We start from the raw sequence: 576,716 nt of genomic DNA on the forward strand, positions 1-576,716 counted from the left end.
GCCAATTGGTGTAATTTGTAAGGAGAGCAGCAAGTCCATCAAAAGGACATTTCAGAGCTTGATTTGTTCAGTTATAACGCCTTCACCAGGCAAAAAGGTATTTTCTTGAATGACAGAAGGTAGCACCAAAATGTGTCACCCTTACATGATTTGTGTGAGATATCACATTTATGTCAAAACATCGGATCGATGATTGCTCCATCCTAATTAAGTTAAGTGATATTGTTTCTCAAACACTGGAGCGCACTGTGAACATGACACCCACCTTCCAAGCTGAGCTGAAAACAGATCATGCCTCAATTTAAGATTTCATTTTTGGGTGGGCAGATAACATAATGCAGAGTTAGACTAATTACAAATAAAAAAAAAAGAAAAGACATACATTTTCAGTTTATGTCTGTATCCACACAAAGTGTTTTAAAACTGGAAATATAGATTGCGTATCATCTGCATAAAAGTACATCAGTTACATAAAGGTGGCAAACACACAGAAACACATGCTGTCATGGGTCACATCTCCTTTCTTTTGGGTCATCCAAGTCTGTAATGAGCAAGCTAATTATATACTATAATTATTAATTAGAAAGTGTGAGTGAAAATTAATCATGAGATTTTTGCTGATAAAAGGAGATCAGTAGACCACAACGTATTACATGTCTACAGTATTTAATGAAAATTGAATCAAATGCTCAAGCGCACACGTCCATGCAGCATGCGTAATGGACAAACAGGACCTTGGAAAGTTTACCTTACAGCATTCCTTGAATTAGAAAAAGAGAACTTACCACCAGGAGAACCCAAATGATCCACAAGGAGCCCTCTAACTTCATATCTTCCTCTCACAGGCAAATCTCTAGAGAGGGAGAAGTTATAAGTTAAAACTATCAGAAAACAAGTTGTCTACCGTGAAAGTGACTGACTGAACAAACATATGGCTGTATCCAATCAGGATTATGGCCTCTCAGGAAAAGGCAGCAGCATCAATCATTAATCTGAAATGCAAAACACTGCAGCAAAAGCACTGCAGCTTGTGACATTCCACACTTGTTTCATATGTGTGTGTGTCAGAGCGATAGAGAGAAAGTGTACCCATCAATATGTGAAACAACGGCACGAAGGAGCAACGTTGTGTTGCGTGAGCAAAAGGAGAAAGAAAAAAACCCCCACAAGGCTGAGACACAGTCAGACAAAAATAGTTGATGGTTATTAATCATCTTGTGCTGAGCCTCCTCTCCTGCAGGAAGGCAGCAGCAGATCTGCTAACCGAGTGCATGTGAGTTTAGAATTCACTTCAGGTCTCTTTGCTTTGGCTCTCAGAGTCCCTGTTGGAAGCCCATCACTCCGCGGTCTGAACAGTTAGGATGACCTACTGGTTGTTCTCCACACCCCACGGCGGCCCAGGGGGCAGGCTGTTGAGCAGATTGACACACATGAGCAAGTCCTATAAGTCACTGTGAAAGGTTAGCACGATTGATAGTATTTCTTTTGGCTTTCAGAAGCACCCTGACGGTAGGCTACTTAGCATTAGGATGACAAATAAACCTGGAACTACTCTTTGCCAAGAATTTAAGGCTAGGAGTGCTGATCTCTGACCAGGGATCCCTCGATTCTCCCTTATTTCTCATTTCTCTTCCATGCTTTCCTGAAATACAAATCTATCTGTAAACACAGTAATTGAAAATAGATATGGGTATAATAATTAATAAATTGTAATTACTATTAGTCCCAGATGTACTCTGTTCAGAAAGACACAATTTCAAAATCTCAGTCCCAGGCCCAAACAAGGCTCATTTGTGTACAGCATAATCTAAATGAAAACCTGATAATGAAAATAGCTCTAAAACAAGACAAAAAAAAACCCCAAAACAAAACAAAACAAAACAAAACAAAACACATTTTAGTACCAATCAACTTTCTCAACCCCAATGCCATTTTCAGGCCCACTGCTGAACCATGCTCTATATTTCCAGTATAATAGGGTGTATAAAAGGGTGTGTCCATGTGGATCCAGCCTGCTGACAGTCAAGGACCCAGCAACAAACTGCTCCATACCTTTGCTTTGAAAAGAAGCAGGGAAGGGACACAAAGAAGGACAAAAACTCCAATTAAAGATAAAAGGATAGCCAGAGGACACAGGGAGGGAGAAATATGGATTCCAAAATGGTCTCTAGGAGGAGAAGATCTATAAAAACCATCATCATGCTGGAGCAGAGGATTCACACCAGTCAATTATCAGCTAATCGCCTCTGGATGTGAGAGAGCATGTGAATTTGTCTAAAAGTGAGATATTGTGACGTTCTCTGAAAGAGATGTGTTTCTACAAGTCATATAACAGTAGGGGCACATCAGGGGAATTGACATAACAGACTTCATACTAGCTGAAGAAGTCAATGGTGAAGCTGAGTGGTTTCTTAAGAGGCCCTTGACTGTGTTCTGTTGAGGACAGGAAGAACAAATAAATACATTTTTAAATAGATAAATAAAAAATGCTGGGAGAACCACGTTCTCTGTCTAATGGTTAAAAAGAAGACTGTAGACAGATTAGAAAACATTCATATAGGTAGGATGAAGGATTTGTTGAACAGATACAATCTATGGGAATTATGCAGGCCTGGTTGGAGGTAGGGTAAGCAGGAAAATAGCAGTAATTCTTGGAACATTTTAACATTATTATACACTCTCAGTCCATCAATAATAAATTTGCCAACAGTACATTTCTCATCTTAATATCTCTGTGGCGCATGTGACAGTTTACTCAAACCTCCCGGCTGTATTTGACTTTCAGCATGGGGGGGGGCTTCTTTCCACAACTATGCTTTTCTCCCTCATCCATTAGCTCTACATACATATCTAAACATAGATCCCAGAGCATTCTGCAGGCCATTAGGTCCAATGTGGTATGAACAGTAAGGCGTGAAGCATGTGTAGTTCATTAAAGAGACAAGACCCCCTGTGGAGAAGACTAAGGAAAGCACTCTAAACGGGTTGAGCGAGTGCACAGTACAGACTGTATAGCTAGTCCACCGGACGCTCCCCAGAAATGCTTTAAAGCCACTGCAGATCGAGTGAAAGGATCTGTTAAAATGGGAATTTATGAGAATCTTTTACAATATTAATTACCACTTAGGTTCTAAAAATAAATTGGAAAATAAAACCATGAATTTCTGTGTGGTGACTGTGAGTAAAAAGCAGAGAAACAGTTTCAGTCTTAAAGTTTCACTCGTGAATTTGTGACTTTGAACAGACACAGAACAGAACAGAAAGGAGTTAGGGCTCTATTTTAATAAATGTAAAAAATAAATGTGTGGTACACTTTCAAACTTATCATATCTTATCTCTGTGTTCCTCTATTTTCCAGCCTTCAGGATCTCTATTCTCTTTTACTGCCAGTCCCAGTAACAAATCATTTCAAAACTCAAGTCTGACATCAAATATATTTGTACTTTTGTTCATGCAAAAGACTATAAAAGTTTGGAGGATGTGATGTTTATTTTTAGAATTGTACTTTTGGCGTCATGTAGCCTTGGGCTTTCTTTTGTCTCTATAAAATTTGAATTAAAGTGTCCTGATTCTGATTAGTATTATTATCCATGTGTTTTCTCTTTGGTCTTTTTCCTTTGTCTCTCCTCAGCTTACCCCTTCTTTCTTCTCCCTCCCTTTTCGACATCCTCACATCGCTCTGACAGCAGAAGACGGAGCCACTCGTCTCATTCCTCTCGCAGTGATCGGACACAGGCACAGTGACAACACAGATTTGTGCTGACAAAACATTAACGATGGAGGACGCAGGAGCTCGATCTGCCTTCCCCAACTTCGCACCATTTCAGACCCCATCACTCAGTCTGAAGGGAGCAGCCACACAGACGTGATTTGGCGTCCCAGTCCCGGGCTGCGACAAATGAGCTGGATTACAATGCAGGCCCAGGTGGATTAGTTTGACAAATGGACAGGTTGTGGACGTTACCCACATGGCTGTCGTATAAGTCTTGTCTAAAGTGCAAAATATTTGTGCTGATCCACAAGCTATATTAAAGGCCTTTCCTTACTGCTACTGAGGTTTAATATCTCTACAACAACACATCCATAATCACACTAAGTAATATTTTATACACAATATGCCATGGCCTCCCAACACTGCTATAAAAGAGAATAATAAGTATTGGTGAAAGCATCAGGTGCATTGCGTGTCTGTGTGGCCTTGGGGCCTTTTGTGAATGCGCACAGTGAAGGATCATTTTTATGGAGACATAATACTGCAGGGTGCACACAGACTGAAGTTACACAATTTTTATTTGAGTTGAATGCATTTTTGACACACTGATGCAAAATCATATAAAATTCAATATTGTCATAAAGCAGCCCTGCTCATTGATCTTTAACATTTCCCACAATGGCCTGCGGCAACTAGATTTTTCGAAATGAAAGCCACCACGCTAAAAACAGTCTTATCATCTCATGTTATAGAGCGTCATATTGCCCACCCCCTCAAATCACATTAGATTCCTACAGAGACTTGAAATGTGCAGCTGTGCACTGTTAAATTGTGATGACAGTGTGACATTGACAAAAGAAAAAAAAAAAAAACATTTTCCCAAATTTTTTTTCAAACAATACTGAATTAAATTGAAACACAGACAACTAGAAAGTAGGTTATCAAATTCAAAACTTACAGCATGCTTCAGAAAAACAGACGGTACATGTTGTTGTGATGTGTTAAACCATACAAAGACATAGCTTTGTGGCTCCTTGAATAGTTAAGACTAAAATGTAAAATAGTGATAATAATAATGACTCATAATGATAAAGTACCTGTCAAGAAAGTGATAAACCGTATAACATTACTGATCAGTAATGAGTATTCTCAAGCTCTGCTCTGCATCTCTTTTCAGCACATCTCAAAACGAACATATTTCTGTGTTTGAGTCAAGCTCGCGTTGAGGTGAAGCAGGTAAGTGGTGAAAACGGCGAAAGCTCTGCAGCTTGACTTGTTCGTGTTTTTTGGCTACATCATCTACCTAAAAATATACCGAATGCCAGTCTCTCCAATTAAGGTAAAAAGAACATTTACCTCCCCCCTTCCTCACCCAAATCCCACTTTTTTCTGCATTCTCATTTCCTCTCTGGCCCCTTTTCTCTTTTCAGTTCCATATATCTTCTGCTGCTTTAATCTATTTCTTCTCTCACCTCGTTTCTCTGTCTCTCTCACATCCACCCCCCTTCTGCCTTCACTCTGACTCCCCCTTCCCCTTGCTCTCCTTCCCTTCTTCTACAATCTCCCCCTTTAAAAGCTCTACCTTCCTTCCCGCTCCACTCGCCTCTTTCTCTCTACGTCTCCTGGCAGATCCAAGAGATACATCAGCTAGCACATCCTTTAAACATTAAACAGGTTCCCGTTATGGTGACACATCATATTTTCAACTAATCTGTCTGTGCTCTACCCTCACATAGTAAAGTCCTATCCGTTGTTCTGCTGTGTATGACAGAACAATCAGACAAGACACAGAACTGCTTAAATTATTTAAAAGAAAAAGCAGCATAGGAAAAAAAAAAATCAAAGAATTAATGCTCTGTTGTTCCGATTTATCACATTTCTAGCTTAAAGGGAATGGTCTTTCACTGGATTGGGGAAAAATTACAGTATATGGACATGTACTGTAACAGTGTCTTATTCTTCCAGACTCAAGGGTTTGACTCAACTTGCACTTCCACCAAAGACAGATTAGCATCACAGTGTGTCCTCCTCAAGCAAAAGAAAGCTACATTTCTCAGACTTCTCAGACAAATAGAACAGCCTCATCTGGCTGTTATGATGTTATGATGTTCATTTGTGATGATGTTATGACTTTTGTTTGTCCGCAGAATTATGCAAAAACTGCAGAACCGATTCGCAACAAACTTGGTGGAGGGACCTGGCACGCTGCGAGGTAGGAACCCATTCAATTTTGGTGCAGATCCAAGCAAAGGGGCAGATCCAGGGATTTTTTTTGGTCACTTCCTTCCTTAACATTTTGAGATAGGGTCATTTTCTTCAATATTTGATAATATAATATTTGACTGCCATTCTAGTTATTATTAGTTATTCTCAGACAAGAACATTAATCTAAAGTGATAGTTTTGTGCCTTTGTTACAGCTCTTCTCTTGCGTTACCAGCACTGGGACACTGAGACAGTGACAGTGACATGTGACAAGTTTCAACCATGATAGCAAGATGTCAAAAAAGTCAACCATCTTGGAATCATTTCCAGATTTGTGGAGATGATGGGCAAAAGACTGAGCACCGGATATGCCAAAGGAAAGTGTATCACAAATCTACAAGGAGTTTGGAAAATCACCTCAAAACTGTAAGTAACAGCTTAGCCGTCTTACAACTGTTCTGTTTTTTTCTCTTATGGCTGATGTTAGTGAGAGTCATTCAATGAGAACAAACCTTAACCATAAATTGTAATGATAGCCCTGCAGCAGTGAGAGATTGCTGAGGCCTGATTTACTGTCTAGGATCCTAAACAGCCCAAGAATGTGTGGACGGTTGACCAGTGGAAGACCTAACAGATTATGACAGGGAAATTCATCTCCACGATGAGTAAACAAATTAAGATGCAGCTGAATACACAAAGCCTTCGTAGTCTGGATTGATTGGACAGTTATCTCCTCCAGCATAATGTGATTCATCTTCCGGAGGTCAGTGTATTTAATTGCAGACACAGTCTTCCTAGTTGCATGTTATGGATATTTAAGCCTTTTCATTCTCAAATTTTTTACGTAATGATCACCCTCCACTAAGTGCACAGAATTGATTTTTATTTGCAGTTGAGTTGGAGGTCAACAGCCCCCCCACCCTTTATTAAAAGCTCTGTTGTCTGCCCTTGAAGAGACATTTTGTCCCGTAACTCACCCTAAAGGAGTTATATTGCCTTTCAGCATTGAGCTCGACCACCTTTCTCAAATCTTGCCTGTTATTTACTGATTTAGTTGCAGGAATATGGTTAAGGGCAATGAAGCAAGAGAGCACTGAGTGCTTGAGTGTTCCAGCTGCTCAAAACAAGCCTCCTGTAATAAGAGGACTCTCCCTGGCTCTGTGTAAACAGTTGATTTATATCTGATCTCTAACTCCATGACATCCCACACACTTCCGCTCCGAGACCAGAAAGAAATTGAGGGGGCAGACAGGGGAGAGACGGGGATTGTAAGGGGGGATTTAGGAAGGGAAACATGGACAGCAATGCAACAAGACTCTGGTGGATATCGTCTCATCATAGTCTGGACATTATCCAGACACATTAGCCTAATCCAGTACCCATGCTGCTGCTCTAAAGTATGCCGCCTCCCTTTCATTTTTCTTCAAACTGGCATGGACTCCTTTCAAGTCCTAGAAACATACATCATATGTAAATTGGAGTTATTCAGTGTTTGCCAGGCAGACTGATGGTGTCCTTCTCTCCACTTATGACTACATGGAAGAGGTTGGAGCCTCGTGAGCCACTCTTCAGCTCCAACAGCTAATAATTCAGCTGTGGTTAACAGTCTTAGGTGTGCCCATGCATCTTGAGCATAACAGCTTTTTTTTTTTTTTTTTGCATTTACTGTTAGGTAACATCCCGAAGTGAACATGGTTTTTCCATTTCTCTTACATCCCTAAATGAGCCCCTTTTTGGGCATTACAGTAGAAGCAATCTGTCTAGAACATGTCTGGGAAAATTGTGTTGTGTACTGTATTTTGTGTGCCCCAAATGAAATACGGTGTGCATCTCTGCTTCTGTACAATATGTCTTTTGAAGCACAACAAATTATTTACATCCAGAATCTGTCAAGGTCTTGGATAAAAGAAAAATACATCAGAAGGTCGGGGCAGAGCAGCAACCCTGAAGCTAGGCGGGATTTACAGCTTGCTCATGGACCCTTCAGCAGAGCAAATGTCTAGCTGCATGAAGTCAACTTGTCTGGCTGAAGACTAATACCTGTGAGCCACTTAAAGGCAACAAGTCAAGCTGTGAACACACTGACGTATTATCACTCTTTAGGGTATTATGGTGAACTTGTTAACCAATAGTTTCCTATTTACGCATTTAGTAACATTATTATTCATTTGGAGTCATGTTTCTGGTCACCTGGCATATCTAATCTGGCTCTTTAGCTGCTAAATGCTCAAAAATGTTAATCATCTAGTGACTAACTTTGTCTGTCTAGTGTCTGGTGATGAGCAGGTAGCATACAGCATACAGAGAGCTTTCTTCAGTGAAAACAGCTGCCTGCTGCAAGCAGGTATAAGAACAATAAAAGTGAACCAAAACAGTAAAATTGTGTGCCTTAAAACCAAAACAACGAGCTGAAAGATGCTTTAAAAAAATGTCAAGCTGATAGGAGTAGCACAATCAGGTCATGGTTCTCCACTGTCAATACAAAAATATGGATTATAGCTCCTTATCTCAATTTATTATTATAAACTATATAACAACAACAAGATATAACAACAACTGAAGTGAAGAGGAAGAACATACCAAAAGTGATTTCCTCCCATTATTCAATTACATGCTCCATTTACATTATATCCTGGCAGGACCTGCACCCACTATGCTCTGCTTTTTGCAGACCATTCCTGATTCCCACTTCTCCTCCTCTGTCTCTCTCTTTCTTTCCCTCTGTGTGTGTGTCAAGGTTACAGTCATGGTGGTCTCTACATTAATCTGTGGAGGGAGACCACCAGGACTCAAAAGATCTAGAGTGTTCCCCATCTTGTCTCAGACCATTTTACATCTGAACCAACTGACTGCCCAGCCCGGCTCACTGTCTGACCAGTGTTAGCTCATTCACACAAACTTGTAGGACACGGACTTTCCTCAACCACACTAGAGACTGAAACTCAGAATATCTCGGCATCCTTTGATCCAATTTTGACCTTTCTTTTTTTGTACTGTCTTGCTTGTGAATCCCTGAGTGTTATGTAAGTGCAATACTAAATTTCTGGTGTGCACCTTCTCCATATTGTATGAGCTTACAAGGTAGTGCCATCCAACAGAGCTCCACAACAAAATACAGACTAACAAAAACCCTTAAAATTTAATCTGCACTTGGAGACACAATTTCAACCAAACCCAACAGTTCTAGGTTTCACTAAGTATAGTTTGTCTCACATAGTAATTACTGAGGGTTATTTTATTTCACAGACATTATGATGGATGTTTCTACCACTAATAGGAGACTTATTTCAGAGTTATAAAGATTTAATTCTTCTCAAAAGCTGGCAAAAAAGCTTCTTTCTACTCTAATTTTGGCTGAAAAAGAAACTGCAACACAATCACCTGGTTTGATTTTCCAGAACCAGCGAATCTGCCAGTCCGCAGAACAAAAACCATAACGGCATATCATAATCAGATGTTAAACCGTGTCGCCCATGCAAGCAGCCTGGCAAACAAAAGAGGAACACTGGTGTGATTACTGCTTTCAAAGCTTCGGCTGATTTACATGCAGGTTATTAATTCACGCTAATGTCACCACATCCCAGGGGTCACCGCTGAGATGCTGTTGGGTTAGAGACCCAGTTTCATGCCAGTAATGTGAAGTGGATCAGGGAAGTTTTTCACTGGCAGGAACATGGGTTACAAAAGGTTGTAATCACTGAAATCTTGGTTTTGTTTTTGTATCATCTTTAGACAATGAGCAATCTTGAGGACAGCTGTTCCTTTCATTACTATGTAAATACCAGGTTTCATTTCCTCCATACTTCCCATATGGAAATCTGAGACGATCAGAACGTACAACCAATACTAACAAGAAGTCCACTATAAAACTGCATATTTTAAGTGCATTGTTATACATTACATGCTGCATAGTTTATGATGCTCATTTACAATAGATTGTACCTGCACTTCAGATTGTAACTAAACATGACAGGATTTCCAATAAGTACAGAGACTCAGCTGCATTGTCAGGTTTATTGAATATGTCCTCCCTGTTATATAATCCCCTGAATAACATTTTTTTCCTTCTGATACCAGTAAACAATGGAGTCTTTTTTATGAACACAGGCTTTGTTCTGTCAAATGAGCAGCTCCCTCTCTGACACTGACATCTTCTCACTAAGTTTTTGTTTATTTCCTGAACCGATTAAGTGTCACTTTATACCTTCGGCCTCTCAAAAGCAGCGTGAACGGTTTCAGGTGCTTATGGACATCTGCCACTGAATGGAGGGTATTTTCAGGGGATCAAAGTCCTTTCATCTGGAAACCTTTCCTTTCCTCAGCCTCTTCATTTCCTCTTGACTTTCCACTGAGCGTATATCTCATCTGTCAACCAACCAATGACGTTTGTTTGTCTCATTTCCCAAAACCATGAGCAAAGGACAGATGGTGAATACAATATGACCTCTGCCAGGTTTGAGTTCAGTGTTACAGAGTGGGGAAAACTAATTTCAGCTCAAACATAGTTCAAAATGAATCCCCTAAAACACCATCTTACCTGGAGTAAGATGAGAAAAACTCAATAGGCTACAGTTCTCATGTCTGGATGTTAAATTTGAAGCTACTGCTACCGGTTAGCTTAGCTTAGCACAAAGAGTGGTTAGACTGTCTTGTAAAAAAAAAAAAACAAGCCCATAGGTCACCTGTACAAGCAGCTTATTACGACCCATAGTTACGTTTTATTGTTAGATGGCCTCTAGAGGTTGTAGTGATTATGACCGGAGCACAAGAGGAAGCCAGGTCACGTAATATCAACAAAAGCTGCATTTGGAGGAGAGTTGGGATGGATGGAACAAACAAAAACCCAGGACTTTAACACAGGAGAGCACTGTTTGTTTCTTTTACCCATGATTGTTCCATAACCTTAACTGTATGATTATTATCTCAGCTAGAAGGTGAATTTAATCAGCGCAAAGGTGCTGGAGAACCAGTATTCTGACTGGATGTAAGTACAAACTGAATCACTGGAGTCTTCTTGATGTAATCCATCTGGTATTTCTTGGGATTTTTTTTTCCTTCCCTGTTTCCCCTTCCTGTTGCTAGCATTACAAGCCCACGCTTGGCAAGTTGAGCCCCCTAGAAGTCCTTCACTTGAACAAGATCAAAGGTTATATATCTTGACTTTAAAGCACCACATCGAAGGCATTACGAAATGATAAGCAGGATCAAAATGCAACTTTAAGTGCAAAGAACTGTATAGACAATGAGTGGACAACAGGTTGTCTACACAGGTCAGCTTGTAGAAGCATTAGCAGAGAAGAGGTGCTACAAATCAAAGATGAAAGATAAGCCCCTCTGGATCAAGACTCGCAATCAGACTGAAAATGGATCCCAGAGGATGGGATCAGAGGCCCCGAGGGCAGAGATCCAACTTAATCCTGCTACTCAATCTCAAACTCAAACAAGACAGTTCAAAAAGCATCAGAAAGAAAGGACTTATGTGGATGGAAAATGATCGGCACCTATTGGAACAACTATTGGCTCTGGGATGTACACCAGGTGAATGGAACAAACATGCCAGACGATAAATCAGGCTAGGTGGGAGGAACTGAAAAAAAAGAAGAGGTTGACAGAAATAGTTCCGTTACAGCAGGCACAGCAAAAGTACATCAGAGGCACATAGCACAGTCGTTTCAGCAGAGGCTCAGAGGGCACATCAGTCCTGCGTGATCCAATAAGACTGCAAAACAAAGACTGCAAAACACATACGCACATGCAAACAGAAAACAAATCCAATTTAATGGATTGAAAATACCATAGCTCTGTCTGTAGCCTTTTTGCTAATGTGTTTCCATCATGGGAAAATCTTTAGCATATATGGAAACACATTTCCACGAAGGCTGGGAGGCATTTCCCTAAACCAACACACAGTTCGCCTCCACACAAAACATGTATTGTACTGTAAATATCACCATTGTTGACATTCTGTGCCTGCGTAGAAACAATCCTCAGTACCAATGACATGCGTATGCTGGGCTAACAGCAGAGCAGCCACACTCATGTGCAATACAAGTCAATCAACCTAAAATACTAGAAAATAGTAAAAAAAAAAAAAAAAAAAAAGTATATGCAAATGGATGGATGGAGCGTTATCCAGCCTTTATTCTTCAGGCTGCGTGAGGGTGACTGTGAATGAGAGGAATTACAATTCCTTTCTCCTTTTCTCTCTCTCTGCCTTTGTATGTGTGTGTGTAAGTGAAGGCACCACGTAAGTGCATCTATAATTATGCACTGCTAAATTTATTATTGGCTACATGTGTGTGTGATTACATGCCGAAGTGTTACAACCTACTTAACACTCACATAAACACGTTGGTGGTGCCAGAATATGTGTGTGTGTTGGTGTGTGTGTGTGTGTGTGTGTGTGTGAGAGAGAGAGAGAGAGAGAGAGAGAGAGAGAGAGAGAGAGAGTAAAAGTGCTCTTTTCTCCCAGGGGATTATGTACTGTACCTGTACATCTCATGAGGCACCTCTTCTATAAAAGTATTGATTGAAGAAGCACGCACTTACTCATTTCTCCTAATAAAACTTTTCTCTTTTTTCTAGGTGTATCAGTGGACACCTAAACGCGGAGTTATTTGATAAGTAAGTGATCAAAATATTTTCATATTACCTAAAATTCTTCCTCATATTCCCACTGAGATCTGTAATTTATAAAACTGTGTAAAATGTTTTCAAACTGTGTGTCCTAATACTTAGATAAATACAAAGACTCAGCTGCGTCTTCAGCTCTTAAAACTCTGTGTTCGGAAAATACAACATCCCTTACTGTTGCTATGCTGATGATATACAGCTGTGCCTTTCCCTAAAACCAGGTGAAGCACATGAAATCTCAATTAATTAAATTAGAGAGATTGAGATTGAGATTTCGAATGATTGATGGCCAAATATTTTCCCCGGCAGAGAGAAAAACAGTGCGGTTTTTCTTGTGCTTTTCTTGTCAACACTAACACACGAAATCTGGGCGTCAGTTTTGATTCTGTTTTTAATATTTGACAAACAAATAAACTCTGTTTTAAGTAGTAGCTTTGTTCATGTTACATCTATAGATAATAATTAAACTATGCTTTTCTAGTTTTTGGATGTTTTTATTTCTTCACATCTCTCTGTGTGGAGCTCAGTCAGTCATCCCTGTTCATGATGCTTATTTTAAATATGTTCCAGAAATATATTGACTTGCCTTATGTACTGTATCTGCACCATGTCTGTACCAAGCATCATCGGCTAGTGCACAACAAATATATCACTCACTGCAAAAACAACACTGTTTTCAGTTCAGCTTTGACCCAATAGTTGTTTTATTCTATGCTAAACAAATGAGTAACCAATGTCCATGACCAACAGAAAACAACAGCGTTATGAAAGTGTCATTATGAAATGTCAGGTTTTATTATCGAGCACAAAGGGCGGGAGAATAACCACTCGGAAACAATATATTCAAAACCAGAAAAGTGTCATTGTGACTGAAAAGTATTTTTCATTCCTATCTTATAATAACAAGCAGATAATTGTGTAATTATTTATTACTGTATTTTGGCATATAAATTGCTGTTTAACACGATTATTAAGTCTATAACAACATATTACGTTTTGCTTGATGCACAAAACCTTTACAGATGCAAAGAGCTGACAGCAGAATAACATCAGGCAGAGGGGCTTTGATGTCCTGTTTGGGAACATTAAGAACCCTGGAGGTAAAGAACGCAATCATTCACTTGTCCCTATCGCTTTTACACACACACACACACACTCTCTCTAAGTAGTTCGTAAGTTATTTTTAGCTAAAGAATAATAATCTGTTGAAGACCAAAGCCAATCTCTTAAAGATTTTTCTTCTGAGTATTGTTAAGCACTGGCAGAGCAGCACCAACTCAAGACACACACACTCTTTCCAGTTCCTTCACTGCTTTTGGCCTACTGCTAAACTCAATATAAATGCCTCCGATAATTATAACCATTCCACTAACATATTTTTAACTTTATCTATTTATCAAGATGTCATCATCTGGCAGGTGGAGGAAACTAGATAGCTCAAAGATAACTCAAAGCTCAAAAAGTTTTCAGGCATGGTAAAAAAAAAAAAAAAAAAAAAATCAGCCTTGATTGGAGGCAGCAGATAATGACAGGCCTGAATGCTGCTGCCTGAGCTGACTTACCTGGAACCAAACCAAGCCCATGTTGATGAGGCTCCCGAATCATTAACAGACATGGACAAGCCGATTTTTATTGTCCCTGAATAACGGATCTAATTACATCACTGAGGGTGGAAAAGATGCAGCTCTCTTACACAAGGACACACATTTCCTTGCTGAAAAAATGATCCGTTCCAGTAGCTTGTCCTCACTGCAGTGTACTTCCATTTACATTTTAAAAATTACTTTTGAAATTATTTAAATCCACAGTACAACTTACTTGACACAAAAAAATTTCAAAGAAGCATTATTCTTGTTCATTAACTCTATAACTGTAAACTCTGACTTTCTGTCGACAGCAGTGCAATATTTAGCCTACTGCATTTCCAATTCTAATTCACAAGTAGCTGCTGCTGAGCAAAATGTAAAATAGGGGAGTAATTCCTTCGGACCCTGTAATTGGTCATGCCCTGGCACCTCTAGTAAGACCACATTAAGCTGGCTTTGGCAGTGCACAGATTATTGACTGCAGTTCAAAGGAGTGGTGATAACAAAACTCCTCCATTTCATGTGCAAGCAGCCAGATCCTTAACTTTCCCACACTCATCTCCCCGACCCTAAGGAGCGCTTTCCTTGGTAGAAAGAATCATTAAGGGTGTGATTTACCATCTAACCAATATGCTACACTGAAAAAAGGTTGACATTGACAAATATGTTAGATGAAAATATAACTGATCCATTGTCATGTCTGTTAAATATCAAGCTACAACCAGGAGCTGGTTAGCTTAGCTTAGCATACATACAGGAAACAGGGGGACACAGCTAGCTTGGCTTTGTCTGAAGCTAATAAAATCCAACCACCAACACTTCTAAAGCTCACTGCATTATCTTGGCTGTGTGCTCAGGGTCATTGTCCTGTAGGAAGGGGAACCTTCAGCCCAGTCTGAGCTCCCACATGCTCTGAGCCAGGTTTTCATTAAAGCTATACATGTAATTTTGTTATCGCTACATAAATCAACATTAGCATTAACAGCTGTTTACTTACCCGTGTAGGAGAAACATTGCAAGTTCAGCATCAAACTTAATTTCCTTACTTGCCAAGAGCTGTCCCCAGCAGTGGTAAGCAACACCAATGTTAACTTTTGTTTTGTTTCTATTCCTATCTTTTATTTCTTATACATGATGCTTAGAGTTGAGGCCAAACAGTTTAACCTTGGTTTCATCAGACCAGAGAATCTTGTTTCTCACAATCTGAGAGTCCTTTGGGTGCTTTTTTCGCCAGTGGGCTTTCATGTGTCTTTCACTGAGGAGAGGCTTTCATCTAGCCACTCTACCATAAAGTCCAGATCAGTGGAGTGCTGCAGTAAGTGGTTGTCCTTCTGGAAGTGATCATGGGGTCTTGGTCACCTCTCCTACCAAGGCTCTTCTCTCCTGATTGCTCAGTTTGGCTGGGTGGCCAGCTCTAGGAAGAGTCCTGGTTTTTCCAAATCTCTTCCAGTTAAGGATTATGGAGGTCACTGTGCTCTCTGGAAACAATCCTGTCTCTGACCTCTTCAGTCAGTTCCTTCAACCCCAATGGCTTTGTTTTTGCTCTGACATGCATGGTCATCTGTCAGACCTTATATAGACAGATGTGTGCCTTTCCAAATTATATCCAGTCAGTTGAATTTCCCACAGGTGGACTTCAGCCAAGGGGTACAAACATCCCAAAGATGATTAAGAGAAATTGGAGGCACCTGAACTAAATTTCAAGTGTCATAGCAAAAGGTCTGAATACTTACGTCAATGTGATATTTCAGGTTTTCCTTTTTGATAAATTTGGAAAATAAATTAAATAAATAAATAAATAAATAAATAAAATCTGCTTTAGAAATGTTTGAAGGGGTCTAAGTAATTTTTGAATGCACTGAAACATTTTATATCTCATTTGTTTCATCTGCACAAAGACTGAGGTGCAAAAACAACGATAATCTGGCAAAGATAACGGGAAAATATGATTGTTTACTGGCTCTTCTTTGTAGCAACATAAAGTACTTCGAACATGTGATATTTTGACTATGATGTGGTGCTTGCAGGCCTGCCCTGCACACCCCAAATATATCAGTCATGTTGCTTTGAGGACATTTTATCAGGTACACACAGTATCAGCCAAAGACTTAAAGATGCTTTGAGGTCAGAAAATTATTTCTTCAACGTGATGGATAGCGGACTCTTTGGAAAAACAGCGGCATACATACTTCATCAAAATCCATTGTTATGCAATAGAAAGCATATGAGCAGTATCATGCAAAGGCAATTAACTAAAATGTCTCAGGCTAACTTGACGTCACTGCTCTAAAAATAACTTCATATGGGATAATCACTCTTTATTTCTGGCTCAGTTTCAATATTCTGCCTTTGGATTTTCTTTTCAGAACCATTTAAATGAAATAGAAAGCAGGGTGGGATCCGTTTTAATAGCTCTCCCTCTTTGGTTGGATGTTTGATCTGCCTGTGCATTCATCTGGTCAGTGAGTTCAAAGTGGTTTATCACAACACAAGTCCTTATCAGCAGCGACTGAAGGTGTTCTTTTGCACATGGGTTGGCTAGAGAGGAGACGTGCATTAACACGCACATCCAGAGACACACAAACTCTCACATATATTCACAGAGGTGAAGAGAGTCTCTCTGGCTCCCATTTCCTCTCTGTCTGATACCATTACCATTATCTGTGCCATGCTCATGGCAACCATTTAGAGCCCAGGAAGAGTCTGGCCAGCAAAGTACACTGCAAATTGCCCCACTATTAACTAATCAGTGGATGGATGTACACTGATGTGTCTGATGTTCTGCACTGTTACTATCACAGTCGGCCTCATAATGATCCATTAGCACTATCAAAATTAAGTTTCAGCATGAATATATGCTCGTACAAAGTGTTTTCACCACGTTGCTTTATGTACAGAGATTTAACAATTAAAGTGTGACTGACAGACTAAATACCAGTTCATTAATTTAGTAATTAACTCGTGCAAACGTGGATTCTTTAAAGTCTTTTTAAAGTTATATATTGTTATTTTATTTATTTTCCTTGGAATACAAGTTCTTTTAACTCTAATTTAGCAGATAATCAAGTCCTTGATGGGGTCATAGTTATTCAGTGTTATGACTAAATAGTTTACAACATATTGTACACTGTAGTTAATTACAAGGAAAGTTGTTGAAAACTTTGACTGACCTAAAGCTTTTCAATACATTAAGAAGTTCTTTTTACAAATTTAGTGCATTCATGAAAGATTCAATATGCTGGGGTTTTTTTGTGTCAAAAACTATGAGAAGCTATAAGTGACTTAAAACTAGTCTATTCTCAGTAATGTATGAAGTATTATTATTATTATTATTAGAATTATTATTTTAAATTGCTGTACCATAAATTACAGTATTTACTCAGCTTTGTTTCTGGTAAGTTAATCTAGTACTATCCACCAAAATTATACATTATTAACTTCTTAACTTAATTAGTAATTATTTATTTGACTTATAATTAATATATCAATTTATGTTATTGTTTTTTAAAAGTGATTATCATTTAAACTGCAATTTTCATCTAAATTAAAAATGTACGCTACCAATCAAATCCACAGGATCACAAGCATGGACCATACACTGTAAAGGGTTTTAAAGTAGTTTTTAAAGAGGTTTTTATAAGACATTTAAAACAACTTCTATAAGAGAATGTCAACAATTTTAATGTCCCTGAACTCAATACTTGTGAATTCTAATGTTGTTCCAACTACTCAAAGATAATTTTCACAAGTATGAGGGCTTTCTTTCCACAAAGTTGCTTTCATGTTTCACTTTAAAATAAAATTTCAAGCACTGAGATCGAATTTGAATGAACAGGGAAGCATTCCCTTCAAGATCTTAAGCGTCAGTTCAGAGTGAAGGAAGGCAGTGACAGATGGAGCCGAGCCCAAGCCTGCGCTGTCATCTAGCCAACTTATTGTACAGTACTCTCTACCCTCCATCCCCCAGTCCTTCTATCTGCAGATCATAATTCACATCTTAAAGATAACCTTGCTTTTTCAATTCCAGAGGTATATGTATATAAAAAAAAATCACATGCACATTCTTCCGTAGTATGCTCTCAATAATCACTGTGAGGGAGGACCCTTTCTCAGGAGTCCTCCCCCTCTCAACCTTTGCTCTTCTTTCCACATTAAATAAGTTTCTCTAAAGAATTCAAATCTTCTGTCAGTCACTGAGCTGGTCTGGCAAAAAATAACAGAAATGTAGGCAACTGATATTAACATAGCCACAAACAAGCAGGTACAAAGAAACCACAAGATTATTTCTCTGATAAGACGTTATAGATATTTGCTGTGGGGTGTTTTTTCCCAAGTCTGCTCAAAACTCAAAAAGGTTTGAATATTCTTTTCAACATAAATGAGATTTAAAGAACGGAAAAACAGAATAGGCTCAAATTGATGAATAGCTACCGTACATACTGAGGATCATGACAAACTTTTTGCAAAGCTTCGCATCTGCAGGCAATACCGATCCCTCTAGGATATGTCTTTTGTCCTACATCGCTAACTCCCGCTTGCACCCATGTGCATTTGGAGAGGACACACACTGCAGCTGAGGGCTATGGGAAAGCAATTAAAGAGGTATTTTGTCGCTGGACTTCAGCCATTAACTACAATTCCCTTCTGGGCACAGTGTTCCTAGCACACTCTGTTGGGTCAAGGAGTGGACTGTGTCTGGGTGCTACAAGCTGTAAACAGAGAGAGAGAGAGAGAGGGATGGGTGCTCACGAGTACAGTAGTCAACAGGATAACTAAAATAGAAGCAAGTGGTCTCTGACAGTCCCGTAATGTTTTGACCTGAAGGTGAATATGTAAAGAATAAAAGAGGGTGGAAAAAGGGAGTAATGAGAGAAAGCAAGGAAAGAGAGAAAGTTAGCAAATATTACAATAAAAATTCAGTTAATCACAATAATGGAACGGAAAGAAAAGGAAGCCAATGACAAAGGAGAAAAGGAGTAAAATAGTATGTGAGAGGAGAGAGCTTTTGAAGAACGGAGTAGTTATGCTGCAAATCACTCTCTCTTTGCACAACAAGCCCCTCGAGCCTCATTTCGAAACCCCTGAAGCCCTCTCAGACCCTCGGAAAGAGTCAGCCTGGACTTTTCTACTACTCTGACTCACTTTTGCTGTTAACGAAGGGCATATTTGCCGTGCAACAAGGGCTCTTTATGGTAAAAAGCAAGAGTTTTATTTCAGTATCTCACCGTGAAGTTTGTGAGCATCGGATTTGTAACATTTTTTTGTAACATTCAGGCAATTTTCAGTATAGCAGATCAAGGAGAAGGAGAGGACACTGGTGTGTAATAATAACCAAGATCATAGACATCATTGCTGAGGCTGAAAAAGGGCAGTTTTTGAAGTTTCACGGACATTATGCAGAGGGTATGTTTCTGCAAATACAACTTGTGTGATGATAAATGGCATGGAAATAAACAGTGTCGCTGCTTCTTCAGCATCATCAAGGTCACATTCAACTTGAAAATGCACCCCTGAATTTCCAGAGAAAATTGCCCAACATAGACACTGACTGACAAAAAGCAACTGAATTTGTTAGAGAAAGGAGAAAATCATTGGCCACGATCTTCAAAGTCAGCATAACAGCTTTACCTGGGTGCCAACAATCAATCACGGAAACCTTAATAGGGGGCGATTACACCTGGTATTACAGACGGGCCTGTGAGTCATACAAAGACTTTAAGTGCAAGCCAAAATAAGAATGAAAAAGAGCCGAATGGTAAAGGAAATCAATGAGATGGTCTGGTAGTCTAGGGATACTGTAATAAGTCAGAATTACCAATGTCTCATAGCGCACACAGAGCTGATTTTAGAGGTAAAAAAGTAGGATACATTAAGGCCCCTTGAGAGCAAAGCTTTAATTTTAGCAGCAGGGGTCTTTTAAAGGAGCCCAACGTGTCACTAATGCTCTTACTATAGATTTATTGGAGCCTAATAATCATTTATGATTTTTATCAGTTGTCCTTTGTTCAGAATGACTGGACATTATTTCATGGTCAAAACTTATTTTATCAAGGATTTCTCTGTCACAGCTCTTTACTGCCTTACCTGCTGGCCTTTATAATACAGAAAAAATTACTTGAAATAAACTCTTTCTCCTCATGTATCCAATGCAATACTGTTAAAACAGTTTGAAATTTTGAGGGATACGTTTTTTACTGTCATGCTAGAGTCAAGTTAGATCATAACTTTGACACCACTCTTGTGTCTGGTAAATAAGTAGCTGCAGCCAGCAGCCAGTTAGCTTAGCTTAGCATAAAGACTTGAAACGAGAGGAAACAGCTAATCTCTCCTGTCATTTTTAAATCAAAGTGTAAAACCCACATGTGGGTGCCAGGCACTGACTGCACAAGGCCAACAAATGGGGCCCATAAAACCACAACTTGTTGTAAGCTTTAGAGGTAATGGTAGGCAGATTTTGTTTTTTTTGGACAGCACTTACTGTTTCCCTCTATTTCCAGTCTTTATGCTAAGCTAAGTTAAGTCTCCTTGCTCAAGCTACATATTTACATTTTTCAATCTCCTCATCTAACTCTTGGCAAGAAAGCAAATAAGCTTATTTCCCAGAATGTCAAACCAACCCTTTAATTGCCTTTTTGTATTTTCTTTGACATGCGAAGTCTTCTACGTAGTGCAAAACACAAGTTCTCATTAATAAAAAGATTATTATCTATGTCGTTGTCCTGACAGATTGGAGTCACGTTTGCAGACAGATGCATCAGTGCTATGTGAGAGTGCCAGATCCAGAGAACCAGAGCCAAAAATATTCCAGTGCGTCACTCTAAATGTCAGTGTTTATGAAAAAAAAGGACAAGCATATCTGGAGTGATAATCTGGACACCTGGCTGGTAAACAGCAAGGAAGATCTGAAGTGAACAAAGGCAGGAAGGTAGAGAAGAAACAGCCTGTTTTGATGGAGATTAAGGACATTATAGGAGGTTGAGTCCTCTTTTTTCTGCTCTAAAACTTAGGGAATCCAATTTTCAACCAGACTGACTTCAGACACTGAAGGATCTTTTCAAGAGAAGCCATCAGTTCCCCCATCTGTGTCAGTGACCCCGAATTATGCACACTCTGTGACTGCGTGTCTCTCCAAGCGACAGAAAGCTATCAGGGGGTGACACTTTGGCACGGACAAACCCTCAGAAGTGGTTTCCAACCAAACACAGGAGGGAGAAGGTGAAAAGATTTAGAGGAAAAAAGTGGGCGGACGGAGGGAAAAGGGAGGTGGGCAAAAGACAGGAGAGACTGCGAATGCAATTAACTGTGAAGGACAAAGAGTGAAAGGACAGAGCAGCAGCAGAGGACAGAGATGAAGAGAGACATACAGAGACAGTGAAAATGAAATCACATAAGAGGAAGCAGGTTGGTGTGTCAGTCCGGCCTCTGACGAATAAAAAAAGGGAAAAAAGTAGAAAGAAATTAGACAAGAGAAGCGTGAGGTGAAGACACGATGATGATTAAATGAGACACTTTGGAAGTACAACAAAAAAAAATATTACATCACATAATATCACATAAATAAATAAATGATAGTGAAGCAGATATTGTATGATCATGGAGTCAAAGAACTGACAACAGAATCTGAGCAAGTGAACAGCAAATGGACAGCAAATACCAGCTAGATAAACAAAAAAAAAAGAGACAAGTGTCATTGCTTGTTGCAGTCACTGTAGAAATAGAAGTGTATGGATATTAGCATGCTAATTGGATCCTTTATACTGATATATTTGTTCCATTTACTGACAAAGTCATCCAGAAGGATAGAGATGGATCTACAGCAAGTTGGCTTTAAAAGGCTCTATCACAGAATTTTACAATACACAATATATTGATCACACATGAGGCATTCAGATCTCATCCTAACGGAATTTGCAATGTCATGTGGCTGCTGCTATGACAAATTCATGCTTTCACACCCAGTGAAGGCTCCATGTTTGATTATTAATAGTTGTGTTCAGAGCAAATGAGTTTTCTATCAGTATTAGACGTTTAGCTGAGTAATTGTTAATTGTTGTTTGCCAGGAGTCACTTATTAAAGACGGCATAAATGGAAGATTTTAATGCTTAAGAGGGGTAACAGCTTTCTTAGTCAATTAGAAATTTAGAAACCATTCTGCAGAATTGAATTTGCATTAAAAGCCCAATTTAACAGCTGCAAGGAGGCTTTAATCAGACTAACAGCTATTCAATAACGAGCTACCTTGCCATTTAAAACAGCTGTTTTTAAGTTGTAAAAGCCCCAGAAAAGAATTTTCTATCCTTTCAACACATTGCTTTTTATGACCTTAAGGTAAATTTGTGAGGTGAACACTGTGGAAATAATAGAAAGGTGACGTGGAACTGCACGTTCCCTGGCTTTGCTCACATATCTTGGTGATTTCAGATAGGGAACATTCGATCGATCAATGTAGTAAGGGAGCACGTTTTGCCATTAGCTGAAGCATCTTGAGCAGCGGTGCTGCAAATTGAATTCAGGTACTGGAGGAGGGGAAGATATCACAGACCAGAGGAGACACAAAGACATTTTTATGAAAATGTTAAACCATGAAAAATGGATCTGTCTGTATCTCTTTGTCATAAACGTACATACTACTCTTGTTGTCTCTGTTGTAAAGACTGGTGTTTACAAAGTCATCAGCCATTCACTCTATTCTAGCACCACCTATTGATACTACTGAAGCTGTTCACTATGTGCAGTGCTGTAGATGCAGCTCTCTTTACACGGTATGTGTAATTGCAGAAAATATATGTGTGCGTTTTTATTAAAGTAATAACCAAGCTGAAATAAAGACCTTTTTGTTTAATTAATGACATGCAAATATGTCAAGCTTCTATTATTGCTCATCCACTTGCACTTGGTAAACAGCTTAACGGGGCAGAGATAACTGCAACAGATGACTGTGAAATTAAATTTTACAACTGCAGATCCCTGTGTTTTCATGGAAAATAATTTTTAAAAAATGAACAAGAGCATTTGCCTGAATAAATTTCATATCTGACTCATACTCATCAGAATGAAAGCAAAGTAACATGAGAGATGGGCAGAATTGCACAGAGAGGCTGCAGCTGTGCGGCACATATTGCAACGCTTAGCTTTAATCATATCCTATGACCACTCCAGTTTGCTCACTAGTTTAAGTTTAAGTAAGTAAACTTCAGCTTCTCTGTCAGTGTCTTTAGTATTTTACACAGATCCAGATGTGCGGTGCTGAATCATACTTCTCTGGTAGCATGAAATGAAGGAGTAAAGCCTGACCTCTGGCTCTGACAACACAGTCGTATTCATTATGTAATGAAAAAGGTTAAACCACACCCTTGGATCTTTCACCGCCTGATGTATGGCTTACTAGCATGGGAACTCTAACCTTAATGTGTGACATTTTAGCATTCGTCCAAGTGATGCAGTTTCTCAGAACATTTAGCCTGGCTCCTCTTTCAAGGTTTGTAAAACAGCCAGGGTAAGTAGTTAATTGTGTGACAGCAAAATCGTTCGCATCCTCCAGCTGGCTTCAGACAGCATAGGGTCAAAGAAGAGATTTTTCCACACTGACAACTTTGGACCAGAATCATGTTAATTCACATGATTCTTGATCCCTCCTATTTTCTTTGCCAAGAAAGTGTTAGGCAGCAGGATAACTGCCATTGTTAGCCCTAAGGAGCAAATTGGGCGTCGTCTTGTTCATGAACACACCTATTACGATGCTCAGGCGGACAGAACGAGTGACATTTGGAGTCATTGCATGTACCTATGAATAAAACATGGAGCATTAGCCTGATTGATATTTAGGAATAACAACGGCTAGTGTATAGTCTGCTGACCTCCCTTGAGTGATGGGTCTCAATTACATGACTCTGTGCGCCTGTGTGTGTCTGTGTGTGTGTGTGTGTGTGTCAGGACCAGTAGTCCTCATGGGGACCAAAGCTTGGTCCTAATGAGGTAAAACATCATTTCTGAGGTCCTGGTTAAGGTTAGGGTTAGGCTGTTGACAATAAATGGAAGTGCTTGCAGTATCCTAACAAGGTAGCTGTGCAAACATGTGTGTGAGTGTTTGTGTGGGTGTGTGTGAGTGTGAGACAGGAAAGGAGGCAGAAGCAAATGCAAATGCACGACCGTACACTAGTGTGTACAGCCGATCATTTGGTGGGTGAAGCTTTAAAAAGCTGTTCCTCAAACACTTGGAGACCTGAGGACACGCACAAAGCGGACACGCACACCTCTAAAGACCTGTTTTTACTTTTTTGTCTTTTCACGCAGACCTCTGTCTCTCTCTCTCTGTTGTTCTTGCTCTCTCTCTCTCAGACATCTTGCTACTGTCCCTTCAACTGGAGAGCAAATTTTCCACTTGTTCGCTCTCCAGCTCACTCGTCTCTGACCAGACAGACGGGCAGACCAACTGACTGACAGACAGACAGAAAGACAGCGTGCGGGATGATGAATGACAAACTTATCTCTGAGACTCAGGAACCAGCCAGACACAATGCAAGCCCAGTTAACTGCAGGGCGCTGTACATATCTCAGCCTGCCTGTCTGCACATATCTCTTCATTGTCGTCTTTCTCATTCTGTGCCGTTTCCGTCTCTTTCCTTGACAGCCTGACTGTGTGTCTGTTGCTATTCTTGTCTTCCTCTGAAATGCACCGCGTATCAGTGTTCTATATGTGCTGAGAAGCTCTCGTTCCTCACAGTCATATCAGCTCACTGAAACCACTTCACTCACCATTGCCTCTAATAAAAACCCCAGATGACACAAGCCATTACTCTAAACACGGTTACGTAAACACAAAGGAATCCCCAAAAGAAGAATCCCAATTTAGCTGCAGACATCTTCAGGGCAGGCACTTTAGTTTCTGCTCTGTTTCTGCCACAGCTGGAGGCTGAAGTGAGGCAGGCCGCTTTTAGCGATGATTTTGGCTTATTTTGTTTCCGGCTTGTGGGCCGTTTGGTCCATGTAGGAATGCTTATTTTCCCCTCTTCCATGAATTTTCTAATATAATCAATATGAGGGTGAATGCATGAGGGTGGTTTAAAGCGGTGTCAAAAATTCTCACGGAGAAGAGAAGAAGTCCTGGGTGGATTTGGCTCATGAAAATATAACTCATTCAAAGTCAACAGTCCTTTCTGAGAGCAAAGCAAAAAGAAAAAAGAAAAGCAGCTTCAGTCTCACCCTCCACACAGATGCTGGGTTTTTTTTAAGTGTGGCATAATGATTAATACGGCAAGTGAAGAAAGGTTGCATGCATTGACCTTTAATCTGCGTATACGAGACTGCTTTTGTGCGTTGTGTGCTGCACGAATGCTCATTTATGTGTGTGTCCCAGAGTGTGTTTATTAGCTTGTAAAATTATTTTTACTACTGGGAATGTAACAAATGCCTTTCCATTTTTGTCCTGTTAATGCAGGAGCCTGTATGGATCACATCACAATGATGAGTGTGTGTGTCAAGGATTGTAAAGGATTCAGCTGTAACACACTTCTTCAGATCTCTTTGGCTGCAAATAGCAACACAGATCTTCCTCAAATTCGCAGTTTGTACTCCACTCTTGAAAATCCCTGTATAAATTTGCTTTGATCCACCAGGAGTGTTTGATCTGCAGAAGCTGACTATGGTATTCCTGAGCATTAACCTATAGGCTATTAAATACTCTGTGGATCAGGATTCCTTCAGAAGAAACCCCCCAAAAAACAGTGGGTAAGGTTTTCTCCACAGGTATGATGCAGACACTCATTACAGTATCATCATGAGGACTCCTTTCAGCCTTTCCCTGAGCTTTTCAACCATATAAATAGAGCATCATAGACAACTGTAAAGCACAATATGAGCGTGAGTCACATTCTGCGTTTTCTGCATTCTTTCCTTGCTCTAAATAATCTTGAGCTAAGCCGGTGTTTAAATTTAAAACGTCCCCACGACACGCTAGAGTGTAGTAATAATCCATTTACAGCATAAACACGGGAAACTCAAAATCCAATTCATACTGCGTCAACATTCACGGTCATCTCATGCAAATAAAAAAAAAACTGGTTCTCCTTCATCAGTGCAAAAAAAGTAAAAAATAAAAATGAGACAAATTAGGATTTAAACTGACTGACAACCTAAAAATATTTGCCCCATATAGCTGACAAATCTTTACACTTTCTCCAGCAGCAACTTAAAGAAGTTAATACCCGTAAGAAAGACCCGAGTCAGTGACTTACCTTACTTCAAGAGATGTTTTTTTAGAAACTGCAGCCCCAGTGAAAGCAAAAGATGCTGAAACGGTTCCGAGAAGCCCCGGAGATGATGTGGTCCCTCCTCGGAGACTGACTCCCAGCTTCTGCGCTCCTCAGCTATTTAACGTGGAGTCAATAAAAAAAAATGAACAACCTCTTTTTTTCATCCACGGAGATAAAACCCACAATAAATAAATAATTTAAAAACAACAACAATTAAATGCTGCTGCTCCCGCGGCTTTGCCCAGGTGTCTACCTTTTTTTTTAATGAGATGAATTAATGACCGGCGTTGCGCGCGGCGGAGGAGCGCGGGGCAGGGCGCCGGGCTGTATGAGCCGTTATGAGCGGTGACAGTTGACTGCCCGGTAGGCTAATCCAAGTGCGTCTGACAGCCTCCCGTTTACGCGGACGAGCGTGTGGCTCTGGAGCTCCTCCTCGCCTTATCTCCGCTGCTGTGTATTAAAGACCCACACGTAGAGGAAGAAAGCGGCTTCTCCACACAGTGTGTGTGTGCGCGCTCGGCTCTGGACACTCCTCTGGACACCGGTGTTAAAACAAGCATCACAAAGGAGAAATTACAGTAAACGACACAGTGTGTGTGCGATAGTCCACTGTGACTTTAAAATGACCTTGCTGACGTTATATAGGAACATTTTTTTCTCATCTTCTCAGTGCAGATAACATTCATTTTAAAAGTGAAGTGACCACTTTGTATAGGTAACCATATTTTTGGTTTATCAATATCTTGTTATCACTAATACACCCATAAGTAATGGTAATAGGTTTTGTGATAAATCACAGAATTAATGTTTATCAAGCTGGTATAGTTCATTGAATCAGCTCCCTCACACGTTATAGTCTAACAGTCAAACTATCAGGTGATAATCATTCGATGTTGTCAGTTGCGCTATGCTTGCCGTCTCTCTGCAGATAACCTCAAAGATCCCCTGAAGACATGCTTTAAGACATAAAAAATATACTGCTGGGAATAACAATTTGTGTCTGATGTTATTTTTCCACTAAAAAAGTTCAGTTATCTTTTTAAAACGTCTTAAAATTTCATTTACTACATTAAAAATCTCCAATTAATGGACATGGTCAATAAGCAAATATTTTTCATTTTAAAAGTTTAACCAGAAAACATATCTTCTACTTCACTGAAAGGTCCATACTTAGTGCATAACATAGACACTGTATGTGTCCAGTGTCTGAATCACACTTGCTGTTTGCTGCATGTTGGACCCTGATTGGCTGCCAGTTCTGATGTCACAACTCCTGCTTCTACGTCCAAGTGTTAAAGTCAGATTTACATTGAGCACACAAATGTGAATGGATATCTACAGGATCTGCTTTTCTCTGTATACTTTTTTTTCTGATTTTTTTTTCTGATTCTAATCAGCTGAAGACCCTTCAAAACAGTGTGTCCATAATTCAGGCATGATGGAAACACAGGAAATGGTCATGCACAAGTCTTTTTTTTTTTTTTTAATGTTGTGATAATAACTGATAGTGGAGAAAAGGACTAAAAAGAGCTCTGCATCATTCCTGCACCATCCCATTACTGTAATATGTATCAACATGAGAATCAAATACAACAACCTCTTTAGTTGTTTGACAAAAGCTGCTGTGTTGATTTCCACTGGACAAGTGATGAGTTGTTGGCAGCTGTCATCTTGACAAATTTTCCTCCATACTTGAGACTTGAGGTGTGGATATTACTATTGATCTGTTGTTGTTTTTTTGTTGTTGTTGTTGTTTTTTTTTTTTTTTTTTTGTCTTTTTGAGTGAGTGTTTCATTATGAGGCAAATAAAATATCTAAGTCACCAAGAGCATAAAGCGCTCACCTAGCTGATGACTTCCTTATTAGAGACATGGTAATTTGAGCTCTGGTTGCCTGACTTGGCATTTAGAGAGCTGGTGGTGTGTAAAACATAAAACATCTGAAGAACTAACACCTTTGGGAGTACTTAAAAAAGGAAGTGTCTTCTTAGTGTTGTCTCTTTTTTTCCCTCCACAACTTTCTCTTTACACTTAATTACGACACAACCAGCTGTTTGTCTGCAGCTCCTGTCAGCACAAATTTACAACTCATTTCTCTTCATCTCACACACACACAGAAACACACACACACACACACAGAGAGAGAGAGAGAGAGACAGGCAACTTAGTGGTGGACATGTAGGTGCATATTTGTGACACATTATAACAGTGAAAGACATGATGAGACTGTCATCTCTAAAGCCAGGAGCTCTGCAAACAAGCAGCACTGCCTTCAAACCAGCAGAAAAGACAGAACATCCACCCGGGAGAGGGACAGGAGTGGACAAACACAATCTACTTGGGAATGTTAGTCATCTTCCAGCACTGAAACCAACATCGCCTTTGTCAGCTACATTTGACATGCACCTCTGCTCTCATAAGTTAATTAGATTAACCCTAAATCATGCCGTTTCACAAAGAACAAGACTGAAATGAAAGAAAATAAATCTTTATTTTGGTTGTCAGCGACAGATATGGCTCCACACCTGGATAAAAGTCATTGTGAAATCCCTCCCGGCAGAGCCCTCGCTTTGACTGGTCACATTTGAGGTTGTGCTGCAGATGCGGTTAGACAACACTTCCATGAAAAAGCAAGTCCTCTTCGCAGAATCCCCTCATTATGGTCAGTTGTGGTGATGATGGAAGATGGAGGACGAATGAGGAAAATGGAGCTGGAGAGACGCCTGTTTTTGTGGGACATGCTGTGTGGTGAATCTAGAGGATAATGATGCCAGAGAAAAGGCCATGTGAGTTTGGTGCCAGTGCTGGCAGTGCCTGTGCATGGTTTGTATTTAATAGGGCATTGCTCTCTCACATGCTGGCATGAAGGAATGTAATTATTTTTTGTCTTGGAGATACAGAAGACCTAGTAACAGCAGATGAGGCTGGAATGATTGTTGCCTTAAAAAGTTAAAGACCATGGGGTGTGATTCTGATGATTATGCACAATAAGAGAGAGATTGGAAGGATGTTAGATGCAGTTTCTAACGAATGTCAAATTGCTTTCATTTCCTTTCAACAGAGATTGCTGAATATTCAATTGAAAAAAAAAAACATTGTGTATTTCCACTGCTTTTGTGCAGAAAAATTAAAATATTCTACAAACAGACAACTCTTTGATATCTCAGCAGGAAATAAGACTTGAATGGAGGATGTCAATGGGTGATGCTTTTTGGAGCTGGTAATGAATTTGTCGCTGGTTTTGTGGGTTCACTGAGTGTTTTTATGAGACATTTCATTCATAAATGTCTGAGTTTAGTGTAGGCATCCAGCTGTGAGTCAGGAAATGTGCCCATATCCCAGGAAAATCACCACGTATGCTGTTAAAAAGGTCTTCATTTTCAGTGGAGCAGCACCTGGATTTGTCTCTGGATGACATTATCACTTTAGTCTCTCTCTGCCATTCAGCTTAAGGAAAGATTAAACTGCACAGTATTATTAAAACAACATTTACGAACTAAGGTACTTTTAAAACTTTACAGCCTCAATTATTAATATGTGTCTAATTAATATATCAAAAGACTAGCAAGACTTGCTTGTAGTGACCTCAAATAATTATCACTCAGCTCTGCAGTTCTTCTCTGCTCATTGCACATTTTAACATCTTTCGGCTCACTGTTTAATTTTCTGCCCCACAGCTAGCAACTAGCTGGTGAACACAGTGGCATCTTAGGAGTGAAAGCTAGCTAAGCGGCCAGATACATTCCTCAGGTGTTTGATAACACCTGAGGAATGGTTTGATAACAAGTTCACCATATCAAATCAAACGGTGATTGTCTTCAGACCCTGCTTCCACTGCCCCAAAGTACCCAAAAACTCAGTTGATGCATATTTAAGAAGGTTAGGTTGTTAGCTAATATTTTGTTGCCTGGTTGTGTGTCTTGCATGTGTATTTTGTTGTTTAATATCATTTTCTTAAGGTTTTCTTTCAAGGTTTTTGTATGGATTCTTTGGCACACACTGGACAATATGGACAGCAACCAATAACTCTTTCAAAATACATAGTGGCATGTGAATATTGTATTATGTTGGCCGTGGACCCCTCCTTTAATACCACCTTCCCATAACTTAATGCATAACGAAATACCTTTAAGATTCAGTCAGGGTGTCGTCCTAGTGTCACAGTTTTGAGCTTTTCCTGCTGAGCTTAGTCAAAAAGTTTTTACACTTTAAAATGATGTCATACCACAGGTAGTGAGAATGTACTATTAAAAACCTGGAGATCTCAAATAATCAGATGCATAACTGTCATAAATCTATACTGCAATGAGGGGAGCACGTCTTCTCGTATCCCTGAAAATTGGACACAAAAATGTGTCCAATTTTGTTTTGCAGCAGGTATCACACAAAATTGCTCCTCAACTCTAGTTTGCATACAACCTGCTTATTCGAGACTTTTTCAGCTCCCCTGTTCAACCCCCTCATGGGCATAGCATGTGATGGGTCAGCTTTCCTAAATGTAATATATATTAAAAACCCATTATCAAGCAGCAAATTCACTTGTGCCAATGTGTTTAGCTGCCGAGTCTGCAGAGAACTGCTGTACAGGAACTCGATATAAAGTCTTTGACCTCTGGGAAGCTGGTAATTGAAGCGTACAGTCAAAGAAGAGGAGGAAGCTGCTCCAGCTCAGATGGATATCTTTATTTTTATTTTGTGTTATTTTAGCACTTTTTGACTCTCAACAAAGAAAATAATCATCATCTGCCTCAGGGAAAAAAAAAACAGGCATCCGTATTTGTTTGTTCTGCTCAAATCATTTTTAATCTTCCCAACCTTGATGAAAAAGGATACTGGCACATTTGCAGGAGGGTGAGAGCAGTAGATTTATTTACAGCTATGAGTCATCAGCTACAAAAGAGGAGCTATTCACCAACAACAAAAACACACTATGATTGTCACAGTTAAGGCCACGGTTTGTGGACAGCAGGTAGAAGTTTGTCAATATTATGTTAAAATACTCAATAATCTATTTCCAAATGAAGAACCTGTCATAGAAACTATAGAAATTAGTATTCACCTCAAAAATCAATCACTGCACCACTACTGGAGCCAAGACAGGGTGAAATTACATTAGGACTTTAGGAGTGGGGTGAGGAAGTGTAATGATTATTAGTAAGGTTCCACATGCATGTCCACACACAACACATATGTGGACAAATTAATCTCCTCCTGTTGGCATTTCTCTGGGAATCAACTGGCCAAACAGACCAAATGCTGACATCCCAGAAATGGTGTACCTTAAAATAAAAATACTTACTAATACCAATGCTACTGTTATGTAGTACAAAGGTACTGTTATTTTGTCCCAACTTAGGAACTTAAGGACTCAAGATGTTACTAACGGTACAGGTAATAAGGAAAAACATATTTCTGTTGGACAAAATTTTTCTTTTTTCAGAATTTGCTCCAATATTGGCTTTTTTTAAATCATGAAATATTGTGCATTTTACCTCCAAAATTATCCCAATTATCCCAGATTTAAAAATATATATATATAGATACATGCAACTCCTTGGTTAAACGGACTCCAATTGGTAGTTGTACGCAACCTGTGAGAAGGGATCCCAAGCAGACATTGCTTCGTCTTCTATTCAGCATGAACATTTATAAACCGCTGTGCTCACATCCTGTTATATTAGCTGGGGAGTTTTCATTAACAATAACAAAGGATCCCATCAATCTATAGACAAGGATGTTTTGTTTTTGATATATCAAATATCACAAATACCTATAATGGTTTCCTGTTTGTGGCTCTGGGGACACTGGAACATTGAGCAAGATTGATTTGTTTAAAGCAAAAACTATACCATCATCATAAGGATATAGTTTTCCACTGGGGAAATGTGTCTTTTAAATATTCAATTACTGCTCAACCAGCGTCAGAAACCCAAGGTGATTTGGTTCTGCGCCAAAACTAAGAGAAATGTGCAAACCATGTAGCCAGATCTCCACCCGGTGGTCTTCATACTACCAAGCTGCCAAGGATGCTGATGCTGTGAGAGCACTCCAAAGGCATTTCAGCAAATAAAATCCACCTACAGAAACAGACAGTAGCAGAATAACTGCTGCTGAGTCAACACCTGAACTGCATGGTGTGGGTTGCTCTGGTATTCTGAAACACAGAATCACCACATGTGGCTGCAAAATCAGTTGTATCTGCAGTTTTATTTGTTTTAATTAAAGCAGTCAGAAAAATGGCTAGTTTGCCTTCCAGGTTTTGCATTACACAACAGTTTTTATTCCAAATTAATAGAGTATATTTACACTTACTTGTACCCCAGAACAGTTGTGCCAAACAAGCTTTGTGCATTTCTTTTTTATATTTGTTAATTATGTGAATTTGCCACCAGGGGGCGTCTATGATTCTTCCCCCTTTCCTACACCCACACCAGTCTGAATCCTAAACAGTATGTTTATTTCATGTTAAATGTTAAATTAGCATACTGTACTCCAGTATTTAGTATTTAACAGTGAATTCAACAACACTGATTAACTACAGTACACAGTCATTGTACATGTTGATATTTAAAAATCAGTGCAGTAATTCGATAACAACTTGTAAAATCACTACAATATTACTGTTTGACAAATGGCCAAAGGCAGCCTCCTACAACAGAATTAATCTTGTTTCAAATGAGAACCATGTCTCAGAGTAAATTTCAATCAATCACCATTGAAGATGAGACAAAATTACCCAGCACAATTACACCAAAATCTTTTACAATCCATCATGTATTGACATCCATTAATGGTCTTAGACAGAGCTTTGTTCTAATTAAAAGTTAAGCACTGAGTCATTTGTATCATCTCAAACATTTGTCATGTCGTTTGGTGATTAAAATAGACCATAAGAATATGTTTCTGCAAGGTGTAGTTAAGACTTAAATGATTCATTGATCATGGTGGTCAATATTAGCATGAAATGTGGAACAGCCTTAATAGAGTCATGAACTACCACTGACGTGTTGGATGAGATTCAACGCATCTGCTTTCTGCTCCTCTTAAATTCACTATTACTTTTATTTTATATTGATTGAAAAGTGCAGATGGGAAAGAACAATTTACCTCAAAGGGCACAAAGTTAAAATAATCTTAACCTCAATTCCCAGAACCACCTGTTCCATCATAAGCAGTAGTGATGACTTCAAGATTGTGTAGCTTTTGAGAACCCAAGTACAGACTGTTAGGATGACGTCCGCTCTCATCTTGCTATCTAATAGATGATTTAGCTTTGGTTCTTAATAGCAAAGGGCCTAGCCAGATGTATTATCTTTTATTGCTATTTATAGCCAAGCCGGATGGGTGAGCAGTTTCCTTTGATAGCTTCCATAAATATTTATTGTCTGAAAAATCACACAGTGCTTAACTATTCTATTATAATAGATGGAACAAAGCACAGATTTAGGACAGTCAGGATATTCTAGAAACACAGACTACTTTGAAATTAATAGCTCACCTCCCTCAGTGGGGTTACGGAACGATGATTTCTCTTGTGGTACATAAAGTATATTATCTGAGAATACTAAACTGAACAAAAAAAGAAAATAAAATCCTATTCAGTAACTGAGCTTGGGGAGAAAATGTGTACATACATACATAGGCCACAGATGGCTGGCAGGTTTGAACCCAGAGCCTCACTCGCCTCACATCATGAGGGTTCTGTGTAAACCACTGCACCACCATGCCACCCTGTGTTTCATTGTAATTACATTATATTTGCTGAAAACGTTGCTGGAAGCTCATGATTCACATTTTTGTAAACCTGCAACTTCCTCTCCTCTAAAAATGCAGCAACGTTCTAATGAACCTGCCACAGAAACATTTGGTGCTCCAAGATTGCTTCCTTCCTGATTCAAGGCTATGATGAAGCAACCAAGATAGGCTTGAGTGCCTCTCAAAGTATAAGCAGATAAGAAGAGGAGACAGCAGCATTAGAAAGGAATGGAACAAAGGCCTAGAGATAAAGAGAAAGTGACTGAGAGAAAGTGAAGAAACCAGCCATGCCTGTGTTTTTGTTTTTTGTTTTTTTGCAGTAGTGTTGTTGTGCTTCGGTTAAAATAATAAAAGATTCTCTTGAAGCTTATATGCATACACTGTAGGGGTCTGGAAATGCAGTCAACACATTCTGAGTGGCTTAAATATTCAAATAAAACACAGCAGCATAAAAGTACAAAAATGGTGCAATACTTTATAAAATTCTGTATATTTTATCAAAAATGTTCTTATAAAACAGTTATATAACAAAAGTTCACTGTCATAGCATATTACTTATACAAAACATACATTACTTACATACAGCACACATTCAGGAACATTAGTGCAGTAGTAACAAACACATTTGAGAGATTGCTTGTAAGGCATTACAAATTACAGTAGAAATGTGTATATGTGCAGCTAAAGACTCTTCCGGTATCAACTGAGAATACCTGGTCAGCATTTTTTGGTATAAACAAAGTCAGTTTAATACATGTTAGTTTCCATCAAGGGCTTGTCCAAGTGAGCATCCATGACAACAAGTGTCAGACACCTGTGCCTGCAAGAATGATGCGATTATTTCTATTCCGTCTCATGCGACGAATTTTTCCTTGGCCTGAGTGCTTTTTCCCTCCTGGAACACAGAAAGTGTAGGACAGCTGATTAGTATGATAGCCTTTAATTCTGACGCTTGTTAGACTTATAATTAAGCAAACTGAATTTCCTAGAGTCAGATATTCTTTGGTTTCCTCTCAGTCATAATTTAATGAGTGGCTGTAGTGCATAAATGGTTTGGAGGACACCATCCCTAAGTGTATGCTAATGGTTTCTTCACATGCCAAGCATCTTTTCAAGCCTGATAATGAAATCAGCTGAGCATTATTTGGGCTCTTCCGAATTCCCCTCTGACTTTCTGAATTCTCCCCTAAATTTAAACCAACAACTGGTCCTAAGTGGCAATCCAAATACTGTAATTATGAAATTAATTATGGAGTCTGCAAATTTTCCTCAGATCACCATCTTCAGTAACAGGCTTTCATTGCAGACAGTGAAACATGCATTACCATACTCATACTGCCGCACCTTTAACACACACGTCCATGCAGCTCTGCCTTGAGACAAAATTGTTGCTGCTCCCTCCGCAGCCTGAGTAGATGAACTCCTCGCACATCTTGGTGACTGTGTTGTAGTAATACCGAGTTATGGAGGCTGAGCACTTCCCTTTGTCCAGACGGTCCAGGCAGAGGACAGGAATAGCTGTAAAATAAACCACAAAGCACATAATAAGACCGCAGATCATAGTCTTTGATGAGGAGAGTGAGAAAAAGTAAAAGTAAAATCGTTTAATTTATCAGATTATCCACTCATTTCGTTGTGACTGATTTATCTTCATCTAGTGTTCAAACTTTTGAAATCAAAGGAATTAAAGTACTTATTAAAGTACTAATTAAAGAACTATTGCCACTATGTTGAGGGTAATCCTTGCAGAAAGCCACTGTGCATAATGTCAGGTTAACTCAGTGGCAGTGCATCTGGATACTTAAGTTTCTACTAACTTTTTCTTGGACTGCAGTACTCCATGCAAGAGGTAAGGTCTTGGAAGCGATTAGAGTTCCCGTGACAGCCACCATAATCAAAGGGCTCGCACTGCATGGTGGTCATGTTAAAGAAATAGCGGCGGAAGAGGCCACGGCAGGGTCCTTCCTCTTTAGAAAACCTGCAGATCTGGGGAATCTCTGGAGAGAGAAAAAATATATGACAAGATTTGAGGCTGGGATTGAATCAAGAGGCACCTCAACGTGTTTGTGCGCCTTTTGCACAAAAAGAACTAACTTTAACGGGACAATCAAGTATACACGAAGGATTCTAGTATTCATTTAAAACATAAAATACAATGAGTAAAACTACTCCAGCACTCACATTCAACAGCTGTCCGGGGTGCTCAAGGTCACCATCAACCAAATAATGTGTATGCACATCAAACTGAGTACTTACTTGGAATTCTAAAGCATGTCTTCTGACACTCCTGATAACTCTTGAAGTTGTTGGCATTCCCTTCGCACCCTCCATAATAGAAAATCTCGCACTTTTGGGTGATTGTGTTGTAGTAATAGCGCTCAATTTCTCCTCTGCAAGGTCCTTCGTCCATTTGAAGGAGACACACGCCTGAAAGCAGCAAGGATACTGTTGAAGACACCGCTATAGACAAATGAGGTAGTTAAGCTGTAAACACAGCTGCGAGTAAAAAAAACACCCATCACACTCTGTTTAACGCTTTGCGCTAAATAACGCCAACAGGTTTTAACACCCGAGATTAGGTGGTGATCGACAATTCAAGATCTCCGTAAAACAAAATGAACAAACGAGAAAAAATAATGTCAAGTCCTCTACACCATTTACCTTCAGGCAACAACCCCAAGACGTTGTAAAATGAGGAGAAAAGTGTGAAGAGCGCTAACGTGCTAAACTCCATTGTGCAACTTTGGCTTCAACTCTCGTCTTTTCCTCGCTGCCCGAGCAGATCCAGTTTTATAGATGAGTGAGCTTTTTTTTCCCAGGGGAATTTAGGGGGTGGAGATAATGACTCATATTCATACAACAAGAACTAGATTACAGAGGTGATGAATTCATTAATGACTGAGAGGGGCATTTTTGTAATATCTACGTTGACTGTCAGCCAGTGACTAAGAACATATTCAAGTGACAAGTGAGGAAACTACCCCTCCTTTGTCCCCTCTCTTTAAGAGAGCCAGGAAGCCACTTTGACCGGTCACTAATGTTTATAATGGTAATGATGATGATGATGGTGATGGTGATGGTGATGATGTGCAGAGATTCGGTGGCCTGACTCTACAGCCTCCCTGTTAAATTTCCACAGAACTAATGTTGTCTTTAAGGGACAGACAGTCTTGTGAAATACTATCAGAGCTTACTTGTCTGCTGCATCTAGCCAAGTTCTCACTGCACACCCTGTCTGACTGGATCTGAATCCTGACACACACACACTTTCACTCAAGGCCTCATAGCACATCACCCCCATTCCCAGCTGTGGGTTCTATCTTATCTTTTGTTTTGTTTTATGATTGCAGCCACCCTCAATATTCTTTCAAGGACTTATTCCACTAAAACACTCAAGTCTCCCCTTCCTTGGAACCAAAAGCAGCATTATCTGAAACTAAATGCACAATAAAATATAGCTCTTTGGTTTTTACATATACACATTATTCTACTTCTGTGTTCCATCAGAATCTAATCTATAATTACAGTCAATTAAAGGTGGTGTCCGTGTTGTTGGGAAACTGCCGTGCAGTCATGTTTTAGGACAATGATGTGTCTTCACCTTGACAGGTGGAGGCTAAATACAGATTAGTCGTCTTATCAAAGTGACCTGACACAGGAAGGAACCACCCTTTAACCAATATCTGGATTTCTAAAGACAACAGAGTCACAATAGCAAAAACCCAAATTTAATCTGCTATAGAGTAAATACAGTTCCTTGTTTTTACATATAATTCAAAGATCACAAACAGACACCTGTGCTGTTCACGCCCTCCTTAGCATACTTGAGAAACTGGCTTGATCATTCAGTGGGGCATTGTTTTAATCAGATTAGCGGATTAGGATTGTTCGTGCATTACTTTATAACCCAGATTGAGGGAGAGGAGAGGGATTCTTCAGCAGGATTTTGGGGGTGAAGGACTGCTCCCTGTAAGCATTCGTAAGTACATTTCTGTTCTATTAGACTTCATTTTAAACTGTGGGCTAAAATCATTCAAGACATTCTGTGTGTCACAAGCAGGTCAATATTTTTGCAAACGATAATGAATGTTTCCTTTTTTGACAGAGAATGCCAGTCATAAACGTAGATGACTTGACAGACAAGGACAAGGCTGTAATGGAAGTAAATCAACTTAAAGTTGAAGTGAAACTTGAGAGGTGGTTGGTAAGTTCTTTACACTGAGTTGATGAATTTGTCAGTGCCTTGTTTTTAAAGATGCCAGCAGGTAAATTAGGTTTCCAGACTTCAGATGTAGATTTAAAAAACTTTAATGTCGTCTGAGATGTAATTTGTAGTACAGCACAGAACATTAGGCACATTAAGATCATAATCATAATCATCTATAGCAGCCAAGAGAAACATCATCACAGTCCAGACTTTTATCCCTGATAAGTGACAAATAATTGTCAATCTGTTTGAATCTAATTGTACAATATGCAATTAATTCTACCAGGAGCAGTGTTTAAACCTGAAATAAATTGCTGGATCAAACTGCCTTAACACCTTCATCTGATCACTTTAGACATCTAAATGCTGTGAAGAAATCAAGGACTACATTCAGGCTGGAGTGGAGGAGGACACCCTTGTCAAAGGCATTTCAGAGGAGAAGAACCCCTTCAAGGAGAAAGGTGGCTGTGTCATCTGCTAGACTGGACCTGAGGAGCTTTTCATATCTCAGATTAGCACCCAAGGACATTATCCCCCTGATAAAAAGGATTTGCAGACTGAGAAGGCTAGAAGGACATAATAAAAAAAGAATTTGTAAAAGTTCCCATGTAAACAACTCCCCATCTTCTGGCCAGATTTGTAGCCTTATAATTTTATTCTTTGAAAAGTTATAAAAGAGTTGTATTTGGCAAGGGTTATATAATGCTTCTCTCTCATGTGGTGTATATAGTCTGAGCAGATGGACCTATGTGTTGTGTCATACTCAGAAACAACTTTCATTAAATGTGCTTGTTTATAACCTAGCCTGTCTCCATCATTCACTGTGAGGTTTTTCATGACAGGGTAGAGAAACAGATAAATCTTCACAACTTAAGTTTGTATACATTTGTTTGAGTTTGCTGAACTTTTTCTCATCACTATTTATGAGAGCATTATCATTTTGTAGCACACATCATGGTCAAGTTTTCTTTTTTTTGTGCAGTTTTAGATTTTTTGATATATTCCTCTTTTAGGCAGCTGTTGTTGGAGGTGTGAATATACTGAATTTCACAAGAAAATATTTTTGTTTAGCTGAAATGTGTTCAGATCCGTTTTACTTTCAAGTCAAGTCGAGTTAGTTTCCTTTCCTGCGACCCTTTAGATTTATCTTGTGACCCCTTCAAGGGTCCTGACCCCTCGGCTGAGATTTTTTCCTTTTACTGTAATAGACGTGATACTGTGAGTAGCAACCTATTTTCAGTATATTTAAAGGTGGTATTTTCCCAAATGATGGAACTTTTTAAAGTTTCACCGGGGTTAATTATTTATCCCGGGACTAACTCCCTGCCTGCTTCACAAAGTGGGTCACTTTCAGAGACAAGAACCCGCGCATGCGCACACACGCCACTGTCAACAGAGATGGCGCTGCGCGAAGGAGCCCTGCGTTTGAACCTGCTGGCCAACAGCCGTCATTTCTACAAGTTCACCTCATTTGTTGGTGTCCGGTCGTTGTCCGAAAATGTGTCATCTAAACCCGTAACGGCCAGTGCCCCCGAGACCGCGGGTGACCATTTAATCTACACACAAGAGCACTGTGCATTAAAGGAGTCCCTGAGAAAGGTATGCAGGACCTGGACTGCTAACGCTGTAGCAACCTTTGACGTTACCATGAAAACAAGCCTTAACTTTGCTTTAGCCGGAGACATGTTTCATATTGTAATATCCATAAGTGTTAGCTAGAAAGGAACAGTGTTATTTCCCTTAGTTTAACTATAAGAAGCAGCGAAGGGGCAGGGAAACAAAAGTGGGTGAGAGGTCACTATGCTAGCTTGTTATACAGTAATTCCCCTCAGCTGTTGAGGTTTGCAGACGCTGCTGTGCCTTATAGCTTCACCTAAAATAAATAAATAAATCGCGAAAGTTAAAAAATGCAATGTGTTTTGACGATGCTGCAGTTGAAAACGGGTGTTAATGCATCATCCTCAAATGACTGCACAAGCCTACATACGAGGCAGAGTGCCCGGAGCACTGAGACTACACAGGTTTACAATACCAAACACAGTCTCTGGCTTTTTTGTGCTTTCACGCTCCATCCTACACTCCCACATCCCCACTGATTAATGTCAGCCCTGCTCTTGACAGCATGTGCAACATCTATGCTCTTGCGCTGGGATTATTTAAAGCTATGGTTACATTTGTCAGTTCAGATTTTTAACATGTGGTATTACATGCCAGGAATCATTGTGTGACTGACACAGGTCTGGATGCACACAATGCGCTGGCTCCTGTGTGAGTGTTTGAAATTCTGCACACTCGACGCACAATAGTGTTAAAGAAATGGAGAGAGGGGTCCTCAGACATGAATTTAGATCAATACTGCAATAAGAACTCAATTAACAGGCATTTTTTTAGGTAATTTATAATGTTACAGATAGAAGTATGTGCTTTCTTGCTTTGTTACTGGCATTTGTCTCAGAGGCTGCGCTCTTACATTTGCAGTCAGCTTCACATGAAAACATTTTTCCACTGTAAGGGTTGTGATTCATGTGTGGCAGTTTGTAAGTCGTAGATAAACACTGAGGGGGCTACAGTCTTCCGATGAAACTGCTCATTGCTAGTTCAGTGAAGTGCGTACTATGCTGAGTTACGAATGTCAATTTTTCATGGAATTTCTCGACAAAACCCTGAAATACTCTGGTGAACAGAATATGGAATAGTTGTGTAATTTGAATGTGTTTACGTTTGCTAAATTTGTAGCAAACAGCCCGGAGAAGGCAAGATGGACTGTTTAATTAGTATTAACTCTCCAGTGTTATGTGGTAAATATTTTTGGTAGTGGTTTGTGAACTGGGTGAGGCAGTCGAGTACTTGCTCTTCGCTTGAGCAAATGTAGGTTTCAAAGGCAGAAATATGTTTTCCTTTTCCCACCTTATTCCACAGTCAATTATTTTGACTTTCAGAGAAACTAAATATCAGCAGCTGCAAATTATGGTACCAAAAAAAAAAAAAAACAAAGCAAGTATTAGTAACCAGTTTGACTCATTTTGGATATGTATTACTAGACAGACATCAGAGACAGAGGCTGCAAAAATACCAGTAAGGGCCTAATTTAAAGCAGGGTGTAAAGATGTTGCGGTAAATGGAAGGAAGCTTGTTGTGTGACTAAACATTTGAAGGATGCGAGGAGGTTGAAAATAAACTAGCACTGGGAATATTGGGAAGGATGAAAATATGAAAAGGAAATGCACAACAATATGTTGGCAGTGCAGGAAAGGGAACTTGAGGCAGCATGGTTTATTAAAAGAATTCACTGAAGGCTAGTGTATGTTTATAGATGGTCTACAAATGGGGTTATAGGAAATCCTTTAGTCCCTTGCCAGTGTAGTTGGGTGTGTTACATGGAGTGGTGAATTCATGTGCTCATTTACAGGTTGAATAAAAGAACTTCCATGCCAAGAAATTAGTCAGGCTTCCAGAGCCTCCCACATGTACAAACCATCAAACTGTCCAAAGCTGGTGTGTGTGCAAGGTCAGCTGCTGTTGTTAATGAAGACGATGATCCAAAACACATTTCTTGGAAGAGGTTATTCATGTGTAGCCTTCCTTGGTTTCAGACAAGGATTTCCCTTCACACAACAAAGCCATTGTTGGCAGGCATGTCTAGGATGTTACCACTAACAAATTACATTTTTATATTTCCATCTTGTGGAATTGGTTGGTATTTTAATTAAACCATTAAGGCAGACTAAATAAAAACATCAGTCTGTCAGTCCGTCGGTCCTGTGAGCATATTAGCGTTCTGATGTTAACATTCTCCTATTACCACTGGCAATAGCGGTAACAGGGGAATGCTAATGCTAGATAGTAAATGCTCGTATCTAACTATGATAAAATAACCAGATGGAAATGTCTACTTTAGTGAATGAAATACTTTACAGATCATGTGACTTCATCACATTGAATCATAATAATTTTACAGTCCCGCTAAATAATTTGCAACATTGTCAAGTTTAAAGACTATAAGACTAATACTACCAGAGACCAGAGACATTAAAGGGATAGATAACTTGCTAGAAGTGTTATAGTAAAAAAATTCTGATGGTTGATGAATTCCTGTTCAGACCCCAGATAAGTATTACAGTTGGTGAAAGGACTAACCTAGAGCAAATAATGGCATAGCATGGCACACAGCCATTTTGCATTTCTCAGAGAGCCCAGTCTTATACTCCAATCTTGTACAATAATCCTGTGTGCCAGGGAAATAGCTAGTACCCCCCTGACTGGCGATTTGTAAGACCTGACAGCACAATGTTCTTGACCTTGTCTGACTACATGACAGTTTGATGATGTAGAATTGTTCTGGTATGCAACATAAATAGTCCACAATGACCTTTGTGAGGAGATGTAGAATTACTCCCTGATGACCTTTATGTTTCCTGCTCCACCAGCTTGTGGTCCCTCCCTTTCCCTCTTCAGGATCTGAACTTTGAACACAGATGAGTTAATTGTAGGGTAAAGGGGACCAGTACCTGCCACCCCCTCTCCCCCCCATGTTTTTTTTAACTGCTTCCTGTTGTGTTTGATGTTATGCAGGTAGGCTTCATTTTCACAGATTCAGGCCCAGGCATATGTCTCATATAAAGTAGTATCCAGGTCCATGCTTTCTGTCTGCCTTGTATTCAGATGTGTCTCAGCCACTATGTTTCTCTTGGCTGGTTGAATGGCTGGCTGGTTTGGGTTTTGTGTGTTTTGGAAGGCCAAAATGAGTGTGCATCACTTGTTGCAATCCTGGAAAAAAAAACATGATTTTTTTTTTTTTTACTTTCAGTGGTAAAACACAGGCCTTGTCCTGCTCTCTGATAGTTGCACTCCCACTCTGAAGCAGAGATTTACCAAAGCTGCACGGAAGAATAATCAAATAGGGTTTATTTTTCGCAATCCACATTATTGTGCATGGCTTATTTAACTACTTTCCTTTGCTGAGGCTTAAATTTGATGATTCCTATTTCCACTAAATACCCCATTTCTTTTAATCATTACTTTTTATTGGCTTCACCCACCATTTAGAACATATTGTACTAAGCAGAGAAACACATTAATGGGGGCAGACTATCACGGGACTGTTGAACCCATGGCTGATAAAAATGTTTATGTGTTTATGTGAATAACACCAGTAGCAAACAAGTTACAGTTGTTTATAATATTTTGGCTGAGAAGTGCAGAGCCATTTGTTGGAGGAAATTTTAATTTGAAAAGCATTCAGCAAGAAACACATGAGTGAAGTCATAGCTAATAAGTTTTTATTTTATACATTTATTTGTTATTGGCTTTTCAAAACAGCAACAGCACTTAATACCAACATTATTGTGTGGAAACTGTTGAAACATCCTGTTGACAAAGCCGACTTTGCCAGGTAAAATTGTTAAAAAATAAAAAGACAATGTGACAACAAAATACCACACAAAGTGTAACCTACTCTACAGATCTGCCGCCTATTCTCTGTGAAGCAGCTTGAGTTCCTGCAAAAACAGCACTGGTTGTGCATCTGAATGGACTGTAGTCCTTCCCCATCTGTGGACCTCAATTCGAGCATGAGGTGCACGAGGTGCTCAAATTGAATCATGGCACCAAGGTTCACTTATTCCATAGCCAGGCTGTAACCCTCTCTTCACCCCGTGCCGACATTTTGTTCCTGACACACAAAACCAGGCACTGCACTGATAAAGCACAATGCTGCTTGAATTTGGATTTGAGGGACAAAACAAAAGCTGCTCTCACTGTTGAAGAAGATTATGTGTAATTCAGTTATGAGATTACCAGAATCCATTTGTTTTTCCCTTATGAATTAATTGTTTTATTTGGTTCTGATTCTGATTAGCTCGAATCTGGTACATTGGTGATGTATAGTGTTAGCCTGTTATTAAAAGCAGATAGACAGACAGTTTTGTATTGCAGGTTTTGTGACTGAATACATGGAGTGACTGTCAACCCAGAAGGAATGTCTAGTTTGGGTTTGAGCACCGAGCTTTATGTGTGCTTGATATTCTAAATATTACTTCAGAGGTTTTTCTAGCCTGCCAAGAAGAAAAAGCAAAAAGCTGCAGTGGAGCTGCAGTAAAAGTATCAATATCAGCCCTCGAAAACTCATATTCAAGATATAATTTTTTTTGTATTGAATAACCGTACCATTTTGGGGTTTTTTTTCTCAGTGATATTTTCACTGAATTCTGTTATAGTTTAGTTTTTACTGCAATTTTTCTGCTCCAGATTGACTAGGATTGGGATTAAGGCCAAACCTCTGTCATTGTTTTATGGGCTTGCAGCTTGTCATGTTGTATGCCACCAGCCAAGACTTGGTTATCAGCAGGGGACTGATAACATGTACATCTGGGAAATAGCATCCTGTGCACGCTGTCGCTGTATGTATCATTGTCATCATTATAGATTCACCATGAAATACATTTTTCCTGCCTGCTTTCTATTCATTGGTATGTAATACCTTATCTTGCTGTCTGCTGGAGATAGATTACATTGACTTAAGTAGAGATCAACACCACACAGCAAAAAACCCATGCAAGTAGAGCAATCATTGTATGTGTGTTTTTTTCTTTTCCCCCTCTCATAATTTATATCCTTTTGGTCTTAGTTGTGAGACAGGACATAGAATAGCAGGGCTGTCATTTGTTGTTAGAATCATGTTGAAGTAAAAAAATAAATAAATAAACATGCACATTTGAGCTTAAAATTCACCACAATAATAACGGTAATTTTGTGCATACTGTAAGTTAAACACATACATAAACACCAATAAACATATCTTTCCCCTGTTGTGTTTGTGCCATAGATCATCGACAAGGAGATCAACCCCTACGTAGATCAATGGGAAGCAGAGGGCAAGTTTCCAGCCCATAAAATCTTCAAAATCTTAGGAAGTGCCGGCTTTCTAGGAGTCAACAAACCAGTTGGTAAGAGTACCACACCATTGGGTGATGCAGTAGAGTGGTGATTAGTACTTCACAGCATTAATCTCCAAGGTAGAGTTTCCCAAATCCTGCTTTGGAGTTTGGCATGTCATTGCCCATAGGAATGAAAGTCTGTTTGTTTGGCCACCTGTATCTTTGTTAGATCTATAATTGTCTAGCAGTGCATGCTGGGATAGATTCCAACCCCTGTGACTCTGAAGTGAAATTTAGTGTTTCCTAAATGTGAGTGATTTTTGTTTTTTGAGACAACTCCTGAAAAATTATGAGTTTAATTAATCTTGTGGGTTTTTATGCATCAGGAGATCCAGAAGGCTTTTTTTTTTTATTTTGGAGAATGCTTTTTGTCTGTGAGGCGATCTATGGACATAATAACCTCCTGGGAAATGATAACCATTGCGTCCAGGTGCCAAACTCAGTGCACCTTTCTTGCTGTTGGAAACAAAAACCTTTTGCCTGATTGTGTCTCATAGACAGCTTTAATTTTCACTAATTAACACAGAAAATTTTGAGTAATTTAATATAGTAACTTTGTCCAGACATGTCTGTGAACAAACTACAGAAAACCTACCTATTTCCCTTCCACCCGGACGCCTTAAATGGACAAGTCAGACCACTAAAAAGCAGTTAGATGCCCTGAGATGTTTGGCTTGTGTTTGCAGAATATGTGTCCATAACATGAGAGTGGCTCTGTAGTATTTGAGAAGTATGTAAGATTACGGGGGCATATTCTAGCACTGACTGTAGTCCATTTGTATTCTTGGGAATTCAAGATGGTCATTCACACAAACACGAAGGCTGATTAATCACAGCGTTCGTGATATGTGGTGTTTTGACATGCTCCCATGACAAATCTGTAATACATGTGAAAACTGAAAAGGCCTTGGCACAACATGCGCATTTCTTTTAAGAACACCATTTCTAATCCAAGATTACAAATGAATAATTATCATTCAGAATCATAATTTAAATTTTTGGTTAGAATTCGTCTGAACCAGGGGATAGGTGGATCAAAATATATCTTGCAGCAGACAAGAAACTGAATAATGTGAATCCAGTGTGTACAGTTTGACCACCTCGGCTTCAGTAAGCATCTGGCACATCTGTTTTTACACCCAAATTCATGTCCTGCTCATTGTCTTCCTGTTTGACAGCCATACATTACAGTTGGTCTGCTTTTGAAATGATCCCACTGTGATGAGGTGCTGGTGTCACAGAAACATCCCACAACAGCTGTCTGCTACAGTGTAGCCCACTTCCAGATGTGTTCCCAGCTGGGTCACTGCTTGGGTCGAGGAGGGAATGGGATCAGTACAGGACCACAAAATATTTGTGGTTGTGTGTAATGTGTAATTCATTCTGAATATGTGAAGAGATTTGTTGGAGGGTTTTGACATTGAATAGCAGATATGTAAAGTTTCATGTATTCAGTTATCCCCAGAGTAATAGATTTATTTATCTGAATAAATTCGCTTGCTTTTGCCATCGTCTTCGTACGCTGCTGGTAACAACAGCTGTGGTGGATTACAGTTAATGTGACAGTTAATGCTGAAATGAACAAATCTGTTAACAGTTGCACAGTGAGACCCGTGGAGAAGATTCCACCACAGGTCTGTAGGTCAAAGAAGAGGGAGGGCGAGGGAATTAAAATGTGCTGAGTACACAAGCCTTAAGCATTAGTCGACAGGATTAGAGAGGAGGAGCAGCCCAGCGGAAGGCTGTGAAGACACAGTGTATTATCAGGTGGCAGATTACCTGCTATCATGTACAGCCCAAGACACATGCTTTAGAGATACCATTTATAAAACAACTGTGAAAAAAAATTGAGTTAAGAGCTAATCCACAAACATTGTTTCATAGTCAGACAAAACACAGTTTTCCATACTGTAGAGTTTGGCTCCTTCTAATAATTCTTGCTGCGTCTGGCTTAATATTTGCTATAATGTTATGAAGGACCAAAGCTGCATGGAACTGTAAGTCTTCAGACAAGTCCCTTTGCTGCAGTGCTGACTAATGAGGTTTACTCTCATAGAATTCTTTAGCGAGTTAATTGATTTAGAGGCTCGGATGAAAAGGGAATAGGGATTTAGGAGCCTGTTCAATGGAGAAATGATTGAGCAGGTGGGATGAGAAAAGAACTAAAGTCAAATACAATAAAAAAGCATCTCCCACAGAAATTTCCTTTAGCAAATGAATTGGCCCTTAAAAACATATTTATGTAGTAAAGGCAAAATATCTGCAAATGTGGTGAGATTTTGTAATTTATTCATTATACAAATCCACTTATTTTAGGAATTATCCAGAATCAAGTGAAAATGACTTGATGAACATGTGCTCTCTGCCTTTTTCTGCCTTGTTTTAAGCTACAGACTCTCAGTTCTACACAAATGTAAACTGCAGAAGGAACAAGGGAAGTCAGTCCTCTCTGCTGTTAAACTTATGGACAGAATTAAGAAAAGTTTTCTGTGAACAAACAAATGTCAGATTTTTAGTAAAGACCAAATGACTTGTAAAGATGTTGTCTTAGGGATGCTATTTTCTATACCAGTTGACATTTAAAATCCAGCTCTATAGAGTTAATCAGGCCATACAACTGTAATTTCTTAGAGCTCCCCTGTGGGCAATGATAACATTAAAGCTGGGAAAACAGAAAAACAGAACACTTTGGACATAGTGCTTTAACTTGAAATTGCCATATAATTGAAACTGGCAGCAGATTTTCTGTTTACAATTTTCAGAGCCATGGTCTACACTTATTTTCCACCCTTCTCCATGTACGAGGAAAGGCTTTATTACCTTTCAAAACACGAGAACAGGAAGTTTTTACAAGGCAGCCATGTTGATGGAGAAGACAGGGATGACCCCTGACTCCCTGCCTGTTTTCCTCTGGTCTGACAGAGAGGTATCTGCAGTTCACACCATGCAACGGCCTTGTGTCCTTCCCAACAGACAAAATCTGACAGCCCGCACAGTTTCCTCCTTAACTGAACATATTCAGTCAAGGAGGAAACTGTTTTTTTTATGTTAAACTTTAGTTGAATAACCTTTTAGTGAGACTTGTGGTTCCAGGCGGTTTCCTTTCTCACAGTTTCTTCTTTGGCAACACCATGATGAATGTGTTACAACATTACTGTCTTTTGTTCAGAAGCATTACTAACAGTGACTTTTCTAGTTTTATATGACATCACAATGCAATGGTGATGCATGCATTTGCATTGTAGTAGTTGTTACTTAACTTTCATGTTGAGTAACAAACTGGCCCTCTTTCCTGTATTGTCGTCCCCTACGGACCTGTTTTATCATCAGGTCCATCATGCTGGTACAGAAAGAGAATTAAAGATAAGGGAAAACTACAGTGTGTCACTCTCTTGCCTCTGTGATTCTTTATCCTTCAGTATTTGCTTCATATGGAGCATTTATGCTGTTCAGAAGAGACATATTTATATAGGACTGACATTTGTGACAGAATTTCGTTTGTTTTTCTTCTGCTTGCTTGTTCAACCAGACGACCCACTGTTTTGTTTAAAGTGAAATAAACCTCAGTGCTTCCCTTCGTCCACATTATCCACTGCAGGGTTTCCGATGCTCAGAGACTTATCGCTGCACAGCTGCACCTGTTTCCTCCCCACTCCCTTGTTTGCTTGTCCCACTGTATCCCCCTCTTTCTCTGTCCCCATTTATTTAGCATGCTTTCTTTTATTCACCATGTCTCTCTCTGACAGTCTGCCAGACTGCTTTCCATTATTCAATAATGAATCTGACAGGTGATATTAAACCACTTTGCTAGAGTTGCAGGCCTCCATGTGGTAAATTCGCTAATAATTATTCATTGTCACTCCATGCTTTTATCCATCATCCGGTGGCTGGCATTCTGTATTTAGTCACAGGAAAACTGAGCAACAAGCATTTCACAAATGCTCAGTCTTGTTACTTTTGGCTCATCTGACATTACCGTCATAAGATTTGTCCTAAACGAATAACTGTCAGGTTACATTTGCGAGACCAGCATGAGATGATGATGTCCAGTTTTTTTGTACTGCAGAAAGATCCGTCGTTTTCTTATTGCTTTATTTTGACAGGATTTGGATGTGTGAATGTTTACCACAAACGACTTGAGGGAAATGCAGAATGAAAGCGGGAACATTGGCCAGCTAATTCCATGAGTAGCAGGCAAAAAAAAGTAGATTAATATAAAAATCAGGCTATTCATTGCACAATGGATTCTGCAACTGATGATGAAAGGCAAAAGAATGGAAAGGTAAAGAGATAGCTCTTTATGTGGATAAGTGACAGAAAGTGGTGTTTTAAACATGATTTATAATGCACTGTTCGACTCCATTAAGGACCTAAGGTCTTTGCAAATGTCTCCTCTGCCAGAATGGAGGAAATAGACATCCATTTTTGACTTATTCAGTAAATGGGGTGTTTAAGAGATCAAAATCAGGTTTGTTACGTGAAGTAGAACAGATGAGATGACACTGAGATGACAGTGACCCTCATCTGCAGCATACTGCTGATCTCCCAGCAGTGCTTTTTACACATAATTACTGATAGAGCAATTAATGATAACATCCTGTAATTAAATTGAGTGCATGCTTCGGTGCCAACAGATCAGTTCAGGCCATTATGTATGTATACCAGTGTGCATTGTGCGTGTGTTTGTGTCTGTGCTTGTGCATGTGCGCACGCAGAAACATGGTAGACAGTGATTGTATTATCAAGATTACAGGAAAAATGGGAGGGAGACAGAGAAGGTGTGTGCAAGACTAGTTTAAGGTGATTAATGTAATGATGGGGTGTATTTATCCAAAGTGACTTGCATTGGTAAACCATTGTTTGAGTGGTAAAGCTCCACATCTATTATCAAATGTGCATGAATAAGGACAAATAATCTACATGAAAATGCACAGCGAGCTGTGAGCAGCAGTTTAAGGAGTGTGTGTTTTGTCCTGTGCAGAGTATGGAGGCTTGGGCCTGGACTTCAGCTACAGCGTCGCAGTGGCAGAGGAGCTGGGCAACATCCACTGCGGAGGCATCCCCATGGCCATCGGTGTACAGACTGACATGACTACTCCTGCGCTGGCCAGGTACTGTCCCACAAACTTGCAGTAGTATTACATAACATGAGTCCAGTGTTTTCATTCCTCCCTTAAAGCCAGCTCTAAACAGTTTGAGTTGCTGCCATGTTCTTTTGTAAATTACTAAGTAACTAATCTCCCTCCACAGCTGCCTTTTCTTCCTTTTCTTTGCCTGAGTCACAGCTGATTTGTGCCTCAGGCAACAATGTCTGCTCTGGGTTTTTCCGTCTTTACACCACCACGAGAGCCACTTGTGCAGTACATTTTCACACATTTTCTTCCTACGTGTATGCATTTGGCTTTGAGATGGTAAAAGGTTGCTCGTGTTGCTATCCCTGCCACCCTGTTTGTCCTGAAGATAATTGTATTGTTTTTGACGTATGAGCTTTTAAAACCAAACCAGATCCAAATTATGGAAAAAGATCCTTTATATGAAGCATTTTCTTCATCAGTAGGTCTGTACACTCTAGGATTGTCTGCCTCCTTTTTACGCCCTTTTTTTTTCTCAGCTTTTACGTTAGTGTGACAGTAATTAAGCTGCTCTGGTTAACATGCAGTGAATTGCACTGATGCTCACATTTCACCTGATGTAATGTGAAAATTGTACACTTAAATCAAATCCATAACCACCACACTGTTTATACTGGGTATTCTGCCCACCCCGTACTTAAATATACACATTTTTAGAAGGGTTCATCCTTGAAAATGAAAGAGTTGTGACAAATATATATACTGGTGGCAGAGGATTTTAAAGTGAATCAGTGAATTCATTACTACTCTGCAGCACCATCTGCTCAGCTGTAATGTGACTCTGCCAACACAGTGGCTGCAGAGAATTATAAACAATTGACACCGGACAACAGAGCAATTCCCTGCATGTTACACTGCACAAACTAAGGAGAAGCTTAGTCACTTTTCATTGCATTACGTCTAAAATAGTTTTTTTTTCTTGAAAATCACTCAATGTATTTACAGATACAGTATACATATAAATGTGACAAGCCAAGAGCATCTGCCCACTGATAGGTCAGTCAGATTGTGGTATGGGATCAGTTATCCCTTGGGCTGGACACATTCACAACACAATATTAATATTCAAGAAGACCAATAATATCCTATTTTTAGAAAGGAAGGCTCTGCGCCCTTAGGTCCTGTACATGCATTTAATCATGAGGCCAGGCTTTCAGTCTTGTAGACCTTTTCTGAACCAAAGACAGGGCTGGCCAAAAGCTTGGCTTTATGATTAAGTACTGGCATTACACCTGTGTGCAGAGTAAAATTTAATGTAAAATCATTATCATCCAGGCTCCTCTTATGAAACAGCTGCTGGTGACACAAGACAGATTCAGTGAAACAGATAGTTGGAGTCTCATGAGCTTAATTAGGGGATCCACGCTCGCCTGCAACAAGGTTTAAGTACTGAGCCACAAAGAAAAAAGAGTTACCAGGGGAGCTGTATGATCCTCTGTCCCATTGGAGCTGTAATTACCTGAAACATGGCAGTGTTGTTTTAAATCACATATTTTACTATTCTGTCTTGCCACATTGACACAGAAAATTTAAAGAGTTTCACACAACTGTTATTAGACATTAGCCTGACAGTCATGTTTGTGTTAGAGGATTACAGACGTCTTCTTTATCTCAGTGTACAGGAACTCAGTGAGGGATGCTCTTGGGCTCTCCTTAGTATCTTTCTATGTGTTTCTGCAGGTTTGGTTCAGATGAGCTAAAGAAGGAGTTCCTCCTTCCCTCCATCATGGGGGACAAAGTGGCCTGCCTCGGAGTTAGTGAAGTCGGAGCTGGCTCTGATGTCTCAAGTACGTTTCGCCTTCCTCATCCTCCAGTCATTTTATTATCATAATTTCATTGTTCAGCCCCTGAAAAACACTTTTAATGCCACTAATGCTGCAAAAAGGACTGAGGCCAGAAATAAAGCAGTTTTCCTATCAGTTTAGCACTGACATTCTCTCAGGAGAGAAGGTCGGCATGCTGAAAACCAAGTACTGTGTATACACCTAAGTTCACTATTGTTAGATTACACCACTTTTTTGCTTCTTTTTTTCCTGGATTAATATTAGGATCATGTTTGACACCGTCATTAGCTGCGGTGAAACGCTGTTCGAAAGTCTTTTGATTTATGGGCCAAAAATTATATTTCTTTACCTATTCAGGCTTTGAAACTTTTTATTTAACATTCTGTTCTCACACTCATCTTCCCACTCCCCTCTCTCTCCATCAATTTACACTCAAATTGATTCAGGTATCAAGACTAAAGCAGTGAGGAAAGGGGATGAATATGTGATCAACGGGGGGAAGATGTGGACCACCAACGGTACCCAGGCTGACTGGATGTGTCTCCTGGCCAACACCAGTGATGGACCCCCACACAGGAACAAATCTCTCATCTGTCTGCCCATGAACCTGCCAGGTCGGTCACTTATTTGTGCCTTTGTAGGTAGAGGGCCTTTTCATGAAGAAAAAAATATTTAAATTGAAAATGAATCACCCTGCCGTACCCTTTCTACAGAATTTCAGAATTTGTTCTTTAAATAGCATTTCTAACTTAGACTCACTGTGCAAGTGTTTATTTTGTTTCCTGTCCGTTCCCACTGTAGGAGTGCACATTGCCCGCAAGATTGATAAGCTGGGTATGTGGTCATCAGACACAGCAGAAGTGTTTTTCGATGACGTACATGTACCCTGCAAGAACATCATCGGCGAGGAAGGCATGGGCTTCACCTACCAGATGCTTCAGTTCCAGGAAGAGAGGCTCTGGGCAGTGGCCAATAGTGAGTGAACTTTACTTAATGATCGTCATCTCCCTTTCTCCCCCAGCCACATCCAGTCATCAGACGTCATTTCTCCCAGTTCTCTCTACATTTTCACTTTATCTTTCACTCTCACTAATCTCTGCCCCCCACCCTCCATCTCATCTGTCTTCTACAGATATTCAATAGGAGAAACTACAGTTTGTGCCATAACTTCTGGTTTGGTTTTAGTTAAAAAAAAAAACATTAGGGAGTTCAGGTCACATAGTTTAAGTCATTAATCTGCTGTAAAATTGTTGTTTGCTTTTGATTTTTAGTTTCGAGCGTGAGTCAAAATTTTCTTTGGCAGACTTGATGAGAAACTGAGAAGTATAACAGAAGTGAAAGCCAACATGATATCACTGACACTGTCTGTCTGGCCTGGTAAACATTTATACATTATAATATAAATCAGACAAACCACAAGCAGTCACAGACATGCATGCAGCTGTTACTGCCATCAAAAGATTTTTTTTTAAACTGCACAACGATAAATGAGAAACCAGAAAAGTTTCAGTGAGGATGTTAAGTGAAACCCTACATCACCTCTCTGTCTCCCTTATCTCAACACCTGTAGTCCTGACAACGATGGACAACATCATTCAGGACACCATCCAGTACACAAAGCAGAGGAAGATCTTCAAGCAGCCCGTTCTCCACCACCAGTCGGTTCACTTCAGGTTGGCTGAGCTGCAGACGGAGGTTGAGCTGCTCCGCTCCCTCCTCTACCGCGCTACGGGTAGGGTCACCTGATAGAGGTGCAGCATAACAAAATAAGATTCATGTTAGCTTGGCAGTGTTTTTCTTCATCTGAATAGCTCTGTTCCTTTTCGGCGCCTTCCAGGTTTGGTTCAGAGCATGGTAAAAAAAAAAGTATTTTCCAAATATATATCTGCAACATCCACTTTTTTCCACATTAAGGTGCATTTCCTCATAAGGAGTTATTTCACACCTATCGATAATGCACATTCAAAATACCCTCAAAAGTCTGAATTTGAAACATACATGCTTGGATTTGCATGTGCTGTATTTGAAGAAAATCACACCCAATGATTGTCACACCCATGCTGCTGTCCTCACGGCACCTCATACCATAGATAAGACTGAGTAACAAAGGCTGCAAATTATTCAACTCTTTAAGAATGATGTGAATGCTAAACCAGCCTTGAGTGGCTGATTTGGCCATGTAAAATGCAGCAGGTTGGTTTAAAAGACAGGAGGCACTATGCAGGCTATTGGCTTAGAGTCAGCAGTGATAACATTACATTTTCTGTCTTTCCGTGTAATTCTGTTATGTAATTCTTATTTTGTTAATTGCTTTGTATTTGCTTCCCAAAGAACAGAACAAAATTACAAACTTGAAATTGACATGTTTTCTGTTTAAAATGATTCTGTGGATGTAAATTCAAAGTGTTTGTCAATAACAGCCAAATAAGTTATACTGTCTACTTGTGTTTAAATTTGGAACATGGGAGAGATAATGAAATATGTACTGCATATACATTAATCTGCATAAAGCTGGGAAATGTCCAACAGTTTTGGGGATTTCAATTTGAGGTTAGTGTGTTGCTAAGGGACACTTGTACATGTGAACAGGAGGAGCTGGAGACCAAAACCAACAATTAATGGCCGACCTGCTCTCCCAAACTGCTGTTGTTTTTGTGTGTACTGGCTTCACGTCAATACCCCACAGGCCTGGCCACCTGAAAAAAATGGCACATACCCAGCTCTTTCAAAATACAACCCAATTGCTTTCCACTGCAGAGTTTATGACATGAATATGTGAGTGCATCTGCTGGGCGGGTGTCCAAGGCCTTGTGGTTTTCTCTTTCTGGTTCTAACCACTTCAGTGGCTATAGCAGCTTAGAATGGATTCATCTAGCTGGTAACAAAGTCAGGTTTGCTATCCCAGGAAGAGATCAGAGCTTTTGCATCTGTTTGGCGCAGGTAGATAAGCACACACACAGACACACAAACAAACTTACTCATACACCGAAACAGGGAAACTCAGGGAAACAGGGAAACAGGGTCTGAATGGGAAAAACAGTGAATCAGAGCCAGCCACAGGTGGCTCTGAAACTGAACCGCATTTCTTTATTGTCTTTGTTTTCTTCCCTACATTCTTTGCTGGAATTTTTTCTCACTACTTCTCTCCTTCCGTTTTTTTATTTGCAGCATTGTACATTAAAGGCAATGATGTCACCAAGCTGGCATCCATGGCCAAATTGAAGGGGGGACGTCTGGCCAGAGAAGTGGGTGACAGCTGTCTCCAGTACTGGGGAGGGATGGGTTTCACCAGTGATGTGCTGGTCAGCAGATTTTACAGGTGAGACTGATCAGAAGGACAGCAACACAACTGAAATAGGTCTTTTGTATGTCTTTTGTTGAGTGATCTGGTTTTAAAATTACTTTTCTGGTTAATGTACGAACCATTAATCACCTCAAACTTTAAAGCATATTACTCTGCAATTTTCAGTCACCCATTCACTTTGTTCACCTTATGTCAATAAAACAAATAATATCTGACCACATAACCATAAAACAGCAGCAGCGGTTACTAATGCACGTTGCCAGCCAGCTGTTATTATATTTGGCTGCTGACTCTGTGTTTTTTACAAGGAGGTAAAAAATAATTTGTTAACTACAAAGTTGGAATCAGACTAATTGATGGTTTTTACTGAAACACAGCATGTGATCAAATAATTATAATAATTCTTGGAGAGCTGCAGTTAGGCTCAACCTCCTGTTGTGCAGTGTTGCGGGAAGCTGCCTGCTTTGTTTATTCAGTGTATAGTCAAGTAACAGTTTGGTTTTAGAATCTCTAAGCCCTTATTTTACACTGTGCTGACATCTAGTGATGGGGCAAATAATGCAGCTGAACAAAGGTTTCAGGAAGCAAAAAGCTGCTTTCACTGAGGAAAAGAAAATCACTGCTGGAGTTTTTTTTGAGTAAATCATTTATGGCAGGCATCCTAGTTTGTAATAACTTTGTCCTTTCCACAGGGATTCCCGGTTAATGTCGATTGGTGCAGGGGCTGATGAGGTCATGCTGGGAATCATCTGCAAGTACATGGACACACTACCCAGGAAATGATGTCATCAACAGTTGACCCCGGTACTGATCTCACAGCCCTGCTGATAACGAGCAAATCATTCAAAATAAATTGCTAAAAAAGAAACAGATCACCTAAGTGCAGTTCTGATAACATTTAAACTCTTTGAGATTGTGAAAAAAAAAGAAATTTTTGCATTTTACCTTTAACAATACTGTATGTGATCAGACACACATAATAATAATGAAGCCTGTTATGTATAGTAATTTGTAATGTGTTCATTTAAATGTTGATTGTCCTTGAAAGACTAAACCTATTTTTTTAAAATAGACAATGCTTAGTAATGCTGTGTTATAAAAAATAAATATCCAGCAAAGATTTTGCCTTTCTATGTATCATTGACAAATTTTATAAGACCATGTGAAATCCCATATCAATTTTGGTGTTTGCAGCACATTCTGTGTGTGTTACAGTAGCATGCACTTACACTGGTCGATTCAGAGCATAAAATGTCTTTATTTACATTAGAAATCATTTTTTACAACAAAATTTAAACAGTAATGAAGTACACTGCTATTAATTGTCTGGATGACAATGAATGATGTGATATTTCCATTCTTTCTTGAAAGCAAATACATTTGTTTCTGTAACTTAATCACTTCTTACACAACTTGGGTTGTTTGATACAGTAATCCACAGATTTGTTGCTGTTTATTATTCAATGTCCCCACTACTGCTTTAAGGTTACTGACACTTTAGTTCCTTCTCCAGTTATATGTTTCATGTTATGTTTCATCTTCCCAATTCAGGTTGAGAGGAAGGTCAACTGGGCTGATACCGAGTACATACAAATACTGGCTTTGTCTACTTAAGGTATACATGATACCTACTTCACATGATCATTAATCACCTCAAACCTTATGCACTTTTCTAAGCCAGTTTTATTTTTTCAGATAGCTTCAGGAGGAGTCCTTTCATGACTCAGTGTTGGGTTCACTGTATGAAGTGCTCACAAACACCAGGGTGACTGAAAAGCTGAGACACTTACGAAAAATAATCCCTGCCTTTCCTCATCTTCACTATGTTTGGTCTAGTTTTGAGATGCATTACCATGGCACTGACTGGGGGGAAAGATGTCAAATTAAAAGGGCCAAATCCTGGAGGATCCTGCTATCACCTCAGCTTGATGAACCAGTACAAGACGAAGAAGACGAAGAAGCAAAAGAGCAGCATGTAGCACAACAGTTTGGTCTGACTGCCTCTGGACAGCTGCTTCACTCTGCCGATGGTGGCGCCAAGCAGGCCGCCCGTCGAGTCAAAGTCTGTGTCCTAGTGTGGGAAAGAGAGGTGAAAAGTTTAAAGTCCAGGTAGGCCAACAAACAAAAACTACACTCAGAACCAATGATATGTTATATTTATCAAGGGCAGAATGTAACCTAATACATTTACTTGAGTTCTGTGCTTTAATTACAATTGTAAGGCACTTGTACTCTCCTTGAGTACTTCCATTTCATGCTACTTTATACTTTTACTCCACTACATTTCAGAATACTGTACTTTGTATCTCCACTACATTAATTTGACAGCTATCGTAACCAATTATTTTGCAGATTAGGACTTTACATACAAAATATAGGATCTTATGTAAATATGATTAATTAAACAACTGAACAATATGTAACACTTTTTAAGATTTGAATGCAGGACATTTGTAATAGAGAACTATATTTTTACATTAAGGTATGAGTGCTTTCACTTTGGCAAAGAATACGAATGTTTCTTCTATCGCTTATGTTTTGTTACAGTATTTAGGTGACACTCACCATATCCTCCAGCATTTTATTCTGGTATTTGACTTCCGTTCCGATGTCAATAGACAGCTGTAAATATCGAGTATCAATAAATTAATATAAATATGCCAACTCTCAGAGTGGACAAATAGACACACAACACAGGAACTTTGGTGTTCTCGCTTTTTATATTCACCAACAATGAAAACCAAGAATTGTAGGGTTTCGTAAATCAGTAGCTACTTACACTTTTCAAAGCGTTGACTTTAGCTCTCAGTCCCTCCTGTAGGTGTTCATTTTCCTCTTCATACACACTGTATCCACTTGCTACATAACTACCAGAACCTCCTTCACCTTTATGAAACCACAACGACAATTAATACACCCTCAGCTGGCTATGTTGTTAGCGTTTAAATCCAGACAAATGGCCGACAGAGTTATATAAACTTGGGCCTTTAGTACACAACCACGAACATTCATTCACATTTGATAACAACATTCGCTAACGTTAGCTACCTAGCAACCAAGCTAAGTATTAGCTTACAAGTCAGTGTAAACGTTTGTTTCTTACCCAAACCGGCGCGCCTCATCTTGACCCGCTAAAGGAAACGCTGTCCGGTGCTGTATGTGATGTTAGAAGCAACAAATTAAGACTGGGTTTTTTCAGAAATGACAGTTATCAGGTAACCGGATAACTAGGGCAAACCTTCTCACATCAGCAAACGCCACGATATCATACGGTGGCCGAGGAGGACAGTCTTTCCCTGACCATATCGCGATTGCAAAAAGAGACGTAGGAACGCAAAAAAAAATTGAAGTGTGTGTGTCTGTCTGAGTGCCATTCTTTCACGCGTCTCTGTGCAGTTTATGACTGTGTGTGTGTGTGTGCGCGTGCTTCTTAGTAAGAATTACAACTGTGAGGTGACCAAGTACACTCATCAGTTTAATGTAATTACTATCAAGTAACAGTGAGCACTGCATGATCTTTCCAGTTAATGTGGCATTTCCTATTACTGAACAGCTTTTCTCTGTATTGTGGTCATGATTTCTATTTATTTATTTAAACCATGGTGCTGTTATTTAATGATTATTAAATGTTCATATCATGATAAGAGCTTTTATAGACTTAATGCTACAGGAGCAATATCACAAGTTGTCACAAGGGTCAAAACTATACATTTTAACGTGTTTGTGAACTTCTGATGGGAACAAAAAGTCTCAAGAACCTCACCATGTTTATTTTTTGTTTTCACAGTAGAATGAATATTCAATTTCTCACACTATAGTGAGACTATCCAAAATCTAAATCTAATGTAATTATGTTTTTGTGCCACTCTTTTTATTGTGTTTACATCTGTAGGGTCTGCTTAATGTATTCTCTGGGCCAAAGAGGATGAATTATAGTCACATCATTCATCCTTTTGGTTGACTGGCTAATGGCAGTTACTCACATTAACTCAAAAAGTGTGGAGAATAAGCTTCGTTTACATAGTAGAAATATAATCATCAAGACAAAAGGAACGTAATTAAGAATAAAACAGTGGATTCTTCCTTGCATCTTACACCCATCTTCAAAACTCAATAGGTCCCAAAGCAGCAAACATCAATGGGTTAATCTCCCTTTGGTAGAAGAAACATTATTGTGAGGAGAAAATTGCTATGATGTTCCTTTCAGACGCAGACAGATTGTTTCCTTTGAACATTTTGAAATGTGACCACTATAAACTGGAGACAAATATCCTTTGTGGGTTTAATAGCAGGGCTTACGGACACATCCATCTGTGCTGCATTGGACAGAAAAATATTTCCAAAATCCTAGAGGTGCTATTTAGCAGTGATTAGCTTTCCTTATCCGTCATACATCATCTTTCACGTAGCCTTGCGCCAATATTGTGGGTGACATCTAATATGATATAAGAGATTAAAATGACTTTCATGACGTTAATTTATTCCAATCCAATATCTTATAAATAAATACCGCTTTAAGCTCCTAGCTACCGTAATGCATTTCAATTCCCCAGTGCTCATCTTTTTATGTCTAACCCAAAGGCTTTGCTGTATGCATGACCTTGACACAAGTGTCAAAAAAACAGAGGATATTGATTGAACTGTGTGTGTGCATCTCAGCTGCCTTTGTGGATCTGAGAGGATTGGATTTATCAGATGGGTCTTTAGAGTGGAGAAAGACATTTGGAAACTAGTCTTAATCCTCACTGAAACTGTGTGGGTCCAGAACACCCCTGATGCAATGATCATCACACACATTTGCTTGAATTTACACACATGTGCCTAAGCAGTCCTCTGCACACAGCATGCTGGGTGTAACAGCCAGCTTGTTTCCAGACTCTATATATTTAGGCTATATATTTCCCTCTGTGATTTTTGAAATGCTAGTTGAAATGTACCTCCACCATTGTTTTCTGCAGGACAGTTATATCTGACCACACACTAATTGGAAATTAAGTTTCTCAAAGATAATAAATGCAAATCAGGAATCATGAAAAGGATTTTTTTTTTTCACATTTTGGAATTATGCTTGCTTGATTTCTGTACTTGAAATATGTCAGTACTGCCAGCAGCTGGTTAACTTAGCTTAAGACTAGGTTAGCACAAAGACTAGAAACAGCACTTTAGAGCTTGAGAAATGGTTGTTGGCCTTTGTGTTACATTCAGACGGAGCCGACATTGCAGGGCTAAGCCAACTGGAAGTCTGTCATCATAGAGGCATAAGAGTGATATTAATCTTCTCGTCTAACTCTGTGCAAGAAAGCAAATAAGCCTATTTCTCAAAAAATGTTGAATGATTCCTTTAATTATAAAGAATCTCTGATTTGTAGTATCAGCTATTAGGAAAAGAAATGGCAGAAACAGATGCAAGTGCTTGCTGGAGGACTTATGAATTGGCTGCTCTGCAGACAAAGTTACTAAAAAAAATCTTCCAATAACTCATCTATGATGGATCAGGATAAAAGAGATACTCCCCAGTTGGTAAAGTATGCATGCCATTTGGCGAGACAGAACCATAATTAGCTGGAAATGAGAATTGCTCATCTCTCTCTGCAATGCAACTCTCACTGTATACTGCTGATGCTTAACAATATCTGGCTCACATTGATTAGCATAACTTCTCCAGAGAATGGGGCGATGAATGAGTCAGATGACGGAGGGGGAGAAGTATAGAGGAAACATGCCAGAGGAAAGATCAAAAGGACGTTATTGTGCTTCCTACTATTAGTCTCTGGAGAAAGGATTTTGATTCCCACACTTAACATTGCTTTGAACCGCAGTGAAAAGAACTCCGCAGGCCCCTTTAGCCATGCTCGCAAATTCTCTGGCTTGTAAATTTTTATATCAGGGCTTGGCATCTGAATAGATGACTGTGTTGTTCAGAATGGACTTAAATCCTTTCATTCATCAGAAAATGGGTTTTAATGAGGTGTGTAGGAGAGTTAAACTGTGATATTTGGATGAGGTGGAAGACAGAGAGAGGACTAACAAACAGGGTGAGAGAGAAGATGGAGGTTAAATAAAAGACATACAGATAACTGTACAGAATGTAGAGAGCCTCAGATTGTACAATATTAAAAATAAATAAATAAAAAAAATGTGGCACTATGAAATAAATAATCATACGAATACATTTAGTGAAGTTTTCAACTTTCAGCCAATCACATGTGCCCTTCGCCTCTCCTGGCATGATAACCAACTGCTAGCAAGCTAGCTAGATCCGTTTACCACACTGTCAGAGTCAAACATTTAAACAAAGGCTCTAAGAAGAGAAAAAGTATGTGGGTTTGAGTACATAAGGACTGAGACAGCACCACATGGCTCTAATCTGAGAGAAGCTTCCCTAACTCTTAATCAGTATGGTGATGAGAGTAGGATTTCCTGACTTTCCTGAGATCTGGAACACAAGTGACCACTGGGACCCTGATAATTATGGAGCAATCTGAGTCATTTACATTAGGCACAATATTCTGCAGCATCATAAATGCCAGAATGCTTAACTCTCCAAACGAAAACAGAAGCTTGAGGAGAAACTGTCTCAGAGCATCTGCCAATGCATCACAGACGACACAGACGTCTTAAACCTTCTCTGTGAACGTTGTCTTATGAGCAGATACAGATATATGTGTATGTGTATATATATCTTATGCATATACAGTACTTTTTTTTTGAGTTTACCCATTTCATCATTTCTTTTTGAGACATTTAAACCACGGTATAGTTTATGTGCTGCCATCTTGCATTATTTTATTTCACCGCAATTTGTCATCTTATTGCTTTTGCAGGAGTTTCTGCCAACCATTCATGCAAAGAAAGTATAACTGCAATTATAACCCTTTCTCAAATTCATCTGTTTAAGAGCTCACATTTGAGCTTCATGGCTTTTCCATGTTGCTGAATTCCTTCAGGGGATCCCCCGTCATTCGTAATGAGCAGGACTATTACTCACGCTAAAATAAGTTGTCGTCCCATCCTATCTATGTTATTCCCTCGTCTCATCCTTGTGTCAGTCTGTTTATGTCTGTGTCTGCATCCTGTTGAACCCCCTTGAATCCCATTGAAATGCAGCAAAATTCCCCATTTAAAAACATGAATACATGAGCTTCTTCTTTCTCTTTCTCTTGCTCAAATTGAGCTTTGATTCATGGGTTGACGCTGACACTGATTCCCTTGACAAAGGAAATGCAATTGAATTGAATTGAGATATTGATTCACTATAGCGCTGTTAACCCCACTGGGAGCTGGGCTTGAGTGGCTTTGTTTTCAGTCTGATTATGATGTAACCTACACAAGACTGTTTGGTCCTTTCTCACAGATGACGTTTTAATCAATGAATGTCTTTCAAAGTGCTTCTGACGGCAAATTGCGTTATTGTTTTCTTATCTGACCGTTGAATGGAAGGTAACCTGACTCCTGGGCTTTGCTTTTTATCCCTCTTCCCTGTCTCACACACACACACACGCACGCACGCACGCACGCACGCACGCACGCACGCACGCACGCACGCACGCACGCACACACACACACACACACACACACACACTGCTCTCATATTCAACCCTTTCTTCTCTATCTACACTTGATGCGCAGCGAATACGTTATCAGTGTGCTGAATGAACACTGACTGGGAGAAAAATTGAAAGTACGTGAGCTGTGTGACTACACTGATGTAGGCTGCTACTATAGCTCACTTGAAACCATACAAGCTACAATACAGTCATAGGGTTTTGGCTTGTGTTGGGTTCTTCATGATCTTTAATGGAGCGGAAATGATTCATCAGTTTATCTACTTACATGACAGAAAATTAATCTGAAACTGTTTAAAATAAGTTTTCAAGCAAAAATGCCAAAGATTCACTGGTTCAGGCTTCTCAAATGAGACAATTTGCTGTTAATTTGGTAGTAAAGTGATTATCTTTTGAGAATTTTTCCACAGTTTTTAGATATTTTAAAGACCAAGTGATTAGTAACTGAGAAGGGAACCACCAGATTAGTTGTAGATCTAATTATTGATCATCTATGAATGAATGAAAGTCTACAAAAAAAAAAGTTTAAACGTGTTAAAGATCATTGTGGAAAAATGTGGGCCCTGGAGTGTTTGACAAGCCATTCCAGTTCAATAGCATCTGTCTTTCCTACTTCTACTTCCAGACTTTGCTTTACAGTCATCTGACAAAGTGTCTATGGTTACCGACTGCACTTGCCTGACAGAGGATGCTTTGCTGAATACATTCTTATTTCCATTAGCCACACAGATACATTGAGATTCAATCAAGGCATGATGTAAGAGAATGTCAGTGGATCTACACCTGCTGGAAATTATCTTGCATTATGCAAATGGTGCTGAAATACCTTCTGACTTTGCATCACTCAGTCTGAAGCTGATTTCTCCAGTGTGGAGGTGAAAAGTAACTTGGTGCAGGGTCATTCTGTGTCAAATCAGACACAATCCAGGAAAGTGGTTGCAGCATCGACTCAGACTTTGTTCAGAGTTTGTCTGTTTGGATCTCAAAAGTAAGTCCCAAAAAACTTCAGTGTTTTTATTTTATTTATTTATTTATTTATTTTTGTTGGCTCTTGTTTTGTTTTTGTTTTTTTTCTCTCTCTCTCTCTTTCTCAAAATGCCTTGTCTGGGAATTCATATCTTGAAAAGTATTGTTCCAAGCCTCACCAAACTTTGTCAGATGGAGAATAGACATGTTGCCAGTATGACTGAGCCACTAAAAGTTTGTGCTGCCTGTCATTTTATTTCATTTTTATTTCATTTTATTTCTATGAGGCCCTACTACAAACATTATCTTTTCTGCAAGCACAGTCTTTTATTAACTTTGTGCCAGTATTTGAGTTCTCTAACACTAATGGATAAGAAGATATTGTGAATAAAACCAGGGATTGTAGCATAATTTGGTCATTTTCACAAGATCAAAATGGTGTGAGTGCAAGCAATTGCGAAAAAGGGGGTTCATAATACTCTCATGATATCACTCTTGTTTAGAAAATTTCACTTTCTTTCAAATCTAGGGCCTCATAGGCCTAAAATGACACGCAGTACAGGCTTGTCATGGTTTTGGCATATAGAAAAAAAAATGTCCGCCTTCCATTTTACCAAGTTTGATTACAGTGGATTTGTGTTACTTTGGATAGTTGGGTTAATGTACCCAGTTAACCACCACTGATCCTATCAGCCAGCGGCCTGGTGTGCAGGATGGCGTTCTTGATAATCATTTTTTAACAACATGGTCTGTTATTTCCTTGGCTGAGGCAAACATTTGTCTCAGGATGTTTGCATATCACAGGCTGTTTTTGGGAAACACTTGCAGTCTTCAGCAAACATTTATAGACATAACAAATGTCACGTCCTGGAATTATTTTGGTTCACAGAGAGGAATTGGCTCATTTGAGTAGTAGCTACATCAGAAGATGGTTGCTTTCAAAAAAATCTACATGCAGGTTATTTTACAGGAATAAAACATAAATAGAAACGTACTAGTGACAAATGCTTGCTTTAGTACAGTACAAGTGTGCTTGGTCTCAGGGGTTCCAAGTATTGTCTGCTCTTCTACTCTTTTGTCCTCTTAAAGCTTTGAGCCGCATTTGCCTTTGCATTTCATCTGCTTTTTTTGATTTGGGAACTTTCCTGCATGTTAGTTTTGCAGCCGTTTACCCTGCAGCTTTAATGTAGTCTTTACAGAGAAGACAGTTGTCCATTTGTTAACTGAATGTGGAGCAATTCGACACAGTGGATGTGGCCTAATTTATGTTCTGAGCATTTGCTCCTATTCTTGTTAGATCCTGAGTTAAAGTCTTCCTCTTTCACTGTTCCCACTTATTTTGGTTGGAGCCTCAACACAAAGCGCAGTATGTAACTCTAAACTCTGCTGCACAGCTACAGTGTGGGCTACATCAATATGAGCGATTGGTCGGGAGGTCTGATCTCTCTGTAGGATCTTCCGTGGTGTTTAAAGTCACCCACGCACAACTGCACATCTGAGTTTCCCTGAGCTTTACATCTCAGTTTGACTTGTTTACAAAGCCCAAGAAAAGAATAGGGTTGGGAAAAAAAAAAAAAAAAATGACTTAGTTGAGCAAATATAACAAAGTAGGTGTGTGAATTTGTTTCAGAGCCATCCAAGGAAAACAGGATTGGAAGAAGAAATTGTAATCACTGTAATCATAATCATGATAGTGACATAGTATCCACAATAATACTAGCGGGCACTAATTAGCTTTTATTTTCTGTCCACTCGAAGAAGAAAATTTTGCTGAGGCACAATTTAGCAGAATGAGTCATAAACCAGCCATGAGCAGACTGAGCTCGTTTTCTTTGATCATACTGAGAAAACATTTCTGTCATCTCTTTTAATTCCTGCAGCCAACTTGGGCTCTTTCATTCTGATGTGGTTAGACAAGAGCATTATGCGCAAGCTGGTTTTGCTCCGGCCTCATATTCATACGGAAGTCTCGCGCTTTTAATTGTACTGGTGGTGACAGTCGGAGAGCTGGCCAGCACGGACGTGCTGATACGCCGCTGAATCATTTCCTGCTACCACAAGCCTGACAGCTTTCTATTAACTATTTTTTTTCCTCACTGCAAAAGAGAAAACCAGCCAAAGCCTACCCTGATGTGAATTCAATTTGAAAGGCTTACCAGCACACCAAAAACAGAATCACAATTTTATGCACTGCTGTGTCTCTCATGTCAGCAAAGCTTTGGTCTACTGCACCTCTCCTCGCTACAATGTGTCACTACCCTACATGCCTTTGTCCTGCTGTAATTGAGTATCACCAGGGCTCAATTCCAGCACCCTCTCATACCCCCGGTGCTGTGCATGACAAGTTTTGACAAGTAATTCATAGTTTGCTGAGTACTGCTATGAATTGCTTTACGGTAATCTCCCCCCAGGGATGTGGCATAATGTCAAACCACCTGTTTTGCGGTGCCTGTAGAATACTTATTGTGACTGAGGATGGCCTCGCTCAGGTACTGTTTATGTATTTATGTCCAGGCAAGGGGGGCTTTGGTCAGTTTTTGCAGTGAATTTCCATTGAACGCTTGCAGAGGCAGATGTGCCCGTCACTGAAGGAACCATATGGTGGACATAATGAGGCTTGTTTACAAATTTCACACAGGGAAAAGCATAGCAATCTGTTAAATTTGGCAGTGTTTGCTATTGCATGGGCTGAATATAGTCTGTTTATTGCGATACGTCATTCTTGACACACCAGTCCTAATGTTCCGCTGGTGCTCTGTGGTCTGGATAAGTGTTTGGCTTCCTGACACTTTACCACAGATCACTCTGCAGTTTCAGACTAGTTAATGTCCATTTTAGTGAAAAGAGAAAGCTGTGCACAGGTGAGAAAAAGCCAGGAGCCAGTATATTTACTGCATGTTGTATAGATTAAGTTTTATTGCTTTCAGTCCAAATGTTTTTGTACTGCGTTCTGCCTCTCAAAGTGTCTTACTGGCTTCAAATGTGGTAATGTTACACATTTTCTTTATCAGAAAAACCATTCATAACAATTTTGAGATGAAGAGAAATATTATGTAAATAACTGCTTTCAAAATTTATGATGATTTAAGAAAAGTCTTCATTTCAATATCCATTTCATTAGAATTACAAAGGCATCAAATATGATAGCACTCAGCAAAAGAGTAATCCAACTAATCAGTGAATTCTTTAAGGTCTTTGGTGAAACTGACAATAACTATGGACACACAAGAGCTGTAGTACAAAAGCAAAAAGTGACAAACCCGCAGCATCATTTCAAGCCATAGCAGGAAGCTGTTTTCAGCAAAAGAGCTCACAGGTAGACAGAGTTAGTGACCAGCTGCTGAACACAGCGGGGGATTCAGCAGCTGAACAGACAGGTATTTCCCTCAGGAGCTGGTGCAGATCGAGAAACAGAGCTACAGAGAGAAACAGAGAATATTTGACTTACATTTGTCCAGTGGCCAGAGACACAACTCCAAATGAATTATAATGCTGCTCTGCAGCTGCTGGATCTGTAAATAGGCAACCTTTAAGTTCACCATATGGACTTGTGGTCAAATGGGATACTACAGTATATTAGTGTTACGTTTAAGCCAAACCATGTCAGAACATTTCTGACGTCACTGGGATCAGTGGTAACCACCTAGAATGTGAACAGTTTACAAAAGTATCAGTAATAAATAACAGAGGCAAGTTTTTAATGAGCTCTCTTCACACCCACTTCCGCCATCAAGGGAGAATGCAACACACCCAAGCTTTAAAGCAAACATGTTGCTTGGATTCCCATAACAACACACAAGGAGGGGTTACAACCAAGTGTGATAGCTCATTTTGCATGTAAGGAATTAATGATACATTGACTGGTGTAGATGCACTCATCAGTTAGTGTGTTCTCACACTGATACTGCACTACTATTATTGCCCACAATCAAGCATTGATTTTTATTTTTTTTTTATCCAAGTAGCAGCTTTCATAAGACTGAGAGCGAAGCCATTTGTTTTCTGAAGTTTCGCAAAAGTTGCACAGTGACTTTGAGTTCACAGCATCACCCTCTGAAGACACCCGGTATCTTCAAAAAAAAAAAAAAAGAAGAGAGAAAACGTGTGGGAGGAGCAGTCAGATCCCTTGATGCCTTTATCATTCTATAACATCCTGACCCACTTTCCGGGTTGGAAAGTACAATATGACTATATAAACTGTAATCTGATTATAAAAGCCAGCACAGGTATTAGTGCTGCAGTATTTTTCAAAAAGACCAACCATGAATCTCTGAAATTTGTCATACCTCAGTTAATGGAACTCTGAAGCCGGAGGCCATGTAGCAGAATGGGATTTATCTGTCAGCTAATGCAGCAAGTGTGTCATGATCACAACACCACTGTTATTATACAGCACTGTGTAAGATCACATGGTTTAATTACTCATTCCTTTTATTGCAAAGATCACAGCACTATAAAATCAGCAGTGTTATTGATGTCTTGACCATGCCAGCGTTGCTGATTTTCAGTCCCACAGATGTCACTGATCACATCAATCACTGTCTTCGTCTTATTAGTTTGAAGACACTTCTCTCTCAAACAGCGGTGAGACTGCAAGTAGAGCAACAGTGCCACCTAGTTTAAAGCACAACATGAACATCTCTGTATCTGCATGATACGGCGATCCTCCTCCGTGCCCAAGCACAGACAGAACTTTTACCCTTAATGTCACAGCATATAATTAGATCGTCTGTATATTAAGATTGATTGACACATTGAGTGATTGCCATAGTTTGTCTGCTCCTGTTGAGTCAGTGCAGAGGAGATCGCATCAGCATGCTGCTGTCCGGAATATATTAGGCATGACCTTCCTGAATATGTCTCTGCTGATGAATAAATTTGGTGAAACATACACATGAAAAGACTTTATTTAGACGGACACATCCTAATTAGTCTGAGGTCAGCTCTTCACAGTGTTGTTAATTCCTCAGATGACACCATGCAAATGATGTCTTCCCCACATCCCTCGCACAGCCCAAACACTGAGTCATCACAGTACACTGTCAGGGGAGAAAACAAACAAACTGAAACTGCTTTCTTTCTTTCTCTCCATATCTATCTATCTATCTATCTATATATAGATATAGATTAAGTATCTTTCTTTCTTTATATATATTATATATATTACAGTATATTACTTTGTCTGTCACTGTGAATCAAGACTAACATAAGCCAAGCTGGTCAGATGAGAACATATTAATGTTTTTCTGCATAAGATTGTACAATTTCAGATGGATGATGAGTAGTTTAGAAAGTGCTCAGCTGTTTTTTGTTGTTTTTTGTTAAATGACACTGAGGGACAGAGGACTAAGCGTGAGGGCTGTTGTTGTTGTAACTCGAGTTCAAAGGTCTGGTACTCTGACTCAGTGCAGTATTAACCTGAATCATTTGCTCAACCAGTTTCCTGATTCCATTTCCAAAATTCATCAACTATAAATCCTGGTTCTCAGCATACCTAAAACAAAAGCAGTGTGTAAAATTAAACTTACTGATAAATGTTCTTGAAGCATCTTATAGTGTCTTTTTGCATCTTTTGACTGAAAAAATCTGGCCAAAAGAGAAAGTCCCAGAGAAAGAGACTACTTTTTTTGAAGTGGAAAGTATGGCTCGGGCAAAATAAAAGACATAAAAGATAAGAGGATGTTAACCCATGTGGATTGTACCCATTCAGTTTGTTGGAGGGCTGTTATACAGTCAAGGGAAATGGGAAATATTTTCAAATAAAAGAATTTTCTACGGGCATTTTTTCCGGCCAAAAACCATCATCTTTGACTATTATGCTCTAGCAGCTATTTTGCTCTCTACTTTCTTCCTGAGAGTTTCTTTTTTTGCTTATATTGAATTTGGATGTGAAGAAAAGCCCACCAGTTTTACCTCCTCATGAGGTGCCGTCTCTCCTTCTCATCTTCTTGCCCCGACCTTTCTCCTGCCCTCACGGCAGTGAAAACCTGTCGAGAGACAATGATACGGACTGTCAATAACCCTGAAGTGTGATGAAGGACGAACACAATCATGCTGTGAATACGTAATCCTGCCCGAGTTCAGTTGAGTTGTTTCCTTTAGCATACTGGCAGAAGGTTTTGCTGGCTCGATTGACTGACAGCTTTGTTACTCTGTAGACAGATCTCTTGTTCATACTAATGTGAGTTATTTAGGAAGGTGTAGTTACACTGTCTACACCAGAGGAGAGTATATCAAAATATAATGTGCTTATGATGGTAATTCTGTATCACTTTATTAATGTATAGTAGAAATGTTAGTTATTCTCCCCTTTATGAGAATCTGTTAATATTTAGGCCTCTATGCTGAACAGGAGGACTCCCTATCTCAGCACAAAGTGTAGCTAATACCTATTGTATAACAGAAATGTCACAATTGTTATATTTAGATTTACGTTACGCTCAAGACCGTTTATCTCCTTTTGTTTATTTCAGGCCACACACTGACACCCCTGCACGACCTCACAGGAAGCCCTGCAAGGAAACGGTGTTTGAACCTCAGGTAATTTTTTTTCTTTCCACTTTCTTCACAAAGAGAAATTGATAGAGGAAAACATTAACAATGTTTTAAAGAACAACGAGTTTAATGTCAAAGTTAACATCAGTAGTCGTCATCACGCAAAATACAAAATGGCCATTGTGGCCGATGTAGGTCCGTTAGTAAATTTTCAGACGTTAGTGACTCCCAGGCAAACCGAACTGGCTCAGTGTGAATCCTGAAGACCCCCAAACAAGTCTGATTATGCATGAGAGTGATTTAATTGCTAAGTTGTTTACAAAGAAGGAGACGTTTATTGATCAACAGATTAGTGAGTTGGCTCTCTTATGACTTGCTCAGTGAAAGTGGAAAGACAGAACATCCTTAAAACCTCCTTCACAAAGCTGATCTGTGCTTTACTAGATTCACAGACATACTTTGAGGAAAATGCGTAAAGCGGTGTGGCACGAGCTTTGAAATAAAAAGTTCTGACAAAATGTTTTTGGAAATGATCTACGTGGCGGCTTGGTGGAGAGTATCAAGCAGCGAGCAGGGGAACAGACATGGGGGAACCTTTCCTTTTGTTACCTCTCTGTCTGGGTGTTGAACTGCAAACACAAGCTTTGAATTTAGGTGTGTCGTCTCCGCCGCTCTTGTGTCTTCTGATCTCTCCTTATTTTTACACCTCATTTCGGCGACACTGTCCTCCACCACGACTGAGATGATGCCTGATGTTTTCCCATCACCATATGTTCAAAAATGCCAACTTCAGATCTGCAGGCTCAGGAACGGAACCTCAGCACGTGAGAGCTTTATGTTTAAAAATAGAAGGAATAAATGGTAAAGTTGAGGTGAGGCTCTGTTCAGACGAGTCAGACTGAGGTTGATGGTAACAGCAGAAAACAAGGTGCTGACAGATGCTGAAAAGGCTATAGTGTGAGAGGAAGTTGAACAGTTCAATCCAAGGCCTTCTCTGTATATTGCCACCAAAATCTCTGTATCTAATCTTATGCCCTTTGTCTCTGGGACTCAGTCAGCGGATTGTCATTCAAATGTGCACAAATCCCCGCTTTGAAGTCAAATCTTGGACACAAAGCAGCCAAAAGTAAATAAATAAAATAAATAGGAAACAATGCACATGAAGAATAACGATCAAAAAGCGATCAGCAGAAAGAAACAGACCATTATACAAACACAGTATGACATAAATGGCGATTACAGCTTTTGCATGGCCAAAGGAAAAAAATCACTGAAACAGGGAGACAAGGATTGGAGAGTGATTAGTGAAGCTTCTGTGGGTTTGTGCAAATCTGTCGACGCATTCTTGTCAATCAACGTGAGAACACTTGTCCAAACTCAGTCATGATATAAAGCTCAGTGGTAATTGTTTACCAGAAAAATGAAGTTTAATTTCATTTTTGAGCAGTTTTTAATGTGGTTGCAAGAGGTTATTTACCATCTCTTTATCGTCTCTAACCAGGCTGTGGTCAGTTCAGTGCCAGATGTCAGTCAAGGCTGAGATTGTTCACTGTTGGTTGCTGGAACCAAGCTGGCTACTCTAATAGCAAATTCATGAAAAAATCATAATTTCTGCAGGATGGGGCTTTGTGGTGGAGACACGTTGTAAAGTCCCATGATTGATTCAGGTGCTGTATTCATCCCAAGGAAATGCAACACCGCAGGAATAAATGTCACATACGGAGCAGCAGCCGTTAAAATTTCAGGTAGCTGAAGAAGACGCTCATCGTCAGTGTGATCACATACAAAGTGTAGAGAAAAACAAAAGAAATGTCCACAGTGCAAAACGGTATTAAAACTGCTGCACTATAAAGTGTTAGAACTGATCAGTTCTTAAAAAATATATTTTACTACTATTAAACTGACTGAAATTCACTTACAGCATAACAACATTAAACTGTTTTGGTGCTGAAGATATTATATACTACTGGTGAAACTAAAAACCCAGGGGTGTAATCATGCATTCTGGCAGGTAATGTGTAGACCCAAGAGAACACAAAGAGACGCAGCATATGGGTTAAAAGGCTTTGTTTTCTTTGCCCAAAGATCAGCATCTGTTCTCAGCCGGTCTCTTAGAAATACATTTGTATGTTACTAATTTATTCTCCCAAATATGTGTTGATGGAAATGTAATTGCCGCATGGATTATGTTCACTTGCAGCATTTTTCTTGTTGAGGAATTGTCATATTATTGCACCACACAGAAGCTGTAAGAGGTGGATGGGGCGGATGGAAGGCATACAGATTATACTATTGTTACACCTGCTATCAGGCAGCAAAAGTGCTTTCATTAAAGGCTCTGTGCACACACAGGTTTTTGATTACTCTGGATAATTAGACCTCTGGTCAGGCTGTAGTTGGGTGGAGCTTTACATCATGTCTCCAGATCCTATGAACTAATAATAATAGGCCTTTTTCAGTTTGACTCGTCCTTGTAGGGAAGTCATGACAGTGAGCATAAACAATACCAGGACCCTGAAACCGAAGCAACTAAAAGTAATTTGACCATTGTTAATTTTCCAATTTTACACCAGAGCTTTTCCTTAAAATGGTGTCAGTGAAAAAAGACAAGCAGAGAATCAGTGACTATAGGCAGCTAGTGGACAGGTGAGGAATGACAGGATGTAGAAAGTCATTAAAAACATTATTTTTTTCATCCGTGTTTCTGTTTCAGTGAAGAAATATGTTACATAGTTACACAAATGAGGTGAATGATTTAAAATAAATTTGCACAGATAAGAAAAAGCCTGAACTTCTGATTGAGTATTATCAAATATTAAGCATCATCATAATAATGCATGAAAATGAATATTACTTAGGAGAAGCAACACATGCTTATTTTCACTTCTACCTCAGCTTCATGGTATTCTAACAAGTTGGTGAGTTCACTTGAAGGTCAGTTTTCCGAAACACACGTTGTTGTTTTTCTAACCACATACTGTGTGGAGAACACAGAGTCTTCATGTCAAATAAAACGCTAATCACCTGAGCCCTGGTTGTGCCATGGACTCACCGTTAGCTAATCAAGTGTTTGCACACTTCCACTCAGGGTGACATGAGGGGAGGTGGAAAGAGCCGTCCTCCTGATGGTCTGGACCCACGACTGATGATTAAGTGCACTGCAAAAAAAAAACTCTGTGTGACACTACAGGACACATAGCTATTTATAGATTTCTCTAGGGCGGGAATTTACTTGGAGAGGATGAACAAATGTACAGGTCGGTCATGTGTATGTCCACAGTCATTGGGAGTGTGCCAACTTTAGCAAGTGGCACCACAGCTGTGAGTAATACCACCTCACAGAGCTGTTAGCATGGCTGTAGAATCTTAGGCTTGTTTCACATTATACGGTGCAGTGAATGGCCATTAGTTTGTAGACATCAGTGTAATGTCAAAACTATGTAAATAATTATTAATTCAAGTGAATGGTTTGGTTGTGATTGTAAATTTTTGCTTGTTAATTAGACAAACTACCCACCAAGATACCCACAAGCCAGCCACTGAAATTAAATCTTTAGAGAACTCAAAATATTTTATTTCTCCTCGAGGGTACATTTCAGTTAACTGAGCCAATTATCATATGCATGATTATCTACGTGTCCTGGTGGCCCATCTGTCTCCAGTCCGCTGATCTGAGCCTCCGTCCTCCCTTAAGCTTGTCTATGAAGTTCTGACACTTTTTTAAAACTAATCTTTATGTATGGCTGCTGTCGTGAGCATCTGACAACATTTAAAATTCTAATATATGCAGATCAAGCTGCCATTTCCCTCTTGAGTCTCCTGGTGACTCTTGAATGACTGAACGGGATCTTTGGTAAACACAGCTAAGCAGGGACAGCAGAAGCAAACATGGCAGGGTCTCTCTCGTCGCAACATACGTCAGACTAGATTTAGAGAGCGGTTCTTCCCGAGAAGTGAATCAAAATAGGATTAGGTCGGACACAGTTTGTTGCGGTTTCAAAAGATGTCGAACATGTAGCTTCTTTTCATGTATTGGTTTCAATAAACTAATATCCCACTGTTCCCATATTGGTAGTGTTATTGCCAGATCAGAAAAAAATATAAGAGGCTATAGGGTGACAAATATTGCACATAATAAAAAAAAAAGCTCAGAGATATAGTAATACGATTCAAGAGAACCCACTGAGGCGATGCTTTAGTGAAGATGACATTAAACCAATGTCAATCAATGTCATGCTGTATAATATAAACCATGAATGAAAGAGACACAGAGTCTGATAGGAGTGTACTATAATGAAAGCAGAGCTTCAGTAAATCATTGTTCTTTTCACCTTGTAAAAGCAACATGTGTCTGACCCGTATTCACTGTGGTGTTTGTAACATCCACCTCATAGCTTTTACATTGATATGTGTGTGTTCCAGTGGTGGAAGGGTAACTAAGTACCTTTAGTCAAGCACTGCATTAAAGTACCACTTTAACACTTTAATTCTTGTATTCTACTTCGTTCTTCTGCATTTTGACACAGGGCTCATTGCAAAATAAGTCCTCAAGATTAGGCTTCAGATTAGGGTGATAATTCTGTAGTTAGTGACCCCTTTCACACTGTGGTCACTACATGTTTTGTTATGATAAAAAACAAAAGACATCAGTTATAGTTGCTTTAAGTAATGTTTTGAATGCAGGACTCTTACTTGCAGTGGAGTGTGTTTACCCTGTATTACTGCTACTTTTATGTGAATCACTACAGCGACAGCTCAATCGAACGATTCCCCTCAAACTGGTTTATATGTCGGTTATTTTGGTTCCACCCAAAACAGAAAATGATTTATTGTTGCTGTATATATCTAATAGACTGCGACTGACAGGTCAGTCATTCACTGGATAGAACTGCTGACCCGTCTGTCATCCTGCATCATCGAAGCCATACACAGCCGTGGGAGAAAATCAAAACAACATTTATTCTGCTAACTGACAGCCAGGTCACGCTGCACTCAAAGGCTTTATTTATTTTCTGTCATGGTTACAAAGAGTTCACGAAGCTTGAAGAGAAATATTTGGATGTGACTCTGAATTTTAGTGTTGCGTGCAAATTGACTCTCTCAGGTCAGATTTGCTTGGAGGCAGACGAACACAGCGTTTTAGGCCGTCTCTGTGAAGCTGTTCGGTCCTCGCCATTATTCAAATAAGTGTTCTAAATAAATCAGAATAAATGGGTAAATGCACCAAAGTTTGTGTATGGCTGGGTGTAAACACAACCTTATAAATCAGCACAGGCTTTAATTGTGTGCTCCTGGGAAATTATTTCGACATGCATAATACTTTCGAGGATTTGAACACGGCGGGGTTGTTTGAGTTGAAAGTGGAGAGAGAAGATGAACCGAGGACTCTTGGCAGAGATTTTTTCTTGTTGACTGTTTGTGTTGTAACAAAATGACTGCAGCTATACAGCCCAGAAGAGATTACACATAATAGGATCCTGGAAATCACATGAGTGAATAAAGAACAGGGTGTTGTAAGTGTAGAGCAAGGAATACATTCACACTGACCAGTTACAAAAGAACCACAGCTCCTCAGCCAAAACTACGACATCTGACGAGTGGTGTATTTATTGAACTGACTTTAAGAAGCTTGTTTTTTCAGGTTGTTTCACAAATCAGGATGCAGTTGCTGATGCTATCTGAATTTTAAGGATGAAACACATTAGCAGTACATTATGTGATGCAGTGGCACCCTCAAGTGGACAATGGGACAGTGCTTTCCACAGCTGATATGTAAATGGATATAAGGACGTAAGGACACTGTAATAGTGCTACATATACAAGTAGTTTTAACTTACATTTCATGCATGAAAAAAAGTCTGTGTGTGCAATAGTGCAATTTATATTATTTCCATATTGTTTAATGGAGTAAAAAACATTGCGTGCACAATATTACAATATGACAGTAAAGTTTTTTTTCTGATAAATCTCGTTCATCAGACATCAGAGACAGAAAAGGTGAATCAGAATTGGGGAGCGTCTCATTCATTGAGCATTTTAACCAGAAGAGGATGCTGCTCTCTCACTCATGATCATGAAGGCACAGAAAAAAACTTGTAGTCGTCCCAGGCTGGGGTTAACGAAGAAGCTTACAGGGTCTGTGGTCGGAAAGTCTTTGTCTCACAATAATGAAGAAAGAGCAGAAAGTAGAGAAAATGACGACGGTGTTTGTACGTTGTACTTATCTGTACGTGTTTGTACATTCACAGTTAATATGATGAAGGTTTAACACAAGCGGTTTTGCTGAGGAGTAACTTTCTATTTGATGTAATGTGAATAGAAAAGATAACAAATGTGGCTGCAACAATCTTAGACAGGAAATATACAAATGTATTGCCTTCAGTTGTTCGTTGTTTTCTTTGCACCACCCTTGCCATTTATTTTGGGAGAAGCAGTTAACTTTTTCTCCTCTCCTTTTTCTCTCTTTTCTTTTTTTTTTTTTTTGGTCTGCAGCTGGTTGGGGTGGTCCCTAAAAAAGGACTGTGGGAGGAGTTTAGACGCTTCACGTTTCTCACATTGTCACCAGAGGCATTTTTAGCACGATTCTCTAAAATATGGTGAAATGTTATAATGAGCAGGTAGAAATAAGTACAGTTTAGGTCACTGTAGCTTTAGTGAGAGACTGCAGTCTAGACACAGGAGGCTGTGACGAAGTGAAATGGTTGATCAGCAGCATGTGCATTTGAAGCATATGCATTTACTGGGCAAGTGTGACATTTGTAGAAAACAAATAAGGCCCAAGTGCTTGTATATTTCCACTTGGTGGAAATAAAACATCTCTGAAGGTTATGCAGTATTTGTGGTTACTTTGTAGGCTTGAGATGTACATAACAAATTGTTTACACTCATCCAGCAGCATTAGAAACCACTTCATTGTGACTGTAATGAAAATTCATGGTCTCTTACTCTAAACATCAACCCTCACTGTCTGCATTTTTGTCTATTTTCAGAACAGCATTCAACTTTATGAGTCAACGAGATGTGCTCAAATTAACAATTGGCTTTGGTCTCTGTGAGGTTACAGCGTCTCATTTAGGGAGGAGGATCAGGCTCGGTCTGACCTTCAGGTCCTCTGAAGAAGGCCACCTCTGTAGGCCACATCCAGCCCCAGCTCTGCAAAACAGCTATTGATCAGGAAGTGATTAATTAACTTTCAAAGCCTCAAAGTCAAACACCCTGTAAATGTAAATGCCTATGCACAAAATATTCAGTTGATACGCCATACTTTAATACTAAATACATCTTCATAGGATCAAAGTGATCATATAGCATGCAATTTTGTTAAAGTAAAAATCAGTTAAGTTTGGTGTTGTTTCTTCATACACTTCTAAAGCAATAATTTGCTGTTTGATTTAATATCAAGTTCTGTGCCTTTGAACATCCAATCAATCTGAGAAAGGTTACAACTTTAATTACGAAGAGGTTTTGGATTGTCGAGAAAATTAAATCACTGAATTTTCCAAGGGTCAACTGAAGGAGCTCATGCTGATCTTTTTCCAAACATCCAGCATGCAATTTGCGCATGCAGACTCACAGGATCCAGCAGTGTGTCTGTCTGAGAGTCTTGACAAAATGAGAGAGTACAGCTTGGTGAAAATGGCCTGTGACCGAGATGCAGCAGCTGAACCATCACTGCACCCTTCATGCACCGCTGTGTGGTCACCAAGCTGGCATTTAGACTGCACAGAGCACAGGAAGCAAATCTACTGGACTGACCCTCCCTTCATCCCTGCAACAACCACATCATAGAGCAAGAGTCAGAGCTCTGCCAAAGACTGAACTGCCAAAGGAAGAAAGAATGAAACTCAAAATGGTGAGAAAGAAGCAGAGAGAGAAGTTAAGCAAATGAAAGGTATCATCAGAGAAAGGGAACCAGAAGGAGATGGAGGGAAAAATAGCAGAAACAAGGAGGAGACAAGGCCAAAGAAGATTAAAAAAAAAAAAATCACAGTGAGAAATCTAAAGCGAGGGAATGAGGAAGAGACAGAGAGACTGAGAGACAAGAAAGAGCGAGAGAGAGAGGGAGGGGAAAAAGAACAGGAGAGACAACGTGGCAGGAGGTTTCGTCCGATGCAGACCTTGGATGGGATGATGGGACTCTGGGTTCATCTGAGGATGAGTGCCAGTAGAAAGCTCTGCGCAACCATTCATAAGAGTGCTGTGACTAAACAGTCATCAACTTTCAGACCCTTTTAACTGTTGTTTGCATTTTAGCTGATGGGACTTTTTGCATCATGCAATTTCATTTTCACTATCTATTTGATGCCACACCCCACAGCACTGCATTAAGTCCCTATGTAATAACAGTACTACAAAGTAATGCATAAGTATTATTGGGTGGTTTGACTGAACTCATTATGCTTTCAAAGCACAGTCCTCTCCTCTCTTTGTATTTTCTCCTTGCAGACATACTTTATCACAGCGATCAGGCTGTCCTGTTAAAGAGGAACTTCCCTCCTCCAAGAAAGGACAATTTGTCTTTTGAATACACCTGGAGCCTCTATAAGGTCACTGGATACTGAAGACGATTGTTGAAGATTTCAAATCCCTGCAAACAAAAAACAAACAAACAAAAAATCGGTTTGATTTAAGCATCGTTGCAATATGATTTGTTTTAGTTTTTGTTTCCCTTGTGGCTTGGTTTCATCAGACGTTTTCTATTTATCCATATTGACAATAACGCACACACAAGGCTACCTGTTTATGCCGAGAAGACAAATGAGAATGAATTCATTTTTTAAATATTTTTTAAGGGATTGATGTCACGGTGTTTCAGGCTCCTGGGTGCTGATGCATACTGTTATTTGTTTCCAATCGAACACATTTCACCCCTTGACCCCATGTGAATTTTCTTTTTACCTCTGAGGGAACACAGATATACTGCGAGAGGAGGGGACAGGTAATTGTGGGTTACACCTCTCCTAGGCCTGTGTTTCAATTTTACACTTTATTGCTGTTGAAAGAGAGGGGCTTCTCTCGACATGCAATCACAGGCCACGTGCCTTTAAAGACAAGGAATGGCTGGCACACTCACACACTCTTCACACACTTCACAGTACCAGACATGGGAGTTACAGGTGTGTGTGTGTGTGTGTGGTGTGTGTGCAACTGTTTTCCCTTCTGTTTCCCTACTAAGTTGTTGGCTGTGTAAGCCGGTCAGATGTATGGCAACTTCTTATTTATATAATCACACAAAATCTGGCAGGAAATAGTTAATTCCTGACAAAGATGGCCTCCAAACCTATTTGTATCAGTACAACACGGGTCAAGTTCAAATCCCCTCCTCCTTCATTTCTTCTTCTTCAGTTCCCTCTGTAAATTCCTTTTGCTCCCTTCACCTCTCCCCTTTTGGCATTATTCATTTGTGGAGGAGCTGGAACATGCAGTTTTATTTATTTTATTTTATTTTATTTTATTAATGGAGGTTCTTTATTATTTGTAACTGTTGGGACAAACTGAAATAAATTTCAAAGGGATCACTGTACCAGCACGAAGCATAAGCCCACTGGTTTCATTATTCTTGTGATGTTTGATACTTTGATCCTACCTTTGAGCAAATTTCATGACATTTATTTAATGAAATAGTTCAACATTTTGAAGAATTATGCCTGTTTCCCTTAATTGCCAAGGGTCAGTGAGAAGATTTATGCCACTCTTACTCTTCTATGTTTGTATCATAGCATTTAACATACAAACATGAGACTGTTATCAAATCTACTCATTTAACTCTAAACAAGAAAGAGAACAAGAATTTTCCCCCAAATATCAAACTATTCCTTTCAGGCTAATATGCAGTTCAAGAGTTTATTGTCAATCAGATCGTGACATAAACTGTGAAACCTATGAGATTCCAGCCAAGAAATCACTCCACCAATCACAAAGAAGCGTCTTCCTCCATGGAAAATCAACGCAAAGAAAAAAGGGAGTTAGGAAGCAAGGAGTGTGTCTGGGGCGGGACAGGGAGGAGTGGGGTAGGGTGGGAATGTGGGTGGGCGGCAGAAGAGGGAGTGTGGAGGATCGCTTGTTCTTATACTGGAGGTGTGTTTACCACCCTCAGGGTGTCATCTAGCGGTTCCACCCATGACAGCACCTGGGCAGGCTAGGTCCCACCTTCCCCCTCTGACCACCACAGGAGGAGAGAAAGACAGAGAGAGGATCCTCCGAAAAAAGAAAAAAAAGACAGCAACCCTTTGGCTATGGAGATTCCACATAAGCTTCATTCCTTCCCTCTGTTGTGTCCTCGTTCCACTGTTACTGACAAGCACTGCAGGCTGAGACAATCCAGCAGTAGGAGCCTTAAGACAGAGAGTGAGAGAAAGTGGGGAGGGAAAGAGGCGTGGGGGAGGGGAGAGTTTTGGACCTTTTTAAGACGTCTGTGGAAAATGAATCATGGGGGCCTGCACAGGGGGAGATCCAGAGGAGAAACACATCTGGTTAAGAAGAAAATAGAAAAGAATAGAACTAAGCAAAGACATGTTTTCTTTAGGGCAGTTAAAAAGACTGAAAAGCGTCTTGATTGTGAGATAGAGCACCCAAAAGGAGATGCCATGTGCTTTTATCAAAAAAAAGTGCAATGAAAAGAAATAAAAATAAAATAGAGTGGTAGATGAGTAGAAAACAGGGGGAGATAGGAGACTTTGAGTTGAGTTTAATGCCATGTTATTCTAAGCTGGAGACGTCCCTCCCAGAACACTGACTGTTCTCCACAATAGGCTGGCAGACGCAAGGAAACGCAATCCAGTGCTGCCAGCTCTCGATTCCCTCTGGCTGCTAGGGCTTGTCATTAAGATTTTTTTTTTCTGTTCTCTTTTAGAAATTGGTTTGAGCCGCGAGCAGCAAGCAAGAGTCTGTCTCAGGAGCCCGACCCAGCCACGTCATCTACAAGTCTGTGTGAGGGGAAATGATCACTGTGTATCACATCATTAAGAAAAATAGCATTGGATTAAAGGTGCAGAGGAGAGAATGTGCATCAGTGGAGCTTTGTACTGTTTTAACCCACTGTTTGCACTGCTCTGCACTGTCTGACAGTATCATATATTATATTGCCTTGCTCCACTTCTTCATTTAAGCTAAACAGTGTTTGCACTCTTTATGGCTGCTCCTTAAATAGAAATATTCTATATGTCTTTTGCATAATTTTATACAGTTTCCCCTGAAATATCTGGCACCTTTGGAAAATAAAATTCAAAAGTTATGTGGGTTTAAACAATGCTTGTCTGCACAGCAGGGGTTTGTACAGACTAGTTCAGTCCACTGCTTTTTAAGAGGCAAAAGTTTGCAGATTGTATTTGAAAAAAGTAAGAAAAAACATTTTATACGCAGTGCACAAGGAACCAGCTTGAATTATAATGGGAGATGGTACTGCTTTTTTTTTTTCAAGTGTGATTATTTCCTCACAGGGAGTGGTCAACAGACGTGGAAGAGGAAAGACAGAAGGAAAAGAAGAAGAAAGGGGAGAGAATTCCAGACATGTTGGAAGAAGACCAGATCTGTGAGGCTGGAGGCTGCAGATTTAGAGATCAGACTACATGCTCTCTTCTCATGTCTCTCTCAGTATTCTCTCTAAAACTAAAATCTTTTTAGCACTCCAAAACCTCATCAGTGTCTCTGTAAAGTTCGGTGAAATTGGACACTACTAAACAGGAATGAGGGTCTCCCTCTTACTTTGACACCCCCCACAGCTTGTTGCGTCACCGAGAACTGAAGCTGAGATGACGACAAAATGAAGTTCCTACCATTCCAACAAAATTTTGCCATAATTTAAAATGATATAATTATATTAACATTTCATGGACTAACTAACACAATTTTACACTGAAGAATAGTGGATTTTTTTGGTGTGAACTGTTGCTGCTGCTGACAAAGGTCTTGGGCACAGGGCTGCTTGTGTGTGTGTGTGTGTGTGTGTGTGTGTGTGTGTGTGTGTGTGTGTGTGTGTGTGTGTGTGTGTGTGTGTGTGTGTGTGTGTGTGTGTGTATGTGTCTGTGTGTCTGTGTCTGTGTGTGTGTGTGTCTGTGTCTGTGTCTGTGTCTGTGTGTGTGTGTGTGTGTTAAGGAGAGTGTGTGTATATTGACACTACAGACCCCAGGGATCAGTCAGAGGAAACCTGCTCAGTGTGGACATCCTGTCTGACACAGGCTAAGAAAATACAGCAACATGGCACCCTCACCGGCCGACATGCTCACCTGAGTGTGCGCATTAGTGTGTGTGTTTTCATACATTCAGGTGTGAAACCTGAATTTACTTGAGGGCTATGGATGGTGTTTATGACCTATAATCTTCTATTCACTATTTAATATCTTTAAAGAACAGTAGACAATGAACATCACATATTGTAGAAGGTTGATTTCATTCGTTTCAGACAAAAAGATGTGTCACTTCTGTGTAATGGTTCTATCTTTGTTGTACTTTTCTACCCTCAAGACACAACACATGAGTCACCAAAAAATTTCCTCAGTAGGAAACAGTTCACTGGTTCACGTGTAAAAAGATGACTCTGACATGAAAAGCTTTTAGTTTGAGAGAATATAACATTTAGATCAACTAACAAAAATAAATAAATCCGTAATGTAGAAACATGGTAATATACAGTATGTGCAATGGACGTATAGTTTCACTGTCTGTGCCTTGTGTTGCAGGTGCTGCATGCATGCGTCTCTCTCACTTTCACTTCAAACAAATGCATGGGTGGAGGTCATAGATGGTGAAAGAAGAGCTTCCCGACATGGATGGTGATGGTTGTTTTCACATGGTTCATGATATAGATCTTCTGATGCAGTATCCAGCTTGAAAATACATGTTATGAGGAGTTCTTCCATTATTGTGATGCTTATAAAAAAAACCTTCTTTATATGCATGTAGGATTTTTTTCTGGTATGTATGACTGTAAATAATTGACTTGTGATGATATTAATATGTATGTTCACTGCACCACCAGTAAATCAGATCTTTAAAATTTAGGAACATACATGTAAAAAGATAAGAGGCTTATAGTGGGCTGGTTCTAAAGCCTCCTAAAACAAAAGCAATGCGTTTACCTTTGCAAGAAAAGGTGACAACTATGAGTCAGACCTGTACATGTTTTAGAAGAGAAAACATGGTTGGGGCTTTTTGTGCTTTTATCCCTGAGGGAGGGAAAAGGGGTCACATTTCACGTAGCTGATAGCAAGTCCCAGCAGATCTCTAATCTCTACCTGGTCAGGATTGACAGGCTCAGTGGCCAGTCTCAGACATCCATGTCAAACATCAGTAAACAGAAGAATAACTAATTCACTGTGAACATGCTGGTTGGGGGTTATGTTTACAAAGATATTATTGAACGAAGGCTTCGGTCAAAACATTGCAAATCCCTTTAAATTGAAAACTTAAATTGAATTGAAGAATTGTGTAAACTAAACTGAGCTCAGATCTCCTGTTTTGCTTTTATGAGAGGACACAGACGTGTATCTGGGATCAAAGCCCACCATCAGTTACAGTGTTATTATTTCCATATATAGATCCTAATATGGTGCCATCCTCTCTGAGATACACTTTTTCAACTTCAGCTTCAAAGTCCTTTTCCTCTGGCTTTTAATCCAACGGGAAGGCGACATGAAAACAGAGCCCAGGGCTATTTCTGATTACAGACACGTATGAACCTTTTGATCAACAACAGTATTTTTTTTAATTTCTCTCATATCCAGTCCAACATTAAATCAAGAGTTTATGAAGACCCACTTTATAATGAGCTTATGTTTAATGCAGTTAAAATGAAATTCAATCATGATACGATTTTTGAAATGAACTGATGAAACAACAGACACGTTGAAAAGGGAGAGTGAGAAAGGGGGCAATACAAGACATTTCTGTCACTCACTCACTTTCTCTCACCAGTCGGGGCCTGTCCACTTCAGCTCAGCTCAGCCTCTCTCTCTCTCTCTCTCTCTCTCTCTCTCTCTCTCTCTCTCTCTCTCTCTCTCTCTCTCTCTCTCTCTCTCTCTCCCTTTCCCCAGGCAGCCTGCCTCAACTCTCTCCTCCTCTCACAGCCTGGGTTACTCAGGTCACAACAGCACAGCAGCTCTGTTCTGAAACTAGTATCTCGCAACTTTGTCATATTAACGTACACATGCTTTCAATCAATAGCAGGATGGAATGAAGAATAATGACAAAAGAAAAGAGAAGGAGACAGAGTTCATAGTGGATTCACAAGCTGGTCCAGCTGGTCCAAACTTTTTGTAGTTTGCTGTAGTAAGCTAAATCTTATCCCTGTCCAGTTCCTCTTGTTTATCTCATGAAGTTCATGAACCCCTGAACAACATTTTATTCTATACAAAAACGAGGTTGAAATCTTCAAACATTGATGTTGCGTTAAGACCAGACTCTCCTAAATCACATCAGCCAGCTCTGTCATTTTTTTTTTTTTTTTATCTGCGTGCTGTGGTGTGAGTGAATGTATGTGGAGGAGGGGACGCATTACACGCCGTATAAATGGATATTTTACACTGAGCATCAAAAACAAGTGTTAATATTTCAGGCTCTTGATTTAAGGAGATGAGAAACCAAAAAAGGAAAGGAAAAGAAAAACTGAAGGAAAAGTAGACATGTTCTTTTCCTCCCCTCCTCCATCCAAATCCAGCAGTGGACACGTGGAAGAATTTCTTGGTCATCATGAAGTTTTGAATTCGGCTGAGGAAAAAAATAAAAGAGACAGAAAGTAGGACTTGAGAAGAGGAAAAGAAAAGGTTTTTTTTTTTTTTTTTAGACTCCACCCCAGCATTATGACTGGCTCCAGGAGATCATCTGGTCAACAAACTAAACTCAGTGAAGAGTGGAAGTGTGGACACGCCCTGAAGCTGTGAAGTGTGTGTGTGTGTGTCCTGTGTGTGTTTATAGTATGCAGGAGAGGAAGATTAAAGAAAAAGGGAGGTGATATATAGAGAAATATGAAATAAGAAAATGGAGACTGAAAGACAAACTTCAACTTCAACCAGTGAAACTTTTAATAAGTCAGACACAACAAAAAGTGCCTTTCAGTACAGTGATGTGAGTAAATTTGTGCCTTCAGCATCAAACATAAAAAAAAATAGACGAAAAATGGAAAGATTCTGTTTGATTATTTGCTCAACAAGTATGTCCTCAGAGTTTATATACTCTATCAGCACTGGGGAGTTTGTTTTTAATTAGCAGTTTCCATTCAACTTGTCTAAAACCCAGCAACAGAAGAGAGTTAAAAGAATTGGTGGTAGAGAAGAAAAAGTGTGTGTGTGTGTGTGTGAGAGAGAGAGAGAGAGAGAGACAAGCTCGTACGTGTCCCTCTGCCCCATGTGAAACTTGGGACGACTCGGCGTCAGTACAGGAATTGGGACCACCACAGTGTTTCGACACGTGGTCTCATCCATTAGTCTTTACTATCATTATAAAACCAGGGCTCAGCTGTCTCACCACACACCTCAGCAATGCAAAGTGTAGACCTCTGTAGCTGCAGAATAATCAAAGTGCAAAGTAATTAAACGCATTTACATGATTCACCTGCAGTAATCTGTATGAATCTGCATATCATTAATTCACCATCTGGACCCTGAAAGACAAAAGTGTCTGCTGAGCTTTGCATAAATTGATTATTATCGTAAGTCTTGGCCACCTTGGGGTTATATAGTAGATTAATCTGTGTGACAGTGACACCGTGGAAACACGGTTTCATCTCAAAGCTCCACTCCTGGACAAATTTGAGGTTTGTTTGGTTAGTTAAGCTGAACAGAAGTCATTTCCTGTGCTAACTCCAAAGTAGGATTTGTGTGTTATTTTCCTGGTCACAGTGGATTATCTCTTGAGGGAGATACAGAACAAAAGAGACAGTACTTTCCTGCATGACAAGGCAAACTCAGTCAGCTGATTGTGAAAGCAACACTTGATAGAAACCAAGTGGCTTTAAAATACTGAGGCATCTGTGTATTTTCTGGGTTATAGGGACAAAAATTTAAGCATATTTTGAAGAAATAGTTAAAGATTTTGGGAAATTATCTTCTTCCCATCCTTGCTGAGGATCAGATGAAAAGATTGATAGCCCTCTCTCGTGTGTATGACAAATTTGAAGCTATTGCCAGCAGCCAGTTAGCTTATCTCAGCATAAAGCCTGGAAAGCAGCTCGGCTGGCTCTGTCCAAAGGTGGCAAAACAAATTAACACAATCACATTTTACCTTAACCTGTGAAAAATGGGCCATTTTCACGCTTTAGCTTTTGTACTGATTGAAAAAACGAGATATTGTGCTTAAATTAGAGAGCTTTTTGGACAAAGCCAGGCTAACTGCTTCCCTGTTTCCAGTCTTTGTTCTCACTGGCTGCTCCTGATAGTTTCATATTTAGAATACAGATATGAGAGTCTTGTCAGTCCAACTCTCAGCAAGAAAGCCAGCAACCGTCTATACTCTCTCAAAAGGGATTTTAATTCAGCCGAATGTTTGTTCACTCAGAAGAATCCACTTTCTACTCTTGTTATCTGAATATTGTAGTTATACAAGGGTTTAAAACAGAATAAGAGCAACAAGAGAAAACACTGCTGACAAACACAGCCAGCAGTGCCGAAACGTCGAGGGGGGGTGGATAAGTTCAGAAACCTCCTCCTGTTTCTCATTCCATCTGTCTGTGTTTGTTGTTGTAGACAGAGACACAAAAAGAAAGCTAAAAGAAACTAAGAGAGAGAGAGAAGTCAGGCATCAGAGAGGTGACAGGTAAGGACAAATAATTGAAAAAAAAAGAGAATGAATGAAGGGAGAGATGAGATTAAAAGGAAAAGTGAAGAAGCAGCAGGGAAACAGAGGGAGGAAAGCAGAGGCCGTAGATTTTAACCAGATGCAGAACTTTTCACAGTGGACGTCAGCCAGCAGGCATGTACTCATGCTTCAGCTATGTCATGAGCTGCCTGCTTTACCCATACACCTCCTCCCCTTCCTTTACTCCCCCCCTCCACTATTTCTTTTAACCTCTCAGTCTCTCTCACTCACCCCTCTTCTCTCAACCTCTGTTGTTGAGATGTATATGTATACGTAAGCTGTCTAACAGAAGGGAGGGGGGCATGGACTGTGGTGTATTGTCAAGATAAATACTGGTCATTAATTTCGTCTAGTCTTGGTAGTAAGTAGAAAGAACGTTAAATTTAAACAGCATGGCTTTAAAATACAATAACTGGTTCCATGTAGACCCAGCTACAGTCTACAGTCTTTGACTAAGTGAGTTTGAACAGACACACAGGCTAGTATTTGCTGTGATGGTGATTTTCCATTGGGCACTCACGAAACGAGATAGAGAGAGAGGGACAGAGGGAGAGGGAGAGAGAGGCAGAGGGAGAGAGGGAGGGACTAGACAAAAGAAACTGGAAAAAAAAAAATAAAGCCATCTGCAATTCTCAAATGGAATTTCTTCCATCATCAGCCAAACCTCCAAATGTAACCAGCAGAAGAGGTCACACACACACACTCACACACACTCACACAGTCTGTAGATCAACACAAACCACTCCTATAGTTAAATTAGGAAGACTTCCCAAAACCAAAACTACATGAGCTAATTCTGGAGTACGCTGTACTTGATGTGCAGAGGAACCTTGGAGAAAGTCACTGCACCCTCACGATAACAGATTAGTCCTTTTTCAAAAAGTCACAACCTCAAACTTCTTGTTTTATGATGTGTAAATGTTTTCATCATAAGATCACCTTTTGTACTTTAAACTAAAATGACACCTTGACCAGTGATTAGGAGCAGAAAGGGAGCTGAGGACATGATGATTTACTGTATCCGTGAAAATACAACAGGGGGTCCACGTCAGGCAGCATGTGATGATGTCATCGGGCCGGTCCAAACGGCCAGGCTGGTGGGGGGTGAGCACTTTACTAATGACTGTAATGTGGGAAAGACAAGCCCTGCCACTTTAAGACTCATGTGAAGCCACATGGCTCCATGAGGATGTAATGTGTTCCAGTTGCTGGCGGAGGTGGTTTTCACTGGGAATGTACACAAAGACACAAATTCATTGTCCTGCACACATGCATGTGTACACAAACAAATACAAGCCTACATGAGTGAACACACTCAGGTTCTGCACACACCAAAAATCATTTGGCTTAAAGGTCATTGCTCTGATGTCGAGGGGAGTTTGGTGTCCTGCAGGCCCTGCTCACCCTGATCACCAACCATGACCAAACACAGCTTCACACACCTCTAATGACATACACACATGTACACACAACCAGGAACAAACACAGGCACATGTTTGTCCAGTGTTTGTCAGACACATTTGACATGGACGTCCTATGATCCCAAAATGAAAATTTTCTTCATTCTGTTTGATAGTGGTTGTTTTTTTTTTTGTTTGTTTGTTTTTTCTCAGAGGGAAAACCACACCGTTTTTTCCACAGCTATGCAAAGCAACACATTCATGGGCTGTACAGGAAACATAAAGCATTTCATGCCGAGCTGCAAACTCCCGTGGAGCAGTCTGTTAACTGTCTTACTTGGATTGACTCTGAGCAATTTACTCATTAGCAAGTTAGACATGATCCCTTTCTATGGGAGTCCTGCTGTTCCTGGTGCCCTCATTTCATAAACACCCAGAGCAGATAGAAGGAAAATCTACATGTGTCTAATTATCTCTTTCTATACTGTGTATGAGCCTGCACATACAGTAAAGGAGATAATTAAAGGCTTAAAAGTAAATACTGTGCTGTGATATTTTATGGTTTTCTCATGTTCACATTGTCAGTACAGAGCAAACTTCCTCTTCATGTCATGTCACCCTGTGAAGTTTCAAAGGTGGCACAGTGCTATGTGGATGTGTAACAGTCCTCACCTGCACGAACCACAAGCCACCGTGAGGCCAGCTTGTCTGTGAGGACTGTAATAAACATACTCGGGCGGCCACTAACTTCCACACAAACTACCTGCGCTTACAGGCGCTCAGCAGGAACTCACCTGGGGTTTTTCCTGTAGTAAGCCACATTTCCATCAAGTAGTGCACTCCACTTTAATAAATGAACTCTCCCTAATGTACCGGATTCAATGTAATACAGGGAGTGTCACCTAACAGCACGTGGCTGATTTTGATCACTTATTTTATTTTTAAAAACAGAAACATGGTGATAAATATATTTTATATGCACGTGCATGTACAAATGATTTTACAGTAAACTGTGTAATATATAGTAACAATTGTGTAAAAGAAATGCTGCTGCTGACCAGGGACTGGAGATGCAAATCAGCCTCTGTACATTTTATCAGTAGTTTTCTTTAGCACCCTGATCTCAGGTTTAATAGCCTCAGCGTGAGTGTTTGCACATATTGTCTTTAATAAATAAAACTACTGAGTAAAGATGAGGGTTATTAGTTTAATATTTGTAAACAGTCACAGGCAGGTTAAACATGCAGCAGGGAGAGGAGACTTGAAACTGCAACATCAGCCTGGCCTCCTCCCATGTCCCTTTAAAGAAATATTGCTCCCAAATACACTCAGACTAAAACTAAATGGAGTCCACACCTTCCCCTTTTTGGGGGGCTTTGAAACAAATCAGTGCATATTTGTATCAAGTACAAACAGCAGTGCTTCAAATCTGTATCTCCAAACAGTATCGCAACTGGTCCCTGCTCTAGCTTGAGTTTTTCCCCCTTTTTCTTTTTTTTCGTCCTTTTGTTTGGCTCTGCACAGTGTTTTCTCTGGACACCAAACCCTAACATTTGGACTGTGATTCAAAACCATGGATCCAGAAGTGCTGTGCTAAAGGCAGAGAAGAAAAGAGATGAGACCTAAGGGCAGAGAGACAAGAGGAGAAGAAGAAGGAGGAGGAGGAGGAGAAGTGATGATGTGGAGCTTGTGAAAGTAGAACATAGTCAGAGTGGGGTGGTTTTTCAGAAAAGGAGAAAGAGAGGAAAAAGGGATGAGTATGCCACTGTGTGTGTGAGTGTGTACGAGTGCATTCATGCCTGTGAATAACAGAAAAACAGAGCCACGCTTTAACTTTCTAAATTACTCCCTTCAATAATGAAACTTGTTTGGATACCAGGGGGCAGTCTGGGGAATTAATTTGTTCATTAGTTTTGTTGACAACACATTTGCTATAAATTGAAAAGCATCAGTTATTTGCATCAGTTCAATTAAATCTTACTTGGCATGGTTCACGTTAATCACAGATTTCACCATTAAATCGTGAGCTGTAATGCTCGGCTATCACAGTTTCATTAGATCAATGCTTTTGAGGTTCATTTAATCTAACTTTATTGAAAATGTTGTCTTGCATGTACTGCCTTCTTTGATGGCATATTTTATTTTCCTCCTAGGACTGAAATTTCTTCTGCTTCTAAGACGCAGACATGAGCCTATTTCAGTTTGATGTAAAATTGTTCCACACAATCAGGTCTGGGTTCTTAAAAATGTCTGGGATTTAACACTGGTTGGTCTTCCTGCTGCCGATAGGAGAAGTCTTCCGCTCGTAGCTTTAGCTTTCCTCTGCAGCAGCCCTCCTCCCACTGGCTTAGCGGGTGGAAAAAATGACACAGCAGCAGACTAAAATGCAAGAGGTAACACTGCTTCCAGACAGAGTGATCGAATGGAGACAAAAAGAAAAAAAAATCTCACAATTTGACTCCCTTTTCCAGGATTTATTCTGAATTCATAGGCTACTGTTCATTTACTGAGCTTCAAAGACATGATAGAAAGCGACTTTGTTCAATGTGTAACACAAAGATTTAGATTGACTATTAACTGCAGTGTGTAGTTACAAACAACAACATATGGAACATTTTCAGCTGTGGAGAAGGATGTAGACGGTGTTCCCACCCCCGTACCTCATGTTAGCACCGCAGTCGTCTTACAAGACTGTTGCTAAGTGACTCATTATTTTGTTTCGACTACTTTAATTTTAGAAAGTTGGGAATCTCAACACAAACTTATTATTTGAGAAATTCTTTGTACCTGAACTACTGACAATTAAGTACCAGTCAAATAAACTGGTCAAAAGGCTTGTATCTGAGAAACAGATCAACAATCAAGGATACAATAATGGATCAGTCCAATCTCAAAGAGGAAACAGCTAATAGGAAGTATAGGAAGTTGTCCTGCATATGTCCGACACTATTCAAAGAAAGGACATGTGCAAGAAACTGAAAGCTTAGCCACCCATCCTTCATATGTCCTCTGAACCCACTGCTTTCTTTCTCCTCCAGCCTGACAAGCTAAACATCTAAAATCAGACAACAGGGTTTCAGCTGGCGACCAAGGTTCTGTCTTTGTCCCCAGGCCACATCATTTTACCACAAACTTCGGGAAGTTTAAAAGACCCTGATTGCTCTCAGCAAGCATCCACCAGGTGTTTTATGTGGCAGGTGGAGGTTTGATTGGTAGCAGGTGGCAGACAGTTCAAGCATTCATTTAAGCCCATAACCCAGCAAGACGGGGCACAGTCCATTTTAGTGGTTGACTACACCGATACATCCCTGCAGAGATGAGCAAATCCAAATTATGTGAATTTCATTGAATTTCCAGGTCTTTTTCAGAGATTAAGAAATTTGTTAACTTATAGCTTTATTGCAGTAATAGAAGTAAAGGAAGCCTTGAAATTTAGAGCAAACAATTATTGCAGGTCCCTCAAAATTTATTAATAATTTACAAGCTCTCTGTCTGTATAAAGGGAGTGCTGAAACAAACTGTTACTACACCTTCAGATGCATTACTGTCCTGCAGGAAGTAGTCCTGTATATTTCTGTCAGAATGGTGAGAAAAAGGCAAGTAACAAAGAAAGACAGACTGGTTGGTCAGGGGTTCACCCTACAGCAAGATAATGACTCACAACATCAGAAGAAAAGAACCAAACCGTGGCTCCACGTGATGAAGACCAGCACAGTCTCCAGTTTTAAACCTCCATGAAGCAGGTTTGGGATGAACTGGGCAGAAGGTGTGTCTGGCTACTGGATGAGGCAGAAACATAGGTTACATTTAGGATTCAAGATTTTTTTTTCAGTAACAACTGGGAAAATGGAGGTAGAGATCATCAGAGTATATCATGTATTTTTTGTTTATTATAATAATAAAAATCACAGCCAGGAGTATGACTGTGCTCTTCCCTATTAATTTCAGCCAGACTATATTGTTTGAGCATGATAGTTTTTTCCCCAAGCTTTTTACCATCTAACATGAAATGCTACATGAAATGAGTAAAACCTTTTTCTCCCTCATCAGAAGCTTTGCCTTGCCTAGCTTTACAAGATCCAACTGTTTTTCAGACCGTTTTCTTCCTTCCCATCTGTGAAATCATTCAAGTGCGGAGGAGGTCTGAAGGAGTCATCTTACTTCCTTGTTGTCACACTGACTGCTGCGGCCGTAAAAGCCAGAGAGGCCAGACGCTGACAAAAACTCGCAGGCAGGGTGAGCGAAGCTGAATGAAAGGAGGTTAACTGCAACTAAAGTGTACAACACCAGTGAAACTAAATTTTTATCAGACTAACTCCTCAGCCCTTGGTGCAGACTTTCAATGTTACACTTTCCAATCTGTTTCCTATGTGCCAACAATACCTGCTGAAAGTATTAAAGTGCTGAGTGGTTCCTCTTCCATTTGAAAGTCATTAATATGGGAAGGACAGCGCCATATAAGCCCTTTGAGTAGAAGATGAAATATGCAGATTGAAAAAGTTTTGTGTTGGGCTTCCCTCAAATGCCTCCTCTGCTTTTTTTACAGGACATGGAAGGTTTGAGGTCAGGCATGAAGGGGCTGGCATATGTGAGGCTTCAAGTAATGCGTGGTGGGTTTTCTTTTTTTTCCCCCCCTCAACTTTGACCTCACCACTATAACTCTTGTTTGCCACCCATCATTCTCACTGCAGGGACCCCACCACCTTTGTGTCTTGAGGAAGACAGAGGGAGAGAGCGCTGCATCCACCTTTTCTACCACAAAATATCTGCAGAGAGGAACATTCAGAAGCAGCTGAAGTTGTGGAAGCAATATTATTGTGGTATGTGGACCTGGGACTGAAAGGAAACAACACTTTCCATACTGGAAAAAAAAGAACTGTAGAGATTCCTCCCTCCTGAAAGCTCTGCCAGTTGACATTCATCATACCAAAATAAAAACGGCAGGAACCAGAACAGTTTCAAAGAGGTGGAGTTATTGCAGGGAAGTGATGGGAGGAGCTATTGCGATCTTAGATTTCTATTAGTGTTAATATTAATGCCACTGTTTGTCATGTTCACATTTTTTTGTGGGGCTTAAACTTTTTTTTTTTTTCTTTGGGAGTGTGAACATGTCTTTGGATGGAAACCAACCTTTACATTCACAGCCTAACTCTCAGACTCCCAATGGATACATACATAGTGGTAGTTTTATGGAGTATCCTGCAATATAAGATACTTTTTTTTTTGTTCACTAAATTTAAATTTGGTTACCGTTTAATTTTTTTTTCTTGTCCCATTTTGTTTCATTTTCAAACTGTCCATCCTTTACCACAGAGGTTGGTTATGGATGGAGCACATTGTCTCTCTTTGCTCTGGTGTGTCATCCGGGGCTCTGAGTGCATTTTCCCAGATGTGTAATGATATACGGCTGTGTTGAACTTGCCCCCAACCAGCCAGAGAGGGAGAGAGAGAGAGAGAGAGAGAGAGAGAGAGAGAGAGAGACTCCAGACAGCTGAACTCGCTTAAATGTGTTCCTCATGTGTGCTGTAATATGGAAAAGATTTCAGCGCTCGCCCCTCCACTCACCATAACTGAGCTCAGCTTAACCCTTCAACAGCCAACACACACGACTTTACTAAACAGGATTAAGGCTGCTCACTGCAGCCTGCAGGTCCTGTGTTGTCCATCCTGTCTGTGCTCTACAGCTGATTTCTTTAACGTGGCGAGTCGACTCGTGTCAACTAAACATACCTACTAATTCGCCAGCATCACATTCACTGCAGTAAAAAAAAGACAGTTAACCTCAATAAAAAGCTTAAAAAGAAAATACTATGTCAGTGGAACATGTTTTTCAGAAACAAATGTCCTGACTTCTGATATAAAACTATGTTTGTGACTGCCACAAGAAAACTAAAGGCCTAATATTAGATTTACAAATTATTTGCTTGAGAAGAAGCATAAACTAAGGAGATAAAGGTTTGCTATGCTTCCTCACAATGAGGAGGTATTTGATACTTTATATTAAAAAGAGATAATGTCATTAGAGGTTTTGTGAGTTTACTGAGGAATATTCATTCATATACAATAATTTCATCCAGTGCATTTCAAAGGTGCACCTTTCATAATCACAGCACCTACCTCTGGATGATGCTAGTGCTGCTAAGGCCCTTTTTGTACATGAATGAATGAATGAATTGATTGATTGATTATTAAAGGAAAAGTTTTACATTTTGAGAAACTAGTTCATTCGCTTTTTTGCCAAGATTTTCAATGAGAAGATCGATACCACTGTCATGTCTGAGAGCCAAATATGAAACTAGAGCCAAGGAGCAGTTAATATAGCTTCGCATAAAGACTGAAAACATAGGGAAACAGCTAGCATGGCTCTGTCCAAAGTTAAAAGAAAGTTAAAAGAAATAGTTGTTTTCACTCTTCTGATTTTGTGTAAAACCATCAAGATGATAATTAGTGAGTTTTAAAGGTGCTGGTAAGTCGACTTTTGTTACCTTTGGTAATTTTTTGAGTAACTTATAGGGACAGTGCACCAGTGTAGTCAGTTTAAAACATAGTCCTACACTGAAACTATGACATTTTATTCTCAAAATAAACACACCATAATTAGTCATGGTGCATGAAGAGACATATCCAATTGAAGGGCAGACATTGCAAACAAATTAACAACTGCATGCAACTGTAAGTGATCAGTCATCTGTAACACATGAAATTTTGTACTGAAAACTACATCAGATGACTTTACAGTGTTTTTTTAAGTGTGTCATATTTAGCCAAAAAATGTTTTTTTTCCCCTGCAGTCACATTGGCAGGTTAATGTTATTATTTAAGAAAAACACAAAATCTGACAAAACAATATCAAAGCAAACATTTTTTTTCTGAGTTTCCATATTCTGAGAATAATGCTCTGACTTTATGCTTTAAAGTGTGTGTTGTCCACCAAAACTTGGACTGAACTTTTCAAATAATCTTCCATAACTCAGCCCTCCCTTACATATCTATGCAGCCTTTCAAAAGAAAAGAAAAAAGGGACATTAAAAGAAAAAATACATACATGGACAGTCTCTCTTGCTCTGCTCTTATGAGTTGGACTTTTTTTTTCCTCTCTAAAACCACGGTTCAGCTCTATCTAGCAATTAACTGCCTTCCATGGACTCTGGTGACATTGTGTGGGGATATTTCTGTCACGTTTATTATGCGTTTGCTGACCAGACTGTGAGTCATGTGGACACACAGGCAAATCTAACCATGTGTTAGTCCCAGCCAAGGGAGGTTCCCTACTTTGACTTTCATCCTCTTGCCTTCTACTTTTTTTGCGATTCTCATGTTCTTTCTCATCACTTCAGCTCTTTCAAAGGCTTTTGGGGGTAAATTGTTTTTGCTTCAGCGTTTGATATATCCTCCGAAGAACAATACAAGAAAGCTACAAGTAGCTTCACTCACTAAAGACTCAGTTAGAGGGGAAAAATGTATTTTCTTTGACTTTTGTTAAGTGGAAGAACTATTCCCTCTGACTCATCTTCTCCACCATATTTGCTTGTATTTCCTGACACACATTTACACTCTCTCTTGCCCCTATCCCACACTCTCTCTCTGCACCCACTCCCAGACTGACATTACACCAACTCCCCAATAACCCCGCCCCCCTAAAGTCTAAACGCTCGACAAATGTATTCCACTGGAAACAGCCTGCAGATGTGGTAACCTGAGGGAGAGAAGACAGACAAGGAGGAAGAGACACAAAGACAGGAGATGGCGATGGAGGCAGGGGGAGACACTGAAATGATATGAGAGACTTGGGGTAGGAGGGAAAACAGGAACAGCAAGAGAAGGACGGGAGCGGGTGAAAAAAGGCGTTCCATACACATAGACACTTCACAAACTTGGCCGGGGTGTTGTATAATTTGAAGCACTTAAAGTAAATGAGTGCTCCTTAAAAAGCCCGGCCTGTTTTTTACTAGTTCTCCCCCCAGTTCCTTCCTTCCTGGGTGCTGCACAGTCAGTCAGCATGGTGAATAACGCCAGTGGCCTCAGCGTGCTGATATGCGCTCAGGCCTGTCGGGGCCAACAAGAGAGCTGGATTCTTTGACTCAGCCTGCCTTTTTTGATTGCGTTTCAACACTCGTGCAACGCACAGCAACATACCGGTTCTCCTCCAAACATCAGAGAAGCACGGTCAAGCGTGGTTAAAATTTCTGCGAACTGTTACTGTTGCTGACTGATTTAACCTGCTGATTTTAACCACTCAAAGTCCACCAACACGGCACAAGTTATTATAAAGTCATGTTGCAGAGTTAAACTTTGCTCAAACACAAAATTGGATTTAAACTTTTGAGTAGAGATCCTTAACTTTCAACAGCTAAATTAGCTGAATTTAGAAGAAACGTGTAAAATGATGCACTAGACATAAATTCTTTAAAGTTGATGGACCACAGTTGGTCTTCATTGTCGAGTTAGCCAAGAAGATCTATACTCTTATGTATTTCCAGAAAATATGATGCTATATAGCCAGCAGCTGGTTAGTTTAGCACAAAGAATGCAAACAGAGGGAAACAGGCTGGCTCTGTCCAAGGGTACATAGGCTACCTACCATTTAAACTACAATGTGTTGTTTTTAGACTTAAGTTGTTTTAGAGATTAAAAAAGTGAGCTAATCATTGTTTAACAAAAGGGTTTTTCAACATACACAAGCTGAGTTTCATAGTTTCTAGTTTTTGCAGCAGTACTCCTGTGTGGAAAGTTCGTTGCAAGTGTTCAGAGCAGAGAAAGAGAAAAACTGCCTGGAATATAGGCTGTAATTTGAAAACCTCAACCGCCCCTGCATGTCTGCTGATGTGCCCCGTTTAATTAGTGCCTATCTCTGTGTGTGAGTGTCACACAGGGCAGTGTGTCTGAACCTTTTTATCCATCATTCTCTGCTTCCTTCAACCTTCAACCATTTTTTTTAATCTTTTCCCATCTCTGTGTTCTCTCTCTTTGCTTCAGTCGGCAAAAGAATTATAGGTGTGTGTGTGTGTGTGTGTGTGCACCTACTCTTTAATCACTGACACTCTCTCTTTCTGTCTCTCCATCTCTAAACTTCCTCTACAAACGGCTGCCAGTGCCTGAGTGTGTGGGCTACATGTCTATTCTAGTCATCTAATTTTACTGTAGAAACATGTTTTAAAATCCTGAAGAAGTAGAGCATCAATGCTCACAATCAGGTTATCCCCGTAAAAAAAAAATGCTTTGAAACTGATAAGTTACAGGAATGTATGATACAATACTTACAACTGTGGTGAAATACAAAACAAAAGTGACAAAATAAAGGAAAACCTTGTGTAAATTGCATTTATAGAGAAAAATAATGAATACAAATGCTTCCAGGCAGCTGAGGTGCATTTTCCTGTCATGGATTGGGTACCCTTATTATCCGAGATGAAATGAAATTGGTGTATATCGTATGCTACGGCTTTCGCCATCGTCAATCAATCAATAAAATTAAGAAATATCTATGTTAAAGTAGAGTTTCAGAGACTTGAATCTGTACTAGAATTTCTCCGTGCAAAGCATTCACATTAGTTTCTTCCCGGATGCTGATGACAGCAGGACTCATACGGCAGCAACAGCAAAAGTAGATCACTGCACGCTGAGAAGCTTGTGTTATTAATGCATGTAGATATCTTTCAGGTTTAGGTTTGTGAATCTGATGAAATGCATTGTTCACACAGTTACGCTTTTTTTCTTCTTTTGATGAAAAGAAGCATCTCAGTGGGTGAAGATCTCTTGCTTTTGTTACCATATTAAAACACTATGCTGGTTTGAGCTTTGTCACCTCCTCTGAATTTGACATTTTTAGCTTTTGAAAGTACTGTCAAAATGTAGTACCAGTAGTTTTTATAAAATGAGGCATTCTTATGTGAAATGTGAAACGTTTGTATGCTGCTCATCTATATGTCTTTCAATCAATGATACTGACATTCAGTAGATGTTACCATGTGATCCTCTTTAAAGCCACAATGTGACATGATAACGTCAGATATAGTCTGGAAATTTCCTATCAAGGAAGCAGTAGTTATACATTTCCACATAAACAGACAGCTGCTGATCAAATCTTGTTTCCTCCTCAGCTCTTTACTTGTGTGCTGTGTCCTTACCAGCTGGCTGACAGGTGGACGGCCACCACTGACATGAGGGGAGCTGCTCCACCCATAATCCTTAGCGCGTTCTTCTGCATCAGAATGGAAATATGAGACTCAGTGACTGAGGCCAGTGAGGAAACAACTTAGACAGCCAATCAGAGCACAGCGCATCTGGAGGAGTCTGTCTGCAGGCCCAGCTGGCAGCACTATGGGAGACAGGAGAGGAGAGGAGCGAGATGTTAGATTCAAAATGGCTGAAGAATAAAAAAAAAAAAAAAAAAAAGCTCAGGTCAAGGAATGAAAAGAAATATTATCTGGTTATATTTCACTTTGCTGCCTTTCACTTCACTGTTTGCCTCTGAAAACCGCCTATTTCTTGTGCTTCTTGAACAAAAAAACTTTAAAGCCAAGAATTTCTCTGGTCTCTACATTTGACTGTGACCAAAAGTTGAACTGTGATACGACTTCTCCCAGATCCATTTGCAATTGTTTACTAAATGTTTAGTGTAAAGTGGTTCAAGATTTGGTACTTGAATCCACCAATAGCTTCACTGCAGGAGGCTAAAGCAGCAACATTAACCACTGCTGACCTACAACGAAGCAGCTGATCTGCGTCTGGAGTTTGCAGGCACATTAGATAACCTAAACTAACTGTCTGCTCCTAGTGATAAATAATAGTGGGTGCTTTGGAACATTTTAAACTCAAGTTTTTGATTGAGTTGCCCCTCCTGCCCTGTTCACAACCCTTATCTTTTTAAGTTAGAAACATTTTTTCATACTTCTGTAGTAAATGTTAAAAAAAAAAAAAAAAGCATCATGTTTCTGAATGTCTACGAAGTGCAACTCCTCACTGGGATTACACATAATTGAATGTTTCGTGTGGAATGTGGATGAATCGAGAGAAAAAAGTCTGATGATGTGGAGCTCCGCAGCCATCTTTGATTTCCTACGCTGCCTGTCTGGTCTCTCCAGCTAACTTCAAGACTTGATCTCCTCAGCAAACATGAATATGTAGCTCTGCAGTGAGTGGGAGCTGTGCCATCTTTAAAACACATTTCATCTCACTCACCCCTCCTCCCTGTTTCTCTCTATTTCTCTAGTTTGACTCAGGGAAGATTTGAGGTGAAGCTGTCAGGAGTGTCCAACAATGACTTTTTTTTTTGGCAGAGAGGGGGAGGACAGAGAACAGGATTGTCTGAAGGAGGAAAATAAGAATTGTGCAGTTATGTGAGTTAGGATCTGTAAACTGTTAGAGAACAGAACCAGAATAACTTCCTATAACGTCTCTGTACTACATTCTGAGTCGCTTAATTACTGTAGAGCTAATAAACATGCCCTTACTACAGCATCCTGCACCGAAGAGCTTTAGACAAAAGCTTTTCATCATCATGTTCTTCAGTATCTGAGGTTATTGTGGCATAGAGAATAAAAGCTCAGCAAAGTGTCCATCCAAGCTCATTAGAGTGGAGAAGAGGCAATAATATTCCATGCCACCTGTAACATTCTGCTTGGCAAAGGAAATCCCATATGTAATGAATCTTTATAAGTAAATTCATCTTTATGGTATGAGAGTATCAGGTACATCTCAGTGATTTAAGTTGCAATAAAGGATCACAAGCATTGTCCTTAGTAGACAAAGGGTGCAGGAAATCTCCTTTACATGACACAGAAAAGGATCTGAGGCAAAATTATCTATATAAATGATTTGACTATAACTGTTTCACTCAAATATGCTAAGACACAAGGCTTCCCCGACAAAAAATATATTTAACATCCAAGTGTTACAACACAGAGTACATCACTGCAGTTCTCTATAAAATAGTTATAGGATTATGTTTATGCTTTGTGTTTTACTCACTGGAATGGGCAGTGGGTGTGTAATATGAGGTAGTACTAGGGCCACGCTGAATGTTGTTGGAGTGGTAGTAGATGACATGTCTGGTCATGTGGACAGGTAAGAGCTGCTCAAAGAGAGAGAGAGGGAGAGGGAGAGGGGCTGAGACTGGATCCCTCCTTCACACCTGTCTTTTGTCAGTCTGAATCTCCTGTATGTGAGCTACTGCGTTCCACTGACAGGCTGACGCTGAATAAAGACCTCAGTGCTTTTGGTTTTGTTCGACATCCATAAACTCTTAACATATCAGAAACGTTTTGAACTGTTACAGAAAGATGACATGTAGGGACAGAGACATACTTTTATTTTGACACAGGGCAAATAGTTGGAAATTGTTTAGGAAATGCTTGGTGCATATGATTTGCACTTGTGTGGGGAAAAAATGAAATATCTTGGCAGAGTAAGGAATATTGGCAGAAGCCACATACTACACAAAACAGCAAAGCAGTCACTAGAATCCCTTCCAAATAAAGGAAAAATAAGAAAAATAAGGCTGAGATTGCTTTTTTCCCCCAATAAATCCGCGAGTAAAAACGACACGTTAAAGATCCATTCAAATTCACCTCCAATAGATCAACAGCGAGATAATTACGAGATAATCCTAAACTTTCTTTTAATGTGATTTTTCCTATAAAATCCAGCGCAGGAGAGAAGACCCAGGCCCTCCCGGTGCCAACTGATGCCCATCGATGCGCACCAAAGCAAGCGCATTTTACGCACAAACGCAAACTGCGCACAATGTTGAACCCTGGACGTCTGCATCTCAGTACTGACACTCCGGATTCACTGCAGCCCCGTTACAGAGGGAAAAAACGTAGGCCTTCTTCTGCCTTTTAAACCTCGACGCTGTCCACGTCCTCAAAAAGAATGGATCTAATTAAAACGTTGCACTCGTCATCATCGCCAAAGCTTTGCCAAACGGTTTCTGGTGGAGAAGAGGCTGGGAGATGCAGGACCACATGACTGAGTCTGAGCAGCAGAGGGATGGGAGTCAGATTGGGTTTCTCTTCTCCGATTGGCCAGGGGGCTGACTTTTGACACGCAGACCAGGGACCCTCCTGCCGTATAAATAGGCCTGATAGAACTTTATTATTCTAGCATCACGGCAGCAGGTTTCTGCTAAGTTTGGAGTTACTCGCGTCACCACAACTGTATGCCTGCTTGAAGGTGGTTTAAAAACAGGGGCTCAGCAGCACAAGGAGTCTGCATGTCTGTTTAGACATGCTCAGCTTTGTGGATACCCGGATTCTGTTGCTGCTTGCAGTAACTTCATACCTAGCATCATGTCAATGTAAGTTTGAATATCTGCTCTATTTTTCTGTGATGGATATTTTTTTTTCGGGTCCCACTGCTTGAGGAGCTTTCGCTTGGCTTTTGTTTGGGACTTACATCAAGGTCAACCTGAAGACAGCTCAAAGCACTGCTGAATTAAACTCAACGGATTGAGCTCATGCAGAGGATTCTTCACTGTTTTCTTTTTTTTCCAAGGATACAATTATTCTATCATTTGATTAGTTTCCGAGAGGGAGAAGTTGCACTACTGAAAAAAAAGTTTTGTCGCTTTGAAAGAGACGTATAAGTAGTCGACCCAGTGTCTTTTCAAAGCCTTTAGTGCATGTGGAGTTATGAAAATAGGCTAAATGTGGATTTTCTTTTAGACATAGGATGAAAAACCTTTGTTGGGCGTTGTACACATTGTTCCATCCAGACGTCCAGGGAATGAGGTTTTATTATAGGAAACTACAGAGTCTCCCCCTGGTGGCCATGGGTGAAAATATCTACTTGGCACCACTAATCATTTTCTCCTCCTTTGAAGAGTCAAATTTGTTTATCAAAGCTTAGGTAGAAATGACAGTGGATTAGAACATATTTCAGTATTTTTTATATTTTTAAGATAAATAGTCTCTGACTTTCTTTACAGTCGGTGCTTGTAGGGTTTAACATCATTTAAATCACAGAATCATTTAAAGATAAGATCACGAGACATTTAGGCTGAAGCATCTAAGCATCTTTTTCCATTATTGTAGCACATGAAATAGGGAAATAAAAAGCCTCACATCACTTTGTACTTCCAGCTGCGCCACCTTGTGGTTCAGATTGGACAGGACATGACAGAGTTCACAGGGAGGTCCCAGCTGTGCCAAAAATCTGCCCTGAGCAGCTGATTCAGATCCAGAGAGGGCAGCTGATGTCCACCTGCAATAAGGTGTAGATGTGAGATACAACCAGCACAAATCAAGGATACAGTCATCAGATGATCCAAATTAAAACAATTTAACTATCCTGAACAACAATTGTCTTTTTAATTGAAATGACGGCTAGCCGTTTGCCACAGCCCTATCACCTTTGTATGCACCTTTGATAATAATTGCAGCAGAGGCTACAGATGTCATACAGTTCCCATTACAAATGCTGTATTTCTTATCTTGTTTGCAGTAGCAGGCCAACTATTCCTGTCCCAAGGGCATACACTACCTGTTCAGGCCTGCTGACAGCCAGGGCCTTAGTATCTGGAATGCTACTGAACGCTGAGATTCACATGACGTGTGTTAGTCAGTTTACTGTGATTCACACACTGTGTAGACATGGCCCCTTCTAGACACAGGTTCAGAAATGTTATACTGCAGGCAGGTTGTCAACAAATAATGCGGGAAGGCTGACTGATTTAAGAGCATTTTGAAAGAAAGGAATATTTGTTCAGCGTTTCCAGAAACAGGTGATAATTGTAGCATTCTGATAAAACTCTTAACACAGTGTTTACGCCCCAGATGGAGGTTGAGGCCCTGAGCATACACCAAAAAATCCCAGCTTTCTATTTCACACTTAATATTCTCTAAATAGCAGTTTTCTTTGAACATGGGATTATTAAACTTTAACATGGTTATTGTTCAGAATGATTTTCTACATGGAGACACTGAGTCTTGTCTCTGCATGATGAAGTTACCCCTCATCCTCTGCGCACACTTTTATAGACTTTTTTTTCCTCATGCAGAGGAACAAACAACACTTATCCACTGATCTGTAGCAAGATGTTAGCACAATGAGCAAGTGTATAGATGGATGGAAATTACTTTTTTTTTCAGGTGACTGTTTTGCTCTAAAAATGCTTATTGTGCTCTAACGGAGTATTCCCTCTTCTCTCCCCACCCTCCTTTTCTCCATCTTCCTCCTCCTCATCTCTCCAACACTACAGACTCGGTTAGTACACACGCATGCAATCATAAAAGCAACACATCTCAAAGATAGCCTTACCTTGTCTCTTTGCCTTTTGCCTTTGAAACGCTGAGAAATGTGCCATGAAAGGAGAGACTTCCCAGTTGTTCTTTACCTTTTGAGCAATCTCAACAATGGCAGAGCATATAGGAATTTCTGTCCCTGAACCAAAGTTATTTCTTGGAGTTTTCTCCCTTCCTGTCCACGAATAGGTGAGGGTCCTATTGGCTAAAATTTGTGTCAATGAAAGCTAAAACCACCGTGCTGAGGCACCCACGGGGCCTGGCACAAAGGATCCTTTCTGAGGACAGCAGAGAGGGGGCAGAAGGAGGTTTACTCCTAACAGCTGGCTTTGGGTCACTTTGGAGTTTTCCTCAGCTTCTGTATTTGGATTTGATTTAGGAAGTCAAAGCTGATCTCAGATCAGTAACAAAAGGTTGAGCTCTTCAGCTCAGATAAAATTTAAAAAAGAAAATTACTGAATTAATAATGAGTGTAGGACTGAGCCCCCTCTGATTAGTGTTTGTTTAACTGATTCTGCTCATAATTGAGATTGCCTATAATTAAACAGTTCTCAGCGTGGTATTTGCAGCTTCAGCAGCAGCTTTTTAATATTTTAAAGGTGAAGTACGCACTGTGTGCTTTTGGTAACATTTCAGAACTTTTATTGTTCTGTGGATTAACATGCTCTTACTGCTAAGAGATTGTTGAATCTGGTTTGGGATGCTTTTCCATGCTGCTCCATAAAAGCATCTCTGTGCACGTGTTGATCATTTACATCACATGCACATTGCTCTGCATGTTTTTATATATTTTTGTGATAGTATCTCATCATGTTGCATGCTTAGCAATGGCCTCTCGTTATTATGCTTTTGCAAAAGATAAGCTGAATGTTTGATATAGCCTACACGTTAAATGACCTGAGAAACCCTGAAAAGACTGAATAAATAAATTTTACATTTATTTATCTTCTTTTCTGTATAGGGGAGAGTCAAGGTGAGCACCTGATGTTTTTCTTATGTGTCATTTAGAACATACAGTGTGGCATATCAGAAACATTAAAAAAAATAGTTTAGACTGGAAAAGATCAGAGCTCATAGTTATGACGTCTAGTCTGATCACTGAAATGTGTTTTAACTTGCTTGTCCTCTCACTGTAAGGTCAAGTTTGTTTACACACACATTTAGTTGATATTAACATAAACCAGATCATTTGAATGCAATTCAGATCTGGTTTCTGGCTTTGAAATTTTGTTTAGTTTAGATGACACTGGCCTGCTTTCCTAGAGGAATAATGTGGAGATGGCATGTTGTTGAAGCAATAAGCTGAGCCATTTGCTCTGTGTTTTGGTCTGACGGAGTGATTTCTCTGCCGCAGGGTCCCAAAGGAGACAAAGGACCTCGAGGTGACAGGGTAAGCCGAACTTGAAACTCCGCTGCCTTTGATAAAAGAAGCTATTCCAAATATGTCATTTATTGGATTTGGTATATTTATGAAGCACCCTTGCCATGGTGTTTGTTGACGTCATTTGACCTTTTAACCTCAGTAGGCCCCACCTCTTTGTTTACATCACCCACAGCCTTGGTGCTGACGATGATAACACTAACATGAACAGATATGATAGATGATATTCAACATAGCATTTACCTGATTTACTTTATTACCAAAACAGTATTATTTTTTATAGCATTACTTTTCTCCAGTGTTGCAGACATTAAGTTTATGGTCATCATTATTTACTGTAACACAATTTGCTGCAACAGTGGTTCAACTTCATCTGTTTTGTACATCTATAATGTTTCTATTTATTAAAGAAGTAGAATCTGAAGAGTCATTCAGACTTCAGAGTTCATGTTAAGGCAGCAGCCGTTCATTCCACCACAGTGTTTACTCACTATATCATCTGTGTTTTACAGGGTCCTCAGGGACCAAATGGAAAAGATGGCAAACCCGGACTCCCTGGCCCCCCTGGTCCCCCTGGTCCCCCTGGACTTGGAGGAGTAAGTCCACTGTTTATACTTTCAAAATAACAAGCCTAGTTTGACAGTGTTTAAGCTAAATGTAGCTCAGAATCTTTGATAATGCAGTACTGGCTGAAAAATTACTTTAGGTATTTCTTATGATGCAAACTGTGCAGGAATAAGCAGAAAAATGTCTCTGTGTGATGCATGAATCTGACTCATGTTGGGCAAAGTGAAGGCTGCAGGACGTGACAGCACCAGTCCAGTAACATCCATAGTTCTCCATGCTGCTGTGTCACCCAGACAAATCTTACTAATCACATTACAGTTTTTTTTAGTAACCTCTGTTGACCTCTCTGTCTCATTGGTGATGCTGTAACCCCATGACCTTTGACCTTTTGTCCTTTACCCATATGACCTTAAACATAACACATGGATGATACAAAATTAGGTTTCTAGTGTTACTATTTAAATCTAAAACAAATGTCAAAATATAAAATATTCGATGCCCACAAGCAGTTTAGCTTACCATAGCAAATTTAAATTGTGTTATTGAACAGTTATTTTTGTCATACGTTTGGACCTCTGGAACTACAATGAGCATTTCATGATTTATTTGAATTAGGTGAATACTCTGTCTGTTAGTCTAGTTGTCTAACAGTCCTGATAAACTATATTAATTAAAGTTTATGAGTATGTACGGATGTATTAATCAGTTTAATTAATCAGTGGTTTACTTTTGCTTTTCAACAGAACTTTGCTGCTCAGTACGATGGTGTAAAAGCTCCTGATCCCGGCCCTGGACCCATGGTGAGGGCCCCTCTCTTTCTCCCACACACACACATAACACTCACACACAAATAGATACATACATACATAAACACTCATCGACATGTGTAACAGCATAGCACACATTTCCAGACAGCCATATTGTCAATACTTTGAATACTGATTCCTACTAATGACAAAAAAATGCTTTAGTGTTGATAATTGATCATTAACTTATTTCTCCTTTTCAGGGTATGATGGGTGCTAGAGGCCCTCCCGGACCTCCTGGACCCCCTGTAAGTGCAAACACTCTCTGTGTCCCTGTGTAATGTTCTTATGAAACTTAAATGACTACTCATGTCCATAACCTCAAAATGCAGTCTGTTATGTTGTTATACTCTCTACATCATGACTAATTCCTGTGTCTCCTCTCATTCAACAGGGACCTCAGGGACACACAGGACACGCTGGTGAGCCCGGAGAGCCTGGACAGACTGTAAGATCATCCTCCAAAATATTCACAGTTCTTCACTTAATTATGTACATAGAACTGGTATTACTTTCCATGTCAGACTGATGATGGTGATACCGTCTTGATAGTTCTTGATAGTATCTGCGAGACCATAATACTCTGTTTTCCTTTCCCAAGGGCCCTGTTGGTGCTCGTGGCCCCCCTGGACCCCCTGGCAAATCTGGAGAGGATGTACGTACACGTTTGATTTCGTTACAAGTACTTTTCAAGGGCTACTTTTGCCCTTATGTAAAATTGTAGTTTTTTTCCCACTTTCTTGAGACTGTTTTGAGCTGTTGCTATAGTCTCTTGTTGCTTAAATGTCAAATGGTAAAGCCTCTCTTGTTGACTCACAGGGTAACAACGGCAGACCTGGCAAGCCTGGAGACAGAGGTGCCCCTGGCCCTCAGGTAAGAGATTTTCACCAAAAAATGGAGAATGACACACAGACCACGAACAGATACAAACAGACTTTAGCAGCACGAATATGTCATAGTAATATTCTCTTTGCTTTGAATTTCAGGGTGCTCGTGGATTCCCCGGAACCCCTGGACTTCCAGGAATGAAGGGTCACAGAGTGAGTGTTGATCTTTTCCAGTACTTGACCTGAACTTTACCTGCTCTGTCCTGCTCACCTGAGTCCCACTCGCTCGAATAAATCTGTTCCAAAGCAGAATAAAATGAAGGAAAGGATACCGCTGTGCTGCGTAAAAAGTGAACTGAAGTGTTAAAGAGCACTGTGCTTCTCTTTGTGTGCGCCACTGGGAGAGATTATGGCTGCCATGGAAGATTTTTAGCCCCTGTTTTGCACAAGTGGCTGGATTGATAGAAACAATCCAGCATTACTGCGGACATCTCTGAAGATGGTGTCTTCCATATAAGCAAGAGCCAGATGTGAAACCCTGGCAGAAACCACCGTAGAGGACAGATAATCTTTCTTGGTGCAGGAGTCACTTCTCACCTGAGGCCTTGGATGTCTCCTCTCCCATGTGAATTATTAATAGAGAGATCAAACAATCACATTTCTTGTTTATCCACTAAACCTTCTTGTCTGAAATGGATCCATATCTTATTTTCTCTCTTCATCTTTGGAGTAATACACAGCCATTTTTATTCTTCTGTCCTTTATGTGGTAGCCCTCACCTCTATAAACAATCATTGCTCTCTCTCTGTGTTTCAGGGTTACACTGGTCTGGATGGACGCAAGGGAGAGCCTGGTGCAGCTGGCGCCAAGGTAAGAAGGGCACCTTCCTCATGACTGCAACAACAAATCATTTCAGTTCAGTTCAGTTAAGTTCAGTTTATTTCATGTAGGAACCCAGTTTCTCTTAGTCCTGTATTAATGTAAATGTCAGCCTACCGATAAGGAATCATGACTACACCACTGATTTTAGTCCAGATTAGATTTTGCTCTTGATGAGAAAATTTTGCCACCTCCAAAGAGAGCAGAATAATGTACTGCAGTTTCTACACAGAAAAATGTATTTAGAAATATTGTAAGTGTAAACTGGAATCAGAAGATACACACACACAAGCCATGCTGAGACACTGCCAGATACCCCATCACACTAATCCACCTTCTCCTGCCGCTCCCATAGGGTGAGTCTGGTGCCCACGGAGCTGCTGGAAGCCCTGGACTGGCTGTAAGTTTTTCATGAAGTCCAAGATTCACCATTTTCAGATAATGTCCAATTATTGGAATTTAGTGAATAAAATAGCACAAATATATTGTATACAATTTTCTCATCATTTCTGTTTTTTTGTTTATCCTCCCTTCAGGGAGGTCGTGGTCTGCCTGGTGAGAGAGGTCGTCCTGGCCCTGCTGGCCCCGCTGGTGCTCGTGGTGCTGATGGCAACACTGGACCTGCTGGCCCTGCTGTGAGTATTGACACTTTAATCCTCTTTAATCCTCTGATACTGAGATAAATAAACAAATTTTGTGACAATCAAACTCAAGTAACTCGTCCAGAATATAGTTCTTGATTGACATCTTAATAAACCATAATATATAACATAATATCCAGAGGCAGATGAATGGCCAGTTATACCACTACATTTTAACTATGTACATATATTGCATGTTAGACAAACACACTTAATGTGAGCTTTGAACTGAATGGTATATAGTCTGATATCATGTCTTCTGTTCCTCTACTCAGGGTCCTCTCGGTGCTGCTGGTCCCCCAGGTTTCCCCGGTGGCCCTGGCCCCAAGGTGGGTGTGATGTCGCTTCCTGTGCTTTAGCAAAACTGCCTCCCAAAGAGGATCATACTGAGGGATCACAAAAAGAGACAAATCTCTTGCAGAGACACGTACAATCTATAACTTTAAAGCTGTTTGATTCACCGTGACTATCCGTCAGTGTTCACCATCCCAATATCTTCATACACACTATCCCCAAGGGAATTGTTGATACATATAACTGTGTAACTGTGTACTGTTCATTGTAATAATATAAAGTTCATAAGCACTCACATTTAGGATATTACTTAATTACTTGAATACATACCCACACAGCTATGATATTGTTTTATTTGCCAGTGCTGCTGTTACGATCAATCAGCCATCAGGTATTATTGACACAATACATGACTATGAATGTTTCTCCTTTGACAGGGAGAGATTGGACCTGCTGGAGCTACCGGCCCAAGTGGACCTCAGGGAGCTAGAGGAGAGCCCGGTCCCAATGGTGCTGTTGGCCCCGTTGGTCCCCCTGTAAGTAAACAAAGATTTTTCCAACCAGACTTCTCAGACACCTTGCTGTCACTTGTAACCTTGTTTGGAACAAGTATTAACAAGTAAATGTCTTTTGGGGAAAGGACTAGATTTTGTCTGTCTGGATGGTTAGAAGATGGTTATGTTGATTACTTAATTTCAGTTTTGATGTCTTTCTTTGCATCATCATCGTTGTTGTTATTATTATTGTGGTACAAGTGGTTTGCATGAAATCGTTTTTTGCTGCTAAAATAAATTTCTTCTTCTCTTGCCCTAGGGTAACCCTGGTGCTAATGGCCTGAATGGAGCCAAGGGAGCTGCTGTAAGTATTCAAGTTGTACTAGAAGTTCATAGGTCAAAGGGTCATGTAGGGTCACACAGATGACAATAATCAGATCTCTACCATGATGCACACTCAGCACATAAATAATGCGGTTGTTCCAACAACAACAAAACAGAATTTAATATCACTTATAGCTATTTCAATTTTAATTTAATTTAATTTAATTTATTTTTAATTTAAGATATTTTTTTGTTGTTGTTTGAATTTAATCTGCTAAGTAATGCTCACCTGTCTGTCATGGCTGTTTTTTAGGGCACCCCTGGTGTTGCTGGAGCTCCTGGCTTCCCTGGACCTAGAGGAGGACCTGGTCCCCAGGGCCCTCAGGGTGCTACTGGACCTAGAGGCCTCGCTGTGAGTTCACATGCACTCAACCATGCACAAAAAAAAATATATATATCCACTTAGAAGCATGCATATGTACGCATGCACCCTCATCTGCAGAAACACTCACATTAACTGTGCACAGGTGATTGTTCTTTATATTTATTGCATCTGTGTGTCTGTATCTGTTTTAGGGAGATCCTGGTGCTCAGGGTGTTAAGGGAGATGCTGGTCCCAAAGGAGAGCCTGTAAGTTCATATCCTGCTCATGTTTGTGAATTTAAAATTTCACCAAACTGAATGTGAAGACATCCGTTTACACTGTTCATGACCACTGGCATTCATCTTCTCTGTTGCCTTCTTCAGGGTAACTCTGGCCCTCAGGGAGCCCCTGGACCTCAGGGTGAGGAGGGCAAGAGAGGACCCACTGGTGAGATTGGTGCCACTGGCCCTGCTGGCAACCGTGGAGCTAGAGTGAGTACCAGATCTCTGTTTCTGATGGGTGATGTTGTACCCACACAGATCCACATCCACAGCCATGTTACTTGGACCACCTGTTAATGCCTGTGTGTCTCCTATAGGGCGCTCCTGGAGGCCGTGGTATGCCTGGTGCTGAGGGAAGAACTGGTCCCATTGTGAGTTTTTTTAATGGAAAAAAAAACTTAATTCAATTTAATAGTTCAGAATTCATTTTAATTACACTTGACTCTCATATAAGACCAACCAGATATAGTCAACATTCAGTCATTCGGTGTGGTAAAAGTTTCTTCCACCTTTCTGCGTCCTGCTCATAGGGAATGCCCGGTGCCCGTGGTGCCAGTGGTGCACCTGGACCTCGTGGACCCCCTGGAGATGCTGGTCGTGCTGGTGAGCCTGGTGCAGCTGGTCTCAGGGTGAGTCTTTTGCTAAATTCTGTTTTTGAACAGTGACCTGATCTCTGTGTGAGCTCTCTGAGTCTAGTCAGTCACAGGGAGAACAGGGAGAATAGGCCTGTGGCAAATTGAAATAGCTGAATTAAAATAAAACAGCTTGGAGCAGTGGTGCTTATGTGGGAGATTAAACCCAAGATTTTGGTAAAAGGTAGTTAGCCCCAGGGGTCAGCTGTTACTAATCAGTTACAATCCATAAATCTTAATGCCTGACAATATCTTCCGTAGGGTCTCCCAGGAAGCCCTGGAAGCTCTGGACCCCCAGGAAAGGAAGGACCTGCTGTAAGTAAACCTAAATTTTACATTAAAACTATTTTTTCTTACAAACACATACGTTTCAATTGGTCTCACTCTGTGGTGTTTATGATCATTTTTGCTAAAAAAAAACCAAAAAAAAACCCAACATAGTTAACATCACATCTTGTGGTGTTCCATGTTTCCTCCTCCAGGGTCCTTCTGGACAAGATGGCCGCTCTGGACCTCCCGGCCCAACTGGACCTAGAGGCCAGCCCGGAAACATTGGCTTCCCCGGACCCAAAGGACCTTCTGTACGTATAAATAATGCCAAGACTGGAAAATGAGAATTTGGAACAGTATAGTTTTTTGGCTTTTTTAAATTTTAACCTGTGTTTACCCTACCTTTTCCCTCCTTCAGGGTGAGCCTGGCAAGCCTGGTGAGAAAGGAGGCACTGGCCCCTCTGGACTGAGAGTGAGTGAAAAAGCATATAATATAATAATATAGAAAATGTTAACATCCATATGATCCATCTACATTTTCATCATGCTTTTATCTCTGTTTTTATTAGGGACCTCCTGGACCTGATGGTAACAATGGAGCCACTGGTGCTACTGGACCTGCTGTAAGTATCCTTATATATAGCATTCATTTCTCTCTCACTAGATCGTAGTTTCCCCATTTTTGGAAAATTACATACAACATTTAATGATATGATTTTGTTACTATAACCATCAGTGTGCAATTTCTAAAATTGGTCTTCTCTCTTTCTCCCTGTAGGGTGGTCCTGGTGAGAAGGGAGAGCAGGGACCTTCTGGAGCTCCTGGCTTCCAGGTTTGGATTCATCATCTGTCTCTGTATAATTCAGCAATTTAGAGGAGATTTATTTAGGGAAACAGTACATTATCTTACTTCCCTTCAGGCAGTGCTGTAATTTATTGCTGCCTCTTCACTGCAACACCATAACAGAAGTGTGTTTTATATCCAAAAATAGAGTGATGCAGTAATTCATTGTAAAAGGCTTCTGTCCTGCCACCTTGTTCTCTGGAGAAATTTTTATCAGAACCAGAAAACTTACCTCCTCATTTCCTTCCTGCTGTTAATTCCCTTGGTGCTGATGTTGCTGCTTGAAATTTTCAGGGTCTGCCTGGCCCCGCTGGACCTGCTGGAGAGGCTGGCAAGCCCGGAGACAGAGTTAGTAATACACAAACACACACCAAGTTCTACCGTGATATATAATCAATCAGCAAAACTGCAGAATTAGCAGTACATCTCTAATCAACCGCTGATGTCTTTGTAGGGTATCCCAGGAGACCAGGGAGTTGCTGGACCTGCTGGTGGCAAGGTGAGTTCATCTGACTGTGCCTTTGTTTACCAGAGCAAAGGCAGTGCTATTGAAAGTTCACACACACAGAGCCTTCCTTAGATTTCACTCAGCAATCAGTTGAATTAATGGCTCTGTTTGCACCAAACGAATCAAGACCCATAATGTTCTTATAGCCTTACTGATTTTTTCAATGTTATTAAGATGCCCGAACCTATAAAATAGCTCTGTAACACAGTAAAATACAGTTTTCAACAAAAAATCTTTCTCATTGTTACTTGTATAACAGAGCAAAAGCACAATAAACCCATCTTATAGAGCTGTAGACATGATATTGACTACATCTGATTGTGTTCCTCCAGGGAGAGCGTGGTAACCCTGGTGCTGCTGGAGCTGCTGGATCTCAGGGACCAATTGGACCCCGTGGACCTGCTGGAGCCCCTGGACCTGATGGTGGCAAGGTAAGATGATGTGTCATGGCTCAGCCAGGGACACTGTAAGAAGCAAAAGTTATAGAAGAAAGTGTTGAGCCCAGAAATGGTAACAAAGTTTACTGAAATCAGGTCAGAGCTGAAGAGGTGTAATACATACTGCATGCTTTGGTGCCTTGATGCTCATTGAAATATCTCTGCTTTATATAAAAATAAACCATAGTTCATCTCATCTGTTTCCAGGGAGAGCCTGGCCTCGCTGGAGCTGCTGGTGGTCCTGGACCCCAGGGACCTGGTGGCATGCCTGGTGAGCGTGGTGGTGCCGGTACTCCTGGACCCAAGGGAGAAAAGGCAAGTTACAAAAATCTACCTACTGCAAATTTGCTAACTGCAAAGTTTATCCCTCAAAATAATTCAACTTTGTTAATGAGAACATGTTTCTTCTCTGTCATTCTCTGTCCTCCACCCTCTTCCTATCCCTCCACAGGGAGAGCCTGGACACAGAGGCCCTGATGGCAATTCTGGAAGAGATGGTGCCCGTGTAAGTTAAACTCTCTAATCCTAAACTCTGCAAATATAAAAACTGTAGCCTCTCTTTCCGGTAGTTTGAGTGTAGCAACCAGAGGCTTGGTCTTATTGCCCTCTGCTCTCTCATTCTAGGGTCTGCCTGGACCTGCTGGACCTCCTGGACCCACTGGAGCCAATGGCGATAAGGTAATTATGTTATGCATGGATATTATATATCAAATCAAATAACTGTTAGAAACCACCAAAATGTCTGTGTGTAGGATTTATGCTGTAGTACAGACAAATATGAAGTTTTTGTGCGACCTAAAAATGGCTGCCACCAACTTTATTCAAGATGGCTGACTCCTGTACCAGTGACCTGCAAAAGAAAGCCATTAACACATGTCACTCAGGTCAAATCACTGTTGTAATTTGTTTGGGCTGAAGAAGCCCAAACATTGTCTTTGGACCCCCCACTCCTCTGTAGCAATAATTGTAGTTACCCCCAGTGCAACAGTGTTCGAAGCCAGAACCTCAACACTGCCACCTGATGGATATTTTATAATATTACACCAATGGTTCACCTACAGCTTAATGTTGGATAGCAGTGGTAATAACATGATAATAAATGCACAACTTTGATACGTTTTTAATGTTTTCTTTGCAATTTTATGCAGTTTGTAGCAGTTTAGGTTAAATGCTTCAGTGATTTTACATTTAATTAAATTGTTTCTTGCCTGTTGGCCTATAAACACACTGGTGGAGCAGGAGCATACAAAAATAACAAATGACAATAGATTTGCATGACATGGCAAAATAAATCACCAAAGGATTTCCATTTATATCAGCATTTATGTAAGATAATCCAGTTTGAAAATGTGTTTACATTAGTACATTAGGATTTCCAGTTTACTGTTGACCAAAATTAATTTGAATAATCAGACTGTAAAACTTTTCTTTCTTTTTTTTTATATTAATCAAAGGATGGATGGAACAATTCTGAGTTAATAAAACACTCACTTATCTCTTCTGCAGGGTGAGGCTGGTGCCTTCGGACCTTCTGGACCTGCTGGACCTCGTGGAACCCCTGTAAGTAGCTGTGCTTCACTTCTTTCATTAAAACAAATATCACCTGTAGTCCCTAAGTCACCCTACATACATACATACATAAATATCAGATGGAGACCTTAACACAACCTACAGCTTTTATGTAAAGTATAAACAGTGTTTCTGACCGACTGCTTGTCGTCCACAGGGAGAGCGTGGAGAGGTTGGACCTGCTGGAGCTCCCGGATTCGCTGGACCCCCTGTAAGCTAGCAGCCAATCACCTTACAATACAATACAATACACTAAATGCAAATCCTATCCAGGATATTACTATCAACACACAAATACATACACACACAAATGCCAAGATATTGACTCTGCCTTGTTCCTCCTCCTCACTACAGGGTGCTGACGGTCAGCCTGGAGCAAGAGGAGAGCGTGGACCTTCTGGAGGAAAGGGAGAAGTTGGCCCCTCTGGCCCTGCTGGACCCGCTGGACAGTCTGGACCTGCTGTTAGTACCATTCACACTGGACATATACAGGACACTTTCATTGCCACTTGGCAAAACTAACCAGACTGAGATAGGTCTGACATACTAATGTCAGCATAGAGGGCCCTAGAAAATTAATCAGACATCAGACAAGTTGGATCAGTGTATCTATAGGGAGAGTATTCTTTTTAGATAGTACCAGCCTTGCATTATGGAGGTATTAAACCCCAGTCTGTGATTTTAGTTTAGAAGTTACGATGAGATTTGAGTAATTCTAATATGAAACTGTATTTCTGATTTCATCTTCTGTGTATGTAGGGTCCCTCTGGCCCTTCTGGACCTGCTGGTGCTCGTGGAGACACTGGTCCCTCTGTGAGTATTGAAACATAACAAATAATTCCTCCTGATCACACTGATTGCTTCCTTTAATTCATGGGAACACACATTAACACACACACTCACATTAGCTCTGCAGATCTCATTAGCTCTTTCAAGGAAACAAAGTGTGACATCTTGTCTTCTTTCTGTTCTTTTATTTATTTTTTTCATCTGTGCTTCGTGGCCAGAAAATACCTTTAACTTATACCTGATGTGCACTCACACACACTCACACACACAAATAGAAACACCACACATTCTTGATGACAGCTGTATTGACTTTTGATTGTGTCTGTTTCTGATGTCAGGGTCTGACTGGTTTCCCTGGTGCTGCTGGCAGAGTTGGTGCTGCTGGTCCCGCTGTGAGTATTGATTTTATATTTACAATTATTAGTAAACACACAATACAAACACTACTACTAGCTCCTTTTCATATAATGATTCAGAGCCACAGCCACTCTTGTTTCCCTAATTATCATACATTCTGCTCTCACACCACACTGCACCAAACACAAACTTTCACGTTTGACATTAACCCGCTGCCTTCCTCTTCAGGGTATTGTTGGTCCTCCTGGCCCTGCTGGTCCCGCTGGTAAGGATGGTCCTCGTGGTCTCCGTGGTGATCCTGGTCCCGCTGGTCCTTCAGGAGAGCAGGGTATGGTTGGACCACCTGGTCTAGCTGGAGAGAAGGGATCCCCTGGAGAGTCTGGTCCTCCTGTAAGTTATATCTCATTTTTTTTAACTGAGGAAAAGAGATTTTGAGATTATGAAACACAAAAACTATAGGTCTCCACCCTCATTGCATTTGCACGTGTCCTGTGTGTGTTCAGGGTCCCCCTGGTCCTCCTGGATCTAGCGGCCCTCTTGGACTTCAAGGATTCGTTGGTCTGCCTGGTGCTAGAGGAGATCGTGGTTCACCTGGTGGTGCTGGTGCTCTGGTAAGTACACCTGTAGTACCTCCATAAATATTCACCTGTCCAATGACCACCTCAGAGCCATGTTATACACTTTGTTGATGTCATTCAAACCCCAAAAAAACCTTCATCTTCAACTCAGTGGAGTTGTCCCAAAAATGTAATGACAGCTGAATCAGTTCAAATGATAAATACACAAGTGTAAAATGTTTTTTTAAAACAGAATTAACATGGAAACATGTCAGATGCAAGATTTTAAACTTTATACGTGTCCATATAATAAATGTCCAAAAAAATCACATAAATTTGTGGCTAGTTATAATTTTCAGTCACCATATACATCATGCTGGCTCCTTTGAATGAACAGAAAAGACCTACCAGAAGGTCAAATGTGCATTGCATACATACTGTATCACATACAGTATGAAGCCTTTGATTTTATTTGACCCTCTCTTCTGTGCGTCCTATCACAGGGAGAGCCCGGTAGAGTTGGACCCGCTGGTCCCCCTGGAGCCCGTGGTCCCCCTGGCAACATTGGCCTGCCTGGTATGACTGGACCTCAGGGAGAGGCTGGACGTGAGGTAAGGATTTAACCAGTACCTGGCCTGACCTGTCAGCAGGTGTGGAGAGAGTACTAAAATATCCCAAGCAGAAGTATTATTTCTTGGATGAAATTTACTCAGTCGATATAGAAATATAACTTTTTTAAAGATCATTCCATCAGCTCACCACCACCTGAGTCTGATATAAAGATCTAACATATATTATTTGCCACCCACAGGGTAACCCTGGTAATGATGGACCTCCTGGTCGTCCTGGTGCTCCTGGATTCAAGGTAATGTCCTTTCATACACCTTAAAGCATGTTTGTATGCAGAATACACACACACACACACGTTTACTACAGTCTGACCTGCATGTGCCCTTTCCCACCATGCTTAGGGAGACCGTGGTGAGCCTGGACCTGCTGGTTCCATGGGACTTGCTGGTGCCCCTGGACCTGGTGGACCCAGTGGAGCTGCTGGCAGACCTGGAAACCGTGGAGAGTCTGTAAGTTCCGACAGTAACCTATTTAAAATGAACTGACTGTAAGGGATTATTTTCATCACTAAAAAAATTTCAGAGAACACAATCTTGCTAATCTACAGTTATCTGCTTACTTCCCTCATCTTTTAATTCTGGTCTTTTTTTGTCTCTAGGGCCCATCTGGTCCCACTGGACCCGTTGGCCTTGCTGGAGCTAGAGGTGCCGCTGTAAGTACAGTATACAAGAACAATCAGAAAATAGTGCATAGAATAATGTTATTTTATCTTTCCACATTTATAGTACATAACGTGGGCGTAAAAATTATATTCTATTGAAACGATATAATGTTTCTGGCTGTGTGCATGTGTGTGTGTGTGTGTATGTTATAGGGACCTGCTGGATCCCGTGGTGAGAAGGGAGTTGCTGGAGACAAGGGAGAGAGAGGCATGAAGGGTCTACGTGGACATCCTGGTCTCCAGGGAATGCCTGGACCTTCTGTGAGTGACGGCACCCCATCATGATGCACACACACAATATATAAACATACAGTAGTATATGCTGATAAACACCAAGTCTTATTAGTCTAATGCTATCACTTTATTGCTGTTCAATGATGCACTCTCTCTCACTTCAGGGACCCTCCGGTGACACTGGACCTGCTGGACCTGCTGGACATGCTGGTCCCAGAGTGAGTGGAACCCTAATTATTCACCAGTAGTTTTCTTGTCCCACTTGTATCCACAGAGGCACTATGCCCCCAATCCAACACTTAGCCAGTAATTACCACTATAATATGTTAAATGACTTTCACATCTCATGTACCTGACATTTATAATCTTCACTGAACATTTATACATTTCTGTATTTTGTCTGTTGCATTTTGTTCTTTCCATAAGTACAAATGCACCAAATATGGAACACGCTGTAATTTACAGCCATTTGTGATACAGGATGCCCCAAAAAAGACAAAAGTTTGAATGTATCATGTGATGACCTCCTCTTCAGGGACCTGCTGGACCCCACGGACCCCCTGGTAAGGATGGAAGAGCTGGTGCCCATGGTACTATTGGCGCTCCTGGTGCTCGTGGACCCCCTGGATACGTTGGACCTGTTGTAAGCACATCTAGAGTGTATTCATCTGCTCAAACACTTCATTCATTTTGTAAACTGGGCAATTTAGTGCCACTGCACACCAAAGGATCACCTGCAAAGGATCCAACCGCAGCTGTGATCTGCATATAAATCTATTCTCTTGTCTATCTCAGGGTCCTCCTGGACCTCCTGGTCTGCCTGGACCTCCCGGCGCTGCTGGTGGTGGATACGATGTCTCTGGATATGATGAGTACAGAGCTGATCAGCCCGCTCTGAGAGCCAAGGACTACGAGGTTGATGCCACCATCAAGTCCCTCAACACCCAGATCGAGAACCTGCTCACACCTGAGGGATCCAGGAAGAACCCTGCCCGCACCTGCCGTGACATCAAGCTCAGCCACCCCGAATGGAGCAGCGGTAAGCTCAACTTCACAGCACTGTGGGGTTCATACCTTTATATACCCCATTATTTAGTAAGGGTCACATTTCTTTTGGAGCTCATTTGTTTATTTCATCTTCACCAATGACACTCAAATACTGTTTCCCCATCAATTTAACCCCCATCAATTTAACCTATCCTGTAGGTTTCTACTGGATTGACCCCAACCAGGGCTGCATCAATGATGCCATCAAGGTCTTCTGCGACTTCAACACCCGTGAGACCTGCATCTATGCCCACCCTGAGAGCATCGCCCGCAAGAACTGGTTCAGAAGCACCGAGGGCAAGAAGCACGTCTGGTTCGGAGAGACCATCAATGGTGGTACTGAGGTGAGCGTCAACAGATTGGAGTTGGATTTATTCGAAGTGAATGGGGTTTTAGCACCACACAAGCGTTCAACACTAGGAAATGACAAATAACAGATGTAATATTTTCTATATGTGAAATAATATATGAAATGCTGACTGTTGTTCTTTCCTTTGTGCAGTTTACCTACAATGATGAGACCCTCAGCCCCCAGAGCATGGCCACCCAGCTGGCCTTCATGCGCCTGCTGTCCAACCAGGCTAGCCAGAACATCACCTACCACTGCAAGAACAGCGTTGCCTACATGGATGGTGAGAGCGGCAACCTGAAGAAGGCTGTGGTGCTCCAAGGCTCCAACGATGTGGAGCTGAGGGCTGAGGGCAACAGCCGCTTTACCTTCTCCGTGCTGGAGGATGGCTGCACTGTGAGTTGCCCTTTGCTTCTTCACTTTCCTCCTTTGGTCAATTCTTTGTCACAGTCACTGCTTCAGTTTCATTCTTCCTCATGAGAGAGAAATTGTTCAGCCGACAAACAGTCAAATTAAGACAGTGTTGGTTAGACGAGACAAAGCTGTCGTAAAGGTTGTATTCTTTCACCACATTACACTATGCTGAAATTCTCTCCTTTCCTTTTTCTCTACCCCTGCAGAGACACACTGGTGAGTGGAGCAAGACAGTGATTGAGTACAGAACAAATAAACCATCTCGCCTGCCCATCCTCGACATTGCACCTTTGGACATTGGTGGAGCTGATCAGGAGTTTGGTTTGGACATTGGCCCAGTCTGTTTCAAATAAATAGACTCATGATAAATTAACACCAAAAAGAGAGAAAGAACGAAAAAACAAAATCTCTGCCCTTCTTTCTGTGTTGTTTTTTTTATACTGAATGCTGATTTCTCTCTGCGCATCCACTTGCTTAAGATGGGCAACTATCGGAGAGGACTGAACGGACTGAACGGAGCGTTTGTGCAATGCAAATTAATACAGCAACCCAAAGGGACGCGGGAAAACACCTTGTTGTGGGACATCATGTCATCCTTTTGTAAAAAATAAAAGAAGTGTAATAAAAACGCTGAAAGTATGCATCACTTTGTGGTCTTTGTATATCTTCCAAAGAGGAGGTTTAAAACCACAATTTCCATGAAAAAAGGTTTAAACTACCTCATGCCTGTACCTAAAGAAAATACTATTGACGAAACTTGGGTCCACAACCGAGATGTTAAGACTTCTAATGCTTCAAGCTTTGTCCCGTAACGGAAGGTGCTCAGTTACTTGAAGCAGAGATCTATGGTGCTAATATGCAGCTGTGGAGCAAACCACTTTTTTACTGTATTACTTTGTATTGACCTTTGAGGAGTCTTGCATTCGTCCCCCCTGATACTCCCCCACTTTAAGCAGGTGGAATGTTCCTAAACCTAATGTTTGGTTTTTGTTTTGTTTTGTTCTTTTTTTTTTGTTTTGTCTAGAAGGTTTTTTTTTTTGTTTTGGTTTTTTGTTCAGGCTTTTTTACTCTTCAAATCCCACACCCAGTGTTCATACTGACAGCACATATTTCATCCAATTCTGAATGGTTTTTAGGCGGCCTCTCTCTCTCTCAAAAAAATGACACCACAAAGTCTATTGTACCTATTTTGTATATGTGAGATGTTTAAATAAATTGTGAAAAGTTCTGAAATAAAGCATGTCCAATGTTCCAAAACACACAACTCAGTGACTTAAGTGCTTTCATGTTTTAATGACACCATTGAAGGTGTGTCACTGTATTTTGGTTTTAGTTTGGCTGATGATTTACATATCATCTCTGACGTAAACATCTTCCTATTGTGGAAGCACAGCCATATCCTGATTTACCTTCCCCCTTTATCTTGCTTTTCAACGGTACATCCAATTTTAATGTACAGTAAATTTCTGTTTACACTGTCCATGCCAATGTGTGATTACTAAAGTGCATTGTTTCTTGTAAATATGCATCCTCTCATGTTGCTTTTTCTTGCATAATACAGCTTTTGCATCCAAATAAATTTCTGTGATTTGGATCAAGGCTTGAATTGCGGTGATGCATGCACACGGATATTAGCCAGATTCAGTGTGGGAACATGGCAGAAATTATTTGTTTTGTTATTTTGTCAGACACTGAGAGTCATTTTGAGTACAGTGTGTTGAGTGAACTGGGATATGCAGAATTTGTTCAAATTTAAATTTAATTATACCTCCACATATAGACACGGTTCTTCTCAAGGAGAATTTAAGGCATCAGCACCTAAAGGTTCACCTGCAGCACGTTCAGCAACCACTAGAGGGAAGTGTGGCATGTTTTTATTCGCGTCCCTGCTTTGTGTACAATACATTTAGACTTACATCCAGCCATTTGACACACAGTGGTTTTTTGGGGGAAGTTAGGGTTCTAGGTCCCTGGGGCAGATCTTCCTGGCTGGTAATTCAGCCTTTTCCAAAAGTTCATAAGTATAAAGTAGATTAAATTAGCTCTGTACTACTACTACTACTAACTACAACATTAAAAGTCAGCTTACATGATTTGCTGAAATCAGCAATAATAATCATCCACTAATAGTATGCATAGTAGGTACTTTTACTTTTTATACTTCAGTTGCATTTTAGTCATGAAAGTAATGTTTTGAATACAGAGTTTTTAATTCTAACATGGTATTTTTACCCTGTGGTATTTCCAAATTAAGGGTCTGAGAACTCCCTTGACTCCACTCCTGACTTACTCCAAACCTACTTATTTATGACAGCTCCTACTGATGGTGAGCAGGTTACATATATGTCAAAGGTTACACAACTAAGAGTTCAAAACAAAGTACGAGCAACTCATGCATTAACATAATTCAGCACATTAAGTTAGATGAACTTTATCGACCTCTGTTGGTAGACATTAGGAACTGCACCTACTACATACTGACAGCTTCAATGCCTAGGTACAGTTCTCAGATGAATTAAAAACAAATGACTGAATTGAAAAATGTATAAACTACTCTAAACTTGTTGGATATGTCAGCCATCAGGATACATAACAGAGACTAGTGCATGTAACTGACATGATCTTGAAGACAGAAGTGGAATAAAGTTTGAATAATGTGTAATAATAAAGCCTTATACAATTATTGTAGTTGTCAGAAAATATTCTAATGAGAAAAGTCAGACTTTTTAGAATTTTTAATGGATACTAATTATATGAAGACTGGATGGCAAGCCACACCTAACATTCACCTTAAAAGACTAGAAACACCACATTCCCTCTGTGTTTTGTTTTTTATTGGTGCATGCATTTCTCCTAAAACTTATCTTCACATCAGTGACAGCTGTACATGACACAGCTGTGGTTATAAAAAAGGATACCCAGGTACCCAGTCACACTTGCTTGCAGTGAGTTTTTGGATGCGTACTCTTTTTGATTTCAAATATTTGTTCGGAGGCACTGACCTTAGTACTCTGACAGACTATTCTAAACACACCGTGGTCTGCCCCAACCATCTGGTGGATTCATTTAAACGTGAGACCCCCCTTTGAGTCTTATTTAGATTTGCACCTGCTTTGAGCAGCGGCGATGGAGGAGAAGGAGGCGGTGTCACTTGGGGCAGACGGGGACGGGGCAGGTGGTGCACCGGGAGGAGCGCCGCCGCCGCCGCCGCTAGACTGCACAGCTGCTTGTTGTCATGGAGGAGCAAAGATGGCGGTCCTGGCCTATAGCCTGGGCAAACGCGAAATAAATCAACATTTTACCATTAAAAATGCCAAATTAATATCGCTAGTAGTCGTCATTTTACTCCTCGTGTTTCACACAGCTTCGCGGTATTATGGAGGTAAGTGGTCTCCCGTTCAGTAAACTTAATATCGATGCAGCCAGTGAAACACTTGACACAAGCTATTGCTAACGTTAGCCAGCTAGCTATTCTGCAGTACTACTCTCTGCGGGTCGGTTCAGTGCAGTTTGTCTGCTGCCTTTAATAGGTGACACACACACAGGCTGAAAGCTTTATATGAAGCAGGTAGATGTTTGAATGGACTAAATTTACTAACAGTCGCAGCATGGCGTTTAATCGGCTTTGCCCCACTGGCTAGCCGAATCAAGCTAACGCTGAATTAACTGTGTTTACATGCTCATGTCAGTACACGCTTGGTTACTGCTGCTGGGGAAGCCGTGTGTACGGCGATGTTGCAAACAATTGACATGTCAAGGTTTTTCGTAATAGCGAGCAAATGTCATTTATATCGGCAGTGCTGGCTGGTCTGTTAGCTTAACAAATAAATGCTAGACGACACATTAAGCTTGTCCGAAATGTGGTGTGGTGCTGCTAACAACTAACGTTAACAAACTGTAGTTTTAGTGGTTTTGAACACTATTGTAGTAGCATGCTTTCTGTGTCTGGTCTTTCACAAGTTTGCATTGGCTTGTTGGGCAAAGATAAGTGTACTGGACTGGGCATTTATTTTCAGGTAAAAAAAAAATGAAGAAGAAGAAGAAGGGGGGCTGGATCTCATTTTGCGCACCCCAAACACTGACAGCGATGGCACAACGCCCAGAGCTATAGATTATAAGAAATATTAGCATGGCATACATCCACCTCGCAGCTGGGTTGCATAGAGTGGACTTTGTTCATGAAAAGGGGATAGGAACCAGAGACCTCTGTGTACACACTGGGAGCAGCTGCTTTGGCTGGGCGATGACACCAAAATGCCCACGTCTCTCGCCAGCCTGCCGATCCTTCATGTTCGCCCGTTTCTATGGATTGATTCAGTTGTAGATGGCTCTATTCATTTTCCACACAAATGAATAGCTGGAGAGATTTATGGTTGAGCTAAATTGCTGATGACTCCATTTTGTACTATGGCCCCTAGCAGAGCCATGTATTGTATTCTAGTCCTTTGACAGCACTGAATGAAAAGCCAGGGTACTATTGAGACAGCAAGTTTCGGTCATAGTTACAGAGAAACTGTGGCCGAAAGCGAGATTAGTGTTTTTTGTTTGGTCTTACTGGTAGGTTCTCTGTGTCTTGCCTACAGGCGGAGACTCATGTGAATGGCTGCTGTCCAGAGGACGTTACTTGGGGGAGAACGTATGGCAGCCTTATGGCTGTATGATGCACAAATACAAAACCATGTGAGTCACACGAACTGTGCAAGGTTACTTCATTATGTCAGAGACAAAGATCCAAGTGTGTTGCAGTGATGGATGTGGTGTGTGTTTCTGTGTGTGTATCTGTCTGTTAGAGTGGATGGGTAATTCATGAGCCAGATAACCGTTTGAGAGGATATTATCACATGGACAGACAGTGCGTAATAAGATACACTTTTAATAAAGCTGTGGATTGCAATGCACCTCCCTGCACATGAATGATGGCCATCTACAGTTGTTAGGATGCACGGTTCTCAGATTCCTCACCATCACTTTTGTGTTACAGTGAAGCCAAAACCTGCCTTTCTGAAAAGCGGGTGGCCTTTGTTGGTGATTCACGAATCAGGCAGCTATTTTACTCCTTCGTCAAAATTATTGACCCGGAGAGAAGAGAAAATGGAAACAAGGTAATTACAAGAAACGGCACTGTGTGAACCCAGGGTTTGTGTCAGGAGATTTTTCAGTAGAGCTTTGAGACAAAATGTGGTGAAGGTGCACAGCATACAAATATATGGATCTTCATATCTAAAGCACAACATGTTGCCAAAAAAACAAGGTGTAGGCACTATAAAACATTCCTGTATTAACTCTCTGCTCGTGTACTGAGCTGTCTATAATCTAATAGGATCTGATCAAAATGAGAAGACCAGGGATGATAAAAGAACTATCTCTACTTTTGGACTTAATGTATCCCATACTATGTAGACAGCAACAGCAGTCGTAGCTATTTTGGTCTGATCTGTGGCTGTAAAAAAAGAGGAACACTATCTGTCTGACAGACTTTCTCTCTCTCTGTCCCCATGTAATGTCTGAAGCACGAGGACATTTCCTTTGAAGAAGAGAGTTCCTCTGTGAATGTGGTGAGCTTATTTTGGATAAGCATTTATCTCCTGTTGTCAGTCTGTAACAACTTACTCTGATAAAAGTTACAAATGTCCTCTTTGTGTTTAGGACTTTCTGTGGTATCCAGAGGCAAATAATTCAATGAAGGAGCGCTTGATAACATGGACTCACGTGAGTGTAGATGTTAAGGGCTGTTTAACAATTAACAAATGGGGGGCATTGTTAATCAAAGAAGGCTTGTAGACAAATAGAAATTGTCACAGTGGTTTGGACATGGATTTGCTGATCTAACTGCAGCTTCTCTCTTGCTATGCAGGAAGCTTCAGCAAAGCCAGATGTTGTCATCCTTGGAGCTGCCACAGTAAGCTGTACAAATAAGAGCTTTAGCGATGCTCACACATTGCATGATAGACAAAAACAAGGTGTCGGCTGAGTTGTGTCAGTCTTAATTTCATCCATTTATCTGCTTACCGCAGTGGTCCATCAAGTTGCACAGCGGCAGCAGCGAGACCCTGCAGCAGTACAAGGCCAACCTGACAGCCATTGCTGTGCATCTAGAGAGGCTGGCTGAACGTGGAGAGGTCTACTGGGTGCTGCAAGGTAAGCTCAGCTCAGCTCCCAGTAGAAGTCCCTAGATGAGCTTTTAAAGCAGTTCTGCCTTTTCCCTTCACTGCTGTGATTAATCTCTCAAATGATTGCTTGCCTCATGTCAAATGGGATTACCATTAGTACGACTTGATGGTTCAAAGCATTGATTCTGAAGTGTTTGCACATTCCATGTCACTTCATATCATCAAATACAGCAAATTAGCTTCATGTTTGCCTGCACCCTGCAGACCCAGTAAATGAGGAGGCGCTGAGTGAGAACAGGAAGATGATCACCAACCAACAGCTGGAGCTGTACAATGAAGCAGCGGCAGACGTGCTCAACAGCAGCAAGCGCAGCGGCAGGTCCCGCGTCAAGCTGCTGGCCGCGTCCCGTCAGGCAGCGCTGGAAACTATCACCCAGTCAGACGACGGCTTGCACCTGCCTGAGAGCACCAGGAATGTGGTAGGCAGGATTCCTGTTCATTTAAGACCATTTGCTTGCAGTGATACAGCTCTATTCAGTATGGCAGCATGGATGTTTGATTTTTAACTTTGAATATTACTCACATCCTTGTCACCATCCTGTGTAATTCTCCTGTCAGGGGGCCATGGTCCTCATGAACTCTGTGTGCAACAAGCTACTGAGGCCCATAGACGGCTCCTGCTGCCAAACACTACCACCCCCCAACTTCCTCCAGAAACTGTCAGCGTGTTTCTTCCTGGGCTCGGCCCTGGTCTTCCTGGTGCTCCACATCCTTGGCAACAACCGCCACCGCCGACCTGTGCCGCCCGACGTGGAGAGCCTAGAGGAGAAGAAGCCAGCGACTGCAGCTGTCCCCTTGGGTCCAAAAGCGCCCTTCCAGGCTCTTTGCAGGATGGGCATCATCATGGCCTATTTTTACCTCTGTGACAGAGCAGATGTGTTCATGAAAGAGCAGAAGTTCTACACACACTCCACATTCTTCATCCCTCTCATTTACATATTTGTCTTGGGAGTGTTTTACAGTGAGAACAGCAAGGAGGTAAGAGCTGTTCAGAGCAGCTGTTATTTTGAGGTCTTATTTAAAGATAGAACTAAGTCCAGTACGTTCTCACTTGGTGTTAAAAAGATTTTTTTTTTCTTTTTTTTACTGACATTGTTATAGAGTCTTATTTCCATACAAGCTCAGAGTTCAACAAACATTTGAGCTGCATGCAAAAAAAAAAAAAACATAAGATCAGAAGAAGTTCATGAATTTTTATCTGATTCATAATTTCACTTCTGTTCGGCACAGACCAAATTACTCAACCGAGAGCAAACAGATGAGTGGAAAGGCTGGATGCAGCTTGTCATCCTCATCTATCACATATCTGGTGCCAGCGCTGTGAGTTCTAAATATGTCTTCTTCACATACTTTTGTGAGTAACCTGCTCTGAGTGGGTGTATGTCGATATTTGATATAAAAGCATAAGTGTTTCTTTTTTTTTTTTTCTGTCTTACAGTTCATTCCAGTGTACATGCATGTGCGGGTGCTGGTGGCAGCATACCTGTTTCAGACCGGCTATGGACACTTTTCCTTTTTCTGGCTCAAAGGAGACTTTGGACTATATAGAGTATGCCAGGTAGGATTATAGTCAGTTACACTTTAACCGGGATCTTATAACGTCTCATTATGGTTCATATATTTTTGGACTTTGGCATGAAATAACGCCATATTATTGATAATTAATACAGATACTTGGGTGTTTTACTCTCAGTGTGATGCTATCGTTTTTACCACACCAGGTCCTTTTCCGTCTAAACTTCCTGGTCTTGGTGCTGTGTGTGGTAATGGACAGACCCTATCAGTTCTATTACTTTGTCCCGTTGGTCACCTTCTGGTTTGTCATCATCTACGCTACGCTGGCCATGTGGCCTCAGATTCTTCAGAAGAAGGCCAACAGTAGGTGTTGGGGAACTGAAGCAAGTTTAAGACACTGTTCTGTGTTTGTTTGTTTCACTCACTTGCATCATGCATTGTGCAGTTCTACACAGTTCATGTAATACTTGTCATAAATGTCGGCAGCAGGTTGGATTTAGAGAAACAGTTTGACTAGTGGTTGTTTTCTCTGAACAGGCAGTAGCATATGGCACTTTGGGGTCCTGGCGAAGTTACTGGGCCTCCTGCTGTTCATATGGTGCTTTGCCTTTTCACAGGTGGGTAAATTTTAATATATTTACCAGTAAAGTCTGTAACTTCTCTTTAGTTCTGAGTTTGTGAAATTAAATTACACTGCATTTTATTATTATTTCATGTGAACAATTTCATGTGAGAGGTTTAAATGGTACCATGTCAATATAAATTCTTTTCACACATTCAATTGCATTTGGTTTTTTTTCTGTAGCCAAAGTGAACAAAAATGGATGAATATGCATTAAAATTCTGAATGCGTTGTCAGTGTTGTGTAGACACAAATTGTCAGTCTCTGAAAACCAATGAACTATGCCATCGTGTTTTTTTTTTTTTTTCTCAAATCCATAGTTTGGCCCATGTTTGAAACCCCATTTAATATTCATGTTTTGGCCTTATGACTCCAGGGTTTCTTTGAGAGCATCTTCTCCATGTGGCCCATCTCCAAGCTCTTTGAGCTGAACGGAAGCATCCACGAGTGGTGGTTCAGATGGAAGCTGGACCGATTTGTGAGTCAAATGTGTTTCGCTCCAGATGCAGCCAAGTTTAGCAGCTTTGGCATTGACGCATAAAAAAATACATCAGAAGCTTTTCAAGTAGGACTTAATTTTTCAAACTTTATAAGAAAAAAAAATGTTTTAGTATGGTAATGTTCTTTTGCAGGCGGTGATACACGGCATGCTATTTGCCTTTATCTATCTGGTGCTGCAGAAGCGCCAGGTGCTGTCAGAGGGCAAAGGCGAAGCTCTGTTCTCTGCCAGGATCTCCAACGTGCTCCTCTTCCTCTCTGTCGTCTCCTTCATAGTAAGCACTTTTCATCTCGTTGTAGTTAATGAACATAATGCCCTCTTGCACAGGAGAGAATTGTGACATAATGAGCCGTGGGTACTCACATAAATGCCACACCTGGCAGCTGCCTCGACAGCCATATTTGTCTGCTCTTTATGCTCTTAAGTATGTTCTTGCTTAAGAGTTTGCACACCTATTGAGAAAGTCGTGCGGACTGTAATATGAACCCAGCATATGTCACATGTTGAATCAGGTTGCTTATATGTACCACTGAGACAGCTCTCTGTTCTTTGTTGACTCCACCAAACCAGTTGGGGATTACAGTAACCAGGGCTAATCAGACCAAGTGAACCACTTCCTGGTCTTTGTTGCAGCTGAAGATTAAAACCTGTTACCCAACCTCTCTTTTTTTCCTTCATCATTCCAGACTTATTCTATATGGGCCAGCAGCTGCAAAACCAAAACGGAGTGCAACGAGATGCATCCTTACATCTCTGTGGTCCAGGTAAATCTCCTTTCTCTTTTTTTCCCTTCTTTTTCTCATGTTCTCTGACTGTATTTAATGTTACCAGACCATGTGGCGTCAGCTTGGAATAACTGTTGATGCTATTACTTCTGCTTTTGTTAATCAGTATTGTTTTTATAGTTTTAATTCCTTTGGATTTGCCTTGGGATGTCATTATCCTGATTGCACGACAGGATAAGATATGTTTGTAATAACAAAGGAGGGCCTTCTTTAAAGGCTTAAGATAGTACAGGGATTTTATGGACTTGAAGCCCACCGGGAAACTGTTTGAAGCAGTGCAGTAGATGAGGTCACAGACAATATAGTTGAGCGTTTTTTGTTTTTTTTTTCCCAGAAACTGAGATTTTTTTTTTTCTCATTTGACTTGGTGACTGTATATCACTCTAACTTAAATGTGAACAACTTCTTGACTTCAACCCACAACTTCCTAATCTCTAAGTACACCCAGTGTGTCTTCATGCTCTGACTCTTAGAAATGTCTTTGTCCACAGATTTTGGCCTTCATTCTCATCAGGAACATTCCTGGCTACGCCCGCTCTATATATAGTTCATTCTTTGCTTGGTTTGGAAAAATCTCCTTGGAGGTAAGATGGACCTGGCAGTAAAGCTACATTAAGATAGTGAAAAAAGGTATTTATATAGCTCTTTATCAATCTGCGATTGCACATTGCTTTGCAAAGGGCACCATAAAACAAAAAGACAAATGAGTAATCAGTAAAACCTAAGTTGACACAACAGTATCAAAACGTGGAGACAGCACGAATGAAACACAAGGAATAAAAATAGTAGTACAAATAAAGAACAAAAGGCAACTGTAAATCCTTCCCAGCTCTGTATGTGATGTTGTGTTGCCACTATGCGTTGTTTGTCTCCCCCAGCTGTTCATATGCCAGTACCACATCTGGCTGGCAGCAGACACCAAGGGAATTTTGGTCCTGATTCCAGGAAACCCTTCACTCAACATCATGGTCAGCACCTTCATCTTTGTTTGTGTGGCTCATGAGATTTCCCTCATAACCAATGACCTGGCCCAGGTGGTCATCCCCAAAGACAGCGTGGCTCTGCTGAAGAGACTTGGGGCCGTGGGCCTCTTCAGTCTGGTTGTACTGCTGCTAGCCAGGGGCAGCCAGCCCACACCCGGAGCCTGATGGACACCCCTTGATTGGGAGTTGGGGAGGGGGGCCACAACAGACTTGCTAAGCCCCTGCTGAGATTGAAGTGAGGTACAGATCCAAGCCAGGAGCAGGCCCAGGGTTTGAGACCACTGGTTGCCACAGGAGACAACCTCAGTAGTGCTGAGTGATAGCGAGGAAACCATGGGAGGTCACCGCCAGCCATGTTAGAGCAGAGTCTGTACTTTTTGACTGCTGTGAAAGTCGCACACTGAAGAAAAGAAAAATGCCCAGAAAGGGGGGAACTGCCCCTTTAAGGGTGAAGTGCAAATTGCAAAAGAGAGAAAAAAAAACACAAACGCTCAACGTTTACATTATCTGGATTCAACAGAGGAGCAAATGAGAAATTTGGAGACGTGGCGTTTTATTCAAAACAGAGGTCTTTCTCATTTCAAGACCTCATGCTTGCTGTGTGAATTTTTGCAGCGTTGCTTCTATTTAGCCAAACACACTAATAAGAGGTTTATTTTGTCACATTCAGTACTTCCTGTCATTACTTCAACCCAGAGGGGATCACTAGGCACACACTCCGTCCACATGGCAGTAGCAGCTGAAGGTATTTTCACTCAGGTGAATCCATGACCCACATATTCAGATATCTACTCTTTTATGATACAATGTTCAATTGTGCTGCCTTTTACTATCAGCATTACTTTGTACAGTATTTCTGGTGACTTTAAAATGGTGTTAGATATCTAAATATGCAAAATATGGACCAACAACTGGTTTGGGTGATCAAAAAAACTGACTTAAAGACTAAAGTTTAAAGAAAAAAAAAAAAGGAAAAAAAATTCGAGTGCAATTGTTAAAATGTTGGAAAATCCCTCGACATATTTTTGCTAATGTTTTTGTGAGTAATTTTCAAAATGTTTGCCTTGTGCTGAAAGGTATCGTGGTCACCTGCTGTAGCTCTGAAATTCTGTGTGATATGTACAGTATTTAATGATTTAAATTAAGCTTATATTTTATACAGGTTTTTTTTTTTGGCTTTGTTTTATTCCGTACTTTGCGCCCATGACTGCTGTTTGTGAAGGAAGTATTACATAGCTCATTTTGTACCCATCCCAGCATCTCGTAGATGACTACCTGCCTCAGAGACACACTGCGGAGGTTGAGCCTTTACAGTCTACGGCCTGTCCTATTAGCAGCTCACTTCATAGTCTGTGTATATTTGTATGATAGAGGGAGAGATTTATTTTATACAGCAATGCTTCAGCAGTGTTTTTAGTCTTTTATCCTTTCATTGACATTAAAAACATGCCTCATAGCTCTGTTGGAAAATGCCAGGTTGCAAATGCTAACATACAGTAGAGCTAGCAGCTAAAAGCTAAATATACTGTACATCCTCCCTCTGATGTCACAGCCAATGAACCTTTTGGTCAGCGAGTGAGTGAGTGAATGAATGAATGAATGAATGAACAAGTGGTTTCCCAGACTGAATGCCTTTGAACATACAGCTTTTCTCAGTGGCTTTTATATATATATATAATTTTTTTTCTTTTTTTTGAACATACAGCACATCTGCAGATGTGCTTTGTCGCATCTGTGATGTGGCCTGGGATCACAATCTTCCATTGTTAAGCACTTTTCATCAGGGCCGCATCTGCATTCAAAATACATCGACTTGGTAATGCACTGACTGAGCTGAGAAGATATACTGTTGCTTAAAGGAAAATATTGTATATTTTGTCAGATGACAAGTCGGCGATGTCTCTGGCTATTTATCCTCACAGACATTTAAGAGAGATTAGCACTTTTATTTTAAGGCATGCGTTTTTTTTTTGGGGGGGGGGGGTTCATCTCTGAAATGAAATTCAATGTTTAACATGGTACCAGTGCAGATACTTTATATGCTTTAGCACATTTTTATTGGGTAAATCAAATGTTTTTGTGACTATCATTTGGCAAGTAAGAAATGCTAATAGTCTAAGATCCAAGCTGTATGGCATATGAATTTTGAGTTGCTCATTTCATCTACCGCGGGGTAGAAAAAGACTGAAGCGTCAGTTGTTTTCTACACGTTCATGTAGCTTCCCTTTTCAAGAAAAACATGACTCCACAAAAAACGAGCTTTTTCTTTAGAGTGGAACAATTTGTCTACAGCTTTCTCCTGTCGTTTATCTATGTACAGTTCAGGTTGTGTTCTCAAACTGAGTAAGAGCCAAGTAAATTTGTAATTTATATAACCTCCGTCATCACCTCCTTGTATAGATGAGAGTGGCATTTCCATTTACAGATCTGTTCTCTCATCTATTACCGATCAACAGCTAAAAATTTGGTAGTTTCAGGCCTTAAGATCTCTTTGGTCGTGTAAAAGCAACAACTATTTATACCCCTGTGCAGGGCCTCTTTGAAATATGTTACATGTAAAAAAAAATTTTTTGTGATGTCTTCAAAAAATGTGAAATGTATCCATATTATTTATAAATGCCTTTATTCTGTCGTACATTGTTAATAATACCTTCATAAAATGTGCCGTTTAGGCTTTTTTTTTTTTCAAAAAACACATCATTCAGACATTTCTAGTGTCTTGTTTATTATTGGGACAAAAGTACAGTAAAAACAAACTATTTTGAAATATTTTATTATCATCATGTGGCACGTGACATAGAATAACACATGACAACTAAAGCATTTCCTTGTAAAACTCCCTTTTCCTCTAAGAGGTCCATTGTGCAAAGCAAGTAGAAATACAAATATCATAGTTTAAACATTTACACATATATTCCAAAATACTTTTATGCATCTTTATAAGTAGCTAAGCTCTTCTGTTCTCTTTCACACTGCCACTCTTCAAGGTGTAAGTGCATAAGGACGATAAAACTTTGTAAAGACACTTCTGAGACATGCAGATTGGCACAAATGTAAAAAAAAATGATGAAGATATGGAAACAAAAGTAGCTCTGGCACCGGTGTTTTGTGGTCACAAATTAAGGGCTTCGGCCACCTTTCTCTCCTCAGGAATACCATTTACCTAAAATAAATATAAAAATATATAAAACTTTACCACTAAGAACTGACATTGAAGTTTCTGTTAGTCCTGATTGGCACAAGAAGTAATTCACAAATCAGCATGAATTATCTTCACATGTACTAAGAGACCACAGCACCTACCTCCAGCCTTCGAAATGTTGACATGACATAATTATCTCCTTTGTTAGCAGTGAACAGAGAGAGCAGCAGGTTAGTGCATCGTGCAGCTCACCACCATGCACACAGGAGGGCGCTCACACACCAAAGCCAGAATCGGTGTCTCCCTTGCAGGGGTTGATAAACGACTATACAGGTAAAGCTGTCGTGCCTGATTTATTTGCCACAGCAAAATGATTAAGTCTCAATAATCTGTGTCCAATGGAGTAAATCTGGATGCTTGTGGGGTTTTTTAAGTGAATCTAAAGACAGACTGAGGTTGTAATAACACAGCAAAGTAGCTATGTAGCTAAATTTTTTTATATTGCTTCACATCAGTAATGTCACTGTGGAGTCAGAGTATCCAAGGTAGTCAGATGTTAAGCCAGTCTAAATCATTTAACTAAGATGCATGCACCTAAACCTGCAGGGAGACATGCTTTATATCACTTACCATCCTGACGAACATTAGGCAGGACAATATATATTTATTTATGTTTAGTAAGTCGAAGCAGAAGCACTTTAGAATGACAGATGTTCAGCAATGTGAAGACTTTATACCATAAGCTGCTGTTTTTTCACTACTGTTTTTAAAGTGGATTATCTTAATATCCTTACATCTATCCTGTATCCTGTATGTAACCAGTGTGGCAGCATCTTTGTTTGTGGTTTTAGCAGCTAAAATTAAATAATCCAATTACACATCATACATGCAGATGCAGTAAAGCAGCAACACACAAGCTGGAGGTAACACTAACCTGATGGCCGTTGCTGTGGTATTGTAATCTGGTTTTGCAGGTTCCTGAAATCACAAACAGTGATATTATGGTGAACAGACATTCACATACAAGAGCCTTTAGTATCATGTGAAAGCATGTTGTGCTTAGATTTCTTCAGTATCAAGCCCATTAGTAAAAATCATGGGACAGCTTGAACCTCTTAAGCTGTAGTTGTGTTTTCCAGAGGCCTGACTCTCTTGCTGCAGCTTTAGCTGTAAACATGTCATAGTTTTGCAAGTGCTGAAAACAAGATTAAACGATAATGGTATTGTTTCGACTTATATTTCCCCATAATGGCGCCTGTAAGCCATACATCTGTGTGCCTGCTAATGAACGGGAGCATGTGAATGTTTCTGCATGTACATTTCCCTCCACCAAATCCCTCACGTCTCACTCACGTCTGTGTCTGCATCAGGGGCATGCTGGTGGTCTCGTAGTTGTCGGGGTGGATGGGCGGTACCACCTCACCGCTGACTGGGTTGAAGACGGGCAGGGTGGAGAGCGGCCAGGAGATCTCACGGTTCTTAGACATGCTCCGCAGCTCCTTGGTGGACTTCTGGATGGAGCTGTGGTGAACCAACTGGATGCTGGAGAAGGGTGAGAGGCAGTGACATTAACATGGGCTTGTGATACTGTCGCGTCTGGTGGTGTAAATTTGTCTCATCCCATGTGCAATGCTTTGTCTACTGAAAGATATTTAAAATATTTGAATAGGCCAGCAGTTTGTGTTTGCTGTGGTCAGGTCTGCAGTCAGTTCATGCATGCACAAACAGAAATCATCCACCCTCACCTATCGCTGCGTCTCACTTGTGGTGTAAGATACATTCTTAATCGTCAAGATTTGAGACAACTGAAAGCAGTCACTGCTAAGAGCAAGGGTTCCCTTCATCTGGTCATTAAATTTTTGAGCAGCCCATTGGATGAATGGATGTCAACACACAGATGAGCATATGAATGGTTATGAAAAAGCCATCAGTGACAACAAAGATGACAAAACTGCAAACCAAAGAGAGAGAGAGAAAGAGGGGAGGGGGGGGACAAAAACAGACCCAAAATAAAGAAAAACACGGGAGAGGTAAAACACTTACTCTGGTGTTTGCATGTTTCTTTTTTCCCTAGAAACAAAACAAAATGGATGAATTAAATACTAATATTAATAGTTATAGAGACATCTACACACAAGTGAATGGACTGTTGGGTAAAGACAGAGTGGAAATGCTGATGGGGTGTGGAACATTGGGTGAACGAGGGGGGGGCACATCTCTCCCAGCCTGTAAATGATGGAGAATGATGAAAGGATTTATCATGGATGAATGATCACTGATGTCGTGGCTGTGCTTCAAAACATCAAGATGAACATGACAACACTAACACAAACCTGTGACAGAAATTTATGGGTAACTTAATATATGTGGACCGTACAACTGGATGGTTATGACAAGCTGCTGTTCCACTCCAGATTTCTGCTACCTGCCCTTCGCTATCCCTTCTGTCTCTCATTTCATTCTTTAATAACACGTTCACTGCTTTCCTCAAATGTTTGTTGGGGTGTTTGGTGCACTTTGCAGAAAAATTATGTAAGACCAAGCACACTTACACCCCTTCCCGTCGGCAGCACATAGTGTAGCCGAGGATGAAGAAGAGCACTACCGCCACAGCAGCGGGAACGGCCAGCGTGATAAGGAAGTCGGAAAAGTAGTCCCGGCTCTTCAGAGACTCAGAGGGGGGGTCGTATTCCCCAAATTCAGGCAGGATCCCCGTGCCTGGGTCAGGACGGGTAATGTATACTGGAACCACTTTGTTGATGTCAACCTAAAGAAATAAGCAAGATTTAATTCAGCATTTGTAAACAAAACAGCAGGTTGATAAAGTCGTGTTGTTCATTACAGTATGTAGCTGCCTCAGAATTAAAAACCTGCAATTTTCAATCCAACAGAATCCTCACCAGAGAAATCTTACACCAGTCGATGTGAAACTGAGCTCTGAACTTCTTGTCACAGCTGATGACAGGCTCCATCTCCTGACTGCAGCGCAGCTGGTTATGTGGGCTTTCCACCTCCCGGAGGCACGACGAGAAGGGAACATCAGCACCAACCATCACATACACTCTAGGGAGAGGGGAGGAGGCAGTGAAAGATAAAGCATGAGAAGAAGAAGAATAGAAGAGAAAAGAAGAGAATTTAGAGCCTCACTTCACATGTTTATGCTGAGGCTTGTAATAGTCAGAGCGTTTCTCCTCCACTGAGTGTTCTCCGAGATGCTTTCATCTTCCAAAACGTCAGCATGAATCTTTGATGCACAACTTATGGCACTTCATGTGGGCTATTCCCCTCTGAACTAAACCAACTGACAGTGTCTGTCAGTGCTCACGGCCAAGTGTACTCATGTAATTCACAGAGAACTGAGGATCCCCAAGGCCCCAATTAAATAAAATGTCAGCATGGAATGAGTGGGCTGAAAATATATGCAATTTGTTTGATTGAGAGAGGTGAAGAGGTCGTTGATCAAGACGATCTTTGAGAGCTTTAAACCTCATACTCCAACATATAATTTAGTTTTTAAAATACAAGCAAATTGGGTAGGAGAGCTGAGCTTTATACAGGCAAAGAAAGAACCTTCATTTAGCTGTAACTAAATCATCTTTCCCTCAGGTATGAAAAGTACTCGCACGATCTCCAAAATCCTCACCCCTCTTTGAGGTTATTGATGGGCAGGGGCACACGACCACCGCGGTCCAGTGCTGAGGTGATGTTGATGGCGTTGAGGCGCTCAGGCTGCCACACGTTCTTGACCGCTCCTAGGAAGTCCCCCAGCACCTCGCTGGCCAGCATCTCCTCCACGTTCATGTTTTTGATGTAAAACTCCGCCTGGTAGGGCAGAGGGAACTCTGTGCATAGGGATGAAGAAGAGGAGAGCTTTAGATTAGAAAGGCTGAAATCAGTGAGGCAGTAATGGCGAGGTGGGAGAGAAGGCGGGAAGGGAGATAAAAAGGCCGACCATTAGAATCCATAAACCTGAGAGAGAGGAGTGGTGATGCAGGGGTGGTGTTCTGCTGACTAAGAGATCATTATTACTTTAATACTGCTGCATAGATGACACTCATTTCACCAGTCTGTCCAGCAGACGCTGGCGTGTTTCTGCTCCTCTCTGTTGCGACTCGGCCTCCTTCTGGGGCCAGATGGCGGATGACATCACATCGCTGCGAGAGTGATGTCACGTTAGCGCTGCGAACATCTGCTGCGCATTCACCCGACTCAGTCCGTATTGTACTGCGTGTACCGTGACTGGTCAACAAACCGGCGTGCACACATACAACATGCACAGATGTGAGGTGTCGTCACAAAGACGAAAGGGAGCGGCTGCTTCCCACAGATGCTGTGCACCGCAATAATTTATAACCATATTGTTTCGATACAGGACGGCGTTGTTAGCAGAAGCCACAAGATGTCGTTCTGATGTATGATGGCTGACCTGAGGTGATACTTCATGAAAGATCAGTATGTTAAGACACACTTTATCTAAAATAAATTATATAGACAGTTGACAAAATAATATCACCACAAGGTTGACTTAGTAGCTTTTCCAGAGCTTTTCAGTCCATTGTATGAGCTTCATCAGCAAATGCATCTAACTTGCTAAGCGGTCATGGCATTTCAGACTCCATCTGCTTATGAAGATCCTGTCATATGAACAAAAGCTCCAGAACAGCTACTAAATGCACCTGGTGGTGAGATTATTTTGCCTGTTTCCAAAGTCAACAACACTGCATATGTAAACAAAAATGCAAACATTGTTATGATTTGGCAAATGACAAGAAGTCACTGATTACATAAATAATGTAATGTGAGTTTAATATCTGTATAGATAGATAAATATTGTCTTTATTGCACCATGTGTATTGAAAAGATACTTATACACACAATGCATACATTTGGTCATGGCTGATTAGTTCTGGTTGACAAAAGTAATCAAAGGCAGCATTTTCTCTTAGTCCATTACTGCGTCCAAGCACTGAATGTGCCCTCAGGATTTAATCAGGGAAGTTGCACAGTCTGATCTCTGTTTGCTCTAAGCTCTCATACTGGCGCCTCTTACCTTCTGTGGCCATGATGTTTATGACCAAGTTGTGCCGTGCCGTCTCGAAAGTGCGTCTGTTATAGGCAGTAATCTGCAACACACAGGGGTGAAAGTTTAAGCCCAGATCAGTGCAGCTTATATGGCAGCAGCCCTCTGGACAAGGCTGAGCTAGACACACATACGCAGGCTCTGTACCCAACTGAGACACCGTATAGAGGCACATGTGCACCGCTGGGAACGTTAAGCCTTTTGGGAAAAGAATTTCTACAGTAGCTTATGGGGGACAAAGAAAGCATATAAAAACATAATGGAATTTAAGTCTGAAGACTCAGAGCGTAACTTGTACCATGCTGCCACCGCAAGCACACAGATCAGCTGAACTCAGTAAAAGCAATTCGAGTGTGTAACTACTCTTTTACTTTAGTCTGTGCTTTGGTTAAGACTACAAGGTACTTGATATTGTCTTCCATTTAAATGACTGAGCGTGATGTATTCTTTTAATTAAACTCCTTCATTTTGTTTTAGCACAGAAAAAAAACATCATTGCTTTTTCCTTCCTTGACATAATAGGCAGTGGCACAAATTACTTCATCTCCACTCCTTGTAGGTCTTTGAAAATGGTCCAGCCACCCACCTCTATGACTGTGGGCTTGCCAACATGCTCTGCAGTGGGGGAGCCGTAGAGCACTCCGTCGCTGTGCGGTGTTCTCTGGATGTAACGCAGCCACCCTGGCCTGTCGGGGTAGCCCATCAGGTTGGTGTTGAAAGTGATTGGGTCATTGCTGGCATCACCTGCAGGCAGAGCAGTTTAATGAGTGGCGCCTAAATGTTGCGTTATGGGTCATAACCAATTCAGTAATGTACAGTTAGACCCATTAGCTGGATTGTGGAAGTTTTGCCAACAGGAGCTAAGCATTTTCTACTTGTCAGATATGATGAATTAACAATGTACCATAGTATTTATACTTTATGTGAGTACACAATGTTTGAATGGTAATCAAATATTTAAGCACAAAACACATATCTTTATTATTTACCCCAAATTTGGGCTGTAGTGATGTTGTACCTGATTTTGGGTAGGGAGGAAACTCTCCTTTGAAGTACTCTCTTTCCAGAACATGGACAAACAGCACTCCTGCAGATGGGTAGACGTTGCGGTCTGCGTGAGACCTCGACAAGATGGTGACCACTGAAATACAGATTACGAACAGAGAAAATTAGCTCCTGAGAGAAGAACATTTCCTGCTCTGCGTGTGTGCGTGTTATTCGTCATTAATGATCTGCCAGCAGCACTAATTAAAAAAGAACAGAAGGCGTTAATAGAGGTGAAAACAAATAAAGCAAATGTTTGGGTCACTGGTACTAACTCAATTACTTCACACTTTGAGAATCAGCCATGCTCGCAATGATTGATTTGCCTTCTTTTCTTTCCCAGCTACTGCGTTCTCATGAGGGCAAAAACATGAGCATCGTACGCGGCTGCAGTCCAGAAAAACCGCTGAGCATCAAGGTAAAAACTCAAATTATTAGCTGACGGAAACGCTACAGTGGCAAGTAGCTGAAGTACTGTGAGTAAAAGCAGCAGTAATGAGCGTTCCTCTGACTGTACTGAGTTGTTTTCATGCCCTCCTCCCACTCTGTCTCTATTATGCTCTCTTGTTTAGCCCCACTCCATTTCAAACACAGACATTTAGTCTTTATTTGTGAAGGGCATCGCCAGGAAAATGGCTGCCCCTTGACAAAAGTTTACACAATGTAAGACCGGAGGTGCTTTAGCCAGCTCTCTCCCCCTTTTTGCATCTTTCTCTTTCACTAATTCCCCCTCTCTTGATCACTTGTCTTCTTTCAAGCTCTCAGCATTTTTTGCGCAGCATTTTTCTCTTCTTACTTTTTTTTCCTCTTCCCCTTCTCTCTCCCTCAGTGGGTGGGCACTCAATTTTTAATCACCATGGGAGACTGAGTGTACAAGGAAGAAGGGGTGGGCAAGAGAAGGAGGGAGGGTTCTCGCCTGCAGACACACAACTCAAGGCGCATTAAGCAGCAAGAGGAAGGCCTAGGACAGCTGTGAGTCTGTATGCGCCTCCCCTCCCCTGATTCACACCATTTTTTATATCTCCTGCTTCATCTTCTCATCAGCATCAAGCCAACATATTCTATATCACTACCATCAGCGTCACAAATTTAAGTGGATCTCTATGTCTGCGCTTTAAGACCTCTCCTTGAACAGAAACTGATTTCCAAGGAGAGTCTCTGTTGAAGAGAGTAATAGAGCAGGATTAACATTTTAATCCATGTCCGTGAAAGAGGAAGTCAGTATGTGATCTTTGGTTGTTAAGTGTTATCTATTACCAGGGTGCACAAAAGGGGTTAAAGAAGATTAGGGGGGACAACTATAAGCTCCAGATTATCAAGAAAGTTCACATCTACAAGGCCAAATTACCTGACTGCAGTCTAAGAACACTTATGAGCTGTTGGAAGAGTAAAGATATAAAACGTTCCAATATGCATGTTAAAGTGGGCTACATCTGTGGCCACAAACAGAGACGCTCAGCTGGCTATATGCCCTATGTCCCAGAGGGCTTGAATACAGCTAGATACGATCAATAGCATTTAGTGGCCACTGAATGTGGGTGTTGCTTATAGAAACCTGAGGCTACACCCACTTCATCTCTTTCCAAGGACAGACTGAGGGAACCACCTGAGCATGACTAATCCACGCGATCGCTCTTCTCGCTGCTACTAGTGCACCCATGACATTAGGATCTAGGTTATTCAGAGACCAAGAATAAAACCTCATTCAGTTTCAGCGACATCGGCGGCGCCCTGGGTCGATCCGCAAATCCCACTCTGAATGCACTCTCTTGGATTCTATTACCCGACCCGTTGGGCCTCATCAATTCTTTGCCACACAAAGAAGCATGGACGCAACTGTCCCGGTCAAGGTCAAGTACGGGCTATTCTGTTTTGCTCAGAGACCAATGTGGTGTAAACATTTGTGGCATGTCCATAAATGAGAGAGGCAGGACATACAAACGAGCCCAGATGGCCTGGCCTCACTGATTCTTATTCTGACGAATAAGAAACGACCTGTGGGATCTGAAATGTAATTCAGCCTATCGACATTAAAGCTTTGATTAAGCATCACACATTTAGGCCTACCACACACCCCGAGCCCGCCTTATGTTAGCCAGTCTGGCTTATAGTGCTCCTACTGGACTATGTGCCACCCTCACCTGTGGTTACAGTCTCTTCCATTTAGAAAGCGGCCAGCCTAAGTAAAGATCACTGACTAAGCTACACTGAGGCTCTGCTAATAGCATCAGATCTGCTTATTTGTGGCGAGCTGACTTTCTGCCAGGCCTTCTCGAGATGATGAACCGCAGCGCTCTTACTGTACATAATACATCACCTATTAAAGGTTAATGCTAAACTGTCCACTGCAGACTAACCTGTCGGCCGCAGCTGCGGGACAAACGTAGAGACAGAGAAGTGCATTGTAATGCACACAATAAGATACACCTTTGTGATAATCGTGCTCATGTACACAGTAGAATCTAAGTTTAATCTGTTAATTGTACATAGAGCAATTTTGAAACCAACCCACAGGTCCATAAATACCGCACTACATGAATAAGGGGCCTTGGTGGGGGGTTGGCAATGGCTAACCGGATTTTATGCCTTTCTGAGCTGACCTTGGACTGGCCGAAGTCTCAGGAGTGATGCTTTAGTTAAAATGCCATTGGCAACAGGACCAGAATAAACCACCCTTGTCTCTGTATTAGCTCTAGCTAACTAAGGCCCCTAGCTGGCTGTGACGGAGTCATTTGGGAGGGATGTCCTTTACATCTGTTGAATCAGCTTCGTATATGCACATTGTCCAGGTCAGGAGGAATGCATGTGCTTCTTTGGTGTTTGATGGGGAAGCACAGTCAAACAAGGATTGCTACTGTTTGGACTGAGGCTTTGGTATTCTGCCTGTGATGAGTTTGAGCCTCGTTGCTCTAAGCACAGACCTGGAAGTGAAAGTAGTTGGTGTCACAACTAGCAGAAGGCGATGGCTAAGGACAAGGGTGGACATGAAACAGCCAGTTCTGTTTTCTAGCAGTCTATAAAGGTAAGAAAATGACTCATTTGTCAATTGTAGAGAACTTATGTGTGTTGAATCTGTGACAGAAACTATCAGTGTCCTATGTTAAACAGAGGAAACAGACTTTTGTCGCATAGTTAATGATTTAGGATAAGGAGAACTTCAAATTCTAGCAAAGACAAGGTTTAGACAAAATTAAAATTCAGTAAAATACTGTTAAAACAAAAGTAAGTGGTCCAAGTCTGTGAGACCGCAGACAATTTCAAACAATAATCCCAGTATTAATGGGGAACCAGTTGAGCGTGTCACTGTGTTATGACGGGGGGGGGGGGGGGGGGGTCAACACATGAAGTGCACCACTGCACACACCCACTCACCATCTCTGTACAAGGCTGTTCTCTGCTTCAAGCCCATGGATCGCTCCATGTGGACATTTCTCTCATGTAAAGCACTTCGTTTTGCATCATAGGCATGTGCAATGTAAACTATTGGATCAATGAACAAAAGCATGAATGGAACAAGCGTTTGTCTTGTCATACATGATACTTAACTAAATATCTTTGACTTTTGGATGGTGGACAAGACATATACTGTACCTCCTTGGGGTCTGGGATAATATATCAAAATGCTACAGGCTGATCGAATATCTGATTAATCAAGGAAATAATCAGCAGATTAATTGATACTGAAAATAACTGTCATTAATTCTAGCTATATTTTGTTGATGTCAAAATTTAGGTCTGAGTCCACATAACTGGAAAAAGATTTTCTGGCTTGGTCTATGAACTGTAACATTAGGGATCCAGTGACACGTAACACTAAAAACTTCATAAATGTAGGGTTTATTGCAGGGCTGTTGAATAAGACTGCATTAGTTTCATGGATACCTAATACACTGGGAACTGAGTGTATATTTTTTACAACGTGTGTACAAGTGACAGCTGTAACAAACAGGATCCAGTTGCTGTGTCTGCTTCACAAAATGCAGCGGTGTATTAATATTATCTCATCTATTCCCCACATGTAATTAGGGATAACTTGAGCAGCTGAACTACTTAATTAGGCATTCATAACACAACTGGTGTACGCATAAATACAGGCCTGCGCCAGGGGAAACAGGCTATTTTCCCAAAGGAAATTAAGGCACAATGAAGGACTGACAAGAACCAGCGAGACAACGTATAACGTTATATTCCTCGTCTGGGATGTAAAGCAGTGTATAAAACACACATTTAAGGTTGAATGCTGAGGCACTCCGCCCGTATAACGGTATAGCTGTCTATCGTTAGCCATTTTTCCCCATGTCTCCTCCTCAGACGCTTGGAAAAAATGAGCGGAGCCGCTAAACAGCAGCAGGCTAACTAAGCTAGCTAACTAGCATGGATACCGCATCAAAAGCAAGCGCGTGATAAAAAAAAAAGGGAGTCCTGATATTTTCGCCATTAATCGATATACGTACCCGCACAAAGCCATACCGCGACGGCTGCTGCGGACATGGTGCTCGCCATCCGCGTCAATATCACATGAAAATGGACGTTTTATCTAATTGCCACTGGGTTTGACAGCCATAATAATAAGCATCCTGCTGCATTCCTTCCTCCGCCTCCTTTCACTGGGAACTGCTGCGACTCCTCATTGGCTGAACATCTGGATGGAAAAAGATGGTTGTCTCGTAAAACGGGAGCAAAAAAAAAAAAAAAAAAAAAAAAAAAAGTGAATCACTATTGTGAGCGCCACGCCTTCAGCAGATGTTTCTGTGTGGTGTTGTTGGAGTTTGACAAGGATTTTAGTTTGGTCTGCCTGCATATCAACCCCAAGGAGTGTCTTTTGGCCTGTCTGTGTCCTGTGTCAACTAGGACAGCATGCAGATGTGACTTTATTGTCATGGCATTTTAGTCCACTTCAGAATAAGTTGCTTTTTAATGTTGAATGTTTCGTGACTTGCTCATTTAAACGCTCTTCGAAATTGAATATGGGCTTGTGATGACAGAAAAACAGACACACCCACTCACACACAACACAAACACACACCAAGATCACCCCATGGGGGATTGACCTCCTGAGCCCAGCTGTAAGAGGGCGCAGACATGTTTGAGAAGTCTGCTCCGATCTGTCCAGGACCCCTGCAGAGACAATTGTAGCAGACAGATGGTCATGTTTTGGCCCCTTGGCTCCCAGTCAGTCCCCCTAAAGGGGAGCGGGGGCTCTTAATTCACCCCCATACTCCACTGATGTCAGCCATCACTAAGAGAGCACCTCTGATCCTGCACAGAAGCATCCTAATTCTGGCTAACATGCTGACAGTGGTCACTGCTTGGCTCCTGTTTGATAGATTCACGTTTGAAAGTGGATTCAGTTCTTCTTCTGCGGTGATAAACACGATGCCATCCATCCTCTGTGCTCTGCAGTGCGTGGCTGTTCTGTTCTCTCACCCTCCCTTTTATCCCCGTAAGATTATTTTTAGGTTGCTTAGCAACATCTTCACATAGTCAGTGTTTGGACTGGGTATGAATGCATCACAACATTCACTATAGGTCTACGCATGCACTTAGATGCACTGTAATTAACGCTGGGAAAATACAGCTTTTCCCTCTTGGCAAGAGGGTAAGATAATGCCCAAATGTGTTTGAGTTGATGCTGGTTTATTTTCAGTCTAATTCAGTTTCAGCATTGTCTGCACTAAGTTTCTGTTTGCACTGTAATTATCCCGAATTTGCTTGTTTTTAGTGAACCGAGACGCTAAATGCTCACTCCCCTATCTCCTATTTTTTTTCTGCAGCTGCTCTTGTGAGAGCTATTACTAAATGTATGTAAGGGACAAACTGTAGCTTCTGTAGTACAGTAGATACAGTGTACCTCATGGTAAAAGAACTCTGTATTTCCAACAAAGTTTGTATTTCATAGCATATTTCACCCACTCTAAATTGAAGCTGCTTGTATCAGTGCACCTGCAGTGTGGTACTGAAAAATTAAAATGGCTTTAAGTAAAAATGGTAAAACAACCAGGCAAGTATGCAGGCCACCTCTGCTTTAAGTGGGTCCAGCATGGACTGAAATGATTACATAATCATGTAAATGGCATATTTTTGGCAGATTATATGACTGCACACATTTATAAAAAAGATTTATATTATAGGATTTATTTGAGAAGGTGACAAACAGAGTTCAAGTACAAAAATCACTTAAATCCATGCAGCACATGCGCATGCTTGATCGGATAAAACACATTTGCTTTCCGAAGGAATTCCGATTACAATTTGATGAAACTGTGACATGTTTTTGTTAAAATGGTATTCCTTTTTCAAACTGATTCATGCTATGCAATCTCTGCTTACAAAATACGAATGTAAGAAACAAAGCCGTGCATTATAACACGTTGGAATTAATTATATAACCCAGTGCTGTTTGTTAAAATAATCACACATTTGGATGTTGACAAAGCTTCCTTTCTAGTGTTTTATCACATGGATTCAGTCCCGTGTTTTAGGCAGTGTCTGTTGACTCCTGTGTGACCCAGCCAGCTAGAACTTTTATACTTTGATCTTATTTATCATAAGACTGTTAACATGTTAATGGACATAGATGAGAAGGAGGCTGCAGACTTTAGAGATAATTTTCATGTTCTTATATAATTGCATTTTCATTGCAGTCTCCTTAAAACGTTTTTTTTTTTTTTGCCCCATAGTCTAAATGAATGGCAATTTACATGATGAGCTGGATGGAGCAAATGTGGGGCTCATCTATATTCTGTCATTAGACCTCCTTTTAATGTGAAACAGTCAAACCTTACCTAATTTTCTGGTTCTACCTACCCCTGCACGCTCCTAAAGGCCACCTGGTGGTCCTCACACCACACTTTGGGTAACCCTAATTTGAACACCCATCACACAGCCAGGGTGATCTTTGACCCTCCACCACACCCAAACCCCTAACTGATGAAAAAAAAAAGAAAAAAAAGAAGCAGCCAGTGAAGTTACAGTTGCTGTGTGCTGGTATTTTATGCCACACTGCAGCTCACTGAAACCCCCTCCGCGCAGCAGATTATCGGACCAAACCATTGCCGCAGTTCAGGTTTTAACACCTGTCACATGAGGCTTTGCTTTTGCAAATCACCGGCTATCATTGCAGCTAAGTATGTTTACCGTGCTACACTGTGGACGTATTTCGGACGGTGCCGTCTTGCAAATGCTGCCACAGTGCAGCTTTCAGTGAGATGAGCTGCCAAATTGCACCGACACCCCTATTGTGCGACTGGCAGCATCACCCGCTGCCTGCAATGGCGTTGTAGCGGCTCTAGTATGTCCAAACGTTTCTGTAGTGGCGATTCCGTCCCGGACTATTTACGAGCGTGGGATAGCTATGTTATTTTCGAAAGCGTTTGCAGCGACAGCATCCTCGTTTCCCACCGGTTTTACGCTCCGGATTACAGTTTATTTATGTCACGCGTCAAACGAAGCCGGAGCCATGAATGTAAGTCTGACTCTTTTGTTTTTGTAACATTGGAGCAATACCGCTGTGGTTTGTGGTTAACAGTTAACTTAGTCTTTTTTGCAATTATTGAGAACAGTCAGCTTTTATGTATTTATATTTGTATATATATTTGTGGCCTTGCAGAAATCTGTACGGGGGGGACACGTGTAAATAAATAAATGTTAAACAGTATCCGAAGGTGGTGAACCTGAGCTGTCATGTTGTGTGCGGTGTGGCTGATGTGCGGTTCTGCCTGTTTGTCTGATCCCACTGACAGACCCAACGTTAAAGCCTCAAATTCATCTTTCACCACTAACTTTATTTTCCTCTGTGTAATGTCCTCCGAAGCAGCACAAGCCGTTCCTTAAGTTTAAACGGATGATTATTCTTCTTGTTTCTGTTTGCGCAAGGGTTTCATATATTATCATGGACCAGCAAGAGTCCAGCGTGGTGAATAATGAATACTGAACCAGGACATTTAGGTTTCAGACACTGCTGCTGCTACTGCTGCATCCATACCGCCCAGGCTGTGGGTTTCAGGACAACTTAGATTAATGAATTCTCTGTGTCCCAGATGAATGTTTTTCTTTTCATCTCAGCTTTATTGTGTCATATTTCACCTCCCTCTTTGTGAAATGCATTTCCAAAAAGGATTAAACATTAATGGCTTTAGGTATGGAATATATAACTACTGTACGAGCCTGCTTCTCTGCTTTAACCCTGTGCTATTGTAATGGTGGGCAGAGGCAGAGTCTCAACATTTAAACTGCAAGTCTTTCACTTCATGAAATTTTGCATCTTTTGGTGCATTCAACAACATTTTCTCCGTGCAGTAAGGGTTGGAACGACCATGCATTGCTTTATTAGAGCGCTGACATTTAATAGCAACCACCATAATGTCAGTGATGGTTTAGAAAGCTACGGGATGTGGCGGTGTACAAGGGTCACAGCTCACTATAGAAAACAGAGTGAGGGGGAGAGAGTGGCGGGAGATGGAAAAAAAGAAAAACAACTATTTCTTACAGCATAGCACCAGATTAAACACAGAGAGATCATATCTTTACACGGATGTGTACAGTAAGCATTGATTCAAGAAGGTAAACAGTGCAGCAGTCCTGAATAGGCAACATCATCCGAGTGCTTTTAGAGTCCAGTAGGCTTTCATAACAAGTTCTCTTGTACTTAGAGCTTTTATATCACACATCACATCTGTAATTCATTTTGTCCCTATGTGTTTCTGAATAGGGTTACTGATGGAAGTTGAAAATGATCCCTTTTCAAAGTGCCACTTTCAGTTTGTGTGATGTTACTGTGGGCATGTTTAGGTAGTCAAACCTCTTGAACTCACATAATCATGCAGTGTTACAAAATGCTTCTCTCTTAACAGTGTCTTTTTTTCCCTCTATCTTCCCAGGTGTGAATAGGCCTAAAGGAACTATAACGTCTTCTCGGTCAGATTAGGCAGCACTGCAGTAGGTCAGACTAGACTCCTTGCTCCCACGTTCTAATGAGGCCACGGCGATGCTGACATCTCCTCTGAATCCAAAGACATCATCATGCTGAAGACGGAGGCCTCGGGGGAGAGGACCAGCCTCCGGAGTGCCTCCCCCCACCGTAATGCCTACCGGGCTGAGTTTCAGGCGCTCAAGAGGGCCTTTGACCAGCCTCGGATCGATGGAGACTCAAAGCCCAAAGACCTCGAACGGGTGAAACAGCCACGGGGTCGGCAGTATGGCACCCATGTCAGCCGCATTAAGGACATGTTCATGCAGATGGGCTCAGAAAATTCAGCAGCTAAGACGAGGGGTCGAGATGATTCTTCGCCTCAAAAGCTCGTCAAGCCCACCAACTTCATCAACAAGGCTGATGGATCAGTGATAAAACTCCAGCATTCCTCGTCATCTGAAAGGGTTGGAGGTGCTGGAGCAAAGTTCTCTGAAACAAGGAAGCTGTTTGAGCAGCAGTCACGTGACCAGTCCCAATCACCAGTCTTTCCCTACGGGCGTGATAAAAGAGGTTCCCACGAGCACCTTGACGACTGGCGAGGGTCAAGGTCCAATCGAGGCAGTACAGACTCCTTGGACTCACTTTGCTCCAGAACAGAGGCGTCCTCGCCAACCGTCAGTCAACTCAGTGCTGTTTTTGAAAATGCTGACCACCACAACCAGGGTGTGCCCTACAGAGGAGTCAGCCGACGAGCCCTCTACTCACCAGACGGATTCCACCGCCATGGAGGTGATCTCAGTGAGGATGATTCACGACAGTCTCCTGTCCGTGGAAACCACCGGAGCAGGATAGGGGGAAAGTTTCCTGCATCCTTGTCCTCTGAGGACCTCCTGAGCCCCAGTCCTGGGACAGAGACAGCAGAGCTGAAACCAGTTCCACAAGAGGGGGAAGCCCAAGACAAAGCAGACAAGGTTGAGATTGCGGGTGGTGATCGATGGCACCATTCTGGAGCCACCACCAATGGAAGCCAGGTCAATGGTTCTTGTGAAGAAGAGGAAAAACCTTCAGAAACAAGAAAACATACTGAGGATCTTGGGGTGTCTAAAGGTAAACCTACAGATGATTCTGTGATTACCAACAAAGCTTTCGAAGATGGCACTCCAGAGCCCCTGCCGACCCCAACCACACCAGCTGAAAGCCCGGAGGATGGAGATGGTTCAAGAGAAGACAAGCCCTCCGAATCTCCCAATGAACAGGTGGAAGAACCTGACGAGGAATACACCGGGAATGAGCGGGTGGTTTTTAACGCAGACGGGGACGCCTGTTATCAGGGCTGGGGTGAAAGCTGCACAGATCCTGAGGATGACCTTTATGGAGATGATGAAGATATTGTCTACGACCCGGGCTCGGATCTGACAGAGATTCCTGGTCTGCCAGAAGAATACAAAGAGGACATCCCTCCAAAGAGAAAGATTCGCTTCAGCACTGCTCCCATTACGGTAAGTCGGGTGCCGTACAAAACAATTGTAGAAGCCTAAATTGTGTAAACACACTGAACACAAGCCAACATAAAAGCCCTTGTGCAGCTCTTCTCAAAAGTAGGTTAAAACAACAGAGAGCTAATATTGTATTCAGAGTTTCCTTTTTATCGGTTCATATTTATAGTTACGGCTGAACTACTCAGCAGCAGCTTTGCTGTTTTCACATACATTTTTATGAGGTCATGTGATCACGACAAAAAGATGTTACATAGGTAATCTCTATCCTCGTAAGACCTATATAGTGTGCTTTCTCATGTTCTTCCTTTAAAATGTTCTGCTATATGGTCGATAAATTGTAATATATTGTATCTCTTGCTCTCTGATGGCAGAGGTTATAGCTACTTTGTGATGCAGAGATTGAGGGTCAAAGCATTGCCTTCTGGGAAATTGGCATGTTCAGGAGCAGAACATCTGTGCATGTGTTAGTCATGCTGGTTCTGCACCCACACAGTTTTCACACGAGATACTGTGTTTGTTTTCTCAGGCAGCCCCATCACCGTCTTTTAGATCAGGAACACATTTATTGAAGTACTTGTTGTTGAGAACATTCTGTACATTACAGTAGAAGAGTCTTTATGAATCTGTCATATATGCTGCATATATAACACATAGTGGGCCTAGTGTGTGTGTCTAGTATGTAGCCTTGCTGTGACCGCTATGCTCAGTAATATCAGGAGATGTATAGCTGGAGATTACATGTATTTTTACACTGGGGAGGGAGAGGTGATCATTACACCACAGAAAGGTTGTTATTTATGAAAATAGCTCATTGTTTCCGGAGATAATGCCCAGCTCCCACAGAGTGTCATTTACCTGATAACAAACCACCTTTTCTTTAATTTCTTTCCCCATTAATAAAAATAGCTTTACCATAATCTTTGTTGCATCATATGCTTTGGAGTAGTTTGATAATGTTTTCAGGGCTGAGTTGGACACAATGCAGCCAGTGTTGTTTGTAGACTGGGAAGATGGATTTGGAAGATTATGGGAAATATTTTTCAGCCTTTATCCTCAAGTGTTTGGAATCAATAAGCTTTATGTTTGTAGTAGTAAACAACATTCTGTAGGTTGTTCTGTTCCTTTTTATTTAATTTGTCAGTGAAATCTATTTTTAGTTTACTTAAGTTAGAGATTTTTAGCCTGTTTACAATCAATGTGTGTGTGTGTGTGTGTACATGTACGGTCAGAAAACGGTTGTGATTTAGGGATTGAGGTGTACCTATGAAGGATTTAGAGCTAACACAAACATTCCACAGGTTGAGCATCAATCCTATTACCACGCCGTAACGAACCAGAACAATTAGCCCAGTTATACTGAGGAGAAAATGTAATGTTGGCTCACTAATTACCCTGTACTGTCTCTGCAGTGTGTGTCCTTTTGCTTCTATCTCTTTTCCTCTCTCTCAGGACTCACCTCACGTGCAAGAAAGTGCACACAAACCATGTACACATTTCCACAAGGGTTTGAAACCTTCAAAATTAAGTGTTATCACCTTGTTAAACATATTTTTAGAAGTTATAGATGATTCATGCCTTACATTCTGGCATCTGGCATCATAGCATCAAATGTGTATATATATATATATTTTTTTTGCTAATACCTTTAACTAACAGAAGATTATATGCTATTAAAAGATATCTACAAAACCTACTTTTGATCATTATACAGTTTATGTTCACTATACAGTGAATTTGAACACTGTAGAACTTGTCGTCCCATTTAGGTTGAACAGGAGGGGAATATGCTGCTCTGTTGTCTGTCGTTTCAAGGCTTCTGTTTTCTATGAAAAGGGCCGACGCTCGTTCATCATATGGAATAATCAAGAGGGGCACTGCCCCCCCTCCCTTTACACAGACGCACACGCACAATTAGACATGCACCCCTCCCACTTCTCCATCATACGCCCCCCCTCCTCCCAGCACATGAGGAACAAACAGGGTTCTGTCTTTTGTTCGTCTATATAGTGAAAGAGACAAAGCTATTTTCTCAGCCCTCGGCCCCGCACGAGTCCAGCTTGACCCTTGTGGGAGGAGACTGCAGAGAACGCTTTGGAAAAAAAAAAAACACTGCCATCTTATAATCTAATACTTAACGTTCCCTCCTCTTCATGTAATATTTCTTAGTCCTGCCCCCTAAAGCGGATAAATAATTTCAACATCCCTGCTCTGAAAGCTAAATTAATTTAGAAATCAGCATGGAAGGAACAGGGAGAAGATGATACACAACCAGCTTTTGGCAACATTTTTATAAACATGAACACTGACTTCAGTTTGAAAAGAAAACAGGCCCAGATGCTCAAAGAAACCTATTATTGTGTTGACGTCACTAGTGTTGAGCTTAGAAATCTAGTTTTTGCTTTGGTATGAATCTTCCTGACTGGTGATCACCTGGCTTTTCATCTAGCGCTGCCATTAGGTGGACATTTTTGGCTTTTAGTAAATTGTTTTGTAGTAACTTTGATGCTCTCAATAACTTTCCATCATTTTGTCCAATATTTTGGTTTTTGACAAAATACCTGCTGAACTAATGACATTTTTATCAGCTATACTTTGTGTTTAGTGCTAGTCAGCAAATGCTAAAATGTTAACACGCTATACAGAACGGGAGACACAGATGGTGACATACCTACTAAACATCAACATATTAATATTGTCATTGCAAGGATGTTAGAATGCTAAGGTTAGCTTTTGGCTTAAAGCACCGCTGTGCCAAAGTACAGCCTTGCAGCGCCACAAACGTGGCTGCAGACTCTTAGGTCTGTTCACTACACATATAAGTTTTTTTTTGTTTTCTATTAGCGATTACTTCCACATCCTTTCACTCGACTGTAACATCCTGACTGACCCAGTGAGAAGTGACTGCTGTGAGCTACCCAAGGCAAACACAGCCTTCCTTCCCGAAGGCACTGACCTACAGAAAGGAGTCAGATCTCATGTTCATCCAAGCAGCTGGTTTTATCCTTAACATCAGTACCCCTTGTTTGGTTGTTAAGTCAGTGGCCTACAGATTAATGTGGTACTGAAGTAGATTCATGTAGATGTTTAATCTGATGGTATCACATACATCTCAGTCAGGGTTCAGTTCCCTTGTCTGGTTCTTTCAAGTTTAAAAAATCTCAGCCTTGTTCACACACTGATCCCAAAAGCTTTTAACCATCCCTCACTTGTTGCTGATTTCTTTCCACGCGGTGTGTTTTCTTTCTGTTTGTCGAACCGCACCCCAGGAGTTTGACAGGAAAAGTCTTCCCCCTCTGCATGCAGTCTGCTGTGTCGGTCTCCGCTTGTTTTCCTCTCCTGCTCTCTACGTGAATGGCATTTATATTGTCTTTTTAATTATACTTTTTTTGTGCCTGTGAAGCAACTGCATTTTCATCAGTGAAGACACTGTGAAATTTTAATGGAATTAAGCAGATGTGATGAGTGGAGTACCGGCCACTGAAGTGGCTCTGTAATCAGCCCCTCCACTCTGCATGTTGTCTGTTACTGGATCAAAGTGACTGGGTTTTTGTCCATTAGATTCTGCTGCTGCACCGTTGGTGGAATGCTGAGTAGCATGGATCCGAGCTCAGAAACATAATCAATATGATAAATGTGTGTCGCTCCTCTCGTCTGTGGCAGTCGTTTTATAGCTGCAAGATTTTGCACATTTGTATGAAAATCTTTTACCAGATGTTTTGACTGCTGTGTTGTTCTGCAGCGTAGATGGGATGGCTGTCTTCATCATGTTTCTACAGTGAACAAAATGCCTGTGTCTTATAAATATTTCTTGATGAATGTAGTGAATTTGGAGATTTAGTTCCCTGTGTTTAAACGAGCGTGACTTATGCACCGCGGATGATATGAGGTCACTGACTCATTTTCCTCAGTTATATCTTCATGTTTGCAGATAAGATTCCACTACAAACATTTGGTTACAAAAACAATCTACACGCATTTTCTCAGTGTACTTCCTCCATAAGCTCGCTTGCATCTCACGCTGCAGTACATCAAACCAATTCAGAGACTCATCTTGTATTTTACTGGAGCATAAGTGAACACGAAGACAACGTCCCTGATGCCTGCGAACAGAGACACTGTCAACTTACACCATCCCAGTGCCTTTCCTCAGACTTGCCAGGCATTAAGAGGCGGTTATTTCTCTTGAAGATTTGGAAGCTCATTTGACTGCCCTCAATACAGTACATGACAGTACTGTATCCCAGCTTATTGTCAGGATGTAACTTCTGGCCCATCCTCCCTACTGTACATGACATTTCAAATCCAACAATGTTGTTATCCACATGCATCAGCAGTAAACATCTGTGTGATGCTAACATCTTCCTTATCTGGAGCATCACCTAATTCAGTCTTGTGCTTCACAAGCTGAAATTAAATGGCCTCCAGCCAGGAACTTTGTGACCGTATTTTCTGATGGAAAGGATTACTCTACTTTAGGGCAGTCTGTCTTTCTGAGCTGATGATATATGTCTCGAATTTTGGAACCAATACTTACATGGATTTTTGATTTTTTTTTTAATAGTATTTAGGTCTGAAACAGCATTGCTACAGCTTAGCCTCCTTAGTCTAGTGTTGCGGTTTATGCCTCTTCAGATAAGTCCTCTCTTTTCCAACCATTCTCAGTGGATGAGTCAGTGTACAAAAACTCATAAACAGTATTCTGCCATATATTTTTGCACATAACTTTCTGTATCTGTACATATTTCAAATGCTGAAGTTCTTCAGTATCCAAGTCTTCTTCTTTGTGCCCTAAATTCTGATGTTTTCCCTCTGCGAGCTGGGTGAAGCTGGCTGTCAGCTTCCCAGTTATGCAATCTGCGGCTGGGTATAATGGGAGGGAACACGGTTTTGTTGGGAGAGAGTTCCAACACCCTGTGACAGCAGCTATATAACAGCTGACATTTTGGTTAGACCAGCAAAAAATACAGCGGCTGAGCTCAGTCAGAGTGACAGTCGGGTATTTTGGTTAAGCTTCTTTTAGGGGAGGCTAAACCGAAAATCTTGACTAACAAATACTTTAGACTCCTTACGAACGATCTAGTTGTGTAGAAACTTGTGTGACGACTTTACATGTTATTATGTAGATATTTGACTTAAAAGGTCAGAATAAACAATCCATTATACATTAAAATGCAGCCCAAACTGTCCTTTATCAAACTATGTGTTTTTGTGTAGTTGTCCAGCTATGAATGGAAAAGGAAAACGTCATTACTCCAACAATTTTTTTTTCTCCTCTTTTATCTCTGACAGGTACAACTACATCAAAAACTCGGGTGTTGGGTGTGTGTATCTGTTCGTGCATGTAGCTTAGTCACTCCATTATTAATGCAGTGGTGTTTTTGTTTTTCTTGTTTCGGTGCCACCCGATCCTCCCTGGGGGATGCATTTTTAATGATCCAGGAAAGGCGAGACGTGCCTTGCGGTTTTTGAGGCTGGTCAGTTACCACACAGTGGAGTGTGTCATGAACCATCATCCAGCCCCCGCCTACCCAGTTTTGGTCCCCTGCTAATGATATCATCAGGGCACTGTCAGTCTTTTTTTATTGTAGTAAAAAACTGCACAGAACAGTGAGTCTCAGTAGCACAATGTTCTCAGTTTGTGCTAAGCCAGTGCTGAGGAAGGTTCAACGTGCTGCATTGTCACTGTGACCTTGTTTACGGTGAGTCTGGGACATGATTGAGGTGAATTGTCTGAATTTAAACTCAATAAAATACTGAGATATCAACCCTTAGACTGTTGTAGTCATGTCTGAGATAGTTTGTGCCACATACGCAACAGTCCAGATCACACACAGAGCGGTTATTATGCTGTGCAGAAATATGGTCCCACACTCTGCCTAGTCATTGTCGCAGCCTAATGAATTACATAGCATAGCAAGTGGGCATTAGAGCACCAGTGCTGTAACAAGCAACATGTTGTTGTTGTGTTACTTGTGATCCCAGCCTCCCACTCACTGTATATGGCCAGGGCATAATATAAAGCAGGGCATTGTCCATAGTCATTCACATGCAGTTGTTTTCTACCCTCTGCCTCCCTGTTTGAAGCTGCCCCAACCCCCCACGCCCAGCCCCTCCCTCGCTTTCTGTCTCTCTCGTTCTGTATTTGGCCCATGACTTGGTTTGTAGGTGGGAGTTACGGCACCCCGTGGTATCGTACCATAAACAGAGGACTGACGTTCATTCTTGACTGGGAAAAAAAAAAAAAACTACACTAGGCTTGCAAAAAGCTGAACTGAGTTTCGTTTTGTGGAGTAAAAACACAACTCTGATACTAAATGTGAATCACATTTCATCTAGTCAGTGTTTGTTTTTTTCCAAGATGTCCTCTTGTATGAACAGAGTATGTGTCCACTCTGTATGCAGAAGCTCCATCTGAGTTAAAAAAAAGAAATGCTGACTCGTAAGATCGTGGCTTTCCCCCGACGTGTCAAAAGTCAGTGTCACTTCCTCAGATGAGGGGCCACTTGTTGTCTGTCAAGATGACAGAAAGTTTGGCCTTGAATTGACTGTAAAGTCCTATACGGTTTCACTTATCCTTATTTAGAGCCATGCACTGAATGTTTCTGTTTGTGTCTCTCTTTTCTCACTCTGTCCTCGTCCCTTCTCCCGATCTTTATAGCTGTCAATCTCAGTCTGTTCTTGCAAGACATGCACTCGTTTCCATCATCAGCAACTGTCTTGTCCCCTCAGCATCCAGACACTTTCCCTCAGCACCTGTCAGCTCTCTGGGCCTGGTGTTGTGTGTGTGTGTGTGTGTGTGAGTGTGTCTGTGTGTGTGTGGGTGGCCACAGGTAGAAGTAATGGAATGTAAATGTGCTGAGCTGTTGCAACAGAGCAGACTGTGTCTCTATGTGTGTGTGTGTGTGTCTGTATGTGTGTGCCAGGCTGTAGTTAATCCACTGCAGGGTTTGCTGGGCTCGTGCCACAGCAGTAGGGACATTTCTCCTGGGTTTTCCAGCCTCTTATTGCCCTGGGCAGCATCCACTGTCTGGAAAGTGCAGGGCGGGCAAAGGCACTGGCACCGACACACCGAAGGCCCAGTTTAATACCATCAGAGGCGACTGGCCGGGCATGGGCGCCATGCCGTGACATCTTAGGCAAGGACTGAAACAAGCCTGGAGCAAATTACCCCTAGCCTCGACTGCTCCTCTGCTTTGTCTCAGCTTTGTTTCTTTTCTCCCTTTTATTTTCTTTAGTTCTCTCTTATTGCCTGTTTCGCTCTTCAATAGCCTCACTGTCTGCTGCTGCTCTAACCCATGAATCATATGAGTCATTCTGTTCCCCTCTCTCTCAGTGGATATTGTCTCCTATCCTCTGTTAACTGGATTCTTCCTTTTCAGTTATGTACCCCTCCATTTTCTCATCATCTTAAAACTTCCTGGATCTCTTCTTGCGTCCCCTCATCTGTCGTTTTCTTTGTCCCAGTGCACCCTTTCCCTCTCTCCTTTCCCTGCTCCCTCCTCACCTTCACTTTTTCTTTCCTTTTTTTCTTTTTTCTTCTCCAGCGTTATCCCCCATGTTCATGGTCTTCATCTTCCTCTTTGCTCCCCTGTAACTGTTCCCTGTCCCAGAGGGGAGCTATCAGACTAGCCCGACATCTATCCAGACAGACTGACGCACTGACAGACAGAGAGACATGATGTGGCTGAAGGGGGTGTCATCCAGCAGCAAAGCCAGTGAGATGAGGCTTGATTCAGCACACCAGCCAGCCATGTATGCATGCTTGAATCTGCAGGCATGTACCTGCACCAAACTTTCAATAGGCTCAACACACATACAAAGCTTACATGCATACACACTCCTACTGCTATCAGTCAAATACCTGATGTGCATTTTGAGTATGCACACTCACACACCCATATACAAACAGAGAGAGAGATAGAGGCACTTATACCGACTAAGAGGGCTCAGCTTTATTGAAGTCAGTGGCTGAGGGCATCCAGGCATCAGAGCAGCATCCCAAATGTCAATAAAACTGCATTTCTGAAGACTTAAACCAAACTTTATCCGTCCTCCTGTGGGGCCTGGAGATCCGAAAACAATGCAGCGAACCACAACAAAATGTGGACACCCAAGCAGAACTGCTGCCTGCACAGAAGTACCACTTGCTCTGATGTTTGGGGTTTTATCACTGACAAAATGCTAAGATGTGTGTGCCTGTGCATCAATCAGTGTAAGGATAAGCAGGGGAAGAGAAGAGATGTTGCTTAATACAGTGAAGAACTGCCTAAAGAAAAAGGAGAGGCTGTCTTTATCGGACCTCTTAGAGAAAGAGCTGTGTCTGCATGTGTACTATATGTGTGTGTGTGCGCGCGCGTTAGTTGGTGGATCAGACTTTACACAGACAGAGTTGCAGTGAGCTGATGAGTACATGAACAGGTTTCCATCTTAAAAGGATCTATTATGATTTCTACATGCATTGTTATTATGTAAACTACATACACAAGTTTTAGGTTCAGATGTTTGAATGTGGAAGTTTGTAGGTGTTTGTCATTTTGACGTGACGAGGATATAATTTCACACAGTTATTAATGCAGATGAGGTTAGAATCCTCTGACATTGCTGTTTCCAGGGGATCAGTTTATTGGATTATGTGGGTCAACACACGGATGCGCGTCATATCACATTTTGTGAAGCTGTCGAGTTTTATTGTGTCTCTTGGGTGTGTCCCTACAGACAAACAGTGTTGGGTTGTGTCAGCTCTGCCAATTTTTTGCACCATATTTCTGTCTCCACATTGTGTACCTTGTGAAAAGCAAGTAATATCTATCATTTTTTTGAGGCAGTTTAAATGTCTATGCTTTTGAATATAGCCGTTATACATGTATGGTCAGCAGCAGCTCAAACTCGGCTCCACCGTCAGACTTGCGTTTGCCAGCTGCGTGCCTGGTCTTGTACTCTTGCCATTTTTCATCTCCCTATAGTAGTACAAGCAGCAGGCAGCAGCATCCAGCCACACTGCCAAGGTTAAACACAGTCACACACATTACTGTACCATCTCACGGTTTTTCCCTCCTTATCTCTCCTCTGTTACTTCAGGTCAAAAAGGGCTTTATTTCATTGTCAGAGGACAGGAAGGTTATTGCACATCATATCTTAAGAAGAGAAATGTGAGCATTTTACTCATCTCATAGTAAGGCTGAATCACTTATCAGTCTGCACTGTTTGACCTTTACGTTTCAGCATATCTTTTTTTACAATTTTTTGGGGAACTGACATTTTTTTAACTGTGGTCTTGCTTTGAGAGCCTTATTATTTACCAAATAAATGTGTTCTTTTTTTATGGCACAACCCGTCTCTCTGTTTTTCTTTCATTCTCCTCCTGCCCACCTACCTTTATTTCCCCTGTGCATGCTCTTTCATTTATCTCATCCCTCCCTCTTTCAGTCACCAATGCTCTCTTGTCCATCCTTTGCCTTCTCCTGTTTGTCTGCCCATCCGTCTGATTTTTTATTTTTTTTTGCCCGTGCCCTTTTCTTATCTTTCTTCATCACTGCGCCTCCACGTCTCTTCTTCGCTTGCCTTCTCTCACACATCCACCCTCATCTGTCCTCATCTCCCTTCATGTCCTCCCCTCTCCCTTTCTCTTTTTGCTCTCTCAAGTGACTGGCCACATGCTAATGTGTTTGTAGACAGCACACAGTGACTGAGAGAGGCCATTAGAGAGTGTACTGACTGCCAGTGGTAACATTGCATCCAGGACATCCAGGACAGTGCGAGTGCTGGCGTTAGCATTTGTCAGCAGTATGTGCATGGGTGTGTATAATGTGTCTGCAAGTGTGTATGTGTATATGTATGTGTTTTACTCACCACTGAATGTCAGTGTGCCTGTATATCCATGTTTATATTCCTGTAATGCTGTGTTCAACATTATGTACATGTATATATGTGGGTGTGTATGGATGTGTGTGTGTGTGATGGTGGTAGTTCTATCATAGGCTGCTTTTGGGGACAAATTAAAGACCAGTTGATTTTGTCCAGTAGGGAACCAAAGTTGTGTCCCCATTTGGGGAAAACAGCTGATTTTTTGGGTTAGAGTTAGTCTCCAGGAAGTGAATAGAAGTCTATGTAATGTCCCCCAAAAGTGACCTCGATGAACATTTGTGTGTATGTGCCTGTGTACATGAGAGTACATACATGTACATGTGTGTGTCTGTGTGCATGCCAGCATTAATCATTCAGGCCTGTTGATCACACTGAATGATTGATGACAGGGAGGTCATGGATAGAGCTCACGCAGGCTCACACAGAGGAAAGAATACAAACCAAGCCTGGCAGCATCACGCTATATCAATGTGCCCAAGCTGTGTCTACAACCTGTGCTCTCTCCTTTCCTTCTCTACCTCTACTGTGATCTTCTGAGCTGGTGCAACGTAATCTCGTTCCAAATACGTACCTGAACGTAGAAGGAATGACAATAAAGTTCTCTGAATCTATTTACTGTATTTCTCTGGATCTTTACCATGTGGTAAGGTGTTAGTCAAACCCATGCCTCCATCAGTGGCAGTGGCACGGCATGAAAAATGTGTAACTAAAAGCATAAATACCTTGACTGGCATTTTTCATTCATTTTTAATGCTCTGAACTTGTTTGCCCTCATTATTGTTATGTTTCACGGTTCCAGCAACACTAAAATATTGATAACAGTCGCCAACATTGGTTATTGTATTTGTCATGACCTTACAAAGCTGACTTCTTGTTCCATTTCTACTCACATACATGCCAAGTGACTTACATAAATCTGGCTTTAGGCTTTAATCAATACATTTGATGTGCATGATGCCTTATTGATCTCTACTTGAATACATGTATATTTCCTGTTTCGCCCAAATCGGAGAGGTCAGGGCACTGAGGAGCTGGTCAACAGCGACTGACTTCCTCAGTGACACAACAGCAGGGCGGATGCGATAAGATGTAATCTGCGTCCTCAGTGCAGTGTGTGACAGTTTATTTTTCCCATCTAATGTAGTTCTGATTCATGTGATCACAGATGAGTAGCATGCAGTGTTGTGAATAACTTTGATGATGATTGACGTCATGTAGACCAATGTGTGAAATCCTTCCCTCGAAATCCTTGCTCGTAGGAGACGAAACCATGTGGCAAATGTCACTAGTTTTTCAGATTTTAATAACAGCGGCTGCCATCAGTGTGGGTGCGCAGGTGTCTGTCTGATGAGGGACACACACACAGACAGACAGACAGCCAGCATGGCTTTGATTTCACTGTTCAAATGTGCCCACGAGCTACATATCCACGTAAACACTTTGCATACCCGTGTGCACCTGACGTGACAACAGCATGCACGTTCTGGCCAGCTTGTGCGCAGCTCTCACTCCCCCCCCCCTTCGGTGCAGAGAGCAGTGTGAGCGCTCGGTTGGGAGGAGATGTGAAGTGACAGCTGACTCTTGCAGGGGAGGAGAGGTTCCTATGAGGTCTACACAGCTTAGAGGAGGAGAAAGGCATCCCTCTATCCTCCCATCACCACATTATGTTTGTCTGCCTTACAGTTTGTTGTAGGTTAATAGGCTGACGTGTGGTTTTAGTTGTGGTTTTGTTATAAGGGCCTTTATTTACCACAGTGTACCAGATTTGTTGTGTAGATAATACATTAGTTGGAAACATAGGAACTCTGAATTACTCCTTTTCCTATGTTTGATTGTGTGTGCCCATTAAGTACCATTAACTCCTTGTGTTTCTTTTCCAGGTGTTCAACACCTACTCCAACGAGGACTACGACCGACGTAATGAGGAGGTGGATCCTGTGGCCTCCTCCGCAGAGTACGAGCTGGAGAAGAGGGTGGAGAAACTGGAGCTCTTCCCTGTGGAGCTGGAGAAAGGTGGGAAAGAGAATCTAAGAATACTGTAACGTACCCAGTAGACAGAATCACTCATATATTGAGATGTCACTTCTTTTTTTTTTTTAATTAAAGGTGTGATACTTCTTATTTAGATTTATCTTTTCCCCGATTATGACTTTAAATTTTGAATTTCTGGCCCAGCCATTAACAATAAAACTAAAACATGTACAATACTGCTCTCTAGCATCCTGTTGCAAAGCAGCAGTTCTCAACAAACCTTCTTAGATCACTCTGAAACACACTGTAGTGTAAGGTTTGTCCTAATTCCCCAGCATGAGCTACAAGGAGGTGATGTTGTGTCTTCTCTTGTCTTGTCCCGTTGAGCTTTTCCTCTGTTGCAATCCATCATTGCTATGGGCTTAAAATAGAATGACTTTACGTTGCAAGATTTCACCATCCACTCCCTGTTATGTAACCCTAACAACACGTGAATAATTAATGCAGGATGGAGATGGACAAGTGCTAGAAGGAAGGGAATTTCCCATTCAGCACATTTCCTATTGATGTGAAGGCCGGCATGTCTATAGTAAATGTCTCTTCCTCATCACCGTTAATAAATCAATTGTTCTTCCCTTTGAGTGTATTTTTACACACATCCCTCGCTCCTGACATCACTTTACTAGGAGCCATTTTAGGTTTCATTGAGTGGATCCAAGCTCATTGGAAAGTTAGGAAATGGAGGCCCTTAACCCTGCTGTGCTCCATCACACATACAGTCCAGGGGTATTTAGACAGTTACACATGCTTTGTTCTTCAGGCTCTGTGCTTCAGCAAATTCCATTTGAAATAAAATAATGGATACTACTTTAAACTGCCAAGTAGGGGTCTGCGACTGTACGTACTCACACTTGACGTATGTCGTCTGGATGTTTCCAGATGAGGACGGCCTGGGGATCAGTATCATCGGGATGGGCGTTGGTGCCGATGCGGGTCTGGAGAAACTCGGCATCTTCGTCAAGACCGTCATCGAGGGTGGAGCTGCTGAGAGGGACGGCAGGTGAGAGCTGAATTGTTATTGGATATCACATGGGTTTCTCATATGCACAGACTCTCACACACACAGTCACACTCTGTGCCTGTCAGATTTAGCAGCAGGGGTTCGGATTAAATCCACTGGGAGAGGCACACTCTGGGACAGACACAGGACTGTGTGTGTGTGTTTGTGAGTTGTATGTACAAAATGAGAGACTGTTGTGCATTGGCTTACATATTCACAATGTGTCTATCCATGTCCCTGAATTGTGTGTTGTTAGGGAGAAACTGTGTGGGTGTGTGTGTGTGTTGTGTGCATTATAAAGCATGAACAGTGTAGAGTAAGCACTCATTCGGGGTAGAGGAGGACATGACAGCTTCCTCAGCAGGCGAGCTGTGGTTTTCTGCTTCTAAACCATGAGCCTCTACCTATTAGTGTGTCTGTGTGGTTCAGGTTTCCCATAAACCAATTTAAGAAATCATAGTCGCTTCCATTCACTGCAGTATGAGAGCAGTGAGCACTGTAAGCTCCTCAAAGACATTGGGAACCTACTATTGCACTGGGGCTGTTTGCAGTAGGTGTGTTTTTTTCAGGGATCCTTTTTTTTTTGTTTTGCTTTTATGTAGAGGTCCGGACTGCTGTTTTCACAAACACATGAGAGTGAGATTAGTCAAAATGTAGTGAGACAGGGGAGAGGAGTAATGAGAGAGGAAAAAAGAAACTGCTTGTTCCAAAGTGAGAGAAGTTGATCCCGTTCTAACACGACAGTTGCACTGACTCCAAAAAGTCTAATTTCTCTCTCAGTGAGTGGGAGAAATAAGTATGAAAAGTTGAAAAGATCAGAGGGAAGGCTGTGCTGAAGCTCAAGTTCAATACATTTCCAAGGCTGTAGATTTGACACTTTTTCTAATTTATTTAAGCTGAGCAAAGTTTTAAACATTGCTGCTTTTCAGTTCTCCGCAGTCTCTCCGACGTAATAGCTTTTATGTTAATAATTAATGAACTCATGACTCTAAGACAAGACCTGTCTTGTTCTCGAGAAACTATTTTTATTTAATAAGTAGCCACACGAACGGCATGGTCAGTCAACCACTTTGGTCCTGGCTGAAACATCTCAGCAACTGTTGGATGGATTGCCATGAAATTTCACTTGATAAACATTATGCCTGCAAAGCATCAGCATGCACTGTCAGTGTGAAAATGCTAGCATGCTGATGTTAGTGCCACTGTGCCCAGTTACAGCCTCACAGAGCTGCTAGCATGGCTGTCAACCCCAAGTCTTGTTTTGTTTTAGCCTGAATATTTTCATGCTACACATGTGGAATCAATAACAAGAACAAAGAATATACAATAAATATTCACAGTCAATATTTATTTTAGTGAAATAAAATATAAAATTTTCACTAAACTACAAACTACTACTACATTTGCATAAGAACATTTTTGTGTTCTTTAATACAAATATGTTCAGTGTTGTTGCCCTGGTGTTGCCCTCGGTCATGTGCACACTACATGTGTTCAGACTTACTGTGAACACACTGCACTTACAGTTCAGTCAGTTTCAGATTTGATCCCATTTGATGCTGACCTTTACACAAACATAGCTGGATATGGAGGAGAAATATTTCCTCTTGACATCTTTTAAAAATGTTTTGTTCGTGTAGTTCAGCATCATGTTGTGTTCAAACATTATATTGCATGATTCATAAGTCTATTAGAAGATGGAAACCGAATCATCCTCCCCTGTGAATCTGCAGCTTGGCCTGCATCCTCATGAGTCATGAGTTCACAATAAAGCTTGATCACAATAAGAGAGAAATAAACCAAAGACTCGAGTTATTAGTGCAGTGATAGCAATAAATGCTGGATAACTTGTGCACATTAATTTGCTCTCTAAGTGCTCAAACTCTAACTCTCTCACACACACACACACACACACACACACACACACACACACACACACACACACACACACACACACACACACACACACACAGGGGAGGAGTCACTAGCCAGAATGTAATTTTCTTCCATCATTACCTCTCCAGCTATAGGGCTCTTTCTGTCTCTTGCTGAGTCGGACTTAATGGTCTGACTCACACAGACACACACTCACAAGCAGACAGATAGATGGGCTTGGCTAATGTCTCACTGTTGCGTCTGGTGTGTGTGTGTGCTGTGCTGAGATTTGCTAGAGGTGTGCTTGTGTGCGTGTTTGTGTTTTGCATTTTCTTGCATCATCTTCCTTTGTTGTCAGTTGGCAGCTGCGTGCCATCTGTATGCCTCGTCCACACAAAGTCAGATTAAGATGTTAGAAGCTGTGAAGGTCAGAAAAGCATCTGAGCTGCTGACAGACAGGCAAGCAGCTCGCTCTCTGTCTTACCTGACAGACTGATACGTCTCTGTGCAGCCATATGACAGCTGTGGTTGATGTGTTGGGTGTCACGGTCCTATTAAATCCTGCTCTGCAGCTGCTGTGTGTTGTGACAGATGGAGAAAGGAGCTAGAAGAACACTTGTTACTGCAGTTGTGGATGCAGCCATCAGAGAACATGATTCTGATTTTGACTTAATAGGATTTTTTTTTTCTTTCAGAAACTAAAATCCAATTTGCAGAAGTTTTTTTCAGGAAATTCTGTTGATTTGGACATTGTAGATGCTTGGTATTTTTGGAGCTTAAGCCATTCTAGGTACTAAAAGAACAGGTGTCTCAGCTTCTACTGCATTGACCACATTAATTTAAATCTGTCTCCCCCAAGGTTATGGAAGTGTAATTCTAGATCACTTGAGTACTCTTTTAATAACAAATATCCATGAAGTATGTTCAACTGAAATCATACCTTTTCATTTTGTTTTCTGGTCCAATGAGCCCTTCAGTTGTAGTCCCATCAAGAGTTAAAAGGTTTTCACCAGCCAGTGGCAAGACAGTGCTTTATAGACACTTGCACTGAATCCTGTAGAGTCAGATTGTTTGAATATATTCCATGGATAAATGAAAGCACTAATGTTAAATGAATGCAGCTCATGTTTTATCTCTGTAGAACTGGGTAAAACTCCTGTGAAACAGAAACTCATTATCCACTCAATTCTCCTGCATGTCATCACTCTTTAATCTCCAGAGTGGCTGTACTGGTGTGATTGGGCCATTTTAAATAATAAAAATGTGATAGTTATACAAAATCAGTGTTTTTAAATTGTTTGTAGATATTGAAGAGATTGGTAGAAGTCCTGTATTTCTGCAGGCTTGTTTCATGTTGTATTTCAAGTGATTTGTTGTAGAAGAAAATGATATATGTATTGTGCCTTCAAGCAGTGAAGTATCGGAAGCAATATACTGTTTTGCTGAGAATTAATGAGCACCAGTTTTTGTTTCGCCCATATGTCAGAGAAATTATTCAAAACTCAAATTGAGAATCCTTCTAAGTCTGGTTTTTATGCAGATTTAAAGAGAATATTTAACAAGGACGTCTCCTTTAAGTGATTTGTTCACAATTCCCCTGTCATGACTAGTGGATCATCAGTTGTATTTCAGGTCAAGAACTTAGCTGACCTCTCATCGTGTCATGGAGCAGAGCGGGAATGCTGGCTGTGTTGTGGCTCAGGGCAAAAGGCTAGCTGGCCTCCGTGTCCTCGTTAGTCCCCCTAGTTTTGTTTTGAGCCTCATCTCTTCTGTCTCTTGGTTAGGCAATAGTCCCGAGCTATGGCAGTGGAAATTTGTGACTGGAAAAGAGTCTGGCACTGTTGTTATTTGGAAAATAATGTGAATATTCATGATAGGCCAGTTTGTTTGTCCCTCTCTGCCTCTTGTAGTAGTTTTCCTGCATCAGACACAGTTTGTTTTGATGTTTTATTTTTGTGGACTAGCGGACGCAGTCGTTTTCAAGAAGGACATTGTGTGCGTGCCACATCAGTATCACTTTCACCTCAGTGAGCTCACATGTACACACACACACACACACACACAGATTTGTGGGACACAGCTGAATGATTCTATCATCTGTGTCTGCATCAGGATAAAGGTGAACGACCAGATCGTGGAGGTGGACGGGACCAGCCTGGTGGGCGTCACTCAGAGCTTTGCTGCCTCTGTCCTCAGGAACACATCAGGAGTGGTTCGGTAAGACACAAACACAAGCGCTTACAAAAGAATATATTTCATAACAAATTAATAGTCTCATGTGTAGTCTTACAGACCATTTTTTTTCTTAAAGCACGTGAAAACCTCTGCTACTGAGGTGAGGTTATTTGAAGATGGACTTTGTAGAAATAGGACAGTGACTCCATTATCACTAAAGAGACATAATTTAAGAAAAACAGTGAAGAAAGAATGAATGCTGTTGGACATAAGTAAAATTATGCACCTCATTGCACACACCATAACACTACACACACTGTATTTCTTTGCATCCACTGATGAGGACCTTTGGATTATTATAAGATTACAGAACCCAAACTGTGTCACGTTATAAGCCCCAATAACTAGACTTCAAATCATCGCATGATGTTACACAAAAACTCCCTAACAGACTGAAGCCTCTAAAAGGGTCCTTTAAACTCAGCCATGATCTGTGACGTCTGTAGTCTTCGCTCTTTCACGACCACTGTGTGCTGAAAGTTGCGAATGCTGTTCGTCCTGCTGTCGTGGTGCAAAAATTGCACAACGGCCCCTTAAGCAGCCATGCTCAGTGAGAGTTTGTTTGGCAGGCCCCTCAGCTTCATTATCATATCCGAGATAGGTGAGGATGCGGGAACACAATATGTGACAGAAGTCTTCGACGTTTGACAGTCGAGCAGTTTTTGGCAGGGGTCCACTTAGAGCAGAGGGGAGCAGACAGCACACACACACACACACACACACACAGCATGGCAGGAAGGCTTTGATTTGGAGAGCCAGTGCTGTCCTTGGCAACTCAGTGAGCCTGCCATCTCAGATTTCAGTTGTTTCTTGCTCTTGTCTTTCCTTTTTCTTGGTGTGGTTTAGTGTTGTCTGCTGCATCGTCTGCTATTGTCCACCCTCTCTGACTCCTCTTTTTTTTTTTTTTTTTTTACTCCTCCTCTCTGTCACTATCCCACTTTTCTCTTCACCCAACATCCCGTGCTGTTTTTACACCTCGACATTGCAGGAAAGCCTTGTATTCTTTGTCATGCTTCTGCTTGACTTAAGTGCGGCCCATCAGTCCATCCACAGACCGTGTGGACACCTGGTTTATTGCTGTTAAATAATCTAGGAGCCTCAGTGTGGTTTTCAACCTCAATCCTGTTCCGCGGACCACATTCTCTGTGGGACTCCGCCGTTGAAAGATAGATGGTTTTGTGGCTGAACAAAGACGTGTCCGACAGTATCAAAATGGACAGATGATGTTTGCTCAACTAATATTGACAATGGGGGATTTTTACATACCAGGATGTGGCACTGTAAGTGAGGCAGCCTTGAAAAGGTTCCATCTGTCACCTGCCCGTTTATCTAGCAAGTATAAATAGATTAATGTAAGAAGTGCAGGAAGCTTTATATAAGTTTAACATATGTAGATAAACACTGTGAGACTCTTTTAACAAGCTGTGATAATTGTTGCTCCTCACTGTTATTTCACCCAGAATCACCAGACCTATTTTCACTCTCCTCTCCTCTCTTCTCTCCCACTATTTCAGTCTTCCTCCATCATGTCTCACCCACTCACTCCACCACCACCTCCTCCTCCTCCTCGGTAAATCCTTCCCTCTCTCTGTCTGATCACCAGAGGTTTTATGGCCAACTGTCCTAGATTTGCTATTTTAGCTATATTTAACCCTGACTTCCAGCAGCAAATAATCCAGGTTTTAGTCAGAAGTCTCCCCTCGCCCCTCTGTCTAAAAAGAAATTGCAAATCACTTCAAGGGAAACGCAGGAGAAATATGCACTTAGTAATATAAAATGAAACAGCTTTCCTTTACAGAAGATAGTTGCTGGATTAATTTTAGCTCAGCATGGCATGATGTACTTTTATTGGCTATAAATGTTTTCACACTAATTGTCTAAAAGGGCCAAGCTGACATGTGTTTGTAGTTGTCTTCCCTTTACAAAATACATTTTCTCCACAATGCAGACCTGCTGCTAATTTTATTTTGACACACATAACCATTCGTTCCAATTATTTGCGCCTCGGTCCACTGATTGTCCTTTCCAGTTTTAAAAGATAAGGTTGCCAATACTCTGTATTCATCATACTGTCAGCCAATCTCATTAAAAGATCAAAGCTAGCAATAACAATAATAACTAACATTAAAACTTAAAGTATTCTTTGTGAAGAGAAACATGATAATAGCTTATTCCTCTGTGCCAGAGGCTTCTATTGTTGTCCTAAAAAACGGTTAACACATCAATGAGCCACGCCATTGCACAGGGTGACTTGTTCCTTCATTATGATGAGCATATGTACTTAGTTTATTTTTAGTCAGTGGCGCACACACCGTCCTGCTGCCGTAAATACTCAGCAGAACACTAAATGTGTATTAGTCTGCAGCTGGAAATAGCCCCCAGCAAATGCACTACCTACTCCTGTTTGAGGAGCGTTTACTAAAAACTACAGTAGCCAGCCAATTTATTCAGCCTTTGAAAGAAAAAACAAAGCCATATTTAACTTCTGCTTCCTCTGTATGAACAAATCAGTAAGTGTTCAGAAATGCACTAACACACTGGTTTTGGTCTCTTTTAATGAGATTTGTTGAAAATAAAAAAAAAGAATTACAGAATAACACCATCCTTATCCGTTTAAGGAAGTCTATGAAAAAACAGGAACTTAAGTTCAGCCAAAAAGAGGAAATGTCTGGTTGTCCTTAAATGTAACAGATAACCCATCTCCACCATGGTTGACCCGTCATATCTGCTTGTATGAACCTGTACTGACATCCTCAAACGCCTGTCAACCCAGTACTACCTAATGGAGAAGACATGTGTCCTCTAGCTCTCCCTCCCTTTCTTTTTTTTTTTTTTTTTTTAACTTGCTCATCAAGTGCACAAAAAAAAAAAAGCTCCTGCATCATACTGCATATTTAACACGAGCCGTGTCTTTATTAATTGGAGCAAATGAGATCAGTGGTGAAGGTTTCTGCTGTTGAGTGGAAGCAGCGCTGTGTGTGGCAGCCCCAGAACAGTGGGACGCAGGGCGGAACCAAGACGGACTCCCCATGCGTGTGGAGAAAGGCTGTTTCCAGGTCAGCTGCTCCTCAGACCTCCCTGCTGTCCAGATCCTTGTTCCAGTACAGTACTTAGCCTAGCCAGGGCCCCTCTCAATTCTATTTCTCTTCTGCTTTCTTTTTTTTATTGTCTCTCTCTGTCCTGCCCTTCAGTTGTTCCTTCACATGTAGATCAAATACGCCTCTCTGCTGGAGCGTAAGGCCTTTTCTGCATCGCCTTTAGAAATATATGAAAGAGCTCTCGGGAACTGAATTCACTTGATTAGGCCCTATCTCAAATCCAACCCTCTCTCTCTCTTTCTGTCTGTCCCCGTCTCTAACTCCAGCACACTTACTTACACACATACAGCTCATACATACACAGTTATAGGGCTCCTGCTGGGTTTGAGATTTCCTGGAATAGGTCAGGGAAACTCTTATCCGTCGGTGCTTGCTTTTATCAGAATTATGAGAAGAATAAATTGGACATGATGTTATGAATTTCCTTCTGAACAGCAGTACCATTGTTACCAGGAAGGGAGAGGAACACGCCGCTCTGCCTCTTCTCTTTCTCTTTTTGTATTCCTGATCATGTAAACTGTGCTCTTGAATCTCGGATGACTCTCCATCTCTGTCTCTCTCTTTCTCCTCAACTTTCTCTTTTTGTCTATTTTTTAATGTGAAATCTACTGTATCTAGATCTGTTTTATAACTACAGTAGTTAGCGGTCAGTAGCACTGAGGCACAGCCTGTGGCTTTATCCATTTAGTTCCATGCCAGGCTAATAACAGGCTGCCTGGCCGAGCCGACCGTCTTCTCACATTATTATGTGTGTCCCGTCTCCCAGCCCTGCCCTGGTACGTCAGCAGATATCGCTGTCATTGCTGTGTGTGGCTGCTGTCACACAGTGACTGCTGTGGTCATTTCTCTGCACAAAAACACACCACTATGAGAGAAAGACAAGAAATTGGGGATGAAATGTGGCAAATAACAAATGCCTATATATGAGTTGCAAGCATCAGATACTCTACCTGTATGTCTAAAAATCTGTGAAAAAGTCGTCATTTTATATAGTTATTTAAAGTTACTGACACATTTTAGAGGAGTATCCATTACACAGTCAAATAAAGCTTAAATCTGGAGACTGCACCTCCCATAAGTGAATTTCCTCTAGAAACACTTTGCAATAGAAGCAGATTGTCTTTTTTTCTTTACTTTTTCTTTTTACAAAAGACACATTTTAATATTTCATAAAAATAACTGCATACAGAAGTTTGCAACCTTGTGGGTCTAATATTACAGATGCAGTTGTGATTCTAGACTCTTGGTGTTTAATAAAAAGAAAATACAACTGGCTGACTCCTTTTTAATGACTTTTTTGGTTTTGCTTTTCTCAGAAACTATTTTTCTGGAAAAAAAAAGAAAGCAAAATATATAATGTAGTAGCTTGTGATGATCTTATAATTGCAACTTAATGGATTTCATTCATGAAATCAAAAGTCTCACAAGTTTTTTCAAATTGTGCAGTAACTCTTATATAATCCCAGGCTTGTTGACTCTGTGCTGTCTAAAACAGAGCGTGTTCTTTTGCTGCAGGTTTGTGATTGGCCGAGAGCGTCCGGGCCAGCAGAGTGAGGTGGCCACTCTGATCCAGCAGACCCTGGAGCAGGAGAGGAGGCAGAGAGAGCTGCTGGAGCAGCAGTATGCCCACTATGACGCTGATGATGACGAGGTAATGACCACACACAACCCTGGCCACTGTACAGGACGCTACGCTATTACAGGTAGAACAAAGAATTGTGCAAACACGATACGACCTTATGTACCTCACAGACAAGTGAATGGAAGCTGGGTAAGATTCCACATGCTTAATTTTAAGAACAGATTCTTTGAATCTGTGTTAATAAAGCTCATTACATCTGCATTTATTTGAAGTTGATCTGCTATTAGTGTGCACACTTCTTATAGATGGCATTACATTGGAAAAATCCTTGTCACTTTAATGTAAATCAGCTCCCTGTTCATGACAGTTGACTTGAAGTTTCAGCTTATTAACTCCATAAAACTGACTGACAGTGGGCTTTGATGCTGGCACACAAAACACTCTCTCTCACAGACACACACACAGACACACACAGACTAAGAGGATGCTGTTTGAGCTTCAGTCCTAGAAAGCATCACTCAGCGTTTCCCGGTCCGATTCTGCTGCATATTCACAGCACGTTTAATCCACCAGACACTGAGCTCACGGCCCTACAACTCATGCTATTCATGAGTGTGTGTGTGCATGTGTGTTTGCCCTGGAGACTCACATGCACGTGCGCATACACACACACACACACACACATAAATCTCACACATACACACACAGGAACAGTTGCACTCATGCGTAGCTTTACATGCAGACACATATTCACTCAGGCATCTCTTCTTGCCCTATCATAATCAGTGTTGTTTGAAGTCTTTCGTTTCCTGGTGGATGGTGGATTGAGAGCCCTCATGCATAAGGAACTCCTCTCCAGGTCCCCGGAAGCTGATCCCAGCACTCCCATAATCATGTAACACTGTCAGCTCTTATTAAAGCTCCTATAGTGAGTCAAGGCTGGAATTCAGCCATCACGAAAAGACCTCATTGTGAATCAAACGTCCCTTTTTAAGATTTTTTTTTTTTATGTGATTGATCACCATGTGGCACAGATCCCCGCAAGGGCACATAAACATAAGAATGGTGATTGTGTTAAATTGTTTATCCATACATAGATTACAAATCCCTGTAAAAACAACACTTAAGATCTGCCACTGTGGAGCAGTGAGGCATCCATAACTCCCTACATAACTGCCGATAGGGTAAATAGTTACAAAACCATTACAGAGATCTATGGGGCAATAAAAGGAGCTCATCAATATTAATACTTCTATAAATATTATATCAAGTTCTCACCGGGTGGACGGGGAGGGAGGTTATCTCTCACTCTGAGTGCTGCCTGGCGCGATGTGACAGACAGCTCTTTATTGGTGCTGGGGGCCTGGGTCCCAAGAGGAAAGGCTCCTCCTTCAGTTAGCAGTGCACATCACACACACACACACACACACGTCAGCCCATGTAATCAACATGTAATCTAGCACACAGGAATGTCCATCTGTCAGCAGTTAAATGTGAACGCACACATGGGAAAAGCATGGACACACATACAAACATATTCTGAAGGTCTAACAGTTCCAGTGTTCAGCCTTAAAAACAACTGAAAGTTCGGAAATGATTAACCAATTGAAAATTAATTTTGATAGAGCACTTCAAGAATATTCAGCTTTTTCAGCTTTTCCCTGTTATATGAAGCTAAATTTAATATATTTGAGTTTTGGATGTTATTTGGACAAAAAAAAACGAATCATAGTTGCAGCCCAAGATTAAAGTTAAAGTTTTTCTTGACAAATTGTGTAGAAAATACCTGTGAAGAAGTCAATCAATTTTTCAACTGTATTGAAAAATTCCATGACTCGTTAGTTGTGTGAGGGCTAAAAATGGAGTGCAGTGACTTAACTAAACTGTTATTTTCTTCATCATTTAATCTAGCCATTTTTTTCAATTTATTATTTCATCTCTTGGTCTATCAATTGTCAGGAAATACTGGAAAACATCCACAACAAGCTCTAAAATACAACTTTAAGTCATCAAATGAAAACATTAGGTCCAATAAAACAATACTGCATATACAATATGTCAAAGCATCTCGTAGTGGCTCCTGTGCAGTCAGAGGAGCAGTCACAGCCCTTTCCTCCAGCACTGAATGACAGTCATTACACCAACATCATACTCACATTAGACATTCATAGTGCAGATCATCAGAACACTGAAAACCCTCTAAACAACAGGGTTTCTCCTTAAATCGTCTTTTCCTCTCCTGATTCTTCATGCATGTGGGAGGAGGTGATGCATTTATCATATGCAGATTGGTGTTTTACTGCCCTCCCATGTGTTGAGTGGTTAACTCCACCTTCGGTAAATGGGACCTTAATGCTCGACGCCGGCACCATGGCAACAAACAAGCCCGTTATGGAAATGATGCTCTGCGTCGGCCATGCATGCAGACAAATCAGGCCCGAGCGCTGTTATCTGGGTGGGAGATAGATGGAGGGAAGTGCAGGGAATGAGATGTAGAGAGGATATAGGCCATGATGATGAGAGAGATGAGGCTGTGGTGTGTGTGTGTTTGCGCGTGCGTGTGCGTGTGCGTGTGTGTGTGTGTGTGTGTGTGTGTGTGTGTGTGTGTGTGTGTGTGTGTGTGTGTGTGTGTACCACGGGTGTGACAGATCAAGGCAGAAAGACAGATAACTACAGGAGGATAGACTGTAGATAGACCAAACAAGGGAGAGATAAATACAGAGTTGGACCAAGTACGTAATAAATATTGCACGCATTCATTTACACTGTAAAATAATTTATTTCTTGTTATATACACTGTTGTATATATTTATATATAGATCATAAAATTTATAGATGTAAAGTAATCATCTTTGTCTGATTGATAGGAATAAAGAAAGTCAAATAATGATGAGACTGTCTGTTGTTAAGAGGGAGACAGAGATGGTTTTTTTTTCACCGAGTGGCGCCACCCGAAGTATCAGGCTCTGTTGGTCATCAGCCAAAGACTGAATCAACCGATCCGTTTCGATGCAATGCCTAATGGCTGATGCCAGCATTCATTATACAGTATTTTGAGAATCGGAGAAAAGAAAAACTGCCTTGAATACATACAGCATAATGGCATATATTAATGCCAGGAAACCAAACGTTGTTCAGTCTTTTAAAGCTGTAAGAATGAGTTGTTTCTGCTGACTTTTATTAGTCAGAGATTCTTATTATAAAGCCTAAATTGCTAATATTTATATTTAGCTCCTTTAGAGACACTGTTATGGACTCAAACCTTGCTAGTTTTGACCTGTAACCTCCTTTCACTTGAGGCTAGATGGTGACTAATGTGTGATAATAATAAAAAGTGACATTTAGATTTTGCCAGTACAACTTATCTTGCGATAAGTTATTTTCGTAGAAATGACACTCGTGGCTCACCAGGCTGTCAGACCAATTCATTTTTGACAAAATTTTGGGCTATTAAGTGGGTTAACTAAAATGTTACATAAGCAGCGGCATTAAAATAGCATTACTTATGTAAAAAAAAAAAAAAAGTGAAAAGAGGATGACATGAGGAGAAGGGACCATGAAGTTTCTGGTTGTGCAAGCAATGTGCAGCAGGTAGAGCAGCTTGATGCAGTGACTGATGTCACTTTAAGGAGAGAGGGGAGACAGACAGATGAAAGAAGACAGAAAGAAAGTGAGGATGGTGCAGTTAGATGACTGGAAGTCTGACTTCCTGGCTAAATTGCTGCCTGAAGGGTGAATGCTATTAGCTTTACTGGGTAATAATGCAGATCCAGGCGAGTCAGTGTAGGAGTAGCTAATGGTCCACAGAGCCCTGCCCTCTTAGTTACTGTTGCTACCCCTGTCGAGTTTTGTGTACTTGCGCAGTTTACAGTGACAACAGTGGCAGATTTACTGCTTGAAGTTCTTAGGACTTTTTGAAACAATGAGTGCTTGATTTCTGAAATACAGAAAAGCAGGATCCTTATTTCAGGCTGGCATCTATTAATTTTGCTTGCAGCAAATGTCACCAATAGATTTCATCAGCTAAAGCAAGCTAGCTATTTAAATTAAAGATATCTTCTTGAGTTTCTTTCCACTATTTTAGATCTTTATACACAATAAAGTCAAAGTAGATACCACTCACATCCATACACTGCTGTTTATATGAAATGTATCTGCAGAAAAGAATGACTGTGGTACTAAGCTTATATTTCCTCTTAAAGCAGACAGGAGAGTACGCCACAGATGACGAGGAAACAGGGACAACGGTGCCAGGCGGAGAGAAGAGCATCGAGGTGTTTGACTTGCCAGAGACAGAGGACATCTTGTCTCCTTCGGAGTTAGATGCCACTAAACTCTACCAGAAGTTCAGAGAGGTAAACCCAGATACCTCCTTTGCAGTTCAATCCTTACTCCCACATATCCCAATCACACACACACACATAGATGAGGGGAGCCCACTACATTTTTCTCTGTCACTGCTTTGGGGAATAAATTGCGAATATACCCCAGCACCTACTGGAATAACTTGGCTACAGAAAAAAAGGTAATTCAATTAAACAACAAAAGACACCAACACAACAGAGTCCCCTGCTTTACTTGGCCAAGTTGTATTCTTTTGTCAAGATCTAAGATCCGCTTACCCACCCTAATTCCTAATCTGGATGATTAGAGGCGTGAATACAAAGGCAGTGTAAGACCTATGCTCATTACATCTCTAATTACCCACGTTTGGTTAAAACCCACAGAGGAAGAGAAAGTGCTAACACTTTAAACCTGTGTTTCAATTGATTTGTATCCTGATCTTGGCAACTCTTCACACATTTGGCCTCAGAGCATAAAAACCCATTTTGTTGAACTTTTGCTTTCATCGCTAACAATGAACTCACCTTAAAATTACAGCTGTAAAATGAAAAGTGAATTCACAGACTATTAAGTGGCTTATGCTTTTTCAGGCTGCTGCTGAAGCTGGTAATATTGATTGAACAGTCCAGCACTGCTTTTTGGCACCATAACACTTCAGCCTTCCTGTGGACTGCCACAATATCCGCATGACACATTTAACAAATGGCTTCAGCTGCACTGCAGGCACCGCAGGGGATATCGGGTGAAACTATAAAGTAGTCCCTGGTCTCAGGATATATACATTTGTTCCATTTTCCCTGTATCTTGACCTCTCCCTCCCCATGGTGTAGTTTTTACGTTTCTTTTGCTTAAAGGGCTCTCTTCTTTGCTGTTTTTTACTCACCTGAGGAGGAAAGACACCAGGCATCTTGGAAATAAACCTTTTTAAAAATGAGATGATAAAAATGTCATTGTAGTTGCAGAAATGAAGAGGGAGGATTTAAAGCAAATGTTCCAGCAAGTAAATCTCTCTTAAACCTTTTTTTTAATTGATGTCCTTTTTAAAATATAATTGCTGTTCAAGTCTAGTTACTTTTTGATGGTATTTTGATCTATGCTTTGGAACCAAGAGTAATTACTCACTAGTGCCTTAGTGAGTACAGACACACCCACACACACACACACACACACACCATTAAATTCTTTCTTTAAATCCCAGTCTTTCAGTCACCTCCATTGCCTGGCAGACCCGACAAAAGCCAGTTGCATGGCTGAGCATTGATTCAGCAAAATCAAAATACGCAAAAATCCCAAATATGCCCTGCTGATCTACGAGGGGGTGGGTTTTAAAATGAAGCCAATGTATCTACAGTAGAATTTTTTTTTTGTTGTCATTGTGTAGCCATAAGACCCATGGCTTTCAGATTAAGCAGCATAAAGCTTGAATTAAGTGTCGAAACAAGCAGAAATGAGCCATGATGCAGTTTTTGTCTGTTTATGTGTCTGAGTTTGTTAAATCAAGTGGATATCTTCTAAAGATACCCTGAGACTCTGCTGCTCACACTAAGCAAAAACTGTTTAAATGTGCATATAGGAAAGACTCGAAAAAATGTGAACCTGTCCTTTAAACACCACTTCAGGAAATTCATAGTTAAGAAGTCATTTTACTAACTACAAAACAAAGCAACATGGCCCATTTCTGCTGCTACATATGTGCACCTGACTGTTGTTTGGAGACAGACTTGAAAAATTGCAAACCCATCCTTTAAGAGGGGCTCTCATTTGCTCCCATTTTTGTATCTCTTGTTCCAGATCCAGTTCTTTTTCTTCGTTTCCTCTTTTTTTATTTCTGCTCTTCCGTTATCTCTCTCCCTCTCTGCGTCTCCCTCCAATCGACTGCTCATCCCAACTTCCATCCATAACTCCTTCGTCGCTCTCTCTCCAAATCATCCAAGACTCTTTCACTTGCACTTGCACTCTTTCACTGGAACAACAGACACTGTTGTTTTTTTTTGTTTTTTTTTTGTTAGAAAAATGTATGACGTTTTAGATGTAGTTCTATGTTAATTGACTTTTTCAAATGATTTAGTTATTTTATGTTTCCCTCTCCCTGCCTCTCCTCTGAGAGTGTGTGTCAGTGCTGGAGCTGCTGTCAGGGGAGGACAGGGTCGGCTGCTTCCATCCGTCACACTGTATCGACAGCAGAGAGAGGCTGCGCAGCCATGCATTTGATTATCTGACCGCCCCTCTCTCCTTTTCTCTCCTATCTTCTCTTTTCTCTACTAGCTCCAGATCAAACACACAGTGACCGAGGCCGAGATCCAGAAGCTTAAAAACAAGGTAAGAGATTAAAACTGTCAGGGGCGCAGGCAGATCGTGGGTGCAACTGGCAGAAGTTTGTCAGAGTTTGAACAATTTGTAAATGGATGTGGGACTAGTGTCAGGACAGCAGGGCAGCAGGGGTTCCTGCGTGGTGGGAAAGCTTTAGGAAAGTATTTCATGCTTTAGGAGAAGGAAGCAGATGATCCCACAAAAAAAACAGCTATTAAGGAATCTGTTTCTGCTCAAATAGTTGTCTACAAATCTTTCAAAACAATCCAGCATCCTGAAAGAGGCTGCAATAGTTGCGTTACCAGTTGTATGAGGACAAAAATCGTGCTGTTATATTTCAGTATTGTCTCTTAGTTTTTCCCCAAAACGTCCTTCTTTTTAGCACACAATGTTTTAATGTGTCTCTTTTGTAAGACCTAGTAGTGTTTCTGTTTATTTCTCTTTCTGCAGTCTCATAGCTCCGTGTGTGCACACGTATGTGTGTGTTTGTGCCTACAGCTGCTTATACATCTGAACTGTATAATTCATATGCTCCATCAAATATTGATGATTAAGTTCCAAATTAATGTGCTGTGAGTTAATATGATCAAACCAAGTGGTGCCTAAAAAGCTTTTTTTAGGGGTAACAATGGGTCCACGTTTACAGGGAAATATTTAAATATCTGGATTAGATTTGGTCTTTATATAAAATGTTTAAAATATTTATACTAAATTTTTGGGGTTAGGGACAACTGTAAAATGGTAAAATGTGAAAGTTTTTCTTCTGAGACATAATATCTTTGAAAATTAAAAATTCCCATGTTGTAATTAAAGTTGTTCTTCACCCTGTCCAGTTGGCATCAGTGGAGAGGGAGAAGCAGCGCTGGGAGAAAGAGAAGAGCCAGCTGAAGGCCAGCATTGAGGAGAACAAGGAGAGGATGCTGAAGCTGGAGAGCTACTGGATCGAGGCGCAGACCCTCTGCCACACTGTCAACGAACACCTGAAGGAGGCCCAGGCCCAATACCAGGCTCTGGAGAAGAAGTACAACAAAGCCAAGAAACTCATCAAAGACTTCCAGCAGAAGTAAGTGAACCCTGGGTTAAAGTGCTCATCCTGCACTGTGATCAGGGAGTGGGGGAGGAATATATTCTGACTAGGACCGACTATAGAAGGTACAGCAAGACATTCCAAACTTTTGTCAAGAAATCCCATTTAGGTTTGGCCTGGGACCACCACTTTATTTTTTTTTACCTCATTTGAGGCCTGTGTTTGTCGCTTGTTTGTAACTAATTTAGGTGTTTCACCTTAAATTAATTAATAATAAAATAAATAAATAAATAATCTCTGTCTCCTCGACTTGTTTGGAGAGGCACTGAACAGCTTGGAGTTGTTCACGTGTCTATTGTCATTCCTACACTTGAGCCATTTCCTAAATGAGATCATTGCTTCAATCCTGCCATTAAAAGTACGTATTCATAAATGATTTTAGATTAATTCATTCATTATTCTTTTTACAGCTGCCCTCACTTGCCTCAATGAACAAAAATAATAATAATAAAAATAGAATAAATAAAAACAGAATATTTATTGCATATCCATCTGTGAGGCAGAGCGACTCTTTTTATAGTCCAAGTCTTATCCCATTTCAACAGTAAGCACTGAGTTTCCATTCTACTGCAGCGCAGCTCTCCTGCTTTTGAGTGCGTTGATCTCTTTGGTCAGTCCCCATCACAACCTCTCCTGCTCAGCTCCAGTCTGACTGCCTCTAATTGGCTCTGCTCCTGCAGGCCAAATGGAAGCTAACTGATGAAACAAACTCCCCATGCTGATCTTTAGTTGAGGACTGAGCTGCACAGGAGAGACGTCGAGCTCCCAGACCAAGGGTAAAGCAGGCATGAGGAAACGGCAGCACTTAACATTGATAGGGATGTTGGTGTATGTGTGCTTTTCGGGTGGAGATATGTTTTGTGTCTGTGTGTGTTCACTATGAGCAGCAGGGCCAGAGTAAAATGAGTCACACTGACATCTTAAAACAGCCTCGGCTCCCTTATCACCACAGTTGAGAGAGAGGCAGACTCAGTCACACACAGATAAATACGTCCTGTTTTCCTGTCCTAACACACACCTACTCAGCACATTACGATCTCTCCTCCCTCTTTTCCCTCCAGAGAGGTGGAGTTTATCCAGAAGGAGGATGCAGAGAGGAGGCGGCTGGAAGAGGCTGAGAAAGCTCACCTGGCTGAGATCCAGGGACTGCAAGTCAGGGTAAATCAGCTCTTTTTAATCTCATACCGTCCGTCTCTCATCTCTGTCCTAACTGTACACCTCTCTGCTGCTTAAATGCTGCAAAATTCAGCATACTGGCTTCTGAACCAAAAAATGAAAAAAGAAAAGAAATCCCTGAGGTGAAAATAAACTAATGAACAGTGCAGTTCTGTTCTTCTCTGTGCTAGATGATCAACAAGACTTTGGAGTTTAGCACATCCCATATGAGAAATGTGCGAAATTAAATCCAAATCCAGAAATCAGCATCATCAAAAAGATGAGTAATAGCTCTTCCATATCTCTGCTGTTTTCCCTCTAGAAGGCTGTCTGTGCTTTTTCCTGCCACATATTAAAAAAAAAAAAAAAAGCTTTTGTGTGGACAGTGACAGCAGATGGACTTGGTGTCTGGGGGCCTGTGGTTGGTTCTATTGTCAACTGATTTTCTGCTTTCCTACTCTTAAAAACATGACAGTTGTGTTGTTTTCTGCTCAAGTCTCAGGCCACGACCCACAGTTGAATGGGCAGTCAGCTTGACTGTCCCCTACTATTATTCTGCACATTGAACACTCATTCTCCTACTGCACTGCATTGTACAGGGTGAAGGGTGAAGTGAGGCACAGGCAGGAGTGGTGGAGGAAAAAGACTGTATAATCTGGAATTCAAGCCGAGAACAAGACAGAAAAGCTATGCTTTAACTAAACTGACTTGCTGGATCAAACGTACTGTAGATTCAGACACTTTGTATGTGTACTTGGCAGACTGTTTCCAAATGCCATCAAAAGATGAATCATGTGCTGCTCATCATGTAGGCCACTTACTTCAGTGCTTTAAAGCAGCTGTTTTGACAGGTAAAGGCCTGGGGCTGATTAACATCGATCGGTTCCTCTCCCACTACAGATTGCAGCATTAGAGTCCGAGCTAATGCAGCTGATGAAGCAGAACGGCATCCAGGTCAACAACAACAACAGCAACAGTGCAGAGAGGCTCAGCGCTCAGCAGCACAGCCCTGTCAGGGCTGCAGCACAAGCCAGAGGTCTGTTTGTGAGGAGATGGATCTCACTCAGGATCATTACTGTGATATTTCTGATATAAAGGAATAGTTTGACATTTTGGGAAATAATCTTATTCACCCTCTTGTTGAGAGGATGTTGAGCTGAGCGGTTCAGTACCACTTTCTTGTCTATCTCTTCAGTACAATAGCAATAGCTCGCTCTGTCCAGAAGTAACAAAATCCACCTATCAGCACCTCTAAAGCTTCTAATTAACATGTTTCTTTTTGTTTGTTTGTTTGTTTGTTTTTTTTTTGCTGAACTGTCTCTTCGTCTCCACTCTGCCATTTTACTTCAATTTTCGCTGAGATTAAATATACAAAATATAACCTATTAGTGAGTCTGAGACGAACTGGCTAAGCTAAGCTAACTGCCTCCTGGTTCCAGCTTCATTTTGAATGGACAGACATAAGAGTGGTATCGACCTTTACATCTATCTTTCAGCAAGAAAGTGAATAAATGTATTCCCGAATATGTCGACCTATTCATTTAATGTATTGAGTGCCTTCTCAAATAGGAGAGTAAGAGATAATCTGGACATCACATCTGTGTCCCCTGAAATTTATGTCTGAGAATATGGTCATGAATAAACTTTTAGTTTTAAACTTTTATCATGTTGCACCTCAACAACACTGCCACAACCATTTTTATGGCCCCTGCAGTTTGTTGACCCTTGTTGAAAATATAGGACCATCTTGTTCTGCACTGGCAACAACCATTTATGCACACAGAGACACACACACACAAAATACAATTCAGACATACAGTACAATCCCTGCTTTTTCTTATGTACATCACAAATCCTCCTCTCCCCCCACTGCCTTAACCTGCACACACACTTTCACCACCAACCCAAGTTTGACTTTGTACCTCTGCAAACAAAAAAAACAAACAAACAATAAAACCAAACAAAAAACAAAAAACCCCCCCAAAAAACAAGTAATCCCGTTTGAGCACATCTGTCTCGCTTTGTTCCCCTCGAGTCTTTTTAAGCTCTGCTGGCTTTATTTCAGTGACTGCATCTGTCAGGATGGAGTGTGCACAGAGAAGTGCCATATCTGATACTGTACAGTGCAGACGGGATAACAGAGTGATTGGATCTCCACTGATCCGAATGACGCAGCCCATTATGCAATATTAAAAAAAAGGGGGGGGGGGGGGTGTTGAGGGAGACGAGTGCAACGGGATATAAAGGAGTGTGACTGTGTGGGAGGAGAAGACAGAATCTGCTGAAATGATCTTTTCCAAATTTAAAAGATTCAGTCCTCATCTCATCTGACAGCATTTCCCTGTACACTGTAAGGAATGAGCAGAAAAATTTTAATTGCCTGCCTAATTAATGGTGTTACTTTTGGGCTTGAGTTGATGTTTTTTAATGGAGTTATTTAATGGGGGATGTCAACACTGGGCCCAGGCCAAAATAAAGAGCCTAAAAATAAAGACTGGAACAAAAAAAAACATGCACATAATTGATGAACAGATGCATTACACATTGGATTTTCTCACCATGTCAAGTTAAATCACAGTTGTTTTTCTGTGTGTGTGTGTGTGCGTGTGTGTGTGACTCCAGACCTGAGGGAGGGCTCTCCCCACTCACCCAGCAAAAAGAAGACTTACAGAGGAGTCACCCGTGACAGCATCAGCTCTACAGAGGGAGAGGTTTGTATTAAACCACACACACACTTACACATTTTTCTTATTTGTTTTTCAGTGAGGCATAAACATACATATTTGGAGCAACAGACTTCCTACTTAACGGCATCTGTTGAAATATCAACCAGATGTGATGTAGATGGACGTGATTTTTTTTTTTAATCAAACAAGCTCCATTATTCTAATTAGACTACACTTACATTTAATATGCCTTTAATTTCACCACAGTGTGTCTAATTAGTGTGTGTGTGTGTGTGTGTGGATCAGTGTGTTTGTGTGTCTTTAACCCCTGTCCATTCCACTTTATTCCTTTAATGGATTAATTGCTGTGTGTTGCTCCCCAGCACTAATTGAGTCTGTGGCGCTGTCACAACTTATTGTCTCACCCGGTGTGATAATAACAGCCACAGTCTTTTTCTGGATGAAAGGCTCTCGTCTGGCTAATGCTGTCCCTTAATTCAGCTGGAGCAGGAACGAGTTCAGATCGGATAAACAACTCGCGAACTTGATCAGAATTGGCAGGAACGCAGAAAGCGGGCAATGCGAGGCTTCCAGGGGGGAAAAAAGAGGGCGAGGAATTAGGAATGGTGAAAGTATGTCAAGTGTCTTCTTTCAGATTAGTCTGCAGTACTGGCTGTTCAGATCAGTTTTCCTTTGATTGCACTTTCTTCTTCTTCTTCTGGTTTTTTTTTTCAGGACCACTTCTGAGCCTTTGCTTTCCTCACTTTTAATTTTTCATTCATCTTCATCCATCACAATTCTCTCTCCTCTCACTTCCCTCAACTTCTGGCCTCATCTCACTCCCTCTCCTACTCCCCACCTTCCATTTCTTTCTCCTCTTCCGCTAACTTCATATTCCTTTCCATTTTTTTCTGTTTTTACGTCTGTCTTCAGGTCTCAGAGGGGCATGGCAGTCCAGCCCACAGTCGCTCTGGTTCGATTCGTAGTGTGGCCTCTTGTGAAGGAGGAGCTGCCGTCCTCAGGGCTCCCAGCAGTGCAGAAAGCTCCCCCAGACGAACACTGCACCCAGCGTCCACCACAGGAGTCCTCCAGGATGGTTAGTACACCCTCATAATGAAGCATCAAATGGTCACCAGATCCATCTATAACTATATCTACTGTCTATCCATATGTACCACATTTCTGTTGTTATCGTACTTCTGTTTTTAATAGTATGTAAGCTCATTAATTGAAGTAGGAGTAATCTCAGTGTTCTGTGTTTGTGACCACAGGTTCTCAGTCTCCTGCAATGTCAAGCCCCTCTCACAGCCTGGAGGAGCACAGGCAAGCTCTGAACTCTGGGTAAGAAAACAAACAGTGCAATACCAAATTATCTTTTAGAGTGAATGTCTCATACATTGCTGAGAGGAACTGTTGTGGGAAGAAGTTGAAAGACAGTCATCAGACACAAGGATTTGTTGGTTTTTGGGAGACTGTTTGGGACCAAATGTGATTTTTATGAGAGTTTTATAAGTAATTTCTTGTTTTTTCTCTACATTTTTGTGCAAACACAGTATGAGAAAAGGTTTGAGCTATGTAACATCATGGCAGGTACTTTGCTTAAAACCTGGGGTTGATGCCAAGTGATGTGAAAAAAAAGGTTTACCTTTTTGCTCAGGTCCTCCCTCAGGAACACCAAAGTGAAGGACAGAGATCCCAGAGCCTCACCTGGAAACAGGTAAATAAACATTGTGTCAGACTTACAGTACTGTTTGTCTGGCTCCATCATATGAACACTCAACTGTAGGACAATGTTCTGGAGCAGTTATAGATCTTTCGATGTACCTGTTCTCCATGACCTCTAATTCAGTGTGGCACAGTAATCATCAAACACTGACTTCTAATTTCTTCCTCCCTCCATTCTCTGTCTCTGTCTCTCTCTCTCTCTCAGCTCCACAGAGCCATCAGCAGAGGACAGTCCAGAGAAACTCAAGGCCAAGGTACAGCAGGTTTAGCGACTGGTACATTAGGCAAAAAACGGTTCACTTTGCAGATACTTTCAGTGAGGACATTTAAGGACACGTAGCTTTGTTGTCTGTAATGTAATAATAGGTCCAGTCAGATCAGGCTTATTGCCAGACCTATATACTCATAATTACATACTGTAAGTTTAATGAAAGGTTTTCCATAAGTATGCCATTTAGTTTTAATGTGTTGTTATTTCTGTTGAACAGAGCTCCCTTACATGGCCCCACTTCTTCTCCTATTCATATTATGTGGTATTGTATTCTTTTGTATTTTGTTCAATTTTACCTCAATCCACTGAAATGGGTATGTGTCTGTACACTAAGAGGTAAACAGGGTTTAGTAGCAAAGGAAATTATAGTGGCACAATCATAGAAATCCCAGAAAACCAATGAGCAGTCTGACGAGATCCTAAACATCTTTTATAATCGTAGCTACATCCTCAGCCACACTGCAAAAAGATGTCCTTTTTAGCAATCATACGATTTGTATTAAATTCCAATTTTGTGGAAAAATTTCTTCCCAGTCGTTCCCAGTGCAAATCATTTTGTTTCGTAACACATCTTGAATCAGTTAAATGTCATATTAATTCAGATTAAAGTTGTCAACATGGGCATTTGTTGCAGTGTAGGAACTTGAAATCATGAAGCATGAAAACTGTTTGTAATCCTGTGTAATATCAGATGTGGTTACCATAGGATTAAAAAGGAGATTATTTTTGATCCTGCACCAATCTAGTCCTTTCTGTTCTCTCCTTGGACTTGCTCTCAGCTTAAGATGACGGCACATCAGAAGATAAATCAATGCACAATTTATGCCCATTAATAGTTATGTGAAGCTTTTAAGTGCGGATTCAGCCCAGAAAGCTGAAAGTCTGAACCTGTAAGATTAGTTTTGCTTTTACCTCAGATAATACCAAGACTCAAAGAACTCCTTCAAGCTAAAGTATATAGCTAAATGTAAGACAAGGCTCTAGAGTTTCAACTCATAATCTTATACGAATTAAACTGTCTTTGACACCATTGACACAGTGTGTCCTATCAGTTATTTTGTTCAATGACCTTAGTGAAGCAAGGAAATTCCTGTATATTCCAGGTGGAGAAAAGGAGGCACTAACACTTCCTCCACAGAAAAATATTGCCTTATTTATGAATTAAAATTTGTTGTTTTAACCTTCATCTGATGAAGAGACACAGCCATATTTTTCTACATTTTCGAGTGTTGCAAGTTGCACACACTTTTCTCCTCCTGATAGTCTGTAATTCTCAGCCAGCAGCTCGTCTGCTTTCAGTGTTGTCTTGGGCACAGATCTTGGATCTTAATGTAATTCCATGAATCTCCACATTCTCTCACACTCACAAGGACAAAGAGGGAGACAGAGAGAGGGACAGATTTGAAGTTGGACAGCATCCAGCTACATCATTTCTAACCACTAATCACATTCACAATTTGTGCTATAATGGAACAGCTTAAAATGAGGGATGTACAGCACAGCTGTGCCTTCTTGTAGTCTATCAAACAGCTTAAATATATGTCTACTGTACTTTTTATTGGCTTTAAAATATTAGGACGAAGCACATCAGTCATTCTGCCACATACTCAGAGGAGAAGCCCTTTGTTTTCTTGAGTCGTTCCCTCCTCGTTCGAGCTCTCTGTTTAAGAAACAGATTTAATAATTCCTCCTTGATTAAATTCACAGTATCAACATACTAATGCAACATCATGTCGCTTTCAATCAATAACACTTCACAGAAACATCAACAAGAGAGGAGCACTCCAACTAATCAACTAAATTCAGCCTCAGAACCAGTTTGGGCCTCACCACGAGTCTTACGAGCGCGCTGTTGATTTTTCAGGGACCCACTTTGAACGATGATCTGAGTGCCAGCAGCAGCAGCTCAGTGGAGATCAGTGGTCTGCTGAGTGAAGCCAAGATGTCGGGGCGCTCACACACCCTGGTGCTGTCCTCAGACGAGGTACATGTTCAATCTTAAAGTATTTTCTTTTTTTTTTAATGACATAATCTGGCAAAGTGCAGAATCCACATGCAGATACAGAATTAACATAAGACTTATTTGGTTGAACCACATCAAAAGCACAAACCTTAAACACAAGCTTTCAGAGCGATTACTCAAGAGTATTTAAATAAACCATGCCAAGTTCAAAAGTGGGCTAATGCTCTCTGAACCCACATCCATAAAAAAATTACCTGATGTCCAAAAACATATTCTTAAAATCCACCTTTTTGATTTAAACTTTCAAATAACAGGCACACACCATCTGTAGGCACCTGTTCGTTCATTTGTTTAAAGTATATATGCAAATGCAAACTGAAACAAAAATATAGAATTTGCTCCCACAATGCGTCTTTGTATTTATATGAAGTAAAAAAATCAATGCACCTGTTTAGGCTCTTTGTATTCAAATGTTGTTTTAGCCGTTTTGCTGCTGCTCTGTTAACAACCCAGTCACTTTCTGTTGTTTTCTGTGCTGCCACGTTCAGAGTCTGGATATGATAGATGATGAGGTGAGGCTGAGGCTGCGAGCCAACAGAGGACATGTGTTGTAGTGAAAGTGTGTCTTGCCTTGTATGTGTGTGTTGAGCATAAGCCATTTATTTCTGTTTCATTCCCACATGATTCATAGTGAAGTTTTTGTTATGCATGTTCCAAAGAATTAATGTGTATTTCTGCATAATATACTGAATATAGTTTCCACTGTATACATTTTTTTTAAATCTCAGCTGATTATTCATCCAGTGTTCTGTGGAAGATATGGTTTTAGTGCATGGTCAAATAATGTACGTTGGTCTTTGAAATTTGTGCGTCTCATTTGGTTTTTTTTTTTTCTCTGTGTTATACATATTCAGATCCTAGACGAGGGACAGTTTTCAAAGCAGTATCAGTGGCAGAACCATAGCATTACAGAGTGGACCTCCCAGCAAGTGGCCCGCTGGCTTATGGGCCTCAACTTAGAACACCATATCCCAGAATTCACTGCCAAAAACATAGATGGGGAACAGCTGCTACAGCTGGACAGCACTGAGCTAAAGGTAGGTTAAAACTTCATGTTTTATTCATATAATATATTCATAGTCACATCCAGATAAATTAGAGCCTGTGGATACAGTATATTGGCATTGGTATACATTTTGGTTGATGAGTATCATGTAATTGCAGTAGCTCTTCCATTCCTTGAAGGCAAATGAGTAATGATGTTTATTTTTTAACTTTAAGATATTCCCCTTAGGACATATCTTGACCACAACCTATAAAAAATGTTTGTTAATGTTATGTATTCATGTTAAAATAATTGAAACTCTCAAATATCAATTTGGTATTAGCCTCAAAAATCTAGTATCCCCCAAAGAAACTGGATCCTTACGTTCGTCCTTTTGTTCCAGGCCCTTGGAGTGACTTCCTCGCAGGACCGAGCCCTGATCAAGAAAAAGATCAAAGACCTTAAAGTTCTGACGGAGAAGGCCAAGAGGAACCGTGAGAAGGTGGAGAAACAGCGCGAGAAGCTACGGAAGCGAGAGCTGGAGCAGCAGCAGAAGGAGGCGCGCAAAGAAAGCGCAGCAGAGTGAAGTGAATCGTTAGGTCACCTCCTGCTTTACTGTAGCACCACAACAAGTAGCATCGAGGAACAGAACGTCAGCAGGTCCCCCCAATCGAACCCTGAGGGACGCCTGCTCAGTAGTTCAATAGTTCCCAGTGATAGAGCTCCTCCCCAAACCGTCAGATCGTTTAGTGACTTTTTCACCAAGCAAATTAAACCAAAATGAGCTGTTGGATAATACGATGCTGCCCCTTCATTTGCCTCCTTTTACACCTCCTTTCACACCCATCCCGTGTTTTTAGCCATTTAAGAATATCCTCAGTTCTATTTATTTTGCTGTTTATAGCTTGTAAATTGGGTTTATTTATTCATATCCAGAGTAAATGTCAGTGTTAGGTTCATTTCATCCTCATCCCATATCATCCTCAGAGCCTTCTGTGTTACCCATCACAGCACCTTTAGGACACAATGATCATGTACATATACAGTGATAAATACAGATACAAATATGTCTGATGTGCCATTTTGATAGACTTCTGTATATACTGTTCAGATACACTGATCAGTGGTATCTCTATATTGCTTTGAAGCACATACAGGTCAGGCCCGTGTGGTGGAATAAACGAGGCAGTACTCATCTCCCACCACTTGGTGTCGCCATGCTGCTTACTTTCACTACTGACTAAGACAACACTGGAACTTTCCAGCGGGAACTGAACTGGGAACCAAGTTTCACTGAGAGAAACAAACTCTCTCAGTATTTGCAAGAACACTGGAAGTTCAAACACTGTAAATTTAACCTCTGCACCGGCTCATCCGGTGCTCGTTACGGTATACATGTACCATAACTTAAAGCAGTTCTCAAAGTACGAATGACAAGGACATGCTGGACTTATTGGACTGGCTCCTATTGGAGACTTCAGGTACAATGTAATCATGAAATTTGTAACTTACCAAACCCGTACCATAAAAACAAAACAAAAAAAAAAAAGATGATAAAAAGAAACTTCCTGCTTATATGCATAACGTTGCTTTGACTCTGCTTGTAACCTGCTTTTGACCTCTCTTTTTATATTCTCTCAATAACAAAGTAATACCCCGCCGCTGCCTTTAGAAATTTTAGAGTAGCAGAATTTTTTTCTGAACTCTACCCGCTTCTGTGTGAGTGCTGAAACACATACAGTACACTAATATCCATCCGTTTCTGATTGTTGATTTTATTCTTTCAGAAGAATCACAGGTCATCTGAGGTCACCATGCAAATTACTCTGGAATATTCTTAATAATATTTAGTAACGCTGCCATTCGCTCGGTTCATCTCTGTGATCAAGGACAGATGTAAAGGGTGCAGACAATTGTCCCTGATACTATTAAATTATCTGATACTACTGATGTTACACTGGAAATTGCACCTGATAGATGCAATATAGTTTTAATTTTCTTATGAAACTGATCCGGTAAGACTTAAAACTTTTTGATTTACTTGTTAAATGAAAAATATACCTTTTAAATTGATTTTGACCTATGTGCTTAATGAGGTTTCTTGTTTTAGGATTATGAAGCTCATTGAGAGACATGTTCCCTGTGTTACTTCTTTATCATTCCCAGGAATCATTCCATAGGTTTACAATAAATATAGAGACACCAGTGTCACCGTGATAGAAATGAAGGCAGCTTTAGTAACACTCCCTTTTGTCTTAAGGGCCCTGCCTGGTGTACTGTTGAGAACAAGAAGAACAAGTGGTGTTACAGATACCGCCATGCAATGCCACAGTAATACAGGTATCGCTGATCTGTTAATGTTATTATTTATTTATTTCTGTATTTAACAAAGCAACTGACTATTGTTTATGATAACTTATACAAAATAAGAATATTATTAACAGCTAATAATGATTTATCCAGAATTGTATGATCACTTCCTTTTTGCCAAAACGTAATTAAAACTGTTCATTAAAAATGTTTTAGATTTAAATGGTTATCAAATGAAGAAAAGTTTGGACATGCAATGCAAGAAGAAAACACAGTAATACTCTCCCATCGTGCTTGTGGTTTTCCTCTAATACAACCATAGTGCTGCTCCAGTGCTACTCCAATAAACTGCTCATGATATATTCTTATGAAATATTTTGTAACACTTGAACCTTTCTGTGAATACCCCCCCCCCCCCCCCCACCCCCCCCCCCCCCACCCTCCCTGTTCCATCAGTCAGCAGACTGCACTCTTTTGACTCTTTTGTATGTATAGTAAAAACACTGAGAGCAATATGCTGTAAGAATCCTAAAGAAGCCTTGTTTTCTATTGTGTAAGTGTGTGTGTACACGGTTTGTCAGAGGACTGAGGCGGCTAAAAGGTCAGACCTGAGCAGAAATGTGATTCTGCATCTTTTCTATCTGCTTGACTGAGCTTGGCTGACATTACGAGTCCAATGTACGGGCCAGACCCTGGTGCTCCTTGCAACGTTTAGACTCGTGTCTGGAAGGGTTTGTCTCTCATGTATGTAGAGAGCAAAACAGAATCACCACAAACTGCTAGCCATGCTTTCACTCTTTAAAAAAAAAAAAAAGCTGTGCTTATTCTCCTCTCCCCCTTCCCCCTTTATTTGTTATTACCTTGCTCTCTTTTTTTCGCATTCTGAAAAAGTTTGAAAGGGCAGCTACCTGTCACACTGAATAAAATGTGCAGTCACTGTCCGCAGTTTGCTTTTGTTTCTTGTGTTGTATGACTACACTGTGAAAAACTATGGATCCAGTTCAGTCATACTGAGAAATAAGAACTGAATAATAGAGCAGAGAGCTTCCTCTCCGAAACCTTTGCCATGCCCCTGCCATGTTCATATGCTCTGCTATTTTTACCATGCGCCCAACCACTGCATGATGCCTTTCTCTCAGTAAACATTGCAGCAGACTGGCTGGCCTTGAGTCAGCCACAGTCAGCTGTAGCTCTCTCGTCCCTCCCTGTCACCTTTCTATTTATACTCAGCATAATTTCACTCCAGGACTATTTTCTTCCTCTGACGTCTCCCTGCTGTCACTTGTTGCCCCTCTTCTTCTACTTCATTTCCGTCTTCCTTCCTCGTACAACCCCCTATGGCTGAGTTCCACGGAGGCCTTCCAGTGTGGGTATGCTTAATTCCTTCATTATCACCATTTGTGCGTTCATTTCCAAGCTTCTCCATGCTGTGTGGAGAACATTAGTGTCTCAGCCGGCTAGTTTGGCAGAGCGAGGCTCTCCTCTTGTGGGGTTCATGGAGGAGTTGAGCCCCAGACAACTGGCTGTCAAGCAGCTAAAGCAAAGGTTCCTGCAGGCCCTGCAGGCCAACAATGCCCAGGAGGTCCTGCAGATTCTGCACACCAGCAAACTAGACATTGACACGGTGCTGGAGGTGGAGGACCCCAGCATGATCCTGGCCTCATACAAACAAGGTAAGGTGTACGGAGGATGACACTACTGGGCCACCATTAGTGATATGACTCCCACAAGTTTGTGTGCTTGTTCCACCATAGTGAGTTTTATGGCTAAAATTAGATGAGTCTCCAAAGTAAAATACATGTTCATGAGGCATTACTCGTTTTCAGAAAGCAACAGATCAGAAAAATACAGTGAACTGTCAGCTTTTTCCAAAAGTCATTGTTAGTTCAGGAAATAGTTTTGCAGTGTATCCACTAGATGGTGCTAAACCCACATGGATCCTAAGGTGGTATTTGACAAGAACCACCGTCTACACTAGGAGGACTGCAATAACATACATCTTCAGGCAACTATGGAATAAATATACTGTGATTCAATATTTTGAGCCGTTCTTTATCTTCTCTTCAGCATCATCCCTATATTTTTTTTAGTCGTTAAATTCAAAGGAAACAATGAAATGTAAATCTATTGTACTGCTATTCCTATTAAACTCTTCTGGTTGTTCACTTTGCTACAGGTTATTGGCTACCAGGCTACAAACTGGAGAACTCCTGGGCGATGGGTATTCATGTGTGTGTGATGTACAACGCCGTAGAAACAGCACTGGTGCTCCTTCAGAAAGGTGCAGCCGTCAACCGGATGCCCAATGGGAAGACCCCGCTGCACGTGGCCTGTGAGGTCTCCAATGGCGACTGTGTGGCCTTGCTTTTGGCTCACGGAGCAAAGGTCAACAGCCTGTCGCTGAGCGGGCACACACCACTGCACTACTGCATCACCAGGGAGTCCACGGATTGTGCCAAGCAGCTCATCTTGAAAGGTCAGGAGGGAAAGATGGATAAGTAGAGGGATGTATGGGTTAAAATGCAGATACAGAATATGTAAAAGCCATGAAAACAACACAGTAATCATTGCTTTTTCCCATGGAGGTGCAAAAGTCAACATACCCAGCCACAACAATGACGAGGACACACCCTTACACACAGCAGCCAGATTTGGCGTTCCAGAGCTAACGGCTCTATATTTGGCTCACGGTGCGCCTGTGGATGCAGTCAACTCTCTTAAGGAGACACCTCTGATGACTGCAGCCTTCTGGGCTTTTGACCCTAAAGAGCAAATCTACAGTGAGGATCATCACTTCGTCTGCCGTCTCCTGCTGGACCACCAAGCAGGTGAGAGGTTCTGGAGCAGTGATTGTGTATAACTTTTTGCGCATATTGTCATGTTGGCGTGTATCATGAAAGGTTTTGCTGTTTGTTTCCCTGAAACATTTCCTTTCTGTTCCAGATCCAAACCTCCAAGAAGAAGACAATAAAACAGCTCTTCACAAAGCAGCCTGGAATTGTGATCATGTCCTAATGCAGATGCTTTTGGAGGCCGGAGCAGATACGAGAGCCATGGACATCAATGGCTGTGCCCCCATTCAGTACCTTCTCAAAGTGACTGATGTCAGGCCTATGGCCATACCTGAGCTCTGCTATCAGCTGCTGCTCAACTATAATGCAGCGCGGATCTACCCACCACAGTTCCACAAGGTGTGGACCAGTGTTATAAAAATCATATTAATCAACTACACTATCGGTGACAGATGATGTGCTGGTAGCAGAGGGTCCTTTCAAGATTCTTGTTCTGTATAATGTTTTGTGCAGGTGCTGCAGTCTTGCCATGACTACCCCAGAGTGATAGAGATCATGGTCAACTCTTATGAACATTTAAAGCCCACAAAGAAGTGGAGAGCTGCCATTCCCGATGATTGCTACAAGGTAGTACAGGGATGTATTGTATTTTCTTAGAGATATCATTTGTATTGTGTCTTACAATTGAAGACAGTCTAAAATGTCCAAAATTTGTTTTTGCTTCCTCAGAGACACAAAGACTTCTATGACTCTGTGTTTGCCGTTTGCACCAACACTCCTCGCAGCCTCTGTCACTTGACCAGATGTGCCATCAGAGCCAGCCTGGGTGGCTTCTGCCACAGAGGTGTAGCACATCTGCCTTTGCCATCTCCCATGAAGAAATACTTACTACTGGAACCTGAGGGAATACTGTTCTGACAGAGAAGCTTTAACGGTAAACTTCAGTTACCTTATGGAATGTTCTAGTATGTTGCTTTCCACCTGATGATTTAAATAGAAACAATAATTTCCAGAGGCTTTTGACTGAAACGCTGAAAGACTGAAAAAAAAAAATCCCTCATGCTAGCTGTCTTTGCAAGTCAGACATCAGATGACTTACAGTAAAACTGGCTTATTAAGGTTTGAGGTTGGACATAACAGTGGACACTATCCAACTTACCACAAATCATGAATCAACTGACTCTTCAACTTTAAATCTGTAGGAGTTTGAACAACAGGTGAGAAAACAGCTAATTTATTGATGACAATTCTAATAGTAATTTATATTGATTGACAAGTAAGGATATTTGTTTGCTTGGTCTCATGAAACCGCCATCCCATTCACAGCCTGTGTCTTTCTTCTATGTATTATTTATATCTCTCAGTTTCTTTTAAAGTGACTGTCTTTAAGGAAACATCTTTCTTTTTCACTAATTGTCCACCTGTGTAGTGTGGACCAGTTTGTCTCTATGAGGGCTGCCTCATACTCCAGACAATCCAAATCTGCCTGGCAACCAGCCTTAATGCTCACTCTCAAGCTCATGTTCTGTTGATAGTCCAGAACAGAACAAACACTTGACAAAGCACTCCACAGCAAGTGTCTTGTTTTTCCACTGGACTGCACATGTAGCCATGAACATGGACCAAGTACAAGTTTCTGAAGCCCTTAGCCAGAAATATATATCAGACTATACAAAAACATACACAAGAGAATTCACTGGAAAATATTTGAATTTTTTGTCCCTTAATTTCCCTCCAGCAATGACGTCATTCTGTGAATACTTTGTCCAGCAAGAACTTTTAAACTGCTAAAACTGCTAAGTATGATTAAGACTAAATATAATAATTTTGTTTAAAATATTTCCAAAACAATCCCGGTACATGGGTATGTGCATTGTTCCAAATACAGTGTCATCTGTTTTCATCCAAAGGAATCAAATGCGTCTTGGATCAGTGACCTTACCGTCATACAGCAGTTGTTTGTAACTGTACTATTGTACTGCTGGTGCACCATTTGTGAACCTTATGGCGGTCCATAGGTCACACACATAAACAGGTGTGTCTGTGCAGTGACAGTATCTGACTTCTGTTTTTTCTACCTTGTCAATAATAATATTGATTTTGCTACCTATCGTTACTGTAGGTGTTTCTGTGCATTTGTGTAGCTCCATGTATTAAACTTACTCTCTCGGTATGTTGCTGTGTAGCAACAAGGCTGGTGGCCTTAAAAATGAACCCTCTGTAAAGGCAAACAGGTGCAGCACAGTGCAGTCCTACCCACAGGCTCAGGCAGTGTAACCATAAATGACAGCTGTAGTTCCAATATTTACTTTTACTTTATATTAGCACAACAGTAAATAAAGAGAGCAGCTTATCAATGCTTGTTTGTTGTGTCTTAAAACAGTTAAAAAAAAAAATTTTTGATGGAAGGTTAGAACAAAATAAAAAGACCCAAATTAAATCTTTGTTGTAGCTGTGTTAGTCTGTATGTGTAGGAGACATGTTCCCTTAAGGGAACATTGTCTGGATGACTAAAGGGTCAGTCGTCACACCCCGAGATCTTAAAATAAACCAGTAAGAGTCAGGGACAGAGACATGTCATAATGGGAAAGGGGATAAAGGTTTTCTCCTTTAATCGACACTGACGGCTGTATTGACTCTGGCATTGCAGTGGTCTTGTTTTTACTTTTTATACCGTTGCCTTTGAGGATGAGCTTAATGTTGTGTTTGTATTGCTGCCGTGCCAGTAATACCTCAGTTTAGTGGAAAACAGAACTGAGAGAGACAAACAGGGAAAAGTAACAAAACCAGAATGGAGCGCAACGTGTGGGCACACTAATGAAGGGGCAAAAACAGAGCAGGACAACCTGTTCTGCCAGCCCCAAACTGGCAGCCGGCCATGAAAAGCCAATGGACTGTGTCTGTCTGTGGTGACAGAGAAACAGAGCAAAGTTTCCTAAACAAGCTATGGAGGAAAAACAGGGAGTCAGGAGGACACTGCACAAGGAGGTGTTTACGTAACACACTTAAAAAAAAAAATAAAATTCTACCGACCTCACTCCTGTGACCTAATGAAACCTGAAATCTTTTATGTTGCATAAATCAATTTGTGAGTTTTCCACTTAACACATGAACAGGTGACTAGAACTGCTGCAAAACAACAACACAACTAGCAAAGTAGAGAGTCAATCAATAAACAATAACAACAACAATGAACAAACAATAAACTGGAAAAGGCAGAAGACAATGACGTGTTGAGAAGTGACATGAAATTTTTATTTTCTACATTCACTGGTCCTTTTTTAGTGGTGAACCACAATTTCAGTACGTTAAAACTTGGCCTTTGAGAGTGATGCTGCACAGTATGAAGAGCGAGCAAAACACATTTACTAGTTCACAAATCATTAAATATTCTAAATACCTAAAATAAGATGAGAATATTTTAATTTTAAACATTATATTCTCAAAGCAATTCTGAAAGCTTAAAACTACGCAAAGGCTGAATTGAAAGGTTAACGTCTATGAAAGTAGGACAGGTGTGTGCTGAGGGAAATGTGAAACTGTTATTACAGATAATTCAGTACAGCTTGCATATGCCATCGTCTGAACGTCTGTGTATGTCTCTGCTACACTGAATCAAATACAAATAAGATGCTACGCTAATCTGAGCATGATGGCTTACGGTATGTCGTATAAGAGAAAGCTGGAGCACAGCTTTCCGCAGTGCAACATTTAGCATTTCACACAAGCCGTCAAACCCACTAGAGCCCAGTATGTCGCTTAAATATACAACACATGAATCATTACAAACCACTTAGGCTGATATTATCAAATTACCTTCAATATGCACGAGATCTGCTGTGTAATTCTTGACAGTTACTCTTGGGCACAAAGGAAACACACAGGAAAATTATTGTGAAGGTCAACTGGACAACTGCTGCACTTAAAATTCAATTATTCACATTTCAGCTACACTTATTAACTTTAAATACTCTGCAATACTTTTAACAATTCCACTTCTCATTTTGCTCCGTTTGACTTGATCCATACACGCCTACACGTCTTAATACATTTTCTCTATAGTTCAACTTAGTTTACGTGGGTTCAGCTTGTGCTAAGACACAAGGTAGGTAGTTTACTGACATTCAGAGTCCTCTAATAACAGGACCACATTTTGCTCATATTGCTATTGAACAAGCCAAAAAAAAAAAAGAAGTTTACATTGTAGTGATTGAAGCAAAAATCATTTCAGGCTTTATCACGTCACAGCACACGTAACTGATACAACTTGTTACAACTTTTCTGAAATGTTCCACTTGTATTAGAGCTAAAAGTGAAATGCAGGAGGAGGAACAGACTTTGCTCCCTTTGTCTTTATGCTGGAGACACTGAACATGTTCCCATTCTGATTAACTTGAGTGACTGGGCTTTTTTTCAAGGCACTGATACACATTTGACCTGACCAGAAAAACATAGCTTTACCCTCAAAGAACATTTGTCAGTCTTGAGGTTGTGAAATGATACGTAAAAGAAACAAAATGGACATGAACACAAATACCTAGCTTGCTTGTTTCACAGTATGTCCACGTTATTTTAACTAAACAACTGAAAAATGAGTGTAATGAGTGAGGCTAAAAGGAGATTAATACTTGACTTGTTCTGTTCCCATTAGCAGCCTGTAATCATCGTAAAAAGGAATTCAGTGTGGTAAGCTTTTGTTGGGTTAAATTGCCTGGAGGCTGGCAGTAATAGTTGAGCTCAGTTATTTCACTGCATTTATCTGATTCTTGACACCAACAGTGAGCAATTTTCTCCTTCCAGGTCTCTCTCTTGGATGAGAAAGGAATCCGGATTCCACATATGCAAATCCAGGTCTGGCAACATGTTGAAAGCATTTGATGCCTTCTATCACTGACAGTACAAGTTTACCCACTTCTTCCAGCATGGACCCTCTTCTTCTTCTTTATTCGTGTATTCAGACTATTATTTTGTGTCCTCAACTTCGTCCCTAAGTCCATCACTGAGTCCTCTCGTAGTTTCCCAGTTTCCTCGGATCCTTGCTGGGCATGCACCAGTCATCAGCCTCTGTGCTGGACTGGTAATGCCGTAAGGCTGACTTGTTGAAGACAGGAAGTCTCTCCACTGACTCTGAGGACAAGGCCTGGTGATATGGTACAGAAAAGAACTTATTAGTCTGGATTGGTCCTCGTTGGGCTTTTCTGCGAAGTTCCATCCGTGCTTGATGAAAACTTTTCTAACACAGAACATGTGGTGAGTTATAAGACATCAGCTGTGCATCTGTATTACATAATTACTCTGCATCTGCCACCAATCAGCGTATGTGTAGACAGTACATTTCTGTGTGAACTTTGCACCAGCTTGGCTTTCAGTGATTTTTGACAGTGTGTGTGTGAAGGTAGGGCTGTCTACCTTTAAGTAGATGACAGCTGAGGTGCCGTAGCCCTCCATGGAGTAGAGCTGCAGGTCTCCCTGGAAATATTTGGCATACAGGCGGGAGATGGGCAGGCCATAACCAAAACCAGCCTGAAGGAAAAAAAATAACAGGGTTACAGAGTTTTTACAGATTTACAGGCTATCTGTGCCAGTTGCTAAAATATTACAAGGTTTAAAACAAAAAGTGGATAGAGGGCTTGACTTGTAAACAGATCTTCAGCTTGTCTTGTGGTTACAGTTTAATATGCTTGTAGCATATTGTGTGCTGACCCAGACAATCATCAGCACTGGAGACTGAAGAGTGAAAAATGTGCAAGCGTGATTAAGTGGAGCAGATTTAGTCTCACCAGAGGTGCATTGCGAGAGTTGTCTACGTGGACGGGACTGGGAGCCGTGGAGTACATGTAGCTGAAGAGACGTTCGATCTTCCTCAGGGGGACTCCACCTCCTCTGTCAGACATCTAAGTATAAGTGGGACAAGTGTACTCTTACTGTTGTGCCAGCAGACTCACACCCAGTGAGCTACAACACGTACTATGTGTTCATTCAGACAGAACAATGGTGTGCACAGTACTGGCTTTAGTTACAAAAACTGTGGTCTATCTTAACTCCTGGTGTCCTCACCCACCTTGATAGTGAGGTCCTCAGTACCCAGTGAAACTCGTACTTTGATTAGGGGCAACATTGGACTGGTCTCATGGGTCTCTACTGTAGCTCTCATGGCGTTCTGACAGAGAACATGGATTTACAGAATAAGCGAGCAGACACGAGGTGGAAAATCGTATACACCTGGTTTTCAGGTTTGTTGTTTACTGTACCTTGAAAAGCTCAAACAGCATGTGGTAGAGATGGGATGGCACATAGACGATGTGGAGGGGCTGGCCAGGATTTTTGGCTGTGAATCATTTCATATTATTGATCATAAGAAAAAAAAATGACACTTTTATAAGTTAATATGTTAAAACTAACCTCTCAGACATCTGGCTGTTTTACATAAGTACATATTAGCTTCTTCCTGAGACAAGGAAGTCTTTTTAACATCAGCTGAAAAACAATTACAGTCACTCTTGCTAAATTAAGCAAAGAACAAGGCACGGCAACATCATTCATCATCTGACTTGTATTATCTAGACCTTCTCTGCCAAAAACATGCCAGGAAAGTATGTACAGTTTATATTTTAGGCACTGGTATGTGTTCTGACTGATACATATTGCAATAGAAATAGGGAATGTATTTGTTAAAGAACATGTAAGAATTACAAACACATTTAAGGATTAATTTTATACTTATTGTGCAATTGCAGCTGCAGTATAAGCATAACAAAATCCCTTGCCTACTGTATTTCTGTTCTGGTTGTCACTTTCTCTGTAGGTATAACTTAAATGGCTCAAACTGAGGAATGTCTAAAGCTAATGCTGGCTCTTGGCAGGCCCGATTGACTGTAAACAGACACACAGGGCCTCAGTTAAACCAACAAAGATTAATCTTGGATGGTTCAGTTGAATTTTGGGAGAACACCAGTAAAACTATCCTCTCACACAGATCTTTAGAGCAGAAAATATCCAGGTGAATCAAGACAAATACAATATAGGCAAGAAAAACAGTTCTGCAAGCGGAAACATTGCGGTTGTTTTGTGAGACTTACAATTGACTTCTGTAATCTCCATATCAGGAGAGGTCAAGTAATACTGCTCACACAGCATCTTTGAAGTCTCATATGCATCTGCAAAGAGAAATAAATCTGTGGTTACATTTCAGCGCAAGAAATGATTCTAACCACAAAGAACGACAACTCATTCTGAGTGGAAAACCAGTTTAGATCACATTCACAGGTGGGGTTTTTAACAGCCATATACATGATGATAACATCACTTCCCATTGTATATTTACACTGTAAATATTAGATAATACTGTAAAAGTTAACAGAGTCATGAATCTGTACAAACAGAGAGTGGTACAAAGCTGATAACACATCCAATGTGTGTGTGTGTGTGTGTGTGTGTGTGTGTGTGTGTGTGTGTAGACAGCAGAACTGAAGCTCAGAAAGATCATTTATTACCTTTTACTACCTCCACAACGTCACAGCTGGGGTCAATGCTGCCAATATGTTTGGGATGGGCTGGGTTCACACTGCCGTTGAAGATTAAAGCTACAGGGGAAGAAAAACAAACATAGTGTGAGATTAAAAAAAAACACATCTGTATGGACACGATGCACATCCCATATATTTGTGAAGATTTAGTAAACTATAAAGTACATGTGAAGCAAAGTGAGGTCTTTGCAGTGGGGAATATTGAACACTTGCTCACATAGTTGTAGCCATATTTCTTGTTCTGATGTGTAATTTTTTGTTATGAGCTGTGAGTGTTAGCATCTGTGTTGATTAACTCACAGTCAATCACCAAGTGCTATACTGACTGTGCTGGTTCATGAGCATGCGTGTGGAGATGCGGCTCATGTAGAAACGGTCCAAGAAGTACTGAACGTTCTGGTTGGTGACGGGGTCCACGCCGAAGGCCTCCTTGTACTCCACCACGCCCTGAGCCATGGTGGGCACCACGTTGTTGTGCCTGTTCCGGACGTTCACCAAAGTCTGTGTAAAGCTGCGGGTGAAGAAGATGACGATGGATGTGTGAGTATGTAAGGGTCAGTACTACAGTGTGTTTATAAGAATATGTGCACATCAGCACACATTAAATATGTTCTAATATCTAGTATTTGAATCAGAGCTGATACCAGCAAATTGATTATTGACTGATAAATGTATCCCTATTTGTGTGTACAAATATTGGCATCACCCTCTATTTACTATCTACCATTTACAGTAGCTTAGAGCTACTTCAAACTGGAGAGCAAAAGCAGCCAAACTGGTAAAATTACTGTTAGCAGTGCAGTGTCCAATAGTGGCTGTAACAGTGTCATTCACAATAGTAACACTTTAATCAGCAATTTGAATTTGAGTCTACACCCAAGAAGCAAATATTGAAATACATGCTGTATACACAAGATAAATGATCCTAAGTTAATCCAAATTAAAAGGAGTTATCGCTGTTACTCAATGACATGAACAGTTTCTCTTTGTGGTGGGACATGTTGGATTTAGCTGAAGCTGTGGAGCCTGTGCTGCACTTAATCTTCCATCTTTGAGTCTGATGGCAGCTGCACAACAAGGTATGTGAACATGAAAGATGTGACCACAACTGTTTCCATTTCAGGATTTCAGGTGCCTGCACTAATGAGTTTGATGTGAAGTTTGCAGTGTGAGGTTGAAAATAGGCAGTTAACAAATAATTATAGAATTGTTGGATTATTATTGGCAGCTTTTGAATAACTAGCAAACAGGATTGGTGACAGAAACAAAAAAAACCCCAAAGAAATTAATACAAATACTTCTGTTGTACATAAGCAATCCATATGTACTGGAAAGTGTCCATAAATTACTTACTTTTTCAGGATATCCTTATCATCTGGATCTTTTTCTAGAAAATCTATAAGCTCCAACAAACTCTGTGAATACCTGGTGGACACAAAGAAATACAGACACACTCAATTCTGGTTTATTTACTGTGTATCAGGAGCCAAAAAGCTCCAATGTAATGAAGAAAAAAACATGTCTGTCTGGTGATTCCATTTGCACAAAATCTCATGTGAAAGCACTTAAAACTACTCTAAGCAGCCAGCATTGAACTTCTTTTATTTATCCAACTAGAACAACTGTATAACTAAACTTAGAGAATTTCCACATGATAAACAACACTGCCCCATTTTAGTTAACTGTAGTTTGTTTTATCATAGACTTTTTATCTAGGCCAGTGCACAAAGAAGAGGAGTGCTGAGCTCACTGAGTCACACTCCCTCTTGCGCTGTCTCTGTCTGTGCAGAAAAACTGGGTGAAAGGTGAACAGCAGGGTGGCTGTGCTTTCTACGTGCTGAGTTTGTCCCTCAACTGACCTTCAGCTCTTGATTTTATATTAAGATCTGCCATGCAAACAGATGTACATCTTGGAATAGATTCTTATGTCATTTCTTTTTTTTTTTTTTGCCAGCTTGCCATCAAGGTGTCACCTCTCTCCCCTCGTAAACAGCATTAGCAAGTGACAGATCAACTCCTTTGCAGGAAATGCAGAGAGTTCTGCAGCAGAGGGAAGAGAAAGCCACGGTGCAGGAGGTAAGCCTACTTGGCCAAATATAGATGCAACTGTGGCTCTTATGAAAAGAGTGGGGGTGGGGTAATGACCTTTGTTGTCATGTCTTCACGTGACTTGGACGCCAAACACAATGCACATGCTAGGGTCTGCAGTTTGCAGTAGAATGGTGTGTTTTAAAATGATGCTACTGGGAAGCATTAGCTGCAATGGAAAAACAAACACCAAGCAGTTAAAGTACACAGAAACAGGACTTCTGTTTAGGCCTTGGAGAAAAGCTGCTGAGCTTTTCAGTCATGCAAACTGGACTGAATGACCGGATAGCCTGCACCTATAATTTGCTGTCTACAGCAGAACACTGAAAAAAAAAACAGGAGAATAGGGTTGAATCCATTTTCCAACATTCACTAATGTAAACCCTATCCCATGTGTCCAGGAGCATTTTGTAGTATCCCATAAAGACAAATATTCTACTAACAGCTGAAAACCTAGAACAGGCATCATCGTCTATTCTCCTACACACACAGTCCTATATCTTCAGTGTTTATAGTCTTTCACTTTTTACATAATGTATTTAGTGTACCTTGAAATGGGCGCATGCACACAGGTTCATATATGCTTGTTTAGCCCTGCCTGTGCGAGGGTTGTGACCAAGAACAAAAAAAATGTCTAAAGTTATCAAATCAAACCAGGCTTTATTGTCACTCTGCTGTACATACAACTGCAGTGCAGACAAAATTGAGACAGCGTTTCCTGGGGTCAGGAGAGTGAAGGTGTAAAACAAAAGAAATAAAAATCGTAATAATAAATACTAAAGGAAAAAAAACCAAACACTCAAATCCCTGCAAACAGCCCCCCTCCCCCTAAGAGAGTACCCCCAACAGCTAAGGGGTAGGCTCCCCACATACCTCCCCAAACATACTGCAAGATGCCCATTGTGCATGCACATATAAAGGCCTATAACATAAAAACATACAAACATGAAAAAGGGACTGTGAGGTTGGCCGGTGCATTGGTCTTATGTATTTAAAAAAAACATCAACTCGTAAAGCATATTCCCAGGTCTTTGGCATCTGGCCATCGAGTGAGTGCACAAAGATCAGGTAGGTGAGGGAGGAGGGGATTTCATGCATCTTTAAACAGAACACAGAGTGAGAAAGTCACAGCTTCAGACAAGATCAACAGCAATGCTTTGATCCAATCAGATGAGCATGTGATAAGCTGAGCTCACCAAAACTAAAGGAGGCAAATGCACATAGAATTGATCTGTTGCTATAGCACTGTAGCAGAAAGGTGCAGAGGGAGTTGTTGGCAAACTAACAATTATTTCCACAGTTTAGAAACAATGATTGTGGTAGAACAGATTCTACAGAAAGAGATGTTTTGTGTCGAGGTCCTACCAGCTGGTGAGGAGTTTAAGTGATGGGGTGCTGAGGAGCTTGTCAGGGAGGAAATCAATTTCCTTCATGATATTTGCCAGTCTGACAGGAAGCTCCTGACGCAGGAACACAAAGGAGGTCTTCTCACATGCATTGGCTGAGCCTGGAGTCACATGAGGGAAAAAAAAATTACTGAGCAAGCATACAACTTTGAGTGAATAAATAAAACAGCAGCCTTTCCTAAGGACTGACATTTGAGCATTACTTGTGGAAAAGGTTTTTTTTTTTTTACAAAAATCTGTTGTGCAAAAAAAATGGAAAACCATGGTGAAAATATCTGCATTTTTAAGGCTTTTTTTTTTGCTGAGACAGCAATAACATGGGTGACTGCATGTGTAAATACAGAGATAAGCATCAGTTTTATTTTTCTTCTGTTTGTCACTACAGGATTAAGTGAGTTATTAAAACCAAGAGTTCAAATGGGTCATATCAGATTTCGTGTGCAGTAAGAGGCGCAACTGAGGATCTCAGAAACATCAGCCTTTCCATGAACATCTGTCTGGATCTGCATTATTATTCTTTTTCTGGTGTTAGCTTCAGTTGTCTGTCAATAACCTGCATAGTGCCAAGTCAGCTGTCACCACACAAAGAAAATAACGTGAGTTGTGCAACACCCAATGTGAGTGGTGGGGGGGGATAAAACACTTAGTCACATGCACCCTCCGACAAAATCAATACTACTCATAATGCTTACCAAAGTCAATGAATTGCTTCATAGACAAAGGAGAAGGGGAAAACTTAGAAAACCTCTCCACTTGTTTCGGTATCCCAGCTACGGAGCCGTTTTTCAGCAAAAACTGAGCGAACTTCATTTTTTCCCCCCTCTCCTTCACAGACCCTCAGGCTGTATCACGAACAAACGGAGCTGTCTTTCTTCACCGCGCTCCAGCGTGTCGACTTTTGGCTAACAGGGCTTACAGGCTCGGCGACCGACGCGAAACCTTAAACCGTTAAATCAACATCTTTAAAGAGGTCGGCTACGACTTCCCCATCGCTGTGTTTCTCGAGCAGCTTCCTCGCATCATGCCAAGTTGCTGCATGTCCACCGAAGGCAGTTTACAAAACACAGCGACGTGTGTTGCCCCTGGACGAAGGAGGGCGGGGAGAGGAAGAGAGTGACATCAAAATCAACCAATGAGCGGCTTCGGGGCGGGTCGGAGTCCTCTCACAGTCACACCCCAAACCGTGTTGTAAAATAACCGAAGCTTTTATTACAGCATCCCCTGCCGACGAGCTATGCGAAATACTTGTTTATTGCACGTTTGAACGCACGCCGAAATCAGTTTGGTAGCAAACAGATATATCTGATAATAGTACGGGTTTTCATGGAAGACACAATGGAACCAGCCGTTGTAACGTACTCAGCTGACTGTACCAACCGCTGCTTCACTCTCTACTCAACATAATGTGCCGCCAGTTCAAACTCACCAAGTTTTTCTCCACGAGTCTGAGCCTCTTTGCTAGTTTCTAGAAACAACAGACAAAGCAAAATCGAGTCTGAAAAGGATCTTCATTTGCTTATTTGTTAGTTTTTGGCTACTCCGACGCGCTTCTCCAAATGCCCAGAAGATGGCGGTGTTGCAAAACCCATGAGTCGATGACAGTGCATGTGGAAGGAGGTGGGATTTCGTCTCCTCCTTCTCTACATCATCCTACTCCTCCTAGGGATGTATCGGCGTGCGGTGCACCTGTTTTATGTTGTATTCGGGTCATCGACCGCGGAGATGCTCTGTGTTAACCAGTGTCATCAATAGCCTCACGAAAAGGTTGAAACGACCTGTTCGTTGATAGCCTAGAGGCCTCGATTCAGTGTGATTTTAGGTAGAGGATGTGTTGATTTTTTTTTTTCGGGGTGCAGCAGTGAGACAGCATCTTTGCCGGGTGACACATCATTATCAGTGCGAGTGGACAAGGTACGAGTGAAACAATAACAGTGCATTATACGGTTATCTGGGATAAAATATTCCCCTTTTTGCCAGCTCACGTTATTAGTTAGCAAAAAAAATCCCTATAGCATTTATGATAAGGCCTTAAACGCATTGCCGTGAATCCAAATGCTGTCAAATATGTGATTAGCTAACGTTAGCTGCGACTGCATTAATTCCCTGCTAATGTTAGCCAGTTAGACAAACATATTACGTTAATGGTTTGTTTGTCTCCTTGTATGTATATTTACCAGTGTCACTTGTGTTTTGTGTTATGATTCTACTGTATATATGTCAGTTTGTTCATTTTTTTAAATGTTGAGAGACATAACGGCCTAAATATCTGTTATAGTTATTTTCTCATATATTTATTCCAGATAGCTTTGGGGGACGTTTTTAAACCTCCAGGGTCAAGTGCTTTCTATTCATTTGATATGTCTGAGGGATGTGACACTGGCCTAATAGAAAGCAAATAGCTGCTATAAATAGGTAGCCCACCTTTCTTTAACAGCTGAGAGGCATAGTTATTGAGTCTGATCCAAGATCCCACTCCTAAGGCTACATTAAGTCTGTTTTCCATCCACTTAAGCATAATTATCCTCTTAATTGGATAGTCGCAATACAAGTGTTGAGCTTTTGATCTGTTCCCATAAAATTTTAATGCACATAACAGGGCTGGTGAGCTTTTTAACAACCATGTCGATTTGGACTAGGGGACTGAACAAAAGAAAGTGACTGCCTAAATATAGCCCGCATACACTGTACTAGTTCCTCTGGAATAGGTACAAATGCCACACCAATGTGGAAATCCTGTTAAGCTCAGTATGACCTAGTATTGACAGTTATTGATCACTGAGCTTGCAAGGATATGGATGTATTGTATATGCCTGTATAGCTGCCACACCCAGTGGGTTTTCTGAAGAATCACTGGATAAACTGATACGCCTCCATATTGTATCACGTTAAAATGAAACCAGAGCAAACTGTGACTGTGCCACATGTAGCTCATTCCTGTTCGATCCTCTTGCTTGAAGCCTCGTAGGACACCATGTCGGACAAAAGTGACCTAAAAGCAGAGCTTGAGCGCAAGAAGCAGCGCCTCGCCCAAATCAGGGAAGAAAAAAAGAGAAAGGAGGAGGAGAGGAAGAAGAAAGAGGTAAGGAAAAAAGTGAGTAAATGCACACCACTGGCACTCATACTGTACCACTCTTTAGCGTGTATTGTTTGTGTGTTCGATTGCTTTTTGTCAGGCCGTGACACATAAAAGGCTGAGGTTGTGTGTGTCCATGCGTGCATACAAGCATCTATGTGTGTGCAGAAGGTTGGTGTTGGAATTTTTAATCAAACTGTGCATGCACACGTGCATGTTTTAACTTGTTCTGCAACTCATGATGGGTGAGCTGTGAACCTGTTCTTTAATTCATGATGGGTAAGCTGACATTTCTCTATGCGTCCTGTGCAGTCAGAGAGCCAGCAGAAGGCAGAGGTGACCCCAGAGGACTCAGACTTAGACCGTAAGCGTAGGGAGACTGAGGCCCTCCTACAGAGTATCGGCATATCACCGGAGCCACCTCTAGGTACATAATACTCTTATATCCTAAACAATAAATGCATTTTTTTCTTGTGATTGTGATGCAAAAGGTCCAGTAAATTCTTACAACATCTACAGTAAAACTTACCTAGATGGTTCTCAGATTACACCATACTTCAATAGATACACCCCCCAAAAAAAACTTATGAGAAATTGTCTAATGGTCAGACTGTACTTCATAATCATACAGCAGACCTAAGATCCACACAGTAACCTACAGTATGCGTAATGTGGTGTAAATGATTTGTCCAGTCCTCCCTTACTGTTAATGAAATGATCAGAGAGCTGAAGTATGTTATAATCTGTCATGCCATGACTCTGCATAATATAGTAGCTCTGTTTTTTTTAAATTATTTATTAATTTTCAACAAAAATAGTAACTTTGTCTCACATACTATTTTATGAGGTTTCATCACACAACACCTTTTTTTTTTTATCACCTCAGTTAATTCCATGATTTGTTATACGCATTGTGGTTTGATCATTTTTAATTATTACTTTGATGTGTCTTTTTTATAGCAGTTTCCTTTTATCATCTTCTTCTGTTCCATTGTGGACCTTGAATGTATTTTATCTTGTAATTTTGTATCTGGATATAAATACTGTTTTACTGTGACTGAATTGAGTTTGGAAGAGGAAGAAAAAAGTCTTCCCTTGTGCACAAATCGCTTCCAGCTAGCTTGTGGAAGCACTGTTCTCTAGTGGTCTGAAATTGTAACAACACCCTTAACACCTTAGAAGTGGGTCATTGCTGTGTCTGTTATTAGTTTAGGTTATTTATAATGCATCTTCAAATGCACCTGAGTACAGATAAATAATAAATACGAAATCAACAATGCATTTGATGCCCTGCCCTCCTCTCCTTTCTTCAAACATCATATTTATCCATTTCATTTTACTTTGTTGCTTCTCATCCCAATTTTTTTGAGCAGTCCATTCTTTGCAGCCTTTAATATTAGATTCATTTTACTTTCACTATTTAGTCCCGACCCCTGTGTCCCCCTCCAAATCAGTGAGCACACCCAGTGAGACAGGGAGCCAGGACTCAGCTGATGGAGGAGCGACAGGAAGGTAGGCCAAAATCACGCACTTCATACCAAAATTCAGTGTCAAAAGTCTTTCTTGGTGCATGAGTTTAATTCATCTCTCTTTGGTAACTTTGAGAATAAGAAGCCATTTTTGCAGTATTTACCCATTTTCTTGTTTTTTGAAAATCCAAATCTGGGCAAAAATATTTCAATTTCTCACATTCTTAATATAAGAAACAAGAAATGTTAGATGTCCATGGAAATGAGATAAGACACTTGGAAACTGTGCACTAGGAGGCTCTGCTCACTGTCAGATACCAGGCATGCTCTTTGAGAGGTTACGAATTAACTGTATGAGGAAATGGAGTCCTTAACACGAAGGCAAAATGTGGCCTAAATATAACGATAATCTGAAGGGGCTTTTAGCTGTGAATATTTTTGGCAAATTGTCCTTTTTTGACATATATTCTGTCTCTTTTCTTGTCAATTGCACAACAGGTTTAGGTAAGGATGAGTGTCACCATCTGTGAGGTTGTGCTACCTTGTTAGGTTCTGAATGTGGTATCTGTCATTTGTCATGGCATTCGGTGTTTTGATGACCACTGTACAGTCTGTTAGCTTCTCTACTAACTGAGAAATTAAGCTTGATCTTGAGGTAAGTCTCAGCTGTAGACATTCTTGCAAAGTTGCAAAATTAAATTTCAGTTTCCGGGTATATACTTTCAAGTAAGCACCACAGAAAGCAGCCTTGGTGAGCCAGTTAATGGAATAAGTTTGGAATATGGAGCCTGAAACCATACGTTTGCAGGTAAGCAGCTGATTTGAGCGCAAGTGACGAAATGTAAGCTTCTCCTCTTCTGTCACTGTTCTGTAGGGTGCGATCACAGTGCTTACAACACACTCATGATACACCAGATTGGTGCAGGAACTATTTATCTTTAAGTTCTGCACATGGCTGCTTCGGTGAATTAAACCTGCCGTTGAGAAGGGAGTGGTCATCAAGCGCTTTCCATTTGCTTTTTAATGGTAGCTGACTGAATGGTCAATGTGTGAGGGATGTCCTCAGGGGTCATTAGTGATGTGTTGTTCTGGTATGGCCAGGGGTGGAATTGGGGATGAAGAAAGTTCCTGGCAGAAATAAATTCTGTCATGTAAGACTTCTTTCTAGCTTTTACCAATTGGGCATTTACAAATTGGTGAGTTAATTCTAGTACCTGAAAGATTTTTTTTTCCCCCAAATCCACCCTGGATTATGGCATGCCATTTTGAGCTTCTCCATTTGTGGCTGTGTATGTGTGTGTCCCTTCTTAGGTCAGGTTTCTCTAAAAACAAGTCCCAAGCACAGAGCTCAAGGTAAGCATTTTCATGTCAAACCCAGGAACCCCCCCACCCACCCCCAATACTTTTCTTTAGCAGAGGTTATATGTCCTCATGTGAACACAGAGAGACACCCAAATGTTGTCAGTGGTCTTGCAGATGTGTTCCCATCATGGTTTATAGGATCAAAACAGTGCTGTCTCTCTCTTACCTTCGTTCCTCCGCTCTCCCCTGGTGACTTCTTGTCTAAAGCCATGCTGTCTCCCATAATACCAGCTTGAAAGATAGCTGCTCGCATGAGTTGAGCCACAGAAGTCATTTCAGCCTTCACAGAGTTGACAATCAGCTGCCCAAAGTGTCATCGCTGTTACTGTAAAACAGACAGTCTGTCAGGCTAAAGAAATGCCTTGACACTCTCACCTGGCGCTGTGTGGCACAAACTGAAGGCCTAATGGGCGTGTTCACGGGCCCTAAAAGGTATCATCAAAAAGTGTAGAGGGGTTGAAAGTGTCATCTGTTCACAGCTGGTAGATTTCAACCAACTCCCCATAATAATTTTTTTTTTTTAGGTTTCAGTTGCTTTTTAAACTCCCTGCAAGTAAATAAATCCTATCACTCCAATATAAAAGAAGGTAGAACTGCTGAACAACCACACAAACGCACTGAATGAGCTCACGGTGTGTCAGACTCATTGATCATGCATGGCAAGTATATTGTCATGTGTGCTGAGCAAGCTAAATCTTTATGGATTTATTTAGATTTTCATACGCTGGATGTTACCATGTAAATATGTCCAGTGTGTGATCGCATACTGTGCGTTGTGCCATGGGTGTGAGATGTAAATCATGTGGCTGAAGACATTTTTCATGATTTTCATGCATTATTTGGCACAGTCTTGCATATGAAGCAGCAAGAATCATAGAATGCCACACAAATCTAGCATATGTGAGTATGAAAATAAATAAATAAAATGCCATACTTATTGGTAACACTGGATACTGTGGATGATTTAAAAATAAGTATAAACATTTCTGCAAAGCCTTCCTTGTTTTAAAAGTCATCAGGTCATCATATAGCTTTTCTAATGACAAGAAGCATTATGACATCCTTCCACACAACAATGGAGCTAATTTTGTCCATAAATGTATCGTTGTAGTAAAGTCGTAGATTCCCGGCAGAGGACCAAGAAATCTATTACAGATGAGATGAGGAGAGATATTTAAATAAATAGAGAACATTTATGTATAATGAAACCTAATATCTCCCTAATGTATAACCCTTCCATGCTAGGTCCACTTATCTAAACCTTTTCCCATTAACGGTGCCACCTTTGCATGAAATTCGATGGGAATTCCCATGTTAAGCTGTTCTCTAGATAAGTGGTCTGCGTGTGAGTGCGTGTGCGCATCCACTTGGTAATGGTTGTCGTGGTAATGTGTGCCATGGATACATATGTTCCAGTGTTTGTGTGTTTGCTATAATGTGTCTGTTTGTAAACATGCATGTCCTCTCTTCCCCTCCCCTCCTCCCCCGCCCATTGTTGGTGACATCAGGACGCTGCAGTGGGACACAGACCCTTCTGTGCTGCAGCTGCAGGCTGATTCTGAGCTCGGGTACATCTTCCTCCTGTCCTCTTGTTCACTGTCTGACAAAAAAAGACACAGCAAAACACCTTATTTGGCATTGCATGGCACATTCAGAAGACTCCAGATTTTAATTTAATAGTATATTTAAATGATCAATTTAGTGTGAATAGATTACTTCTCTACAAACAAATAACTTCTTGAACCTCTTGAATGATGCTGATAATTTAGCCAGTTGTTTCAACAGACGTTAATCTCTACACATCATTATAAACTTTGGAGAGAATGAGAATATATTGTACTCTTAAAAAGGACAATTTGGGTTTAAGCACAACATAACCATGCTAATGGTAGCATCTTGTTTCTGTTACCCAGGCGGAGGATGCAGAGGCTGGGGGCCTCTAAGATCACACAGGTAGACTTCCTTCCCAAAGAGGTGGTCTCTTACAGCAAAGAGACACAGACGCTGATCACCGCCCACCTGTCTGAAGGTGAATATTTGTGTGTGTGTGTGTGTGTGTGCAAATGACTTTCAGAAATATTGTCTTGACATTCCTTATCATTCGTAGTCTCAGGCTAAAACAGTCCTCCTAAGATTCAAACTGTTTTTAGGATCTGTGGGGCATCAAAGGTCACAAAAGGCAACAGACAGTTTCGGGTGGTAACAATTGCCGTGTTGTGTGGTTGAATTTGATACTCCTAGGGTTAGCTGGTTCACAGCCTGGAAACCTGGAATGATTTAAAGATCTTACAAAGCGAGAGAGGAATAGATAGAGAGAGAGAGAGCAGGGTATGGAGAAGCTGACAAGTGTCGGCCTGTCAGTTTTTGTGTCTTCAATCACAGAACATCATGCTTTTGACTCCTGGTCATGAGTGAAAACAGTCTGACAGATGAAAGTCACCCAAGATGATTTTTGATGGATGGTGGAGACTTGCTGAATGTCTGCTTGTGATGGGGCTGCCAAATCAAGTTAGAATGAATTTGAAATGACACACAGTTCGTTAGAATGAATACTGATGCGCACCCCCTCCCCTGCACATCCTTCCACATAAATCATGCTATCTTATCGGTGATGGCATTTTTACGAGCTTCTGGCGAGGGGCCTGCTGAAGCTTAGTGCGCTGAATACTAGGCACTTGGATAAGGTTGTACACTTGATGTGTCTCCTCACTTGGGTGGTAAGCTACCAGGAGAGTCCGTAGATTTGTTATTGTAGTGTAAGTGGCTTTGTATGAATCTGACAAACAGACTTATTTTTGTTAGTTACTTTGCCATCTACAGTATCGAACCCAAAATGCTTCCACACACAGTTTCTCAGATACCTTGTTTGTTAGTGTCCTCCATTTTTGTAGCAGACACCATAACATTACTATCTTAGGTTACTGATGGGTCAGTAGGTCATACCATAAGTCAAACTGATAGTAAAGTTTTAGAGCACCCTCTGCTGGATTACAAGGCAAACTGCTGTAAACTGTCTTTCGTTTATAGGCTGTAAATTTTGAATTGAAACAACTCATTACAGTTTGAATATGAACTTTCCCCCATATATGAACACGTCAGAATTATGAACAAAAAGGGACAGCCCTAGTGTGTCTGCGCAGAAGTAGATATTTATTCATGTGTGTGTGTTCAATTGTTGTAGTTTGAATTTGACATGTATTAGTTACCATTATGTATACCTTGAAAACCTTCAGAGTGTAACATTTACAGAAGAGATGTAATTTTAAACTGTTAAACATTTTAAAATAGAAAAAGCTGTCACTCACTCTGTCATGATTTACGCTGATTTAAGCTGGGAAGAATGTGTATGTTTCTGCATGCGTGTGGGTAGCTGCACGTGTGTTTTCCGCATGTGAGGTTATGGGTGCATACATGTGAAAATGTATATGTGCGTATTTGTGTCTCTGCAAGTGGGCGGGCACATGTGTACTGAGCAGCAGTTACTAAACACATCCATATGGTCAGTGCGCTGGATTGGCATAACGTCGGTGGTTGCAAATTCAGGGGTTATAGATTTTGGAGGAGAAAGGCAGTGGAGATTTGGATGCATGACAGATGCAGTTGTTCCACTTAATTGAACTTCGAGCCTTTGCTATTACCGTAAATCCAGATATTCCATTCAGAAATGTCATCTTCACGTGTAGGAATGCACGTACAAATACTACTCCACCTACACACACTCTATCCAAACTGACTGCCAGGCGTGCGTGGTTGTGTGTGTATAAATATATATTTATTTATATATGTATGTATGCATGTATATATACACATGCACTCACACATATGCACATGCTTCCCATCATCTTCTCTATCTTCCTTCTTCTGTTTGCCAAGACAGCTGGCAGCCATGTGACTGTGAAGGGGTTGTACTTCCTGCTTCCTGTCATTATAATAGATGGTCTGGTGTGGATTCCACTGCCCTCCTCCACCAGCAACCTCCACGCACATACGCACACGTCTCTCCTGATCAGCATCCAAACGGCCCGCCTCAACTCCCCCCATTTCCTTGACAGACCCAGGAATAGATCATTTATTCAACAAGTGCACAGGCACTGACTCACATACGTGTGCTGGGAGACATACACACGCACATGCCCACACATATACATACCAGAATCAGAATCAGTTTTTGTTTGGTCAAGTTTACTTGTACACACACAGACTTGTTGTCAGATGCTGTCAGTGTCCCTACACAATGCACCAAAAACAATAAAAACACTAAACAAACACATATACAACTGTTAGAAACTGTAAAGGGCAATTAGGTAAAGAGATAAAGACCAACAATTTAACAGCCAAATAAAAAAAAAAACAGGCAGTAGTTACTGTACACAGGTCAAGTAGTTTGTGCACACATACAAACAAATACACACCCTGTGACTGGTTAGCGGCTGTGGCAGTGCTGTATGTCGGTCCATTTATTTTGGTTTGTTTCTTTTCAGCTTCCAACAGCATGCTCATTAGGTCCCTGTGTATGTGTGCGTCTATATGTGTGTGCAAGAACATCTGGGAGCCAGAGCAAAGCTGTGGTGGTCTACAGGGAGGTGACCCTGGCCTTAGGAGACCCTCCCTTTGCAGACTACCACAAAGCTTGTGTGTCTGGAGAAAGAAGAAAAGAGGCTGATGGTAGCACCTGCCTGCACTTCTGGCTGTGTGTTTGTTCAGGCCAGTTCCTGTTGTTGATGACTGAACCCGACATGCACGCAACACACATCTCGTTTTTTAGATCGCGGCTACAGGTTGTGTACATAGTTAGTTTGGCTATGGCTTAAAATTTCAATTGAATCTTGGAGTTTAAATTGCTAAATGTTAAGTTATTTATAACTGTAAGTGTTTGGAAAAATGTTGAATGCTAAACCTAAGTGGGATCATTAAGGGTTGTGGGTTATTCATGCTTAATAAAATGCTATTAAACCCAACCTACTGTTAAGGTTGAACACCTGTGTATCCTCAGCAGTAAATATATCAGTCTATTTAAACTTCAAAAGCAGGAATGTGTTCAGTTTATACGTGTGTGTTTGTGTTACTTATGTACATCTCTGTTGGTAGTCAGAATCTACTTTTTTTTTTTTTTTTTTTTTTAGCAAAAAAAACCAGTGGGCTCACCTTTAAGCTGGGTTTTTTATGTGGCTGCACAGGCAGATGTTAAGTGTTTTTGTCCAAGGGCTCTGCTCTAATGGCAGCATGAGGACCGGCATAGCCGGGATCATGCTGTGACCACAAGCTGGTCACTGAACCAGTTTCAGTTTGGGATTTGTTCACATTCATATTTGCATTTCCTTCTCTCCTATTTTTATTTATGCTTTCTTTTAGTTTTGTTTTTTATTCTTTCTTTGACTGTTTCAATTTCGTCTTCCTTTGCTTCCATCATTATTTCTCTTCCTGGTTTCCTTCTCTGTCCTCAGGGCCTGTCTTGGACCAAACTGTTCTGTGCAGCTTGCAACTAATTCTACCTCTTGTCTACCTCTCATGTTAAAACATATATTATACAGCCAGAGAAGAAAGAGTGGGATGAAGTGGGGGGAGAAACCCAGCTGGCTGTGCTGGAGGAATGAACGGAAGAGTGAATCTGTTGTCTTAATGATGGTGGTGTGCCCCAGGGGTGTGTAAGGCTCTATGGAGAGACCTCTAGTTGTTTGGATCTGTATATGCTTGAAGACCTATGTGTGTGTCTGTGTGTTAAGTAGCTTGAGTTTGTGTTTCTCGAAGGACAGTGGCAAAAGTGAGACTGAATATTTCTCAGGCAGCAGATTCGGTGCTGACGCTGACCTCTGACCTGTCCGATTGAAAATCGAATTATTGTAACACATTTTTAAAGGCCCCATCTGGCCAACTGATGCTTTTCATTTAGCAGATATATTTCCATGTTACCACAATTATTGTTATTGTCTCTATCAAATTTTATTAGGCCCCCAAATTATGAGATGATCCCTAATGCGGGAGATAGTTTCATATTAAAACTGTAATATTGACACTGTGGCATGAATGTGTGTGAAAGGAAGGATAAGTGAAGTCTCATAGTAATCACTTTAAGTCACTGACTCATGGTTTCCTCTCCTCATGAACTTCTGACCTCCCCAATTCTCATATCTGCCTTTATGCCCAGAGTGGCTGGCTGCATGTGTGTGTCTGTGTGTGACAGGAGTGCGCTCTGCAGGAATGTGTGCATGCCACAGTGTTCAAACCTGAATGCAACTTTATCAAAGTGAATTGATTTGATCTGACTTTGTGACTTTGTAAAACACGTGGCAGTCCTTCTACATAAGAGTTTGTGTTTTAAAGCTCCCACGGAGTGTGTGTGTTTGTGTGTGTGAGTGTGTATGTGTGTGTGACTCTCATTTAAACCAGTTAATGATATGGCTTCATTTCCGTGACCAATTTTCCCTCATATAATCGTGATGTGTAGCTGTCTATGCATGTTCCTTTTCCCATTGGCTGTTTACTGATCTGTCTGTCCCGAGTGTCCATTGTGTCCGGCAATCGGATTAGCCTCAGTCACGGTTGGCTCCAGCTATTTACTGCTATCCTAATGGGTATGAATGGACATACTTGTCGTGAGGGGTGGACGCTTTGTCTAAGGACATAACAGGGAAATATAGTAAGGTCTAATGTGGTGTGTGATAGTAACCTCACCCACTGAGGTCAAACAAAGTGTGTGTTAAGTACTTGGTGTTTCATTCCTCTAGCTTGTGTTTAACCGTGTTGACATGTTTTTGAGAAAGAGAAGTTACTTTTATTTCAGATTGACTATGTGTTTTTCACATAAAACAGTATTTAATATAAATTTAAAAAAAAAAAAAAACCATGTAAAAAAATTCAATTTCTTCAGTCCTGGCTTTAATCGGCAAAGTCACATCATCATGTGCCATTTATCCGGGTCTAGGCCCAGGTCGCGGGGGCAACTTCCACCCAGTCCACAATGCACCAAAGTTCTATAGCACCTCCCACAGGTGGTGAGCCCATGGGAGGTGGTGTCGTCCGGAGTGGGGCTCAAACCCACGACCCTGAGAGTTTGAGTCGCGTGCTCTACCAACTGAGCTAACTGGGTGGCTAGTTGGCAAAGTCATTTTCCTTATTTTTCTGAATGTAAATATTTCTAAACACTGCAAAGCCAAGGTTATTGCCAGTGATGGTTGCCTGTGGCAGCACTGAGGAGACACACAGAAGACTGCAGTGTTATTGCTACAGGAAGACTACAACTATCAATGGAACTAAGATTTGTATTTTAATTGAGATGTGACAGAGAAACCTTGCACATCTTCACATCTGAGGCTACACAATACTTCTATATTTTTACAGCATTTTTAGTTTGAATATTTTAAAACTATCAATATAGTAAAATTTTAAGGTTTTGACTCATAAAGTTGAAGTTGGGATTACTCTGTAATGACAGCCTTACTTGTGTCACATGAAAACATCTCCCTTTGTTAAATGCAAATTGTGCTATATTTTACCCTGGGGTTTGAAAATAAAAAAAATGTAATTGTCACTGCCGAACACAGACACCGGTGAAGTGTTTCAGGAGTTTCACTGAGACCGTGAACCCTCTCTCATCAACCACAGCAGTTGAAATGTTCCAACTCCATTCTCCTCAAATCTTACAAAAAGTGTAGAGCCCAAGTTTCAGAAATTCTTCATGGGTGAGGAGGGGGTGAGATTTCATATAGTTTCAGTAAAATGTGGGCAATCTTTCTGTCTTTCTCTTTGTTTCTCTCTGCATCCCTTCTCTGGACCAGCCAATCCCCCTTGGCCATGAGCTAAGTCAATGTCAGTACTCCTTCACTTTACTGATCCCAATCTGAAGATAACTATCTATGGGCGTGTGGGCGTGTGGTGTGTGCTTACTTGAGATGTTGGCAAGAGCAGGAAAGGTCAAGGGGATTATGGGTGTTTTGTGCATGTGCTTGTGCACGTATACATGTGTGCAGGTTGGCATGGGTGTAGTGTGACCCTGATCCAGTTTGTAGTAAATTGGTTTCGCTCAGTGGAGCCTTAAAAGACCCATAATAGGCCACAGTGGAAAGGTAGCCAAAGAAATAGAAAGGAATGAAGGAAAGGGAGAAAGAGAGAACGGTGTAAAAGGTGAAGAGAAATGTGTGGTCCTCAGAGAATAAACAGAGGCATAGAAGAGAAAGAGCTGGAGAGACACAAATGGAGGAGAAGCAGGCCACCGAGGGGATGTTGCAGCAGTTATGATATTGCAGCGGTAATTGTTTGCAGTGAACCACAAGATGGCCTTGAGAAATACAACTCTGTGTGTGTTTGTCTATAATTTGATGTTGCAACTTTGGAAAACCCCTTTGTTGGGGTTAAAAGTTCACAGGGTCAAAAGTGTGTCAGCGTTTGTGTGTCTGTATGCAAAAGTATGTGCATGTCTCTCTCTCTCTCTCTCTCTCTTTCTCCTTCTTGTAGTATTTTCTGGGCCATTAGTTTTCAGGGTCTGTACAGGTTGAGTGTATAGTTGGTCAGTAATTCACTCCTTAAGTATATTTACTGCAATAAGAGGCTTTCTTTTGACATGTGGTGGACTGGTAATGGCCTCTAATTGCAAGAGAAAACCCATTTCCAAGCACTAGTCTGAAAAGACATACACTCCTGTAAGTTCGCACACATACACATAAGCAAACAGATTCATAAATATAAATGCATATGTGCAGACTGACATACATGGGAATAAACAAGCATGCACACATCCGCAGAAATGTACACATATGAACACCACCAGAGCGGTCACACACGCACGCACACACACGCTCATACATCACCTGAACTCTACATAATCCCATAATGGAGCATTTAAGAAACCAAACTGCAAATTTCTGAAATGATCCTGACCATTGGCAGCACATTGGTCTAATTAGAGTGTTTACTTTTGTGTTTTCTTTTTTCCCCACAAACTCCTAAATATATTAAACATGATTCAACAGGTCCTGAACTGTCTACAATAAACAGTTGTGCAAAGAAATATCCGTAAAGGCTTAATCCAATAGGGGTGGATTTTAAATTGACACCAGAAGTACTGGAATCCATGTCTGAAATTCATTACTACAGGAGTTTAATAGTTAATAGTACTAGGTTATTGAAGTTTTTGTATCACACATATGAGTTTTTCTGATGTGCTTCATAGCAGAGGAACATGGTTCACTGGACTGAAAATCATTTTGTTTTTTTAATTTTAATTTTGATTTGGTATTTGGAAAAATAGTCCTATTAACAATGATGATATTGATTTCAGCCAAATTGCCTGCCCTAGTTTGCACAGTCCCTAAAACCCTTTTTTTTATTATATTCTTTGATATTTTATTACAAATCCTTCTGGGTGTTATCAGGTTCCAGTCACTAAAGCGAAGCTTTGTAATTTGTCGCTGTACAAAAAACAAATTGTAAAAAACAAAAACATTAAAACAAGTAAAAGCTAAATGTTGTAGCTTGATTACGTTATCTCCAATGAATATAGAACCTTAATACCTTTGGTTAATCATCAAAATGTGATGCTGAAGCTTGTCACTGAATGACTGGGTAGTTTTGTTGTCTTGTTTAATGTTTCTTTAGTCAGAGACTTACTTTATTCAGGCAAAACTGTATTAACACTATTATTAACACTTTCAAATGACACCCAGCCCTAAGGAACATAAGTGATAATTAACTAATAGCCTAGAACATATATTGTAAGGTGGCAAGGAATTGTTGAAATTGCGAGAGTGCGTAGTGGATGACGGTTTATTCAGGGACGCTCAAGTCAGCAACGCAGTAAACACAGTAACCACATGTAAAATATAGTGTTATCTAAACAGCTTAGTGACACTATTTTCTCATTGGCATTCGTCACATAACTGTGCTCATGCCAAACACTCACAACTCATGAGGTTGAGGTCCTTTAAGTTCCCTCAGCCAATTTACTCTTTGTCTGTCTTTGGCATTTTCTACAATCCAGTCAAGCAACGATGCATTCAAATAAAAACAGCGAATGTAACACACTCCCAGTCTATACAAAACCGACAGGACTGAGGGGTTTGCGGGTAGCCTTCAAGGACCTGAAGGGAGGAATGTGGTTGCATGAGTGTGTGTTTTGCATGGTTAGGTCCTTATAGGTTCCTGTATGTGTCTATGCATGTGCATATAAATGTGTACGTCGCCACATATGGAAGTGCTTGTCTCGTACATCGTTGTTGTTCCAGCCAGGCGGGTGCAACAGACTGAACAGACCAGAGGGTGTGTGTGTGCGTGCGTGCGTGTGTGCCTGTGTGTGTGTGTGTGTGTGTGTGTGTGTGTGTGTGTGTGTGTGTGTGTGTGTGTGTTTTGTGAAGGCAAACTTCATGTAGAGAATAACTACAGTGAGTGTACCCAGAGGACCCCGAACAAAATGTACCCAGTTGTTTTACTTTGAATTTGTTCTACTGAAAGTGCAAATAAGAATTGTCTTTTCATGTTTGGTGACTTCTGGACTTTTGGAAGAGCAATTGCCTTGAGATAGCAGGTTCTAGGGATACTATTTAAACCAAGTGTGCATGTGCTGTGTATGCATGTATATTCACACACACACACACACACACACACACACACTTCATATCAGACGCGGGTGTTGCTATTATAATCTCCCCTCATCTTTTCCCTGCAGGCACACATAATCGGCCAATGTTTCTCACTTTCTCTCTTCATGAGACGTCTCTGAGTTTGGCTTTCATCGTCATCGAACTCAAAAGGGCGCAGCCTTCACTCCTGTTTCTCTCCCGAAATTGATGCAGGGTCCCAAGCGGCTTCTGTCAGAACGGCCATGACAGCGAAAACCCAGAGATGTTCTCGATATTAGAGAAAAATAATGTCTTTCACAGCGCGTAAGGTATTCCAAGTGAGTCACAGATGATTGCAATTTTCCCCTATGACCACCGTATAATAAGGTACATGAACCCCTTCTTCGTCTCCCTCCCTCTGGCTTTCTTTCTCTCTTTGGCAAAATGACCATCATCCAAAATAATATTTGCCATCTGATGAGTGCTTGAGATGGGTAGGAATACAGTTTCACGTCTTTCTTTTTTACTGTTTTCTTTTTTTTCCCCCCACCTTTTCACTTGTATTTTGTTGAACTTGACTTTTTGACATGTGCGCCCCACTCCTTCCCCCACTTGTTGCATTTTTTATACGTGTGTAAAACAACAGTGGGGCTTGAACGTTTCCCTGGGTGGTCTCCCTTGTACTCCGCGATCCTTTCGACTCTCTAGGGGTTTTTCATTTGAGAGGGTAGCGGTTCACTGCCACAGCAAGCCTGCAGCTTATGGGCCTGTTTCACTTTAGTTGTTTCAGTTTGATGTTTATTAACTACCAAGGCTATTTTGTCTGGCTTGAAAAATGTCACCCACTTGAATTTAACATTGTTTCTATACAGGCAACCATTTAACAAAACTTCTAACATTATATGTCAAGTAAAAATAAATATTGTGCCACTAACAAGATTGCACAGAAGTTTGCTTTCAGTTGTTCTCCAGCCAGTCACGGTGGAAATTCAGCAGGGTTTAAAATCAACTTTGTCTGTTTTAGTTGCAGCTGATTCAGACCTAAAATTTCCAGATCATTTTCACAGTTTATAGCTTGACAGTTGACTGAAGTGAAATTTGATAACTCTGCTGGTTTTCTGTTTTGGCAGGAGTGTGGCGTGCTTATCCTGCAGCTCTCCAGCAGGGAGCACTCTTGGCACATATACTTGACGCATGCTCGAGGGCTCTCTGAACAAAAGGGTCAGAGATTTATTATTAGAAATGAGTATCAGATTAAGCTGAATTATGGTAATAATTTAAAAGAACAGTTTTACAGATAATCTCAAACACATTTTTGTTTTTAAGGTCTTAATTTGATTGACAAGGTTCCACTAGATTGAAAGCCAGTGCTTCCATTGAGCTCATTTTTCTTGGACTATGATTGTATTTATTTATTTGTCACTGAGGTGCTGTGAATACGGTTGTCTATTTTAGTACAATCCAGAAAGATTCAAACCCAAGCATCAACATCTAGCAGGCCTATAAAAACTGTTTGTCCCATCCGTCTGTCCGTCCCTCATTAAAACAAAATGAAACACCATCGTCATCCAAGTGGCAAACACAGACCACCAATCGCCGTCTGAGCCACACACACACACACATACGTACACACACGAATGCAAACAGCGCTATTTCTGAGTGACACAAATCCCTGCTCAGATGACGCGTTGAAAAGCGAGTCAATGCCACAGCGGTGATTTTATGTAAGATTTTTTTCTCTCTCTGTTGGTCGGTTTCCTTTTCTCTCTCTCTGACTGGGTTTTTGACAGTTTGGAAAGTTTGAAGTCATGGGTTTTAATCAGGGCCTTGCGGCCAGGCTCAGAGCATGGCGTGGCGTGGTGTGATGGCTCAGTTTAAAGATGTGGGTCTGGGTCCCTGCCAAGCCTGGGTGGCACTGTTGGAAAGGGTGGTCGGGGTGGGGGGGGGATGGCGGTATGGGGAGGTGAGTGAGACAGGGAAAGAGAGAGTGAAAGAGAGAAAGATATGGGAAGATAATCTACTCTCACTTCACCCACAGGACACAGCAAGGTTGGCCGCAGACCCCCAAAGGCCTGAATGGGCTGCATTAACGACAGCTGATTATGTGCGGGCACGCGTGTCTGCGTAAGGTGTGGACTTGGGTGTACACAGCCTTGAACACAAACACATACACATTGTTTGATCAGTGTGGGGAAGTGTGGTGAAGACATGAATTAATCTAAATCATCCTGCGGTTTTTAGCCTCACCAGTTTTACATCAGGTCCTGCTGCTAATGTGTGTGTACGTGGCGAATACTTCTACCCCCACTGTGGCAATCATGACTTGATGAACCATGATGAATTTTAAACATTATTTTCTATTAAAACAAATGGAAAGCAAAAAAATACTGAATAAAATTAACAAGCTGAAGTAAAAGGGTGCAGAGGATTATCAGTGCATGACTTTTTATACATTTTCATTTTTCTCTCCTCTTAAATAGAATCCTCAGCCACTCTGTGGGGTAAAAAATATTATTTTACAAGCAATTACTCAACATTTGACTGACTTTGTAGGGGACTTAAGTGATGTTGAACCCCTGGAATATGATTAGCTTGCAAGAGGATGCAACTGTGGACTGTGGAGATTGGGTTCACGCCATATTGTTGCACTTTTCCCCCCAGTCTTTCCCGGCTGTTTTGACCATCTACAGATCAGTCAGATTCTTGAGCAGGTTGGGCTGCCCTCGCACCTCTCAGAAAAAGATCTGTTCGACTTTAGTGCACGGCTGGCTCTAACCCATCAATTTGCTGTCCAGCCTGACTAACAGAGGTCCTTAAAATGTTGGCAGTGTTTCTCTGTGTTTAGAAAGAGAGTTTTATGTGAGTCTAGCTGAGTATTAACAAAAACCTAGTGATCTGTGTTAGACTGCCCAGACGGTTCACCAGGAAACTTGTGAGTGGGTGCAAGGCTTGCAAAGAGGATGACTGGTCTGACTGTCGAAAGCATGAAAAATGATGTGGAGCAGTGTTTATTTTAATCTTTGAGTGTACACTCAAAATGGGCCATGACCTTGTTCCTGATGTCTCCTTTAAAGACAGTGTTTTATAGATTTTTACATTATCAGCCACTGGGTAAGCATTGTGTTAAAAATGTTCATAGTGTGGCAAAACAAATTTCCTGTTGGCCTATCACATCACATTTAATTCCTTTTTAGGATTGCATCATTTTATTTGTGACCTATATCATTATTTGTATAAAATCATTGAGGTTATGTCGATCTTTTTTTTTTTTTTTTGGTAATTGGATAACAAGGATTACATTACTGGAGGTGGGACAAATAAAAGTGAGAGAATTCCCCTGATGCCTTAGGTCATGTGTAACATACGCAGAGGTGAACCGAATGTAGCCTGAGTATGTGTGTGTGTTGCGTCTTTCTCTAACAATAAGAGTTGCTCTCAGTGAAGTTAATGCATATGTGTGTGTGTGTGTGTGTGTGTGTGTGTGTGTGTGTGTGTGTGTGTGTGTGTGCGTGCGTGTGCGTGTGTGTGTGTGTGTTGTCGTGCCAGGGCCACATTAGAGGAGCCTTTCAAGTCTTGTCGACCTCCTCCTACTCCTCTGCATAGTGCTTGTGTTGTGGTCTGCTCAACAGCCAACCTCCCAGAACCCCTGCGAACTCTCTGTTTGCGTGTGCCCATATATGATGTTGTAGGGTTATTCCCAGTGCGTGGGATCACCCCCCTCAAGTATCTTGCTGGATTTCTCTTTTGTGTCCCTCTCCCTGTTTCCGCTGCCTCTCCTCTCTGATATCAATGTGTCTCCGCCTTTGTGATTCATATAATAGAGATCTATAAAAATTATGAGTACTGTCAACTTTGATTGTGTATGACTCAGTTTAGTAGTCACCTCCACACTGCTATGATAAGTCTGCTGCTCTGCCCCGATAATGCAGTTGATGACAAACTTGGGGCCCGGTCTCATCCTCCCATCGACACACACCCACAGCTCTTTGATATCTATGCCAGTCACTCCAAGCTTGCGCTAACACATTTCAGCACACTAGCACTCACTGTGGATTGGGCTCAGAACAAAAGGTTAGCTAACGCTTTGATCCTGACCAAACAGAACACATGCTAACACATTATTGCCGTGATGCACCATTGCCATTGTGCTTTATGTCCTAGCCGAAGAGAAGCAGAAGGCAGTGTACATCTTTTGTATGCTGTCAGTCTCTTTAAAACTTCTCTCCACATGCTCGATAGTAGCTGCCTACTGTGAAATAATACAAAATGTTTAGGCTAATGAAACTCTCAGCGGTATATCAGCCTTCATTAGGACTATGTTTTCTTTATTCCACAAACAGATCGGCCCATTACTCTCACCTGCACTATTTCACTCTCCTGTCAATCCATAAAAACAATAATCATGCTTATACTGACTAACAAGAGCTTGTGGCTAAAGCAGCATGGCTCCACATGGTAAGGAATTGCCTGAACTGCTAAGAAATCACATTGTATTAAGATGGGAGAGTGTACAGTAGAATCAGTAGGCTACTGAACATAAGCTGACACAGTTGTGACAATCAAAAGAGGCCTGATGAATATTGGCAGCACATTCTTTGGTCAAATGAAAGCAAAATAAACTTGTCTGGATCAGATGGGGTCCAGCATGTTTGGCGTGGACCTGGCCAGGACCCACCAGAGTGACTGCTGATCATGAAACATGGAGATGGGAGTGCAAAACATTTATAGAGAGAGATGACATGTATAGGCGGCAATATGAATGCAACCATGTATACCCAAATACTGGATGAAAAGATGGCTCCCAGTCTCAAGAAGCTTGGCAGGAGAGGAAGTTTCCAACGTGACAATGATCCCAAACATACTGAAAAAAGTTACACAAAAGTTTTTAAAGAAGAAAAAAGTGACTTGGCCAAGTTTGTCCCCTGACTCGAATCCAAAAGAACCTTTGGAGCCTTTTTTAAATGGAAGAGAAACAATGGAGTTGGTTTTAAATATGGATCTTTCATTATAGTTTCCTAGGAAACTATAGGCAAACATTTCTGTTTTTAAAATTAATTGGCTTCATTCTTTCAAGGACAAGATAAAAGTTTTAATATTTAGTACTGGTATCACAGTATTTGGCAGTGCAAACACCCTTACACATTTGTGTATGTGTGTGTGTGTGTCTGTATCTTCACCCTATGAATCTGTGTGTCTACATACCTGCTAGGCTGTGGTGAATTGACTGGGCCTGGTCAGCATGAGGAAGCAGCCAGGGAAAGATTGAGGCAGCCAGATGCGGCAGCCCTGGGCTACCGAGGATATCATTACCCCGGGTGTGTAGCCGGCCAAAACAGGAGCCCCCAAGTGGAGTTTCATCAAGGTGGACCCCTGTCTGTGGCGAGGGGGAGGATACCAGTTAACCTGTTGTCCTGCAGCGAGGAGCGGTATTAAGCAGCAGGTGGAAAGAGAAAGCATCCCGTGACTGGAATGAGGTGGAAACAAGAAAGTGTGCAGATACTTACAGGGTAGCAGTCAGACACACTCAAACTGGGGAAGATTGTCTCTTTTGAATTCCCTTCCCTGCTTCTTTTGCAACTCAACAGGAAACCTTGTAGTGCCTCTGTGTGTGTTTGCATGTTCATTTTACATAAAGTTTTATATTATCTTTTGTAACCCATGAGTCCTGTTTTCCAGTATCATTTACCGCAGTGTAGCTTGTGCTTTACTTTGAGAACACACAGAAATGTATCTGAAAATTTCCATTCAAAGGAAATTGCCGGGATATTTTTGGTGCGGGACTGTGACAGAACAACTTGATGCATGGCCACTGGCAACGACATCAGCAGTATCTTCGTACGGGAATTGGACCGTCTCCCCTCGGTGAGGTAACCCATAGGCCATGAATCATGCTGCCTTGCTCCATAGTCCTGTGGTCCCGGGGGTTGACAGTTTGACCGCTCCTCAATGTGGTCTCTCTCCTCTGCTCACGCTCCTCCCATCCCCATCACCACACATTCCAACCACCGGACTGGTCACGTAAGGTCAAGAAAATAGAATAGAGCCAAACAGAATAGAAGCTGTGTGTAAAGTATCTTCCCAAAGCTGATTAGTAGGACCACGTTTGCTTTCTCACATCCTGAAGCATTTGCAGATTAATGACCAGCGTTTGTGAAGGGGAAGAATGACTGATAGATGCCAAAAAAAACCATCTGATAGAAATACAGCTTTATAAACAAGCGTGGAGGAATAGACAAAAGGAAAGAGGGTATTCCTGTGAGTTACTGTTTTGCAGCTTGTCTGTTTTGGCAGCTCAGACATGGAGCTAGTCTGGCAGTCTGCCTGTCTGGTCCTCTCTGGTCTCTCCTCCATACTGGTGGGTCACTGGTGTTTGGATCACTACAGTTGGCTGTTAACCACCAACTTGGACTGAGCCTCACCGCCATGTGTTTGATTCAGCTTAGTCATTTATTATATACACACAGTATGAAAATTAAAGTCATATATCAAAAATGTTTGCTTGGAAGGGAAAAAGAAAAGAAAATACAGAGACAGGGTGAGAGAATGAGGTACTGGGAAGCCTAAAATAATGTGGTAAAATAAAAGCAGAATTTATTCTAATAGTAATAATAGTATAATATATTAATACTAGCTATGACATATACATAATAATAGTGTTTCACCAATTAAAATCGAATTTGTTGCTTCTAAGGAGCAGCAGTGAGTACATCAAGAGCTTAGGCAAGTCCGAGTTATAAATGGACAGTTCATCCGGTGCAAGAGAGGCCCTTGAGCGAGTGGTTTTAACAGCGCCCCAGGCCATACTCCAGCTGAGTTAAACACACCCCGACGTGTGTGCTTGTGTGTCTGTGTGTGTGTGTGTGAGAAAGAGAGACATGACACGTCTGAGGGTGTGATGTAGTCACTTCCTCCCACTGGACTGAGCGACTGTTGTCAGCTTGACCTTGCGCCAGTTAACCCCTCACCACCCCTGGCACTGCGGGTGAGGGCCCCGAGTGTGTGTGTTTGAGAGGGGGGAGAAAGACAGACTGTGTGTGTGTGTGTGTGTGTGTTGGCAGACCACAGGTGTCTGGTCGCGGTGTCAGGGTGTTAAGAGGTCTTCAGAGAGGCCCCCGTCTCTCAGCATCTGTTTCAGAGGGAGGGAGCGGCAGAAAAGAGGAGGAGAGGTTGGCAAGGGTTACCAACACATACCCTGAGGGGTGTGGGGAGTTGTCGGGGGCCAGTAGCTGACAAGCAGGTGCCTATGTTGACAGTAACCCTTCATACTTGAACCTCAAACACACACACCGCACACACTTACAATAAATCCTGTGGAGTTGAGTGTAATTGCAGAGCCTGATTGGAGGGAATGCAGAGGGAATCCCCTTTTACACACACATCACTGGATCTCTTTGCTTGGGGTCAAAGGTGAGAGAAAGAGGAGAGCGCACACAGCTCTGACTTTTCCTGCTGACTGTGTGTGTGGGTCTTATTTGCGTGCATGATGAGTGCAGTATCTCCACACATGGGGACCATGTGAACACATGCCTCAGCTCCAACATGGAAACTGGCAATGGCTTGTTTCCTGTGATATTTCTTTACCCAAGACAACATATACTTGATATACATAAGCAACAGTGATGGAAATTCTGCTGCATTTGTGCTTCACATTGTTTTTGCAAATACGAGTGTGTATGTGTGTGTGTTTGTAAATGAAACCCATTTGGACCCAATGTTTGTTAGTCAGGTGTACCAGTGCAGATCTGGGAATGATTATTTTGGTAAGAAGGGGGGGAAGGCAGCACACAGCAGGAGGTCGAGGAAAATTGGAACAGCTGTTGATTAACATGAGTGCTTTCTCTCTCTCTCTTTTTTTTTTTTACTCTCTCTTTCTCAGTCGAGGAGGAGGAGGAAGATGAGGAGATGATGGAGGCGAAGCCAGGCCCCGAGTCGGAGCAGCAGGATGAAGACGACAACAGGGAAAACAAAGAAGGTACAAAGGATGGATGGCTAAATGGGTGCATGATGGAAATGTTAAAAAAATTGTAATGGTCAGCTTCTACCGACCACCTCATTAATTAAGTCAAATTTTCTTAAATTAAGTAATACTTCCTCCATAGAAATTAACTTGATATATGAGGCAGTTCACAGCCTAGTCGCTACAGGCGTCCTCTTATTCCCTCAACCTTTCGTATGCCGCTGTCACGAAACACAACGACTCGCGTGTGACACCCGCTGCCCGTCAGTGGGTGTATCAGATGGAAGGGTGGGGGTAGGTTACGCAGGGGGTTAAGGCCGGTCCAGCATATCAGCTCCATGGCATGTGAGGGTCATGACTGATTAAAAACCTGTCACTTGCCCTCCCCACCACCACACTTCAAAGTGGAGAGGAATGGACAAATGTGTGTGTACACATGCGGTTCCCGTAGTAAATAATAGACAAAAGACACATAGATCTTGGGTGAATTAAAACACACACAGATGGATAGATATTCATATTCAGCCACACAAACAGATCCGTGACTGTACTAAATATGAGTCAAACACACACATAGAAAGATGTATACACGCACGCACTCATAAACACACAGTCATCCGTCTCCTCTCCATCCTGGCCTATTAGAAGGTCTGGCCTTTGATCTCTGGCACTTGATTCACTGGGTCTTTTCTGACAACTCGTAAGAAACACAAAGGGATGGGGGGGGGGATCAAAGTCAAGAGGCAGGGTAAAGGTCGATATATGTGTGTGTGAGCGTGTAAAATAGCGTGTGTGCTTGGGGACAGTGACTTCAAAAACCGGACGCCGTGCTGTGCAGCCATTACGTTCAAAGGGAGGCGGGTCGCTCAGAGGGCTTTGTTTTCCTCTTGTTTATGAAGTTCTTACTGTAGGGTTTTATTGGAAAAGATGCATTAGGAGCTGTTTGTAGTTTATTATGTTCTGGATCTGATTCTGGTTTTGATAGAGATGAAGTGAATGTTAATCTGACATCGGAAGCACACGATGCGCAGGACTCTTATGGTTTTTTTGTAGCAGCAGACAGAACTACATGTGTGTTTGTAAATTAGGGTTTTCAGTAGGACTCAGAGGAGAATGTAACAGAGTCCAGAGTCACAGGCACATGACTTTAAATGCAGTAGTGAACTTTTGCTAATGTCTAAAAGGGAGGGATATTTTGTAACAAATAAGAAATTTAGAAAAAGAAAATAATTAGCTTTTTAAAAAAAAGCTCAAAATTTAGTATTTTAATATTTTCACATGATCTTTGGCTACATCATATAGATTAGAAATCAAAAGTATTATTATTTGTTCATTAATATGATGATTAATAAAAGTAATCATAAATTGGAAACTCAAGTTGGTGCACTGTGCACAACGTAAGCACATGTCTCCCTCACATGCTCCTGTGTTTATGTTTATATTCCCTCCAACAGGCTCTTTTCCGGTGCTGAGGGAGCTGACAGAGGAGGAGAGGCAGCAGATCCTCCACTCTTCTGAGTTTCAGAGTTTCTTCGACTGCAGCATCCGAGTGATGGAGAGAGCTCTGGCCGAAGACAGCGACATCTTCTTCGACTACAGCGGCAGAGACCTGGAGGACAAAGAAGGGTGAGCGGGGAGGAGGCGAGAGTGGGGGGCAGGGATTTGGATGTGAAAGCACATGTGAGTGTTTACTTCCTTGCCTCGAACTAAGAAATGTGCTAAGACTGACTCATGCCCACTGTTTCACTCCAGGGGCCTGGGAGCTCCTTTGTTCTTCAAAATACATGTCTTCCTGCTGATGTCACTCTCTCAGGGGGTTAAAAACTCCTGTGAAGTGACAAACCATCACAACCTAAAGAGCATTGTCTTGCCATCTGAAGGGTTGACTCCAAATGGAGGTTATCCAAGTGGTGGTTGAAGTTATAAGAGCCATAAGTGCAAAGCTGTTTCAGTATACTGTTCTGCTGTGACAGAAGAATTCTGCTTTTACTGACACACTTCGAATTTGACCGCTGCAGCCACAGAGGAGCATCAAGCCTGTGGTCAAATAGAGATCTTGTCTAAAACAGGCCACAGCCCAGTGCTTAACTTCACTCCCCTTCTTTTGTTTTTTCCATTGACATGCTGAGAATGTAGCAACATAGCCTTCGTTTCACCACCATGGTTCATTACCGTTAATTCTCACATAGTATGACACACCGAGTAGTTTTCTCTTGGCGTGTACAGAATTTGCTGTGATTAGCACCAAAACTCAGTCATTTTTCGGAATCAGTTTTTTGATCTGGTAACTTTTCCCTTATTGAGGTGACAAATAGGGCTCAGACACAACAACAAAAACTGCAGTGGTACTTCTACCACTGTGAGACAGTACTCTTCACTATTTAAGTTCACATGTGTCTGAGTAATTCTTCACAACAGATCCAAATCCATTTTGACTGGGAACATGTGTTTCCGGTGTCTGAAATCACTAACTCAATAGAGTGAACAGCATTTTAAAGGGGTACTTAGGCGATTCAGTAATGCAGTTTTATGAAGTTGTGAGAGACAGATGAAAAAAGGACGGTGAAAATCAGAGCAGCAGAGGTCAAGATGTAAAATTACACAGGGCGGATTAAAGTTACGTCATTGAAGCCATTTCTTTTCTTGGCAGGTACCTGCTTAATTTGTCAAGTGCCTGTTGTTGAACAGGAACAAAACTATTGTCTTCAGGTCTAATCAAGAAGTAACCTTTGGCCCTTATCTCTCCTGTCATCCTCCAGAGACTTGGGCAGCGGCTCCAGTCTCTCTTTCAGTAGGCTCTTCTATGATGAACACTGGTCGAAACATCGCGTTATCACCTGCCTTGACTGGTCTCCTCAGGTGAGGCCTTCAGCCTTTTGTCTGTTACTTTAAACTCAAAACTGTAAATGTTTCTCACATTGTAAATCATTTGCCAAGAAATACCAGCAGCAATTACGCAGGTTTTAAACCTCACTGAAACTTATTTACAGCTTTTTCTTAGTGTTTGAAAAGAAACAGAAACAGCTCTATCATGAAGTTCTGCGTGACTGAGCAGCCGTCACTTTAACGTCTCTGTTTTTTATTTAATTAAAATCCCTCGCTCTCTTTTTTCCCTCCATCTCTCAGTATCCAGAGTTGCTGGTTGCCTCCTATAACAATAATGAAGATGCGCCTCATGAACCGGATGGCGTTGCCCTGGTATGGAACATCAAATTTAAGAAGGCCACTCCTGAGTACATCTTTCACTGTCAGGTACTTACTCTTCTCATATATATTTATAAATTTATAGAACATGATGGCAGTGTACTGTAGGGAAGAGGTTGAGTTTGACATGGTCAAAAAAGAACAACACATCTTCCTCTCCTCCTTACAGTTTGTCAAAAGCACCATTTCTTCTTTCTCCATTATTTTACATATCAAATATTGTAACCTAACAGTTGGTACATCTAGTAATCTGCAGCTTGTTCCTCTTGTCTGTCCTATCATGGCAGCATCTTTGTGAGTGAAAAGTAATGCGTGAGGCAAAGGGAAATGAAAGGCAGCTCCACATGTATTCATTTGACCCTCTAGATTGGATTATAGCTGAACGCTGCCACTGGAGGCCAGTTTAAATGGAAGAAACTGAGGTTTTGGTGGGAAAGAAACTTGTTGACGAGTGTGATGCTAATCGTAAATGACACAGACAGAACGGCAGAAGGAGGGAGGAAGGGAGGAGGGAAGGGATGGAAGGATTGGGTGTGAGGGCTTCAAGGCTCCCAGGAGACAGGCGAGGCCATATAGAGACATCTTGGTAGTAAAGTGTTGTGGCCTACCACTTCCTAATCCGAGGCTGCCACATGTGTGTGTTAGCCCACCCACCCACATTGAATTTGCATCTAATGTCTGCAGTGCTGCCTCCCAATAATTGACAAGTCTGCTTCACACAAATCACTGTAAACATGGAAATACACCTGTGGCAGTGTTAATGTCACAGGCAATCACCTCAGTGTCTTAGAACGGATGTTAGAAATTCACCCACATACTCTCTCATTCGGGCTCCACTCAGACAGAGGAAAGGGATTTTCTCTCTTTTTCCTCATCCGCACACATATTTCCGCAGACAGCACACTGTGTGTGAATATTTCAATATGAAGTCTAGCTCCATAATGGATTTCTTTGGAAGTGCTCCGATTTTTTTTTCACTGGACCATAATTTATACTGCTGCTGAAATCCATGTGGTCTTAGATATAGATTACAGCTATGCATCGTGTAGCTGTAGGATTCGGTAGTTTTTCCATGTGGGTCTCTGACAAAATATGTACAGTGCATCTGACATTATTAACAGTGCGGTTTCTGTGCGTGCTGCTCTGTGAACTGCCAGCGTTAAAGAGCCAACATTTGGGAACAAGACTATTTGTGTAAGCAGCTGATAAAAATGCTTGGTTTATCAAAAGGGCTCAATCCGCCGCCAGTGTGTACAACGGAGGTGAACTGCAAGTTTAAGTGGAAATACAATGACAACAACATAATGGCACCTGTTTGCAATGAAATATTGGGAAATTTCAATTTATAACAGGAGGAGGCGTCGCCGTCGTAGTTTGTTTTGATTTTCCGACACACACAAACCACTTCTGCAAACAGTCGATTTGCTTTAAGTGAGTGTTTACTGGAAAGATGTGCATTAGATGAAGTGATATCAGATGGAGAAAAGAAAGAAGAAAGACTGAAAGAAAAAAATAAATAAAAGAAACTCTCAAGTGCCCTGCTTTCCCACCCCCTATGTTAGTCAGTGAGTTAATGTGGCCTGGGGCTGTGCCATGGTCTTTTCATGAGGGGGAAGAAAGAAAAGAGAAAAGTCATTGACAGAAAAACAGAAACATAAAAAGAGAAAGAGAGTGGGGCAGCAAATGAGCAGTGGGAGAAACAGTGGAGCATGAAACGAAGATAAAATGATCAAACGTGAAAATGGAAAGAAAGAGGTTGCATATCGTTTGGCATCAGCACTGACTCCTCCTGTGGATGTTGGATTCGGATGAAAGGAACACGGGAGTGGTTAGGCGAGAGGATGAGAAGAATGAGTGGATTGCGTTTCTCTCTTACTCGCTTTCTCTCTGCGGGGCCTTTTGCAAACAGAGTTGCGACTCTGTAGTTAGCCGCGGATCGGATGGCTCTTAATGTGTGAGCATGTTCTGCCATTTAACCCCCCAAAACCACAGGGCCGGGTGCCTCTTCCCCTCTCTTCCTCTGCTTTCGCTTCGTCTACTTTCCCATATTTTTTTCTTTTCACCTTCCACCCCCCATCCCGAGCTACAGGAACACTCGCTGTTTACTGTAGCACATGCAGTACACGCATACACACATATGCATGTGTTTGGTTGTTAGGCCCCAGGAGACGGTTCAGTAGCCTGTCAGACATTTTTTGTTTTTCCAGCCTTGCCCACAGAAGCAGCTTTCATCGGGCGGATGGATAGGTGGATGGCTGACCACTGTATGTGTGTATGCACACACGTGTTTGTGTGTATATTGTACACATGTGTGAAGACCGTGGCGTGTGTGTTTGAGAGAGATTACAGATACAAAAGAATGACAGCGCTGGGCCTGTATTGGAGGGTTGGGGTTTGTGGTTGAGGTCTGGTTCAGTGGGGGCTTTATTGTATAAGGCTATGTCTTATAGAAGGCTTCATGTTACAGATGGGGTTTTGGTGAGGTCAAGCTTCTATATTCCTTGTCTGGCTGTGTGCAGTTTGGTGAATGGGTTTAGTAATGCAAATTCTGTCCTTTTTCCTTAGAATTTAACTTCATAATCGGGGTTTCAATGTTTTTTGCCTTGACAAGGGACATTTTTCTTGTTGAGGTAAGATGATCTCACTTGTTTCCAATGTAGTTTTATTTGTTTCAGGGATTTTTGGAATCGTATGTTCCAAAAATACAAAATAGAAAAATGCAGATTATCCACTGTCGTTAAGATCGTGTTTGTTTGGACACGACACTGTGATTTCTTAAGGAACAAATAGCTATTTTTTACTTTTCAGAAGCATGGTTGGGGTTTTATGTTCTTGACGTGCTGGTGGGGTGGAAAGTAAATCATTTCAAAGCTGGCGTCGGTTTAATTTTGGGAGGAGTTTCAGTGTCACTTTGGGCGAGTGCAATCTGGTGCACAAATATTTTTGGCAATGCGCAGTGGTGTTGTAAGATTGCATTCTAATGCAATAGTTAGGGGAGACAACATTTGACAAACCTCGTTCCCATGTGGAATAAACAGATGTGAGAGAAATCTCAGTTATGCATTAATTTTTCCATCTTTTCCTGCTTTTTTCTGTTGTCCTGTTTTTTTTTTTTTTTTCTTTCTTTATCAGAACCATTCACAGAACTTCAGTTTCCACTTTCAGAATAATCCAGCAACATTATCTTGCTCAGAATATAAAGTGTACTTAATGGTCGGAATATCAAACTTTTGGTATGGATCCAGTTTTACCTTTGTACAGCCACGTATTCTTTGTAATGTATTCCCCTCTTTTATTCATTCATTTCAGTAAGAACAGATTATTTTTGAGACGTTTTATTATTTCATTCTGATTTATGCCATGAAATGCACTATACGAATGTAATGTGTCATTGTTCTCTAACTCAAGATGGTGAGTAAAACTTGCTCTGCTATTAAACAGTATCTCAGTGTACTGGGAAACCATTTCCAATGCCCTTAAGGACCCAAGGCAGTTTTATGACCCCTCTTCAGGAGCCGTTGATCTGTAATATAGTGCAGGAAGTGTGTGATCCATCAGTGTGTGTGTGTGTTGGGTTTATTCTTCAGGAAAGGGGCTGCTGCTGCTGCTGCTGTGGATTCTGGTACCAGTTCAGCGTGCCTCCCCTCATCACGGCCGTCCCAGCAGTTGAACCCATCATCGCCCCGTCCCAGTTGGGTCCAATCTTGTAACTTCACACCAGCCTCTCAAGTGGGCAAAGTCAGGCCACATTAAAGGACCCGTTTGACTTAAAACCTCTGCTGAACCCCCCCAAACCACACGCCTCGCTGTAACAACCCCCGCTGCTACTGTCATATCTCATTGGACTCAGTCATATTTTTATTAATATTTTGCTGCCTCGTGTCGTTCCATAGGCCTTTGGCACTTTCAGAAAGGTTGAGTAAAAGAAGCAGAGCAGCCAGGGAGGACACTGAGCGGGGTGGACAGTGGTGGGATGGGTGAGGGAGGGTGAGAATTTGAAAGAGAGAACAATGCAGCAGCATTATTCACAGGCTTTATCTGTGTTGGAGTTCATTTGAAATTACACTGGAGTATGAAGCAGCAGAGAAATCCTCTAAGTGCTCGCTGAGCAGATGGGTTCAGACTGTGTGAACGTATCTGATTTGTGGTACACGATGTAAATGTAAGCCTCTACTGGCAAAGATCATGTTGAATTTTGCAGTAAACTGGATTATTTTGAACAACTTTGTGCCGCCTGAAGCCGCTTTATGTGTAACTCGACAAATGTAATGAAGCAAATAGCAAAACACCAACTTAATTGTTTAAACATTATATGTATTAAATGCTGCACCACAAACAGACAGTTTCTCCCAGGCAGTCAGAGTTACAAGTGTCTGCTACTCATTGTGTTGTTGTTAGTGAGAAGAGCTAAGAAAAACTTGAGACTTTATTTCATTTTGCCAAAGCTCTTAAATTAATAATCTAATCAAATGTAGTGAGAGTAATTGTTAAATAAAAAAGAAGTATCTGTATCAGAATAGAATAGAATATAGTGGAGTGCTGGGTGGTTGAGTTGAATGAACATTATATTTACAACACAAAACCAACTATAAAGCCACAAACCAGCAAAAGTGAAAATATGAGCCAAGCAAACAAACAAGATATGGAAAATAAAGGGAAAGGAGCTCCAGAAGGCAGAGAGAAAGGCCCGTTTGTGTTCCAAGAGCCTCCTCCTCATGCTTTCACTCCGTCAAACCCTCATTCTTTGCCTGGTGAAATGGAGACTCGGCTTGGTATTTCTCTCTTCTTGCCAGAAACCACAGAGTGACAAAATCCGTGGGGTGTCATAAACGAGCAAAGCCAGGGGGAGAAAGCGGGGGAGAAAGGTGGTTGCAGGGGTGGGGAGCCGGGATGCAAGAGAAGACAGTCGGATCCATCTGGTCCTGATAAGGCAGAGTGGAAAACACATGAGTGTGGTGAGCAAAGGGGGGGACGTGACGGGGGGGAGCATGGAGCATGGATCTACTTGGGACGATATACTGTCTTTTGTGCCCCCCCCCCCACCCGCGCCTCCTTCTTTTCTTCTCACCATTGCACTCTTGCTCCATTTCTACCTTCCCAAGCCGACTTTAGCAACAGTTTATTGCCCGAGGAAAGAACGAAAGAGAGGAGGAGGCAACAAAGGAGGGAGTGTTCCCCTCTCTCCAACTTTCTTTCTCTCTCTGTCATTCCTTCGAATCTCCCTAATCCGTCGCTGGGTGCCATCTTTCATCACTGCCTACCATGTGTGTATTATCCTCTGCAGAACACTTCCCATTAATATAATAAGGGCTGCCAGAAGCACTTAGCCTTGTGAGCCTGTGTGAGATAGGGTAGATGATACTTGTGTGTGAGTTTCTCCTTCATACAAGCATGCACGCACACACACCACACACACACAGCAGACCTTGCCTGAGGAAAGAAATGAAACCCACTGTTCTGCCTGCGAGAGTGCCTCCCTGTAAAACTTCCACAATTTATCTCAGGCCCAATATGCCGAAGTGACTCTTGCCGCTGCTTTTTCTTCCGGGAGCTGTCACTCCCCACATCCTCTGCGTCTGGGCTGGCAGGAGATGACTTGGCAGGTGTCTGACCCGCGCTGCATGTGAGATGAGAACCATGCACAGAGCCACTCTGCGTTTGGAAATGAAATGTCAGGCTCAGTATTGAGTCAGCCCTGATACGGAGATGCAATCATAGCGGGAGTATTGCCGACACAAGAGTTGTTGAGGTGTTATTTAGACAGATGTGGTGCTTGTATGACTGGTATGTCCTGACTTATGAATCTCAAATGAAGAGGAGCTGCAGGGGAAGGGAAGCATGTGGCCGCCTCTGATTTAAAGGGAAAGTTCAACATTTTGGGAAATAGACTTATTGTTAAAGAAGCTATTATTGGAGCTCTTTAACAGCTAGATGAGGAGACTGATACCACTGTCGTGTCTGTATGCTATCTACGGAGCTCTAAAACTCACAAATTAATTTAATTATATCTTGTTTGTTTAATCCATAACAAAAACCAAGATATAAAAATAACAATTCACCTTTTTTATAGAGGCGTTCATACCAGACTATGTCTTGGCTGAGACCAGTAACTTCACTGGTTGTGTTTTAACCATTACTTTTCCAAGAAATAGTTCAGACTATCTCTCTCCCCGTTTCCACTCTTGGTGCTAAGCTAAGCTAGCAGGCTATTGGCTGTAGCTTGTAACTTGTGGCAAAAAAGCGACAAAGTGTATTTCCCAAAATTTCAAACTTTTCATTTTATTGAAAATGACAGCCTTTACACATACAACATTTTATACAGTCATGTTTACACACTGAATTGCTTCTAATAGATGCAAAGGAAGTATTTGGGTCAATGGTGGCGAAGGCTCATGAATGAATAAAAAGTTGAAGAAAAGACAGCCTAAACACAACCCAGCTCCCTATAATTCAGCTCTAAACTCAGTCATTAATTTCCTACATGACATCTAAATTGAGAATCCGTCAACCAATTCCCCTTGAGCTTAAATCATAAACTTCCTTATAGCATGGGACAAATTGATCTTATTTCAGCGCCTAATGACATACAGTGGATTTAAAAGGCATATAACTCCAAAACATATGTGCTGATGTGACATTTGATTAGAAGCATTTAGGGAGAATGGCTTTTATTTTAAGTCCAAGTCGTGGCTGCCAGGCGCCTCCGGCTGCACTATCGGTACAAAGTCGGGCTAATTTTCAGTAGCTCTTTCACTAAGCCTGACAGTACATGAGGGGAATGATGGCATAACCTGTGGTTTTGTAAAGAGGGGATTCAGAGTTTAGTCAGGATTTTTCCTCTAAAGATGGGGGATGCTGATAGGGCTTAGGAGTTAAACTAACATATGGAGCAAATAGAGGGGTCTCTTGATTTGGCTTCACTTTCTCATTACTCATGTGGGGTAGAGATGTTTATTCAGGGTGATAACCGGTGGAAGAAAAACAGAGAGTAGAGAGCAGGGATGTTTTCTATTTGTGTCCGTATATTCTTCTGGATTATGTGTTTATTTTAAATCTTTGATGGTGTTAATCGTAAAAGCAGAGTCATACTGGTCTTTACTGGAAAGACCAAAGAGATGAAGGTTTCTATAGAGAGTTAAAAGATATGAGGATCAATATATTTTAGGTGGCATCCAGTCTATGTGGTGATCCAGATTGTTCCAGTTTGGCAAAAATATTTAAAACTCAAATGAGAAATGACACTTTTATAGCAGTCTTATGGTTGCTGTCACTTTAGGCAAATAGATAAGCCTCAACAAAGTCAGCGATGAGGGAGTAAAAAGTCATCAGTGACGTGGATAAAGACAAAGTAGTTAGAATTCAGCTGTTAGATGTTGCTTGTTAATGATTCCTTCTCTCTGCTTTCCTGTCTCCTTCAGAGTTTCTACAAGGTTTTGATTTCCCCTGCTTTCTGAAGACTGATAAATGGTTTTGGTGGTGGGGTGTACCTATTTAGCACTTGTGTGGATGCGTGTGTGTGTGTTTGTGAACAGGGATGACAGGGAGGGCAGAACTTGGGTTTATTAGTGCACTGACAGAGTCTGGGGAAACAGACCTCAGACAGCAGCCTGTCAGACAACCACAGAGGGTAAAGGTCATCCCAGAATTCTGGGATATTAAAAGTCATCAGGTTCAAGGCAGAGTCGTACACATGGATTTGAGTACGAATGCTTGGAGTAGCAGTTTTATTGTCACAAAGCCTTCTTTCAGTACTTCTTGGACTGCTTCCTATGTTGATAGGATAGTCACCTTCTATGGCATTTTACACAGTCATACATAGTTTTAGCTTCATATATTCTTTTAATTTAGTTCCAGCGGGCCTTTTCTTTAAATAGTCCACATTGAATAAACCTGGCAAGGTGACTTTCACGTGCTATAAATCAGATCTTGTGTACCAATACATGCTAATAAACCAAAAACCTGGATCCCTTTTTATCTGACCATGTCAATAAACTTTTCAGAGCGTGCCTCCCTGCTGGCTGACACGAGCAACTTTATTTTTACCACCAGAGTTCAGTTTATTTTGAGTCTTGACATCTGAAGCGACTCCCGAGCCATTCGTCTGGAAGCCGTGACTCCTCAGAAGAAACCAACCAAAAAAAAAAAAAAAAGAAGAGAGAGAGAGAGAAAGAGTGTGCAGTGTTTTCTTTCCCTCTGGTTTGTTTTCCAGTCTCCTTTCAAAGTGAACTGGGGTTTTGAGTTGGCTGCTTCACACATGTTGTGGTGAGGATGGAGAGAGAGAGAGAGAGAGAGAGAGAGAGAGAGAGGGGGAGAGAGAGAGAGGGAGGGAGGGAGCAAGAGGGAGAGAGATGTAAAAAGAAATGAAAAATAAGACAAAAGTTATACTATTGTAGATTTTTAGATCTAGGTCTCAGTCTCCATAGGATCTTCATACTGATATTGATTTTGAAATGACAATGCTACCTTCAATCATTTAAAATAGCTTTTTTTTTTTTTTTAGATTTTTTAAGAAATTTGCCCCAAAAAAGTAATTAAGGGATAGTCTGAGTGATGAGATATTAAAAATGTAAAATTCAATACAAGAATTGACAGTGGTTTCACCTTTAAACTATTAAATGCCAGCACTCTATTGTGAGAAGCCTGTGGAAGGCTTTACCTGAAATGCTTGACCACAGTTTGATTCCACACATTTGATCAGCATGATTGTGTTTAGATTTGACAGGGTTAATTGAATTCCCTCTGGGTTATACCATTAAGGGCATTTATGTAATCCATTATTGTTTCATTAAGTTAATAAAATTTGTCATAGATTTTATTTCAGTTCTTAAAATCACATTCATTGTAGTCTCACTACTTATTTAACAGCCTATTACAAGTATCATAAAGTTTTAGAACATTTTAATGCAGACTTATGTATTTGCGTAAATCACGCAGTCATTGCCTTGTTAATAGACTGATTCATTTGGGAGGATTCTGATAAGAAATGACAAGGTTGTAACTAAACACAGTCTCAGAGCTGTTGTCGCAACAACAAGACGTGTGACGTGCTGTTTTCAGGAACACTAAATCTGTCAACGTCAATTCTTCCAAGAAGATCTACGACTGTATTAGGCAACAATGCTTTTTGCGAAATGCACCCTGCATGTTGTTATAGTTTTACTGTTTTTAATTGTGATTTGTGTCTGTGAGCTTCTTGTTGAATGCTCTCTTGGCCCCGTTCATGCCTATAAATTAACTCAACATGACTATGCCGCTTTACTAGATGGATAAATTTGTCAATGCAAAACATCACTTGCCCTCCTGTAGCACTACTTAGCTGAGACATTTTCTCATAACAACTCCTCGGCACAGATGCTTCAGTGGCTCTGGGTCAGGAGAGGCTAGCTGTTGCACGCACAAGCCCATATGGGACAGGCAGTGAAGAGGAACCAAAACTCAATAAACACAGCACTGGGGAAGGGAGGGAGTTCAAGGGTGCGCTTGTCATGATGGAGGCTACAGTGAGCGCTCCAGTGGCTGCTGGGGTTTTGATGCTGTAATGTGAAACGGCTGGGGGAAAGAGGACTACAATTCCCTTCTTTGTCTGGTCTCCGCCCCAGCATCACCCCTCTACCCTCTCCTCAGCGGACCCTCACCGTAGCCAAGCTCATCATCTCCCTCTCTGTCTATCTCCCCCATGTCTGCCACCCATCACGATGCCTTGATCATTCATTCTCACTCATGCTTCGTCTAGCATTACAGTTTTCGGTTCATATATTTCTTTGTTTTTGCTCTTTTCTCACCGTCTGCTGTTTTATCTCGACATTTTATCAGACCAAACTATTTCTCTCCATCTTCCATCTTCCATCTCTCTCTCTCTCTCTCTCTCTCTCTCTCTCTCTCTCTCTCTCTCTCTCTCTCTCTCTCTCTATCTATCTATATATATATATATATATATAGTTTTTTTTACTTTTCCAACTTTTCAACCTCACACCAGAATAATCTGCCAAGGTTTTCCTCTCTCATCGTCTCCCGTTATCTCTCTTCTTTTCTCTCCTCAGTCTCCGGTGGTGTCTGTGGGCTTTGCCAGGTTTCATCCTAACCTGGTGGTGGGGGGTACTTACTCCGGGCAGATTGTACTTTGGGACAACCGCAGTCACCGTCGGACCCCTGTCCAGAGGACTCCCCTGTCTGCTGCTGCACACACTGTAAGGCCTGCTCCCACTATCAGTGTAAATACAGTCTTAGATGTGCACAACAAACTGGACTCTGTTGTGCATCAAGGCAGCCTTTGGTAGAGTTGATATTTTTAGTGTTGACACAATTACAAAAAAAAATTCTGCACATTAATAGGCACCAAAAATCTGATCTGTGCCTAAGAGTTAACGTTCTTCTTTTTGTGCTGAAATGTTGATGTGCACGGAATCTGCAGAAAATCAGTCAGAGTTTTGTATGTATGTATGTATTTAACATTCATTTAAGCGTTCAAGCAAAAATGTTAAACCTCAGATTTGGAGATAGTTTGCTTTTCCTTGTTTCATATTATTACAAACTGAATGCCTTTAGTTTGCACTAGTCCGACAGAGTAAGAAATGTGAATCGTGCATATTGGGAAATTGTATTTTGGGTACTTGGAAATACATTGGGTACTTGAAAACATTTATAGACTAAATTATTAATTTAGAGCAATTAAATATAATTGTTAGTTGCAGCTCAGTGTGAGTTCAAAAGCTAAAATAATCTCTGACCTTCATGAAAAAACTCCTTGTTGTGCTTTCATTATTTTTCTATTATTTAAAAAAATATATTTTTCACAATAACATTAAGATATTCATGACTAAATAAGCAACACTCAGAAGGTTAGATTTGAAAAATCAAACATCCTAGATCTGATCTGATGGTAGGTATTAATAATGTAATGTAGAAAATTTGTTTTTAGGGACTTTAAAGATTTGAAAAGTTAGTCACATAAAAATTCTGATGAAAAATCAAATTACATTATGTAGTACTGTATTAATACATATGGACAATAAGATGTTTTCATGATAATTACTTGATGTATGTTTCCATGAAAGAGGAACTCTGCAGCTTTGAGACTGCATTTTCTCACAATAGGCACAACCACAACACACACACACACTTGACTCCAGACATAACTGAAAGGACAGCTCAGTTCAGACGCTCCAGTAAACTCAATGACCCTCGACAAATTACTGACCAGTATACACTAGCAATATCTTAAGATCCGTGGCTGTTTATAATCACAGCTCGAGAAGGCATGTACACACACACGTACACGCCCACACACACATTGCTACATGCCATCCATGCTGTAGGTTTAAAGTGGCCGTGGACTCCAATAATGAGGCCGCCGCTCTTCTCCTCTCCAGTCAGTGAGTCCAGCCAGCTAGCGGTGTTGGTGATTGCTGAATGAATTCTTTGTTTGGCCCAGTTCACAAATCAATTACTGCCCAGTAATGACATAATGGTTTCACACACTCCTGTGGATTTGGACGGCAGTGCATGTCCCAGATGTAGAGTCATTTAAAAGGACAACCCCACTCTGGCGTGTGAGGTGTCTGTTCGCCTGCTGCACGCATTGGCTCACAAAATTTCTAATAATTTCTTACGTGTAAGGGTACATGGTCATTACAGGACCATGTTTAAAATCTAATTTTTGTAAAGATTTGCATATAAAATTATTGGAATATTTCATTTCAGCCAGTCTACTGCAGCTAGGAATTATCCAAATATCTATTAAACAAGATCCCAGATGTGCAGAGAAATTCTTTTGTCTCTAATCAATGAGACTAATTATTACGATTTATGATTGCGATCACAATATGTGGTGGAATAATGAGCGTTTCAGTAGGGATTGTTGTAATCGTATTACAGTTGTGGTCAGTTATAAGATACTGAAAGCACGTGGCATTGTGTGAATGTGTGTTCCCACCAGTCTCATCCATTTGTGTACCTGTGTGTCTGTATCTCTTTTTTGTGTGTATTCATGTGTGTGTTCGTGTAGCATCCAGTGTACTGCGTGAACGTGGTTGGCACCCAGAATGCCAACAACCTGATCACTGTGTCTACAGACGGCAGGATGTGCTCCTGGAGTCTGGACATGCTCTCCCAGCCGCAGGTACACAACACACTCTCCACTAATCACACAGTCTTTAAACACAAATAACACAAATTATATTTTTTTAACTGGTACAATGTACCTGCATTTCTGTACATGTATTTTCAATAACTGTTGATGGACATGTATTTATGTTTATTGAATTTATTTGTATAGACTTACATGAACACTTGCTTGTGCGTATGCGTGTGTGTGTGTGTGTGTGTGTGTGTGTGTGTGTGTGTGTGTGTGTGTGTGTGTGTGTGTGTGTAGGAGACGATGGAACTGGTGTACAATAAATCCAAGCCTGTGGCGGTGACAGGCATGGCCTTCCCCACGGGAGACGTTAACAACTATGTGGTGGGGAGTGAGGAGGGCACTGTGTACACTGCATCCAGACATGGCAGGTTGGTGGAGACACACACTCTCTTACACACATATGCATAAAAGGGAAATTCACTGGAAACAACTTGTTTTTTTTTTTGTTTTTTTTTATTTTTATGCTTACATATTCTAGAGTTACAATATTAGTATTATTAAATTAAATTATATTAATAAATTATTTTAATCAAGTATATTACTGTGCATTTTTTTGTTGCCTTGGAAATTGTTGACATACTAAATTCATGTGGAATAAGATTAAATAATTTCCCTTGACAGAATGTTTCACTTGTTTTAAGAAAACTGGATTTAATTTAAGGAATTAAATTTAATTTAAAGAGTTAATCATTTTAATTTCAATCAGATCCCCTTCATATGCTGTGAATTTGGTTTTGGCATGAGCATCCCCAACGAGAGACAAACCATTTCACTGCTTTGTATTAAACCAATGTGAGACCACTGCAGTGCTGAATATGGAAGCTATGAATTTTACATTTGTGTCGTCCGTCTCCAGCAAGGCAGGTATCTGTGAGATGTTCGAGGGCCACCAGGGGCCAGTGACGGGCATCAGCTGTCACAGTGCAGTGGGCACCGTCGATTTTTCCCACCTCTTCATCACATCATCCTTTGACTGGACTGTCAAACTCTGGAGCACCAAGGTATGATGTGTGTGTTTTTGTGTGTGTGTGTGTGTGTGTGAGAGAGAGAGAGGTAAAGAAAGAGAGAGAGAAGGGGATGTGTGGGGGGGGGCTGATTGGGGGACTCCGGGGGGAGGAAATCCATGTGTGTGAGTGAGTGAGTGAGAGAGTGGGTTGAGAGTGAGAGAATGAACATGTGAGTCAGGGGGAAAATCTGAGTACCACAGGCTTCTTTCTGAAAATCAGTCTTTTACTACTTGTGTGTCTCTGCACATATTTGTGTGTGGGAATAATGTAGGTGAGTTCTGTTACTGTCTGCATGGACACTGTGTGGGTGTTCAGTGAAATGATTTAATAGCAGAAATGTTGTAAATCCCCAACTAAGAGCCTGAAACAAAACTGGAACTCTGGTTATTTTAAGCTGAATTCAGCCTGCTAGGCAGTTTCCTCCCAGGCTGTGGTCTGCCACCAGTAAGATACACTAATAAAATGCTGCAATTTTATAGATGGTAAAAAAACAGGTTTACTGTCAGTACTACAGAAGTAGGCTGGAGGTCTTTCCAACATCAGAAGAAGATTTGCCTGTAAGGCCTAACCGAGGGCAAAAAAACCTCCTGTGGCTGATTACGCCTTCACAGTAAAAGCGGAAAATTTGTCACTTCAGGACAAAGAACAAATCATTCTAAACAAAGAGTTAATAATTCACTAAAGTGTAACCTCATTAACTTTATTTACTAATTGCTATTTACTGTGGTATTGTTAAAAAATTGTATGTGTTCACACGTGTGTACTGATGCACTGATGGGCCAGTGCTGGCTGCAGCCTGCAGCCTACAGCCTGTAGCCTGTAGTCTGCAGGTGCACTCAGTGGATCTAACTCAGACACAGTCTGAAGGTGGGCGCTCCTCCCCTTGCCGGTTTTCAGTGACCTCATCCACTCAGGGCATTTGTTCTCCCTTCAAACCCAGGTGATGAATTCCATTTGGGAACATTTTAGAGGCAGTAAAAAAAGCAAACAGTCCTTGTTTCTGTCAGAGTGAGTGTTGGAGAATAGAAAAGATATCTAATTCTTTCAAAGGACACTTTTGTTGGTGCTGAGAAGAAAGAAACTCTGTGACTGAAATAGGATGACATGACCTATAAGCTGAGACATTGCAGTGTTAAATTCAAGTAATTGAATGGAGGAGAAAATAGGATTGTGTACATAAAGTAGAGAACAAGAGGATTAGGAAGGAAGGAAGGAAGGAAGGATGGAAAGAAAGGAGGGGAAAAGGGATAGAAGAGTCAGCAGGAGAGTGAGTGAGGAGAAAAGGGCCAGGGGGCATTTTAAAGGCAAAAAAAAAAAATTCATGGTTACAGTGGAAAGTGATGCTAATGTTGAAGCACCAGAGAGATGGACATGAACAGGGCGCCAAGCAGCAAAAACAACCAAAAGTCAAAGAGAGACCTGTTCAGTATGAAAATACATAATGCATAATACCTTTAGCTTTATGCAAGATCCAGTTACAGTTTTCATACTTGGCTGTGACAGGCAGTAAAAATGAATTTTAGCTCATGTTTGCATGCAGCCAGTGCATAAGTCATGTGCGAAGGGTCCCATGACACATATTAAAACATTTCTGTGGATTTTCATCAGAAGAGTGGGTTATTTTTCAGGATTTGGGAATTCCCTTTCCTTTGAGGGGCACCGCAGGAATGTGCATCTGTCTCTTATCCCACATAACCCATGTTTGTATGTGGGCAGGCGAAATACCTGCTAGTATATAGGTGTGTGAGTGTGCGTGTGTGTGTATGTGTAAACACAGACACACCACACATGTCTCACATACACCTTAAGTAAGCCATCCGTTGCTTACCTAAAATCCCCTCGAGGTTTTCCTTCAACCCACCAATCACAGTCATCACAAGTGTTGTAACACACACACACACACCCTCGCAGTGGATTCTCTTTGCATTCACACGCACGTTTGCCCTCGCCGGTTCAAAAAGGCCGTCGTACAGAAGTCTGCTGATGTTTTTACACTCAGCGGTGCAAATATTGTGGTTAGTGAAAACATTTCTAGTCAGCCAGAGTGTGAAGACGTCGCGACAGCTGGGAGTTGGTTTATAACTGCGCATAACTTGAACCGTCTTGCTCTCTTGACCCCAAAACCAGCGTCTACTAAGTGATTGGATGGAGCATAATCATTCCACTTTTGCTCTCTTAAGAAGTTAATTGAAGGGCTGCATCACTGTCGGTTCAGGTGATTGTTAATGAGTGTTGATAATATTTCAGATGAGTGTCTGTGGATATATTTGGAAAGGAGAAAATGAGATGCTGTCGAGGGTTTTGTCCTGGTGTGCTCTTACGGCACCGCTTCAGAGACGTTTCATAACAATTTCTAATTTGAGGACAGCTTCTCAGTCCCCACAGTGTGTGGTTAATAAATTTGATGTGAAGCTAACAGGCTAGCACGGCGCTTGTGATGATGATGGTTTGGATCCCTCTGGAAGGCTGAGGGGTGAGAGCTTCTCTGTAATATTCACAACCTCTGAAACATTTAGAATTTTGAGACAGCAAACACAAAAGTGTAGTATTGGAGGGTAGTTTACAGTTTGTATTATTTCAGTGGGATTTTGCACCTTGCATCCATCCATTCATCGGTTCTCTTCGCTGCGAAACTTGTTCAGAGACATGTGGGGGGGGTAACCAAACTTTATGTAAATAAATTACCGTTTTACTTTGATGTTAACTATCTGTATCCACTGTAGGTCAGTCAAGGTTTTCCAGTTCAAAACTGTGCTAGAAACTCCCCAGTTTCTCAGCACAGGAAAGACAATGACAAGCAGTTACTTCACATGTGGCGCCACAAGGATTAAGCTTCATTTTAAGATTAGTTTTAAGACTTGTTGCCACATTATTTACCCAAATCATCTTATTTAAGACAGGCAGATTATGGACAGACAACAGTAAAACAGTAGTTTACATTTTGAATAGTCGGTAGACAGGAGGAGGACTTCACTGGATACATTTCGCATAAAAATGACAGGGACATGACGGGACTATTTGGTGCAGTTATCTTCAGCAAGGGCCCCCCTCAGCTGGTCCCAAGAGAGGTTGTTTCCCTTGGAGCCATTTTTAAGAGGTTCAGGCAGCATCATAGATGAGACCTCTATATTAGAAGTTACACTAAATAATATTATTAAATGTAATACTCTCTAATTACATTCTCTTTGTTCAGTGTCCAGCTGTTGTTTACTGTCTGTCACTTTCTACAGGGAGAACGGTCCCAAGTCCAAGTCGGTCTATAAGAGTAACTTCTTTTAATGTTAACGTGGTACTCAGTCCGATTAAGAGGGGAGAGATTCTGTCAAGGATAAAATTCAAATGGCTTTTCTGCAAGAATCTCATCTTAATGAAACTGAGCATGATATCAAGTTCTGTAAATTACAGACAGATATCAGAACACAGGGGCCAAGAAGGCAGATTTGTTTTGATTATTGGGAGAGTGGAAGGAACCTTAGTGAGTCTTCTTACAGTGTATGTTCCCCCAGGTAGTGACTGGTCTTTCTATAGACAAATATTCAAAATAATGGCAGCAAAAAGCAGAGGAGTTTTTGTCTAAATCCAAGACTCGACTCTTATAGTGGAGATTCAGATTCAAAAGCTAAATTTTAAATAATCCACAGACCAAGGAAAAGTTAATGAAATTAAAACTGTACTTAGATCTGAATGACAGTGGCAGGGTGACGCCATCTGTACTTTGGGATGCACTTAAAGCCGTAATCAGGGGAAAAATAAGAGCTATCACTTCTCATGAGAAGAAATTTGCAAAAGCAAAGGCTTCAGAATCTGGAGGATAAATTGAAGCAGCTACAGAGACAATGTAGGCACTTTAAATGAAGAGGCTAAATCAAACATTATGAAAAGAAAGAATGATTACACAATACAAGTAAATACAAAAAAAAGTTATTTACAATGCAGCACCATCATGGAGGTGGTGGGAAATCTGTGAAACTATCTTACAGACTATGAAAACAACAAGCAATAATAAAATATCCAATACAATATACAAGAAAGGAAATTGAGTCTAGAAAGAATCCAACAAAGTTTTGAAAAGTTTTACAAACCACTTTACAGAGTCATTTTTTTATCCTCATTGGATCTACCTTCTGTAACTAATGAACAAAATAAAATCTTGATAGCTGAAATATTTAAAAAAAAAAAAAAAAAGAGGAAATATAAGCAGCAACGGGGAGACGAAAAGCTAATAAATCCTTGGGCACAGATGGTTTCACTTCCGAGTGGTGTAAATCTGTGCAGGAACAGTTTGGGTCCAACATTACTGAAAGCCTTTAATTGGATGCTGCAGAAAAAGGAAATTCCATCCTCATGTAGGGATGCGATCATTTCTGTCATACCAAGAGATGGAAAAGACAAACTAGATTGTGATAATTAACATCCCATTAGTGTATTAAATGTGAACTACAAATACTTCACAAAAGAAGAATAGAAAATACTCTACCAGAACTACTCCTCTTCCTGCTCATAGAACCCTTGAGCCAATGCATTCAACAAAACGCTGATATTAAGGGGCTGAACGTGTAATCAGGGTAACAAAAAATTGGCTCTTTTTGCTGATGAGGTATTGATTTACCTGATCAATACCTCATCAGCATGAGTCTTCTAGAAAAATATGGGGCTCTCTCAGGTTATAAGCTTAACATACAGAAAACGCAGGTAATCACATTTAACTAGGACCCAGCCAACCATATTACAGGAAAACATAAGTTAAAATATGATGCAGAATCAGTCAGGTGCCTGGGTATCAGCTTGTCTAAATATATCCTAAAATGATTTGATCTTAATTATGGGCCATTGAATGCTATATCTATTTATATTCAGACTCTTCCAGTGAAGACACTGACCCAACAGTCTATGAAATTAAGACACGGGGGAACAAGGACCAAGTATAAAACTTCACAATTCAGAAAGCATTATGGAGGCATGGGCCTCTACTGTGGCAGCACAGTTAAGACCATCAATTTGCTTGTGTACACAGCATACTCTGCAGGGTGGAAAGAAATGACAATGGCAGAAGGGGCACCAACAGCAGCGAAGATAACAAATACTGACTAAAATGGTGAATAGAAATAAACTTAATTAATGCATAATTGAAAACCTGGCAGGAGACGGTTGAATTATGTGGACTAGGTGATTCATCTAAGCTGTAAATCCACTGTCATGGTTTTACAATATTTAGTTTATACCAAATAGATCTGATGATTGTTTTCAAAAGTGGATCACAGAAGGCCGTACTAATCATTATATATACATTTGTTCACAAGGGGGCATTCCAGAGTTACAGAAACCTTCGGGTTCTGCATTTCTTTCAGCCAAGACCTCGGTGTAGATTTAGAAATGGGAGAGACCAAAATCATGAAAATATTCTTGTCAACATCCAAATCCACAATATGTAATAAGATTATCTCCAGAATGTACGGATAATGGCATTCTTCAGTCCAAGTCTGAGAATACACTGTATATAAAAGATCAGCGGGAGATGGAGGGTAATTTTAATATTCCAGAGGAGGGCTAGAGAATTTTTGGCACAATGGAATTCAACTAATTCAACGACATGGAGAGATGTTGGAGACTATGTGGGATAAATGACGACAGTCACTTCCATATTTTCAGGAATTGCCAGGTTTTTGTGTCTTATTGGCAGAAAGTTCATAAATATATATGACTGACATCTCATACGAATGGTGAAATATCAATAATAGGAAACAAATACGAAAGCGGCAAGGCTGTCACAAGGAAGTGGCCAAAAATGAATGAACAGTAATTAAATGGTGAAAAGGTTATGAAAATGTTGTTGGTCTTAACTGGTCTTAATCCTTCTCATCTTAACTCATACATTGTGTATTACTTTGACTTATGGCAGAATATTGCCATAGTACACATTTTTAGATTGAAACAGGATACAGAGGCAATGCAACCTATCAAAATAAAATGACGTTTCACATACAGCCAGTTGATATGATATACTGCAGAGTTAGAGGATGAGTAAAAGAGTTAAGTCAAACTGTAATGGGGGGACATGGACTAAAACAAGGAGAGAGTGAGAGAGAGAGAGAGAGAGAGAGAGAGAGAGGGAACATAAACACAGATCGCACAGCTGATCGAATGCTGAGGAAAATGACCTCTGCTGTCACCTCGTCGGCTGGAAAACAGGTTCAATTGAGGCTTGAAATTGCCTTGACTCTGTTTGTGTTTTTGTTTGTGTGTGTGTGTGTGTGTGTGTGTGTGTGTGTGAGCGTGCACAGTGCACCGCTGTCTGTCTGCAGCCTTTCAGAACAACTGCGGAGTGATAGAGTAAAGGTGATGGAGAAAAAAAAAGGAGAGAGAAGGCATGAGGAGGAGAGTGAGAGAGAGAAACAGAGAGAGAGACTACATTCCTTCATTTGCTCCCCCAGCCAACCTGTCTCCTGTCTCCCACCCCTCCCACTCTACCTGTCAGGAATGCAGTTTGTAAGCCTCTGGAATCCTAACAGCCGGTCTGAGAGACAGGGGGATACACACACACACACACTAACCTCTGACCATAACCTAAACTAGCTAGAGAATACATGTCTTCCAGAGAGCATTGATTTTTATTTTTCAAATGTATAACATCTTTTTTTTTTTTTGCTCTCAAAAACCGATATTGGTAAAGGCCTAAAAAAATCCAGAATTGGTCAGGCTGTATATTTACCCACACACATTCTATTTCCATAGCCCCTTCCTCTGTGTCCATCGTCCACCCCTCCTTTTCCTCATATTTCCCATCCCTCTCTCGCTTTCTATTTCTCCCTCCCTCCCTCAGACAGCTGTTGTGTTGAGGTTACAGTACACCTTGTGGAGGGGCCCTCCCTTTCATCTCTCCCAGTGGTTTTATGGCGCTGTGTGAATGTGCTAGGCTTTTTAATTAGGCTCTGCACCCAGACAGGCCCCAAGGCTGAGGCAGCGCCACTCTGTCTGAAGCTCACTCACTCCCTCTCTCCATTCCTTCTCTCTCTCTCTCTCTCTCTCTCTCTCTCTCTCTGTCTTTCTTTTCTTTCTAGTGTGTCATCTACTGAAATCCGTAGCTCTCTCTATTTTTCTCTCCAGTGTTTTTTTTTTCACACACTTAAACACATTTTCTCTTTTGCAGCACAACAAGCCTCTGTACTCGTTTGAGGACAACGCCGACTACGTGTATGATGTCATGTGGTCACCTGTGCACCCTGCGATCTTTGCTGCCGTGGATGGCATGGGCCGCTTAGACCTGTGGAACCTCAACAACGACACTGAGGTGTGTATTTTTGTATGCATGTGTGTGTGTGTACTAGTGGGTGAATATAGGTCATTATGGGCGTGTTTTCTGTGTCATCTCTTTGTGTGTTGATGTGCGTGTGTGTTTGGTGTCCTCGGGGCCTGTTGCTGGGCCTCAGCCCGAACCACACAACCAAACACCCAAGCCTTTTCCCTCCCATCAACCCCCCCACCACCACCAACCACTCCACATCCCTTCCTACACACACACACACACACACACACACACACACACACAGACACGATTCAAGATTCCCCTGTGGGCGTTTCCCACAGCCCTCGCTTTAAATCAGACCGGGTGACATCTCCTCATCCCAGCTCCCACCAAGCCATCCCGCTAACATTCCTGCAACCTCCGTCCAACATTGAGGCAACCTCAGGACCCCACCACCCCGTCCCATCTCCCTCCCACAATCTGTCCCATCATTGAAGCACACAGATGTGCAGGAGACCACAAGCCCCAGCCCTCAGTCCACAGTCCCATGCTGGAGATGAAAATAATAAAAGGAGAAAGTTCAGGCCAGGAGTTAAGATTCTCAGTGCTGTGGGGCAACATTTATTTTAAGATGAGTGCATTTAAGGCCAGTAAATGGTAGATCATCTTATTATTCACTGTAGGATATAAAATAATAAACAAAATATAATAAATATCCCTCCATCCATTTTCTTAAGGGTCATGGGTAGTGGCCAGTCCCAGCTGACTTTAGGTGAGAGGTAGGGTACAACCTGAAGGTTGCCAGTCTGTCACAGGACTGACTTAACAATAAATATATAATTTAAAATAATATAAATCAGACTCCTGTTTTTCCCAAGACACTGACACTGAATTATTCATGGTCAGTTTATGTAACGCAGATTCAGGCCAGTTCAGAGTTTTGAATTATTTTCTACATGGTATATATCTTCTTTCTCACTGATTTAAAGGAATAGTTCAACATTTTGGGATTGTACACTTACTCGCTTTCTTGATTAAAGTTATGAGAAGGTCAGTACCACGCTCCTACCTAAATACTTTATAACCTGAAAGGTGTTCATAGAATTACACTTCAAATATTGTCCAGTATCAAAAATACATCTCATTCTTGGTTAAATTCTTAAGCCTCTGATCTAAATAAACATACCAGCTGTAGACCGTGTTTTATTAGGGCCCGAGCACGAAAATTTGTGCAAAGCCCTATTGTATCTGAAGGAATTATTATTAGGGCCCGAGCTGAAATCTTGTCATGTTGCTCTTAAGACACTATTGTCCAAAAGTGATCAAAAGCTTTTCTCTACATTACACGATGTGGGCGGAGCACCGCCGCAAACTCACCCTCTGATTTGTGAAAATGTGGATTTTGGGTTTTTCCCACTTATCATCCATTCTGGATAATGTTCTGCCTTGAAACCTATAATCCTCTACAAGTCTTGCCACAGAGCACTGTTCTAGCACAATTGGGAGTGGTCCCTCAGCTCAGCAGCGCCCCCTGGAATGTGAACTGCGCCCCCATGAGGCCTACAGACATGAAATTTAGTACACAGATAGATCTCTTCAATACAAGAAAAAAGTCTCTTGGAGTAAATATTCTTTGAAGTCCATTTTGGAAAAATTCTGCCGTTTGGCGTTTCGGACTGGCTGTACTTTAACGAACTTATCCTAGGGGATCGGTCCGATCGGGCTGAAATTTTGTCTGTTGAATCTTAAGGCATTAAGGACAAAAAGTCATCAAAAGTTTTGGTGTGGGTTACACGGTTTACCTGTGGCGCCGCCATGAACTTGACCCTTCGCCTACACATAGGAAATGAATATAATTGTGGCTGTATCTCCCACATACTTCATCCAATGTGGATGAAAAAAATCAGGCATGATGACCATGTGATTCTGAACAGATTGATATGCTAATATGATGATACAGTCATAGCGCCACCTACTGGCTGTATGCATTATTTTTAGCCCTATTTTCCACACATTGTATTTTAATGAAGTCCTCTTAGGGACATAATCTGATACATTTGAAATGTTGTCTCATGGTTCAGAAGACATTGGTGAGTAAAAATGATCAAAAGCTTTCATCAAAGCTACACGGTGTGGCCGTGGCGCTGCCATGAAATTGACCCTTCGCCAGCACACAGGAAATGAATGTATTTCTGCCTGTATCTCCCACATACTTCATCCAATGTTGAACAAACTTTACAGTCAGGATGAAATTCAAACTCTCAACTGATTTATATGCTCATTTGATAATACACTTATAGCGCCCCCTGCTGGGAGGGGCCCATGTCATTTCTGTTGCTGTATACTGCTGTGCTTCTCTGGGGAAAAGAGCGGGAGAGAGGAGAGGGCATAATCTGATACATTTGAAAGGTTTTGTCATGGTTTAGAAGACATTGATGAGTAAAAGTTATCAAAACTTTTCATCAAAATTACACGGTGTGGGCGGGGCGGCACCACGAAGTTGACCCTTAGCCAAAACACAGGAAATGGATGTATTGGCGGGTGTTTCTCCCACATATTTAATCTACTTAAGTACTTGAAATTTTGAGGCCATTCTAAAGAATGACAATTTTGAAGCCTTACTGTCCTATGACCTTTTTTATGACATTTTGAGGCCATGCTAAAATATGACTTTCTTGTGGCATATTTTGATGCCTTACTATACTATGACATGTTTTATGACATTTTGAGGACTTACTAGAATATGACTTTTTTTGGCATATTTTGAAGCCTTACCCTCCCCCCCATGATGTGTTTTATGACATTTGGAGGACTTACTATACTATGACTTTTTTATTTGGCATATTTTGAAGCCTTACTATACTATGATGTGTTTTATGACATTTTGAGGTCTTACTAAACTATGACTTTTTTTGGCATATTTTGACGCCTTACTATACTATGACCATTTTTATGACATTTTGAGGCTAAAAAAAATTTGACTTTTTTTGGCTGATTTTGACGCCTTACTATACTATGACCATTTTGATGACATTTTGAGTCCGTTTTAAAAAATGACGTTTTTGGCCAATTTTGACGCCTTACAATATTATGACCATTTTTATGACATTTTGAGGCTAAAAAAAAATTGTACTTTTTTTGTCCGATTTTGACGCCTTACTATACTATGACCATTTTGATGACATTTTGAGGTCAAAAAAAATTTTGACTTTTTTTGGCCGATTTTGACGCCTTACTATACTATGACCATTTTTATGACATTTTGAGGCTAAAAAAAAATGTGACTTTTTTTGTCCGATTTTGACGCCTTACTATACTATGACCATTTTTATGACATTTTGAGGCCGTTCTAAAAAATGACTTTTTTTGTCCGATTTTGACGCCTTACTATACTATGACCATTTTTATGACATTTTGAGGCCGTTCTAAAAAATGACATTTTTTGGCCAATTTTGACGCCTTACTATACTATGACCATTTTTATGACATTTTGAGGCTAAAAAAATTTTTGACTTTTTTTTGGCCGATTTTGACGCTTTACTATACTATGACCATTTTTATGACATTTTGAGGCCGTTCTAAAAAATGACTTTTTTTGTCCGATTTTGACGCCTTACTATACTATGACCATTTTTATGACATTTTGAGGCCGTTCTAAAAAATGACTTTTTTTGTCCGATTTTGACGCCTTACTATACTATGACCATTTTTATGACATTTTGAGGCTAAAAAAATTTGTGACTTTTTTTTGGCCGATTTTGACCCTTTACTATACTATGACCATTTTTATGACATTTTGAGGCCGTTCTAAAAAATGACTTTTTTTGTCCGATTTTGACGCCTTACTATACTATGACCATTTTTATGACATTTTGAGGCCGTTCTAAAAAATGACATTTTTTGGCCAATTTTGACGCCTTACTATACTATGACCATTATTATGACATTTTGAGGCTAAAAAAAAATGTGACTTTTTTTGTCCGATTTTGACGCCTTACTATACTATGACCATTTTGATGACATTTTGAGGTCAAAAAAATTTTTTACTTTTTTTGCCCCAAAAAAACGCCATACTATACTATGATGTTTTTTATGACATTTTGAGGCCAAAAAAAATTTTGACATTTTTTGCCCGAAAAAAACGCCATACTATACTATGACGTTTTTTTATGACATTTTGAGGTAAAAAAAAATGTTGACTTTTTTTGGCCGATTTCGACGCCTTACTATACTATGACGTTTTTTATGACATTTTGAGGTAAAAAAAAATTGTGACTTTTTTTGGCCGATTTTGACGCCTTACTATACTATGACGTTTTTTATGACATTTTGAGGTCAAAAAAAAATTGGAATTTTTCTGGCCAATTTTGATGCCTTACTATACTATGACGTTTTTTATGACATTTTGAGGTCAAGAAAAATTTGGACTTTTTTCGTCCGATTTTGACGCCTTACTGTACTATGACCATTATTATGACATTTTGAGGCTAAAAAAAAATTTGGAATTTTTTTGGCCAATTTTGATGCCTTACTATACTATGACGTTTTTTATGACATTTTGAGGTCAAAAAAATTTTTGACTTTTTTTGCCCGAAAAAAACGCCATACTATACTATGACGTTTTTTGTGACATTTTGAGGTCAAAAAAAATTTTGACTTTTTTTGCCCGAAAAAAACGCCTTACTATACTCTGACGTTTTTTATGACATTTTGAGGTCAAAAAAATTTTTGACTTTTTTTGCCCGAAAAAAACGACATACTATACTATGACGTTTTTTATGACATTTTGAGGTCAAAAAAAATTTGGAATTTTTTTGGCCAATTTTGACGCCTTACTATACTATGACGTTTTTTATGACATTTTGAGGTCAAAAAATTTTTTTGACTTTTTTTGGCCGAAAAAAACGACATACTATACTATGACGTTTTTTATGACATTTTGTGGTCAAAAAAAAATTTGACTCTTTTTGGCCGATTTTGACACCTTACTATACTATGACGTTTTTTTATGACATTTTGAGTCCGTTTTAAAAAATTCCGTTTTTGGCCGATTTTGACGCCTTACAATATTATGACCATTTTTATGACATTTTGAGGTCAAAAAAAATTGTGACTTTTTTTGGCCGATTTTGACGCCTTACTATACTATGACCATTTTTATGACATTTTGAGGCTAAAAAAAAATGTGACTTTTTTTGTCCGATTTTGACGCCTTACTATACTATGACCATTTTTATGACATTTTGAGGCCGTTCTAAAAAATGACTTTTTTTTTCCGATTTTGACGCCTTACTATACTATGACCATTTTTATGACATTTTGAGGCTAAAAAAAAATTTGACTTTTTTTGTCCGATTTTGACACCTTACTATACTATGACCATTATTATGACATTTTGAGGCTAAAAAAAAATTTAGACTTTTTTTGCCCGAAAAAAACACCATACTATACTATGACGTTTTTTATGACATTTTGAGGTCAAAAATTTTTTTGACTTTTTTTGCCCGAAAAAAACTTTATACTATACTATGACGTTTTTTTATGACATTTTGAGGTCAAAAAATTTTTTGACTTTTTTTGCCCGAAAAAAACGCTATACTATACTATGACGTTTTTTTATGACATTTTGAGGTAAAAAAAAATGTTGACTTTTTTTGGCCGATTTCGACGCCTTACTATACTATGACGTTTTTTATGACATTTTGAGGTCAAAAAAAATTTTGACTTTTTTTGGCGGAAAAAAACGCCTTACTATACTATGACGTTTTTTGTGACATTTTGAGGTCAAAAAAAATTTTGGCTTTTTTCGCCCGAAAAAAACGCCATACTATGCTATGACATTTTTTATGACATTTTGAGGTCAAAAAAATTTTTGACTTTTTTTGGCTGATTTTGATGCCTTACTATACTATGACGTTTTTTATGACATTTTGAGGTCAAAAAAAAATTTGACTTTTTTTTGGCAGAAAAAAACGCCTTACTATACTATGACGTTTTTTATGACATTTTGAGGTCAAAAAAAATTTTGACTTTTTTTGCCCGATTTTGACGCCTTACTATACTATGACGTTTTTTATGACATTTTGAGGTCAAAAAAAAAATTGACTTTTTTTGGTCGAAAAAAACGCCATACTATACTATGACATTTTTTATGACTTTTTGAGGTCAAAAAATTTTTTGACTTTTTTCGCCCGAAAAAAACGCCATACTATACTATGGCGTTACTATACTAAACGCCATACTATACTATGACGTTTTTTGTGACATTTTGAGGTCAAAAAAAATTTTTACTTTTTTTGCCCGAAAAAAACGCCATACTATACTCTGACGTTTTTTATGACATTTTGAGGTCAAAAAAAAATTTGACTTTTTTTGGACAACAAAAACGCCTTACTATACTATGACGTTTTTTATGACATTTTGAGGTCAAAAAAAATTTTGACTTTTTTTGGCAGAAAAAAACGCCTTACTATACTATGACGTTTTTTATGACATTTTGAGGTCAAAAAATTTTTTGACTTTTTTTGGCCGATTTGGACGCTTTACTATACTATGACGTTTTTTATGACATTTTGAGGTCAAAAAAAAAATTGACTTTTTTTGGACAACAAAAACGCCTTACTATACTATGACGTTTTTTATGACATTTTGAGGTCAAAAAAAAAATTAGACTTTTTTTGGCCGAAAAAAACGCCATACTACACTATGACATTTTTTATGACTTTCTGAGGTCAAAAAAAAAATTGACTTTTTTTGGCCGATTTTGACGCCTTACTATACTATGACGTTTTTTATGACATTTTGAGGTCAAAAAAAAATTTGACTTTTTTTGGACAAAAAAAACGCCTTGCTATCCTATGATGTTTTTTATGACATTTTGAGGTCAAAAAAAATTTTGACTTTTTTTGGCCGATTTTGACGACTTACTATACTATGACGTTTTTTATGACATTTTGAGGTCAAAAAAAAATTTGACTTTTTTTGGCCGAAAAAAACAACTTACTATACTATGACGTTTTTTATGACATTTTGAGGTCAAAAAATTTTTTGACTTTTTTTGCCCGAAAAAAACGCCATACTATACTATGACGTTTTTTATGACATTTTGAGGTCAAAAAAAATTTTGACTTTTTTTGGCAGAAAAAAACGCCTTACTATACTATGACGTTTTTTATGACATTTTGAGGTCAAAAAATGTTTTGACTTTTTTTGCCCGAAAAAAACGCCATAGTATACTATGACGTTTTTTATGACATTTTGAGGTCAAAAAATTTTTTGACATTTTTTGCCCGAAAAAAACGCCATACTATACTATGACGTTTTTTATGACATTTTGAGGTCAAAAAAAATTTTGACTTTTTTTGGCCGATTTTGACGCCTTACTATACTATGACGTTTTTTCTGACATTTTGAGGTCAAAAAAAATTTTGACTTTTTTTGGCCGATTTTGACGCCTTACTATACTATGACGTTTTTTATGACATTTTGAGGTCAAAAAAAAATTTGACTTTTTTTGGCCGATTTTGACACCTTAATATACTATGACGTTTTTTATGACATTTTGAGGTCAAAAAAAGTTTGACTTTTTTTTGACAAAAAAAACGCCTTACTATACTATGACGTTTTTTATGACATTTTGAGGTCAAAAAAAATTTTGACTTTTTTTGGCCGATTTTGATGCCTTACTATACTATGACGTTTTTTATGACATTTTGAGGTCAAAAAAAATTTTGACTTTTTTTGCCCGAAAAAAACGCCATACTATACTATGACGTTTTTTATGACATTTTGAGGTCAAAATTTTTTTTTACTTTTTTTGCCAGAAAAAAAACGCCATACTATACTATGACGTTTTTTATGACATTTAGAGGTCAAAAAAATTTTTGACTTTTTTTGCCCGAAAAAAACGCCATACTATACTATGACGTTTTTTATGACATTTTGAGGTAAAAAAATTTTTTGACTTTTTTTGGCAGAAAAAAACGCCTTACTATACTATGACGTTTTTTATGACATTTTGAGGTCAAAAAAAAATTTGACTTTTTTTGGACAAAAAAAACGCCTTGCTATACTATGACGTTTTTTATGACATTTTGAGGTAAAAAAAAAAGTTGACTTTTTTTGGCCGATTTTGACGCCTTACTATACTAAGACGTTTTTTATGAAATCTTGAGGTCAAAAATTTTTTTTTAACTTTTTTTGCCCGAAAAAAACGCCATACTATACTATGACGTTTTTTATGACATTTTGAGGTCAAAAAATTTTTTGACTTTTTTTGGCCGAAAAAAACGCCTTACTATACTATGACGTTTTTTATGACATTTTGAGGTCAAAAAAATTTTTGACTTTTTTTGGCCGATTTTGACGCCTTACTATACTATGACGTTTTTTATGACATTTTGAGGTCAAAAAAAAAGTTGACTTTTTTTGGCCGATTTTGACGCCTTACTATACTAAGACGTTTTTTATGAAATTTTGAGGTCAAAAATTTTTTTTTAACTTTTTTTGCCCGAAAAAAAACGCCATACTATACTATGACGTTTTTTGTGACATTTTGAGGTCAAAAAAAATTTTGACTTTTTTTGCCCGAAAAAAACGCCTTACTATACTCTGACGTTTTTTATGACATTTTGAGGTCAAAAAAATTTTTGACTTTTTTTGCCCGAAAAAAACGACATACTATACTATGACGTTTTTTATGACATTTTGAGGTCAAAAAAAATTTGGAATTTTTTTGGCCAATTTTGACGCCTTACTATACTATGACGTTTTTTATGACATTTTGAGGTCAAAAATTTTTTTGACTTTTTTTGGCCGAAAAAAACGACATACTATACTATGACGTTTTTTATGACATTTTGTGGTCAAAAAAAAATTTGACTCTTTTTGGCCGATTTTGACGCCTTACTATACTATGACTTTTTTTATGACATTTTGAGTCCGTTTTAAAAAATTCCGTTTTTGGCCGATTTTGACGCCTTACAATATTATGACCATTTTTATGACATTTTGAGGTCAAAAAAAATTGTGACTTTTTTTGGCCGATTTTGACGCCTTACTATACTATGACCATTTTTATGACATTTTGCGGCCGTTCTAAAAAATGACTTTTTTTTCCCGATTTTGACGCCTTACTATACTATGACCATTTTTATGACATTTTGAGGCTAAAAAAAAATTTGACTTTTTTTGTCCGATTTTGACACCTTACTATACTATGACCATTATTATGACATTTTGAGGCTAAAAAAAAATTTAGACTTTTTTTGCCCGAAAAAAACACCATACTATACTATGACGTTTTTTATGACATTTTGAGGTCAAAAATTTTTTTGACTTTTTTTGCCCGAAAAAAACTTTATACTATACTATGACGTTTTTTTTATGACATTTTGAGGTCAAAACATTTTTTGACTTTTTTTGCCCGAAAAAAAACGCTATACTATACTATGACGTTTTTTTATGACATTTTGAGGTAAAAAAAAATGTTGACTTTTTTTGGCCGATTTCGACGCCTTACTATACTATGACGTTTTTTATGACATTTTGAGGTCAAAAAAAATTTTGACTTTTTTTGGCGGAAAAAAACGCCTTACTATACTATGACGTTTTTTATGACATTTTGAGGTCAAAAAATTTTTTGACTTTTTTTGCCCGAAAAAAACGCTATACTATACTATGACGTTTTTTATGACATTTTGAGGTCAAAAAATTTTTTGACATTTTTTGCCCGAAAAAAACGCCATACTATACTATGACGTTTTTTTATGACATTTTGAGGTCAAAAAAAATTTTGGCTTTTTTCGCCCGAAAAAAACGCCATACTATACTATGACATTTTTTATGACATTTTGAGGTCAAAAAAAATTTTGACTTTTTTTGGCCGATTTTGACGCCTTACTATACTATGACGTTTTTTATGACATTTTGAGGTCAAAAAAAATTTTGACTTTTTTTGCCCGATTTTGACGCCTTACTATACTATGACGTTTTTTATGACATTTTGAGGTCAAAAAAAAAATTGACTTTTTTTGGTCGAAAAAAACGCCATACTATACTATGACGTTTTTTATGACTTTTTGAGGTCAAAAAATTTTTTGACTTTTTTCGCCCGAAAAAAACGCCATACTATACTATGACGTCTTTTGTGATATTTTGAGGTCAAAAAAAAATTGGAATTTTTTTGGCCGATTTCGACGCCTTACTATACTATGACGTTTTTTATGACATTTTGAGGTCAAAAAAATTTTGACTTTTTTTGCCCGAAAAAAACGCCATACTATACTATGACGTTTTTTGTGACATTTTGAGGTCAAAAAAAATTTTTACTTTTTTTGCCCGAAAAAAACTCCTTACTATACTCTGACGTTTTTTATGACATTTTGAGGTCAAAAAAAAATTTGACTTTTTTTGGCTGATTTTGATGCCTTACTATACTATGACGTTTTTTATGACATTTTGAGGTCAAAAAAAAATTTGACTTTTTTTTGGCAGAAAAAAACGCCTTACTATACTATGACGTTTTTTATGACATTTTGAGGTCAAAAAAAATTTTGACTTTTTTTGCCCGATTTTGACGCCTTACTATACTATGACGTTTTTTATGACATTTTGAGGTCAAAAAAAAAATTGACTTTTTTTGGTCGAAAAAAACGCCATACTATACTATGACGTTTTTTATGACTTTTTGAGGTCAAAAAATTTTTTGACTTTTTTCGCCCGAAAAAAACGCCATACTATACTATGACGTCTTTTGTGATATTTTGAGGTAAAAAAAAAATTGGAATTTTTTTGGCCGATTTTGACGCCTTACTATACTATGACGTTTTTTATGACATTTTGAGGTCAAAAAAATTTTGACTTTTTTTGCCCGAAAAAAACGCCATACTATACTATGACGTTTTTTGTGACATTTTGAGGTCAAAAAAAATTTTTACTTTTTTTGCCCGAAAAAAACGCCTTACTATACTCTGACGTTTTTTATGACATTTTGAGGTCAAAAAAAAATTTGACTTTTTTTGGACAACAAAAACGCCTTACTATACTATGACGTTTTTTATGACATTTTGAGGTCAAAAAAATTTTTGACTTTTTTTGGCAGAAAAAAACGCCTTACTATACTATGACGTTTTTTATGACATTTTGAGGTCAAAAAATTTTTTGACTTTTTTTGGCCGATTTGGACGCTTTACTATACTATGACGTTTTTTATGACATTTTGAGGTCAAAAAAAAAATTGACTTTTTTTGGACAACAAAAATGCCTTACTATACTATGACGTTTTTTATGACATTTTGAGGTCAAAAAAAATTTTGACTTTTTTTGGCCGATTTTGACGCCTTACTATACTATGACGTTTTTTATGACATTTTGAGGTCAAATAAAAATTTGACTTTTTTTGGCCGAAAAAAACGCCTTGCTATACTATGACGTTTTTTATGACATTTTGATGTCAAAAAAATTTTTGACTTTTTTTGGCCGATTTTGACGCCTTACTATACTATGACGTTTTTTATGACATTTTGAGGTCAAAAAAAAATTTGACTTTTTTTGCCCGATTTTGACGCCTTACTATACTATGACGTTTTTTATGACATTTTGAGGTCAAAAAATTTTTTTAACTTTTTTTGCCCGAAAAAAACGCCATACTATACTATGACGTTTTTTATGACATTTTGAGGTCAAAAAAAAATTTGACTTTTTTTTGGCAGAAAAAAACGCCTTACTATACTATGACGTTTTTTATGACATTTTGAGGTCAAAAAAAATTTTGACTTTTTTTGCCCGATTTTGACGCCTTACTATACTATGACGTTTTTTATGACATTTTGAGGTCAAAAAAAAATTTGACTTTTTTTGGACAAAAAAAACGCCTTACTATACTATGACGTTTTTTATGACATTTTGAGGTCAAAAAAAAATTTGACTTTTTTTGGCCGAAAAAACGCCATACTATACTATGACCTTTTTTATGACTTTTTGAGGTCAAAAAAATTTTTGACTTTTTTCGCCCGAAAAAAACGCCATACTATACTATGACGTCTTTTGTGATATTTTGAGGTCAAAAAAAATTTGGAATTTTTTTGGCCAATTTTGACGCCTTACTATACTATGACGTTTTTTCTGACATTTTGAGGTCAAAAAAAATTTTGACTTTTTTTGGCCGATTTTGACGCCTTACTATACTATGACGTTTTTTATGACTTTTTGAGGTCAAAAAAAATTTTGACTTTTTTTGGCCGAAAAAAACAACTTACTGTACTATGACGTCTTTTATGACATTTTGAGGTAAAAAAAAAATTTAAGTTTTTTTGGCCGATTTTGACGCCTTACTATACTATGACGTTTTTTATGACATTTTGAGGTCAAAAAAAAAATTGACTTTTTTTGGCCGAAAAAAACAACTTACTATACAATGACGTTTTTTACGACATTTTGAGGTAAAAAAATTTTTTGACTTTTTTTGCCCGAAAAAAAACGCCATACTATACTATGACGTTTTTTATGACATTTTGAGGTCAAAAAATTTTTTGACTTTTTTTGCCCGAAAAAAACGCCATACTATACTATGACGTTTTTTATGACATTTTGAGGTCAAAAAAAATTTTGACTTTTTTTGCCCGAAAAAAACGCCATACTATACTATGACGTTTTTTATGACATTTTGAGGTCAAAAAAATTTTTGACTTTTTTTGCCCAAAAAAAACGCCATACTATACTATGATGTTTTTTATGACATTTTTAGGTCAAAATTTTTTTTGACTTTTTTTGGCCGAAAAAAACGCCTTACTATACTATGACGTTTTTTATCACATTTTGAGGTCAAAAAAAAAATTGACTTTTTTTGGCCGATTTTGACGCCTTACTATACTATGACGTTTTTTATGACATTTTGAGGTCAAAAAAAATTTTGACTTTTTTTGCCCGAAAAAAACGCCATACTATACTATGAAGTTTTTTATGACATTTTGAGGTCAAAAAATTTTTTGACTTTTTTTGCCCAAAAAAAACGCCATACTATACTATGATGTTTTTTATGACATTTTTAGGTTAAAATTTTTTTTGACTTTTTTTTGCCGATTTTGACGCCTTACTATACTATGACGTTTTTTATGACATTTTGAGGTCAAAAAAAAAATTGACTTTTTTTGGCCGAAAAAAACGCCTTACTATACTATGACGTTTTTTATGACATTTTGAGGTCAAAAAAATGTTTGACTTTTTTTGGCCGATTTTGACGCCTTACTATACTATGACGTTTTTTATGACATTTTGAGGTCAAAAAAAATTTTAACTTTTTTTGCCCGAAAAAAACGCCATACTATACTATGACATTTTTTATGACTTTTTGAGGTCAAAAATTTTTTTGACTTTTTTTGGCCGAAAAAAACAACTTACTATACTATGACATTTTTTATGACATTTTGAGGTCAAAAAAAATTTTGACTTTTTTTGCCCGAAAAAAACGCCATAGTATACTATGACGTTTTTTATGACATTTTGAGGTCAAAAAAATGTTTGACTTTTTTTGCCCGAAAAAAACGCCTTACTATACTATGACGTTTTTTATGACATTTTGAGGTCAAAAAAAAAATTGACTTTTTTTGGCCGATTTTGACGCCTTACTATACTATGACGTTTTTTATGACATTTTGAGGTCCAAAAAAATTTTGACTTTTTTTTAACTTTTTTGGCCGATTTTGACGCCTTACTATACTATGATGTTTTTTATGACATTTTGAGGTCCAAAAAAATTTTGACTTTTTTTAGCCGATTTTGACGCCTTACTATACTATGATGTTTTTTATGACATTTTGAGGTCAAAAAAAAATTTGACTTTTTTTGGACAAAAAAAATGCCTTGCTATACTATGACGTTTTTTATGACATTTTGAGGTAAAAAAATTTTTTGACTTTTTTTGGCCGATTTTGACGCCTTACTATACTATGACGTTTTTTATGATATTTTGAGGTAAAAAAAAATTTTGACTTTTTTTGGCAGAAAAAAACGCCTTACTATACTATGACGTTTTTTATGACATTTTGAGGTCAAAAAAAATTTTGACCTTTTTTTGCCGATTTTGACGCCTTACTATACTATGACGTTTTTTATGACATTTTGAGGTCCAAAAAAAAATTGACTTTTTTTGGCCGATTTTGACGCCTTACTATACTATGACGTTTTTTATGACATTTTGAGGTCCAAAAAAATTTTGACTTTTTTTTAACTTTTTTGGCCGATTTTGACGCCTTACTATACTATGACGTTTTTTATGACATTTTGAGGTCAAAAAAATTTTTGACTTTTTTTGCCCGAAAAAAACGCCATACTATACTATGACGATTTTTATGACATTTTGAGGTCAAAAAATTTTTTGACTTTTTTTGCCCGAAAAAAAACGCCATACTATACTATGACGTTTTTTATGACATTTTGAGGTAAAAAAAATTTTTGACTTTTTTTGCCCGAAAAAAACGCCATACTATACTATGACGTTTTTTATGACATTTTGAGGTCAAAAAATTTTTGACTTTTTTTGCCCAAAAAAAAACGCCATACTATACTATGATGTTTTTTATGACATTTTTAGGTTAAAATTTTTTTTGACTTTTTTTTGCCGATTTTGACGCCTTACTATACTATGACGTTTTTTATGACATTTTGAGGTCAAAAAAAAAATTGACTTTTTTTGGCCGAAAAAAACGCCTTACTATACTATGACGTTTTTTATGACATTTTGAGGTCAAAAAAATGTTTGACTTTTTTTGGCCGATTTTGACGCCTTACTATACTATGACGTTTTTTATGACATTTTGAGGTCAAAAAAAATTTTAACTTTTTTTGCCCGAAAAAAACGCCATACTATACTATGACATTTTTTATGACTTTTTGAGGTCAAAAATGTTTTTGACTTTTTTTGGCCGAAAAAAACAACTTACTATACTATGACATTTTTTATGACATTTTGAGGTCAAAAAAAATTTTGACTTTTTTTGCCCGAAAAAAACGCCATAGTATACTATGACGTTTTTTATGACATTTTGAGGTCAAAAAAATTTTTGACTTTTTTTGCCCGAAAAAAACGCCTTACTATACTATGACGTTTTTTATGACATTTTGAGGTCAAAAAAAAAATTGACTTTTTTTGGCCGATTTTGACGCCTTACTATACTATGACGTTTTTTATGACATTTTGAGGTCCAAAAAAATTTTGACTTTTTTTTAACTTTTTTGGCCGATTTTGACGCCTTACTATACTATGATGTTTTTTATGACATTTTGAGGTCCAAAAAAATTTTGACTTTTTTTAGCCGATTTTGACGCCTTACTATACTATGATGTTTTTTATGACATTTTGAGGTCAAAAAAAAATTTGACTTTTTTTGGACAAAAAAAATGCCTTGCTATACTATGACGTTTTTTATGACATTTTGAGGTAAAAAAATTTTTTGACTTTTTTTGGCCGATTTTGACGCCTTACTATACTATGACGTTTTTTATGACATTTTGAGGTCAAAAAAAATTTTGACTTTTTTTGGCAGAAAAAAACGCCTTACTATACTATGACGTTTTTTATGACATTTTGAGGTCAAAAAAAATTTTGACCTTTTTTTGCCGATTTTGACGCCTTACTATACTATGACGTTTTTTATGACATTTTGAGGTCCAAAAAAAAATTGACTTTTTTTGGCCGATTTTGACGCCTTACTATACTATGACGTTTTTTATGACATTTTGAGGTCCAAAAAAATTTTGACTTTTTTTTAACTTTTTTGGCCGATTTTGACGCCTTACTATACTATGACGTTTTTTATGACATTTTGAGGTCAAAAAAATTTTTGACTTTTTTTGCCCGAAAAAAACGCCATACTATACTATGACGATTTTTATGACATTTTGAGGTCAAAAAATTTTTTGACTTTTTTTGCCCGAAAAAAAAACGCCATACTATACTATGACGTTTTTTATGACATTTTGAGGTAAAAAAAATTTTTGACTTTTTTTGCCCGAAAAAAACGCCATACTATACTATGACGTTTTTTATGACATTTTGAGGTCAAAAAATTTTTTGACTTTTTTTGCCCGAAAAAAACACCATACTATACTATGACGTTTTTTATGACATTTTGAGGTCAAAAAATTTTTTGACTTTTTTTGCCCGAAAAAAACGCCATACTATACTATGACGTTTTTTATGACATTTTGAGGTCAAAAAATTTTTTTACGTTTTTTTTGCCCGAAAAAAACGCCATACTATACTATGACGTCTTTTGTGACATTTTGAGGTCAAAAAAAATTTGGAATATTTTTGGCCAATTTTGATGCCTTACTATACTATGACGTTTTTTATGACATTTTGAGGTCAAAAAAAATTTTAACTTTTTTTGCCCGAAAAAAACGCCATACTATACTATGACGTTTTTTATGACATTTTGAGGTCAAAAAACATTTTGACTTTTTTTGCCCGATTTTGACGCCTTACTATACTATGACATTTTTTATGACATTTTGAGGTCAAAAAAAAATTTGACTTTTTTTGGCCGAAAAAAACGCCATACTATACTATGACATTTTTTATGACTTTTTGAGGTCAAAAAAAATTTTGACTTTTTTTGGCCGAAAAAAACAACTTACTATACTATGACGTTTTTTATGACATTTTGAGGTCAAAATTTTTTTTTACTTTTTTTGCCAGAAAAAAACGCCATACTATACTATGACGTTTTTTATGACATTTTGAGGTCAAAAAAAATTTTGACTTTTTTTGCCCGAAAAAAAACGCCATACTATACTATGATGTTTTTTATGACATTTTGAGGTAAAAAAAATTTTTGACTTTTTTTGCCCGAAAAAAATGCCTTACTATACTATGACGTTTTTTATGACATTTTGAGGTCAAAAAAAATTTTGACTTTTTTTGGCCGATTTTGACGCCTTACTATACTATGACGTTTTTTATGACATTTTGAGGTCAAAAAAAATTTTGACTTTTTTTGCCCGAAAAAAACGCCATACTATACTATGACGTTTTTTATGACATTTTGAGGTAAAAAAAATTTTTGACTTTTTTTTGCCCGAAAAAAACGCCATACTATACTATGACGTTTTTTATGACATTTTGAGGTCAAAAAATTTTTTGACTTTTTTTGCCCGAAAAAAACGCCATACTATACTATGACGTTTTTTATGACATTTTGAGGTCAAAAAAATTTTGACTTTTTTTGGCCGATTTTGACGCCTTACTATACTATGACGTTTTTTATGACATTTTGAGGTCAAAAAAAAAATTGACTTTTTTTGGCCGATTTTGACGCCTTACTATACTATGACGTTTTTTATGACATTTTGAGGTCCAAAAAAATTTTGACTTTTTTTTAACTTTTTTGGCCGATTTTGATGCCTTACTATACTATGATGTTTTTTATGACATTTTGAGGTCCAAAAAAATTTTGACTTTTTTTAGCCGAATTTGACGCCTTACTATACTATGACGTTTTTTATGACATTTTGAGGTCAAAAAAAAATTTGACTTTTTTTGGACAAAAAAAAACGCCTTGCTATACTATGACGTTTTTTATGACATTTTGAGGTAAAAAATTTTTTTGACTTTTTTTGGCCGATTTTGACGCCTTACTATACTATGACGTTTTTTATGACATTTTGAGGTCAAAAAAATTTTGACTTTTTTTGCCCGAAAAAAACGCCTTACTATACTATGACGTTTTTTATGACATTTTGAGGTCAAAAAAAATTTTGACTTTTTTTGGCCGATTTTGACGCCTTACTATACTATGACGTTTTTTATGACATTTTGAGGTCAAAAAAAAAATTGACTTTTTTTGGCCGATTTTGACGCCTTACTATACTATGACGTTTTTTATGACATTTTGAGGTCCAAAAAAATTTTGACTTTTTTTTAACTTTTTTGGCCGATTTTGACGCCTTACTATACTATGACGTTTTTTATGACATTTTGAGGTCAAAAAATTTTTTTACGTTTTTTTGCCCGAAAAAAACGCCATACTATACTATGACGTCTTTTGTGACATTTTGAGGTCAAAAAAAATTTGGAATATTTTTGGCCAATTTTGATGCCTCACTATACTATGACGTTTTTTATGACATTTTGAGGTCAAAAAAAATTTTAACTTTTTTTGCCCGAAAAAAACGCCATACTATACTATGATGTTTTTTATGACATTTTGAGGTCAAAAAAAATTTTGACTTTTTTTGCCCGATTTTGACGCCTTACTATACTATGACATTTTTTATGACATTTTGAGGTCAAAAAAAATTTTGACTTTTTTTGGCCGAAAAAAACGCCATACTATACTATGACATTTTTTATGACATTTTGAGGTAAAAAAAAATTTTGACTTTTTTTGCCCGAAAAAAACGCCATAGTATACTATAACGTTTTTTATGACATTTTGAGGTCAAAAAAAATTTTGACTTTTTTTGCCCGAAAAAAACGCCATACTATACTATGACGTTTTTTATGACATTTTGAGGTCAAAATTTTTTTTTACTTTTTTTGCCCGAAAAAAACACCATACTATACTATGACGTTTTTTATGACATTTTGAGGTCAAAAAAATTTTTGACTTTTTTTGCCCGAAAAAAACGCCATAGTATACTATGACATTTTTTATGACATTTTGAGGTCAAAAAAAAATTTGACTTTTTTTGGCCGAAAAAAACGCCATACTATACTATGACATTTTTTATGACTTTTTGAGGTCAAAAAATTTTTTGACTTTTTTTGGCCGAAAAAAACAACTTACTATACTATGACATTTTTTCTGACATTTTGAGGTCAAAAAAAAATTTGAGTTTTTTTGGCCGATTTTGACGCCTTACTATACTATGACATTTTTTATGACATTTTGAGGTCAAAAAAAAATTGACTTTCTTTGGCCGATTTTGACGCCTTACTATACTATGACGTTTTTTATGACATTTTGAGGTCAAAAAAAATTTTGACTTTTTTTGCCCGAAAAAAACGCCATACTATACTATGACGTTTTTTATGACATTTTGAGGTCAAAAAATTTTTTGACTTTTTTTGGCCGATTTTGACGCCTTACTATACTATGACGTTTTTTATGACATTTTGAGGTAAAAAAAATTGACTTTTTTTGCCCGAAAAAAACGCCTTACTATACTATGACGTTTTTTATGACATTTTGAGGTCAAAAAAATGTTTGACTTTTTTTGGCCGATTTTGACGCCTTACTATACTATGATGTTTTTTATGACATTTTGATGTCAAAAAAAATTTTGACTTTTTTTGCCCGATTTTGACGCCTTACTATACTATGACGTTTTTTATGACATTTTGAGGTCAAAAAAAAAATTGACTTTTTTTTGCCGAAAAAAACGCCATACTATACTATGACGTTTTTTATGACATTTTGAGGTCAAAAAAAATTTTGACTTTTTTTGCCCGAAAAAAACGCCATACTATACTATGACGTTTTTTATGACATTTTGAGGTCAAAAAAAATTCTGACTTTTTTTGCCCGAAAAAAACGCCATACTATACTATGACGTTTTTTATGACATTTTGAGGTCAAAATTTTTTTTTACTTTTTTTGCCCGAAAAAAACGCCATACTATACTGTGACGTTTTTTATGACATTTTGAGGTCAAAAAAATTTTGACTTTTTTTGCCCGAAAAAAACGCCATAGTATACTATGACGTTTTTTATGACATTTTGAGGTCAAAAAAAAATTTGACTTTTTTTGCCCGAAAAAAACGCCATACTATACTATGACGTTTTTTATGACATTTTGAGGTCAAAAAATTTTTTGACTTTTTTTGGCCGAAAAAAACAACTTACTATACTATGACGTTTTTTATGACATTTTGAGGTCAAAAAATTTTTTGACTTTTTTTGCCCGAAAAAAACGCCATACTATACTATGACGTTTTTTATGACATTTTGAGGTTAAAAAAAATTTTGACTTTTTTTGCCCGAAAAAAACGCCATACTATACTATGACGTTTTTTATCACATTTTGAGGTCAAAAAAAATTTGGAATTTTTTTGGCCAATTTTGACGCCTTACTATACTATGACGTTTTTTATGACATTTTGAGGTCAAAAAATTTTTTTAACGTTTTTTGCCCGAAAAAAACGCCATACTATACTATGACGTCTTTTGTGACATTTTGAGGTCAAAAAAAAAATTGACTTTTTTTGGCCGATTTTGACGCCTTACTATACTATGACGTTTTTTATGACATTTTGAGGTCAAAAAATTTTTTGACTTTTTTTGCCCGAAAAAAACGCCATACTATACTATGACGTTTTTTATGACATTTTGAGGTCAAAAAAATTTTTGACTTTTTTTGCCCGAAAAAAACGCCATACTATACTATGACGTTTTTTATGACATTTTGAGGTAAAAAAAATTTTTGACTTTTTTTGCCCGAAAAAAACGCCATACTATACTATGACGTTTTTTATGACATTTTGAGGTCAAAAAATTTTTTGACTTTTTTTGCCCGAAAAAAACGCCATACTATACTATGACGTTTTTTATGACATTTTGAGGTCAAAAAAATTTTGACTTTTTTTGGCCGATTTTGACGCCTTACTATACTATGACGTTTTTTATGACATTTTGAGGTCAAAAAAAAAATTGACTTTTTTTGGCCGATTTTGACGCCTTACTATACTATGACGTTTTTTATGACATTTTGAGGTCCAAAAAAATTTTGACTTTTTTTTAACTTTTTTGGCCGATTTTGATGCCTTACTATACTATGATGTTTTTTATGACATTTTGAGGTCCAAAAAAATTTTGACTTTTTTTAGCCGATTTTGACGCCTTACTATACTATGACGTTTTTTATGACATTTTGAGGTCAAAAAAAAATTTGACTTTTTTTGGACAAAAAAAACGCCTTGCTATACTATGACGTTTTTTATGACATTTTGAGGTAAAAAATTTTTTTGACTTTTTTTGGCCGATTTTGACGCCTTACTATACTATGACGTTTTTTATGACATTTTGAGGTCAAAAAAATTTTGACTTTTTTTGCCCGAAAAAAACGCCTTACTATACTATGACGTTTTTTATGACATTTTGAGGTCAAAAAAAATTTTGACTTTTTTTGGCCGATTTTGACGCCTTACTATACTATGACGTTTTTTATGACATTTTGAGGTCAAAAAAAATTTTGACTTTTTTTGGCCGATTTTGACGCCTTACTATACTATGACGTTTTTTATGACATTTTGAGGTCCAAAAAAATTTTGACTTTTTTTTAACTTTTTTGGCCGATTTTGACGCCTTACTATACTATGACGTTTTTTATGACATTTTGAGGTCAAAAAAAATTTTGACTTTTTTTGCCCGAAAAAAACGCCATACTATACTATGACGATTTTTATGACATTTTGAGGTCAAAAAATTTTTTGACTTTTTTTGCCCGAAAAAAACGCCATACTATACTATGACGTTTTTTATGACATTTTGAGGTCAAAAAATTTTTTGACTTTTTTTGCCCGAAAAAAACGCCATACTATACTATGACGTTTTTTATGACATTTTGAGGTCAAAAAAATTTTTGACTTTTTTTGCTCGAAAAAAACGCCATACTATACTATGACGTTTTTTATGACATTTTGAGGTCAAAAAAATTTTTGACTTTTTTTGCCCGAAAAAAACGCCATACTATACTATGACGTTTTTTATCACATTTTGAGGTCAAAAAAAAAATTGACTTTTTTTGGCCGATTTTGACGCCTTACTATACTATGACGTTTTTTATGACATTTTGAGGTCAAAAAAAATTTTGACTTTTTTTGCCCGAAAAAAACGCCATACTATACTATGACGTTTTTTATGACATTTTGAGGTCAAAAAAATTTTTGACTTTTTTTGCCCAAAAAAAACGTCATACTATACTATGATGTTTTTTATGACATTTTTAGGTCAAAATTTTTTTTGACTTTTTTTGGCCGATTTTGACGCCTTACTATACTATGACGTTTTTTATGACATTTTGAGGTCAATTAAAAATTTGACTTTTTTTGCCCGATTTTGACGCCTTACTATACTATGACGTTTTTTATGACATTTTGAGGTCAAAAAAAAAATTGACTTTTTTTGGCCGAAAAAAACGCCATACTATACTATGACGTTTTTTATGACATTTTGAGGTCAAAAAAATTTTTGACTTTTTTTGCCCGAAAAAAACGCCATAGTATACTATGACATTTTTTATGACATTTTGAGGTCAAAAAAAAATTTGACTTTTTTTGGCCGAAAAAAACGCCATACTATACTATGACATTTTTTTTGACTTTTTGAGGTCAAAAAATTTTTTGACTTTTTTTGGCCGAAAAAAACAACTTACTATACTATGACATTTTTTCTGACATTTTGAGGTCAAAAAAAAATTTGAGTTTTTTTGGCCGATTTTGACGCCTTACTATACTATGACATTTTTTATGACATTTTGAGGTCAAAAAAAAAATTGACTTTCTTTGGCCGATTTTGACGCCTTACTATACTATGACGTTTTTTATGACATTTTGAGGTCAAAAAAAATTTTGACTTTTTTTGCCCGAAAAAAACGCCATACTATACTATGACGTTTTTTATGACATTTTGAGGTCAAAAAATTTTTTGACTTTTTTTGGCCGATTTTGACGCCTTACTATACTATGATGTTTTTTATGACATTTTGATGTCAAAAAAAATTTTGACTTTTTTTGCCCGATTTTGACGCCTTACTATACTATGACGTTTTTTATGACATTTTGAGGTCAAAAAAAAAATGACTTTTTTTGCCCGAAAAAAACGCCATACTATACTATGACGTTTTTTATGACATTTTGAGGTCAAAAAATTTTTTGACTTTTTTTGCCCGAAAAAAACGCCATACTATACTATGACGTTTTTTATGACATTTTGAGGTCAAAAAATTTTTTGACTTTTTTTGCCCGAAAAAAACGCCATACTATACTATGACGTTTTTTATGACATTTTGAGGTAAAAAAAATTTGGACTTTTTTTGGCCGATTTTGACGCCTTACTATACTATGACGTTTTTTATGACATTTTGAGGTCAAAAAAAAAATTGACTTTTTTTGGCCGATTTTGACGCCTTACTATACTATGACGTTTTTTATGACATTTTGAGGTCCAAAAAAATTTTGACTTTTTTTTAACTTTTTTGGCCGATTTTGATGCCTTACTATACTATGATGTTTTTTATGACATTTTGAGGTCCAAAAAAATTTTGACTTTTTTTAGCCGATTTTGACGCCTTACTATACTATGACGTTTTTTATGACATTTTGAGGTCAAAAAAAAATTTGACTTTTTTTGGACAAAAAAAACGCCTTGCTATACTATGACGTTTTTTATGACATTTTGAGGTAAAAATTTTTTTTGACTTTTTTTGGCCGATTTTGACGCCTTACTATACTATGACGTTTTTTATGACATTTTGAGGTCAAAAAAATTTTGACTTTTTTTGCCCGAAAAAAACGCCTTACTATACTATGACGTTTTTTATGACATTTTGAGGTCCAAAAAAATTTTGACTTTTTTTGGCCGATTTTGACGCCTTACTATACTATGACGTTTTTTATGACATTTTGAGGTCAAAAAAAAAATTGACTTTTTTTGGCCGATTTTGACGCCTTACTATACTATGACGTTTTTTATGACATTTTGAGGTCCAAAAAAATTTTGACTTTTTTTTAACTTTTTTGGCCGATTTTGACGCCTTACTATACTATGACGTTTTTTATGACATTTTGAGGTCAAAAAAAATTTTGACTTTTTTTGCCCGAAAAAAACGCCATACTATACTATGACGATTTTTATGACATTTTGAGGTCAAAAAATTTTTTGACTTTTTTTGCCCGAAAAAAACGCCATACTATACTATGACGTTTTTTATGACATTTTGAGGTCAAAAAATTTTTTGACTTTTTTTGCCCGAAAAAAACGCCATACTATACTATGACGTTTTTTATGACATTTTGAGGTCAAAAAAATTTTTGACTTTTTTTGCCCGAAAAAAACGCCATACTATACTATGACGTTTTTTATGACATTTTGAGGTAAAAAAAATTTTTGACTTTTTTTGCCCGAAAAAAACGCCATACTATACTATGACGTTTTTTTATCACATTTTGAGGTCAAAAAAAAAATTGACTTTTTTTGGCCGATTTTGACGCCTTACTATACTATGACGTTTTTTATGACATTTTGAGGTCAAAAAAAATTTTGACTTTTTTTGCCCGAAAAAAACGCCATACTATACTATGACGTTTTTTATGACATTTTGAGGTCAAAAAAATTTTTGACTTTTTTTGCCCAAAAAAAACGCCATACTATACTATGATGTTTTTTATGACATTTTTAGGTCAAAATTTTTTTTGACTTTTTTTTGCCGATTTTGACGCCTTACTATACTATGACGTTTTTTATGACATTTTGAGGTCAAAAAAAATTTTGACTTTTTTTGGCCGATTTTGACGCCTTACTATACTATGACGTTTTTTATGACATTTTGAGGTCAAAAAATAATTTGACTTTTTTTGGACAAAAAAAACGCCTTACTATACTATGACGTTTTTTATGACATTTTGAGGTCAAAAAAATTTTTTTACGTTGTTTTGCCCGAAAAAAACGCCATACTATACTATGACGTCTTTTGTGACATTTTGAGGTCAAAAAAAATTTGGAATATTTTTGGTCAATTTTGATGCCTTACTATACTATGACGTTTTTTATGACATTTTGAGGTCAAAAATTTTTTTTAACTTTTTTTGCCCGAAAAAAACGCCATACTATACTATGACGTTTTTTATGACATTTTGAGGTCAAAAAATTTTTTGACTTTTTTTGCCCGAAAAAAACGCCATACTATACTATGACGTTTTTTATGACATTTTGAGGTAAAAAAAAATTTTGACTTTTTTTGCCCGAAAAAAACGCCATAGTATACTATAACGTTTTTTATGACATTTTGAGGTCCAAAAAAATTTTGACTTTTTTTGCCCGAAAAAAACGCCATACTATACTATGACGTTTTTTATGACATTTTGAGGTCAAAAAAAAAATTGACTTTTTTTGGCCGATTTTGACGCCTTACTATACTATGACGTTTTTTATGACATTTTGAGGTCAAAAAAATGTTTGACTTTTTTTGCCCGATTTTGACGCCTTACTATACTATGACGTTTTTTATGACATTTTGAGGTCAAAAAAAAAATTGACTTTTTTTTGCCGAAAAAAACGCCTTACTATACTATGACGTTTTTTATGACATTTTGAGGTCAAAAAAATTTTTGACTTTTTTTGCCCGAAAAAAACGCCATACTATACTATGACGTTTTTTATGACATTTTGAGGTCAAAAAAAATGTTGACTTTTTTTGCCCGAAAAAAACGCCATACTATACTATGACGTTTTTTATGACATTTTGAGGTCAAAATTTTTTTTTACTTTTTTTGCCCGAAAAAAACGCCATACTATACTATGACGTTTTTTATGACATTTTGAGGTCAAATAAAATTTTGACTTTTTTTGCCCGAAAAAAACGCCATAGTATACTATGACGTTTTTTATGACATTTTGAGGTCAAAAAAAAATTTGACTTTTTTTGCCCGAAAAAAACGCCATACTATACTATGACGTTTTTTATGACATTTTGAGGTCAAAAATTTTTTTGACTTTTTTTGGCCGAAAAAAACAACTTACTATACTATGACGTTTTTTATGACATTTTGAGGTCAAAAAATTTTTTGACTTTTTTTGCCCGAAAAAAACGCCATACTATACTATGACGTTTTTTATGACATTTTGAGGTAAAAAAAAATTTTGACTTTTTTTGCCCGAAAAAAACGCCATACTATACTATGACGTTTTTTATCACATTTTGAGGTCAAAAAAAATTTGGAATTTTTTTGGCCAATTTTGACGCCTTACTATACTATGACGTTTTTTATGACATTTTGAGGTCAAAAAAATTTTTTAACGTTTTTTGCCCGAAAAAAACGCCATACTATACTATGACGTCTTTTGTGACATTTTGAGGTCAAAAAAAAAATTGACTTTTTTTGGCCGATTTTGACGCCTTACTATACTATGACGTTTTTTATGACATTTTGAGGTCAAAAAATTTTTTTACGTTTTTTTGCCCGAAAAAAACGCCATAGTATACTATAACGTTTTTTATGACATTTTGAGGTCAAAATTTTTTTTTACTTTTTTTGCCCGAAAAAAACGCCATACTATACTATGACGTTTTTTATGACATTTTGAGGTCAAAAAAATTTTTGACTTTTTTTGCCCGAAAAAAACGCCATAGTATACTATGACATTTTTTATGACATTTTGAGGTCAAAAAAAAATTTGACTTTTTTTGGCCGAAAAAAACGCCATACTATACTATGACATTTTTTATGACTTTTTGAGGTCAAAAATTTTTTTGACTTTTTTTGGCCGAAAAAAACAACTTACTATACTATGACGTTTTTTCTGACATTTTGAGGTCAAAAAAAAATTTGAGTTTTTTTGGCCGATTTTGACGCCTTACTATACTATGACATTTTTTATGACATTTTGAGGTCAAAAAAAAAATTGACTTTCTTTGGCCGATTTTGACGCCTTACTATACTATGACGTTTTTTATGACATTTTGAGGTCAAAAAAAATTTTGACTTTTTTTGCCCGAAAAAAACGCCATACTATACTATGACGTTTTTTATGACATTTTGAGGTCAAAAAATTTTTTGACTTTTTATGGCCGATTTTGACGCCTTACTATACTATGACGTTTTTTATGACATTTTGAGGTCAAAAAAAAAATTGACTTTTTTTTGCCGAAAAAAACGCCATACTATACTATGACGTTTTTTATGACATTTTGAGGTCAAAAAAAATTTTGACTTTTTTTGCCCGAAAAAAACGCCATACTATACTATGACGTTTTTTATGACATTTTGAGGTCAAAAAAAATTTTGACTTTTTTTGCCCGAAAAAAACGCCATACTATACTATGACGTTTTTTATGACATTTTGAGGTCAAAATTTTTTTTTACTTTTTTTGCCCGAAAAAAACGCCATACTATACTGTGACGTTTTTTATGACATTTTGAGGTCAAAAAAATTTTGACTTTTTTTGCCCGAAAAAAACGCCATACTATACTATGACGTTTTTTATGACATTTTGAGGTCAAAAAAAATTTTGACTTTTTTTGCCCGAAAAAAACGCCATACTATACTATGACGTTTTTTATCACATTTTGAGGTCAAAAAAAATTTGGAATTTTTTTGGCCAATTTTGACGCCTTACTATACTATGACGTTTTTTATGACATTTTGAGGTCAAAAAATTTTTTTAACGTTTTTTGCCCGAAAAAAACGCCATACTATACTATGACGTCTTTTGTGACATTTTGAGGTCAAAAAAAAAATTGACTTTTTTTGGCCGATTTTGACGCCTTACTATACTATGACGTTTTTTATGACATTTTGAGGTCAAAAAATTTTTTTACGTTTTTTTGCCCGAAAAAAACGCCATACTATACTATGACGTCTTTTGTGACATTTTGAGGTCAAAAAAAATTTGGAATATTTTTGGCCAATTTTGATGCCTTACTATACTATGACGTTTTTTATGACATTTTGAGGTCAAAAAAAATTTTAACTTTTTTTGCCCGAAAAAAACGCCATACTATACTATGATGTTTTTTATGACATTTTGAGGTCAAAAAAAATTTTGACTTTTTTTGCCCGATTTTGACGCCTTACTATACTATGACATTTTTTATGACATTTTGAGGTCAAAAAAAAATTTGAGTTTTTTTGCCCGATTTTGACGCCTTACTATACTATGACGTTTTTTATGACTTTTTGAGGTCAAAAAAAATTTTGACTTTTTTTGGCCGAAAAAAACAACTTACTATACTATGACGTTTTTTATGACATTTTGAGGTCCAAAAAAATTTTGACTTTTTTTTTAACTTTTTTGGCCGATTTTGACGCCTTACTATACTATGACGTTTTTTATGACATTTTGAGGTCAAAAAAAATTTTGACTTTTTTTGCCCGAAAAAAACGCCATACTATACTATGACGATTTTTATGACATTTTGAGGTCAAAAAATTTTTTGACTTTTTTTGCCCGAAAAAAACGCCATACTATACTATGACGTTTTTTATGACATTTTGAGGTCAAAAAAATTTTTGACTTTTTTTGCCCAAAAAAAACGCCATACTATACTAAGATGTTTTTTATGACATTTTTAGGTCAAAATTTTTTTTGACTTTTTTTTGCCGATTTTGACGCCTTACTATACTATGACGTTTTTTATGACATTTTGAGGTCAAAAAAAATTTTGACTTTTTTTGGCCGATTTTGACGCCTTACTATACTATGACGTTTTTTATGACATTTTGAGGTCAAAAAAAAATGTGACTTTTTTTGGCCAAAAAAAACGCCTTACTATACTATGACGTTTTTTATGACATTTTGAGGTCAAAAAATTTTTTTACGTTTTTTTGCCCGAAAAAAAACGCCATACTATACTATGACGTCTTTTGTGACATTTTGAGGTCAAAAAAAATTTGGAATATTTTTGGCCAATTTTGATGCCTTACTATACTATGACGTTTTTTATGACATTTTGAGGTCAAAAATTTTTTTTAACTTTTTTTGCCCGAAAAAAACGCCATACTATACTATGATGTTTTTTATGACATTTTTAGGTCAAAATTTTTTTTGACTTTTTTTTGCCGATTTTGACGCCTTACTATACTATGACGTTTTTTATGACATTTTGAGGTCAAAAAAAATTTTGACTTTTTTTGGCCGATTTTGACGCCTTACTATACTATGACGTTTTTTATGACATTTTGAGGTCAAAAAAATTTTTGACTTTTTTTGCCCGAAAAAAACGCCATACTATACTATGACATTTTTTATGACTTTTTGAGGTCAAAAATTTTTTTGACTTTTTTTGGCCGAAAAAAACAACTTACTATACTATGACATTTTTTCTGACATTTTGAGGTCAAAAAAAAAATTGACTTTCTTTGGCCGATTTTGACGCCTTACTATACTATGACGTTTTTTATGACATTTTGAGGTCAAAAAAAATTTTGACTTTTTTTGCCCGAAAAAAACGCCATACTATACTATGACGTTTTTTATGACATTTTGAGGTCAAAAAATTTTTTGACTTTTTTTGGCCGATTTTGACGCCTTACTATACTATGACGTTTTTTATGACATTTTGAGGTAAAAAAAATTGACTTTTTTTGCCCGGAAAAAAACGCCTTACTATACTATGACGTTTTTTATGACATTTTGAGGTCAAAAAAATGTTTGACTTTTTTTGGCCGATTTTGACGCCTTACTATACTATGACGTTTTTTATGACATTTTGAGGTCAAAAAAAAAATTGACTTTTTTTTGCCGAAAAAAACGCCTTACTATACTATGACGTTTTTTATGACATTTTGAGGTCAAAAAAAATTTTGACTTTTTTTGCCCGAAAAAAACGCCATACTATACTATGACGTTTTTTATGACATTTTGAGGTCAAAAAAAATTTTGACTTTTTTTGCCCGAAAAAAACGCCATACTATACTATGACGTTTTTTATGACATTTTGAGGTCAAAAAAAATTTGGAATTTTTTTGGCCAATTTTGACGCCTTACTATACTATGACGTTTTTTATGACATTTTGAGGTCAAAAAAATTTTTGACTTTTTTTGCCCGAAAAAAACGCCATACTATACTATGACGTTTTTTATGACATTTTGAGGTAAAAAAAATTTTTGACTTTTTTTGCCCAAAAAAAACGCCATACTATACTATGACGTTTTTTATGACATTTTGAGGTAAAAAATTTTTTTGACTTTTTTTGCCAGAAAAAAACGCCATACTATACTATGACGTTTTTTATGACATTTTGAGGTCAAAAAATTTTTTGACTTTTTTTGCCCGAAAAAAACGCCATACTATACTATGACGTTTTTTATGACATTTTGAGGTCAAAAAAAATTTTGACTTTTTTTGCCCGAAAAAAACGCCATAGTATACTATGACGTTTTTTATGACATTTTGAGGTCAAAAAAAATTTTTACTTTTTTTGCCCGAAAAAAACGCCATACTATACTATGACGTTTTTTATGACATTTTGAGGTCAAAAAATTTTTTGACTTTTTTTGCCCGAAAAAAACGCCATACTATACTATGACCTTTTTTATGACATTTTGAGGTGAAAAAAAAATTTTTGACTTTTTTTGCCCAAAAAAAAACGCCATACTATACTATGACGTTTTTTATCACATTTTGAGGTCAAAAAAAAAATTGACTTTTTTTGGCCGATTTTGACGCCTTACTATACTATGACGTTTTTTATGACATTTTGAGGTCAAAAAAAATTTTGACTTTTTTTGCCCGAAAAAAACGCCATACTATACTATGACGTTTTTTATGACATTTTGAGGTCAAAAAAATTTTTGACTTTTTTTGCCCAAAAAAAACGCCATACTATACTATGATGTTTTTTATGACATTTTTAGGTTAAAATTTTTTTTGACTTTTTTTTGCCGATTTTGACGCCTTACTATACTATGACGTTTTTTATGACATTTTGAGGTCAAATAAAAATTTGACTTTTTTTGGCCGAAAAAAACGCCTTGCTATACTATGACGTTTTTTATGACATTTTGATGTCAAAAAAATTTTTGACTTTTTTTGGCCGATTTTGACGCCTTACTATACTATGACGTTTTTTATGACATTTTGAGGTCAAAAAAAATTTTGACTTTTTTTGCCCGATTTTGACGCCTTACTATACTATGACGTTTTTTATGACATTTTGAGGTCAAAAAATTTTTTTAACTTTTTTTGCCCGAAAAAAACGCCATACTATACTATGACGTCTTTTGTGACATTTTGAGGTCAAAAAAAATTTGGAATTTTTTTGGCCAATTTTGACGCCTTACTATACTATGACGTTTTTTATGACATTTTGAGGTCAAAAAAAAATTTAATTTTTTTTGGCCGATTTTGACGCCTTACTATACTATGACGTTTTTTATGACATTTTGAGGTCAAAAAAAATTTTGACTTTTTTTGCCCGAAAAAAACGCCTTACTATACTATGACGTTTTTTATGATATTTTGAGGTCAAAAAAAATGTTGACTTTTTTTGCCCGAAAAAAACGCCATACTATACTATGACGTTTTTTATGACATTTTGAGGTAAAAAAAATTTTTGACTTTTTTTGCCCGAAAAAAAACGCCATACTATACTATGACGTTTTTTATGACATTTTGAGGTCAAAAAATTTTTTGACTTTTTTTGCCCGAAAAAAACGCCATACTATACTATGACGTTTTTTATGACATTTTGAGGTAAAAAAATTTTTTGACTTTTTTTGGCCGAAAAAAACGCCTTACTATACTATGACGTTTTTTATGACATTTTGAGGTAAAAAAAAATTTTGACTTTTTTTGCCCGAAAAAAACGCCATAGTATACTATGACGTTTTTTATGACATTTTGAGGTCAAAATTTTTTTTTGAATTTTTTTGGCCGATTTTGACGCCTTACTATACTATGACGTTTTTTATGACATTTTGAGGTCAAAATTTTTTTTTGAATTTTTTTGGCCGATTTTGACGCCTTACTATACTATGACGTTTTTTATGACATTTTGAGGCCCAAAAAAATTTTTTGACTGTTTTTGCCCGAAAAAAACGCCATACTATACTATGATGTTTTTTATGACATTTTGAGGTCAAAAAAAATTTGGATTTTTTTTGGCCAATTTTGACGCCTTACTATACTATGATGTTTTTTATGACATTTTGAGGTCAAAAAAATGTTTGACTTTTTTTGCCCGAAAAAAACGACATACTATACTATGACGTTTTTTATGACATTTTGAGGCCAAAAAAAATTTTGACATTTTTTCCCCGAAAAAAACGTCATACTATAGATGACGTTTTTTATGACATTTTGAGGTCAAAAAAATTTTTGACATTTTTTGCCTGAAAAAAACGCCTTACTATACTATGACGTTTTTTTATGACATTTTGAGGTAAAAAAAAATTGTTGACTTTTTTTTGCCGATTTTGACGCCTTACTATACTATGACGTTTTTTTTGACATTTTGAGGTCAAGAAAAATTTGGAATTTTTTGGGCCAATTTTGACACCTTACTATACTATGACGTTTTTTATGACATTTTGAGGTCAAAAAAATGTTTGACTTTTTTTGCCCGAAAAAAACGACATACTGTACTATGACGTTTTTTATGACATTTTGAGGTAAAAAAAAATTTGACTTTTTTTGCCCGAAAAAAACGACCTACTGCACTATGACGTTTTTTATGACATTTTGAGGCCAAAAAAATTTTTGACATTTTTTCCCCGAAAAAAACGCCATACTATAGATTACATTTTTTATGACATTTTGAGGTCAAAAAAAATTTTGACTTTTTTTGCCCCAAAAAAACGCCATACTATACTATGACATTTTTTATGACATTTTGAGGTCAAAAAAAATTTGGAATTTTTTTGGCCGATTTTGACGCCTTACTACACTATGACGTTTTTTTATGACATTTTGAGGTCAAAAAAATGTTTGACTTTTTTTGGCCGATTTTGACGCCTTACTATACTATGACGTTTTTTATGACATTTTGAGTTCAAAAATCTTTTTGACTTTTTTTGCCCGATTTTGACACCTTACTATACTATTACCAATTTTATGATATTTTGAGGCCGTTCTAAAAAATAACTTTTTTTGGCCGATTTTGACGCCTTACTATACTATGACCATTTTTATGACATTTTGAGGCTAAAAAAAAATTTGACTTTTTTTGGCCGATTTTGACGCCTTGCTATACTATGACCATTTTTATGACATTTTGAGGCTAAAAAAATTTTTGACTTTTTTTTTCCGATTTTGACGCCTTACTATACTATGACCATTTTTATGACATTTTGAGGCAAAAAAAATTTCTACTTTTTTGCCGATTTTGACGCCTTACTTTACTATGACCATTTTTATGACATTTTGAGGCTAAAAAAAAATTTGACTTTTTTTGGCCGTTTTTGACGCCTTGCTATACTATGACCATTTTTATGACATTTTGAGGCTAAAAAATTTTTTGACTTCTTTTGGTGTGTTTTGACGCCTGGCTATACTATGACCATTTTATGACATTTTGAGGCCATTCTAAAAAATGACTTTTTTTTAGCATATTTTGAAGCCGTAGTATATTGTGACTTTTTTTTTTTATAACATTTTGAGGTGTTACTAAAATATGGCTTATTTTTGGCATATTTTGAAGCCTTACTATACTATGACGTTTTTTATGACATTTTAAGGTCTTACTAAAATATGACTTTTTTTCGCATATTTTTAAGCCTTACGCCCATCGCTGCTTGCAGCTTTAGTTTTATTTTAATTTTAGATTTAAACAAACAATAATGCGTTAATTGGTGAGCACTGGACAGAGTTAGGTGAGCTGTTTCACCTTGTTTCCACCCTTAATGCTAAGCTATGCTAAGCAGCTTCATATTTACCTCACAGACACGAGCGTGGTATCAGTCTTCTCATCTGTCTGTAAGAAAGCAGATACGTGCATTTTCCAAAACATTTTCTTTAAGTAAGAGGAAAAAGTTGCGTTATCTTAAAAATATAACTTTAGTTGTGAGTCTGAAACACATACTTTGCTACAACTCTCACAGAGGAGTAGATACCAAATCTTTGATCACTCAGGTAAAACTCGGGATAAAAGGATCCTCCATTCTCCTTCGCTCTTTGTTTCCATGGAGACAACACCCACAGTGCCTTCAACCTTAACACAAGTCTGCATCTCTGCAGATGCTCTCCTCCCTCTCCTCATAATGCTCTCTTCCTCTTATTCGTCTTATTTTCTCGCAGCTTCTTTGCAATGTACACGTACATAAAATTCTGATCTCATCACCCAGGATTTCGTGGGTTAAATCACTTCTATTGTCTCATCTAATCTCTCTTTTCTTCTTGTTTTAACCCCCCAACTCCGACTGACTGACTGACAAGTTTCCCATGGTTCCCTAAACAGCGGCCTTTTCACTGACAGAGGAAGAGTTAATTATCGACGGCCTAACTCGGCTAACAATGTGCATTATGAGAAACATTTGCTCAGACACACACACACAAACGGATGTGCCGAACACATGCGCACACATTCATTCATTCACTCACACACAGTCTAATAGCAACAGACTTCCATTGTTGCCGTCATATTAAAAACACACAGTCATAACGACATTAACGGAGCAGTGCGGCGCGCCTGGTTCTCATTTCCACCACGCACACACACACACACACACACACACACACAGAGACTCGCATACACATTTATAGCCAATACAGATACAGTACAGATCCACTAGAGTGGAGCGGTGGAAGCTAGCAGACTAATGGCAGTTAGTCTGTGGTTAGCGCTGCTTTAAATACGCAGGAGCTCAGTGTGTGAGGCGACATGATGCCAAGGCCTCTGTCTCCAGTGGTGACATGTGTCAGACTCGCCTGCCACATGTCAGGAAGCGTTTATGGAAACACTGCAGATGGTTTTAGGTTTGTTTTTAAAGGTGTAGCACGAGTGCTGCTGTTTACTAAGGAGAGCATCAGCTCACCCACAACAGCAAACATGAAGGCAGTTATTATACAGTAAATATCCTTGTGTATCCACTTTTGAAGGAGAAACTGTAAATTTGACATCAATGTTTGTCTAACTTGTAGCGCATTTGGATGAAGTTGTCGTAAATTTCTTATGTAAATTAGACTATAATCGCTCCCATTTTCCAATAAATCTTAAGAATCGCTCAAACAGCAATTAAAGCCATTAAATAAAAAGAAATTGGGACTCAAGAGACATGCTGCAAGTGTAAATCTTTATTTCAGTGCATTTTGTTTAGAAATGGAAGCTAGGTGGGATTCTTTTTTTGTTTTTTTTTTTGTTTTTAATGGGACTGGCTTGCAACTGACTTACAAACTCACTCATGAACTTTTTGGCAGGCTGTAGGTATCATAAAAAAATATAAAATGTCAAACACTGAAATAGCAGCTATGAACAAGACTGCAGCTGCAACAGTCATTGCCTGCAGGTGGCAGGCTGGAGGCTTTTACTGCTTTTATGGATGAGTTGGAGAATTTCATAAAGGTTCATGTGCCTCCTTAAAGGCTCACACAGTATTTACATTTAGTTGCAAATTGGGCTGTGGGTTATGGAAACAAAGAAAGGCTGTGATGGTTCAGCAGCTGAATACATAAATGTGAAACTGAACCACTGCTGAAAACTTAATGGAGAAATTTAAATGCCACTGAATTTATAGCATAGAAATACTGTATTCTACTTTGAAATCAACCTGTCTGACTGCATGTGGTTTGAGAAGACACTTCCAAGTTATGCAGTTTCAAACTTTAAAGTCTAAAGTCAGTTTGCTTTAAATTAGATTGGTCAAATTCAGACAACAAAATTCAAGATGAAAAAGTGAGTCTAATGATATTTGGAGTTTGTGAACCTGTACACAAATTATTTGAATTTCAACACTTCTGCTGTGATGAAATTTAACAATTAGCTTTACGGTTGTTTATAAAAATGGAAATTACCATGGCCTTTCTTTGCTTCCACATAGATCGTCTGTAAATCAATCTGAAGCAGGACTTGGACTGAGTAATCTCAATCTGATGTTTCATGTAAATATAACGACATACAACCGTACAATTTAGAGACATGTAATGTGATCCGATGCACAGGTGGAAGGTTCCACAAAAAAAACTGCAGGATTTTGACTAAGATGTTTTTGTTTGTTTGTTTAATGCTTCACCAGGTACCAACTGCTAGTGTTACCATTGAGGGTGCGTCGGCTCTCAACAGGGTCCGCTGGTCTTCAGGAGGGAAGGAAGTGGCTGTGGGTGATTCAGAGGGCCGAGTCTGGATCTATGACACTGGAGAGGTACAGATAATAATCCTGCACTTGAGAAATTGATGAATCACATATCACATTTACTGTAAAGCAGAAACATGCTGTATACTGTCTGTGGTCAGAATCTTTTTTGGTACCCAGAAAAAAGAGCAGAGTGAGTGCTCTTTGCTTTAACAGGTTAATCATAGTAAGTGCGCTATATTAAAAGTGTTGCACTCAGGTGTTTCTCACATCAAAGGTGAATATTTTGGCAGCCTGCTCTGGTTTACAAAAAAAAAAAAAATCTGCTCAGAGCATTGTTGGATTCACTCTGAGTGCTGTGATGCATGGAGCCCGTGGTTCTCGCGGGCTTCCTTTTCAAACAATCAAGATTTAATTACACCCTAGGTGCCAAAAGCATGAGTGAACTACAATGACCAAAATTTATTGCACTGTTGCAATTAAGTTGTATTACAGTGGATTAAGAGATTTTAGTGGCTGACATTGGAGTTACTGGTCTTACTGGCTAAACAAAACATCGGTTACAACTCATCAGTGGAAACCTCCCTCTCTCCTGATTTTTACCAAAATAAAGTGTCGTGTGGTGAGAAAACCTGCTGCACAGAGGGAAATCATGTATGTAATAATGACTGAATCAGGATTTTTATATAGTACATACTGTACTTCAGCATTTTGTGTATACAGGGTTTGTAGAGAGTAGAAATAAGAACATTTTTCACAGTAAAACCTCCACATGCACCACAACCAACCATTTTAGGTAGGGATGGGGCCGATCCGATCCAGTATTGGTATCGGGTTCCGATACCAACATAATTCACGGATAGGAAATTTCAGATCCAACCTGCTGAGATTTCCGATCCATGAACCATGTCTGTGCTTTAATGTCTGCTGAAATGACTCCACAACTGATTCCCTGCCGGCTGCTCTGCTAACTGGCTGCAAAATGTGGAATGGATTTCCTGAACGTGGGCGTGTCTCAATGTGACGCTGAGTAATGAGACACGCCACCGTTCAGGAAATCCATTCCTCAGTTTGCAGCCAGCTAGCAGGCGAGCATTGAGCAGCACCATGGCTAACCAACTTTTCAGCACAACATGTCTGCTGTGTGGAAATATTTTGCACTAGAAACACCCCAAAGCAAGACAGCAACATGCAACGTTTGCAACGTGCAACGTTTGCATCTTTTTTTGCTGTGTGGTAAGCTGGAGAGAGGCTGGGTTGATGGTAACGAAGAGTCACCAATAAAAGTGCATGGGGTTGAAAGGTTTTATGGAGTGTGTGTGTGGAGGTGATACTGCTGGGGTATTTACTTCACTAGAAACTCCCCTTATAGAGCTAAAACTAGGAACAGCATGTTAATAAAAAAAAAAGAAAAACTGCCAGCAATTCCATGCAGAGCAGTGCGGTCTTGGGGACCAACAGAGACCCTTGAGACAGATCCAGGAAAGCAAAACACCAGATACTTTTATTTCAGTATTATTTTACTCAGTACAAATTAGTTTGAGGTCATTTATCAGCGGGGATTAGGAATGTTTTGATTGGTCCTCTGCTGGTGTTGCTCTGTATGGAAAGTCCAAATCATAAAACAAAAGTCTTTCTGCCATGGGACAGAACTCTAGCAGATTGGGGTCAGTGGTCTGATTCTGTTCCATGACAGGAAAATATTTTGGACCTGCTGCTTTTTTTTTTTTTTCTGACAACCCAGAGTCCAACAGTGTGTCTTTAACTTTGGAGCCTCTAGACCGTTAAAACGCAGCTAATGCTGAAGTCACTCAGGCACCTAGATGATGTTCTGGCAGAGCCCCCTGCTGAGGCCAGCCCAGCTCTGTGGGGGAGTTGGGGTGGGGAGGGGGGGGGGTCAAAATGGCTGCCTCCCTCCCCTCTTGGTTCCTGTTTAATTACAGCCTGGCTACGCAAAGCGGTTGCAGACAGCTTGGGTGGCGGCCGTGGCTTCTGTCCCACTCACTCGGACTCCCACAGTGCACAGCTCGAGCTAGACACTTAAAGAGCAACAACAGTCAGTTTGACAAGTCCTGTATTAGCCCTGTGGTCTCTGCAGTTCATGCAGATTGTTAGCCACGTTAGCAGCGTGGTTCTAGGGATGATAACGTCTGATGGTTGAGCCTGTAGCGTGGCTGTAGACAAAAAGATCAAAATCAGGACTGCGTTTAAAACAACGTAACAGATCAGCTGTGGTGCCTACATACCATGTAGATGTGTCCACCCAGTGCTTAATACCTGTGTTTCTGTGATGCTTCCTCCAGCTGTCGGTGGCTCACGCAGACGACTGGGCACGCTTTGCCCGCACCCTGATGGAGATTCGCGCTAATCGGGCGGACAGCGAGGAAGAGGGTCCTATGGAGCTGGCTTCATAGACCAGGACTCCGAAACCAAAGCGGAGTGAATCAAGAGACCTGGTGTGCTTTTATCGGTGTCACTGTAGCATGTGCTTCTCACTCAAGTTTTGTTCCATTTCTCCACCTTTACGTTCACGTTCCTGTCCTGTCCAAACGAGACGCAGCTTTTATTGTATCTTTGCATTTGCTCCCCTGTAAATGCAAGCTGTCTGTTAATGGGTAAACTGTTGACTCCTCCTGATTTGTCCACCCTTATTTATTCGTTTAATGACTTAAAATGATGTGTCGCATGCAACTCGTGAGCCTACAGTATATACAAAGTGGCAGTCTTATAGCCTTATGAAGATATGTGTACTGTAACAACGCTTTGCACTACTGTAAAAAAAAAAAAGAAACAAAGCAGGGTCCATAGACTAGTCATGTATTGTTTAAGAAATGTCACGGTCACTTTACGTTGTGCTTCTTTTCTCTGTAATTTAAGCCTGCATGCAACTCATTCTTGAAATATTCCAGATGCGTAAACATGGAGCTAATAATGGTGACGTTTTCACACGTGGGGCTTCGTGGCTGCTGTGTGTCAGTGTTTCAGGGTGTCAGAAACAGGTGTGGTTTTGGCACTTTGGTCTTTAGTTCTGAGCGAGAGCTACGGCTGTATATTCTTTCATGAACTGTAACAGTTAATAAGAGGTATATTGTAATGCAGAGTGCTCGGTCTTAAACCTGCTATGTTTACCATTAAAGCATAGCTGATGAACTGACGGGTCCTGTTTTTCCTCTCTTGAAATGTTGAAATGAAAACTCCAGCATACATTCAGTTTACTAATATAAGTTTCTCTTTACTCTCAGTACACATGTTGCTGCCATACGTACAGTAAGGCACGATTATTACACACCATATGTAACACTACATTCTCTGCACTGTACAGATTTTTAAATACTCAGTCGTGACACACTACAGATCTGCAGTTGCTGCCAGCTCTCTCTTTCAGATATTTACACATCTGCATTGCATTTAGACCCGAAACTAAACATCTTAACAACAGTAAACAATGTTTACAGTTCGAATGTTACACGTCGTCTTTACATTCAAGTACTTTTTGTTTTTTGCTCGTATTCTTGTAAATACATTTGATCAAATGAGCAACTCAGGATCAAAACAGCTGTGTAGATATGAAAATATGTCTCTGGATTATCTCATATATACAGAAGTGTCACATTTATGACCGATCGATCCTCCTTTTGCCAGCTATATTGATCACATGAGGAATGTGCTTTTGATTATAAAGCAACAAAAGGAAGACACTGGAAAAAAGCTGCAACTGTGTGTAGTTACTGATACTATCTTCCAAAGCTGTTAAGGTATATTCAACATCTGTCACAGAAAAAATAATAAATAATTTTAAATCAATAACTTAAAATCCTACAAACAATTACTTGAGTACGAAGAACGTTACAGCCCTCTCTTTCACTTACCCCCCCGCCGCCACCCTGAAAAAGTAAGCAATTCAGGGGGTGTTTGCGGGGGCTGCTGCCGCCGCCGCGGCCGTCACCACCGTGTAGCGTGGGAGATGGAGTCCAAACTTGCTCTCGATGCCAGCGAACGTGGCCACAGCCAACCTGAAGCCTCCGATGTGGTCGGGGTTGGGCGCCGGCAGGCTGATCCGAGACTTGGGGGTGGGCTCCGAGCCAGCCGGCTTTCTGCGGTGTGGAGAGAGGGAGAAAGACAGATGGAAGACGAAGCCAGAGGCACAGTGAGACAGAAGGAGGAGAAAGGCAACATGGAAAGGTGGAAAACTGTTAAACAACATAAACATAGTATAAGATGTTATTTTAACCAAATGGGAGAAAGGAAGGGTGAACTTTCTCCCGTTTATCATTATTTTCAGTCTTTGACTAATATCATCTTATTAAACCCGAGAAGATAATAGAAAATCAAAAGTGGAGCGATTAAACATTTCTTCCTTTAAGCTGAAACTGAATCAGATCCCTCACTGATTCCACGCCGAGCTCTGTGATTCGCTGCCAACGCGGACGGCAAAGGAACACGGATGAACTCGCTCCAAACCACAGTGAATACTCACTGGATCTGCAGTTGATTTTGTTTCACTGTGAGAGGCAGCTTCATGTAAAAGTAATGAGCCATCCAGCCAATACATGCGTGCGCAACTCAGTCTCAGCTGTCCGTTAAAAGAAGAATTTTCTTAGTCACATTGAGAGGTTCGCCGCCTCTGTTCCCCACCGGCTCCCCTCCTTTTTTTTTTGTAACTTAGAGAAGTATTGAATTATTATTCCTGAGTGTGACCTATTTTCAGGAGGAAAAATGAGCTTGTTTCAGTCCCAGTATTAGGGAGAGGACATGTACATGTCAAATGGGTGCTGTCTGCCCCTGATCACGGTGCAGTAAAAACTCTCGAGTTTGAGAAAATTGTCACATCCAGAGCTCTGAGTGAGAGCTGCAGTCTGTCAGTTCACATGCACGTAAAATTATTTTTGGTCTTGCAGCATCTCTATGTCTCTCGCACAGGAGGGGAGGACACGCACCAAGAGCAGCTACCGTACGCTGAAACCGACCCTGCTGTTCAAGGAGGTGTTGGTGTTTGATAACAGGATGAACTACATGTAGCACTCTGTCTTCAAAGACGAAATGTCTGAGTGTTTTATATTCTTTCACTGGGAGATCGTTTTATAGTGACAGTAACAACAAAGCAAAACAGGCAGCTGAGCTTATGTGAAGGCAGTGAGTAAAACGAGAATCAGACTTACTGTCCTCCAAAGTCGATGTAGAACCAGCGCTGCAGGAGTTCATAGGTCACCAGAGTCACTCCAAACTGAGGCGAGGAGCGAAACACTCGAGCTGCAGGAAGAAGCAGAAATGAGCTTGTTCAAATTCAAAAATATAAAATCAAGTTCTTTGGTTTGGCTTCACATGTGGTAGCTCAGAGGTTCTTTAACCAAACCTTGAATTTATCTACAATTAAAGCAATCAAGCAAATAATAAATTATGATTAAACTGGTTATTTAACTTTCCATAATAATGGAAACAGTTGGCCCCTCTTATGTGGGATGACAAAACACTACTATTTATTAGATAGATAAAAAATATAACATATATTTTATATCTTCAGGTAGAATATTACATGTACTTCTATATACCTTCAATATAACTTCAAATAACTTACAGTCATTTAATCTAAATATAAAGCAGAAAAACTAAATCAGACAGAATTCTAAAGTTTATCCTGATAAATGCTCTTTTTTTTTTTAATCTGCCAGATTTTAATTAAAATTTTTAATATGTAACCAGCCAACTCAGTCTCAGCACTTTATATTTACAAAATACGTTTTTGTTTTTATCTTACTAAACAGAGTATGGTCATGTTTTTAGAAGAAAAAAAACTCAACAAAATAGAATGACACTATCTTTTTTGTTTAGGCAGTGTGGTGAACAAATCAGATTTTCTTCCTCCACATTGACAAACTGTCCAGTGTTTTGCTTTATATTTGATGTTCAATTGTGGCATCTTTTGAGGAAAATATTAAGAGTAAATAAAAATAAAATGAAATCTTTTTTTTCCCCCACAAAAACATGAGGAGGTGATGGAGGTACTTTAATCAGTCATTTTTTGCAGACCTTCTCTCAGGTTGCATACGGCCTAAAAATCTCCAGCAGTAGGTTGGTAACACAGTAGGTAAACCTGTATGTAGCCTGAGAGGTGGAGCCCAGACCAAAAAAACGAAGTCCTGAATTACCTCCAGCTCCTTTCCAGAAAGCACGGGGCCCCTCTTCTCTGAGGATCTTCCAGAAGCAGTCCACCAGGCCGCTGTAGGTGGTCTGACCGGCACGCGCCGCCACCTGTAGCCTGGTCTTGATCACGTCTGCTGGGGTCACCAGAGAGGCCGCTGGCATGCCTGGACAGAAAAATGCAAGAGCCGTTTATTCATGTGCTGTTTTTTTTTTTTTTTCCTATTCTTCTTTTTTTTAACAGTTGAAAGTGTTTGATTCTAAATAGAGCACATATTTAAAATCAGCTCCAAACAAATGAGATGATTTTGTAGAAAGCAGCCATCAGCGATTGACTGAAATCTTGCATATCATCGTGTGCAAGCCTGATAGAGTGGCTTTAGCATTCTTTGTTCCCTCTTTTAAAACACGTCATCTTGGATTTTGACCATCTTGCAAGCAAAGTCTGCCGCGTACGTACACTACACACACAAGCAGCGGCCAGTTCCTATCACTTCGCCATCGACCAATCCATACCACCAGCGAGGCCATTATTTAATCTCTACCTTTTTTCTTCCTTTCCTCCTCTCTCCCACTTTTCTTACAGCCGTTTGAAAGGGGCCAGACAATGGACGGTAATGACAGCAATGCACACTGTGCCCCGTGTGCCGCCGAAAGTGACTGGCTGACTGACGGAAGTGACTGCAAAGCCCCCACTCCAGCCACTTCAGCCATGAATGGGCTCAATCATTGATGGCTCGGTCATTACCATCAACTGCCCTCTTGACGATTTACTCTGACTTCTTGGTTTTTGTAGCGGCCAAACGAGCTATTCAGCAAGCCTGATCAACTCAGCATTAGGTAGCAGACTAGCACCCGGTGGAGACTGACCACCTGCACTGAACTGAGGAGGAGGAGAGGAGGGAAGGAAGAGAGGAGAGGAGAAGGAGAAGAGAGAGGAGGTGAGGTGAGGAGAGGAGAGGAGGTGAGGAGAAGAGAGGAGGTGAAGGAGGAGAGTAGGAGAGGAAGAGAGGGAGATGGAGTGGGACTGCTGTGGTACTTCCCATGATGCACTGAGCTCCTCTCTCCTCTCCATTACTATCACTATACATCTCCATGTAAACATGTGACACATCACACATCACTTTCAAACCAGCCGGTCGAGGCAGACGTCTGACGGCTTCAGGGCTGACACTGTTATTGTCATTAGAGAAAATCAGAAATTTGCCTCAAAGTGTTTTACAATGAGAACAGCATTCGACACCCTCCATCCTCAGATCCTCTGTTGGGATACAGCCATTTTTTAAAAACACTTCCAGCAAACGTTTGACATTTGTGTTTTTAAAGTGACTCAAACGATTAAATGATTATCAAAATAGCTGCTAGATTCATTTTCTGTCAGCTGACTAATCTATAAATAGCCTGTTCCACCTCTACATGACTGGATTGAAAACATTACTTCACCCTGTCATGGACAAAAGAGTTGAAAAGATTTGACTTGACGTGTGTGCTGAGGTAAAGTGGGTTTTTAGAAATCCTCCTCATTAATATTCATTCCAAATTTCATGGTAATCCGAGCAGTAGATGTCAGGATATTCCTCACACCCCACAGCTAATACGAGCAAAAACTCCCTCCGTAACTCTTTCTCACATAAAGAGCTAATGTCAGTAAGAGATGGCCAACACTGTGATCTTCACAGAGTAGAGTAATGCCTCGCTAAATAATTCTGTGCAAACTGAGCATGTAATTCAATTTCCTGTGCTGACTGTAAAACACTAATTGCCAGAATGTTGCAACCGCTGATAAATATATGTGAAAGAGGGATGATAAATGTGTCGAAGTAACAAAAAAAATGGAGAAATCATGAGGCTCGTTTCAGCCCGGAGTCTGTGGGCCATGGCTGCCAGTCTTGTGGTGAGAAACCAGAGTACAAAAAAAAAAATAAAATAAAATGGAGGGAGGGAGGCTGGATTTATGATTTTTTTTCCCGTGTTGTGCCGTGCCTCTGCGTCAAAAAAGAGAGTGCTGCTGACACATCTCTGAGGATTCAAAACAAATATTAAGTCTTTTATGCAAATGCTGTAAAGCTTTTTAACTTGGCAGGAGAGTGCTGGGCTGTTACTAGTGTTTTCTTTAGGATAAATCCAACAGTAAAACTCCATCTTAGTTTTATGCCGAGGACATAAAGTTGTTAAGTCATCAGTGGAGGCTTTGGTCCTTATGGTCTCTTATAGCTCAGTGCTGTGGCTAAACTGAAACAAACACACACACACACAAGACTGTATGCATTCCTGCAGTGCGAACATAAAGTATAGAGTATGCACAAGCATGTTTGTGCAAGAGTTGGTGCTTTCTCACATGCATGTGTATGCCCATGTACAAGATATTAGGATTGGAAAGCCTCCCTGCCGGCCTGGTTGGCAGGCATGTGAGGCGCTTCCCTGCAGCAGAGCTCCAAAACCCCAGTCCCCAATCACCGAGCAGCGCTCTAATTAGCAGCTACCGCCATGGAGCCTGCGGTCAGAGGCTGCCTGGCTTCCAAACTCCGAGCTCTGCTACTGTTACTGCAGGCCTGTGGAGGTCTGAGGAGAAAGCGAGCACAGCGAGACCTGCTCGCACACTCTGTTCAAAACTGGACCGCACCAAAGATGTTTTTTTTTTTTTTTGTCATAAACTTCAAGGATCTGCACATTGTGTCAAGGACTGAAGCTGACTTTTCTGGCTCACCATGGAGAGACAGATATTTTACGGAATACTGCATTTTCAAGAGAAAGTCATGGGCACACTCCGCAAGGCTGAGTTATCAAATAGTTTACAACAAACTGCAGAGAATGGAACTGTCAAATGACTGCACTTGGCATCATGAGACAGATTAAGACAATTACTACAGTGTCCTAATTTATTTAAAGAAAAGTTCCTCTTAAGAAGAACCAAGCCTTAACCAGACCTGATAATAAATTCTGTGATTTTTCATTTCTCTATTGAAAAGGATGCACCAGTCTAACTTTGGCTCATCAATGTTCTCTTTTCCCCACATTTAAACTCTGTTTTCCACATTGCAGAGAGGGAATTTCTTTGACAGTAGAAACACTGAATTTCATACTGACATTGGCAAAGTAATTGTTTTTAATTCGGATCAGTTGCATCTGGACAAATACCTGATCCATTCCACGGCCCGATATCATTCATGGGGTTATGTTCCCTGTCTCTTATCTGATCAAGTTTAAAGGCAGTAGTGATGGAAGTATTTTACCTGCCAGAGCTCCAGCAAACAGCATCTTGGCAGGGCCTATTCTTCCGTCCTCCTCAGTGAGGTAAGCCTTGGTGTGAGCATAGCAGGGGAAGTAGATGGCTGAGAAGGGGATGTCCCGCAGAAAACAAGCCTTGGAACCCTGAGGAAAGAGAGTTAGAGGGAGAAAGAGGTATTTTAGGTCATAATATTGGATTTTTAGTTAAACTTTCAAAAGGAGAAAACTAAGACAGAAATAAACAGAAAGGGGAGCAGAGATGGAGTGATGGGGCTCAGGGGATTCAAACCTGGACATCTGGCTCTGGCGTATGTTTTTTTTTTCTAGCCATAACATGAAACATCAACTGTCTGCTTAACAAAGCAAATATTCAAGCATCAACTGACGTTACTGCCAAAGAAATGACTTCTAAAAGACTCCTGGATCTCTTATGGCAGAGAGAAATATTGACCGCAATGTGCCAAACAAATCATGTCTCTCCATATGCAAACGATCTGTGTCCTCAGAAGCAGGTGAGGGCGGCAGCTCCAAAAGCAAAGCTGACAGGAAGAAAAAAAAGAAAAGAAAAGAAAAGAAAAGAAAAGAAGAGTGGGAAAAGCAGAGAAAGACAGACTGGCTGACGAAGATGGCTCCTTGTCTGCCACTGTAAACAACACTAAATCATCAAGCCTATTGAGTTTCCTGCTGTATTTCAAGCCTGTTGGCTCGCTGCCACCTTCTAGATACAGCAACTACAGTCAACAGAAGGCGTTTAAAGAGCTGGGCAGGGTCTCCCTGCTTTGGACAGGCTTCATTTAACTCCTACGGGATAATCCTTTGGTTCCCCTGCATATGCACACACACACACACACACACACACACACACACACACACACACACACACACACACACACACACACACACACAGAGCATTGGCAGATACCTGGCCTATCTCTTTCCCTGTCTTTCCTCTGGCACTTCTTGTCTCCCTGTCCCTCCTGCTCGCTGACTGGGGCCCGAGCGGCTGCTGAAAGCTGGGAGATTCTATCGAGGCAGGATACCACCGTCACAGGGACTGGGACTGGAAGCCTTAATATCAGGGTAATGGTGTTGAGTTGGGTAATGCCCTTGACAGCTGAGTGAGTGTGAAGAGACCATAGAAAACAATGATTTAGCTGAGTGTCCTTCTGCACACAAGTAAACTTCTATACAATGTCTTCATATATGTTAAACATCATCTGGATCTATATTCCTACAATGACAGCTTTCCCCCACTGATGAATGGTGGCGCTAGTGCGTTAGCCACCCTACCAACCGGTAGCTCCACCAGCGGAGGGTGAGCGTCAGGATAATTACCCTGACAAAGGCAGCTCTGTGCCTGGGTGCAGCCCCTCCGGAGCCAGCCCGTCTGGGGCTTGCAGGCTGTAGCTCGTCTCCTCCCCACCTCCCCTTCACAACCACCACCACCACCACCAACACCGCTACTGCTTTCTCAATTCACTTTGTCTCCACTCTACGCATAGACCAGGAGACGAATGCAATGAAGTGTGTGCATGAGCATGCACGCATTGACACACACTCATTTAGGTAACACAGCATTCCCACAGACTGCTTGCATAGTCATAAATTGCTAGGAGCGAGCGCACAAACCACACAAACACAGGCACAGGTAGGCAGGTAGACGGAGACAAGAGGAGGCTCCACGTTCTTTTACAGCCTTGTTAACAGAACCAAAAGGTTTACAGGGAACTTGTCTGTGCTGAGCAGTGGTCACGTCAGCAGACACAGGAACAAACCACACAGATAAACCTGGGAAAGGTAGAGTGATCGGACGATCGAAATTTAAGTCTTGTGAAAGGTGAAACTGTTTACTACTCAGAATGTGACAACTCAAATGCCTCAAGTCTTACTTCAGTAAAATGAGTGAAATTAATACAACCGCAGGTACGAGGTTGACATTTTCACAGTTGATTGTGTTTACAGTCGAAGCAGAATACCTCTCCTGCCAAGCTCCATTAGGACTTATTTGTGTAATTTAATTAGACATGTTCTGTTTCACCCTGAGGGCTAATGTCCCTGCCTAGCCAGTTAAGCTGCTAATGTTAGCGGTAGCCACAGCTGGTTCACTGATTCCCACAGCTCTTCTGTCAAAGAGGCACCATCCAAAAAAACACTATGGTTGTTCAGCTCTTCTGGTACAAACAGACTCATGTTAGGAGTCATAATATTTATAAAGGAAATTATTATGAAAATACAGGAAGTATTCTATAAACACACCAGCACAACAATATTGCTGTATTAGCCCCTAATATGACACTGCAATCTTTCACGCTTGCTTTACATAATAATATCACACAACCCTAATATGTTCAAACAGTGCACTGTAATTTTTAGCCCCGTGCCACTGAAAAATACCAATTATGGCAATTAAGGTTAAATACAGCTTTTAGCATAAATTGTGCCTTTTCTTGTTCTTGAACAGAAGACCACATGGAATTGTTGATTTAAATGATAGCTAATGTGGGGTAAGGTAATATGTATAATTGTACAATGGTTAATAGAAAAATCACATATGATTTAGTCATAACAGTAATGGGAAAGAATGGATTGTTGTGAAGTTGTGGGACTGATGAAAATACAATAGAAACGATACTGGACATCTGGAAACGATTTGCCAATTAATTTAACTTGAATTTGGCGTTACATAAAATACAGCTCTGGGCTTTTTCCAAGGGTGTACCTTTCTTTTAAAGATAAATGTGATTTCCTATTAGAAAACTGGAAATCTCACCACAGACACTGCATCTTCCACCGTCTTTTCTGGGACGGCAATGAATGAGCTTCATGCTCACAAATTAGATGAGACAGAGACAAATGAAAAAAGTGGGTTTGTGTGTGGTGTGGCAGGAGAAGAGTTTGACATGAAATCAACAGGCTGCTGTTATGTCACAGCACTCAGTTTAAACCACTGTATTTTAAATCCTTTTAGAACCCCCGCATGTCCACCTGACCCGATTTGGTTTTAATCAGTTTGCAATTGCACTGTTTAACGCTGAGATAAAATATACACAAAGGGCTTTCACACCAATAGCACAAATTCGAGGTTGAGCATAACAAGGCCATTATTTCCAGTGGAGAGCGCGGCTGTGCTCACCCGGGCAGCGACATGAACCATAGCAACACAGACTACAGTGATCTCCTACTAGGTTAGTGGCCAACAAAGTTCAACTAAACTGAACGCTGACCTTCACAGTGTGTGTCCAGTGGGAACAGTTATGACAGTGACTGTTTTATTTAAACATTTAATGAGCACGTTCTGCCTTTGTAAGACAGTGACAGAAGAAAGATGACAGGAAATTAGGGCAGAGACATGCAACATGGTCCATAGTTAGGGACACAGAGTTCCTAACTACTTCAGCGCCTTAATCCCTTAGCCACCACGGAGACCAAACAGTTATAATTTTACTGTACGGAAGATTTAGGAAAAGTACATTTTGTGCATCTCTGAATTCCTGTAATTATGTAACTCTACTCTCTGATCCACATAGGACCTGAGCAAAGAAAATATCTGAGTAGACAAAGATATCAGGTTAGAAATTTAATTTTGTGATTTAAATTTCGATGTTGCATGCAGCATCCTGGTTAGCTGTTTTGTAGGATTATATGTTGTTCTTCATCTCAAGACCCCTATTTGGTTTGAAACCGCTCTTAGCCTTAGTGCAATGATCAGGTTGAATAAGTGGATCAGATATGGGGTCACATCTGACCTACATCAGTTATACATGAGCTTTTAGTATCCAGTAGCGTTGTGTGTGATGATCTTTACATGCCCCTATGGCCTCAATAATGTTTCTCACCTTGTAAAGTCCGAAAAAGCCAAGGTCCCTGATGACGGACAGGGCGCTGACCCTCGGCCCGGTGGTGATCTCTCCTGCCACCTGCAGACGAATCTTCACTATCTCCAGGGGGTTGGTGAAGATCACCTGGGAGCCACCGGCCTGAAGGAACACAAAGACGAAAAGAAATCATTAGGATGCACCTCAAGAAAAGAGATTTAGATACTGATACACGGGCTTCTGAAAACTACACTCAATTTAAATGTTAATCTTGTCTGTCTTCAGTGTGAGATTTTGTGTGTTCCACAGAACACAAGTGTTCGTTTAAACCTGACACAAAAACCATTATGACACGATCAAGAGAAAAAAATGTTTCTGTTATCTGACTTGTGCACAATTGCAAGAAGTGATGTAACTTAGCAATAGTGCCGCCTCAGCAACCAGCTGCAAAACAAACATGTGAAGAGGAGGAGAGTACAGGAGAGTGCCGGGAAATCCAGCTGATGCAGTTGAGTCTGTCAGCTGTTTGTCTTCATCACACAGACCCTGCGGGGGGACTCTCTGACTTGTCCTTTTCTCTCTAACCTCTCACTTTGCACCGTTCTGCAAACCTGTACTTGCGAGGGGAGGGCAACAACACTGCAGCGAGTTCAGACTGGTTCCTCTGCCTTTCAGGTCGGCAGGGCTTTTAAGCATAAGACAGCGTTTCCAGAGTGCTTCTCGATAGTGAGAAATCTTTACAGCGTTTGAAGATTTTTTTTTTTATTTGAAAAGTGGACTTTTTCTGGCTCCTCTTTCCTGTCATTGTTTGTCTCACTCTCTTCCTCTTAATGTCCAATAAGCACTGTCCCTCTCTGTCAGTTTTATTTTTTGACCTCCTCTCAAACAATCTCCCTCATCTATTCTAATATTGTCTCTCTCTCTCACCGCGGTTGCCAGTGGTTACTGTAGCTACACGCAAAAGGGCGGCACATCGCAATTAGATAGCAATCGGTTGCCATGGCGCCATTTCTGTCTTAAATAGGCCTGGTCTGTTTGTTGTTGTTTCTCTCCTTTTCTCCCCCTCCTTCGTTCGCTTCGTTATGAATGATGAATTGTGCTCGTCGCCTCTCGCCTTACGGGAAGGCATCAAGCTGCAATCTGCAACATGGGCAGTTCTTTTTTGCCAAAAGTGCCTCAGTTTTAAGTGTTGCCATATATTGCCTAAGAGAAGAGAGGGAGGAGGGAGAGACAGAGATCATAATCATCTCATTGAAGGTGTGGGCAGTCGCTTTTTTTTTTTTTTTTCCAGCCAAGTGTAGTGGGCTACAGCTTCCCTTCCAGACCCAACGAGAGGCTGTGAATAGCAGGAGGGCTGCTGCTCCAAAGCTGCTACATCTCACAGCAAACTCTTTATGACTTGTTTTATGGAAATAACCTAGTTGATTACATGCTGGCTAATAACGCGCGCGATAAGAGGCTATTGGCTCCGGACCCTAGCAGTGTTGGCTGCTTCAGTTGGATTCTAATGAGACTGGAGATGGAAGAGATGGAGATGTTGTTTACTCAAGGAGGGTAAACAACAACATTGTTCAGACTGGATGAGCTGCCAATTAGACCTGACAACATGAGATAAAAGGAGTGACAGTGCAGAGCTTTTTTTGTGCCCGTCACCATCCCACATTCCCATCAACTGAGGGAAATAAGTCTAGAAAAACTCTGAACGTCCAAGAGACAGAGAGAAGGAGATGATTAGAAAAGAGAGAATCAGAACAAATAAACACAGAGAGCTAATGAGAGAGAGACAGATAGTGAGACAGAAACACAGAAAGAGGAGTAGTCAAAACAAGAGAAGTGAGGGAAGGCTGAGGTTGAGGCAGAGAAGTTGAGGATTGTGATTATGGGGTGATAGCGTCGGCGGCTCTCTGATGATTCCCAGGTAATTACAAGGCAAGGTGATCCTTAGAAACCTGGGACGTCAGCACCTTACGCACGCATCACAGCTCCTGGCTATGAGTGTGTGTGCTGCACAAAGAGCTTAGTAAATGCTACATGTGCAGGTCTGTGTGCGTTAGATTCACCGATAATGTTTTAATAATTCACATCAGGCTTGAATGAGAGACCCATTACAAAGACTTAAACCAACTGTGCAAACTGTGATACATTTACAATGAAAGTGAACAAAGTATTACTGTATTTTGACTCAGAGTCTCAGCACCACTCCTCCTCTCAGCAATGACCCAGTAAGTATTTTGTGTAACTTAAGTCCTGAAATGCAGGCCAGTGACTGCCAGATAAGCATCCAGCCAGCTCAGTCAACGGAGCATGCCATTCTTACCGAATAATCATTAGAAACTGGCAACCCGCACTGGAGCTTAATGGTGCTGAGCCACGGGTTTAGAGAGCGGGGACAGAGGAGGGAGCAGGAGGAGGAGGAGGAGGAAAGTGTAGGTGAGAAGAGGATCATATTTAAGAAGGCAGAGAAAAAAGAGATCAGGAATAAGAAAAGCATGGAAGAGCAGAGAAAAATATGAAGCAAAAAAGCTGCTTTGAGATATGCTGTAACATTAAAACACAGAAAGTCAACATTCAACATTACTACTCCCCTGTTCCTCTTCTCTCTTTCTGTCTTTCTTTCTTTTGCTTTATAGACTGTGGATCTGAGGCCGACACTGTGGTCCAAACCAACACTTTCACAGCTACCAAATGATATAAACAGATTTCATGTGCTGTGGCTGGAGCCTCACTAAAACAGGGTTCGGGAGGGTTCGACTTCTACGTACGTGTGTGTGTGTGTGTGTGTGTGTGTGAGTGAGATAAAGTGGCAGACAGAGTGCAGTGCCAGCATTAACACCGGGGCCTCAGCCAGGGATGAAAGGAGCTGTCACGACGGCTCACGGAGGAAAAGAGGAAAAATCCATCCATCCACACTCCTCTCCTCTACATTTATCCTCTCCCTCTGCCTCTGTTATGGTTCTGCCTCTGAATCCATATGGGTTATATAAAAAAAAAAAAGTAACCACTACTTTTCACACCCAGTACAGAGAACGGAGAACACTTCTTCAGTGTATTTGCTTTCCTGGCCTCTCTGTACTGTTTCATTTCTGTCTCTTTCACACAATAAAATCGCTGTCCAAAACTTAAATTACAGCAAATGTACCATGTTAAAACATTTCTTAAACATATTCCCAGAACAAATAAGGTCAATTGAATGTGCCTGAGTGGAGCTAAACCCATAATGACTTGTGTATCCTGAAATACTTTGCTTTAGTGATCGCCATCAAAAGAGGGTTGAGTGAAAGACCTTCTTTCATTTGTTCGGCCTTGGAGGAGTGTGTGTGTGTGTGCGCGTGTGCGTGCGCATGCATGCGTGCATATATGGATTGTGGGTAGACTGTGACAGCTCAGTGATCAAAACCTATGATGGGAGGGGAGCAGGCAACAAACTGGGGGGGTCTCAGGTAGCAGCTGCTGTCAATCTTCGTCTCCTCCCTGTGCGTGAGAGTGTGTGTGTGTGTGTGCACGCCTGGGTGCTCTTCTGTTTGTCATACATGCACACACACTCTTGCCAGCATGTACAGCATGTGCATTTGCTCTTTCATGTGTGATCTCTACACGTTCCATCAACAAGCAGCGGCTACTGGCGTCCAAACAGGTCCATGTCTGTCTGCCTGTCTGTCAGAGGGGCGGCGCTCAGAAAACAGGTAAACATAGTTAAGAGATGTGTGCTGCCTTAGTACTGTACACACTGTCTGTGTAGTGCACAGCATCATTTCTGCACAGTGCACTTTGAAGGGCCAGGATGATGAAGAGGGAAAGAGAGGCTCCATGTTTGGATTTTTAAGGGATGGAAAAAAAAAAAAACACTCAAATATGTAATGTTGACTGTATTTGAGCCAAACACTCGCACACTGCAGCAAACGTGCTGAATATACGGGGACGTATTGACTCTTGAAGTTCTCAGGGTGAATCTGAACAAGAAAACTGAGAGGAGCTTTCATCTCAGCGAAGAGGTGTGATTGTTAGGTATGAATAGACACTGTCACTCCCTGATCAAACCAATCCCTGCTACTGCTATTTCATTTAGAATTCACATATAGAAGCAGACACCATAATGACATATATTCTACGGTGTATAATATCTGTTTTTCATTATATTTCTATACATTCAATATGTTCCTCTTCCCACTTTTTCCTTGTGGAAATAATCCACTTACGTTATTATATATTTATATCTTTATTAATAGCTATATTAAGCTATTTATCAATAGCTATAGTGACTAGCTATAATATAATAGCTATAATGACGCAACTGTGCAGTTTGCCTGGCTGCTGAGATGGTGAAATGAATTTGTTGCATTGCCCAATTTTGCAGTTAAGGTCTTCATAAGTGTACAGAATACATACTGCATTACTGTGCTTAGTTATAGATCTTACATTTTATAACCAAACTAGTTTAACTCCTTAAGAGCAGAGCCAACAGCAACTTTACTTTGACGTAAATATGTCAACACCAGGATGTGGCCATTTTTTATCACATTAAAAACATCTAGCAGCATTATGATGAATTATATGATATAGCACACCCTTATTTCATTAGATTTGAAAATTAGGGTTTCAAATTATAGGTCTGCTGTGAAAGTCAAAACTTTAAAAAGGGTAAAATAATTAGGATAACACAAAAAAATCTAAATGGCTTATTACTATTGTGGTCACACTTTTGGAACCGTCTGTGAGAGGGATGTCTGCTTTTAATATTTTCTTACATAGAGTCTTGGCTAATAGTAGACCTGAGACTTACACATCCACCGGCCAGGATCTCAGCAGCCAGAGGGACTGTGCCATCTCTCTGTCTGGTCTTTCCTCGCACAAAGTCATTCACCTGGAAACACAGAATTTACAGTTTCATACATAACATTTCTAAAGCTTGCACAGTTTAGAGATTATAGCTTAGAAGTATGAACAAGCAGTAACCATTAATAATCAGATACAGACATATAATGACAACAATATCGATGATGCTGTAAGGCACCTCAATGTAAGGTGACTGTATGTAACTGTAGGTCGTCTTTCCCATCTAAGAGTGTTATGCATGTAATATCAAATAACATAAAATCCATCCAGAAGATTAAAACGATGGAACAACCTCACTGGTCTCTGTCTGTGCGAACGTGCATGTGTCTAACGCAGCGACTTACTGTGAGCTTTATGGCTTTCTCGGGCGCCACACCCAGTAGCTGTGGTACCAGACCTATCATTAAGAAAAGACGAGATGATTAGGAAAAAAAAAAAAAAAGAGTGCTGTGGTACCCCTCCTCACACACACACACACACACACACACACACACATACATACGTATACATTTACATATACCACTTCCACACACTCCACATGAAGTGTGGCTTCCCGCTGCATGCGTCTGACCCTGCGAGATCCCCCAGACACTAATGAAATCTATTGATGTGGAGTGCGGGGACATCAGAGTAGCAACAAGAGAGAGAGGGGAAGACGGGGTAAAGAGAGGATGAAGAAAGAGAAACTGCTTCCCAGAATAGGAAAAAAGGGCAGAGTATAAAACAAACCAACCAAAAGTTTACACAGACCTCAATTACAACCCAGAGCTGGATAAAAATAAACAAAATAATCACAACAGAGCACAATGAAACTTGGCCCCCTACCCAGCCCCTAGGCAAGAGGCGCACACACATGCAAACATACGCAAACACACACACCATTTCCTCAAAGTTACAAATACAGTTAATGGTCTACAGTAGTTTGTGTGTAGCGAGGCCACACACACATAATCATATACTCAATTTGGAACTTGGTGAAAGGACCAGCCTGGACCTCGTAAAAAAGCAAACCAAAATCTTTTTTTTTTTTCCAACTGCTTACATACTTTCTTCAACACAGAATATATGTGAATACACACAAAGGGATATGGGAACAAACACCTTTTTTTGTTTGAAAATCATCCCCATTGAAAAAAAAAAAAGCCCCTGTCTCTTCTGGTGCTGTTTTGTTTATGACAGAGACTCTAACATCATGATTTTACATTCTTCAGTCACAAATGTTTGTCCAAAAGTGAAGGTACTTTCAACTTGTATTATGTAACTACAGTTTGGCCCTCAGGATGCCTGTCTGGCTATCTATCTGGAGCCAGACCTGTCTGTCTCTGTGTCTGTGAAGCCATTCCACTCTTGATGGCCTTTGTGTTTCCCACAGAAATTCAAGCATTCAAGTTTCCTCTCAGGAGCCCGCTGCTGTCAATCAAAATCATGGGATTTTGAAAAGGGCCCGCCGCTGTTCCAGGGGACCATTTTTCAATCCTTCTTCAATCCTACCCCAACAATACCCACACAGACACACTAACCCCAGTGTCTGAAGACAGGGCAGGTAGTCATTAGTGATGTCGTGCCCTGGTATGTGCGTACCTGCATGCCCAAGTAGTCGCCTGCACGACCGTGTGTGCATGCCTACATACTTGCGCATTTGCTCAGTGTCTGTGTATGTGTTTGTATGAGTGTGTAGGTCTAGACGTGCAACATCACCACACCGTGACACAGACTTAAAGGTATGTGGCCTTGCGTGTGACGTTCATTGTCCTGCTCTGAAAGTCCCCAGCCAGTCGGTAATCACTTCAAAGGAGACAGGTCAACAGAGAGGTGAACTCACACCGCCCTCCTGTCCACCCTACACTTTTCTTCTCCTCTCATCTCCTCTCGTTTCCCTTCTCTTTTATTGTCCCTACTACTACTCGCCTCTTCTTTCTTCTCCCTCATCTCTGCTCTTTTTTTTTCCAAAATCTGTTTTGTGGATTTGACTGCCTCTGAGTGGCTTTCCTGAAAGCTGTGTGTAAATACTGATTTGGGGATGGCCAATTTATTTTGATCACAATCATTTTTTTTAAGTGTCGACAGTGAATGCATCACAAAAATTCTAGCAAGTATAAGCAACAGCAGCTTATAAGTAAAAGTAAAACAATATAAATGCATCTAAGACGGTATCAGCTGTACAGTTTACAACCAGACTGCAGGTCAAAGTAGAGGTTTTAAACTGCATTCATGCACACTGACCTCGGTAAAGTCCAAAGAAGCCCTCGTAGCGCACCACCTTCTTGAAGCAGTCGAAGCTGTTCTTGTACATGAGCTCTCCCACCAGGGAGCCGCTGCTCCTCTGGTTCTGCATGCGAGTCTTCACCAGATCAATGGGGTACACTGCTGTGGCTCCCACAGCTAGAGAGAACAAAACAAAACTCACTTAGACACTGATGTGTGAACACATTATGGGGGTATTGTCTGTTTATTTCAAGACACATTTTCCACTTAAGTGGTTTACTGTTATGACCATACCACCACTGCCTTCCACTTGCCTTAACCATCATCCATAGGCTACCCTTGTGCTTACATCTCTGAGTTTTACAATTAGATTCAACAGTAATAGAAGATTTTGAAACACTGGGAGTAAGACGAGTGAAGAGCAGATAGGGTCATATGGTTTTTGATGATAATGACTTTAAGCTACTTTTTCACACAAACTTGGGTAAAGTGCAGATATAGATGTAGATTAAATGGTTGGTTCCCCAGTTAAAAAAAATAAAATAAATAAATACTGTTGTTTTCATATAGATCTCAGTAGTTACTGAGTAGAAAAAACTGTGAATAATTCAGGGTAACAAAGACATTAGACCTACTTGTATGAATGCACTTATTCTTAAGTGTCATGTGCAAGTGATTCAAGAGAATTTGTTGCAAATGCCTTGTACGTTTTTTTTCTTTGGCGCAAACAAAATTCAATTCAACTAATCCAGGCCATCGTAAACCTCATGTACAGTTAATCTGCCATGGGAGGAAAACACTTGACTGACAGGAGAATTATAACGCCTTAACATAAATGATTTTGGAGGGTAAACATGATGCTGAAATTGAGCGGAACTCGTAGCCTTGTGAAGCAATTTGGGGGAGTTGATTGTGCTAATGATAAAATCTCACAAACATGCACACACGCTCATGAACAGGTGGCATTCATTAAGTTGAAACTGCAACTTACAGCAAGTTTGTGCCATTAGAAGAGTTTAGTGAATGTAAACTGGACCACTCAGAAAAACGGAAGATAATTTCAGGATAAGAATGTGAAAATGTTTTGAGCAATGCAAACAAAATTCCCTTCACCTTCATTATATTGGGGTGAAAAACTAAAACTACAGGCATTGCTAGACACCGTTCGAGATACTTGTTTCTATAATGTGGGTGAACTGACCCTTTAACAGGAAGGCGAGGTATAGAAGGAGGAGGAAGGGGAAGTCAGTGGAGGCAATGTTAAGACGTCAAAGTGTTTTGAGTTCCAGTGTCCTCGGCCCGTGAGACGGACACAAACAAAAAGAACCGACCCAAGGCGACAGACTTAATTAGAGAGAGACCAAGAGAGAAGAAAGGATGACAGACCCGTACCTCCTTATTAAGCTGTCTCCCTTGGGATAGAAGGAGGAGGAGAAGGGAGGAATGAAGGAAGGGAGGAGGAGAAGAAAAACAGTGGGGAGTCTGGAGCCACACACAAGGCCTAGGCACCACCCTTCACCCCCACCTTCATCCTGACTCTTGTGATCACTCACACAGGTACAAAAGAATCCACACAAGAGGGTTTTCCCATGGCACGCAGAGAGGCAAGAGACAGGACAGAGCGAGACAGAGGGATGGTAGAGAGAGGGCAAAGAGGCAGAGGGAGAGAGATTGAGTGAGAACAAGAAGGACAGGGAGCACTTCTCTTCAAGCAGGGGAGCGACCGTTGCTCTTGTAAGCAAGGGAAAGGGCAATAGAGGGGCCATTGTCCTCTCTCTCTCACCCTTTTCTTATGAGGACAGCAGAGGGCAGGGGGGCGGGGGGCAGGTAAGCAGGCAAGCTGGTGGGTGGGTGGTGGGTTGAAGGTATGCAGGGAGCCATTGGGGTGTGACTCTTACCCCCTGCCACTGAGCCAAGGGTGAACCTGTAGACCGACTCTGCCACCTGGGTGAGGATGGGGCGGGAACCGTCACTGCCCAACTGCTGCTCACAGTGGAACACAACAAATTAAAACAGTTAGAGAGAACAGATAAGGAGAGGTACATGCAAGTATGCAGGCCACTGTTTCTCTGTAACATTACACATATACTTCTCATGAAAGCGTTGGATGCCACACATCTAATTCCACCACCGTGCAAGCTAAATTACATGCTATTAAATCAATCATTTATCACACCTGCTGCATAGTGTTTGACAGCAAGTCCCAATTTCACAATGGACATTGGTTAGTATAATATAAATAGTATAATGGTCAATTAATAAAACTATGGTGGCAAGAAATAAGAGTGGGAAGCTACTTGAATGTGAGAGCAAATAAATGTTGATGACTGCACAAGTCATACAATACAGAAATGTCTTAGTCAAGACTTTCACTATTTGAATATCCTGTAAATATTAAGATAAAATCCAGGCTGCAGGTAGTAATTATTTTCTTTAATGATGATTGTGTTAATTATTTTTGAGTATTTTTGAGATTAATTGTTTAGACCATGAAATGTCAGAAAATGATTTGATGTCTTCACAGTACTTCTCAAAACACAGTGCTACAGACACAGAAAAGCAGCAAATCTTCTCATTTAAGAATCTGTGACCAGACACGTTTTGGCACGTTCACTTAAAGAAAACCGGTAAATAAAGAAATATCAAAATGATTTATCCATTGTTTTTGTTAAATTAATCAACAAATCACTTTAGCACTAGACAGAGCAACTACTTGAAGCAACACAAAGTCCTGCACAAGTGATCAGGTGGTGAGTTGGGGTTACAGTAGAAACACTTAAGATTAAACTTGTCTCTTTCAGACTGTTTCATAAAACACGTGAAACTATTAACTGTTAACTAATATCTACTGCTGTATCCCCTGTGTTCAGCTGGTAAAGCACTTAGATCAACTTTTTTTGTAACAGTTTTTTCTTGTCTGATTGCTGTAAATATTAAACATTTAAAAGCTTAATGTAATGTTTTTTATTATCTTTATTCAAAAGTTAACTCCTTAAACATTTCTAATATATTTAGAAATATATATATATATATATATATATATATATATATATAATAACATAAATTAGTTGTGTTTTATATATTTAACATAGAAGTAAACACCTCCCCTTTACATTTAATTTATAATTAGTTCTTTCAACAATACCAGGTTAATTTATTGCCCTTTCCCACCTGAAACTAAGAACATTTTCTAGTCTTATCTGTTGACCTTGGGTTGACATTAGTATGACAGAAATCTTTGTGTAACTGAATCTGGAATACCATTTGTCAAATAAAATTAGAGTCAAAGTGATCTGAGAGAAGAAGAGTGTTAGTAGCCAGAATGAGCCACACAGTAACATTAGCCACACTCCCTCCTCCACCTGAGGTACCTGTTGCCTTGTCTGGTCTGCCCAGCCCTGGCCTCTCGACCCTGGGGAGAGGGGGGGTGGAGTGTGGTAAGTATGTATGTGTGTGTGTGTGTGTGTGTGTGTGTGTGTCTGTGTGTGAGGGGGGATGGGGGTCTCTAGAACAGGTCCACCTGTCAGAGAGAACCCCACCACCACCCCAACCCCAACCCCCACAGTTCATCCTCAGCGGTTGCTTCCTGCCCAAACGTCCCCTCTACACAAGCTCCTCCACTTCTCCCATCCTCCTCAGCTTTGTCTGCCTGAGGACTGATGAAACTTGGCAATACTAACTGTCAGGATGTTTGAGGGAGAAAGAGGGAACAAGTTAACAGGGTATGAAAAGAGAAAAGGCGAACCGGCAAACATGTAGAGAAATAAGAGAGAGGGAGAGAGAGAGGGAGCAGTAGATCAAAAAGGAAATGGAGAGAACAAGCGAAAGATGAGGAGAGAGAGCTCCAGCTAGCTGGCGGCCAGCCCCTGAGGCCAAACCACAAGGGCCTAAAGTGGCTCATTGTGGTGGGACTGGCGTCTGTGCAGTGCTGGGCCCCTTTGCTTGCTCCCCTTTGGCCCCAGCCTGCTCCAATAAGGCCTGGCCAAGCCGTCACTGTAGCGCTGGAACCCACCAAGCAACACAACTCTGACCAAACAGCCCGAGAAAGAAAACAGTCCTCATCTGTCTGGCTCTACACGCATCCTTCTTCCTCTTCTCGGTTACAAATTGCTCCTGTTAGCTGCTCTAAAGTCTTTTCACATCTATTATTTGCAACTCGAAGCATGTTTGACTTTCATTAGGTATTGAGGATGGCTCTGTTTGTCTTTATTTCCATGGATTTGTGAACTGTGAGTGTATGCTTTTTTTAAGACATCAACCACATGTGAGGGGGGAGGTCTAGCGGTGTTTTCTCTCGAGAAAGTTCAAGTCTGTGATGGGAAGTTACTTGGACACAACTTGGTCTGAACCTTGGAATGAACTTTTGAAAATGAGCAGGGCTGATGAGTACTGGCTGACTGGCAATTTGGGGGCAATCTTTCCGCTTTATACCTGACAAAACTTGCTTGTGTTTCCTGTATTGCGTTATTTCACATCTATGTAACACCAAAAGAATGTCTCAATTAAGTAATTGCATAGTTCATGCCAAAATTCCAAATCAAACTGATGTTTTAGTTTTGGGGATTAATTACCTGTGAAGGAGATATCGCGCTCACTCTTAATTACAATCCTCAGTCATCTGCACGGTGACATCTAGCCCTAGAGAGTATATCGAAATGGAAAAGAGCTGCCAAGGTGGAAGAGGAAACCAAACACGTCAACAAGTCTTCATATTCTGTACCTGTCTCTGGACCTCTGCCAAGTTGTAGGGCAGGGCGCCTTCCTCCAGCGGAGCGATCTTCTCAATGTCCACTAAACCAACACGTCTGATGAAGAAAGAGAATGAGGAGAGAGAGGGAGGTTTCAAGTAACTTTCAACTGTTGTAAAAACTCTCAGAGGATTATAATATTTCACCCACACGTCGCCGGGTTCGTGACCTTTGCAAGCACAATCTGTCAGTGTGAAGTTACTCAAACTTTAAAGACACTTTGCCATCGCTCCGTGTGAAAATACTATGGCATTCAAAATTCTGGACCTGTGCTTGGTATGATTGAGTTAGAAAACCGATCTACAGAAACTGACAGTTCCCACTCCTTTATCCCTTCATCCAAGTATAACAAAGATATTTAACCTTTGGACAGAAAACTACTGCCTTTCTGAGTCTTTCCATTGCATCTCTATGACAGTCACAGATTTCCCAGGCTGAGGGAACAGGGAACGCCAAATCCCCCTCCCCTCACCTCTCTCCTCTGAATATTGGGGCTATTATCTCTCGCATCTCCAATCAAGGGGAGTGGAGAGGGCTATTAAAGTATCCCATTGCCCAGAAATAATAATCAGGTGGTGTCTCGGGCCGGGGTTAGAAATTATGAGTGCACTGGTCGGGCCGCGAGGCAGACGCAGAGGAAGTGGGGGAATGTGAGACATATACAGTTGTTTTGTGCCACGGATTATAGGGGCTGGAATTGCCCTTTTTAAAGATAAATGGGAGTTTGGATTGGGTTTGGACTGAAAGAGGATTCTCTGGCACTGATGTAGTCATGTCTGATTCTTTTGATCCATTGCAGAAAAGTTTGAGAAGGAAGAAAGCGCTCATCTCTCTGAGGTATGGACCCTGGGGCTAAAGGTGCACTTTGGGGGGCAAGTGTGGGATAGACTTACTCCCTGACTAGCTGAGGAAAAATAAAAAAATTAAACCACTGAAGTATGAATTCAGTCCTTAGATGCTATCCCTCCATTACCGTTATAACACAGCTACAATTTTCTGAACTTATGTATTTGTCTGTTCTCACTGAAACATACAATGAATGTCTCTTGTTGCTTGGCCATCAGATCTACATTACTGATTATTTCCTCAGGGATCATATTATCTACCCCAAGACTAGATTACACATAGAAAACCAAGCTATATCCAAAAACTGTCGCATTATAAAAATGAAGGTATTAAACCAAAACTAGCATGATTTTTGCATGAGACTTCTTTTCTATTATTTGAGGCTTTAGAGATGTTTTTTGCCAGTGTTTGTGTGTGTGTGTGTGTGTGTGTGTGTGTGTGTGTGTGTGTGTGTGTGTGTGTGTGTGTGTGTGGACGTGCCACATATAGATATATCTGTATTTATAACAGTCTTACCCACGGGGCTCTGACAGGTCAGCCAGCTGAAAGAGGATGTCAACCTCCATGGGTGTCACCTGGCCAAACCTCTGAGCTGCCACAATGAACTCCTCTGCAAAAAAAAGGTTTTTATTTAGTTCATTCTAAAATGATGAGCACCACACCATTAGACAAAAACAAACATGTACAGATATACACATAGATTGTTCTTATATTCCTGTCTTTCCATTTGGCGCTGCCTATGTGTCTCCCCGTCAGGGCAGCAGCAAACTAACGTTGACATTGTATCAGTGGAGTTATTTTACTGCTCAGTCACATCCTCAAGCTAAGGGAGATCTACATAATTCCTTCAATGTGTTCTGGGTCCAGAATGTCCACAAGTAGAGACCCAGGGAACATCACAATCAATTGCCACCTCAAACCACCTCAGCTGACTGATTTTAATCCAAACGAGCTGTGGATAAACTACAAATTCCTTCTGAATTTCTGAGATACCAACTCAATCAGTATTGGAACGTAACTGACAGATAAATTGTGAGTCTTGTACAATGGTACAAGTCCACAAAACTGAGGATCAGAATACCTTCATTAGAAAGAAGGTCCCTAAATTCATCTCCCCAGCTCCTAACCTTGAGACAGCAACTATCTTTTAGCCCCATGGGGGTAGTCCACCTTTTTCTGACATAAAATTTGAAGGTGCTGACAATGATCCTAACAGCTTCACAGCGGACTGCAAACTGTCCAATGATGGAGGTCTTGGCCTGATGAAGCCAACAGAACTGCATCATCAGCAAACAGCAATAATGTCACCAAACTGGATACTATCAGCTCCCTGGCTGTGCCTTGTGACAGTTGCGAGCTTGGAGTAACAGCTCAGGCGCCACATTTTGTGGCAGCTTTGTCTACTGCTTCACAACGAGGTCAGTGCCTGCACTGCTCCTCCTCAGGCTGAGGTGAATGGACAGTTAGATAATGAACACTGGGTTGCACTGAACGCTGCATCATGTTCTTGTTGCTCTTTTTAGTTTGGGCTTGACATGCAGAACCTACTGCCAGCAGCTGTTTGAAATCCTGATGTTTTATGGTGGATTTTATTCTTCAGGTTCTCTCACTCACACACATTTCCCTGTGTAACATGGTTGGAACTTACTTGTGAGAAGTGTCAAAGCATGTTGAATTCATCATAAGAAAATGGAATAGAAAATATGGCCATGGAGTGTTATGGACTTCAAGAGTCCTTTGAGGCAGCCTTAGTATGCTGTAACTTGAAACCCGGTCTATTGTTGGGGGAATAAAGAACAGGTTGACTGTAGGCTGGCTTACAGTGGAGGAGTCAGCATTGTTTGACCTGCTTTATTCAAAGAGCAGCAGGCTGGGGTTGTGACAAAGTCGTCCTACACTGGAGCCATTCACCCCGACCAGGCTCAGCTTACCCCTGAGGCATGCTCTCTTTCCCCCTCTCTCTCTCTCACACACACACAAATATCCATGGGCACATGCAGGTAATGCATGTGCCCATGCCCCCCCCCCCACACACACACTCACACACTCACAGACACAGACAGAGTTCTGTCTGAGGAGATCACAGATCACAATGCTGATAACCTGTCTACCTGTAGCCTGTAGACACCATACACACATGCATGCGCACACACACCTGACTGACCTCATTACACATTTAATATTTTCTTCACTTTTTGTAATGCGATTATCAGTTCCACGATAGTATGAAACCAGTTTATTAGGTACACCAAGCTAAAACTAATGCAGTCTAATACAAGAGTCCTGCATTATGGTCATTTGGAAGGTTGCAGTTTGTGGTGCTGTTGAACTGTATTGCATTATATTGGCAGTCAGGGCACACTAAATATCAAAAACACCTCTCTGTATAACACAATACAATTCAACAGCACCACAACTATGTCCTCCAAATTGATCATACAGTTGAATCAACAACCTTCTGAAACATGAATATAACCTTCATGAGAATTGGATTAGACTGCATTACTTTTACATAGGTGTACCTTGTAAACCAGCAACTGAGTGTATAAGCCCTAAGCTCAAACTTTCGAACTGACAGAGAATGAAAAAAAGATATGAGACATGAAAAACTCAGTTTGGACATAGCTGCTGACATTTTCAGAATGACACTTAAAAACCTGGAGCATTTAAACAGACAAATATTACAGCGCTATTAGAATTAAACTCATCCTATCATCCTTTGTTAAGACAATTAGTGCTTTGTTGTTAATGAGTGCAAACTAATGGAGGTCTGTTCAGCTAATTGTATCAATAGTAGTTATTTATACAGCACTTTTGAAAACAAAAGGAAGACAATAAACATAAGGGTAAAATGTAAAAGGGACATAAAAAAACAAAAAAAAAAAAAGCAATTACATAAAAGCATTTATATAAAAAAAACCGAACTAAAACAAAGAGTCTACAGTCAGGCTTGCAGCTCTGTGAGGCTGTACAAAGCGTAGTGATGCTTTGTGAAAATGCTAACGCAATCATGATAGCATGTAGCAGTATTTGATCACAAACCAAACTATTGAACCATGGACAAAACACATATTTTGACCATACGTTGGCACAAGATGAAAAGCCATGGGATCGCCAAAGTGATTATGATTCAATCTGAGTGTCTGTACAAAATTTCAAGGCAATCCATCCAATATTTACTGAGAAATTTCAGTGTGAAACAACTGACCACCAAAGCCATTAGAATTTTTAAACAATTGCTGGTGTTGTGCCCAAGGACCTTCAGAAGTGAACTGGCTCACGCATCACTAGTTCATCTAGTGGTGAATGTACAACATTGTGTGTTAAAACACAAGCTTCATCAACACACAGATGATTTTAACTTGTTTACAAAGATGCACAGTCATGATTTGCCTTGTGGTTGTACACTGCTGGCTCAATAAAAGATGTGTACTGTACAGGTCTCAGGTGCATGTACACACACAAACAATTATGCATGTGCATGCTCACTTTTGCGTAGGTGTTAAGCACTGTAATGGCGTCCCTAAGGCAAAACAGTGGCCTTGTCGCACATAAGGAATCACTCAGGATACGCATGTGTGCATGCTTGGCTGTGTTAATGTATTTGAATACTTGTGTGTATGTGAGAAATGTTGGGGAAGAGTGTGTTACAAAATGCGCATACACTTGATACATGCGGGTGTGTGTACAGTATGTGTTTGTGGGCCCGCTAGTAGTACATGGAGCTGAGTCCCCAGGGAGGCCTTAATGACTCAGGGAGTGGAGGGTGGTGGCTGTGGAGGTCTGGCTGGCTATGGGCCACCACGGGTTGAGCCAAGCCCAGCCTTGGTGTACCCGTGGTGGGAACAGCCTGGGGAGTGCATGGGCTCTTGGTCTGGGTCGGTTATGGTCCACACCCCTGATAAGGCTTCAGATAGCATCATAAGGCCAGTGGCCCTGGGCCATGTGGAGAGAGGTCAGAATGGTTTCTTAAAGACGACTAGAGCAGGAGAGGGAGTCAGAAAGAAAAGACAGAGACATGGAGAAAGACAGAGAGAGCCAACTGGGCTCCTTGCCAAGTACTGAGGAAAGGAATGAGAGACAGCAAGTGGGGCAAGCAAGTGAGAGAGATAAGGATTTTAAGAAACTAACCATGGGAGACAGAGAGAATCCTGTTGGATCAATACATAACAAAATATCAAATTTCATCTCCCTGTAGTTTTATCTGGGTCTATCTCTAATTCAGACAATGAAGTTTAGCAAAAACATTCCTGAAGGTTCACTTGATCTACAGGATGTTACCACACACAGCAGTCTCAAAAGTAGGCACATCATTTTAACAAATTGTTGTCTGTTTTTTTGAAGAATTAAAAATCTCATTGTCAACCAAAAACATCCCAGGACAAACAAAGTCATCCACAGATCAGTGCCAGGATGTCTAATAGACAAGACAGGCAACCATCAGGGATTGTGGGTATGCAGTACGTGTGCTGGGTCGGATCCAGCATGCCCATTTAAATGCCACCGGGAAGGAGGAAAACCAAACAAAAACAAGTTTCCACCCTCCTTTCAACACACACGCACACACAGAGGTAAATACATTATCTGGAACAGACTTTCAATATTGCCTGTACACTGCATGCTCACATGTCTTCTGTGAGTGTGTGTCCTGCATGTGGTCTATCTTCTTGCACTTCCTACATGTAGAAAAAATCTGTACTTACATAGTCATAAATGTGCATCTGCTTTTTTTGGCTGCCTGTGTTGTGATCTTTTTTTCCTCCCTGAATACCTTTAGTGACTTCCACATCTCTGCGGTGGCCAGCCAGGGTGCTGTAGATCTTTCTGATCAGCTCCATGTTGTTGAGCAGGGAGTTGAAGCCGTTGAAGTAGGAGAAGCTGACCTGATGAGATGTGCTGCCACCTGCAACCTGGGCGAAGAAGAAGGGGGGTAGTTTAACAAGCAACAGGATCACCTACATACATATACACAGTCATATTCCAAGAACAATAAATGTATGGGGGATGCATTTAAATCACATAAAAAATCACATGTCAAGAGGGAACCTTGACAAACACTAGTGGTTAATCAGCAACGCTTGCTCCACAGAGAGATAAACCTGCTTCAACCGCTACTTTTTCCATCACAGGACGAATACTCCCAGGGAGTTTAATTAACTTTCTTTATGAGGTGGAGGAAGTAGTAAAAGAACAGAAAATAGAAAAAAGGTAACGGATTAAAAATAGACACTGGGCCTTCGAGGACATTCCAGACTGTCCACAAACTCTTTTATGAGAACCAGGATCCCATCGTTATCAAACCAGGCTCTCAAACACTTAGCGACGTGACTCTAACTGCCGCATGTCTAGTAATGTGTGTTTCACGTACGTTCCCTGAGTGTTGCTGCCTGTTTTGGGTTGTTAAGGCCAGAGTATCAGATGAGCCTTGGGGCTTTTTGCTGTTCTCAGCCGAAAATGTGGAGCTTCCTTTCACTAGATGGCACTGTTTGCTTTACAGACACAGGTAGGCGGTTTTCTTGCTGCTCTCTGTGTTTGTAACATGGAAGGGAAGCTCTGGCTTGGGTGAAGCTGCCCTAACAGACAGATAGTTTTGTATCTGTTCATATCTATGAGTCTATAGACAAGGATCTTCCCACGATATCCAGCACAGTCTTTCAAAGAGGGGGAGAGGAGAACAATATTTGGGGGGAAAGATTGTGGCGCTGATCATTTACCATGTTTGGTGAGTGAATTAAAGGTTACCCTTTTATGTGTTTGTGCTCTGCCATAATACCGCCTTTAATGTTTCTGCAGTGTTTATGAGATTTTTGATATATGTGTGTATGTGTGCGCGCACGAGTGTGTGTGTGTGTGTGTGAGTTTACTAACAGCACACCAAGATGTCTGGTCGGTGAGGTAAACACAGTGGAGAAAATGACAGAGTTTACAAGGTGTTTATGAAATGGGGCAAGACATGGACACAGACACAAGACACACACACACACACGCAACAAAAACACTAACACGCATAAAGAAAAGACAAGACGCAAAAAAAGACAAACATCTCAAGAGTTCAAAACAAATACGAGTACACATGCACAGCTGCTCACACACAAACACACAGGCAAAGATGATGGACTGTAAAGCTCCAGTCTCCCATCTATCTCTGTCTCTATCTTCCCATTCAGCGGGCCTGCTTGGCTTTGACACTGCCAGAGAGGTTAGACTTAATGACATGTTGGGAGGGAGACAGAGACACGGGGGAGGGAAGGAGAGAAAGAGGGGCAGTTGAAAGAGAAAGAGAGAGAGAGAGAGAGAGAGGGAGGAAAAAAATGAAGGGAGGGAAGAAGCGAGAGGATAGATGAGAGGCCACAGAAAAGGTAAAGAGGAAGATATGAGAGATAGACAGCTGGAGGGAAAGCTGTGAGAGAAAGAAGTGAACGCAGGGAAGACAAAAGGCAAGAAAGCAGAAGTGAGATGGAGGGAAACAGTCCTGCCTTTACCTCTTTACAGTGATGTTAGGTTTGTTAGGCTTACAAGCTGATTTCAGCACCAGAATCAGTAGCAAACATTGCTTTTAAAGTATATATGTAGAGTTGCACTTTATGCAACGTCATGTTTATTGTGTGAAACTCCACAATGTGCATCATCTTGCAAATTGTGTTAAATATATAGATACTATACAATATCACAACATTGCCAACAAGTGATGAATATAGATACACATTCACCTGCATCATGGCTGAGAAAATTTGCAGCCAATATGCAAAATTAAATGATTCAAGTATTATAATGTCCTAATCTAATAATTCTACGCTGCTAAATAAAGAAAATGCAATTTGTACAACATTTTCTTAACATATATTGATAAAATATCATAACTCCCAGGTGCACAACTGTGACCAAACTCACTATTTTTAACCAGTCTGTCTTTGGCTCTGTGGACGACAGTAAAACAAATAGACAAGAACACCGCAAAGTCAAACAAAAAACCCACCGCCACGAGGCATTCCTCCACGAAGGGCGTGAGCATGTGCGGCCGAATGGTGACCATGATGTCCCTGAAGTCCAAGGCTGAGATGGAGCCGCTGTGGGCTTGGTCCCGCTGGATAAAAGCCTGTCGCGCATGTTCCAGCTGCATCTCCTGTGGAAGGGAATGGAGAGAAGAAAGCAGGGGAGTCTTAGGTGTTAGATCATACAGTAAATACATATTATTGTGCACATATGTGGGTCATACACCTCTTTAAGTTGCCCTCATACATTAAAATCCACATAAACTCACACACATAAACACATGTGCATAAAAACACAGCATTTGCTTTGATGGGCCCCCCGGTGCCGTCTCCCCCTTTCAGTTACAGGGAGCCAGAGTTTGGCCAGGCTTCAACCTCGTCTCTTCTCCCAACAGCGGCTCGCCTACTGTGAGGCGTCACTTGGGCTTTTCACACTCTCCCCAAATCCCCATTAAACCCACTTGAGGGAGAAACATACAAACACACACGCACAGACGTGCACACACAGGAAAGACGGCTAATCACCCAACTGCTCACTTTGTCTCTCTTCATGCACACACGTACACACAAAGGTCCACGGGGACAACAGCAGGCTTTGGTGGGGACAGATCCCACAAGGCCTTTGAAATTAGCAGCCATTATCGGTACCTACAACCACAAGTCTACAGAGAGAAGCTGTAAACAAACCACCGCCACCGATGCTTTCTCTATCTTACAATAAGACAGCCGTTGCGGCAAAAGACAGGGTTATAAGAACAATAATAATCCACAAAGAGTCATTGTGAAATACAGCCATAAGCATGAGCACAGCGAGCTAAGGCTAGCTGATTTGGCTGTTGACTCACCTGCAGTGAATTATGGCCTTTAGGTCGAAAAAAGCAATACGGCAAAAAAAATCGTGAGGCTTTTGTATTTTTGTGCGCGAAGCATGTGACATACAGCAACACAACAACAAACGTCTAAATGACTAATTAAAGCTTATTCACTTTTAAGCACATATCAATGTGTTAACTCATTGATATTTTTAGTTCTCTTTTGTCATTTCCAACATACATGTAAAGCTGAAATGACTGAAAAATTGATCTGCAACAATTTTGATGTTCAATTAACCTCGAAATCATGTTTCAGGAAAGAGAAATTACAAAATTCATTAGTTGTTTTGGGCATTTTTCACAACTTTCTGATATTTTAAATACCAAATGATTAAATTATTAATTGAAAAATAATCAGCAGATTCATTGATAATGAAATAATAGTCAGTTTCAGCCCTACATACATGTGATGCAGTACTATAAAATATTTCATTATTTAAAAAAAGGCACCATCCAGCTTAATTTATTACACACACAATACCATAAATATCCTAAACTAAAGAAGAGACTGTACCCAACACATAGAAAGAATGACAGTATGTCAAAAAATTAGAGTAATTGAGTGTAAATGGTATTTTTAAAAAGTACTGGCTAGTAGTTGCAGTACAATAAGTTTTTTTTCAGTTCAAAATAAATGATTATCAATTTATCCAAGAAGAATGGACATTATTTTTCAAGCCACACGTACAGGACAAAAAGTACTGTAAGGGGACTGATTAAATCTTGAACATGCATGGCATTATTCAATTGATTGATTCAGATGTTATTGTTATAAATGGAACTCAAAAAAGTGGTATTACCACAACACAAAACCCTATGAGACTATGACTTATTGTTGTGTTGAATTTGAGTGATATTTCACTGACAGCATAACTGATCGAACTCTAAATTTGCAGCGCCCAAGAGAAACGACTGGGGAAGAGTGACATTTACACAAAGCTGAATGGAGACCGGAGGGGAGTAGGAATAGACATTGCAACAAAAGAGCCAGATTTGCACAAACAGCAAATGTAGCAGCCATGTGTCAGTATCACCTATGAGCACAGCAGGGACTCCGGAGAGTGTATAAGTAAGTGGAAGGCAAGGAAACGAAGAGAGATTGACACACGTAAACACTTCCAAAGTAAATAAGGTGAGATATTTTGGTGTCAGCATCCTGAGTGTCGTGACTCACTTCTCCGGTCGGTTGTGAGTAGGTCAAAACACGTTGGTGAGAAATAAACTGGGGGAGAGGAAAGGGAGGAGGGGAGCTGAATATCTAAAGTCAAAACAAAAAAAAAAAAAAGAAAGTGAAGAAGTGATTTGTTTTGCGTGCATGACTGTGTGCATGTGCAAAAACAAGGGTAAACATTTATCTGTGTGTTTGTGTCCAGCTGTAAATAAAGAAAAAAAAATTAGATCCCATTTCTTTGGACAAGTCAAAAGTCTGAAAAGCCACACACCAACCACACACATCAACAAAACAACTGTGGTCCAGGGGATGGAGCAGTTTATAGTCTCAGCCTCTTAAAACCTTAACTTGTTGCAACTGTATGAGTGTTTCAGGGACATGGTTTTTATTTGGGAGGGGAGCGAGGGAGGCAGGAGATATAAAGCTGGGGGCTTAAGACAGCCAACGAGAGACCGCTGAGGCATTTGCAGTCACTTTAATTGTCCTTGGACGAGAATAAAAACACATGACAAGCCACCTCTGTTTGTTTTCAATGGCTGAGATTCTCTTCCCCCTTCTTTTCAAAACTTAAACAACAGATATGAGTGGAGCATGATTGTTTCTCTCTTTTCCAATCCCTGCTTCTCATCAGCACGGGGCTAAAGTTATTATAAGGAGAAGCTTAAGCACAACTGCCCATTTACATGTGTGCCACTGAGCCCTCTACACAGTCATGTTAAGGGCTGCCCACTGATTCTTAGGAGAGTCAAACATATAATTGGGACTTTTAAAAGCTGAGCAATGCCAACAATTCACTTTTTTTTTTTTTTGAGTGCTTAGGAAAGAAGTGGGACATGTGGTGTCCCCTCCATGTAATTCAAGCCCTTTACTTGCCAGCATTTATAATATGGGCTAAAATCTGCCACTATGTGCCACTTCTCTGGACATCGGTAATACCACTGCCAGAGACAACACCACGCTGACAGTGCGAGCTGAGCCTTGGCCAGCATCCACGCGTGAGACGAGAAAAATGCATGTAATTGGTGAGAATCTCTGGCTTCCATCAAGACAGTAATTGGCCAGAGAGAGCCCTTGTGAGAAATATGCGGCGCAAACGTTTTCCCCGATAATCCCATCTTGTGAGCATCTGGCAGTGGCGTGGTTACAATGGCAGAAAAACACAATAAACACATGCATGTATGGCAGGAAGAGGTGGAAATAAAGGATGGGAACATTCCTGGGGGGAAAATTTGGGTGATAGGGAATTATAAAAATAACTGAAAAATATTCAGAATATGGCGTGTGGGCTGGTGCTAACAACTCCCTAAGAACTTTTATAGCTGCACAGCATCTTTTTCTTTAAGGTCGATGTTTACGAATGCATAGTCTGTTAACAAAGGTCTCATAACATCACAGCGTAGTAGTGCAATCACAAAGTATGTAGTAATTGCATGGGTTTAAATTCCGCTTCAGGAAATGTTGTTGTGCCTATCCTAATTGCCCTGTCATCAATCACTGGAGTCGCTGATAACACACTATAAGAGTGAACTGCCAATACCTGAATTTTACTTGTACCTAAGTACTATAATTGCAGTAAGTAATGCACCATCACAGTGCTATTAATGTGTCTTACTAATGTGACTTACTTTATTACAGCCCACAACAACATTAGACCTCTCAAGTTAAAATATTTATAGTATTCTTTTACAAATACCAGTAGACCAGTGAAGTGAAGTGATAAAAAATGAAATGCAGGATGATATTTACAACACTTCAAACAAATTCTCTGTTGAACATTCCTCACCCTTACCTACGCCGAGACGCATCCTATAATAACGTGAAATCCACCTTCTTCTGCCATTTATTAAGGCATGAATCAAAAGCTATGAGAAATGATCAAAAACAGAGAGCGTAAGCAGGAAATGTACATTTCATAGTTGAGCAATGAGTGCGGCTGGCTGCTAGCCTGCTGCTGTGAGGAGCTGGAAACCACTGAGTGACTGACTGGGAGAGAACTGGGCATGCTGTCAATGCAAAGTACAGCATCTACTGGCCACAACGCCACACAGTTGCACTCATGCACGCACACTCGCACACACACACACACACACACACACACACAAAGGCAAAAACAAGCACACACAATTACACAAACACTGACATAAACACAGCTGCACAAAGCGTTCATGCCGCTGCTCACACATGCGGCAGATAAGTAAGACAAACACACATGCATAAAACCACACATATTTATAGGCACACATGCTATATGTTCAAACACATGCGCACATAACAGGACACACGCACATATAACAATGTCCCAATATCCTTGCGCTGCTTCCCACTGTGTGTAAGCCATCTGGTCTAAGTTAAGTGTAATATAAAAAGCTCATTCAAATACATGGTGAGTGTGGATGCAAACTTGGCACAGCTCAGGCCCTCTCTCCCACCCCCTCTACCACCTCTCCCTGCTTAGGTCTGATTTAAGTCTAGACATCATATTGGAAAATGGCTCACACGCCACAAATACACTAGGAATATTCCAGCTATACTATTTATGGAGGTAGAACTGTGTCTCTACCTGCTTCAGAATAGGTGGAGTGGAGTAGTGCTAGGTGTACGTCAGCTAATGGAAAACAAATGAAAGAAAATGTCCAAAATACATAACCTCAGTGTTTCATTAATGACTAATCTGGTCAATATGGAGGGCTGTGTTTGAGAGGAATAGAAATAGGGAAAACCTGTGTGCGTCTGTATGCGAGCACATTCGTCTGGCCAAGCTTAGATAAGTATCTAACAATACAGCAACATGACAGGATTGTATGAACAGCCTATAAACAATATGTGAGGATAAGGCAATGTGCATAGACACATAAATTAGTTGATACAGATTTATTGGCTATTGCTGATGACCGTCAGACGGGCTGACAAAGAGGGCCAAAGATAGAAATGCACTGAGACAAAGAGGAAAAACAAAGATACAAAGAATGTGATTTCATGTCAGCAGAGTGGGGGAAAATAACAGCACGTGAGAGACAGGGAGAGCAGGTGATCAACACGAAACCTACCAGGAGAAACTGGGTGAACTCTCCGTAGTTGAGCTGCTTGTCCCTCTGCGTGCCAAAGTGCAGCCGTATGAACTCACAGTTCCAGTTGAAGGGGATGTGCTGGTGGATGGTGGTCTGGCTGAAGACCTGCTTCACATCCTCTGCAGAGGAGACAAAATAACAAACAGAGAGACAAGCTACTGCTTTAATAATGACGAAATAAAATTTTTCACAACTGCTGTTGTTGGACCGTCAGGATCTAATGTTAACAACATAATATACCGTGTTTAGTTTAAACACTAACAATGTTTTAGAAGTGTATCAAATCTTTTGTTTGTAAAATGTCAATTAGCAGAGTAACTATAGCTGTCAAGTAAATGTAGTGGGTATGAAGTACAATATTTCCCTCTGAGACTAAAGTATCTGAGTAAATGCACTTTCCACAAATGATTTCCTGTGTTAATGTATGTAGAATATAGACAATTTAAACAAAAATTAGCAAGCAGTGAGGCTAAAGTAAAACAGTTTTGTTTTAGGTTTCGCTGATTATACCCCACTTATAAGGTTAATTACTTCACATTAACTGTGTATAAGGCCTTGACAAGCATTAAAAATCCCCATTTTCTCCTTTTTGTACATTCATGTTTTCATAACAAACAATTATCAAATTCTTCTTCCTGCTTAAGTTGTTAGTTCGCTGTAATTAAGACCTAAAATCTATTGGCGCAAAGTCTTGTGAGTCAGGTCTTAACAAATTGCATGTGTTTCCTATCTTGTGGTTAACGTTAGTAATTATTTAATTTTGGGAGAAAAAAAAAAATCTGTGATTATTTCTGACAAAATGTCAGCATCAATCTCCAGAACACAATTCCACTCTGATTGAGACTTAAGTTCCTCAACTCTAAATCAGTCTGGAATGACACATGGCAGGACTTGTTTGAGCTGTGTAGGCTCTGTATTCAGAAGGAAAGCCTTTTCTTCTCACTTATGTTCCTCTGCCTGAACCCTCTAAGCCTCTACAGCCAGTGGAGTGGAGAGACACTGAACATGAGTCCTAAATTACAGCCTTACTAAAGAAACAAAAACAAACCAATAGAGTGACCTGTTTCTTATTACCAAACAAGCCGCGCTGAACGGGTGGAGAAAGGAAAGGAGGAAAGAAACAACTTTTTTATAAAGAGAGACAGGGAGGGAACGAGGGAGAGAGAAAAAGGTGATATTTACTTCAGCTCAGCCTTACCTTCAGCAAGAAGACAGCTTGTGCATTCTTTTTTTTTTTTTACACTTTAATGAGGCAATAAATATACAGCCTTTAACTCTTTAAAGGAGAGGCTGCTCCAGAGCCTGTCGTTTATATTATCAGGTTTTATAGACCTGTCAACACTCAGTCCTCTTTCAATTTTTTCTTTCTTTTTTTTTTTTTTGTCTTTCTGGCTGAGACACAATACTGCATTTCAAATGCCGTGTTGCGTTGCAATTTTTATGAACTCGACATTCCACCAAATTATGCATTTATTTTTTTAAGTGCTAAAAAATTCAGAGCACTGTGCCGCCTGTACTTAACAGAAATTACTCAGGTTATTATCAAATTAAAATGGCTTTGCAGAAAAATGAAATAAAAAGAAATCAGGGTACAGACATTTATTGCATGGGAGAACAAATGGACCTTTAATGCAACGTAAGCTGTGGCTATTAATGTTTTTAATAGGTAATAAAGAAGGGAGTTCTTTATTTGGGGCCATGGTGAAGTTCTTTAATCTAATGAACGGCAAAGAGGAAAAAGAGAGTGAGAGAAAAAGGGAGAATTCTGCAATGTATCACAATAAAGCAACTTTGACAAGTCTATAATCTCAGTCACAAGTTATTTGCTTTTGGTGAAATGGTAGCTCGATGCAAGTGGCAGACACTGCAGTCAGTGTTTGTGCATAGCATGATGTGTGTTATGTTTTTCATGCAATTTTCCACTTGTATGTGAGTCTCATAACTCACAGGCACTGGGATATTCATTAACCTTTGGTAGACGCAGAAAAACAGACCTTTTAATTGCCACCAAGACAACGTCACTCTAATTGATCCTTTTAAATATGAAAATTTACATATGTGCATATATAATCACCAGCAATGATCTTGCACCCTGTCGACAGCAACAATTAAAATGAAATTCACTTACTCTTCCCCTGTTTGCGAAGGGATGTGTGCACTGCATTTCAAATCAAGCCTAATGTGCTAACGCCTCGTACACCTACAGAAGGCTGGCATTAGACTTGTTTAAATCAATTAGGCAAATGTGAAATAAGCAACGAGTACAAATGTCTTCCCTCTTTCACCTCGGAGCTTCCAGGCATCAGAGTAATGGTGCCAATCATGTACACACACACATAGAGCTACCCACCCCCTCCTCCATCTTCATCTCCATCCTGTAGTTGCCACCGGTTCTCTCCACCTCCAAAGCTAACCTTAGCTTCTTTGCAGACAAGGTGCAGTATTTTTGTTTGTGGATGTAACCGCAACAGAACAGATGAGCGGAGGTCAGACCCCCACATAAATAAAAGAGGACTGTGTATGCAAACTTCTTTAGTGGCACATTTAAGAGGACCATTGTCAGTGCTCTGTCTGTATCGTCTAAAAAAGTCTCTGTTAAATGTCAAATGAAAAAAAAAAAAAAACAAGTGCAGTGTTGAGACCTAACTTTTATTTCATGTTTACGTAACACCATTAGAGTTACTCTGCAACCCGATTCACATTCGTTAGCTAGTATCATCTCAGGTGACCAGCGAACATGTTAAACCACTGAGTGTGAGATTAAATAACGACAAAGTAATATAATCCAGGAAAAAGTAACAACACTCCCACAGGGGTAAAGGACAAGACAATAAACACAATAATAGCAATATTTTAAAATGAGTTTCTGGAGTTTGTATTTTTCAAGAATCAGTGTATTATTCCAAGCACCTACACAGAGACACAGAGACACAAAGACACAAAGACAGAAAGACACAAAGACACAAAGCAAATCTCTGCAAACTTGACTACTGTACAGTTTTATCTAATCCTGTAAATCAGAGGCAGAGCTACTCACCAAAAGTGGTCATTCCATTGCCCGCTTTATCAAACAGCAGGAAGGCAACCATGAAGAGGGAGTCTGGGGCACACAGCACCGACTCAAACGCTACAAACTCCTGAAAGGAGATCAACCTGAGGGAAGAGAGGAGGGTAGGGAGAAAGAGGATAGGTAGGACTGTAAAAGGCTGTAAAATGCTGTTGTTTTAGTTGATTCATTACTGTGGTGTTTAAAACAAGTTATTTTAACACTACGCTAAACGAAAAACTAGTACATGCAGACAACCTATCAATCTGTGCTACGCGTAATTCAAGCTGCCTTTTATTCAGTAGTCTGTTCTTCCATATGTAATGTCATAAACTCATCGAGTGTGACAGCGAGAAAAGAAAACATTTTAAAAAGCTCAGTGTGTGTTCCCGGTCTGAGCTGGCAGCTGGTATAGAGAAGGCCAACTTTACACCAGCAAGGGGAAAAAAATGATTAAATATGAAGTTTTATATTTTAGTGTGCCATTTTAAACAAGCAGACAGGCGAGGAGGGATTCGGGAGCCAGTTAAGGAAATATAATTCAATTCAATATAAACGTAACAGAATATAAGGTTAATATGTGAAAGTCAAGAGAAGCCAAGGTGGAAACAAAATTTATTGTGAACTTGATTTGTTATGTAAAGTTATGAGTTGAAAGAAAGCACAACAGATCAGTTTTCTCTTTAACCCACTTCCTACTTTTTCCAAGTTTATCATTGTTGTACTATTACATCTCCTGCCTCTTCATAGTAACACAAATGCCCACTAGCATCATCAACAAGAGAAAAAATAAACATAAACATTGCCATTGTGTGATCCCACTGAGAGCCCCCTTGGGAGAGGCCTGCTGTGGGGAACTGGACCACGCAGTCTAGCCTTTATTTAGGTCCTGGTTCACAGTTGCCACAAGTCCATTACGAATTTCACAAATGGATCTGATAATTACAGGAGGGGTCAGAGCTAATGAGCAGTCCCCGAGCATCCATCTATTAAACCTATTTCAATTTCCAAGGGGGAGTGTGGAGAGGGAAAGGGGTGGGGGTGCAATGATTACATTTTTCTGGTTGCTTTAATTAATTATGTTACTGATGAAATTTAGAGATGTTTGTTTGGACGTGGACTATTTTGAGTTTAGATGTGGGTGCTCATGCGTCTTTATACTGAATGCACAGAGAAAAGACTGTATAGATGAATCAGACTGAGAAGGAGAAGAGCTGTTCACTGACAAAAGTATTGGTTTTCAAAATAACACCAAGAAAAGGGCACGTATTCTTAAAATTGTCGAGTCCTGGAGTTTCTTCATAAAGGTTGAAAAGCAATGTTTAGATTACTGGTTATAGTCTTTTGAATGTAGTCTGCAGAAATGTTATTCCTCCCTTCAAACATTTATGGGGAAAAAAAAAGAGAAGCCAAAACAGTGAATACAAAGGACTCAGATTAATACCTGCTTTCAATACAAACAACAAAATACATACTTGTATCATACAAGGCAACAGTACACTAGAAAAGAAAAGAGTGTGAGTTGGAGAGAGCGCAACAGAGGACCTAAGAGGAATATGGAGAGGGAATAAAAGTGAGCATACAATTCTCCACAGTGGCAAATGAAATCAGCTGTCGTTGTTTCAAAGGCAAGACTAATTGTTTTATTAACTAAGCGAGTACTTCTTAAGAGCAGGGCCCTGCTGATGGCAAGTAGGTGGAAGGGGGCACAAAAGCACACAGCTGTGACTGTGGATCCACTGTTAAAAACAAAGCCAATACCATTGCAGCTCACGCTGCTGGAATATTATCAAACTCTCCCATAATGATCATTCCTTTGTGACAAACGTACAGTACACTCTCAAATTATACCTGAGAGAGGTTAATAAAGGGGTTAAAGCAGGTACAGGCTGCGATGCAAAGACTCGTAGCACTAGTTTCCCAGACAGAACCGAGGGAAAAAGTCAGATTTCTTTCTTTTTTCTTCTTTTTTTTTTTTCCACATGCATCAGTTTACATGCACACTGGTCATCCCGTCTGTGTTTTCCCAGACATGGATAATCAGCATATTAGTGTAACTGAGAGGGCTGTTGATCACGGAGGGATTGGACCATGGCTTTGGACAGGGGAGTCCAGACAAGATCCAGGGGGGCATCTCCATAACACACACGAGAAACATTCCACATACTCGTAAGCATTTACACACAGCTCTGTAGCGGAGGGCTGAAGCTTATGATGGTTGATTAGCAGCGCCATGACGGCTGCAAAATGATTACCGTGGGGGGGGGGCATAGTTTTTTGCTAAGAAGACCCAACCCCAACGAGACACTCAATAATCAAATCAACCGACAGCATCTCCCAACCATCAACTGCTATGGCATGTATCCAGGGCTGCCCGATCCATGTATGCAGCCTGGGATGAACTTCGGAGACATGGCTAACGTGATACTGCAGTATGGTATCTCTTCAGTGTACAGTGTACTTACTTTACTCAACAGGACTTTGTTAAATCTTTAAACAGGCGCAGACGTATCCATGACATGTATCAGATGGAGAGATGTAACAGACAAGACGTAAACAAAGACATGATTCTGCCATGTGCTTCTATACATGACAGCTAGACGCTGCTTCTGTTATGATGCCATTTAAACTGTCTCTGTTACTTGTGTCCGGCATTAAAAACTCCACCCTATGTGCCATATACTTTTGTTTGTTTTTATATTATCTCCGTCACCCGGGCTTTTATCTCTCTGTCTCTTCTCAGCGGGCATCTAAATACTCTCCTCTGAACCGAGAGCCAGGCTTGGAAACATTGTTTACAAGTAACATAAATGCATGGTGTTGGTTAGGCCTGGCTGATAGAAAGACAGCTCTCCTTCGTTGATAGTAGTGGGAGAGAGGGGCCTGGAGGGGCTTCAATAATCCCCTGTCCCTGGCATCTTGGCATTGTCACTGACAGCCTTCCACCCACCCATAGTGGGATTGTCCACAGACATGCGCACACAGACAAACCAGAAAAACACACACGCGCACACACACACACACACCCTGGTGAGTGCTAGCTGCCAGTATCTGTTCGGTTTATAAGAGTGGACACCCACTAGTCCAAGTCCAGAGTGCCCACAGCAGCTGGCAGACTGCTATTTTCCCAGCAAGCTCCCTTAACAAAGTTTTTTTCCTTTTTTTTTGAGACCTACAAGAGTCTATGGGGGAAGTGTGTTTTTTTTTCACACTTGAACAGATGCTTCTATCAAAATATCAGAGGGGAGATGGAATAGAGAAGCGGAAAGGTCGGGAGTCTGAAAGAGCCCAAACGAAATGGAGTGAGCTCACAGTGCATTATGGTATGTGAGAGAGTAAAGGAAAGTGATGATGAGACAGAAAGCATGTAAAGAAAGTCAAAAGTGGGAAAGAGAGGACATAAATACACTGAGTGAAAGAGGAAAATCTTTAAACCACCTTGCAGTTCTGTAAGTCAGTGCACACATAAACAAAATGTTTGATCCCTGAAAACTGAGACATCTCCATCCTCCAAAGCCCCATCTCCTTCTTTCTCTCTGTCTTTATCTGTCTATCTGTCTGTTTCTCTGTCTCACTGGGAGCAGCGAGAATAAGAGGGAGAAAAGTGATTTCCACATAACAGATTGTTACGACTGTCACTATATCCCCTGATTTACACAGTCGCAGAGAGGGAGGCAGACAAATGCATTTTCCCTGTTTACACCCTGGCATCTAAGTAAAATTTCTCTCACACAGATACACTCCAACGGAAAAGTAAGCGAGCATGCCGCCTGCCATCCGACCCCCCGCTAAATCTATTACCCCTGACTCATCTTGTTGAAATGGAGTCCTACCTGGCAAAAACAGCAGCAGGCGCACAAGCTTCAAATATACTACTCTCATATACCAACCAAAAGTTATTGTTCACAAACATATTTGCATGAGATCGGAGCGAGCTGGATGAAAAACACGGCCACTAAAGTGGTTTGTTTTGTCTTGCTCTCCGTTCTTTTCATAAGGTTTGCACGGCTGAGCGCTTGAAAAACAATGCGTTTGTGTTTTCAGCTAGCACCGCTAATGTTGCCGCGTCTCTACTTTCTAGATCTATTTGCTTTGTGTTCACAGGTCTGCAGAATAATCATCTATGCTCTTTGTCTCGTCAAATCATTTATCTATTAAAGTTCAGGAGGAAAATAACACATTATAAAGTATGAGCCTCATGAGGCCTTTACAATGCCAACTGTGAAAAAATGAATCACTTCTAAACCGCAGCCTAAAAATTTTTTGGGAGAACGGAGATTAAAAAAAAAAACAAAACAAAAAAAAAAAAAAAACTTTTTTCATGTTTTGCCCCCATATCATTTCTATTCCCCTCCACAAAACCAAAATGAGGTTTAGATACAAAGCCTGGGCCATGGGTTCCTAATAGATTTACCCTGATGCCACGGCCACCATTTATCCTGCTCCAAAGCTGCACAATGCAACGGAGTGCTCCTGAATAGCATGGGCAATTACAGTGCATGTGTGTTTTTTATGTGTGTGTGTGTGCGTGTGTGTGTGTCTGTGTCTGTGGGTGCCTTGCTCTCTCTTTTTCCAATTCCAAAACCCCCACTACTACATCTCATCATCCTCTGTACATGCAGGCACACACACACACACACACACACACACACACACACACACACACACACACACACACACACACACACACCTTAAAGCAGATGTAATAACATGAAACTACGCAGCCATGTGCACTTTGCTCTTTGTAGAAGCCCAGGTGGTTACCATGGCGATGTAGGTTTTTTTTTTTTTTATCTTTTTAGACTTACCCTAACATTTTATTACCCATCATTATGTATCATTAAATACATACATATTAATGTAAAAAACAGGGGTGATGGGGATGGGGGGAGGAGTAAGTGTGAAATTGGGGGTGTATCTACAAAGAAGGAAACACCTGAAAGGGGCCTTTGGGGGTTTGATGTCTCTTTGCTACATAATTCAAGTATGAACATCCCTCTGTGCATTTTTTACACCAAAGGATTCAGTCATAGGTTTGTTTATAAAATGCAAAATAACACTAGAAAGGCAGTCACACATGATCAAAGCGAAACATAATGCATATACTGATAGCTTTGATAAGAGTCTGTCACAAGCTTACTTAATAGCTGGCTTAATATTAATGAGAAGGGATAATTTGGGGCATAAAGAGAGGTTCAGCATTGCAATTTCAGAGTCATATCAGCAAGCTCTGCCAGAGAAACTGTGATGATGTCAGTCCCCATGAGACACTCTTTGGTTGATTCTAATTTTATCATTTTGTCAAAAAAGAAAAGAAAAAAAAACTACAGCTATATTTGGCCTGCTTCTATCACATCTAGTGTGACAAACCACGCCACTTGCAATAGCAATATTTTCATAAGTATACCCTCAAAACTGCAAGGATTATCTAAAAATTTCCAAGTGTACAAGTATCTTAATTTACTTGAATCATCACACCCCCTAATATCAAAAGTGAACACCAACCCATCTTTCTTCTGGTCCACCACTCCAGCCAGCAGCTTTGTGGCCTCATCCGACAGCCGGATGTCTGTGTGGGCATGGAGGAAACGGCTCACAAAGTCTTGTGGTGACATGAAGTGGTCACCATTCTTCTTTACACTGGCATACTGTAAAGAGAAAAACAGATAAAGACAGGAGGACAGACGCTGAGCTTTCGAATTTGATTTTTTTTTTTTTAAAGAAACAAACATAAATCGAATGATGAGTGAAAACACAAAAGAGAAAACAAAAATATATAAGTAAAATCCCACCTTTTCAAAAATGGCTTTCAACTCAGTGGGGTCGGCCCTCCTAGGCAGAACTGCCTGCAAAACAATAAGAGAACATTTTGTGAATACAGCTTTCATCCACAGCGAGTGAACACAATGGCCTGCTATGTATCAATACCACACTTATATCATCATCCTAGTGCGTCTTGGAGTATTGTTATTGAGCAACATTGTAGAACAGCGGTTCCCTACCTTGTTTTGGGTTGTGACCCTCAAAACAAAGCTTTGTCTGCCTGCAAACCCTTGTTATAGGTTGGAGTGGCAGCCAGTTAACTTTTACTTTAATACTATTAGGAGATATAAAATTATTATAGTAACTCAAAAGCAAAATGCAAACACAGGAACACATATCTATAACTTTATGTTTTATCACAGACTCAATCTTGTTCTACTCTGCTCTTGTTGATCAGCTTGTGACCCCTCAGATTTATGCTGTGGCCCCTTGGAGGATCCCAAAACCCCTGTTTGGGAACCACTGCAGAGGATGATGCTGATGTGATATTTTAAAAACTATTATACAGAGCAGCTGCAAAGTTATATATATGTTATACTGTTCATATTAGAAGTTGGTGTACGTTGTGCAGTGTGTAAATTAATCCGGTTTCTAAACGTACTGGTTGTAAAGAAACATCAACAGTAAAATCATATTAAAACGTCTCCTCAAGCCTGTGGAAACTTCGCACACCTGCAGGTAGTTTATAACAGGATGCCACAACATGTAGCATGATGCTAACCAAGGTTACCGGTGACTACAACCGGTTTTTTAGCTGATACAAACCGGTAAAGTTGAGGAGACTGGGCCTGGGAGGAGCAGCGGGAATGCAAAGCAGCACTGGTATCATTGCTGTACTTTGCATAATTTTTGAAACGACACCTCAGTAAGTTTGACTTAGGCACTGCTAGCCAAATGTACATGAACTAGCTAACCGGCTACAGTAAAGCCTCAATGTCATTGCCGTATGGCCAGTGTTAACCTCTAGCACATCCTCTTAACAGGCTAACCGGCAGATAGCGACCCCTCCGGGGAGACAGTCTACCGGGCGGACAGCTCCAGAGGAGACACTCCCGGGACCGAGCACATCACCGGCAAGGCGACAGCTCTTCAGAGAGAAGGGACAGTGAGGAGGAAACCTCATCAGCTGCTTACCTTTGCTGCCATGCTTAGCAAGCGCTCTGTCAAACAGTCCCGTTCACTTCCTCCTGCGTGACGACGTTCCCATGGAGATCACGCGCCGGTGCAGTGAAAGGAGGGGGTAAGAGGATCATCTGTGCACGTGGTGCGGGTCACGAGAGGTCAACTGGTCAGTGGCTTGTGCATGTCAGATCCATTCAATGATCCATTAATCTGACTGTGTGTGTGTGTGTGTGTGTGTGTGTGTGTGTGTGTGTGTGTGTGTGTGTGTGAGAGAGAGAGAGAGAGAGAGAGAGAGAGAGAGAGAGAGATTTATCTGTGTCTTATATTAAACTTTCTACTGAATGAAAATGACATTTAATCTGTCCTACATGGATGGATTACTGAAGGACTTTACCTGACACAGGCCCAGGGACATGAGGTATCACAGAGCAGGACAAGTGACTGTTACAAGCATTTCACATTAGGACTCTGTCAAAACAAGAGACATGCTGTTCACTTTAATTCAGTATTGAATATCAGCTAATACCAAGCGTCATCTGGTACAAAAGTGATGATATTTTTGTCTAGATTTAGTCTAGATCCAGCTGCCTGATGCATGTATAGGCTACAGTAAGCTACATTAAAACTAGTGAAACAATTTAAATTAAAGAAGTCTAAATTACAAGTGTCTTTTGATGATTTCCTATAATATTTTGTTTTTAAGAGATGAGGCCTTTACATGTAAGTACCCAGAGGCCTATATTCTTATAATCTGTCCATGGTGATTATGGTGAAATGATTTTCATCCTCCATTAGCATCAAAGTATTTCAAAGTTTGCAATATTCACGCTGAGCTTTTTAGTATTTGAAGGTATTTTTGTGTGGGTTTGTTCTTATGCACGTTGAGTTTCTACTGTACTAAGGAACATAGGTCTGTAGACATCAGTATAAAAGCCTTAGTTCCTTCCTCACGCCTCTTCTTTCCTCACAGTAAATGGTTCCTATACTTTATTTCCAGCTTTTCCAGCCCATCTGTGCTTTGTGCCAGGAGGGAAAAAGGTGCAGAGAGAATTTCATGACTACAAAAGCAAAGGTTAACATTACTCACAGCATAAAAACAATTTAAAAGGGAGCAAAAGGGCTCTAATGGCCCGACAGTCTTCAAAGAAAATGTATTTTGCGCTCAGAATAATTCATAGCTTTTTGCCGGTGGCTTTTCAGCTTCCCGGAGACCCAGCATGAACCACTGTATTTTTCCCAGCAGGCTCTCTGCTCCTCACAAAATGGCCTTCGCCAGGGCATACCTCGCATCCCCTCCAAATATTGACAGCACTGAGTCCATCGCTTATTGGAAAAATGGCTGTAAGTAATGTTTTATCAGCCGATGCAATCTTCACACCTGTATTTTCTCCTGTCATATGACAATATTTGACAAGATTAATGATTTGATCCCATGACATTTTATTTCCCATCACTGTCAATCTGCCAGCAAACAACTCACTTACTTGTGGCATTTAGTGTAAGAAGCATGTAGCAGCATTTGCTTTGCTCTTGTATTATTCATGAACTGCAAAATTTACTTGAGGCATATAAACTACAGTGTGTTGCGACTGTGACATGAAACTCTTGACTGTTTACATGGAAATTCTTTAAAACTTAGACTCTGAAATGATTTTGCTTGTCACGTCTAGAGCAGCGTTTTAGCCTCTATTTTTAGCAATCAAACCCACAATGGTTCTGTCAGCCGCCACAGAGTGAGTAATAATGATAAACCTTGTGACCCTTGAACTTCCACGGCTTGAGGGGTCTCCTGCCCACATCCCCAAGGGCCCACGCGTCCTGACAGCTTGAGCGATGAGTGGCGGGCGGCTGTCTCAATCTGCCTCCTCCTATTTTTAACTCACACTAAACACAGAGCTTCCAAAATAGGCCCGAGCTCTAAACAAATGATTAATAGGGCACTTAGGGTCTCCCCGCTGACCAGCGTGTCCCTATTAACAGCCAATAACGGAGGCCCTCTGGGGTCAAAAGGTTTAAAGACTTTCTAATAAAAGTAACACAGACATGGGGATGTGTTTTGGAGGAGAAAAAACTTGTGTCTCAGTTTGAAATGCTGACAAGTTAATAATCCCTTCTCAAATGGCCCTACCGCAGTAAAATGGCCAGTTTGTTCTTACTTTTATTGCTATCATCTGTCAGTCACTCACATCTTTCTTTTTTTTTGTTCTGCCTCTTCTTAAGTGGACTGAAAGAGCTAAAACAGCTTTACAGTAATGTTCTCGCTGGGGCTTTATTCTCATTCCCCACTCTTTCTTTTCTTTTCTTTTTTTTTTTGTTGAATGTGAATTCTTATTGTATTTTTAGGCAGGAAATGCCTAATGGATTCCCAAAGACGTATTCATGACATGGTAATGAGATTCAAATTTGTAAGACATTTTTGACCTGAAAAAGAGGCCGCTTGTGGCAATGGCTTTGTCCTGTTTTCCACTGCTCGGGAATACCGTCACTCTCACTATTACCAGTGTCATTTTTTAGAATGTGTGCGATGGAGACACAAAGCCAGAAAGAGTTCAAATGAAGAGATAACTGAGGAATATATTGATCTGTCACTTACTGTCTAAACAGGGTGTCTTAGAGTTGGTGGAGACCATGGGTCAATGGCAAGTTGCACTGTATTCTGTTACTGCACAGGGATCAGAAATGCTTCTTCAAAGTATATCTTCTTTATAGTTTATATTCATAATCTCATCAGACTCGATACAGACAATATACAGAAATTACTGCATAGCAACAGTAAAGTAAATAACTTAAGAATACAGTTAATTCAGCTTGGAATATGTATTATATCCCCCTTCCCTCGCCTACCCATCCAACTGCTTGTCCATCCAATCCAAAGATGTGTAAATGTAAAATGTTTACAAATCCAAAGATATGTAAAGATTTTTAAAAGCATTATTGAAGTGAAAATTTTGCAGTCACAAGTGCAGCCTTTCAGTATCCTGTTTGAGTCATCTCACCCCAGCAGCAGATAAATCTATAATCAATATACAATATCTATAGTATCTACATATGCACCACATCATCGACAGAGCAAAAGGGAATGTGGAGGCTTGGGAAACTTAGGCGACATAGTGGATGGATTCTTTCTTTCTCTTTCTTCAGCCTCTCTTAACATGGGGGTTTGTTTAATACATCACAAGCAATTGCAAAGAGATATGCATCTCTCATTTACATTGAATTATCAAAGTGTTCATAGTTTGGCCATTGTACAGACATGGATCTTGATAATTTAGTTATTTCAATAAATTGGCAAAAAACATGGAATGATATCACATTATTTGTAGTTTTAAAGGATAGATCTGGTGATATGCTGTTGTTTATTTGAAGTCAATCCCACACGCACCCTCCTGCTGCTGTATGTACTCACTCGGACATCAAATGTGTATTAGTTTGCTACTGAAAATAGTCCTCAACAAATGCAAGTCTTATTCTCTGAGTGCCATGGATAAAGCAGGGAAAAGTACTGAGAGATGGCCTATCACATTGTTGGGGTGTGTTGACAATAAGAGAAATATAAAATGATGTCGGAGTGATCCTTCAAACACCAGTGAAAATGGTAAATGTAGTACAAAGCATGAACGTTTGTCAATACAGCATAAATGCTAGGATTCAAAGTTTTGTCAAGTCCACCTTCAGACAAACAAGAAAATGTGCTCTTCTGATGAGCAAATTTGCCATGTAATGTGCTGAAGAGACAGAATTATGACCCTTGTTATTGACTTTAATTTATTTAACTCAGTGGGCACACAGAGAAACACTAGTTTCTAAAAGTAAAAGTATTTAAAAGTGAAGATAAATGTTTTTTTTTTCTGAGATTGTCAAAATCAAATTTTATAACCCAATTCTTAAATCTTTTAAGATTTAAGATGTTTTCTTTTTTTTTCTTTTTTTTTTTTCACAATTTCATCTGATGTTCTTATTCAGACCTGTCATGTGTGAGAACTTAAATGTCTTGCTCAAGGACACATCGGCAGGACACATGGCTGCCGATGGACTCAGTGGCTGTAAACCTGCAACCACATGATTATGACCGCTTTACTTCCCCTCTAATTAACTGTGTTTCATGTGAGAACCAAGATTGATGTCCAAGCCGCTCCAGTTGTGCTCAGCGTTTGAAAAACGCAAACTCAGAGATGAAAACACCCATTGTGCAATAACAAACCATAGCAAACTTCACACTAGCCAAAGCGGGAATTTTATATAACTTAGGAGAGTCACCAAAACCACACAGTAGACAGGCTGCCCAGATAGTGTGGGATGACTTAGACAAATCTGTTTTGCATAAAAGACAAGAAGGTGGCGAGAAGAGAAATGGTGCATGGTGAAGCCATTCTTATGAAATCAGCCTTCTAATCCATCTAATATGCTGTACTTACAAGGCAAAAAAAGTGTGCCTTATATCTATTTTGACATTTTGTGTTTCTTTCATTCTTCTTTCTGGTGCACTATCTCTTCCGTAAGAAAAACATTATTTGTGTTAATACATAAAAGCTATTATGTCCCAGTCATATAGGGAGCCTATTTGCAAAATAGAGTTCTCTCTGTATGCAAAGTCTCTGCTGCCTGTCTAACAACAAAACAATGGCTCTTATAATCTACTTTCATTTCTCCAATCAGTTGGTTGTCAAACACTATCCTTAATCATCATACATAATATGCACTGCATTAAAGTGGCATTCTTGTAAACACCATATCTGTAATAGTGTGTGACAAGCGGCCTTTGTTTACACCATAATAACTGGGTGTTTGAATAACTTCTCAATGACTTTAAGTAACCAGCCAGACTCACTCTGCTTCCATTCAGCTGTGCTGTTTGATAACCTGGACTGACGTTTGGCATGGAGTGGACTGTGGATTATACCAAACAGTAGGGCTGAAAGGACGTCTCAGTCATTTCACCTGCGGTCTTGAAACATGGGAGTGCATTTCCTCCACACACAAACACACACACAAACACACACACACACACATTTCACATGCCGTGTACATCCGCTTGTCTCATTATGCAAATGTTAACGTGGGCATTCATAAACATGGGAGACAGTTAATATCAGCCCCACCTACACACACATGCACACATGCACACATTTATTTGAAGCACCAACTTTGCTTCCTCTGCACACTTTCCCATCTGCCAAGAAACTCTCTTAAACCTCAAGGCGGGCTGTCTTCGCCATAGCTTCTGGATGAATCTGTTTAGTATCTTTCAGTTCAGATGAAGCGCTACACTAACCATGCTTAAGGGCATCTGGGATGGGCGGTGTGCCTGATGAAGCAGGGGAAAGGGTGGATGGGAGCTTTGAGATGGTCCAGACAGGCTATTGGGCAGGCTTGAGCTCTTCTCTTCCACAATAACAAGGACCCACACTGAAGCGCGCTCAGACCCTGCAACCAGAGAGGGCACAGGGGTCCTCCAGCCTGCTTGGGTTTGGGATAAATGAACCCAGATGCTTCCCGCAAATGCAGAGCGACCAGGCTGAGGGAATGAGGGCGGGGGGAGTAGGTGGTAGAAACAGAAAAAGAGGAGGCTTACCTCTTTTTTTTTCCTCCCTGGATTGAGGCAGTTGTCTGTCAGATTGCTGCGCTTTCTCATAACCAGTGATCACAGAGGCCTCTGTGCAAGGAGCATTGTGGGAAATGATCGGGGGGGGGGGGGGCATTTGTGTTTGAAGGAGAATGAGAGCAGCAGCAAATCTTTAAGTCCTTTCCTGTTCCCCTTCCTGTCAAGCTGCCACCTGGACGGAAAGAGAAGGAGGGAGCGAGAGAATGATGGTCGCATTTGTCTAAATGACTTAATTGAAGTTCAAGTTGGTGCAGGAAGTTTTAGAATGTAACATGAATAGTGTGATTAAATGTTTTTGAATGACTTGTTTTATCGATGTGGGTTAGCTATTCATTCCAGCAGTACACTTGCTCCAAGACACTGAGCTACCGCTCTGCTGATGGTTCCCTTTTATAGAACAGTACCTGTCAGTCTTCTTTTAAAGGAATAGTACAACATTTTGGGAAATATACTTTTTAGCTTTCTTGTTGTGAGCTAGACAAGAATAAAGCTTCAATAAAATAAAAGAAACTTAATTAATGAGATTCAGAGGAGCTAGTAGGTAATTTTGTTACCTTTGGACAAACCCAAGTTAGCTGTTTCCCCCTGTGTCCTGTCTTTTTGCTAAGCTAAGCTAACAGCCACCTAGCAGCAGCTTCATTTTTACAGTGTAGACATGAGAGTGGTATAAATCTTCTCAACTAACTCTTGCCAAGAAAGACAAAAGTGTATTTCCTGAAATGTCAAACTATTCCTTCAACACAACTATGCTTGTCTGGTGCCACTCACAGAATTGGTTCTTCTCTGAACAGCACTGACATTATCATGTATGGAGAAAAAATAAGACCTTCAAATGCAGTACGACAGTAAGGATTTGATGTGATGATTGGTGCTGTGCACTGATATTCCTGCATCCTTTTCTGGACTGTTTATCATTTGCAAACTAAATCTTACCAGTGGCTCACCTGCAAAGTGCAACCCTATCCCCAATCAGACGTGGGTGGTGTTCTGCAAAAAAAAAAAACAAGCTACATTAAAACATTGGAATGCTGATGCGTTTATTCTCCTTTTTTTGCAGTAGCTCTTCAAAGCCTCTTTTCCACTGCAGACTGCAGTGATACGTTTCTCACTAGGGACCTCGGGAGTAACCTGTGTCACTACCAATCTGCCAGGCTCTCCTGATGCCATCCAGATGCCCCATCCTGAAACACACACCGGCCCCTTTGTTTGCTCCACTTGAGGTTTAGGAGCCCCTTTTTTTCACCGCATTGGACATGCACTAACACATACACAGATGCACACACAGTTACACCAATTCACAAGCACAGATACACGCTTTCAAACAAACACAGATGTTCGGATATTCTGAATGCTCACCCACGTGTGCGTGCACACCCGCACTCACAAACCACCCCCTGTCTGAGGTAGATGCAGCAATGAGGAATAAACGACAAATTTCCTATTTCATTTTAGTAAGTCTCGCCTGCGTTTGCTCACTCCTAAACTGCTTTGCCACGTCGGAAGACCAAGAGTTAAATTAGAGAGGACTAAATTTCCTGAAATGAAATGACTGTCAACTTAACTTTGCTCCATCATCTCAGAAGAGTGCAAGAAAAATAACCCAATCCTTCCATTCTGTTTCTGTGTACTCAACAGCAAACAGACTTTGAAATATCAAAGGTTAACCATGGCGAAAGGCATCACTCTGAAATGAATTATGAAACAAAGTTGAGTTGTCTTTGATCTTGGAGATTTGTAGTGATCCAGCAATATGTAGCTCCTGTATATGTCAACATGACCATTAGGAAGTGCTGACATCTATCTGATTAGGATGACAAAACACCAAGCACCTGTGTGTGTGTGTGTGTGTATGTATGTATGTGTGTGTCCTTGCTTTGCCAAATGTCTGCCACATCTGCTGTCCATAGTGTCCATGCGCTTGCATCAATGTGTTTTCTGTACATGTGTATTTACACTTTGAACGTGAGCAATCTTGTACATTTGATGGTGTTTGAGTCTGTGGATTTTTGTTCTTCCACATCTGTGAGAGTGTGTGTGTGAGGATGAGAGAGTGCATGCCTGCATGGTGTGCTGGCTGGCTGTCCTGCCTTGAGGGGAGATAAATGGCTGAGTGTTGTTGTTGTCCAGAGAGCAGACACTCAGACAGCCGCTCACACATGATTAATTGTTTCCTTGTTGGGACTGGGACCAGTTGACTGTGTCTGGGCCAAGGCCTCCCACCCAGCCTTTCCAGACGTGAGTGTGAGTGTGTGTGTGAGAGAGCGTGAAAGAGAGTGATGAAAGGCAAAGACAGTAAAAGAGAGAGGGAGAGAATGTTACATCCTATTTTATGAGTTTGTCTGTCACTGTACTCTCTTTTTAAACATATGCTATTGTTTTGAACCAGGCCACACAGTGAAGTGGTGAGGTTTTTGGGTGAATGTGGTGAAAATGATCGATGCGAACTGAGGGGATGAATTTGTCCTGCAAGCTTTTTATGTTCACTTGAATTGGGTTGTGCAATGTTAAAAAGGTCTTTAATGGACTTTTTCCTGCAATTGTTTCCTCCCCCTGTGTAGTTATGATGCAGATACTGTCATATGTAATTAACCATGCTCTAATTACTTGATCCAAGTGAAAGAAGCTTTAGCTTTTGCCTTGGATCATGGCTGCACATTGATTTCTCATAGGTCAACACTGCTCAGGTTGATCTGCAGTGATGCTGGGTTTCATGGGAGTGCATGAGTGAGCCTGATGATTGATTAATTACAATTATCAGAGGCCTGATAATTCACCAGAGATGATAATAACATCAAGTGTGCTTTATTGCTCTGGCGGAAAAAGCCTCTCCGGTGTCTAAATTGTCCCCCCTGTTAATTTCTCTTCCTTCACTGTCCAATGCTTTTAAGTGCAGCAGGACAGGTGGATGGCTGATCCAGTGTGTTCAAATATTGGAGGTTTGGGAGGGGACGATGGATAAAAAGCTGGAGTAAAAATAGAAAACAAACTCCCTAATTGCCAGGTATCATGGGCATACGGGAAGGAAACGCAGCAGGGGGTGTTGTTGCCACAGACGTCACAGTTAAAAACACGCTGCCATCCTCGCAGGGCCATTCGGCTCGGTTGCACATTGTGGTTTAATGATGGCATGAGGATGACTCACATGCAACACTGATTCACTTTACATTAGACCCTTAATCACAGCAGCTATTATCCCCCCTTTGTGTTGATAAAAGTACTGGACTCCATCAAGACTTGTGTTAAATAGATGCAAAACATTTACTCAGCGAGAGTTTCTACTTCAGTCATGTGTGTTATTTCACAGTGTAGGCTACTATGAGCCATGTTTGTGATTGAACTGGGTTGTTCGTGGGTGAATAAAGCAATATTGGGCTTGGTGAAATATAATCAGGGTTTATATGTGTTATATTTCACAGATGCTGATCACCTAACTCTAGTTTTTCTGCCTTAAAAAGGCATAGAGTAGTAAATACAGAACAGTAAAGCAATGAACTAAACTGTGTAACAGACATATCGCTTGTAAAAGCTTAATTTCATACCTTTTAGGCTCATTATTAATCATCACCATAGACTTAGATATTTTTGATACTAGACTAGCAAACTAAAATGTGCTGGGAAAACACATCTACAAAAATATTTTGTTCCGAAGCTTTCCTGCTGATTTGAACTAATAAACTAATGAATTAATATCTAAAGTCAGAGGCTGTAAAGCTGGCAGTTGCTCTCTCACTGCTAGGCTAGCGTCCTTTTAACAGAACTAATTTTTCTAGTATTACTGTTTTTCCCCACCCTGGTTAGATTTAGCTTGTGCCCTTTTGTATTGATAGAAAAAATAATAATAATAAAAAACTCAATTACTATGGTGTTGGAGCATCAAAATTTTTCAAAGATTTTTCAATGACAGGAAACATGAAAGTGGATAAATTAGATTTAGCTATTTCACCTGCTAGCTGTAACAAACTGTAGTTTCTGTCACTGCTGTTTGGTTTTTACTTTTGTTTTCAAGTTTGACATTCAAGGTTTTTTCCCCTCATGTCAAAGAACACTTTTTTTTTAAGTCATATTCTGATTTTGGCTTTATATGACATTATAAACTACTATAAACATTCTCTGTGCTACATTTTGTGCCTTTGGGAAATTATAGAATTATCTGTCAAAGACCTGCAAGGTGGCTCGTGTCATAAACAGTACAGCTGAAACTGGGCACTCATAATCCATCCTGACATCAAACCAGAGTCTTGTGTTTTCATAGTGACTCAAGCGCCAGGGATAACGTTAAACTGAAACATACCCATCTGTTTCTTTCTGTGTGCCAACATGTCATATTGGTTTAAAATACAGACAGGTTTAAATGACAGTGAGGCCGCTGCGTGATCCCATACTGTCTGAACTATCCAGTATCATGTTCACATGCTCAGAAGAGTTGATCCTTATTTTCAGCTGAGCCCTGATGACTCTCATAAAAACACATAAGGGTTTCAGAGGAAAGCATGAAATATAATCCAGATATTGTATCTGTTAGTCGTGTGTGTAACTAGGTGGAGTAAAATATCTCAATTTTAGATATTTATGTTCCCCTCAACCACAAGTATGAAATTTTGGGTCAAAATATGGAGCTTGATACTTACTTTCTAGTGTGGAGATGTCTTTAGTTTTCTAAAGATCAAAGTCACAGTAGTGTCAGTGTTTTTGCTATTTTTTGGATTAAAAGGGAATTGGATTTTTGTGGCTTCAGACTGAAACGATGTGTGCTGGATCTGCAGTGACACAGCATGTTTTAACGCAGTGCAAGTGTCTGTCTGAATGAGGCCTAAATGACCCGCAACAACACAAAGGTACTTAAAGGACTTTTAAAGAAATAGATTGCTGAGGGATGGAAAGTTAAAAAGAGAAGATTAATGCCGCTCCTGTGTCTGTCCGATAAATATGAGGCGACATCCCATCGCCAGTTTGCTAAGTTCAGCACAAATACTGGAACCGGAGGAGACAGCTAGCATGGCTCTATCAAAACTATTAATTAACATCTTCATACAAAAACTGAAAAAAACAATAAACACCAGCTAACTGTAGTTTCAGACAGATGCTGATATTCTTATCTAACTTGTCCAAGAATTGTAATTCTTTTAAATAGGCTGTTTGCTATTTTCCTGTGTTTCATGGGAGAATTTCTATGAGCACAGGAAGGCGCGAATCCATAACACACAAACTACCTGTGCATTATTACAGTTCCTCCATGAGAATGGGCCCTTTGTAGACTTTATATGAGCATTTTGCAAACACACACACACACACACACACACACACACACACACACACACACACACACACACACACACATATATATATATATATATAGTGAGAGAGAGAGAGAGAAGGAGAGAGAGAGGGAGAGACTTTGCACATTACATTATTAGTTAATTTTTGATCAGTTTCTTCTGATCCTGTAGAAGGGGGGAAACACCATTTAGGACAACACAGGATCATTTTGATGAGAATGAATGGAGCTAAAAAAGTAGCCTGTGGTCAATCCATACTGGTTAATTGAGGTAGTTAGGGTAGAAGAGACTTAAAAGCCCCAGTCCTCCTTGACGCTGATGGCTGTCCTATAAGGGACCCTCAGTAGGGCCCTCAGGTCTTTTGATAGGGCACTCGCCAGCGTCCTTTGGGGCTGTTTCACCTCCCACAATAAACAGGCAGCCCTTTGTCACTGGGAGTAGGGGGGTCTGGAGGGTTGCTCCTCGTTATTATTTTCTAAAGTAATTATACCTTATTATCTGTGTTTACTTTAGCGGGGGTGCAAGCGTGCAGGTGTGGGCCATTCGGCAGTGGGTTGGCAGTCTCACTGGTGAACGCACCCCTGAGTGTCTTTTTTTTTTTTTTTAAACTCTCTCCCCTCCATCTTTACTTGGAGGTTTTTGGGGGTTTTAGTAGTAGTATTGTAGCCCCACCGCTAATTTCAGCCCAACAAAAGAAACGTGCAATTAGGGCTATTATAGTAGCAGCTGCATGCTTCCTAGCTGTGCAGCAACGGCTTCGTCTTCACCCTGGCTTGGTGGTGAAGGGACTGAAGAGGAGAGAAGGGCCTGCAGCACTGAGGAGAGACATGGTCACAGTAGCCTCCAATGTCTGCAGAAAAGAGGGGAAAATATAGCCTGGGAGGCTGGTGTGTTTCTTCAGTGTAGACACAGCAGGGACTCTCGCCCACAGGCTCGTGGGCCTTGAGAACAATGGATCTGCCATCTCCCAACACGAAGTATTATGAAATAGTGCTCGCCACAGTTCCATTGACTGCTCTGCTGCATGAAGTCATGTGGTCTCAGAACTGTGTGGGCCGAGGGAAAACGGTTTGCAAATAAGAAAAATGCTTTTCAAGGAATCTGGGTTTTCAGAAAAGACAAGAATGCATTTACAGAATTTGTTGCATTCAGTAGTTCCCAATTAGACTGATCCTGAACATGATCTGGTGAAAGTGTCACAAGTGTGCTGGATTCCTGCATGAAGACCAGACTTTCCATTGCTTACACAAGGACGCTGAACTGTTCCTTTAAAAAGCAATCTCCTGTTTAAAAGATTCAAAATGCAGCGTTCAAATGATGTCAAAATATACTATTCTAATACAATCAACCAGCAGATCTGTACTTTAGTTCTCCTGAAGTCAGTCAATACATGTCAAGCTGAATCATGTGGGTCACAACAGAACAACAAAAATGCTTGCACAAATTAAAGTTGTGATTAAATGGGTTCAGAGGAGAACTAGAACAGAGACACTGAAAACCCTGGCGATCTCTGTGAGGTTGAATACCGAGGGCCCATCAAGGCCCTCACAGCGTCAAACACAAGGGACCAATCTTACGCTCTCAGCACAAACAAAATGGTCACAGGTCCTCCTCTGTTGCTCTCACTTACTGATTCTCTCACTTCACTGACTTCCCAACCCTTAGAATAATCATCTGGCCCAGGGCCCTTAGTTTCAAGGGCATAAACAGATCTGAGTATCCCATATGTAGGAGTCAGAGCTCTTCAAGTTCACTTGGCGAACACGTGACCTTGCTTTATTTTCTGCAGAGCATGCCAACAAAATGTTTATTTTCTTTATCAGTAGGAGGTGGAGCATTGTCTTTCAAACATAATATGGGCTGTGCACTCATGAGACCTGTTGGGCTGTAATATGCAGCTGATTGGGATAATAACTGGTAGTAAACAGGGATTCTGTATTTTCCCAGAAGAGAACAAGAGACTGTCAGATGCTTGTCAGCATGCTTTCTGTTGCCAACCTTTAAACGCTTGACATGAGCTAACAGATTTCCACTTCTACCATTTCCAGCCTTTAATGCCAAAATCTGAGTGTAACACTTTGAAGTACAGAGTAACTCTTTCCAAATATAAATGTATGCAAAACAGCAAATAGTGCTGGTAAATCAGCACGACAAGGGGAAAGTACAAAAGCTAGAATGAATGGCCACCCACAGGTAAAAGGCAGTTGTGGAAAAATAGTCTAGATTCAGAAGAAATTTTGACCCTCAGAATGACACAGTACTTGCTGCACTCAAATTTTACTTGACTAAAGGTTTATTAGTATTTGATGTTGTAAAAGGTAATAAAATGTCGTAACTCATTAAGAAATTTCACTTTTGTTGAATTACAGGTAATAGTATTTGTAATGCTAAAAGAAACTGGTCTAATCAGTCCATACACACACATTTGTGGTGTTGTAGAAGCAGGAAGTATACACAGAAACAATCTATGGCTTAATTTGCAGTATAAAGGAACTATGGCTGCGTTAGAAAATATTTTACACTGCAAAAATCAGTGCAGTAGGAATAATTCTGCTTGTTTCCATAAAGATCATTTTGTTTCAAATTAAGTTGGATTTTTCTAATCTAATCTCTTTAGGTACTGACAAATTTTAGTTTTAAGAAAATAAGACTTCTATAGGGTTTAATTATAGACACAAAGGACATCATAAGATACAGAGCATTGGACATGGACATTTATGTGAAGCTGATATTTCTGCCGCACAATGCATGGCATTGTGAGTTTTGTGTGTTTTGAATATAAAACTACTCAAATGAGTAAAAGTTGCACAAAATGGAAGTACTCAAGTACAAAAATTGCACGTAAGTACTGTACTTGAGTAAATGTATTTATGTTACTTTCCACTTCTGCAGGCGGAAGATGGATGTTGTTTTCACGTTGAAAACTGCTCTTGTAGCCTTGGTCTTACTGGCATCCATTTCACCTCATTAGGACCCTGGGACTGAGAGTCGACAAAACACTGAGAGAAATCATTTTGCCGGGGGAGTATGGCGGGGATAAATTGGCCTCTGGTTCAGTACCAGAATCCCCGCTGTGCCAAGCGGAAGAGAAGGGCCTGGCTGGCAGTAGGGGCAGGCCCAGGCAAGGCAGGCTGGGAGACCCCATGCTGAGACCCCCTCCCTGCCTCTGACAAACACGGCAGTGGATAATCTCTCCTTCAGGGACTCGGCCCAGCGCTGTGGGGCTGTGAGGGAAGGGGGATGTTATACAGCACAGTGCAGAGGAACTGCCTCTGTATGTGTATTGCATGCATCACAAACACTTGCACACACTTGTTTGCATTGTGTGTGCTTCCACTGCGCACAGCTTATGTACATCTCCATTTCCTCTTGTGTACACTTTCTTTCTCTCTTCCTCTCACATGCAGACATCTCTTTGACAGTTTCAATAAACAGAGCCGTACATGAGAAGCGTGGTTGCTACAAAATGATCACGAACATCTCAGATAAATTCTGTTAGGATGTGAACTTGAGTGATATCATGTAAAATTCATGTAGTCCAAAATAAATGCACAATGTGTCAGAGGGCAATAACAAGCCTTTCATTACAGGTAGGCCTCGCTGACTTGGCAGGTGTGCTTCTTTGAAAACACATCAGATCTCAATGGGAAAAAAATCATGCTGGATATCCATACTGATATGGACTGGGTAATGTGTTAGGAACGAAAAGATGCGAAATGAAAATTATCAACCTACAGAGGGCTGAATTCAAAGACACCCCAAAAATCAAAAGTGAAAAAAAGATGAGACAGGCTAGTCCATTTTGCTGAAATTTCATTGCAGCAACTCAAAATGGTACTCAGTAGTTTGTATGGCACCCACATGCTTGTATGCAAGCCTGACAACGTTGGGGCATGCTCCTAATGAGACAACGGATGGTGTCTTGGGGTATCTCCTCCCAGATCTGGACCAGGGCATCACTGAGCTCCTAGACAGTCTGAGGTGCAAACTGGCGCCATCAGATGGACCAAAACTTAATGTCCCAGAGGTGTTCCATTGGATTTATGTCAGGTGAGCGTGGGGGCTAGTCAATGGTACCAATTCCTTCATCTTCCAGGACCCGCCTGCATACTTTCGCCACATGAGGCCGAGCACTGTCGTGCACCATGAGGAACCCAGGTCTGTCACATGTGCTCACCTGCTTTCATCTGTGAAACGCACAGGGCGCCAGAGTAACTGCCAGTCTCCTGAAATCTCCTCCATGCTCTTGAGACTGTGCTGGGAGACACAGCAAACCTTTTGGCAATGGCACATTTTGATGTGCCATCCTGGAGGAGTTGGACTGCCTGTGTAACCTCTGTAGGGTCCAGGTATCGCCTCATGCTACCAGTAGTGACACTGACACTAGCCAAATGCAAAACTAGTGGAAAAAAAAGGCAGAAAAGATGAGGAGGGAAAAAAAATGTCAGTGGCCTCCACCTATAAACCCTTTCCTGTTTTGGGGGTCATCTCATTGTTGCCCCTCTAGTGCACCTGTTGTTAATTTCATTAACACCAAAGCAGCTCAAACTGATTAACAGCCCCCTCTGCTACTTAACTGACCAGATCAATATACCAGAAGTTTAATTGACTTGATGCTATACTCTGATTAAAAGGTGTTTCTTGAATTTTTGCTGAATGCTGCATGAATTGGAGGTATGAAGGTAACTATGATGTATTCATTCAACATCTAAGCTTCCTTAATTTCAGAAAATGTTCCTATGATTACTAAAGAAGAAATGCAGCACAGTTTCTTCAGGTTATATGACAAGGACCACTCTGTAGATCAGACACAGTGTTTATAGGGTGGACAACACACAAAAGATAAAATAAACACTAATGTAGTGTGCAAGCAACTGCAAATTTACTATCTGTAAATGTCACTGTCTAAATATTTGCAGTAAAAACACTTGAAAGGAACCATTTTGTCCAAACACTTTACTTTTATCAATATTTGTTACAAAAAAAGAAAGAAATAAATCAACATCTTCAAATGTCTTCTGTTGCTGCGTGGTCAACTAGCATGTATGCAGTACGTTAGTATGCAGTCAAATATAAATGTCCATATCCAATGTCATCGTATACTGAAAGGCCTTGTCAGCCGCTATGATGTCTCCATTTTGTAACCATGTTTTTCCAGCTCCGCTCTGCAGGGAGGAAAAAGAAAATAGAAAGATCAAGTCAGTAGAGATGATTACAGGTGGGTGGCTGAGGCATAAGTACCCTCTATTGATTGTGAGAACCATTAAGAGATGGGAGTGAAAAAAATATATAAATATTGCATAATGTGTGCAGCTATGGATTTGATGATTACATATATATGGCAGTTGTGCCCTTTAACAATAATGATATCTTTAAGAAACAACTTAATAGCATAGCTGTTATAATTGACCTAAATAAAACAATAGCATATTACTGTCTAAAGTGTACTTAAATAAAAACAGACCAGCCACTTATCTATCAAGTTATTGATTATTCAATAAGTGTGAGAGCAAGGCTTTAAAGCAGAATAGACCCTATGATAATAACTTTGATATTTAATGCACAACTCTTTTAACACTACTAATTTTAAGATTATGTGACTTTCTGACACTGTATTTGTCTTCCTTATTTTTGAGTTTTCAAGGTGTTTAATGCCCGATTTCACAAACACACACAAACACACACGCACGTCAATTTCAAGATGCAGGGAATTTTGCTTAAACATAAGTCTGCGATAATTAGTCTCTTAAGAGGCATTTTGATGTGATGAGTCCTTGTTCTTCAGTTCGAGTTATAAATCAGAGACTTTAAAGCGGTGACATGCCGTGCACTGGAAATTCAACTCCAGGTTTCACTGGGGGTATATTTCAGGAGTTTATCATTTTTATTATTGTTTGTATTACACATTGCATTAATGAGGTTTAAAATGATAAACTTGCGTGAATATTCCTGCAACTCCTATGATGTGATAAATAAATAAATATATAAATAAATAAATATTCAAGCCATGTCCAGACAATTGTTTGCTTCTTAAAGAAACACCTGTGAAAAGCACAGGACTGAGCACAATAAGTCATCAGTGAGATGACCTCATGTGTCCCGTAAGAAAGTGTTGTTCTTTGGAAAACACTTTTCCAAATAAAAAGAAAATTGATTTAACATAAACTGCAACGATCTACGTATATATTCTTCCAAAGCTTGTTTTTTTTCACTCACACGGCATTGTTGATATCACACATTTAAAGAAAAAATAAAGTGCAATAAATTCAACCATGTCTACTCGGTACTAAAACACACCACGGGATATATTATATAAACAAATAAATCCAGAATAGATTATGATACTGTAAAACAAGGAAAATCTAACAATGTTTAATCATTCCAAAATATAGTACAAATAGTTGACAGGAAGGTGAGTCTTAATTTCACTGTAATTGCATGATGGTTGCTGGTGTATGTCACATAAGCTATCAAGGAGCTGTGTGTCTCATTTTCTGTATTTTATGTAAGGAAATTTGGCCCATGTGATTGACAACCACACCAACTAGTCACTAGTCGCAAATTACCAACTAGTTACTGGCGACTTCTATGTCCTAGATATACTGGTAGGCTCCAGGGGATGTAGCTACACATGATTAAATGTGTTATTTTTTTAATTACCTCAGTTGATTTGAGAAATCATCTTCTACGTTATCATCATCCCAATTGTCTTCCCAAACATGAGCATCTTCATCTTCATCCAGCCCCGTCCAATCTGGTGATTACACAGTTAAACCATATTATCGCCAACAACGTAAAACTAAGCAGACAAATTTTAAATGTTCAGTCTGTAACTATCAAATGAGTCAACTAAATCCCACACACAGTGGCCATGAGAGTCATTTTAAATTGTTTACACGAGTGGCTAACACTTTAGCTTATGGGCTTAACGCTACATTAGCCTTATGCTAGTGTTGCAAACGTTAACAAAAGAATTAAAGTACATATGCTGGCAAAACAGCTGAGACGTAGTTTCTGACACATTAAATGACAGTGAGCTCCACAAGTCGACTAATTTAGTCAGCTAAATCAGATAGATGTGGCGTGTTACTAGCAAGTTCCCTAGCTGATGCTAACGCTAAGGCTAACATGGCCTGGCTAGCTGAGTCACTGCTGCAGGGCCCAGCACCGAAAATCCAACATTTACTGACTATTGATTTTTTTTTTTTAAAAAGCAGAGCAATAACACTTTAGATGATATACATATTATTTACCCTCGGCTGGGAATTCTTCAAACTCATCATCCTCCTCCAGTAAACCCAGGTCCACGGTCTGTTTCTTGTCTGACATGTTTGCTGTCCTGCCGCTGTGTTCCTGTTTGCTAATGACCGGCTCGCGTACGCAGGAATTGCTAGACGTCGAAGGTGTTCAAGCGGGTAGCGATTGCGTAAGCTGCGCAGGACGGCGCAGCAGTCAGCACGCTTGACGGCAAGTCAAGATGAGGCAATCCTCCTTACGTAGCACTTTTCATTACAGATAACCTCAATGCGCTGTACATTACAATGCATGTGCTCTCACCCAAAGACAGTAAAGAGTCCAGAGGCAGCTCTGACACAGACACACAATCAGATACAGTCTAACTTGGCTGAAATAAATACATGAAAATTTTTATTAAAATGAGTTTAGGATATATAAAACTGTAATTTTCTATAGGTTTTTCAAGTTATAAAAGCTGTCCTATTTAAAAGTCTGAGTCCAAAACAATTCTGAGGTTCTTGACTCTCTTACTATGAGTATATATTGTGTATTATCATTATTATATTCCACAGACAAAGTGACCCTGAAGTATGAATAAATTAAAAAATCTTAAATTTTTAGGACTAATTATAAATCTGTCTTATTTTTTTTTCCAACTCTAAAATGATAAAGACCTTAAAAGATGAATGTGCTCTTTGAGATGAACAAATAATACAGTACATGCATTCAATGTACTACATATCCCCTCGAGTCCCATGCCTTGTATAAACTGTGTATTATTATGACTGCTGTTGTACTTCTTTGATGTAGATGAAAACATTTTAAAAAGTATGCAAACCAGCTCTTCATCAGTATAGTGCATTATACTATGAATTATAGATATAGCTAGGGCTACTGTGAAGGATCTGATTGCTTGTTTCCCTGTTTTCAGCATGGATGGTTTTCAGTAACAGTGGTTTGACATCAAAAAGGTGGAGCAATGCTTAGAAAACACTTGCAGATATTTTGGAAAACAGAACTCTGCTTCTCTCTGCCTCTCCCTATATGTTCCTCTCTCTCTCCCTAATACACTCTCTCTCCCACACCACCACAAAAGCCCCGTGCAGCCCTCTTGTTCCTCAAAACATATGCACTCAAGTCAGTCAAATTTCGGCAAAGATTTTTCATTTAGGAACAAATGCACATTGTAACCCATGCAGCTTGCTCAAATAATGAAGCGTTAGCCACAGCTTAGGATGTATTTTAGATAAATGAGAGCGCACATTTCCCACAAAACCACTGGAACCACAATGAAAATTGCTCTACAGCTGTCATATGTTGACAGATGGAGCAAACCTCAACTTAGGCTCAGCATACTTATTCTATTTTCAAATTATTTTAATCATCCTAAGCCTTTACACATGACAATGCCACAGCATTCGCAGGAAAGGAGAGTGGAACATGGAGAGAGTGCAGGAAGTAAATGCCACTGTCTTTAAATGGCCTAATTTCAGTTAAGATGTAGAAACACATGTAAAACTATGGGTTTTAACTAAAACCAAAGGAGACGATCCTGCACACAGATTAGAATAAACTTTACAAAGACTGGACATACTGTTTTCATTGGAAGTAATGAAGTGACATGCTTTTGGATTTATTATTATTATTTTTTTGCATATCTCCACAATTAATATAGAAATGGAATAACTTTAAGATTTATCATATTGGAAAGAGTTTATAATCATTAAAAGTTGTACCAGTTGTTGATGGCAATATTTCTTTGACATTCTTCTAAAAAGAATGTTAACTATGGTATCTTTACCATTTGTAGACATCTCTACTAATTGGATGTTTAAAGATGATGTGTCAGGTTAACTAACAACCAAATTTTCAACAAGATGTCACAATTTCAAATATGTTCTTGCAAACAGTAAAGAAGACCTTTAAAGGGTTAAAAGAGACCATAACATTAAAGTGTCGGGTGTGATCAAAGTTAATTAGGCTATAAGCTATAATAGCAGCAGGAGAGGCAATTTCACTCTCGTCTTGAGAACTTGGTTTATGAATGATAAATGCCTTGCTTTGAGTTGCCCTCCCTGAGGTATAGCTGATTTTGGTGCCCGCATCACTCAGTCTCAGGTGCAGGTGAAGCCCTGGGAAGTCGCTGCAATGTCCGCCCAGCATACCTGAGACTGCAGTTACAACGAGCCTGGCGCCTGGAGTCTCCCTGCTCAGGAAAAAGTGGAGGGGGGTGGGGGGCTCAGAGACGGGAGATACAACATGGCCAACGCAGACAGACTCCACTACAACTTGTGTCTGAGTAGCAGCATCACATTTCTGTCCTTTCACAAAGCCCTCTGGGAAAGGACAGGTTGGCAGCTGCTATAAGTAGTCTGAAAGAGACAGACAGGGGACACAGACGACGACTCTAGCTGAAGCCTGCCCAGCGAGTCTGACAGTCCCCCCCGACACACACCCGCCACAACCACATGGCTCAGGCCTGGCTCATGATATGGCCTTAAGGCGGTGCTCAGCGAGAGGCAGATAGATGGAAATGGGTGGTGATTTCAGAGAGAAGAGAGAAGTGTGTGTGTGTCACCAAATAATCCAGATCACCTCCCAGAGATAACAGACAAGACCTCTTCTTCCACATGTCAGGGAAAGTGACAGTGCAAAAGAAGACAGCAGGCTGTCTGCTGTGTTGTCTAGCCGTATACACTCTACACCTGAGGACACTTTGTCTCTCCCCCCACCCCCCACCCCCCACCCCGCAATTATGCTTTGCATTGTCATTTTCCCTGCTTTAAAATGGAGGTTTCATATGGTACCACTCAAAGCTGAGCATGTACATACCTTAGAAAGTTTAGTTTAGTTTGAGCTTAATTTTGTGCTCAGAGTTGTGAAGTATTAAGGATACAAGGTAACGAGATATATGAGCTTCAAGAAAATGCCACGAGACATGCAAGAAAGTGATCATCGTGGATTAAGGGGACTTAACTAGCCAATTAATGAGGCAAATCCAAGAAGAAACATGTAAGCTTTGCTCTTAGGAAATCTTCAGGGAGAGTGATATGCTTCCAGGATATGTCTGTCAAGATCCTGTATTAAATTTAATCCCAGCCAGTCAGTAAGTCTACTCCATTGTGTGTTGTGTGGAAACCCAGTCTCTCTTTTCATATGAATCCTTACATCCTGTAGAACAGTGGCTATTGATTATATCATAAAGAAACTTTAAATCTTGCGACCGTGAAATTAATTTTAAAAATGAAAAAAAAAAAGAGGAAAGGATCTTTTTCTGTTTGTTTTGCTTCACAGATCCATTTTTTTTCTTTCTGGGGGTCTCATTCATGGAGATGTCTGTCATGACGAATTTAAGTTTCATATTTTCCTCCCTGTCTGTCTTGAAAAGCTCTGTCATCTTGGGCTTGAGGTACAGTTTGCCAAGAGGCTAATGGCCCTTTATGACAGTACAATCTGATGCCTGTCCCGGCTAGCCTCCAGGTAATCCTGTCCACCTCGGCGGCTTAGCCCTGCTCGGGCTTAAGTTGCATATTTTGTTTTTATCAAGACACTGCTGATAAATGCTATCAGCGAGGGAGAAATGAAATATGGGGGGTCTAGCTCCATTCTGCCTGAGCCCCTAGTTGAAATCTAGAGTTGAGGAACAATGACACCTCTATTGGTGGATCTAGACCGTCTATAGGCTAGGAATAAACAGCATATAATTCATAAAATTCATCATATTTCTTTGCCAGCACAGCTGAATTTTGTAACCAACAGTGATGTGGTGCAAATTCCACTTACAGGCCACATAAACTACTTTAGATTTTTTAAAATGTCTTTGCATAAATGCATGATAATCCCACCGCTCAAAACGCTTTCAATCACAATTACAGCAGATGTACTTTTAGACCCCCAAAATATCATTTAATAAAATCATAAAATTACATGCTAATTTATTTCCAGTAATGTGTGCTAATAGTGCACTGCCTCTGTGTCCATGGTCCAATGCCATGGACCTATACTGTACGTGAAAAGCACTCACACACTCTTACCATAGGTGATAACCCCCTCTGTGAAAAGCACTCTTATTGGAAGTACCCATTATCTGCAAAGTCTATCCTCATGCTGACACTAAGTCATTAGCTTAAGCTGTCCTCTGTGTAAAATCATAGTTAATTTCTTTGGCAGTGCTACATGGTGAATTGAAACATATTTTCACTGACTGCTGCAAATAAATTACAGATGAATTAAGTAAGGAAACCCAAATGTTACACATTCTGTATGTATATCAGTACGTTCAAATTAAATTGCTCCATGATGTTTTGCTATAATTCCCCATGCAGATGTTTTTAGTTCATTAATCATTTTTGTTGGAAAAATAATAATGGTACGGTTCTTGTCATTTAGGCCAAGATAGACATGAAAGTAAAACGATACATGTTCTTTCTCCATCATGCTTATTGAGCCTTTGCTGATTTGGGGCTAAAGTGCATCTATTGTGCTGTGACATGTCCCAAGATCAATGCCACAAAAGGGCTTTGTGAGAGATGACACATGTCACGTCCACTGAGAAATGCTGGCTACCTGGATTTGTAACCCTTTTGCTTTGAAAAGTCTTTAGTTCTCTGCCAGTGTGCCAAAAACAAACTTGCCTCCCCTCCTTCAGACTTTATACACTCCTTCAATATTTTTGTCTGATATTTTAAGAGGATCATTATATATTGTTTGTTGTGTCCAAATCTCTCTCATCACCCATGTCTCTCTTTTCTCCCATTTTCTCCCTTTCCTTCTCCCTAGTCATTTTCTATTTCTCTTTCTATCACACACAGAAACAGACACACCTCCCTCTCTCTCTAGTTATATGTCAAAGTGTGCGTGTCCCACACAGTGGGGGGTTCGGTGAATGAGTGACAAGACCTGCTCTGCTCTTCTCTGACACCTGTCAGAGCCTCATCTGTCATCTGTGTGCAGAGATGGAAATGAGCAGGAGTGACACAACATGCCAGAGGTGACGGTGACGGCTCACCTCTCTCCGCCAGCTTCCAAATCAATTGCACGGCTCGCAGCTCGTGAGCTGACTGAGTAACAATAATTATCTACTCCGAGCTTTCAGAGGAACCTTATTTGTAACGCAGTGATGTCACGCTACTCACACATTTGAGTTTTGATGCTGTGCACGTGGCGTGGGAGACGTGCATGATGTCTGTCCATCTGCACGTTGGATCATCTTAAACTGCACGTTTGGAATTAATCCTGCAGGATACATCAACCTACACACTAGCCTATAAATGCTTAAAGCAAGACAATATAATTTTTGCTTTTTGTAACTGAGGCTGCCTTCATAAGCTATAAAAGGCACCATATCTCAATTTAATACTGTGAGGGATTTTGCTGTTACAGATTCACTTCATCTACTATGACCAATGTTAGTAATATATATAAATAGTAATTTAAATTAAAAAAAAAAAACAGTTGTTTAGCATTGGCCTCTGTTGTCGCTGGTGGCCACTGTTTAGTGAAAGTTACACAGTTTTATTTTAAAGTATCTTCAATTCACACTGATAGGTGATATCCACAGCACATTGATCCTGCTGCAACTGCAACATAATCCATGTCTTTTCATTGCTGATTTGCTATAATCTCTAACTGACTAACTCTCCACAATTTGGTGGTACTGAATTCCATGCACCTAATCCCCAACATGTGGCTGTCCCTAGCCCCGGAAAAGTCTGTGATTGGTCTGATTGATAAATGAAGCTCTCCTTATGCTTTTGGGCGTCCGTTCGAAGGGGGCCTCTGTGGGTCTGGACTATATCCAGGAAACCTGGGACAGCCACTTATTAAGTAGTTAGACCCTCAATACGAGACTACAGACAGGGACCACTGGTGGTCACCTGGACTTGGATTTAGCTTTGGCATCCCTCAGACATCAGTCGGGTCTAGGGGTCTGACTGTGGTTTCATGTCGTGAATGAGACACAATCCTCTCTTCTGCACTAAAGTCAAGGGTCGTGTGTTTGTTCAGCCTGGTCAGGTAAAGAGATGTAATTATAAGCACTTTGTCAAAACAATCAGGCAAACGTCAACAGTTTCTTTCTTTTTTTTTTTTTTTAAATTTTTATGTTAACAATCCAACTTTGTCCACAAGACAGGACAATGTGAAGTCAAAATTTCTAATTAAGTTTTTTCAGTCCTTGTTAACTTTACCCCCTTGGTGTCAATTTAGATTTCCTTCACAGGTATTGTTTTTGTATTGAGGACGTTAATGACAAAACAGAGAGGAAGACATGCAAGACTAGGCACTGAGCTCCCCCCTTTTGGTAAAGTCATTACTGTTTCTTAATTGTTTCTTCTCCTTCAATGATTTTTTTCACCCAGATTCACAGTGTGTCTGTTCATTATCAATTTCACAAGTTTTCATCTAAAATTAAGCAGAGACTAAGGCCACATCATATCCCACATACATTTTGTGGCATTTCCTTAGTGGGATTCTTAGTCACATACACTGAATTTAGACAAGGGAAAACCTGTTAAAGACGTGTATGATTTATCACTTTAGCCAGATTGTGCCTTCCTACCACAATAAAACATCACGATTCCCACATACTTTGCCAGTCTGCATTTTCAAATTGCTGTAACAGCCAGCGGTAACAGTAAAAAGTCAGTTTAGCACCGAAGTCCAGGCAGGCATAAAACCAAAAATGTTTCTATGAGAGTATAGCCATGGGCAAGGCTTAAGTAGCTCAGCCAATGATGTGGCGCTGCAGTATCGGAGCAGAGCACCCCGTGTAGAGTCCAGATGAAACACTAGGAGGTGAAAGGGAAAGTGGTGATTTGTCATTAGGACTTTTCAAAGAAAGGCCAAAGCCAAGGGTCCAATTTATGCTTGTTATAATTTCACCCCAATCGCTCCCCCATGCCCCTAAACACATTCTTCTTCTAGGTATCCAAAGAACGCCACACAAGTTGCAACTGAGAGTGCATGATTAAATTCAGAAATATCACATCGCTCACAATTGCCAGAAATGTTTTTGTAATGTTGCCATGAATTTTCTGCTTGCATTTTCAATTAGTCATATTGACAGAAATATTTTTAAACATTAATCGTTATGAGTAGTCTCTGTTTAATGTAATGCATTTCACTCCGGTATCTTTTCAGGAGTATTTGCATTAATGTTTGTCATGCAACATGTTTGGCAGCTGCCTCGTGTTATATGTAATCTATTTTGGCTTTGAATGCAAGCTGTTTCTGGGCTCATTAATACTGAAAGAAGGTGAGGAAAGCCTTTTTCAATATGACTGCCAGGTAAAGTTTCTCTTGGCCCGTGTAGCATATGTAAAACATGCTCTCATAAAACTGAAATCAAACGCTCCAATTCTTGAATGGGATGTTGGAAAATTATTTACAGGCAAATAAAGTTGCGTGCGACCATGTAAAAAGCCGCCCAGGTTTTGGTGTATGGTTCTGTTTAGCAGAAATCATTTTCACTCCAAAATTTGGAAGTGTCGACTGTGATTTGCTGCAGACTCTTGTTAATCCCTTGCACACACTTGAAAGTTGATTATCTAAATTTAACACAGCTCTCGCCTTCTGCGGACTCCAACAACATGATTTTTTGGGTGTGTATGTGTGCTCACAGTTGCTTGTCTGTTTGTAGAAGTGTGTGGGTAGTGGGAGATACATTACCACACTATTTAAAGAATTCAGAAAAGGCAAGCTGCTCAATACCTTCCCGCCTGCACACACAGACACACAGATGTGCATCATCACTGGTTGATTGTTGGTGACCTTGGCTGATTGAACTGGTAAAGGGCAGCCAGTTGTGCAGCTGGGGCCAGCAGTCTGGCTGTCCAGGGCAGTGGGGTGCTAAAGGGAGGAATGGTAGCGTGACTGCGAGGGACCGCCGAGCAGCCACATCATGACCCCAGCAGACACACTCCCAAGTCTCCGCACTGTGCTGCACTTGTTCCCCTGGCACAGACGACAGAGACAAAAGAGCAAGGAACTTCCCCAGACCTTCATTTGGGGTGTTTGGACAACTCTAAGGCCCCAACAGTGCCCCCAGGGGCCTCTCAGCTGGGCTAGAGAGTGAGAGCGATGAAGAAATGAGGCAAAGCAGTGAACAGTGAGCAATTAAGAAAGGAAGTGTGTGTGTCTGCAAGTCTGTGTGTGTGTTATGAGCTATGGGGTGATGAGGAATCCATGACATCATTGTTACAGGGAATTTATGAAAGCCATTTTGTCATATCTATAGCTGCAGTAATTCCGATTTCTAGTTAGAATTTACAAAATAATTAAGTCATTTAATCTGAAAAAGCTGCAACATCTTCTTTTTTGCATATTAGTTAATGACATAAATTTGAAAGATAAATCTTGCTTCTGTTTTATTAGTTTAGGAAAAGCCTTCCGTTTTACCGACCGTGTCCATGATTTTTATGGACATATAAAGTCTGTTCTGCTCTATTATTATTGCTCAAGTATACAGGAAGTATACATAAAATCAAATATTTGCGTAGTTTATGTGAGCAGGATAGCCATATCCAAAGTTTTATAGATCTATGACTCATGGTTTCTCCATTGCACGTTTATTTGTTTGTTTATTTGTTGGCCTTATATGTTGGTGGATAATGACCCACCTCAGAGAACAAAATAAAGCAAAACAGGAAACATTTGTAAAGGCCAATGCACAGCTTATTTTTCCAGCAAAAGTGGCGGCCAAAACAGTGAATAAAAAAAGCTGCTACTCTTGCAAAAAGAAACCAAACCATTACTCAAGACAAACCAAAGTGAGCCATGTCCTATGGCTGTCTACAAGTGTTCAATTATCCTCCTATGGAGGGACAGAAAGAAAACAATTGTATAGATTTTGGTAAAGAGGCTGTTGTGAGTGGAGATGTCGGGGCTTCAAGGAAGTAGCTGAAAGGGTGAGTCAGAAAGTCATCAAAAGAGGTTTTTAGCAAGGGGAGAGACAAAGAGAGGAAAGGTTTGAGAGTAGTTACATGAACGCAACTTGGCCTCGTTGGATGACAAATTGTCCGGCAGCGGGACAGGACGGTTCAGCCAGCTGGTTGGCCCCATCGGCGGGTTGATTGATGGTGTTGATGTTCTAAATCGGCCGCCAACACACCGAGTACAGGACTCGTAATAGCACAGCTTTAGATTGGCCCTGGAGATAGCAGGAAGTGGATGGGGGGATGCGAGGAGGGGGAACTGCAGGGGAAAAAGGACACGTTCCCATGCATGCATATGGGATCTGAGGTTCAGAATCTGCAGCTGCTGATTTAAAGAGTCCGACAGTCTGCTAAAGTAAAGTTTAGACAGGCGAATATGTGTGATCAACTCTGATTATGATTAGTGAAACTTGTATGAATGCTAATGGAGTTTTGTAGGGTCATATCAGGCAAGCATCTACCTCAGATCATGCTCGGTCATGTCTCAAGAAAATACATGCAGGGTCATCAAGGCTTAGACAAAAAAGCCTGAGGTCAATGCACGATCATTACTGTCAAACTGAGGTCAGCGACGGTGCTCTCATGTCCACAATCTTCTGACCAGCCCATCTACAAGATGAGGGTGGGGGTAGTGGTGCAACTTCCCACTAATTGTAACAGGAGCCTCTTTATCATAGTTTCAGGCTCTCTGAATAACACACTGTACCTTTGATCAAGAGCAAGGCAGTCTGGGATTGTGTGGGAGGTTCTCAGATCTTGACACACGCGAAGGGGAAACAAAGGGCAGCTCATGGTTGTACTAGATCTTTTCCACCATCATTGCGCAGCAAAATGAGATTTTTCTAAAGGTTCAAGTTGTGTTGAAGTGATTTTAACTCAAGATTATGGTTCATTATTAGAAAAGTTAATGGGACCCACCCACCTGCCTAAAAAATATGATGGAGAACCCTGTCTTTTGATCCAGAATGAGTCATTTAATCAGCATCAACATGTTGATTAAATGACTGCAGAATCAATTTTCCCACCAAACATGAACACACCCCTGTACATGCAGGTGTTTTATCGCAGTTTCCCAAAAATCCTCTCATGTAGTTAAAGTGCACACTTTTTAAACGCTTTTAGCTGAAGAGATGATAAAGAGTTTAGAATGATGTAACTTTGAGTTGACCTGTTCAGTGAAACACCTCTTCTCTTCCATTATGTGAAAATCCACAGCTCAGAATAATAAGCATTAGAAAAAAAAACATACCAGGTAATATCACCAGCAAAACTGCAACTGAACACAGCAGCGGTGTGAAGAGGTGATCCCCTGGCTCTAATGAAATAAAATTAAAATGACTCTGGGTATTAGCAAAATCACAGGAATTTTAAAAGTACAGCAGCCTCTGTCGTGTCTGACTGCTGTTGACACTAAATGGCATAAAGTCTAAGAACTTCACAGAGCTTTTATTCTGAAAGCTTTGCTTGTTCATCTGTCAAATATTGACCTCTTCATCTGTCTTTGAAAATAAAAAGAGGCCATCATCTGCAAAGAGGCGTTTAAAACATCAAGAATTTTAACTTGAGTAGTCATTTTTGAAGTGTGAGCATGATGATAACTTTGCGATTCTAAGACACACTGTCCAAAAGGTGTGAGGACACATCTAATTCTGATCTGTTTACTGGGTAAGTAGACAGTCCTTTCAAAATTGTCACTCCCATAATGGCCTTTTAGGCAGCTGCAAGTTTTGCTACTGAGTCTATTCATTAGCTCTTGTAAAAGGCCAGAGAACACAGAATATTTCTGGCTGGCTGTTTGGAGGAAGATAATGGGCGTGAAGCCAGGGAGTCATCTGTATGAGCTGTTGTTGGGCCGACGTCTTTCTGGCCTTGGGCCGCTTGGAGTGGCGTCTATGAACCAGCCCTATTGTTTCCACTGTTACATGCACAGACATAGGCCTACACACACACACACACACACACACACACACACACACACACACTCAGACATAATGGCCAGTCACGTGTGCTTGCACATACATCAAGTGTTTGCCTAAAACCAAGTCTACACACTCGTTCAGTGAAGTCGATTTCTTAACTAAATGTTCATGAACAGTGTTTGAACAAGTTACTTGAAAATGAAGTCATTTGTTTATTACTTATTATGCATTTAAAATGTAATTAGATTACTAATCGCTCATCAGCAAAAGTAATGACTTGCATTAACTGTTATATTAGTTTCAATTACTTTGCCCAGCTCCATCAAAGGCGCCTCCACATGCACACATCGCATCTTCTGTATTATGGCTTTGTGGCTTAACAATCAGGCAGTCTGCAGTTTGGAGTTATTTACTGCGACCATTAGTGGGGGACACATTTCTCTTTTGGTAGAAGCAGAACTACGTCTGCTGGACCAAACTAACATGACCCTGACCAGTTTACACACAGGTGAATTTAACACCAGCCTCATCAAAGCCTTGGTAAGACAGCAAATAAAATGACCCTCGATGTTGAATTAACAGTCACTATTCAATTGTATATACTGAATAGTAACTGTGATGAATTATTGAATCTTACAGGACTGAAAAAGTAATCACATTAAAACACGTGAAGCATAAATAAATCACGTGTACTCTGAATGTGAGTGCAAACTGCAATGCAGCCTAAATGTTCATACTGATCATATCTGCAAAACATTCACTGTCAGCGTGTTTCATTTCTTTACCCTGCTCCTGGCAACTAAACAACATTACAACATAAACAGCATTAAGGTTTTTATAGTGATGTTTGGGCACCCTTAACCACTTCAGGGTGCTGTTAAAGGTGCCTGTGTTTAGGCATGAGAGGCAGGACGCAAGTGCTGGTCTCTGCTGTCAGATTCCTGTGCTTCCTCCATAAACATCTTTTGAAGGAGACAGACAATATGTTACCTTAATCTAATTGGTATAATTTTTGGTGTTAGTGTTAGGCCAGAATCAGAAATAATATGCTGACAAACAAATGAATAAACGGACACTGTCCAATCCATAGCACAAACCACACACACCGACACACTCCTACACACTCTCATACACACACTGTTCTCTCTTTTTAGAGGGCTTTGCAACCACCCGGTGTATGATCCACTCTCTGGACATGTGTGCAGAGGTGTAATTTTCACCCCTTCCTCCTGAATTAGGACACCCCCCCCCCCCCCCCCCCCCCCCCCCCCAAAATACACACATCTCACACACACATGTACACACCATTCACCCTGGATTCTTGGATAATTTTGGTCACTTTTCACCCTTGGCAGACTAGTTCTGTACAAATGACAGAGGCAGAGCAGGCCTTGCAGCTGTGTTTCTGAGACCTCACCCACCCCCTAAGAGGTACACACACACACACACACACACACACACACACACACACACACACACACACACACACACACACACACACACACACACACACACACACACACACACAAACACTTGTTCATACATACCACCTACTAGCACAGCAGAGGAAAAAAGAAGACCTCACTATTATGTTCTGTGCCTACTGTGTGCGTGTGTGTGTACACGTGTGAGCATGTATGTGTGTGTTTGATTGTCTCTTTCTCCTTTATCTCGTTCTCCCCATGTCTCTCTCTCTCTCTGCCCCCTCCCTCTCCCTTTCTTGTCCTCCTCCTCTCAGATCCTTCTTCCTCGCCATGATTTCACAGACCTCCACTTACTCCATTGTGCTGAGAGACAAAAAATAAAAGAAACACAATCGCCTTGTCCTCTTTCTCATCTTAATAAGCAGCTCCAAGTTTGATAATTACACGTTCAGCCCGCCGCATGAGTTTCTATGCAGTGTTCACATCAGGGAGAAAGCCATTGACTCCGCTGCTGAGGGGAGCAACTATTAGGAATGACTGACAACTGTCCCCCTCCCCCTTTGGTCGAGGAGGCTGTAAAAGTGAGAACAGCGCCGATCAATTCTGTCTCCTCGTTAGGGGAATGTGTCCCTGAACGCCACCATGTAACCGTTGGAGCAGCCAGCGGACCACATACGTTGCAAGGCCCATAATCCATTCCATAACCTATCACCATGTGCAGCCGATTAATGGGGTTTCTGCGGAGCAAGCGCCGAGGAGACGGCCAGACTGAGGGTTTTCTTCTGTGGCGGAAGCCAATCTGTTTAGGATTAGGGGAATAACTGGTGTGGCTGACACCGAGGCATCCAACGTGCAGGACTAAGGAGGAGAAAAGGGAGGAGGACAGAGAAAAGAGGAAGGAGTGCAGTGAATGTGTTGACAGGGAGTTGATTGTGTTTTGGCACTGTTCTGGTTATTGGTGATGGTTTGAATCTATAACTGCTGATTGTCTTGGGCGTCCAAAATCTGAGAGCCATCTGTGGTTGTTTAGTCCATTCCACTGCACCATATTTAGAAAGTATCTTAATTTCTGTATGAAATTCTGTTATGATAATTTCCATTTTTGTTGACTGTTGCAACTTCCAGGTATTCGTAAATTAAACAGTTTCGAGTATCACCTTATCCAAGATTATCAAAATAAAGGAAACACTGTTCTCCTGTCTTCTGTTTCCAGACTGTTTGAAGCAGAGACATACCTTATCTGACTCCTCCACACACAGAGGCCTTCTTTTGTGAACCAGTGGCCCACTCAGCCATTATGATGGCAATCTTGATGATTAAAGACCCGTGGAACAAGCTGGGCTACCTGTTGCCATGATGTCATGTCTAGTCTAGAGCAACTGCAATGATTAAGATTTAAGGCCATTAGAGAACTTTACTGGATGCTGTTTGTGGAAAAATATCAATTAGCTCTTGGCTAAGAAGAAGCGGTTTATGTTTTGAATCTTAAGTTTTGGCTCTTAGTGAACACTAAGGGGCACATACACGGTAGGTAAAAATACAGATTTTGTTCTCTTTTTTTTAAAATTGGAAATGTATAAGAACCAGCTGTTTCTTGAAACCACACTTTTGTATTGAGGCTTGAAGCAACCAATTATCACTCTTGGATTAAAAGGATCAGCTCCTCTTTTCTTGGCTCTCGGGTTCGTGGCAGATGTATGGGTTTGGATTCTGTAGCACAGTGCCATATTAATTTAACAGAGCAGAGTTACAATGAGTTGTGGGAATTGGGTACAATTGAATTTATGAAGTCTATATTTCAACCATTTTTCAATTAGGTTTTCTATCATTACTGTCAAATTTATTGAAAACAGTAGTTACACAAAACCACATACATTTTTATGAAATGCCAAAAGGCATGTTAGACATAGTAGCTCTAACACAGCTACTGACAAATAGCACTAATCAATATTTTTGTAAAAAACTGTGGAAAAACCTGTTACACAAAAAGTGTTGCTTGTGGTAATTGACAAAAAAAGAGAATAATTGCTTCTCTTTGTAAAAAAAAAAATACATAGGTGGAATCATAAGGTTAAGTCTGTTTTGAAGTTAAGTCAAACAGTCCTGCATTCTTTAAACAAGAAAACTAAGGTGAAAGATGACTAAAACCTAAAAACAGAGAAATTGGTCCAAGAGAAGACCCAGAGTACACAACCATTAAGCAGAAAGGTTGTTACAGGTGTGCAGAGAAACACACACTCCTCTTTATGTGCAGACTCAACACTGCAGAAGCCCCTCTGATATCTTATTGCTTGTTTCCTCACCTCACTGCACAGTCATTTGGGTTCATAGGATCCGCTCAGCCCTCCTCTGCCCTCTATGACCAGGCCTCCTTGTGTACGGAAGGATATAAACGGACAGATACTGTGTAAGCTGAATTATTTGTCTTTCTCCTCTGTCTTTTCCCTTCTTGCCTCCTCCAGCTCCTCAAAGGTAGCTGTGCTCCAGCCTCTCTCACATGGAAGCAGGCTCTTCTCATCACCCGGGGGCCTCGGCCTCTGAAGCACTCCTCTGGGAGATACCACCCCAGACCCAGGTCTGCACTCTTAATGCAAATGTACAGCCACACTTGAATTGAAAATCTGAGAGGCTGTGGCCCTTGGAACATTTTTTTTTTTTTCACAAGCGCAAACACACAGACACATGCAGTATATAACGCAGATATGTACGCATGCAACTTAAACACACAACAAAGCACTCACCTTCTCTTCCTTCGTCCTCCGTCCTCCCTCAGGGCAGTGTTATTTTTGGCTCGGGCTGGGACATATGTCACTGGGGAGTGCGTGTAGTGCCTGGTTAATTAGAGCTACCTCAAAGCAGGCATAAAAACGAAGGCGATATTTATTAGGCAGCATTTTAGCTGCTTGTCATGAGTGCGTGTCAGTGCTGTAAAACAAAGTTTGAATGAGGGAGTCAGAAAATGTTCTGTAACTATCCATTGCTACCCAGCTGCTCATGGAGAGATTGACATTTCAAGTTTCTTTGCTCCAATTCATAAATACATCCTGGTGCTTTGCTCCATATACACTCTCATGGAAGATGTATCCCTCTCCCAGTAGTATTTATTTGTTGTAATCAAGCGAACAGAGCGATGTTTGTCCGCCGGTGCTTGCTGTTCATGATTCCTCTTACAGCAGAGGTACAACACCAGAAGCGTCTGTTCATGTGTGATAATTTACGATGGCCATTTTGAGGTGGTTATGTAAAAGAAGACTTGTTTAATTTTGCACTGAAAGCTAATAAATCCCTGAGGTAGCATGAGTTAGTGTAACGGTAACTGTTGTTGTGATGAAAATTTGTTATAGCCTGTAGGTGTTGATGTATTTTACGAGTGAAAAGAACTTTGGTATCAGTGTGCACTGAAATTACATTTTCTCCTACACATATTTATTTCTTCAGAGGTGTTCTAGCATGTGGTTGTTTGGCCCCAGTATAGACAATTCAGTTGTTAGTTCTGAAAAGGTAACATGACACGATGGCTGTGTCTGAAATCACTCCCTATTTACTGTATAGTCCATCACATTTACTGCCCACCATCTAAATAGTGTCTGACTTCTGAATGTGTGAATTCATCTGCTATATAATGACCTCAAATATTCCACAATGAAATGAAAAAAGTAGTGTCCACACTACTACACACTGATAGACAGCTGTTGGTTCTGTTTAGTTAACATGACACATGAAAGTCTGCTGAGAAACAGTAAGTAGTAGCAGTGATAACACTAACTGAGTGTTTACACAAAGTTAGCTCTTGCAGGTGCTAAGAAATCACCTGGGTATATTCCAGAAGTTACATTAGCATAAAAAAAAGTGGTTTTCACATATGAAATTCTAGGTTAGAATGTATATGTCCTGCGTCCTGCTGTTTACTACCACAATATAGCAGATATTAAATAGGCCTATACAGTGTGCCAGATGTTTTATGTTAGAGCAAAACCTCATATTAAATAACTGCAGAGAAACAGGCAAAGCTTACACAAAGGAAGCTGTGACAATAGAGGATTCAATAATTATAATTTATTACAATTCATTTGTGAAAATGGATTGTGCACACCTTACCTTATGTAAAATAAATATGTGATGCCTTTTCCATCCAAAACTGGGAGTTGTCTTACTGTAAATTGTGCTTTTCTTCCTCATCGTGCAAAACTGTGAGTACTGTGTGCTGACCAGATCTCTAAAAGCTAATCTAATTGTGCCCTCCTAGCTGAAAGGGAGGTCTCCTTATTGGGATATTGAACATTTTCCACCCATAACCTTTGCTATTTGTGTGGTTTTTGTCACAAAACAAATCCTCATGTTGATCTCCCCATGAAGGCTCAGTCATTCTGGTTTATTTTCTATCCACCTCATGCATGTTTAGAGTATTGCCTGTTAATAATCTACAGGGAATTAAACCGGTAAAAGCTCATTAGTTTACTGACTACCTACAGGCGATCCTGTACCCCGCAAATCTCCCTTTCGGACAGACAGTTAGAAGTGTGTCGTATCTCTGTCACATATGAAACAGGGTTCAACAGGACAACTCCTAAACAGAACCAAGAGACACTACTTTGATGAAAGTTCCTCTTTTTCACTCTCTTTAAATAGCTATCTGACTGATGTTAAACACGAGAGGATCCACATTTCATTTTCTTTCCCTCTTAAATGGAATTCCAGAAAGAAGTAGTCCATCTAAAGAAAAACAAACATCTGCCACTTTTTTTCAGACCATTCAATGCAACATTGACGTGGCATGTCACACACAAACTCTTTGTCACCTGTTTGTCTTCCTCCAGCGAACACAAAGACTGTTGTTTTTGGTTGTGAATAGAGTATTTTGGCCACTTCACACCTGTCATTCACGTCTCTCCCATCCTGTTCTTTTCTGTGAACTACACTCATTTTCCCTGAGAATGGCGATAGTCCAATTTACACTAAAGACAGGCTACCTAATAATTGTTCCCACAATGATGAAAATTTGTGAACAGCCATAAAGGTGTTCTTCCAATGAATTACTTCTGAATTCTCACAGCTGAGCTTATCCTAGAGTAGCTTGCTATACTATACTAAACACAATCATACCATAGCTACATCTTCTTCCTTTCACCATGGTACATGTCTGTGAGAGGTGCTGAAACACTGCAGGGTGAGATAATTGATTCAAGAGTTCAATTTTTATGATTCCTGGCTTGGAGAAGAGTGGATTAGGGTTGAAGATGGGCCAACAGAGGCCAAGTGATGGACATTACCTCAGTACGAGGGTCAATGGAGGTGATTACATTTTAAGAGCTTTTTAAAGCTCATTAACACTTCTGACTCCTCTCAGGCATGAGTTTAAACCCTTGGTACTTCACCTTGTAGCTGACATGTAGCTGTACTAGAAATATAGATTGCATTCTTATGTTCTTGTAGAACTGATGCATAAAAAAAATTGCATACCCATGAAGATTGACCAATTCCAAATTTGTGTTAGTTTCAGTGTAGTTTTGGGGACCTGAAAAATTTCTCAGAAGTTTTGATCCATGGATAAGTGTCTGTATCATTCTGACTCACTTTTTTTGTACAAGTGCCACAAAATCAAGATAATATGCAGACCTTCTTAAGCCTCCATGAGCATGGAGTTAGTATGCCACTACTGGTATTTATTTAGAACCACTTAAATAATCAACACACATTATGTTACACAGACTGAAAGCAGAGAATTCACCAAGTCCTGTAAACATGTTTTTTGGTTGCATGACATTCAAGTTTACCATAGCTTTAATAAAGTTTTTAACAAGGATGGCTAATGCACCGTCCTACAAGTTCAAACAGTTGCTGTTTGGCTCAAGCAGTGATTGTTAGTACAGTACTGTTGTAATAGACTTACAAATAGGTATTTTCCACCTTGCGTGCGTGCATTAATGTGATGATGGTGAGCGCAGCATGATCACCTACTAGAATTAAACATAGCTCTATTACACTATTTAAAATTATTACTCTGTCTCTCAGTTTTATGAGCAATCATTCCATGGTTCTCTACAGTTCTCGCCGTTCCACTTTAACTTCATACCTCCTATAGCTCTGGCAATTTAGCATAAATAATATGGTGAATGCTTCACTGCAGAAACATTAGAAAGATGAAAAGAAAGCCCTGTATTCCGGTCACTAGCTCTAAGAAGGAGCTGTTGAAACTGAAGACATAATTTCTGGTAGACGTGTTACATCGTGCCAGTCTCCTTGCATAAAACCTCAAAGCTTTTTCCTAGATTTTACTGCAGCAGCCATCTTGATTTTTCTACTGGCATGACTTGGCCTCCACAGATTGGTTTTAGGGGGGGACAAAATGAGGCATGTAAATACTGCCAGACCCTCAGAAACTGAGACTAAGGGCTTCACCAAACCATAGCACTGACCCAGCCACTAATCACAGGTTGCTAAACCAAATCTTGATAGCTAGTGTATTTATGAATGTGCAAAATCACCAGGGGACTAAGTGAAAATAGTCAGTTACCATTTACTTCCTCTGCTTCTCTTTTTATTGTCTGGCACAGGAATTCATCTTGTCAGCTGTCAGTGAGGCCTTATGTATGATGGTGTATCAGGTGTACCTTATGACGCATCACTCATGTTACTTGATACCTACAGCTAAAACAGAGCTAAAAGTATTCTTGTTGAATACGATAGCACAGCATTCTTCAAAACCATGAAGAGTTCCATCTTAAAGGAATAGTTCAACATTTGAAAAATATCAATGCCTACTTGCTTTCTTTCTGAGAGAGAGATGATGCCTGTGTGTTAAATTGTGTGTTAAATCGTGACTAGGCTGCAAGCAGGGGAAACAATTAGCCTGGCTCTGTCCAAATTGGAAAAAATATGCCTATCAAAAACTCTAAAGGTGTCTTATTTACATGATGTATCTTGTTATGTTTAACCCATGCATGAACAAAAATGTAAAAACACCAATTTGTGATTTTAGAGTCATGTGTCGAAGCTATTTCTTGACAAAATAGTCTATCTGTCTGCCCAGTGTAATTCTGTGGAGCATTTCCGGCTATAGCCCAGGGTGCCAGATTCTCCCGGCGAGCACAGGTTTGGGTCTCTGCTGGGGCTGTCAATTTTTCCAAAAATTAAGTACAAATGAATTTGCATTTGAAGCAGCAGAGACAGAGGGATGCTGCTTGTCTGCAGTAGGTTCCAAGATATTAATAGAGGGTAATGACAAGAGTGTGCTGTACAATTCTTTGCTAGTGGAAGGGTATTGTTAGCAGGGCCACACTAACTCCCGCAGTGTCTATGCTACTTTTCTGCCCCACCTGCCTTTTGCCTCAGCATGCGAGTAAATTTTGCCAGGCGAATTCCGGTCTGACTGTTTTTGGTTCATTAGCGGGGCCTCCATTGCCTCACTTAGGTAAAAATCTAACACTACAGTGGGGTAGTTAAGTTTTACAGACTCAGCAAACAGCTTTACCTTTACCGAACATTTTCCATTGGAGGTGTCAAATTCAAACTGCTTCCACACTTGGTGTCGTGGTTATCCATGTAGCACAGACTGATAGTTTTAACCATTTTTTTTTTTCATTTGTAAAGCTCCAGCAGGGAGTTGTCCCCCTGAAACCACAAACAGCCTGTTTCAGATTTTATTTACAGATTAAATGTACAATGATAGAATGTGTTCATTAGTCAGCTTTTAAATTCTTGGCAAGTTTATTTTCTTACTTTGGAAAGACTGTCTCCAGTCTAAGTTAGGCTAAACAGGTTTTGACTCCAGCTCCATAGAAAACATGGCATTTATGTCTTCTCTGGTCACTCTTGGAAAGGTAAGCACGCTTCCAAAAATCTTGAACTACTCATTATTTAACTTATAACAAAGACTTAGTGACTTTGTGCAAATAAGACTGAAACAACATTACGGATAGTTTGGTTTATATGATTAATACTTCAGAGGTTTTCATCAAACAGTGGTTTACTTGAACATTTATGCAACCTCCCAGTCAACTGCAGGGGCCTTGTAAGACTCCCTCCAGTCTTGATTAATTTGATTAATTGATAACACAGCCGAGTTGAAGCTTCATGCAGAAGATTTATTCAGCGCCAAGCTCCAACATGTTATTGAAAAGCTGAGGCTGAAAAATGGCAAAGGGACACATTGGTTTGTTTTGGCTCAGGAGCCGTGTTCCATTCTAAGAAATGGGTTTGCAGACTACTGGTGTGGAGCCGCTCTCTTTTATTTGACTATGTGCCTCACTGCGAGAAAGGAAAAAATGGCTTTGTATAATCACCAACCAGTCATATGGCCTGAAAAAAAGGAAAAAAAATGTTGGCAACTGTTTTTTTGTGCAGAACATTAAAAAGAGAGCGAGAGAGGGAGAGAGAGAGAGAGAGAGAGAGAGAGAGAGAGAGAGGGAGAGGGGCAGAGGGAGACGTTTCTGACCGCAACTCATAAACCGCACTTTATTTAGACTGGCGTGCACCCATTATTTGTTCACAGGGGCTTTCAGTCAGTCTGAGGGAAATATGTTCCAGCATCTGGGGGGGAGGAGAGGGAGGGGAAAGGGGGATGATGGAGGGGGGAGAGAGAGAGGGAGAGAGAAAGAGAGAGGAGGTGGGATGAACTCTTGCCAGGTGTCGGCCGTTGCCATGGCGTTCCATCAGGCGACTCCATTGCGGCTCAGCGGGCTCATCAGTGACTGAATGCCAATGGGAGGGTGTTCATGCCGTGGAGAAACTGAAAGTGGCTCTAAAGCACTGGGCTCACCCCCCCGCCCCCCCGCCCCCGCTTCTCCTCACTGCCACCCACTCCATGTACGGGAATGTATAGAATGTGACCTGTTTGTGTGATGCATGATTGACAGGGAGAGTCTATATAATGCACTCAAGGCTGGCTTTCTCGGTTAAGTGTGTCACTGCAAATTCATCATTTTCTGTGACACATCGAAGAGCGTTTAAAATAGGGCCTGATAATTCCTGTTAGGCGGATGATTTTCTGGTGAGCAGAGTGATGTGCATGATTTATTTATTTATTTATTTATTTATACCACCCCAGACCTTCCATGGACCAGGTCTTCCAAGTACCAGGCTGTATGGGTTTGATTTTTTTTGGGGGTGGGGTTCTTCAGAAAACTCCACTCCAGCTGCAGCCATAGCAGGAACTGGGATGTCATTCTGACAACCACAAAGCGTGATTTGCTTCAGATTCCAAATATCAGTGACATTTTGTCTTAACCACTCTCATGCTGCTATGGCATGAATGGTTTACATTATTATCCTCTCCACTACCCATGGTTGCTAACAGTGCTTCCATGTTCATGAATATTATGTGGTATTGTTAGAAATGTCACCATCATCATCATTGATACACAAAAACAGCTCTATCTCTATTCACCTATATTCCTGTTCAGCAGCAACTGTATATATTCATAAACTGAATAGGCCTCACTTGCTGCAACTCTTAGCAACTGTTGCTATGTGTAACATTGTTGAACTCCACCTCTCGCTCGCTCTTCAAACGCGAATGACTAATCCATCACGGAGCACACTGAAAGCTCTTGGTGAGGCCTCTGGAGCCGCTTGACGCCCCCCGTGACCCTCTCCTGGATGTTTCCTCATTACTTTATAATGTATTCACGCTTATGCTTCCATGGCGCTCGCCCTGGCCTCGTAATGGGAGGAAGCAGTGAGCTGTTCCAATGCATACGAGCCCGGCACAATTTGCACTTCATTTTATTAACAAAAAACAGCCAGCCCAGCTTCTGACGGTGCCTTGCCAAAGCTCACCAGGCTCCAATGTGCACTGCCGACAAATTTCCTGCAATGTGACGACAGGATAGAGTCTCTCAGCATCAGTGGGGTACCTCCGCTGGCCCCCGGGAGATGCTGTCATTATGCGTGTTTGCAATCATGGGAGCTGAATACCTTGGCTGGAAGTGAGGGAGAGGACTGACGGAGGCAGAGGGAGAGGGGGAAGAGATTGAGAGAGAGAGAGAGAGAGAATGAATGTTTCGGCTCCTTGGCGGTGTTTTGAGCTTTCTGAAATGCATGTGCTATCATAGCAATGTTGTGTTTACCACAGCAGGAGGCAAACACAGAGTCACAGAGGAGAGGCGCGGAAACGCCAGACACAGTAAAATGAGCAAAATACATACATTAAGACTCTGTATTCACCACACACAAGCTGAGCTGAGGTAGAAAAAAACTCATTTCAATATAAATGGAAGACAAGCAGGGAGTGTGTGTCTTTATATCAGCTTTTGAACATTTTTTTTTTTTTTTGCTCGCCCATGGAAATATCCAGCAGAAGCCCTGAGACGAGTTTTGCTGGGAAGTCAGGATGTCAATGTTAATTTTCTTCCCGTTGCTAAGGAGACTCTCTCTCACAGAGGCCCTGGTTCCCTCCCCCGTGGTCACCGTGCTTTCAGTCAAAGAAGCCTTTCTGTTTCCAGTCTTCTTCGCTGTGCAATCAGACATTGAGGAACATCTCTGCATCAGGCTGCTCCATGGACCGGGAGACCCCAACATCTGGGGGCTTTATTGATTTCCAGTGGCAGGGAAATGTCTCCCCAGTGAGCTATTCAGAGCAGCTCCTTTAGCAACACAGCCAATCTTCTGCTGTGATTGTCAAGCTAGTGTTTTGATGGCAGGGTGTAGTAGCCGCTTGTCTTACACAGGAGTAACACAAGCAAGCACTTTAATATATCAATACCATACCCCCCTTTGAGCCAGAGACTTAGCTGGTAGCCATATCAAGGGGAAATTGCTAATGTGAAGACAAGGTGCAAGGAAAGCATTGTAAACACTAAACATTTTAGTCTGTCAGCGCCTAGTCAGAAGTGGAAATCACTGACACAAATAGCTGTTGTGTGGCTGCCTCAAAATGATCCCTCTCAGCCTCCATAGTCACCTTTCCGACTGACACGCTGTGCTAGTTATCATGTAACACATCAGGAGCTTAAGGGGGTTTAGATGATATGCTGTATGGCTTGCATGCACTGCCAGGCATAAACCCCATTCACCTTACTGAGCTTGTTCTCTTCCCGCAATTGCACAGAAACGCTACGGCTCAGGTCATTCAATTACCATATCACTGGCTCCGCAATCATATTCTGAGATGCCTTGTTGGTAAAACATTTTCAATTTTTTTTTTTGTCTAAATCAATCAATCACAAGAGGACTTCCTAGTATTGGGGTAGAAATAGTAAATAGGCATTGTACTGCTGCTCAAAACCTAGATTTATACCTGATGTAAACCTCTTACAGGATCGTTTTGTTTTTCTTGTCCTCCTGAATAGCTTTGTTCCTTTAAAAAAGAAATTGCAACAAATTCAGACACAAGCCTGTCATTTAAAAAAAAAAAAATCAATGTATGTTTAAAATAAACAGAAAAGACAGAGTTTTGTGGTGGATTTTATTCAGCTTTGAAACAGCACGATACAGCCTGAAGGTTTCATTTCCACCTGACAGATTTAATTACATTACAGACAAGAATTCCCTACACTTACAATATAATTATTGTACTTTACACATTTATCAGTTTGGTTGCAGAAGAGATTTTTGTAAATCAGCTTATTATTAGCGAGATATTATGATTCTAAGTGTTTAGTTCACACTCTGAATAAGAGCTATGCAGATTTTCTCAATGAATCTTTTAGTCCACGAAATGAAATAGTGAAAAAATGTTAAACACAGTTTCCCAGAGTCCAAGGTGACATCTATAAATGTCTTGCTTTGTTTGGCCAACAGTCCTCCACTCAAAGATATTCAAAGTACAGTGATATAAACAGAAATAAAAGCAAGTCTTCACATCAGCCACCGAGCAAATGGATGGAATTTTGACTCTGAAAAAAAAAAATCTTCAAATAAATAATATTTCTGTTGATCGACTAATTGTTTCGACTCTAATCTGAATGTTTGAGATTGAGTCCACAACATAGTTTTATTATACATGCAGAGCACATACAGAATGTCAATTATAGTTGCCTTTAACATGAAAATTGCCTGAGGCGAAAGACAAGATCTTACACTGATTTCTTCTAAGTGCATATATGCAGGCAACAGAATTGCTGGCTGAGGGCTAAACAAGGAAAAGACAAAAATGACAGGGATTTCACCACCGAATCCTTTTAGCACCACTGAATCCTTTTAGCACCACCGAATCCTTTTATGAATGAGGGCAAAGAGAGAGAAAGGAGAGAAGAGAGAGAGAGAGAGAGAGAGAGAGAGAGAGAGAGAGAGAGAGTGGGAGCGTGAGGGAGGAAGGGAGGGAGGGAGAGAGAGAGAGAGAGAGAGAGAGAGAGGGAAAAAAAAGAGTGGACAACCAATTTGGGAGTAATGCAACTAAAAACTGACAAGTGTAATTTCATCCATCTGGGCCGATGTGTAAAAAGCGCTGCTCCGAACATTCCCCATGATTCCCCCTGATTGATCTTCCCCCGGTCTGAAACACCTATTATTAGCCACGAGCCTAATAGCACCAGGATGGCTCAGTGCTCTCCCAGGGGCCAATTCTCCGGTCATCTGCCCCTCACTCACCACAGCTGTGGAAACCAACCCAGGAGAGGGAGGAGAGACAAGGGGGAGGTGAGGAGGAGATGGAGCTGCCAAGAGGGGGTGGAGGCGTACCTATTTTGGAGGGTGGTGGTGGTGGTGGGCGGGGGGCAGGGAGTGAAGGAAAAGGGGGAGAGAGGTGTGGGGTTAGGGAGAGGGGAGCGAGGTTGAGGGGAATGGGAGAGAGGGGTAGAGTGGGTATGAAGAGGGAGATGGAGAGGAGACAAGGGGACAGGATGGAGACCAGTGGCTGGACAGGATGCATGGGGATGGGGGTGTGGGGGGGGGGGGGGGGCAGGAGAGGAAGGTGGGCGTGATGGAAAAGCCAGGGGGAGATATTGGAAAGGGGAAAACAGGGAGACAAAGAGAGGGAAAAAGTTATTCAGAAGCATTATAAGAAAAAAAATAAACAAACAAATAAAAATCAAAATAAAAAATGAATACATCTGTATATTCACTCACTTAATTCTCCTTTTAATAAAGAAAATTGAATGAAAAGACTATCACCAGGACATGATGCCTGACTCATATTTATCTTCCAAGTTCCCCAGGTGAGGAAGCTGCACTCACATGCTGATGCTGGCCATGAAAAAGCCTGACAGAAGACACAATGAGCTCGTCTGAACTGAATTAAAACTGCAGGCCAGGCAGTGGTTTCAGGTGTATTAATGCAGTTCTACTGGAAACATTTAAATGGCTTGATTTTGATCTCTGTAGGCACCACAGTGTGCCTATTCTTCATCAAGTTTTTAATTTTTATCAGTGAAACTGATTTTAAATCATCTGAACTATCCTTAAACAGCAATATGTTACTCTAAGTACCCCATTTATCAATTATAAGACATATATAAACATGTAATACATGATTTATAACACACTATAATGTTATTGTAACCGTTATAAGTGTTTAACAAGCTCAACTCTAACTCCTGTGCCCCCCATCAGTGGAGGCTGGTAATGAATGGCAATACAGTCTTAAAATATGTCTTTGCTGAAAACACTATAACTGTTGGAAAATACTGTGCATTAATAAACACTTAAAATGTCCTAATGTCTGCTTAAATTATTATTATAGTTGAAAAAAGTGGTTAAATGTTAATCTACTGCTAAAAACATAGCTAAACTGTGTAATTTAAAGTGTTACTGATTAAATTATGAAATTTACATAATTAAAAAAAAAAATTAAGCAAAGATATTCAGAACCTGAAACTGTTCTGTTTTCAAGGTTGAACAAACTTAGAACGAATGTGGCAAATTCATTTTCAAGCACTAATGATGAAAGACAATGTTCAAGGTGCCAGACCTAGAGCTGCCATCATGACGCTCAAGGTTAGATGTCCGCAATAAGAAAGTTTGTAACGTGAAGCTGAATGAGAGATGCTGATTGCTGCCTGGTCCTTTTTGGGGTGACTTTGCGATGGATTAAGGTCAGAAGTCATCTGTTAATTGCCCCTTCAGTCTCTTTGATTGAGTGAGCCCTCAGGTGAGGCGTAATGCATTTTCAAGGGCAATGATGACAATAATTGGCTACCTTCACTTCACCAAAATGGACAAAGTCCTAAAAATCTCTCCACTTGAATCTGACAGTTCAGAGCAAAAAAAAAAAAAAAAAAAAAAAAAAGAGGCTCTGAGGGCTTTCCAGCCAACAAATTAATCACTGTGATATTATGAGGCTGGCTATAGACATGATCTCCAGGCCAAATCATTAAGCTGATCTGTGATCTGTGGTTTGTTAAACTCAGAGCACACTGAACTGTGCTGCTTATAGGTGTTTCACAGCAGTGGATATGATTCTGTTAGAAAGCTGAAATGCAAACCGTCAAGGCCCAGGTGATGCTAATATGATCGAGTCGTGCTTGATTCTTAAATGCAGCAAAAAAACCACTGAGCTGATGAGATTTTGTGTCTTATTTTTCCATTGCTTGCATTGTTTATTTTCTCAAAGAAAAAAATGCTAAAGAGGTTCTTTTGAACACATGAAAGAAGGGAAATCATTTTATTATCAGTTTTTAGTTGAGAGCCTAAACAACTGAGCTCCTGGTTTTAAAAATAAGTCCTTTGAATGCCCTCCTTCTGTATAATACCTACAGCATGCTGTAACCAACCTATATTTCTATAGGTGCAGGTCTGTGTCAGCTGTGGTGCTCAGCAATGAGTGCATTCTGACATTATGCTTGTTTTTTTTTTTTTAAACCTCCCACAAACATATTTCTGTAATGTTCAGTTTTCCTAATATTTTTATTTTTCCTATATGTGTCTGTGTCATTGTTTTAAAGATTAGCTGCAGTATAGTAATAAACACAGGATTTAAACTGGAAATAATGAATATAATGATAATGAGGACTTTGACAATAATAGCAGCAGCAACAATAACAGAAGCACTAAAATAAACATCAACAAATACTAATGATATTAATGATAATAATAATAATTGTTTTTCGGACAAAATACATGTTAAAAATGTTTTCTAAATGCAACAACTTTAAGCTTTAATGTGACTGTGCACAACTTATATTGTGGAACTATGAGACCCAATGTGTCCTTAAAGGAGACATTTCTTTAACGCAGGTAAATTCTTAGGTCTTGCACCTTACACTGGACCTTTGTCAGTCTGAGGAGGACTGTGTTTTTCTTTTGTGCAATGCAAAATAAGCAGGAATATAGAGAGACTCATATTTGAACTTTTGACTCCATGTGAAAAAAGTCCAGGCCTCCCATAAACACCACACATCATTCACTCAGCTGCCACAAACTTTCTGTGAGCGAGACGATGACTTAACACAGCACAAGACCAAACCAAAAAACCAGCCTGATCTGAAACGCAGTTTCAGGTAGGAGTGTCTTAAGGTGCGGCAGACAAAGGTCCACAGCTATCACCTGACAACCTCCTGCAAACCCACAGCTCATGAGAACCCCGAGCAGCGTCTGAGAATAAGACCTGCTCATCCACCACACCACATTTCACCAGGTGTGACTCTCTTTCTCTTCAGCTTTTTTCCACTTGGGTTCACACTGTGCTCTTAAATTTCAAGCTCTTTTATTTTGCAGTCAGTGTTAGCTATTGTGTGCAGCACTTCCTCCACTGGAGCATTCATTCCTACATGAGAGCCAGGACTTTCCTGTTGGAGCACACACTATTTTGTTGTTAGTTTGTACTGTTGTGTGGACTCATCTGTGTGTGTGTAGGTCTTTTCCTGTGAGAGCTGTGTGTTCAAAAGATTCCCACCATCAGATTTTATCATTGATTTTCAAATGAAGTGCAAAGTTTAATCCTGTTCAAGATCAAATGTTTATGTTAAAAGCAATCTCTATTTTTTCTGGTGACATTTTAAAGCGCTTCATGTAGAGTTGAATGTTCTTTCCTAGTGTTTTTTTTTTTTTTTTAATCTTTTTTTAGGTTCATTTGGCTGTATTTGCAGGTGAACCTCAGTCTCAGGTCTAAGTGAGATTTTAATAGTTCAGTAGTGAGTTTATTTACCCTGCACATGTTCCAAATTTTAAGTCTCACAGTCATTATTGTCTTTAAGTTTGTGCCTCCCATGTTTACTCAGGCCTACCTCTTATGGCTGTATCCACATCTATGTGGGCCTCATTTTATATTAGAAGGGATGACAAATGTGTGTTTAACCTTACCGGATATTTTGAAACAGAGAAATGTGAAGACCAGCTGAATTTTCCTTTCTCAATTCTTTCGTTAAAAAAAAAGAAAGAAAAAAATCCTCTTTATCCCTTGCATCTGTAATCTAGATTAATATTGAGTTGCTCGGACTGATACCACACCTCACTGAGAATCCAACCATTTTTAATTCATTTCCAAACGAAAAACGGTATTATTCCTGTAATATTCTTTCACTAATGCTGCCACTCTAACAACCTGTTATTATGCTCCTACAAGGGACTGACACTGTTGTGCCGGGACATTTAATATCCTTCCATAATTTATTATATCCTTTCTAAAGGGTTCACCATAATCCAGTGCTTCTGGTGTCATTTCTCCATCTATAAGGCTCCATGCAGCGTGTGGCGCGCACTGGAGGCGCGCTCAGACCCAGTGGAGGTTTTAAAACCTGCCTGCTCGGACACAGACAGTAACCCCCCCCCCCCCCCCCCCCCACACACACACACACACGCCCCACCACACCGAGATGATAGCCTCGCCACAGGATCCGCTTCTGTCACTGATAAATAATCCTCAAATCGCTGTTAATGAACGAAAAAAAACAAAACAAGCAGAGGCCTAAAATATCCTCCATCCTGACACATGGCGCTTTTTTAAACCTCCTACAGTAATGTTTTTGTACAATACAGTTTATTTTTTCCTCAATAAAATAAGATTCTTATTCTTCATATTTTACAATATGGTGTAAATTCGCGGTATTATACAAAATACGACACTGAAACACACGAACTGGAGATGCGATTCATGTGATGGCTGATAATTATAGCGAAATTATCAACAAGACCATAAACGTAAGCAACAACAATAATAATAATAATAATAATAATAATAATAATAATAATAATAATAAATATAGATGGTAAATGCTTGTGAATAACAAATATTAAAAGCAAATTATCGCGTGGAATAACTGACGTCTAATAAATTGTACATACATATAAAAAAGTCCAAACGCTTAACCTTTTACACCAGATGTTTTCTAAACCTTAATAAAGCCAAATTTTGTTCTTCGATATGCATCTTGTTTGCCCCCTCCCACTGTGACATGTTACTGTTCATTTGTGCCTAATGCTTCAACATTTCAGGAGTTTTCTTAATGCTCCTCGTTGCCATGTATTCTTTCTTAATTTCTCTTTCTCTCTTCCTTTCTCGCTCTCTTCCTCTCTCTCTCTTTCTCTGTCACGACAGATGAAAAGGCGCTGTAATTATTCCAGGAGGTTGGGAACTAAATGATTGTCTTTGAAGTAGGCCCGGGCCTTGGACTACATTAGAAGCCAAGCATGTGATTTGCAACTGTTGAAGTAAAACCCTCACTCTGCTGCAGGAAAAAAAAAAAAGCGGAAAAATGAGGAGGGTGGATTCTCGGCAAAAGAAAATGGTATCTTTGTTTGCTCTCCTTTGTTTACCGGGGGATTCTTTCTCATTTCCCCCCCTTTTTTTTCATTTTTACTAATTCATTTCAATGGCTTTCAAACTGGAAAATGGAAATGTTGCTCCTGCCCTCTATTTCGGCGGCAGCGTCCTGGCAACAGAGCAATTTTCTATCATCAGGGATAAACGGCATCGAACAGTACATTCTGATAAAAAAAAGAGCCCATGATTGCTGGCCTTCCTGTCTGTCATCTACCGACCAAATCCTCTCCTTCAAGACCGACCACTGTGCTGTCAGACCTAATAATGTCGCGTATTAAGTCGAGAGAGGAGGGGAAAGAAAGGGGGGGACCAATGCACGCCCCGGTACACACTAGTCACCAACATAAAATCCGAATCAACTTTTTGGGATGTAGCTCCTTTGTTATTGACCTGGTATACAGGATCACAGAGTTAGGTGTGTTCGCCAGTCATGTCCTGAGCACAACCAATAGAACATCTCACCCCTTTACATGTCCCCCACCTTCACTGTCTTAGTAATCATTATATGGCTGCAGGTCTAAGGACACTTCCATACCCCTTTTTGCTAATGAGAATTTTCATGCATATTTCATGCATATTCTACCGTCACACCAAATTGCTGAATTTCACGTTCCTTCTTTTCATCTCAAAGACAAATGACAAAATATAAAAACCACATGGCTGGTGCAAGAAACCGAGCTATGCAATTACTCAGGTGGACCTAAACATGTAGAGAGAGAAGGCGACAAGAGAAACAAGCAGTCTTAATTAGGACGTGGGGCCTGAGTGGGACCAGTGCAGCTTCAGCCGTGCCAAATTAAATCCATTAGTCTATGAGAGGCTGTGAAGACTCAGTGGTGCAGGCCTTTGCTTATTCGCGGTCATTTAGCTCCACTACCAACAAGCTACACCGGGTCCGTCTGAAGGCCCTGCACCTGGGGCCATGCATATGCCAATTTTGCTATTTATACACGAGAGATAATGCAATCCTAATTTATGATGCAATACTTATTGTAAACAGTCGTCTGCCTGGGAGCGCATGGTTTTCTTTATGACAAAACCACACTAATTTTTTTTCTTGGTGTAGTTGCACGCTTTTACAAAAACACATCAAAGCTTTGCATAAGTGGGTTTGCATTAGTACGCCGTGCGCAATTTATGTGCGCAAAGGCGGCGCGCCACCATTTGGGCACAGATAAATTCTACTGAAGGCTGATCGGTAATCATTTCTGGGCTGATGTTGGGGTGTGTGTGTGTGCGTGCGTGTGTGTATGAGGGGGGGTTGCTCCCTCTAAATCTAGTTACAATGAACCGTGTTATACTGACAGCTGTGTGGTATGCATGTGCGCTTCCCTTCGCCACTTCCCGCCCTTCACTCTGCAGAGATGGGAGAGTCCTTGACGCCTGGCTGTCTGTGACGCGCCAGTGGCTTTGCGCTGTGGAGAAGGGAAGACATGTTGTTTAAGTGCCTCCCGGTTCTCTGTCTGCAGTGACAAGCCTCAGCGTCCCCCAAACCGCCCGGGTCCCCCGAGCAGCCAAGGAGGTGGCTTTCCATGCGAGCCAGTCAATAGCTGTTAGAGGGACCGACCGCAAACGCCCAGCCTCCCGCTACAATTATGATCTCTGTCTTGCTGGAAGTCCGTGTTAACGCTCAGAGATGATTAACACATGTGGCCAGATAGACGAGAAAAGACGGGCGGTGTTAAAATAGCCAGTGACACACATACAGGCAGAGGAGCAGAGAAGGAACTAGTTATATATGATTTTTTAAAAACTGGGCCTCCTGAGAATTTGTGCGTAAATCTAGCTTGCTATCCGCGTGGCCCTATCCATGTGCGTACTGATATTTCCAATTTAGTTTAAGGTGCATTAAGGATCCTTTTAACTGACTCTGACTGTGTTAACTATAAAATAACACCAGGTTACACCAGCAACCATAGTGTAGAAAAAATATTCTCGGTTTTCATGCATCCCATCCCAGACAATAGATGTCAGGGAAATCCCAGGCCTGATACATCCGCAGCGGTTGGATATTAGAGTGATTTTAGAGAGTCATTCATCAGCGTTTATAAGACAGCTGGAAATAAAGACCACTTCTGTTAAACCACCACGGTCATTGATTGTGCTGAAGGTCAATCATCTACTTAGGGACAAAGTGATTTCTAGATTTGCAGCTGAACGCTGTTCATTTTTGTGACTGACATTTTCGACGAACTGAAATATCAAATAATTTCTCTCCAGAATAAGGCTATGAACTCCTATAATCCAAGATCAATGGGGCAGAGTACGACAGAAGCCACGGTACAGCAGGTGAAACACGCGTCAATGGCTCAAACGTCTCATTTTCTGCGTTTTAAAACATTTGCAGAAACGCAAATTGATTTTTTGTTCTTTTAGAAAAACAAAATGATCGTTTATAAAATTCTGTCCGCTGATGACCCCCTCTATAGGTGCACGGTTGCCTTATGTGCAGTCAGACATGGCTGTCAGCATGCATGCAACAGACTACATCTAAAACATTTCTAAAGCACCAAGGTCGAGTAGGCTATGTCATGTTCTCCCTCCTCAAACAAATCCGTCCTTTCACCACCTCCACTTAATCTCATTGTGCTTAGAAAAGACTCCCAACACGCCTGCGGGACACCAAGACTGTGACATTACCCGCACTGCTATCCCGCAACTTAATAATCCTGCGGTGGCACACACACACACAGACACAGACACACACACACACACACACACGATGCTGGAAAACCTGAAGAATGAAGACATCTCGTTTAATCGAGCCCAGAGATTTTTTCTTTTTAGCCCTCAGGGAAGCAACTAGCATCACTGCAAAGCATGTATGTCTTTGTAGTAGCACTCAAAGGCGATTAGAAAAGGTGTAGGATCTGGTTTCTCTTCTGCGTGTCCAAGTGGAACACGGACAGGGGAATTGGCCACTATGTTAAATCACTGAAGGGTGACCAAAGGTGTGCTGACTCCTGCGAGGGTCTGCAAAGACCACTGTGTGCTTAAAATACAGAATTATCAGAGGCAATGATACATTTTCTAAAAACCCTTTATCAATTTCAATGAACCCAAGAGAGGATTTAAAAGAAGCTCTTACCTGCAGCCCCCCTCACCTGAAGACACAGAAGTACTCAGATTTTTTTTTTTTTAAATGAATTAATCTAAGAGAGTCTGGAGGAGTAAAACAAATCCGTCTGGATGTCTTGCGGCTCACATCCCAGCCTCTGTGCTCCTCTCTTGGTCCGCTGCTGTAAAATGATTATCCGGCTGGGTTGTGCACTTTTAAATCCCACAAAGTAAATAACAACCGTAGCTGACGATAATAGCAAGGTACCAAGTTCTTGTTACAGAAAAGGAGAAAATTGAAACTAAACGCTGCATTTAGACAACCATTTTTGATAAGAGGATAATTGAGGCGACACTGGCGTATAATTAGGGGATAATTTATGCTATATCCACTTTTATTCCACCCTCCCAAAATAAATCCAGTCCATAATCATTACAGGCGAATTGTTCTTAATTTTATAGCTGCAATTTGAGTAAAGTGTGGCCGCTAATCAAATAGGTTTTCGTAGTAACTTGATTGCAACCATAATTATTTTTCATCGCGTCTTTTTTTGTTTTTTTTTTTTTGGGTGTGAAATCGCTGAATGCTACATTGCAGCAAAAAATATGCTGGAAAGTGGTGCAAAACATGATTTGAATATCTATTGGGTTATTATAGGCGGAAATAACATTTTTATTCTTATTTGCGAATCGAACATCGCAGCCCTCAGAGGCAAACTGTATAATTTACATATATTGAGGACCCTATCAGGCCTCATATTACAACAGGGATAAAAGACACTGTCAGTTTATCCCGGTATCCACCCTTCTATCTGCAAAATAACCTATTGTACCTCAGGCATATTGTTATTTGATGTGTCACATGTGCTGTATTTTGAATTGTCTGAAGATCCTTAATCACATGGTCAGTAGCCCCCAGGAAAACGAACAGTTATAATATATGTTACTTTCAGAGCGAGGTGGGGGGGGGGGGTCCTCAAAGAGGGGCTGCTCATTAGGCGACGACAAAGCAAATACTACACTGCAAAAGCAAATCAGTTACTTCATTTTTTTTTTGTATTTTGTAAAAAATAAAAAATAAATAAAAATAAATGCAAAAATACTAATTTGTACATAAAAATCCGTAGAGTTAAGGGGGGCTATTTCCTCTTATTTCCACAGCAATTCCACCTGTTTCAGGCGTTTCCTTGACATAAAACAGATCACTCCACTAGTGTAAATATGTATAGTGTCACTAAATGTTTTTTTAAAAAAAGAAGCTTTTAATGGACATTTAATACGTTTGGGATTATCCCACAGTCATTTGTAAATGTTTATAAATTTGAAGAAACAATATTTAGACCCTCCAAACGTTGAAAGACGATTTGTGAAGATGAATATTTTTGTAGCGTGGGGCTAACTTCTAAATAATCCATTGGTATTTGGTTTAAAAGTGAATTTAATATTGAATAGGATGTTAATATTCCCAAATAGGATGTTTGTGTGATGCTTTCCTATATGTAATTAATTCCAGAGGGAAGGAGGAGTTAAACGCTGAGGCAGAGAAAGAGGCACATATAGACTGACTGGCTCGTCAGGTTAAATCAAAGTGCGCACTATATGTTGCGCGTCGTGCGTAATTTGGGGGTTTGGGTAAAAAACAAAATCGACTCGGCAATTCCAAAAGAGCTGGTTTTACGTGTGAAGCTTGTCTGTAGGAATTAGGCGTCTTTCCCACCATATATTATTTCCCCCATAGTTGTGGTGGGAGCTGGTAAGGTGGGTTAACTCCAGCTCAAGTCTCCGTGAAGCGCAGAGCACTGATGACGTTGGGTTGGATGACCAATCGGGAGGCGCTGCCCTTTGGAGACAAACCATTTTACTTGTAGTGTCTGCATCAAGTCTGGAAGCAAGGGCTCAATTTTAACAGAATCCACCTTAAAATCTCTCCCTTAACTTATGCCTACCTTCCGCCACTTTGAGTGAGAATATCACAGGACAAGGGGGGAAATAAAGACGCCTCTGGAAAATTCGGGTGTTAATAGGACAATATCTGTTCGCGGTGGAGAGGGGGAGAGAGACAACAACACAGCGAGAGAGAGAAAACCGATTTGGTCTTGAGAGAGAGGGGGTGAGTGCTCTCAAGGCAGAAAATTCGATGATGACCATGACTACGATGGCTGACGGTCTGGACGCTCAGGACTCGTCCAAGTCTGCTTTCATGGAGTTTGGGCAGCAGTCGCACTCACAGCAGAGCTCCCCGTCGATGGCCAGCGGCCACTACCCGCTGCACTGTCTCCACTCCGGCTCACACGCTCACCACCAGCACGACAACACCCCGTACCCCGGGACCAACACCTACAACAGGTCGTTACCCTACCCCTACGTGAGCCATCCGCACCACAGCCCGTACCTGCCATCCTATCACAACAACACGGGAGGACAGACAAGGTTAGACGGCACAGGTAAGAGACCCCCCTTTTCACCAGCCAAGTGGAAAAATGCACCGCGTCATGTCCATCCCCGGCGCCTGACAGTACCATTTACCTTCTTTTAGCACGGGTGGCCCACGGTAGGGATCAAACCTTTCTCCCTGCCAGAGCTGGTGTCATGCCCAAGTCACTGCACGACCACTCCAAAAGAATTCGGACGAATGATCTTTCACGCGTAGGTGGGCGATTACATCGAAGAAAAATCGTGCGTAAATGGCACCGGATAATTCGAGATCCAGCCTATTACACCTTCCCAGCCTGTATTTGCTGTCCCGTTTAGCACTCCCCTCACTTCCCACAAAACCTGTTTTAATGCCCGGGGTGTGATCATCACGACCGTGCAATCCTCACCAACTACTCGTGGAAATTAGGCAGCCCGCACGCCTTCAGTGTTGTAATTAGCATTTAATTGACATGTCATTACCAGCAATATCCTAAATATGACAGCGTATGAGGATTGTGGCTGCCACGGCGCGTAAAGACAACGTGAGATGTCAGCGTTTATCAGCCCGAATTTTCTTTCTTCATTCTTTCTTTTTTTTTTGGTTTTGTTTTGATTTTTATACACTTTCAGTGGGCGCTTCTGAATTTATTCACACCTTTATAGACATTTCAGCTGTTTGACACCACGTTGGTATCTCCCTGCACAGAGGAAAAAAAACGAAAGAAAATAAATCAACACAGTCTGGCTGTGTTTTTCAATAACAACATTGCCTGTTTTTGTTGCAGAGCAGCAGAAAACAACGGTGATTGAAAACGGGGAAATTCGTTTTAATGGGAAAGGCAAGAAGATTCGCAAACCACGGACAATTTATTCCAGTTTGCAGCTTCAAGCACTGAATCACCGTTTCCAGCAAACACAGTACCTCGCTTTACCGGAGCGCGCCGAGCTGGCTGCCTCTCTAGGACTGACACAAACCCAGGTATGGGAGGGATATACACTGCTTTACATTTCTTTTCTTTTCTTTTCTTTTTTTTTACAGTAGCTCCTGGAAATGATCATCTATATTATATTAACAATTATAATGCAGTTTTAAGAATTATCATTAAAATGATTTGGTTATTTTGGTTAGGATCTTTCCGTATTAAAGATTTAATAGGACAATTTTGCAGAAATCAACCATACGCTTCACAACCACAACTACATGCATGTTCTTTATCCGTGTGTCCTTTTCTAATTGCAAGCACCCCTCTGGCTCTCTCCCCCCAGGTAAAGATTTGGTTTCAGAATAAGAGGTCAAAGTTCAAGAAGCTGCTCAAGCAAGGCAGCAACCCGCACGAGAGCGACCCTATACCGGGCTCCATGTCCCTCTCCCCGCGCTCCCCGACCATCCCTCCGATATGGGACGTCTCGGCCTCTTCCAAAGGAGTAAACATGCCGTCCAACAGCTACATGCCCGGCTACTCTCACTGGTATTCCTCCCCACATCAAGATTCAATGCAGAGATAGACTGATGAGGCAAGAAGGTCAGTGAGCTGTCTGGAGGCCTCCGGATCTCCGCCATGCAGTTTCCAACGTAGCCTACAATTTGTGTCAGCGCAGAGACTGGATGCTGGAGAGGAATGAAAAAAAAAAAAAAAAAAAAAAAAAAAAAGACCGACACCCCCCCCCCCCCCCCCCCCCCCTCCACTGCTTCTCTGCTGAAGGATAACAGGCAGCCAAGCCTCGGTGTGATGACACAAACAAGGGAACTAACCATTTTTTTAAAAGAAAAAAAGCGTACATGGCTGTTCAGTGGGCTCGCATATTTGTTATGCTTTCATTCATGTCAACATCTGAACGTCAATATACCAAATATTATCAGTGACATTTTAGCCACTTTGGGGGCAAAGACTGCTTACACTCTCCTTGCGCTGTGGCGCCCAGAACCCTTCGCCATGGTGGACTCCTGACTCTGCTTTTCCTTTCTTTCTTTTTTTTTTTTTTTTTTTTTTGGTTGTTTCTCCAACATGCAAAACCAAGCAAATTGTCTGTCTGTAAATATAATCTGCGATTTTAGTTGTACATACACTTTTTATGTTTTGTCAGATTGAGTAAACCGTGACTCAAAACAGACGCCTGCTGTTGCATGATTTCCCAAAAAAAAAAAAAAAATGTTGAAAATCATTCTAAACTAGGCCTTTTTATAATGCTCCAATATTGGGCCAACATCACATTATGACAGGCCCGTTTCCCGTCTCCCTGGTGTGTGCAAGCTCAGAACAGACAATATGAACATAAGCTAATGAGACAGTGCTCAGTGAAAAGCCCATTTTCACCAGATCTTAAATAAATCCAAAGAGCTCAGTGGCTGATGAAGAACGCTACAAGTATATAGATTTATCCAATGCGCTCAGCACCAGAGGAAATTAACTTACCCTGCACCGCTGCTGTCTACATTCACCTCGAAAGACATTTGCTCCAGGTCCAGCTTATCTTGTCATTTCACCCTCAATTATTAGAAGTATTGACAAAATGTTTTCTCCCTTCTCTCCGTCCTAATGCAGGGCGTTAAATGCCAAGCTCCACGGGATCGATGTTGAACAAAGCAGCCAGCTGCAGTGGCGTTCAATATGAAGGAGATATTTGGGACAATTTGTGGGTTTTTATCCAAGTGAGGCTTTTTTTTCCATTCTCATAAATGCAGGCATAATTAGGGTAATTTTTGATGTAGCCCGCTGATTACAGCGTTTTTACCGTCAAAGATAATTACCTGTAATTTTCTACCACTTTTAATACTAAAAGGCATCTTTATTTGGATTTGAGGTAGCACAGATGGAACAAAAGGGAAAATTATTCGGTTATTCATATACAAATTGCTGAGAAGAGTGAGCGCTCGGGATATTATCTGAAATTACAACGCTGAAAAGCTCCATGCAGCTGTCAAGTCGCGGATGTCCCACTGGCGCACATTCAGCCTACCTGGGCCCCCAAGGCTGGGGCCTATCTGCTTCGTGGGCCATGTGCACCCTGATCTTCAGGGCTGCAGGGAGCCCGAGGCTGCAGTCGAGTAAACATCAACAGATCTCACAATAAATGCACAGTTGTGCGCATTCAGCTCCAAAAATGTGCAAAATCAAGTTTGTAAGATAGATAGATAGATAGAAAGATAGATAGATAGGTAGATAGATAGATAGAAAGATAGAAAGATAGTGGTAAAGTGGAGCAGAGTGACAGAGACAGATATGGGGGTGGGGGGATGCAGGGAGGGAGGGATGTGTCAATTCCTGCTCAGTGAGCTCTATCAGCAGTAGCTGATTCACTACAGCGGACTTCTCACACAGAAGCTCCAATAGCACCTGACAAGATTTCACACACAGCGTCACCACATTAACCTGTACACCTTCAACAGCGTAGGCACAAACCTCCTAAAGACACCTACAATACAAATACTCCCCCAAATAATAATAATAAATATATATAAGAAATCAGATGTTAGGAAAAAGCAGCTTTTTCCACCATTTCTCTCTGCTCTAACTAAAGCTCAGAGCTCAGTGAAGACTAATTCTCAGTCAAGAGCCTCCTCTAAGATCAGGAATAGTCACAGGACAGAAGATATAAGACTCATCCTTACCTTTCTCCGCTTCTCTAACACAGACTAACCAAAACGCGCTGCACGGTTTTACTGCTGGTGGTTGAATAAGCAAATCCAGGTGGGAAAGTGTTTGCACACCCCGGTAAGCTCTTATATATTGCCTGCAAAATTAGCTGTTATTACTGTCACTGTTTAGTGATGGCGAGCTTGAAAAAAAAAAAGCCCTCTGCAATCAAGAACCAAGCGCATCTTTGCAAATTATAGGTAATTGTCAATGTCCAGATTATGATAATGGAGGCCCTAATCCTGGAGAATAATTATTGTGGAGTGTTACAGTTGAAGCTGTCCAGTAAAGCTAACTGTCATTATTTAGACTCGATTTGCAAAACGGGGGGAAACTAGCTGAGTGGAAAATGTTCGGTTGGAAATAAACGGGGGCTCTCGATATAATGGCACCGTTAGTTTGTGTGTGTGTGTGTGTGTGTGTGTGTGTGTGTGTGAGAGAGAGAGAGAGTGAAAGAGAGAGAGTGAGAGATGGATGGATAGAGACATACAGTCGTGGTGTGTGTGTGTGTGTGTGTGTGAGATATAGAGGCCTATGTGTGGTGAGGTGTGCACGCGCCTGAGTGATCTTAAGCGCGTGCACGCGCAATGTGAAAAATCTAAATTTCTCGAGTGACCTGCTGGCGTTGTAATTACGGTTACAGTTTAGTCTGCAGCAGAAATTAGGCTGAAAACAACATCAAGCAGTGTGGAGTTTTAAACGAAGAAGAGCATTTTGTGTTATACTATTTTTTTGCACCAATGTGTGTGTGTGTGTGTGAAGTGTGTTCAGTAGGCTGTGTCAGGTGGAAATGGTAACATGCATGGGTCAGTGTGTGGGTCAGATGCAGTATTGTTTAGTGTGTGTGACAGAGAGTGAGGGGAGGGTTGTGTGCAACATGTTCGTTTGTAAAAACTCTCTTATATGATTTTTGTGCATATGGCCGCGCAAATTCAATTAGATCCATTTTCAAATCCCCAGTGTTTCTCCCAGTGGCTCGGTTTGTTTAGCGGTTTTGCAGCGACAACGCTGGTATTACTGCCTGCTAATAACATGGTGAAATTGTGGAGAATTTTCTTTCTTTTTTCTTTTCTTTCTTCCTTTCTTTTCTTTTCTTTCCTTTTTTTTTTTTTTTTTTTTAATTTTACCCGGAAGGTGGGCTGCGGCCGGGGCTGGCAGAGCTCTGGAGCCGGTCTACCCCCACAGGAATGCGGATTGTCTCAGATCTCCGTGCCGCCCCCCTCGCCTCCTCTCTGCCATTCAAAGCGGCTAATTGTAGGGGACACAAAGCGAGAGCGACTGCAGACTGTCTGCTGCAAGAAGCAGACATTTTCTTTACAGGCGAGCTGGAGCCAACTGAAAAGCTCAATCAGGTTCTTCACTAAAATACAGTCTGAATGATAAAAAGGTGATGATTCTGGTGGTGGTCAGAGGCAACAGTGAGTACAATAACTAATAATAATAATGATAATAATTCAAGGGTTCAGACTGGTAACTATGAGGATAAATAGGTAGCAAAATGCTGTGGGGCTATTATAACAATTTGAGTTGAACAAAAATACGGATTATTATAATATGATACAACGCCTATTATATCACCATAAATCTGATTTTTTTTTTATATTTAGAAAAGGTTCCTTCAGTGACTTCCACAAACACAATATTAGTCTCTATAAAACATTATAGAACTGTATATGATGATAAGCTGCGGAAATCAGAGCAGTAACATTACAAATCAATCAAGAAGCACCAGAATTTAGTTAAGCTGTGTGGGTTGTTATTATTGTGGCAGGCTTACTGTGGTGCACAGTAGCCACGTTTTCTCAGAAATGTCTTTAAAATAATATATATTTTTTTTCTTCGTAGTGTCCGTTTGCACCAACACTCTTCCTTATTATGTAAATGTAGATTAAACTGAGCCTGGTCACGAAGACATTTTTAATTCCCATCTCCAAGACAATTACTGAGTTTGTCTGCGTAACATCTGCAGAAATAAAGGACACAGTTTTTCATGAAAATAAAAAAATAATAATGAGAAAAACAATTACAGAATAAATATATATCGTGGCTGTTATGGCAAATGAAAAGTACTACGATTAGATTTACGACATTTGTAACAGATAATTCATCTCATTACTGAGCAGCTGTGATTTACAACCTTGTGTAGAAAATTGCACCTGAGGCTCACAAAACGTTATGGATGTCTGTGAGTCTGGGTCGTGATTTTCAGTGGAAATAACAAGAGAGAGACTGCGGGGAGGCCGGGAGGTTCAAAGTTCCATTGTCCATTTAAACGTTTAATAGTCTTCCAAAATGCAATAAATTACATGCACACATTTACACATTTTACACGTTTCTTCTATGACTGTCATCAAATACATTGCATATTCCTCTGAAATTTGAACACGAGTCCCATAGAAGGAGAAAATAAAAAAAAAGGGTTGAAATGATTAACAGGGTTTTTCTTTTCAATATAACGTCCCTGCTCCAAGAGCCAACGAGTGCTGTATCGAGTTAGGGGTCTGCAGGTGGGAAGTCATGGAGCTGCCGGCTGAGGTGTACCATGACCCCGAGTTTTCCAAAAAGTTAGAAGCCGTCGTGTTGATGTTTTGGGGCTGTAGGCTGTGCGGCCTGGAGGGGCCCTGTGTGTCCCAGACGGCCGGGGACTGTGGAGAGTTGCACGCCATGGGGTCGCTGGAGCTGGGGCTGTGCTCCGGTGGAAGCTCGCCGTTTTTCATGATCTTCTTCATTTTTGATCTCCTGTTCTGGAACCAGATTTTGACCTGGAAAAGACCGAGTTTAAAAAAAAAGTCTGTTAATGTCTCATATATAACCGCAGAAACAACAGGACCGAAAAGAGGAATGGTGCGTAAAGACGCACGAAAACAAAGCTCACAAAAAAAGGGGAATTATTTTAATCAAGAGACATTAAAAACATTTTAAAAGTGATAGTAATCGTATTTTCAAGTGAAACTAGATTCCAAATGAATTTAATCTAAAACCCCACCTGTGTTTGCGTGAGTCCCAGCGAAGCAGCCAGCTCGGCTCTTTCCGGCAGCGCCAGGTACTGTGTGTTCTGAAACCGCCTCTGCAGGGCGGCCAGCTGGAAGCTGGAGTAGATTGTCCGGGGCTTTCTCACTTTCTTCGGCTTGCCGTTCACCATCCTCACCTCAGGCTCGCTTATCTCTTTTTCTGTCGAAATTAATCATAATACGAGTAAGCAATGCGTTCCCATTATAAAAATAGTGTCTTTTAAATATCTCTTTTTTTGTTGTCGTACATCCCTTAAAAAGTTCAATTTCATAAACCATATTAAATCCAAAATGGCCAAAAGGGGAAAGCACATGTATTCTCATAATACTTAAAAATTACCTTGAATCAAGTAGTTTCAAATAAAATCTGATTCCTATTTATTCTTTATTTAGTCCTTTAGCTTCAGAGAGCATATTTCTCTATCGTTTATGCAGAAGAACGATCAGAAAAAAACCAAACAAATAATAAAACCGGATAGAAATGAGACAATGTGTTTTTAAAACTAAATAACTATACTACCAAATAATAATCTGCTTTTATTAAAATGAAATAAATCTGCAGCTCCGTACCTTGTGGACTCGGCTGGGCTTGCACTCTGCTGTAAGTCCCTGCATACTGGTGGTAGGCGGGGGTCGTGTACGAGCTGTAATCAGTGTAGGATTTTGTCGAGTAATTTCCAGCGGACGCGTTTACACCCGGGTACTGGTACTGGTAGGCATTGAGAGGCTTCCCGTACGAGGTGGAGCTGGGCGAGCAGTAACCGTGAGTGACTCCAGCGGCGGGACTGTAGTAGCCAGAATCCGTGGCGGTGGACTCGGGTAAAGTAGGAGATTCCTGAGACGGATGGTGCATGGTGGAGAGTTGAAAGGAGCTCTGGAAATCTGCAGTTTTCACACTCGCGATCCTCCGGTCGAATACTCCAGTCATACTTCGAGAGCGAACGCGTGGGTTTTGTTGTATTTAATTAGCAAAAAGCATAAAAACAAAATACTAAAACAAAAAAAAATTTAAAAAAAAAAAACAAAAAACAAAAAGCGAGGCAGTCTGATTCCAAAGTGGTGTGAAAACTACACTGGCATTGTTGAAAAGGCTCTCAGGCCGTCGGGCTCTGGTGAAGACTGCAGCCAGCCCCGCAGCAAAGACTTGGTTAAATCCTAAATCGCGCTCTTACGCACTGCAGGGAGGATCTGGTTCCATTGGCCAAGGCGCACACAGACACAGCTACACCCAATTCACTCAGCCAGCTTTCTTATAGGGGGGAAACCACCCGGGCTATGTGGCTGCATTGTTGTGTTTTTATTCTATCAATCAATGGGAGCAATTAAAGTGTTGGCCGTGTCGCCAGTCGACGTTTTCAGAAGGATGAATTAGGGGGACAAAACCTCATTACCAAAAAGGCCTCCAGCTGTAAAACTGACCGATTATTACGACTGTCTTCATTATTCTTTATTTATGCATTTTATTAAAGCAGCCTCAGCGTTATTCTATTAAGTTCGTTAGGCAAAATAACCTTAAAATGGTTGCATGAAATTCAATGTTACAATTATCTCACTTTAAAGTGAAATAAAGCATAAAAACCTAATAACCTTAGGTTGATTATTGAGCTCATTAGTTGATATTTTATATTTTAAAAAGCACTTAGAGTAAACCTGATTAAATATTTGATATAGCTCATTTCTGAAAATAGAGACTTACATCTAACAGTGTTACGTGTCCAGTATTTGCAAAATATTATCAGCATATCCAATTTGTTTCATGTGCTCTATATAATATATTCCACAAATAACAATCGTCTTCCTCCCACAAAAGCAACTTTTCAAATTCGTGTCAATTGGTCTTTGATTGATAATGTATCCTGACCAATACTGACCACTTTCTGCCAACAGGATCATTAAAGATTCATCTTATCTCATCTTAAAACCTGCTGCAGAGCAAGCAAAACCAAAGCTGAGCCGCTTCAGTCCACACATTCAGTGGTGAACAGCGCCGACCAGTGGACGAACCGAGGAACTGCACGTAAACACACAATCCTGGTTACATTGCATTAAGGATTACAGTCAATCGTGTACCATATATTGACAGTATCATATATTATTATATACTGAACGCACCGTGTCCTCTATTTACAGTGAACAGTAAAAGGAAGTACTGTATATGACTGAAGGGGGTCACTCATCAGACCTTAACTGACTCATTAGGACTTGTAAGGGGATAAAGCCTTAAACTGGAACCGTGAAAGTCAAGACAAGATCTGAAAGACCAAGAAATCTTTCAGATAAAACTTTACTACTGGGCAGAAAGACAAAGCAAAACCACTATATGACTGCGAAGGAGCTGCACAAAGGTTTAGCTGACACAGGAGTGGTGTTGCACTGTTCCACTGTGCAAAGCTGATGCACAAAGAGGGTCTAGATGGAAAAGTCATCAAAATTAAACCTTACCCGCGACCTCATCACAACGGTTAACATCTGAAGTCTGCAAAGCAACATCTGGATAAGCCAGAGTCATTTTGGAAAGTGTGGTGAACAGATGAAGCTCAAACTGAGCTCATCGGCTACAATCACCAAAAGGTGTGCTTGGAGGGGAAAAAAAGAGCAGCAATCGATGAAAAGAACATCTTGCCAACAGTTAAACATGGGGGTGGAAATATTCTTTGGGGTTTTGTGGCAGCCGATGGCAAAGGAAACACTGAACAGATAGGAGGAAGGATAGATTCCACTAAATATCAATATCAAAGTCTTGGCACAAATGTCCTGCAGTCAGTCAGAAAAGTGAAAGTGAAAAGAGACTGGCTTCTACAACAGAACAATGATCCAAAGCAGACCTCAAAATCCACAATGAGCTACTTCAAAAAACACAAATTAAAGCTTTGAATGGCCCTCACAGTCCCTTGACCTAAACATCACTGAAAATATGTGGGTGGATTTTAAACGTGCTGTGTGTGCATGACAACCTAAAAATGTCACAGAACTTAAAGTGAGTGAAAGACTCTTAGCTGGCTACAAAAAGTGTTTGCAAGCTGTGATATCTGCCAAAGGGGTGGTTACTAGGTACTATCTAACAGGTTGTCCAAACTTTTGCACTTGCCACAATTACTGTTATTATTTTTAAAACAGTCATTTTAAAAAAGTTAATGAAAGAAAAAGTTTTTTTTTGTTTGTTTGTTTTTTTTTTTTGCATATCGACAACTTAACTAGTAACAGACCAAGGTGTTAGCTTACCTTCTTTGGAACCCCGGAAACACTTCCGCCACCGAGTCCAGGAATTTCTTCCTGTGTTGTCTTGCTTGTTGACAAGTGTTTTATCTGTTCGGTTTACTGATTATATTTTCTTAAACGAGGACAGTGTTGTTAGCCATACGGTGTAGCGTCATATATACATGTTTTTCCAAATATATTTCTCGAGGAAAATTACCCTGGCTAAGGTTATTCCATTTGAATCGGGGTCAAGGCTGAGAGCGTGCAGCGTGCGTCTGACATCACTGAAGAGTTCAACTGGCAAGATAGTTCCCCCCCTATTCACATCAACTGTTCAGCTTTACAGCGAAACAAGTGTGTGGCATTTTAAAATTAGCACAGTGCTTGACAGGCTATTATATTTAATGTATCAGAAATGTAAAACACTTTATACAAATAGCGGTACATGTAGTGTCTGTTTGTTTTTCTTTCACATAAGTGTCAAGCTTTGTTAGATGTCACGGATATTAGCTTTTCAACAGCTCAATTTCTTGCCCTGGTAGGATAAACACATCGTCTGTAAAATAAGAATACAATAATAATGTGTAAATCTGTATTTACAGTCCACTGCAAATATGAAAGTTTGGGCTGCTCAACGGGAAGTGACCAAAGACGGAAGTGGAGAGGAGGGAACCCTCTCGGCCTGCATGGGTCTTTTCTGTGCTATCTTTTCTCTCGGCTCCTGTTTTGTGTGTTGGGGGGATGGGGCCGTGCCGAGGATGAGAGACTCCAAATATTTACCACTTGGCTGACTAAATATCTTTATTTCCGAACTGGATTTCATCCCTCGCTCTTGTACATATTAATACTTTTCGAACACGCATGAGTTTAGGTGGAATTTGGCCAAAATAAAGTGGAGTATCTGTACGTCCACGACACACGCTTAAAAAGTCGACAAAATGTATTCCTCTGCTGGAGGTAAGTGCTGTAGCTAACATTAGCATCGGCTAATTGATGCAGCTAGCAAAAATTAACTCAGTAGTTGCAACATTTTGCTGGCACATTGCAGCGAGTCCTTGCTGAAACACAGACTTCACTCCTGTTCCATCTAGCTAGTTATTATAAAAGCCAACAGATCCTTTTGATTAAGAACATCTCGTTCCAATCTTAAGTGGAGGCATTAGTAGTAGAGGTAAGCTTAGCTAGCGTGCAACAACAACGAGCTGCTGTTAGCCAAGTTAGCTTCAGCGGTACCTCGTTTCCTGAACTTGTTGTTAGTTAGCTTCGCGTTGTAATTTCACGAGGTGGGATCGATTGGCGTATATTGTCTCAATAAATCATACAATTACAAACACAGATCATTGTTTTGATTGTCTCGCAGTTTAGCACCACGTAGGAGTTAAAACAACATTTAGCGGCCGACCATGCTACCTAATCTCATCATCAATCTTAGCTATTGTAAGCTAACAGTATCCAACTTTAATAAGGTAGATATGTTACATCGTTTTTGCCCAAGATATAAATTTCCTCACGCCATCAGATTGCTCTGTCAATGTAACACGGACACGATGACACAGAACATATGAAGGATGAAGAGAAGTATGCCTATGAAGTTTGGCTGAGGTGAGGTACAGTTACAGAGCAGCAGCTGACTTTCATTGGGCAAGTAGACTGTTGGATATTGGAGCATTTGCTATTTAATTGAGGTTTTCTCTTAATCACTGACTTTTTTTCTGTTGAGCAACAAAAAGTACAAACAATAACAAAGCTGTATTACATTTCTCTTAGATGTAGTACTTGTTTTAGGGTTTATTTTCTATGTTATACGAGGCATCTTTGTTGTTGCTATACAACTAAAATATAACTTGACATATAACATTAGTCCATTCTCAGGAGAATGGGTGGCTTTGGTACTGTAAGATTGCCAGCTTGCATGGTTTCTTCTGTGTGCATATTGATAAGAGTTTTGAGAAAGTCGCCCTTGATTGTGGACGACAGCGTTGTGGAAGCGATAAGAGAGCAAGACGTACTGAAATGAAGCAAGTGTTTGCAGTGGAAATGTACATGTAAAGATGTTTGGCACTCTGTACTTTGCCTCTTCTTGCTGCCAGCTACGCAAAGAAATTGTTAATGTTAACTTGTTACAAAGTAGTGCAAGCTTTCTGTCCCTTAAGTGAGTCAGGTGTACATTTTCACCACTCTTTATGTTTTAAGTGTAGTGTGTATCAGACCAAGTGGATTTTTGAGCATTCATAACATGTAATTTTTGTCCTCTGTAGCTGCTGAGATGCTTGAGGGACCCCGTTCCTCTGGGTCATTAAGCTCTGGTAAGTGTTTCCCATATTTGGACTGTAAAGCCTTTAACTGGTCTCAGCAGTGGGCCAGTTTAAGTTGTAACATAATTTTTTTTTTTTTTAAACACATTTATTTATTTACTTACTTACTTACTTACTTACATCCTCCAAGCATCACAGTATTTTCATATTCAAAGTATATTTAAACTCTCTGACTGAATAATGAAATTGTCCAAGAAATAGGACATTTCTAATGAAATTCTAAAGAAGACAGTGCCATTCTAGATAGTCAGTTTCCTCTCAGTGCTCCTCATTTTGTTCTCTGAATAGCAGTGGACTTTTACACACTAAGGGCCATTCACTATCACCCACCATATATTATTAGGTTTTATGGGTGTTATTCTGCCTGAATGAACTGAGCTGGACCACAAAGATAAGGCACTTAGGGGGCTGGGGAGAGTGCTCTGTCAGTCTGACTGTAATATCTGAAGTTGCAGATATGTAACACCTCGGTTCAGCATATAGACCAGTAATAATAGCTTATTACATCTTCTCCAGCGTAATAAAAGAAGGACGACACCTCAAAAAGTTCTTTGGGAGAAGAAATCAGGTGTTGATTTGGAGCAGGGAAAGTTGAAATACACAAATAAGCTTATCAATAGCTGACAGTTTGCATTTTGCCAGCCAACTCACAAGCTTAAAACTCACTAAAAGATATTAATCTGGAATATATACTCAGCTGGCAGGTTATTAGGTAAACCAATTTAACACTAATGAGGTCAGATATAAGAATCCTGCAGTATATCTTCCCCTCATGATGGTAGTAATGTTCAGTTTGTGCTGACATTGTTTTAGAGGGGTGTCTGAATTTGTGCTGAAGGTAACCATTAAAAAGAAGACATTTTCTAATGTTTTCTGACACTGTGAAATGTTCATTTAGGAGTAAAGCAAATTTGTATTTTCAGTCACGATCAACTGAGAAACACACGATACTTTTTTCATTTGTGAGTGACATTCTTCAGTTATAGATGTGAGCATACCTCTTATTTATGAGGGGTAGAAACACTCTCCTGGGGCTTTAAGACCTTGGGAACTTCTCTGTGTCTATAAACTGTGATTCTTATTATACGCTTTGTCGTTTTCCGTCAACTGATCCCGACGTTTTAGAACCTCCGTCTTCTCCAGTGCCAGAATATGTGTTCAAGCCACCATCACGGCCAGACTTTGGCACCATGGGCAGGACAATCAAGCTCCAGGCCAACTTCTTTGAGATGGAAATCCCCAAACTGGAGGTCTACCATTATGACATCGACATCAAGCCTGAGAAGTGCCCCAGGAGGGTCAATCGGTATGTGCATGTGTAGAGTTGATCAGCAGCCCCTGGCACGTTGTAGATCAGGGGTTGGAATGTCCCAGCACATTGTGGTAATTTATTTGTTTCATTTTGTTCCCAGTGAAATAGTGGAGCACATGGTCCAGCACTTTAAAACACAGATCTTTGGAGATCGAAAGCCAGTGTATGACGGGAGGAAGAATCTCTATACTGCCATGCCCTTGCCTATAGGCAGAGACAAAGTATGTATGTTACGGGACAACCGGCAGCAATAAAATCTCTGGGAAGCTGCATAAAAATCTGTTAATGTTAATCTTGAAATATTTAAAATTTTCTTGCCCATCTACCACACAGGTGGAGCTCGAGGTGACCATCCCTGGTGAAGGCAAAGACCGCAGCTTCAAAGTGTCCATCAAGTGGGTGTCCTGCGTTAGTCTGCAAGCTCTGCACGAGGCACTAGCAGGACGGCTACCCAGTGTCCCTTTTGAGACCATCCAAGCCTTGGATGTGGTCATGAGACATTTGCCCTCTATGAGGTGGGTCTTTGATTGTTGAACATTGTTTCACAAATGGGAGATGAGTTATTATTTCTTTCATATTTGTTTTAACATGAGCATGAATTGCATGTTTTAGCACAAATTACATATATTTTACATTATTGTTGACCGTTCTTCTAAAGCATTCGACATGATGTGAGGTGCAGATTTACCAGAGTCACAAGCTATACAAAGTGAAAATCCGGTCACATAATATGAATGATTGCTGAGCTGGATTCTAATAAACAGAATTCATTTGCAGCCCTGATAAAGGCAATCCAGCAGAAAGGAATAAACATAGCATAATAGAAAAGTGTCGCACAACCTGGTTTTCATTTATTTCATTTTCTGAGCACACTGTGATTATCTAGCTATAGGCAGAGGTTGGATTATATTTGCCAGCGTGGCATCTTTATGCGCCCTTTATCACAGATAGAGGGCACTTTCTGTTTCTTTATTAAGTGTCTTTCTTTGAACCATTTTGTTGGATAGCTTTTGTTTCTTCAAACATGATAATCAGGTTCCATGTTTTCTGTCAAAGGTATACCCCAGTGGGCCGCTCTTTCTTCACTCCCTCTGAGGGGTGTTTGAACCCCCTCGGTGGTGGCAGAGAGGTTTGGTTTGGCTTCCACCAGTCTGTCAGACCTTCCCTCTGGAAAATGATGCTGAACATCGATGGTAAGTTTCATATTGCTTTAGAAAAAATTGTTTAAAATTTAGCTGTTTCTATCTCGGTTGTTTCGGTCTCATCCCCCGGTGCTTTTTTTCATTCGCAGTTTCGGCCACTGCGTTCTACAAAGCCCAGCCTGTAATTGAGTTCATGTGTGAGGTCTTGGATTTCAAAAGCATCGAAGAACAACAGAAGCCCTTAACCGATTCTCAACGAGTGAAATTTACAAAGGAAATCAAAGGTTAGTAAAGCTCTGGAGCTCATTTGTTAATGGGTCTTTTCTTGACAGACTTTTACTTTGTCGTTTTTCTTTATGAAATCTATTGATATGAAAGGTGGAAAATGCGGTCTGATTTAAATGTCATTGTGATTCCTCCATCCAGGTCTGAAGGTGGAGATCACTCACTGTGGGCAGATGAAGAGGAAGTACAGAGTGTGCAATGTGACCAGGAGACCAGCCAGCCACCAAACGTGAGAATGCTCCTCTGTCTCTTCTGTGATCACATTATTTGAATATGGGGTGTACTGTTGTTGTTTTCACACCTTTATATATTTATATATATATATATATATATATATATATATATATATATATATGTGTGTGTGTGTGTGTGTGTGTGTGTGTGTGTGAAAATTTGTTGAAGCACCTGTAGAGTGAAAATGTTTCACAGGCACACTGAGTGTTTCATTTTGTATATTCCCTCAGGTTCCCCCTCCAGCAGGAGAACGGCCAAACTATTGAATGCACAGTAGCGCAGTACTTCAAAGACAAGTACAAGCTCATCCTGCGATACCCCCACCTGCCATGTCTACAGGTGGGACAGGAGCAGAAGCACACCTACCTACCTCTAGAGGTAATTATCACCAGTGTCTTGTGCTTACAGGATTTTTCTTTTTAGACAAGTGACCCCGTTCACATAAATGTGTTTTGTGTGTCCACTCCAGGTGTGTAACATAGTGGCAGGACAGCGCTGCATCAAAAAGCTGACAGACAATCAGACATCCACTATGATCCGCGCCACAGCCCGATCAGCACCAGACCGTCAGGATGAGATTAGTAAATTGGTGAGTCATTTGTGAGATAAATGTTTGCCAAAGGTAGCTGTGTGCCTGAAAACCACCAGAATCTCAAACCTTAAAGACCCTCGGTTGTCAAAACCTTGGCTTCCACGAGTTTAACAATGTTTTTGCAACAACGTGAGACAGTAAACACTAAAAGTGTTTCCATTGTGCTGCCACATGCCAGGATTCATCAATAATGTTTGCCTGGTGGTTTGGGGCCAATAGCAAACCATGTCAAGATGGTAAACTCCAAGAGCTCACTGCCCCAGTCAGGCCAAAAAAAAAAACCCAAACAAACAACAAAAGCTTGTAATATCAATGTTTGTAGCTGGCATCTGACACATGACTCCCCACAGCCGAGAACTTTGGAACGTGCACATGTGACAGCTGCTCCTGCCAACAAATACGCTTAGCCAACCAGTTGTTGGTTGTCTTGTTTTACTGTCATGACACTGTCGCATTCACAGTGGTCCAATATCAGTTACAACTCAGGATTCAAGGAAAATGAAATCGGTAGCAGCAGAAGAAAAGAAACTTTGATGGACATTGTCCAGCTTTAGTGGACTGCCAAGGTGAGATAAGAAAGTTTCTGTCTGTGCTGCCAGTTTTTGACACTAAGCACAGACTCAGTTGTGTTTGCTGCTTGGCCACTGGAGCAGAGGGTTTGTGACGTTAGTCACGATTGGCTGTTACCTTTCTGACCTATATGCTGATATGTAGATTAACACACACTGCCACAGCAGCGCATTGAGAAAGTAAGGAAAGTTTGAAATAATGATTCGTGATGTTCATTGGTATTAAAAATGCTTGTTGTTTGAGACTATAAACACATTATGTACAAATATGTACAGCTGTTACATTTGTCATACATGTCATGGCTGCGTTTGAAGTGAAGTGAAATTTGAACTTATTACAGTTTGCAGACATTTGGATTAAGTGACAAGCAGAGATATTCATTCATTTAGTTCAACTGTTTTGTTTTTTTTTTCCCCAGATGAGAAGTGCCAACTTCAACACTGACCCTTACGTTCGTGAATTTGGAGTCATGGTGAGAGATGAGATGACAGAGGTGAACGGCCGCGTCCTACAGGCACCTTCCATTCTGTATGGAGGCAGGGTATGTTGATCTCCAGTTTGGGTGTGTTGATTGTGTCCTGGAGTTAATGTACTTCTCATGGATGTAGCTGCAACAAAGTTCATTCGCTGATGTTAAATTTAATTGGAATATCTTCATCTGTTGTGGAGTAATTAGCACTAATAAGGCTGCTGTTGTTACCATTTGCAGAACAAAGCAATAGCCACACCTATCCAGGGAGTATGGGACATGAGGAACAAGCAGTTCCACACTGGCATTGAGATCAAAGTGTGGGCCATCGCCTGCTTTGCCCCACAGAGACAGTGCACTGAACTTCTGCTCAAGTAAGTGAGATACATCTGTTCCAGCACATTGCAAATGTATTTCCTGTTGTCCCGCACATGTGCTTGTGTTGGATTTGGTGGCAGTCACACTGTAATTAGGGGCTGGTGGTGGAGAGTTGTGAGGATAGCTTAGGGCCTGAAACACATCTTTTAGAAGTGCACAAACACGAGGATATATTGAGCTTATTGAGTTTTCTAACTCGGTGCATGTATTAGCTTGGGTTCCAGATGTTGCAGCCAGTGGCTGAACATTTAATTGGCAGAATTTGAATACTGGCACCTAATGTAGTGCAGGCTCAGTACTGGACAGTTTGGTGTCTGCTGATTTTGTTTTGATGTGGGTCCATTACTCCAAACCTCTCTGAACTGTGAATAAAGAAGTTCCTCATCTGTCTCAGAGCGTTCACGGATCAGCTGAGGAAGATCTCCAGGGATGCAGGAATGCCCATCCAGGGTCAGCCTTGCTTCTGCAAGTACGCCCAGGGAGCAGACAGCGTGGAGCCAATGTTCAGGCACCTCAAGTACACCTACCAGGGCCTCCAGCTGGTGGTGGTCATCCTGCCAGGGAAGACGCCTGTGTACGGTAAGGGATCCACTCATACAGTTTATGATTGATGAACATGACATGTTTCCCTCTTCCAGAGATAAGGGGACATCCAGGACATTCATATTTAAAGCCCCAAGCTGTGAGTGGGATCAGCAGGATCAGCTGTGGACATCCTGCTGATCCTGCAGATTAAAATCTTTGCATCAGTTAGAGGTGCTAACAATGAGAGTTTGAGGTAAACTTTATTGCAAGTATTCATGTATTTTTTGACACAACATTGACTTTCTCAACATGAAATTAATTTTTTTCTTTTTAAAGCCCAAATATAAATGACATTTGACTGAATAGTAATGCAGAGACCACATGAAGAGTTATGCTAATTGACATCACAAGCTTTAAATTACAGTTCTTCCTATGGGAAAGCATCTCTTCTTCTAAATGAGCGACGATTTGTGTGATCAGAGTGTGTTATATTTGAAGCCCCGACAGTTGGTCTGGTGAATCTGAACATGGCTGCTGCCTAAGTGCCTTCTGGGAAAGTTTAATGGCTTCTATTTTCTGCTTTAGGAAATAACCACAAGGAAATAAAGACCAAATAAAGATGCATTCTCTCTGTGATTCTTCCCATCTGCTCTCCCTTTTCCTTTCTTTACTCTGTCATTTAAACATCGGTAATCTTATTCCATATGTTCAGAAAAGCCAGACTAAACCAATTACAGTCCCCCGTGGCTGTGATTGGTCAATGTACTCGTGTGCACTTGATCATGTTCGATTAACTGATATCTCCTTGTTGTCCTGATGTGTGTTGTAGCTGAGGTGAAGCGTGTCGGGGACACGGTACTTGGCATGGCCACGCAGTGTGTACAGGTGAAGAATGTTCAGAAGACAACACCTCAGACTCTCTCCAACCTCTGTCTGAAGATCAATGTCAAGCTGGGTGGTGTCAATAACATCCTGCTCCCGCAGGGCAGGTAATACTACTACACCCTGATTTAAATCCTGGAAGTTGTAAAGATGGAGACAAAACCTATAGTATATGTCTTGTTAGCAGAACATATATTGGGCTTTTTCTTTGTTTTGTTTTAAAAAATGGGAAGAATACATTTGTTCTCACCTGTGTCTGCACTGTGTGTTTGTTCCAGGCCGATGGTTTTCCAGCAGCCAGTGATCTTCCTCGGTGCAGATGTGACTCATCCACCTGCAGGAGATGGAAAAAAGCCTTCCATCGCCGCTGTAAGTAACATCACAGCACAACATGAACCACATGGCTTCAAAAAGTAATTTTATGTGGTGTAATGTAAGGGGGCACTCATAGTCCCCAAAATTACAAAGAATTACCATCCAGCTCTCTGCAGCACTTCAGCTTCTTTCAGCTCATTGTATTGGCTTTATGGCCTGCACATTTACTGTGTGGTTGAGTCTCAGCTGATCCCATCAGTCCCTGTAGGCTGCAGTTTCCAGCGAAAAAAGCCACTCTGTGCTACCTACCCAGCACAAAGATAAGCACAGGTTCCAGAGGGTTGATAGAAACCAGCACAGAACTATGAGATGACTGAAAGTTGAACTTCTGAATATTTGCCAGTTAATGTTTCTTCCAGTGGGTCTGCTGGAAATGTTAGAAATTCTCTAGGAAACTAGATTTATTAAAGAATGTATCACTCTTTGATTTGTTTTAACCTTAGATAATTGAGTAATTCCTTTGGTTTGGCACTAAACAATATTTGCTTTCCCTCTTCAAGGTTGTTGGTAGTATGGATGCACATCCCAGCAGATACTGTGCCACGGTGCGTGTGCAGCAGCACCGTCAGGACATCATCCAGGACTTGGCCACCATGGTGAGGGAGCTTCTCATCCAGTTCTACAAGTCCACCCGCTTCAAGCCCACAAGGATCATCTATTACCGAGATGGCATCTCTGAGGGCCAATTCAACCAGGTGATGAGCATGTCAGGGACGGTGCAGAATACAGAACGCCAGATGATACTGACAAATTATTTTAGGCACTAGTCCTACTGGTCTGCTTTCGTTCATCCTCTCAGATGTTAATCTCAAATATTTTTTGAATACCTGCAGGTTCTTCAGCATGAACTTCTGGCAATCCGTGAGGCCTGCATCAAACTTGAGAAGGACTACCAGCCTGGCATCACCTTTGTTGTCGTGCAAAAGAGACACCACACAAGACTGTTCTGTATGGACAGAAATGAGAGGGTCGGTATCGCGTTGTTGATATGAATTTGAATTTTTAAAAGTTTTATAATCAAATTAACTCTAAATTGAGAGCAAGCACAGATGCCTAAGTGGTGTAACATTTCTTGGTACTTAGATTTGGTTGCTTTCTAAGAATAAAAGATAGTAGGAGAAATGTTTGGCTTTGACCAAAGATATTATCATGCACAGGTGGCACCAAGCCAGCTGCTACAGCTGTTGGTGCTCCCTCACACAGCGTCCCCAATTTGGGAACATTATAAAATCCTAAGTCATTTGTTGACACAAGCATTTAAACCCCTATTTGGTAATGGAGTTAACACATTTTACTTTTCTGCAGGTTGGGAAGAGTGGCAACATCCCAGCAGGCACCACAGTGGACACCAAAATCACACACCCATCAGAGTTTGACTTCTACCTTTGCAGTCACGCTGGCATTCAGGTAAAAACAAAAAACAAAACTGAATTTAAAAAAGGGACTGGAGTTTGGATCATCAGCCAAACTGAAGACTGTTAAATGTGTAACACAACAGCAACACCTTCCATTCATTATCTCTCCTTGCAGGGCACCAGCAGGCCGTCTCATTACCATGTGCTGTGGGACGACAACCACTTCTCTTCAGATGAACTGCAGGTTCTCACGTACCAGCTTTGCCACACCTATGTGCGCTGTACTCGGTCAGTTTCCATCCCAGCACCAGCCTATTACGCCCATTTGGTGGCTTTCCGGGCTCGCTATCACCTGGTGGACAAAGAGCACGACAGGTGAGGACTCTAATCTGTTTGCCGTGTTTGCCACCTTGTTGAGCAGCTGTGTAAACATGTATTCTGGTAAATGAAACCTCACTAAATGCTTATGAACACACCAGACAGTGTTAACATTTGTTTTCTTTTTTTTTTTTTTCTTTTTTAATTGTCCAATTTCAGTGCTGAAGGAAGTCATACATCAGGCCAGAGCAACGGCCGTGACCACCAGGCCTTGGCCAAGGCTGTGCAGATCCACCAGGACACGCTGCGTACCATGTACTTCGCCTGAGAGCACAGAACCCCAGGTTGGACGTGGGTGAGACCCCACTGATGGAACACACTAAACCCCCGCTGTCTCGCAGTCAGCTGTAGATAGCATCACAGTGGTTTCACATTGTGATCTCCCTACTTAACAAACCTGTCAGTTACCCACACGTCTACAAATGTACTTCAGCCCCTAACCCACCCAAACCAAGCCAGCTATTAGACTAAGATGCAAAAGAATCCCTCTTTCAGGGGGGATTGAGTTAGAAGAGGTTTTATTTACTTGTTGTGCATTTGTGTGTATTTGTATTTGTTGTAGGGAAATACATGTTGCAAAGTCTGAGAGGAAAAGGAAAAGTTTCTACACTGATAGATGAAATGTACCATTTCTAAACTAGTGCGCAGTAACATTTTACATTGGGGTGGTTTATAATTTAGAATGAAGCTGTGCACCCTCCTTCTCCTGTATTTTTTTATTGTTCGTTATGGTCTTGGTGCTTGAAGGGAGAAGGAGACATCAAAAGATGACGGGGCCCGCTCACTGTTTATATGCCTGATGAATTGCTCCTCTGACAAACATTATTTATCAGCCAATCAAAGCAAAGTGCACTGACCAGAATGGGTACTTTAACCAGGGCAAAAGTACTTAATATATTGAGGGTTGTGTGTGATTTTTCACATAGGGCACTATGTGATGAAAAGTGCCATTCGAGACCACCTTTCTGTCACCATTTCTATGTAAAACTATGAATAATTAGGCCCACATCTGCTGGGTTTTCAGTATTTATCCTTGATTGACATTGGTGACCCATTTTAATGCCAAATCTGGTGACAACTTACTAAAGGATTCTTTGCGTCAGATTTGCCATCGACCCTTGAACCAGCAGTTTATTCTAGGTGAGGGGGGCTTTTAGTGTTCAGATTTAAAGAATAGCAGTTTTATCCTCCTATGCCTCATGTGTTAGTCTGATAACGTTGCACCAGTAAACTAAATTTCCATGCCGAGAAATAGTGTATTGGGACTGGTTCCCAACAAGGACTCCTTTATAATGTACTCTGAGCCGTGTTGATAAAAGACACATAATGTAGAAATCAGCATAGAAGGGAACTGGATGGAATCACTTTTGGTCCCTTCTGTTTTTATAGTCTATTTTAATTTCAATCATTTTTTTTTTGTAATGAATATGCATGTAGCGGACTTATGTTTTAGACATTAGGCATTTGTGATAATTGTTAATTTCTCCCTCTATACACATTAACCCTACTTCTATTTTTTAATGTATATAGCAGCAGAATAGTGTTTTCTGCCGTGTCTTTGTCGGAGCGATATTTGTATGGCGTCTCGATATCCAGGCATTCGGTACAGTGGAGTGAAAGCTGCAACATTTTAGTGTTTAACCGATTGAAATTCCCTAAAAAAAAAAAAACAAACTCTTGAATTATAGTGTTTGCTCCAGGTATTGGGAGCGGTTGTCGCACAAAAGCTTGGGTTTTATGCAAATGACTTTTTGTGAGTCTTTATACTATATATAGTAACGTTGGTCATAAGGTATATTTTGAATAAGCTTTCAGTGGAGGCTGCTGAAAATATTATAAAGATCTTTTTTTTTTTTAAATGACTGGCCCATACGAAGTCTAAATTAACACTGTCTATTTGTATACAGATTTTAAATGCAAATATTTACTTGCCTTCTAAGACTGTTACAGTCTTACTAATAATTCTAGACATTTCCTAACATCTCACCTAAGTTTTACTACTAAGTTAAGCTGGCGAATGTTCACATAGTCTTGATTGGAGGCGAGTAGTCTATATTTTCTAACTATGCATCATTTTTAACCAAGAGATTTAACAGTGGGGTATCTCACATGAATTTGGGTCATTTATAGAGGTAGATAATCAGGGCTTTTATTTTGTTAATGTTTTTTTTGTTTGTTTTTTTTTAGCATGTTGCATTTAGTAGCGTTTCTTAGTGCTTATCAGCATCTTCATGCCTTTCTAACAGCATGAAGTATTTATGTGGTCATTTGTATCATTGTAGATTTTATAGCCTAAAAAATTGGGTGTATCCTTTGTACACACACAATCTTTCTTAGCCAAACAAGATTACAAACTTTTACATGATTACTAATCAAAAGACATGGAAGCACAAGAGGACATCTTGATTCTAGGTGCTAGATGTTTTCACTGTAAACCACCTTAAATCCTCACTGGATTGGTCCACAAAGCTTTGTACTCGTATGCTAAAAGATGCTTCATCACTTTGAGGGTCTTTTCTCTCCCTTGGACGACCTCTCTGTGTTACCCTTTTTAACTCGTTACCTGTAAAGCAACTAGAAATCCGACGGACTGTGTTTGTGGGGCATTCTGAAAATCATGTACTTGATATTTACTGTTATGATGTCAATATTGTTCTTATCGGTGCTGGTCTCACAACATGTAAATTTGGATGCACTTTTGATAGCAGAACGTTGGTGTGACTTCCAATAGATGTGTGTTCCTCAATCGAAGCAGGAGGCTCGGCCATATTGCGTGACACTGGTGTAATTGTATGGAAATGGCCGTGTGTTCTACCTCTTGTTACCTGTTAAAGTGTAATGGTAACATCACACTGCTGGCCATTTCTGTATAATTACCCCTGCTATCTATCTAATTGGCATTGTTTGAGTCTTGCATTGGCAGTAGAGGTTTTAAACGCTTGGTGTGCATGATGGTGAACACGCTTTTTCTTAGTTTATGTAGTTGTGTGATTTTTTTTTTTTTTTCATAGTTTTACTCAAACTGATAAGAGAGAATGTGTTTGTTTTTTTTTCCTTTTTAGGGGGTTTGAGCGTTGAGCTGTACGACCAAATTCTTGAAGTGTGTTTGTATTCGCACACAGCTTTCCCTGCTTACTTTCCTTTAATTCTATGCACCAATGAAATGACAGACTTCGACACCTTGATTTGTTTCTTTTTTTTTTCTCTCCACCTGAGCAGTGTAACAGCAAATGCAAAGCCCACATCAGCTGTGATCATTGCATATTTGTTGATCTGGAAATTGTAAATGTACCCTAGCGGTGCTTTTGGTCAGACTGTTAATTAAAGTTGCTTGTAAGCTGAACAGAAACTAGAAAACAACCCCTGCCTAAGGATCAGACTGAAAGGTAAATCTGATCAGGTAAATTTCACCACGGAACATTTATTATTTCTGTATATAATCTTTAGTTTAAGTACAAGTGTGGCTGGATCAGAACAAATTCATCTTACATGTCAGGTGAAGCCTGTCGTTGGCACTGTACTTGGAAATGTGAATGTCCTTGTCTCTGTGCGAATGCAGGCCTTTGTGATGCTGCCACAAGCGTCCACATAATTCACTTACTCGAATGTTCAGTCTTCAGACTGTCTCTCAAAGGGATGCCTGGGTATTTAGTGTTTTTTGTCTGCGGTTGTTCTCCAGAAGATGCCTGTCATATTATTTGCAAAGTGGTAAAGTTTTAACCGAATGACAAGAAAAGACAGGTTTTGACCACAATACAACAGGTGTCCTAGAAAGTAACTCACTAAAATTCCAAACATCAAGGTGTCATTTTAGGAGATGTGTTTACCTGTTGTCACTGCTTCTTTGTGTTTTTGTTTTTTTTCACATTACCTATACCAGCACCTTAAAATACCAGATCAGAATGGCATTGCTTTTCCTGGAGATGAAACGCAAAACATTTGACAATGTTTTTTTTTTTTTTTTTTTTGCACTAAACAAGAATGGACTTTGTAGCCGTTGCAGCATTAAGAGTATTTATCGGGTGGAAGAATGGCAGCCTCTTGGTTTTTTTTTTTTTTTTTTTTTTTTTTTGCTCTTTTTGTGTAGAAAAGAGCAGCTGGCATTGGTGGCATTTCAAAATTAAAAGATGCACAGCCAAACATGGCCCGAGAGCCTCAACGTGTGCACTCACCTAGCCAACCAACATTCAGCATGTCATCTTTCAAGAAAAAAAAATATCCCGATGCCTTTAAATGTTAATGAAAGTGTGGGACTTGTAGTTGCGTGGGTGGGTTGCCTTTGCATAGTGATGCGGGAGAAAGGTGCTTTATACAAAACAAACTGACAGGAGTTGAAAAGAGCCGATTAGCTGTGGACAGTAAGGTTTCTGTTAGCGCACTGCTTGCTGGAGACGTGATGCCAAAGTGCTGTGTGAGATGGTGTGCTTTAGGAGAAGGTCACAGTCCCTGTTCAAGACCTGCAGTGTGCGTAGAAAACCGTACTGAAATAAGGCCTTGTTTTGACACCACCACAGAATATACATATCAAAATTCAGACGAGGCTTTTCCTTTTTTTTTATATACATCTGCTTGATCATAATGAGCTAAAACCAGAAACGTGTATGACACAAAAGGATACACCAGCCTAGATGAATGTGGCACAACTTTCTAAAGTAAAACAGTGCCCAAGGTGCTCAGTAAGGCATTAAAAATACCTGCTGTGGGAACCCTGACATTATTACAGGTTACAGGATATTTTCTTCCTATATGTAAAATTAAATGCACACGTTCACCTCAGTTTGGCTGTTTTTTTTTTTCGTTAACTTTTGGAGTGGGCAAAACCTGGACGAAGCAGGTTCTAGAAAAGGCTGATTTGTAAATTAAATGGCATATCATAAGCTAATTTAATCAGTTAGTTTTATTTTTGTGATAGCAGTTTTTATTCTGTTGTAGTTATGTTTAAATTTAGGGTTGAACGAGGCAGGGATAAAATTCCTCTAAGCGTAATGATCAGCCGCATTTACTGACTGGCTTTTGAATGGTCTTGGAATTAAAAAAAGAAAAAAGCCTGATTTCAGATGAAGCAACGACCTATACACGTTTATTCCAAACCATTACCCTCTGTATAGTAACGTCTCTCCTCTCTGCCTCTCATCCGTTTCTTGTAGAGAAACTATTGCTGACATAAATAAACCTCTTGTAGAGTAAAACCTATTTTCCTAGCTCCAAATAATAACAATGAATGTACTTAGAGCCTGCGTGGTTTGTGTAACATTGTATAGGCTATCCATCCAGTTCATTTATACTCATGTTTGCTTCTTGTGTGTACTTTTCTTTTTCTTTTGTATTTTGTGTTTTTTTTCTCTTATTTATAGGCTTTAACAGTTGCGGAAAGTATTATTTTTTTCTTCTTTAATACTTCATTGATTGAGATATCGCCCACATCACAGCTGATATCGTTCATCTTTTCACTGATTAACACGAGATAAGCAAGTCTAAAGTTGTCTTTCTCTGCGTGTTGGCTACTGTAGTTTTAGGAGACAAACGTTTCACACTGGTGCAAAGCGTAGTCCTCTTTTCTGTCCTGGCGTCTTGCTTGCGAGAGGTGCTGTAACATAAGAGCTGTTTGCGTGTGTGTATATATATATATGATGGTTGCATTGGTGTGTGATCTTGTTTGCTGTTAGGGTGCTGTTTTCTGCTTAAGCCCTCAGTCTGACTTTTCTGTCCTCTGTCCTTACAGAGTTGTCCTCTAAAGTCCTAAAATCCTCCCAGAGTCTCATTGGTGCAGTGCCACTTGAAAGCAAAGAAGCTAAGGTTTTTGTTTGTAGTGTTCCTTGCTTTCGGTGATTGTATTCCTCAACAGCTGTTTTTGTTTTTTTTCCAGATTTGTTAATGACAGCTTGTGATTTCCATGGCACTCTGTTGGCTTCAGCAGCCATACGTTTCCTATTCCTATTCCTCGTTAAACCTTTCTAAAGCATCACTTTGTCCTCGAAAGTGAGTCTTTATCATGCCAATGTCCACCCAGTTACCTGCAGCCATGTGACACCAGTGTGGTATCCACAAGGTTTTTACACATAGTTTGTCTATGTTTTTTTTTTTTTTTTTTTTTTTTTAAGCTACAAGTCTGAATTATTGAGTACAAATTCAAACGGGGTGCTGGCCTCTAATGTCTCTAATGTCCCACCACATGCAGCTGCTTCGTGTTTTGGTTCTTTAGTGTGTTGTTGCAGTCTCAGACGTATTTAAGAAGGGGAGTATTTTCAAACAGCCCTTCAGTGTAGTTTGAAGTTGTCTTTCTGACATTTTTAGCCACGCATTCATGGTGGTTTTGCAGACGGCAGTGTCGGTCGGGTGGTCGTTAGGTCCTCTGACTATGCCTCTACTACCACCAGCAGAAGATAAAAGTTTTTACATCCACTGGATGGGCTGACACGAGATTTTGCACGTTAGCTTTGTCATTGTGAGCGTGCGTTAGCATCCTGATGTTAGCATTTAGCTCAAACCACCACTGTACCTGAGCACAGCCTCACAGAGCTGGTAGCCCGGCGGCTCAGTTACAATCAGTGTGGTGTAACAAATACTTTGTGGCTGAATTTGACTCATTTGAGCCTCTGTACGCAGCAATTTCAAGCTTCAGAGACGTGAGCTGCTCTGGCAAAAATAGACCTAACGCTGGAGACACAGCAGGGATGGTGGAGCGGGGAAATGCCGTTCTGACTCTGGCAGCCGTGACTGAGCCAGAATGTGACACAGCTGCATCCAGTGGACATTTGGGGTTAAACTTGGGGCTGTAGTGAATCTGACCTTGACTGAGTAGGACTGTTACCGAGCTTCACCAAACCAAACCAATGCCATCCAGTTGACCTACATGCATCCAGTCGTGCAAGACTCGTGTGGGTATTTTTGTATTTTTTTTTTTTCTCAAAGCATTTCTAGTCTTCAGAATAACTTGGCTTTTTATTTACCAACTTGGAAAAAAAAACTACCTCAGAGCAGTGTCAGGTGCTAGCTAATATTAGCCCTAATTTATAATAATGGTAACAAAGTCAAAAATTGTAGTGACCAAACCAATACAAGCCAATATCATGTGAGAGCACTGTTCTTTTCTCGAACCTTAATAAATGGAAAACCAAGTAATCATGTATGACTGGTTGGTTGCTTTAGTTGGTTACATTTTAGGGGACCAAATTTTTTGTAATCAGGAGTCTCATCGTTTCACGTAAGTCCTTCATTTTTCAAAAGACAGTGACAAAAATAACCTAGCACAGCCTGGGGCTCGTTGGTGTGGTGGTGAAATAAACTGCAATCATGACTGGATCATATATTGACAAATGTGCTGTGGTAATATCCATCCACTATGACAGCACGTTAATGTTCCTGAAAAATTTAGGCGAGACTGAGGAATGTTTCTAACGGCGGTGAAGGTTTTTTTTTTTTTTTTTTGTGGAAGGTGTATGTACAGCAATAATGTCAGAGTGCGAGCTGTGGATTGTTGGTAATTATTTGTTCGTGTTTCCTCTTCACGCAGGTCAAGGCAACTCTCAGTAAATATTTTAGACTTTGATTTAGCAGGACTACACTTAGTAAATGGGTAGATAAACGGATGGAACCAGCTTTTCTGTTTTTGTTTTTACCAGAATGTTGAGATATTAAGGTTTCATACTGGATAGAGCCACTCCATGTGATCAAATGCCTACACTTTCTCTGTCGTGTTAACCCAATACTGCAATAAAACCAGGGCGAATGTCCCTGTCTCTTACTCAGTTCGTTTCCACTTTTACTACGATCAGCCAGACAACGCCATTATTGTTAAGGGTTTAGGATATATGTTTTGCATGCGACATTTTACAAAGGGAATATACACATTTGAACAGACTTTACAATGTATCACACCATTGTAAACTTCAACGAAAGGTACATATGAGGTTGTGTGGCAGTTAACTTCAGCTCGTCGTCATTTAGTCTAAACCGAAAACATCCATCGTGTTCGTAGTCGATTTATGTGTGCCTTTTGTGGGATCTCTCTCTTCTCCATCAGCCCCTGCATTGGGTTTCTGAGTCCTTTCTACATAAAGGTTTGACAGAATCTGCTGCGCCACATTTGAAAAAAAAAAAACAAACAAAAAAAAACAAAAAACTTTTGCATTTTTAATTATCATGCAACCTTGCGTGTAGATGCTGCATAGAACGATCAGTATTTGTGTTTTGCACTTTCAAAGCAGTCTCAAAAAAAAAATGCCCACGTGAGGTTGGGCAGAAAGTAAAAAAGAAATAACTGACGAGGTATTTTATGCTATCAATAGGAATTATAAGGAATAATATGACTTTGAAGAGCTTTTCTAAAAAGGTTGATATATCTATATATATTCATGAAGTACCTCATAAGCCTGATATATGCTGCATTGACTTTGTTTTTTCTTTAGTGTACTTCATATTGTCCAATAAAATTTTAATTTTCCCCTATTTGGGAGGGTTGAATGTCACTGCAGGCTGTGCAAATGCCACAACCAGTTAATCTGATAGTCTGTCATAACAGAGGAATATGTTTTTCCTTGTGGCCAAATGATAATGTGTCATTTATGCAATTTATACACAAATCTCATCAGAATATTTCTCAGCTGTCGCCACATCTTTTTTTTTTTTTTTTTTTTTTTGTTCTAAACATATTCTCTGTGTCTGTGTGGCCAAGAATATCGGGTTTAGTTGACAAAGAGTTGACGTGCACCAAGCATCCCATGAGGCTCTGTGGTATAAAAACAACTGTTGACTCAGGTATTGCCGCGAAAAAGGGCTGTATCTGTTTACTGTGTCCCTGTCCCAAACCGCCCTCTGCGCCTTTGTCTTAAGATAGCCTTAGATCTAGCGAGGTTCCCATTTGGCCTTAAAAGTTGAACAAATTATGCACTACAATTTCACAGATTTGACAGAGTGCTAGCTCGACTCCCGCTCAGACACATTTTCGACAAGTTCGTCGCGTCGCGTCATTATCTACCTCCTCTGAATGTAGGGGCTGTCCTGGAGTTGTAGTCGACTGCAAAACTTTTGATTTTCTTGCTCGTTAAAGGAAAACGGACAATCATCTGTAAATTCTTGAAAAAATAAAATATATCCCCTTATTCATTCTTGCTTAGATCTGAATCCAGGACACTCCATTTTTCTTGATGCGTTTTTTTTTTCCTTCCCTCCCTCCCTCGTTGGCCATTTTCATTTTATAGCTTGTGTGATTTTGCATTGTAAGCCATGATGGAGAAGCAAAGTGACCAAAGTCTCTTGGCGAAGGCAGCCCTGCACAGCCGTGTGAATTCAAACCTCCCTTCATTTGTGTCATTTTGAGCTCAGTTATGAGTTGTTGTTTTTCTCTCTCTCTCTCTCTCTCTTTTTGTTTCTCTTTCTCTTTTCCCTTATTTAAACCACGACATGCCAAAACTGAATTTGCTGTCATTCCTGTTCTGGTGAGGGTCTTTATGTTGCCGATCTAATTTGTTCACATCCACTGCTAAGCTCCTTGTTCTTGTTGTTGTAAAGTTGTAAGCTTTTGATTTCTATTTTACATTTCCTTATTTTTGTTAACAATTATGCTTACAAAACACAAGATATGCTGTAAACCCTGTTAGGACATAATGTGAATACGTATCACTTAATATAGTTCACTCTTTGGCTTGACTGTAAGTTGCATTAATTAATAAAAATGTTTTAAAAAGTTTTCTTTTCATGACTGTTTTTTTATTTTTTTTTATTTTATGTTTAACATTCAGATTGAATCACTGTATGATTCACTGTATGACTTGTCAGTAGAAAAGCACTGGTGTTATTAATAACATTAATGGTGCTATAAGGAACTTTGTTATATTCAAGTGTCCAATGAGCCATTACTTTAAAGTGAGCCTGCAGTAACGACACCAGGATCCTAAAACCAAAGCTCGAACAGTACGTTTTCGTTACCTTTCTTAGAGGAATATAAACGCGTTATTCCTAAAAACTACTTTTTATTTATTTAAAGAAGACTGGACTTTGCTTTAATTAAATTCTGTTTAAAATTATGAGTCAAATCTGGGACAGTCTGACCAAAGAATGACTGAAAAAAAGGCTACAAATCTGACCAAGCAAACTTGTTGACTTATGGTAGCTGACACTTCACAATACGTGGTGCTACAGATGGATAAAAAAAAAAACTACTGAGGTCTGATCAGGTATACATAAAAATAATATAAACATCATTTCAAAAAGAACCAGTTTTGTGAGGTTTGATAAACTTTATTCATCATAACTTTGCTGATAAAAATGTAAAAACAAATCTTGACATGAGGTTGATGTGAAACACTTCAACAGGCAGTTAGGGCTGTTTTCTAAAACGTGGCACAGGTTGACCTCAGGATTTCGAAATGTTACACATATCACAAAAAAATATCCATACAAGGTCGTTTTTCAGAACAAATTCATTTGAAATGGAAACTAGAGCAATAGCCGGACATTAATGTCTTTTCTTTGAAGAATATTTTAGGTGTTTTGACAAAGATTTTAAAAGGATTATGAGACATACTGTAGTATTAGAATTTGGCTTTGCTAAATGCATTTATCATCCAAAGTCACATTATGTCAAATTAGAAATTCATATTAATGTCAGATTTAACAATAGTATGATTCGGGCTTTGGCATAATACTGCAACACTGAAGATAAGGTCCATAAGGAGGGATTCACGTATATAAAACATTAACAGATTGGCTTATGTAGACGTTAAAGATGACGGTCAGTGACACTGTGATGATCACACTCCAGACAGACGGATATACAGACAGACGGGCTGATTAAACAGGATCATTAAAAACAAAGCAAAGGATCGTGTGCGACAAAACACTACAATCTATACATCACCACACTGATGAAAAACTACTTTAAGTAAAAGTTTTGTTGTCAGAACAAAACTAGACAAAAATAACCCGACACAGACAGTGTTTGATCTCTGAAAAACTACGTTATAAAGTTTTTCTTTTACACAGCAGAGGAGTTGTGCACAAACAGGCCTCTCAGCCTCTTCTCTTCTCTCTCGCCCAGGTTCATCCTGGAAGAAGAGTTTAGGGCCAGCTACGCAATGACACTAAAGGATTCTGTTGTAGGGAGGTGAAAATAAAACACAGCTACACAGGTTGCTCAGACAATGGCAATGATGTGCGACACTGACAGGTTTCTTGGACAATGACTGCTCAAAGATCTTCTAATCCATCGCCTCTCCTCCTCCTTCGTTTTGGAGCTTGCATGGCGGTGATCACAAATCCTGGGTGCCCATGAAGGAAGACTGACAAAAACACATGAAATCAAGAGAATTCGACTACAAAATAAGACGTGTCACTACAACAACAATAAATTAATGCAAAAATATGGCCCGAGTACGTGACCAGATTTTTTTGTTTTGTTTTGTTTCATTCTCACTGGAATTCCACATTGAATAGAAAGATCTTTCATAAAAAGTTATAAAATAAATAAGCACTCTTTCCCTTTGAGTTTTGAGTAGAAAAAAGGTTGCATGGCGTGCAGGCCTAAGAGGAGAAAGAGCAGTAGGAAGAGTATTTTTTTTCTTTTTCTTTTTTAAAATTTATGTTATTTTGCAGAAGTATCTCTGCACTCTTCTCCTCTTCTTTGGCCGTTGTGGTCACACACACACACACACACACACATGCTGGTGGGTCAGTGTGACCCGCTCAGAGTGGCTGCTGCTGGTCCTCAGTACACCCAGTTCACTGGGACCCACTGGGTTTCACTGCACAGTTTGTCCACAGCGGCCTGTAACGTCTCAAAGGCCTTGTCCAGGTTGTCGTTGACGATGGTCAAGTCGAAGTAGTGGCTGTAAGCTCTCTGGATGCGGGCGCTCTCGTCCACTGTCTTCCTCAGGTCCACATCCTGCCAACACAGAGAGGAGACAGGTGAGCTGTGGACACATGTTCAAGCTGCTGATGTGAGATGCCCCAAACACGTGAGCGATAAAGGAGTCAATGACTGCACAAAGATGCGCACGGGTGTTTCAAACCTCGGGTGACTTACCGTGAGCTGCTTAGTTGTGATGCCTGCGTCCACCACAGCTTTGTGCATGGCCTTGAGTGTATCAAAATCTGGCGCTGCTATGAACACCACGTAAGGCATGAACTCTGCTGTCTTCAGCACCTTCAGAGCCTGGAGAGAAACACGAGAGGTTACATTACAGCCAAAAAAAAAGTACTTCTGTAACATAACAAGAAACTTGCTCTTTGAAATAGTTTTAATTTCCAAACCAAGTCCTCCTGTCTCATCAGTTCATTTATGTCCCCTCCTTATTATCCAAAGACACCTGATATGTATTATATGTATTAAATTCACCCTCAGCACGTCTAAACTAAACCCTGTGTAACACTCACCGTCCTCAATCCATCTCTTACCTGTGGGTTGACATCCAGGATGCAAGTGCGCCCAGTGGCCACCACCTCATGGATGGACTCGATCTTGGTGCCGTACAGGTTGCCGTCATACTCGCCATGCTCCAGGAACCGTCCGGCCTTCACGTCCACCTCCATCTCTGTCCTACTGGTGAAGTGGTAGGAGTTGCCATCCAGCTCCTCGTCACGGGGTCGCCGTGAAGTGTCTAACAGAAAAAACTAAGTTAAATGTCTAATTGGACATATAGCTGAAAACCAACTTAAAAAAAAAAACTTTTTGTGCGGGACGTACATGGTATAGTTGTGCCGAAACGGGTGGGGTGGAGGACCATCAGTCGGTTTTTCAGGCTGCGTCGACCCACGCCCTGTGCACCAATCAGAACCAGCGTCTTTCTCTGGAATGGTGGCACTTTTGCCACTTCCTCATAGATCTGCAGCTCATGTCTATCAAACTCTGTTTAAACACAGGCACAATTACACTGTCAGAACATCACAGAAAAAGATAATGAAGACTCAACTAAGAGTCAGCAGCCTGAAGAGCTTCCTGACCTGCATTCTTGGCTGTCAGGTACATCATCTTCTTCTTCTTTTTTCCAGCTATGGTGCCACAAAGGATCCCTACAAAACAAGAGTGAACATTTATGCACTTGTACATTTTTTTTTTAATATAGCATTTGGCCAAAAGGGGGCAGGCGTGGACCATTTTCTGGAGTGCTGAAACCATCAGCTATCCAGGCATTTTCACCATAAATCAGTTTTCAGCGGTTAGGGCAATAGAGAAGTGACAGAGGTCTGGCAGCAAACCAGTTGACTGACTTTAGGCAATCCATCTTTTCAACATCAGCACTGTTAAAGAGAGAAACTGGAAACTTGAGTTTTAGCTCTAACCAAAGCACAATTTACAGTGTTTATACAAAACACCGCCCATGAAATGTCTGCAGTGACCTACCTGATCCATCAAAGTCTCGAGGGACGAAAGCTTTCCTCTTCTCCTCCAAGAACTGACTGGGTATCAGTCCCGTAGCCCCGCCCACCACATGACATGCCTGACACAGATCATTGACACATCAGTTTACAGTTAAGTCTTGATATCTTCCTCTTCCTGTGATCTTTAGTGACAGACATTTCCATTAAGGAAATAAATGGAGGAACGCTCACCTGCCACCAGTTGGGATCTTCTCTGTTGACAATCTGAAGGATGTCGCCTTTCTTGAAGGCCATCCCCGCCTCTCGGCACGGGATCAGGCTGTCATTGGCTGGGTTGTAGTCAAAGTATGGCCTCACATACACCTGTGATGAACACATGCACAGATTCTTTCTTGTTTCAGTCTTTGCAGGACTTCATTCCTCATTGGCATTTTGCTGTGATCATAGGGAAATCTGTCGCACTTGTAATGAAAAAAAAATGTGCTTATGGTGGTTGTGGACGAGACGCACAGACATACACAAACTAGAGAAACAAAGATGCTCCAATCCCAGCATGCTGTCTCACACACGGACACAGTAACAGCGGCTCATTCACACCCATTACGTCCCACGTCCCACACTGCACCCGACACAGCTGCTCACGCTGCGCCAACAGCGGAGACTTTTGCCAGGAAGGGTAAGTGCTCTGGCCAAAGTATTAGATTAAACAAGCAGCCAGAGGAAGCAATAAAACAAGCCAGTAAAGTATACTGTGCAGCGCGCCCTGAGCCACAGAGCAGGATGTGATTTTGCATTATGTCTCATTCAGTTTTACTGCTGTTCATTCAATTTAAGCCTTACAAGCATTTCCTTGTCTATTTGTTCGGGATGCACGGTATCTTCAGGATTTTTCTACTCAGGAGCCATGAGTGGTCGAGACATTTGTGGTGCACGAATGAGGGGAAAAATAACTAAAAATATCATAAATTACTGTACTTTCCATGTGAGAGAGCATGAGATTACAGGAAGCGTGTGTTTGGAGTGTGCGCAAGAGACAGAAACGGCTAGTGTGACCTAGATAGCATGTGGAGTGTTATTAATAGGGCTCCAAGGGTTCACATTCCTGCGCGGGGGATTGTGGGAAGGCCGTAGGACAGATCACCAGTCCTGTACCACTGCCCAACATCTGCCACTCATTATGTAAGTGTGCATGCTTGTGTTTACACGACCACCTCATCTGAAATGTGTGCGTACCTGCGGAGGTGCAGGAGCGTCTCTGTAGCTCGGGAGTATTTTCAGTGTGATCCCTCCACTGCAGTCTTTGAGCATCTCCTGCAGCTCGGTGGGGTTGTTGCCAACGTCCTTCCCGTTCACCTCCTTTATAATGTCGCCCACGTGGAGCAGGCCCTGCCTGTCAATCATGCCACCGTGCAGGATTCTGGCAATGACCAGGTCGTCCTTCTCCACTCGAAATGTCACTCCCTGAGAGGAATAAGATGGAGGAGGATGATGTTTGTCATCTGATATCTGGCTTTACATACACACCCTGTTTCACTCTCCTACAACCACAATTCCAACGTTCTGACATCTGTTCACACACTTGGTTGTGATTCATTTGGTTATTCATATATTCAGCCACTCCCTTCCAGCTGTATCCATGCACACACATATACATGCAGACATTCTCAGTCAGTGTCTGCCTGCGCTCACCAGCGGCTCTCCGGCCTTCTTTCGGATGCCAATCATGCGCACAGCGTCGGCCTGCATCAGAGCGCTGTTCACAGCCGCATCATTGGTCGTCTCAGCAGGGGGCGGGACTTCGTAGCACTTTGAGGCCACCATGTCATGTGCCTCCAAAAGAGACTGAGAGAGAGAGTGAGAAGGACAAAGTGAGCGACAGCGATGTTGGCAAACTTTAAACATATATTTCTGTGTAATTGGCACTACTAAGTCAGTTTGCTGATTTTATGACTCTTCTGCTACGTTTTAGTTTTTCCCATTATCCTGAAATTGTTACCTGGGGCCACACTGGACACCGTTTGGCAAAAGTTACAGATTCTCACTTTAAATGATGCCAACAAAGACTTGGTATTTCAAGTTAAAAAAAAAAAAGAGTCAACAATAGCTGTATGAAGCAGAAACTTCTGACAGATGGTAGAATGGTGAAGTGGGAAAATTTGAGATATAAACCGTCAACACAAGGGCAGACAGTAGAGCCGAAAACCTTCATAAACACGGAGAAATTCTCTAATTTGCAAAGCTGCAGCATCTGTAACAGTTTGTTTAACATTTGCCTTTTGGGTTTAATTTTTCCAAAAAATAAAAACGTGAACACAAAGCTGTATAAACAACAAACTTCACAGATGCGCCTTTTCGACAACATATTAAAAGTTGTGCCGTTGAAAAAAAAAAAAAAACTAATCATCTAATGGCTCAAATCCAAAATATGGATTACCACCAAAATCCATTCAATTAATTCCTGGTTCGCTGAGTATCCCTGCAACGGCCATCATCCAAACTTGTTTCTTGATATACCATCGGAACTAGTTTTTAAAATATCTTGTTGGCAAGTGACGGAAAATTAACAAGTCTTTAAACTCACACATTCAGTATGTGATGTAATCTCTGTCTCCCTCATTCCCTCTCTCTTTTCTGCCCAGCCCGCCTTTCCTTCCTCTCTCTCCCTCTCTCAGTAGGTCAACAGGGTCTTATCCTCCAGCTTACAGCACAAAGGGCTCTGATTGGCTCAGAGGCTTCGCTGGGGCTCAGAAGTCTAACTCCTATTGGTCTAGCCTGTGTAAAGCCCCTGGCAGGTCTGAGGATAGAGGTTAGTGTCCTAGTGATGCATGAGGACGAGATCCAAAACATCAGAGCTGTGCTACTGTAATTACAGTCAAAATATTACAACTTATAGTCTCAGTTTAACATTTAATAAGTGAACAACCACTGAAAGAAAAACATCAGGACTAGTTCCTGGTTCACACAAATATTCAGTAGCTTATTACAGAAACTGTTATTGTCAGTGGCATTTAATGCAAAGAAGGTTTGATAATATGTGAAAAAAGTGGTTTAAAGTGTCACTGGGCAGCACAATTACATCCAGACATCAAGTCATATTTATCTTAACACCACAACAAAAATTTAACATGCAACACATATAAGTTGTGCGCTATGAGTGTGCGTGTGTTTATCGTCTCACCTGGAAGTGTGGCTCCTGCAGGATCCTGGACAGTTCGGCTGCGCTGTCGTCTTTAACCCTCAGGTTGTTTATGTCGCCCAGGATCTCAGTCACCAGCTCCACATTGTTGTCCTGCACCGCCTCCAGCTTGACTTCCTCCAGCTGTTCGTGAGCCTGGGGGAGACAGAGAAGCTCAGGGAGGGTAGGCCTCTTACCGACGTGATGAATGGAGCTCATTTTTGTTGTGTAGTAGTCACTGCTGACATTCTATTGGATTCTGCATATGGTGCACAGCTGATCTACCGTGGGATTTTTTTTTTGTGCTGTATAAGCAAACCACTGTCTGCCTCATGTTACACTGTTAAAAGTCAAAGGGGTGTTTGTTTATGTTTAGTCATCTGTCATTGCTGCAAGTTCCAGCCCTGTGGGAAGCAGCTGAATGGTGGAAAATGACAACAGCCTGTCTAGCAGGAACTACAGCTGTCCTCTAAATGAACTCACTGCACACTTGATTTCAAAGCAATGAAGATGTGTTAGAGCAAGTGGTTTGTATGCAGAAGCAATGCATGCACTGAAATAATGTGACATAATTCCTCTGTGTGCATATACACTCTGTTAGTCAAAGCCTTACTGTACTTCAGCACCTCAGGCACAGCAAGCAAAGCACTGCTGGGAGCAGGTAGGGGGGGTGGAGGACTCGGAGCCGGCTAGCGTGTTAGTCTGCTCGCTGCTGCTCACCCCGAGCTATGTGTGTGTGCTACCTTAGCCAGGGAGCGTACAATGGGACTTTCCATGATGCCGCGCAGGAAGAGCAGGTCGATGTCTTTGGCACCGGTGGAGGTGGGCAGCTCACCCAGATTATCCAACACCTGCTGCATGGCTGGATGGACAGGCCGTGAGACACAGATACAGACAGAGAAAGAGAGAGAGAGAAAGATAAGAAGAATTAGCCAGGCATGAAAGTCATACAAAGCATAAACACACACACAAAACAGTGCTGGCGATGCTGCAGCAGCTAAAGGGAGAGAGGCAGCCACTGGCTAAAAGATTGTCAGTAACTTTCGTGTTTTACAGTTATTGTAAAATAATGGGCCAAAATTCTACAAGTGACAATTTAATTCACATGAATATATGACTTGTAATGTTGGTGAAAGTCCCTCCTGTAAAACAACAATAACAACAAAAAACCTGAGACCTTGATCTGCCATGACTGCAGTGCATTCACTCTCTTCATGCAAAGCTTGAAGGTTCAAGCAAGGACCTACACATAACGTATACCATAAAATATACGTTAAAGCAAAACAAACTCCAGGTCTCCGGGATTAAAGCTGTAAGACGGCTTCCTGACAAATGAACTCGTGCGCTGTGCTCAGAAACAGAGACAGGGAGAGGTTAGGACAGTAGGTGTGAGCCAGCTAACGTCCTAATGCCAGGGTCTCAAAGCCCATGTAAGCCCATTTAAGACACTTAAAGCCCTGGGAATGTGTGTGTGTGTGTGTATCATTATACACTTTTGTGGGTAGTAAACATGTCTAGTCAGCATTTGTATGCAGTTGATTCACTGTCATGATTTCTCTGTTTTGCTTCCTTAGCCCATTATTACTCTGTAACCCTGACTCATGTTCTGTGTCATAAAGTCAGGTCATAGTCTAATATTTCAAAATCCCATTTAGAAAAAGTGGCACATACTAAATTGCTTACTTGGAAATACAATTTATGAAATATGCTGTTGTCTGTGGTGTTTTATGCTGTTTGATATGAACACTGTTTGAGAGTTAATCAACTTGCTCTTATAAAAAAAAAAAGGCCATGTGAATTTATGACACCATTTCATTTATGATAAATTCACAAAAGTTACAATTTCAGACATTTTACATTGGAAATTTAACCCGCCAGGACCAGAATTTCATATGTTCATTTCACATTAACATGTGTGTTTGTTTGTTGCAAAAAATAGAGCTAAGGACATGGACATACTGCATGACCTGTGATGAAAACTTATGAATTTCACATTGGCATCTTTTGTAAGGGTTTAGTAGTATTTTTCATGCAAAATTAATCTGTTTCTGTCTTTTAGACAGAATCTCATTTCAAATTCTACTTTTTCTGGTTTGCAGCCCTAAAATCGACACATCAGTTAAAACTAGAGCTTGACAGTCTTTTTTTTTTTTTTTTAGTCATTTATCATTCACTCCTCACACATACAGAAGTCACACAGTTGTGCGATAAAAAGGTAGAGCTTGTAAAAACACAATTTATCTTACAGTGGAGACAAGGACCTCACTGTAGCTTGATTGCCACAGAGCACAGACAGACTGCATAAACAGGAGGCTCCATGCAAAAACAAACCTTAAATATTTATGATCCTTTTAAAGAAAGACAAATAGTGGAGGGAGGTTAAAAACAGCACTGCACACTATTAAACCTGTATATTCATAAAGCGTTTATCTCTGGACAGCGAAGAAACACAATCTAAACCTCCACTCACATATACACTAGATAGTACGATCACGGTACCCAGCTTCTTTAGGGACCACACAATCTTTTCAGAGCAGAGCTGTAATTGTAGTAACACACAACCACACAACCATAAACAAGAATTAAAACACAGGCTCTATTGCAGTGCACTCACTCACTCGATCACTCACTCACACTTTAATTAAAATTTGTCATGGTACAACTCCCTCAAAATTTTGAAAATAATATGTTTTCCAAGTCTTCAAGTTTTGACATATAAACATAATGACTTGCAGGAGTCTGAGTAAATCTAAAAAGTGCAAATCTGTCCTGTTTGTGTGAGAGAGAGAGACAGAACATACAAGAGAGTCAGCCAACATCAAAACAGACCTCACTAACATACTTGAAAACAATCTCATAAACACTCCAGAGTAAATGCTGTCCCAGATCACTGCACATCTGAGTTTTTGTGCTCTCTCTCTATCTGGTGACCTTTACCCACTAGGTCAGCTCATTGTGTCATTGCGTCTTCCACCACAGGAATGTTTGCTTATCCCAACCCCTTCCACTCCCCCACCTCCTTCCCCCTTGCCACGTGTACTTGTGTGTACATTACTCATCCCCACAAGCAACCAGAAGATGCTTTTCTATCTAGTGAGCGACTGAACATGAACTAAAGCCTCCTCCCTAAAGTCTTTATAATCCTATGAAATATGGCATGGTGATAAAACCACCTACCAACCACTTGCTAAGCCTGGCCTAAGGAAGTTGTAAAAGCTAAGAGATTACAGCACTGGATGGTGTACAATACAGTGTGTTTTTCTTCCACCTGATTTATCCACATACAGAATCATCCTGCTTACCTGCTCTTAGTTCCTCCTCCTGTGGCTCTCTGGTCTGTCTGCAGTCTCTCTTACCATCTAGCTGCTGCCTCTGTGTACACCTACCAGCAGTGTGTGGTTTGAATGCCAATGCATTCAGACTCCTTGCTTAAGAATTCCTAACTCTGTTTCTCAAGGAACACGAGACAAATCCCATGAGAGAGGACCTGGCAACCTGTATTATATCTGGCATTATTATTTTTTCTGCCGGCGAGATGGAGATCAGAGGAGCACCTCGACTGGCACAAAAGTAACATCACCCATAACAAAATTTGTTTCAGTGTACTTTTTCAATAATGAAGGTTAAGAACTGAACCACCTCCAGGGCAAATATGAAACTCTAGCAGAAAAGCAAAGATTTTCAACCTTATGTGCTGCCAGGTGGTAAGTTGAAATACCATATATCCATATATTCAGTTAGCTGTAATACTATACCTGTTGTAATTAACAATGTGTGAAAACTAGTGAGCAAAGGACCAGAGAAGCCTAAACATCATAGCTAAAAGTTAACATAGCTAATAGTAGTGGAAAAACGGTTTATATAATTAGCTAAAAGTTGAATCAGTTAGCTAAAATTTGAATTAAAAGTAATGATCAAATCATTGGAACGGTGAGGGTTAGCTAAAACGTTTAGCTAATGGATAAACAGCTGAACTAGTTAGCTAAAGGTAATGATAAACGGATAAAATGGAAAGGTAATACTACATTAATGGATAAACAGTTAAAATAGTAAGCAAGAAACTTTTAGCTCATGGATAAAAGTTGAAGTAGATATCTAAATTAACAGCTAGTAACAGCTAGCTAAATAGTTAGCTAAATGGCTACATGGACGAAATAGCTAAACAGTCATGGATAATTGGTAGAAAGCTTTTGCTGCTCCTAAGTGGTAGTATTAAAGTGGTAGTATTAAAAATGCAAGCTAAATTAACTAAAATATTGACAATTCAGATTCACAGAATTAATAGTTAAACAACATCCTGGCAAACAACATCCAAAATGAATTCAGATGAACACATTTGAAACATGACAGGTGGTGTTGATGAAGGCGTATTTACATTAATTTTACATGTGAGGGGGGCACACCAGACAATGAGGGGTTTGGCTCTGCTGCTCTAATAGACCATCAGATCATCTACATTTAAAGATAACTGAAACATCTGGCAGTCACATTGCTGTGTAGGAGTTACCTGACAAGCAATACTGCCCTTTGATTATAAATAGTTCATAAAACCCTTTCATCAATCTCTACATCTCAAAATTCAAAACAAAAAGACTACAGTAACTCTAAATCTGGATGTGTTACACCCCGCCTCCTCCTCCTTTCCTCACCTCCAGGCGTATCTGCTCCCTGGGTGGACCGCACGGTTGGGGGTCCCTCTGCGCCAGGCTGTCCCAGGGGCGTCACCTCCTCCTCCTCCTCCTCCCGTGCCCCATTGGGACAGGAATCCTCCATAGCTGTGACCATCGCCAAGCCCTCCTTCTTCCTCCCTGCTGCCACAAGTATGCTAAGGCTAACCACTAGTAAACCACCAGTAGTTTTGCTTTGCAACTATGTCTTCTTTCCTCCAATCCGCTTGTCTGGTACTGCTGACCCTCTAAACTCCCAAAAAACACAGAAACAGTAGAGAGGAGAAAAGGGGGTTTGAGGACAGAGAATGAGAGAAACAAAGAGACGCAAAGAGAACGACAATAGAGTGGGATTAAGATCAGGGGATATTAAGAAAGGAGGAGGGAAAAGGGAGCGGAGAAGAGGAGGAGGAGAGATAAGTGGGGAGAAATTTAAGAAGAAGAGAAGGGGCTGATGTGAAGATGAGTTCAGAAAGACAGGCATGAAGAGAGACAGAGAGAGGTAGAGAGCTGGATCGCATACACAGATGTGGACATGCGTTCAATGCTTGTCAGTCCCCTCCCTCCACTCACTTTAATACCTTCCCTTCCTAACCATAACCGCCCCCCCCCCCCTCCTCCCTCCTGATAACACACATACACACTGGCACACACACATAATCCCACAATCCTCCCCTGTTGTTGAGGGCTTGCTTGAGTACCCCTCCTTGCATTTCCCTGACCCCGCCCAAAGTCGAGTTGCCCCTCTTGCTTAGAAGGAGGCACACACGCACATACACATCGGTTGAATGTGCCATTATGTAAGTAATCTTACATAAGTGTTACTGAAGGGGGGCCTGACCCTACATTCCCATTCTTTCCCGGCTTCTTTCTCACATTCACACTGTTCAGGGTTTGGACACCCCGCTGCAGCAACGCGCAGAAACTCTCTGTGTCTGCAGATTGTGCTCATGCATATTCCCTCAGCGGTTGTCCACCTCCTCAAAGCAGCATGTGTCAGCCTAATGGGAGCTTTCTCTCTCTCTCTCTCTCTGTCATTTTTTTCTTCTTTCATCTCTGTCTCTCCTTAAATTAATGTGCCCATTACCACCTTACTTCTCGCTAAGTCAGTGGACTTAAGGTGCTGACAGGATTATGCACATTTTTGGGGTTGCAATTTTGAGCTTTTCCACTCCTGAGACTAAATACTTTTGGGCAAATTACCAGGTGCAGCACTTTCATCGAATGAATGTTGTTTCCTTTTTAAAAAAAACATTTTCCAAAGTGACTGATTTTATATGGAGACGATGGACAAAAATAATCGCTATACATAGAATAAGCATGAATATTTTACATCAGGGCAGTCATCTTGAGAATAACGGCAACAACAGTTTTCAGCCATGCCAGCAGCTATGTGAGGCTATGCTTGGGCAAAGTGTTGCTTTGAGCTTAATCCTATGATCAGCATGCTAACAAGACAAATGTTTGGCAGATATGACATTTACCATATTCATCATCTTAGTTTTGCATATTTTATGGTACAGCTGAAGCTGCTGTGAATGTCATTAGTTTTGTAAGTATTTAATTATAAACCAAAATATAATACTGTCTTGACTAGCCCCTAAGGGGGCTGTTTTCTGAACACTTTAATGTTTTGAACCCTTTTGCGGACTCTTGGACTCTTGTTTAGGTTGTTAAATTTTGTTAGTAGTTCCTGTTTTATTTTGAAACCATGGCCCTTGTGTATCTTGTCTTGTTCTACCTCCTGTCTTTGTCTTGTTTCCCTCCATTTGTGATTGTCTGCCCCGCCCTAATTGGTTTCACCTGTTGCCCCTTGCCTTGTGTATTTAAGTCTCGTCGTTGGCCTGTGTTCTTGTTAGTTCTCGTCTCATGTTTTGTCTCTTGTCCAGCGATCTAGTCATCGTGTTTCAAGTCAGGTTGTGTATCCTTTGTTACTTTGTTTCTTGTTTGGATTTGGTTTCTCAGGTTGTTCAGTCTTTTTTCTCTCTAAGAGTGATTTTGAGTTCACGTTTTGTATTTTTGTTTTTTTGTGCCTTTTTCCTCTTTATGGGTGATCTTTGTTTGCTACTTTGTTAGAATAAAAACTATTATTTTTGATTTCGCCATTGGGTCGAAGGGTCCGAGTCCTTGCTCTAGCTGTGACACTGTGTTGTCTAAAATCCAAGCAGCCAGAGAACCCCTTGAGCCACTGCAAATATGAGTGTTCTAGGTATAATATAACATACACAAGCCAACTTTTTTGGTTGTTGATGTTAGTTTTTTTTGTCTTTTGTTGTAATATCAAGACTGTCACAATCAGAGGAAGAACAAAAGAGTGTTGAGAATAATCTAAAAAAAAAAAAAAAGGCTCCTCCCCTTCACCACCCATCAAGCCCCTCCCACAGCGACACAGCTGTGCAAGGAGCAGATCTGTAGGCTTTAATCCGCAGTGCCACTCCCTCCACTCTATCCTCAACATGACCAGTCAACCCCTCCCCCCAACTCGGGATGTGGGATTTTAATCCGGCCACGAAAGCACGGGATTACAGAATCTCTCTCTCTCTCTGCCTCTCTCATCATATCTGCCACTCAAACATTTCTTCAAAGCTAACAGTGCTGGTTTGCTGATGGTTAAATTGGCCTTTAGCGACATACTGAGTAGCTACCGCTGCCTCCGACCCAAGTGTGAGCGGAAACAAGATATTTTTTCCCACTGGCCTTCAATACAGTGTTACAGGACATTTCTCCCAGAGAACTAAAGGCAGTTCACAGTTTGTTGATCAAACACAAGCCTTTCCTCCAAAACGGCAACCTAATTGTTCCTCTTTAGAAAGTAAACGAGAGCTGATTTCACACAGAGTTTGACTGAGGCAGAGCAGCTGTGTGAGAAGAAAACAAAGCACTTAGGCCATAACAAAGAATCATGGGAAGTCAACGCGGATTTTAGGAAAACAAGTGAGTCTATAATGAGTAAAATAAGACTGTGGTTTAATTAAAATAATTGGTTTATTGTTCAGCAACAAGCCATTTTCTGTATGTGAATAATGCTGAGTAAGAGCACCCTGGTATTTTAAAAGGTGAGAGAAGCTTCTATGAGTAGCATGTAGAGCATGTAGCGATTCGACAAAGTCCTATAAATATCATACATCAGACTTTACCTGCACTGACAGAAGTGCACTGGTTCTGAACAGGTGTAAAAAGTGTAACAGCGGTGCTAGTCACAGTCAGGCAGGATTCATAGGCAGTAAATGAATATGTACATAAAAACCTTCAAACTTCAATTTCACTGGCTTGGATTAATATGAGCATGGCTCTTCAAGTACAGAAAATATTTTATTCATCCTCTAATCTACATGAACATAAAAAATACCCATAATAAAACCAGCTGCTCCCTCACTTCCTTAAAAGTGATGTTTTTCAACAGCAGAGATCAGCACATCCTTGCTTCAAAGACTTGCCGTTCTCCCACTGATCTGACAAAATCATGCCAGCATGCAGAAAACAGTTTCCTAAACATCTCCAGTGTGTCAGTGCCGAGGTAGAGGTGGGGAGAAAATTGTGTTTACCTGTGCCAGTCGGTGTAGCCCAACTCCAGTCCTACTGGCTAATCATCAGTCAACTGTGAAGACCTGGAGAGAGACAGAGAGGGAGAGAGAAGTGTGAAGCTTTGTGAGGCTCGCCCTTGTGAGGCATGAATATTCAGCTCTACTTGCATTCCTGCACACCAGTTTTCATCATTCCTTACACACTCGCTTGAGCAATCAGACACATACTTGTGCTTATCCCTCACACACACACAAACACATGCACACTTCTTTTTCCCTGTTGATTATCTGTTTCATCTATCTGTGCCATCCCGGTGTCTTGAGGGATAGGAGCCCTGTTTTGCAGACTGAGGCTGTTAGAACGATGCACAGAGTCATCCAGGGCGATTCGTTATCCTCAGCCATTCAAGGATGCCTGCATCATCAACTGGCACACCGCCATCGACGTAGTAAAAGGCCACTATTTTCTGAAACTAATGACAAAGCAGTATGCATTCATTCCCAGAGAGATCTCTCACTTGTATACTCACTCATGCATACACACCACATCACTATGCTTGTAATGTCAAGCTTTGCAGGTATTGGTAAAGCTTAATATTATGGGCTAATACTGTCTAATTGAGGATTTATTTGTACAGTTATATATATTTTGGCTAATATGCAAGAACAGATGCAGCAGATATTGCAGTGCTTTAGGTAATTCAGAAAGTAATTTCTGTACTGTTTGTCTAACAAAAATACCTTTATAATACTTTGCATAATACCTGAGTTTACAGTAATTGTGGATAAAATACTGATTGTACAAACAAAAATGGTTGGATCCTTGCTAAGAAAATGTGCATTTATGTGGAAAAAAATGAAAAAAATCTCAACTTAAGGTCCACTTACTCTCGTGTTCTGGAGATTTTAACACTATTAACGTGGTCCTCGTCAGAAAAACAATAAACTGTCAACCTCAACTTTTAAGCCAACATTTACAAACCATAGTAAGTTTTACCATCAGTTACGTGACAAACTGAGCGTCTGCTGATGAAGACCGTGAAAGATGACTGAAAGCTCCGGAACAAGCGAGTAATTGGACCACGAGTTGAGATTGTTTTGTCAGCTGCTGTTTCCAAGGTCAAGGATGAACTGTTTCAGAGGCCATATCCTTACTTCTTTTTCTCTGCTTTCTATTCTCAAGTATCTCTAAATGTGGACAGAGAACACCCCTGCAACTTTCCCTGCCCCACTGTGCACGGTTTAAAACATTATCTGTCTATAAAAGAATTGCTAAGTCTGGCAGCGCTAAACCCATTCACGCTTCTCTGAAAAGCCATTGTGAAACGGGCCATTAGAAAATGCAAGCCAGCAAAAAAACAATGACATCGTGTGATTACGAATAACTGATGCCCGCACTCACCCACAGAACAATACATTATCACTCTTAACACGCTTCATTTCGTTCAGCCTCTTTCGCTTTCCCTCTATTTCTCTTGCCCACCCTCCTCGAGCTGGGGAAGGATAGTGTGGTGTTTGGAAAGACTGTTCAATAAAAGTCAGCCTCTGTTAAATGTCCTGAAATTAATAATATTTCTCTGTTTGTTTCTACTCTCAGACGCAGTCAGGAGGAGATCACACTGCTCACTTGACCTTTGACCTTAACCTCCTCTGTAGTCTGGGTCATAGCAACATGCACGGTCAAAGCACTTTTCAAGGGCTAAAACATTTACAAGGTGAGCATAACAGGCAGAGGAAGTCTGCTCATCACTGGTTTGCCTTCATCCCTTTTTGCTGTGCCGGGGTCTTTTCGCCAATCATGCTAGAGCTAATTGGTCCTTCATTGTATGAGAAGAAGAGAGAGGAAGAGAGAGAGCGAGGGGGTCGATTCATTACGCAACGCAGATTACAATCAGGCTTGGCATGCTCATTGGAAGTGAAAGATATCCCCTGGAAGAATGTTAATGGAGCCGAAGCCACCAGGGCAATTCCTCACCAAGTCATCCGCACCACGGAGCAGGAGCAGGGCCAATCAACGGTCCGAATGAGGGGGGAGGAGCAAAGGCTGATCAGAAAAAAAGATGGGAAGGGTCACAACCTGATTTTAGGGGAATGTATAAAAAGGGGAGGAAGGAGAGGGAGACTTTCAGGGGAAGAGATTTAGAGCAAGAGAATTGGGGATAGATAAAAGGAACATTAGAAGTCATGAAGAAGAAGAGAAAGAGAGACGAATCCGCAAAGATTAGACAGAGCTGTGGGAAAAGCCTCTAAAGCCTTGGAGGGGGGGATAAGAGGAGAGGGAAGAGACGAGTGAGTCTTGAGAGAGAAGAGAGTGGTGTGAGAGGTCGTCTGAATGCAAGCACATTCGTGATCTGTTTCACTCTTTCTAGAAACTGGCAGGTAACTGTTCCTTTAGTAAAATCCAGGTCATTTTGAGGACCAGGAACTGGGTTACAACACACAATTAAACGTTTCACCTGCAAGGACAATCTGATAGATCTAATAGAATGCGCTGGACACAGGATTCCCCTGATGTCCTGTTAACTTCCACCACTGTCCGCTCCCGTTTCCTCTGCCTGGGTCAGAGCGAAATCACAGGAAGTGGTCATTTACAGTCCCAGCTGCCATTGGCTCGTCGGCACGAAAGGACGAGCCAACAAAAGCCCTCTGAGTGCCCCCGGTTGCCAAGCACTCAGATGATGGACAGCTCATAGAAGGGGATTATGTGCGTGTGGGTGTGGGGGGGGAGTCACAGGGTTTGTTTTTGTACAAAACATCCTCGCCGTCTCACACATGTAAACATGCTTTATGCGTGTGCATATGCACGCCATTAGAGAAACAGACAAACATCAGCAGGCTGTGTGGTTTTAATTCCTCCAGTTCTTGTCACGCTAGCAGGAAATCTCACTCTACCTCTGTATACTCTGTGTCTCATTGAGCACATTTTATGAGTTTATAGTCTCAGATGCAGTAAAATGCTACATCCCCTGGGGTCATAAAACACAAGCACACACACACACACACAGTGAAGGCCATAAGGCATCCATCCTGGAAGAGCCATTCAAATCGCGTCTATATGTTCTTTCCACCTCTATTCTCCCTGCCTGGCACACATTTACTCTCAGCCCTCCGAGAGCAGCCGTCACTCTCAGTTCCTCTCAGTGACTTGAGAATCACAAAGGGAAGCCAGTGAGCTCTGTCCTGCCCGGGAGTCCAGATGTCACGTCACCGGCTGACTCCAGGGGTAGCAGAGAGCAATTAGTAAAACTTTCCTGAGCACTGAGCTGCAGCCTTTCCTCTGTATGACACCAGTGTAGTAGTGAGCACTGCAGGGAACAAGATACTAGGAAGCAGTGTGTAGATACATGTGGACATACATCTATAATGTATAATGTGTAATGACCGGCGATTCATATAACCAGCCCCCCCTTAACCAATCCCATCCTGCACTGCCTCTCACACATCACCCTCTGCCTCCAGACAAACCCTATGTAGGTCACTCCATGAGTTAACACAGCCGCTCAGTAAGAGGATTACACTGCTACCCCCAAGATGGCTATCTTAGCAGATCAATATCTGTACAAAATTTATCATAACTGTATTTTTTAACCAACTCTTTCTGTTGTTTGTTTTTTTTTTGCAGCAGCAGCAGCTGCAGCAGCAGCGGTTGATGCTCCTGCCAGCAGAAAGTTGATGAAATCAGTTCAGTTTCTCCAAAGCTTCCACAAATGGTGAGAATGCAGCTTTTTTATGCCACCTTCCTGCTGATTCATGCTTAACTCTACTCGTCACCTGACCCTGCAATCTAAGTGACCACTATTTAACACAAACATTAATTGTTGCATCAGTGCACAATCCCCACATCATCCAAAAATGACCTCATTCTGCTCCTTGGCAATATTCAAGCTGGTGGGATGTCTGTGCTTTGCCACGCAGCCTGGGATGATATAATTACAAGGCCGTCCACATCTCGTCAATACCCTTCGGCACTACACATGCAGTGATCTTAATAATGAGCACCTCGTGACATAATCTAACCCGCCACATGGCTGCGCCTGCTCCCTCTCAGTCTCTCTCCCTTCCCAGCTGCCTGTTACTGATCATTAGTATTGAGGAAAATAGAAGGGAGGGAATGGGGGAGGGGGGAAGTGATGCAACAGCACTTAACGTAGCTGCAAAGTTTAAACATGAGAGAACTGATGCTGTGTGATGTTGGATGGTAGAAAATGTGATATGTCTGGAGGGGTGGAGGGAGGAAGAGATAAGGAAAAGAAATGAGGCTCAAGTGAGTTCACTGAGCGCGTTTGACTTTTTCTCAGTACGTCTTGTTATGTTTTTGAATATTAGCCAGAATTACGAACATGGAAGCAGGGATATATTGTGGTATCCTACTAGCAAGCATGCTCCAGTAAAAATGAATGAGACTTTGATCTGGTATGCTTACCTTGTGGGATCTTAATGCGTCGGATTTTCAGCAGAAAACGTGTTTATCTCACAGTTATGCTTCTTCTACCATCCACCCAATTCTCATCACTTTTTTTTCGTAAAGCTACATTGCCTCACAGATTCAGCATTTTCTTTCTTGAATCAGACAATGGTAGAAGAAAGGGTTTTTTTCTATACAAACTCAAACAGTCTTATGCTACATAGATTATTTTATTGTTTATCTGCAGTGGTATGCCCCTTTAAGGCCTTAGTGATGGATGAAATCTGGTGAATCAGCACTATAGGCTGCAGCAAAACACGGCCAAAGACGTTTGCCTTCACTTGCCTGGTAGCAATTCTGCAACATTATTCATTTCGAAGTAATGTACCTCTGTGTAAGGGTTGGGCCTTTATCAGTGCATTTCCTTCACAGAGATGCAATTACCTCATGATAACTGTTGTGGGATCAGCTACAGTGTGTATTAACAGTAGGGAGGTGCAGCCTGGCGCTGGGCAGGGCGAGCTGATTGTAGGTGTGTAGATGATGTGTCATTCATAGCTGGGAGGTTTGAGTCACTCCAGTTTTTGTTTGCATGCGTAAGTGTGTGTGTGTGTGTCCCTTTCTCTGTCTCTCTTGCTCTACCCTTCCTCCTTTTTTCTCTACCATCCCTCCCATAGCTATGTATTAATAATGGAAACGTAGAAGCTTCTGAGTATTTGGATTAGATCTCTGAGTGACTCACTGACAACTCTCATATTTTCCAACATCAGGAGCACGTTTTGAAATTCGTGTTTTCCTCCGCCCTACTGACAGGAAGGGATGTGCATATGATGAAGGGGTGCGAAGTCTTAAACTTTGTGCCTTATCACAAAGCAGAACAATAAAGGTCATCCTGGTTCCTGACTCAAAAGTCTTACTGGATATCCCTGCCCTGGGGCTGCAGATTTACTCTAATGCACTAAACCACCTCTGTCTCCTTCCCTTCCTCCTTTTGTTCCCCCTATTCGATTCAACAAATCTGATTAGAGACTTGTTATAAGATGGAAAGGAAGAGAGAAAGACCCATAAACTCTAGTTTAGATGCAACAAGATCCATGCAACCCCTCTCAGAGGTCTGATGGCCTAAATAGCCCCTCCCAGGAAGAATCCCCAAGGATATTGCGTAAGTGCATGGGCTTCCCCCATCACGTGCGGGAGGCTAAACAGCTTATAAACCTTGCCAAGTGACCCTGTGCTCCTCTGTGCAAGGAAGTCCGAAGATTCACTGAGAACTGTGGTTTGTTATGATATGTAGGTGGTTTTATGTTTCTATTAAGTACTCACGTAAAGTGGTTCTGACATCGCGTTAGTGCATTATTAGTAGATGGTGCACTCATACATCTCACTGGAGGAACAAAAAAAAAAAAACAAAAAAAAAAAAAAAATCAATAGGACCGTCTGGCTGCGCCTCCGGTCTCCCAGACTGTGCCAAGCCACCGGTCCCCTTGTCCGTTTTCATTCAGCATCAGCTCCCTACAAACAGTGATCTTTGTTGTGAAAGTTTTTTTTTTCCAGACAACAAAATAGGAGACAGTGTTCTACCTGGTGCAGATATGTGTATGAGCTGTTGTTGTAGTAAAATCACTCTCTGTGTCATTACTAAAGCCCACCACCCTATGCTATGTTGCTGTCTGTCATTTCGGGACGGTGGCGCGTTCCAACCTCCTCATCCTGCCCGCACCATAACCGGCAGCTCTTCCCTCGTATCTTTCCCGGTCATGGATCTACGCCACGGTTGTGACGCACGGCCACATCCGTGCGCCCGATCCGTGCGCTTGAACCGTGCGCCAGATCCGTGCCAAACGCTTGCGCCGTTTTTTGGCTGACCACGGGCAACTGTGCATTCACACCGATCTCGCCTCACGTGCGGCCATTTTTTTGTTACCCATCCGAGCCATGGTGGCGCGCGCACACTTAACGACTACAAACCCATCCGCTGAATCCTTACTCATGATACGCAGGAAAAGGGAAAGGACGCGTCCGATTTCGCAATAGGTGCCCAAAGCCAACTGACTTCTGCCTGAATGAAGCCTGTTCTCACAGCAGAGCTGTAGGGGATCAATCCTCCCCTTCTGTCAAACTCCACCGCACCTCTAACACGGCAAAGTGTCTTTGTCTCCCAGCTGAATGCCAGGGGGATGAATGAATTTAAAATCTGCACGTCGCAAACGTGATTGCGAGCCGTGACTTACCTGTGAATTGTGCGTGTGAGTTCGCGGTAGTCCACCGATCCGTCCCGGTTGGACATTCAGACCCCCCTCAGCTGTCTGTCCTGGTCCCGCAGCAGACTACCAGAGAACACGATGACAATCAAACCGATACGCCCCGCCTCTTCTCCTGACGTCACGGAGCGCAGACCAATGGCAACGCAGGTTCGACCCTCGCTAGGTGAACACGTATTGTGCACATAGTATTTTCTTTCTGTCATACGCTCGTACTTTCACACAAATAGGCCACATTTTAGCATCATTTCAAATGCAACGACTTGGCTATGGATATTAAAATAGGCTCAACTATGACGCTGCACATTAATAGTCAGTGGACGTCATCATATCATTAAACTGTAGGCTTATTTAAATATAAGGTTGTTTAGTCGTTTGACAACAAATACAACTACACAAGGCCACATTCATGCTACCACCAAGAGACAACTTAAGGAGAACTGATGAGGAGTTAGGGCCCAACAGCTGCTATCAAAGCTTTACCAGACTGTAAGAAGCGCCCCACATTTTTATTTTTCATCTACTTTTATCTGAGAGTCCAAGTGTTCGGCTGGAGGAAAGCGAGACAGAGAGCGATGAATATTTAATGTCTTCAGTTAATGGTTCGGTGTCGGCAATGAATGACCAGGTGTTACTATTTTCTATCAACTGGCTCCACACTTACAAGGTAAAACGTCGAAACACCGCATGAATACCAAGAAGGTGGTTTTGTCGTTCGTGTGTCGGAGTATCCTATTTCCATTGCAGACTGTGTGTCTGCAGTGTCTCTTAACCGCTTGATTTGTGCTCTATGGGCTGGTTCGATGTCAGGTTGTGGTACACTAACCACTCGTGTAATTGCGATAATGTTCCTGAAAATGCCATTTCTCCCTTCATTTAGTTTTTTTTCAGAGTAGGTACTTATCTTCATGGCCACAAGAGAGCGCCATTAGCTACCCAATTGGCAGCTTCAAATTGACTGATGCTTTCTTACCGTGTAGGCTCTGATGGGACCATTCCTGCTTATAGACCCAGGTTAAATGTACTTCTCCTGCGCTTCCTCCATTATCCAGCCTCGCAGAGCTACATACAAGTAATGCAGTCGTGGGTTTCAACTAGGAGGCAAGGTGTGGCCCTGCAAGTCCAAACTTGACCTCATCATGAGTGAAGACGTCAAGCAAACAGTGTTTGAGAATTAGCTCCCATTTTGATAAATTAATCATGTGGAATACATGTGATTCCATTTTTTGACATTAAAATAATTTAGGTTCTGACATTTTGAAAAGGCAAATTACTCGACTTTACAAATATTTTTCCATGGTTCTGTGAATCAGATTTGTAAAACAGATTTAGCTGTGACACATTTCGCCTATTAAATAGATGCTCAGAAATACATTCCTTCAAACAATGATTCTTCTTTAATAGCACAATTATACAATACAATTAACAAGCCCCTCCCCCACGTTACTGTTATGTCTCACAGATGATAACTCTGAATAAACTATTTACAATGTTATGGCACATACTATAAGCAGATTTGACTGTAGCTGATGGTTAAGGAGGAGGGGTTGACTATACATGAATATAGACAAAAGGGTCAGAGGCAGGGTGGTCTTTTGGCATAGGAGGGTATGAAGTGACAGATGTGTAGAGGTCAGAATGTCAGCAGCGGCGGGGCGGTAGTGAGGTGGAGCCAACACTGATGGCAGCATCACCACAATGACGGGTCATATCTGGTGAGAGAGGAGCAAAAGGTCAAGGATGAGTTTCCTCTGAGTGTTTTCCACAAAAGTAGTGCTCACACACTCGCAGTGACAGGCACACATACCTTGACTGTGGAAGCGTGTCTGTGCTTTCCTTCAACAGCAGCTCTGAGACCAGAGTGTCCAGAATCTCAGGACTGGACCTCTTCCCATACCTGAGACACACAGAGAGGCAGATAGACAGACAGTCAGGCAGACAGGCAGACGGGCAAAGGGATGGTGCTGATGATTTGTCAGGCTGAGGGGAAACGCAACCTTTAGTCTGTCAAATAAAAAAAGATCAGAGAAGAAAAAGGAAGAACTTGGCTTTAGCTGTCACAGAGAAATAAATATCTGAACCTATTACTCTGCATGTCCTCGTGTCATACGTCCAGTCACAATCGGAGTGAAAACTGAGAACAGTCAGACCGAGACCTAGCAGGCACAGACAGGAGTTACATCGGAGGTGTTCATATTTCCTTTTCTGTCCCTCAGATGATAAGCTGTGCCAGCGCACTTGTACCCCTGGGTGGCTAAATGCTTGCAGCGGCATCCAAGCCGCTGACATTCAGAAGAAAGCTGAAAACTGGGGGTGATCTGACATGGCATGCTGGCCGTGGCAGTCATTTCCTCTCAATTTCTTTTTTTTTTTTCCTCTTTTTCTTTTTTTTTTTTTTACAGTTGGTAAATGAGCAACAGGTGTTCCCTGCTCTGTAAAAAGTGGGAGAGAGTAACTTAGTAGAGGGTGCTATTAGACCTGCAAGAGTCAGACTGACAGCTCCAACAAGCAAAAGCATATTTATGGATATACTTCCCACTTTGTTGCCATATTGTCAAGTTACTGACAATACATGACCTGGGAAAGTTCATTTAAAGAGAAAATATAAGATCTTTTCATATTAAGTATATTATTTTTCCGTAGAACGTGTGGCATTCCATGAGAATAAAAAACAAAATTCAGATACTGAATTCACAGCTTTGAAATGGTATAGTGTTAAGGCATTTATCAGAAAATGGTATTAGATTAAAATACTGAAGATACTGATTTCACTGGTTTTTTTCAGCCTCTAGCTTCCAACTCATTACATGCCTTGGTTTTAAAGACTGAGAAATTGGTAGGAGAGAATAAGGCAGAATGGAATACAGTATTGTGGCCAATGGACAATCTGTCTCCTTTGAGGGGGAAAAGTATTGCAAAGTAGTCCTTGAAAAAGTCAAATTAAACCTGATCTCAAATTAACTTTTAAGTGCATACTCATTCTGTTCTGTTGTATTCTTTGCTGTGCCATTCATGCAGAGAGGTGTAATTAGTCCGCCTACCTCTGTCTTGTGATGAGGTTGATGTAGTGTCTCAGGGCGGAGTAGTATTTGGCCAGTTCCTCCGCCGGGGCGTCCTCCCCAGGGTTCTCCGGTTTCACCGGGTATCCCTCGGTCAGGGCGCTCAGGCAGAGAAGCGCCCACAGCAGGAACCCCAGAGTCCCCAGCCAGCTCACCAAGTTAGGATGCATCTGGCAGATCAATGTGGAAACTGTTAGTCTGTATCTAACATCACTGGACACTTTCCCACTGTGCTTTAAATCTCCACTTTATGTTTTTAAATGAATTATTCCCATTTACTGAGCTCAGATTTGTCATTTTATTTATCACATTTATCGCATTTATTGAGCTTCCAATAATCACCCGCACTTTTGCAGTTGCTTACCCAGCATCAAAAACCATGCAGAGAGACTTTTTTTAAACAAGTTTATAATGACATGTCAATATCTTTTTCAATCCAATATCAATATACTTACAATTCCCAGTAGGTCAGAGGGAGATTTGCGCGCTGTCCTGTGGCGTCTCTTCTGCTCTTCAGGGCGCTCCGTGTGCGCTCGGTCTTATATGCCTGTGCGCCAGACGCGCTGCAGAAAAACGCGTCAGCGCTTGCGCCCGTTTAGATCAAGTCTCTGCCTTTTCCTCGTGTGCACGTCACAGCTGATGCTGTCATTAGTGTGTTGTTGTTTTTATTTTTATTTTTTTCAAACAGCCATTTCCATTAATTTAGAAGACGTAAAATAACAATGCAAACTAAAAATAGGTTGAGTTAATAAGCCTTGTTTCCAATGAGACCGAGAGGGTTTAGGGATGAAGTCGTTTTTTAAAGAATGTGCAACAATCCAGACGCTAGCATTGTAGGATACTAACCAAATGAGACAGCCCGTGTCCCTAAAAGAACATTACATGGATAATGCAGTAATTACATTATAGAAAGTAAAAAGTTCACCGCTTAGTTACTCTTGGACATCTGACATATGGGCTATTATTCCCTTTGGAAATAGTACTGAATTAAGTTACTGTGTTGTTAATGTAACAAACATTATATTCTGCAGGTGTGTACATAAACAGGCACATAACACACACATCTGCCAAATACACCATCTTAATAACTATTGCATTCAAAGATACACCATCAAACACAAGAATACAGTGATGTTTTGGTGTTTATGAGGCTTCTCTGTGGAAAAGAAAGTGATACATGATTTCACAATCAACGAGTGATTCTTCATAATAAGATCAATAATCCCATGCGAAGCCACCAAAGAATGGCAGTAATGTAACACTGTGGGCGAACTTCAAGTGAATCTCCTATCGGCGGCCTTCTTACCAAAAGAGGCTCCTATGACGACGCCTCGGGTGATCTGGAATAAAAAGATCTCAAACAGACTGCTTTTTTGACACGCTGTTTGACTGAATCAGTCCACTAATTTCATTTTGCAGTTCATTCCATCAGATAGAAAGACAGGCTGGGACACTCAACATGAACAAAAGGCCTAAATGTGAACATTGAGACACGTCAGCCAAAGAAGAGCCCAATCTCCAAGATACCCACTTAATAAGAAAACCCAAATAGCACTTCAAATGAATCTGTATCACCAAGTGCTTCATTTACTTCCCATTCATAATTCTTTTGTATACCAGCTCGCAGCCATATAATCTATCAAAATCAGTATTCTTCAGCAGAGCTGCTTTTTAAGTTGCGCAGAGGATGTGTTAAGGGCTTTTTGTATAGCACAGGATGCTAAGAGGAAGATGAGGAATGAGATACAAGTGAGGGAATGTGGAGCACAAAGTCGTGACCGAATCATGATGATCACAGGCGGGAATTAGTGCTTCTAGTCGTCTTCAGGGGATACATGCACACTCAGTGACTCACTTCAATAGGTATAACACTTTTTTAAGCAAAGAGCTCGCACCTATGTAAGTGCCAGACGTGAATGAAACAGATGCGTAAAGCACATGGACAAAGTTGAGAGGTCAGTTAGCATATGCGTCAACTCTAATTTCTTGAATTTCATGATGTTTTAAGATTTGACCAAATGTGCATCCTCTGAATTCACAGCTCATTGGTCATTGAGGCAGACAGGCTAAAACAAAACAGATCAAGTTGGATTACACTCGGCTATGAGAAAAAACACAAGACAAAGAGTCTCCAGCCATGCTAGTAACTTTGTGAGGCTATTATTAAAGTACATCATAGCTTTGAGCTCAATGCTAACACTAGCTTGGCAATATGCACATGATGACAGTGCTAACATGCTGATGTTAAGCATGTAGGCTATAATGCTTAAGATGTTCAGTCTTAGTTTAACATGCTAATACTTGCTAATTAGCAGCAAGCAGAAGTGAGGCTGATGAGAATGAATCAGTTACAGCCAGTATACCATTCACTGAGTATTTACAGTATATTCTATAATTAAATTGTCTCTGACAACCAGTTCAGATGTTGATGGAAATCTACTGGATTTCTGTGCAGCACAAAAGAGGAAGAGGGCACCACTGTTTTGATTCAAGGGGAGACAAATGACAATGGGACTTCGCAAATGGGGTTCAGGGAAAGTATAGTAATTAATTTTGATCAACATCAGCACTAATAATATCAGTGCTATTAGAATGATAGCCACCAATCATCTTCAATATGCTCCCGGTTGTTTACACTAATTAGACCAGTGAAATGTATGTAACAATAATCTATTGCTGCTCTAACCGTTGCACTTTTAAGTAAAAGCTCTACAGAAGAATCTCTTGGCACTTGGTTTGTCTGGTTATCGGAAATCATTTCTGTGGAGAACGAGTCCTTTGGAAAGCAAGCTGTTTAAATGCAAATTTGTTTTCTCCTCTTTTCATCAGCCTCCTGGGTTGGACAATACGTTCTCTCCCAAGATTTGTTAAGATGAAAAGGCCTGTAATTTTCCGCTGCTGTGAATCATACTTTTCAAATTTACAGTGTGTGCAACTGTAAAAGGAAATACTCACAAGCCAAATGCCTGTATTTTCTCGTCAGGCAGTTGCATGCAGACGGACCAGGAAGACAAATGGAAAAAAAGGCTAAATCTTTCTTGGCTATTACACCGTTTTTACACTCAACTCTGACATCTAAATTGCTGCTTTTGACTACACTATTGTGTTATCGCAACAATCTGTTACTTCTGGAAAGCAAGCACTACTATTACTTAGATAGAGCATCGGCAGCCCCTTGTTTGCCTTCGTGGGCAGCAGCTTCAAACTGAAGGTGATTTGAGACGAGGTTTTGAGATTAGGTTCATGTTGGAGATTTATGGGATGTTTTTCATTGATTTTTATGTGCAGAGTTATGGTGCATTGGTATTAAATGACAGAAAAAAAATCTACTAGATTTTAGTACTGGTTCAATGTAATTAGCATTAATGCCTTAACAATAATTGGATTGTTTTTGCAGAACTGGTCTACCACCAAAGATGTATCATTTCTGCTATGCACTTCTCTGAGCTGTTCGCTATCAACACTTCAAAGAGGCATATCCCCAAATTGTTCTTCTTTGTTTTGGCTTTGACATTAACTGACAGCCTTTGCGAGCAATTACTGAACCATATAACATCTCAGAGAGCACATGCTTTTCTCCACTTTCAGTTCAGCATAAGTACAATGCTGACAACTGCTCAATAAGGAAATAACAAGAAATTAATGTCCTTTGTCGTTTTCTCATTTGTTCCTCTATCACTCTAATTAAGCCCCCACAGCTTTAAGAGTCTCCTCATCTACTCTCAGTGTTTTAATTTACCTGTCTTTACCTCTTCTCTCTCAATGTTCCTTGCTGTCTTCTGTGATCTGTGTGTGTGTGTGTGTGTGTGTGTGTATATGTGTCACTGCCACATCTGCTCCTGGGGTGAAAGCAGCACAAACATCACGTCAAGAGAAGCTTCATATAAGGTCTTTTGATTGACAGAAAAAACAGAAGGTCAAGCCGCCAAGCTGTGACAGGTGGGTCTGGCTCAGGTGTGCGGGTCAGAGTCCTGAGCCTCAACATTAGGAAACCTGATGAAAGTTGTAATCACGTCAAAGGGCACTAAACTTTGGTTTAATAACTGTTGTGACCTGTGTTGGAACACATCTGTCTGGATGTGTCACTGTTATCTCAGCTTGTCTGCACGTTTGTTTGTTGAAGATATTAAATGACAGTGATATGATAGGCATCCTTGGATGCAGATGCTACACAGACGTATGCAAGTGTTGTTTATCAGTAATATTACAAGTGCTCTATATTGTCACTGAACAGATTTTACATACATACAATTTTTATGTTTTCATTTAGCAATGTTTCTTGGACTAGGATGCATTCTTTTTTCAATGTTTGTGAATGAATATAATGAGTTGAGGACATTTTAGACTGGTTACATCTTCTAGTAAACAATAACTGATTACTATGAATTATGAAAATGAGTGTTAAATTGTTTTAAATTGCTGAAAATTCTTAAAGGTTATGGCAGATGTGGTGTCCAGATATGACATACAGTACAAAGGAAGGAGGACATCACAATGCCTAAATTACGTCACTGTTGTGGTTTCACACTGTAATTTGTGTGCTGAATACATTTTTGACAACACTAACTATGAAGAGCTAATGTAATAAGCACTGGCAGAGCCAGGTTAAGTATATTAGCAACATATTAGACACCATGTTATGTGCAGGCTTCACAGACGAGGAACCTGATAATGGAAGGGAAAGCAGTACACCTAATGCATTAGAAAACAGTTAAAAGCATCAATTCTCAAGCGTGTGCTGCATTCATAAAAGAACACATTTTTCCACATGGCTGTTAGCCAGCCACTGAGTGTGTCCAAATACTTATTCTGCAAATTAAAGTCATTTCCAGATTTAATGTAATTATTCAGGTAGCCGGTGAAAAAGGCTGAATTTCTCAGCACACACACTCATGCAGAGCGGACTCGCACTTTTACACTGAAGCAGCGATCGAAAACTCCAGATACATTTTTTTAGAACAATATTGTGATCAGGAATTACTCTAAGGGGGTTTGAGCTGTAAATGATGAGAGTTGGACAAAGCCGGGCTAATTGTTTCCCCTATTTCCATCCCTTATGCTAATCTAAATAAACCAGCTGCTGGCTTTAGCTTTACGTATAACTGATAAATCTAAGAGTGGTATTGATCTTCTTGTTTAGTTCTTCATGTTCACTGTTAACTGTTTTGTGATTTGGTGATGCTATTACATTAAGTATATAAAAACAGTCTTCTGGACTGTCTGACCCTCTTCTGAAAAAAAAAAGAAAAAAACAACCACAATATGTTAATAACATTGATTACAGTAGAGGTGAATGCCTTATTGTAACATAGAAACCCTACTACCATTTGCTACTGACTTAGTCCTTTTACAATAGGACAACCTCTAAACCCTTTACAGGTGTCTTATTGCTAAGTGGTATTTGATAGCTCTGCTCCACAGTATGCCCTTATATGCTCCTCCATAAATGTATGTAGATGCATAAGTGTGTGTGTGTGGCTGCATGTGTTTAAACACACTTTTGTTAGTCAAACATTACTATTGATTTAACCCAGCTATACCACATCTCTTTCTGTTCGTTATCACAGTGCTTTGTGTAAAAGCAAAATCCATTTCTCACGACTCGCTCTTCATCCTCCTCCCTAAGTCTGTCAACACAGGAGGGGATCGAAGCAGAACCTCTATGAAGTCGCTGCATTGTCAGTTTCCCACTGTTTCTACCACAAAAGAGTGGCAACACACACACACACACACACAGATATGTCCAATGAGTCAAAGTCATACGTAGGATTGTGCTACACTTTTAGGAGACTGTGATGGGTTTTTTGTTCTTCTTAGAAACAGAACAAGCTGCATTTTGTTTTTCAGGCTGATTTTTCTGATAATCAGAAGAGGACACTTGAAGGAAATAGAATGGCGTGAAGCAGTGAAAATCTGAGTTGATGATGTCTGAAAATGGCTTGTAGGTCCATGATTTAAACAGATGCAAGGCAATAAATATATTTAAAAAAAACAAAACAAAAAACAGAAACAAATGTATATTCACATTTGGAAATAATATTGTAGTCTATGGGATAAATCATGTTTGTTTTTTTAATCTACATACCCTTCAGTAGGCTCTCAGTTAATTTGGTATGGTAAATTAGGCTTAAAAAATACACCCTCAAACATTGTGTTAATTCTAAAATATTTCTGAGTTATTTAGTTATTTCAGTTATATGATCTTTAGGTTTTTTTGCCTCTTGGTTGCAGAGGAACGATTAATTTGAGGCTTTAGGGACTCACGTTTCATTTGTTTTGGCTTTTGCATCCCAATGGGCGACACATATATACCACACTAATAATAAAGTAGCTAATGGATGTTCTCACCATTCCTTTTTTGCATTTTGGAAATTCTATTTCGAGCTGTACTTTCCTTGTCAGTTAGTACCCAGTTGAGGATATGTCTTCACAGTTTCAAGTGATTTGTCAGTACCTGTCAGTCTGTTGTGTCTCTCCGTACCCCTGAGTTTTTGTTACCTCTTTCTCTGTCTGTGGGGAAATTAGGGGAGTGTGTTCTTCGTCTCCAGTTAAGTCAGTGTGTGCTTACCCTAACTGTCACTGGGGTAATTAAGCGTTTCCTTGTGCTGTAATTGCCAATTTAATCTTCCATGCTCATCTCCTGATTTGTAGTGTCGGATCTGTCAGTCAAGCAGGGCGTGGTTTCCATGGGGATAAGGGAAGTGTAGTAGTCATTCCCTTCAGCCAATGGCCAAAGTAAATTACCTGTAGCCTCCTAAACAGGGTTGCTATGGAGAGTCAATTACCCTAAACTGTAATTGTGCCAGACTAATGTGTGAGGCCTTTACCTCTTAAATTAATTGGGTTTTCGCCCTTGTTCTCTCTCGCCCCCGTCCCACTCCATCAACTGCCTCTACCCCTCTGTGAGAAAAAATGTCCAGGATAAGCAGTGGAAACAGTTCAAGTGTTTTTTTTTTTTTTTTTAAAGGATGCTTGATTCTAGCAGTCAACAAAGCTCTTCTAGGTAGCGAAGGGGAAACATGATTGATTTAAAGTGTGTATGTGGCTGTGAGTGTGTGTGTACATACTTTATCTTGTGGAAACCTGATACCATGGTCATCGTAGATACACACCGAATCTGAAGTGTCAGCTTTCAAATGGGACCCAGGTGCATTCATGCCGTGCTTCAGGCGTAACCCTACTTCGTTTCCCCTAAGACCACCTGTTCAGCTCACTAACAAACACACACACACACACACTAACACACCAAGTTCCCTCAGGTAATACTGACATTACAACACAGGTGACTTGAGATGCAGTGGCCAGCACCAGTGTAGATGCTGATCTAGTATGACTTGCCATCCACACAGTGGGAACATTTGAGTGGGAGTGAATTCTCATTTAAATCCCTGTTAATTTTATTTCTCAATTAAAGACACTGGAAAGTGGGCCACCAATGGAGAAAACATGACCTGCTTCAATCTCCATTCACTGCGTGGGTTAAATCAGCTCTCATCACCGCTGAGCTGCCGTGAGGAATGGGATTAATCAATCGGAGACAGTACATCTGTCTGCAAATTAAAAACTGTGCTCATCACTGAGCACGGAGCTCCAGGGTTCTGGTGTTATTTTGGTGACGTGAGGAGTGGGCGGCTGTCTCTCCATAAGAGAGCATCAATCACACAAATCTCTGATGTGTAAACTGACCAATTTATGGAACCTGTATCAGGTGCTAAATATGAAGCATTGCTAGAAAACAATAATAAATAAAAGTGAGCATGGGTTGGCTAGAGTATCAGCTGGCAAATATGAATGTTACAGTAGATGTGACTGCATCTTTCTTACATCGAATAAGGTTTGAGCATTACCTCGGGTTTCATCAGATTTTAGCCAACCAGTAGTTTAAAGGTGTTTAAACTCTAAATTCTAATCAGGATATCTTAATTTTATCCTCAAAGATTTTTTTTACAGATAACATCTCCTCACCATGGTTTACTTCCTAATGGATGTGTTTTATCTTGAATGTCAGACTGTACTTTGTTAAACTCCTAGGTCTTAAAAGTTAACACAAACTTTGTCAAAATTTGAAATCTGGATCATCATAGTGATGCTGCTGATGGCTCCCCACTCTCAAACCGCTGACTGGATCAATACGCTGTCATTTAATTGTTTAGTTGTGAGGTGGAGTCTAATCACTCTTGGTGCTGACAGCTGATTATGTCACACTGTCACGACACTGACAAGCGCAGACACTTGACTGAAAAAAAAGAACAGTGAAACAATGAAAAAGTTTTAAAGTTTTAGGTGAGTAAAGGTTACAGATCAAAAGATATGAATGATTTATTCAATATGCTAAATCTTAATTTTAATTAATCCATTATTTAATGACAGATGGGCTCTGAGAGGAACGTTGCATTTTAATGTTTGTTGGTCTTTCTTTTACAGAGAACCAAGCTGGACGCTTTAGTAGACATTTGGTTAGTCCTTGGTGCTGAGCTTCTCGGCTGGCAGTCATCTTCTCTGTCTTGATCTGCAACAGATACAGGAGAGTTTATGGAAATCAGATGTGACAGGTACCAACAGCGAATGCTGTGTATCTCACAGGTAAGATAAGGTAATTTAATATCTATTGTGTGTTATGTGCACTGCCTGCACTGGGATCTGAAGCACAAGTAGTGTTAAAACTGAATGAATTTTTCTGCAGTCACTGAAATGCATCAGCCATAAAGTATATCCACTCCCAATTCCCAATCAAAGATAAAATAATAAATTGAGTGATAACATTGAGAACGAAAAAGTGATGGCTACCTGATCTTCTGCATGGTGTTTGGACGAACATATTGTTCAGGACATTTGAACATGAGACTCTTAACTCATTAACTATGTGTGTGTGGAAAGCTAGTGCCAAAATTGTGGCGTAATCAGTCAACAGCATATTAAATCATGCATAATTAACTACTTATAAATGGATAAAAAATGTAATTAATGTTACACATTCAATCATTAATTACATTTCATGGTTTTCAGAAGAGATGAAAATGACCTCTCAGAATTTGAGGAAGCCATTATTGGTCTGAAATAATTTGCAAACTTAACTTGGCAGGCTGACAACATTTTCACATGCTGTGTTTTAACAGAACCTAATCGATATCTCAACAATATGAAAAATAATAATATGTATTTCTCTTTCCTCACGGCTCTACTACAAATGTATTCTGGTAAACGCATGTGGTCTTTACTATACACTTTTGACCAAACTCTGCAGACTTGTTTATTCAGCAGTGATGCTGTGCTGCTCTTTGCTGCCCTCACATGCCTCTAAAGGGAACTTTCTTCTCCTTCTGTCCAATGCATGCACACACCTCCACTATGATCCAAACGTCTAACAAAAGCTTGAACACAAAAACACTGACTCCTTTAATCAAAGGATGTCTGAGCTGAGAATTAGCTTGACTGGTATTTGTTGTTCTTGGGAGCTGATGCTGCACCAAGTGAATACATGTGCAAGGAATGTTCCAGACTCACAACACTAGGCAGAGGGAGATTAGGTAGTCATATATCATCTTCATATCTGGTACCTGAGCCACAGGCTTCTAGAGCAAGGTAGCCGTCCAATAGGGAGCTGAACCCCGTCAGCCCCCCCATGGCCGCATATGGGACGTCCCTACCTACTGGCCGACCTCGTGCCTTCCTCTCAGGTTTCGTTTCAACCTGCATATAAAAAATGTTATCTGAATTCAAATGGTTTAAAGTGTGCAACTTTATGTATGAGGGCAAATGGTAGAAATATTATAAAGCTATGGCTAGCAGGAGCCCATGTTTGACATTTGGTCTACTCACCAGGGTCTGGTGGGCAGAGTAGGGCTGGCCACACCCACAGGTGTAGGAGCTCTGGAATCCAGAACAAGAGCTGCCTGAAAAATATTTTTTTCGGAAACAGGTATGTGAAAATCATTTTTGAAAATAACTGTATATATGATTCCGCTTGGGTGAGAGTTCATTTGGGCTGGAGTGAACTACTGTCTTTAAATGTTGTGATTTCAGACTCACACTTCTTGCACAAGTGGCCAGTAGCTTCACTGTGATCCTGAGGTAAGTGTTTACACCTGCAGCGGAGAGGGTTTGGCCCATTTCGAGGAACATACTGATACGCAGGACAGTGACATCCCATGACCTGGCATGGTAGGGCCAGGGGCCGCCCAGCAGGAACCACTTCAAAGTCTGTCTTATGTTGCTTGTACCTGCATGAGATTATATTGAGCTTTCCGTTGTATTTGTGTATTTATGTTTAAGTGTATGGGAGAAGGATGTCTGATTTAATGCGTTGTGTTACAAAGTACTACCTATGTGTACAGAAGCACTGTGTCTCAGGACCAATGGGTTTGCAGTCGATACCTCCTGGCACCCCAAAGCTCACATACAGCCTGTTTTTTATTCGTCGAGGTACCACCGTCCTCTTGTACTCCTCAAATTGCTCCGGGGTGAACAGTCTGCCTCCATCATCGTCACCCACAATCCTTGAAAAGACAAACCACCATGAGACAGATTCCAGCTGAAAAGATAACGTACCCACACAATGAACCAAACAAGCTACAATATAATGGCTATTATGTTATTTCACCGTGTGCATTATACTTTAAGCTAGTTGCATTAGCTGTCGTATACTGGTGGCTTGCCTTAGAATACATGTCTATGGGCAAACTCTCTAGAGATTAGCTAAAACCAAAAGCTAGCTTAAAAGCATACAGTCTAACGTTAAGACAAACCTTCTGTACTCCCAGTACTCATCCACTGCTTTTAAAGCTGATTTGTCGAGACATACGGTCTCCATTGTCATAAATCCAAAACGGATAGCTGTGGACTTTTTTGTCCTTTTAACCCAAAACCCAAACAAGTACTGTTTACATCCTGCTTTGAGGTTGCCATGGAAATGGGTGTAGACGTCCCTCTAACGGTCGCAAAGTAAACTGCAATAAACCAATAAATTAATAAATAAATAAATAAAATACATAAATAAATATATAATAAACACACAGACACATACCTAGGGGGGGGGGGGGGGGGGGGGGGGGCACACAAAAGAATTGACATTAGCAGCTTTGTAGCTTAGGTAGCATCTTGAACACAACATTATAACGCTGTCCAACATTAGCGGTATATGTTCTCGCTTTATAGCTTTAATCAAAGCTGAACGGCTTACCCGCCTTAAGTACTACGGCTATTTCTTTTTCCAAGCCATTTTCCTGTCTTGCGTTAAATCGTCATAGATGGACTAGTATGCATACATTTCCCACAATGCCGTGTGATGACGCACGCAGTAAACGTTCAGGGGAACCATGACAGTCCGCACAGATGCATGCTCGGAATTGTAGCTGCCGACTTTCTCCTGCAGTGACTGTTTTCGAGACAGTCGGGGGACAAGACGAATTGAGCACAAGAGTGAACAGAGAGACAAAATGAACCTCGGCAGCTAACGCTTTCTTTTTTAACGGAGGAAGCAAGCTATTTTTGCAGCGACAGCAACAACAGCCCTGGGTTGTCAAACAACGAGCATCATTCAGTGTCATCCAGAGGTAGCTGCTGGAGCTCACAGTTGGCTCGTCCCCGTTCCTCTGGAGCCTGGTAATTCCTCCTTCTGCCACGATATAGCTTCTGAGCCGGCATTCAGGGGTCAATTTTCTGTGTTTTTTTTAAATGGAAATTGCTCTACATTTGCAGATAATGTTTTGCCTCCTTGTTGACTGCCAAGTTTGAGTGGGGCCGAGCTAACATGTCGAGCTAACATGAAATGTTAGAGGAGTTGGAAACAGCCTCCGCTGAACTCGAGCGGCTTTAAATATCAGTTTTAAGTGAAAAAGTCTTCAAGCTAGGTGTCCGAAATTATGCATCATTACGAATTGTTTCTCATTATTCGTGTTAGTTGACTTAATTTCCATGTATGTGTGTAACGACATTGTGTAATCATGAAGAAAAGTAGAGCAAGTCAACGTAGTGTAGCTGTTTAGTTGTACATTTGTGGCTAGTTACTAGAACGGTGTGTTGATGCTGTTGGATTCTCAAAGTTACAGCATCTTGTCATGCACAGCACCTAAAACTTTGTATCTGTTATCATCTCCCTCCTAACGTTATTGACAATTCAGGTTTCAGTGTATGCTTTGCAGATAATGTGGTTAAATCTATTACTGAGCCTGCCAGCTGTTGAGTCACAGCTGTTTCTGCAGAAGTCAATATTTAACCTCTAGATTTGGTATTTTGACTCCATCTGTGTGCCTTATCACTGTCAATCTTCCCATTAGGCACACTATATTTAAACCGTCTAAACAAATGGAACATTAATTGTCTGAAGCTGTGGCCTAAGTGGTGTTCCTTTCTATAGAACAATGACCGGGTCTGGTGAATAGCCTGGAATGAGAGTGAAAACGGGGCAGTGTCTGAATACCAAAACTCTTCTGGCTGTCAACATGAGTCAGCCCTAAGTTAAATATGATTTATTGACTGACATATGGACAGCACAGAAAATCATCCTGAAGGCTTATCAGTTTCAGCCCTTCGGCTGACACAGCGTATCCTTATCTCTTAACATAATACCTTCCGCAGAGAGTTATAACTCCAGTCTGAAATATTAACTTTACCTGATTGTACTGTGTATCACTGTGTATCATGCATTGTCTGTAACCTAGCTCTTCTGGTTTTATTCTGTCTGCTTGTTTTCTTGGGAATTTACAGCACTTTGGCGAATGTTTAAACTTAGCTCTGTAAATGTGATGCACAGAAAACAGAAACAGAAGGCATATTTACACTTCATAGTAATGTGATGCCAAAAACACAAGGCAGCTGCTTATAGAGATTAGAAGCTAAATTTTGCAAGACCTGAAGTGGGTGGCAGTGCTTTGGCGGAGCATTTGCATGTTTTTCACTCTGCATTTTGTTTCCTGACACATTTCAACTGTTTACTTTCACCTTGTTTTCACCTCCCTGGTTCTTGCATGCAGACACACAGTAGCACCCTGGTTTTTGTCTATCTGTGTGTGTGTGTGTGTGTGTGTGTGTGACATTGCAAAGCATCGCTAAACAGATTCAGTTACCTTTCTTTTCATAATTTATTTCTTCAGTCACTGCCCCCTCTCAGACCTCAATAGGAAGTGACATTACCACACCCACGAGAGAGCACAGAGAATCAACTTGGTGACAAAGTTGTGAAAACTGAGAAATGATTGTCTAATTTCCCCAGCATGTGCACAGTGCGCTCTCAGGCTATTTGTAAGTCCGCTAACCATTGTGGAGGTGGGATTAGTGAATGAATGCTTTCTATGCCTCTGTCTGTTGCTATCTGGAGCTGTAAAATGGGTCCCATGAAATCTAAACTGGTAATCAGGTTTCTGGGCTAAGAGGGCTGAAAGAGATTTGTTGATGAGTGGCCTATTGTGCACCCTGACCCAAAGCAGCAAAGAAATCTGTCTTTTATAATAGCTAGATAGTTTAGGAAGCCACTCTGATGTAGCCACCTTTTCCTTACCAATAGTATATGAATTAGCATAGAGGGGCTACAAAAATGGTGCTTTCAATAGTTTTCAATAGTTTTTGGTCTGTAGAATGTCAGGTTCTTTTCCAGATTCATTCATATTTCTGCTAAATTGATCTATAAAAACTGACAGTGACGTGTTTCTTTCTTGTTATTAATTTGATCTTTTCTGTCTTATTGTACTTTCCCAACATAGTGAACAATGTCTTCAGACCTCCTGCCTGAGTGCCCAATCTGCATTCGAGATTTGGTGTTAGACATCTTGAGAACAAAGCACCTTCTCAAAATCCCGTGACTATTCGTGTGCATCGGCTTCTGTCTTGTTCCACTTCCTGGCATCTGCTTTTGTTCAACAGTTTCTCACCTCTTAGCAGTAACAGGATGCTCTAGTGGTTTTAGAGCCTTCTTCGACTATATGTGCGTGTACAAGACTGAGGTGCTGAATCCATACCAGCTCTAGGAATGCTTTGTAGCAGACTTTAACCTCTGACCTCTCTGGATAAGTACAGGAGCAAAGAGAATATTCCTGCAGGAATCACCAAACTGTCACTCTCTTTATCAAAGACAAGACCTTTAGCCTCAGACCAGGCCTCTCTAGCTCCCCTCCTCTTGCAGTACCATGCTGGGTGCACTCCTGCGGAGAAACATGTCTCAGAAGCTGAGTGTACTGCTGCTGGTATTCGGCCTGGTATGGGGTCTTATGCTGCTGCGCTACACCGTGCAGCAGCCTCGACATCAGAGCAGTGCTGAGCTACGTGAGCAGATCCTGGAGCTCAGTCGGCGATATGTCAAAGTCCTGACAGAGGAGAATCAGAACGCACCAGGTGGGCCACAGGGAACCTCCATGGCTGGCTATGGTGAGTGTTTAACAAGAAGTCAGGACTGCCGTACAATATATGCGATTACTACTAACTTGCTCACTTCATCATGAACATTGTGTGTTTCATAGTTGTGAAAAAGCATTGATTTATTTTCTTCCTTGTGTTTTCTTTCTTTCCCCTTATAAACACACAGCTGATCTGAAGAGGACTATAGCTGTGTTGCTGGATGACATCCTGACGAGGCTGGTCAAACTGGAGGGGAAAATCGAACTGGTGGTTAATTCCTCTTCCACTAACACTTCCCACACAGCAGGGGGTGTCCTTGCCTCCAGCCACCCAGGGACGTCTCGCCTTCACCCACACATCCCTAATCGGCCTCGGCCTCATCAAGGAGCATAGCTACTATAGCTGTATAGAGTTTTTGTTTTTAGCGCATCACACTTTTCCAGCATTTATCACTGATGCAACAACATCAGACAAATGAAAAGCAATAGACAGACACATGGACATCCAGAACCTTAAAATTTGGGATGCATCTGAGAAATGTCCAGCCAGCCCAGAGGAAAGAGAGAGGACTTTTACACGCTCTGCCCTGTCATATGCTGATATTTATTTTTTTTTTACCAAGACTGTCCAGTGCATTTTTATATTTTCATTGCTGATTTTATTCGGCTTAAATTTTAGCATTTTTATAATGTCATATTTAAATCTTGTGACTGTTTAAATGAAGGCAAAGAAGTATAAACACTCTTGGAACTGAAATTCAAGCTCATACACTTTATCATAAAAAATGGCTTAAAGTGCTTCTCTGTCTATATATTAAAAATTCTACAATACTGCTTCAACATATCAAAATGCTGAACTAAACAGTACAGTCATGATAATTAGGAACAACAACATTTCACTCTTTTGCTGGTGCAGTTGCTAAATACTGTTTGAGGAAGACTCTTCTTTTAGCTTACACATGTAGTGATTTTAAGGATAATTAAACTGTATAGTTAAACTGTAAGAGATAATCCAAAGAATGTTATTTGCACTCCATCTGTAGGCAGTATAAATGTGTACTTACACTGGCTGCAAGACAATTTGGGGTTTATGCAGAAAATGATGGGATGATGCTTACTTGGTACTGTAAACATCAGCGTGTTTGTGATTTGTCGCGGTTGTAATCCAGTGGTTGACTTGCTTGGTGCTGAGAGATGTTTTAATTTAGATGTGGAACAGATTGAATGTACTGTGTGGTCAGTATTTAGCCCTGTAGTGCTGTTAAGATGACTGACCTACTGCTTACACATGTTCAGGGTTCATGTTGCACTGTGACTCTATAGAGATTTTCTAAAAATACTGGGCTCATCCAGCTTTGATTTTAGGGATATTTAAGGCTCTGAAATATTCATTCTTCCAGCCTGCTTGCTGAGTCTGCTTTCTACGATACTGAGAACTGAAAAATACCTCACCCTGTCCTGCCCAGAGGTAGAAGATCTTTAATTTGCTCATCATGAAGCTCATTAACATAATGACTTTGTCCTGCCACAAAAATGGGCAATACTTTAATGAATATTACTTGGGGATAAGACGAAGTCAATGTCAAAGTCAAGTCAAAGAAAATGAAAATGAAAAAAGTGTGATTAAAACAAACTAGTAATCATAATATCCCATTTACTTTGCTTTGTGTTGTTGCTGACATATTACAGACTTAACTGTATGTTGAGGTTGATGGACATATTGAACATTGGCGTGACTGTGTTTACACTGAGTGATACCATAATTGTACTTTGCTTCACAATGCTGAAGTAGAAAAGATGGTGAGCCAGTCAGCTGCTGTGAGATAGCTTTACTAATAAATTGACCTCTTGGGAAAATGATCTCACCCCCATTAAAAGCAATGTTTATATCAGACCCTCCACTTAATGCCTATAAATTAAATGTGATAGAAAAAAATATGCCTAGTGTCATTCAGGAGATCTTGGTTGGGACATGATGTGTATCACAAGACAAAGAATTCAGCTTTATTTACTTCTATCTAAATATTATCTAATATTCACCCTGTGGTTCCACAAAGGGCATCCTCCATGTGTCTCTAAGGGGTGTGTATGTATGTATCAGTGAATGTATATAGGTGAGTTATCAACTCAGGCTTTACTGACACCACTGCGAAATGTACAAGAAGTACTAGACATCATAATTTACCAGCCAAATGGTTTGTCATAGAGTGATAGAAAGAAACAAAGTATATTTATTCAAGTACTTGATTTAAGTACCATTTTATTTATTTCTACTGTATTCAAGTCTTTGTGCTATTTCCTACTTCTTTTCTTCTGCATTTACTTGGCCGTTGTCAAGTAAAATAAATAAAAAAATAAAATATGATCCATTATTACACATTAGGCCACCCAGCAGTACCGTATGTAGAGTGGTCTTACGGTTTAAATGCTTCTAAATTATTAATTTTTCATTAATATGAGTCTCAGTATCTATAACACTGAAGTAATTTCACTTGTGAAGATTTTAAATGCTGGACTTACTTACTGGACACTTAGAGTGTTTTTTTATTTTTTTATGATGTTGCATTACTACCTTCACTTAAAAAAAAAAGTTTTCAGGCTGTGCTATGAGACGCTCAAATGCAATTTGTTATTTTTATTACGGGGGCGTGGGCGGCGAGAAGGGATATGACGTCCTCTTCTGCGGCACCTAAACATACCGCCCACCTCACGCGCCATCTTCTAGCTAATAAAAAGCTAGAATTAAAAAATTGTGATAAACCTCAGTGCAGTTAATCTCTGTCAGAATACGCGGTCGCGTTAGCTATACTGAACAATGAGCGACATTGAGGATGGAAACTGTGAAGCACGGGTAAGTAGTTGCATCGAATGCAGCCTAATATCTCCCTTTCCTCCTTTTTCTTTTTTCATCCGTGTGGCTGTCGGTTAAGCACACTAGGAGAATTCCCCGCTGGCTAATGTAGATTGAGCTAATGCTAAATTAATAGCTTAACGTCGACGTTACGTCAACGTTTTGTTGACCAGACTTACCTGAGCTGCAGAGAGGTGCTGTTTAAAACGTAATGGAGAGAATTTTATATTCCTACTCTGCTAGCATGACCGCTTGCTTCAACCAAACTAATGAAACGGTTGCTAGCAAGCTTGTCGCCGTTAGCTTAAATTTACCGGGGGGATTAGACTGGAATTTTCAAATTGCCCCATTACGTTTTCAGTTAAATTTATTGCACTTATCTTTTCAAAATAAAATTTGTTAGGAGCAATCCGCGATGTTAGTGTGGCGGCCTCTTATGCCGACATCACAGCCATTGCTGAAGCCACTAATACACATTGGCCACCTGGGTTTTTGTCATATTGAGCTCTAGCATTTAATTATATTAGATGTAGACCCAAGCCACTCTTCCTTCCGTGCTTTCACGCTCTGAACTAGCAATTTGAAACACTGCTAAAACACATAAATTTATCTGAGCTCTTTACTTGTAACCATATGACTTAAATTGTTGTAACTTTGCTTATTTACATAATTTCTGAAATATTAAAAGTTAATGTAACTGTACTGCACTGTACCTTTTCATTTCATTTAAGATTTTCTCATTTTCTTAAACCTATGATCTTAATTTTATTGAATGTTCTTTTTTCATTAAGGTTATTGATCGTGAAGGATTTGAAGAGTTTTATCCAAGAATGATGAAGAAAATTTTCAAGATAAAAGAAGGCTAATGAAAACATGTACAGAGCAGAACATAGAAGTGGAAAGGGAGGAAATGTGACGGAAGAATGGTGTCAGATAGAAGCGCTTGCAGTGTAATGGCTAAAATGAAACTGGTTTCAGTTTGGGTGAAGAGAGGAAAAACAGACCTGGAATCAGAAAATGAGAAAACTGAAAAAAGAAGAATGAAGAAGGATAGAAATCCTGAGAGAAGGGAGTAGCGTGTAAAGAATCTGGAAGAATGAATGTGTCTCTAGGTTAAGTAACTATACTGTTTGTGTCACCTATGTCTTTTCTTTACTGTGCTCTCTTTCTGTAACATGAAAATGCATGTTTTATTTTTTCCCTTCATGGCCCAGGTGGACATTGAAATAGACCTGTCATGTACATTTGTTATATATGGTTAATGATATGCCATATTGTACACCAAATATTTATTTACTGAAATTATAAGATTACTAACCTTTTCCTTTACAGTACATAAGCTGTACATATTAGACACGTGAACTCTATGTTTGCAACATACTCTACCACATACTCACTACTCTGTGCTTGATTGTGTTTGTGTGTAAAGAAATAAATGAAATTGTCCATGAGAAAGTTGTTAACATGCTGCTGTGGCAATAGGGGTCACGTTCCCCATCTAAATCGGTTTGTGGGAGTCCAGCTCGGGTCAAGTCGGAGAGCAGGTCCGGCTCCCCGAGCCCATCCCGGGCCTCCAAACGCTCTGAGTCCAGATCCCGCTCTCGGTCAAAATCTAGGTAAGTTGTGTCCATTTTATAAACAAATAAATGCTCATGGGGTAGTGGAATATGTCACTCAGTTACAGGGTTTGAACTCTTCTTTTTCCCTCTCTATTCTGTCATTTATAACTGTCTCATCTCTTGTACCATTAAATTCAGTGCCTCTCTTCCTCTACCCCATCCTTTTCAGGTCTCGTTCTAGGCGGCACTCAAACCGCCGCTATAGCCGTTCACGTTCTCGGTCCTATTCCCACCAGAGGAAGTCTCGCTCTCGTTCCTACAGCCCCGAATACCGTCGCAGGAGGAGCCAGAGCACTTCCCCCATGTCGAACCGACGCCGCCACACTGGCAGCAGGGTGAGTGTGACAACAAGGCTCGGAAGATCTGAAGATAGGGCAAAGAACAGTGGCGAACCAAAGGACACTTTTATGTATCCTCACAAATATTTATAAGGTGTTAATATTGATATTTGTTGGGGAGACAGAGGTCAAGTTGCGTGTGCTGGATACACTCGAGTCTTGTAGCTACCAACACAGTATAGTTGACGCTTTCTGTCATAGAATTTGAACCTACCACCAAAGTCAGAGAAAAATTATACAACAAGGAGAAAAGCAGTTGCCTTACCTGGTCCTTGCTTGTAAAATATCCACCGTCTTCTAACATAATACCAGAGAACGTCTCTCTTCCTCTGTGTTTCTCTGCGGAGTATGTGCGATTGCCTGTAGACCCTTCTCCCGCGATAGCAGAACAAACTGATATATTAAAAAAAAAAAAAAATGGGTCGCTAAATATACTTTGGAGGCCATTAATGTACCTAGAAGTAAAGTCTATGTGTGGGAAACCTGTAATTTCACACCTAAGTAGACACATACTGATTTAAATCTGCTGCATGTTTTCAGAGTTATCATGCTAATCTCCTCAAAACTTTTTTTTCCTTTTTAATATCTCATTATTTCATCACTTTTTATTTAGATACATCACAGTGTTTATATCAAGCAAAATGACTTGCACTTGTTAAACAGGATGGATTTGTCATTGTATTATTTGTGAGCAAGTACGTTTTCAGATGATTGTGGTTAATGCTGTGGGAAACCACTCTGACATGACATTTAATAACCCCTTTTATTAACCTTCCCCTCCTTTCATTATATCAACAGAGCCATGACTTCACAAAAGAAGCATACAGTCATGGCGGTGATGCTGATGTTAGGGTATGTGGACCTTCTGACATATTTTGGGAAAGAGCAATGTAATGTTTGTGTGTGGGTCAAAGGTGCTGCTCCCAGTGTAGTACAGGATGATGGATATAGGGGTACAAACAACCTGGTGGGAAAAAATAGAACTTGAACTAGAACTCTTCAGACAGCAACCAAAATTGTATATTATGCTGATTTTGATATCTGCAATGTTCACCTGCCCAGTTAAAATAAATTTTGTAACACTAGTGCAAACCAATGTTTAGGCTTCAAAAACATGTTATCAGTATTTAAATTGTTGTATGCTCATTTTATTGCACCAGTATATGTGGATTATTTCAGATAGTGCATGTGTGTGCAGTTTTCATGTATCTTAGTTATGATGTGCTGTATCTGTTTCATTATGACAAGAACTAGTAACATATGAATTGATAAAATAATATAGTAAATATGTTTATCTCTTAAGTTAATGCATTACAAATAAAGCTTTTCTGTCACAGAGAAACTTTTACAGCTTTGACAAAACTGCTCAAGGAAAATACAAGTACAAACATATACAGGATGTAATAAATCAAGGCAGGAAGTAATAAATAAATATATGCTTTGTATAGCTCTAGAAAATAAAGTAAGAGGTAAGATCAGTACATTTCCTTTGTCCCCCATATGGCGTACAATGTCATTAAATTAAACATTTTCTTGCAGCACAATGTTTGACCACGTTGTGTAAGATCGGTAACGTTTGTGGCACACTGCTGCTCTAAGAGGTCCATGTGATAAGGCAAAGCAGGAATTAAGTGAGATTTTCAAAGCAAGCAGACTGCAAATGAAATGGGTTTGTGCTATGTTTAGGTGTCCCCAGGGCATCTTTTTGAAAGCAGTTTAAGGGGTTATTAAAGCTGTCATAGTTTACCCACTGAGCATTTACTGTTGCACTGGTACAACTGGAGATGCTTAGAGGGAAAGGTCTTGGTACCCCGTTGTGAAACTGTGCATAGATTCAGACTCTTATAGTAATAACCCAATAACTGCCTTAGTTGTACGCCAGATGTCATAATGTAGGAGCGAATATCCAGTGTGAGGTTTTAAAAATTCTAAATGAATTAATGCAAGATATGTTCTTAATGCTGTATTGTTTTCTGTGGGTTTTAGAAAGAGATACTTCTACAGGTTGTGTCAAGTGCCCAGTTAATTAGACATATAAAAGGCTGCTGCATGCATGAAGAATCATGTTTTGCGTACTTACGTAAATGGGATTTTGTATGCAAAACATTAGAGGGATAGATGCGGTAAGCCAGCACCATCGACTCTGACCCTTACTGTTGACCCTTCCAGGCAAATCCAGACCCCAGCACATGTTTGGGGGTGTTTGGCTTGAGCCTGTACACCACAGAGCGTGACCTGAGGGAGGTGTTTTCACGCTACGGTCCTTTGGCTGGGGTCAATGTGGTGTATGACCAGCGCACGGGGCGCTCCCGTGGCTTTGCCTTTGTTTACTTCGAGAGACTCGAGGATTCCAAAGAGGTACGGGAAATGTTTGTGGTTTTATTTATTGGTCAGATGGCCAGTGAGCTTTCGACCTGGTCACAGAGGCCCATTTGTTTCCTCTCCTTGATGTAGTTAATTATGCTCACCGGAGTGCTGACTGATTAGATGAAGTCCAAGCTAGTCCTTGCATTGATTGTGGCCCTTTTCCTCTTCTTGTTTTTGATCAATTAAAGTTGAAATATTCTTTAAAACTGTCAGTTTTACATCCATATATGGTCAAATTGTTCGGCAGTTTGTTTTCATAGTTGTAATACATGCAGGTTCAAAGGTTCACTTCAGATAAAGCCACTCTTTTTTTTTTTTCTCGCCCCATCAGTTTATTTAGGTGTGATTACATGGGTGCGCCACTAGGTGTCCGCCTTGCCACAAATTCCCTCACATTGCAGTCATACATCTCATAGCAAGGGTAACTGTGTAATGTAGGTGGGCCTTTATGAATTAAATGATTTTTACTAAAGAGCTTGCAATGTTCTGATAACATCTTTACCTTGTCCTCCCTCCTGTGTTCCTCAGGCCATGGAGCGAGCCAACGGCATGGAGCTGGACGGCAGGCGCATCAGAGTGGATTATTCCATTACCAAACGTCCCCATACCCCCACACCGGGGATCTACATGGGCCGGCCAACTCAGTAAGATCAACACTAATGTCATATGTCTTACGTATCAGTTTCGTGTGTGGCGTTTTGATTTACATAAGATAGTTGGAGTCCCTAAGAAGCATAAATGCACATTTGGGCGATCAGGAGTGAAGAGCTGAGATAGTGTAATGTTCTGACGTCGGACCTTACTCATATCCAACTTTGTGTATCCTCCCTTGAAACACATTTGTGATTTGAAACCATTTATACTGATTTTGACATGACACTATGTTTCACAATAGATAAGATGGCTGAGAATCATGTCCTTGTTTCTCTTATTTCATCAGCAATGGTGGCGGCGGCGGTGGTGGCGGCAGCAGCAGGAGGGGGAGAGACTCATACTATGACCGCGGCTATGACCGCTATGACAGATATGACGAATATGACTATAGATACAGGTGAGTAATAGTTTGTGAGTACAAAGTCAGTGTTCTACGCTCATGTGGGAGAAAGTGTATTCAAATTTCCTTTGCCTCTTTGCAGTCGCAGGCGCTCTCCATCACCCTACTACAGTCGATACAGGTCTCGCTCAAGGTCTCGCTCCTACAGCCCACGTAAGTGTGAAGAGAAATGCATACAATAGAAAGCTTGCCTAACTGCACCTATTGTATCATCCTCACACATGAAATCGGACTGCCGCTAGTATGCATGTTCAAACATTTATTTACCTTGCTCACTTGCGAGAGCATATTGAGTGCGTTAGCATTTCACTGACTCATACCTGTACTAATATGAAATTTATATTTTCTTTTTGCAGGACGATACTAAGTCGCTCCTTTCAATGTTCAGCTTCCCTCCAATAATTGATGGTGTGTGACTCATCAAGGTGTTTTCAGAGGGGGAACATTGTGAACTAGCATGTGTAAAACAGCAGAACTCTAAAGTTCGAGATAGTTCTTGTTTACATGCAGTAGATGTCTTAATTTTTTTTAGACGTTTTTGATGCATCCATGTTGAGTGTGAGCAAAGAACTCGGTGACTGTTGGTTACTGTTGCTTCATTCTTAGACTTGCATCCTTCCTTCCCTCTTCATTTTCTGCAGCAATGATACCTTTTTTTTCCCCTATCCAGTCATATTCAATGAGATTTATTGCACTGATCACTGTTAACATCCTTGTCCTGATGGGGAATGAAAACTGGGTTTTAGTAAATAATGGTGACACTTAATTTTACAACCTGTATAAAATGATATAAGAATAAAGTCTGCACATGTACAGTAAAGGTAACAAATTTGATTTACCTGTGTTACCAAGCACTGAATTTACTGGTAAGTAGCAGGGAAAAAAGGGCTGTAAAATAAAGCGTTACTGTTGCTATCAGTGGTTGGTTCTCTGCTCACATTCACTTTTGTTTGTTTTGGGGTTTTTTTTCTAAGTCAAGGAAATCATCATTTAAGTTTCTCCAGAAAGTTTTATGTATTGCATTTTTTTTTTTTAAAAATGTTGTTTCTTTGTATGGAAATACAAATATATGAAACCGAAAAACAAAGTTTGTAAGGTGTTTTTCTGACTTTATGTGCATGAAATTGAAGTTGAGCTTTGGTTGTATAGGTGGGAGTTAATACTGTAAGTTGAGTGGGTGAGGTGGGAAAACAAGCTGGGAGAGTTTCACAGAACAAGACCGGCGCTAAGATATTGTTCATGATAAGTTTATGTTCACACAAATTTAAAGTAGTTGATCTGGAGCCACTCTTTGAAACCGTAATAGATTCTCCAAAAGTTCTGTTTTTCTCTCATTAAGGTTACACCAATGGAAAAACGTGTAAAGAAGGACTTTTACCAAGCTTTTATTGGGTGGCTTTCATTGCATAAGATTCAAAGTTCACATGTGAGCAAAAAAAGGGACTATATTTCAGGGTATTCTGTTTCTACAGGGTTTATTCAAAGGCATTTCTCAGTGGACATGTACAGTAACAACAACAAGAGCTTTTACTTTGCTCAAAATTCATCACCGTGGTGCCCATTAAAATCCAGAAACTTCTTCAATTCCATGTGACTGTGATGTACTTCAATAAAGACATTACAATAACATTTCCCTAGTTAAAGTGACCAAACGTGTGCTTTACATTATGCAAAGATGACAGAATGAGGCCAGGTTTGGTCTACCTAGGACAATATTGCCAGTCAAATTTAAATTTTCCTGCATCAAACAAAACCTTTCAGATTTCATCAACCCAACATCAAAATCAGTTTTTCGTCCCAGATAGATACAGATTTAGATCAAATGGCATCTTGAAAACTGAGTGGCTAATCAAGCAAAAGTAAACCTGAAGGAATGGAGGGCTCTTTATCTGTAGACCTTAGCCCCGATAATAAGGCACTCCATTCGAATGGGGTTAATAATCACTGCTGACATGTCATGGGGCCCCTCAGAGTTATGCGTTCATTCACATTGACTCCAAGATAATTCTTAAGGTTCCAAGGTAACCACTAGCTGGAAGGATAAAAGGGTCAAAGTATGAGGTCTTTCTCAATAAAGCCACCCAAAGCCATGGTCAGATGTCTAGTGTGTACATCATAAAATAAGTAAACTACAAAATTTCCCCTGACCTGACACTTAGCAGTTTTCACTGCATAGAACAGGTGCACAGACTGAAGAAAATGCATATAATTCCTATGATTCATGGTTAAATGTAAGGTGGTGTTATATTTGAATTTCCTATTCTTTATATAAATGGCACAGCGACACAGGTGTCATGGCAGGGGACTATCTACCAATAGGTTGACCAGTAGGGGACAGAATGGGTATTCATAATATTGGGATTCCCTGCAGTGATAACTCACCTATAGAACTTGGACTCAAAACATTCAGAAAGAGAAATCCAAGTACATTATTTTCTGGTTCTGAGAAAGAACAAAATCAGGATAAGTGTAAACTATTTCCTTGCAGGAAGCAGCCCATGTCTACTACTTGAAAAAAAAAAATCTGAGTCAAATCATTGTTGCTCTCTGGAACAAGCATGAAGTGAGTTTATGTAAAATATACCACCGCCACCTTTTCTCAGTTTTCCATCAACTTTAGCATATATTTTTACTGTGGAGGTCAATGATTTACAACAGTGAACCAAACACGCCCAAGGTCTACACCAGGTGTAGCTTTAGCATTATGTATTTGTGATCAGGAAAAAAAAGGGAGGACGGGCTCCCAATGTACAGGACAATGTCTGAAGGTTAACAGGCAATAACATGTTCATGTACTCTATACGGTTTGAACACAGGATGACTGGTGGACGGGGCGGGGGGGTATAGGCTTAGATTCCCCACCTCTGACTTGTTCACGTCTGAGGAATAAACATGTGGGTCCACTTGGAATAACAAACAGTAACAACTGTTTGTTATTTGATCAGCACACGCTGTTTATCTTATTTACTAGTCAGAGATCTTGACAATACAGATGTCCACAAGAAATAGCACCTGACCCCCTTTAAAAAAAAAATATTTTTTTAAACATCATTTTAGTTTAGGCTTATCTACAGTCCTTGATCTTATTGAAAGGAATATGTTTTCAAAAAAATAACATTTTTGGAAGTTAAATGCATTTATCTGTTTTATACCTATCCAAATTCAACAAATAAAAAGTTCATTACTGCACCAGAAATGTGTTTTTATTACTTTTTAACTGTTAGCTAATTTGTCTCAACATTAAAAAAAAAAAATCACTATCAACTTAAAAACAATTTGAAGCTTGTGAGCAATATTTTGCATTTATGCACATCTCAGAATTAAATGCAAGTGAGAATCCACAAACAGGAAAAGTTCATAGCTCTGTCATGACACATTAAAAGGTTGCTAGTTCAAAAACCCTGTTAAATCCACATTAAATAATTTGTTTTTCTATACAAAAATGAATTACCAAAATCATGAAGTTGATTGATAATCACCTCCAACACTTTTGCCTCAACTCAGTGCTAACATAAAATAAATAACAGCTACATTTTTTTAAAACAAGAATTTGCAAAAACTTTTCCACTTGAGCAAAAAAACTGCATATTCCACTCCAGATTCAACAAATCATGCACTTTATTTTACAACAAACATAATCTAATGTAAAATTACAAGTGTGAAAACTTGAAGCACAGCAAATCATGTTTCTCTCTTCTTTTAGAAAACAAGATATTGAAGAAGCTGATTGCTTTGGAGCTGTTGCGAGAGGAATTTTCTCAACACAAATCACAGTGTAACTAATCAATCAAGGTGCTGAAACCAGTAAACAACAGCAGCCAGGAGGGAAGTTATCCCCACCAGAGAGACAAAGCTACATGCTAAAGCATGGCCATGCAGTATAGCTGCAATGTGTGACAAAGTCTGCAAATATTCATGTTACTCTGCGTGAAAACATCCACTTCCATCAGAGTTCAGTGCTGCATGAACATGTGGCGTTAGTTCAAAATGCTCCCCAACATTAAAAATGCATCCATGTTAAGATTATAGAAAAAAAAATCCATAAATCAACAGATGTTTTTACAGAAAAAATCTACTTCTATGTTGAAATAATGAAAAATAAAATCAAAAAAAGAGTTTCAAGCTCTTCCGTTCACACACCATGCTGCGTGTGAAGCGCAGCTTGTACAGAATTTAATCAAATGACTTTCAATTAAACAAACACTTCATTAAAAAATATAGGCACAGTTGTTGTTACTTGTGGAACAAAACAATAGTATGACGGGAGCTGTGTGTGGCTGCTAGTAACAGCTTTTTTTAAAGCTGTTTTCAACAAAACAATGGACTCATTATTTCTCTTAAAATAATCTTCACATTTTAACAATCTTTTCTATTACTACTGTCCTGGATTGAGTGAATTTCTTCCTACTTATTTCCAGGATCCAGTGTTTTGTGAGGTAAAACGTAGACGTGACGAGAAAACAAGAAAACAAGTTTCTTTACTGATATTATTCCTTATTTAAAAAATAACTAAGATATCAGCTGGAATATATTTGCCTTTGTAATATTTTGCCAGCATGCATTAACTCATTATTTACTGTTTAAAAAAAAAAGTTCCTTGGCATGTGTTTTTGAGTGGGCACAAACCGCCATTTTCTAATGAGATGAAGGGTGTCATCCCACAGGAGAATATGTGGAGACAAAAAAAACCATCCTGTTTTTTTATGTTTTGAAACCTGCATGAAAGAACTTGATGTAAATAGAAAACATGTGTCTGGACCCCCTCCCTCCCCCCAAAAAAGACTTGCATTAACATCGATAAGGACATTGTTTCCATCAGTTAATGTTACTGTAAGGCTCTAGATTCTCCTCAACATGGCGCACACCACAGTGTTCCCTGACTCTGTCCGAAGCGGTCAGCCAGTGGATTTAATGGTTACCACTCAAGTGGAAAGAAAACATTGTAAAAGATTTGAATCACCTAACAGTAAATAAAAAAATAAAGCAATCTCACCGGAAACCAGAATCCCTTGATTCAGTGTAGCCTAAAGGGCTTTGTAAAAGAGCCTTGCGCTTGGCGACGTGAACTATCTATACCTTGGAGTGAGGCCAGCAGCTCAAAGTTGGGCTATAAGCTGCGTTTTACTTAAACAGCCTACCTCCCCTCTCCTCTCCCTTTCTCTTTCTCTCTAGAAATATCCTAGACTATGTTTAACAAGATCGATTTTGTCAGTTCTTTCCCTGCACTGACATTAACCGCAGAAATCTTCCCACATAGGATGCAGTCTAGTCTGAAACTTTATGTCAGTTTTGCCCCTATGGAATTTGTCCATAGCGAGGAGTCCTGAGACTGGGGGCGGGGAGACTTTCTGTACATTCCTCAGCGATACATTCACTACTCCTCCTGCAGCCACACGCACACTAAAACGCGCGCGCGCGCATACACACACACTGTGTGTGTGTGTGTATGCGCGTGTGTATTATCTTCACTCACTCACTCACTCATACGGGTAGGCTGCAGCCATGCATCAGTTCATTTAAACCGACCGAGCCAGGCGGGCACTCACATGACTGCTGTCTCTATACGTTCACAAATCTACCATCTGTGAGGCACCATCCAGCAGGCACAGCACATTCGCGCCGAGCTCCTGCGTGTGCGTTTCGTTATTTCATTTGCAGTGGAAATCATTAAAGCCAAGTGAACCGGGTTATTAAAAAAATGTATGCGCCCAAACAGGCCAACGGAAAGCGCCCGGGTTTAATAGTTTCCCTATATGGGTCCATACAGAGGGAGTACATGGATCTAACCACTGGGTAAAAAAAAAGTTATTAAGAAACTCTTCGGGAGCTAAAACTTAAAACAAATTATAAAAGGACTTAAAGTTAGTATAAGTGCAGTGAAAGTGAAATTTAAACACTGTCATTTATTCCCTTTTCGTTTAACCTATTTACATGAGTGGCTCATAAATGTAAACACAACCTAAAACTTCCTGAAAAGTTGAGAACACTTCTTTAAAAAAAAAAAGCGCCGTGGATTTGGCCAGTGGCTCGTGTTTCGTTACATCTTTATGGCTTATGACAAAGCCCAGCAGAGGAAACGTGGGGAAAAATGCATAATTGGCGCGCTGATTCATATAGAATAGTCGGGCCGAGGAGCCAATGAATGAGCGCGTTGAGGCCGAGCCAGCAGCAGTAGTACGGAGCAGCTCTGCAGCCCTCTGATTGGACAGCCTTCCCGACCAATCACAGAGCTCTGTGTGTTTGTTCAGCAGCAGAGGAGTAAACCCGCTGAGACAGCCATGGCCCCAGTCTGAGCCAGTGGCTGAAGGGCCCACTAAACCAACACTCTCTTTGTAACCTGCTTTACATGAGCATGCACACCTAGGCCTGTTCACTAGCAAACACTGCTGGGACACAGTGCTATCATTTCATGTCAATGCATAGCTCTTTGCACAGGCCATTTTAGGGCTGCAGTGGAAGTCACACCCACTTTTATAACACTTTTCCTTTGTGAAATACGCTTTCACTAACTTTTCAAAATAACTTACTAGATAGGCTGATAGGAGGCTGTGTTGGTTACAATGAAAAACATACATTTACAGGAAAACTAAATCACTACTCATACTGTTATGTAACTTTTTTTATAGCTTATATTATCACTTTGTGGCTCCAATTAATACTTTGCTCCTTTTTATTTGTCTCTCATGTGACTCATAACTCATAGAGGACAACTCATATAACATAATTGTAGGAATTAAATCATGCCCTCATGTAAGCTAATGCATGATCCAGAGCTGACATACAGGAATACTGTAGCGCTCATAACTCAAATTATACTATTGCATGTCCCGTGTGTTGAGCACATGTAAACATGTATGTAGCCTAAACCCTCACAATAAATACTTTGTGTTAAAGCTGAATTTTGAGCCTTGATGCCATGAATATGCTAAACATACATACACACACTCAGTTGTCAGTTTATTAGGCGCTCAGATCTAGTGTAGTCCAATACAATCGTTCTTTAATAAATTCCACCTTCAGGAAGTTTATAATGTGACTGTAACTGTTTCAGAGAGGTATTGATTTAACTTTATGGACATTTTGGCAACTACAGTTATGATGCTGTTGAATGATGCCGCATTACACTGGTAAGTGTTTCAAATATTTTGTCCACCCCATCTATATATCAATTAGGGCAGAGTGAATATTAGAACCCACACTCGGTGTAATGCAGTACACTTCAACAGCTAATACTGCTTCAACAAAAAGCTTCATGAAAGTAGAATTTACGACAACTGTTGTTTTGGACTGCATTAGTTGTAGATCAGTGTACCTAATAAACTGGCAACTGAGTGCATGTGTCTATATTCATAACATTAAAGTTAAAAATTCAGTTTTAACCCAGTGGATTCAGACAGAGGGTTTAGGCAACATGAGTGTTAACATGTTGACAGCACAGAGGCCATCTGACAGTATAATTTGAGATATGTGCGTTGCTGTAGTCCCGAGTGTCAGACACTTTTTTCGGATCATGCATTGGCTTACATAAGGTCATCACTTAATTCCTATAGTTATGTAATGTGAGCTGTGCTATATGGGTTATGAGTATCAAATTAAAAACGAAGTATTAATTGTAGCCAGAAGGTAACAATGCAAACTATAAAAAGTTACGTAATAGTATTAACTGTAATTTCATTTTCCTATAAAGGTATGCAGATAGACGGACGGACGGACGGACGGACAGACAGATATTTAGATAGATAGATAGATAGATAGATGCCGTATAATACGTATGTCTGACTATCCTTTTTTTAAAGGACGGCCATGTCTGTACATTTTCACGCTGGGGTCCTTGGTGTCGAAAAAGCCTGAAAAGGTTCTGCTCCGTTTATCGACCTTTATCCCACCAACAGGTAAAGATTCAACCAGTCATCAGTCCCGTAAACACGGCCATTCTCTGCACTGTGACCTACGCGTAAACCATCGGCCTTCGCCCGTGATTTACAAAAGATCTTATTGACAGTTGTGTAATATTTTAGTATTCCACACGTGATTCAATTGGGCTGTGCCTTAACATAGGACACTAGGGGCACTTTGGTGTAGGAGACCCCTCCCTCTTTCAGTACTTGCAAATCCATACCGGAGGTATAGCAGTGAGCCTTCGCCATGTGCATGCGGTCCACATGGCCAACGCTTCCTCGTTGTACCAAATGGTCTGAAAGTTGAAAAAAAGAAAAGAAAAGAAAAAAAAAACAAGTGGCGTGGCAGTACTCATCTCGCCCCCTCAATATTATTTTGTGTGATAATGGGCAAGCCGGGCCTGCTGTTGGACTTTGAGTTGTGGATCGGGCAGGGCATGGCTCCTCTCTAGTTGGAAAAGATGGATGCCGTCATGTGGATTGGAGTACGTGTCATTCCCATATTGCGCGAGGGCCCAAAGAGCGGCACAGGGCCCTCCCTATTCAAGATTTTTGAAATTAAATGTGTTCAGTATGCAATTTTAACAATACAGTGCAACATCATTTATGAATGGCCCCACCCCCTTTTCCTCCTACTGTGTCATCAGTACAGCGCACTTAACAGCCGTGCGCACAAGCCCCCGCAATATCAGCGTCTCCCTGCTATGGGCGTGCGTGAGCGCACTGCCGTTTTACTATCCCTCTACCGACCAATGAGAATCGAGGGTTTGCAGAGAAAGGCACACGAATGTGATTCTAGTAAAGATACACTGGGTTCTCACGGAATCCCTTTACGCACATAGCTCGCCAGGTTTTTTCCCAACACCAATCCACTCTTCCCCTCCTTTTTTCTCCACTCCCCTCTGCTGTCCCCACCCCAGATTCCCGTGCAATTTTCCCCAATCCCAAACACTTAATTGAGCAATTGGGATTCCTCACGTGTGGGCTGATTTGTAGTTTGAACACGTGGCTCATTCAAAAAAGCCGGAATAGCAGAGGATTTTTTTTTCTCCCCCCTTCTTCTTCTTCTTCTTCTTCTTATTCTAGGCTCTAGACTTAGAGGCGGGCGCCAGCCTTACCGTGTGTGACATTCTCTGTCTCTTTGCCAAGGGGTTTGGAGGAAGACACAAAGTAGTTTCTCCTCCTTTTCACCCAGCCCGCCATCGTTTGGAGACACGAGATTAATAATTGAGCATTTATTTATTGCGCGATAGAGACAGAGGGGCGAGGGAGCGCAAACGCACTGTGAGGCTGCCAGTTTAAATCTATCTGTGGCTTGAACGACCGGGAAGCACGCCACAGCCACTCCGTAGTAGTAAAGGCGATTTAGGCTACTCCAAACACTGCACATCCGTGAGAGCAAATAACTATCTCTCCCTCAGCGTAAAGATTGTCCCTTTTCGGCGCAGAACATGAATAAGCTATACATTGGCAACGTGAGCGCAGAAGCGAGCGAGGAGGACTTCGAAACTATCTTTGAGCAGTGGAAGATTCCGCACAGTGGTCCATTTCTTGTCAAAACTGGCTATGCGTTTGTGGATTGCCCGGACGAGAAGGCTGCAATGAAGGCCATCGATGTTCTTTCAGGTGAGGAAATGTTGGGCGAAAAAAATAAAAAGTGGTGTTTGAAAGGACGCTCGAACTGCTTGCAATTGTGTGAAGATTGCCTTTACTTCAGGGCCCTTATGAGAAATGCATGTAGTCCTGTAGGGTGGGGGTGTATCCAAGCATTTCTTTCTCTCACACAACCTTTACTTGGCCTTTTGACACTGTGGGCTCAGACAAATAGCTGCCCAGGGTTTGAGTGAAATTCTGTTCTTGTAATTTCACTGAGTGTAGCTTGATAAAATGGTCGAGTAAACACAATCATGAGGATGAGAATACCAAGGCTTTCCTAATGCAGGTTGTGTGCCGTTCAGGGCAGTGGGTCGCATAGACAGCGGGCTGTGGACGCCGTGAAGTGTGCCTTATTGTGGGCTCTATCACACAGTCCACTTTGGCACGAATAGGGGCACAGGCCGTAGTGGGTTGTTGCTTTTACCAGTTTCAATTTGAACTTGCACTCTTAGCCCAGTTTCAAGGCATGGGCCTTCTCCAGTGGCCACAACTCGCTATATTGTGAAGCCATTTCGCCCATGCTGACACACCAGGTGGTTTAATTGTGTTGGTCAAATGTAGGCCAACTAACTGAGCCCCACGACCACTTGCTTTTGTATATTATTCGCTTCGTCTCATGGCTTGTTGTTAAATTCAAGTTAAGCCTGTTCACACGGGACACGTAACAATTTAAGCTAAACTCGTGTAATTTTTTTTACGAATTGAGCTAATGTCTGGCTCATTTGTGTCCTCGTGCTATTAGTGACTCGCACGTTCAGCAATTTTGTGTTGCTAATATCACACTATGCTGAAAATATCCAGGACGCTGCCATGTCTGCATATGCCTGTTTAGATTTTAGCACACTGCAAAAAAAAAAAAAAAGAAAAGAAAAAAGAAATAAAAAAAAAAACCCATAGTAAACACTGACCCTAAATACATTTGCAAGAGCGAGAAAGGAGGCCTATTTGGGGAGGGGGGGGTCAAAGGACAAATTAAATTAAAATAGTTGTATTTTGTTTTCTAGGTAAAGTTGAACTTCATGGGAAACTTCTGGAAGTGGAGCACTCGGTCCCTAAACGTCAAAGGTAGGTCGAGTTTTATTATATAGTGCTTGGTTCAACTCGTGGGAGCTCCAGTGTGTGTGTGTGTGTGTGTGTTTTTTTTTTCCTCCCCCTGTACTCTAGCCATTTTCTACAAGAAGCCTTTTATTTGTTATTTCAAGATATAGTGCAGGAAATGTAGGTGTAGGTTGCTATTGAGCATTAATTCAGTTGTGTAAGCATTTTAATTTTGGTTAAATGAGGTGTCTTATTATTATTATTATTTTTTAACTCTGAATGCTCTGGGGTCAAATGAAAGGGGCGTATGGTGGTGTTGGTGTACTCCCTCCTCTCGCCATGAGTGTGGGGTGCTCCTAAAACCGTCGTGTCTTTGGGTTTAACTAGCACATGCCTGTATTTAGTCGCTCACACACCTACTAGTATTTTTTGTATACGTACAGCACTTGATATTATTTGAGCTCCAACCTCGGGGCGATTAGTAAAGCCCGAGTGTGCTGGCTGAAATGTGTGCAGAGTGAGTGCAGGCTGCATTTGAGGCGTACAGGCCTTGTGGAGTCGTCCATTTGAGAAGGATCTGCCCGTCATTCTCCCTGCCTGCCCTGCGCTTCCGCCCTCCTCTGCACATTGTGCTGCTGTTGCATGAGATGGACTCCCAAACGCGAGTGGAATGGGAGGTTTGGGGCCCAAGTCGCGGAAAACCTTAGTTTCAGAGTTAGACCCTCGTAGCCACCCTGCACTGTTGTGTTTCAGTGAACGATTTCCATAAAGTGTACTGTAAATAATATTTGTGCTGTCTGCGTAATCTGTGTTGAGGGCGTAAAATACTGGAGCTTTTTTGGCTTTGTGTGCGTATTTTTTGGTGGTGACGCAATTAGGTCACAATTAACAGTGTTGTTGAATTAAAAGAAAATGGCTTTTTGCTCGTTAATTGGCGTAATGATTTTCAACAGGCGTTATACTTAATACGCACGGTGTGATTTCTTTAAAGTTTGAATTATCTGCTGTTTTTACGCAAAAGCAACAAGCCACGTTTGAAATCAGAGAGTCGAGGTGAAACGTGTAGGCTTTTAAAGTGTTCAACGTGGCTTAAATTAATTTAGAAAGTGCTTGGAAGTGAAAACGGAGCAAGCAGGGAATTTTTGACATCTTAACGTGAATTGTGTTGTCCACCTGAGCGTCACAGAAGCGTTCCCTGGCAGCTGGTAGGCTGCTGGTCTAAATTGTAGTTTGGATAAATAAACCAGGTGAGCTACGTGGGCAATTTTGCGTCAGATCTTTAGACCTTCCTCCCCAAATTTTCCTGATCACGAAAAACTGGTGACGTTGCTCTGTCTTTTGGTGCAGTCTGCTGTGTTGGCCATGGCGGCAACAGAGTCGAGTTTCAGCCACTCTTCAAAAAAGTAAAACGTGCCCTCCCTTTACAACATGGAACACAGCGGTAGTCAATGGGAACAGTATTCTGAGTATAGACTACACATACACACTTGTACACTGGGGCCCCTCTTTGCATTCCAGCCTGCAAATATCAGCTGGGGGCTTGGCCAATCACCATGGCTTAACCTTTGAACCCCTCAGGAAGGGGAAGTGCTATGGCAGACAGGGATCAAGGTGGGTTTGCTGCACTTTGGGGTTCATAAAGATAACAGTGCACAGGGTGACCTGCTAGGGAGTGTGGCTTCTCACATTGGCCAAATTACATCATGTAATTAAAGATTTTGATGTGCATTCCTCTGAATTTGTCATGGTTGTGACAAAAAGCCCACTAAAATGATCTCCACTGCATTAGCTAAACATCTGCTGCGTTCAACAGTCACTCCTGAAAATATACTGTATGCATTAACAACAACATAACACAACAGAATTCAGTTAATTGAAAACATCTTGTCCACAGATGCATTGTATTCTTGTCACGGTTATTAAATCTTTATCTTATGGACATATACATTTCACCTTGCCTAACTTGTGAAAACGTTATGTGCTGGGCTTTTTTTTTTCCTTTCTTTTTTTTTTTTTTTTTTTTAAATCTGGCATTTAAAGATCACACCCACACGTTCTTGACAATGTCTTGTTGCTTTGATTAATTAATTTTTTTTTTTATTCTGAGAAAACATGTAAATTGTTCAGTAGGATATCAAACATTAATCAGAATCTTACAGGTGTATCTACATTTAAAACAGCCATATTTTCCACAATAGACATAAGTTTAAATTATGTTTTAACTTTTGACCTTGTTTTTTTCATTTTTCATTTTTATTTTATTGTTTCATAAAAGTAGACTGAATGGCATGTTAGTGCAACTGGGCCAGATAAAATATATTTTTGCCAACAGTTACTAATTGAACTTTTTTTTTTATTAAGTTCATTCAATATTTAATTTGATCCTTACATAAGCCAAACTGAGTTGCAGCAGTGTCATTATTGTGTACACTCTGACTGAACTTCTGGGGTCAGATTATGCTCCACTTGTTGGATAAATTCAGCTAAATAAGAGTGTTGCTTGCCCCATCTCCACATGTACATACCCGCTTAGTCACGTGTACAGGAAGAAAGAAAATGGCATGGCTATAGGAGGGGTGGCCTCAAGTGTGTGTGTGTGTGTGTGTGCGGGTGTGTGTGAGCGGGTGTGTGAGAGAGAAGGGGACATTAAACACACTTTGTTCAAAGATGTACAGCTTAGGTTTTTTTTTTTTACAGCATATATAGTGTGGCAATTGTACTCCCTCAGTGGTGTAAAGTTTCAGCTCTTTTGCCTTGTTTTTTTTTTTTTTTTTTTATTGTGTTTTTTTTTCCTTTATAAACCAAGCAGTAAAAAAACATGTATAAATTGAGACAGTAGTGTAGATCGTATCAGCGTTTTGTAGAAATGGCTCCTGGCTCTTATTACAAGAATTCTGGGTCATGGGGTCACTGTGGGGCCCCACCTGCAAAAACGGGGATTTGGGACGGAGACTTGGGGTGCCAGAGAATTATGAATGTGGCCCCTTGTTTTACCCAGACTGCAGGCAAAGGTTCCTTAACTCTCCCTCCTACTAGGCTCAAATCAGAATGGCATTGTATTTTTTGCTTTCTCTTTTAAATATATATAAAAACGTATGTTGTGTGTGAAGTGGGGAGGTAAAGACGCAAATGTGTAACAGTCTTCACAGGAGTTGAGTCATTTCTAACTGTTGATATTCAACTCACTGGAATTCTCTGTGGGAATTCCAAACCAATCTATCCAAACGCAAGTGTTGAGTGTAGCTTATTGGGTGCACAGTGTGCATATAAGGCCTGTGAGAGGGCAGCGGAAACCAGACTGTGTGGAGTTCAGTCATTCAGAACCTCTGCATACTGAATAGTCAATGGCTGTGGATGGGCCTTGAGCACAGATCATGTGTGCACCACTCCGTCTGTGGTGGTGTTGACGTAGAGGGCTTCAGTATGGAAGGGCGATTAAGAAATGGGAGATGAACACAGGTGTGGTGCAGTGTCATGGTGCTTGACTTGTGAATCCTTTTGTGGCTTATACAGACGCATGTGCATACTTGCATACGTGTCTATACACCCACTTGTGTGCAGAATCTCTGCGGTACAGGCCCATAGGTCTCAGCTGGGTGGCGAAGGAAGGGGGTGGGGGAGCAGGGTGGACATGTAGAGTGTTGGTCCATTTTAAAAGTAAATAAGGAGCCTGGCCTCCTCTTGGCCATCACATGACGAGCCAACCCCAGTCACTCCTGGCCCTCCCCTCCTTCCCTCCCCCTCCCACTTTTAACCCCGCTCTACATGTTCCTGTCAGTGGACTTGTCCGTGTCCATGGCAACAGGGCCCCACCCCCACAGGGCAGAGAGGGCCCTTGTTACTCTTGCCTGAAACAGGGCTAGCCCCCCCCCAATACCACACCCCCCAACACCACACCCCACTCTCACACACCTCCCCCCTCCCCAATTCAAAGGCTGTGACCAGGGAATGTATACCTCCCCCAACCCCCACCCCACCCCACCCCATACCCTGGCTGACTTCTTCTGTGTGCTGTGTGGAGCTATAGGTTAATCCGACTGGAAGTGCCTGGTGCATTTGCACATTTCGCATGGCGTTCCCGCCGCAATGCAGAGCATACAGAATGTGCGGGGAGAGGGGGCCGGATCAGCCAGGAATGGCACACTGGGCCGGAAAGGGCTGGAATTCCTCTTGGAAGTTATTTGGGAATTTTCTTTACAATTTGCCCATTTAGAATTAGGTAGTTTCCTAATGTCTCAAATTAAATATGTTGTTGAACTGCTGTTAGCTGGATTACGGTCGCAGTGGCTAAGCTGAGGAATTTCAACTACTGCGGCCCTTGTTGCACATGTGCAGTTCGTTTTACTGCCCAGATAAGCCTGTGTGTAAATTTATTTTTTTTTTTTTAAATTAAATTTTGTTACATATCCTGTTTTCTTGAATCTGAGTTCATGGTGTTTATAAATCCTGCATGTTGTAAAGTGTTATCATCAGCACAGCAGATTACAAAAGAACCATTAGCAGTGGAGCAGTTTGTCCAAGTAGATGAGCTGCATTTAAACGCCATTTAACAGCTCAGTGAAGCTTGAGGAAAAAGAGCAAGATGTGTGCAGTGTAGCTCTTTACCTTTAAACTTTTTACACACAAGACAGAAAATGGAGTCTACACACAATAAAGCCTGAATTAGCTGCACATGCTGCTTATGTATCAAATATGTGCAGAGAGAGCGTAAGGCTGGTGTGGAAATAGGCTGGGGTCAGGATTTGTGATTTCACATTGTGTGTCTGTGTGTGTTTTCATGCTTCACCTCCCAGCCATATGTACATTTTGGTCCTTTAGGTTTGTGTGTGTCAACAAACAGTGGACTTTGGAGTGGACTGCACTTTTCTCACTTTTTAATTTTTTTTTTTTAATACAACATCCACAGGCGGACACTTGTGAAACTCTGACTCATTGATCCACAAGTTCCATTGTTGTCTGCATGACCTCCGCACATAGCCACTAGACTCATACTGCTGTACGCAAAATGCACAAAACATAGGAACCTTGATTCTAAAAGGATAAATTAGGAATTTCTGTCCAGGCTGCTTCTTGTGACGGAGATCACAGCAGCACCATTGTAGCTAAAAGGCTTCTGCTGTATGCATGAACGAGCACACAATTTTAAATCTTCTTATTTTAGTATGACGCGGCATGTGGAGGTTCCCTTTGGTTTCTGTTTGGCACTCGCACCAACACCCCCTTCCCCCTTTTTGATAACAACAGCTGGATGCTCCTGGATAAGTGTCTATTTTGGTTGAAAAGAGTGGGCTTGAGCCTAGCAGTGGCTGAAACCTCATGATGCAATGCTACAGGGCACATACTTGACTCGAAGTGTGTAGACAAGACATTTGGATAGCGTATCTTCGCCTTTTCAATTATTTTCTTTTTTCCCCCCCTCTGCTCTCTTCTTGATGCTTCTTACTACTCCTTTCTCCCTCTTCACCGTCCTGTTTCTCTTCCCTATCTCGTTCTTCGCACACCGTGTGACACAATTGGTGAATTGGGAGAAAGGGTGTGGTGTGTTTTAGCTTGATTTAAATTTTGAGCACCCTCAACTCCAATTTAGGCCACCCAGTGGTGATTCCAAATCGCCCCTCTGCCCACTCGTTACTCCTTCACTTCCTCCCACGTTTTACCCAGGTTGTCTCGGTGCACCTGCTGAGTTTGGAATGGAATTAAAGCAGAAATCACATTTGCAGCTTCTCTACCTTAGAATGTCTCTTGATATGGCAGAGGGAATGAATGACAACCTGCTTTATTATATATATATATATATATTTATTTATTTATTTTTTAAATAAAATACATTTTCCGTAATTTGTGTCATTGTGCCCTTGGTGTTTTCTGCAGCTAACCGTCTTTCTTCTTTCTTCTCTCCCATCTCTCTTCCCATCTACCTTCATCAATTTCTTCTTTTCTCTTCCTCCTCCTTTATCCATCCCCCACCCTCTTCCTCCCTTGTTCTCTCTCCAGGAGCTGTAAGCTGCAGATCAGGAACATCCCGCCTCATATGCAGTGGGAGGTGAGTGCTAACAGGCTGCTAACTGCTTCCAGGGCGGGGCACCATGGGGGCAGCCCAACTGGGCTCTCACTTAGGGGCCTCTGGAGTCACCTTGCCTCCCTTTGGGTTTCAATTGAGCATGCGCTTGATGATTCGTTTCAAGATGGTTGCAGCTCAGACCAGTGGGTAGAATTGCAGTTGGTAGAAATTATTGTTAATGTCACTGGGAGTTTGACATTGAAGCTTGCGGTGTTTGAGTTTTAACAGTTTACCACCACAGGAGCATGGGAAGGGCAGGATAGGTGGGGAGGTTCAGCTATACAAAGATGTTGGAAAAATGTTAAGGGGTTGTGTAGAGTGTCTGGATGACTTGGCTGGCTCACACCTGAGATGAAACTAAAAGCAAATCACATGATTGTAGCGTTATAGTCCTCCTAAGGCATGTCCTTAAAGTGTAAGAGCTGGTTGTTGATCCGACTTAATTCTTTAGAGTCTTTTGACTTAATTGTCCTGTCATACTGTCTGCATCATAGATGACGTGTGTGTTTGAACGTCTTTTCACATCATGTTTTATGGAGAAAAAAAAAAAAGTGAAAAATCTCTCATGTGGAAATGAGGTAAAAATAAACCAAGGGTATTGTCTGAGGGGTTGTGCAACATTCATGCAACAAGGGGCTTGACCTGGCCAGCCCAAGTGTGTGCGTCCTTATATGGTTTATGGGACATCTCTATTTGAATTTTTTTCTAGAAAGTCAATTTACTTATTTCATACTTTGTGTGTTGTAGTTTTCTTGGTGTTTGGTGTGTACGGCAAGTCTGGAAATGAAATGCTTTGAATTTAAGATGTGTGTGTATCAGTGTTTCCTTGACACAGAAGGTGGACAAAATAAAATCAGCGCTAGTACAATTTAATGCAATCCATTAGGTTGTCTCTGTGATAAATACTACACTTTTAAAGCTCATGATATCGTTGTTTTGAGTGTATCAGTGTGGTGTTGATTCAACTGAACTGAAAATCAAGGACATAGTTGGACATAGATGTTGAACGCGTTATAAGGTATTTTTATTGTTAATTTATAGCTAAATAGCACTTAAAATCGTCATAAAATGACAAAAGCCATAAATGCCACCACAAACTCCCTCTTAAATTATCATACTAGCATGAATACTCTTGACATGATCAACATAATACAGCAGTGTGAACTCAGAAAAAGTGCTTGTTACAGGGTTATTGTGCTGAATCATATTAAACTGTACAAGTGTTGTTTTTACGTCCATTATGTTGTGTCACATCCATGCACAAAAAGCTTACAGAGAGGTCCCATGTTAAGAAAAAAAAAAAACACAATTTATGACTTGCTCTTTGTCCCCTCCAAAATGACAGTTCCACACGAAACTGTTCCAACAAAGATAACTTTATAAACTGCATTATTTACCTTTGATCTTGGATTAGGATCCTGGACGTGAATTTAGGCAAAAATTCATTCACAAATCTTTAGTGGCAGAATCTTCAGAAAACCACATTTTGAATTGACTATGTAAAACTGTCCTCAGTTGCGTAAGTAGTAGGTCACTGGATGTTCTTGTAGCAGGTTTCTACAGTGGATTTTAGACAGGGCTGAAGCAGTAAAACTGACACTCAAGGTCAGTGTTAAATCTGAAATGCAGTCCACTTGTTTTGTGTTCCTGAAAGGGTTAACAGACTAAAAGCTGTCATGTAAAAATGAATAATATCTATAGAAATAGTGAGCTGTAACATGGTCAGATTTCAAGGCCACTGTCTGATTAGTGAAAAACGAATGTCAGTGTTGAGCAACAGTCGTGTGTGTGTGTGTGTGTTTTTTTGTGTGTGTGCATTGCATGTCTTTCATTCTCTGCATGTGATAAGCGTTTAATTTAAAACTCCTTGGTATTCAATGACTACATACTAATCTGCTGGGCGTACGTAGATTTTTCTGGACTTAAATTTGTCAGACAAGTTTAAAGGGGTGAAATTACACTGAAGCTTTTTTCTTTTTAAATCATTTGTGTGAGTGAGACTTCAGATCCCGTTGTTAACTTGCATGTGGAATCTCGTGTCAGTAACACATCTTTACGTGACTCTTTTTTTTTTTTTTTCTTCTCTCCCTCTGCAGAGGTTTAGCAGTGATAGCGTGTGCTTGTAGTGTTGTTCAGTTTAATTTTCTGCTCCATAAAGACTATGGAAGCCTAATGAGAATTTTCTTACTGAACTGCACCATTGTTCAGTATTATTCTAAACTGTAACATTATAAGTTTAATACATGGCTTTAGATTTCAGCCTGATTCACTCACTGTGATCAAATGGCTACGGACAGGCTCAGTGTTTTGTAATGGTGGGCTCGCTTTGCCTACGCATGTCCTTCAACTGCAGCTTAGATCCACCCATGTTCCTAGTATGTAGAGAGCGAGCTGTTTGCTTTCTCAAAAGGTGACATGGAGGTTTCTCTCCCTCAGAGGGGGAGGGGTTAGAAGAATGGAGGAACAGAAGAGAATGGGATCTTTTGATGCAAAGGCCTTGTATGTATCTTATCAGGTAGATAAGACAATGGGTCATGCTGTGTGTATAGCCTTACAGCGAAAGAATAGTAGCGAGAGTAGTGGTGTGTTCACAAGCTGTAGTGGGTGGGTGGGCCTGGACTGTTTCCCCTTCCCTTCCATGTGCGCCGATTCACAGAATGTGTAGCATGAACTCGTACCCCTCCCCCAGCCACTGCTTCCTGCTGGAATGTACCCCACCCTTTCCTGAATGGCCTGGATTCCCATTGGCCAGCCTCGGTAGATGAACAGGCAGAGCAGCCAGCCAGCAGCCAGCAACTCTTGGCTGCAGGGAACTCATATCGGTGCTGGAGCAGCCAATGATGGGGAGTGGAGATGGCAGGGAGGCGGGAGGTTGCTCGGTTGGTGGGTTGGTGGAGTGGGGGGGCAGGGACGCAGTCTTGTTGGCTAGAAAGTGGGGTTGAGCTCTTGGGGGTGTGGCCTTGGGTTCGACTGAGCATGGTCAGAGGTCTTAGCTTAGCTTAGAACCCTCGCTCCCCCTCTCGCCCACATTTGATCACATCTATGAATCGAAATCCTTTGGTCTCCAGTTTTGGGCAGGTGGCCAGTTTGGTGTGGCTTTCTTTTGGATGCATTTTATATTTTTTGCTATTTGCCTTTTTATATGTATGATTTCAGCATGCAGGGATTAAAAAAAAAATCTAGTTAATAATTTTGACAATACATTAAAAAAAAACTAAACAAAACAGATCCACCAAGCAAAAGCAACAATACCTTTATGGGTGTGTTTGTTTAGTTTTGTTTTTAAATGGTCATCAGTTTTTTTTCCTTAAATCACACATATTGTTAGATGCATTACTGTGCTTGTAAATGTAACATTGTTAGTTTTTTTTTTTTTTTTTTTTAAATAAAAATAATTGTTTACATGGGTGCCTCTAAAATAAAGACCTTTTTAAATTGTTATAAAACTCGCTCAGGACCTTGGGCTCCATGCAAGTGCCCCAAAGGGGGAGTCATAATTTGAGGTGGACAGGCTTTTACAAGAAGGCAGCAAATTTATCCACGTAACTCAGCATTGAACTCTGGGGTTCAGAATTAATGGAGTGTGTCCTGGCAGTGAGCTGGGCTGGTTCCCATAGAAGAGCTTCTGCTCACTAACAGGTTCTGGTCAAAGCCTTCAAAGTCTCTGAGTAATCATGGCCTTTCTTTCTCTTTCTCTCAGGTTTTGGATAGTATGCTTGCTCAGTATGGTGCAGTAGAGAGCTGTGAACAAGGTAAATACGGACTCTTGTTTAAGCTTTGTGTTGCAAGACTGGTTAAAATGTAGTTCCACCACCTCGCTTCAACACACTCCTTTTTGCTGAATTCACAACTGCTGTGCCATATTTTATTACAGCTGTACAAGCTTGTTTTTCTTGGTTTATTAAAAAAAAAATCTGTCATTGTTGAATTTCCAGAGTAGTTAATTTGTAATTGTTTGCATGTATAAGAGGCCCACAGTGGTAAATTATGTCACTGCTATTGAATGAGTGTGAATTGACGCTGCTGTATGTGTGTGTTCCCACAGTTAACACTGACACAGAGACTGCAGTAGTCAATGTTCGATATGCAGCCAAGGACCAGGCGAGGCTGTGAGTACACTTGCACACACATACGCTCACACATGCAGTGTATTCACTTCGCTGACCTCCAGCTCATCTGTCTTGGTGTTTCTGTCATGAATCTGCACAAGTTTTTCACTTTACCCAGCATTCTCTAGTAAATTACATCAACTTCCTCTGTCTTAGCATTCATACAGTGCACCTGATTTCCTCTTTCCAAAAGCCAGTCCAGTTTAATTTGACATGCAATGATGATGGGAAGGAGGGAGGGGGGGTGGGGGGGGTGGGGGGGTGGGAGGGAGTGTGTGTTGGTTGGAGAAGGAGGGGGTTAATTTAGCAATCTGGTGCCCCCTGGTGTACATGAATCATACTACAATGCTTCTCTCCGCACGAGTGGTTGTAGAAGTCTCCAGGCATAATTGATTGTTTCACTTCAAATCTAAATCCTTAAGGCTAACAAGGTAGACATGTGTTAAGTGCTAATGCTGCCTTGAGGTTACAGTGAATTTCCTCTAGCTCAAGAAAAGTGATGATTGGTCAGTGCCCCACAGTTTGTTGGACCTGTTAGAGTTGGAGTTCCAGTCTTCTGGCCATCGCTTGTGTGCATCACCTGAGAAACTGTTTCTGTTTGGCCTGGGGCCTTGTGATTTTGTTTTTATGTCCCCATTCCTTGGATTCTGCCTCTGATAAGAGGATGGGAAAGAAACCAAACCTGAAGTTTTATGTTGGTAGCATGAACAGAAAATTGTTTGGCAGCTAAGCCAGAGTTTTTTTTTTTTTCTCCACTCCATGACTGCTGTCTAAAAACCTTCCTGTGTTAAATCATACCCCACTCGCTGGGAATCAAGAGTTTTATGTAGAGACTGACATCTCTTTATGTTCTCCAGGGCGATGGAGAAGCTGAATGGATCTATGATGGAGAACTATGCCTTGAAAGTGTCCTATATCCCAGATGAGACGGCTGCACCAGAGGGTCCTTCAGCAGGGGGCAGGAGAGGCTTTAATGCACGTGGACCCCCTCGTTCCAGCTCTCCAGGTCTGGGCGCGCGGCCTAAAGTGCAGTCAGACATCCCGCTGCGCGTGCTGGTTCCAACGCAGTTTGTAGGCGCGATTATCGGCAAGGAGGGTGCCACGATCCGCAACATCACCAAACAGACCCACTCAAAGTACGTACACAGAGGTCAGGAATTATACTGAGCATTGCAAATGAGCTATGTCGTTTCCTTTGCTTATACGATTCATCTCCATCATTAAAAACAACAAAAAAATTTGAATTGTCTTTCCTTTACTCCAGGATTGATATCCATAGGAAAGAAAATGCAGGTGCAGCAGAGAAGCCCATAACAATTCACTCCACCCCTGAAGGTTGTTCGAACGCTTGCAGAACAATCATGGAAATCATGCAGAAGGAAGCCCTCGACACAAAGTTGTAAGTTTTTGCCAAAATAAAAGTGACAGTATGTGCTGTAGTTCAGCTCGGTTGTTACAATTTTTGACATGTCACCTATAAGCTTGTGAAAGACCAGAGGTACAGTTATTTTGTTGAACAAACCCTTGACCTAATCAGATTTACAATGATATAATGGGCTTATTTAAAATTCTTAAGCTCTATCTCAAAATGTCAAAATTTACTTTGACAGCTTGTGCATCGAACCATAATTTAAAATGCTGGTAGTTCACAACATGCACACAAATGAACATACTGGTAGAAGAGGTTTAATTTGAACGTTTAGTTGCTGTGAATGAGCATTTAAACTGACATCCTCTCTGTCTTGTGTAGTACTGAGGAGATCCCACTGAAGATCCTTGCACACAACAACTTTGTAGGAAGATTAATAGGGAAGGAAGGACGCAACCTCAAGAAAATCGAGCAGGACACGGGGACCAAGATCACAATCTCACCGTAAGAGTGTTTGACATGTTCTCTAAGTTCACTGGTGGCTCTTTTTAATGAGTACTATTTGTGGTCCTTGCAGCCCATTCATAAAAGTAGCACTTAGGACACTATGCATTTTTAATGCTGCAGGATTTGCTGTGCTGTCATAATTTATACTCTGGCACAATAGTTTTCATTCTGTCCCCATCCCCTCCTCATTGCTTTGTCCAGTCTCCAGGACCTGACACTGTACAACCCAGAGCGGACCATCACAGTGAAGGGCTCCATCGAGGCGTGCTCAAGAGCTGAAGAGGAGGTGATGAAGAAGATCAGGGAATCCTATGAGAGTGATATGGCTGCTATGAACGTAAGTCTTTTTATCACTTTATTCTGCAAGGAAAAGTACGGCTCCTTCATTTGGGAAATGTGAATTAATTCTCTACTAAAGGTCTGTTCTAGTGGAAAGTTTTCATTGACTTAATTGCTTTTAAAAGTAACGTCTGCGACAGTAGATGTTTACTGTGACTGAGTTTACTTAAAAACATGCTACTAGATAACCCAAACGGTTCTTAAGAAGAAAATCAGATAGTGGTGATAATGGTGTTTACATACACAGCAGTGATCTGGAAACACTGCTGCCATAGCAGCACTTTCATATCCTGAATTGTTGTCTTATAAATACACACAGTTAAAGATTCTCAAACAGTGACTTTCCTTCCCCAGGTTTATATTGTGTTAAACAGCTTCCTTATAATGCTGTAATCTAAAGGGGTTTTTTTTTTTTCCTAGAAAATTCAGATATTGGGGACTGAAAACCAGGAATATTCAGATTAATTAAATTCAATGTCAGTAACTACACTTCCGTCTCAGCATTTGGCAGTAAGCTTAGAGTGGCTGCTTTGAACTCAGGGGGATGTGAGAACTGTCCCTGGAAAATGAAGCTTATTACACAGTGTGCATGTTGTTTATCAGGTGGACATAATAAGTTGATCGCTTTGAGATTTTATACAGAAAATGCACTCGGAAATAGATACATCAAGAGTCTGGATGGATAGGCTCATAATTTGATATATTTTGCCTGTCTGGGTCTTCTAAACATCCCTAGTAAAATCAAGCTGTTCTGAGATTGCTAATGATGTGTATCCTTTAGTTCTGTCCACAGTCGCCCACTTAGGTGTTAAACAAATTTGATGCCAGTCTTCTGGGGAGTTTTCCCACCCCTGGCTGTTCAAAAATATCCTCTATGTGAATAAGGTTAGTTACCAGTAGAGATGACCTCAGCATGTGTAATAAACCAGCTCCCCCTTTCCCAACCTCCCCTGTTTAAGATCTTAGGTGGTATTATATGCTGTTCCTTTAAAACCTCAGGCTAAGGATATAGGAACAGGAATGCTAGAGTATGACATCTCTCTAATTTATATTAGCATGACGTCTCTTCAGACACTTTCAAACTGTACATGTACTGTTATATACATTGCTACCTAGCAATACTGTGTATTACACACCTGAAAACACTGTGTAACCTTAGAAAACGTCAGACGTTATGATTTGCATTTTTTCCTTTCACTTTGTGATGTGGCTTTCTGTAAAAACTTAACAGATTAGTGGTGCTGATGAACAAGCGTACAACTTGAGATGTGTAATCGTGTTAATAAAAATGTTCCCATTTCTTTCCAGCTCCAGTCCAACCTGATTCCGGGCTTGAATCTGAACGCTTTGGGTTTGTTCCCTAGTGGAGCACCAGGCATGGGTCCCTCCATGTCCAGTGTGCCACCTCCTGGAGCCCACGGTGGATGCTCATCATTTGGAGTAAGTGACAGTCTCCATGTCAAATACTGTACAGCCATTTACCCTGTACACTGTCATTATAAACCCTGGCTGTGTTTTTCATCTTGCTACAACTCTTCAGTCAGGATAGTGACAACGACAGTATATTAAAAGAGAAGCAGACATTTAGTCTTTAGCGACTCAGTTCCTTGTTTCTTTTTTTTTTCCTTTAGTGCAGTCCTTATGGGGGTGAGGGGCCATTTTGGGCTTCTATGCCGTCGGCGAGCAGCCAGCCCTTTGCTGTAAGTCACCCGTCCCAAAGTGCTTTGCACGGCTTGTGGCTGCTCGCTGCGGGAATAGGGGTCAGAGTTTGCTACATCCAAGTTCTTCTCCAGCTGCTCATCGATCTTTAGGCAAGCTCTAGTTGATGTGCAGTTAACCTGGTGGGTAGGGTGGGGGCACGAGTCCTGGAGGGCAACAGTACCTTGGCTAGCAGTCATAGTTTATATCCACTTCACCAGATGTTTTACAGTGTTATTTCTGCCAAATATGAAGACTTTGTTGTTGTTTGGGAAGGTGCATGTTGTTTTTCAAGCAGCCAGTAAAACACCCTCAGCACTGAAAGCCCTTCTCCAGAATCTGGAAGCAGCCAAAGCAAGTTGTTGGCATGCCCCTCAGCTGATATATTTACCGGAATATTGGGCTCCATCCAAAATCAACAGTGCTACTTGTTGTTCCTCTTTGACGATGTAAACACCTCCCCCTCCCAGAGCTCAAGTCAGTCACACACCCTGCTAACACAAGTGACGTGCTGTAGCAGTTTGAAACAAGGCATCTGTAAATAATCATCTGTGGTTGGACATTTTTCCATCTTTGAGTAGAATGAGCTTCTTATCAAGGCGCCGCTGTCGACATGATTGTCGTTCAGGTGGAATTACTAAACTGATGCATGAGGGAAACTCGGATTGTGGGTTTTGAATGCCGTGGAATGGAAGTGGCCACTTGCTAAATAGTGTAAATAATTACCTAACACTGTTTGATGTGAGCAGTGTAAAACAAACTTAAAAACTCTGTTGTTTTGGGAACATGCACTGTGCTTAACACCAGGTGGTGTTACGGAGTCGGACATGACAATAGCGTCCACATTTGATTTCCTGCAGGACAGATATGCCCCTTCTGACCAACTGGTAATTTCAAGTGAAGGACATGAGCTCCCATGTAGCTTAAAGAATTTATTCAGCTTCTGGTAGATCAATTGTCTGCACATCGGCAGCTGGAGCTGAGCCTGCAGTGGTCTGCAGTTAGTTGTCTGTGTGATCATCTCCTGGTCACAACAGTACTAATGTGTTTACACCCAGCAGGGACACCCAGAGTCGGAGACGGTTCACCTGTTCATCCCTGCGCTTGCAGTGGGAGCCATTATCGGAAAACAGGGTCAACACATCAAACAGCTGTCACACTTTGCTGGAGCCTCAATCAAGGTGAGTGACGGACAGCTGGTCAAGTTCTGAATCTTAATGATAACGTGTCGATGCCGGTTGCCTTCCTGTTGTCACTTGACTGATAGGAAGAGGAAGTATAAGTGAAGGTTGCTGTTTTTTTAATGCTGGCTGTCTGGCCTCCTTCAGATTGCCCCTGCAGAAGGAATGGACGCCAAACAGAGGATGGTCATCATCGTTGGACCGCCAGAGGCTCAGTTTAAGGTGCTGTAACTTCACAGTTGCATAACACATAAAACACTGCTGGGAGAAATAAAAGAATGAAGCCACATATTAAATTTGATGGTAGAAGCTGTTGGGTAGGTCTGTTAGTGGCTCTTTACAGCCAGCACAGAAATACGTTTTCCTAAGGCTGCTTTTTTTTTTCCTAGAAAAATGTTCAGCATGAGTAATCTGTACTCTAACCTGTCCGGCTACAGGCTCAGTGTCGCATCTTCGGCAAACTGAAGGAAGAGAATTTCTTTGGACCTAAGGAAGAGGTGAAACTGGAGGCTCACATCAAGGTTCCCTCCTTTGCTGCTGGACGAGTCATCGGGAAGGGTGGAAAAACTGTAAACAAAACAAACCTTTTTTTTCCCCCCCAAATCTAACTTGACACTAACATGAATTTTGTCAAATTTTACAAATGTAAAATTATTCTGTAATGTATTAGTGATATTATCCACATCTTCACTCTCAAGCTGTTTGTTTCAATGTCTCTGTGTCTGTAGGTGAATGAGCTGCAGAACCTGACGTGTGCAGAAGTAGTAGTGCCCAGGGACCAGACGCCTGACGAGAATGACCAGGTCATAGTCAAGATTAGTGGACACTTCTTTGCATGCCAGGTGGGTCTTCTGTAAAGAAATCATAGCTGTGCTTCAGGAAGGAAAAAAGCCCTGGATCTCATTTCCCGGAGGCACATGTTTAGGAAATTGTTTTTCAGTCTCTGTTTAATTAAATAAAGGTCATTACAGTGAGGTACCTTTTGCATAAACACATAACTGGGTGTTTCATCGCAGCCATGCAAACATCCATTAGCTGTTTTTAACAACAAGGGCTGGTCTGCTGATATCCAGAAGGAACTGATCTTATGAGAATCCAGCTTATTTGAATATTGAGTTTAATTCAAGAAGGTCTTGCTTATGGCGTCCATAATTGTCCACTGCATGCAGAGAAGAACATGGACTGACTATATGGCATCACTTGCGGATGTCACGGGATCCTTGATGGACTCCTAATTAGATTACACCGTGCTGTGATCTGACCATTTTCTCCATGTCGTCTAGCTGGCCCAGAGGAAGATTCAGGAGATTCTGGCACAGGTGAGGAGGCAGCAGCAGCCCAAGCCCACATCTGGAGCCCAACCTCCACTGCCCCGCAGGAAGTAAAGGTCCAGAGGACCTGGAGGAATGGTGACTGAATCTGCCAGAAGACTCGACAGATGGACAGATGCAGCAGAGTCCAGGGGGAGAAGAAGACAAGGGGTCGTCACGCTCATCTCAGGGGTCAAAGGTTATCACCAACCAAACATCCACCCCTCCTTGTCTTACTTGATGAACTATCAAGTGTGGCTGAAAAGAGACCCTACGCCTCTTAACCTCCACCCACCTCACCTCTCTGCATCTCTGAGAATGTACTTCTGAGGGCTCCCAACAACGTCACCTGCCCTCACATGTACACACCCCTCGACCGCTCTCCTCCTCCCCCCACGGGTGTGTTTAAATAAAATGTTTTTTTTTCCCCTTTTTTCTTTTTTTTTTTTTTTTTACACTAGAAACACAAAGAAGAAATAAGGATCCCCCTCCTGTCACCTCCTTGGTGTGGTACTTCAAACCTGACAAGATGTTTTGGTTGACTTCAGATTTAGTTGACACTTGTTTTTTTTTTTTCTTTCTTTTTTTTTGATAGAGTTTAATTGGTTGATGAAGCTTTCTCATGAGTTTTCTGTGGAAAGGAAAAAGGCATTGCTATCAAGGTCCTGGTCGGACCTACAGAGAGGTTTATTTGGGGGGAGGGTTGGCTCAGATCGGGTGGGCCATGTTTAGGGGAAAGATTCTTGTTTCAGGACAGGACCCCTGAGAGGGTGGATTATATTGGGCGTCCTGCCCTTGTAATGATAGTGGCATTTTATAAATTCGGATGCATTTTATAGATAGACCTATATACATAGATGAATATATATTTAGAGGTGAGGGCAGCGCCATGACTGACACTTAGGGAAACGGTGCCGAACTGCTGCTGCCCAGGAAAACCAATTTAATATGCATTTTACTTAACTACCTCAGGATCTAGTACCTCAGAAGAGAAAAAATGATTATATATATATGAAAAATGTTCCTTTCTTTTTTTATTTTGCTTTTGTGGTATTTTGTATACTTTATAAAGCTGATAGTCTTTGAACATTTTTATTTTTTTAAGAAAATTTAAAATTTGGTCAGCTGCCAACTGACCTTGCTTTCAACTCTGGTGCTTTAGGTGGCATTGTACATGAGTATGTGTGACTTAAGATGACCTTGTACATAAAGTCTATTTGTACATAGCAGTGCCGGAGCAAGAGTTGGCGCCCCCTCAGCTGGCGGCTGACAGGAGTATCGAGAGAAAATCGCCTCAGTTTTTCCCCTGAGGGTCCACCATCTTCTGAAAAAAGTACAAAACAACTAAGACATGCAAATAATGCCAACCGTACATAATTGCAGCAATGCCATTTAGTTTAGGGATTGACATTGTTATTGGTAATGGTACTTTAATTTGTCACAAAAAAAATTTCCTTTTCGCCTTCCTATGAGGGCTGTGGTCAGGACTCTACTGGGTGGACTGTAATGGTCCTCTCTGTATGTGCCCTAGAGTCAGCAGAGCGTCTGTTTGTTGTCTGTTCTGTTCCCAGGCCATCTGCCACCTTCTTGACGAAAGTGTCTTAGCAAGGTCCAAGCCCGACTAGGTTTATTTTCATAGAGCAAGCTTTGTCAGTTTGGAGTGGCCCTTGTAGCCAGGCCATCAAGTCAATGTTAACGTCGTTCACTGCATGGTGAGGGTAGGGGGAGTCACACTGATAGATGCATTTTTTTTTTTTCTTTTGCGCTTTAGGAAAATAAATGATTTAAACAAATGACATTTCTCTGTAACCCACACAAATGTAACTTGATGTTTCAATTTGTTGTTGATACAGAGAAGACAAGCTAGAGAAGGCACACAAAGTACTGAATGAACCCTGACTGGGGGTAAGAATAGAGGAAAGGAATCCAAAACTTAAATATACAATTTATTTCATTTGTCTCTTCATGCCGAATGTAAATATGTTGATTGTGGTAAAAGTGCTTGAGTGTATCCATGCTTCCACAGTAGAACGCCGTCTACCTCAGCTGAGGGGGTGGGGGGATGTTGTGGCACTAGGCACCCCACCCTACCCCCACTGAGCGCCAGCGCGCACTGATACCTCAGCCCCCCCCCCCCCCCCCCTCCCCGAACACTTCTTTTGACATGGGCGCGCCATCCTAACACCGCGCTTAACTGAGGGGCACAAGTGATACTTAAAATTATCCCCGACACCTCCCGATTCCCTGCTTCCTTCCTGCCAAGCCACCCTCCCCACCCCCTCTTTCCCCCTCCTCCGCAGTTTGTTTTGATCTACCTCTTTAGACACATATTTGAAGTAGAGGCATTCTTCTATTTGTTAGAATTTAGCCCCCCCCCCCCCTTTACGCCTCCCCATGCTTCCCCGGATATGAATGAGAACTTAAAACTAAAATCATGTACTCTTTAGAATTGAGAGAATAATTGAAAGTGATCAGAAAAAAGTATTTTCTTTTGCCAGTGTTTTATATATACTCTTTTTGGCTTAATTGAAATCCTCAAATGATGGTTATTTCTTTCTGCTTTCTGTTTTTGGTGGTGTGGCTTACAAGTATTTGAACTTTTGCTTGGGTTTATTTTTTTTGTGAAAAAGGTCAAATCACGTGTTTGATTTTGCATTCAATAGTTAAATCGAGAAAATACAGTTCTTAAAAGGGCCTGCCTTTTTGTTTCTAATTTGTAAGACTTCAAAATAGATACAAGTCCTGTCTTTTTTTTCCCTTTTGTCTTTCACAGTTGCTACACTCACTCGCTGATTTGGTAGCTATTTTCTTCTGTTAGCATTTCTTGGCTGTGTAACGTGGAACATCCTCTTGGTGTGGGACAGATTTTTGAGGGACTGGGTCTCGGAGTTTTTCTTTTTTTCTTTTTCTTTTTTTTTTTTTTTTTTTTTTGAAAAGTGATCTAACTTCAGCATGATATTCCCTCCTCCCCCTCTCTGCAACCATGCTTGTGCCCCTTCACCTCCCTCTCACACACAGCTCCACTTGTCAAATGCCTCTGAATAAAAAAAAAAAAAAAAAAAAAAAGTAATTAAAATTTGGTTGAGTTCATCCTTCGTTTTTGGGGAAAAAAGGCTTTCCAAAGGTGCTCAAAAATTATTACTCTTGGGTACATCAGTGGGGTTTCAGTGTTGTTCTTACTGCATCTGTATACTATCAGTGCTCATTCTTGGACACATTTCCAAACTCTGTAGCAGTGTGCTTCTAGAAATCAGGGGTGTCCAAACTGTTCCACAAAGGGCCGGTGTGGCTGCAGGTTTTTGTTCCAACCAATGAAGAGCACACAGTTTGACCAATCAACTGTCTGAAGACTGAGATCAGTTGATTAAATGAGTTAAGTCTGGTGTGCTGCTGCTTGGTTGGAACACAAACCTGCAGCCACACGGCCCTTTGTGGAACAGTTTGGACACCTCTGCCTTACATTTTGGAGCCTAACACTGTACTTGAAAAGCTAATGCAACTGGAGTTCTTTTATATTGTGCACCATGGTTTCTGATATCTCAATTGGTGTGAATGTCATACAAAGGCATACTGCTTTACAGCACAATGGAAATGGAAAATAACTTGTTTAAAAAACATGTGACATGTATATAATAACATGTTTAATCGTTAGTTACACCAGAAGGAAGGAGAAGTAGCAACTTCCCTTTGAGTGGGTGTAGAGCTGATGGGAAGTTGCTGATTTTGAGAAACCGTTTCGTTCTTGTTAAAACTTGTGTTAAAACTTACATTTTTGTTGATTGGCAGTATTTTCTAGTCATGGCTGTATCCAAAAAACCATACTAGGTACTAACTGTATACGATGCATTGCATATTGTTTATAATATGCTTTCTTTGCTGCTTCTATAGAATATACTTTACTGTTTTATTCTAACAGAAAACTGTGCCATGCAAAGGAACTGACTTAGCAGAAAATAACACAGCTAGTTAAAACTCAGAGACCGCTAAATGTTTTCCAAGAATTTAATAGTTCTGTTTTGTTTTCTGAGCTGTTCCTGGAGCTGTTTGACAAAAATTTCAAAAATTAGTTTAAAAAAAAGAAAGAAATGGAGGAGCTTTCCAAAGCCTGAAAAAAAAAATTATATATATAATATTTATATATATTTTTTTTTCAGGCTTTGGAAAGCTCCTCCATTTCTTTATTTCCTGCATTGTATTCTGAGAGAATACTTCACATCACAAGTACTCTCAATTTTTTTTTGTGTTCTTTATTTTGTCAATTTTCCAGTGCAAACACACCATGTACTGAAGACCTGCTTAGAATTAACATGTAATATGGATTTGAGCCACAGCTAATGTTTTGCAGCACATCTATGATGTGATCACAAGAATACAGGAGATGGTATATATCAATATGTGTATTGTGGAGGATATAAAACATTCTGATCAGTTAGGCTACAGGGAGGTTATCTTGCCATGGTGGATGTGCTGCTGTCATTTTAATCAGCTCAGCCTTCATTTGAAATTACTGAAACGAAATGGTTAAAAAAATTCAGACAGTTTTCCACCAAATCTTGAATTTATGTGTGATTGTGCTGAAGTAAAGTTATAAGGTAAAATAGGAGGTGAAGGAGGTAAAATAATTCACTTCATTTTACAAAACTGAATATCTTCAAAAGATGAGTGGTTAGTTCACAATCTTTATTAGAATCGTCACATCAAGTTTCCACTGAATTCCTTGGTTTAGCTTTTCTGCATTTTACAATTTCCATTTTAATTCACTCAGCTGAAGAAGGGTACTATAAGTTTAATGAAATTTTCAAAAAAAAAAAAAAGAAAAAACATCTCAAGGATTTCATACTCAACCGTTGACTGTCATTACAACATAAGGCATAGTTTTGTAAAGCGGTGCTTGGCACAAAATTTACACAAAGGCATTTCTTTTGATCAAAAATCAGCCATGACTTGAACCCACTTCATCTCCTAGCAACCACTTCACTCAACACAGAGATCAAAAGGAGAAATGCCTCGCTCTAGACATTTAACAGCCTCTTTAGTTCATCATCTACCAATCACATTCTGCTGTAGCATTAGCCATTTGATGTAGCCAACATTCGACTAACTACACTAAATTAAGGCAAAAAAAAAAAAAAGAAAAGACAAGTATTATTTACTAATATTTCTCTACAGACACAAATGTATTCCTGCTATCTTGACTTTTTAATGATTAAACTTCAGATTAGATTTGGCATGTGGCAGTCATGATTTTTCTTCAGTATTTCTGCTGTTTAGGGCAGAAACACTTTGGTGTAGCTCTATAAAGCCTACAGGGGGCGCCTCTCTGTCAGCAGGTGACGGCTCTCCTCATTGGGGGGGAAGAGTGCCTCCCTCAGGCGGACCATGGGACCTCCGAGGCCAGAATGGCCGCAGGCATCTTCCACCAGTAACCTACGAGTGGGTCGGTACACCTTGTAACGCCTGGCAGAGAGAGAGAGCGAAAAGTGAGATAATAATGATAGAACGAAGAAGCCCAAGACCGTAAGACTGAACAGTTGCATATTATTAGGAATATGCTCATGTCCTTGGGCTACAGGATGGTCTATATATACTGTTGTTAATACTCACTTGTAGACTAGATAGGCGATGAATGCAAAGACAGCCACCAGCACAGCGCTTGATGAGAGGACCACCTCTGCAGTGTGAGAAGCCTTGGTTGCTACAGGGACAGGGAACAGCAGTGAGATGGACAGAGTGAACCAGAGACAGACATTGTTCTGAAGGGGCTTATAATGAGACCACCTTCCCCCCAAAAAAAGAAGAGAAATTAAAGAAATTATTTGTGAACATGCATGGGATGTAAAAACATACTGCTGTGTATGTGGAACTGACCAGGTGTGTCCTGGGACTTGTTGATGGTGACGGTGGTGCTGGCGAGGGCCAGGCTGCTGGAGTCCTCCAGGGTGATGTTGACACAGTAGGTGCCAGGTTCCAGAAACGTTCGCCTCAGATGCACCTCACACTGCGACGACGGCGGCACGTCATCGCACATGATGTTACGCACCTGAGTGCAGCTGGGGTCTGACACAATGGTGCAGGCTGAAGTGGGGATGCTGAGGATGAGAGGAAAAGATGAGGAGTTAAATAATCATCCAACCTTTTGTCATTCTCAGCTATTTTCAGCTCTTCAAAAACGGGCCACAGGTCTAGAAATAAACCTCCAATGATACAAGACATTTTACGATCAAGCCAAAAAGAAACTGACAAGATGGTAATACTACAACAGTAGTACTTTAAATTGTGTTATGAGTTGACTAGATTATCTAATAAATCTCTAATTTCTCAGGTTATCTATCATAATTGTGAAACTTGGATGATAGCTTTCTTTGTATCGCCATAATCCTGATGATTAGAAACTTCAAAAATGACTTATGTCCCATTTAACTGAAAGGCATTGAATAAAAAAACAGTAACATAAACCTAACCTGTTAGACGTTCAAATAAAAGAAATAATAAAATGATTATAAACTCACCTGCCCAGACATTTCACCAGGAAGCTGATGTCAGTTTTGGTCACCCTGGCAGCTGACACGTCCACAATGCGACTGTTTGGTTGGCTGTTCAGCGGGTGCTTGGGCTCTGTGGATTAATGCTGTTGGTTTTAGATGTGTAATCATCTCATAATATTAAAATGATGAAGCTGAAAGGTTTTTGGTGGAGGATGGTGCGTGTGCGTGTGTGTTTGACAGGTTTTTGGGGAAAAGAACTACACAATGACGATAAGGATTAATAATTTTGATATAAAATTATAATCCTTCCAATGTGATTTTGTTGTTGTTGCTGCAAAAATCACTTTAGATTTCACTTGATGACACAAAAGGACAGTTAAGTATTAAAACCACTGACTGGCAATTTGCTGGCAGTGACTGGAATCTGCTCAGTGGAGCTGACTTTCCTTTAACGGCTGGACAACAGTGTCACTTGTGGTGGTTCTGTGAGGGTCTATAGGAACAACAGTAGTTTGAACCAAACGCTAACTAATGTTTAACAGGTATAATGTTTACTATTTTCACCATCCTAATTTAGGGCATGCTAATGTTTGCTAATTACCACAGGACACAATGCACAAAGTGGGAATGTCAGGCATTTGTTCATTAAAGTATTGGACACATTCAAATTTTGAGCTGGTGATAGCGCTGAGATGAAAAGTGAGTGGAGCTACATCCTGTTCATCCTGATGGGTGACCTGGATGTCTGTACAAAATTTCATGGCAGTTCATCTAGTTGTTGAGGTGTAAAGTGGTCGTTAGACATCAGTGTATCCCTGGAGAAATTCATCAAAGAAGTGTTAAATTACATGTCATCGGGTTACAGTGAAAATTAAACTGCAGCCTCCTACGTACCAATGATGGTGATGTTACCCATGAAGGTTCCATACGCGTAGCGGAAGCACTCGTGGGCATTGAGACGTCTGGTGCGGAGCCAGGCCATGGCGGTGGGGTTGGACTCTGGGGTCGCACTGGCGGCAGTAGGGGGCAGGGGCTCAGTGGTGGGCGCTGTTGTGGCAGTGGGAGAGGAGGAGGGGAAGGGCTGGCTGGTTCTGGGTGGCACTGAGACAGGAAACAGGAAGTAAGTGGCAAGGTGTGGACTCGATGGACCTATGTACATATGTGTCAAGATGTTGATTATTATTAAAAATGAATGAGCTTCTGTTCAGATACGTGCACCTCCTCCAGCTGTCTCACTCTGTTTCTCTCTCATACATGCATAAACAAACAAAAAACACACTGTTATCTGTGGAAGCTCACCCTGTGTGGTCTCCATCTTGACAGTTACAGCGTGAGTACCGGGCGGAGTTGTGGGAGCCTCTGGAGGAAGACAGATGGGAACATAGATATAGACATGTCATCCACACACACACACACACACACACACACAAATCTCTGCATTGTAATTTAGCTTCTAGACATCTATGATGTGGAAGTTACTCATCCTCTCCATCAAGCTCAAAATGAAGGACAAATTGTTTTACAGCAGCGATTCTGTGCCTTTTTTTTTTTGTTTTGTCGTTTTGTTTTATAACTATTGTTGTCAATTTTTATGCCTTTGTTGTATAGCTGGCAGTAGAAAGATGATAGGAAATGACTACAGAGAGAAATAGATGAGGAACGACATGCAACAAAGGTCTCAGGCTGGACACCAACTCAGGGAAATTGCATTTCACGGTTGGTGCCTTAACCCCACCAGGACACCCCTGCTTCTCTGGTTTAAAGATCATTTTCTCAATTCCCTCCAGTGTTATCTAGTCATGCACATACTTTTGCTTTTGTTTGCTCAAGTTTTGAGATGACTCTTGTCTCCACTCAAATTCTTTCCGCCTCCAGACCCCAACGTGAGGAGTTTTCATTGGAACTACTTTCTCCAGAAGAAATGGTCTTCCCATTTAACTTACAAACCGGAGAGTGGTATCATCTAACTCGCTGCAAAAATAGCCCCCCACACTGGTAAGATTAAAAAGAGATACTAAGATGTGTGTACTTAAACCAAAAAAAAAATCAGAATAACTTCTCAAAATACTTTTGCAGTAACCTTAACACATTACATGTGACTGTTCCTTGTCCAGCACCTGTATGAGGCGGCGAAGTGAAGCTCCTCGGAGTCGATGTAGCGCCAGCCGGTGGACACTCCACTGGGAACGCCGCTTCCACCACCAGCTTCACACTCATGTTCCCCAGACTGCTGTAGGCGTGTGTGGTCACTTCACGGTGTGTTACCAGCTGGTTGCCGTCTCTGAAGTCCCAGATGTAGTCAATGGCAGCTGCGGTTTTGAGGTAGCCGCTGGGGTCATGAAGCTGGACTTTGAAGACCACATCCTCACCACGGAAGAAAACATTCTTTGACTGGTTGACCGCAGCCTTCTGGGAGATGCTGACCGCCACCGGGATCTTATCTAAGGAAATGATAAATAATTCATTCTCTGGGTTTCTCCTCATGTTTGTATCTGTCTGTTTGGCTGAAACAGGTGAACAGGTGAAGATGTATAAGCTGAGAGTGCGTAAGGTTTGTCTCCACCTGTGACATAGTAGACGGACTTGTCAGTGGTGAGGGGACTGTATTTTCTGCGTTCACGTTTCCTGTAGACCATGACCTCCATGACCTCTGCCCCCACTGGGATTTTGGTGGTGTTGATGGTCACACTAGAGGATGAGCCATCACATGACTCATAGTATTGACCTAGGACAAACAGAGGATACAAATGACAAAAAAACCCCAGTTTTGTATTTTGTTTATTTGTTTCTGTGCATGTGTGCAGGTCTGTAAACCCATATGTCTCACCCATTGTGTGCCACACGTAGACGTAGCTCTTGCGTCTCCAGTCGTTGCTCTGAGGGAAGGGCTTCCCATCGGGAAACACGTTGCATTTCGTTGTGTCAGTACACTTTCCGAAACCATAGTCATCCAACCAAGAAGTCCAGTTGTACACGTAGCCAGAGCGAACCTGTCCGTTGGCTGCACAGATGAGAAGAGAGTAAAGTAAGAACTAGAAATTTAAAGTTGCACCAATTCTTTTTTTTTTTTTTAATTAAAAATGGTTCAAATGAGTAGGCTACATGCAACATGAAAGCGGTTCCTCGTAGTGACCAATTCCAGAGATAATTATCTCTAAATATTTACAGTTTCCCAGAGCTCTTCAGACCACTTTAGCCTCTTCCAGCTCACTGTTTCGGATTTACATCCTGCAGCTTGATTGTTTTGGTTCAGCTGTGCCATCCTTGTTTTCAGCAGCTACAGACAGTTTTTTTCAGCTAAACGTGCTTGATATACCCACTGTACATTGGTGGAGACCATCCAATTTTCTTGGATGTATTAAGAGGCAGCTGTTTGCTAACAGTGATTATCATATCAACTTTATAATGTAATGCTTGTCAGTGTTGTGTTTCCAGCTTCTTTCTGCTGCCCCCAAGTGGCTAAGAAGTAAAACTGCTTCAAGTGTGTTTGTGCTCCCATTTTGTGTTGCTATTCTCCTGTGGTAGTTTTGTTGTGTTGTGCCTGGTGTAGTATGGCTGTCTTATTTGGTCCAGAGGTGTTTTGAGGTGGAGGTTGATGTGATGTGTTCTGGGGCAGGTGGGCGTGGCCTGGCCTGGCTTTTTGGCAGCACCTGAGGCCTCCAGCTCCGTACCGTCCTCACAGTGCTCATCCCAGACAAGGTCCCCATTGGCGTCTTCCTTCTGGCACGGAGGATACTCCAGCTTGGCAGTGAAGGTGACGCAAGAGCCATTTAGAGCTGGACTGTCACTGGTCAGACGAACCTTGGGCTTACCTGCAGAGAGGCGGATGCTCCAGGTTAGCAACTTAAAAAATCATATTATGTTTTCATATTATTTTTGAGAGGAAAGGAATTACCCCTCTCACCTCTTCGGTGCATGAGCTCCTTTGGCTTTGGGTTTAGTGGTGGGTAGAGGTAATCATCCCACGGGTTAGTGTCAGGATCCCAGCCAGGGATTGGTGGAATTGGAAAAGGAAACTTTCCTGCTACATCATGCTTGTGGGGGAACATGTCACCATATGCTGGAGAGAGACACCAAAGCACATTTTAAGAATCCCAGGTCCCTTAAAATGTTCAACGAGGATCACTCAGGGAAAGTGAAACTTAGGATTGTCCAGGCTCCACAAATGTATGTATGAATTGGAAATTTTCCTTTCCTTTCTACTGGACAAAAATTACAGAACAAAATCTCCATCATTTCAATTCAAGGTGATTTTCTGCTTAACTGAAGTTTATTTTGAAAACATCATTAATAATCTCAAAAGTAGCTCTAAAAGGATTTTCATTCCCTGTCTGCAAACATGAACAGGTTTTTCATTCTGTAAGTGAACTTTTTTTTTCTTTTATCATGACATGAAACTTTTTTGCTGCACAGTAACGATGAGATCGGGTTTCCCTAAGATAGAAGTTTTATAGAAGATAGAAGTTTTTAGTTTGAAACATTTCAGTCAAAGCTCTTTCTGACTAAACTACTAATGGAAGAATAACACAGCGCATTTTTTTGGCTTATACATTTATTATCATCGTGAAGGAATCGATCTGATCGAGACAAATGCCATTGATCTGTAAATGAACGTGTTCTCTAGGACTCCGTACATCTGTTTCCGTCTTAATCCAGACTTAAGCGTGACTGACATATCTTTATTAGAACATGGATGGCAGACGAAAACAACAAATTCCGTCTCTGTAATTTGATTAAACATCTGTGGAAACTGCTTTTGTGTGTGTGTGAGCAGACATCTGCGCCGATAATCAGCTCATGTCATGACAAACACAGACACTCTAAACTAAATATATTCATTTAAGTGGAATAAAAATATGTCTTTGAATTGTCCGAGGCTTGTCCGCCCCGTCTTTGAAACAGTTGAGATCCCAGCTGGAAATAATGAAATTCGCTCCTCGTTTAAAGATGCGTTGTAATTTAATGGATTTCAAATCGTTCACTTTGAATAAATAATTTCTCTATTTTCTGAGTCAGTGTCTGCTATTGAGTGTCAGTCTGTCCGGAGAAAGACAGGCAGGGCACACGCCTTAATTAAACTCATGGGACTCTGACTGCAGAGAGCTGGTGACAGGACAGATAACACAGAAACTCAGAGAAAAATATCCAATATTAAAAGTCTATTTTAAACCGAATACCTACCGCAATATATCTTTAGTCAGAACACATAAGATTACAGCAATTTCTGTGATTTGTGTGTGAAAATTTAAATTTAAGCAAAGACATTTAGCAAATACGAGTCTCTAATTCAATATTTTTATATCAGAACTGATCTGTTGAACAGACCTGTTGACTTCCTGTTAACTTGACTTCAGTAAGACCAGATCACAGTCCAACTTTAAAGCAGCACCACTTACTTTTGCGTCCATCAGTTTGATAAACAAAGCAGGCACAAGCCAATAGAAAAACATATGGCAAGGCTTCCATTTCCACTGTTCAGCAGGGAGAGGAGGTGGAGGGAAAAAACAACTATGATCACTGTATCTCCAAAAATGAAAATATACAAGTAGCCTGTCCACCTTCCAAAACAGCGTATCTCTGCACCGACACTGCTTGTCCCACTCTCTGCTCCTCCAGCTCTCCCAACTTCTCCCCCTGTCTGTCCTGATGCTCAGTAATTTAATCTGGGGCCGCTGAGCGCACAAACATGTGATGTTTCCTAACTAGACGCATCTCATCACTCATTAGTTTCCTGGACGCAGGGAACTCATGAGGGATGAGATGGCATTGCGCCCCCCCCTCTCCCCCACCCCTCCCACCCGCCTTTGCCCTAACTGTTCTTTGATGGGAAGTTAAACAAGGCTTTTAATTCGAAAGAGCGTTTTATTCCTTCAATGATTTAGAGTTGTTAAGATGTGAAATGTACAACACGGGCTGTGTGATCACCTCCCGTGTTTACCTGTCGAACGGCTCACTCATTTATTATTTGTCTCGTTTATTTTTAAACGTGATATCAGCGCGCGTGTATAACGTGTTTTATGAAGTATTGGGCCATTTTGATGCTGCGATCGATGATAAATTACCTTCATCTTTGTTCTCAACATGAGCCTTTATTATGACTGAAACGAAAAGTAAATGTTGTTTTATTAAATATGAAGACAAGTAAAAAGTTTTCTTTGATTTTGAAGAAGAAAAAATCAACTCATTTTGATGAGTATCTCTGTCTGAACAGAGAAAAATATTAAATAAAAAGGGACCAACACGGATTGGCCATGTTTCTAAATTAGTCGAATCATATTAAATATAATGTAATTACGTTATTGTATTATAGAGATCGCTGTTGTTTGATTTTGAGTTACGTTTGCGTTTAATTTTCTCGTTTGATCCCCTGACCTTAAAAGTCCGGGTGTGACAGTTGACCACAAACACGCACACTGGAGCGAATTATTTGATGTTTTTTCTATTTGATGTTTGTGTATGTGTGTGTGTCTGTGTCTGCGTGTCTGTGTGTGTGTGTCTCATCGAGCTGCTGTGTCACGGTGAGACAAACCGATCCGTGCTCTGTGCTCAGAGCTCCGGGCAGGTTGCGCCACAGCAACAGCGGCGCTCGCAAAAGCAGAAGGGAAAGCGCATGATATCCAGCGCAACTGCGCTCGTTTTTTGAACGCGATCCAACATGTGATTAACGCCGTTATTCTGGCGGGTCCTCTGCTTGTCACAAGGAGAGTTTGGAAACTGCTACAAAGGGCTCCTAAAACAAAACCGCAGAGTGACTTTTTACTTCAATTCAGATTTCTGTTCAAAAGTCAAGGAAAGCATTGTTTTCCATCCGAAACAAAGAAAGAAACATATGACAATATTAAATTTACAGCAATGAAAGTCCACAATACCTGGGGTTGCTGCTTTTTTTCTTCCTGATTTGAATTCAGATGAAAGACAATAATGAAAGAAACATTTGTAAACTTTGAAACGCCAGACAGCAACTTAATATTCTCAGTGGAATAAATTCAAATCCCCTGACTGATTGCAAAAGCCAAAATATCTGGAATACATATTATATAAAATGCAGTACGGTTATTCACAAACCAAGGTGGTGATCATGACCATTGGTGCGCACCGCATGCTACAGTACATGATTACAGAGGAATGGTTTTCAAAGGCCTCGCCCCCCACATAATCTAATCGATCCTGATATTCGGAAATCAAATCCATATTGTTATGAAACAGCTGTGAAATCAAACTGTGCAGTGATCAAATAACGATACGAGGGTCCGATGAGCTTTGCTGTTTCGTGTCAGTGACATTTGTGTTTCATGAAGGGCTGATAAAGTCAGTCAGACAGTAACAAAACGCGACTAAAGCCTCCTGGGGAACAAGAACAAAACTTCAGATGTTGAACTTGACGGCTCTTCTTCTAGTTCTTTCATCACATCTCTATGACAACCGACTAATCCTGCATCCGCTGATGATGGCCACGAAATGTGCACGAGAGCTCTGGGATTAATATAGGAGTGGCCCCTGAGTTGTGAGTCGAAATGATTAGGAAAAAAAAGAGAATAAAATATCAATGAACATCAGTGCTGCTCATTGTCCATTAGAGGGCAGCACCACTCCGCAGCTCCTCATGCAGCCTGTTGCAAAGCTGAAAATACTGTGACTCAGGGCCCTCCCAAAATCTGCCCTGACATGGAATGTTGTTATTATCGCCAAAAATCAATGACATGTTATTGATTATTTATTTTGAATAAGGAAAAATAAAAAATTAAACAACAAATATTTTAAACAGTACAATCCTTCTGAACATATAGACCACACACTAGGGCTGCAACTGTCCATTAGTTTCATATCAGTTCATCTGCTGATTATTTTCTTGATTAATTGAGTCATCTTCAAGTCTATAATATGTCTGAAAATAGTGCAGAATGTCCATCACAGGTCTCCAGACTCAAAGGAGACTTCTTGAAAGGTCCTCAAAACCCAGAGATCCCAGGCTGAGTCACGTTGTCATCACACTGGAGTGGCTGGAACCAGTTACTTATTGGCATTTTTACTTAAGAAAGAAATAAAAGAACTCAACGATTGATTATCAAGATTGTTGTAGGTTAATGTTCTGTTTAGTGATGTGTGTGTCTTTGTCCTCTCTTTCTCTCTCTTCTCTTTTCCAGTCCAGACAGAAGACTCCAGACATCACTGGTTGTAAAACAGAAATATGAATGAGCAACAACCCAAATGTGCACTGTGCAGCCAATTATCTCTCTTTTATTCTTTTATTCTCTCTCTTTCTCTTCTTTCTGTGTGTGTGTGTGTGTGTGTGTGTGTGTGTGTGTGTGTGAGGGGAGGATGCATGTGAGTACTTGTCGTGCCTTCTCATTTACAGCTTCTGGCTTCCAGTCGGATGCTGGAATGCAGGCACATTCCCGGGAATGTGGACTGGACCCTAGACCTCTGTGTGTGTGTGTGTGTGTGTGTGTGTGTGTGTGTGTGTGTGTGTGTGTGTGTGTGTGTGTGTGTGTGTGTGTGTGCGTGCGTGCGTGCGTGTGTGTGTGTGTGTGTGTGCGTGCACGCCTTTGAGTATGTGTCCGTGTTCTTTTGGTGCTAATGTGTGTGTCTGAAAATGTGCTGGCAGTGGAAACTTCAATTCGGTGTGTGTTTTGGCTGCAGGATGGAACATATGGGAGTGTTCACTGTGCAGCACTGGAAATACATGAAGACCTTCTTTCCTTTTCAATCTTGGAGGCTTATAAACATATTCCCACAAGAACACAGAAGTCAGGAGCCGGTCATTTCTAACTCTCTCTCTCTCTCCCTGTCTCTCTGATCTTTCACGTCTCTCTTTCATTTCCATCCTTGTTACAACACCCTCATCTTGCTCTCTTTCTTGCCCTATGAACCCCTCCTTCTGCTCTTTCAACTTCTCCCTCTGTGTCTCCAGGTGTCCCCCTCCCTCCTCTGTATACTGTAATCATAATCCTGAGAAGCCATTCTGCCCTGTCATCCTGAGCAGAGGGGGTGGTGAGCGTCTTTGTGTATAATGGAAGGAAGGCATGGAGCTGCAAATCCCACCCACTCACTCAGACACAAAGGCTGCCAGACAGTCAACACCACCAGCACCACCAGGACAGGGAACTGGTCCCTGCCTGCAGTCAAACTGGCTTCAAAGCTCCATAGTCTGTCCTGCCAAGTCACAGGCAGTGGCCTTTTCACAGCTCAAGCCAATATAGAGCAGAGGTTGTGCGGCAGGCTGACGCAGAAGGTCTTCATTTGTACTGATGTGGTGAAGGAAAACTGGGCACAGTCTGCCCTCCTGCTGGCCACCATCATAAAGAAAATATCACCCTGAGGTCACTTGGAAAAATGTATTAGGAAATTATTAGGCGATTTCCATTGAAATCCTTGCAGGAGTGTTGGCCATTTCCCCCTTAAATTTATTGTTTTCAGTCAAAGTTTGGTGCCACTTTCTGTGCAGGCTGTGCTTAAAGAAAATCATTTGGAGTGTGACACAACAAGTTCATGACAAAACAGAACTATGCAGTTTTCCACTTGTTAAAAAAAAAAAAAAGAAATGAAAAAAGAAACACTCAGACTGGGACGGACGGAGGTCTTTGTCTCTGTTGAAAACAGCAGCTTCGCCTGCCAAGATCTCCTCGGAGAACTGGGGAGATCGAAGCTGCGACCGCCCCGCTTCCCGGCACCGACAGACGGTCATGGGACCACGAGGCCCGCCGCCAGCTGGCCGGAGAGAGCATCTTTGATGTGTGACGCACCGGGGAGACGCCTGCACCAAACAGCCTCTCACACACAAACTGGAGAAAATATATTTTAAAAAAAACTCTCAATATCTCATTCCTCTGCAATGTGGGCTTATTTATAACCCACTGTTGTCGCTGGTAGAAAGTACTCTGAGTTTTGAAATATGCCATTTCTTCTCCATTAAAAGCGCTTGTAATTTTGGGGATTTTTAGGATTCTCCACAAGTCATTGGACGGATAATGACACCATGTGACATTTAAACTAACCACTGAGTCCCACAAACATCCAAATCCATCTCTAAATAAACATATTATAGCAATTCAAGGTCAAAAACACAAAACAACTCTGAATTTTAGTTATTTTTCACATCAGGGTTTGTCTAAATAATAATTTAATCTCTGTTGCCACCAGAGCTAGTGAGATTGCTTTCAGAGTCAGCTCATCGAACAGGTGTGGGAGCAAGTGGATGTATCAGGTGCATCTGACAAACATGACATGTGAGCGTCAAAGTTGCGCAGGCTTTAGGACCGCGGGATGCGCTGGATGAGAAGCAAAGCCTTGCGCACCTCCACCATTTAGAAGTTGGGGGTTTGTAGTGAACCTGCCTGGTCTTGTCACTCGTTTCCCACGCAGGTCTGGTGCTCCATGGATACAGCTCTACTCCTCAGAGGACTGATGAATATGTGCGATTTATTTCGTTTTCTATTTATCGGATAATCCCTGCAGACTCTCATCACTTTGTCGAAATGCAATCGACATCAGAGTTGAGGCAATGCTCCAAAATGTGGAAGTCAAGACAGCTCTGGGCTAACTTCTGAGCGCTGTACCCCCCCCCCCCCCCCCACTCTCTCCCCTGCACTCTCCAGTATGAGGCTGTGGGGCAGAGCTACGTCTGCCCGGAGGAGGATGCTCTGTCTCTGGTTGCTGCTTCTCGGGTTCGCCCTTGTCACCTTGGCGCTCTCTGACCTCTTCAACCGCGACAAAGGTCACAGTCATCAGAATCCTGGCCCTCCCCGCCGCCCCCTGCAGCGTTTCTCCAGTCCCCAGGACCTGGAGGTCATCGTGGACTCCCGGGACCCTGCCTTAGAGCTCGGCGTCGATCTCGCCCCGCTAAAATCTCTACAAGAAGACCAACTTTTGTTCGTGCCATCCACGCAGGGCACAAAGAGCCCGCCGCAGAAGAAGGGGAGTTACAAGGTGCTTCTGCCCGGAGCAAATAAGGAGACCGCCGCTCCTGCGCCTCCGACGCACGGTGAAATGGGGAAAGCGGTGCAGCTACACCTGGAAGGCTCGGAGAGGGACACGGAGCTGGCTGCTGTGCAGAAGTACGGGTTCAACGAGGTGGTCAGCGAGAAGATTTCACTGCATCGCAGGCTGCCTGAGGCGCGCCATTCTGAGTGAGTGCACGGCACAGTGGCCAAAACGCATGACTGAAAAGATACACCACAAGTTTAAGTTGGTGCTTTGACAGTGACTCTTTGTATTCAACCTCACAGGTGTTTGGGAGAGCAGTACAGCGAATCGCTTCCGAAGGCAAGTGTTGTTATCTGTTTCCATGACGAAGCTTGGTCCACGCTCCTCCGCACCGTGCACAGCGTCCTCGATACTGCACCCAAACAGTACCTGCAGGAGGTTCTGCTGGTGGACGACCTGAGCCAGCACGGTACGGCTCTCCACCTATTCATCCATCCATCCATCCATCCATCCATCCATCCATACATACATACATACATACATATGACCACATGTCCTTGTCTTTGTCACTGTGCACTTTACAGGTCACCTGAAGAGTGTGCTGAGTGAGTATGTGTCACACCTGAATGGGGTGCGTTTGATTCGCAGCACCAAACGTCTGGGCGTTGGAGGGTGCCGTGCTCTGGGTGCTGGCAGGGCTGCAGGGGAGATACTGGTGTTCATGGACTCCCACTGTGAGTGCCAGAAAGGCTGGCTGGAACCACTGCTGGAGAGAGTAGCCCAGGACAGGTACCTTTCACTCCAATTATCTATAAGAATAATGAACAGCAGTGCAAAAATCCTTAATATTCCTCTGCATGATTCCTCCATAATCACACTACTGCTTGTAATGGAGAAAAATTAAGACCTAGATAAACATTTGGTCAGGGACAATCCAGCCAGCAGTTGTGCCCAAACTCTGTCTGCTGGTTTCTCCGTTATTTGCTGCTGTTTGACAGAAACCACTTGTGAGAAGTGAGAGGATGGAGGGCCCAGAGTTATCAGTTGTCCTTACTCATTAGCAAAGCAGGGGTATACATGCTGTGCTGTGTGTGTATCCAACCCTCTGCTCTCATGATTTGGCTCTGGTCTTGTGTCTCAGGCTGCCTGCAGCGTGGCTCTAATTAGACTAGGTAATTAGGCTGAACTCTCCAGCCTGGAATCTGCAACAACTCAACTCTCTCAGCCACATGTTTGACCCTTCTCCCATTTCTTGCTCTCTTTCTTCCCCTCCTTTAATCTTTTCATTTCATTTCCTCTGAGCATCACACATGGCACATGGCACAAGGCACACATAGAAATATTTCACATAGCATATGTGAACCAGAACAGACCCTGAAAAGGACAGTTCATTCTTCCGAGCTTGGCTTCTGCGACAGAGCATGAAACACAATCAAACATAGGCGTTTGTAATTTTAAAAGACACACACACACCTTGATGAGGAAACATTTTACCCGTCTCACTGCACACTGACTTTGAATAATAAGTGAGAATGTAGCCTAGAAAGGTGGGCTAATAATTTGAAATGTCCCTTTGTCTTTCAAACAACAGCACCATACCTCTTATTCACAACATCAACCTTGTTTTGAGTCACTCTGCTCGATAAATGTTGAAAAAAAAGACTGATCTGAATACAAAAATGACTGTTTAGATGAATGTGGTGTCTCTCTGCAGGACCAGAGTGGTGTCCCCCGTCATGGATGTGATTGACTGGCAGACCTTTCAGTACAATGCCACCCAGTGGCCAGTTAGAGGAGTGTTTGACTGGAGACTTGACTTCTACTGGGAATCAAACTTTCCGCTGCAAGACAAGGGTCCAGACTCAGCTGTGCAACCTTTACGGTGAGTTTACAACATAACGTGACCTTGGCTTGGCTTTCATGACGTGTGCAATACTGGTAAATCCCAGAGGGGAAGCAGCAATTAAATATATGTTTGTCCTTTATGTCCTTCATGGGGGCAGAATTGACCTTAAGCTTTAAAAAAATATAGAAAATGTGGATGACTTGTATTTGTCTGTGTACAGTGAACTAATAAACATGTCCTTAAAAGTGATGCTGATTCTGTCTGTGGCAGGACTCCAGCATTAGGAGGCGGAGTTGTGGCCATCGACAGACATTTCTTTCAGAGTGTGGGAGCCTATGACCCTGGGATGCTGTTGTGGGGGGCGGAACAAATTGAGCTGTCAATCAGGGTAAAGGAAAAAAATAATTCATTATCAACTTTTCCAACAAAACCACACAGTTCACAGGCTCTCACAGGACAGAGAGATGACAGATTGTCTTTGTTTTTCGTCTTAAGTCACATACGGTATTTTAGTGATGCTTACTGCTGAGTGATTCACTTGCCTTCTGTTAGAGCCTCAGGAATGTTGAGCTGAGACATGATGCCTTTTGCAAATGGAAATCTCAGGTTGAAGGTCTGGGAATGTCTTGGCCAGTTGGCGAACGCACAAGTGTGAGAGCAAAATGTTACGAAACCACTTAGCTGACCATTAAAACATGCAAAATTTAGACACTTGTAGAAATAGCCCAACCTGTACTTCTCTTTCTAAAAATCATAACACATTTTCTACAAATACGTTAAGTTATTTGACGGAGAATAAAAAGCCTTTTTCCCCAAAATCACGGCCACTAAGTGTTTCACAGGAAAAGACACACAAAAATAAAAACTACAGGATTGTAAACCTGTTTTTATCATTCATGTTGTCGTAGGTGTGGTCATGCGGGGGCTCCATGGAGGTGCTTCCCTGCTCTCGTGTGGCCCACCTTCACCACCACCACCTGCCGTACCGCTTCCCAGACCAGGATCTGCTTCAGAGGAACAAGATCCGCATTGCAGACACCTGGATGGACGCATACAGGAAGATTTTCTACAGGAGGGACACACTGGCTCATTTCATCAGGCAGGTGTGTGTGTGTTTGTTGTGAGGATTTGTGTGAGGGAGTTGTTGATGAGTGTACCGAAAAATCTAATCACATAAAACACCTTTCTTCATGCAGTCTGAGAGCCCTAACATCACAGAGCGTCTGCGCCTGAAGAGGAGTCTGGGCTGTAGGAACTTCCACTGGTACCTGACCACAGTTTATCCACAGCTCTACATCCCCCAGGACAGACCCGCACTGTCGGGCGAGGTATTGCGTAAGCACACACACACAGACACGCACAGGATATATACTACTCAGTAGTGGCATGACAGACTGATGTGTCATATTTGCGCCTGTTTGAAGCTGTATAATGTCGGCACTGGCAGCTGTGCAGACTACCCTCGACTGCAGGGACCACAAGGTGGGCCTATGAACATAGCACCATGCAGTGGGACGGGCAGCCAGGTATCCATGACTACTGTTTTTTTTTTTTTTTTTTGTTTTTTTTTTTACTGACAAAAGTAGAAAAGAGACAGGTGACACACAGTGATCACAGATGATCTCTATTGCCATTGCAGCACTGTGATCTAAACTCAGACGGTGAGGTACGATGGGGTCCAATGGGAGCTTTGTGTTTGGATGCCAAAGGAGAGAGGGCGGTTCTCTCCCCCTGCCTCACCCAGATACCAACCACCAGCAGAACCCAGTGGAAGTTCGTAAAGGCAAGGCAGACAACTAAACTCATCTCTGTTATATAGTCTATCTGAAGAGACTCGTGGTCACGCAGGTTTCAAGTTTGACTAATGCAGCGCCTGTTTTCTGCTTCAGCTGAGCGGTCAACTCGTTCACCAGCAGTCGCAGTTATGTCTGGAGGCTGTAAAGGACGGAAACCTCTCTCAGAGCAGCCCAAGAGAGGTCAGCACCCACTCCAGCACAGGAGGTCTCTTCCTACGCCCTTGCATCCGTCACCCTAGACAACAGTGGCACTTTGAGCAACTGGTGGCGCCTAAAGGTACCTGAACCAGAGAGCACACAGGGACGGGTGGATTTGAGAGATATGAATCCAAGGCACATATTATCATTTATTTACTATGCATAGTGGCATACAGTACGTCCTTAGTGAAATGGTGTAGAAAAATATACAAACTACTACTTGCTCCACTTTGCCACTCAGCTTCTTTGCTCCTGTTTTAAGGATTGCAAATAGCATTTACTGTGTTAAATATTAAAAAAAAACCCAGATGATCTCTTAGTGATATCAGTTTTAGTATCTTTTTATTGTAATGTATATTTAATCATACACAGTCTGAAAAAGTTGTAGAGGAAATGATCCTAGATTATCTATTATGTTTTACTTCAGTAAATACTTTGAATAATTCATGTGTAAATGTTTTTCTCTAGTCTCTAACCAAAATACAAAACTGTTTTCACACCTTATCCGCTGTCAACAGCAGAGGGAGCCATCTGCTTTCATAATCTACAGCCCACAACTGATCAGTTTCTTGTTATAAATGAAAACCCTCCCCTTATGATTTACTTGTGAGAATTTCCAGAAAGATGAATTTCCAGACTACCTTGTGGAAGTGATGTCCTGATGTACGTGTAGCTGAGAGGAGTGGATGCTGTCTGTACCGAGCAAACCAGTGATTGACATCCAGAAAACAGTGTGTTTTTCTGTCCAACTATCAAACTCATAGCCCAATAAATCATAAGCAAAGGTGCCATTTAAGCCATTGATCCTAAGGTTAGGATGGCGAATGGCAGGCAGGGAAGGCCCTGAGCTCATCCTCAGTAACTCTCTCCTTAACCCTCAGGCAGTCAGTGTTAGTAACTGCCTATACTCTGTCACACAGTAATGCTCTTCTTAACCTATGATGCACTTAGCCCAGTCAAGTACACAGCACCTTTTCAATAAAAACCAGTCATATGGTACGTCCTCAGCTTCGAGGCATAGGTCAAAGACTTGGACAAACCACGTGTTGTTGATTAGCATGTTTTCTCTCAGTTACATAACTATTGGCTGTTGTAGCCTTTCTCTTGGCTGTTGTAAAAGAGGAGCAACATCTCTCTGCTGTGGGTCTTCAGAGGACGGCAAGAGGTCACAGACTCATTGCCTGGCTGACGTCAGTATGAAAATCCTTGTTGGAAGATTAAAGATCGCAGGACATGCTATAAGTATAACATATGAGAAAGGAAAAGATAAAGCCCCAATAGCATGTTTGGGGTCCAGGAGACACTGGGCCCTTTTTTCATTGGCTAAAAAACAAACTTGACATTGAAAAACATTGAAAAGACAGTTTCTATCAGCTTGATACTTAACGTCCTTTATCAATTTATGAGAACTGATTTTGTATATAGCATGTAAGGGAAATGACATTTATAGATAGATTAATAGATAATGTGAATTCTAGTGTGTATACCCACATACTGAATGAAAAGATGGCTCCCAGTCTCAAGATGCTTGGCAGGAGAGGAAGTTTCCAACATGACAATGATCCCAAACACACTGAAAAAAAAAATCACACAAGAATTTTTAAAGGAGAAAAAAGTGAAAACTTTGACTTGGCCAAGTATGTCCCCTGACTTGAATCCAAAAGAGCGTTTGGAGCATTTTAAAGAGGAAGGTAGAGCAACAAAACCCCTTCAGCGGCGGAAGAGAATTATCTGTGAAGAATGACACAACATCTCTCTGGTCTCATCCATGCCCAGGAGGATCAAACCTGTCATCCAAAATAAAGGGAGACATAAAATATTAAAAAACATAAAAGAATGGAATCTCATTAATGAAGGATGTAGTGACTTTTGTTACAGTTAGTTCTTTTAATACTGATCTTTTACTATAGTTTATTTTTTTCTGTTTTGCAAATGAATTGGCTTCATTCTACCTCAGCTTTGGCTGAAAATAAATCAGATTGTATTAAATGTACAGATGTTTTTTTATTGTTTTATCTAACTGACCTAAGTAACATCATACTTACCTACTGTATGTAGGATAATATGGAAAAATTGATCAATTTAGCAGTTATTTCTAAAATTATTTTTACAGAGTTTTACAGGGTCTGTGGGACCTCCAACAGTGAGGCAATGTCAGTAAAACATCAAGGTCAAAATGTTAGCTTAGTGTCAAACTCTAACCCCCTTCTGGACTAAATGAGAAAAGTACAACCTTATTTTAAAGGTACATTCATGTCTACAGAGGTGAGTGTTGAATTTTGGGTGGAGAATCAGTTTAAAACTGCCTGATAAAAATGAATTAACTGCAGTGTGATTTGGACTATGAGACTGTTTCAGGCTGTGGTGCACTGGGAAAAAAAAGGAGGAAAATTGGCCATTTGGGGAGCAATGTGATCTGCGTGTCAGCGGAGTGCATTATTTTCAGTTTAAGATTTTTCACAGGAGAACCACAACACTTTGAATTCAAGCTTCACTTTAACACTTAGAAACTCACTGAGGCAGTGGATCACCAGGCCACACATACATAAATAATGTTAATAAGGACACACATATTTACCAGTAGTTAGACACACACGCTCTTCTTCTTGCCCTTACTTACAGCTCCCAAATGAGACTACAAATAACCAAACTAAATCCCATAATAGAGCTTTGAGTGTAAAGTTATTAGATTTATTCCAGAATCCAGTATTTGTGTTTTGATCTGATATTGAGTTTCTACTGTGATAGTTATGTTAGTGTTGGTCCTAGCTCCTGGCCCCTGAAGCCACAATGGGACGGGTTTGACACATGGTTCATGTCACCTGTCTCTTTAGAAACTTGCCGGACCTGAGTGTGAGAAAAGACCTGGGATTTCTGACACCCCTAAAAAAAAAAAAAGAAATCCTGTTACCTCCTGTTATACGACTTCAGCCTGCAGGGCATGTGAGAAGACATGTGTAACATATTTCCCAAAAGAGGATATGATATGCTACACAAAGTAATCACAGTCGTTCACGGTGGTCTCTATGAAGTCTCTCGGCAATAACTCATCAAATTAAACATAATGGAAAACCAATACCCTTCTCAGCACGTGTGTTCAAGTGAGAGCACACTGCTACATGTTTCATCATTGTAACATATGATAACATGTAAGGTTCTGTCATACAAATACCTGACTGACACGTGTTTAAGACTCACAATTGTAGTAAATGAGTAGAGTTTGTAATTTCTTATTAAAATGGGAAATAAGGAGGAAACTTCAAGAGAGTTGTTCAAACTTTTTTTTTTTTTAATTCTTTTTATGGATCTAAGTACTTTGTTTTAAGAACCTTTGTGGAACATGTATAATGTGTTTTCATTTTTCAAGTTTTCTCTCCCTCCTCCCCCTTTTTATTGTAAATAACTGCTTTTTCTGCTTTTCTCAAATCCTCCTTCCCCTGAGACTTTTCTTCTCCTGTACTCATTCCTGTTCTGAAACCGTCCTCCTCCTCTGTTACTGTATTTGACCTCTTGCCTGCCCTTGCTTCCCCCTTGTCTCTCATCACTTGCATCCTCTATCTCTTCTTCATGCTGAGGCGGGTGTGAACCACTGTAATACTCCTTTTTTTTCTCCTTCTCCCTTTCCACAATACACACATAAACACACACGTCTTCCAAAGAACCAGGGTGACTCTGATGGATGTCAGCTGCTGCGGTGCAGAAAGCTGTGGCCTCTTTATGAAGATCCATGGGGCTATTTCACCCAGGACAGAGGTAGCTGTACTTACTGTGTGCGCCTCAAAGAGCCTCGGGTCTTCTTTACACAGACACTGTTGTTTCCAGTGATTCGTAATGTGCTTGTTGTGCAATTAGGTCTGTGTGGATAGGCCTCGGGAGCCGGCGCTGACACTGAGCAAAGATTAAGTGCATTAAAATGTGACAAAAACTTGGCTTGCAGCAGCAATTAAGGTGAGAGACAAAAACAGCTTTTGAGTGTCTCATTTAGAAAGTTCCTGGTGAGACAAACACTTTATAAGGGCACCCTATAAATTCTGAATAAGTGTTTCAGTAACACCTTTATTTCTGTCACATATTACATAATAGAAAACTGCTCATTCAGGTCAAAAAACACGCCCAGTCCTTTTTTTTTTGTACCGGTGCACAAAAGCAGGACTGATATATTTGTACATCAGTACAGAAGCAGGCTGGATATATCTACAGCAAATCTTTTTGTGAATGCATTAAGGGTTTTATCTGAGGTCAGATGAACATAACCTCTCAATATAAATGGTTAAAGATAAATGGTTAAAATGTAACTCACCTATAAATGTCTGTCTTAAAAACATAGGTGATGAAAATGTAACTGAATTAATGAAGTTGCTGTTACATTTTTAACTTACATGAGTGATTTAATAAAGCGCATTCTGGCTTCATCAGCATCTTGCTGATGACGCCTCTTTGAGGTGCTGGACTCTCCTCTCATGCTAAGTCTTGGAGCCTGACCTTGGATGTTACCTCTTGAACCTACACTGTGTACTCATGCTGTGGGATGATAGCGATAGGAGCCGTTTCTTTTGTGTTGGATACATACAGAGCCGTGACCACAGCAGCTGCAGGTTAAGTATTCCCTCGTCTTCAGGGCATCACGTGACCTGCAATTACAAGCTTCCACCAGCTGCAACAACAGTCTAGTCACAGTCTAGTGACTGGACTGTTGTTGCAGTGCTGGTGCTAGTGCTTGGATGCCTGGATGTTTGAAACCACTCACTGTAATAGTGAAACTCATCATAACAGAATTTAATATACCGCAATGTAACGCCTGCTTTAATTTGCACTTTTGCTTTTTTTCAAATTAAGTGTGCTTAAAGTATTATTATGCATTCAGGAACATTCTGGTCTTTCTTTTCAAGGGCTTTGATCCAATTTTGCATTGCCTGCATTGCCATCACATCACTGATGAAGTAGAGTTATTGATTATTGATTATTTATTGGTTATTGATAAAAAAACAAAACTATATACCCGAGAGCATTACTTATCTTACTAACTTACATAACTTTTGAGATAAAGTGGATGTCATCCCAACAAAGACATTAGACATGTAAAGACATTAAATCAGTTCAATAGATGGGTTTGAATACACCTATAGAAGCTTTTGAGAGTGTTGATAATCCATCAAGCAAACCTGGCCAATATTGGCCAGACTTCTGTGCAGGAGTATATAAGGATAAGATTTCACCATTTTCTGCCTGTGTCCTGGAACCAGCAGACTCTATCTCTCTTTCTTTCTCTCTCTCACTCTCTCTCTGTACACCAGCCTGGACAAACATTCATATCACATTTATTGTGACATTATTATTAAAATTATGACATTTTAAACTGTTCACAAATGTGAAGGCCTGTGTGCATAAAGGAGCCATAAATTGAGATGGCAATTAGGGGGCTGTAGATGTAAGTTAAGCTTACATCTCAGCTGGTGTCAAACTAATTCCTAGAAAACTAACTGGGGCTCACAGACAGAAAACATGCAGAGACAGAGCCATAATGCCTAAATTAAAAGTAGTTTACTGTTTTAGCTGGCATCTTGGGTTGTGAAGTAGTGTCTGATTAGATGGTTAAAAAGAAAAGCGGCATTTTGTAGTGTAAAGTTTGGGGTAGTTGGGCCAGAAAAACAACCCAACATGCAACAGAATGGAAAGATACAACAAGTCCAGCTGTGTAACAGTGTTTTAAAGAGTAAAATGCTGCCAGGTGTTCACAGACAGAGGAATACCTTCTGTCTTCTTCTATAAATGTCTGATTCTTTTAGTCCAGACTTTTCAGCGGGGACCCTTGCATCACTGTTACATCAACACAATGGTAGACAACCATTTACCAAGATGATTCTCCTATCTGCTGCTTAAAAATGCCACACTGCCTTCTGACAGGTGAGCAACAAAAGAGGTAATTTAGCAGCCGGTCCAGTATCCTCGCTTGATGAGCATGAGCCAGGCCTGCACCTCTAAGAGAAGAAGCCACCATTAATCTCCACTTCTGACATGCGCATTGTTCTGCCACCCCTCCCACCACCACCGCTCGTACCGTAGCACCCAAGGGAGCAGCTCAGACTCATTTATCAAACACACAGGATGTCCTGCAAGCTTCCCCCCTTGTCATCCCGCTTCACTCCAATGCAAATATAACTGTTTGGATGTGCAGCAGCGGCCACTGTCTCCGGCAGAGTGGAACAGATTAATGTAAAGCCCTTGTGTGGAGAGCTTTTTCCATATTTTACATGAGGATGTGCGCTCTTATGTATACATTTAGTCACAGACACTTGGTGCACGTGGATGTACACATAACCAGACCTACTCACAAACACACAAGTCCTACCACACACGTTCAAACACAAACAAAATGTGTCTTTGGTTCAGCACATAGCTCGTCCTCTTTTCTTGGGGAACCAGCCAATCAGAGCTCAGAAGGGGCTGAATGGAAAGATCACACCACAGCTGGTAGATTTCAGCATATCTCCATTATGTCCGCAGAGATGAAAGGAGAGAAATGGACAGATTTGCATTACCTGAGAGAGAAGTTCTCACCTCCTGCACAGTGATGGTGTTTTTTAGTGCTGAAATCTGGGGCGAGAGACAAGTGAAGAGACTCTTTTCACAGAGATAAAGTGCTCATTTGAATGGAAGAGTGAGTGTGTGTCTGTGTGTGTGCTCACACAGTATTTCTGTGTGTGTTCAGATGAAAAGAGTGGACAGGGATGAATAGTTGCTGTATTTGGGTCAGGGCCATCATCAAACAATGCGAATCGAGTGGATTAAACACACACACAGACCCACGGCAAGAGAGTGAATATGAAATACAGAGTTAAGTGTACATCGAGTATTAAAATGAATGCTCAGGTATCAAATCAGTCCACATCCCACCTCTTTTAGCAATCATTTTCTCCTTTTAGCGTTTCTGTAGAGCTTTTCTCTCATTTTCTCTTTTCCTCTGAGTCAGACTCAACTTTAATCAAACTAAAATCAGAGGTGGTGGCGAAGAAGGAAACACGGGTGCAAAGGAAGAAGGCAGATGGGCCTCAGTTCGCTAATGACAGATAAAGTGGGAAAGCAGTGAATAAAAGATGAGTTTGCTAGCAGGTGGATAAAATGATGCATAAATAGCCAGGATGGGATTGTCTGTACACCATTAAATATGGATGGGTCTTCAAGACCCGGGGCTAAGTAGCAGCATCTCCACAGATGTGCTGGAGGCACCGCTAAATACACAGATAATCTTTCTCAAACACACATACACCCCCACCCACCTGCAAGTACCCTCTCAGTAAAACACACAAGACATGATCTTGTGGGGAATATTTTGGCCCCGCGTGTATTGATCTACACTCACATCACTGCCTACTCTAAAAGCATTTACACACACGCATGAATTCAAAAAACATACACACATGGTCGTCACATGGTTGCCCCGTCACCTCCATCATAAATAAGAGAAACACTTGGCACTATCGCACCTGCATCCATGCTGAGCCCATGTTTCTAATTCACACACATCCAGTTATTCCCCTCACACCACTTCCTAACACGCAAACACACACAAAGTGGAGCAGCACCCAGCAGCTGGACTTGTGACAGGTGTGTCAATGTGACCCCCCCAGCATGCATGCTTACTCTGTTTTCATCCCCCAGCTACGTCACCAGTGGGACACGACGATTGCCGCGCTTTCACCTCAGTTGAACCGTAGCAGCATCTAACAAAAGACAGACACACACACTCACACACAAGTGTAGACGAAACAAATACACACTGTTCTTATAAACATAGTGTGAACACGCAACAGTCTTGCATGACAGAGATCTGGTGTTGTTAAATTTGTTTTTGTGAACATGAATTTACAATATGTACTGGTTCAGGAAGAGTTCAGGAACAACACAGTCGCTTGACACGTCAGTTTTACATCAACAACATGAACATAAGGTTGCCTCAGATGCACTGTCTTGACAACAGTGCTACCCAATATGCATGTCTCTGAAACAACCAGGGATGATTAATTCATTCTTCACAACATTTTCGCGGTTAGCATTTATTTTTGACTGTATGACCCAAACAACAAGATGCATTTTGGATAATTTAGACACCCGCACCAGTCTTAGTCTTATGCTCAAAGGTGTCTGCTTGTGCTTTTCTGTCATGTCCGAAAATTCACTCTTATTCATTTTGATGGTAATGATGTGTGTTTTTGGCTCTCGGGATGGCAGCGTTGTCGGTCAACAGATAACATCGTTCCAGTTTTAATGAATGTGTCTGTGAACACTGAACAGAAACAAAAGGTGGATACATAACAGTCGTATTTGTCGTTTATTAGCATAACAGTTTTTTTTTTTGTATCTAATAAATATCAAAATGTTAAGGGAAAAAAGAAGGTTGATTACAGTACATTCCATTTGCAGAGAAGCAGAGTCAAACCTACATGAATTCAAAAGAGAACAGTAGATCTGTCGGGCCGAGAGTTATGACCTTTTTCCTGGTTTTGGATTGCATTGGCAAACAGCACTGCCATAACCTCAGATACAGTAGCATCATTTACTGCCACCTCTTGCATTCTTTGAGGTAAAAAAATACATCTTTAGTACTGATACATTCATAGAAATATAAAAGCTTCTTTATTTCCTCATTGTGCTTTTAAGTGGGAATATTGCCTTTGCTCCAAACAGCTGAGAAAATGGATCTCAAGAGTTGGTAACCCTGGGTGGCGATCAGGGAAACGGCCTACATTGTGGGTCATGAACCAATTTAGTATTGGTGGTTTGCTCCAGGCCACTTCACAACAGGGACGACTACCTTGTTCCTAAATTCACCCAGTCGTTCAAACTGAGCCCACATCCGATAAATATGCATCAGTAAATGCCGGGTTCAGCTATTAAAAGAGCGAACCGTGTTTCCTTTAAATAGATAGATAAATGGCAAGCTGGATTTCCACAGGGTGACATGCAGCATGTTAATGTGTGTCTACAGGCACTACTCAAAAGGCTCGGAAAGGCATGCAGAGAGAAAGAGAAAGAAGGAGGGAGAAGGAAGGAGAGAGAGAGAGAGAGAGAGAGAGAGAGAGAGAGAGAGAGAGAGAGAGAGAGAGAGAGAGAGCGATAGGTGTATGGCGAGAAACGGTGGAAAAGAGAAACAGAGAGGGAGAAAGAGTCCCTGTGCTCAGTGTGACAGACGACAGCAGGGGCTGTGCTGCCCGAGGCATAACACCACCACCACCCCACACCTTCCCACCACTTCCATAATAACCAACTTCCTCCACCCTCCACCCTCCACCACCACCCCCCACCCCTTCCCCGAGGGCCAGTGGTAAAGAGCACAATACGTCCCATCTCTCTCCTCACATCATCCTGTGCTGCCAGTACAACCAGCCCCAGCCAGCCACGCACTGGTCCAGGCAATCCAGAGCGTCAGGCACAGGTTGAGTGAGCAAGGAAAGATGGGTTAAAAGGAGATGAATTGGCAGAGATAGGGGGTTGGGGGAAGGATGTTAACTGCCCCCCCCCCTTGTCTCCAAAGCCCCAACACCATCTTTCATGATGCTTTTTCTTCCTCTGACCAACCCAGCCAACCTTAAACCATCTCTAGCCAAGAGCAAGAAAAGAGAGGAAAGAAAGAACTCCCTCCTCCTCCATCATATCCTTGTTGTCCTCCTGTCATCATGGCATAATCATGTTGTTGCTGTCTGAAGGAGCCCCAAGGTGGGTGGGTTGCAGGTTGGGGGTGAGCTGCACCCAGAGAGCTGTCATCATACAGCTCCACAGCTGACCCAAACATCTATATCCTGTCTAACAACACTACATTTCTATAAGGTAAAGCTAACACACCTAAACCTTCTGTACTTGTTTTCATGCAACTGGATTTTTAAACACGTGCCTTTATAACAAAAGGAATCTGAGTTGCGTCCCTGCAAATGTCCTGCGGGGATATAAGCGGGACCCCAGTTGATCAGTTCAGAAATATATCCCAAAAAAAAAGTCTTGGAAAAAGTCCTGCAGAGTTCAGTTGGAGGGCTGCTACAAACCCTTGGTTGGCTTGTGATAGGCCCCTCCTAGTCCACTTTGAGGGGAACACCCAGAGCTCTGATGAGGGCCCTCATCTCCCCCGTCCTGCGGAGGCGGACTGTGTACCCCTGACCTGATAGAGCTGCAAGCCCCGTCTTTGTAGTGGGAAATCTCTGGTGAGCTGAGGGGTGAGGAAGGCATGTGAGGCTGTAATTGAAGGGCCAACGAGTTGGGGGTCGGAGGAGGAGTCGAGCTGGGGATGGCGGGGTACCCCAACTGGAGATCCTGGGGTCTGTGTGTGAGGGAGTCAATGTGGCACATCACACCATGTTGCTGGGAGATTGTGAGGGGAGAAGAGGGCAAGGACATGGGCGTGTCTGTCCAGATAGAGGCAGTCTGAGATGGTGAAGGGTAAGACTGAGGAGGGTTACGATGGGGCAGGAACGTGTGGTGTGCCGGCGAGTAGTGCGCTGGGCAGTCTACCGAAGGTGGAGGCACAGATGACACGAGGGTCTCCATGAGTTGAGCCATTTTCTTCATGACTCGCCCGAGGTCAGCCACTTCCCTCCCCAGGGAGCTCACCTGCAGACATACACACAAGCTATCTTTAATTTCAAAATCCATGGGTGTGGTATTAAAAATCCAAATTCAGGCACTAAAGTGGGAAGGAGGAGGCAAATTCCACAGTTTTTTTTTCCTCAGCCGTCACAGAGATTCTGCATGCTGTGTTGTCTAATACAGACTGCTGAATCACATTAATTTCACATTAACTTTGGAATGTATTTTATTCATGGAACAAGTTCTGTGGATTTTGTCCCGAATTATTTAAACTGGAAGCATGGTAAAAAGGGATCTCTTAAAAGGGGAACTACACTGATTTTACACATCAAAGTGTGTTTACAGAGTCTTGGGGAGTACAACTGCATAAGTGGAAAAAGTTTTACAAAGCCGTTTGTGGTTCCAGATGGAGCAGCGTTAAGTCTGATAAATCGGTGGGGAATCCTCCCCTACTCTAGGTGGAGCTGCTGAGTGCAGCCTTGAGCTAGTCCCTCCTAACTCCTCCTAATCAGGATCAAGTTATATAAGACACCTGTGATCTTTTGTCTCTTTCTTTGTCTCCTGCTCTGTCCTTGCTGTGGCTGTCCAGGTGCTGCGTTGCTTGTGAGGGGTTTTGATACTAGTTTTTAATATCCTGTGGTGAGTTGGTCTGTGACTGTTCTTTTTTTAATACCTTTTAAATAAACAGTGTGAACTCGGTTAATGGTGTTTCCCCCTCGTCTTTTTAGGTTCACCTGCACTATTGCTGTTTTGCCCTTGCTCTTTTTAGACATAGTTTGTCCTTAGTCTGCCTTTGTTGGACCTTAGTTTAACCTTTGTCTACTTGTTTAGATTTATCCTTTACATTTAGTTTTGGCTGGTAGATTTAGTTTGACCTTTTGTTTTTGATTTTCTCCTTGAGTTGAGATTTCTGTTCCTTTAGTCATCTTTCTTTTTATTTCTTTTGTTTGAATTTGCTTCTGGCCAACTGGGTTACTTTGTATTTTTGCTTTGTTGATTGTTTATTGGGGTGAGTAGTGGTAGCACTCCTGGCACTCCTTTTGTATAGTCTGCCTCTCTGAATGCAGCCTCTGCCTAGTGTTTTAACTTGAATTTTAAAATCTTAAATATGTTCTTTTAAATTGAATGTCGAGGCCTTCCACCTTTTTAGTGCATTTTAACTATTCCATTCAGTTGCCAGTATTCTTTTCACCTTTTTTCTTTCTTTTTCAGCAGTTTCCATCAGTTCCAGTCCTTGCTTGTTTTTTTTTTTTTTTTTGTGATTATTAAATATATTTATAAATCTTTTAACTCACGTCTCTGCCTCAGTAATGTACCTGTGTGCCTTGTACTTTCACTAAGTATTTATGCTAGGAATTTCCTGGGGTGGAAGTCCCCAGGTGGCATTGTTGGTGATTTCAATCCTCCCCTTAGTGTCCCTCGCCACACACCTATTATCTGCTGTAGGAAAGGGAAGAAGTCAAGTTCTTTACTGTGGCCTGGGTGACTTGCAGCTTTGAGACTGAAGATCCAATATGCCTCTTGTTGCTTGAGGCGTTTGACTCTGTCACCACCACTTGCACTCAAATCTATGGCCTCTGTGCCAGTGGAGTCACTGGCCATGTAGCTGACTTTTCGGGTTATGTAACAAAGACAAACTTTCTAGGAAACACTTACTAATTACCAGGAACAAAAAGCCTCAGGACACACAGTGCATTGTTATGAATTTGGTATTTTCAGGTCATTTATTTTGGGTCAAAATATTTCTGTCCCCTGCCTGCTGTTTTGCATGTAACATCGTGCTGCTATAATGGATCCTTACACTGATGAGGCGGCGGGGGGGCTGGTGATTAGTTGCTCTCTGCACGTGGTGTGTCCACAGAGGGCACGACTGTGAAGCCCTGCCAACGTGCCATCTGCTTCTGCCAGTCAAAGCACTCATGACCATTCATCACACACATCACTGCTACTGGATGCACATCAGCCCTCAGCAGGACACACAGCTCCAGGTGGGAACGTCTCCAGTCGCTGTGTGAGTACGTCAAGAGGTGATAAGGCTGAGCGCATAAATGCAAGGTGATCACAACGGAGGAGCTCCCTCTTGCTCTGTCTCTTATCCTAAATATGCATAAATATTAATTTAATTAGAGACTTCGGTTAAGTTCAGTTGAGACTACATTTTTTTGGTAACTTTGATCTACCATACTGAGTCCCTGACAATAGTTTCAGGAGAAAAAAAATGTTCTCTCTCCTCTTTCATAATTCTCCCATCTCTGGAGTGGCTGATAAAAGCCTGGATCTAAACTCTGGCTCTGATAAAAATAGAAAAGCTGAGAGCGACAGGACAGTCCAATCTGACACGCTGTCAACATGATTCCAGTACTCCCACCTCAGAGACAACCATCAGACAAAACAGCAGCAATGGATGGCCCCAGCCCACTGCAGCTACAGGTACATGTTAAACTAAAAATGTCACTAATAACCACCTTGAATTATGCTATGCTTACTCTTATTCTAACTTTACCATGGTGATGATAGTTATAAAAATCATCTTAGTCTGAGTTACTAAGGTTTTACATAAATTTTCAGTTACACTGATGTAGTAAGTAATCTGCCCTATTAGGAATAACCTGATTACTGAAATCCTGATTACCAACTAGACTGCCTGGCAAGTTGTGGAATAAATAAATGTACTATGGCTTCCTTTGCTCACTGTTTGGTTTCTGTTCATATTGAAGGATTAGTTACACTTTGTTATTTAAATGTGTGTTTTAAATAAGTACCTATTAGCTCCATATTTTATTCAATCAAGTATTATTTTCTTTGCCTTAAAGTTGCACTAAACCATATCTTCATATTAACCATGGCTCACATCACCACTCATTCAGTCACCAAAGTACAGATAATTGCCACATATTTCACTCAGGCGTTGGTGGAGACCAAAACAGAGCTAAAAGAACAGTGGTCTGTATCTAATGGAGGTGTAAATAAACTGTTTGCTAACACATTTGCCACAACAACTTTACAACATGACAATATGTCAGTGCTGTGTTAACAGGTTGTTGCTTTGCTCCTAGCTGGCCAATAAATAAGTAAATCAATTATTGCAGCGTTAAAATATATGTACGGTTCAGAAAAAAAAAAATATACTCAGCTTTTAGTGTTCGGTTTTATTGCTCACTATTCATTTACTAAAGTAGGTCACCACTGCTGAGCTTGTATCTGTGTATGCATGTCTCCTTCTCAAGTGTGTTTGTGGTGTATGTGGGAATCATGTTGCAGTGTGTTTCTAGCCTCTTCTCGTAATTATAAGTGTAATTACTCGGAGCATTCAGGCACTGCTCTCATTGCTCCAGCTCTCCTGTGTAGCGTTATGATCTGCATGACACAGTACAAAGGTCGCCGTGTTAGGCCTTTCTTCAATACTATCAATGCACTATTCATCTCCCACTAGAATAAACCCATCAGATGCACAGACGTAGCTTAAGGTCCAAAGGCAAAGGTAAGAGGTCACAGATCATGGCCGAGCTGGTTTATTGCTGCGGTCAGGCTCTTTGTAATTCATTAAAATGTTGCCACATCTGTGTGGTTCTGGACAGAATCGGTACAGAAATTAACCTTGTCGGTTCTTGGTTCAGATGGCCTTGTCTTATGTTTACAACTGAAAGTCACGTTGTGCTATTCAGAGGTACTGTCGCCCATGAGCTGAGGCAGACAAAAAAAGTGAGAGGAAACTGTGCAGATCTCGAGAGGCTCTTTGTTCTTTGATTTTGATTAGACTGAACACTAAGCAAATGCCAGCACAAATTAAAATTAATTACAGTTTTCATTAACAATAAATTCTTTTCTGCAAATAAAAACATTTTGGTTCTACCCTGCATGTGCCACGCAACATACAATGTCCTCATTTGCCATTTGTATTTGTGTTTGTGTTTGTAGAGAGCAGACAGGGTTTAAACAAACCCCACCTTTTCATCTCCTTTGGTGATCGGTGTGGATGGATGCAAGTGAGGATTAACAACCCACAAGACCATGCTGAGAGACTTCCTGTCAAACACCGGTAACCCACAGAGACAGAGAAAGGACAACAGAGCCAATGTGTATAACTGTGAAGGTGCTGTGCTGCTGTTTTTCACACTCCTCTCTTTTATCCCTTCCCTTTTTTTTTGTCTTTTTTTGCCCTCTGCCTTTTCTCCTTTTGCCCTCTATTTTCCTGTTATTTCATGTTTCTTTTTCTGATCATTCAACAGGCTGAGGCTCAGCAGGAGGAAGCAAACACACCTCCTCACCTGCCAAAAGTCTAATGTCAATTTAGCCACCCGCCAATCAAAACCATAGGATACAGCACCAGAGACTGTGTGTATGTGTCTCTGTGTGTGAACAGTTTATTTCAGGCTGGGTAACAGACCTCTAAAGTCTATAAAACATCCAAATATGATACTAGAGAATGCCATTGACAAGGCACAGCAGATCTATTACGTCCTGGTGTAAAACATTACAAAAGAAATCCTGTAGGTCAGGATTTCCTGAGATTATTTTCCTTTTCTTTTCTTGGGTCATTACTTCTTCAATCCTATCGCCAGTCTTGTGCCCACCATGCTGACATAGCCATATGGCTTGCACTTACCTGAGCCCATCTGTCTGTCTCCCTCTCTCTATTTCTCTTTCACTCGCCGCACACATACATAACCATATACACAAATAGCTCTACCTGCTGGTCAAGATGTCGCAGTTGTCCCCTCGTCTCTTCTGCTTTCGCTGCTAATTCTGCTGTGCTGATCTGCAGCATATCTGTGACACAAATTAGCAAGTTACAAATCACTTCAAGCGCTGAACAAGAAGTACAAATTTGCACCCAGCAGTTTCTGCATCGAGGCAGCAGATACTCTAGGCATTGACTGAAAGTGCAAATTCACATCAGTCATCCTCATTATACAACAGATCTGCAGGGTTTGGGATGTGAACATTTATCACTACCCAGGATTTGGAGGGATTGTAAATGGTACTTTGTCATATTTGAGAGGTAAGCGTGTGTGTACTGTAAGATGGGAGGACCTGTGGCAGATGCAGAGGCACTGGTTGGTTCATTGACAGGACAACCTTGGGTGGTGGTGAAGGAGAAGGCCAGGGAACTCTCTGTCCCCTCACTGTCTTCAGTACCATCCACGATCCTGCCAGGGGAGAGAAGATTAAATTACATTTACTAGTGTGATGTTATATCATGGGTCAGATGTGAGTATTTGGATATTGCTGCTCTCCTGATCAAACAGCTTGGGGGGTGGCCAACAGTCCAATTTTGATCAATCTGATTTAAATCCTCCATCGTAACTATACACTTCCCAACAGGTCATATTACAGATGATAAAGAAGCTCAGATTTCTCTTTCACTGTGACTAGGTTTAGTAATTTAAACAAGGTCGTACAAATATTGTTTTTCAGTATTAACTCAGCCCTAGTTTGTGCCACATGCACTGTGCTAAAGAACGACAAAAATAGACATAACGCACAGAGATACAGGCCTGCACAGGCAGACAGAGAAATCAATGGTGATCAAACTCACCTGGGGCTGAGGTTGGAAGGGTCTAAAGTGGTGAGAGTAATTTCCTGGATCTTCCTCCGAGACCTCCTGGAGCTCTGTCCCGTGGTCTTCTGGCTGGGTCGGCTCAGTAGAGACTTTCCACCGGAGTCCCTGAGGTTCACCGCTCGGTTCCGCTCCGACGACAGAGACACAGACATGGCCTCGTCTTCCTCCTCCTCCTCCTCCTCCTCATCGTCTTCATTCTCCTCCTGAGCCTCGATGATGGGCGGATGACCCTGTACCACTCGTCCGTTCCTTCTCACCCCTGACTGGAGACAAAAAAGGAGTAGTTGAAAGCTGCAACAAATATCATTCGCCTGTGACTTCAGGAAACCTTGGAGAGTAGATACTAAGAGAACTTTTACAAATTACATAACAATGAAAAAAGCAGAGAGCTGACATCATCTGAAGCATCGGCCTTCATGATGTCAAATATCACCTTGAATGTTACTTTTTCAAAAAAAAAAAAAAAAAACAGCCAGCGAATTTCTGTTTTTTGTGTCACAGCAAATGTTGCCATCCTCCCTTTTTGCTGCCTCCTCTAAAGATGCTGAAGCTGTATTTGCACAGTTAACACCATGACCCTGGGATACACAGAGGGACTATAAATACATAATATATGCACTAATGACTTGTAAGTGCAAAGACCACAACACTCAGCTGGATTTAAGAGCGACACTGTTGACCAAAAAGCCCCAAATCAACGGTTTAGGCTGCAGATGTGACCCATGGAATAATAAAGGCAACATTTGTGAACTCTGACATCTATCCTAATACAGAGGCCTGTGTCCTCTTTTGTCAAAGGTCTGCAGTTGTGCTAAATTGCTACGACTCTGATCAGCTGTAAGATGAGGATACAATGAGGTAATTCCAGAAACACAGGTCCAGAGTAACCTATTGATCAGCAGCCTATGACCCAGCTCTCTCGGAGGAAAACAACACCAGCGTTAGGTTAATAGCTCCGTGGGCTGAATTGATTTCGCTGTAAAACATCTGACTACAGATTATTAAATTTGTGTTATTTGTACAGATTCTCAACAACGAAAGAGCAGCTCGACAGCATGTGCAGCATTTCATCGCCGTCCATTCTGGGTCGGCCCTGATTTAATGACCGCAAATACATTCGGTGCAGAATTGATCTTTCCCCTCCCTCAACCTCCCTACCGAAGGAAAAAAAAATCTCTTCATCAGAATCATTAAGTCTAAAAGAGGGATTGAGTCCATTATCAGTGATGGAGGTCTACCGCTGGGTCTCACCCTGCAGACTTTTCATAGAATAGAAAAAATGATCTGAGCTTGAAAGTTAATTCGAGTTTCATCATTCTCTATTGCGGGCTGATTAAAATGTTGAGTGGACGGGAATCATCAGACAAGTCTTTTGAGTAAATGGTACCTGTCTCAAAGTGGGGCATATTGCCTTTACACTGTAAATCATCAATCAGTGTTTGTGCGTGTGTGAGGGAGAGTGCTTGTGGTTTGGTACCTGAGTATCTAGAGCTGCTGTGGACAGTCTGGCCTTAACCTGGAAGAGAGCCAGAGAGGAAATACACAGTAAATGAACTGCAGGAAAGAGCAATCAAGATGTGGCCTTTCTTCTCTCTGTTTTAATTTACAGAGGGGCTATTTCAAGAGGCTCAGCAGTAAATTATTTTCTAAATAGAGGACAAGAAAATATCACATGACTGTATGGCGGTGATGCAGTGACGGAAAATAATTCATCTTAGCACCGATTCTCTTGTGTTGTGTTCATATACAGTAGAGTCATATCCAAACAGCAATCTCAACACCTCAGCCACAAACACCCTGAGATGCCTCCTTCCTTCTGTCTTCATTCAAAAGTTTACTCAGACCTGCGATTAGGGCTGCCCCTCTCCACATTGGCTTCACCTAAAAGCCCTGCACCAAGCTGTGTGTGTGTGTGTGTGTGTGTGTATGTGTGTGTGTGTGTGTGTGTGTGTGTGTATGTGTGTATGTGTGTGTGTGTGTATGTGTGTGTATGTGTAAGTGGGCCAGTGGTGTTTGGGCAGGAGAGACAGAAAAACCTGACGGTAATTACAGCAGCAGAGCTCCTCCAAGTGCCACGGCTATTTTTGCCTTCTCTCTCTCTCTCTCTCTCTCTCTCTCTCTCTCTCTCTCTCTCTCTCTCTCTCTCTCTCTCTCTCTCTCACACACACACACACACACTCAGACACACACTCAGACACATACACATTTCTTAATTTAAAGCTTTTCCCCTCTTACTTTCTCCAGCCACCCTCAAAGTCCAATTCCTTTCCGCCTTCCTTTCTTTCTTCTTTCCTACCCATCAATCATTCTCAAACATAATAACAGTACTGTAATTCATCATTATGAGAAATTGGCAAGTGTGTGTAAAGTGCTTGTTTTTCACTGCACTGCTGTGGGTTGCACTTAGGGCTCATAATTTATTATTTTATTTAATTTATTTAGATTATTAAAACAAAAGGATCAGAATCAGATTTCTTTTTTTAATCTAAGCAGAAACCCTCCTTAGTTCAGCCATTTACAGTTTTTTTTTTAGTTCCTTTGAGACACACAGATGCATAATGATTTGTGTTTCCTTCCCATTTTTGCTCTTCACCTTCTGTGGCTGGAAGCTTCATGTAAATTGTCAACAGCACAAGAGGACTTCATTAATGGAAACCACAGTAATCACTGACCTCTTGCAGCAGGAAACATATTAGCATTTAAGTGCATGGGCACTTTTAATCAGGGTGAAAAACAGTTTAAAACTGCTCCTTTAAAAAAAAAAATATGATGATGAGTTGTGTCTGATATGGTTTTTCCCGCAACAAAAGTTAAACTGTCTGGTTATGTAAGTTCCATGTTGGACCATATTTTGGTTCATTAACTAATTGTGAGCTCACAAAGTCACATCATACTTGCAGTGAAGCGCAAACATCCAAAAGTACCATAAAGAAAAACACATTTTTACACACTTTAAAAACCACTTGGTTGAACTCACGTGTGTCTCATGTCCCTCCCTCAGGTTGTACGTGAGGTCCTGCTGGATGTCCTGGACGAAGTGATGCGAGTACTCAGGGTAAAGGTCCAACACCTCATACAGCCCCTTCAGGTTTATACACTGCAGGTCGCAGTAGGTCAGGGCTTTCACATCCGCATTTGTTTTTATCACCCGGTCATCCAAAGACAGGTTCGCCCCGATCAGGTCACCTTTACCTGCTCAGAGAGAGATATGGATACAGGAGGTGAGATACTGGGTCACAGCATAATGTTTACACGCTGGTAAAAGGGGTTGAACATGTTGAATCTGTAGAGTCTCTAATGCAGACTCTGCAACATCAGATCTTCCAGTTTTTGAGGGAGTACGTATTGTGTGTTTCAGGTCCCCAGCAAGCATCTGTGCTGCTAATGTGTCTACAAGCAAGACTGAATCCCTACAACCTCCAGAGGGGCTCTTCTGCACCTGACCCTGGAACAAATTTTAAAGAAACGGACGGATGTTGGTTAAGATTTGCTGCAGCTCCTCTCCAGAAAGCCTGTAAGTGGTTTAATGATCCATTAATGATCTAAAAAGCTAAAAGGTTTCATGCTAGGACAATAAACACCAACCAAAGGTATTTTTTCACAACCTGGCAACCCAAAAACTGTTCTCATAAATAACTATAAAATGATCTATTTAGCATAAACAAATGATTTATTAAAGCATGGATATGCTACCAGTATTTATTTAGTGGTCCTCTGACCACTATGACTGAAAGTGAAAGTGTGTTTTGAATTGTTGCCGAGCTCTTGACTTGACTCTGTGTCCTTTAATTAGGCCCAGGGAGCCACAACTGAGGGCAACGTGAGGAAATAAAATTGGCATCAAAACTGTCATTCATCCTTCCTTTAACATCACTGTAATCTTAGATTTTTGCCCACTGTGGCTGCCGGCAGAGCTGCCTCATCTACTTCTTGCAGCTCCTTTCACCACAACAACAACAGCAGCAACAGCAACAGCAACAGCAACAGCAACAGCAAGGCAGCCTGATATAAACAGAACAGACAAATGTTGCTAATTAACTTGTCAGATGACGTTAAAATGAAAATGTTAGGAGCGCAACTGGTCACCTGTGAACACGTCCACTGCTTGGACCGCAAAGTGAGAACTCTATTGAACAGAAGCGATGAAGCTCGAGGTGGTTTGAAAGCAAATAAATAACGACTAAGTGATGCAAAACAGGAACGAGTTTAAAGAGACAGTGAATAAACAGAATAGTGTTTACAGTCTATGATGATTGTTTATGAAATTTGATCACTCTCAGTGCTTTTAGTAAATTCTATGGTTTGAGCGAAGAGGCTGTGACAGCTGTTTCCTGTTCTCTTGATACATATAGGACAAAGCTAAGCATCCCGTTAGCGTTAATGCCCCTTAAGCAGTGATAAAATATTCATTATGGTCATTGTGAACTGTGAACGCTGCTCGATTAAACCGCAGCTGATGGAGTGGCAGTCGTGACTGCTCTTACTCTCCCTCTCCTCTCTCACTCTTTCTCTCCTACTGTCTCTCAGTCCACTCCCCCACCTCATTATTTCAGTCATTACTTCTCTCCCCCCTCTCTCTCTCTTTCTCTTTCGCTGTCTCTCTGTTTCTTAGATTTCTCACTCCGGCTATATCAAAACCCTTTGTCACTGTCTTCTATCTCCTCATAACTGCCTCCCTGTCTGTATTTCTCCTCTCTGTCCTCTCTGTTGCCTTTCTCTTTCTTCTCTCCTGCCTCTTTTCTTTCTCTTCACCTTTCTATTCATTTTCTTTCCTTCCCTTCTTTGTGTTTTTCTTCTCTTTTCCTTTCCCTCATTCCCTGCTTTGATTTTTCTTTCCTCTCATGTGTTCCTACTCATTCTTTCCCTCCCTTCCTTCATCCCTATTTTCCTTTTTCCCTGTTTTCTTCCTTCTTTTTTCTTCCTCCTTCTTTCCTTCTTCCCATTCTTTCTTTGGTGCCCCTCCCTTTTTCTTTCTTATTCCTTGCTATCATCCTTAATTTCATCCTTCTTCCCTGTTTTCCTTCTCTTCCTTCCTACCTCCATGTTTCACGTTTGTCCCTGTTTAATTCCTTTTCACCTTTCCTCTGTTTCCTTTCCTTCTGTCCCTTATTCCTCCCTGTTTCCTTTTTCTGTCCTTCCTTCCTTCCTACCTACCTTCCTTCCCTTTTTCCCTTCTCCTTTCTTTTCATGTTGTTCTTCTTCCCTGTCATGACTAGCCCCTAAGGGGGCTGTTTTCGGAACCCTTTTGTTATGTTTTGAACTCTTTTGTGGACTTTTGTGGACTCTTGTTTAGTTTCTTGAGTTTTGTTTATAGTTCCTGTTTTATTTTGAAATCATGGCCCTTGTGTATCTTGTCTTGTTCTACTTCCGGTCTTTGTCTTGTTTCCCTCCATTTGTGATTGTCTGCCCCGCCCTAATTGGTTTCACCTGTTGCCCCTTGCCTTGTGTATTTAAGTCTCGTCGTTTCTCTTTGTTCTTGTTGGTTCGTCTGTTTCCATGTCTGTTTCCATGTCTGTTTGTCTGAGTCTGCACCACGTCAAATCCTTGTGTTTGTTCATGTTCCTGTGTCTTGCGTTTTCCCCTTCATGCTTTTCCTGCCTCTGTTTTTCTCCTCACCTTCCCCTCCCTCTGTCCCATCCATTCTGACTTTTGTTTAATTTGTTTCACATATTCCACTACTCTTTCTCTCTCTCTCTCTTTCCTCTCTCCATTAACCTTACTTTCTCCTCATCTTCTCTGTTTCACGTCTCTCATCATGGCCTCTCACACACTCTCCCACTCTCTATTACATGTTACTGAGATGTGGCTACGGACTTGTGCTGTGACAAGGAAGAAGGGGATGGAGAGAGAGAAACAGAGCGAGAGGAGCTTTTTTTCTCCTTCAGTCAGACACTCAATGTCAGCCTGACCTTCTGCACAGTCAGCAGGCAAGCACAGAGACAATGCTCTCTCCCTGTCAAGCCTACACACACACATATGCACCCACACACATGCACACACACACACAGACAGACACGCCATTTTGTGCACCAGTAAACAATTCCACCTACACCACGCACACATGCCCAAACACACACAAACTTACTTTCCTCAGCAGGAGAGTTTGCATGCAGGTGCTGAGACAAACAACATGTAGAAAGACACACACACACAAACAAAGATTTTAAGTACCACACCAACAGAGACAAAGTGATGGATGAAGTTTCAGATTCAGACGTGATCGTGATTTTCACCACAGCTTTTCCCCACAGTGAGCATCTTTTTTTTTTTGCTTGGGAAATTCTCCAGCGTTCAAAAGCAGGCGCAAATTTGTGCAGATCTATTGAAAGAAAGATGTGATGGTAACGAAAGAACAGTAACCATCTGTCCATCTGAGCTGCACTGAGTTAATTCCAAAACTTAGAAAGATACTTCTGTTGATGTAAGATTAATTGTTAAAATACAAATAAAAAAAACATTGTGAGGTACATTTGTGAGATGATTTGACTCAATCGAGTTCAGCAGTTCATGAGAAAATGGAGAATGACTTTGAATTTCTTCTTGATGTTTAATTGGCTCAGGATATACAATAACCATGTGAAGACCATCTACACCATCTACCTACTGTGGACTAAACATCTTCTGGACCAGTTTATTCATCTGGGTCAGTTTACTCTCCAGATGTGGTCTACCACTGGCAGCGATGGCTTGTATTTTTGTCTTTTTTAAATAACATTTTCTTTTATGCATTTTCTTATTTAACTTAACTTAGTTTTCCTTTCTTTAGAACTTTACATGATGACCCCTACTGCATTAATAGCACAACAGTGTCTGATTTTTATTATTATAATTCATGAATAAAGACACCAACAATCTTTTCTTAGTTTAAGCTGAACTGCAGCCTTAGCAAATGTTTTGGAATCTCATTCTTTCGTAAATGAGTTGCCAGTTTCTATTTTAATCATCACTATTTTTTCTTTTCCTAGAACTGCTCTTTTCATGGTTGTCCCACCAATGAAATGGACCTTTTAATATCATTCTGTTTCTCTTGTAGAATGCACAGGGAGCAACGCCGGCTGCTGATATTGTAATTAACTGCTGCCTTAGAAAATCAAACACTAATAACACTGCAAATAAAGAAAAAGCTTACAGATCTGGCCCTGGGTGCCATATACAGACTGATCTGAACTACCCACAAGGGACAGGGCTGGACAGCACTTAACTGACCTGAACCAGATGGATCTAAAATTACCTGACTCTGGTGAATTGGACTGATGAAACAGGCTGGGCTGAACTGGACAGCATGAATTAAACTGGACAGGACTGAATTACATTGCTAGAGAATAGACTTGACCATACTCAGCTAGATATTACTGGACTGAAGTGGTTTAACCTGCTCTGAATGAATTACTGGTTCATAATATGAAACAGTCTGTGTCTGTTTCGGCATCTGCCGATCAGCACTGCTCAATTTCACTGGACCAGCCATAAATTATTACAACTGTTTTTAAAACTAACAATCCAGCTCCCACATCTTGTATGCACAGCTATAGTTAAATTTTTCTTTGGTTCTTATTGCTAGAACATATTGTGGAAAAAAATGGCATCTAACTAGAGTTGATTTTATGGGAGTTTAATAACAATAGTCTCTGACAATGAGCTGCATGCTTTAGGACACTGTAATACTCCTATTTCTAAACAATGAGCTCATTTACAGGACCAAACTTTATCACAATGAGCTGCACAGAGCTTTATTATGAAGTTTGCTGCAGGGAGTTTCTTTGTAAAACTATAATAATGCCACAAAGGGATTTTTGTTCCACCTTCTCACCCCCCAGCCCACTTTCCCCATCCCTTTATCGTACCCAGGATGGCTAGCACCATGCCATCTTTCAGCACCTCCATGGACCCCGAGCAGACAAAGAAGATGGCCTGGAGTGCGTCACCCTGTCGGAGGAGGTACTCTCCCGGAGCGCAGAAGGAGGTCTTGATGTGCAGAGACAGGGAGCGCAGGCAGCCACGACTGGCAGAGGCAAACAGCGACAGCTCCAAGATCTCCTTGTTAAGGTGCATGGTGATGTCGGATCGCAGCTCGTCGGGGAAGTCCTTTAGCAGCTGTGGAGATGACGGGAGGAAGTAAGGCAGGGGATGAGACAGAGACAGAAAGAGAGAGAGGAGGCAGGCAAGAGTGAGGAGAGCATGACAGCAGTGAAAAAATCCCCATGCTGCAACTCAGTGATTAAATTTCCAGCCTCGGTTGCCTTTGATTTGATTCCTAAGCTATTGTACTCCAGGAAACATTAATGTCAAGTCAAGTTAGGTTTATTTATACAGCCCAAAATCAATAGTTTGCCTCAGAGGGTTTTACAATCTGAACAACAGATGGAAAACCACCTCCAAAAGAAAAATTAGAGCATTATTTTATATATTTGATTTAATTTCCAGTCAGCCAATAAACAAAAATAACATGTTTTGTTTTCTTTGTGCCATGGTGAATATAATACATCTAAGAACTAGTCTAGAACACTAATATCAACCTAATGTGACCTTACCTACATATTACTGTATAACTCAACACATTATACACAGCTGCTACACACAGCATAAACACCCAAATACAATACGGAATATCCATGCCATTGTAAAAAAAACAATAACATTGCTTGTCCTTTATCTCTGTGTCTCCTTGTCAGGATCAACATCTGGAGATCACCGTCGATCAATGAGTCATCAGAGCCAGGCCGATTCTAATCAACAGGCCCATCTATAATTCATCTGTCTGGGATTCATCATCGTCACTCCATCTAAGCGCTGGTCAGGGCTCTGACAGCTGTCTAACAGACATTCACAGCCTGGAGGGACGAGCTGCTATTAGACTGCTGACTGTTTGCCTCCGTTTCCCTGGGCTTGTCAAGAAAAGGTGCTGTTCACCCTCCTTTTTTTGTTTGTGTTTTTTCTCTAAGCTGTCTTCATGCCACATATGCAGACTTAGCTCTGTCTCCACCTGTCTCAAATTTTCAGTTTAAGTTACTCTGTATTGTTTACAGTTTGATTTCGGGCATTTAGCCGACTATTCTCTCTGGCACAACCTGCAGCAACTGGCATCATGACATAAACTTATATTAAATTCCAAGATCATCAACATTAGAGGCCCCACAATCTTTGTTAGCCTGCATATGAGCAGGCTAAAAGCAGTAACAGTGAATTAAAGTACAATTAAAGTGTTGTACAGCATTTCACTTTTTCAATTTTGAAAACTGGAAAGAAACTAATAAGTAAAGCTTTCAAATAAATGTTATGGAGTAAAATATTTCCTTCTAAAACTTAATAAAATAGAAGTTTGCTGTGGCAGAAAGTAGAAACAAGTAAAGCACAAGCACCTCAAAAAATGCCTCAAGTTCAGTGTCTGAGTGAGTATACTCCAGTTTCATGTGTGTTGACACGAACCTAGAATCATGTCACCACATTTTAGCTTTCCACTCTCCTTGTTCTTGGCACGTAACATGAGTTTGACATCAACCACAATCGGTCTAGAAAAGGGTCTGCAAGGGTTTAAAACCCCCGAATCTCAAGGTTACAAAACATCCTGTCATCCACTAATGACCATGTAAGACAGAGAAGGAATGTCTTTCTCTGTCCTCCTCCGTCCTCTCCTTGACAGTCAGTGCTGAGGAAAACATGTTCTTACATCGCAGGGGATCATGTAGTATTGATCATATTATCCCTCTTATGATGAGTTTAAATGTGGCCAAAATGTGAAGAGTGAGAAATATGTGATCTATCAAATGAGGTATTGATCCCTATATGCTGTGCTGTTGGGTGTCAAAATATAAGTTAAAAAAGGAGGATAAGGATTTATACCAGCTTAAGTGCATATGTGCTTGTGGCGTGTGTGGAGTTAGCTGGAGCACAAAACACTTCAAACTGAAGCAGACTGCCTTTGTTTTTACCTCATTACAGTCGATGCCGTTGTTGACCGACCAGGTTGTCTGAAAATACTCCAACATTCGCTGCTTGAGGCTCTGCGGCAGATGATGGACGCGTATGAAGTCCTTGAGGTCTTTGGTTCTGGTGTGATACTGGGACCAGCGTGAGTACATCCTCTGGATAATGGCTGTCACATTACCAAAGACCAGGGCGTGCATCAGTGCTACAGGTAAGAGGACGAAGAGGAAGGGAAAAAGGAGAGTTAGGAGAAAAAAAAGAGACAATGGGGCACAGGCATGAATGAAATAGAATGAATGGTTGCTATTTTAACAGCAAAGGTTTGGCACCTGCAGAGTAGTATTTTTGTGAATATATAGAGACACAGCATGGGTTGTTTCATTAACAGAGGAGAGCAGTTCAACATTAATGGGATCACTGGGATTTGCATGCTCTGTCTTTTCATGTGGTCACACCCAAACAAACCTCTTCAAAATCACACATAATCCTGCTGTTTACTGTATTATGCGTGCAGCCACATTGTCATGGGGATATATTTAAACAAAAACACAATTTTAAAAAGAATAAGCCATGTTTATACTCATTTTATCTCTGATTCATATGACTGCTTGTACGCTGTACGATGGGCTCCACTTTTGATGGATTAAATCCTTACAGCAGTGACAGAAAGCTCCGTAGTGTCAACTACAAATAATCATTTAAAATATTTCTGTCTTGTAAATATGATTAAGCATGAATCTTATCGGATGCTGTCAATATATGTGATCGAGTAAATAGAAAAACCAGTCAACCAGCAAATATTATATTTACATTCACATCTTGCAACTGTGCACCTCCCAGACAGGAACACTGGTGTCAGAAGTGAGAGGAGCTGATTTGATTGGAATGACAGATACCTGCCCTTTCTACGCCCACAGATAATGTATTCTCCTGATCTTGTTCAGCAGCAGGTGTGTAGCACACCTCGAGACACAAAAGCAGCGAGTGCAGACTATATGTCATACCGCGGATGAAAACCAAAAAGAGCAATGAAAACTGTTTTAAAAGGTTTATTTCACTCAAAATGTTCTTCTTTATGGAGTATAGCAGGATAAAGGGTGGTTTGTCGTTCAATTCATTCTAATAAAGCAATAAACCAATTTCATTCACAAAATCACCTTATTTGACCTCTGGTCTGCTATAAATATGAACAGGTGCTTTGTGTTGGTTTTCATTTCGCATTAACACACAAGGCACGGTATGGATTTATGTGTGTGTGTGTGCAAGCATGCGCCTGTGTGTGTGTGACTGCTACTGGCCCCCCGGCAGTCAGGGACATTTAACGTTTAGCCGAACCAGAGTGAGGAGTGTCCACAGGGAAAACCTGTGACCTCACTTCACCGACCAGAAAAACAAACCTATTGTAATGATCCAGTTTAAACTGGATCAGATCATCCTACAAACTGTGTGCATAAAATCCACATTCTTTTTCTTTGGCCACAGTTACACTATTACACAACAAGTGACAGGCCAGGGCATAAAATTTACATTTTCAGACAAAGAGGGAGTACAGGCAAAGATACATACAGTAAATCATTACCAAGCATGTGGTCTGATTTCCAGAAACTTTCCATACATGTGATCACTGACGTTTGTGCTCTGTTTACCTCCTATAAGCATCACGCAAATGGAGAAGATCTTTTCAGCATCAGTGTTGGCCGACACGTTGCCGAAGCCCACGCTGGTCAGACTGCTGAGGGTGAAGTAGAGTGAAGCGATGTAGACGCTCCGGATGGAGGGGCCGCTGGCAGTCCCATTAACACCTCCTCCTATGGTAAAGTACGGCGACTCAAGGCGCTTCCCCAGCTCATGCAGCCACCCTGGATTTAAATGGTGAGAGTGGGGATATTGATAGATGAAAGGACAGATGGATGATTATAAGTTATAACAAATGCACTTTCATTGTGTTTCCCAAGCTAATAACAGTGACTCTATCTGTCACAACATGGACATGGTCATTAAGAGATAAATCTAGGAAAGCAGTTCTCGAGAAACCCCATCAGTTCTGGGCAGTATCTACACTAATTATTAAAAGAAGCAAAAGCAAAATGTTGAATATTTACACATTTCAACCTCTTATATTCCAAAGGAACTAGATGCTATCACCATAAATGCACCGTGTGATTGCACAGAATCTCTAGTTTGTTTAAATGCAAAGAGCTGAGGAGGTTATCTGAAAGTCTGTGCAGTGAAGCATGTCCATGCAGACAAAGCTGACAGCATGAGGCTCTGGAAACTGCACTCAGCATCCCCCCCCGTGCTACAGCCAGAACAATGGATTCTAAGAGCAGAAACAGATCAGATGCTTGGGATCCAGAACTGATCTCTGGTCAGTGCACTGTGGAGATGTGCAGCTGATCCCAGGAGAGTCTCCTGCAGACACTGATGAATGGTAATTGGATGGAAGCCCCTCATAGTTTCCTGACTTCAACACTCAGTTCAGCATCAGAAACGCATAATTAGGATACAACACATTAATCCTGCCTCGTGTACTGACCTGCTATTTTATGACACTGAAATGCGGTAATTGGTGAAGAAAAATCTGCATCGTTCTCATGACACAGTCAATGCTGACCCAGAACCAGTTATGAAGACACCAGGGCGAGGTAACTGCAAGCAGGGCAGCTCATCGATACTGACCAGAGATCAGTCCAGGGGGCCTCATTATATGAAGGACCTGGAGACGGAGGGGGGAAGCCTGGGGGGGCTCCATCGTTAATTACGAGAAGAATCATGTCATCCGCTCAGTCAGTTTTGTAACACACACAAGCACCCCTTGTGCAGGCACACACACGCACATACATGCAACTGAATGTCCATTCAATACATACCTAACAACAGACATGGGAATCAATAAATTGATGAAGAAATCATCAACTTAATTTATCTGCTAAAATACACCGTGTACTGAAACATTAACAGACCCAGATAAATATGCAGAACTGCCTCTGTTCTGCAAACACCCACTCCATAATATGACAGGGCCTCTCACTTCAGTGTTGTGTCCTTCAAACCCACCTGCATGTGGTGTCCTTTCAATTGATCTATGAGGATTGTCATATCACCGCAGCGCTCTAACACCAAACAAAGCATTGATACTTGTAAAAGTAAAGTGCTTCTTTATGGTAGATGGTTTTTAATCCTGGTCGTTCATGACCATGTGGGAGGACCATAATAAAACACATCTAAAAGTGAATATCAAATCCTACTTGCTGAAAAAGAAAAAGAAAAAAAACCAAAACAAAACAAAAAAAACGCAGCCTTCGTGCATCACGCTTTTCAGAACCATTGTTGATTTGGAAATAATGAGCAATGGAACTGCAATGCAGCAGAATACTGACACGTTTACAGAGCTCCACACATAATGTGATTTTTGAGACCAGTCAGAAATTAAATTTGGACACAAAAAAAAGCTAAGAGCAGGAAAAAAGGAAGGAAAGAGGAGTCTCCTACATGAAATATATGTGGGATTTATGGGATCAAAAAAGTGAAAAAGGACTTCTTTTATTAATGACTGATGATCAATAAAGAATTTAACATTTTAGCTTTATAGCTTTTATTCTGACCCGCAAGCCATGAGCCCATTTATTCCACAGATATCTGCCCATAAAAGTCCTGTGCTTCCTTTATATTGATTTAGCACAGAGCTTGACAAAGCTGGATAATGGCTCCCTCAGCTAGAAAAATGTAGATTAAATGAAAACACTTCATCTGGCCTTGTCACTCAACACATACCAAAAAAAAAACCCCACAAACAATTACATTAGCATCAACAACACAACTGTCAGTACAAGTTGTATATTCTCAAACAGCCACACCTGAGTACCTAGTCTCACCTAGTCATCCTCTAACATCCTCTATCCTACCAAAGTATTCTCTCATCTTTACTGATTTAAAACCTCAGTCTGTGATTGGTTTTCAGCACCTCCAGGCACAGCCCAGTGTTTGATGATCCCATTGTCCAAATTCCATTAGCGTCTTGTGACAAAACTGACAATGACCCACTGCAGACATGCTTCACCTGCCACTCAGCTCTCACCACAGCAGCAGGGTGCAGCAGGTAGGAGTCGTGTGGTCATTTAGAATACTAAAGGTCTGTGAAACTACACATACATTACTTATCATATTCTCCAGTAAAACTACTCCGAGCTCCAACATTGCCTGTAGAGACACCTCCTGAACTGTTGTTCAGGACGTGTGCACAACACATGTGTTGTGAGGTTTTGAGGACTTTTTGTATTTAAGGCATCATTTTCTCAGTACTCACCGATCTCCCAGTTGTCGCTATTGACCTCCACCTCCTTCTTGCCGATGATGTACCAGATGCAGGCCATCCAGTGGGCCAGCAGGGCGAACATGGACATCAGCAGGGTGAGGACCACTGTGCTGTGTTGAGAGTAGCGGTCCATCTTCTGGAGCAGGCGCAGCAACCGGAGCAGACGTACTGTTTTTAAAAGATGGACCACGGACACCTGAGGATAAAGAACAAAGACCTAAGGTGAGGAATGCAGGTACACAAGTTTTTGTCATAAAGGGCATTTCCTAAATGCTTTGGGTGTCACAGTTACAGTGTGTTAAACCTACACTGGAATTATCTCCATGTACTACAAAAACACACACCTCCATCAGCCTCATACCGTTATCACCTCTCTCCTATAACTATAGCTCCTGAAGGCAATATGTCTTTCATCCCTCGCTAAGCAGCAAGCAGGTACCACAACTACATAACCCCTGCTCCAGTTCTTATGATTTTCTGCTCTTCTGCTGGGGGCAAAGTCAGACAGACAGACACAAAGTGAAACAGAAACCATGAAACTGAGGAGCAGACTGAAATTGTCTCCCTTTCACAGACAGTAAATCCCATGGGAAGACTGATAAACCAACTCAACACACACACACACACACACACACACACACACACACACACACACACACACACACACACACACACACACACACACACACACACTATAATGCACGCTTGCATACACAGCAACTGCCTGAAGTGACGAAAAGCTCTTAACCATGCTTCATGTCCTCTCTAACATTAGAGGCTGCTCAAAGGCTCTCATATTCTATAATTAGAATGTGACAAATGCTTGTAAACACATCAACAATATGATCTATGTGAATATTTCCTGATGAAGGATCCTTGAATATAAAACTACCAATTAGAGCAATCAGACGCTTGCTGGCAGGTGTTTTTGTTTTGTTGCCGTTTTTTTTTTTTTTTAACCTCCAGTCCTCACCATCACTGTACAGTATTTCTCTACTCCAGTTTTCTTTTGCTCTTTCATTCCTTTAGTCAGTCCTTCACAAATTAAACCACTTTTGCCACAAGCCTTCTGCCTCCCTGAGCTGACTTACACTCACAATGTCAAGTTCCTATCACACCTTTTTCCCTGCACATGTGCTGGAGATGTGATGTGAATGTCATCCATTGTGCACCTGCTCCTCAGGCAATCTCCACCAACAGTCTATCATTTGGGACTTGCCGCCATGTATCCCCTTTGGAAACAGACACACGTGCACACACACACACACACGTCAACTATTATTTAGAAGGATGTAGGACAAGGAGGATATTTGTAACCTTTCTGTGAGGATGTATGTTGTATATGCATTTGTGTGTGGGTGTGTATGTGCCTGTGTGCATAGGGTGTGTGACAGGGGATGGTTAGGGACTAAGAAAGTGGGACAGAAATTCCACAGAAAAGGTAAACATGTAATGTTATAACTAAAACAAATAGAGGAAGAAAGATGGAGCAACAAAAAAATAATGAAAAAGCGGAGAGAGCAAAATGTGTGTGTGTGTGCGCGCGAGAGAGAGAATTTCAAGAAAGTGTTTTTACAAGCTACAGTAAAGGGGGGGATGTGTGGACAGTCCTTTTCAGAGCCGCTCCTGTATGTGTCTCCGGTATGTTTTATGGTGGTTTTTCCACAGTCTTGCTGTGAGAAATAGAGAACTAGTACAGCACAAGGGGTAATGAAGCCTCCTACCGAGCCCTGGGGAAAAGCTCCATCTCCACTCCATCATCTATCACCACCCAGCATCCCACCTATGGAGAGAGCAGCCTGCGCCACATCCAATTCTCCTCCAGCAGCATTGAGCAGTAAGCAAAATAATGTACCCAACAATGCATATACACCTTCTGCCACTTTAACTCCTCTAACTTTTCCCGCATCCACCTCCATCTCACCCCTGCCACTCACATTTTCATTTCCTCTGCTCATCAGGTGTGAAATTTACATTTAGCTGCCTGATTGCTTACTTTCCTTTCTGCTTTTTAAGGCCAAAATTTGTGCACATGAGACCATAACTTTACAGAAATGCTCATTATTTCTCCCCCTGCAGCCACGCCTTTAGCCCTACAAGCCATCACTACAACGTGACTGGCCATGTTTGTTTTTATTTATTTTACTGAGCAGCAGTTATGGGACAATAAGCATAAATAACACTGTTCTCCAATACCATCCAGGCATGGAGGCGAGGTAAAATAGTAGCCCAGGAGTTTTAATAATAACTGTAGCAGTAAGTCTTTAACTCTGGTGTAAAGATACTATCACCAGCTGAGCCTTATGTTACTGATTCTAAATTTGAATTATGGTAGTAAGTATTGTGTCATGAAAAACATGACCCCCTTAGGGGCTGTTTTCTGAGCCCTTTTGTTATGTTATGATCTCTTTTGTGGACATTTGGACTTTTTCAGATTCAGTTTGTTAAGTTTTGTTTATAGTTCCTGTTTTATTTTGAAATCATTGCCCTTGTCTTTCTTTTCTTGTTTTACTTCCTGCCTTTGTCTTGTTTCCCACCTTTGTGATTGTCTGCCCCACCCTAATTGGTTTCACCTGTTGCCCATTGCCTTTTGTATTTGAGTCTCGTCATTTCCCTGTGTTCTTGTTAGTTTGTTTTTGTCTCCTGCCCTTGGCTCATGTCTTTCGTTTTGTCCTTTGTTTCTCACCTTGCCTCTTGTCATGGTATCCCCAGTCAAGTTGTGTATTTATTTGTTACTTTGTTTCTTGTTTGGTTTAAGCTCCTTGATCAGTCTTTCCCCTCGCTAAGAGTGATTTTGCGTTTGCATTTAGTGTTTTTGTGCCTTTTTCCCCTTTATGGGTGATCCTTGTTTTGCCACTTTGTGAGAATATAAAGACTATTATTTTTGATTACATCTGTGGGGTTGTGCATTTGGGTCCAAGTCCTTGCTCTAGCCGTGACATATTGCTCTAACAATAAAAGAAAAGGAAAACGTAAAAGAAAAAAGTACAAGAAAAAGAGAAGAGAAAAGTCAGGGTTAAATGGAGACACCTGACAGACTATCAAACAAGCCAAAAAAGCAGAAACGACAGAGACATTCAACAAAAACAAAAGAAAGGCGAGCACCAGGCAGGAACACTGCTGAGGCCCCTTGGCTCATTTTGGTGAAAGATGGCTTCGGTCCTCAAAGGGGACATCAGTCTGAATGCTCCATCCTTAGAGGGGACATCACGCAGAATGCTCTGCAATTACCGGCCATTCCAGCTTTCCCCCGGCGGCAGCAAGGGAACTTGTGGCCCAGTAGCCCTACACCCAAATCCTTACCTACTGGGAGCATGTGGTATTTCCATTAATAGAGTATGGAACCAAGCAGGCACTTTTGCCTGGAGCTACCTGTCACTGAGCCCACCCCTCCACCACCCCTCCACTTAATAATATTAAAAGACATCATCGACACAGGTTCCTTTGCAAAAGCTGTTCTATTTTTTGTTATAATAGTTTACCTGCATCCTTTCTTTGCTTTCTCTTCTTTTAACTTTCACAGTCCACTTAAAATGAGCCCAACTATGCATCCATTCATTTTGATTCAAACAAAAGTGGTTGAGTGAGAATATACAGCAGCATAAAGCACAGTCAGAGCATCTCTTTCCCTAAATTAGAAGCCAGGAAACAAAAAACATCTATAAGAAACCAATCAAAACCTCCCTATAGTGTAGTGTTTCCAGTGGGTGATATCATTCAGGCAGAGACAAGACAAGACGGTCTACCTAATTGCTCCAGATCTCTGTTTCCTCCTCAACTCAACTATTCTTAAGGGGGTCATGTATTTGACTCAAGCAGAACAGAAAAAGGTTTTAATGATACCGGTTTGATTGTTTTCTCAGCACTTGTACAGTATGTGGAATCAATACACAGAATCAAAGAGGCACCGGAGCAGTGCTGGAAACAATCCATGCAATCTGTTCTTATGAAATGTCAAATGTGCTGGAGGTGTTGCACTTGCACAATGCACCACTGTGGTGTGACAGTCCATCAATCATGAGAATTTGATTTGTACAGTAGTATTCAAACTCACGTTTCTTCATCTTGTTTATCTTTTCATATAATTATCGTACTGTGGTCTTAGATATGAAATATTGCTTGGACCTAACATTTTTATTTGATCATTAAAAGTTATTTTCTATATTAAAGATTTGCCAGAAGTCAATGGCATGAGTGTCAAATGAAAACAACACTAACAATATGGACATACAGTACATGATTGATTGTGTTCTATATTAAACCTTGGGGGATAGCGGGTTAAGAAACAAGCAAATGGTTACTCACCACGCTGACTTTGAAGGCATAGAGCAGGTCAAAGGGCAATGCAGCCACCAGGTCGATGATGAACCATGTGGTCAGGTAGTGGATGCAGATCTGTCGAGCGTCAAAGATCACCTGGCCCGACTTGCTGACATAGGTGGTGCGAAAATTGAAAACAATGTCTGACAGGAAAATAGAAAGACAAACAGAAAAACGGAGCTAAATGTTTGTTTGTTGTAAATGTCGGTGCTATGTCTCAAGAATTCATTCACATGGACATTAAATTTTACTTAATCCAGATCAATTTGTAGAGATTTTTTTTTTGCTATTGACTGGTGTCATAGAAATCTTAATTGCCTCCGCTCCCACCAACTGTACAACGAACCTATGATGAACAGTATCTCCACTGCGATGTCACTGACAGTCGTGCTGCGGGTCAGGTCGTCATCATCACCGATGAAACACACGTTGTAGGGAACCGTCACAGCAACGTAGAACGTGGCAAGCAGAATCAACCAGTCCCAACCGGCCTTGAACGTGCTGTAGTGCAGCAAGATGAATTTGGACTTCTTGGCATCTGCTACCTTGTACTCTGGCAGAGCAGGCAGATCCCCGAACACATTCTGAACAAGGCAGGATAAGAGAACAGATGTGTTAACCCACCATAGTGGCTATATATGCAGTGAGTAAATTCTACATTGATGCACCCAAGGCTAAACCAAGATGAAGCCAGAACATGAAAAACGTAATTAAAAAAAATGCATTAGTTTTTTTTTAAATTTAAATTTCAAATAAAATCCCAATTACTACACTGTCGTCGTGCAGGAAAGGCTTGCTGATCAGTTAATGCAGGTTTGAGCTTCTGGTTGTCTTTAAAGTTTTTACTTAAGGTTTGTGAGAATGTTCTATCACAGTAACACTAGCTGGCTCACTAGCAGCTAAACCCATAATGTCTTTAAAAACACTACATTTTTTAGACATTTGTTCTGTAGCCTAATGTCTGTTTTCTTCTGGTAGCAACGATCTTTGACAGTTCTTTAAATCAGCAGGGACTGAATTGAAGCTACAAATAACTGATGCTCTTGTTCATTCAAAGTAATCTGTGATACAGAGCATCAGCAAATCCAACACAGTGTTTACTGGAGAGTCTTGTTTATTCCTCCTCAGCTCCCTGCTCTTTGATTTTGTCTATGGTGCTTCAGTAACAGCAGTTATTGTCTCACTTCTCTTGCTTTACAGTCCACCCCCACCTACTTTTGAAAGGACCCTGCATCATGTCACATCCTGCCCTGTTGTTTGAAGTGATCAATGATACCTTGTTGAGTTTAATCTTGCTCTTCTCTCTGCTGTGGAGGTGACCAGAAATGTGGTAGAGCACTGTACTGCTCCGCAGACGAGCTGTGCTGAATTGAGAGCCTGTTTTCACCCTGCCGCGCCGTCGCTCTGTAAACATACACACACACGCACACAAACAAAAGTTAGTACACTTCCCCCCTTACAATACTTTACCCCCCAAGGCTAACTCCTGATGACTGAATCAGTCATTATGCTTGATGAAATACATAATATTCTGTCCTGAATCCCTATTCAGGACATGAATATGCAACAGGAAGAATGTGTCATTTCCGAGCAAATTGCACAATTTCTGAGTGAAATAAAAAAATACTGGGTATTTACTGTAATTTTGCTTTTTGAAAATGTCACACATTTGTTACCTGTGTTGATTCCCATTATTCAGCCCTAAATATTGGTTGATGACTTCTTTTTGTGCACACACTACCTCCAAAAAAACACCGCAATTTTCAGCTCTGACAGAGCAATGCTGGGACAGGAAGGCAGTTAAGTATAGTATTGTGGATTTGTTTGTTAGATTTGTGAATTGCTACTGGGGTGGGTCTGTGGGCTTGCAGGCGTGCTTATGTCTGTACTTCTTCTGAGTGTATTGTAGTAGATAAAGTAGATGTGTAGTGCAGGAGTGATGTGTTCAGACTGAGGAGCTGGGTAATGGGAGAAGGCACTTAATTGCTCCTGGATCCTGAGCCCCATTCTCACTGCTGTGAACCCACAGGAAAGGACCATGGCCAGATTGGCTCGGGGGCAGATAACGGCAATAACAAAGCTGGAGAATAGAAGTGATAACTGCTTCTGAGAGTCCTTTGGAAAGTGAGTGCGTTCTGTGGTGTGTGTGTGTGTGTGTGTTGTGAGTGTGTGCACGGACCCCAGACGAGGCGAACAGACAGGGCCCATCCATAACATGGTGCAGCCTTCGGGGACGCGACACGGCAGGAGCACAGAGACAGAGACATGCTTATTTTTAGATCTAATGAATTTCCCTCCGCTTTTATAGCCATTCATGTGAGGGTGTGGTGGGGGTATCGGTGGGAGTGGGTGGGTGTCGTGTATAAGGGGGGGGGGGGGGGGGGGCGAAAGCATGTAGGGCAGATAAGGGAGGTGGGAATACTGTAAAAGCAGGTGCAATAGATGAGAAATAGAGGTGATGGAGAGAGAGGTGGGGGGCAAGGAAAGGACAGAAAACTAAAAACAAGTGTTATTTCACCAGGGGTGGAAATTCATGACAGAAAAGGAAACAATGGAGAAGGTGAGAAGAGGAGACAGGGGGTGGAGAGAAGAGACTGTTGACGCCAGAGACTGGGTTTCCCTCTTTTGCACACATTGTCCAGTCAGTGTGTAGGACAGAGAGCTAACTGGGTCACATCCAAAGTGTCTGTCCGTCCTTGAAAGGCTTCCTCTGGGTGGCTCCCACACTTTTAAGGATTTTATTTTTGCCTGTTATCAGTGTTAAAATTCTTTTGTGTTCACTTCATGACTTTGCTGTTGAACAAACCAGCTTTACTTATGCACTTGCTAACACACTAACTCTTCTGCACTGGCTCAAACACACAAAATTAAGCGCACGCCTGCCAAATCTGCACTGCGAATGGCGCCAAGATGCAGATGTTTTGTGAGACCTACCAAAGGCATATTCTCATTTAAACGAGCTTGTCAGACCCAAAACCCATTATAGTGAAGCGTTCGTCTCTGTTTAAAGGCATGCTGCATCAGCCCCTTTTCTATGAGAGGCATTTCATGTGGGCAAAAATAATTTAGCATTCTGCTTCCTGCTCTCCCTTATTTACAGTAATGAAAGCAATTAGGCAAATCCAGGGGAGGCAGGCCTGAGATGAGAAAAGTCAGCTTGCTGACTTCACAGACACACACAATGACCTTCTCTCTTGCTTTGTAGGTTGCTTTTGGCTTTAGCTCAGATGTTGCCCTTAAGGTAATCCTTTGAGGAAATCGATTCTGAGTGCTAAATTTGCAACTTCGTTTCCTTTACTTGCATTTTCAAAGATGAATATCATTAAAATACTAGAATGACAAGCATTTAGCATTATGCAAACAGTGTCACAGAGCATTTCAAATGAAAAGAGGAAACCCCTCAAACCTTTTTAAGCACCTCATAGACAGGTGTCTGGATCTGTACACAGAATTCAGGCTGAGAAAGTTTCAGCTGTTAACTTTAAATTAACAACATGTCGTCAAAGTGCTCATATCCTGAAATGTTGCCGTTATTGTTTGTGAATTGTGACGGCTGCCATCTGTTCCACACACAGCATTCACTAATGCTAACGTGAGCTGGCTGCTCACAACATTAGTAGGCTACTGTCATTACTGTTCAGCCTGTCAAAACATAATGCTGACTTTTTAAATAAATATTTTCACACTACTGCTCTGTCACCATGTGTTTCAATTTAAACTACTGCTTGCACACTGACTATATGTAGGTGTGTGTGTGTGTGTGTTTGTGCGTGAGCGTGTGTGTGTATAGAATCATTGAATTTCAATGGCATCTCCCAACACCCACAACATACACATACTGACCCTCCTTCTTGTCCTCTTGGATGGCTTTAGCTTTAGTGTCGGTGATGTCCTTAAATGAAGCCAGAAAGAGCACCACGTCTCCCTTCTCGTTCTTAATTGGCACAATGTCCAGCAGGCACCAGAACAGCACCGCTGAAAGGGAAAAACACTCTTATTAACACTATTAAATACTATCTTTAATTGAACTCAGAATGGACTTACAGTGTGCGCGTATTCATCAGTGTGTATATGTGTGCTCAGAGCAACAGACAGACAGATTCCCAGACTTATTAGTAAGCCTATCTACAGCTCTAAGTCCCCCAGGAGAAACAGAACCTTTAAATAGACCAAGTCCCTGTTCCCCAAGCACAGCAAGAGATGAATCCATCTCTGAGGTCCCATCTCCTGCTAAATAGATTGCTTTTCAGAGGAACTGCAGGTCAGCATCTGTGAGCATGTGTGTTTCTGCACCAGCGTTGCAGTGCACTTGTGCTCAAGTTTGATTGATCAAAAAGATGCAACAGGACACTGCTCATTTGTTGGCTAAGTATATTTGATTATTCTGTACATTGATGAAGCTCAAAATGTTGTATTTTCCCTTTCAGGTTACTTGTCTTTACGGCTTCCAGATCTGATGGAGACAAACGTCTTCACAGCAGACGTTCTGCTCTACCTTTCATTCGTGTCTATTCAGTGAGTAGAAATGAATTGCTGATTAAGAGGGATTTCCCATGGAGTTCCCTCCCATCACTCCCACTCAGTGAATCTTCCTTGCCTGGTGATGACTCAATTACAGTGTTTTTGTCTGTGTATGTGTATGTGTGAATATCTGCATGCCTGCGAGACAAGGCAGCACTATCAAGCACACAGTGAGAGAAGCAGCGTTCCTGATTGCGAACACGCAGCTTTCTCTTTTCCCTGGCAGACAGGCGGAGGACAAACCGAGTCAATCAGCTACGTTTACTTTCAGGACTCTGCTGTGACAGACGGAGAGAGAGGAATGAGACAACACAAAAAGGCTGAGGCAGGGGAAAGAGGGAACAAGATAAGAATGTGAGGCAGACAGACAAACTGGCACAAACAGTACTTTGTGGAAATGGTAAAAAAAGAAAGAAAAAAAAGGTGGGAGAAAAGAAAGCGGCATTGCGGTGAGAGAAACAGAGGGAGATGAAAGATAACAAAGGGAAAGTGATAGAGAACAGAAGGGAAAAGGAGAAGGGGAGTGTGACAGGAAAGACAACAAAGCGAGAGGCAGAGTGGCACAGACACTCACATCTGTGATGGTATTAGCAAAGCTGTGTCTGTGCAAACTTCACTGAGCCGTCTGCTAAATCTGCTTTATAAATCAGTCAAAGAAAAAGTACAGAAATCTGCCACAGCTCCTGACACATGCACGTCATACCTGTATAAATCATTTTAGGAGAACATCAGCATCACAAACAATCCTTACAGTTGTTATCAAAATAACATCATCACAAGGAGCATTTAATAGCTGTTCAGAAGCTTCTGATTGTATCACACCATGGAGTTTGCTCACACACTCCTCTTACTCTCTGCCATTATCTCAGATTTGTTGTTGTGCAATTCATGTAGGTCTGGTGTTGTGCCCACTCATGGCTGTTTCCCTGTTTAGAGAAACAATTAACCTAAATGGAACCTTCCTAACTAGCTGCATCGCAGTGGCAAAAAAAAAAAAAAAAAATGTTGACAAGTGTGAATGCGATAGATACAGCTGCACAACTGTGCAACAACAAGCCTTAAATCGACATGTTCCTTTGATCAATGTGAAAAACGTTAACTGCTCCAAGCAACCACTCTCAGTGTCAGCTGACCATTATGTCAGATAAATCGGTCACCGACAACTGGTTAGGGAAAAACAAAACAAAACAAAATAACCCCCCTTTCCAAGATCAGGCATCAACAGCACTCTCCTTTTTAGCTGTTGTTGTTGTTGTGGTTGCATGAGAGCCCTTTTAAATGCTCAGAAAAATGGAAATTTGAATGTCTGTATTTCCATGACAACTGGGAAAACTCCATCTGCTGAGGATGATTATGCAATAAAATCAAAAGCTCCAGACTTAATTAAAATAAGAATTCAAAAATAACGTAGATTTTTCTTTCTTTTTTTTTTTTGTAGATTCACAAAACTGAATCTACTGCAAGACACAACAAAAACAAGAAGAACAGAAGTAAAAAAAAAAACTGCAAAGAACATACAAGGGCACGTGGCACCATCCCACATCACAGCAAGCATGTATCCACTGATGCCTGGATGTGCTCATTATTTTTGACTCCATTTTGTTCACTGGCCAGCTGGCTAATCAGTGATGCACACACCAAACCATGCCACACCACAGCTAACTGTTGGACTCAGTGTATTTGAAGGAGTGTCTCAGCGTTGAGTAACAACTGGGGGACTTTGGGGACTAATTGCTTTGTTTAATCACCTTTTAATGAGAATAGACCGACAGAAAAAAGTTATCCATCCATTCCTGCAGTCATCACTATCTATCCATGGTTCCATCTATGCCAATTTAAATGAAGCCTCTTCAGAAATAGCAACAGAGAATTGCCATCCATTTATGGAAATATACAGGAAAAGTCTGACATGGTAATGGCTCTGGCTCTGTCTGTTCACTCTCTAATGGCTTTCTGTGCTTGTCTACTTGCCTTGGTTCCAATACTTAATTGGTAAATGGTAGAGGGAGGCACAGAGTCCAGGCATAAGCACAAAAGAGCTGCAAAATTAAATGATAAACGAAGGGAACACAGATGACAACTACTTAAGCAGCAACAAAACAAAATTCTGCCTGACCCACTAACTCTCCAAGTCCCACCTGTCTTTTTGTAGAACATGATCTCATCCTTGAACTCTTTGCGCTCCTCCAAGGCTTCGTCGATGCTAAGGATGATGCTTTCGCTGGTCTCAGGCCCGTAAAGGAATTTGCAGGCGCAGCTCTTCTGCATGACCTCAGCCCGGGAGAATCCTGTGAGCTCACAGAAGCCATCAGAGCAGTAGACGATGGGGAAGCCCTTCGACACCTGAGCATTGGCCAGGATGAAGTTGCTGTCTGCAGGGGAAAGGAAGTAGACGCAAGGTGAGCAGGAGGACAAGGAGCTAAGGTGATGACATTACTCTCGAGGTTGTGAGATGGGTTGGAGTTGTGATAAAATTGCCCCTGCTTTTCCTGCTTACCCAGACTTAGACAAACTAATGGATCTTTTTGATGGCCCTCTATGCAGTTTAAAGAAATAATGAGCAGCCTAACTTAGATCAATTCTCAGCTCCTCTCACAAGAAAAAAATACACTGTTAAACTTCCCCAAAGGCTGTTTAACATATCTTCCCACCGAATGCAGTGACATATAAAATAAAATCCAGTGTGTTTTCCTGAGTCTGGGCTAAAAGGAAAATAGTAAAGCTCCCCACAGACCAAACTATACTTTTTAAACTGCTCATTATTTTTTCTCCTTCAAGAATCCCTGGGGATCCCAAAACCAGTCCCTTAACAACCACAGATCCATAGCACTGCAAATACATAGTAAATACAAAGTATAAATATCATGAATTAACACTGGTAATATATATTAACATTATCAACATTAAACTTCAGCTGACTAAGAATGAAACCTGCCACAGCAGTGCAACAAGCTGTAAAAACTGCACTGACATATATATACCACCTTAGCTGATAGATAACAGTGGTGAATTTTCACATCCAGCAGACACAGAGCAACATTAACATTTACTTGGTCATGTTTCTGGTCTGCTTTTGGTCTCTACCAACTCCTGAGAAAAAATATCTGGCTCCATTGCTACTCAGTGCTCCACTAGGTTCACCAGCTAATTACTATATTTCTGTTCCTGCTATATTTACTGTTACTGCTGAGCAAGTAGCATACAGTGGGCTCATCAGAGCATTTTGCTGAAACCATCTGTCTGCTTATGAGGTTAGACCAAACTGTAAACTTGTGGACCATAAACACCCCCAAAAAAAGCTATATATAAAAACTGAGGGGAAGAGCAGACACAGGTGATAATTCTCTGTGGGTTGGTCAGTATTGGAGACACATTTCACATTACATATATTCATTTGATCCATCGCTGCCATAAATATTGTTTTCAATATCAGCTTGAATGATTTTTAATAAACTTTTTAAAGCAATGTGGACACCATTAATACAGTCCCCGACTGAAATTTAACTAGCTCATCTTGGATGTTGTAACACTTTGGTCGTGAGACCACTGCTTTAACCTCTCAGCTCCCATCGCCTACTTTTGAAACTTCAGATAATAAAAATGGAAACAAATTCAACTGGTCAAGGAGTACCTCTCTGGGTGTTTCACTGAATCGCTGCACAATAGCCACCGGGGCTAAAATGTGACTTTTAACACACGGATACAAAGGCTGATCGGATCCTCAGCTCGGGCAGATGAAGTCCTGTGTGGGCTGCAACATGAAGGTCATTTACCTCAATAAATGACTGATTTATCTGCACATACCAAAGAGCAGTGGAATCCTGCTCTCGAAACTCATTCCCTTGTGTCAAGACACCAAGCCTGAATTCATAATACTTTTAGTGAGAGTTGCAGTAAAGGGAGGTTATGTGTTAAGGAGAAATTTTAGAAAACAGAAAGAGGAAAGAGCAAGAGTGGAGGATCAGTGGGGATTGTGCTCGAGTAATGACAGTGAAAACAGAATCGCATTAGTGCTGAAGTCTATCACAATTAATTAGCCTATTTGTGTTGAGCTCTAAATACACAGTTGAAGTGGACCAGCTGTTTATACCTGAATCCATCTATTATGGCACATAAACACACACAAACAAACACACATAGAGCCGATGCAGTGCAGGATGATACTGAACTTTGCCCTTTGACAGCTAATGTTTACAGTACAACGCCCATTATACAAGACAGTGGACGACAGGGGCAGTTCTGTAGCAGATCCTATAATGTATGTGTGAGTGTGTGTGTGTGTATGTGTGTGTGGATGTGTGTGTTTGTGTGTGCACTGTTGTAATATGATCAGCAGTCAGACCTGTTCAAACCAGCCCCTAAGATGCATAATAAAAAGCCAGTCTCAAACCACATGCGCACATATTTAAAGGTGCATGTAGCATTAACAAATCACACCCAACAAATTTTGAGACATTATTATAATCACAGTAAATAACACACACACACACACACACACTAAGCCACATGCCCATGAACACAGACAACACAGAGCGACGTGAGCTTGTTTATAATCATTGTTTGAGACATCCTGCGAGGAGACTTGCTTCAATTACATTTCATTACAAAAATCAATTTTCTGCATCAATAATTCCTTTTTCCACCTACCCCGATGTTTCATTGTTTTATGTTGTACGTCAGGCTTTGTTGAGGGAAACCACCTCAGATTTGAGCTGGGAATACAACAGCAAAGAAGAAAACCCTTGTATGCGTCCCTCAAGAGGAATGAGCAACGTGTTCCCCTTTATGAGCCCATTCAGCAATCAGCAATTGCTCCCGCACGCTTGCTGGCACTCGCTAAAAATCGTGATGATTCTTGTCACTTTCAACAATGTGTGACATTGAAAAGGGAGACAGGGTACTCTAGGATTATGTAATAATAAAGAATGGTTCTGGTTCATTAAAGCTTGGCTATTACTTTTTTTAAAATTCCATTGCTGATATGTGGGAACAGAAAAAATCCTTCAAAGGATCATTTCAACATCATATTCTTGACTTTTTGGCCATTAATTCTATATGTTATGACATTAAATTATTAGTGACGTCATTGGGTTCCCATATCTCAGCAATTCACATGCTTTGTGCAATCTTACTATTAACCACATGCATCTATATGATGGAAAAGACTATGAGCTCATAGTCAACATAAATAAATAAAACGCAGTGACAGTGATACCCACTCATGAAGGAGAAAAACACCCCGAGAACACGTCTTGTCAGCAGTAACACTCTGAGTGCATGGCCCAGACAGATGGTCAGAGTGGGTCTCAGCGTTGGGACCGGCTGTCAGATGTGAGGCCCCCCAGGCTCAGGAGTAAGCAAGAGAAAGACCGACAGGGCCGCTGCCCTCTCAGGGACCCCAAGCAAAGGCTTACAGCTTGTCTAGTGGCAACTCACAGAGCACGAGAGGATGGGAGAGGGTGGTGGTGACAGAAAACTAATGTTTACAGTGAAATATACTGTTTGACAGTGGATTACTGTGGTTCAGCTAACAGAACTGACAGATATGCTGTATAGATTTTGCATGTACATGAAGTTTGTATGGTATGTTGGCATTTATACAAACAGTAACATCGACTTGGATTAGTGTTTATTTAGTCATAAATATTTTATAGAGAAATGCTTAAGTTCTGAAACCAAGTTTTTAAGAGCTGTAATTGTTCTGGTAGTCTTTCTCCTTTTTGATAATCACAGCAAAATACTTGTTTGTTTGTTCTTTTTACATTTACATTAACTCATTTGCAGACACTTTTATCCAATGTGCACCCTAGGGTTCAGTGCTTTGCCCATGGACACTTTGGCACACAATCGGGAGAACCTACTCTACCACCTGCCCCTCAGCTGCCTGTATGGTATGTATATTTAATATACTTATTTAGTATATAGATTCATTTCTTCACATGCAGTCTTGGGCACTACTACTGTCGCTGGTTGACACTTGGTCTAGGCTGAGACAGAACACGATTACCATTTGCTTAACCTTTATCCTCTCTTTTATTTTGTCCTTTCCAACAAATTCCCTTATTTTTCCTTTTCTCTACCTTTCCGTCTATACCTCCCTGCTACTGTCCTACTTTCCCTGGCTCCTTCCTTCCCTCCTTTACTAATGTGCCAGCATCATGCCCCTGTTCTTGCCCCCCTCCCCCCCAAAAATGTCCTGCCTTCGTTCCCTTTCTTCCTTGTCTCTTCATATCTTTTTTCTCTCTCTTTTCTATCTCACTCCCTCAGCCCTTTTATTTATCTCTCCATCCTTTCCCTGCCTAACCTCTCGACCTTCGTTCCCTCCTTCATTCCCTCCCAGCTGTTCTTTATGTCCCTCCTACCGTTTTTGGATTTCTCCACCTAATTACTCTTCATTCCCTCTCTGCCCTTGGAATTCCACCAGACTATCCTTCTTTTTCCCAATCCATTTATTTCCTTCACTCTTGGCACCTGTTCTTCCCCACCGCCTCTATGAGAACATCATCTGTCTACTGTTACTGTCTTTCCTCTGAACCCTGAACCTCTGCTAAAGGAGAAGTCTGAACGATCTCCTCATCTCTGACTCCTTTTTAGATTTCATTCACTGATTTCATCCCCCCTCTGTTTTTATCTTTTTCCCTCTGCCTCAACCTCTTCATCACCTCCCATTTCTCTCCAGTATCTCCATCCCTATGCTGAATTTCTTTTGGCTAATTGCTCCGGTGTAGAAGCCCATAGATCATCTCCCCTCATGCTCACACTACTGCATGACAGCTGCTGGAGAAACCCCACAGGGACACAGGGAAGAGAGAGAGGGAGGGCAAAAGAGGAAGGAGGGCAGGGAGCGAAGAAAGACAGCAAGAAGGATGAAGAGAGAGGTGGTTACAGAGCGTTCTTATGCAATAAAAGTCAACCGCAGTGCCTTGTAATTGTTGGTAAATGAATGATTTGTAAAGCATGGGTGAGCCATTAATAAAAGATACTTGTGAGTGTGATCATACCATCAAAGCACCAGTGTAAGACAGCTATTTCCTCTCCTCAAAAAGCCTTTTCCTGAAAAATTACCCCTTGTGATAATGCAAATTCAGTTTTCTGTGAGAAGCAAATGTCAAAGTAACATTGTTAGCAACACAAAGTTGGCAGGCTGTCTTCTACAAACAGGAAACACTGGTTTCTTTTATGACTACAATGTTTTCTTGACCTTAATCAAGTAGTTTTTAGCCAAGCTAGCAGATATGGCTGGTTGTATTTTTGAAAGCTCCCAGCAACTGATGGACTGCCATGAAATCTAGGCATTCATGGTCCTCAGAGGATGAATCCCTCTGACTTTAGTGATCCCCAGACAGTTCCTCTGGCAGTGAAATATACCGATAACTATTGGATGAATTTTCCATTAAATCTGGTTTAGACTTTCCTTCACACTGGTTGAATTGTAAGAACTTTATTCATTCCTTAGGTTTTCCTCAGCCTTCATCAGATCAAACTTTCAGTTTGTGTAATACAATATTTGGTGGTAATTAGCAAATGCCAGCACGCTAACACTCTAAGAAGCTAAACGTAAGTGCAAAAAAAAAAATCAGCATTTTTCTTTGTAAGTGAGAACGTGTTGCAGATGTTAGCATTTAGCTCATAGCACCACTCTGGATACAGCACACCTGAATACAGCCTCACAGAGCTGCTTACATGACTGCAGACTCCAGGTCCTGTTTTAACCCAAATCTGACCTTAATCAAATACTTTTTCGACCTAAACATCAGCAGACCTTGTGTCTGTTGTGTGTTGTGTATGGTGTCTTCACAAAAAGAATATAAAATGATTGTTTTGGAATGAAATGACAAGGACTTGCAGGAATCTACTTTCTCAGCAGGTCAGTACTGCAATAACTAGGTGGCTCAGAGGGAAATCTAAAGTAGCACAAACTGCAACATCAGGTGCATTCCCTCGGTACACTCTCCTAAACAAATGGTGGCAGTGGGGAGGAGAAGTGAGCATGTTCATGGAGGGGGTATGTTGTCGACACACTGCTTTGTCCCAGATTTGTGGTTTTAAACAGACTCGAAGCAGACTCTGTATTGCGCATTCACCAGCTCCTCGACAGCCCTGTGCCACCCCTCAGAGCAACCCCAGAGCTATTTCAGGCACAACTCTTATGATGGGTGAGCAAGCATGAGGAAGCAATGGAGATGCAGAAAGAGACAGAGAGAGAGAGAGAGAGAAAGTGAGAGAGAGAGAGAGAGAGAGAGAGAGAGAGAGAGAGAGAGAGAGAGAGAGAGAGAGAGAGAGAAGCAGAAACCAACAGACGCAGCAAGCAGGGAAAAAGATGGATGACGAGACAGGTGAGACAGTGAAAGATGAGGGGGATGTGGACAGGTAAGGGGAAGAGAAGGGGAGGCTGAGATATACACCGAGGCAGACAGATGAGGGTGGGAAAGGGACAGAGGGCGAGAAGGTGATGTGAAAAGTTGAAAGTAAGTGAGATGGAGCTGTGAGCGGTGGAATGATGAAAGATGGAGATATAGTGTGGTATAAAAATTGTGGGGAAGTGGAGAGATGGATGGAAGGACCTCCTCACCTTTTTTTTTTTTTTTTTTTTTTGCTAAAATTCATGCAGGCCTCTAAAAAACCGCTACAGAGCAGTCACATAACCACAAAGTCACTCTAGAGTTGCCATAGTTACCACTGACACACACCATGGCAACCAAGGTTACAACTGTACAGTTTGTCTTAGTAATAGATATAATATATATATATATACTGCATCTAGTCAACACATGACTTTCATGTCACATAAATTCATGTACAAATGGTTGTGTATCAATTATGTGACTGTGTGACGAAGTCAAAGCATACACACATCTGTAAACATGCATACACATATACAGTGTGTGCACGCACAAATCACACAGCTATGCCAACAGTGCTAATCCTCTCACACAGTATAACTGAAGACAGAAAATCATTAGACAAATCCACAGCCTTAATCACTTCTGTGGCTCTTTATCATACAGTCCCCCAGGCTCTCACCAACTGAAACATTACACCAGTCATTACATTCCTGCAATTTCCCAGCCCGCCTCCCTGCTTTTCTTTCTCTATCTCTCATGGTCAATATCTCTTTCACCCTCCATTGTCTGCCTCCCTCTACGCTTCCACAAGATTTCTGTTGTAGCCTCGCTCTCTTTCTCACAAAACCCAATCCTCTCATTTATAAAATTAACTGAGTCTAAAAATGGCCGACTTGGCCCAGACTTCCGTTGGTGAAACCCCGTTTGTCAATCGTTTTGGACAGTCCATTAGAGACGGTGATTAGGCGAGGAATCTCGCTCATTAGGTGGGTTAACAAGGCAGAACGTCCGCGGTGACGAGGAAAGCTCCCATGCACACGTCCCAGAAGTTTGTTGGAACAGACAAAGTGTTTGTCCCCTTTAAGTACACACTAATAATCAAGTCTAGTGACCCTTCCTGTGAGGACAGTGTTTGCCCGCTGAGTCTGTACTGATGATGGTGGCTTTGTCCTCTTAAGTGCATACTTTGTCAAAGCCTTGTTAAAGCCAGTGGATACTGCTGGATTGCTATTACCTAAAAATACTAATTCAAAATTTTCCACACATAGCTGATGCCTTCAGCTATGAAGGTTTACAGTGCGTGAGGGCACTCACGGACACTCAGGATCTTGTTACTTTTAAAAGGACATGCAACTGATGATGTTGTATGAAATAACCTAGGTCTAATTAATACAAGTAAAAACATGTTGTCTTGAGGCACATTAGTGTTCTTACAGTGTATGCGGGAAAGCAGCAAGAAGCTATTTTCAGGGGGAAAAAAGCACACGGCAGAGAAAAACTAATTATAATATGTAAACTTACATTTAGGAAGAGCACCACATAATTTTGTCTAGAGCTGGTGGAGACTAAAGCAGAACTAGAAGGACCGTTAATCTTGGACTTACATTTGTCAAGTTGCTTGGAACACAATTTCAAATGAATGCTAATGTTGCTCATGTGTGCTTGATGTGTAAATAGTGTAAATGATGTGTTTACAGCATGTTCCACAGTCATTAAGAAAAAAAATCAGTTTATACAGATTTGAATTATAGAACAATAAGAATTAATAAAGCAAATAATAATAGATGGTGCAAATGCGTCTTTCAGATAAACCGTGTTAACTTCTGTGTGGTCACATAACTTAATTACGGATCTTGCTTTATTTGACATGTTATGGGATAGCTCACCAGCCATAGCTTAAGTAGCCCTGCAAGCAGTCAGTATATTTACCAAACCTTTAGCACCACCTACTTCACGAGGATACATGACTGAATTACACTGTGCTACTTTCTGGTGTTAGCAGGCACTATGTCGGTATTTCAGTGTGATTCCATGAAAAAAAGCCCTCTATATTCCACATTGTTCACCAGGATACAGCACAGCACCATCTTTTCTGTTTATTTTTACCCTAAAATAAAACAGTCTCGATCTTAAGTGGGCTTTGGAGAAAATGGGAACAGCAGTGCCAATCCACTGCCAGTAAGTGAGAGCGCCTCTGCACCCTGCAGCTCTACAGTCAATGATGATTGATTACTCCCTCACAGTCTCATAACTGCACTCATTACTTCTTTCACAGTCATTCTTTGGCTGAGGACAACATCAGAGCTGCCTTTTCACAAGTTAGCATAATCATATTTTTAGATAACAATCTACTGAGTGTCTATTATGGGAAATTAAACAGTTGCTGATGTCTTCCCAACAAATAATCCATGTTATATCCACTTTAATAAACCTTGCTGAGACGTATGTGCATCAGCATGTGGTCTGTGGTCTTTCAAAATCAGTAATTAGCTCCCTGGATCTTACTGCAGGTCACAAGGTTGCCGGTGAGACTTAGCTGTCGGGACAGCAACATTATATCTTCTGTCTTCTCTGAGACAGCGGGATCTAATAGTGACAGCTTCTTTTATTGTGTGTAATACTCTGATGAGTTTTTAACATTCACCTGGCAGCAAGTGGTAATCACGACACAGGATCCCACAGCCACTTTTTAACAGCTTAATTAGATGTGCTGCAGTTTAAGAAAGTTAATCAGTGGAGGGGAAACTTCTGCTTTACTATCCTTATGTTCAAAGACAGAGACAGCTGAGCACACACACACACTGAGCTACACACTTAGACAAACACACATAAAGTTCTGTGACACAAACCAGCAAAGTGCAGAAAATGCTCCACGCTTTCCCTTTTCTTCCTGTTCTCTTCCTCCTCTGTCTTCATCTCTCTTTACACACATGCAGACTCTTTTCTCTCTTTTATTCACATACACACTTAAAACATTACCACCGCCGCCCTGTACTGACTTCAACACACAGCTGTTCTAAGTCTTAGTGTCAGTGATTGTGACAGTAATTACCTGCCTAGTGGAGGTGGAACTAGTGTGTGCTGAGAGCTAGAAAATAGCAATCTAAAAGAATGGTGCAGGATAGGGGAGCACGCAGCACACACTGGGAGACTTTACACAGCCCCTCTGGTACAACTGTACCACCGAATCCTCTGCTGCTTAATTTGGGCAAGGAACAGTCCATTATAGTCTCCATCTCCCCAGTGAAGACCATCATTGGCTGACAGACAGACAGGCAAGTCAGCAAGTATTCTGTAGTGGTGATGAGACTCAAGTAATGACTTCAGTTCAGAGGTATTAAGCGACAGTTTTACAGGGAAACTTATGGATATACTTATACTGCACTTTACTGACATGACCATTTGACCATGCTGCGTTGTAGGTGCTTATTATAAAGCAACTAGATTCTAAATTTAGGCCTCTATAAATACAAAATGAGAACTTATCTTTTTATTTTATCAAAACAATGACACATGTATTTTGAATGATCAATTTCTGGTGTTGTTTTCTCCAAAAATGTATTTCAACTGACTATAGTACTGTTTCAGCTTGTGAACCCTGAAAAGCAGCTCCAATGAGTCTTTTAAGCCTTTAGTTGTAATTCTGTCTTGGCAATCATCTTTGCTAGGTTCCCACTTCTAGAAAGAGTAGCCACAGAACTAACTCCATTTATAGACAATTTGTCTGACTGTGGACTTATGAATATCTAAACTCTCTGAGATGACTCTGTAACCCTTTCCAACTTTATGCAAATCAACCATTCTTCATCATAAGTCTTTTTTTTATGAGGCATGGTTCACATTAGCAGATGTTTCTTGTGAATAACAAAGACAACATTTTTGAATGTTTTTTTTTTGTATGTTTTTTCTTTTTGTGGTGGGGACTCCTCCCCTACTCTAGGTGGAGCTGATGAGTGCAGCCTTGAGCTAGTCCCTCCTAACTCCTCCTAATCAAGTTATATAAGACACCTGTGATCTTTTGTCTCTTTCTTTGTCTCCTGCTCTGTCCTTGCTGTGGCTGTCCAGGTGCTGCTTGTGAGGGGTTTTGATACTAGTTTTTAACATCCTGTGGTGAGTTGGTCTGTGACTGTTCTTTTTTAATACCTTTTAAATAAGCAGTTTGAACTCGGTTAATGGTGTTTCCCCCTCGTCTTTTTAGGTTCACCTGCACTATTGCTGTTTTGGCCCTTAGTTTGGCCTTGTTTTGCCCCTTGTTTTGCCCCTGGTCTGTTTAAATGTAGCTTGCTCTTAGTTTGCCCCTTGCTCTTTTTAGACATAGTTTGTCCTTAGTTTGCGCCTTAATTTGCCTTTGTTGGACCTAACCTTTGTCTACTTGTTTAGATTTAGTTTGACCTTTTGTTTTTGATTTTCACCTTGAGTTTAGGTTTCTGTTCCTTTAGTCATCTTTCTTTGATTTCTTTTGTTTGAATTTGCTTCTGGCCAACTGGGTTACTTTGTATTTTTGCTTTGTTGATTATTGTTTATTGGGTTACATTATATATGTATTTTTTTTGCTTTATCATTATTGTTCATTTGCTTGCGGTTTAATTTTGTTTTGAGATTCTTTTCTTTCTAGGCAGAGTGCTACTGCGGAGAGGCTATGCACCTGTGGTGAGGGCCTTTCACTGAACTGCATGTGAGTTAATACACAGGGACACTGTAGACTGCATCATTTGCTGTGAGGTTGCCGTAAGTTTGATTTGCTGCAACAAGAGTGAGCAGTGGTAGCACTCCTGGCACTCCTTTTGTGTAGTCTGCCTCTCTGCATGCGGCCTCTGCCTAGTGTTTTAACTTGAATTTTAAAATTTTAAAAATCTTAAATATGTTGTTCTTTTAAATTGAATGTTGAGGCCTTCCTCCTTTTTAGTATTTAGATTATAGTAAAATACATTATAACTATTTCATTCAGTTGCCAATATTCTTTTCACCTTTTCTCTTTCATTCTTTTTCAGCAGTTTCCATCAGTTCCAGTCCTTGCTTGTTTTTTTTGTGATTATTAAATACATTTATAAATCTTTTAACTCACGTCTCTGCCTCAGTAATGTACCTGTGTGCCTTGTACTTTCACTAAGTATTTATGCTAGGAATTTCCTGGGGTGCAAGTCCCCAGGTGGTGTTGTTGGTGATTTCAATCCTCCCCTTAGTGTCCCTCGCCACATTTTTGAGTCAAAGTAGCTCTAACCCACAACTCCAATCTGGTTTCAGTGACTGTTCTCAAGGTTTGGTAACACCTGATTCCAGTTACCTTTTGTTAATGTCATTAACTTAGGGGTTCACATCCTTTTTCCAACCTATACTGTGAATGTTTGAATCATGTATTCAGAATGAACAATAACACAAAGACTTGTGTTTTTTGTTAAAATAGATTTTGTTCATAATTGTAACTTAGATGAAGATCTGTCGATATTTTAAGACAAATTTAAACAGAAATGCAGATAGCTCCAAAAGTTACTCTCACTTCTCCTTGCCACTGTATTTTAGGACCTTATGTGGGGGTTTCCTACTCCAAGATTGGAAACCACTGCTGTGAAATAATCTAAGTTAAGTGACAATGTGTGATTCTAATGAGCAGGGCACCTCTAAATACAGCTTCAATGATAGACAGGTGGTGAGATTAGTCATCTCTATGGCGCACTGTTGTAGAATGACATAAGGTGTCACAGCACTGTAACACAGTCATCACTCTGCAGAGCTACAGACAGACTCTGTTATTTTAGTTACTGTACGGCCAAACGGGGACACACACCGAACCCAACACAGTGATCAGAGGTGTTTGTGTCTGTCAAACAGTAAGTCAACAAAGCACACAGTGAAGCGCACAAAAGCTCTCTGTCTTTTGAACTGAGCTGAGCGATGACTTTGTTCAAAATGAGCAGCAACTTGACCCAAGTCAGTTGTGGGATGTTGTGGGAATTACTCACATCTCTCCAAGGAAATGTGAGTAATTGAAAAGCTGATAGTTCCTCCAAACATGGACAAAATATTTAAAGCCTTAAACATTTCACATCTACCCTCATCTGAACTACTTAAATGAGCAAGCAAGCAGGCAAACTTTGAGTGTCTTCCCGTCTAACTGCCTCTGTAATCGCTAGGTAATGACTGGAACACCTCAATTTATTTAAATAACCCTGGGTCTGAACATGAAAGAGTATCTCTCCTTTTGAACGCGTTGAAAAAGTTCAATCAATTTTAAAGGCCACCGGTGAACGTACAAGACCTTTTCTCTGAGTACAAATCAGATCAAGTTAAGGACTTGCCTACTTTCACTTTTGCCCATTTATCATACGCTGTTTCCAGGTCCGACCTGCCTGGCCGCACTTTGGATGACGTCAAAGGGGATAACATAGCAGTGAACCTGGCACTTCCCTTATATTTGCTCCTGGCCAGGCCATGAGACCCAATTTGTCCCGTCAAGCTCCACCGCCTGCAGCCTTCCCCATCTCGCAGTCCAAATGCAACGTTAATTTCCTCTACCTCGCTAGCTCAAGGACAGCAGTTCATTCTCTGGGGCTTGAAAAACCACTTGTGCTAGGTACAGTACTACTGCAATCCCCTTGTGTTAGAGCAGAGATCTTGCTCAGGCAGCTGAATGTTTGTTGCTACTTGACATATAGCCTGCTCTCACTCACACAGCGGTGCTCAATCTGCAGTTATGGGGACTGAAACAAGGATGGATGTCAGTGGATATCATTGTGTCTCTCTGAGTGGTATGAACATACAGCAGGAAATGTAGAATGCCCCAAAGAGTGGGGCATGAGTGGGGGTCAGGTGATGTGTTTGGGTTTGATACAGCCACTAAGGACATGATGTACTAACATCATTAGGTCTAAAATAAGGAATTTTACCACATACCGGCTCATATTGAACATAAACACTGAGTAAAAACGTGTTTTAAAAATGTTGTAGGGATTCTGAGACACCAGTTCTGACACAAAAATACTACGAAAGATGTTTTTGACAAAATAAACAATAGACAGTACAAGTCTCATACACTGTTCATGGGCCCTTATTGGATGCACTGGATTACACAATATGGTTACTATCTGAATTAAAAAACAAAAACAGGACATAACACAGATTTTAAAGTAAGCAACTGCAAATATGTGTGCCCAAGTGTCCAAACAAACAACAAACTCTTAGAAGCCTTAGTATGAGCTGAAACTAAGCAGAACTGAGGGATAGAAAATGATGAGGGCAGCTCACATGGACAAAACATGAAGCAAATGTCAGCTGTAAAACGTAACTGATTTCCAACAATCTTCCAAGAGATATAGATGTTCATTATGTAAAAAGAGGCCACTAACATAAGAGGCTAGAGTTCAGACAGAACTCTGTGCGTGTGCGTGTGTGTGTGTAATGTAATGCCCCCACCGACCAATTAATTTTGATAAATGCGACTGCTGGTTTCAGACCGGCGGGAGGAAGGTAGCAGTGGCCGCAGGACTTGTAGGCCAAAGAGCAGAGATTTTAAAGGTGAACTTCACAGAAAAAAAAAATGACGTGTGGACAAGTCAGAAAAGTTGGATTCGCCCGGGCTTGTTCACAAATACCAGATATATGACACAGGCTGCAACTTGTGAACAAGTTGTCCAAATGTGTGGATCCGGGAGTGAGAGCCCTGTTAACCCTTTGTCGCTGTCTGTGGTGCTGAGGTTTCAGCAGGTTTCAGCACCGCGGACAGCGACAACCTCAGCACACTAATTGCTGTGGGAGCGCTCCGGGCTTTCCTCAACAGTCTGATCCTGAGACATGAAACAATTCTGAGTTACCTTGAAGTTATATTAATAAGTCTATCTCAGGAAAAAAACAAAAACAAAACATTCTGGCCTGAGATAACTGATGTCACCCGTAACTGAAAGGCCGTTAGCATCAAGGACAACAAACCTAAAACGCATGAAAGACATTGACAGCACTCTATTCTTGATTTGATTTTTGCAGGTGTTAGGGTGTTTATCTATTCAAGGATCTCCAGGAAATAGGCTGCACTCTGCTTATGAAAATCTCCTTACAAAACAGAACAGAAACCACCCGAACATTCGCACCAAAAAAACTATAATAGCTGCCGCAAAGACTCGACTATTTAAACAATAATTAAAAGCAAACTTACGAGTTCCATCAAACCGTGTGGCTATAGTGTCCAGAAACGTGTTCTGCGGCGCTAATAATCCCTTCATCACAGGCATTTTCCCTCTTTAATGTCGAAGTCCCCATCAAAGTTACTGGAGAGAAGGTGCAAGTCGTCCAAATGCGTGAGGTGCTCCCACTGAAGGCGCGCAACCTATATGAAGCAGCTATCCGGTCAAGTCAGCACAATGCGATCCCTAGTCGATGGGGGAGTGCACGTGATGCGCGCACCCGTGTGTCTGGAGCTTGTGTTGCGTGTGTAAATGACAACAGAAGACGAAGCCCACAGGTGCAGTTCAGGTAATAGCCAGGGACGACCGTGAGAGAGTGAGACTCCCTGTCAGCGATGCCATTATTATGCCGCTGGATTCAATGATCATCTCTCCTCAGCGCGCAATGGTGGGAGGCATCAATCACTCTCAACAACAACTGTGATCAAAGCGCAAATGGGGGGAGTTTGTCCGTGTGGAGACATAGTGGCATCACAAGTCAGAAACAGAACTTTTATTTATATGGTTTCTCCATAGCTTCCTGGAGAAACCATATAAATAAAATTCTTTGTCTCATCACCGCATAAATAAAGTGGCATTTGGCTTAAAAATAAATAAATAAATAAATAATAATAATAATTGTCCAGACTTTATGTAAAAGAGACTGACAGACAGACAGTAAGGGAGGGAGGGTGAGAAGGAGGGAGAGAGAGACAGAGGTAGTAAAGAGTGTTTCCTAATAAAGAAAGAAAGAAAGAAAGAAAGAAAGAAAGAAAGAAAGAAGTGAAACAAAATGTAATCATTGCGCGACAGGTTCCAGAGTAATTGCTTCCGGAGATGCATGTTTCATTTACATTGCTGTTGATTGTTTGACTGTCAACCTGTCCACCCTGCTCTCTCTCTCTCTCTCGCTCTCCTCTCTCTCTCTCTCTCTCTCTCTCTCTCTCTCCCCCCCCCCCCCCTCCTCCACGCGCACACAGTAACCTGTCAGCAGGTGCGTTACGTGAGTGTTTAGCGCCACCTGATGGCAAAAGTAACGTATGGCCTGTACATAATTCATGACTGGAGTCAAAAATGTTCAACAGACCTATCGCTGGCAAAGTAGCGCCCTCATGTGGACCATACAGTGAAATAAGCATAGGACAAAATTCATAAATGCATAGCCACCAACTAGACAATGACATTTAATAAACATGTATGTATTACAGGAACACTGAGTATCTATTGTCTATCTTCTAAAATACCTGTGTTGACTTACTTAAGATTATTCATGAGTGAATTCTCTGAAAATGACAGATAGCTATTTGCAAATGAACGCTTCAAAATCCTGCCCCATTAAATCATAACTAATCATATAATCCTAATTTGCAAACCCAGACTCTCTTCTGTAAATCCATAAATGGGATAGCATCCAAGGTTTTTCCATTACAAGCCTTATGCTGCACTTACAAGACACCTCTAGCAAACAACAACAACCCTGAAGTACACTTACACACGCACACACACACACACACACACAAAGACAAAACATAACAGATGCAACTAAACTCCAATCTAGGTCAATCCCATTACTAAGAGTGCAACAGCATGGGACCAAACACCAAAAGTCAAGCACTGTGCCTCCTACTCAGATCCTCCACAGAAGTGAGGCAGCTGTTACAGCTGTTATGTCATTTGGATGAAGTGAAGTCATCGGTTACTCTAAGGCTGACTGCCATGAATCATATATCACCTCAGTGGCCTCAGACAAAGAAGCAAAGAAACTGTATGTCCCTTCACAGACTTATACTAACGTATACAGGATACACAACAGAATGCACATGAATCATGTCCCTGAGGTGAGGCAGTGTGAAGTAGTTAACCACGGAGAGATACTTCCATAAACATGTCAGCTAATAAAATTAAAACAGACAGCCAGCGCACAGCGATGCTTCACCTGAGTAATGAAGTGCTTAATGCATCATTTAAGCCTGATCACCTCTGCAAACACACATTTTGTGAATATATGTGTGTGTGTGTCATAGTTAAGTTCAGTTGAGTCAAAGTGAGTCATTGTTGAGTGTTACTTCACCGGAGGCTCTATTAAACCTCCACAAATTAGAGTCTTTTCGCTCACATCACTCCATTTAACTTTCAGGAGTCATATAATCATCACTCAGTTATTTCAATGAACTGACTGAAAGGCAAAAGCTAAAAGCTTTATGTCTTTTAAGTCTTATATGAAAAGTACAAATATACTTTGGGTGGTAGCCTAATTTTAGAAACAGCGTAGAAACTTAAAGGTATAAACATTCTAATCTAACACGCTTTTCGTTAAATTTAGCGAATATCTCTTCACGGTCTGCTAGCTGCCCTGGTTCTGTAAATGAGGAAACAAACAAGGTGACTCAAGTGGTGGTAGACATTGCTTTGGCTGAGTCCTATATACAGTTAATTACAAAAGCCTAGCTGGAACAAGGCAGAGGGTTTAATGACCTTTTTGTAGAAAAATGAGACAGTCACAGTTGCTGTCTTCCTGATGTCTTCCTTTTGATGCCACCACTAGGGGTCGCCAGAGTTTAAAATGTGTGAGTTTAAAATTTGCTTTGAAAAAACATGGCTTTAACATTCTCAGATGTGTTTAAATATGAAAGAAATTCATCAGTGAAGTTTGACTAATGATGCAAAACTGCAAGAATTAGAGTAAACAGAAGTAATTGCATTTACATTACAATTCACTGTTCTTATACAGGCTGTGTGCATTGGGCTTTAGATGAGTGATATGCTTCTCTGCTGTAGCTGCAGCTCCACTCCTCCGTCTCCCTATGTTCTGTGGTTTTATTACAAGCAGTCCTAGTTAAACTCTAATCAGATCTGGTCTTGTGCCTTTATAACATACAGTCATGCGTTTATGCTTTAAAACTCCCTTGCTGTGGTGCAAAGGCTTCACTGTGCCGACATTTTAACTTAATGGTTTTTATGATGCCCTCTGGTGCTGTACAGGAAATGGTACACAGTATAAGTTCATTTCACATACATACTTTGACAAAGCTAATAGCCCATATTGTGTGTGAAGTATGTACACAGCCACATTCACAGTCACACCATCAGACTGTAACAATCACTTACAAGCTACGCTGCACAGTCTTGTATGTATCAGGCCCATTCACCCTCTTCTAACCCAATGCTTCCATCTTCTATCTTTTGTCCTTTATTCCATCTCGTCCGTATCTCCCAACAAAACAAAACACATTGGTTTTTAAATCTAGTGAGTAAGGGGGCCACCACCTGAGCTCGCAATCTTATCTGAAATCTGGAGGTCCCTGTATTCAAACTTGAACCTGTTTTGTCAAAGACTTTATGACTTTTATCCATGCATCAAAACCACCTTAACCTGAGGGTAGGTTTTTTTTTCTTAACCAGTATTTGATACCTGTACTGGTATGTTAACAGGCCAGTGAGCCTGTACACACCCCAGCTCAAAAGAAACCTGAGGAGAGCTTCAATCTTGTTTCTGGCACAGTGTCAGTGATAAGGTTATTGTATGGATATCTAATATGTTTGCAGAGACACAAGTTTCTGGATTTGGATGTCTCACATTAGAAGTATGACAAGGACAGTGGTGGAAAAGTTATTCCCACCTAGAGTAGTAGCTCAAAATTGTAATAAATGAAGTATTTATATGTATATAAACTGCAATATTTTCCACCACTGGACGAGGAGATGAGGGTGCACATGTTGAGATGACAGATCATTTGGGGTAAGGTGGTATGTGGAATGCGTTAGGGTGATGTGTTTGTCTCTGCTTGTCAACCTGCACAAACATGTACATGCATTTGTGAGAGTCTGTGTGTGTTTTACATTACACAGTGTGCGTCAGATTGTTTGTGTGCATCTGAAAAAGATACTTCAGATTCAAGGCGTATGCATGAGCAAAAGAAACAGAGATGTGCTATACTGAGTGTTGGCAATCCATTTCCCCTTTAACACGCCAACATGATGCCTCCACCCATCTAACGGCAGCAGGCTCACTAACCATATCATGAGTTTATAATAACCACATCACATCCATGGCGAATAAGGTGGAATGAAAATCTAACCTAATTTGGAGAGATACACGACTGTGTGAGTAGTAGGGTGTCCCCTGAGATGAGGCTCCGATTGAGGGAGCCGTGTGCTGCACTGGTAGCATGCTCTGTGAGCGTGTAATGGTCTTAATTATCATTTAGCATGCCAGCCTCATTGACGATGTATCAAGCCAGCGAGAGAGAGAAATGTGAGCTTATAAACACTTAAAGGCACACACACAAAATTTTAGCAGATATAACTAAAATACACACACACACACAGACAGAACAGTGAACTTATGGAGAATGATGCAAACGCACGCATGCACACACACACATTTCCACCCAGCTGAGTGACATCTCTCTCTCTGAATTAGTCACGATGAATGATGTGTAACCAGCCATGACTCGCTCTGGCTGGGGAGATAGCTAATTCACTTTGTTTAATTACTCAAAAGTAGTAGAGCATGCTCTCTCTCCCCAAACATACGCTCCCCTTGCACAACATCCACCCATCTACGTGGCTGTAGAAAAGACAGATCTGTAACCACACTGGTGTAGCATTTCATGAGGCAAGTCCTTGAATCTTATCTGCAAGAAGGAAGGATCTCTGACTCTTCCTCTCTCTCTCACACACACACACACATACACACACCTGCCACCCACTGCTTTGTGACACCTTCACAGAGATTTCATGCACCATTTGGGGATCACAGCTCTGGAGGTGAACTGCATCTCATCTGCAGTGGACTGCACGGGGGAGGTCTGCTGATAGTTGCCTTCAACTTGAGGTTTCTGCGAACAGGACAGAAGACAAGCTGCTGTCTAACTAAT

The 576,716-nt window shown here is 40.7% G+C and overlaps 24 protein-coding genes and 2 long non-coding RNA genes across 46 annotated transcripts; 13 read left to right on the forward strand and 13 right to left on the reverse strand.

Moving 5' to 3' along the window:
- Positions 1-34,619: 34,619 nt before the first annotated feature.
- tfpi2 (tissue factor pathway inhibitor 2) lies at positions 34,620-36,930 on the reverse strand. The gene is made up of 5 exons (XM_041052594.1): positions 36,803-36,930; positions 36,398-36,568; positions 35,959-36,138; positions 35,486-35,659; positions 34,620-35,036 (listed from the first exon to the last, which is right to left on the reverse strand). The coding sequence occupies exons 1-5, from the start codon at positions 36,873-36,875 to the stop codon at positions 34,948-34,950; spliced, it is 687 nt and encodes a 228-aa protein (XP_040908528.1). The 5' UTR covers positions 36,876-36,930; the 3' UTR covers positions 34,620-34,947.
- A 1,319-nt stretch (positions 36,931-38,249) lies between these two features.
- Positions 38,250-38,829, forward strand: gngt1 (guanine nucleotide binding protein (G protein), gamma transducing activity polypeptide 1). The gene is made up of 2 exons (XM_041053837.1): positions 38,250-38,345; positions 38,704-38,829. Exons 1-2 carry the CDS (start codon positions 38,250-38,252, stop codon positions 38,827-38,829), a joined length of 222 nt encoding a protein of 73 aa, XP_040909771.1.
- Positions 38,830-39,719: 890 nt separating this feature from the next.
- On the forward strand, positions 39,720-56,623 carry zgc:85777 (uncharacterized protein LOC405871 homolog). The gene is made up of 9 exons (XM_041053952.1): positions 39,720-39,947; positions 45,172-45,292; positions 50,265-50,394; positions 52,096-52,202; positions 52,646-52,813; positions 53,001-53,174; positions 53,770-53,931; positions 55,368-55,518; positions 56,196-56,623. Exons 1-9 carry the CDS (start codon positions 39,747-39,749, stop codon positions 56,284-56,286), a joined length of 1,305 nt encoding a protein of 434 aa, XP_040909886.1. The 5' UTR covers positions 39,720-39,746; the 3' UTR covers positions 56,287-56,623.
- Positions 56,624-56,741: 118 nt separating this feature from the next.
- bet1 (Bet1 golgi vesicular membrane trafficking protein) lies at positions 56,742-58,778 on the reverse strand. Its single transcript, XM_041053953.1, has 4 exons — positions 58,607-58,778; positions 58,283-58,389; positions 58,069-58,125; positions 56,742-57,574 (listed from the first exon to the last, which is right to left on the reverse strand). Exons 1-4 carry the CDS (start codon positions 58,623-58,625, stop codon positions 57,419-57,421), a joined length of 339 nt encoding a protein of 112 aa, XP_040909887.1. The 5' UTR covers positions 58,626-58,778; the 3' UTR covers positions 56,742-57,418.
- Positions 58,779-101,807: 43,029 nt separating this feature from the next.
- Positions 101,808-120,756, forward strand: col1a2 (collagen, type I, alpha 2). Of its 2 annotated transcripts, XM_041052913.1 has the most exons (51): positions 101,808-102,014; positions 103,917-103,921; positions 104,921-104,932; positions 105,314-105,349; positions 105,853-105,936; positions 106,651-106,707; positions 106,917-106,961; positions 107,108-107,161; positions 107,315-107,368; positions 107,533-107,586; positions 107,700-107,753; positions 108,357-108,410; positions 108,775-108,819; positions 108,956-109,054; positions 109,336-109,389; positions 109,792-109,890; positions 110,168-110,212; positions 110,486-110,584; positions 110,749-110,802; positions 110,920-111,027; positions 111,135-111,188; positions 111,348-111,446; positions 111,711-111,764; positions 111,932-112,030; positions 112,138-112,191; positions 112,289-112,342; positions 112,498-112,551; positions 112,858-112,911; positions 113,018-113,062; positions 113,404-113,502; positions 113,716-113,823; positions 113,960-114,013; positions 114,133-114,186; positions 115,015-115,068; positions 115,235-115,288; positions 115,432-115,539; positions 115,837-115,890; positions 116,205-116,258; positions 116,452-116,613; positions 116,727-116,834; positions 117,284-117,391; positions 117,592-117,645; positions 117,752-117,859; positions 118,009-118,062; positions 118,225-118,332; positions 118,470-118,523; positions 118,841-118,948; positions 119,101-119,344; positions 119,512-119,696; positions 119,855-120,097; positions 120,322-120,756. In XM_041052913.1, exons 1-51 carry the CDS (start codon positions 101,945-101,947, stop codon positions 120,466-120,468), a joined length of 4,071 nt encoding a protein of 1,356 aa, XP_040908847.1. In that variant the 5' UTR covers positions 101,808-101,944; the 3' UTR covers positions 120,469-120,756. The 2 variants fall into 2 exon arrangements, with proteins under 2 accessions (XP_040908847.1, XP_040908848.1); XM_041052914.1 differs by lacking the exon at positions 104,921-104,932.
- A 2,310-nt stretch (positions 120,757-123,066) lies between these two features.
- Positions 123,067-131,689, forward strand: casd1 (CAS1 domain containing 1). 3 transcript variants are annotated; one of them, XM_041053944.1, is made up of 19 exons: positions 123,360-123,497; positions 124,699-124,795; positions 124,906-124,967; positions 125,097-125,217; positions 125,626-125,670; positions 125,762-125,824; positions 125,970-126,014; positions 126,130-126,253; positions 126,490-126,704; positions 126,844-127,263; positions 127,516-127,605; positions 127,724-127,843; positions 128,007-128,163; positions 128,338-128,417; positions 128,799-128,900; positions 129,055-129,195; positions 129,608-129,685; positions 130,198-130,290; positions 130,585-131,689. In XM_041053944.1, the coding sequence occupies exons 2-19, from the start codon at positions 124,715-124,717 to the stop codon at positions 130,852-130,854; spliced, it is 2,307 nt and encodes a 768-aa protein (XP_040909878.1). In that variant the 5' UTR covers positions 123,360-123,497; positions 124,699-124,714; the 3' UTR covers positions 130,855-131,689. The 3 variants fall into 3 exon arrangements, with proteins under 3 accessions (XP_040909877.1, XP_040909879.1, XP_040909878.1); XM_041053943.1 differs by lacking the exon at positions 124,906-124,967 and having other exon boundaries at positions 123,067-123,497; XM_041053945.1 differs by lacking the exon at positions 124,906-124,967 and having other exon boundaries at positions 123,067-123,497; positions 131,360-131,689.
- A 1,655-nt stretch (positions 131,690-133,344) lies between these two features.
- sgce (sarcoglycan, epsilon) lies at positions 133,345-144,576 on the reverse strand. 2 transcript variants are annotated; one of them, XM_041053948.1, is made up of 13 exons: positions 144,410-144,576; positions 143,328-143,435; positions 139,930-140,052; positions 139,498-139,655; positions 138,882-138,954; positions 137,475-137,673; positions 136,732-136,894; positions 136,384-136,598; positions 135,875-135,901; positions 135,185-135,373; positions 134,766-134,809; positions 133,993-134,030; positions 133,345-133,852 (listed from the first exon to the last, which is right to left on the reverse strand). In XM_041053948.1, exons 1-13 carry the CDS (start codon positions 144,456-144,458, stop codon positions 133,802-133,804), a joined length of 1,437 nt encoding a protein of 478 aa, XP_040909882.1. In that variant the 5' UTR covers positions 144,459-144,576; the 3' UTR covers positions 133,345-133,801. The 2 variants fall into 2 exon arrangements, with proteins under 2 accessions (XP_040909882.1, XP_040909881.1); XM_041053947.1 differs by lacking the exons at positions 133,993-134,030; positions 143,328-143,435 and having other exon boundaries at positions 144,410-144,571.
- ppp1r9a (protein phosphatase 1, regulatory subunit 9A) lies at positions 140,385-190,236 on the forward strand. Of its 5 annotated transcripts, none has more exons than XM_041053940.1 (19): positions 140,385-140,431; positions 148,835-150,365; positions 162,110-162,242; positions 163,140-163,260; positions 167,248-167,352; positions 171,984-172,119; positions 176,253-176,405; positions 178,660-178,713; positions 179,538-179,767; positions 180,853-180,949; positions 181,847-181,982; positions 183,569-183,657; positions 184,546-184,708; positions 184,884-184,953; positions 185,270-185,329; positions 185,543-185,591; positions 187,473-187,592; positions 188,486-188,668; positions 189,020-190,236. In XM_041053940.1, exons 2-19 carry the CDS (start codon positions 148,977-148,979, stop codon positions 189,200-189,202), a joined length of 3,471 nt encoding a protein of 1,156 aa, XP_040909874.1. In that variant the 5' UTR covers positions 140,385-140,431; positions 148,835-148,976; the 3' UTR covers positions 189,203-190,236. The 5 variants fall into 5 exon arrangements, with proteins under 5 accessions (XP_040909874.1, XP_040909873.1, XP_040909876.1 ...); XM_041053939.1 differs by lacking the exon at positions 140,385-140,431 and adding an exon at positions 142,770-142,977; XM_041053941.1 differs by lacking the exon at positions 140,385-140,431 and adding an exon at positions 147,193-147,420 and having other exon boundaries at positions 176,256-176,405.
- On the reverse strand, positions 174,108-185,319 carry LOC121192314. The gene is made up of 3 exons (XR_005895185.1): positions 185,258-185,319; positions 183,596-183,643; positions 174,108-174,501 (listed from the first exon to the last, which is right to left on the reverse strand). It is a non-coding gene; the product is annotated as an uncharacterized LOC121192314 (long non-coding RNA).
- Positions 190,237-192,239: 2,003 nt separating the features above from the next.
- Positions 192,240-198,649, forward strand: asb4 (ankyrin repeat and SOCS box containing 4). Its single transcript, XM_041052714.1, has 7 exons — positions 192,240-192,599; positions 193,103-193,402; positions 193,512-193,754; positions 193,870-194,117; positions 194,232-194,345; positions 194,448-194,652; positions 198,519-198,649. Exons 1-6 carry the CDS (start codon positions 192,299-192,301, stop codon positions 194,634-194,636), a joined length of 1,395 nt encoding a protein of 464 aa, XP_040908648.1. The 5' UTR covers positions 192,240-192,298; the 3' UTR covers positions 194,637-194,652; positions 198,519-198,649.
- On the reverse strand, positions 197,886-205,808 carry pdk4 (pyruvate dehydrogenase kinase, isozyme 4). 2 transcript variants are annotated; one of them, XM_041052715.1, is made up of 11 exons: positions 205,431-205,808; positions 204,698-204,839; positions 202,598-202,669; positions 201,571-201,755; positions 201,212-201,301; positions 200,798-200,875; positions 199,970-200,046; positions 199,780-199,878; positions 199,499-199,612; positions 199,128-199,241; positions 197,886-198,858 (listed from the first exon to the last, which is right to left on the reverse strand). In XM_041052715.1, the coding sequence occupies exons 1-11, from the start codon at positions 205,546-205,548 to the stop codon at positions 198,715-198,717; spliced, it is 1,233 nt and encodes a 410-aa protein (XP_040908649.1). In that variant the 5' UTR covers positions 205,549-205,808; the 3' UTR covers positions 197,886-198,714. The 2 variants fall into 2 exon arrangements, 1 of the variants encoding a protein (XP_040908649.1); XR_005895119.1 differs by lacking the exons at positions 197,886-198,858; positions 199,128-199,241; positions 199,499-199,612; positions 199,780-199,878; positions 199,970-200,046 and having other exon boundaries at positions 200,829-200,875; positions 201,545-201,755.
- A 767-nt stretch (positions 205,809-206,575) lies between these two features.
- LOC121191546 (cytoplasmic dynein 1 intermediate chain 1) lies at positions 206,576-291,786 on the forward strand. The gene is made up of 18 exons (XM_041052713.1): positions 206,576-206,649; positions 207,696-207,829; positions 208,124-208,238; positions 209,236-209,323; positions 210,592-210,633; positions 212,151-212,210; positions 212,556-212,671; positions 229,069-229,164; positions 230,604-230,775; positions 231,909-232,008; positions 232,276-232,401; positions 242,394-242,540; positions 244,358-244,471; positions 244,724-244,857; positions 245,346-245,490; positions 252,644-252,784; positions 288,626-288,751; positions 290,986-291,786. The coding sequence occupies exons 2-18, from the start codon at positions 207,710-207,712 to the stop codon at positions 291,094-291,096; spliced, it is 1,953 nt and encodes a 650-aa protein (XP_040908647.1). The 5' UTR covers positions 206,576-206,649; positions 207,696-207,709; the 3' UTR covers positions 291,097-291,786.
- A 107-nt stretch (positions 291,787-291,893) lies between these two features.
- Positions 291,894-343,170, reverse strand: LOC121191823 (calcium-binding mitochondrial carrier protein Aralar2). 2 transcript variants are annotated; one of them, XM_041053260.1, is made up of 19 exons: positions 336,984-337,027; positions 336,602-336,803; positions 335,437-335,490; positions 335,150-335,292; positions 329,636-329,751; positions 326,578-326,717; positions 321,472-321,618; positions 319,267-319,405; positions 315,012-315,105; positions 313,622-313,706; positions 310,800-310,884; positions 308,920-309,078; positions 307,041-307,093; positions 306,644-306,724; positions 301,885-302,025; positions 298,054-298,192; positions 294,829-294,987; positions 293,842-293,932; positions 291,894-292,776 (listed from the first exon to the last, which is right to left on the reverse strand). In XM_041053260.1, exons 2-19 carry the CDS (start codon positions 336,611-336,613, stop codon positions 292,584-292,586), a joined length of 2,031 nt encoding a protein of 676 aa, XP_040909194.1. In that variant the 5' UTR covers positions 336,614-336,803; positions 336,984-337,027; the 3' UTR covers positions 291,894-292,583. The 2 variants fall into 2 exon arrangements, with proteins under 2 accessions (XP_040909194.1, XP_040909195.1); XM_041053261.1 differs by lacking the exons at positions 329,636-329,751; positions 335,150-335,292; positions 335,437-335,490; positions 336,602-336,803; positions 336,984-337,027 and adding exons at positions 342,162-342,363; positions 343,136-343,170.
- A 9,097-nt stretch (positions 343,171-352,267) lies between these two features.
- LOC121191454 lies at positions 352,268-354,858 on the reverse strand. Its single transcript, XR_005895110.1, has 3 exons — positions 354,721-354,858; positions 354,128-354,221; positions 352,268-352,632 (listed from the first exon to the last, which is right to left on the reverse strand). It is a non-coding gene; the product is annotated as an uncharacterized LOC121191454 (long non-coding RNA).
- Positions 354,859-389,546: 34,688 nt separating this feature from the next.
- On the forward strand, positions 389,547-391,765 carry dlx6a (distal-less homeobox 6a). The gene is made up of 3 exons (XM_041054251.1): positions 389,547-390,115; positions 390,872-391,065; positions 391,353-391,765. Exons 1-3 carry the CDS (start codon positions 389,809-389,811, stop codon positions 391,590-391,592), a joined length of 741 nt encoding a protein of 246 aa, XP_040910185.1. The 5' UTR covers positions 389,547-389,808; the 3' UTR covers positions 391,593-391,765.
- Positions 391,766-395,322: 3,557 nt separating this feature from the next.
- dlx5a (distal-less homeobox 5a) lies at positions 395,323-398,463 on the reverse strand. The gene is made up of 3 exons (XM_041052556.1): positions 397,303-398,463; positions 396,708-396,892; positions 395,323-396,483 (listed from the first exon to the last, which is right to left on the reverse strand). Exons 1-3 carry the CDS (start codon positions 397,658-397,660, stop codon positions 396,169-396,171), a joined length of 858 nt encoding a protein of 285 aa, XP_040908490.1. The 5' UTR covers positions 397,661-398,463; the 3' UTR covers positions 395,323-396,168.
- Positions 398,464-400,671: 2,208 nt separating this feature from the next.
- Positions 400,672-418,912, forward strand: ago2 (argonaute RISC catalytic component 2). Of its 2 annotated transcripts, none has more exons than XM_041052554.1 (20): positions 400,672-400,887; positions 402,189-402,236; positions 403,356-403,551; positions 403,658-403,778; positions 403,891-404,072; positions 404,614-404,750; positions 404,849-404,983; positions 405,126-405,213; positions 405,449-405,596; positions 405,688-405,807; positions 406,799-406,921; positions 407,090-407,223; positions 407,622-407,806; positions 408,582-408,741; positions 408,913-409,003; positions 409,510-409,704; positions 409,843-409,977; positions 410,315-410,416; positions 410,540-410,739; positions 410,902-418,912. In XM_041052554.1, the coding sequence occupies exons 1-20, from the start codon at positions 400,869-400,871 to the stop codon at positions 411,008-411,010; spliced, it is 2,628 nt and encodes an 875-aa protein (XP_040908488.1). In that variant the 5' UTR covers positions 400,672-400,868; the 3' UTR covers positions 411,011-418,912. The 2 variants fall into 2 exon arrangements, with proteins under 2 accessions (XP_040908488.1, XP_040908489.1); XM_041052555.1 differs by having other exon boundaries at positions 403,371-403,551.
- Positions 418,913-420,971: 2,059 nt separating this feature from the next.
- Positions 420,972-443,154, reverse strand: pals2b (protein associated with LIN7 2, MAGUK family member b). 6 transcript variants are annotated; one of them, XM_041053980.1, is made up of 14 exons: positions 443,065-443,154; positions 435,447-435,509; positions 431,884-432,149; positions 427,978-428,096; positions 427,238-427,390; positions 425,749-425,901; positions 425,293-425,520; positions 424,291-424,422; positions 424,082-424,178; positions 423,682-423,750; positions 423,425-423,586; positions 423,136-423,338; positions 422,765-422,893; positions 420,972-422,623 (listed from the first exon to the last, which is right to left on the reverse strand). In XM_041053980.1, exons 3-14 carry the CDS (start codon positions 432,017-432,019, stop codon positions 422,447-422,449), a joined length of 1,758 nt encoding a protein of 585 aa, XP_040909914.1. In that variant the 5' UTR covers positions 432,020-432,149; positions 435,447-435,509; positions 443,065-443,154; the 3' UTR covers positions 420,972-422,446. The 6 variants fall into 6 exon arrangements, with proteins under 6 accessions (XP_040909914.1, XP_040909915.1, XP_040909913.1 ...); XM_041053981.1 differs by lacking the exon at positions 443,065-443,154 and adding an exon at positions 442,062-442,155 and having other exon boundaries at positions 427,996-428,096; XM_041053979.1 differs by lacking the exon at positions 443,065-443,154 and adding an exon at positions 442,062-442,155.
- Positions 443,155-443,667: 513 nt separating this feature from the next.
- Positions 443,668-445,642, reverse strand: npy (neuropeptide Y). Its single transcript, XM_041053248.1, has 4 exons — positions 445,606-445,642; positions 445,133-445,320; positions 443,899-443,988; positions 443,668-443,803 (listed from the first exon to the last, which is right to left on the reverse strand). Exons 2-4 carry the CDS (start codon positions 445,318-445,320, stop codon positions 443,782-443,784), a joined length of 300 nt encoding a protein of 99 aa, XP_040909182.1. The 5' UTR covers positions 445,606-445,642; the 3' UTR covers positions 443,668-443,781.
- A 7,904-nt stretch (positions 445,643-453,546) lies between these two features.
- Positions 453,547-455,998, reverse strand: fam221a (family with sequence similarity 221 member A). The gene is made up of 6 exons (XM_041053763.1): positions 455,896-455,998; positions 455,473-455,646; positions 455,180-455,370; positions 454,970-455,043; positions 454,708-454,840; positions 453,547-453,659 (listed from the first exon to the last, which is right to left on the reverse strand). The coding sequence occupies exons 1-6, from the start codon at positions 455,964-455,966 to the stop codon at positions 453,547-453,549; spliced, it is 756 nt and encodes a 251-aa protein (XP_040909697.1). The 5' UTR covers positions 455,967-455,998.
- A 453-nt stretch (positions 455,999-456,451) lies between these two features.
- ccdc126 (coiled-coil domain containing 126) lies at positions 456,452-461,788 on the forward strand. 2 transcript variants are annotated; one of them, XM_041054011.1, is made up of 3 exons: positions 456,452-456,751; positions 458,848-459,508; positions 459,666-461,788. In XM_041054011.1, the coding sequence occupies exons 2-3, from the start codon at positions 459,271-459,273 to the stop codon at positions 459,869-459,871; spliced, it is 444 nt and encodes a 147-aa protein (XP_040909945.1). In that variant the 5' UTR covers positions 456,452-456,751; positions 458,848-459,270; the 3' UTR covers positions 459,872-461,788. The 2 variants fall into 2 exon arrangements, with proteins under 2 accessions (XP_040909945.1, XP_040909947.1); XM_041054013.1 differs by lacking the exon at positions 456,452-456,751 and having other exon boundaries at positions 456,766-459,508.
- A 383-nt stretch (positions 461,789-462,171) lies between these two features.
- On the forward strand, positions 462,172-469,247 carry tra2a (transformer 2 alpha homolog). Its single transcript, XM_041053647.1, has 9 exons — positions 462,172-462,328; positions 463,811-463,944; positions 464,117-464,282; positions 465,084-465,137; positions 466,455-466,643; positions 467,181-467,296; positions 467,593-467,703; positions 467,789-467,859; positions 468,063-469,247. The coding sequence occupies exons 1-9, from the start codon at positions 462,293-462,295 to the stop codon at positions 468,071-468,073; spliced, it is 888 nt and encodes a 295-aa protein (XP_040909581.1). The 5' UTR covers positions 462,172-462,292; the 3' UTR covers positions 468,074-469,247.
- Positions 469,248-476,724: 7,477 nt separating this feature from the next.
- On the forward strand, positions 476,725-498,014 carry igf2bp3 (insulin-like growth factor 2 mRNA binding protein 3). 3 transcript variants are annotated; one of them, XM_041053832.1, is made up of 16 exons: positions 476,725-477,230; positions 478,265-478,325; positions 484,293-484,341; positions 488,060-488,111; positions 488,405-488,468; positions 489,326-489,604; positions 489,733-489,867; positions 490,219-490,341; positions 490,546-490,681; positions 491,992-492,123; positions 492,315-492,383; positions 493,443-493,562; positions 493,710-493,784; positions 494,000-494,131; positions 494,291-494,404; positions 494,846-498,014. In XM_041053832.1, exons 1-16 carry the CDS (start codon positions 477,056-477,058, stop codon positions 494,945-494,947), a joined length of 1,818 nt encoding a protein of 605 aa, XP_040909766.1. In that variant the 5' UTR covers positions 476,725-477,055; the 3' UTR covers positions 494,948-498,014. The 3 variants fall into 3 exon arrangements, with proteins under 3 accessions (XP_040909766.1, XP_040909767.1, XP_040909768.1); XM_041053833.1 differs by lacking the exon at positions 492,315-492,383 and having other exon boundaries at positions 493,440-493,562; XM_041053834.1 differs by lacking the exon at positions 492,315-492,383.
- Positions 498,015-499,569: 1,555 nt separating this feature from the next.
- gpnmb (glycoprotein (transmembrane) nmb) lies at positions 499,570-506,974 on the reverse strand. Of its 2 annotated transcripts, none has more exons than XM_041053540.1 (12): positions 506,754-506,974; positions 505,262-505,417; positions 505,029-505,169; positions 504,185-504,358; positions 503,921-504,082; positions 503,475-503,798; positions 502,657-502,716; positions 502,252-502,458; positions 501,382-501,487; positions 500,741-500,961; positions 500,477-500,567; positions 499,570-500,329 (listed from the first exon to the last, which is right to left on the reverse strand). In XM_041053540.1, the coding sequence occupies exons 1-12, from the start codon at positions 506,821-506,823 to the stop codon at positions 500,176-500,178; spliced, it is 1,866 nt and encodes a 621-aa protein (XP_040909474.1). In that variant the 5' UTR covers positions 506,824-506,974; the 3' UTR covers positions 499,570-500,175. The 2 variants fall into 2 exon arrangements, with proteins under 2 accessions (XP_040909474.1, XP_040909473.1); XM_041053539.1 differs by having other exon boundaries at positions 505,008-505,169.
- Positions 506,975-511,687: 4,713 nt separating this feature from the next.
- Positions 511,688-517,469, forward strand: LOC121192027 (polypeptide N-acetylgalactosaminyltransferase 15-like). The gene is made up of 10 exons (XM_041053567.1): positions 511,688-512,483; positions 512,583-512,749; positions 512,865-513,069; positions 513,995-514,162; positions 514,397-514,514; positions 515,035-515,229; positions 515,323-515,454; positions 515,551-515,652; positions 515,766-515,909; positions 516,016-517,469. The coding sequence occupies exons 1-10, from the start codon at positions 511,954-511,956 to the stop codon at positions 516,205-516,207; spliced, it is 1,953 nt and encodes a 650-aa protein (XP_040909501.1). The 5' UTR covers positions 511,688-511,953; the 3' UTR covers positions 516,208-517,469.
- An 8,592-nt stretch (positions 517,470-526,061) lies between these two features.
- Positions 526,062-571,965, reverse strand: kcnh8 (potassium voltage-gated channel, subfamily H (eag-related), member 8). Its single transcript, XM_041053038.1, has 16 exons — positions 571,830-571,965; positions 557,477-557,710; positions 554,640-554,792; positions 552,094-552,221; positions 551,164-551,401; positions 550,803-550,960; positions 546,489-546,693; positions 543,829-544,041; positions 542,188-542,387; positions 540,103-540,352; positions 535,236-535,450; positions 533,736-533,774; positions 532,235-532,521; positions 531,730-531,845; positions 531,386-531,465; positions 526,062-526,719 (listed from the first exon to the last, which is right to left on the reverse strand). The coding sequence occupies exons 1-16, from the start codon at positions 571,903-571,905 to the stop codon at positions 526,150-526,152; spliced, it is 3,162 nt and encodes a 1,053-aa protein (XP_040908972.1). The 5' UTR covers positions 571,906-571,965; the 3' UTR covers positions 526,062-526,149.
- Between the last annotated feature and the right edge of the window lie 4,751 nt (positions 571,966-576,716).

The sequence above is a fragment of the Toxotes jaculatrix genome, chromosome 13 (assembly GCF_017976425.1).
Source record: "Toxotes jaculatrix isolate fToxJac2 chromosome 13, fToxJac2.pri, whole genome shotgun sequence".
Taxonomy (NCBI): Eukaryota; Metazoa; Chordata; class Actinopteri; family Toxotidae; genus Toxotes; species Toxotes jaculatrix.

Bases quoted from the DNA above. Each gene is read 5' to 3' on its own strand.
- tfpi2 (XM_041052594.1), bottom strand. From the start codon at position 36,875: ATGGAGTTTAGCACGTTAGCGCTCTTCACACTTTTCTCCTCATTTTAC. The intron at 36,569-36,802 runs GTAAATGGTGTA...TGCTGCTTTCAG, and splicing joins CTTGGGGTTGTTGCCTGAAG to GCGTGTGTCTCCTTCAAATG. The intron at 36,139-36,397 runs GTAAGTACTCAG...TTCTCTCTCCAG, and splicing joins GACATGCTTTAGAATTCCAA to AGATTCCCCAGATCTGCAGG.
- gngt1 (XM_041053837.1), top strand. From the start codon at position 38,250: ATGCCAGTCATAAACGTAGATGACTTGACAGACAAGGACAAGGCTGTA. The intron at 38,346-38,703 runs GTAAGTTCTTTA...TGATCACTTTAG, and splicing joins TGAAACTTGAGAGGTGGTTG to ACATCTAAATGCTGTGAAGA.
- zgc:85777 (XM_041053952.1), top strand. From the start codon at position 39,747: ATGGCGCTGCGCGAAGGAGCCCTGCGTTTGAACCTGCTGGCCAACAGC. The intron at 39,948-45,171 runs GTATGCAGGACC...TTTGTGCCATAG, and splicing joins TAAAGGAGTCCCTGAGAAAG to ATCATCGACAAGGAGATCAA. The intron at 53,932-55,367 runs GTAGGGTCACCT...TTTTATTTGCAG, and splicing joins CCTCCTCTACCGCGCTACGG to CATTGTACATTAAAGGCAAT.
- bet1 (XM_041053953.1), bottom strand. The intron at 58,126-58,282 runs GTAAGTAGCTAC...CGATATTTACAG, and splicing joins AAGTCAACGCTTTGAAAAGT to CTGTCTATTGACATCGGAAC. The intron at 57,575-58,068 runs GTGAGTGTCACC...TTCCCACACTAG, and splicing joins ATAAAATGCTGGAGGATATG to GACACAGACTTTGACTCGAC.
- col1a2 (XM_041052913.1), top strand. From the start codon at position 101,945: ATGCTCAGCTTTGTGGATACCCGGATTCTGTTGCTGCTTGCAGTAACT. The intron at 107,754-108,356 runs GTGAGTGTTGAT...TCTGTGTTTCAG, and splicing joins CAGGAATGAAGGGTCACAGA to GGTTACACTGGTCTGGATGG. The intron at 111,189-111,347 runs GTGAGTTTTTTT...TCCTGCTCATAG, and splicing joins AGGGAAGAACTGGTCCCATT to GGAATGCCCGGTGCCCGTGG.
- casd1 (XM_041053943.1), top strand. From the start codon at position 123,242: ATGGAGGAGAAGGAGGCGGTGTCACTTGGGGCAGACGGGGACGGGGCA. The intron at 124,796-125,096 runs GTGAGTCACACG...TTTGTGTTACAG, and splicing joins ATGCACAAATACAAAACCAT to TGAAGCCAAAACCTGCCTTT. The intron at 125,671-125,761 runs GTGAGCTTATTT...CTTTGTGTTTAG, and splicing joins AGAGTTCCTCTGTGAATGTG to GACTTTCTGTGGTATCCAGA.
- sgce (XM_041053948.1), bottom strand. From the start codon at position 144,458: ATGGCGAGCACCATGTCCGCAGCAGCCGTCGCGGTATGGCTTTGTGCG. The intron at 139,656-139,929 runs GTACAACATCAC...CTCTGCCTGCAG, and splicing joins TCCTCCCTACCCAAAATCAG to GTGATGCCAGCAATGACCCA. The intron at 138,955-139,497 runs GTGGGTGGCTGG...TGTGTGTTGCAG, and splicing joins GCAAGCCCACAGTCATAGAG to ATTACTGCCTATAACAGACG.
- ppp1r9a (XM_041053940.1), top strand. From the start codon at position 148,977: ATGCTGAAGACGGAGGCCTCGGGGGAGAGGACCAGCCTCCGGAGTGCC. The intron at 179,768-180,852 runs GTAAGTGAACCC...TTTTCCCTCCAG, and splicing joins ATCAAAGACTTCCAGCAGAA to AGAGGTGGAGTTTATCCAGA. The intron at 184,954-185,269 runs GTAAGAAAACAA...CTTTTTGCTCAG, and splicing joins AGGCAAGCTCTGAACTCTGG to GTCCTCCCTCAGGAACACCA.
- asb4 (XM_041052714.1), top strand. From the start codon at position 192,299: ATGCTTAATTCCTTCATTATCACCATTTGTGCGTTCATTTCCAAGCTT. The intron at 193,403-193,511 runs GTCAGGAGGGAA...TTTCCCATGGAG, and splicing joins CAAGCAGCTCATCTTGAAAG to GTGCAAAAGTCAACATACCC. The intron at 194,346-194,447 runs GTAGTACAGGGA...TTGCTTCCTCAG, and splicing joins TTCCCGATGATTGCTACAAG to AGACACAAAGACTTCTATGA.
- pdk4 (XM_041052715.1), bottom strand. From the start codon at position 205,548: ATGAAGTTCGCTCAGTTTTTGCTGAAAAACGGCTCCGTAGCTGGGATA. The intron at 200,876-201,211 runs GTAATAAATGAT...TTCTCTTTGCAG, and splicing joins CGTTGTGGAGGTAGTAAAAG to ATGCATATGAGACTTCAAAG. The intron at 199,879-199,969 runs GTACAGTAAACA...GTTCTCTGTCAG, and splicing joins TGCTGTTTGAGCTTTTCAAG to AACGCCATGAGAGCTACAGT.
- LOC121191546 (XM_041052713.1), top strand. From the start codon at position 207,710: ATGTCGGACAAAAGTGACCTAAAAGCAGAGCTTGAGCGCAAGAAGCAG. The intron at 229,165-230,603 runs GTACAAAGGATG...TCCCTCCAACAG, and splicing joins CAACAGGGAAAACAAAGAAG to GCTCTTTTCCGGTGCTGAGG. The intron at 232,402-242,393 runs GTACTTACTCTT...TTCTCTCCTCAG, and splicing joins AGTACATCTTTCACTGTCAG to TCTCCGGTGGTGTCTGTGGG.
- LOC121191823 (XM_041053260.1), bottom strand. The intron at 313,707-315,011 runs GTAAGACTGTTA...TTTCTTCATCAG, and splicing joins GACCTGTCAGAGCCCCGTGG to ACGTGTTGGTTTAGTGGACA. The intron at 310,885-313,621 runs GTACAGAATATG...CACTGTGAGCAG, and splicing joins TGGCAGAGGTCCAGAGACAG to CAGTTGGGCAGTGACGGTTC.
- dlx6a (XM_041054251.1), top strand. From the start codon at position 389,809: ATGATGACCATGACTACGATGGCTGACGGTCTGGACGCTCAGGACTCG. The intron at 390,116-390,871 runs GTAAGAGACCCC...TTTTTGTTGCAG, and splicing joins GACAAGGTTAGACGGCACAG to AGCAGCAGAAAACAACGGTG. The intron at 391,066-391,352 runs GTATGGGAGGGA...CTCTCCCCCCAG, and splicing joins TAGGACTGACACAAACCCAG to GTAAAGATTTGGTTTCAGAA.
- dlx5a (XM_041052556.1), bottom strand. From the start codon at position 397,660: ATGACTGGAGTATTCGACCGGAGGATCGCGAGTGTGAAAACTGCAGAT. The intron at 396,893-397,302 runs GTACGGAGCTGC...TAATTTCGACAG, and splicing joins AGCCCAGCCGAGTCCACAAG to AAAAAGAGATAAGCGAGCCT. The intron at 396,484-396,707 runs GTGGGGTTTTAG...GGTCTTTTCCAG, and splicing joins TGGGACTCACGCAAACACAG to GTCAAAATCTGGTTCCAGAA.
- ago2 (XM_041052554.1), top strand. The intron at 403,552-403,657 runs GTATGTGCATGT...TTTTGTTCCCAG, and splicing joins TGCCCCAGGAGGGTCAATCG to TGAAATAGTGGAGCACATGG. The intron at 409,705-409,842 runs GTGATGAGCATG...GAATACCTGCAG, and splicing joins CTGAGGGCCAATTCAACCAG to GTTCTTCAGCATGAACTTCT.
- pals2b (XM_041053980.1), bottom strand. From the start codon at position 432,019: ATGGTCACAGCTATGGAGGATTCCTGTCCCAATGGGGCACGGGAGGAG. The intron at 424,423-425,292 runs GTACGCACACAT...TGTTCATCACAG, and splicing joins ACGCTCCTGCACCTCCGCAG to GTGTATGTGAGGCCATACTT. The intron at 422,894-423,135 runs GTAAGAGATGGA...GTTTCTCTCCAG, and splicing joins TCCTGGATGTCAACCCACAG to GCTCTGAAGGTGCTGAAGAC.
- npy (XM_041053248.1), bottom strand. From the start codon at position 445,320: ATGCATCCTAACTTGGTGAGCTGGCTGGGGACTCTGGGGTTCCTGCTG. The intron at 443,989-445,132 runs GTAGGCGGACTA...TGTGTGTCTCAG, and splicing joins AACCTCATCACAAGACAGAG to GTATGGGAAGAGGTCCAGTC. The intron at 443,804-443,898 runs GTATGTGTGCCT...CTCTCTCACCAG, and splicing joins GACACGCTTCCACAGTCAAG to ATATGACCCGTCATTGTGGT.
- fam221a (XM_041053763.1), bottom strand. From the start codon at position 455,966: ATGACAATGGAGACCGTATGTCTCGACAAATCAGCTTTAAAAGCAGTG. The intron at 455,647-455,895 runs GTTTGTCTTAAC...TGTCTTTTCAAG, and splicing joins GAGTACTGGGAGTACAGAAG to GATTGTGGGTGACGATGATG. The intron at 453,660-454,707 runs GTACCAGATATG...TATCTGTTGCAG, and splicing joins TCTAGAAGCCTGTGGCTCAG to ATCAAGACAGAGAAGATGAC.
- ccdc126 (XM_041054011.1), top strand. From the start codon at position 459,271: ATGCTGGGTGCACTCCTGCGGAGAAACATGTCTCAGAAGCTGAGTGTA. The intron at 459,509-459,665 runs GTGAGTGTTTAA...ATAAACACACAG, and splicing joins AACCTCCATGGCTGGCTATG to CTGATCTGAAGAGGACTATA.
- tra2a (XM_041053647.1), top strand. From the start codon at position 462,293: ATGAGCGACATTGAGGATGGAAACTGTGAAGCACGG. The intron at 467,297-467,592 runs GTAAGATCAACA...TTATTTCATCAG, and splicing joins TACATGGGCCGGCCAACTCA to CAATGGTGGCGGCGGCGGTG. The intron at 467,704-467,788 runs GTGAGTAATAGT...GCCTCTTTGCAG, and splicing joins GAATATGACTATAGATACAG to TCGCAGGCGCTCTCCATCAC.
- igf2bp3 (XM_041053832.1), top strand. From the start codon at position 477,056: ATGAATAAGCTATACATTGGCAACGTGAGCGCAGAAGCGAGCGAGGAG. The intron at 488,112-488,404 runs GTAAATACGGAC...GTGTTCCCACAG, and splicing joins AGTAGAGAGCTGTGAACAAG to TTAACACTGACACAGAGACT. The intron at 489,868-490,218 runs GTAAGTTTTTGC...TGTCTTGTGTAG, and splicing joins GAAGCCCTCGACACAAAGTT to TACTGAGGAGATCCCACTGA.
- gpnmb (XM_041053539.1), bottom strand. From the start codon at position 506,823: ATGGAAGCCTTGCCATATGTTTTTCTATTGGCTTGTGCCTGCTTTGTT. The intron at 500,962-501,381 runs GTGAGTTTATAA...TCTCATCCTCAG, and splicing joins CTGGTGAAATGTCTGGGCAG to CATCCCCACTTCAGCCTGCA. The intron at 500,568-500,740 runs GTCAGTTCCACA...CTGTCCCTGTAG, and splicing joins CAAGTCCCAGGACACACCTG to CAACCAAGGCTTCTCACACT.
- LOC121192027 (XM_041053567.1), top strand. From the start codon at position 511,954: ATGAGGCTGTGGGGCAGAGCTACGTCTGCCCGGAGGAGGATGCTCTGT. The intron at 514,515-515,034 runs GTAAAGGAAAAA...ATGTTGTCGTAG, and splicing joins AAATTGAGCTGTCAATCAGG to GTGTGGTCATGCGGGGGCTC. The intron at 515,230-515,322 runs GTGTGTGTGTGT...TTCTTCATGCAG, and splicing joins TGGCTCATTTCATCAGGCAG to TCTGAGAGCCCTAACATCAC.
- kcnh8 (XM_041053038.1), bottom strand. From the start codon at position 571,905: ATGCCTGTGATGAAGGGATTATTAGCGCCGCAGAACACGTTTCTGGAC. The intron at 554,793-557,476 runs GTGGGACTTGGA...TTTCCCTTTCAG, and splicing joins CATGTTCTACAAAAAGACAG to CGGTGCTGTTCTGGTGCCTG. The intron at 546,694-550,802 runs GTGAGTAACCAT...CTTTATCCTCAG, and splicing joins ATGCCTTCAAAGTCAGCGTG to GTGTCCGTGGTCCATCTTTT.